At 41.6% G+C, this 468,766-nt stretch overlaps 4 protein-coding genes and 1 long non-coding RNA gene across 8 annotated transcripts; 3 read left to right on the top strand and 2 right to left on the bottom strand.

Moving 5' to 3' along the window:
* Nucleotides 1-21,554: 21,554 nt before the first annotated feature.
* On the top strand, nucleotides 21,555-39,051 carry supt4h1 (SPT4 homolog, DSIF elongation factor subunit). Its single transcript, XM_060913118.1, has 5 exons — nucleotides 21,555-21,743; nucleotides 34,250-34,356; nucleotides 34,474-34,529; nucleotides 35,436-35,489; nucleotides 38,593-39,051. The coding sequence occupies exons 1-5, from the start codon at nucleotides 21,675-21,677 to the stop codon at nucleotides 38,658-38,660; spliced, it is 354 nt and encodes a 117-aa protein (XP_060769101.1). The 5' UTR covers nucleotides 21,555-21,674; the 3' UTR covers nucleotides 38,661-39,051.
* A 33,698-nt stretch (nucleotides 39,052-72,749) lies between these two features.
* On the bottom strand, nucleotides 72,750-354,911 carry LOC132875713 (RIMS-binding protein 2-like). 4 transcript variants are annotated; one of them, XM_060912693.1, is made up of 30 exons: nucleotides 354,101-354,457; nucleotides 205,822-205,929; nucleotides 204,634-204,762; nucleotides 196,229-196,405; nucleotides 194,423-194,584; nucleotides 175,442-175,609; nucleotides 165,329-165,412; nucleotides 165,011-165,100; nucleotides 163,087-163,209; nucleotides 157,930-158,034; nucleotides 155,147-155,197; nucleotides 149,606-149,638; nucleotides 142,353-142,530; nucleotides 126,234-126,442; nucleotides 121,067-121,173; nucleotides 120,782-120,891; nucleotides 119,731-120,552; nucleotides 119,472-119,623; nucleotides 118,570-119,043; nucleotides 118,098-118,493; nucleotides 117,852-118,010; nucleotides 116,010-116,103; nucleotides 105,122-105,261; nucleotides 102,877-103,045; nucleotides 100,283-100,351; nucleotides 97,562-97,615; nucleotides 95,760-95,866; nucleotides 91,686-91,757; nucleotides 78,688-78,807; nucleotides 72,750-75,423 (listed from the first exon to the last, which is right to left on the bottom strand). In XM_060912693.1, the coding sequence occupies exons 1-30, from the start codon at nucleotides 354,356-354,358 to the stop codon at nucleotides 75,325-75,327; spliced, it is 5,019 nt and encodes a 1,672-aa protein (XP_060768676.1). In that variant the 5' UTR covers nucleotides 354,359-354,457; the 3' UTR covers nucleotides 72,750-75,324. The 4 variants fall into 4 exon arrangements, with proteins under 4 accessions (XP_060768676.1, XP_060768675.1, XP_060768673.1 ...); XM_060912692.1 differs by lacking the exon at nucleotides 72,750-75,423 and adding an exon at nucleotides 77,002-78,033 and having other exon boundaries at nucleotides 354,101-354,911; XM_060912690.1 differs by lacking the exon at nucleotides 72,750-75,423 and adding an exon at nucleotides 77,002-78,033 and having other exon boundaries at nucleotides 118,098-118,490.
* A 43,048-nt stretch (nucleotides 354,912-397,959) lies between these two features.
* On the top strand, nucleotides 397,960-419,420 carry LOC132875427 (scavenger receptor cysteine-rich domain-containing group B protein). Its single transcript, XM_060912204.1, has 8 exons — nucleotides 397,960-398,092; nucleotides 405,828-406,130; nucleotides 406,303-406,374; nucleotides 407,823-408,128; nucleotides 408,407-408,493; nucleotides 410,714-410,782; nucleotides 411,042-411,360; nucleotides 419,051-419,420. Exons 1-8 carry the CDS (start codon nucleotides 397,960-397,962, stop codon nucleotides 419,418-419,420), a joined length of 1,659 nt encoding a protein of 552 aa, XP_060768187.1.
* Nucleotides 419,421-422,137: 2,717 nt separating this feature from the next.
* Nucleotides 422,138-442,324, top strand: ywhag1 (3-monooxygenase/tryptophan 5-monooxygenase activation protein, gamma polypeptide 1). The gene is made up of 2 exons (XM_060913484.1): nucleotides 422,138-422,422; nucleotides 440,541-442,324. The coding sequence occupies exons 1-2, from the start codon at nucleotides 422,336-422,338 to the stop codon at nucleotides 441,195-441,197; spliced, it is 744 nt and encodes a 247-aa protein (XP_060769467.1). The 5' UTR covers nucleotides 422,138-422,335; the 3' UTR covers nucleotides 441,198-442,324.
* An 18,812-nt stretch (nucleotides 442,325-461,136) lies between these two features.
* LOC132875624 (uncharacterized) lies at nucleotides 461,137-462,376 on the bottom strand. Its single transcript, XR_009651848.1, has 2 exons — nucleotides 461,693-462,376; nucleotides 461,137-461,572 (listed from the first exon to the last, which is right to left on the bottom strand). It is a non-coding gene; the product is annotated as an uncharacterized LOC132875624 (long non-coding RNA).
* Nucleotides 462,377-468,766: the final 6,390 nt, after the last annotated feature.

Genomic DNA, 468,766 nt, shown 5'->3' with positions numbered 1-468,766 from the left:
GGGTGTACCCCGCCTTTCGCCCGTAGTCAGCTGGGATAGGCTCCAGCTTGCCTGCGACCCTGTAGAAGGATAAAGCGGCTAGAGATAATGAGATGAGATGAGATAAAATCTCAGGAGCCGTTTGGGAGCCGAAAGAGCCGGCTCCTTATAGTAAGAAGAGCCAAAAGAGCTGGCTCCTGAAAAAGAGGCGAAATTCCCATCACTAATGCATTCCCATTGGCTAACTTGTGTTTGACTGACAGCTACGCTCAGCCATTCCCTACTCGGATTTTGGCGGACTGTGTGACGAGTGACCGATCCACTGACGGTAAACAAGGATCGAGTGGACTTCAGTGGCGACTATGATATTGAATTTACACTTTGTTGAATTAATTCAGTATCATAGTCACCACTGAAGTCCACTCGATCCTTGTTTACCGTCAATGGATCGGTCACTCGTCACACAGTCCGCTAAAATCCGAGTAGGGAATGGCTGAGCGTAGCTGTCAGTCAAACACAAGTTAGCCAATGGGAATGCGTTCCTGGACAGCCCACCCACACGTGAAGTTTGTGCCAAAACTGCAAGCAAAAAGTCAGGGAGCTCAAACGAGAAAGCTGGAATTGCAACCAAAATAAATGACGTCAAACAAAACTGAGAAAGACGCGGAACAAAAATAAAAGGTTTCTGAAGAGTAATAGACTGATATTTTGCACGATTACACGACTAATTTGTTTGCCAGTCTAAAAAATTGACTTTTTGTTCTTTTTTGTATTTTGATTTGTCGTTTTCGTTTGATATTTCAAAAGTATTGTATGAACATTTTGGCACAAAATTGATTCCATAAGAAAACAGTCATATTAACGTTACATTCCTCAAGGACAGTTTGCTAGCTTACTAGCTAGCAGCCGAAGGGAGCAGTTAGCATTGGTATACTGGGCGAATCTGAAAGGCCACAGTGATGATCACATGAGCCAGTCTGTTTTACTGCCTTGCCAAGAGCGGTTGAATGACCGAATAAGAAGTTATGGTTGGACGATCAATGATAGAGTGAGAGATATGAGGATCACTGATGTGAAAATAAGTCCCACAGTGTCATTGCCGGCTGTACCTCCATGGGTCATTGAAGAGGTGCCTACTGACTTTCAACTTTTAGAAGAAAAGGAAAGTACGGAAATGGATAAGCATAGGGTGCAGTGGTATTTAAATGAAAAATATGGTGAAGAAACTAAAAATTGATAAGATCAACCATTGAGTATGGCTGTATGGTATATGGTCCAGCCTGTAAAACATCCCTACTAAAGCTGGAAAGAGTGCAATTTAAGGCCCTGAGAATAGCTCTGGGAGCTATTAAAACAACTCCTACAAGTGCTCTTTTGGTGGAATCAGAGGAATCCCCTCTTAACCTGCGCTTTATGAAACTAGCCTTGACATACTGGATCAGATTGCAGGGTAGTGCTGACAATCCAGCTGTGATAGTGCTCAATGATTGTTGGGAGTATTGTAAAGAATATAAGGGGTTTGGATGGAATATTAAACAGGCTGTAAGACTATGTGGGCTAAACAGCTTGGGGTTTAGTGCTGCAATGGCTATTAGTAGTGTCCCTCCGTGGATCCTCCCTACACCTGATGTCAGTATTGCACTTCTTACAGAAAAGAAAGAACACCCAAATGATCACACTTTTGCAATATATTGCAAAAACTATCTGTCTTCTTCCTTCCAGGAACATCTGCAAATACTGTATTTACTGATGGCTCTAAAAACATTCAGGATGGCCAATGTAGTATAGGACTTTACAAACCAGAACTGAATAAGACATATGGATATAAATTGAGTTACTTTTTATCAATCTACACTATTGAACTAACTGGAATAATTACTGCCTTAAGATGGATCGAGGAAGTCAAACCCCTCAAATCAGTCATATGTACCGACTCATTATCTGTATTACAAAGCTTTTCCTCAGGTAACTCAGCAAGAGATGATTTAATCATTGAGATGAAACACCTTCTAGCTCATTTGAGAAACCTTGGACTTGCTGTCAGCTTCTGCTGGGTCCCAGCTCACATTGGCCTTAAGGGCAATGAGATAGCAGATAAAACTGCTAAGAAAGCTTTAGATCGTGTGCGCACTGATATTTATATTCCTTTAGGAAGAGGGGAAGCTAAATCCATTATAAAAACAGAGATCATGAAGAGATGGCAAGAAGAATGGGAGACAGGAACAAAGGGTAGACAATACTTCAATGTACAGTGTCAGGTTGGGGGTAAAAGAATTACATATATAGGACTTGGCAGAAGAGAAGAAGTGACATACACAAGATTAAGGTTGGGACACACTGGTCTCAATGCCACATTACATGTATTAGGGAAAACTGATGAGCTCTGTGTAGAGTCCCAGGTAAAGGAAGATGTGGAGCATGTTCTTTTCCACTGTAGGAAGTACAATGTCCAGAGAGAAACATGGACAGAAAAAAGAGGGTGAAGATGGAGACATTAATACCATTCTTAAGGAAGAAGGTATACAAGTAGGAAGAATTAAAGCCCTTATGTCATACCTTAATGATACAAAGCTCATAGAAAGAATTTAGGAATTTTTTTTTTCTCGCCCAAATGGATTTGACCTGATCATTTCACACACTCCTGTGCAGTAGGTGGCGGTATACAAGTACATTGTGATCCGCCGTTACTCAAAAGAAGAAGAAGAAGAAACTAAAATATTTACAGATGCATCTAAGCACACAGATAGGACAGTAGGGGTAGCATATGTCATCCCAGAACTTAAAATTGAAGTTGGTAAGAGAATTACTGATGATTTGGCAGTCTATACGGCTGAATTACTAGCTGTGTGGCTAGCATTGCAATGGGTGGAGGTACATAGGCCTGGAAAGGTAGTAATTGCCTCAGACTCAAGTTCAGCATTGATTAGTATTAAAACTTGGCAATCAACTTCTAGGCAAGATATAGTGTTCAAAATAGCACAAGTCACCGATAAACTATTAAAGGATGGGATTAAATTATCATTTGTATGGGTTCCTGCCAGAGGTGGAAAGAGTACTAAAATATTATACTCAAGTACAAGTACTGTTACTCTGATGAAATTTTACTTAAGTACAAGTAAAGTTACCAGACAAAAAATCTACTCAAGTAAAAGTAAAAAGTAGATCATTTAAAATGTACTTTGAGTAAAAGTAAAACATTACTTTTAACAATGGGTGTTTTCTGCCTCCATTGTGTTGTGCAAAAATGAAAAAGAAGAGGAAACAAGGATATATGTACATCTCAACCCAGATGTTTTATTTAAAGGAAGTGTATCAAATTGAACACTTAGGATAATGCTGCATTAAAACTGAGACAAACAAAAAAGGTCAATACACACAGTCATGTCGTTTACATCGCCCTGACCACACACAAAGCACTGTACACGAAATATGAAAGTGAAATATTGCACCGAAATCTCGTAGCTTGCCTGTGTGCACTGTGTGTTATTGAACAATTCAATTCAAACATTATTTGTTTTGCTTAGTATTCCTTTCTGGCCTGTTGGATGTAGAATGGTAGGAGGACTGATCACGTCAGGTTGGTGAGCTAACTTGCTTGCATGATTAGCCAACCGAATAACAGACTAGTTACCGTTATGTTACAGTACCAACAGGTTGCTACTTCAACATTAGCAATGCCATCCACTATTTTTGGAATATAACCAGCCTATTGTCGGTTTTACTATGGAAAGGAAACATTATGATCAGGGGCGCAGATATGTTTTTTGAACTGGGGGGGACAAAAAACTGGGGGGGGACAAAAAACTGGGGGGGACAAAGCTGCCAGCAAACCAACCCCAACCCCGATATGCCTGTCAAACTTGTGGGTAACCATAGCAACCAAGCTCGAGCTCGCAACCTGTGCAGTCTGCGCAGCTCAACCAACCGAATATCAGTCTTTGTTTTGTTTTATGTGAGTTGTTGCAACTATGTATGTACTGCTGTGCACCTCAATAAACCGAATGGTAATTAGTCTTTTGATTTTTCCGTGAGGTTTGCCTTATGCAAAGAAAGACAGCATAGATGTTTTTTCCTCCCTACGAGGTGAATTTAAATCTGGGTGGGACGAATCCCACTCGTCCCACCCTCTATCTGCGCCCGTGATTATGATGCCAATGACAATACTTACCTCAACATGCTTGCGCAGATTAGACGTCGAATTTTTGTATGCCGCAATGGTTGTCTTCTTGGGCACACATAATCTGCATTGCATAATGAAACTGTCACCCCTTTTCTCTACGAAGCTGAAGTGATCACATATGTAGGGCCAGGGGTGCACTTCATTACTGGAAGAAATTGCGTTTTCTGCAGGGTCGTCCACCACAGGTTCCTCGGTCTCCTCCATGTCCGCAGGGGCGCTTTATCAACACCCATGGCCCAGGGGCTAGGCCCCTCATAGGCTACCTGTCAACCCTACCCTTACCGTTGGCCAGGAAAACACTCTTATTTTATTTGCAATACATGTCAAGCATTTACAGTGTAAGTGCGTAATTAGCCTAGAAGCCTACGATAGGTTACGTTTGGCTCAGCGTAGCTGCGCAAGGCCCACGCTCACATCGCTCAACACATCCGACCACAGAGGGAGAGAAGAACGCGCGCATTATCATTACAGAGCCGGTTCTGATTATTACCACGGACAGGACAGTGATACTGCGTAACTTTCACGCAGGGGCATGGCCAGAGATGACCACACAAGCGCGCGTGCGCTATAATGTAGACCTATGTGTTGTAAACATAAAACACACACACCTACAGACAAGTCCTTTTAAAAAATAAAATACATAAAAATAGCTCGGCGGCATGAAAACAAACATTCACTGCAAGTCAAGGTACTTGGCTCGGCGGCCACATGAAACGTAAACACCATGGACAGCGGCCAAACTCATAACTCTACAGACCGAAATACACGAAACCAAGTCCTACTAGGGTCTATTTTACCGATCTATGTTCAAGCATCATGCAAGTCTTCCTTCTCCTTGACTAAGACCGTGCATTCAACTGCCTTTTTGACATGATTGCATCGAAATACCACTTGCAACAATATTTCACGCACTCCATCAAGAAAAAAGTTAAACATGATGAACACGGGCATACTGTTTTGAGCATACAATTTTTTAGAAAGAAACTAGCTACATCAAAGTCCTTCAATAAACCCATCCTTTAGCGCAAATGAGCTTAACCTAGTTCAAAGCATGACGCTAGCAGTAGCTGCATAAGGCAAAATCATGTGGGCCTTTCATCAACAACAAGCCACGGCGGGCAAACATTAATAATCAAGCGTCCTTACCTTAAAACGTTGTCTTGACCACAGAACTTCTCAAGTATTTCACTTAAATCCACACGGGTTAACAACACACCCAACACAGCTAGCGAGAAATGTGGATCTGCGCTAGCCTTGTATTGCTATTCCCCTCAGTATGCTTACTCTGTCTGCTGCCCAAACTGTGAACATTATAGGCTACAATCTTTTCATCAATTTCTTCAGTAGATGCCGTTTTAGACATTTTATTATCCCCATCGAAATATGCTATTATACTAACAGGATTATAACTCAAATCACACGACACGTATTCAAATCACAACTGATTTATTTTACTGTTGGACAGATCATAGCATATCTAGCCTAGCTGCACATAGCCTAGCTGCTGGTAGGCTGATAACTGATAAGTAGCTGATATTCTGAACAGATTGGTGATCCTTACCTTAAAAAAGTCTGTGACTTTAGGCAACGATTCTATCATTACCTGCATCTCTCTTTTTTTTTCCTTTTATGTGCCCCGCTAACATGTGAACGCTTCTTCTTTCAAAGCCTCTAAATTTGTGTCTCTGTAGTCTGCCGTCTTTGGCGCGCTTTTGTGCGTGACGTTACATTTTATTCTGGTACAGTTGTGGGTGTTCGTTTCGCGAACCACATCCACCATGTCTCTTACAGCAGGCTACTGTGCGCTCATTTATTTCTAACCTTATTTCTATCCGTACATTAATGTAGGCCCACGATTCTGACAGTTTATTATTTTATTAATATTACAAGGCCCCTGATTGGCTGTGGCCCAGGGGCTTGAGCCCCCCGAAGCCCCCCCCTTAAAGTGCCGGTGCATGTCCGCCATCGTCTGTGTGAGACTCGCGCGCGCGACAACTGTCCTTCCCGTGATTCATTTCCAGAACGCATTTCCCCTTCTCCGTTTTAGCCTTTTTTTATTTTTTATTTATTTTTTTACTCAGTAACGGTTGTGATGTAAAATGTACCGAAGTACACTACTTAAAAGAAAACATACTTAAGTAAAAGTACACTCTTTAAAAATTACTTGAAAAAGTATAAGTACACAAAAAAGCTACTCAAGTACAGTAACGTGAGTAATGTAATTCGTTACTTTCCACATCTGGTGATTACTGATAGGCTGTCTCAGTGTCACCTGCGAAAAAATCAATTGCATTTTAGAAAAGAAAAAACATCCACTTGCAAAGCTGCTCCATAGTAACGAGTAACAAGGACCTTGATAGAAATGTAGTGGAGTGAAAAGTACGATATTTGTTTTTCAAATGTAGTGAAGTTAAAGTCATAAGTTTCCAAAAAAATAATACTCAAGTAAAGTACAGATACTCAAGAAGTGTACTTAAGTACAGTACTCAAATAAATGTACTTGGTTGCTGTCCACCTCTGGTAGAATCTGTGTTCTGACCCAGACCAGAGATGCGATGCAGTAGCAGAGTAAACTATTTTCTGTATTTGCCAGTAATCCACGGTGGGAATGCTGTGGTAAATTTATTACATTTTAACATATTTTTTTCCTTTTTTTTTACTCCGTTTACAAGTACTTTTTCATCTCTGAACACTGCATTGATTGGAAGTTGTACTGTATAATACATTATGAATAAAAAATGACAGTAAACATTTTTGTCTCTTGCATTTATCATGTAAAGAGGTTTTGTGAAGGAGAACCAGAAGCAACATTATTCATTATAGGTTTTTGTTACAAATTGATCTCCACAGTGTCTAAGACTATGTTGTAGTGTGTGTTTTTGAGGACTATTGTGTGATGTGTGAAGGCAAAGTTTGTTTTTTTTCTCAGCAAGGGTAAATGGTTTTGCGTGAAGAGTTTGGTTTTGACCTTTGGGGGATAAAGCGGCTAGAGATGATGAGATGAGATGAGATTATTTATTTATTTTTTTAAATAAAGTGTCTTAGATATATGTACAATTGTTAAATCTATACAAATATTGCATGTTATTTAAAATAAAAGATTGTCCGGGGAGGACTTGGACACTATAAAAGAGCTGTTTTGATTATTTATAGTTTATGTCTTCAGTATATGCACAGGCATTTTTTATAAAAGAAATCGTTCGTTACCACATAAATGCCATGCTTGATATAGCTGCATGTCAAACCCTGTGTAATACGACCGGCCCCAAAAGCAAGCCTCAAGACTAGCAGTTCAGCGGGTAAGGATGATTTATTGAAGAAAAGCAAGACCGCAAAAAACATGCAAGAGACAATCAGTTACATGGCCTTCATGCAGTACCTTCCGAGTGATATTTGTCAGGAAATGGACTAAAGACACTAGTTAACATATTTCTTTTTTTAAAGATTTTTTTTGGGCTTTTTCACCTTTATTGGATAGGACAGTGTAGAGACAGGACAGGAAATGATCGGGAGAGAGAGACGGGGAGGGATCGGGAAATGACCTCAGGTCGGAATCGAACCCAGGTGCCCGGATTTATGGTATGGCGCCTTAGCCACCTGAGCCACGACGCCCCCAGTTAACATATTTCTAATATTTTTACTCAAAATAAACATGAGGTGCCTGGTCAAACTGTCTTCACGTGGTGAGCAGACTGCTGGAAGCATCAGCCTGAATAAGGAGAAAACACACACAAATCAGTATGAGCTAGCTAACCAGTTAACTATAGAGTGCTATAAAGTGAGTGTGGCTCCTTCAGGATCTATGTCCTCTCATAGAGCAACAATAAATGCAACACACTGATTTATATTGCAAACATGGTCATGTTATGGTTTTGTGATTTTTTTTTCTTTAAAGGGGTACCAAATATAATATATACAGTTGCTGATGTGACAAAGTAACGTATTCTTAAGTATTCTATCAAATTTATATACTAGAAAACAACGAAATATCTTGGTAATTGTAAATATAATAGTCGGTACGCTAGACGGCACAAGAGTCGCCATTTTTAAAAGACCGTGACGTCAGCCCTACCCACTGCACTAGGAGAGAAGCGTGTAATCATGGCGTCGGGCGCATCAAGTGAAAGCGACAGCTCTGTCGAATCATACGAAGAGATCCCGCAAAAGACATGTCTGGAGGATCGTTATGCTTTCCATCGGTCCTGTTATTACACCCGAAAGCAACACACTGTGGCATTGTGTAGCCGATCACTTACAATTCATCCTACTTTCCGATTCACACGTGCTAGTCCCAACCTCAATGAGCCAACACAACTGGGCACATACATACGTCATGAGTGTTACGCAGAGAAAATGAACGTGCATTCTGATTGGATAAAATTAATATCATGGCGGGCTGTTCAAACTGCGGAAATAGTTTGCTTGAGCTACTTTCAAAACACTATAACTTTCCAACCTTAGAACAAAAAACTTTTGTAAGTCTTGAATAAGGTTCGTTAATGTGTGTTTTATTGTTATATTTACTCTATATATTGCTCTCTGTTCCCCTTTAAATTGCCTTTTAATACCTGTTCACAATTCCATTTTACGAGAAGAAAATCAAAATTGTATAAATTATAAGGTGCATCACTACTGTTGGGTGTGTTAGGAGCACACATGTTAGCATTTGCATAAAATGTGGCATCATAATTTTAAGTATAAATTTTAAAAAGAAGCACATAGTATAATGTCCCGACATGAGAATTTCTCACACAATCATATATTTTCATTTGAAACAACATGTTCTTGAACAATATTGAGTGAGTAAACTTGGTGGTGAATTCAGACATTTGGACCTTATAGCACATACATATGCAGTACTAGTCAAAAATTTGGACACCTTCTAATTCAATGTTTATTCTTTATTTTTATTAAAAGATTTATTACACCACCAAGTCTTAACTAATGAAGAATATAATTTCTCTTTACTTAGTTGAGTGGTTCTTGACATAATATGGATTACTACAGTTGAGGAATACTGTATTTTTATTATTTACTATTTACTGCTTGATCACAATCACATTAAAAAGGCAAGAAACTCGTCTACTAATTACCTTTTGACGAGGCACACCTGTTACTTGAAAAGCGTTCCAGGTGACTACCTCATGAAGCTGGTTAAGATAATGCCAACGGTGTACAAAGTGCCATTCAGGTAAATGGTGACTACTTTGAAGAATCGAAAATATGAAATTTTTTTTAAACACTTTACCGGGTGGCACGGTGGTGTAGTGGTTAGCGCTGTCGCCTCACAGCAAGAAGGTCCGGGTTCGAGCCCCATGGCCGGCGAGGGCCTTTCTGTGTGGAGTTTGCATGTTCTCCCCGTGTCCACGTGGGTTTCCTCCGGGTGCTCCGGTTTCCCCCACAGTCCAAAGACATGCAGGTTAGGTTAACTGGTGACTCTAAATTGACCGTGAGTGTGAATGGTTGTCTGTGTCTATGTGTCAGCCCTGTGATGACCTGGCGACTTGTCCATATATGTTCCAGATGTTATTTCATAGTTGTGAATGAGTAGGGGTGTACAAACTTTTGACTGGTACTGTAATTACAGCATAGATTATACAGGGTATGTTATTAACACAGATACTCAGGGGTGTTCCTTAAGGGGGAACATCTAATCTGACCTGCAGTTCTTCTGCCACTTTGAGTAGACCCTCCAGGAACACGTTACTCTCCCTGGGATCTGCGGATTCGCCTGCTTGCCAGTTTGGATTTTGACCAGTGTAATGGTGGTGGCTGAAGAAGTAATGCTGGACAAAAAGTGGTAAAATTGTTTTCGAATACACATCAAGGTTTCACTTTTTTTGACATCCCAACGTTCCCTTCACAACACAACATGTATCATCAAATCTTAATGTAGCTACACAGGCTCAAATAATGACTGGCAATTTCTTCTGATTAGTACACAATCTAAAAAAGTTTCTCAGCACTCACAGGGTATCCACCACAGACGTTGGAGGCAGCTGGTTGCTGGGAGAAGTCCATGTTTGAATCCAAGGAGCTTGGGCTACAGTAATGATACCCTCCAAAAAAAAAAAAAGTTAATAAATTATTTCCCATTTGGTAACACGTTAACACTATCTCACCAAAGCATTATTCTGGAAAAATATTACAATACAATACAGCTCCTAGAGCCACTCTTGTTTATTTCATGCCTACTGTACTAAACGGGGGCGGCACGGTGGTGTAGTGGTTAGCGCTGTCACCTCACAGCAAGAAGGTCCTGGGTTCGAGCCCCGGGGCCGGCGAGGGCCTTTCTGTGCGGAGTTTGCATGTTCTCCCCGTGTCCACGTGGGTTTCCTCCGGGTGCTCCGGTTTCCCCCACAGTCCAAAGACATGCAGGTTAGGTTAACTGGTGACTCTAAATTGAGCGTAGGTGTGAATGTGAGTGTGAATGGTTGTCTGTGTCTATGTGTCAGCCCTGTGATGACCTGGCGACTTGTCCAGGGTGTACCCCGCCTTTCGCCCATAGTCAGCTGGGATAGGCTCCAGCTTGCCTGCGACCCTGTAGAAGGATAAAGCGGCTAGAGATAATGAGATGAGAATGAGATGAGATGAGATGTACTAAACGGTGCTGACATATCAAGCTTTAAAATAGTTGTGTCAGAAACAATAAATAGACATTGAAAGAAATCACATGCTATATAAAGCCTGACCAGTAGACTGGTTGGCCAAATTAAGGCTCCATTAAATTATTGGTATCAACAGAAATCATGTGCATGAAGCACTACTAATATCATTAAAAAATAAATATTCAATATGAAAAAGCATATATTTATGATTTCAAACAAAAGCCAAACACACTGCCATATGCACCAGATGGCACTAATCACTCATATTTAGTGGGGAAAAAAAAGGAAGAAGAAGAAAAAGTTTTTCAAGACATTGTAGTACTTGCTGCTTATATGAAACACCAACACTTATGCTGAGAAACAATACACTGGGCTACATCCCAAACTGCATACATGCAAGTGTACATCAAAATAATGCACCATAATACAGTATTTGCTACAGAAGCATGCGATTGGGATGTATGGTAGATTTATAGGAATTAAACTATTATGCTATTCTTTACCTGGTGCATAAAATCCGTAATGTGATTGATGAGGTATGAACGTCCCAGCAGGCATTGAGCTTGGTGAGCCGTCATGGATGTGCCTGCAGCTGGTAAGGTGTGAACACTGCGAGTTCATGGGGAAGTGTTGGAACCCAGTGCCTGGATTGTCATGGCCCATTACAGATGCTTGGGAGGGTTCGGATGTCCTGTTACAATCCTTCATATTCTGTGAGCCTTCACCATGATGGTTGTGAGGAGTTTCATCAACCAAGACTGAATCTAAATACATAGACACAGGGCAGATATTAATGAATAAAAAGTACTAAAAATTCAGATGATGGCTAGAGGCCAAAAACTTAGCTAGCTGGCACTGTACTTTTCTTATTCTCTGTCTACTGTCTCTACAAATTCCTGTAGATGACTAGCCTTTTTTTTTTTCAAGGCTATACTCCAATTCGTGAAATAGTAGTTTTAGGTGTGTCCAAACTTTTGATTGGTACTGTAGATAGCCCTTTGTCGGTGTACCATATGAGAACCAGCACACCTAAACTACCATAAATACCATAAAAAATACCATAAATAACCCAAAAATATGTTTCCCGGCCACAGAATGGCCTGATATTTTGTGAGATATTACAGAAATGTATATCACAATGACCAAATTTCAGAGGGAACAAAATTTAACCAATTTTTATGAAATCTATCTCTCTTTAACGATATTAACCCTGGTGTAGAGTTTCAAGACATGTTTCCCCATGTGCTCGTGGGTTTCCTCTGGGTTCATCAGTTTCTTCCTACCTCCTCTAAAAACATGCCAATGATTATGTAAAACTGAATACCAAAGATGGATGAATGAATGAATTATATTTTTACATATATGAATGTGTGTGTGTGTGTGTGTGTGTGTGTGTGTGTGTGTGTGTGTGTGTGTGTGTGTGTGTGTGTGTGGTGTACATAATTTTAAACTACCAACCGTTTTTCATCACAGCAGAGTTTTCCTTGGGTGAATTCACCGTCTGATAACGGAAACACTTCGTTGACTTGCTGGTCACATTTATCCCAGCGGCAATCTTGGCCTTGTTGCCAGGCGTGAGTCGCTTTAGTTTGACCAGAAGCTCTGGGTTAGCCTGTTTGAAGAACTCGTTGTGAAAGTAATGCCGCTGGGCCGAGACGAAAGCTCTGCTGAGTTGCTGCTTCTCTGAGCTGTCATGATCTGGGTGCACTTTTCTGAAACCATACAGGTTTAATTGGCGAAAGAAACTGATGATTGAGGTGGTTTTGAAGTACTCTCTCGTCTGCTGATTAGGAGAACCTAGCACTTCTTCTTCAAAGGGTTCCTGATAGATTAGTATTTGTTCCCCACTGGAGTCCCAGCAGATTGAGCAAATTTGAGGATCGTTCACCAAACGCCACAACTTGCTGGGGAAATGGTTGGGGTTGATCGGGAGGGTGAAGCATGTGTCTTTGACTTCCATACCAGCTGAAGAATTTGTAAGCATCTGGTGAAAACGGACAGGAGCTCAGGGTTAGTGAACTATAGTTATTTATTCATATAGACATTTGTAAACTGACTCGATTATAACAGTTGTTCTTTAGTGTTGACTAGTTAGCAAGGCAGCTAACTAACTCATTTATCTTCATTAACAGCTGAAAAATGATTAGCAAGTGAAAATCATTATCAGGGGCGGCATGGTGGTGTAGTGGTTAGCGCTGTCGCCTCACAGCAAGAAGGTCCTGGGTTCGAGCCCCGGGGCCGGCGAGGGCCTTTCTGTGTGGAGTTTGCATGTTCTCCCCGTGTCCGCGTGGGTTTCCTCCGGGTGCTCCGGTTTCCCCCACAGTCCAAAGACATGCAGGTTAGCTTAACTGGTGACTCTAAATTGACCGTAGGTGTGAATGTGAGTGTGAATGGTTGTCTGTGTCTATGTGTCAGCCCTGTGATGACCTGGCGACTTCTCCAGGGTGTACCCCACCTTTCACCCGTAGTCAGCTGGGATACTCTCCAGCTTGCCTGCGACCCTGTAGAACAGGATAAAGCGGCTACAGATAATGAGATGAGATGAATGAACTTTCCGTGAATCCGTATTCAGTGACTCGTCCGTATTTTGTAAATGGTGCGGACAAAAATCTGTCCTCTGGAAAACGTTTCTGGTCCGTCAAATCTCATACAAACAGACTCAAAAACAGCTTCTACCCCAAAGCCATATGGGAACTGAACACTGCCAATTAATAGTTACTCGCACTACTGTACACTGAATGTATATACCTCATTCTTTTGCAATACAAATCAGAAATACAACATATTTTATAAATATACACACCTATTTATACTGCTCTTGCAACTTCTTGTTGTGTCGTTGTGTTGTGTTGTGCTACTCTACCGTTAGGACTGCTGACTAATGTCTCTGTACTCTGTGCAGTGACTATAAAAGGAGTCTGATTCTGAATTCTGATTCTAAATTCTACTTCTAAATTCTTTGAAGGTGCTGATTTGTTCCCTTTACTTCCTGGGAATGTATATGGACCTTTTTGGCCCTAAAAAGTATCCATAGTTACCTTGAGGCCCAATAATGAGCCCTTGGGGTACATTAGTGTAAATTGTATCTTGGGGAACAGAAATGGACTCTTCCTGTAACACTATTTCTGACGGTGTGACTTGACCAGCCTCCTTTTATATATATATATATATATATATATATATATATATATATATATATATATATATGAGTGATTCCACGCTTATGGGTACTGAAATGGGGACATGAACTTATTCACCTAAAACCATTTCTTTTTTTACCATCAGGTCACAAAACATGTAATCTTTAATGAATGATATGTTAAAAGATAACTTTAATTTTCTGAGATGTAATAAAAACATATTTATATGCCAAAGTCAAGCCTATGAGTTCCAAAATGATGTCTGTTACATTACTTCTGTTACGATTGTCCATCTCGCATCTGTTACAAATTAATTACAATCTAGCTATATACCATGTTAATCTTATTGAAAGAATGTGTATGTTTATTCTACTACACATGTTTATTAATTATATTTGCTAAAACATCACTTTCCTATGTTTCAAAAAGTAATTCTACATTGTTAAAATTGAGAATATATATGTCCACAACACTTCTGTTACGTTCTGACTTTGGCATATAAATATGTTTTTATTACATCTCAGAAAATTAAAGTTATCTTTTAACATATCATTCATTAAAGATTACATGTTTTGTGACCTGGTGGTAAAAAAAATAAATGGTTTAAGGTGAATTTTTAAAAATAAGTTCATGTCCCCATTTCAGTACCCATAAGCGTGGAGTCACTCATATATATATATATATATATATATATATATATATATATATATATATATATATATATATATATATATATATATATATATATAATTTTTTGTTTTGTTTGAAAATAATCAAACAAAAACAGACCCAAAGTCAGTTTGAATTACACGATCATGTGTGGCTTATTGTCTGATATCTGGAAACATACACCTGTTATTTTGGTTCCTTTTGGAGGTTCTGTGTTCTAAGCTCTTCTCAGAACTATGCGGGAACCGTTACTCGCGCGTTTAAATTCAAAAAGAGACGAGCACGGAATTTCTTCTCCAGCACGCGCTGTGGAAACACATGAATATTCAATGAGCGCGTGCGTGGACTTGTCCAATCAGAGAAACAAGCGCGTGTGACTTCATTTGGCCCACTGATCTCTCCGTAAAATATCTGAGTAGCTTATTGTCCAATCCGCGCTGTCGAGACGAGTGAAGCCGTTTGTCCGCCATCTTACCACGCACATCGCGTGTATTTGGCTTATGTGCGCCGAGCTTTATGTAAAAATCTGGAGAGCTCATAGGCTCGTCAAAGCAATTTGCATACACGTCAACCTTTGGTCAATCAAACCTGTATAACCAACCTCCAAAATCTTTATTTCCCTTATAAAATCCTTATAAGATGCAAATTAAAATAATTTACCTAAAATTTGAATGATAATTAACAATGATATATCCCAGTGGGGCGGCACGGTGGTGTAGTGGTTAGCGCTGTCGCCTCGTAGCAAGGAGGTCCGGGTTTGAGCCCCGTGGCCGGCGAGGGCCTTTCTGTGCAGAGTTTGCATGTTCTCCCCGTGTGGGTTTCCTCCGGGTGCTCCGGTTTCCCCCACAGTCCAAAGACATGCAGGTTAGGTTAACTGGTGACTCTAAATTGACCGTAGGTGTGAATGTGAGTGTGAATGGTTGTCTGTGTCCAGGGTGCGATTTGTCAAAAAACCAGAAGGGGGGATTTTTTTTTTTTTAATCATGAAACATCACAAAATTAAGGTAACAATAGGCTAACAGCTCAATAACATCCGATGATATCAAATGAATAACACTAAATGAAAACGAACACTAAACCAGAGATAGTAAATTCATCTTCCTATCTCTCTGACTAAATACACAAACACTAACACAACAAAGTTCGCATTGCTTGTCGCGTTGCTGTGATGTTTCTCTCCCTCCGGATTAGATGGACAGTGACTCGAAAATCACTAAAATACATGAATACTAAATGAACAGTTTGCTCTGATGGTGCAGTTCACATTGTGCGCAGCTTTCCGATTTAAACTGTTTTTTTCTCATCCTTATACTTCCTGTTTCATGGACTGTAACGGATTTGCTTATTTAGTAATTTTAATACAGAATTTACTTTGAAATTATAATCAGACACTCCAACATCCCCCCTAAAAAAAAAAAATCGGCCGTGAAAAAGGCGGCATCCGCCAAAAGGCGCGTTGTTTGCATCCCTGCATAGAACGCAAAGATATTGTTATTATCTACAATGTATCTATTTGCTGGGGACGTTCGTGAACATCAAAGCTGCCACTTCAGGTCATTTTGAAAGTGAGTGCAATGTAGACCATAGAAAACTGTGTCACAACATGCCTGTCATGTCAACTTTTTTTTTGGTTTGTTTGTTTTATTGACGGGGTTGTCCCCGAGGATTTTTTTTCAGCAGAGATAAAAACCAGAGGTGGGGATGATCCCCCCCCCAGCAAATCGCACCCAGTCTGTGTCTATGTGTCAGCCCTGTGATGACCTGGCGACTTGTCCAGGGTGTATCCTGCCTTTCGCCCGTAGTCAGCTGGGATAGGCTCCAGCTTGCCTGCGACCCTGTAGAACAGGATAAAGCGGCTAGAGATAATGAGATGAGAGGAGATATATCCCAGTTACTTTTTATTCAATATTAATAACAATAAACCTTCAAAATGAATACAAAGCTCCAATGTTTGACAAAAACATAAAGTGTCACTCTAATGTTCTGAATTGTACTCCATGACAGCTTTTTTAGCACTCTGCACCAATACCTCACTAGGCTGCATGTCACAGCAAGTGTCTGTGTTGATCTTACACTGCAGTAGGCCAGGTCAGTGTGTCTGCATTCAGGTTCTTTCTGCTCTCTGTGTGTATCTTCCTGACTTGAGAGAAAACTCTCTCACAGTCAGCATTACTGTGGGGTAAACAGAGCACTGCCTAACTTGAACTAAAATGCCCACTACCTTGTGTTTTCTGTCTTTTCCAGTTGTTGGCATATCAGTTTTTGAGCGTGCAAATACTGTCATCAGTGGCTGATTTTGCCTTTGGCTTGCATTCCACTGATGTAGTTTCGATTTGAAATGTTCTTTCACATCATACACTCCCGATGCTGCAACTTTGATGTCACGCACACGCAGTGTGCGTATTCTTCGTTTTTGGAGGCTGCCGGTTGGATTATGCCATTGAAAAGGTCCTTCCATTCAGGGAGAAACCTACCGCTGTATTGTGTTTTGAATTTCTTTGCCGGAGTGCCCATTCAGAATCTTTTCAGTTGCTATTGAAAGTCGCTCAGGTGGAAATACGCTTTTCAAACAAAATGTTACTTCACGGTTGCCAGGATTCTCGCAATGCAGTGTGCGCATGATCAAAAGTGGAACGAAGTCTCGCTACCACGAGATAATGCGCGATTTCATAAGACTCTTTACTGGCTGTCTGTGCTTTCTGTGGTGTACAGTACGTTTGTAAATGTTATGTGCTCTTTTATCATCGTGGGAATTGATTATAGCTCAAAATAAATATTGAAGTTTTTTTAAAGAATCCGTATAACTTTATTTGTACGCCCGTATACTACGTTAATTGAATCAAATCCGTATAAAATACGGACATTCTGTATAGGTTGACATGTATGCATTTGTCTGCCATCTTACAATGCACATCGCGTGTATTTGGCTTATGTTCGCTGAGCTTTATGTTAAAATCTGGAGAACTCATAGGCTTGTCAGAGTGAAGCCATTTGTCCGCCATCTTACCACGCACATCACGTGTATTTGGCTTATGTGCACTGAGTTTTATGTAAAAATCTGGAGAGCTCATAGGCTCGTCAAAGCCATTTGTCCGCCATCTTACAACGCACATCGCATGTATTTGGCTTATGTGTGCTGAGCTTTATGTTAAAATCTGGAGAGCTCATAGGCTTGTCAGAGTGAAGCCATTTGTCCGCCATCTTACCACTCACATTGCGTGTATTTAGCTTATGTGTTAAAGCGTCGTATACGATCAAATGTGCTCTAAGAAAAGTATCTCCTGACTTTTTATTCCCTTTCATTACCTCCTCTTATTTTCTCAACTGGCGGCATGGTGGTGTAGTGGTTAGCGCTGTCGCCTCACAGCAAGAAGGTCCGGGTTCGAGCCCCGTGGCCGGCGAGGGCCTTTCTGTGCGGAGTTTGCATGTTCTCCTTGTGTCCGCGTGGGTTTCCTTCGGGTGCTCCGGTTTCCCCCACAGTCCAAAGACATGCAGGTTAGGTTAACTGGTGACTCTAAATTGACCGTGAGTGTGAATGGTTGTCTGTGTCAATGTGTCAGCCCTGTGATGACCTGGCAACTTGTCCAGGGTGTACCCCGCCTTTTGCCCGTAGTCAGCTGGGATAGGCTCCAGCTTGCCTGCGACCCTGTAGAACAGGATAAAGCGGCTACAGATAATGAGATGAGATGAGATTTTCTCAACTTTACCCACTTTCCTTACATATCTTTATACAGCTCCCATTGTTCCCCCCCCCTTTCCAGTTCAGTTTCTGATAATTTTTTGAATGGCTCTTTTACTACTATGATTATTTTTATGGATGATATTTCAGTTTTTCTCTGATACAGTGTATCATTCTCTTTCGTATATTTCTTCTTCATTTCTATTTCAGACAGTTGTTGAAACAAGATTATTTTCTCATGTTATTTGCCATTTTCACTTCATTCTCACAGTCCTGTCTTAACAGGGTGGCACAGTGGTGTAGTGGTTAGCATTGTTGCCTCAAAGCAAGAAGGTTCTGGGTTCAAGCCCAGTGGCTGATGGGGGCCTTTCTGTGTGGAGTTTGCATGTTCTACCCGTGTCTGCGTGGGCTTCCTCTGGGTGCTCCAGTTTCTGAAGTGCCTTTGAGCAAGGCGCCTAACCCCCAACTGCTTATCTGTAGTGTACTATTGTCTCGTACTAGTAAATTATGTTGAAGCAACCAGTAGTCTCTTTGAAACAAGATCCTCAAACAGTCTTTGGGCCACTGGAGGCTCGAGTATGAGGTTCCAAGGAATTTGACTTGGAAGCCTCTCTCCAAGGGAAATGGCTGTGGGGATTTGTGCTCATTCAGCAACAAGTACATTAGTGAGATTAGGCACTGATGTCAGGTGAGAAGGTCTGGCCTGCAATCTGTGGTCCAGTTCATTCCAAAGAAGTTCAGTAAAGTTGAGGTCAGGGCTCTGTGCATTTGTGTTCTTCCACTCCAGCCTTAGCAAACCATGTCTTCATGGACTTGGCTTTGTGTACAGGGGCATTGTCATGCTGCAACATGTTTGGGCCTTTTAGTTCCAGTGAAGGGAAATCTCAATGTTAAACAATTATGTACTTCCAACTTTGTGGCAACAGTTTCGGGAAAAAACACACTTGGGTGTGGTGGGCAGGTGTCAACATTATTTTGGCCATGTAGTGTTTATTATCATAGATAATTAAAATATTAAAGTGTGGGTTTAGGAGGCTATGGGGACAAGAACACAACAGAACAACTTTATCACACGTACACTTAAACACGGTGGAATTCCTCTTTGCATTTAACCCATCTGAAGCAGTCAACACACACATGCACACACACACACGTGAACAATGAGCACACACATACCCAGAGCAGCTATGCTACAGTGCCTGGGGAGCAGTTGGGGGTTAGGTGCCTTGCAGAAAAGCACTTCAGCCCAAGGCTACCCTAACTGCATGTCTTTGGTCTGTGGGGGAAACCGGTGCACCACAAGGAAACCCACGCAGACATGGGGAGAACATGCAAACTCCATACAGCAAGGCCCCCGTTGGCCACTGGGCTTGAACCTTCTTGCTGGGAGGCGACAGTGCTAACCACTGCACCACCATACTGTGTATTTTTTTGAATACACATTAGTTTCCCTCCATCCATTATCTGTAGCCACTTATCCTGTTCTACAGAGTCGCAGACAAGCTGGAGCCTATCCCAGCTGACTATGGGCAAGAGGTGGGGCACACCCTGGACAAGTTGCCAGGTTATCGCAGGGCTGACACATAGAGATAAACAACCATTCACACTCACACCTACGGTCAATTTAGCACCACCAATTAGCCTAACCTGCATGCCTTTGGACTGTGGGGGAAACCGGAGCACCTGGAGAAAACCCATGCAGATACGGGGAGAACATGCAAACTCCACACAGAAAGGCCCTCGTCGGCCGCTGGGCTCGAACCCGGACCTTCTTGCTGTGAGGCGACAGTGCTAACCACTACACTACTGTGCCGCCCACTTGTACACAATACAGTTTAAAAAAAAAAAAACTGTGTTGGGGGAACAGTAGCAGACAGAAAATAATAGTTACGCTGCTAAGAATAAGACATATAATGCTGAATCCCTTACTGATCTTAATTAATTAGTATTAAAAAGCAGGGAGACAGTAGAACATACTGTATTCTATTACACTGTGAACCAAATCCAGGTGTAGTGGTTAGCACTGTCATCTCACAGCAAGAAGGTTCTAGGTTCAAGCCCAGCAGCCAACAGGGGCTTTCCTGTGTGGAGTTTGCATGTTCTTCCCATGTCTGCATGGCTTTCCTCCGGGTACTCTGGATTCCCCCACAGTCCAAAGACATGTGGTTAGGTTAACATGGAGCAGCCTTGGGCTGAAGTGCTCTTGAGCAAGGCACGTAACCCCCAACTGCTCCCCAGACGCTGTAGCATAGCTGCTCACTGTTCTGGGTGAACTGCTCTGTTCACTGCTTCAGATGGGTTAAATGCAGAGATGAATTTCACAAGTGTATGTGTGATGAGGCAGCACGGTGGTGTAGTGGTTAGCACTGTCGCCTCACAGCAAGAAGGTCCTGGGTTTGAGCCCAGCAGCCGACGAGGGCCTTTCTGTGCGGAGTTTGCATGTTCTCCGCGTGTCTGTGTGGGTTTCCTCTGGGTGCTCCGGTTTCTCCCATAGTCCAAAGACATGCAGGTTAGATTAACTGGTGACTCTAAATTGACCGTAGGTGTGAATGTGAGTGTGAATGGTTGTCTGTGTCTATGTGTCAGCCCTGTGATAACCTGGCGACTTGTCCAGGGTGTACCCCGCCTCTCGCTCATAGTCAGCTGGGATAGGCTCCAGCTTGCCTGCAACCCTGTAGAAGGATAAAGCGGCTAGAGATAATGAGATGAGATGAATAAAGTTCTTCTTCTGGAATATTTTTGAATACGTGTAGTCCATAAAGTTTTTTTTTTTAAGATCTTAAAGGATACATAATATGGTATTTATTTCTATATTATACATTAAATTTAGGGCGGCACGGTGGTGTAGTGGTTAGTGCTGTCGCCTCACAGCAAGAAGGTCCGGGTTCGAGCCCCGTGACCGACGAGGGCCTTTCTGTGTGGAGTTTGCACGTTCTCCCCGTGTCCGCATGGGTTTCCTCCGGGTGCTCCGGTTTCCCCTACAGTCCAAAGACATGCAGGTTAGGTTAACTGGTGACTCTAAATTGACCGTAGGTGTGAATGTGAGTGTGAATGGTTGTCTGTGTCTATGTGTCAGCCCTGTGATGACCTGCTGACTTGTCCAGGGTGTACCCCGCCTTTCGCCCATAGTCAGCTGGGATAGGCTCCAGCTTGCCTGCGACCCTGTAGAAGGATAAAGCGGCTAGAGATGATGAGATGAGATGAGATGAGATGAGATGAGATATTTTTTTAAATTCTAAATTCTCCACTTCAGATCACTAGGTGGCGGTAATGCACATTCAGCGGGTCTGTAAACGGCGCACGCTTATGACGTCAATATCGTCGCCGGAAACGCAAGTTATAGACTTATTGACCTCTCTCGAGTTTATCAAATAACAAAAACATTTTGTGGAATAAGGTGTATTAATTTAGGTTATATAATGTCATTGGAGACGGTACCAAAGGATCTTCGTCACCTGCGGGCTTGTCTGCTCTGTTCTCTTGTTAAGGTCGGTTTTGGTGCTTGTGTTTACAGTGAGTTAGCTTCACGGCTAACTCAGTGAGGAAATGTGGGTTAAAAAGCTATACGGTTTGCACAGCATGTTTTTTCTTTACTGAAATGGCGTATTTATTTATATTATTGTCTATTAATTAGCTTTTTAATAATACTGACATGTTTTGACATCAGGTTAGCTAACCAGGGAGCTATCGCGTTTTCGTTCTCACCAACGTTTACAAGCGACTCCAAAACTAATGGCACCCGTCATGGAAAAGAGCAAAAGGGTTTTTGTTTTTGTTTGAATCTTTCTTGAAAACAACAGCAACAAAATACAAACAGTTATTAATGCAAACACCAAACCAAGAGCCAGCGGGAGTTTTAAAATAAAAACATTGAATAACGAGCACAAATGAAAAGTTTTTTAGCAGCTTTCTTGTTTTTACAGTCAGAGATGTATTAAAGGACATGAATTTTTTTTCTGGGTATAATTATGTATAAAGGACATAAGAAATGCCATCTAAATCACTGCAGGGCGTCAAAAATGTGAAAATCATCACATTATTCAACTTTTTTATACATCAGCGTAAAACAAGGATTCGTTAATGAGCTAGGTGGTCACGTGACCCGTGACGTCACACAAACTTTCCAAGGAGCCAGCGCTTGGGAATCTAATGTAAACAGGTTACTGAAATGGACACCATCGACAGTGATATTCCCGATGTTTCACAGAGATGTGAAGTTAGACCCTATCAATTCGAACCGATAGCTGGAAATTCACATGAACATGGATCTTGTCTTTACTCTGACGGGTCAGATGATTCTGAGAGTGAGAGTTCATTCAATCCCCATGAAACTGAAAGCGGTCGGCTCGATAACACTTCCTGGTAAGTTAAAAACAATTCTGTTCAAAGGCTAATGATCTGTTGAAAGAAGTATTATTTTTGTATCATACATTGAAAGTTCATCATAGATCTAGCTAAAGTCCGTTGCAAGCTAGTTTTTTTTTTTTTTGCTGATATTTTTCGAGATTGATTGAGATACAATGCTTCCAGAGTCCGAGATGAAAACATTCAAAATGGTGAAACGAGTCAGAATTATGATAATCAATAATTGATACACCCAAAATTATAATACTAATCCTTACCGCATGAGGCCCATGGTAAAACCACACTTCCAGGAGGGGCTGCCGTCTGCCTCCCAAGCCGGCCGAGAGCACTCCTCATCGGGCACGGCCAGGCGGGCGAATGCCCTGGTCCGTCCGCCCTGCAGTGTTGCCAGATTGGGCGGTTTCAAGTGCATTTTGGCGGGTTTTGAACATATTTTGGGCTGGAAAATGTCAGCAGTATCTGGCAACACTGCCGCCCTGTCTAAAAAAAAATGGTACAACTCCAAGTGAAGGTATCAATGCGCTGCTGAAGCGCACAGAAGGTGTTAGTACGCCTGTCATTATAGTGCGGACTTTCCATAGCATAGAAAATCGCCAAGTTTCAATTTGTGTAACTGAACTTTGTTTTATGTCACTGGTCATATAAACCTATGTAAACAGGAAAAACGTGGAAGAGTTTGGTCGCATCTAACTACAGCCCCCAAAAATACCATTGGCCACGCTGAGCCTAGCTACATTGCTAACAGGAGTGACAGCGCGTCTGACTGCGTCTGACTGACTGGGAGGTCGCAATACACCATGATGTTCAATGTACGTTAAACACTCTAAAAACGAAACAATTTTCTTGTCATCCAAGACACAAAAACTATTTTGTCGCATTCGTCATCATCACAATTCACACTTCTCCATATTCATCTACCTGCTTGTGCTGTACCCGAAAGTTTTTGTGACGTATGATCACGTGACAGCGGCTCTTCCGGTTGTAAAATATGCATATCGGAGCTCGAGCAGAAATGCCATATAATCATCACGAATATAATGATTTTGCTGAGTTTAATAGATAATTTTGTATTTGTTGATGCAATTATTTCATATCTTTAATGGAAAGAAACTGATATAGCATGCATTTATGTTTCATGTCCTTTAAGTATTAACATATACAAATATAAAATATGAAAAAAAAAATCTAGCAGGAGAGGTAATGCACATTATATTGCACATTGTCCAGTATTGCTTTTTGTCAGGCTAGGCTACTGCCCCCCCAGAGAGGAGTTGTACAGTCTGATGGCGTGAGGGACAAAGGAGTTTTTGAGTCTGTTAGTCCTGCACTTAGGAAGGAGCATTCTGTCACTGAACAGGCTCCTCTGGTTGCTGATGACGGTGTGCAGAGGGTGACCAGCATCGTCCATGATGTTCAGTAGTTTGTCCATAGACCTCTTCTCTGCCACCATCACCAGAAAGTCCAGCTCCATGCCGACCACAGAGCCGGCCCGCCTGATCAGTTTGTCCAGCCTGGATGTGTCCTTCTTGGATGTGCTGCCCCCCCCCAGCACACCATGGTGTAAAACAGGACACTGGTGACCACAGACTGATAGAACATCCACAGGAGTTTCCTGCAGATGTTAAAGTGCGTATTCTGGACCAATTTCGTTTTTTTTTTTTTAATATATGAAAGTATGTCCCTTTACACACTCATCCAGAAGGGTAATTTTGCACAAGGCCATCTGTCTCCAGCAGAAAAAAATAAAATAACAAAACGCGTCTGGAAAAATCCCAAAGGAGTCTGGAGCCAGATTCGTGACGTCACGTGCGGATCTGCCAGCAGGCTGCGTGAGCTTGCATGGGTTCAGTGCACAGTCTGTGGTTGGTAGAAGAGAGCAACTGGACTTGCTTGAAAAGTCTTGAAGACGTTTCGCCTCTCATCCGAAAGGCTTCCTCAGTTCTGTCTGTCTAATAGGGAGTATCAAGTATTTATCCTCTCATGGATCATCATAGAATCCGAATCAGAATGCTCATGGCTGCATTGTAGGTGGCTGATAGATGTCATAGACGCCCACCTCTGTTCAGTGATGGTCGTTCCAGGTTGACAAAAATGAACGATCCTCTCTGGCTAAGATGTCTGCCTGTTTTCTGGAAGTCCTCTCATACTCCTGCACTAGTCGAAGGAAACCCATCCCAAAGTACGTAAAAACATCTGTGAAGATACTCAGTCATCCAGGTACATGGTAATCTGTGGTTGGTAGAAGAGAGCAACTGGACTTGCTTGAAAAGTCTTGAAGACGTTTCGCCTCTCATCCGAAAGGCATCCTCAGTTCTGTCTGCACAGTCTGTGTAGACCAAGTTTAGCAGCTAGCGATTTTGCATTGAAATATGGAATTGTCATCTGAGCTTCTAAACCCATGGATTCATGTATGTGGCAGCGGGGGCGTGGTCCAAGTCCGCGAACGGGGAGGATTCCATGGGGCTGCTGTGTTGGTGCTCCACCTTAATCCCGGGTTTCGGCACCACTGTAGCGCGTATCGAGTGTGGGTGGAGCACAGAGGACGGCAGGACAATGCTTTGAGGCAGATAAGGCTATTTATTTTCACAACTTTTCAGTCGGAGTAATCTCATACACACACACACACTTCGTCTGGTCCTGGGTTGCGCTCCCTCTGCTCTCTCTCTGCCTCCTTAAATAGGGAGCGGTTACTGGGAAAACACACACAAACACAGGTTAATTACCGTCAGGTATAGCGATTCTGCCACTCACCTTCCCTGGCTCCATCCTCCTGTCACAGACCGGCGCTTGACCACGCCCCCGCTGCCACAATGTATTAATGCTCATCTATCTGTTGTTACATAACCATATTTTTTCTAATTACTATTACACTACCATTCAAAAGTTTGGGGTCACTTTGAAATTTCCTTATTTTTGAAAGAAAAGCACTGTTCTTTTCAATGAAGATCACTTTAAACTAATCAGAAATCCACTCTATACATTGCTAATGTGGTAAATGACTATTCTAGCTGCAAATGTCTGGTTTTTGGTGCAATATCTCCATAGGTGTATAGAGGCCCATTTCCAGCAACTCTCACTCCAGTGTTCTAATGATACAATGTGTTTGCTCATTGCCTCAGAAGGCTAATGGATGATTAGAAAACCCTTGTACAATCATGTTAGCACAGCTGAAAACAGTTGAGCTCTTTAGAGAAGCTATAAAACTGACCTTCCTTTGAGCAGATTGAGTTTCTGGAGCATCACATTTGTGGGGTCGATTAAATGCTCAAAATGGCCAGAAAAATGTCTTGACTATATTTTCTATTCATTTTACAACTTATGGTGGTAAATAAAAGTGTGACTTTTCATGGAAAACACAAAATTGTCTGGGTGACCCCAAACTTTTGAACGGTAGTGTATTTATATATTTCTTCATTTAGAAGAGTACTGGATGCTGTAGGAGAAAGATTTAATAAGCTACACGCATGGAATCGGCTAAGCAGGGTTGTATATACATTTTAATGTGTTTGACAGATCCCAAGATCTCAAGCCCTGACACGCATATCCCTTGATACATGTGAAGTAAGTGTATTATAGCCCAGCGCTTTCGTGTTGTTTACTTTTGTGTGTGCCAATAAATAACATTATCCGTGTACCACACAAACACAGGAAAACCTAATTTAGAGTATAGTATCTCTTATTTCTTACCCTGGCAACAGTCAACTTGCGAATCGCCCATTTTCTTGGTCTTTTTCTCGGCTCTACTTTGGTCCTCGGCTTCCAGGTGCCTCGCACGAAGCGCTCCCGTTTCTCTCTCATTGTCCGGTCTTTTGGGAAATGATGAGTACTAATCCCATCATGATTGGTGTTGCTACACCCTCCTATGATACATCTGTTAACCATTTTAATAATTACGTGATAACGTTGAAGAAATTTGCAGAAAACCACCAGGTCGTTTTCTCATAAACAAACCAGCGCTGACGTAGGATTCAGAGGGAGGCGTCCCGCACGCAACGTCACGAAAATCAATGTTTCCCGGGAAATCCAAATGCCAAGTTTTTTCAGAGGCGGACCAATTCGCCTCAAATGGCTTGATTTCAACTGAATTTTTCTGGTATTGCGCAAGGTAAAAAAATTGCACAAAATGCAAAATGTGAGAGATATTTGACCAAAGTTTAATATAAAATAGGAGAATTACATTGATCTTGCTCCTGAATTTACCCGTGATATGCACTTTAAAGGACCGCAGCCTCCTCAGGAAGTATAGCCTTCTCTGTACCTTCCTGTATAAAAGTGTTTGGTGTTGCAAGTCCAGCCACAGCCTGAGGTACTTGTAGGAATCCACAGCCTCCACCTCAACTCCCTCGATCAGAACTGGTCTTGATCTTGGTCTGGACTAGGGATGGCGAAAACTAAAAAAAATCTTGACCGACCACCGAGCCTCATTAGCCGGTTAAAGTCGGTTAACCTATGAGTTTAAACAGGGATGCAAACGGCGCGCCTTTTAGCGGATGCCACCTTTTTCACGGCTGAATCGTGCAAAGATCCGATTTTTTTTTTTTTTAGAGGGGGGCGTTGGAGTGTCTGAATAATTTCATCAGAGTAATTTCTGTATGCTCAAAGGAAAGCAATCGGATCTGCACGATTCAGCCGTGAAAAAGTCGACATCTGCGCCTTTAGTTTGTGTGGAGAGATATGATCTGCAAAAACATGCATTGTTGGCTACAGACCGAAACATACTTTCAGAATGCACTGGCCAAGGCAGGACTAAACTCGATGTGCCTTCTAATAATAATTAAAAAAAAAAAACAATAGTAATTTGTAAGCTAAAAAGCCTGTGTCTACACTTTTCTTTCGCCGAGTGGCAGCTGTGTTCAACTGGGGCGGGACATGACTGAATGGGTGTTTCTGATTTGTCAGCTGTCTTTAACTGGGGCGGGAGGGCGGGACATGACTGAATGGGTGTTTCTGATTTGTCAGCTGTCGTCCTTACACCGCATGGCACGCCCCAAGCGTTTACAACACAGAATTCCAAGTCCTCTGCTCCAAAATCGGCAGCTTCAAAACGGTTGATTTTTTTTTTTTTAACCGACAACCAAAAAAAAATTAACCGGTTGACGTTGATTCGGTCAACCACCGGTCAAACGGTCATCGGTTAACATCCCTAGTCTGGACCTCCCAATGTCAATGACCAGCTCCTTGGTCTTCAAGGTGTTGAGCTGCAGATGATTCCTATTGCACCAAACGGTAAAGTCCCTCACCAGGCTCCTATACTCCTCCTCTCTGTCGTCTAATCTATTGTAAAGTGTATTAATGAAATGCGACATCACTCCCTGTTACAGATGGGAGCCCAGGAATTAAATAAATACAATAAAAACAAACTGTTTTTAATTGTAGGTATTGCATTTAAAATTGTATGGCTGTACCAGAAACCAACATAAAACTATACATGCAGGTCATTCTCAGTCAAAAGGGATTAATGAGCCAAAAGTGGAGTCTGGTGCATTAACACACGAACTTGTTGCCATGTTTGTGTTCAGCAAACAAGCCAGTTATTAAAACCAAGAAGTCCACTCAAAAGAAGTGGATGTAGAAACCACTCAATGGGATTCGATCATTACACGCTAACAAAGAGGGATTTTTCCTATGAAAGAAAAATATACTAGCTATGTTTGACATAAATAGAATAAATTTTGATCCTATTATAGCTGTAACTAAATACAAAGACAATAGTGACGCATACTATTAATTAACTAAATGTGAAGATATTTAACAGATAATCAACAGATTTTAAGGTGTTTGTGTATATTTTTAGTCATTTGTAATTTGTATCTGTACACAACCCCACCAGTTCTGCAGATCAACTTATCGTGTTTAAATAGTCCATTCATTCATTCGGAGTTGGAAAATTATCCATCCATTGAGTTTCCCAACATCTCAAACTGGTGCTGCAGACATCATTCTACATGGACAAACAGATGAAAACCTGAAGAGCATGGAGGAGAACAAATTTTTATATGTGGTTGGGTTAAAGATCTGGGAATCAGAACACTACAAGATAAATACTGTATCATTTTTGCCCAGGGAAGGAGGAATTTCTGGGCTTTTAGCAATGGTTGCTAGGATGCTACAAGTTTTAGTATCGGGTGTAAACGAACCACAGCCGCTTGATTCTCAATCCGCCCTGCTCTTCTCTTCCAGCAGGCATCACAGATCCATATAATTTACCCACAAATGTATTTATTCATTCTACTCACTGTGCACGCGTGTGGGGGTTAAATGTAGAGAAGGAATGTGACAAAAATAAAGGCTTGTTCTTTTTAATTTACCCACAAATGTATTTATTCCACTTGAAAAATGTCTTAATTACAGAACTTGTTCAGCCAACAATGTCCACCATTTTTCTCGGTAATGAGAAGAATTATTTGGATTCGTTCTTTTTTTGCTCAGATACTTCATTGTTGGGGGGGGGGTATCAAGAGCCAAACAACAAAAATCTTTTATCCACATTTATTGTGCAGGTGAAGCTGTTATTTCACTGTAGCCATGATGTAATTAATTTAGTTCTGTACCTTCTCACTATGAGCGAGTAAAAATATTGTGCAAATTGTTTGTATTGGCCCGTCAGATAATTATAAACGTGTTTTACCTTTGCATGCAGTGTGTATTTTCATATGATTTGCAAACCATGCTTAGTGTGTGAGAAGCTGCTGTCCATATGGTATAAAAGAATTGTTTATTAAGGCCATCCTTAAAAAAAAATCCGTTTCCTGTCCACCGGGTGAGCAAAAAAAATTTCAGTCGGGAGGGAGGGATTTTTTATATATATATATATATATATATATATATATATATATATATATATATATATATATATATATAATATGGATGGATAAGAAATCGCAATGCTGTGTTTGCTTTTTCTTTCAGTACTTTTTTATTACAAAAGCAGACACATTTAATAAAATGACGGTTTAATCAACTGAAACTTGTACAAAAGCTTTAAGTTAGCATTTTAAATGCTGACTGCAACATTTGCAAAACTTTTACAAAGGTACTTAAAAGTCCGTGTGTCGGACATTTTTGTAGTTCTAAATCGAGCGTTAGGCCGAGTTCAGATGAAATTACACTATTAAAATGATCACTGAATGATTTGTTTTTCTGAATCTTTACTATTTTGTTGTTCGCTAGAATACCATTTTGCGATTTCACACTTAAGCAAATGTTTGAAAACTCCGGATCTCCTTCCTTCATGGTGGCTGCCATTTTTTTGTGCCGCACGGCGCATGCGCAGAGCTGATTCAATTCTATATTCTGCGCGGAATGCAGGGCTTTCCACAAGCGCCGGCTGACGGCCATACAGCCGACTACACAATTAAGTCCAGCCGGGTACTTTAATGACTATTATTTTTGTAGCCTACAGGCTCTAAATATTAATTTTCGAATTTAATAAAATTAAATGTTTATCTAACGGACTGACAATAATGTCAAACTGAACCGCGCTCATTTAAGTTGTGATTCGCCCTGTTTGTACCGATAATAACCACAAATTCCCCGCCGACTTCGTTGATCAAGGGAGAGTAACTCATCCGCGGCCCCGACATGCAGTGCGTGCGCGCGCACTCGGCGGAGGCAGTAGTGTGTCGGAGGGAACAGAAGCAGAGATGATGCTTATTTTGTCTCCGGTAAACCAGTCTTCTCTCGTTCAATTATATGCTGGCATCAAAAGACGCCGTTGGTTGTAAATGAACCCAAACTGAGTGTTTGGAGTGTATTTTCATACACAAATGGAGAAATGTTGGCTGAGTGTTTAATTGTGTAGCCCCACTGCAGACCGTTGTCGTTGTTAATTCATAGCATGCTCAGCTGTGTGAATGTGTCATGCACCGAAAATAAGAGATTTACAAGCCAGGAACGCCTCATGATGCAATACGCAAGAAAAGGGAGAAGATTTACTGCCATTTTACTTTGTATTTGAGTAAAGTGAATAAATAAATGGTCTGTGGAAAATACATTTAATCCTGGGAACTGCGTGCACAGGAGTTTATTTTGTGTCCCCCCCCCCCCCCCCCCCCCCCCCGGCTGGCTACTTATTTGTCATGGCTGGCTAGTATGAGCCTTAGTGGAAAGCCCTGGGAATGCGTAAATGTCAAGTTCGATTTTAGATTTACGAACCCGAAAAAAAATGTTGAAAAACCTGGGGGCGTTGTGGTTCAGGTGGATAAGGCGCCACACCATAAATCCGGGGACCCGGGTTCGATTCCGACCTGAGGTCATTTCCCGATCCCTCCCCGTCTCTCTCTCTCCTGCTCATTTCCTGTCTCTACACTGTCCTATCCAATAAAGGTGAAAAAAGCCCCGCAAAAAATCTTTTAAAAAAAAAAGTCGAAAAAACGGCGTTTTAAAAAAAAATTCAACCACACAAACGGCACTCACCCGGCCGGTGGACTGGAAACGGAACATTTTTTTAATAATGGCCCAAAGCTTCAGTGAGGAGGGTGAAGGCTAAAATTCTTCCTCTGAGACGTGTGATGCCAGTAAGCGACATCTTCTCCAACTGCTGCTCATGCTGCATTACAGGGCAGTGTGTAAAACACACTCGGAGGAAAGCTCTGCCTGCCTTCTTCTGCATACATGAGCTTACAGACACCTAAGATTGACTAGTGTCACTGTGACTAACAGAGGAGAGAGAGCATGACTCTCAAGATTTGTTTACTGCCGTGGCATCATCCATCTTTGAAATCGCCAGACTCGCTCATTTTGTCTATACAGCGTCCACCGGCAAATTGGTACCATGAGTGTTTTCTCTGTGGCTGACCACAACTAGTCTGGCTAACGCAACTTCAAAGCTCTGCGAGCATTGGTCTGGCAAAGATATTAAGCCCAACCGTTTCCCAAAGCGCGTGGTTGACCCGCCTCCCTGAAATGCCTCAGTTTGCTACTGGTCGAAGCCAGAAAAGGCTGTGACGAAGCTGAAACCAATCACATCACTCTTTCCTCTGACGTATGTGACGCGACGGAAACTGCTTGAGTAACAGGAAGAAGATAAATACCTCCAGGGCTGCTCTTTGCTCCGTTTTCAATGAGAACTTCCCGTTGAATGCTTTCAATACAGCATCTACCGCTGTGTCAAAGGCTTGCCGCTGCTCCATGTTCGTAATATTTCTAGTGAATGAAGCGCTTCCGGCATAGAGTCTGTAAACAATTTATGGCTTCCGGTCGCAGTTCTACTACGTCAGTGCCTTGAACACGCCTCTACCCAGGGCCGTTGGAGATGCTCAAAGTTGATTGACTCCCGATTTTTCGGGAGCTTGGAAGAGCTGGAGATAGCTTGCCTTGCCAGACTAAGCTCGCAACAGGCCCCTGTGTTGCATCACACTTAGGATGGGCGGGCCCAGGCTAAACCACAACCACCATTGATTGATTGATTGATTGATTTGGTGTAGAGATGCAGATGGGGTTTGAACACAGGGACATGACCAGGAAAAAGGTGCATTATTGCTCTTTAAATAAAAGTTTAACTTTGCCAATATCTGGTTTCAAAATGATGGGTACCAAAACTTTATTACTTGGTGCCTCCCCTGGAGAAAATAACAGCACTGAATATTTTCCTGTCATGTCTTAAAAGTGACACTGATGGAGGGCTCTGGTGCACTAATTATTGCTCAGCACTTCAAGCCACAGGTCTGAAAACCTGGAGAATTAAAAAAAAAAAAAAATCACAGATTTTGTGTTCCAGGGACCATTTCATTTCTCTTGCCAACTTTGGGGCAAAATAGTGCATGAAATTTAGTAATTTAGCCAAGAATTTATTTTTTTAAAATGATTAACAAAAATGCAGGGTAAAGCAAATTATACGGTACCAGTCAAAAGTTTGCGCACCCATACTCATTCATAGGTTTTTCTGTATTTTGACTATTTTCTACATTGTAGAACGATACTGAAGAGATGGAAACTATGAAATGATGTATGGAATTATCTGGTAAACAAAGAAAGTGTAGAAAACAAACCCACAATCTTTCATATTTTAGATTCTCCAAAGTAGCCACCGTTTACCTTGGCGCTTTGCACACATCTTAACCAGCTTCATGAGGTAGTCACCTGGAACGCTTTTCAATTAACACGTAAATAATAAAAATGCAGTAAATAGCTCTATAGACCCCTTCGCATGTTTGTAAACAAACCGACTGTTGCCAGGATGCGCGCACAGCTTGGATCCAGAAACAATGGCGCTGCCCATAGACCGGCATTATGAGCTGTCAGATTATGCAAAACAATTGTCGTTACAAGATCGAGAATGCTACATAAATAAGTTAACTCTAACAAGTGGACATCGCCTACCGGATCCGCATTTAATTAAAGAGTGGACGGACGATGTTAGTAAGTTCCCTGGTATACAATGGCCAGATATATACTCGTACCTTATTGACACGACTTCAGTGTACACCCACGAAAAACTTCGTGCCTACAAGTCTTTAGACGCATAGGATTATGTTATGTGCGGGCATGTACAACTTGATTAACAATGGGACATTCATATTCATTTTGTTTTAATCAAATTATGCCAGTGATGTGATGGCAATGTGGCTTTAGCTACAACAGCAAATGCCAACACTAAACAGCAATTTGCAGGAGGTAATGGCATGAAAGGAATGATAGTGTAAAGAGTGCAGCTAAGAGAAATCAGAGCTGCGTAAAAAGCGAGAGGCAGAGAGCAGAAATGAAACTGAACGGGGCGGGAGCTAGGTTAGAGCAGTCAACGTAAGTTGGCATTTAGAGTGAGGGCACACAATTTTACCTTTCCATCCTTGCTTTAAAATTGTGATTTTCGGCATACACAAATAATGATGGCACAAAATCTGGACTGCTTGAGTCAAGCGAGACCTCTCCTACAAACAAAATTGCATGCAAAGCTAAGTTAACATGCTAACAATATTCATTACATTGTGTAACTATGACCCAGCTAATCAGACAAACGTTGCCAAAGTATTTTGCTACATCAATAAACGAAGACTAGAAAGAATAAAAAAGAAAGATTTAATAAATAGCCTGATCTTACCTGTGATGAAGTGGGCGCTGCAAACCCACGCATTTTTGATAGTGCTTTCATCCCAGTCTACACGTTTGATGGCTTGTAGCCATAGACGTTGGCGATTTTTTTTTTTTTTTTGAATGGGTGGGATCCTGCTGGAATTCTGTACATTTTAATCCCATCACTGCTACGATTCTGACACCCGAAAACACAACAACTAGGCATCGCTGAGTCTTTTTTGAGTCCAGGCTGCGCGTGCAATTTCCTCTTGCGTATGAATGACGTTTACTGCGAAGGGTTCTATTCTGCAACTGCAGTAATCCATATTATGCAAAGAACCACTCAACTAAGTAAAGAGAAACGACATCCATCATTACTTTAAGACATGAAGTGTGTTTTAATTAATAAAAATATAAAGAAAAACCATTGAATTAGGTGTGTCCAAACTTTTGACTGGTACTGTATATGAATACAGAATAACAGTTACAAATAATGAAGTCTTTGAGGTAAATTATTGTATTTAGAATGCATGTGTAAGTTTGATGTCCTTTTGTCGTGAGTTAAAGGGCAGAGGAGTGAAACATGATATGGTTACATTTTCTCTCTCTGCTTCGCCAGACTATTGACCAGTTCGAGTACGATGGCTGTGATAACTGCGAGTCCTACCTGCAAATGAAGGGGAACCGGGAGATGGTTTATGAATGCACAAGCTCCTCTTTTGATGGGTATGCTGCATTTCTTTGGATTTTTTTTTTCTCTAGTAGAGCCTTTTTATTAATTAGTTTAACTAACTAACTAATTAATTAATAAATAAGGCTGCTTTCTGTGTGTTTTCCTTATAGTGTCATTGCAATGATGAGTCCTGAAGACAGCTGGGTGGCCAAGTGGCAAAGAATAGGTATCATTTATACACTTCACTATAATTCAGTCATTCATAAAATGAAACACACACGTGTGTGTGTATTTTATTTATTTATTTATTTATTATATGAAACAAAGTCAATATTTGGTGTGAGACCACCCTTTGCTTTAAAAAAAAAAAAAGTAGTCTCAGGTACAATGAGTGCAGTTTTATAAGGAAATGAACTGTAGGTTTTACTGAGCATCTTACAGAACCAGCCACAGTTCTTCTGGACACTTTGATTCATACTTGCTTCTTAATTTGGCACCAAAACCCAGTAGCCTTCATGATGTAACATCTTTTTTTTTTTTTCCTTGTAACATTTAGTTCTGTGCTGGAAAACGAATGTTGGGACTCTGAAATGTTTTTATACTGACTCAATAATGTAGAAGTTATAAAATAGAAATCTATAACAAAGTTGGCGGCACGGTGGTGTAGTGGTTAGCGCTGTCGCCTCACAGCAAGAAGGTCCGGGTTCGAGCCCCGTGGCCGACGAGGGCCTTTCTGTGCGGAGTTTGCATGTTCTCCCCGTGTCCGCGTGGGTTTCCTCCGGGTGCTCCGGTTTCCCCCACAGTCCAAAGACATGCAGGTTAGGTTAACTGGTGACTCTAAATTGACCGTAGGTGTGAATGTGAGTGTGAATGGTTGTCTGTGTCTATGTGTCAGCCCTGTGATGACCTGGCGACTTGTCCAGGGTGTACCCCGCCTTTCGCCCGTAGTCAGCTGGGATAGGCTCCAGCTTGCCTGCGACCCTGTAGAACAGGATAAAGCGGCTAGAGATAATGAGATGAGATAAAGTTTGTATGAAAAAAAAAATAGGGTGCCTCAGACTTTTGCACAGTACTGTGTGTGTGTATATACAAAAAACATTACTGCATTTGTGAATGTTATTTTCTTTCACAGGAAATTTCAAAGCGGGTGTCTATGCTGTAACAGTAACTGGAAGATTACCTCCAGGTTGGTCAAGGATTTATTTTTACAGGGGCCAGTTCTTCCTTCCTAGAAGCCTCTACACTAAAGGCCAATTTATGCTGACAACCCAGTCCTCACAGATGGCGTCGCAGATGGGGTCTGCGTAGCCCCCCCACCCTTCGCAGACGCTCTGCGCGCACCTCCCAAAAATTGTGACCACTGCAGAAGCCTCATAGACAAGAGGGCTCTGATTGGTCCACTCTACATCCGCTGTACACGCACTTCCGCTTCCCTACTTTCCCGGTTTGGTTTGTTTTCACGACCGGCATTTTTAAAAACACGAGCGAAGATGGAGCAGCACGAAGAGCGGTTGATCGAGGAAGTGAGGAAGTACGTACATCTATACGACTCCAGTTCTAGTCATTATAAGTAACCGGAGGATAAACACTCCACTAACCACACCCACCAACTACTCCTAGCGATTTCGCGACTTCGCGCCCCCTTGCATTGTGGCGGTGAATAACATCGCGCACGCCTATTACTCCCCGCTCAACGATAAATTACAACTGTCTGCGAAAAGCTATCTGCGAAAGCCTTGTCGCAAGAGCATGCAGAGGCCCTAAGTAGCTAGTTGCCATTTTCAGTCCCGCTGATGCAGTGTCCTCTCTGGTAACTAAGGCCCTGTCCACACGGCAACGGATTCAGGTGAATCCGATAAAATTTTTTATCGTTTCGGCCTGGCGTCCACATGGCACCGGCGTTTTGGGTGCCCCAAAACGATATTTTTTGAGAATGGTTTCCAGAGTGGAAAAATCTGGCAACGGCGCCGTTGCGAAGTTGTCTGGATGAGTAGAACGGATTTGTTTACGATGATGTCACAACCACATGACTGTGTTTGTTCCTGTGAGTGCTTCACGCCGGGTAGAAGAAGGGGTTTATGCGCATGCGTCCTACTTCTATTGTTCTGGTGTCTCCGATGGGACCATCTTACAGCGCACGTAGAGGTGTGGCATGTGTATTGCATTGTTTTCAGCAAGCGTTGCGTTGCCATATGTACCTGATATTTTACTGATCCGTTGCCCATGTGGACGCGATATATTTTTTTTTACCCGCTAAAAAAAAAATCTCGTTGTCGTGTGGATGTAGCCTAAAACAGTGGATTGGGTTCTGGGAAGGCTGAGCTGGCCCCTTTAAAGGAACAGTCCACCGTATTTCCATAATGAAATATGCTCTTATCTGAATTGAGACGAGCTGCTCCGTACCTCTCTGAGCTTTGCGCGACCTCCCAGTCAGTCAGACGCAGTCAGACGCGCTGTCACTCCTGTTAGCAATGTAGCTAGGCTCAGTATGGCCAATGGTATTTTTTGGGGCTGTAGTTAGATGCGACCAAACTCTTCCACGTTTTTCCTGTTTACATAGGTTTATATGACCAGTGATATGAAAAGTTCAGTTACACAAATTGAAATCTAGCTATTTTCTATGCTATGGAAAGTCCGCACTATAATGACAGGCGTACTAACACCTTCTGCGTGCTTCGACAGCGCATTGATCCCTTCACTCCTGTCCCCCCCCCCCGCCCCCCTGACGTCCGTCAATACACAGCCAATGTGACTGGAAACATCAGTGCTGTGGTCAGTAATAATTGGTTGTATTGACGGAAGTTGGGGGGGGGGGGGGGGGGGGCGGGGGAGAGAAAAAAAAACAGGAGTGAAGGTATCAATGCGCTGTCGAAGCGCGCAGAAGGTGTTAGTATGCCTGTCATTATAGTGCGGACTTTCCATAACATAGAAAATCGCCACGTTTCAATTTGTGTAACTGAACTTGTTTCATATCACTGGTCATATAAACCTATGTAAACAGGAAAAACGCGGAAGAGTTTGGTCGCATCTAACTACAGCCCCAAAAAATACCATTGGCCATGCTGAGCCTAGCTACATTGCTAACAGGAGTAACAGCGCGTCTGACTGACTGGGAGGTCGCACAAAGCTCGGAGAGGTACGGAGCAGCTCGTCTCAATTCAGATAAGAGCATATTTCATTATGGAAATACGGTGGACTGTTCCTTTAAGGCAGTGTGATTCTTGATGTGTAATTTGTATCCGACCAGCATTGTTCACGCATTACTTCAGTGTCCACTAGAGGGCAGGCAAGAGACAAAATCTTGTCTGGGTGCTTTATTGTTGCCTTGTTTCCAATCAACAATTTAAAAAGATAAATTAAACACTATGAAGCAGGCTGGAGATGTCATACAAATGCACACAACTTCTTTAAAACTATTTTAATTATTATTTTTTTTAATTTATAAACTTTGCCGATTAAACGGCAGGAAATCCATCAACCGAGCAATCAAAGGTCCCGCAAAATTATTTTATAATAATAAATAATCCCGCAAAAAAATTTAGATAAATGTAAGTTCAAGTAGTCAGGAAGATGATGATGATGCAATTTCCCAATCTGCATATTCAGTTAAATTTTATTTGTATAGTGCTTTTAACAGCATAATTAGTCACAAAGCAGCTCCCAAATCTGATGTAGATCTCTAATGAGGAAGTCAGAGCTGACAGTACCAGGGCAAATCACTGCCAAAAGGGAACTGATATTCTTCTGGGTGATGCCAGATACTAGGATTATAAATCATTCCTCTTTTATAGCTGTATACTGTAAAGACAAAAAGTGCATGTTTGAAAGGGTGTTCGCTCTGAGTATAATGTGAATAAGAGTCCTGGGATCACAGTGTTTTCTGATTATAACAGCTGGGTATAAATCTACAGGATCTCAGTGCGACTGTCCACCGAAGTAAGAGTGAAACGAAAATGTATGAAACGATTTATCATTCTTGGTAGTTTAAAATAACATTCAGGACAGTCTAAAGTCACTGGCAGTGATGCATTAGTTGCAGTAAATTAGAAGAAAGTACAAAATATTTAAGTTGAATCAACTTTTTGTTAGATCACATGGTTTAGAAGTGTGAGATTTACACACACAGGCAGTGCAGCATTCAGTGGCTCTACTTTTTAGATCTAAAATGCAAATATTCTGTACTAGATAAACACATTGGAAACGTTAGTACAATAAGATGATCAAGGCTCCAATTAATACTCGTTTGTAATATTTTGGAGTTTTAATATTGACCTGTCGCTGTTTATTAGGAGTGGTGCGGGAGCTAAAGAGCAGAGGAGTCATCTACAGGTCCAGAGACACGGCAGTGAAGACGTAAACGTGAGACACAGCACAGCTTTGGCATCGCTTCACAGAAAAGTTCCTCAGCTAAACAATACACTGTCAGTGTTTTCACCTGTCTGAAGAAACCGGTTTATTCCAACTTCTGATCCATGCGGTGCTCTACAGCCTACAATCTCACGTCTGATTTAAGAATAAATAGCCAAAAGCCAGTGAGGACTGGACTGGTGAATTTGGTTAAGATTTGTGGATAGCACTGTAATATTCTTTTGCTTCACTTATATGATGTCTGGAATCTTGTTTCTTTTTTTTTCCCTCATTATAATCTTGTTTGATTGCAAGAGCACCACAGTTATGACTCTATTGGTTGGACAATGCTGATTAATTACAATTGAATAAAAAACTTTTTAAAAAATGTTGATTGAGTCTATTCTGCAAATGGGCATATTTCAGTGCAAATGATTTCATACCCTTGATTAAACCAAGATATTTGTGTGCTGATTATGTGCAGATGGTGATTATTAGTCCACCTACAGTGGTGCTTGAAAGTTTATGAACCCTTTTAGAATTTTCTATATTTCTGCATAAATATGACCTAAAATATCATCAGATTTTCACACAAGTCCTAAAAGTAGATAAAGAGAACCCAGTTAAACAAATGAGACAAAAATATTATACTTGGTCATTTATTTATTGAGGAAAATGATCCACTGTTACATATCTGTGAGTGGCAAAAGTATTTGAACCTTTGCTTTCAGTATCTGGTGTGACCCCCTTGTGCAGCAATAACTGCAACTAAACGTTTCCGGTAACCGTTGATCAGTCCTGCACACCGGCTTGGAGGAATTTTAGCCCATTCCTCCGTACAGAACAGCTTCAACTCTGGGATGTTGGTGGGTTTCCTCACATGAACTGCTCGCTTCAGGTCCTTCCACAACATTTCGATTGGATTAAGGTCAGGACTTTGACTTGGCCATTCCAAAACATGAACTTTATTCTTCTTTAACCATTCTTTGGTAGAACGACTTGTGTGCTTAGGGTCGTTGTCTTGCTGCATGACCCACCTTCTCTTGAGATTCAGTTCATGGACAGATGTTCTGACATTTTTCTTTAGAATTCACTGGTATAATTCAGAATTCATTGTTCCATCAATGATGGCAAGCCGTCCTGGCCCAGATGCAGCGAAACAGGCCCAAACCATGATACTACCACCACCATGTTTCACAGATGGGATAAGGTTCTTGTGCTGGAATGCAGTGTTTTCCTTTCTCCAAACATAACGCTTCTCATTTAAACCAAAAAGTTCTATTTTGGTCTCATCCGTCCAGAAAATATTTTTCCAATAGCCTTCTGGCTTGTCCACGTGATCTTTAGCAAACTGCAGATGAGCAGCAATGTTCTTTTTGGAGAGCAGTGGCTTTCTCCTTGCAACCCTGCCATGCACATGGGTTCTCTTTATCTACTTTTAGGACTTGTGTGAAAATCTGATGTTTTAGGTCACATTTATGCAGAAATATAGAAAATTCTAAAAGGTTCACAAACTTTCAAGCACCACTGTATTGGTCAGGTCTTGGCCTTGATATTTCTTTCAATTCCTGAAGGATGGTTTTCAGTGTTGGCTTCTAGTTTTGGATCCTAAAATTAGACTCAAATAAGTTAAGCTAAGGCCTGTCAGCTTTTCATCGTGCTAATAAGAGTACCTGCTGTAATGTTGAGGCTTTCAGTAAGTAAATGTTATTAAAGGCAGGGTAGGCATCTTCTTTCTAGAAGCATTTTTTGTTATACATGGTGTTTAAAAAAAAATTATTTCGCTATCTAATAATTTTGCCAATTCTCGTTCAGTTGACCTCACATTTTAACAGCATATGTGGAAACAGGTCAATATTTTATGTTTAATGTTTTTATCTTTTTAGGTATAGAAATGCCAGTCACTGGAAAAGAAAAGCTGTTTTGTGTGTTAGAGTACACTCGAACGCAGTCGAACAAGACTGCAGCGTGCATTTATGAGAGAATTCTCTAAAAATGCACCAACTGCAATGCAGATTTGGACATGGAACAAAAAGTTCAAAGAGGAAGGCTGTCTGTGTGTCTCAGGTGGCACAAATATTGAAAATTTGTGAAATCGTTCATAGAATCACCATGCCTTTGAATTTCTCATTCAAATTGTGAGGAATAAATCTTATATTGCTCAACATTAAGTCTGTTCAGTTTCATTTGCCTACACTATGTAGTTTCTGGGATATTTACATCTCGAATAATATAAAATTTTTTGAAACACGCTTTATTTCTTGAAAAACTCCTTACATCCCAAAAGCAATGAATAAATCAAATGAATTGACAACAGGAAAAAAAAACCTCGTGTGGCAGTCAAAAGGGTTGTAAAAAGCCAGTTCAATCATTTCATTCAGTCCAAATGCAAAGATTGGATGGCCTGCCTACCTGCCTGCGTACTCATGGCGTGTGAACGCAGGCTTCCACAAGGCTAGGCAGGTGTATTGCTAAAGCTAACGAGCTAATTGACAGCTCTGAGTACTAATTATAGCCATGTTCATTGTTTATGGTAATGTTGGATGTTTTCTTACATGTAAGTGAGACATGAGGTAGTTGGACAAAATGACATCGTGCTCTCTCATGGACTCATCCGCCAGCAGTAGTCAGGCAGTGCGCGTGCGTTCATGTGTTTTAGAAGAGTGGCTTTGAAGTGAGGGGGTGGGATTTTTCAGTTGGATACTTTCAAACCATTTACTGGTTTGTTTCAAAATTACCTACCCTAGTGTTAAATTAACAAATAGTATGTTTGTTTTGGTGGGCAGCATGGTGGTGTAGTGGTTAGCGCTGTTGCCTCACAGCAAGAAGGTCCGGGTTCAAGCCCAGTGGCCGGCGAGGGCCTTTCTGTGTGGAGTTTGCATGTTCTCCTTGTGTCTGTGTGGGTTTCCTCCAGGTGCTCCGGTTTCCCCCACAGTCCAAAGACATGCAGGTTAGGTTAACTGATGACTCTAAATTGACCGTAGGTGTGAATGGTTGTTTGTCTCTATGTGTCAGCCCTGCGATGACCTGGCGACTTGTCCAGGGTGCCTCTCACCCATAGTCAGCTGGGATAGGCTCCAGCTTGCCTGCAACCCTGTAGAACAGGATAAGCGGCTACAGATGATGGATGGGTGGATGTTTGTTTGTTTTGGCGATGTCAAATAGAGCTCTTTTCCAAACAGGAACCAAGGGTTATGCAAGCTCAAGATTTTAGGCCATTTTTGGTTGTCCATCAGGAGGGGGAGCTGTAGGACTTGGCACACATGGAACAAGGTGTGAGGCCATCATGCACCATACACACTCATCATTGAGACACTCATTCACACCTGAAGGCCATGTCAAGCAGCCAATCCACTCATCAGACTCCACATTGAAAACCGTTGGTCTAAGCTACCAGTAGAAAGCTTGTGTAAGTCTGGATCATGCAGATTGATGACTGTAGTCTCATCTCATCATCTGTAGCCGCTTTATCCTGTTCTACAGGGTCGCAGGCGAGCTGGAGCCTATCCCAGCTGACTACGGGCGAAAGGCGGGTTACACCCTGGACAAGTCGCCAGGTCATCACAGGGCTGACACATAGACACAGACAAACATTCACACTCACATTCACACCTACGGTCAATTTAGAGTCACCAGTTAACCTAACCTGCATGTCTTTGGACTGTGGGGGAAACCGGAGCACCCGGAGGAAACCCACGCGGACATGGGGAGAACATGCAAACTCTGCACAGAAAGGCCCTCACCGGCCCCGGGGCTCGAACCCAGGACCTTCTTGCTGTGAGGCGACAGCGCTAACCACTACACCACCGTGCCGCCCCATGACTGTAGTCATTTTCTTTAATTGGAAGTCTATCATTAGAGAATCCTCATCATATAATCTAACATGGACAGCATGTTAATGCACAGTCTTTCACAGAATTTGGAGAATTTTATTGGGATCATGTCATACAGCGTGACGAGTAAATAAAAAAGACTGCTGAAATTGCAGAGGCTTTCGTTGTTTTTAAGACTAATGATTACCAAGAGGGGGAGCTGTAGCTCTATTGCACTCTGTCATAGTAAAGCAGATGTAAAATAGAGTATTTTCAAAGTCAGAACATTAAGCTGACAATAAAGACACTTTACATTTATTCTTTTGCCATATGCTTTAATCTAAAGCAAGCAGGCAGACTTTAGTCCAAGTTTATAAAGGTTACAAGACGAAAAGGAAAGGACTGGGCGCCACAACTGCACTATGAAACAAGTTCTAGTTCTCATGTGTGCTGCAGCAGCCTTTCCTTGAATACACAGCCTTACAAGTCCAAAAGAACAAACTTGCAAAAAGTGTGTCAATGTGTACATGGCCTTGTTTGGGTTAAGCTTTTCATTTATTCTTTGATTAATTTAGTAACCAGTTTGGCTCTAAATTGACCGTAGGTGTGAATGTGAGTGTGAATGGTTGTCTATGTGTCAGCCCTGCGATAACCTGGTGACTTGTCCAGGGTGTACCCCGCCTCTCACCCATAGTCAGCTGGGATAGGCTCCAGCTTGCCCATAACCCTGTAGAACAGGATAAGCGGCTATAGATAATGGATGGATGGATGGATGGATGGATGGATGGCACTTTATCCTGCTTAGGGTTGTGGTGGATCCCAAGTCTATCCTGAGAACACACAAACACTTTCATACACTCGTTCACAGCCAGCACACTTCACCTACTGGCATGTTTTTGGGAGGTGGAAGGAAACAGAGAACCTTGAGGACAGTAGCTTGAGCTCAGGCTCGAACCAGGGACCCTGGAGTTGTGAGGCAGAAATACTACCTACTGTATAACACTGTCTAATCTTCCTCCATGATTAAAAAAATGTATGTAAGAGTAGGCTAAGATATCCAAATTTTTCATGTCTATTAACTGGTAAAAAAGTCCGTGCTGTCAGAGGAAGTGTTGTCATACCATCATTGCCCTGCAATATCCATAAGGCAGTCAGTCTCATGATGGCACACAGCTCGATTTCATAATCATGACCCACTTTACCCATTCATGTGTGATTTTATTTAAAAAAAAAAAAAACACAACCAAAGCAAAATTTAAATGAAAAAGGCGGAAGGAGAAGGTGAGCAGGAGTAAGTTTCAAAACCACTATGTTCAAAGTTTAAAAAAAGAGCACGGTGTTCGTTTTTGAGGGGGCTGTTTTTTCTTTTTTTATTTTGTACCTCTCCTCACATATACGCCCATCACGTTTCAAGGGAAACCACCACAATCCCCCTCACATGACAGCAAAACACTTTCACATTGACTCATAAGAACAATTAAATGAGTAATCACTCTTTTACATAAAGATCCCAAAGCTTCTGGTATGATCCTGCCTCGAGTTCTTGATTGGTCCTCCTTTATAAGAGAGGGACTGATGACTTGAGGGAGAAGTTGCTATTTTCAGAGATGGCGTGAGTGCAAAAGGTCAACAGTCCTGATTTAAAAATAAAAAAAACAGGCCGAAGGTCATGCAAACGCTGAGGGACACTTGTGTAGACAATTCTGCTTTGTTTATGGGAATCAGTGGCGGCTGGTAGGCTTTCAAACAGGGGAGGCTGGTCGGTTACGATATTTCCAGATTTTAAAAGAAAAAACACATCAATTTTGCCCATACTCTTGCCTCTGATCTGGCTGATTGTTGGCAGGGTCACAAACTGTGAAATAACAGGTTCTTTTGGCCCATTAGCCTACTGTCCAATATACATGATGGTGGTGTTGGGGGGGGTATATTTTAACATTTTATATTTTAAAATTGTGGCATGTTGTTTAAAAATTGATCATTATTGAAAGCAGCTCTTTGTCAGGAACCTCAGCGGTAGAGCTGGGTGCCACACATTTCATTCAATGACACTTTCCCTATATTTTACTTATTTTGACTGAGAAATGTTTTATTGACAATTTTGATAACCCTTCACTTTTAATCCAGGTCTGTAGTGTGAAATGTTCTCGGCTGTGTTTTTGTTTAAAAATGTTTTCCAAATTGTAGCTGTGTTTAATTCATATCCATAAAAATATATATTCCAATATAATATACTCAGCATAAACATTTTAAATAGATTCTATATTTTTGGTCCATCCATGACATATTACTAAAGTAGCCTATTTACTGTTGTTGATGTGGGTCACTTGCTGTTAGCCAATTCACTTTCTCGTACCAGGAGAGCTGAAAGGAACGAGTATTATTCCCTACCTTTTTCACCAAGTCAGTTTGAGGCGTTGGTCTACCCTGCTCTTTAATTTTAATTTTTTCCTCGAAAGGAAGACTGGCAAATGGCTTCGCCAAAATTAAATCAGCAATGCTTGGCATCCGTGCGCAGCTTTCTTGCTAGCTGACTAGCCCCCTCAAGTTCAAGTTCAGTCACTCAAATAAATGAAATTTCTGGAACTAAGATAGCAAACTTGACAACACTATATTTACACTTTATTTACAATGAAAATATATACAAACTAAAAAAGCTGGTAGAAACCGTATGTAATGAATGAAATCGAAATGTAAGCTGATCTCTTACAATACACCACAGCACTTGCGAATCCGCATGGGACTGAACTGATGTTGCCAGATACTGCTGATGTTATCCAGCCCAAAATATGTTCAAAACCCGCCAATATGCACTTAAAACCGCTCAATTGAGCGGGAAACCCCCAATCTGGCAACACTGTACCGCTGCCTGTCTATAGTTGAAACGAGCTGTCAATCAAAGAAAATATCCGGCCGCTTTCACCAATCACCAGTCTCCTCGCGGAAACTGCCATGTCCCTCCCATGTGAGGCTCGGAGTCCGTGGGCAGGCGTTTTCGCAGTATTTGTCCAATAACCGTCTTGCATTTTGAGATTGAAAAGCGCAGAGCCCCCAAATGCCACTGAAGTCCACTGAGGCTGGGAGTCCGTGGGAGTCCGTAGGCGGGCATTTTCGCAGTATTTGTCCAATAACCGTCTTGCATTTTGAGATTGAAAAGCGCAGAGCTCCCAATGCCATTGAAGCCCACTGAGGCTGCGCTGCATCGCGCTGTCACGAGGGGGAAAAACTCACGCGCACATTAAAGTTATAAGGGCATTTTTAGAGGAGGCTGAGCCTCCCTCGTTGTCTTAGAGCAATCACCTGTGATGGGAATTATATAGAACTGTTGATGAAGATTCTCAAATGCTCTGCAATGTACATGGTAGTGGTTCATATACTGTATTCTAAGAAACAGGATTGAGAAATGCTGGTCTAGGGTCAAAGCTCATACATTCTCTGTCGCTCTCATTAGTCTACATGAAATTATTAATGAGTTCATTTCATCTTATAGTATATTAATTATTCTATCCACATTTACTGGATAGGAGCAATCGCCCGCTCTGATTGGCTACTCTACTACGAGGATATCAGCTCATATACTGTGAGTAGAGAAAAATGAAATGGCAGCGCGTGTTGCTGAACCAACCGAGGACGAAATAAAAACTCTACTCGAAAACAAAACCCCCCCAAAAATCCCAACAAATTATGGAATAAAAGTAGTTGATAGTAAGAACGTATCTTTTTTATTTTTCAAGAATTATTATCGCATTTTTCACAAATTGCTCCTGTTATTTCGCCAGTTTGTTTACATTCTAAGCGGAAATGATTTTGTTGGACGTTTTGTATAAAGTTATCAAATTTGTAAAAAATAAAAATAAAAATGCTCTGTTTCTCAAACTCCAGTGAACGTGGCTAGATCTATATAGATCTAAAGAAAGCATTTGATACAATAAATCACGACATTCTATTCAAAAAATTAGAGAGGTATGGTATCAGGGGGTTGATTTGGACTGGGTGAGGAGCTACTTAAGTAACAGGCAACAATTTGTAAAAATTGGAGATCACACATCTGAGTATTTGCCCATAACATGTGGAGTACCGCAAGGGTCTGTCTTAGGTCCTAAACTGTTTATATTGTACATTAATGATTTATGTAATGTATCAAGTATAATGAAATGCATATTATTTGCTGATGATACAAACATCTTTTGCGCCGGGGACAATGCACAGCAGCTTATGGAAACAATCACAACCGAAATGAATAAATTAAAAAGGTGGTTTAACGTAAACAAATTGTCATTGAATTTGAGTAAAACAAAGATTATGTTATTTGGAAAATATAAGTCGAACCCTCAAGTTGAATTGAAAATTGACAACATAACCATAGAAAGTGTATGAAATAAAAGTTCTGGGTGTGATTGTTGATCATAAAGTCTGCTGGAAACCGCATATTAATCATGTTAAAGCAAAAATAGCAAAGATTACTGCAATTTTGGGGAAATCAAGACACATTCTGGACTATAAATCACTACATACTCTGTATAATGCACTCATACTTCCATATCTGAGCTACTGTGTGGAGATATGGGGTAATACCTACAAATCTAACCTGCAGCCGTTATGCACATTACAAAAAAGAGCAATAAGAATTGTCAATAATACGGGATATCTTCAGCATACAAACGCATTATTCGTAAAAGCACACACTCTGAAATTCACGGATCTGGTTAAACACAAGACTGCACAAATTATGTATAAAGCAAGACATAACCTTCTTCCGGGTGAGGTACAAAATACGTTTATGGAAAGGCAGGGTGGGTATAACCTGAGAGGGGAAATGAATTTTAAGAGAGTAAATGTTCGAACAACTATGTAAAGTATGTGCATAACAGTCTGTGGGGTGAAATTGTGGAATGGTCTGGAAAATGAGCTCAAAAATAGCACCAACATAAAACTGTTTAAAAAATTATATAAAAACATGTTAATAAAAATATATGAGAATGAGGACAGGCAGACTATATAGGTGATGATGAAATTGAGAGTAAGTCTGTGACTGGTCTTCTTGTATTTAGTGTATAGCTATAGGTATGTGTATATGTATGTACTGTATATATGTATTGTATGTGTGTCTATAAGCATAACATAAGTATCTGTATATATGATTTGATTTGGTCGATATTATACCATGTCGGTATGTTTTGGTATGTTGGTATGTTTTCTTTTTTGTTTATTGCTTTTGTTTTCTTTTGTATATATAGTTTATTATGGTGGAAAGTGACATTTGATTAGCGGTGGTATAGAGGGTTAGGATTGGATAAGTTATTACTTCTGCCTAATCCTTTCTGAACATTGTTATGTTTTTGCCTTGTGGCTATGCTATTCTGTTTGTTTATGATGATGTTTTGATTATTGTATTTTTTATTTAAATTTTTATTTCTATATCTTTCTTCTTTATTGTTCAGAATCAATCAATCAATCAATCAATCAATCAATCAATCAATCAATCAAAACGTGGCTATAATTAAACAGCTATTCCACTCAATCTCATTGTACATGGCTTAGAGCCAACTCAGCGCTACGTGCCTCATTGGCTATTAGGTCATGTACGAATCGATTTTGTGGAATAACTATTAATTGTATCTCACTGTACATTCATGCAGTCATTCAGTCCTTGTTATCCCACCTGCAGTGCACATTACTCCATATCTCCCTTCACTTCACTGGCTCCCAGATCATTTTATAGCTCAGTTTAAGTGCTCTTAATCTTGATCTGGCCCTGCATTATGTCCTACGTGAATTACTATCACCTTTGATTATCCAAAGATCCTTGATATCATCTTCATAAAATCTGTTTTGCTATTCCAGGGTCACAATGAAAACTCCAGGGTGACCAGGCATTTGCTCTCTACACCTCCAGACTCCATTAAACAAGCTTCTTCCATTTCTGAATTCAAAACTTGTCTTAAAACCTCATTTTGCTTGGTGGCAAAAAAAAAAAAAAAACCAAGAATACAGGAAGGACATCAGCTTTAGATTACACCCTAATTTTAGTTACTGATGAATTACTACCGGTTTCATCAAAGATGGAAAATATTAGCTAAGGCAAACGAACACCAGCTTTATTCGCTAAATTATCAACTGTTATCTAAAAATATAGTAACTCTGATTAAACATACAGTGGTGCTTGAAAATTTGTGAACCCTTTAGAATTTTCTATATTTCTGTATAAATATGACCAAAAACATCATCAGATTTTCACACAAGTCCCAAAAGTAGATAAAGAGAACCCAGTTAAACAAATGAGACAAAAATATTATACTTGGTCATTTATTTATTGAGGAAAATGATCCAATATTACATATCTGTGAGTGGCAAAAGTATGTGAACCTCCAGGATTAACAGTTAATTTGAAGGTGAAATTAGAGTCAGGTGTTTTCAATCAATGGGATGACAATATGAATATGTCTTTATTGTCATTGCCACAAGTACAACGAAATTGAAAGTGCTATCCAGTCAGTGCAAAGAGTCAATAAATAGGGTAAAATAATAGGGTAAAAAGCAATAAACAGTGGCCTAAGCCCAAGACACACAGACCACACACTCACACATACCTACACAGTTCCAGTTGCCTCATTCACACAGTTCAGACATCAGACATCATGTAAACAAATAATCAGGTGTGAGTGGGCACCCTGTTTTATTTAAAGGACGGGGCTCTATCAAAGTCTGATCTTATCATGGCACGAACAAAGGAGATTTCTGAGGACCTCAGAAAAAGCGTTGTTGATGGTCATCAGGCTGGAAAAGGTTACAAAACCATCTCTAAAGAGTTTGGATTCCACCAGTCCACAGATTGTGTACAAATGGAGGAAATTCAAAACCATTGCTACCCTCCCCAGGAGTGGTCGACCAACAAAGATCACTCCAAGAGCAAGGCGTGTAATAGTCGGCAAAGTCACAAAGGACCTCAGGGTAACTTCCAAGCAACTGAAGGCCTCTCTCATATAGGCTAATGTTAATGTTCATGAGTCCACCATCAGGAGAACACTGAACAACAATGGGGTGCATGGCAGGGTTGCAAGGAGAAAGCCACTGCTCTCCAAAAAGAACATTGCTGCTCGTCTGCAGTTTGCTAAAGATCACGTGGACAAGCCAGAAGGCTTTTAGAAAAATGTTTTGTGGACGGATGAGGCCAAAATAGAACTTTTTGGTTTAAATGAGAAGCGTTATGTTTGGAGAAAGGAAAACACTGCATTCAAGCATAAGAACCTTATCCCATCTGTGAAACATGGTGGTGGTAGTATCATGGTTTGGGCCTGTTTTGCTGCATCTGGGCCAGGACGGCTTGCCATCATTGATGGAACAATGAATTCTGAATTATACCAGTGAATTCTAAAGGAAAATGTCAGGACATCTGTCCATGAACTGAATCTCAAGAGAAGGTGGGTCATGCAGCAAGACAACGACCCTAAGCACACAAGTCGTTTTACCAAAGAATGGTTAAAGAAGAATAAAGTTAATGTTTTGGAATGGCCAAGTCAAAGTCCTGACCTTAATCCAATCGAAATGTTGTGGAAGGACCTGAAGCGAGCAGTTCATGTGAGGAAACCCACCAACATCCCAGAGTTGAAGCTGTTCTGTACGGAGGAATGGGCTAAAATTCCTCCAAGCCGGTGTGCAGGACTGATCAACAGTTACCGGAAACGTTTAGTTGCAGTTATTGCTGCACAAGGGGGTCACACCAGATACTGAAAGCAAAGGTTCACATACTTTTGCCACTCACAGATATGTAATATTGGATCATTTTCCTCAATAAATAAATGACCAAGTATAATATTTTTGTCTCATTTGTTTAACTGGGTTCTCTTTATCTACTTTTAGGACTTGTGTGAAAATCTGATGATGTTTTAGGTCATACTTATGCAGAAATATAGAAAATTCTAAAGGGTTCACAAACTTTCAAGTACCACTGTATAGATGTTGAGCATGAGAACTCAAGTACACCATATTATCACTTCTACCTGTAAACTCATCTAAGTGTGATATCCCCTTCAGACATAATGTGTACAATTGTACACATGAAGTTCCATAGCATTTTTTCTTGTGTCCAAAGGGGTTATATTTGGAGCAACATATTTCATGCTCAATTTTGCTTTATTAAAGACAGAAGCAGCTATTTTGCAAATTCCAACTGATCTTTTAATTCAATAAATGAAACTTTCATATCCATAATTAATAATACCAACAGAAAAGAGACACGAGTGCTGAGTTTACCAGAAATCTGATTGAGCTGATTTTTTTTTTGGCTTTAGGTTTTGGCTCAAGTCGTGATGTTTGCACTGTTTTTACCTTAAAACCAAACCTGCAACCTTTGCTACACGCAAACCTCTTTTAGAAACGTTTTGTTCATTCTCATGAGTTATTGTGTCTTTGGAAGATACTGCGTATCTTTTTTGAAAATATTAGCTTTTATGTGAAGACAAAAAAAAGAGAAAAAAGAACAGAAGGCATTCGTGCATGGCAGTGTTTGTGGGCTAATGTAATCTGGCGGGAAAGTGGGGTCGTGAGTTTGTTTGTCTTAGGCTCTGCTGCACTTAACCACAAATACATAATAGATTCATGGCGCTCAAAAGTTAGTCGTGCACTTCAAAGTGTCTCTGGTTTGCACCCAGACCTGCAAAAACATACAGCAACCCACGCTGTAGCTCACACACCTCTATGGAGTCACTCATGATCTTTGAAAGGCTGCCTGTATTGTACACGCCTGGCTGAGTTATGAGGAAAAGTAGATTTTTTTTTTTTGCATTTTCTTTTGCATTAACTCACTCTTTATATGACTAACTCTTGCTTCACTTCAAGCCAGTAATCTCTGTCTGTTACACAGTCCCACCTGCTGTTGGTGAATTCAGATGATTTGATGCATTACAAGCCAACTGAGGACATTTCTATTAAAAACAACTTTATGTTTTAAGCATCAGTGATAACCAAACAAGCGAGGCCCGTGCGCCTGACTGCAGCTCAGATCAGGTGTCTGCTTCCTGTTTCTGTTTTAACCATCATGGTTTTATTTCTCTGAACACGAAGCTAGCCTGACAACGAAGCAGACTTTCCTAAGCCATCACCAATTGATTTTACTGTTGAGATATTACTCAAGTTTCTCAAAGAGTTTCCATTTTCTTCTGGGTTTTCTGATTCTTTTTACCACTGATCTGAATTTGCACCAAAGAAACAGTGATTTGATACTACAGTCGAAGACAAAAGATTAAATCTAGCACCATAATATCTCTGAAATAAAGCTACCAAACTTTTCCTTGGCGCTAGCTTCAAGGGCACATATTTTCACCTTTAGTACATAACTTTTACCTTTACAAATAATTTATGGTACATAATTGGACCTTAAGGACCACTGATACCTATAAAACTTGACCTTCAAAGCTCCCACATACAGTGGGGCAAAAAAAGTATTTAGTCAGTCACCAATTGTGCAAGTTCTCCCACTTAAAAAGATGAGAGAGGCCTGTAATTTTCATCATAGGTATACCTCAACTATGAGAGACAGAATGAGAAAAAAAAAATCCAGAAAATCACATTGTCTGATTTTTAAAGAATTTATTTGCAAATTATGGTGGAAAAAAAGTATTTGGTCAATAACAAAAGTTCATCTCAATACTTTGGTACATGCCCTTTGTTGGCAATGACAGAGGTCAAACGTTTTCTGTAAGTCTTCACAAGGTTTTCACACACTGTTGCTGGTATTTTGGCCCATTCCTCCATGCAGATCTCCTCTAGAGCAGTGATGTTTTGGGGCTGTCGCTGGGTAACACGGACTTTCAACTCCCTCCAAAGATTTTCTATGGGGTTGAGATCTGGAGACTGGCTAGGCCACTCCAGGACCTTGAAATGCTTCTTACGAAGCCACTCCTTCATTGCCCGGGCAGTGTGTTTGGGATCATTGTCATGCTGAAAGACCCAGGCACGTTTCATCTTCAATGCCCTTGCTGATGGAAGGAGGTTTTCACTCAAAATCTCACGATACATGGCCCCATTCATTCTTTCCTTTACACGGATCAGTCGTCCTGGTCCCTTTGCAGAAAAACAGCTCCAAAGCATGATGTTTCCACACCCATGCTTCAAAGTAGGTATGGTGTTCTTTGGATGCAACTCAGCATTATTTCTCCTCCAAACACGACAAGTTGAGTTTTTACCAAAAAGTTCTATTTTGGTTTCATCTGACCATATGACATTATCCCAATCCTCTTCTGGATCATCCAAATGCTCTCTAGCAAACTTCAGACGGGCCTGGACATGTACTGGCTTAAGCAGGGGGACACGTCTGGCACTGCAGGATTTGAGTCCCTGGCAGCGTAGTGTGTTACTGATGGTAGCCTTTGTTACTTTGGTCCCAGCTCTCTGCAGGTCATTCACTAGGTCCCCCCATGTGGTTCTGGGATTTTTGCTCACCGTTCTTGTGATCATTTTGACCCCACGGGGTGAGATCTTGTGTGGAGCCCCAAATCGAGGGAGATTATCAGTGGTCTTGTATGTCTTCCATTTTCTAATAATTGCTCCCACAGTTGATTTCTTCACCTATTGCAGATTCAGTCTTCCCAGCCTGGTGCAGGTCTACAATTTTGTTTCTGGCGTCCTTTGACAGCTCTTTGGTCTTGGCCATAGTGGAGTTTGGAGTGTGACTGAGGTTGTGGACGGGTGTCTTTTATACTGATAACGAGTTCAAACAGGTGCCATTAATACAGGTAACGAGTGGAGGACAGAGGAGCCTCTTAAAGAAGTTGTTACAGGTCTGTGAGAGCCAGAAATCTTGCTTGTTTGTAGGTGACCAAATACTTGTTTTACAGAGGAATTTACCAATTAATTCATTAAATATCCTACAATCTGATTTCCTGGATTCTTTCCCCCCATTCTGTCTCTCATAGTTGAAGTGTACCTATGATGAAAATTACAGGCCTCTCTCATCTTTTTAAGTGGGAGAACTTGCACAATTGGTGGCTGACTAAATACTTTTTTGCCCCACTCTACATGCACCTTCCCATGTAAAAGATACATACTAAATAAAGTCATCAACTTGGTACAGCCCCAGACACAAGAAAATATACAGTTTGAAACCTTTCTTTCTGAGCATGTAAAGATTTCCTCATTGTGTCTTTCAGGGGAAACTCTTACAGGTTTCTCTTTTCTTTTCAAAGATTTTAAATTGAAACTTGTTGGTTGGTCTTGTTTTTGGTCCAACACCATGTGCCAAGGTTCTAATCAATGAGGTTGCATTAGATTGGCATGGGTACACTCTTAAAAATAAGGCTCCATCTAGCAAAGGCTTTTGGTTCATAATTCCTAAAGGTTCCTCTATAGTGGAGGCATAGATAAAACGGTGGATTTCAGGTTTGAACCCCTGTCCCCATAGCCTCCTAAACCCACATTTTAATATTTTAAGTACCCATGATAATAAACCAAAACCCCTATGGAGAAAAATCCGAGGACCGTGACGTCGCCCGGGATGACGCAGCCGGGGCCCCACCCTGGAGCCAGGCCCGGGGTTGGGGCTCGTATGCGAGCGCTTGGTGGCCGGGCCTTTGCCCATGGGGCCCGGCCGGGCTCAGCCCGAAGAGCTGACGTGGGCCCGACCTCCTGTGGGTTCACCACCCACAGAGGTAGCAGTAGGGGACTGGTGCAATGTGGATTGGGTGGCAGTCGAAGGCAGGGGCCTCGACGACCTGATCCCCGGACACAGCGGCTGGCTGTTGGGACATGGAATGTCACTTCGCTGGGGGGGAAAGAGCCTGAGCTTGTGCGGGAGGTTGAGAGGTACCGGCTAGAGATAGTCGGGCTCACCTCCACGCACAGCTTGGGCTCTGGAACCCAGCTCCTCGAGAGGGGCTGGACTCTCCACTTCTCTGGAGTCGCCCGTGGTGAGCGGCGGCGGGCTGGTGTGGGCTTGCTTATAGCTCCCCAGCTCAGCCGCCATGTGTTGGAGTTTACCCCAGTGAACGAGAGGGTCGCCTCGCTGCGCCTTCGGATTGGGGAGAGGGCTCTTGCTGTTGTTTGTGCCTATGGCCCAAATAGCAGTATAGAGTATCCGGCCTTCTTGGAGTCCCTGGGAGAGGTACTGAGGAGTGCTCAGACTGGGGACTCCATTGTGTTACTGGGGGACTTCAATGCTCACGTGGGAGATGACAGTGACACCTGGAGGGGCGTGGTTGGGAGGAACGGCCTCCCCGATCTGAACCCGAGTGGTGTTTTGTTATTGGACTTCTGTGCTAGTCATGGTTTGTCCATAACGAACACCATGTTCGAGCATAGGGGTGTCCATAAGTGCACGTGGCACCAGGACACCTTAGGTCGGAGGTCAATGATAGACCTTGTAGTCGTTTCATCTGATCTCCGGCCCTATGTCTTGGACACTCGGGTGAAGAGAGGGGCTGAGCTGTCAACTGATCACCACCTGGTGGTGAGTTGGATCCGCTGGCGGAGGAGGAAGCTGGACAGACCTGGCAGGCCCAAACGTATGGTGAGGGTCTGCTGGGAACGTCTGGCCGAGCACTCTGTCGGGGAGGTCTTTAACTCCCACCTCCGGGAGAGCTTTTCCCAGCTTCCGAGGGAGGCGGGGGACATTGAGTCTGAGTGGACCATGTTCTCTACCTCCATTGTGGACGCAGCTGTTCGGAGCTGTGGCCGCAAGGTCTCCGGTGCCTGTCGTGGCGGCAATCCCCGAACCCGGTGGTGGACACCAGAAGTAAGGGATGCCGTCAAGCTGAAGAAGGAGTCCTATCGGGCCATGTTAACCTCCAGGACTCCCGAGGCAGCTGACGGGTATCGGCAGGCCAGGCGTGCTGCAGCTCGGGCAGTTGCGGAGGCAAAAACTCGGAACTGGGAGGAGTTCGGGGAGGCCATGGAGAAGGACTATCGGTCGGCCTCGAAGAAATTCTGGCAAACCGTCCGGCGCCTCAGGAGGGGGAAGCAGTACTCTGCCAACACTGTTTACAGTGCGGGTGGGGAGCTGTTGACCTCGACTGGGGACATTGTCGGGCGGTGGAAGGAATACTTTGAGGATCTCCTCAATCCCACCGTCATGTCTTCCACTGAGGAGACTGAGGCTGATGACTCAGAGGTGGACTCGTCCATTACCCAAGCCGAAGTCACTGAGGTGGTTTGCAAGCTCCTCGGTGGCAAGGCACCGGGGGTGGATGAGATCCGCCCTGAGTATCTCAAGTCTCTGGATGTTGTGGGGCTGTCTTGGTTGACACGCCTCTGCAACATCGCGTGGCGGTCAGGGACAGTGCCTCTGGAGTGGCAGACTGGGGTGGTGGTCCCTCTTTTTAAGAAAGGGGACCGGAGAGTGTGCCCCAATCACACTTCTCAGCCTCCCAGGGAAGGTTTACTCCAGGGTACTGGAGAGGAGAATTCGACCAATAGTCGAACCTCGGATCCAGGAGGAACAATGCGGTTTTCGTCCTGGTCGCGGAACACTGGACCAGCTCTATACCCTTCATAGGGTGCTCGAGGGTTCATGGGAGTTTGCCCAACCAGTCCACATGTGCTTTGTGGATCTGGAGAAGGCATTCGACCGTGTCCCCCGTAGTATTCTGTGGGGGGTGCTTCGGGAGTATGGGGTTCGGGGCTCTTTGCTAAGGGCTGTCCGGTCCCTGTACGAACGGAGCAGGAGTCTGGTTCGCATTGCCGGCAGTAAGTCAGACCTGTTCCCAGTGCATGTTGGACTCCGGCAGGGCTGCCCTTTGTCACCGGTTCTGTTCATAATTTTTATGGACAGAATTTCTAGGCGCAGCCAGGGGCCAGAAGGAATCCTGTTTGGGAACCACAGGATTTCATCTCTGCTTTTTGCGGATGATGTTGTCCTGTTGGCTTCTTCAAACCAGGACCTTCAGCATGCACTGGGGCGGTTTGCAGTCGAGTGTGAAGCGGCTGGGATGAGAATCAGCACCTCCAAGTCCGAGGCCATGGTTCTCGACCGGAAAAGGGTGGCTTGCCCTCTCCAGGTTGGTGGAGAAGTTCTGCCTCAAGTGGAGGAGTTTAAGTATCTCGGGATCTTGTTCACGAGTGAGGGAAGGATGGAGCGTGAGATCGACAGGCGGATCGGTGCAGCCTCCGCAGTGATGCGGTCGCTTTACCGGTCCGTTGTGGTGAAGAAGGAGCTGAGCCAAAAGGCGAAGCTCTCAATTTACCGGTCGATCTACGTTCCGACTCTCACCTATGGTCATGAGCTTTGGGTAATGACCGAAAGGACAAGATCGCGGATACAAGCGGCCGAAATGAGTTTCCTTCGCAGGGTGGCTGGGCGCTCCCTTAGAGATAGGGTGAGAAGCACAGTCACTCGGGAGGAGCTCGGAGTAGAGCCGCTGCTGCTCCACATCGAGAGGAATCAGCTGAGGTGGCTCGGGCATCTTTTTCGGATGCCTCCTGGACGCCTCCCTGGGGAAGTGTTCCAGGCATGTCCCCCCGGGAGGAGGCCCCGGGGAAGACCCAGGACACGCTGGAGGGACTATGTCTCTCGGCTGGCCTGGGAACGCCTCGGTGTTCTTCCCGAGGAGCTGGCCGAGGTGTCTGGGGAAAGGGAAGTTTGGGCTTCCCTGCTTAGACTGCTGCCTCCGCGACCCGGTCCCGGATAAAGCGGAAGAAGACGAGACGAGACGAGATGATAATAAACACTACATGGCCAAAATTATGTCGACACCTGCCCACCACACCCAAATGTGGTTTTTCCCCAAACTGTTGCCACAAAGTTGGAAGTGCATAATTGTTTAACATTGAGGGGCACATTATTGGGGAAGCCATGGCCAAATGGTTACAGAAACAGCTTTGGGACCAAAAGGTTGCTGGTTTGATTCCCAGAACCAGCAGGATTGGCCCAAGTACCCTTGAGCAAGGCACCTAACCCCCACACTGCGCCAGCAAGTGTGGTGGCGTACCTTGTGTCTGATTAGCCAAAAAAGACCTGATGATGTGAGTATCAGTTTGGGCAAGAACCCAGGCATAGTAACATAGTAGACTTCCCTTCACTGGAACTAAAAGGCCAAAAATATATTCCAGCATGACAATGCCCCTGTACACAAAGCCAAGTCCATGAAGACATGGTTTGCCAAGGCTGGAGTGGAAGAACTCCAATGTCTTGCACAGAGCCCTGACCTCAACCTTACTGAACTTCTTTGGGATGAACTGGACCGCAGATTGCAGGCCAGACTTTCTCATCTGACACCAGTGTCTGACCTCACTAATGTACGTGCTGCTGAATGAGCACAAATCCCCACAGCCATTTCCCTTGCAGCGAGGCTTCCAAGTCAAATTCCTTAGAACCTCGTACTAGAGCCCCCGGTGGCCCAAAGACTTTTTGAGGATCTTGTTTCGAAGAGACTACTGGTTGCTTCAACATAATTTACTAGTACAAGACAATAGTACACTACAAATAAAGGGATAAAGGTCAAGAGAAACATCACTGTTCTTCTGAAAGCAAAAATAGGCTTCATTGGTGCACCATTCTTCTAAAAGATTTTTTGTGTTTTGATGATGGTGGTGGTCCAACACTCCAGAATCTATCACGCCAGACTCTCCCATTGGTATTCAACTCGGTTGAGATCTGGTGGTGTACCTTGTGTCTGATTAGCCCCCCCCAAAAAAAAATGATGATGTGAGTATCAGTTTGGGCAAGAACCCAACTTGGTGAATATGAAGACCATAAGATATGATTTACATTATTTTAATCCTCATCAAACCATTCGGTGAGCCATGTGGATTTCCTGAATGAGACCACAGCCATCCAGGGGAAATGTTGGTGGCTGCACCTATCATGGATACGATCTCTCCAAGACTTTTAGCTCCAGACAGATTTATCAAGGGTTCAGGCAAGGAGTGATACAGATAGTCTTTCATAATGGCTGCCATCAGACTTTATGATCCATCATCCATCCTGTGTTGTGTAAGTTGTTAGGAAAATGTACAACCCATGGTGCACTTTTACATTCATCAACACTGTATATAGTTATTCGCTGAGTTATTTTCATACACTGTTTTAGCACACGCTGCTGTTTTATTGCTGTTACAGACAACACCTTCTTGAAAGTCTTCACAGTGATGATGAAGCTTTACCTATTACTTATTTATTTACTCTGGATATTTGAAAGAGTTTGTGTTTTGCAGCATCCTATTAATTTGATGTGCCTTATTTTGCTCATAGTTTCCATCAGGGATCATCCAACTGTGACTTCTTTACATGCCATGTGGCCAGCATGTCAATTCTCAGTGTCAGTCTGAAAAAATGAAAAGACTTGGATTTCTCTACTCATGCTTGAGATATTCATGAAAAACCCATGTTGTAGCATATACACGGATCAGCCATAATATGAAAATCATGTGCTTATTATAGTGTAGGTCCCCCTTGTGCAACCAAAATGGACCTGACCTATCAAGGCATGGACTCCACAAGACCTCTGAAAGTGTCCTGTAGTACCTGGAACAAGGATGTTAGTAGCAGATCCTGTAAATCATGAGGTGGGGACTTGTTTATCCAGTACATCCCACAGTTGCTCAACTGGATTGAGATCTGGGGACTTTGGAGGCCAAGTCAGCACCTTTAATGCTTGTCATGTTCCTGAACAATTTTTGCAGCATGGCAGGGTGCATTATCCTGCTGAAACAGACCACTGCCATTAGGGAACACTGTTGCCATGAAGGGGTGTACTTTGTAACAATGTTTCAGAAGGAAATGCCAGGACCCAAGGCTTCCCAGGAGAACATTACCCAGAACATCATGCTGTCCCCGCCGGCTCACCTTCTTCCCATAATGCATCCTGGTGTCATCTCTTCCCCAGGTAAGTGACGCACACTCACCTGGCCATCCACATGATGTAAAAGAAAACGTGATTCATCAGACCAGGTCACCTTCTTCCATTGCTCCATTGTCCAGTTCTGATGCTCATGTGCCCATTGTAGGTGCTTTTGGTGGTGGTCATGGGTCAGCATGGGTACTCTGACCAGTCTGCAGCCCCATACACAGCAAGCTGAGATCCACTTGGGTGTTCTGACAACTTTCTGTCATAGCCAGCATTAACCTTTTCAGTAGTTTGTGCTACAGTAGCTCTTTTGTAGATGGGCTAGCCTTTCCTCTCCATGCGCATCAGTGAGATTTGGGCACCTATGACCCTGTTGCTGGTTCACCAGTTGTCCTTCCTCGGACCACTTTTGGTAGGTACTATCCACTACTTACCAGGAACACCCCCAAAAAACTGTTATTTTGGAGATGCTCAGACCCAGTCATCTAGCCATCACAATTTGGCCCTTGTCAAAGTCACTTAGATCCTTATGTTTGCCCATTTTTCCTGCTTCCAACACATCAACTTCAAGAACTGACTGTTCTCTTGCAGAGAGGCTTCCAAGTAAAATTCCTTAGAACCTTGTACTAGAGCCCCCAGTATAATCATAACATGGCATTTTTTATTTTTAAAATTAAAGCTGAAGTTTTTTGGAAAAATACAAACAAAAAATCAAACAAACAAAGAAACAAATAAAATAAGATAATATCATTGTGGGGACCAGCTGAAAGTCCCCAGAATGTTAAATCTGCCAGATATACAGTGGGGCAAAAAAGTATTTAGTCAGCCACCAATTATGCAAGTTCTCCCACTTAAAAAGATGAGAGAGGCCTGTAATTTTCATCACAGGTACACTTCAACTATGAGAGACAGAATGGGGGGAAAGAATCCAGGAAATCAGATTGTAGGATTTTTAATGAATTAATTGGTAAATTCCTCTGTAAAACAAGTATTTGGTCACCTACAAACAAGCAAGATTTCTGGCTCTCACAGACCTGTAACAACTTCTTTAAGAGGCTCCTCTGTCCTCCACTCATTACCTGTATTAATGGCACCTGTTTGAACTCGTTATCAGTATAAAAGACACCTGTCCACAACCTCAAACAGTCACACTCCAAACTCCACTATGGCCAAGACCAAAGAGCTGTCAAAGGACGCCAGAAACAAAATTGTAGACCTGCACCAGGTTGGGAAGACTGAATCTATAATAGGTAAGCAGCTTGGTGTGAAGAAATCAACTGTGGGAGCAATTATTAGAAAATGGAAGACATACAAGATCACTGATAATCTCCCTCGATTTGGGGCTCCACACAAGATCTCACCCCGTGGGGTCAAAATGATCACAAGAACGGTGAGCAAAAATCCCAGAACCACATGGGGGGACCTAGTGAATGACCTGCAGAGAGCTGGGACCAAAGTAACAAAGGCTACCATCAGTAACACACTACGCCGCCAGGGACTCAAATCCTGCAGTGCCAGACGTGTCCCCCTGCTTAAGCCAGTACATGTCCAGGCCCATCTGAAGTTTGCTAGAGAGCATTTGGATGATCCAGAAGAGGATTGGGATAATGTCATATGGTCAGATGAAACCAAAATAGAACTTTTTGGTAAAAACTCAACTTGTTGTGTTTGGAGGAGAAATAATGCTGAGTTGCATCCAAAGAACACCATACCTACTGTGAAGCATGGGGGTGGAAACATCATGCTTTGGGGCTGTTTTTCTGCAAAGGGACCAGGACGACTGATCCGTGTAAAGGAAAGAATGAATGGGGCCATGTATCGTGAGATTTTGAGTGAAAACCTCCTTCCATCAGCAAGGGCATTGAAGATGAAACGTGCCTGGGTCTTTCAGCATGACAATGATCCCAAACACACTGCCCGGGCAATGAAGGAGTGGCTTCGTAAGAAGCATTTCAAGGTCCTGGAGTGGCCTAGCCAGTCTCCAGATCTCAACCCCATAGAAAATCTTTGGAGGGAGTTGAAAGTCCGTGTTGCCCAGCGACAGCCCCAAAACATCACTGCTCTAGAGGAGATCTGCATGGAGGAATGGGCCAAAATACCAGCAACAGTGTGTGAAAACCTTGTGAAGACTTACAGAAAACGTTTGACTTCTGTCATTGCCAACAAAGGGTATATAACAAAGTATTGAGATGATCTTTTGTTATTGACCAAATACTTATTTTCCACCATAATTTGCAAATAAATTCTTTAAAAATCAGACAATGTGATTTTCTGGATTTTTTTTCTCATTTTGTCTCTCATAGTTGAGGTATACCTCATCTCATCTCATTATCTCTAGCCGCTTTATCCTGTTCTACAGGGTCGCAGGCAAGCTGGAGCCTATCCCAGCTGACTACGGACGAAAGGCGGGGTACACCCTGGACAAGTCACCAGGTCATCACAGGGCTGACACAGACACAGACAACCATTCACACTCACATTCACACCTACGGTCAATTTAGAGTCACCAGTTAACCTAACCTGCATGTCTTTGGACTGTGGGGGAAACCGGAGCACCCGGAGGAAACCCACGCGGACACAGGGAGAACATGCAAACTCTGCACAGAAAGGCCCTCGCCGGCCACGGGGCTCGAACCCAGGACCTTCTTGCTGTGAGGCGAGAGCGCTAACCACTACACCACCGTGCCACCCCTGAGGTATACCTATGATGAAAATTACAGGCCTCTCTCATCTTAAGTGGGAGAACTTGAACAATTGGTGACTGACTAAATACTTTTTTGCCCCACTGTATCTATCCTTATGAGGACATTTGGTCCCCACCAGGATATAAAAACATGGACACACACACACACACACACACCCTTGTGAGGACCTTCCATTAACAGAAGTATTAATGAAGATAATTAATGCTCTGCTACGCCTAAGTCTAAACCTAACCTTAACCTTGGTACCCAAAAGGAGACTATTTGGCATTTTTAGTTTTTAAAATTAAAGCTCCATTTTTTTTGGAAACAACAAACAAACAACAAACAAGCAAACAAATAAAATAAGACAATGTCCTTGTGGGGACCAGTCGAAAGTCCCCAGAATGTTAAATCTGCCAGATATAATCTATTCTTGTCCCCACTAAGATATAAAAACATGGCCACCCCCCCCAAAAAAACCACAAAACACCACTTTGTGAGGACCTTCCATTAACAGAAGTATCAATGAAGATATCAATGAAGATAACTAATGTCACTTAGATCCTTATGTTTGCCCATTTTTCCTGCTTCCAACACATCAACTTCAAGAACTGACTGTTCTCTTGCTGCCTAATATATCCCACCCCTTGATAGGTGCCATTATTATGAGATAATGAATGTTATTTATTTCACCTGTCAGTGATTTTAATGCTATGGCTGATCATAGTGTTATGATTATACTGGGGGCTCTAATACAAGGTTCTAAGGAATTTGACTTGGAAGCCTCTCTGCAAGGTAAATGGCTGTGGGGATTTGTGCTCATTCAGCAACAAGTACAGTACATTAGTGAAGTCAGGCACTGATGTCAGATGAGAAAGTCTGGCCTCTGATCTGTGGTCCAGTTCATCCCAAAGAAGTTCAGTAAGGTTGAGGTCAGGGCTCTGTGCAAGACATTGGACTTGGCTTTGTATACAGGGGCATTGTCATGAATTCAGAAGTATGTTTTTAATAGTATTTTCTTTACACATTCACTGATTTGTTTTTGCACCCTAAATCTGTTTGTAAGATTGTAAGAACTCATGAGTAAAGCCTGTGGTATAATTGTAACATCTCTTATAATTATACAGAATTATGCTTCAGAGGTTTTCAGACTATTAATGAATTGCAATTGATGCAGAACGCATACAGACATTAATCTTTTTAAAAATAACAGAATTATCATTAAACCAATGTAACCATATAGTTAACAGTTATTCCAGGAAATCGAGTCATACATGAGGCACATAGCACTGAGTTGGCTATAAGCCATGTACAATGAGATTGAGTGGAATAACTATTTTATTATAGCCACATTCACTGGATTTTGAGAAACAGAGCATTTTTATTTTTTGCAAATTCAATAAATAAAACTTTATACAAAACGTCCGACAAAATCTTTTCAGCTTAGAATGTAAACAAACCGGCGAAATGACAGTAGCAATTTGTGAAAAATGCTGTAATAATAATTCTTGAAAAATAAAAACAGATATGTTCTTACCATTAAATACTTTTATTCCATATTTTGTTGCATTTTTGTATTTTTTGGGGTTTTGTTTTCGAGTAAAGTTTTTAATTTCATCCTCGGTTGGTTCAGTAACACGCTCCGCCATTTTGTTTTTCTCTACTCACGGTATATGAGCTGATATCCGAGTAGCCAATCGGAGCGTGCGATTGCTGGTATCCAGTGAATGTGGATAGAAAGATATACCATAGTCATCATGATACTTTGATATAACAAAAATGAAATGGAAAACAGGGCGGCACGGTGGTGTAGTGGTTAGCACTGTCGCCTTACAGCAAGAAGAAAGTTCTGGGTTTGAGCCCAGTGGCCAATGAGGGACTTTCTGTGTGGAGTTTGCATGTTCTCTCCGTGTCTGCATGGGTTTCCTCCGGGTGCTCCGGTTTCCCCCACAGTCCAAAGACATGCAGGTTAGATTAACTGGTGACTCTAAATTGACTGTAGGTATGAATGTGAGTGTGAATGGTTGTTTGTCTCTCTGTGTCAGCCCTGTGATGACCTGGCGACTTGTCCAGGGTGTACCCCGCCTTTCGCCCGTAGTCAGCTGGGATAGGCTCCAGCTTGCCTGCGACCCTGTAGGACAGGATAAGTGGCTACAGATAATGGATGGATGGAAGAAACAAACAAAAAGGATAATGTCTTTATATGCTTTGCATTATCTATCAATATTGATGCATGTTTAACGTTGTGATTGTTCTCTGTGTGCAAAATGGATATCCAATGGTCATTACTTAATATTTTCTTCGCTATCTTTAAAGGTAATATGATCCACACAATGTTACAATCGGTTCACTTTGACGTACGCAGTATTTGCTGATGATATTGGGGAAACCGGCAGATGATAAAAGAGTCAGACATGATGTTATGTAGGAAATACAGATTCTGTAAAAATCATTATTGAGTGATTTAACTGAAAACTTTGACACTTGTGCTGATTCTCCTCAACTCTATCTATCAATTCATCGATCTAAAGTATTAACCCTTTCGACCTTCGAGGAACCCCTTTTACTAAGAGTGTAATATTTTAACCATGGTATATGTTTATGTCTTGAGTCATCGGTCTAGTCAACTTCAGTTTACTGGAAAAATGATTCATTTAAACAAGTTAGCATACAAGTCATTTCAGCTTCACAGCTAGTCATAGGCTGATCACTTTGGATTTCATCTCATAGAACAGGAACAAACTTATGTATAGATTCATGGAAAAGGTATACATAGCACATCACATATCTGCGCATACTGTATGGACAACTATAAAAAGATTTGTTCTAACAGAGACTTGGCTAACATGCTAATACAGGTCATGTTCTGTCTGCTTTCTCAGTTTACCCCTCAGCGCTGTTGGTTAGCCTTATGAACAGACTCCTCCTTTAAAAAAAAAAAAGATACTTCTTGTTTGTCATCCTCTCCCTCAGGCCACATGGCTGTAAAGCACGCTGCTATTGGTTGACATCGTTGACTGTTTTGCCCTTATTTGGAAACGTCAAGACCGATGTGAATGGGGCGATCATTTTAAAGAAGCGACGAACAGAGAATGCGGACGTTGTCTTGTGTTTCACACATTTACAGTTGCAGCATGTGCACAACAGCTTACACACATGCACACGTCACAGAAGGTCAGAGCGGCCATTTTTGAAATAAGAATTATTCATCTGAGTTATGATCTATGTTTTGGGTACAAAAAGAAAGAAAAGAAAAGAAATAAAGGGCATAAAACAGGACAGATGAAGAAAGAGGGAGGGGAAGTAGCTGCTGACCCTGATAAGGTCTATCAGTTTAGCCAGAGTGGCCCTTTCAAGTCAGCCAAGTCAAGTCAGCTTTGAGCTTACAACCCAGGCAATGATCATATCCTCACACGCACACCAAATACGTACCATCATCTTAAATAGACTTGCCATCAACCATGCTTTTTTGTATCACACACAATGCTACACAAACATTTTAGCCTGCTAAATATATATCACTCTGTCCAGGCTAGAAAGCATCAGACTCATCTTCTCATCTCCTTTTTCTCTTATTATTTGAAAGCAAACACTGGACATGTCTCAACATCATTTTGCTAGCGTACATCACGTCTATATTCACTTCTTTTGGTTCAATAGTACCCGAGTTGATTAAAACAGCATTCATGTAAAAGGATTCCTTTCTTCTTGCTTCCTCTTGAACTGACTTGTGTGCTCTTACAGACAGGAAATGAACACATGCACATCCTTTAGTGCTTGAATTAACCTTATCAAATGACACCTGAAGCCATTCTTTAACTAAAATGTTTCGACTGATATATTGTCTCTTTAAATGGAGCAATAACTAATCTTTCTGTGTCAGAGATGATTTCACTTTCCACACCAAACACAGACACCCAAGCCACTGCTCGCGTGCCTCATTAGCCTTGTCAGCTTGTAATTAACACTAGCTAGCCCTCTCAACCGAAACATGTCGGTCATCTGCATATTTGGAAGCGCTGTAGTAGAAACCTTGTAGGTCAGCGACGTGCAAATGTGTCAGAGTGAAACCAAACAGGACGAGACTAAGCGCTCACAGCAAGATCTCATCTCTCTCACCACACCTTTTTCCACCCGACTTTTGTGCTAAAGCTGTAGCACTTTGACCACACATGCACACACCACACAAACATTACACACACACACACACACACACACACACACACACACACACACACACACACACACATCCTTATGAGGACCTTCCATTAACAGAAGTATTAATGAATATAATTAATGCTACACTACACCTAAATATAACCCTGACCTTAACCCTAGCCTAACCTTCTTCTTCTTCTTCTTCTTCTTCTTCTTCTTCTTCTTCTTCTTCTTCTTCACCTTGATAACCAAAAGGAAACTGTTTGGCATTTCTTTATTTTTAAAATTAAAGCTGCAGTTTTTTGAAAAATACAAACAATCAAACAAACAAACAAACAAACAAACAAACAAACAAACAAACAAACAAACAAATAAAATAAGATGATATCATTGTGGGGACCAGCTGAAAGTCCCCAGAATGTTAAATCTGCCAGATATATCAATCCTTATGAGGACATTTGGTCCTCACCAGGATATAAAAACAGGGCCACACACACACACACACACACACACACACACACACACACACACACACACACACAGATCCTTGTGAGGACCTTCCATTAACAGAAGTATTAATGAACATAATTAATGCTCTGCTACGCTTAAGTCTAACCCTAACCTTGGCACCCAAAAGGAGACTGTTTGGCATTTTTAGTTTTTAAAATTAAAGCTGCATTTTTTCTGGAAACAACAAACAAACAAATAAAATAAGACAAATGTCATTGTGGGGACCAGTCAAAAGTCCCCAGAATGTTAAATCTGCCAGATATAATCTATTCTTGTCCCCACTAAGATATAAAAACATGCCCCCCCCCACACACACACACAAAAAAAAAACAACCCACACCACTTTGTGAGGACCTTCCATTAACAGAAGTATCAATGAAGATCACTAATGCTATGCTACACCTAAATCTAACTCTAACCTTAACCTTCATAATCAAAAGGAAACTTTGGCATTTTAATTTTTTTAAATTAAAGCTGCAGTTTTTTTGGAAACAAAACAAACAAACAAATAAAATAAGATGATCTCATTGTGGGGACCAGTCGAAAGTCCCCAGAATGTTAAATCTGCCAGATATATCTATCCTTGTGAAGACATATGGTCCCCACCAGGATATAAAAACATGCCCGCCCACCCACCCCCCACCACACACACACACACACACACACACACACACTGATAAAAACTCCCCACCTTAACCCACACCTTGTCAGGGCAGTGTCTCCATGGTTACAGGAGAGTGTGTTCTCATAAGGAAGAGGGAATTGAAACCTTGTCTGGCTTTGTTCCAGATTCAAAGCAAGACAATGAAAATTAAACAAATTTTATTGTCAATTGGGAAAAAAACACCCCAAACACGCTTCTTTGCGGGACAGAATAGAAACAACAGACGACAGATCCGTCTATTGGTTATTATATTTTTTATGTCATTGCCTAACGATGGCCGAACAGGAGTGATTTTATGTTAAGTGGGTTGTGTCCTTCAAAAGTAGTTCAAGAAGAGCATGTGAACCTGCGGTGCTTTCTTAATAAGTCAGCTTCTGAGCTGACGACACAGTGCACTACAGAGACACTTCTAAACGTCAAGAGACAATTTGTTTTTCTTCTGAAATCCAACAAGGACTGTAATTAGCTTTTGTTTTAAGCAGTGATCCATTACACACATTTTTTTTTTTCATGTGCTGTTTTTGAGCTTGCAGTGACTAAAAGAACGAAAAGGTTTTTGGTGTGAATTTCCCCGTTGCACTTTTTGTGGTTGACCCATCCCCCAACTTCCCTCTATACTCTCTCGCTCGCTTACTCTGTCACTCTCGCTCTTATGTTGTCTTTTAGGGTCGAAGCTTGCTAAGTTGAAGAAAAAAGATGAAGGACACCTCGGTTCTAGGCATATAAGTTCTGAATACTGTTTCATAATTGCTCAATATCTTTGGGTGAATCAGAGATATAATTATATTTTGGATCTTATGAATGCACAGAACAAGAAAGCACAAAGAGTTCAGTGCGTGTAAAGACGCGTGCAAGTTGTGCGAAAATCCAAATCAACAGCATCATTTAAGGTTTGGTGACAACGCCTTGAAACAACCTCCCATCGATCTACTGATCTTAATGACAAAACTGGGAAATGTTAACGATACGAAATGATGCATTTCCTTCTGCTGAGTCATCTGTTGACCCATCTGATTTACAACTGAACAAGAAGAAAATTGATCATGGTGTACCTAATATGCCTATTGCTATTCGATTTATGCCTTATTTGAAATGCAGTGAAATGCTTTGGTAGATAAGGAACTGTGATATTTGATGTCAGCGCAGTGCCTTGCACAGGAAATCACACAGTCGAGTGAGTTGTTCTGCAGCAGGGTACTTCCTGTGCTAGATCTGATCATATTCACGACCTTTCTCTGTATGAGCTGCACTACTGTGTAAGAACATTGAGTTTATAGATGTTGTAGGCTTATAGAGGTTATAGATCTTAATCCAAATGATATTTTTTTTTAGAGTTTATAGCAATAAGTAGGTTGTACTCTCATGTACGTTGATGAGATGTGAAATGAATGAAAAGAAAAACAGGCCTTGGGCCGTCCATGACAAACCACCAGAGCAGCTTTAATGCACTTGGACATCGATTTTACACATCTCTGGAAGTGTACAAGAGGATAAACACTGTTCTTGGTAATAGTGTTGTACAGTGCTCACTCCAAAATCTGCCAGTGTTCAGCTGGCTTGAGATTTGATGACTGCGAAGGCAATAATTTATGAATTACACCATTTTCATCTTCATTAAACCATTCAATGAGCCCTTGTGCCACTCTGATGGAAATACTTCAACGCTGGATAAAGATAATCAGTCCAAATAATTTTGTAATGATTTGCAGTGATGTTTCCTTCGAAGTGCAGAAGTGGAAAAAAAAAAGCCTCCCACAACATAACACAGTCACTGTTTTTTTCCCTTTAATTTGTCACCAATCTGTATAGCATGTACGGTATATCTGAGGGGGAAAAAAAAACAAAGGATTGCTACTTTGAACAGCTTTTTATTTTCCATAAGAATTTGTACAAACAAACCCATTAGAATGACAGGTGAAATCTTTTTCCTGTTTTTATGTGCAATTGGGTAGTCTTCGGTTCATTAACGATTGTATTTGCTCGTTTTCTGGAAATGAAACCATCTCTTGTACCCCAAATTCTGACAAGGAACGCCTATAGGGTGCTTTAAAGTGCTACATAATTTTTCTTTTTGAAAACTTTTCTTCATTAACACAGTGAATATAAAACATCGACACAACCCTGATAAAATTGCAGGTTTCTGTGACGTAAAAAATTAAAATCAACAGGTATCATATCATATCATATCTTTTTCCACTTTTAATATGATAAGGAACCAACAAAATTCAAATGAAAACAAGTAAAAATGTTTAAGAAAAAGAAAAAAAAAATCACAATAACCTGGTAGCACAAGTGTGCACATCCTTTAACTTCTTAATTTGGCAATTTTATTCCACTGTTCCTTGCAAAAATGTTCCAGATCTTTCAAACTGAGGGGGGGAAAAAAAAAAGCCTTCAAGCAATTCCACAGGTTTTTGATAAGATTTAGACCCGAGCTCTGACTGGGACCTTCCAAAACTTTGATCATCTTCTTCTGAAGCCATTCTTTGGATTGGCTTGTCGACTTGGATTTGTGTTTTGGCTCATTATTGTATTTGAAGGTGCGTTTACTTTTGCATCTTCAGCTGTCTAACAGAGGCCTGCAGGTTTTATTTCAAAACGGATTGGTATTCTGAGCTATCCATGATTCCCTCTATCTTGACTAGAGCCCCAGTTCCAGCTGAAGAGAAGCAGCCCCATGGCATGATGCTCCCACCACCATGCTTCTCTGTGGATATGGTGGTGTTTGGGTGATAAAACATCTTGTTTTCGCGCCAAAAATATCTTTTAGAATTATGCTCCCAAATTCTAACTCGGTCTCATCAGACCATAACACCATAATGTTTTGTCATATGGGTTGGAATGATTGAGAAAAGCCTGGATTTTTTTTTTTGTGTGTGTGTGTGAGAAAGGGCTTCCATCTAGCCCCCTGACCCCAATGCCCAGATATGTGAAGAGAAATCGAGACATTGCTGTCACGTGCAAGGAGTGATCCGTATTTGCCAGATATTCCTGCAGCACCTTTAACGATGCTGTCTCTTGGCTGCCTCTCTGATAAGTTTTCGTCTTGTCTTTTCATCAAATTTTGAGGGACATCCTGTTCTTGGTAATGTCACTGTATTTCGTTGTTGATAATGGCCTTCACGGTGTTCCATGGTACCTTATCTAATGATTTACACATTCATTTGTAACCCTTTCCTGATTAATACCTTTCCACAACGAGATCCCATACATGCTTTGTAAGATCTTTGCGGTCCACTGTTTCAGCAGCCGATTAAAACCAAGATGACATCAAGAAATTCCTAGAAACAGCTGATTATTACTTGGGGTTAATGAGAATCACTTCATTGATAAAAAAGTGTATGATAAATACTTTGGAACATGAGTTTGAACGTGATTGGTTAATTTTATGCACAGTCACATGCTCTAGTATAAAAGGGTGTGCACACTTATACAACCAGGTTATTGTATATTTTTTTTCCTCCAAAGTTGTTTTTCACTTGGATTTATTGAGTCACCAGAAAAAGTTCTGAGATTATTTATTTTGTTGTTTTTTTTTTAATTAAAAAAAATGTGTGTAGACTTTCCCCATCCATTCTATATACAGCTGATGATAGATCTTCAGTTCCAATCAGTTTCCCTCAAAACAAACGAAGAATCAAATCAAATTGAGTTGTTGAAGTTTAACTGAGCTGCCTTTCATATCTTTCCACCAAAGATTCCAGGGAAATATTTATTTTAGTAGATATTTGGTCTTGACATTTGAAATCTATAGTTTAGAAATTCCCATGTGTGCACGAGGATGCTGCTGCTCTGTACTTCTTTCTGCAGGTGGACACACAAACACACAACCATGGTGCAACCACTATCCAAATTCCCACATACTTCCCACAAACACATCTTCACTGGCTGGCTTATCACATCCCAGTGACCATTTCAGAGGCTTACTTCAACATTTCCTCAGTGTTGCAAGTGTTAAGCAAAGTGAAACAGCATGGAAAGAGAACAGAGAACAAAAGCATTGTGTGCAAAGATATATTGTGTGCAGTGTGAGATAGCTGGAAAACAAAAAGCTTGTAATGAAGACTGAAGCATTAAATCATCCATCAATTTGTGCATTAAAATGGACTTAATGATTGCTCCCTTATATCTGACCACAATATGATGTACGCCACATTAATGCTAAGAATAATTATTATTTAGATTTTTAAGATGTTTGTCTTTGAACCTGGGCGTGTTCACATTTAAAAAAGTGAATATTAGCATTAAATCGAGGTGTCTTACTGATTAAAATGATGCAAAACCAATTTGAGAACAAAGATCAAGACCTTTAGCGCGTTGCTTGTATATGGTGCGTCGCTTGAATCTAAAATTCACCCAGCACTTTCTTTTTTTTTTTTTTTTTTCAGGCCTACAATGATTATCACATTAGGAAGCACCATGAAGCCCCCTATTAGAATTCCATAGGCTTGAATAAGTATCGAAATTAGCATTTTGCATAGGCGAAGACGAGAAAAAGTGAAAGAAGGAATGAGAGAAGAACGACAGCAAGGCTGTGACTGTTAAACCTCTTCCTGTGTGGTTAAGACACCACGTGGCCAAGATGTTTAAAAGGAGTGCTTCTCCTCTCGTAGGTCCATTCCAACTTGGGTTGAAGACTGCGAAGACTCTGGTAAGACCGAGACACAAGAAGATGCTGAAAAGAAAGAAAGAAAAAAAAAAAAGAGGCTCCATTGGGTATTGCTTGGGCAGGTATGGTATATAAATGACTGAGAAAATTACTTAATTGACTTACTTGGAACAAATTGACACAATTTGGCACTAACATATCTGACATGATTTTAAAAAATGTGTATAGTTTTAATTTTAACAGTAATATATATATATATATATATATATATATATATATATATATATATATATATATATATAAATTTATATAAATATTAGACTTTGATGCATTGTTCTATGCAAAAATACATATTGATGCATTTGATATTCACATTTAATGCACATTATTGACTTTGAATCATTAAAATCAAATTCTTAAATTTAAACAAATAATTTTGTGAATTTATTACTTGTAATATTTACTCATAATCTTTGTAATATTTATGTATTCTGGCTGTCAAATCTTATGTAACACAAAACGCCAGCCACTTCCTGTTAACTTAAAACGCAGTAAATTATTACATTTTTATTTTTGTACCATCACAGTATGTTTCTCCATAATGCAAAAAAAAAAAAAAAAAAGTTGTATACTTACATCTCTGTTGTAAGATCTTAGCGTACCCTGTAAAAAAAAAAAAAAATTAACGTTCTAAATTTGATGTTGGTTTGCTAGAAACCGCTTACTCATCCCAGTCAAGATGGCCGCCATGCTCCACTTAGCATAACAGAGTGAAAAGAAAGAAGTATGCTTGTAACCGGTCTTTTATTTCGAGGACAGTTAACTAAAAATCAAGTTTTCAATGTTTAACATTATGTTGTTTCAGATTGAGTTAGTGAATTTGTTCGTATGTTTGTAAGAAAAGTACTTTCTTTGGAATTTATGTAGAAGTTTGGGAACAATTGAGTTTTGGCTTGAGTTTTTTTTTTGGTGTAGTAAATAGACGTCTGAAAAAATTCTGTGAATAAGCATACAGTATGGGTACTGAGAGATGGTTAATGAAACAGGTCAAAGCTGCCTGAAAATGTTTTTTTTTAATTAATTAAAAGTAAATAAAATGTTTGATTTATTGAAAATAGAGTAACTGTTTGGGTGTGGCTTACACAGACAGCTGTAAATAAGGTGGAAGTGTGTGTGTGTGTGTGTGTGTGTGTGTGTGTGTGTAGAGAGAGAGAAGGGGGAGGGGAATCTTAACCACTAACACTACAGGTGTATCTGAGCGCAGATGAACTGAAGACCTGGAGACAGCTGCACTTGGGAAGTACAGTGCAGTCATCCATAAAGTAGAAAGCACTACTAAACCCCTCGCCACAGTGTAGTGTTTCCTACTTTATGGATGAGTGTACTGTTGGCTACTGGGAGCACGTTCTCACATTTTAACGACTCAACATGGTGGACGGAGAAAAAGAGGAACTGGCTTTGTTTCATAAGACTGTGCACGACTCACTGTGTAAATTCTCAGCCACATGAGTTGCTGCACATGAAGAAACAAAGCCAAGCTACTTGTTGTTAATGTGTTTGATTTGTTCTGGATGTTTTGTAACTGAATGTTTTAGTATGCAACGTTGTTGAATTTGCTTTCCCTTTTCATTAATAAAACTAAAAATAACAATAAAGAAAAACTTTGCCGTCTCTTGCATTTCACTTTGTCTACATGCATACACTATGGTTTTACAGAAATAATTCGCTAACTGATCTAAAAACGTTGCAGGTTTTTACACACACACACACACACACACACACACACACAAAATCATCACAAAATAATAGTTACATTTTTCTGTAAAAATAGATTTTATTTTATCTGTAAAAAGGTCAGACTAAACGACAATGGCCCCTTCAATGAGCAAGAAAGATCTCACTAGTCATCACTCAAAAACTTGCTTCAACATGCAAAAAAAAAAAAAAATGTAGGGAAAAAAAAAAGAGAGAGAGAGAGACCTATTTACAAGTTTCAAAAAATCGATTACAAAACCTCAGATTTACAAAACGGGTTCCTGTTCTCCGCGTGACACTTGCAGAAATTCTGAGAGACTGACGGGAGAATAAAGCTTCTCGTACTGTTTGAAAATACGTCAAAATCACAAAGTGCAAACCGTTCACCTGAACACTGTACATCATACACAGAGTAAAGTATCAGCTGAGATCTTCCAGCTTGGCCTCCACTGCATCCAGTGAAAAAAAAGAAAAAAAAAAGTCCTACAAATACATTGTAGAAGTAAAGAAATGCAAAGTACTATTATAAATACTTAAATATCGATAAATAAGGCCGTGGCTGGGCGTGACACCTTCATGCATGCAGTCAGTAAACATCGAAGTAAGACTAAACAAGGTCTCGTAAGGCTAGTAAGTTACTGTAGTCTAGCTGTGGGTGCAGATTAGCAGAGAGTAGCTTAGCGCTAGCGATAGCACTGGGATCAATGTGGTACAAGATTGTGAACTATAGTAGCGGGCTGAAAAGCTTAGCACAGCTTAGGGATCGTTGCTTACCTAAAAAACAGTTACCTACTGACTAAGAGAGAGAAATAGTTTGTACACTACAGTGCATCCATCAGGGCTGCGGCTTTTTTTTTTTTTACTTTTAATTCAAATATATCTTTTGGTTCAGCATAGAATCAAACTGAACTTGAGCAGAAACCTACGCTTACGGAGTATCTGGTGCTTAGACCCCTCTTTTTCTCATCAGCTCCCTACTGTCATAGTAACACAAAGAGCACCAAAAGGTTTGGCAAGAGTGTGCGATGTTCTGGTTTGGAACATCCACCGCGTCCTAGAAGCTGATACTCATGCTGTTAATATTCTACTGTATATCAGACATTTTAGATCATTTCATTAATGATCACGAAAATCGTTGCATAACCAGTAACAAGCCCTCGTTGTAATAGTAGTAACGTTATGACTAAAAGAATACAACATTCTTCAAAGTGAGCTTGAGGTAATCAGGACTTTTTTTTATTCCAGTCCATTCGCTTTGCGACTCACTTTATGAGGGACTAGACGTGTAACTTTATATGTGAGCAAGTCAGCTTTTTGTTTCGATTGTGTCATTCGTGCTACTGTATTTGTGGCTGTCTGTGAGTTTCATGTAATTCGGTGTCGTTTAGGTGTGCACTGTAGTACAGATCACACACAGATTTTAATTAAAAAATATATTTTACATTTGCTGCCTTTAGTCGCAATGGTGGTAAATTGGACAGTCGGTCACATGACAGAAGCCATGGCCTAACTGTTAGAGAAGCAGTTTTCAGACCAAAAGGGTCACTGGGTTGATTCCCTGGACCAGCAGGAATGGCTGAAGTGCCCTTGAGCAAGGCACCTAACCCCCAACTGCCCCCCAGGCTGCTCTGGGTATGTTGCATGTCACTGTGGATAAGAGCGTCTGCTGAATGCAATGCAATTATGTGTTCTAAGACCATTTTCAACTCACGACTGAAGATGTAGGTATGATATAGAAGCCTGCGAGAGCAAAATCTGGCCATACATTGAAATCCTGGCTTTGCACCTCCATGGCACAGGAAACACCTGCTGAAACAGATCAACATCATGCTTTGCTTTACACATGGTTACATGGTTAGTTATCAAAGTAGCACTAAATGATTGCTGCATATCGGACAGGAGTCACAGTGTATACTGTGAATGTGTTTTTATAATACATTTCAGTATAACCATTGCAGAAATGATGTAATTTCTTGTTTTATGCTCACACACACACACACACACACACACACACACACACACACACACACACACACACACGTCTTTTGGTGCTACTTGAGTTCCATGAGCAAGGTAAAGACAGACAGACCAGAGGAAACCTCCAGAAGTTTTTAACTTATTGCCCTGTAGTACACAAGCCGCAATGAGACAACCTTAAAAAGCTGAAAGCACAAAAAAACACATCAACCTGATCTTATCTGACCTGATCATGTTTTCACCATGATGACAGACGAATCAATTCCAGGGCCAAAAAAGCTCATTTTAAGTCATGACCTGTAGTCTTATAGTGCACGGGAATCAAGATGACTGCTCTGGCGTTCTACACTGAGCTGTTTATCTCCCCGGACTCGGAAGATGACACAGACAACCTTTTAATGCCTTTCAGATAACTATTTATCATGTGTTCAGTATCAGACCATGATAAGGAATGCGTGATAGATGTACAAGCCTCTGTACGTATGAAATATTTTCGCTTAGACACGAGCAAGGTAACACAGCTCGTCTGTTTCATGTGTTATACAAGTTGAATAATTTTCCCTACAGGTCCAAAATACAGCGAGAAGCGAATCCAAATCAGTTTCTGTACCTGCAGTGCGATTAACTAAACCCTGAAGTCAGTTCAGGACACCATTAATAAACTTGATGGGCATGTATTAAATATTAAATTTGTAGAAGCCTGTTTTAAACTTTTACTTTTTAGCTGCCATTATACTAGAACTCATTTAGTACACAAAAGCTGTATTGTTTCCTCCGTCTGCTTTGAACATGATGTAATTCACACAATTATTCTGTGTTAATCATTGACTATTCGCACCCGTTTATTTATTATACATCTAAATTAGTGCATGTTATTTTGAATCTTAGGAAATCAGAGCTGTAAAGTTAAATCCTGACATTTAACAGTTATTCCACGAAATTGAGTCGTACATGACCTGATCGCCGACAAAGCACGTAGCGCCGAGATTGACTGGAATAACTGTATTATTCTATCCACATTCACTGGATTTTGAAAAACAGAGCATTTTTATTTTTTACAAATTCGAGAAATAAAAACTTTATACAAAATGTCCGGCAAAATCATTTTGGCTTAGAATGTAAACACACCAGCGAAATGACAATGAAAAATGCTACAATAATAATGGGCGGCACGGTGGTGTAGTGGTTAGCGCTGTCGCCTCACAGCAAAAAAGGTCCGGGTTCGAGCCCCGTGGCCGGCGAGGGCCTTTCTGTGCGGAGTTTGCATGTTCTCCCCGTGTCCGCGTGGGTTTCCTCCGGATGCTCCGGTTTCCCCCACAGTCCAAAGACATGCAGGTTAGGTTAACTGGTGACTCTAAATTGACCGTAGGTGTGAATGTGAGTGTGAATGGTTGTCTGTGTCTATGTGTCAGCCCTGTGATGACCTGGCGACTTGTCCAGGGTGTACCCCGCCTTTCGCCCGTAGTCAGCTGGGATAGGCTCCAGCTCGCCTGCGACCCTGTAGAACAGGATAAAGCGGCTAGAGATAATGAGATGAGATGAGACAATAATAATTCTTGAAAAATAAAAAAAGATACGTTCTTATCATTAAATATTTTTATTCCATATTTTGTTGTGCTTTTCTGTCATATGTTTTAGGAGTAGAGTTTTTATTTCGTCCTCGGTTGGTTCAGCAACACAGTCCGCCATTTTGTTTTTCTCTACTCACGGTACATGAGCTGATAACCTAGTAGTAGAGTAGCCAATCAGAGTGCTCGATTGCTCATATCCAGTGAATATGGATAGAATAATATATTATATTACAACTACTTTAACTGCAAAAGTCAACATTGTTGGTTTAGTGTTTGCTTACTATTTGACGTCACCCACTGTTAAGTCCTAGCTTTCAGAATATTCTGTATGTTCTGTGTATTAAGTCAGAAGTTATATTGTTTGAAGCAAAGCAAGAACACAGCTTTATCGTGGTGGCAAATGGAGACAAAACAAACCAGAAAAAAAAAAAAAAAACAAGCACCAATCGGTCACAGACAGCGACATCTGTGTCAAAGCCTAAATCTATCCATGAAATCACAAATACATGCAGACGAATTAACATTGACATGGAGAAAGTGCAATCAGCGAATTAGTCAATGTAACAGTCTTTAGCGTTTACTCCTTCTTGCTGGAGCCCAACTTCTTGAAGAGCTTCTTCCCTTTAGAGAAGAAGCCTTTTTTCTTTTTGCCAGGTGGAGAGGTGTCAGTGACAGCATGGTCCTGTGGGGGATGGAGGACAGGTGGAGGATGGCCTGAGAATGCAGAAGGACCCAGGTGGTGTTCAGGCTGCTGGTCTGGAAGGAGGTTCTGGTGTGAATCAGGCTGAGAATTGGGTTCGGTCTGGCTCTCGTCTTGGGGACTTGACGTTCGGGGCTCCGTCTGCTCTACAGACGCAGCGTGACTCACCTTTTAGGCAAAAAGATGGAAGTGTCCGTGAGGGTTTTTCAGTGACCTAGATGACTGAAATGTCTAGACGACAAAGCCACTGGACAAGGGGAGTCATGCTGAAGATGTTTTGACACTCATTTCAGTAGACAAAGATGAAGGTGGATTTATAGCTCAGGTTCCTTCACTCAAATGGAATCGAGGTCAAGGAGAAAGCGTACATGTTAAAGAAGTTTCTAGGGGTGTATTTCGAGGCTTTAGGCAGGGAGGAAGCACATGGGTGGCATCTGGGGCAATTGTGTATAAAAGGGAAACCAAAGATGAAGTCAGCATGAGACTTACTGTTTAAAGTGCACACCTCGCCTGTGCCTCTGCATGCCAACATGCAGAAATAAACACACACACACACAAAACAGAAACAACAACTAAGCCATGCACATGCATAAATAAGGACAGGCACAGCAGATGAGATGTGATGTGTTGTGTATACCAAGAAGTAAATAACTGTTAAGAATGGAGAACAGCATGCTGTTATGAAGTAGTTTCCTGTGTTGTGAGGTTGTGTTGAGAAAAACATGAGTAACCATGTGATACTTGGGTGATTTGATGGCCACACATTTGCACATGCATACAGTCACATGAACATCTTGCACACACACACACACACGCTCCTACCTGTGAGTCTCTCCGACTGTTGGCGATAGTGCGTTCAGGTTCTGCTGACTCATCTCCTTTCTCTGGGAAAGCCTGAAGGAAGTTGGAAGGTACCAGCCCTTTCTGTCCATTCAAATCCCCCTAAAGTGGCGAGAATAGCAATAACAAATCCCATCATGCTCATCACTGTTCAGAACGTCAATACATATGAGTGATTCCACGCTTATGGGTACTGAAATGGGGACATGAACTTATTTTTAAAAATTCACCTAAAAACATTTCTTTTTTTACCATCAGGTCACAACACATGTAATCTTTAATGAATGATATGTTAAAAGATAACTTTAATTTTCTGAGATGTAATAAAAACATATTTATATGCCAAAGTCAGAACGTAACAGAAGTGTTGTGGACATATATATTCTCAATTTTAACAATGTAGAATTACTTTTTGAAACATAGGAAGGTGATGTTTTAGCAAATATAATTAATAAACATGTGCAGTAGAATAAACATACACATTCTTTCAATAAGATTAACATGGTATATAGCTAGATTGTAATTAATTTGTAACAGACGCGAGATGGACAATCGTAACAGAAGTAATGTAACAGACATCATTTTGGAACTCATAGGCTTGACTTTGGCATATAAATATGTTTTTATTACATCTCAGAAAATTAAAGTTATCTTTTAACATATCATTCATTAAAGATTACATGTTTTGTGACCTGATGGTAAAAAAAGAAATGGTTTTAGGTGAATTTTTAAAAATAAGTTCATGTCCCCATTTCAGTACCCATAAGCGTGGAATCACTCATATACTAAATACGAATAAGTAGAAAAAAATTCCCAGAAACTACTAAAAATTGTATGCCAGAATTTATGAATATGCATGATTATGCAAAACAGAAACACCCCCATGTTCCCTTGTCATCCTAAACAGCTTTTTAGCTAAGACTTGTAAACCAACTAACAGTGCTAACTGGCTAACTGCGTTTGTTATTATTTAATACATGTGCCGAAATGTTCATCAAAAACTCCTTGGGATCTTTGGACACTGGTATGAAAGTTGGTGGAAATTATGTGAAATCAGTCAGGTTTACAGACAATAAGGCAATAGTAAACAACTTGAGCAGAATGATCAACTAAATGAGAAAGTAAAGGATATGGGAATGAAGCTCAGTGTTCGAAAAACAAAGGTACAGCGCGTAAGTGGGAAGAGAAGAAAACCTTCGAACATAACTTTGGAAAATGAAAGGCTGGAAGAAGTAGAGCACTTCGAATAACTAGGAAGTTTGATATCGGCAGATGGAAGAATTCAGAAAGAAGGGAAAACTAGAATTGCAGTGGCTAAATCTGCATATGAAAGGAACAAGGGGGGTGTTACGGGTAACATCTAAAAGTTTATCAAAAGAATTAAGCATCAGACTTATGAAGTGCTTGGTCTGGACTGTCGACTTATACGGATCACAGACATGGACACTAAGGAAGAAAGAAGAAGATATGCTAGATGCATTGGAAATGTGGCTATGGAGGAGAACGTTAAGGATCACATGGGAGATGAAAAGAAGAAAAAAAACGAGAGCATACTACAAGAAATTGGACTTGAAAGAGAACTGTACAGTTAGGTCCATATATATTTGGACACTGACACAAATTTTGTTTTTTTTTACCTGTTTACTGAAACATATTCAAATTATAGTTACATAATGGACATGGGGCGGCACGGTGGTGTAGTGGTTGGCGCTGTCGCCTCACAGCAAGAAGGTCCGGGTTCGAGCCCCGTGGCCGGCGAGGGCCTTTCTGTGCGGAGTTTGCATGTTCTCCACATGTCCGCGTGGGTTTCCTCCGGGTGCTCCGGTTTCCCCCACAGTCCAAAGACATGCAGGTTAGGTTAACTGGTGACTCTAAATTGACCGTAGGTGTGAATGTGAGTGTGAATGGTTGTCTGTGTCTATGTGTCAGCCCTGTGATGACCTGGCGACTTGTCCAGGGTGTGCCCTGCCTTTCGCCCGTAGTCGGCTGGGATAGGCTCCAGCTTGCCTGCGACCCTGTAGAAGGATAAAGCGGCTACAGATAATGAGATGAGATGAGATAATGGACATGGACATAAAGTCCAGACTTTCAGCTTTCATTTGAGGGTATCCACATTAAAATTGGATGAAGGGTTTAGGAGTTTCAGCTCCTTAACATGTGCCAACCTGTTTTTAAAGGGACCAAAAGTAATTGGACAATTGACTCAAAGGCTATTTCATGGGCAGGTGTGGGCAATTCCTTTGTTATGTCATTCTCAATTAAGCAGATAAAAGGCCTGGAGTTGATTTGAGGTGTGGTGCTTGCATTTGGAAGGTTTTGCTGTGAATAAAACATGCGGTCAAAGGAGCTCTCCATGCAGGTGAAACAAGCCATCCTTAAGCTGCGAAAACAGAAAAAAAACATCCGAGAAATTGCTACAATATTAAGAGTGGCAAAATCTACAGTTTGGTACAGCCTGAGAAAGAAAAAAAGCACTGGTGAACTCATCAATGCAAAAAGACCTGGACACCCACAGAAGACAACAGTGGTGGATGATCGCAGAATAATTTCCATGGTGAAGAGAAACCCCTTCACAACAGCCAACCAAGTGAACAACACTCTCCAGGGGGTAGGCGTATCAATATCCAAATCTACCATAAAGAGAAGACTGCATGAAAGTAAATACAGAGGGTTCACTGCACAGTGCAAGCCACTCATAAGCCTCAAGAATAAAAAGGCTAGATTGGACTTTGCTAAAAAACATCTAAAAAAGCCAGCACAGTTCTGGAAGAACATTCTTTGGACAGATGAAACCAAGATCAACCTCTACCAGAATGATGGCAAGAAAAAAGTATGGCGAAGGCGTGGTACAGCTCATGATCCAAAGCATACCACATCATCTGTAAAACACGGCGGAGGCAGTGTGATGGCTTGGGCATGCATGACTGCCAGTGGCACTGGGTCACTAGTGTTTATTGATGATGTGACACAAGACAGAAGCAGCCGGATGAATTCTGAGGTATTCAGAGACATACTGTGTGCTCAAATCCAGCCAAACTGATTGGTCGGCATTTCATAATACAGATGGACAATGACCCAAAACATAAAGCCAAAGCAACCCAGGAGTTTATTAAAGCAAAGAAGTGGAATATTCTTGAATGGCCAAGTCAGTCACCTGATCTCAACCCAATTGAGCATGCATTTGACTTGTTAAAGACTAAACTTCAGACAGAAAAGCCCACAAACAAACAGCAACTGAAAACCGGTGCAGTAAAGGTCTGGCAGAGCATTAAAAAGGAGGAAACACAGCGTCTGGTGATGTCCATGAGTTCAAGACTTCAGGCAGTCATTGCCAACAAAGGGTTTTCAACCAAGTATTAGAAATGAACATTTTATTTACAATTATTTAATTTGTCCAATTACTTTTGAGCCCCTGAAATGAAGGGATTGTGTTTAAAAAATGCTTTAGTTCCTCACATTTTTATGCAATCATTTTGTTCAACCCACTGAATTAAAGCTGAAAGTCTGAACTTCAACTGCATCTGAATTGTTTTGTTCAAAATTCATTGTGGTAATGTACAGAACCAAAATTAGAAAAATGTTGTTTATGTCCAAATATTTATGGACCTAACTGTATATGTTGTATGTGGTCATGCAGGTTAATGGCGGCGTGCATGAGTGCAGCGGCTCTTCGCTCTCCTAGTTGGTACTTGTTTGTGTGTTTTTGGCTGTTGTTACTGATCGACCTATATCGGTCAACGCAGCACTATAGTCGGCAGGAATTGATAGACTTCGGAGTTGCCCATAGTAGGGCAATAACGATGTCATTCCAGCGGACTCACAGTATCCCTACCATTATCGCTAGAGCTCCGGGCTCCCCGTGGATTACCATCCCGGAAAAGCGACGCAGACGCCGGAGAGAGAGGAAGTAGAGGCGGGGCTGCAGGGCGGGCATCCGTGCTAGGTTATGGAAAGACCCGCATAAACCATCGATTCCCAGCCTCTTTCTCTCAAACGCCAGGTCTATCACCCACAAAATCGGTGAACTGGAGCTTCTTCTAGCCACTAATAACACCTTACGGAATATAAATGCCATGATCTTTACAGAGACATGGCTCAACTCTTCCATCCCGGACACTGCCATTGAGCTAGCCGACAGGATGCTACACAGACAGGACAGATCCAGCGACACCGGTAAGAGCAGAGGAAGGGGGCTAAGTGTGTATGTGAATAATAACTGGTGTACACAGAGCCGTATTATTGACTGTCACTGCTCCCGGGATCTGGATTCTCTGTCAGTGTTGTGCAGGCCCTTTTACTTGCCGAGAGAGATAAGTGTTGTTATTCTGACTGCTGTTTACATTGCCCCTGATGCTAATGCTAGCGCTGGACTTGCCCATCTTCACTAGCTCATCAGCAAGCAGCAGAAACAGCACCCTGAGGGGGTCCATGCGATTGCAGGGGACTTTAATCAGGCAAGCTTAAAGTCAGTACTCCCTAAATTCACTCAATATGTGAATTGTGCTCCCAGGGGAAGCAATATTCTTGACCATGTTTATTGCAACTTAAAGCATGCCTATAGAACAGTGGTTCTCCCCCATTTGGGCCTCTCAGATCATCTCTCTCTGCTCCTCCTCCCTGCTTACACCTCTCTTAGGAGGACAGCTAAACCCTGCATTAAAACCATTACAACATGGCCCGACAATGCACTCGCACAACTCCAAGACTGTTTCTCAAATACTGAATGGTCCTTGTTTGAAAATTTGGATCTTCAGGAGTACACAGAAACTGTCCTTTTCTATATTAACTAGTGCTGTCAAAAATGTCGCGTTATTAACGCGTTAACTTGACTCAATTTTAACGGCGATAATTTTTTTTATCGCGAGATTAACGCTCTGTGACATGATGTAGGTTTTTCATAAGCTTTTGAAACTGCCAGGAACTTGGAACAGAGACTTTGCTTAGAAAAACGATAGCAGCTAGACTGTAATGCCCCGCCCCGCCAGAGTCCTCTGCCCCCCCCCAAAGAACCAGCGCGGGCAGGGCGCGCTAGTAGAGATGGGATTTATGGCTCTTTGATGGGATCCGCATCTTTGTGATCCGTTCTTTGAAAAGAGCCGTTCAAAAGACTGGCTCATTTGGCTCTTTTTAAATATTTATTCAGTTTTAAGAAGACAGCGTCTAAAGAAGCCAGATCCCTCTGAACTGTAAACTCAATGCTATCCCAGAAATCCTTCCTGTAATATGCAAATTTGGCCGCCTCTGATTGGACAGCGCGACGCATCAACAGGCAGAAAGTGTAAAAGTACAAAATGTGTTAAGTTAGCTGAAACAGTAAAGATCAGATTCAATGCAATATTTATCAACGAACAACTTAGTTAATATAATAGTGTACTTTATATTATAATCAAGCATGTCAAGCCTACCGTCACTGTGTAACCTGTCTCTCTGATTAGAGTTGTAGACTAACTCAAGCACTAGATCACTTCACTCATGGTTCTTTTGCTAGCCCCGGTGCTCGGCTTAGGTTTCACTTTGCAGTGGCTGTGTCAAGACGTGTTATGCTTTGCAATAAAAAAAACATTGGTACTGTACAAAGCAAGCCCATTCACTTTTTTATGCTGATAAGAGAATTACAATGGTTTTGCATGTGAAAAAAATGTGCGATTAAATTGCGATTAATCGCGAGTTAACTATGACAGTCGCGACATTAATCGCGATTAAATATTTTAATCGCTTGACAGCACTAATATTAACACATGCATTGACAATGTAACTGTAAATAAACGAATCCGGGTATTTCCAAATCAAAAACCATGGATGACATCGCAAGTCCATCAATTCCTCACAGCACGGGACAGAGCCTTCAGATCAGGGGACAGAGCACTTTACACCATTGCTAGGGCTAATTTGAGGAGGGGGATTAGAACGGCCAAGCTTGCATATAAAGATAAGATTGAAGATCTGGTCGCGGATAACAATTCGAGGAGAGTATGGCAGGGGCTACAACATCTCACTAACTACAGAGGCAGCCATACAGCAGCTACAGCAGCAGATGGAGCCCTGCTGGCAGAGGAGCTAAATAACTTCTTTGCCCGCTTTGAGACCAGAAGCTCCTTCTCCACAACACCCCTGGACACCACAACACCTGCCTTCACCGTTGAACAGCATGAGGTGAGGCAGGTCTTTAAAATGGTGAACTCCAAGAAGGCTGCTGGCCCTGACAGGGTACCGGGGAAGGTACTCAAAGCATGCTGCAATGAACTCGCTCCTGTCTTCACCAACATCTTCAATCTATCTCTCTCCCAGGCTACCGTCTCCCCTTCTCTAAAGTCAGCAATAATCATCCCTGTTCCGAAGAAATCATCTGCAAACAGTTTAGCAGACTACAGACCGGTGGCCCTTACCCCTCTCATAATGAAGTGTTTTGAAAGACTGGTGCTAAAATACATTAAAACCTGCTTCCCTTCATCCCTGGACCCATATCAGTTTGCTTACAGAACTAACCGGTCCACAGATGATGCCATTTCCATTATTATCCACACTGCCTTGGAACACTTGGAACACAAGAACAGTTACGTCAGGATGCTTTTTGTGGATTACTCTTCCGCTTTTAACACCATCATCCCAGACATCCTGATTCATAAATTGCTGATCCTTGGCCTCCCTCCATCCATCTGTAGCTGGATCAAAGACTCCCTGACTAACCATCCCCAGTTCGTCAGAGTCGGCCCTCACATCTCATCTTCAATTGCACTCAGCACCGGCTCACCTCAGGGCTGTGTGCTGAGTCCCCTCCTCTATTCACTATACACATATGACTGTACATCTTCATCTCCCTCCATTTCTGTCTTTAAATTTGCAGATGACACTACTGTGGTTGGACTCATTACAGGCAGCGATGAGTCCGCCTACAGGCAAGAAGTCCTGTGCCTGTCCGAGTGGTGCTCTGCAAACAACCTCATCCTCAATGCCACAAAGACAAAAGAATTGATAATAGACTTCAGGAAACACAACATAAACCATCAGCCTCTCCTCATTAATAACGTGTGTGTGGAAACAGTGAACTCATTCAAACTTCTGGGCATCCACATCACAGACAACACAACATGGTCACTAAACACAGGCAACAGTAAAGAAAGCTCAACAAGGTCTTCACTTCCTGAGAGTACTCAGGAAAAACAATCTGTGTCAGAAGCTGTTGGTGTCTTTCTACAGGTCGACAGTAGAAAGCATCCTGACATACTGCATCTCTGCGTGGTTCGCGGGGTACTATGCTGTCGATAAGAAAGCTCTGGAGAGAATCATAAAGACAGCAGAGAAAATCATCAGCTGCCCCCTTCCCTCTCTGTCAGACATCGCACACTCCCGTATTCTCTCCAGAGCACGAACTATCATCAAGGACAATTCTCACCCAGGTCACCATCTGTTTGAACTGTTGCCCTCTGGCAGGCGTTATAGGTCCATCAAATCCAGAACCACTAGATTCATAAACAGTTTTTTCCCATATGCCATAACATACCTAAACAAACAGAAATGACAACTGCCTAAGCCACCCTTTCACTTATGAACTCTTCACGTTGTACTTTTATTCTTGATTGCATTTGTATAGATGTTGTTGTTTTTCATTGTTTTATTGTTCTATTTATTTTATTATTTTACTATTTATTGATGGTATTGAGTACCGAGTTGGAGTAGAAGCATAATTTTGTTGTACTTGACGTATAATGACAATAAAGGCATTGAATTGAATTGAATTGAATTGAACTGCTGAAAACGCTAAAAGATAGGAGAAAGAAGTGGTTAGGATATGTATTGAGAGGGGATTGTTTATATTGGACAGTAATAGAAGGGAAACGATAAGGGAAAAGGGGAAGAGGAAGAAGAAGAAGACTTACACCAATGGGCAACTTGAGAGGAGGAAGACCGTATGGAGAATTAAAAAGAACGGAGGAGGATAGAGAAGGTTGGAGGCTGTCAAACCTGTAGGAAGACCTGCCCAAAGGCAGAACACTAAGAACCTCATTCGCCTTATTATCCTGAGATTGTGAGTTCGAATCCCAACAATGCAACAGCCATCCATGGCCGGGGGCCCAAGAGAGCAAAATTGGCCATACTCTCAGGGAGACAGGGATGGCATACTTTCTCTCCCCTATCAATTACAAGTGACACTAAGCAAACATGGGCGTCTGTGAAGTCATGCATACGGAAGGTGGGGAGGATAATACTTTCCTCTGAGTGTGTTACACTGCCCTTGATGTTGCCTGAGCAGCAGTTCCAAAAGATGTAGCCAGCCAGCATCACATGGCTTGAAGGAAGCATGTGATAGCCTTCGCCTTCTCTGTTTGATAGCTGTCATGTAATGGGGAGAGCTGTCTGGTGGGTCATGACTAGATTAAGGATAAAATCCAATTTTTTATTTATTTTACGGCTAACTATTATGCGGTACCATGTCATCCTCTGAACTCAAAAATTACATTACAGGGATTTAGGAGACACGCTTATCCAGAGTGATGTATAACATACTCAGAGCAGCCTGGGGAGAAGTTTGGGATTAGTTGCCTTGGTCAAGGGCACTTCAGCCATTCCTGTTGGTCCAGGGAATTGAACCAGCAACCTTTTAGTCTCAAAGCTGCTTCAATAGCCATTAGGCCATGCCTTCCCCATGATCATCAATACAAAGCCGTGGAACTTGTTTAGTGTCATGACTAACCAAGCTCATATGAAACTCTCCCTAAATCAGGGTTAATCATCTATAGCGAAGCAGAACCCCATACTTCAGAGAATATGGCAATGCATTGACCTGATTTTTGATGGCTTTGACCATACGATGTCCGTACGTCCGAACGACGAATGACAAATGTGTACCACCACAAGGAACCCGATCATAAGTGCAAGGCAACGTATCTCATAAACACTTGACCACCAGACAATGAAATTTGCATCTTTATTTATATAAGAGAGATGGGTTTTTATCCAGTGCTTATTTTTAATTTCATCATCTCATTATCTCTAGCCGCTTTATCCTGTTCTACAGGGTCGCAGGCAAGCTGGAGCCTATCCCAGCTGACTACGGGCGAAAGGCGGGGTACACCCTGGACAAGTCGCCAGGTCATCGCAGGGCTGACACATAGACACAGACAACCATTCACACTCACATTCACACCTACGGTCAATTTAGAGTCACCAGTTAACCTAACCTGCATGTCTTTGGACTGTGGGGGAAACCGGAGCACCCGGAGGAAACCCACGCGGACACGGGGAGAACATGCAAACTCCACACAGAAAGGCCCTCGCCGGCCACAAGGCTCAAACCCGGACCTTCTTGCTGTGAGGCAACAGCGCTAACCACTACACCACCGTGCCGCCCTCAATGGTTCATATGCTATAATACAACCCCGATTCCAAAAAAGTTGGGACAAAGTACAAATTGTAAATTAAAACGGAATGCAATAATTTACAAATCTCAAAAACTGATATTGTATTCACAATAGACCATAGACAACATATCAAATGTTGAAAGTGAGACATTTTGAAATTTCATGCCAAATATTGGCTCATTTGAAATTTCATGACAGCAACACATCTCAAAAAAGTTGGGACAGGGGCAATAAAAGGCTGGAGTTCGACAGTGTAAAATTGCAAAGAGTTTGAACATATCATCATCTACAGTGCATAATATCATCAAAAGATTCAGAGAATCTGGAAGAATCTCTGTGCGTAAGGGTCAAGGCCGGAGAACCATACTGGGTGCCCGTGATCTTCGGGCCCTTAGACGGCACTGCATCACATACGGGCATGCTTCTGTATTGGAAATCACAAAATGGGCTCAGGAATATTTCCAGAGAACATTATCTGTGAACACAATTCACCGTGCCATCCGTCGTTGCCAGCTAAAACTCTATAGTTCAAAGAAGAAGCCGTATCTAAACATGATCCAGAAGCGCAGACGTCTTCTCTGGGCCAAGGCTCATTTAAAATGGACTGTGGCAAAGTGGAAAACTGTTCTGTGGTCAGATGAATCAAAATTTGAAGTTCTTTATGGAAATCAGGGATGCCGTGTCATTCGGACTAAAGAGGAGAATGACGACCCGAGTTGTTATCAGTGCTCAGTTCAGAAGCCTGCATCTCTGATGGTATGGGGTTGCATTAGTGCGTGTGGCATGGGCAGCTTACACATCTGGAAAGACACCATCAGTGCTGAAATGTATATCCAGGTTCTAGAGCAACATATGCTCCCATCCAGACGACGTCTCTTTCAGGGACGTCTCTTCATTTTCCAACATGACAATGCCAAACCACATACTGCATCAATTACAGCATCATGGCTGCGTAGAAGAAGGGTCCGGGTACTGAACTGGCCAGCCTGCAGTCCAGATCTTTCACCCATAGAAAACATTTGGCGCATCATAAAACGGAAGATACGACAAAAAAGACCTAAGACAGTTGAGCAACTAGAATCCTACATTAGACAAGAATGGGTTAACATTCCTATCCCTAAACTTGAGCAACTTGTCTCCTCAGTCCCCAGACGTTTACAGACTGTTGTAAAGAGAAAAGGGGATGTCTCACAGTGGTAAACATGGCCTTGTCCCAACTTTTTTGAGATGTGTTGTTGTCATGAAATTTAAAAATCACCTAATTTTTCTCTTTAAATGATACATTTTCTCAGTTTAAACATTTGATATGTCATCTATGTTCTATTCTGAATAAAATATGGAATTTTGAAACTTCCACATCATTGCATTCCGTTTTTATTTACAATTTGTACTTTGTCCCAACTTTTTTGGAATTGGGGTTGTATTATTCGTCTATTCAGGTTGATTTTGTGCCCTTGTGAATATTTTGCTCATACACTCATCAGGAGCTCTGCTTTCAGGCAGTGACTAAATACAGATCATATCACTTAATTGCATATCGGTTAATCGCATAAATCGCTTATTTGCATAAGAAGTAGAAAACCACAAACCATTCCCCATTATTCATATACAAATTTGATCGGTTAATTGCATATCGGTTAATCGCATATATCGCTTATATGCATAAAAATTCATGGCAAAAAGCTTCCAACTGATCGGTTTATCGCATAACAATACAGGGTATTTTCCCATCAATCATCTTCTGCACATGCGCAGAGCACACGAGATTCCATGGAATCTCCGATTATGATGTCAGTGTAGCGTCATGACCTACTTTCGTGAATACTGAGTGGACGACCTAATTTCATTCGAATCAGCGCATTGTTTACCCGGAAGCAGGTGCGCGAAGCAAGATGGGAAAATCACTTTAGTTTTAAGTAGTAACGATGTCGAAACAACGTAGTAGGACTGACTTGGATATTTCCAAACAATATGAAGTTATCAGTGAGTTGGACAAGGGTATTTCACAAAGCAAAGTGGCTGAAAAATTTGGGATATCTCAGTCACAAGTCTCACGGATAAAAGCAAAACGAAATGATGTTATTGCGAAATTCAAATCGAACGACAATACATCATGAAAACGGAATAGAGTTTCGACACGTGATAATTTGGATGCGGCTCTTATGCGATGGTACACTCAAGCCAGAGCCATGAATGTGCCTGTGTCTGGACCTCTTCTGCTCAGTAAAGCGCAGAGTCTTGCAAAAGAACTCCAGCTGGAAGGAGAAATTGTTAGGTCATGGGTCCAGAGATGGTGTAGACGGCATAAAATTCAGTTCAAAAAGGCACATGGTGAGAAACAAAGCCATGACCAAGAGGCAGCTGACCACTGGGTGAAGAACGTGTGGCCTGAAATCTTTCAACGTTATAGTGCTGAGGACATTTATAACTGTGACGAAACTGGGGTCTTTTTTCGAGCACTCCCCAGTAGTGGAATGGTTTATGAACATGAAAAACCTGCTGGAAATAAAATCAGTAAAGAGCGAATTATTGCATTGGTTTGCTGCAATTACACTGGGTCAGATAAAAGGAAACTGTTTGTTATTGGAAAGTTGTTCAAGCCCTGGATATCATTAGAAGGAGGTTATATCACCATGGACTCTCAACTGAGGCTTTTCAAGAAACTGAAAAGATAATCAATAAGGACATGATGAACAATGTTAAACAGAAGACAATTAATGATTATTTTAAGTAAATTTATAATGTTAAATAAACATTGTAACAATAATCATGTTTGTTAATAGTTGATTATTTTAAGTAAATTTCTAATGTTACACAAACATTTATTGTATACCATGCAGAAATGTATCAAGCAAAACACATTACACTACAATGCAAATCACACAACTGGGCTTACACTCTAAAAAATAAAGGTGCTGCAGTGGTTCTTCAAATCTCTGGATGGTTCCATGGAGAGTCAAAACTCTGTGATGAACCATTACATTATGCGAAAGGTTCTTCACATTGGAAATGGTTCTTCAGAGCCTGGCATTCTCTTACCATTTGCTGGTCAATGCACATAGGCTATGTTTACACAAATCTGTCTTCACTGCTCAAACAAATGGTTTAAATGGTTCTTTAAAGAACTGTTGCATGATCGGTTCTTTGAAGCCCTGAAAAAGGTTCTTCTATGGCATCGCCCTGAAGAACCGGTACTGGCCCCATTATTTTTTAGAGTGTAAACTATCCTCATAGTAGCCTGATCTCTTAATTGCATAGATCACTTAATTGCATAAAATGATCTTGCACAAAGCTTATGCAATTAAGCAATCACGTCTGTATCTATATTACTGATACAGAGTACCACTGATCCTGTGGTAAATGGAAATATGTGACTTTCCCAGTATGGGAACAAATCTGACTCAAACACCCACCTATATACTGCATTGTGAATCAGTCATCCAAGAATTTTAATCAATCAAAAAGCATGGTTTTAAGTTCAGGGCTATTTTAACTGAGAGAGAAAAAGAGAAGTGGGCACCAGTGTAACCTTTTAGATCACGAAAAGGTTTGAAACAAAAAGTCCAGTCTTAAAGGCTTCATGAATTACAGACCCACTCTACTGTAAAGTTGACTACTCACATAAAAGAATCCATCATCATCCATGTCTCCAAACACGTAGATGATGTCCCCAGCATTGAAAGTCAGCTCAGCCTGTAGAAGACAAGACAAGGAGCATGTACATGAATCTGTGTGCTAATATAACACAGTGGGTCTCGTTTATCAAAGTGGACACGAATGATTTTTTTTGTAATTGGGTATTCATGAAATTAGGATTAAATTAGTGTGAGGAGGCTCACCGATGTAAACTTTGGCTGATCTGTTTTAACATGTTATTTATTTCAATTCTACATGTCACATTTAGGAGAGAACTCATATTTAGAAATTGGTATATTATGCTCTCTCAAAAAACAAAGTACATGACTGTATCTTTAGTGTTACAATGGCTTGTCACTCAGTGCGTTTACATGCACATCCAAATCGAGCTACTGTCGGTAATCGAGCTAAGGGTCCCCAGAGAAATCCAATCCTACATGCACACAAGGAAATCGAGCTATTGTGTGAGGTACATTGTGCACCCGAGCCACAGTTGGTGCTACACGCCCAATCGTATTGGTACACTTCCGGTTGTCGTCATGAAGAAGAGCTATTCAAGAGTATAAACAAAGTTATCAGTTCCATGTTCACAAAGTTATCAGTTCCGTGTTCTCTTCTGCTGCTCGCTACTACTACTGTTGTCATGCCGACCGAGGCTGTTGTGTTTCCCGCTTGTGGTCTCGTCACTTCCGGAAGGGGCAGTACTGAAGTAAGTAGCTCGACTACGTAGCTCGATAGGTTTTACATGCACTAAGTAGCTCGGCTACAATCGCATAATCTAGGTCGCGTAGCTCGATTACGAGAAATCCAGTTCGGTTCGATTTCAGCCGAGCTAAGGTGTTTCCATGGCATTTAGAACTTCGATTTCAGTCGAGCTACGGCAGAAATTCGATTTTCTCTATGTGCATGTAAACGCACTGACTGGAGCAGTACCATCTAAGGTACTTATTTGTACCATTTATATACTGATTGGGAAGATGCATGTACCATTTTGACCCTAAAAAGGTACACATAGTTACCTTGAAGTCCAATAATGAGCCCTACTGGGTACATTAGTGTCGAGTGGACCTTGGGGGTCAGAAATGGACTCCTATTATACCCCTATTTCTGACAGTGTGTAGCTGGCTTATAAATCTGTTCTGTGCACCATGGCATGTTAATTTAAAGCTGTGCAACACTTTAGAGCCAGCACTGATATAACTGGAAAAAAAGGATCTATTCCTTGTGCCATTTCTGTCCATATCTACGTTTTCTAAGAGCGTGTATTTAACAGTTATTCCACGAAATCGAGTCAGGCATGAGCTAATATCCGAGTCGACTATAAGCCATGTACGACCAGATTGAGTGGAATAACTGTTTTATTCTATCCACATTCACTGGATTTTGAGAAATGGAGCATTTTTATTTTTTCCAAATTCGATAAATAAAAACTTTATACAAAACGTCCGACAAAATAATTTCTGCTTAGCATGCAAACAAACTGGCGAAATGACAGTAGCAATTTGTGAAAAATACAATAATAATTCTTGCAAAAAAAAAAAGATCCTTTTTTACTATCAATACTTTTACTCCATATTTTGTTGCTTTTTTTGGCATTTCTGGGGTTTTGTTTTCAAGTAGAGTTTTTATTTCGTCCTCGGTTGTTTCAGCAACACACGCCATCATTTTATTTTTCTCTACTCACAGTATATGAGTATATATACTATTTGAGTGGTAGAACTCAGTGTGTAACTGTTGATAACTGCACCTCATCCTCTTTAGAGGTAAAAATGGGTGTGCCCCAAGGATCAATTCTAGGCCCCATTTTGTTTTCTATCTATATAAATGACTTGGGTGCGGGACTAAGTCCCACAAAAGTACATCTTTATGCAGACGACACAATATTATACACTTTTGCTTCATCAGTGCAGGAGGCTGTGAACTATTTACAGTCTGCTTTTAACAAGGTACAAAATTCCCTTGTAGGACTTCAGTTGGTGCTAAATGCTAAAAAAACTAAATTTATGGTCTTCACACACGTTCACACACACCTTGTAATGACACTATTTGTACTACGAATGGAACACAGTTAGAAAAAGTATCCTCCTATAAATACCTAGGAATATGGTTGGATGATAAACTGTCGTTTAGTATACATATTGAGTGTCTCTTAAAAAAAACTCAGACCCAAATTAGGATTTTATTTTAGACAAAGAAAGTGTTTTCCATACAAAGCAAGAAAAAGGTTGGTAGAGAGCACCTTCTTATCAGTATTAGACTATGGTGATATGATTTATATGCATTCCTAACAATTGCTATTGAAAAAATTGGATGTTTTATATCATTCTGCCTTGCGTTTTATCACAGGAACAGCAAATAGGACTCACCACTGCTTGCTATATGAAATGGTTCAATGGTCCTCTCTCTCTCTCTCTCTCTATCTCTCAGGAGAAAGTTTCACTTGTTGATTTTTACTTTGAAAGCATTAATGGGTAAATTGGACCGACTAGTGGCCTAGTGGTAGCGTGTCCGCCTCTCGATCGGGAGATTGAGAGTTCTATTCACGGTCGGGTCATACCAAAGACCATCATAAAAATGGTACCTGTTACCATCTGGCAAGGCACGCTGCAATACAGATGTGCATGGGGAGTTAAACTCTCGTGGTTACCAGAGGACTAGCCCCCCACTGTAACCCTAGCTATGTAATAGGTGAGAGGGCTACGGAAACGGAGATCGGCGCTGCCCGATGCGCCACCATTCAGAGTTGGCCTGGTTAGTACTTGAGTGGGAGACTGCCTAGGAATACCAGGTACTGAAAGGTGTGGGAAGGACTTTTACTTTTTTTTTAATGGGTAAATTACCACAGTACATCTAAAATCTGCTTTCTTATCACACTAGTATTTATAGTACAAGGTCTACAAATAAGATACTATTAATCACACCCTCAATAAGAACTGAACTGGGCAAGACCTCTTTTTCCTACTATGCACCATACGTTTGGAACGAACTTCAGAACACACTACACCTAGAGACACTTCCTTCTGTTAATACTTTTAAAAATCTTTTAAAATCAGCTCTTACAGAGCAGTGCCATTGCTTTTAAATATGGTGCCCATGTGTCTACATTTTTTAAAATCCTTTTATTGTTGTTTAGTTTGTGTTTTATCTTAGAATTTATGTGAGTCTTGTCTTCTTGTAGTCTTTTGTCTTTAGTGTCCTTGGCTGTACTGTCAATTGTTTTTGTTATGTTTATGAGATTTGTCTTGTTTTAGTTGTGTTCTTTTGACTTGGTGTATTTAGTGTACAGTATGTTACATGTTTAGTTATAGCACATATTCCACTGTTTTGTGTGCTTTGTAGTTTGATTTAGTCTTTAGTGTTTTGGTAGTGTTGTCCTCTGTCTTTTGTGTTTTTAACGTTTAACTTGCTGCCACTTGGCCAGGAGTCCCTGGAAGAAGAGTCACTGTGACTCAACGGGACCTTTCCTGGTTAAACAAGGGTTAAATAAAAAAAAAAAATATGAGCTGATAGCCTAGTCGTGGAGTAGCCAATCAGAGCGCGCGGTTGCTCATATCCAGTGAATGTGGATAGAATAATTCTTGTTATTGGCATCTTTGAAAGAGAGATAAGTGACTGATCTGGCAGTATATTCCCTACTGTGCTGTGTGCCATTATCGGTCTTCTTCTCAAATACATCAGGTTTCCTTATGATGTGCCATCGTGCTTTGCTACATGACATTAGTGACGGTACAGTGGTGCACGAGAGCATGCCTGCGTGAAAGACTGCTGGCTTACAGTCACGGAAACACTTAAAACATTTAAACATAGCAGTTTCTCTGTGTGACATACTTGGTGTAGAAATGACTCGAAGTAACTTCCACTTCTGCCTCTCTGTAACCCTAACCTTTCTGGAAATTTCAGCACACATTTACACACTTTACGAGTGACTGGTATTCATCAATGAACGCAGGAATTTCAGCTCAGTGTAACCTACGAAACATTTACCCACAACTAACTAAAAGATTGATAAATGTGGCCCTTTGTAAGTTAAGACTGAGTGAGAACATGGTGTAAGGTTACTTCAATGTCAGCATTAGGAGAGCTTTCTCTTGGGTCGTAATCGAAGATGGCCACCATCCTGCGATGTACAGGGTTTCTCATGGCAACGGCCGAGTGTCGTGCATTATCTGGCAATCAAAAAGCAGCAATGTAACCACATATTAATAAATATACTGAACATGCCATACTGTTTCATACTATTGCTCTAAACAGACATGAGAAACAGGTATTGGTAGCAATCAGACAGCCTACAGGATGGAACACAAACTGCAATAATGAATACATGCAGTACACAGAATATTTTATGAAAGTGATGGCCACTGTGACAGATAGACATATGGCATAAAACGTTAAAGTTATAAAAACAGCAAACAAAAGTACTCAGTTCCAGCTTCAGTGATCGCATGGAATTTCTCATGAGCCGATGGTGTTAAAGGACAAAGGAGTAATTTATTATACAATTTAAAAATCATGGGAAACTGTAAAAGACATAGAAACTTGCCTAAATTTTATAATCAACAGTAAATCTAAATCCAGATTCTACGAATATGCAAATCAGAACTGCCCTCATCTTCCAGACCCCACCCCACTTTTTGGTAAGCCAGTGACACACGGGCTGAATTGGTATACTGAGATTTCATTGGCTCTTATATTTTATGATGCGATAGCACTCTTTTGGAAACACGAAGAGATGATAAAAATGCAGCAAAACAACGTTTCACACCGTACGATGGTGTATTAGGGCCATTGTAAATAATTTAAAAAAAGAATACGGCACTGAGGAAGGAGGTAATATTAAGGGGAAAAAAAACCCCCAAAACGCTGAATTTCCAACATTAAAGTTATAAATTCACAGAAAAAAACCCAACTCTTGGATATTCTCTGAGATTATAGTCCTAAATTTGTGAGAAAATAATGTGATTAAAGTCACAAATTTACAAAAAAAGAAACTCAGAAACTTTCTGAGACAGCAATCACACACTTTCTGGCTGCAGTGAATTCTGGGAAATGTAGTTGAAAATCTCTTAGCGCTTTATTCTCTTATATTCTGAGATTGAGGAGGAAAGACTGCCTAGATGTCCTATAACTCTTGGCTTAGCCGCAGTATTTGGTGTGATGTTCATCCAACCTTGTGAAGTAAAGCATCTGGTGTTCATTGACCAAAAAAAAAAGCTAAAAAAACCCCCATCCACTATTTTTCCATGACTTATGAGTGTTTAATCTCAGAATTTCTAAGGTTTTTCTTGAAAATGTATAACTTTATAATCTCAGACAATCTCAGAGTTTTTCTCATAAGTGTATGACTTTAGTTTTGGAAATTCTGAGGTTTATTCTGAGAGTATTACCCGTCCCTCAGCCCCATCTGTTTGTCTGTCGCCGGCTTCATAGTTGAGGGTCGGCGATCCAGGAAGCCATCAACTAGCTTCCCTGAATTCTCTTGGGTGATTATAGCACACCAAAGCGACCCAAACCCTCATCTGGTGGCCCTCAGCGCCATTTTTTTTTTAACCTATAATAGCACTAATACGCCATTGTATCACACTGTCCTCAGAAGTGGAACTGAGAATTGTTGTTTTAAAATTCTAAATTCAGAACTGAAAGATGATAAAAATGAAATGCTTAGCATGTCAATTCCTCTGCCCTCAGTGCATCTGTGCACCAAGCAAAGCATAAGTCAGTAATGCTGAAGCAGAAAGAAGACCAGACACATGAAGATCATGCAGTCAGCTGGTTTCATAAGCACTTCAAAAGGTCTTCCATACTGCTGAGATAATAAAAAAAAAAAGAAAAACCAGAAACAGATTGCGAAAGTGACTGCACACCTTGGTTGGAGGACTCATTGGTGGAACCATCCTCCAAAACTGCTGCAGATTCAACTGAAGAAGAGGAAGAATTGGAAGGTTAGAGTTCATCTACTGAAGCCTTCATGATCTGAACTCAAGTAAACAGTGGGTTAGGACAAAGGGTGAACAAATCCACCTTAAACGGAACTGAAATGGTTAAAAAATGATTAGTAAGGCACAAGGAGAGCGCGCGTGCGCACACACACACACACACACACACACACACACACAATGATACATGCAGCACTGGAACAGAGAGATGAGGGATTCTGTAATTGATCATGGCTATGAAATGTAAAAACAGCGTATGAAATATAATTCTCCAACCTTCTCCTTGCTTAGAATATTCAAAATTATTGGCACCCTTCATGAAAATAAGACAAAATGAACATAAACATTTTCCAGTGCAGATACTCTGCAAAAATACTAGTTTCAAAATTACTGGCACCCAAAATTGGCAGAACTTTTAGTGCAATCATGGATTTTGAATCAAGCTGATGAATGACGCATGGACGACAAACCTCATACTACTAGCCTGATGATAGCCCCAAATAAGAAATGTTCAAAAGCAGTTGTCTGGAAAACGAGAACAATTGTAAGCATACAATTTGATTTCTCATCTCATCTCATTATCTCTAGCTGCTTTATCCTGTTCTACAGGGTCGCAGGCAAGCTGGAGCCTATCCCAGCTGACTACGGGCGAAAGGCGGGGTACACCCTGGACAAGTCGCCAGGTCATCACAGGGCTGACACATAGACACAGACAACCATTCACACCTACAGTCAATTTAGAGTCACCAGTTAACCTAACCTGCATGTCTTTGGACTGTGGGGGAAACCGGAGCACCCCCACGCGGACAACATGCAAACTCCGCACAGAAAGGCCCTCGCCGGCCACGGGGCTCGAACCCGGACCTTCTTGCTGTGAGGCGACAGCGCTAACCACTACACCATCGTGCCGCCCACAATTTGATTTGATTTATTTAAAATATTCATTCTCAATTATGCCCCGTATTTTTTTTGTAAAAAAGGTTCTTATGAGAATTATTTTATTAATGAAATGAAACGTATTAATGAAAACACAAGTACTTTCTTTGACTGTTTAAATGAACCACTTGAATCATGTATAAAGTTGATTTCACACAATCATTTTAATGAAGGATGCTAATAATTCTTCATCGGTTTTATCTGACCTGACAGAAATTGACCTAATAATCTATTTAACAGTTATTCCACGAAATCGGGTCGTACATGAGCCGATAGCTGACGAGGCGTGTAGCGCCAAGTCGGCTATAAGCCGTGTACAACAAGATTGAGTGGAATAATTGTTTTATTCTATCCACATTCACTGGATTTTGAGAAACAGAGCATTTTTATTTTTAGCAAATTCGACAAATAAAAACTTTATACAAAACGTCCGACAAAACAAAGCGGAGAAATGACTAAGCAATTTCTGAAAAATGCAATAATAATAATAATAATAATAATAATAATAATAATAATTCTTGAAAAATAAAAAAAAGATACGTTCTTACCATCAAATACTTTCATTCCATATTTTGTTGCTTTTTTTGTATTTTTGGGGGTTTTGTTTTCGAGTAGAGTTTTTATTTCGTCCTCGGTTGGTTCAGCAACACGCTCCACCATTTTGTTTTTTTCTCCTCATGGTATATGAGCTGATAGCCTAGTAGTTGAGTAGCCAATCAGAGTGCAAAATGGCTCATATCCAGTGAACGTGGATAGAAGAAACATTATTATACCACAGCGCTGCTAAATTCTCAATTCTGATTGGTCAGAAAGTCTTGACTAATACCCTTGCAGGATTGATAATAGTTTGAGCTACAAGGCAAGGTCTTAGTTTATATTAATGCGATTTTTCTATAGTAACAACTAATGCGTAAGGACGTCTATGGTCGATGGGCCACATCAATAAAAAATAGATCACAAAATTCTGACTGTTGGTGATGTTCTCTGGTAGGATATAGTGTTTGTTTAGCATTTGGAAGGAATCTCTAGTGTCAGAAGGTTATACCGTAACAGTCAGAGGTAAAGTTGTAACTTTAGGTTTTCCAATATGGGGAATTCTTCAGGAAGGACGACTTTATGGTTTCTCAGTAACATGACAAGCCTTTTTTTTGCCTTATTATCTTCAAGAGAGAGAAAAGAAATAGAGGCTGGTGAAGAAACAACTGTTTATAGCTGCTGTGACACAATTAATAACAGGAACTAACTTGTTTCACAAATGTTTCACAACATTAAATTTCACTACAAATGGATAAAAAGTATGACATGTCATTCATACATAATACAATTGCTGTGGTATAAGAGGAATAAAACACTCCGTGAGACATTTTTATTTGACAATCATCAACTTCTAGGTTTCTGGTAAGAGTGATTCTGCTTTGCATCGGATTGCATCACACCTAACTGTACACCTTGTCGTGTTTTATTTCTTCCTTAAGACTGCATGCAGTGTGTCATTATTCAATAAACGTTCACACACGCAGACGCTTTTGTGAAAACATAATTACTAAACTACATCAGAAAAAGTTCCTTTTGGTTAGACGTAGAATTCTGCTTCGATATACTGTAAAAGGAGATGATTTAAGGGCAAAGGGGGAAAAAAAAAGAAAAGAAAAATCAAGTGATATGGTTGGAAGAAGACGGAGAGGGGGACAGTGAAGAGACGCGGAGACACACCTTTCTTGGAGCGTCTAGGTTTGGGTGGTGGAGCCGGACGGTGCGGAAGCTGAGCGAGTGAGCGCGTGCCTTGATGGAGGTCAAACAGGAGAATGCGGTTTGAAAATGAAACCGGACAACAAGCAGACAGAAAACGAGAATGAAGCCTGATATAAAGCAGGAAAAACAACAACAACAACAACAACAACAAGTTGCATGATGATGTTGACCAAACAGAGCTGCATCAGGAGCGGAGTCAGCCAGAGAGGCTACTGGGAGCTGGAAAGTGTTAACTCATTGCTGCTGGAGAGCATTCTGGGAAATAGGACCTTATCAGCTGCAGATTTAGCATGGCTCCTTTTCCGGGTCACGGCTGAAACGCTACCATGATGACAGAGAAGCAACATCAACAACAACAACAACAACAAAAACACTGAAGTGTTTTTTTTTTTGGCACTTCTTTCCACTATTGTGAATGAGAAGAAGCACAAATGTGATCATGAATATGTCAGAAAGAAAAGCACACACAGCGGCACATAATAACAAAGCCATGACAAGGTGCATCAATCGACCTTAACCATCAGACACTTCCTGGGGTGTTGTCTTTGAGGACGCAGCTCGCTGGCTTTCTCTGTTACTGAAATCTGGATGCCTTAACCGTGTCCATTTTTAAAGGGCTGATGACACGAACATGACTCTATGCAATTTCTTAAATAAACTATACAACATGGCAAACATGTTAGATTTCTGTTATAATTACGTGAAAAGAAGCTGTTGTTACGCGAATATCCAACTTTTAATTGCACAGCGCAAGAAAACTGGGTCCGTGGCTCGCGGCCATGCTGTGACGTCAGCGGGAGAACATGCTGCGGTTCACTGGCTGTTCTACTCTGGTTCTACTCAATGGAAATGGCGCATGAAAACGCCGGTGAACTCTCTAGTGCTAGCTCTTCCTCTTCTGGGAGTCTAGAATTGTGTTGATCTCTTCCGAATAGAATCTATGATAGTCTATCCTCTTTACCCTTTGCCTCTCGTTGCTAGGCGGCAGTTACATGAAAGCCACAAGCTTTCACAAGCAAATACATGACTGATATCACGCCGACTTTATGATTACATTTATGATTATCATGTAGAATCTATAGCTCTACGTACCTTTATCTTATGTCGTTTCACAACACATGTTCTGACAGGAGGACTGTCTTTGGATCCGGCATAGCTACTAGTAGACCCCCTCCGGAATACTGGCAGTGTTGCCAGATTGGGAGGTTTCCCGCCCAGTTGGGCGGTTTCAAGTGCATTTTGGTGGGTTTTGAACATATTTTGGGCTGGAAAACTTCAGCAGTATCTGGCAACAGATACTGCTGACATTTTCCAGCCCAAAATATGTTCAAAATGCACTTGAAACCGCCCAACTGGGCGGGAAACCTCCCAATCTGGCAACACTGTGTAGGCACTGCTGATGGTAGCAGCACACGTTTGTGCTGAACTGAACACCCAAGAGATTCTTTTAAACTGGGAAGGGTGTCAAAACAATCCAAATCGAAGTGTTCAGAGCACAGGACGGATGTTGGTGAGGGCTCACACTTGTCACGAGTGCGCCTGACTTGCTTCACCCACTTCGCATGCAGCTCGGGATCTCTGGGAAACTTGAATAAACTTACCCCATCCTTGTGGGTTTTGGAGCAAAAGCCGGCAACACAACGCGAAGGCATAATAACTATATATATAATAATGTATAATAATGTCTAATAAAAATACTAATAATGATAAACTGAACACCTGTCGCATCAACAACAAACTGGTAAGTTAGGAGGAAGATTCTTTCGCTGACATCATATAGCTCCTCCTCCTCCTTCGTCTCCTGGGTGCTGCAGCCCCGTCAAATTTGCCCAAATAACCGCGTTTATCATCATAACTTGTAAAATAGGTGCCTTCGTGAATTAATATATGGATCATCGGGAATTACTTTTTATGTTATAAAACATCGCCAAAGATGTCAAAAACGTGTCATCAGCACTTTAAAGTAAAGTCAGTAACGCTAAATGAAAATCTTCAACTATAGCTTCGGATTAGTTTAAAAATCGCTCACGTCTTATTTTCAAGACCATAAAATAAATTCAAATTGGAATATGCAAATTGGAAACATCCCAATTCTGGCACACTCCGCCCCTTTCCATAGAAACCGTGTTGCCTGGAGTGAATTTGCAGTTTATACGGAACTTAACAGGACCTTTTTTTCCTTTGTTTTGTTTTTTTGGACACTTAAGTTTTTAAGTGCAGTTTGACCAGACTGCATCGTCAAATGAATGCTCCTGGAAGCATTTAATAATAATTTTAAAAAAATAAAATTTAAGGTCGTATTGAAAGCCATATTAAAAATCAATATAAAAACTCTCTTCTGAGGAATAGAAAAGATCTAGTTTCTGTCGTACTAGATGACTGTTCTACAGGATGTTCAGCTTCCTAACACACTGTACGAACGACACAATCAAGCAAAATATCTGACAGATTGTAGCTTACTGATAAACCGTCACTGCTCCCAAACTGCATCAATACCGTTTCACAAAAATAAATAAATAAAATAAAAGGTAAATGAGAGGAAAATGAAAACGTACCCATCTTCTCAATAGAAGTCTGAGTGGACAGGAAGCCCTGCTGAAGCAGCTGATCTCTGGTCTCCTCATCGTCCACCTGAATCTCAGAGACCATGTTACAGGGCACGTAACCATGACGACCACCTGACTCGCCGCGGTAAAACCCATCTGCGTCCTTATCACCGTAGACCTACAAGGAGGACCGAAAACAGTAAAAGATTTCATATAAAAAGTAAAAGTATGCTACTGAGCGTTTACGCAGGGAAGGTTGCGTGTATTCAGAGATGAGGTACAGTGGTGCTTGAAGGTTTGTGAATCCTTTAGAATTTTCTATATTTCTGCATAAATATGACCTAAAACATCATCAGATTTTCACACAAGTCCTAAACATAGATAAAGAGAACCCAGTTAAACAAATGAGGCAAAAATATTATACTTGGTCATTTATTTATAAAGGAAAATGATCCAATATTACATATCTGTGAGTGGCAAAAGTATGTGAACCTCTAGGATTAGCAGTTAATTTGAAGATGAAATTAGAGTCAGGTGTTTTCAATCAATGGGATGACAATCAGGTGTGAGTGGGCACCCTGTTTTATTTAAAGAACAGGGATCTATCAAAGTCTGATCTTCACAACACATGTTTGTGGAAGTGTATCATGGCACGAACAAAGGACATTTCTGAGGACCTCAGAAAAAGCGTTGTTGATGCTCATCAGGCTGGAAAAGGTTACAAAACCATCTCTAAAGAGTTTGGACTCCATCAATCCACAGTCAGACAGATTGTGTACAAATGGAGGAAATTCAAGACCATTGTTACCCTCCCCAGGAGTGGTCGACCAACAAAGATCACTCCAAGAGCAAGGCGTGGAATAGTTGGCGAGGCCACAAAGGACCTCAGGGTAACTTCTAAGCAACTGAAGGCCTCTCTCACATTGGATAATGTTAATTTTCATGAGTCCACCATCAGGAGAACACTGAACAACAATGGTGTGCATGGCAGGGTTGCAAGGAGAAAGCCACTGCTCTCCAAAAAGAACATTGCTGCTCGTCTGCAGTTTGCTAAAGATCATGTGGACAAGCCAGAAGGCTATTGGAAAAATGTTTTGTGGACGGATGAGACCAAAATAGAACTTTTTGGTTTAAATGAGAAGTGTTATGTTTGGAGAAAGGAAAACACTGCATTCCAGCATAAGAACCTTATCCTGTCTGTGAAACATGGTGGTGGTAGTATCATGGTTTGGGCCTGTTTCGCTGCATCTGGGCCAGGACGGCTTGCCATCATTGACGGAACAATGAATTCTGAATTATACCAGCGAATTCTAAAGGAAAATGTCAGGACATCTGTCCATGAACTGAATCTCAAGAGAAGGTGGGTCATGCAGCAAGACAACGACCCTAAGCACACAAGTCATTCTACCAAAGAATAGTTAAAGAAGAATAAAGTTAATGTTTTGGAATGGCCAAGTCAAAGTCCTGACCTTAATCCAATCGAAATGTTGTGGAAGGACCTGAAGCGAGCAGTTCATGTGAGGAAACCCACCAACATCCCAGAGTTGAAGCTGTTCCGTACGGAGGAACGGGCTAAAATTCCTCCAAGCCGGTGTGCAGGACTGATCAACAGTTACCGGAAACGTAGTTGCAGTTATTGCTGCACAAGGGGGTCACACCAGGTACTGAAAGCAAAGGTTCACATACTTTTGCCACTCACAGATATTTAACATTGGATCATTGTCCTCAATAAATAAATGAGCAAGTATAATATTTTTGTCTCATTTGTTTAACTGGGTTCTCTTTATCTACTTTTAGGACTTGTGTGAAAATCTGATGATGTTTTAGGTCATATTTATGCAGAAAAATAGAAAATTCTAAAGGATTCACAGACTTTCAAGCACCACCGTATTCTTCCTGAGTAACTTGCCAAATACTGGTTATAACATGATATAACTCGGGTATAACTTGTGAATTTGTGTTTTAATCATATGATCTTCCGAGCACAGACAGTATGAAGGTGTAATCATCGTTGGTAAACAACACATTTACCTTAGATGTGTTGGTAAACTACTTTAAAGTCTCTGTAGAAGTAAAATTCGTGCCACTGTAATAGCACTGACTGCAAGCTGAACGTCTATGGAAAAATTAACTTGTGATAAAAATAGCGAGCCACATTAAGAGGAGTATCAGATGGGTGCAAAAATCCAACAAAACCCTGTGGGTCAGCTCCTAAAAATATAACAAGGCCGGAGTTTTCCAGAACATTCTGTACCTTAATGATCTGTCCCTCCCTGAAGGGAAGCTCCTCCTCTGCTGCATCGCGATTGGGTGACATTGTTGAAGGATCATATGGGAAGAGAGCAACGAAAATCCGTACTTCACTGTCACCAATTGGCCTTGGCTCTGCAACATCTGTATACACACACACACACGCACGGACACAAACTTTGAGTCAGGCACCCTGTCTGTATCCGTGTACTGAAGTTGTGTCTGTGCCAGAATTGTCAATTTCACACACCAGCAACTAATGGTGCAGTCAAGGGGTTAAGTCAGATAATCACAGTAAAACCCACTGAGCCTGCATGAGCCGCTTGAGGAACGTACACTCATGAGCCTTAAACACACACACACACACACACACACACACACACACACACACACACACACAGTCTTTGAGCCCAATTTGCTCTGAGGTCAATCCATTAATAGCATTTGACCCAGTACTGGCAGTGACATGGCATGAGGATATAGGGCTCTATGCCACTTTTGCCAAAGCTCATGTATGTAACTGATTTGTTGACGGTGATAGATAAGCAGGTAAACCAGAAACCGTAACTCTCCGGGTACCAGTCGTTCACCACAGTTACACAACAATAGTCATAACTTTCATTCATTCATTCATTCATTCATTCATTATCTCTAGCCGCTTTATCCTGTTCTACAGGGTCCAATGTTAAATAGAAGTAATGTCCACATTTATTGATAAAATTGCTCAAGGGAAGGGAGGGGGGATGATTTTGACCATTTTTTATTCCAGGGGGGATGGCATCCCCCCCCCCCCTCCATCCCCCCTCAACTCGAGTACAGCACATTGGGTTCCACTCACTCCTGCAGCCAAGAACAGGGATCTTATGGCCCTTTTCCACTACCCTTTTTCAGCTCACTTCAGCTCGCTTCAGCTCACTTCAGCCCAACACGGCTCGCGTTTCGACTACCAAAGAACAGCACGACTCGGCTCGCTTCAGCCCTGCTTAGCCCCTAAAACTCACACGGTTTTGGAGTGGGGCTGAAGCGAGCCAAACCGAGCCGAGTGAGGCTGGGGGCGTGAGCAGACACTCCCCTGTGCACTGATTGGTGAGGAGGAGTGTCCTCACATGCCCACACACGCCCCGCGAGCACGCTGGGATCTGTAAACACCGCAAACCCGGAAGAAGAAGAATTACGAATTACGAGAATTTCTGAAGCCTTATGCGCCTCGCCTCATCTATATGCTCTTGCCAGTATCTGTCCGCGTTGTCGGTGACAACAAGCCACAGCACCAAGACCAGCAACACTAACGACTCCATGTCCTCCATGTTTATTGTTTACTATCCGGGTCGTGAGACTACCGCTTAAAAGCTCACTGATGTCACTGTTTGCGCTGCTTAACGACATCACGTGACGTCCACCCACTTTCGCTAACTCCACCCAATGTGTCCACCCACTTCCAGCCAGCACGGTTCAGCGCGGTTGTAGTCGAAATGCAACTTCAATAGCCCCGCTCAGCTCGACTCAGCCCAACTCAGCACGGCACGGCTCAGCCCAACTCAGCCGCGTTGGTAGTGGAAAAGCGGCATTAGAATCAACAACAAAGTGGCTGGTGAGTGCAGTTTAAAACGCTGAATAATTATTAAATGATCAACACTTCCATAACTAATCTCATAAACAATGATCTAAAACCCTGCCCAGCATTGCGCAAAGTTAAGAGTAAAATAGCGTCTGATAAAATGGCCAGCTGTTTGCAAACAAAGCATATAATGTGTTCTTGTCATTATGTTCTTGTTATGCATTTACAGTAGTGCATCTTCTTGCAGAATAACTCATATTGTGACAATCAATATCACGCATGGCTGTAAAACTAAGGTGGTGTTTACATTAGACCGTATCAGCGGATCATCAGATTAACGTTTTTAAAACGATTCGCGTGCACACAGCAACGCCAATACACGATTCGCGTACACACAGCAACGCCAATACACGGATACGCTAATCACATGACTAATTAGACGGCACGCAAGTTGAAATGTGTCAGTGCGGCTCAGTGCTTCCTCCTCAGCGGCTGAGCTCCAAATCACTCCGCCCTGAACAGCGAGTGCCCTCTAGAGGGTGCGCACTCCGGCCCTGCGCAGCTCACAGAGCGCGCGAGTGAAGCGCACGAGCAGTGATTCGGGACTGAGCCGCTGTGTGTGTGATCCCAGTGCATATCGGGCATGCGCAAGTCACTCACCACTTGCAAGTGGAAGGATGGCAAGCCTAAAGACAATCATAACTACACAATGGGCAGTATTTGCATCTTACCATGAACAACATTAAGAATGACAAAGCAAAGCATTATATTCATACTTTTATACTCTTTAATGAAAAACAAAAAGGTGATACAAGGCGGAAACAATAGCAGGAAGTGAAGTCCGCGCCGTTTTTCAGCAGTCGCGTCACATGACCAACGTGGCATGAACAACGCCAGCGAATCAGGAAGGTGGATGTCACAGTGACGTTGTCCAATGATGACGTCAGCTAGAGCTCAGCACTGCGTTTCCTCGTATCTCAATGTTTACACAGCACCGGATCAGATACGAACTGGTTGAATACGTGGGCCCTGGCGGATTCAAGTTGTTCCGCCTGTGGAGTCGTTTCCCGGCGTTGTAATGTGAACGGACAGTGCATCCGCGACGAAAACGAGACGGATACGGTCTAATGTAAACACCACCTAAGAGTTGCGCATTTGGTTGGTTTAACACATGTAACATTCCTTTCTTAAATGGATCCGAGTTAAAAGCTATTCATCAGCTAATGCTGCGTTAATTAAGCCCTATTAGTTGCATTGAGGTGTGCTGCCTCTCATTACACGGGATCATGGCTGGAGCTCGGAGGACAGGAGGACATTTTCACTTCCCTCACTCACAAGCATGTGTGTGTGGCCATTGTGCACTCGAAATAGAGAACGGTGCCAGGCATCACTGAGACACAGCTGTATGTGAAGCTGAAGGCAAAAGTCCAAAGACAAGGCAGAATCAGAGTGAAGCATATATAATTATGAATGAGATACAGGATCGCAAGAGAAGGGATCGTAGGGAAAAATGTGTGTATTTATGTCACACTCCATACAGTAAAGGTCTACTATTGACAATCTTTATATGATAAGCAGTGATAGCAAGTACATGATAGCTAGCACAAAACACTAACCTTTCATTTTTGATCTTGGGCTTACAATACATTATACTGATCATGCTTGGCGTACTCGGGTCCAGGACTCGTGCCCTAATTTTAAGGACTTGTGACTTGACTTGGACTTGAGCACTGATGACTCGGACTTGTGCATTAACTGCATTCGGACTCGTAAATTGGAGATGAGGACGGATTTTTTCTTTATTTTTTGTAACATGCCATAATAATTTGGCATAAGATATTTATATCTACATTAATTTTTATACTAATTTTGTGCAAGAGAATGCACATTCACGTGTTCATACTGTACGTCATGTTCAGGAACAAACTAACGTTAATGGCGCTAAAATGCCTGCAGAGAAGCCCCTAGGATTGTCCGCTTTGCTTATACAGACTTCTTGTGCAGTGGGAAAAAATGCACTGCTTTGTGTTCCATATGTATAAGAACTATCGAGGAGACGACGGGGACAACCTCGAACTTCAATCGTCATTTGGCAAGACTCCACCCAGAGAAGGAAGTGACACGCTATGTTCATTGCTCTGTTGATAGTGGGCGGGGTTTGCTTGCTGACTGATGAACTAGCTAGTGTTAACCCTCTCTCATGTTATTTGCCCTGTTGATAGTGGGTGGGGCTTGCTGAGCGATGAACAAGCTTTTTATCTGTAGCCTATTAGCTAAAATGGGGCAGTCGAGCAGTACCGTTAGTCCGACACAGCAGCAGAGTTGACTCGGCTCAATAATGGACTCGACTTGAAATTTCCTTTAATGACTTGGACTTGAACACTGGGGACTAGAAACTGGACTCGAGGTTTAGTGACTCGACTACAACACTGATACTAATTAGACTATAAAAGCATTAGGCCAAGTACAGGCTGAAGGGCTTTTTCAGTTACGGAAATACAGACATTTCTTACCAAGTTAACTAAACCTTTTTTCTGTGTTAAAACAAATATTTAAATGTAGAAAATATATAACGGAAAAACCTAGCCGTTATTTGGCCCCCCCACATACACAAAATAATAACTGCTTGCATGCATACCATCCTGTGCAAAAGTCTTACTGTACCGTATGTAGGTGCATGTAAAGAAATGCTGTCAACCAAAAATGGCTTAAAAATAATGAAATGAAAAGTTTCTATATTAAAAAATACTATAAACAAACAGTACGCAGTAAGCCATAATAAATGAAACAAAGTCAGTATTTGATGTGAGACGACCCTTTGCGTAAAAAAAATAAAAATAGTAGTCTGAGGTACAATGAGTGCAGTTTTATGTGGAAATGAGCTGTAGGTTTTACTGAGCATCTTACAGAACCAGCCACAGTTCTTCTGGACACTTTGACCGTCATACTCGTTTCTTCATTTTGCACCAAAACCCAGCAGCCTTCATTATGTTTTCTTTTTTCATCTGAAAAGTGCTCTCTTATGTAATATGCTGCTCAGATACAAACATTTTTTTCCTGTAACATTTAATTTTGTGCTGGAAAACAAACGTTTAGAACTCGAAAATGTTTTTGTACTGACTCGATAATGTAGAAGTCTCATCTCATCTCATTATCTCTAGCCGCTTTATCCTGTTCTACAGGGTCGCAGGCAAGCTGGAGCCTATCCCAGCTGACTACGGGCGAAAGGTGGGGTACACCCTGGACAAGTCACCAGGTCATCACAGGGCTGACACATAGACACAGACAACCATTCACACTCACATTCACACCTACGGTCAATTTAGAGTCACCAGTTAACCTAACCTGCATGTCTTTGGACTGTGGGGGAAACCGGAGCACCCGGAGGAAACCCACGCGGACACGGGGAGAACATGCAAACTCCGCACAGAAAGGCCCTCACCGGCCACTGGGCTCGAACCCGGACCTTCTTGCTGTGAGGCGACAGCGCTAACCACTACACCACCGTGCCGCCCCAATGTAGAAGTCATAAAATAGAAATCGATAACAAAGTTTGTATGAAAAAAAAAATAGGATGCGTAAGATTTTTGCGCAGTAGTGTATGTCTGTGAGCAAATACAGTACTAGTGGTTAAAATAATTAAGAAGGGATAAGAAGACGGTAACTGTGAGAAAGCCTGTGATAGAGTCAGAGTGATTACAGTGAAAAAAAGAGAGACAATGCGTGAGCGAGGCAGTGAGATGATGCAAACCATCAAAGCTACTCGAGAGTGGTTTCATGGAAGGCTAATCTGGGGTACTTGATGTCATAACAAATAATTTTCAACCTCTCTGCACTTACCAAGAAGTTAAGGGGGGGAAGAAGACTGACTTCACCTCTAGAAAAAAATAATCATTCTATAGAAGTGAGAAGCAAAGCCTAGAACTGCATCCCCCTGAGTATTTTATTCTTTATTCCATCTCAAACCTGCAAATGATTACGCACCTTCTGTCCTTTTCTTTCTTTTTTTTATTTGTACTTGGTTTGCTATTACTTCCAAACAACTGATTCTTTACTACAGTGTCATGCTTTCCTTTTGTTTTCCTCTCTCGAGTCTCTTTTACACTAAAAATCTGGAACATTATCTGCATTAAAAGTCATCTCAAGCTTTGCATTGTTAAAAACTACAGCTGTCAGACAATATTTATGTCCCATGCGGCAAGATGTGATGTTTAACAAGTAAATGCGATAAAGCCTTTAATTTCCACTCACAAAAAAGGCTGTATTCAGCGACAAAAAAAGTTAAGTCAATATCGATGTGGAGGAAGTGATGTGTATTCAGACCTGGCCTATGAACATAATTAAACCGATTTTCCGAGCTCTTAATTTAGATCATGCAAATCACGTGCATGTGGTTCACACCTCCAAGTTTGGCAGATTTTTCTTGTTTTTTTTTTAAACCCAGAATAAAAGCAAGTGTGGACAGAACATTTTGACATAATACAGTTAGTCGGGTTCAATGCCCAAACTGATGATCACATCATCGGTTTTTCTTTGGCTAATCAGACACAAGGTACGCCACCACTCTTGCCAGAGCGGTTGGGGGTTAGGTGCCTTGCTCAAGGGCACTTAAGTCAATCCTGCTAATCTGGGGAATCGAACCAGCAACCTTTTGGCCCCAAAGCTGTTTCTCTAACCATTAGGCCATGACTTCCCCAAAATATTCCCCAAAAATTGACGTAATATGATGCAACATAAAAGTAAGACAATTTTAAAATGAAAGATAAAAAAAAAAGATTCATATGATGAGTTGAATATATTGCCAACATGTTAGCGATGAAAATGACTGGCTTGCATGAATAGTCCTAGTTGTAATTAATGCAGTAATCACTGCATATTTGGTTTAATTGGACAATATGGCTTCCATCCTCATTATTCATCAGCTTATAAAATAGCACGTGATGCTATTTTAACACAGTGTTAAATTAGATTTTTTCCCATCATTTTATCATACGTGGTGCACACTCGTGCACACAAATGAAAGAAACCAGGAGATGTGTGTATTAAACCAAGGTCATGAAAATGTAAAGGGTGTAGTATACAAAGCTTTCCGTTTTAAATTTACATGAAATAGTCCATTGTATTAGAAATTTTTGAGAGAATTTGACATGGCGACCCTTAAACATCATGAAGTGTTGAGTTTCTTGTAAATAGTTTTTTCATTCTTTTTGTTTCACAATACTTTTTGTCATTAAAGCTACGGTCACACTACAGCTCGTGATGGGTTATTGATGAAAATGAGGCGTTTTGGTGGCGATGCATATAAAGCTGACCTCAAAGTTGTGGTCACACAGCAGGCTGTCACACCTTCGCACGCTTGAGTCTGGCACAGCTCGAGCGGTCGCACGCGCTCACGGACTGTTGTGCACACTCTTGGGCAGACCCGTTGCAACAAGGTAGGCAGACTTGGCAATTGCCTAGGGCCCCAGCCCTCGAAGGGCCCCTGCTGCCGAACAACTGGTTATGTATTCAATAGCAATGACAACTTTTTGAGCGCGGCAGCGCAGCGCCTAATGACACTTGTTGAAATACCCTAGTTCCAAGGGGGGCCCCCTAATGCACAACAGCGCCTCCCTACATGCTTTGGCCGAAAAGTGCAATGACAGTCTGTTGTCAACCCCTCAATGCCCATCTCCGTCCAGTCAAGTGGTTGCAGAGGTCCGCGGCAAAAAAAAAAAAAACAGTCAAATATGAAGCAAAATTACCCCTCAGGGAGCCAGAAGAGAAAGAAGAAAAGGGAAGAGGAAGACAGAAAAAAACAAGACACTGGTAAGTGAGAATGTACACACTCATTAATACCAAGCGGATCGACAAGCAAATTTGATAGCTAGCTTACGTTAATGGTAGTTATCTTGTAGACAGTGTTTATAACAGTGATGTAAATGTTGTCATGCACAACAGGCTTACAAACTTGCAAGGACTGGCTAAAAATTCTAATATGTGCCACACAAATAGGTGAAAGACTGTCAACTTATCAAAATGTCATAGTCAGAGTTAGTTTCAGCGAGCTGCATGGCTTTCATCAGAAGTAGCTAGTGTGCCGTGAGCATGAATGGAGTAGGACAGGGGATGGCTCACAAGAAAGCTCTTTTTTACATAAATAGGCTACGTTTGTGACCTTGGTCGGATATTAATGCAGTAATTCAGCTAAGGAACCCAGATAATGCATCCACCTGCCCATTTGACATGCTTGACTACATATACAGTGAGAAGCTACTAGACTTGTACAGCAATTTAAGCATTGCACTACGTTTACTTTTTACACTTCCTGTGTCAGTTGCCTCAAGTGAGAGGAGCTTTTCAGCTCTGAAGCTTAAGAACTATATGAGGTCCGCCATGGGCCAAGAGAGGCTCTCCGGACTGGCACTGATGTCAATTGAATGTGATGTCCGCAGGTCTTTGGACATGGAGGGTATTGTGGCTGCCTTTGCTGAAGCCAAAGCCCGCAAGCAGCAGTTTTAGACATTTTGCCCATGATTCTAGTTGTGTATTCTTAAATTTTTATGTGTTTTTCTATACCTTTTGCACTTTTCTGTGTGTGCTGGTTCTTATTAAGATTCTTATTCATGTTTGTAATCATTTAATCACCATTTGAAGTTATTTCTACTTGTGTATATACTGTAAATATTTAGTGTTGTGTTATTTGCACATTTTATATTACTTTGTCTTATATATATATATATATATATATATATATATATATATATATATATATATATATATATATATATAAAATGTGTGTGTGTGTGTATATTTTGTCTATTCTTGTGTTTAATTGGGTTTGATAATTATTTATAATAATGTGAAGAGTTCATTTATTAAGTAAAAATCGTAAGAATGATTACAATATGTGTGATGTTTATTTATTAAGTCTTCAGTGGGTAGGCGGCCATAAGGCCTTTCGTCGAGGGGGGGATAATTATGGGCCCCAGATCCCCCTTTGCCTAGGGCCCCCAAATAGCTTGAAACGGGCCTGCTCTTGGGACCCAGTCGTTATGGGAAGCACCTGATGCTGATTTCAGCACAATCAGCACACGCATATAAGGATGCTATTTTCACAGAGACTTTGCGAAGTATTACTATTATTATTATTATTATTATCATCAATGTTGTTTGTTTCTAGCCATGTTTATGACTGGTTAAATCCTCTGCTTTCTGTTTTGCTTTTGGTTTCCTTTATTGCGCCTGCTAATAAACACACTTCCTGCACTCACATCTATCTCCCACCGCATACCTGACAGAATACTTCACAAAGTCTCTGTGAAAACAGCGTCCTTACCGTATGTGCGTTATATGTGTTTCCCATAACGACTGGGTCTCAAGTGTGCACACAACGTGCTCCAATGCATCCCCGAATGTAAATGCACTTTTTAAGTCTCGGGGAAGGTTAGCCGCTATGTTGATGAGGCTCCCGCGAGCATCGGGGACATGGATTTGAGACAAATACATCTCAAGAGGCTCAATGAAGGTCTCCCAAGCTTTGGGAAGTATTCCCAAACCCATCTCTGAACATTCGCTGCTTAGTTTGCCAACAAAAACATCATCAAATTTCAATGTATGCAGTGAAATTTTTTGCAACATTTTTGGCCAATCACAAGGTGGAGACACAGCAAAAAACAACTTGCGAAACTTGGAGAGCACTCGCTATGCATCGCAAAATTGGTGGTGATGCGACCAATTTTTCATCGACAAGTATTAGCAAACTCATCGCAAGTTGTAGTGTGACCAGGGCCTTAGCATAGCCAAGAGATGCCTACCTTTAGAAGAAAAGGCCATCAATCTGACACTTGCACCAGTCAAACACAAACTTGTTTTTTTCTTTATGTATCAAGCAGAAGGGATTATAAAATGTTGCCATAACACAAACAGACCCACACGCAAAAATCATACTTCATGTGCAACAGCATGATTTACTATCCTTGACTTGCAAGTGACGTCAAAGCAAAATAGAAACCCAGATGTCAGCCATGTTGGTGGATATACAAATGTGGGGTCAAGTGACATTCCATAAAAAACAGTCACGCGTGTCGTTCGCAACTCTCTTTGTTTTTCCACTGCTTTAAGCGTTTTTTTAGCTCTGCCATATCTTTGTGCTGTATATGGTTGTGGTCACAACAGTACTCGTGACCGTAGCACGTTCCAATTTTTTAGAATTCCGTAAGTGATTTGTAAAGAGGAAAATCTGCGGCTTAGTACAGAGAGGAGACAAGGAGATTAGGACACTTTGTCCAATAGTTAAGACATTCTATCCAAAGCCTTTTTCATACACACTATCAATTATTTTATATTTCAGGTGTTCACGAATGAAAGCCCTAAAGAGTTAACATGATCCAGTTGGCTTTAAAAATGAATAACTCTGCCAACGGAGCTCGCAGTGAAGCTAAATTTGACAGGCACCTCCCTCTAAGCCTCCCCCTTGGAAAGAGCATGGTCTCGGGTCAGTAGGCCCATGCCTCGGCCTGGGATTAGCGAACGAAGCCCCCGCGAGAGTGCTACTCCACGCCTAAAGATTTAACATGATTCAGCTGGCTTTAAAAAATTTAATAACTCAGCCAACGGAGCTCAAAGTGAAGCCAAATTTGACAGGCACCTCCCTCTAAGCCTCCTCCTTCAAAAGCGCATGGTCTTGAGTCGGTAGGACTGTGTCTCGGCCCAGGATTCACGAACGAAGCCCCCACGAAAGCGTTGCTCGGCGCCTAAAGATTTAATATGATCCATGCTATGCCACTCATTTGCTTTACAAAAATGTGTTTTGCTTCAGTCAAATTCCATTGAGAATTCCTCCTTTTTTCAAACAAACAAATACCTGAAATATAAAATAACCTATAGTGCGTATGAAAAAGGCTTTGGATGAAATGGTCATGTAACGAAATGACCTGTATTCGATGATCGGTAGAAGCGTCTTATGTTCAGAAAAGCCTGACTTTTTAAATAATATGGGTCAAAACCACACATCTATCTTCTCTTTGTATCGAATCTTCGCTCGATCGTTCAAATCGTGGTAATACTGAGAAAATTCAGCATTGTTTACAGACGCGCTTTCAGCAGCTGCCATCCTAGTTGCTTTGTATATTCACCATCATGGCGGACGATCATGACGTAGCACGTTTTGATCACGTGGTTGCAAGTCATCTATAGCCTTAGATTCTTGACAAGGTTCTATTTTAAACCCGGATACAAATCTTTAACAATCAGCACTTTTATAGAAAGTGAATATGCAAAGACATGATCACAAAGGATGGATGATTTTATGGACGCCAGACGCTGTAAGGAAGAATACTTGTGAGCATCCTACCTCTAGGCAATCTGGTCTCCGATCGATTTAATTTTGGAGAGACGTCTCTTGGGCTGCACCAGGCCGTTCCTGAGTCTGCTAGACCTGCAGCCTCCTGAAGCAAGCCACACACATGGACATATGGTTAGTACTCCACGCTGGACAACTACACACTCTCGCAGACACTACATACATGCCGCAGTACAAGGGCACACATTTCCACGCAAGTGCCTACACATACACAATGGCAGGTTGTCTTATAGTTTCAAGCACAACAAAAGCAGCAGTTGGGGTTGTTCTGACTGCAGACACATGCAGGCCTACACAGCTTTCAGAAGGGGTGAAAGGATGGTAATGCTTCCATCAGGTTCATTAACCAAACAAGCTCAACAAGACTCAATGTCTGAGGCTTTGAAAGACATGACGTTTCTTGTCAAGTTTCCTTGGGTACAACAAGGACACTACAACAGAGTAAACCATATATAGGGGTCCAAACACTGGATGTCTCACTATATGGCTTTTTTTGTTTGTTTGTTTTTAACTGATCTCCATTTTTAGACACAGGACAGGCACAGAGGGATCAGCACTACGGACATGAATGACTATGGGATGAGACAGAGGAAAAAGTGTAGGCCTAAACCTTTTGCACAGAATGATCCATGATGTAATGGGTAATATCTGCACTGAGAGTGTGAGAGTAAGAGTCTAAGGAAGCCAAGGATGCAGATTAAATCTACTTCTGGAATAAGGATGTGGGTTTGCCATCACTTTGGAGCGCAAAAGGTTTCAGCCATCTCCATTAAGGTGGGTTAATCCCAAGGGGAGCTACAGTTGCAGGACAAGTGATGCAACACACCCATTGGTGATGACCAGACGCCATGACATCAAGTCTATCCAGTTTAGACTGTCGGGGAGACGAGGCGTGGTGGTAATCATGGTTTCCACCTTCCACCCACCACTCTGAGCTCATCTGCTCCACCACAACCTCTCCAGGGTCGATTTGCGATGCCTCATCATCGTTATCTGTCCCGTACTCCACATCTATCTCCACAACAGGTGTCTTGATGTGGTGAACCGTCCTGCTGAGCATGTACGGCCCTTGTGCTGTCGCCCCTGAGGTGGTCAGGTGGGAGGTCATGTGGCTGCGAAGCAGAGCTTCTCTGCGGAGTCTGTCCCGTTCTTGGCGTGCCCGATGCGAACGTCGTGGTGTCACCTCCCTGCTGCAGGGACCCACGTACAAGCTGCTTTCTGAATCAAGGTCTGCCTCTTCATCGTCCTCATAGTTGGTAGTGTCCACCGTGTCGATATAATTCATGCCAGGTCGAGGCTGAACCTGCATGGTCCCTCTGTTCCTTGCTATTTTGGCTTTGTCAACACATGGCTGACATTTTCCAGAGGAAGGTTGGCACAGAAAGCGCCCTTTTGTTGGAGACTGTCTGGAGTGGGGCTCCGATTCAGAATTGTCCTCTTCCTCAGTCACCTCAGGGATACTGAACAGCTGGTTATTAGCAAACACCTGGGGATGGAGTTTCAGGATCTTCTCCAAGATCTCCTCGTCACTGTCAGGCTCCCACCCCTCCGGCTGAGGGGCGGGTCCACGGCCAAAAACAATCAGGGAGGTAGCGGTTATATAAGGGAAGAGTGTTTGAGTGTGCAGGTCACATACAAAACACAAGTAGGAAAAGTTGGCATTGGAGAAGGTCAGAAAGAAAATATAGACAAAAAGAAAGCAGAAGAAACAATTAGAGCAGCAGAATAGAAAGAATATAAAGATACATCACAGTAAGGCTACATAACTACAGAAGATTAAACGAGAAGAATGCACCATCATGATGCTGTGTGCATCTTTGTATTTTTGCTCACCCTGCCTGCAGGTCCAGAGCTGTAATTCATGGGTGTTACTTCAGCAGCAGACTCGGAGTACAGATCTTCTTCCTCCTCCTCCAGGATATCGGATAGGTCTGAACGGCTGCTCTCCACCTGATAGTCAGCAGGAGGGTCCATCAGACCTCCTGCATATACCTGCACCAACCCAGTTAATAACATTTAACAGCAGTGCTAAATGACATGTATAGCTAAGGCTTTGCTGTTCATTTCTAGCAGGCAAACCTTTGTTCTGGGAACAGGTTCAGGCCGCAGGAACTCTTCGAGGGATACCAAACGAGTGTTCTCCCTGTCACCCTCCGGCTCCGACTCTACAGGTGAGGGGTTAGGTGGCCGCAAGGGATGTGTATCGGGCACATCGAGCAGATCTGTCCCAGGGACCATGACTTTGGACACGCTGGGGGTTGCTGATGACTTGTGTGGTATGGGGTCATCCAGGAAATCAGAGACAGAAGTAATGGAACGTTGTGGCCCTGGGACCTCGGTCTCTTTGCTAGGCTCCAGTGTTGCTGTAAGGGCTACGCTGGGCTGTGCTGGAGGTACCAGGGCACTGGCTGTGGGCATATGCACCGGGACTGGCACAGGAGTGGGCACAGGTTTTGATGCAGGTACACTTTCCTGCTGATAGAGAAGCCATTTGAAAAAAAAAAGAACTATACGAACATAATAAACATATACCTTTTCAATTCTCACCCACCTGCAGGTTGGCACTGGCACCAGAAAGTGGCTGTGCCTCCTGTGCAGCCACAGCTGGATTTGCCCATGCCTCTACGTATGAAGCAGTGGGCAGAAGGGCATCATTGGTGGCAGCTTTGGGTACGTTGGCATAGACGTCCCTGATGGGAGAAGAAGGATTTGCGTCTAGTATAGAGCTGAGTGGCATCGTGGATGTTTTGGCAGCAGACAGAGAGGTGGCACGGACATTGGGATCCTTGTTGACGGCACCGGCGGCTAGGACACTGGCGTGGGCTGGCACAGGATGGCAGGGAGGCATGGAGGCACCTGCCATGATGGCAGGTAGCTTGGCAGGCACATTCACAGGTGTCGAGTCGGCCGACTCACCATGAGGAGACATGGTGCGCACGGTGAGCTCGCGGGCCGCTTGAAGCATTTCAATCTGAGAAGGACCAATCAGAGCACTGCCCGCTGTGGGCGAGGACACCTCCAACACCTAGAAGGAGAACAAAATTGTCTAAAAAAAATCTTCCTTGAGAAGACAAATTCATGGAAAATGCATTAACCTTTAGCATCAGGCACATCGTGTCTAAAATACCTTAAAACATACTTTCACTGCTACGCATACTATAGCATGAAAACAGGTGTCCGAATCATTCATCCATCCATCATCCCATTATTTCTCATCCATCCATCCATCCAATATTATTAATCCACCTATCCACCCATTCATCATCCATCCATCCAATCATACCTGTTCCATTATATATGATCCACCTATACACCTACCACAGTGTTATCCATCTAGTTATCCACCCATTCAGCCTCATTATGTCTTCAGTTATACTATTACACACAACTTTTCCCGTTTAAGCACCTTCTACTATCTTATTTAAGTCATATAAATTTAAAACTTAAAATCACCTTCTTCTTGTCAGCGTAGATGGTGTAGCCAGTGACACGGACCCCGTTGGAAGTCCCAGCAGCATCAATAGTAACAGGGAGCCAGCTGACTTGAGCGATCCCTGGGGTTGGCCCCTGTTCCAGCTGCACATCCAGTGGAGCATCAGGAGGACCTTGAGGGTTAAAAGTCAGAGTCAATAAGAGGGAGCCTACTGTTAATGTCTGTTGTGCTATTTATTGGACATTTATCCCCTCTGGGTTATTTATTCCTGTGCCTTACCTGCGGTAAGTGTGGTGAAAGAGGTGACAGCACACTTGCGCTCCTTCTGCTCCGATGGCAGCTGTGCCTCCACCTCAACACGGTAGTGCAGACCAGGCACAAGATCACCAAGGCGCAGTGAGTATCTGCCGGCCTGCACTAACTCATGCAGCTCACCATTCAAAGAGACTGCATGTGCGTAACTGCTGTTGCTAGGTAGCCAGGTAAGACGGGCTGAAGTGGCCATGATGCGTTCTATTCTCAGCTCTGTGGGTGCTGCGCACACATCCTTCCCGACCAGCATGCAGCAGCGCAATGGGTCTGAGGTACCATGCTCTGTTACACTCTGCACAGCCACACGGTGGGTCTTATGGCTCGTATCCATCCGCTCTAACACGGCCTTGGTCGGGTTCCCTGTGGACACACTGATACGCAGTTCCTGGTCCACGTAGACGTTGTAGCTCCGTACTGTAACTCCTCCCGGAGGTGCCTCCCAGCCCAACACTATGCTCTTAGCTAGCTGTTTGATGAGAGTCAGCTTGTGAGGATGAGGCACGATGTGAGCCTCTGTGTCATCCTCCAAATCCAAATCCGTATCCATGCCATTCACGAGTGGCACAGTACCGGCTTTGCTTATGTCACTGGTAGCCGAGGCCTCTGTCCTGTCTGCGATGCCTAAGCGCACATGGTGCTGGTATGGATGTGGTCTTTCTGACGTGCTGTGAAAGCTGCTTTCCAGGAAGGAGTTGTGGGAAAAGTCGGCGGCTTCATGCGCTTCATCGTCTGAGACACGCTCCACAAAGTTGGACGGGACCAGGCCTCGACGGCCGTCCATTAATTCACCTACATCGTTATAGATGTCAACATCGTTAATGAGTGGGACCTGCCAAACTCAAGAGAAACAGCAGAAGACTACTGGAAAAAAGACCACTAGCATGAGAAGGGGGAATGGGCCGGGACTTTAACTGGTGCAAAAGAAAGCCTGCACGTTTTGCATATTTTTGAGTTATGCAAAAGGTCTAAATATGCCATGATATCTGCACATAAAAGGAAACCAGAGAAGTGAGATCACCTTCATAGAAGCCGTCATCGTCCATGTCGCCGTATACGTAGATGTATTCCCCTGCTGTGAGAGGCAGCTCCACCTCTGGATTATCGTTTGGGCCATCATATGGGTTGTAGCTTCAGTTTTTGGGTTTATGATTAAGGAATCAGGAAGAGAATTAATATGCAGTTCAAACTGGTTTCATTTCAATAAAGTCCAAAAAGCTGAAGTATATTTACTACACTGGACTAAGTAAAAAGCAGCACAAAGACACCCTTTGACATCATGCTACATGAAGCAGGAGATGTGTACCTGTAACGGGCAATAAAAACCTGGAGTTTAGCAGCTCCTCGGCTGGCTGGGAATGGAACAGGGGACACATCGATGTCCAGATCCTCAACCTCACTGGCAGTGTCCACCTAAAATACCGATGAAACGGGTAGGAAATATTAGCAAATTTAGGTGTACTTTCTTTGCTTAATCTGTACTTAATCTGATAAAAAAAGGAGAAGTCTTAAGAAAGACAAGTGTTACAATATGCAAGAACTAACAAATCTTGCATAGGAAAGGTCACAGAATAATGTAGCAGGGCAGGGACATGGTTGACATTGCCTATATATCGTGCCTATATACAGTGGTGCTTGAAAGTTTGTGAACCCTTTAGAATTTTCTATATTTCTGCATAAATATGACCTAAAACATCATCAGATTTTCACACAAGTCCTAAAAGTAGATAAAGAGAACCCAGTTAAACAAATGAGACAAAAATATGGTACTTGGTCATTTATTTATTGAGGAAAATGATCCAGTATTACATATCTGTGAGTGGCAAAAGTATGTGAACCTTTGCTTTCAGTATCTGGCGTGACCCCCTTGTGCAGCAATAACTGCAACTAAATATTTCCGGTAACTGTTGTTCAGTCCTGCACACTGGTTTGGAGGAATTTTAGCCCATTCCTCCGTACAGAACAGTTTCAACTCTGGGATGTTGGTAGGTTTCCTCACATGAACTGCTCGCTTCAGGTCCTTCCACAACATTTTGATTGGATTAAGGTCAGGACTTTGACTTGGCCATTCCAAAACATTAACTTTATTCTTCTTTAACCATTCTTTGGTAGAAATACTTGAGTTCTTAGGGTCGTTGTCTTGCTACATGACCCACCTTCTCTTGAGATTCAGTTCATGGACAGATGTCCTGACATTTTCCTTTAGAATTCGCTGGTATAATTCAGAATTCATTGTTCCATCAATGATGGCAAGCCGTCCTGGCCCAGATGCAGCAAAACAGGCCCAAACCATGATACTACCACCACCATGTTTCACAGATGGGATAAGGTTCTTATGCTGGAATGCAGTGTTTTCCTTTCTCCAAACATAACGCTTCTCAGTTAAACCAAAAATTTCTATTTTGGTCTCATCCATCCACAAAACATTTTTCCAATAGCCTTCTGGCTTGTCCACATGATCTTTAGCAAACTGCAGACGAGCAGCAATGTTCTTTTTGGAGAGCAGTGGCTTTCTCCTTGCAACTCTGCCATGCACACCATTGTTGTTCAGTGCTCTCCTGATGGTGGACTCATGAACATTAGCCAATATGAGAGAGGCCTTCAGTTGCTTAGAAGTTACCCTGGGGTCCTTTGTGACCTTGCTGACTATTACACACCTTGTTCTTGGAGTGATCTTTGTTGGTCGACCACTCCTGGGGAGGGTAACAATGGTCTTGAATTTCCTCCATTTGTACACAATCTGTCTGACTGTGGATTGGTGGAGTCCAAACTCTTTAGAGATGGTTTTGTAACCTTTTCCAGCCTGATGAGCATCAACAACGCTTTTTCTGAGGTCCTCAGAAATCTCCTTTGTTCGTGCCATGATACACTTCCACAAACATGTGTTGTGAAGATCAGACTTTGATAGATCCCTGTTCTTTAAATAAAACAGGATGCCCACTTACACCTGATTGTCATCCCATTGATTGAAAACACTTGACTCTAATTTCACCTTCAAATTATATGCTAATCCTAGAGGTTCACATACTTTTGCCACTCACATATATGTAATATTGGATCATTTTCCTCAATAAATAAATGACCAAGTATAATATTTTTGTCTCATTTGTTTAACTGGGTTCTCTTTATCTACTTTTAGGACTTGTGTGAAAATCTGATGATGTTTTAGGTCATATTTATGCAGAAATATAGAAAATTCTAAAGGGTTCACAAACTTTCAAGCACCACTGTAAGTGCGGGAACTGAGAAACATTTAATTAGTAAAAAGAATAAAATGAATCCTATATAAGAGTGCTTAAAGATTAAGTCTGAAGTCTTGTAAGCTCTTGTGCACAATGTCCAGGAGAAAGCCATAACCCTATCTGGACCCTGTGCCACCCTTCAGCAAGAAACATGAAAATGTGAAGTTGATTTTTTTGGGCAGCACGGTGGTGTAGTGGTTAGTACTGTTGCCTCACAGCAAGAAGGTTCTGGGTTCAAGTCCAGTGGCTGACAGGGTCCTTTCTGTGTGGAGTTTACATGTTCTCCCTGTGTCTGTCTGGGTTTCCACCATAGCACGGTGGTGTAGTGGTTAACACTGTTGCCTCACAGCAAGAAGGTTCTGAGTTCAAGCCCAGCAGTCAACAGGGGAACTTGCATGTTCTGTGTGGAGCTTGCATGTTCTTCCTGTTTCCACCACGCCATGGTGGTCTAGTGGTTAATACTGTTGTCTCATAGCAAGAAGGTTCTGGGTTTGAGTCCAGCAGTTGACAGGGGCCTGTCTGTGTGAGTTTCCTCTGGGTGCTCTGGTTTCCCCCATAGTTCAAAGACATGCGGTTAGGTTAGTGTGTGTGTATGAGGACCCCACTGAAAAGATGCTCATGGTGGGAATTTATGAGACTGTGCACATAATCGGGCTGTCCTAAATAAATATATTACATTAGAAATGGAAGCAGGCAGCACGGTGGTGTAGTGGTTAGCGCTGTCGCCTCACAGCAAGAAGGTCCAGGGTTCGAGCCCAGCAGCCGGTGAGGGCCTTTCTGCGTGGAGTTTGCATGTTCTCCCCATGTCTGCGTGGGTTTCCTCCGGGTGCTCCGGTTTCCCTCACAGTCCAAAGACATGCAGGTTAGGCTAATTGGTGACTCTAAATTGACCGTAGGTGTGAATGTGAGTGTGAATGGTTGTCTGTGTCTGTGTCAGCCCTGTGATGACCTGGCAACTTATCCAGGGTGTACCCCGCCTCTCACCCATAGTCAGCTGGGATAGGCTCCAGCTTGCCTGCGACCCTGTAGAACAGGATAAAGCGGCTACAGATAATGGATGGAAATGGAAGCAGACTTTAGATCCGAGTAAAAGCTGAATGCTGTCCTGGATGGAGCCTTGTTAGTGCAGTAGGTAGTGTGTCAGTCTTGTAATCTGAAGGTCTCGAGTTCAATCCTCACACGAGGTAACGGAGTTTTTGAAAAAGGAGAGACTGTTGTACAATGGGACCACTGTTGTTGAAAATACATTCAAAGATCATGAAAATGTGACGTTGATTTTCAGGCGGCGTAGTGGTTAGCACTGTTGCCTCACAGCAAGAAGGTTCTGGGTTTGATCCCAGTGGCAAACGGGGGCCTTTCTGCATGGAGTTTGCATGTTCTCCCCGTGCCTGCTTGGGTTTCCTCCACAGTCCAAAGACATGCAGGTTAGGTTAAATGCATGGCCTAAAGGTTGGGGCTTACTGCAAGTGCCCTTGAGCAAGGCACCTAACCCCCAGCTACTCCCTGGGTGCTGTAGCATAGCTGCCCACTACTCTGGGTATTTGTATACGCTCGTTGTTCGCATGTGTGTGTTCACTGCTTCAGATGGGTTAAACGGAGAGGAGGAATTTCACTGTGCTTGAGTGTCTCATCTCATCTCATTATCTCTAGCCGGTTTATCCTGTTCTACAGGGTCGCAGGCAAGCTGGAGCCTATCCCAGCTGACTATGGGCAAAAGGCAGGGTACACCCTGGACAAGTCACCAGGTCATCACAGGGCTGACACATAGACACAGACAACCATTCACACTCACACCTACGGTCAATTTAGAGTCACCAGTTAACCTAACCTGCATGTCTTTGGACTGTGGGGGAAACCGGAGCACCCGGAGGAAACCCACGCGGACACGGGGAGAACATGCAAACTCCACACAGAAAGGCCCTCACCGGCCCCGGGGCTCAAACCCAGGACCTTCTTGCTGTGAGGCAACAGCGCTAACCACCACACCACCGTGCCGCCCTGTGCTTGAGTGTCCGTGTGATAAATAAAGGCTTCTTGTCTTGTCTGGAGAGGACAGATATGAGCAAACCACAACCATGCAAACCAGTCAGACTATAAATGATATAAAATCAAATGACAACAATCATGATTTAACAGTGAGCGGCAAAATATCATGTGCTGCGTGTGTGTGTGTGTGTGTGTGTGTGTGTGTGTAGTAGTAGTAGTAGAAAGTTTCACAGCATCACTTTAGACAGGTTAATGAGATTATTAAAAACTCATCAAGTCAATCAATTCAATGATGAGTTTGTAATCTGTCTAAAACACATTGCATGGGGAAAGTAACTTATGGCTGAAATGTGTCGTTATTTTAAAAAACAAAAACCGTCGTTTTAGAATTGAGATGATTTACAGAATGAGGAATTTGTCATTATGATTTAGTCAGTGTAGCTTAAAGTAAACATACACTACCGTTCAAAAGTTTGGGGTCACTTTGAAATGTCCTTATTTTTGAAAGAAAAGCACTGTTCTTTTCAATGAAGATGACTTTAAACTAATCAGAAATGCACTCTATACATTGCTAATGTGGTAAATGACTATTCTAGCTGCAAATGTCTGGTTTTTGGTGCAATATCTCCATAGGTGTATAGAGGCCCATTTCCAGCAACTCTCACTCCAGTGTTCTAATGGTACAATGTGTTTGCTCATTGCCTCAGAAGGCTAATGGATGATTAGAAAACCCTTGTACAATCATGTTAGCACAGCTGAAAACAGTTGAGCTCTTTAGAGAAGCTATAAAACTGACCTTCCTTTGAGCAGATTGAGTTTCTGGAGCATCACATTAATTTGTGGGGTCGATTAAATGCTCAAAATGGCCAGAAAAATGTCTTGACTATATTTTCTATTCATTTTACAACTTATGGTGGTAAATAAAAGTGTGACTTTTCATGGAAAACACAAAATTGTCTGGGTGACCCCACACTTTTGAACGGTAGTGTAGATGTGTCTCAGTTCAAGTCTGACGGCATGTGGATATTATACAACTTTCATGAAGACTTTCCGTCACAGCTGTTTCATCCTGACACCGGGACTGTCAGAGTGTAATGGCGTTATATAGCAGCTCAGATCAACAACTGCCCTCAGATTTCTGTTATCCGTACAAGTCGAAATTCAAACTCCTTCTCTGTTGTAATTCGCAAATATTATGAACAGGTTGAAAAACACTGATGATGTGCTTGATGATGTCTGTCTCACCTCGTGAGTGGGGCTGGCTTTGCGCGAGTTTGTTGCTGATTTCGGTGACAGGTGTGTGTTTTCAGATTTGGGTGGAGATGTGCTGGAGGTGGAGGCTGATTTTGGGTTTAGGCTGGGCAGCTCACGGTGCTTGGTGCTTGGCGAGCGCTCGGCCTGGGACAGACCTGCCGTGTATGGCGCCGAGCCGGCCCGAAGCACAGCTGCCAATTCTGTCCAGAACCAGAAGATGATACGGAAAATGATGAGAAGAAATCGAGAGGAGAAAGGATAGGAGAGAGAGAGAGAGAGAGAGAGAAAGGGGGAAAAAAACAAAAGAGGGTAGATTGTTGCCACAGACTCACATGCTTCGGTGCAAAAAAAACAAAAAACGCTCAAACAGGATATTGGTGAATGACAGTTATAAAAATTGATCTGCTTTTAATGCATGTGTCATGTGGAAAAGTGGGCAGAGTTAGCAAAGATGAATTATTTCAAATGTTTTTCTTGTTTAAGCTCAAAACCAAGCAGTAGATTAAATAAACGATCCTATACATTTCATAATATTCAGATTCAATATTTGCCTCCAGTGATATATTTAGGCGTATCAGACGCTTGCTGGCCGTGCTGTGAAAATTGTGCATGCAGACGCTCATCTAAGTTTCCAAACATGTCATTGCTTAACTCTTGAATATTTTCTATCGTGACTACTATCATTAAAAAGTTTATAATTTCTGCTTTCCAAATAAATTTATCTCGTTAAGATCTGTTTAGTACTTTGGGAGTAACGGCAGGTTGAAGTTGGGACAACAGAGTACACTCTGCTCGCTGCTGCTTTTTGAATCACGGGAAAGTGGTCAGGCTCTCTCTCTCTCTCGATTCTGATCGGTTTCAGACTGGATTACTCATGAATATCAATCAGATGACTTTTATAGGGATGTTCTCTCACTCTCAATGCTTCTGATGAAGTATTCAGCAAAATTTTCCCTCTGCTAGTTTTGATGTCATGCTTCACGGGAGACTTTGAAGTGAGTTTTCATAGCTTTACCTACTTATTTTTTCAAATCAAACTGATTCATGGGAATAAATAGCTAGTTTAGAATATAACTGGAGTTGATTTGATGAAAAATATTGAGATCTTAGTGGTCAGAATGATTATAAAAAGTCAGAAGCACGAGTGTCAATTTCAATTCAATTAACTGGGATTGTTTACTGGATGTGGCTCGCACAGTTTCTTCGAGGTTCACCTTGAAAGCTCAAGGATATCAATCGAAATCATTTATATTCTTTCATATAAACACTAGTAGGCCCTACTTTTGAGAAATACAAAGGCCTACAGAGCATAAAGAGGGTATTAGAAATAATCTTTAATTACTTTTTTATTGAGTGTACCGATTTAATGGTTTTACCTAATTAGCACAATTAAATACTACTTTGCATAAGAGCAATTCCAGCGTTATGGACGTGACACTTGAACTCAAAATGGCAACAAATGACCCAGTGCATGTTTTATTGTCTCCCAGTATTTAAACAGGTGTTGCATATTTTAAGGCTGTACCATACTGGAGAAGTGATAGAACAAGAACAATTCCCATAGTACATCTAGGGCATGCCAGAAAATGCCAATAAAAGATGCGTTATGGATGTGACAGAAAAAGTATCACTTTTCTTGGGTGACTGTACATTTTTATCAAACTCTGTGAAATTGTAAACCTAATGTCGAAATGGAGATATCCATTTGATAGAGGGGTCCAAGGTGAATATCTTTGTTTAAAATATTTTGTATTTCATGCAGAGTTTCGGAAGGAAAAGTCAGCGTTATGGATGTGACGAAATTCCGTTATGGATGTGACGCGTCTGAAATAGACATGGCATATGTTTAGAAAATCAGCAATTTAACCACCACAACCCTTTGAAAAACTCTCTAAATATCAGCTAAAACTATCAAAGTTCTTAAATAATATTTAGGATGACTATTGTTTTGCTGTTTTGTGGATTTTAGCATACATTTCTGTGGCTTGTGGCAATAATATAGAATTGTACATGATCAAAGTTGGTTTTAGCTTGGGGTTTACATTATAAGAAAGAAAGACTGACAGTGACATATTAGGTTGGTTACAAATTGGTTCAACTTATTCACATCTGTAAAATACAGGCCTAGGTGATATCTCTGGGAGTGGTTTTGATGTATTACATGTTGCTTTATTTTTGCATGGTGAGGTTGACATTTACATGGAATTGCCCATAACTAATTTTTCAAATTTTGTATTCAGTATGCAACCATGTATGTGCCGCCAATTTCCATGTAAATATCTTGAAAAAAAAAGTTATTAAGAAAAACATTTGATCTCATTCATTAATGAGGCCCATTTTGGACCATGTGATCCTATTAAATAATATTACGGCAGTTTTCTAAAAATTAAGCCGTTTTTTCAATCTTTGATTTGTAATATCTCAAGAAGGGATAAACATATTTTAAGTCTGTAAAAAAGTGTGTTCGATTCTGAATTCAGTGAGAGCAATTTCAAGCGATTTGGACTGAATTTTCACCTGATATGCCAAATATATTATTTTTGCATTCATATTTACAGGATCCATGTATAAAAATGATCATCTTATTTTCAGCAGGTTTTTTTTTTTTTTTATTAATTAAACACAATTACGCTTCAATTCCAAATCACTTCCTACTCATTATACATGCTCCCTACATAGTGGATAACATAACACCATAATGACCGAGCACACTCCATGTAGTCCACTAAATATCCATTAGAACTCTGTTAGATATTCACTTGGCATACATGCATAAATGCATGATCATTCTCTCTAGCCGCACTATGATCAAAGTATTGGCACCCTATGAGTCATTGTTTCAAACTTAGATAGAAAATGTCAGGCATCACTCATCGATAAAAGGTGGTCATATGACGAGTCTTTCACTTGGTGATAATAATCCTATGATGCAGTGAATAGCTGTAACTAAATGAGTTTCCTAGATTAACAGATCACAGTTCAGCCAGCTTGTCATCGACGATGGCAAATTTTGTACGTGTGTGTGTGTGAGAGAGAGAGAGAGAGAGAGAGAGAGAGAGAGAGACAGAGTGCATGAGAAAGATATTGCGCACACGTGTGAGGATGTATGTACCAGTAGCATTGCTTGCGAGTTCAGATGTGTGTCAGTGATGGAGTGATACGAGACGTGTGGTTTAAGCCTGTAGCTGAACTGTAGCTGAACATTCACGTAGGAGGCTGAAATTGTGGTAAACTGCAGGTCAAGACAAGTACATATTAAATGAACGTCATCTTCTAACCCCTTGCCTATCCTTTTCTTCTATCAGTTCATCCAGTACAGTATATGAGTCTCTCAGTTTCATCGAAATGTTTCTTGAGGAACGCTTTGTCTCACTGGACCCATCTTGAATGTGTTGAACTGAATGAGACCCTCTACTGCCGTATCACTGATTAGTGCATTATTTTAATTTGTGTTGAACTACTTAGCGATAAAAGCAGTGACATTTCAACTAAATACAGTTTCTCATCAGAACAAACCAAACCAAAAAGCAAAAACAACTGGACAGTAAATGCTCACAAGCGACAACAGGAGCAGTCGTTACATGCCCACACAGGACAAAACCACAAGCGAAACAAGTGACTCGTCGCTTGCTAATGTGAGTTATGAAAACTGACTTTATACTGTACAGTCAAAAACCAACACCATCCCGAACACCAGGTTAAGCAATGACTTGAATGCTCACTGTATTAGTGATAGTATGAGTGACTGTGACGTTATTATTACGGCACGTCACACCACCGTTGTTCAGCATGGAATTAATATTAGATTGGATTAAAATTAGGGTTGTTTTATTGATTTATTTTTTTCGTCTGGCTGTTTGATAAATTATATTGCTGTTAAAAGGTTTGAAATTTCTGTTCAACAAAAATGACAACCTGACACTACAATCTAAAATCAATTGTGAAATCGGAACAGCAGTTTGGCTGTAAAAAAGTCATTCTTCATGCTGATCATTAAAAAAATGAATTAATTAATTAATTGGCGGTAAAACTTGCAGAAGATAATCCAAACAATGTCATTTCTGACAAAATAGTAAGGGGAATTTTTATCCATCCATCAATCAATCTATTTATCATTATTCTATCCACATTCACTGGATATGAGCAATCGCACGCTCTGATTGGCTACTCTACTACGAGGATATCGGCTCATATACCACGAGTAGAGAAAAACAAAATGGCAGAGCGTGTTGCTGAACCAACTGAGGATGAAATAAAAACTCGACTCGAAAACAAAACGTCAAAAATGGCTATCAAGTTTTTAAAAGAAACAGAAATAACTGAAAGAATATACTTCTTAAATCCCCCCACCATCTACTGTTGCACACTCCAGCCCAGTTGGTGGCGGTAATGCACCTTTAAGTTGGTTTGCCAACCGCTGAAAAACCCTAAAGAAGAAGAAGAAGACCCCAAATAATACAAAAAAAGCGCATCAAAATATGGAATAAAAGTATTTGATGGTAAGAACTAGTGCTTAATTTGTGAAGTGGGAGGTCCCGGAACACAGGAGGTGGGTGGGTCCGGCGACTCAAAAAAAAAAGGCGGGGGGCGGTTTACTATAACTTTACGCACACACCTTTTGCATGACATGTATTGCAACAGCACCAGTTATCAAATCCTGGACAACAATGGACAACGCTCAGAATGTTCTCCAAACAGGCACTCAAGTTCACTCTCACTCTGAGAGAGCCATGAAAGCCACATATTTTCAAATACATTTTCGTGAGAGCCATATATAAAAAGTGACGCTGAATACAACTAAAATGCATTTTTACGTACGTCGTCCATTTTAGGTCGTTTAGGATCCGGCTGTCCTGGGACTTTGAAAAATTTTAGTAAGCTTTCTTGTTTTTTTGCCATTTTTTTCCACAGCGCAAGCTAACGGCTACAAAAAACCCGGTGTTCTACTGAGCGGAAGTATACACCCCATGTCCCCCCCTCCCTCTTCCCTTTTCGCATAGATTTTGTGGATGTCATAGGAGAGAAATCAACAACAGATATCAAAATCAAAACCGAACACTAAACAAATTATTTACTTATTTATTTATTTAATTTATTGTTTAATTTTTTTTCCCTTCGTGATGGTCACAGAGGTGATCTGATCCATTTAAATAGCTGCCGGAACACTGAATGAAATGAAAATAGCTGCCGGATCCGACGACGGAGGTTCCGGATCTTGTTCCGTCATGTTCCGGCTCAAATTAAGCCCTGGTAAGAACGTATCTTTTTTGTTTTGCAAGAATTATTATTATTACAGCATTTTTCACAAATTGTTCCTGTCATTTCGCCGGTTTGTTTACATTCTAAGCGGAAATGATTTTGTCAGACGTTTTGTATAAAGTTTTTATTTATCAAATTTGCAAAAAATAAAAATAAAAAGGCTCCGTTTCTCAAAATGCAGTGAATGTGGATAGAATAAAACAGTTATTCCACTCAATCTCGTCGTACATGGCTTATAGACAACTCAGCGCTACGCACCTCGTTGGTTATCAGCTCATGTACGACTTGATTTTGTGGAATAACTGTTAATTAGCACCACTCCGGCAAAAAAAAAAAAAAAAAAAAAAATCCACTCAATTCTAACTTTTAATATTTTACTAGTGATCCCAGTTTGTTTTTATCCCAAAGTGTCTACAGTGCAGTCATTACATTATATATGTATTCGTTTCTGACTGGTTTTGCCAAGTCTCTTCTGCTGAATCTGTTAAAGCTGGATGCAGAGCTTTATTTTTAACATCAGCAGTGTGATCCATATTACATCCAGTGCATCATCATGTACTTTCAGCCACATGCTTAAAAGTACATGAGAGGAAAAAGAAAAAAAAAAAACAACAACAACCACCCGGCAACAACAAAGACCTGAAGCATGAATAGCAAAAGAATCAGTAAAGCATCAGTGGAAAGTCCAGACGTATTCCCACATGCAGATGGATGCTTTAAGGGAAGGACAAAATGCCCAACCCTAAAACAAATTCAAAGCCATCTAACAGAAAACAAATCATTTGTGAGCTGGAAGCTGAAAGCGAATGCATCAATGGATGCAGTGTTACATGAGGAAAGACGAAAAAGACGAAACGTAACCTTAATCACAGCAGAACCATAAATAAAAATAATATTATAATAATAATAATCCATACTATTAGTAATGCAGAATCAAACTACAAATACAGATAATGCTAACAAGCAGGCAGCCAGTGTTTTAATCGTTTTCGTTCAAACACTATGTTTGGATCAGCCATGCAGGAGTTATAATATGACAGCCTCCTGATGAGAGAAACATGGCCCTGAGTACCCTGCTCAGAGACGTCACAGAGAGCCTCGTTACCCTCCAGACTCCAGAAGGCGATGTCATCCCATGAGGCACTACTGCCTGGAGAGCAGAAGAGTGGACGATGGACAGAAAAGCATAGAGAAAAGAGAGGAGGATAAGGAAAAGAGAATGGCAGAATGGCAGAATCCACTTGCAGGATAAATATGCAGACAAAACACCGACGAGTCGCAGGAGTCAACGAGTATCAGAGCAATAGCATGTGCAAACAGACAGAGAAAAGGACACGGACTTAGAAAAATGTCAAGCAGATTTAGAAAACTGGCAATGAGTAGGCGCTACATAAATAAAAAGAGCTCCTGTCATCATTATTAACCTTGTAATCCTATTTTGTTTGGATTTCTCACTGAAAAGTAAGCTAAGTCAAATACAGCGGTGCTTGAAAGCTTGCGAACCCTTTAGAATTGTCTATATTTCTGCATAAATATGACCAAAAACATCATCAGATTTTCACACAAGTCCTAAAAGTAGATAAAGAGAACCCAGTTAAACAAATGAGACAAAAATATTATACTCGCTCATTTATTTATTAAGGAAAATGTTCCAATATTACATATCTGTGAGTGGCAAAAGTATGTGAACCTCTAGGATTAGCAGTTAATTTGATGGTGAAATTAGAGTCAGGTGTTTTCAATCAATGGGATGACAATCAGGTGTGAGTGGGCACCCTGTTTTATTTAAAGAACAGGGATCTATCAAAGTCTGATCTTCACAACACATGTTTGTGGAAGTGTATCATGGCACGAACAAAGGAGATTTCTGAGGACCTCAGTAAAAGCGTTGTTGATGCTCATCAGGCTGGAAAAGGTTACAAAACCATCTCTAAAGAGTTAGGACTCCACCAATCCACAGTTAGACAGATTGTGTACAAATGGAGAAAATTTAAGACCATTGTGGTCGCCCAACAAAGATCACTCCAAGAGCAAGGTGTATAATAGTCGGCAAGGTCACAAAGGACCCCAGGGTAACTTCTAAGCAACTGAAGGCCTCTCTCACATTGGCTAATGTTAATGTTCATGAGTCCACCATCAGGAGAGCACTGAACAACAATGGTGTGCATGGCAGGGTTGCAAGGAGAAAGCCACTGCTCTCCAAAAAGAACATTGCTGCTCGTCTGCAGTTTGCTAAAGATCACGTGGACAAGCCAGAAGGCTATTGGAAAAATGTTTTGTGGACGGATGAGACCAAAATAGAACTTTTTGGTTTAAATGAGAAGCGTTATGTTTGGAGAAAGGAAAACACTGCATTCCAGCATAAGAACCTTATCCCATCTGTGAAACATGGTGATGGTAGTGTCATGGTTTGGGCCTGTTTTGCTGCATCTGGGACAGGACGGCTTGCCATCATTGATGGAACAATGAATTCTGAATTATACCAGCGAATTCTAAAGGAAAATGTCAGGACATCTGTCCATGAACTGAATCTCAAGAGAAGGTGGGTCATGCAGCAAGACAACGACCCTAAGCACACAAGTCGTTCTACCAAAGAATGGTTAAAGAAGAATAAAGTTAATGTTTTGGAATGGCCAAGTCAAAGTCCTGACCTTAATCCAATCGGAATGTTGTGGAAGGACCTGAAGCGAGCAGTTCATGTGAGGAAACCCACCAACATCCCAGAGTTGAAGCTGTTCTGTACGGAGGAATGGGCTAAAATTCCTCCAAGCCGGTGTGCAGGACTGATCAACAGTTACCGGAAACGTTTAGTTGCAGTTATTGCTGCACAAGGGGGTCACACCAGATACTGAAAGCAAAGCTTCACATACTTTTGCCACTCACAGATATGTAATATTGGATCATTTTCCTCAATAAATAAATGACCAAGTATAATATTTTTGTCTCATTTGTTTAACTGCGTTCTCTTTATCTACTTTTAGGACTTGTGTGAAAATCTGATGATGTTTTAGGTCATATTTATGCAGAAATATAGAAAATTCTAAAGGGTTCGCAAACTTTCAAGCACCACTATAAGTACAATTTGATGTGTCTTAATAATTTCCTGTGAATAGTGTAGTCACATGACCAAATACAGTTACTTCCCACTTAGGGAAAAAAAATGCATCTGTGTCAGATTACTAAGAAGGAAGTAAATAAAGCCAGATACATTAAGGAAGGAGATCGACCACTTAATGAATCCTGAATAGAAATTTAAGGGGAAAGTCCGTCATGCCAATGATGGCGGTTTTACGCACATAAGGCTCTCTCCCCATTCATTTAGACAGGGGCCTGATCTTGTTAGTCCGAAATAACTGCCCAGGAGCGTTACCAAGATGGCTGCCGAGTGGTCAGACTTGCTTATAAGGATTTTAGTAAAACATAAAAAAGTAAAAAGTAAGTAATATGGATATAACTAGCACATTTTGTACATTATAAAATAATACACAATAATCAGGACACTTTATTCTTGAAGATTCTTGGATGTCATAAGCGTCGAAAGAGGACAGTGATATCTTTCTTTCCTCACCACTGCTTGTTGGCAAAACGAAGAAAATTAAACTGAACTAAACCTAACTGTAATTGATCAAATGGGCCGAAGTGACTCTGTAGTTCGGCTTCCCGCCAGACACAACCAAGAATAAATGATACATCATTTTATTTAAATTAATTATTTGATTGATACTACAGCACTGTCGAATTCTCGATTCTGATTGGTCAGAAGATGTTGATTAATTTTCTCCAACAGCAGCTCTGACAATAGCTCCAGCTACAAGTTTATTTTTATGCACTTCTTCTAATACATTACTGCTTCTATAGCAACATCTTACACAGAGACGTGTATGTATGAACGCAGCACATAAGCTAAGACAGATAAAATATATGTTATTTAACAAATAATAAAACTAAAATTGCTGATTTGGTGAAATATTCTGGAAGGAGATGTTTATTTTTTTATTTATGGTATGAGACTCCAGTGTCAGTGCTTTGTAGAAGTCAGTAAGTTGGGATTTTTGGTCTTATTAACTTCAAAAAAGAAAAAGAGAGATGATGACTGGTTTTATTCTATCCACATTCACTGGATATGAGCAATTGTGCGTTCTGATTGGCTACTCTACTCCTAGGCTATCGGCTCATATACCGTGAGTAGAGAAGAACAAAATGGCGGAACGTGTTGCTGAACCAACCGAGCACAAAATAAAAACTCTACTCGAAAACAAAACCCCAAAAAATAAAAATAAAAGGCAACAAAATATAGAATGAATGTATTTGATGGCAAGAACGTAACTTTTAAAAAAAAATTTCAAGGATTATTATTATCGCATTTTTCACAAATTGCTCCTGTCATTTTGTCATGGTCCTACCTGTGGGCTTCTCTCTTCATAGTCCGGGAGCCAAAGGCCCAAATTTGGCTGAACCTGGCTTCGTCGGTTAAAGTTTTTTTTTTTGCTGTTTGTTGTTGCCCAAGGTCTACTCATTAAGATAAGAGAGGGTGCCCGGTGATATCCCTTGGGCAATTCCGGATATTGGCCCTTTATTGTTGGATGTGCTGCAGTCATAGCCTAAATTCTGACATTTTGACATTCTTCACTTTATGTTCACCAAAGTCTATATATCATACTTATTTTTGTGTTTGTTAACATAATAGGATGAGTTTAAGGCCTGGGGGTGGGGTTCCAGCCATGGTTGGGGGTGTGGCCATGCAATTGGGGGCAGGGCTTATACCAAAAAGCCCTTTATTACTCTATTACTTTGGTTGTTAATGCGAGCCTTAAATTATTAGGCATACACTCCATTGTCATCCTTGTGTTTACTTCTGCAGGGGCATATGAGGGACACAATTAGCTAATTCAAGCCAACTTGTGTAGCTATCTTGCTAACTCTGTCAATCACACTGCCCCCAAAAGATCACAGCACGCATAAGCTAAGCAGAGAAACTATTTGACTGTAATCATGAAAGAGCAGTGACATGTACTCACTGCTCACCAGTGAACTACACTGTAAAAAAGAATAGTTGAGAATACTTGAAATTTCAAGGCAACAGTCTGCATTAATAATTTTATGTTTTGCCAACGATGTGCCCATGATAATCCAAACTATGATAACACTGTTATCTTTATTAAGAATTCTTAATTAAGTCAATTTTCAATTCCTCATTCTGCCAACATAGATTTCTCTTTTTGCTGAACAGTGGCATTCACAGTAGTACAAAAAGGCAATTGAGGTTATCACAATTTTTGGGGGGGCTTTTTTCACCTTTATTTGGATAGGACAGTGTAGAGACACAGATCAGGAAATGACCTCAGGTCGGAATCAAACCCAGGCCCCCGGATTTATGGTATGGCGCCTTATCCACCTGAGCCACGACAACATGAACTTCAACTGGAGAGAGAACCACATTGCCCAGCCCTTGCATTTGGGAGAGGAAACCCCGTGTCTTGGTCATTCAGAGCATGCGCTGAATAAACACCTGTGACAATTATGTATTTTCAATTCAGATTATTCACTATTGTATATTTACACATCATTGAGGTGCACCCTATCAGTTTGATGTGGATTTTTCTTGATGTGGATAATTCTAAAAAATAGAATTATGCTTTGTTCAAGTAATTCCATATTCACAATTGAATGGACAAGAAAATATGAATAATTATTAACGAACAGAAAAATCCACATCAAACTGATAGGGTGCACCTCAATGATGTGTAAATATGCAATAGTGAATAATCTGAATTGAAAATACATAATTGCCACAGGTGTTTATTCAGCGCATGCTCTTAATGACCAAGACACGGGGTTTCCTCTCCCAAATGCAAGGGCTGGGCAATGTGGTTCTCTCTCCGGTTGAAGATCATGTTGTCGTGGCTCAGGTGGATAAGGCGCCATACCATAAGTCTGGGGACCCGGGTTCAATTCCGACCTGAGGTCATTTCCCGATCTCTCTCTCCTGCTCATTTCCTGTCTCTACACTGTCCTATCCAAAAAAAGCCCCCCCAAAAATTGTGATAACCTCAATTGCCTTTTTGTACTACTGTGAATGCCACTGTTCAGCAAAAAGAGAAATCTATGTTGGCAGAATGAGGAATTGAAAATTGACTTAATTAAGAATTCTTAATAAAGATAACAGTGTTATCATAGTTTGGATTATCATGGGCACATCGTTGGCAAAACATAAAATTCTTAATGCAGACTGTTGCCTTGAAATTTCAAGTATTCTCGACTATTCTTTTTTTACAGTGTAGACCCATAGTTTCACAACACTGGCTAGCACACCCAACTCTCACCTAGTAAATGCTAGTCACTGATTTTTTTAAGCTAATACATTAAGCTAATAGATTGTTTATTTTAACGATATTGACTGTTGAAATAGTAATGTCCCTGGTTCCCTAGTAAAATTCAGGGCATTGTCCCCGATTATCATCTCAAAAGTCTGTTAACCTTACCCTCACCCCCACTCCAAACCACACTGCTTGTGGACTGAGAGTCATGTGCACTAGCCAGTCCACTGACTAGCATGACTTTTAAAACGTTGGGCAGTAAGGTTTCCTTAAGCTAATACATTAAGCTAATAGATTGCTTATTTTTACGATATTGACTGTTGAAATAGTAATGTTCCTGGTTCCCTAGTAAAATTCAGGGCATTGTCCCCGATTCACCCCCACTCCAAACCACACTGCTCTTCCACTGACTAGCACGACTTTTAAAACGTTGGGGAGTAAGGTTTACTTAACATTCTCCTCTGTACTAGCTGGCATCCAGTACATAAGCATATTTTTACAGACACTAAGCAATGGCAAAGGGTTTAGAGGGTTTTTTTTTTCATCTGAACTCTTAGTTCTTTCCTTAAATAGTTTTTGTGTTTTGTGTGTGTTTGCATACTGTATGTAATTATTTTACATAATTATTGCTCATTAGTGTGTGTGCATGTGTATGTGTGTGCATGTGCATGCATGCATGCACGTACATGCTTTATGTACTGTAGTTCTTGTATCAAAATTGTTAATTTTGCAAATTTATGAAAGGGTCAATTACACGTTTGACTAATTTGAATGACAGTAAAGCGTGAATACTGTACAGCCAATTTGGTTAATTGAAAATCAGTATCTTTTGCTATTCTTGTGTGTGTGCGCGCATGCTGTATATGCCATTTTGCATGCTTGATATATTGCATACTGTAGTTTTACATAGTGGATCACTGGTGTGAGTGTATATGCATGCTGTATATAGTTATACTGCATGCTGTATATAGTTCTTTTACATAGTGGATCACTGGTGTGAATGTATATGCATGCTGTATATATTTCTATTTCATGCTGTATATACAGTAGTTCTTTTACATAGTGGATCACTGGTGTGAGTGTATGCATGCTGTATATAGTTCTATTGCATGCTGTAGTTCTTTTACATAGTGGATCACTGGTGTGAGTGTATACATGCTGTATATAGTTCTTTTACATAGTGGATCACTGGTGTGAATGTATATGCATGCTGTATATATTTCTATTTCATGCTGTATATACAGTAGTTCTTTTACATAGTGGATCACTGGTGTGAGTGTATGCATGCTGTATATAGTTCTATTGCATGCTGTAGTTCTTTTCCATAGTGGATCACTGGTGTGAGTGTATACATGCTGTATATAGTTCGTTTACATAGTGGATCATTGGTGTGAGTGTATGCATGCTGTATATAGTTCTTTTACATAGTTATTGGTCATTAGTGTGTGCATGCTGTATATAGTTCTTTTGCATGCTGTATAGTTCTTACATAGATATTGATCATTATTTTGTATTAACTGTAGAGTTTATGTAATACTTGTATAAAAATCGCTAATTTGGAAAAGTTATGAAAGGGTTAATTAATCCACATTTGATGTATTTGAATGACAAATATAGAGAAAAATGTGAATACCTATCAGATACAGCCAACTTGGTGCATTTAATATCAGTATTTACACTGATATTATTTTTTTTGTATTTTCTTCCATTATTTGGGCATATAGGGCATTAAAGGGTTAATATATTAAATTGCCCAAGGGATATCACCGGGCACCCTCTTAAATCTTGAAGAGCTACCTCAAATCTATAAGATAAAGCAAAAAAAAAAACTTTAACCAAAAATTCCGGGTCCGACCCCATGGCTCCCGGACTATCAGGTAACATCTCCACTCAGCATTACCGGCCACGCCCGCACTCACTTCCTCTTATTATCTTTCAGTGACTGTCATTGGCTGTTGCCGATCACCTGCTTTCCCCCTGTGTGTATTTAAGCTGCAGTCCTCCCAAGCTTCTGTGTCAAATCGTCTGCAACTCTCAGCCTGATAACCTGCTCTGTGTTCCTACTACTCTGACTCCTGAAAATATTCTGTTCCGTCTGACTCTGTCTGCTCTCCAGCCCCGGTAACCTGATCTGCCTTCCGTTCTGTTGACTCTGCCTCTTGCCTGCCTCTCCTGTACCTTCGCCTGATCTCCAGCTCGCTCAGCCCTGCTGCTCGCCTGCCTCTCCATCTGCCTGGTGTGAGCAGCCCTGCCTGGAGCCCTACTCTTCAGCCCTGGTAACCTGACCCGGCATTTCTGTCCCCTATCTTGCTACCTGATTTGTGACTGTGTTCCAGCCTGCTCTCTAACTCCTGCCTGCTGAGGGTCTGCTTGCTGGGAGACTGCCTGAAACCCAAGTACTATCAGCCTACAGCCACACCTCTCTGATAATGCCTGATCCTGTCAGATCTCAGCTGCTAAGCAGGGTCAGGCCCAGTCAGTACTTGGATGGGAGACCTCAGGCGTCACCACCAGCCATCCCTGCCTCTCAGTTCTCCTGCCACTGGACTTCACCCACACACATTCTCCCAACTCCCTTTCCCCCTGTTATTAATAAACTGTGGTTTGAGCGCGTTTGGTCCTTGACACATTTCGCCAGCTTGTTTACATTCTTCACCTTTAAGCATTAAAATTTGTTGAATTTTTTTTTTTTTTAGACTGGTTCAAAAGCTTAAAGAAGTTTGAAAATTACAGAACTGAAATGTCCAAGGAAGAAATAAATGTCTAAAGCTATTCTATACCTCGACACGACAGCACTTTCTACAAAAACAAAAAACACTAAAGTCAAGCCGTGCAGCCATCGACAGGATTTTACAAAGTCCACCTATTGCGGAAATGATTTTGTCGGACGTTTTGTATAAAGTTTTTATTTATCAACTTTGCCAAAAATAAAAATGCTCTGTTTCTCAATACCCAGTGAATGTGGATAGAATAAAACAGTTATTCCACTCAATCTTGTCGTACATGGCTTATAGCTACGCGCCTCATTGGCTATCAGCTCATGTACGACTCGATTTCGTGGAATAATTGTTAAATAGCTGCTATAATACAAGTGATAACAGGACCTAACCTGTGTTGTGTTTGTTCCATAACATTAAATGTGACTATAAAATGATAAAAAGTGCTATTCTTTAATTCATTTAAGGGATAACACACTTCAAGACATGCTGTTATAGAAAAATAATAAACTTCATGGTGGTAAGAGTAAGACCTCCTGTCACTGATTATTTTCCTGTCACAGCACACCTTGTCATGTTTTATTCCCCACATAACTATATGAATAACATTGACGATCTCATCACAATGGCACTTGTTTTAGCCAGCATTAACTTTTTCAGTAGCTTGTGCTACAGTAGCTCTTCTGTGGGATTGGACCATATGGGCGAGCCTTTGTGCCCCATTTGACACCCATGACCCTGTCGCTGGGTCACCGGTTGTCCTTCCTTGGACCACTTTTGGTAGGTACTAACCACTGCATACTGGGAACACCCTACAAGATGCGCCATTTTGTTGATGCTCAGACCCAGTCATCTCGCCGTCGCAATTTGGCCCTTGTCAAAGTCGCTCAGATCCTTACGCTTGCCCATTGTTCCTGCTTGCAACACGTCAACTTCAAGAACTGACTGTTCTCTTGCTGTCTAATATATACCACCCATTGACAGCCACCATTGTAATGAGATAATCAGTGATATTCACTTCACCTGTCAATGGTTTTAATGTTATGGCTGATCTGTTTATACCATATACACAGGATAAAGTGTATATAGAAGTATATAAAAGTATGATATAAAGACGGGATTGCAGCTTTATACATCTTATACATGTTTACAGTAATCTAATATACCAAGCACCGAGAGGCTCCGGTTGAAATTATGGATTCTCTGAGGCGACTGGTATAGTATCATTTTCTGAAGAAAACAGTATTACGCCAGGTACCAAACATAATCCATACTTTCAACCGGAGTCTCTCAGTGCATGGTATATTAGATTTATATCCCTCATCAAAAGATTCCAAACTAAAAGTATTAAGATTGAATCTCGGCATAAACTCACTGGAGGCAGCCATGTTTGTTGTTTACGTCAGCGCGACCTTTGACCTGCGTATGTGCAATGTACCATGCTATCGCCTGCCTCGCTCGGCATGATCATGAGACGTAGACCTACACACACAGAAATGCTCGCGGAACCACAGCTGTGACTCGAGTCGGCCGTATAGCTTGAAGTTATGACGTCAGTTCATGGTATATCCAGGATATACCATGACTGACTCACACCATATCCATTTTTTTTTTATTTTTGATGTCACGAGATACATTGCGTAATCAGTGGTGGAACTATTTTATGTCACGTGAGCCATCCTTGACCAATCCCTGCACGGGAATTTTTTGACGAGGGATATAATGGTCATTATCTGAGGCAGAGAAATTATTATATCTAAGTGCACAATAGTGTGATAGTGGCGTGTGTGAACTAGATTAGATTAATGTCTTGTTACCGGTGTCTGTAGGCAGACTGAGGCCGTTGGGAAGTTGTGTGAGGCCGGAGCACAGCAGTCCAGGAGCTGACAGGTCGATCTTAGAGGCTTGCTGTCGGAATTTGTCCAGCTCCTGAGAGAGAAGGCTGAACTGCTCGCTCTGATTACGGCACTTCTGCTCCAGCTCCCGAACCTTCGCCTGTAAACACACACACACGCGCGCATGCACGCACAGTGAGATTCCTATTGGGATCAATGTAAAAAGGAAATTCAGGATCATATGCTATGTGAAGCAGAGCGCTGCTGGGTGTTAGCCATGACGCCTGATGACATTAGCAAATCAGAGAAGAGCAACTAATAACAAAAAAAAAAATTAGGCATATCTGAAATTGGCAACATTTTTTTTTTTTTAAATTACTGATGCCGGCTAAAACATACACTACCGTTCAAAAGTTTGGGGTCACTTTGAAATGTCCTTATTTTTGAAAGAAAAGCACTGTTCTTTTCAATGAAGATGACTTTAAACTAATCAGAAATGCACTCTATACATTGCTAATGTGGTAAATGACTATTCTAGCTGCAAATGTCTGGTTTTTGGTGCAATATCTCCATAGGTGTATAGAGGCCCATTTCCAGCAACTCTCACTCCAGTGTTCTAATGGTACAATGTGTTTGCTCATTGCCTCAGAAGGCTAATGGATGATTAGAAAACCCTTGTACAATCATGTTAGCACAGCTGAAAACAGTTGAGCTCTTTAGAGAAGCTATAAAACTGACCTTCCTTTGAGCAGATTGAGTTTCTGGAGCATCACATTAATTTGTGGGGTCGATTAAATGCTCAAAATGGCCAGAAAAATGTCTTGACTATATTTTCTATTCATTTTACAACTTATGGTGGTAAATAAAAGTGTGACTTTTCATGGAAAACACAAAATTGTCTGGGTGACCCCAAACTTTTGAACGGTAGTGTATACATGTGCATTCTACTCTACGTGCAAATATAAGTTTAAATTGCATGTGACTCATACAAGATGGGAAAGAGACTACAAGAACCACAAGCAGGAATTGCTATTATTTCACCAGCTACGAATATGTACATACAGTGCTGTGCAAAACTCTTATGCACATGCAAAGAAATGCTGTCAAGCAAAGATGTCTTCAGAAATGATGAAACTAAATGTTTCTGCATAAAATAATACCATGAAGAGCAGTAAATAGTAATACATCACACAAAGGCGATATTTGGTGTGAGACGACCCTTTGCTTTTAAAAAAAAATAGTAGTATCGGGTCCAATGAGTGCAGTTTTATGCAGAAATGAGCTGTAGGTTTTACTGAGCATCTTACAGAACCAGCCACAGTTCTTCTGGACACTTTGACTGTCACACTCGTTTTTAATTTTGCAGCAAAAATGAAAAGTGGTCTCTGATATAATATACTGCTTTCTTTACTGACATACAAACATTCTTCTGTAACATTTAATTTTGTCCTGGAAAACTAATGTTGGGAATCTAAAATGTTTTTGTACGGACTTGATGGTGTACGAGTCATCAAATAAAATCTATACACAGCACATACAGTACCAGTCAAAAGTTTGGACACACCTTCTAATTCAATGTTTTGCTTTTATTAATTAAAACACAATTCGACACAAATGTTCTTTTAGTATCATACAGTGGTGCTTGAAAGTTTGTCAATCCTTTAGAATTTTCTATATTTCTGCATAAATATGACCTAAAACATCATCAGATTTTCACACAACTCCTAAAAGTAGATAAAGAGAACCCAGTTAAACAAATGAGACAAAAATATTATACTTGGTCATTTATTTATTGAGGAAAATGATCCAATATTACATATCTGTGAGTGGCAAAAGTATGTGAACCTTTGCTTTCAGTATCTGGTGTGACCCCCTTGTGCAGCAATAACTGCAACTAAACGTTTCCGGTAACTGTTGATCAGTCCTGCACACCGGCTTGGAGGAATTTTAGCCCATTCCTCTGTACAGAACAGCTTCAACTCTGGGATGTTGGTGGGTTTCCTCACATGAACTGCTCGCTTCAGGTCCTTCCACAACATTTCGATTGGATTAAGGTCAGGACTTGACTTGGCCATTCCAAAACATTAACTTTATTCTTCTTTAACCATTCTTTGGTAGAACGACTTGTGTGCTTAGGGTTGTTGTCTTGCTGCATGACCCACCTTCTCTTGAGATTCAGTTCATGTTCTGACATTTTCCTTTAGAATTCGCTGGTATAATTCAGAATTCATTGTTCCATCAATGATGGCGGGCGGTACGGTGGTGTAGTGGTTAGCGCTGGCGCCTCACAACAAGAAGGTCTGGGTTCGAGCCCCGTGGCCGGTGAGGGCCTTTCTGTGTGGAGTTTGCATGTTCTCCCCGTGTCCGCGTGGGTTTCCTCCGGGTGCTCCGGTTTCCCCCACAGTCCAAAGACATGCAGGTTAGGTTAACTGGTGACTCTAAATTGACCGTAGGTGTGAATGTGAGTGTGAATGGTTGTCTGCGTCTATGTCTCAGCCCTGTGATGACCTGGCGACTTGTCCAGGGTGTATCCCGCTTTTCGCCCGTAGTCAGCTGGGGTAGTCAGCTGGGGTAGTCAGCTCCAGCTTGCCTGCGACCCTGTAGAACAGGATAAAGCGGCTAGAGATAATGAGATGAGATCAATGATGGCAAGCCGTCCTGGCCCAGATACAGCAAAACAGGCCCAAGCCATGATACTACCACCACCATGTTTCACAGATGGGATAAGGTTCTTATGCTGAATGCAGTGTTTTCCTTTCTCCAAACATAACGCTTCTCATTTAAACCAGAAAGTTCTATTTTGGTCTCATCCGTCCACAAAACATTTTTCCAATAGCCTTCTGGCTTGTCCACGTGATCTTTAGCAAACTGCAGACGAGCAGCAATGTTCTTTTTGGAGAGCAGTGGCTTTCTCCTTGCAACCGTGCCATGCACACCATTGTTGTTCAGTGCTCTCCTGATGGTGGACTCATGAACATTAACGTTAGCCAATGTGAGAGAGGCCTTCAGTTGCTTAGAAGTTACCCTGGGGTCCTTTGTGACCTCGCTGACTATTCCACGCCTTGCTCTTGGAGTGATCTTTGTTGGTCAACCACTCCTGGGGAGGGTAACAATGGTCTTGAATTCCCTCCATTTGTACACAATCTGTCTGACTGTGGATTGGTGGAGTCCAAAATCTTTAGAGACGGTTTTGTAACCTTTTCCAGCCTGATGAGCATCAACAACGCTTTTTCTGAGGTCCTCAGAAATCTCCTTTGTTCGTGCCATGATACACTTCCACAAACATGTGTTGTGAAGATCAGACTTTGATAGATCCCTGTTCTTTAAATAAAACAGGGTGCCCACTCACACCTGATTGTCATCCCATTGATTGAAAACACCTGACTCTAATTTCACCTTCAAATTAACTGCTAATCCTAGAGGTTCACATACTTTTGCCACTCACAGACATGTAATATTGGATCATTTTCCTCAATAAATAAATGACCAAGTATAATATTTTTGTCTCATTTGTTTAACTGGGTTCTCTTTATCTACTTTTAGGACGTGTGTGAAAATCTGATGACGTTTTCGGTCACATTTATGCAGAAATATAGACAATTCTAAAGGGTTCACAAACTTTCAAGCACCACTGTAGTTGTGATATTTATTGTCATTTTACTTTCGCAACTGTTTTTATTGAACAGTAGTAAACAAACCTGACAAAATACACTATAACAAACCAAACTATATAGTTTGTTCATCACTAAAAAAAAAAAGCTAGGGGCGTTAGCTAGCATGTTTAGCACACAGGTCCTGTGGTTAAACGTGTACAAGTGCCAAGATATCCACTAAGCTGGGATGTGTTCCACAGCCACTAAAATTTGGGGAAAATGGGAAACAAATGTGAAAAATGTGTTCATATACTACGAATCAGGTAGCCAAATCACAAAATTGTGTGTGTTTTGTTTTTAAAATCAGTTGTGCATTTTTTATTATTCTTTAGTATTACCTCAAAAACGTCTGAGTGAATATGAGGTGATCATTAGACTGTGAGAATAATGAACTGGTAGAACGATGTTCAGTTTTGGTAAATGATGAACTAAAAACAGTTGTTGATAAGAATGAACTTTCAGACAGCGAGTGAATCAAAACATTTCTCGGAGATAACAGACAGAAAGGGGCAGAAATGTGAAGCGGGAAATATGGAGAGGTTTGCAGCCATTTTGCCTTTTTGCTGAGTTTGTATTATGGGGACGTAGAAGTGCTTATATCTCAGACCGAGAGAAACTACAGCGAGTTTCACTTCCGGGACTGCGGTTCAGCTTCCTGGCAGACACTGAGCAAACAGGGCCTCATCACACACACATGCTTTTACACACAGTTCTAAAAAAAAAAAAGTCAGTTTCCTGTAAAATATCACACCTAAGTGTGTCTCACTTAAAGTACAAAATCCACATTATCATGAAGAAACTATTTAATTGGAGGGCAGGAAGAAGACTAATCATAGTTTTAATGCTCAAAATCTAACGTTTTCATCGATATTGGCTTCAAAAACCTGCCTGGACATCCATACATTTAAAAAATTATGATAATGACTAAAAACAAAATCGCAAATAGTTTTGATCTGTACTAAAATTAAGCTTATTTTTAAGCTTAGTTCAGATCAAGAGCACAAATTTTCCTTTCACATTATCCATTATAAGTCTTAACTGTGGAAGCCTCACATGTATACAACTTTGTCACATTCATTTTCCTCTAACAGCATGTCCATACGGCTTTTATTCCTCTTACATCAATTTGCCAAAAATGACATGACCCTTTTTTTCTTTTTAATCACTATTAATTTTCCACCAATTACATTCATGTATTACTTAAAGAATCACACATCATACTTTTTATCCATTTATACTGTAGTTGCATGTAACATTGTGGAACGTCTGTGAAAAATATCAGTTCCTGATATTACTTATGCTATAGCAGCTATTTAACAGTTATTCCACGAAATCGAGTTGTACATGAGCTGACAGCTGATGAGGTGCGTAGCACCGAGTTGGCTATAAGCCATGAACAACGAGATTGAGTGGAATAACTGTTTTATTCTATCCGCATTCACTGGATTTTGAGAAACGTCATTTTTATTTTTGCAAATTTGATAAATAGAAACTTTCTACAAAACGTCCGACAAAATCATTTCCGCTTAGAATGTGAACAAACCGGCAAAATGACAGTAGCAATTTGTGAAAAATGCAATAATAATAATAATTCTTGAAATAAAAAATTATAATGTTCTTACCATCAAATACTTTTATTCCATATTTGTTGCTGTTTTTGTATTTTTTGGGGTTTTGTTTTCGAGTAGAGTTTTTATTTCGTCCTCGGTTGGTTCAGCAACACGCTCTGCCATTTTGTTTTCCTCTACTCACGGTATATGAGCTGATATCCTAGTAGTAGAGTAGCCAATCAGAGCGTGTGATTGCTCATATCCAGTGAATGTGGACTGAATAATTCCTGATATTTCACTACAATGATGTCACTCCCAGTGTTTTCATGCTGACTAGACGCGCGTTGTCAAAACGACGAACCGGAAATTAAAATTCTTTTGATTAACTTGCGTTTTTTTTTTTTTTTTGTGGATGGGTCCATATAATATAAAGAACATTACAGGGTGGTGCGAAGATATGAAGTTTATCTTCTCATGCTGAAAAATATATCACTCGTTTGCTTCATGTACTCATATATATATATATATATAAAGTGCTGTCAAGCGATTAAAATATTTAATCGCGATTAATGTCGCGACTGTCATAGTTAACTCGCGATTAATCGCAATTTAATCGCACATTTTTGTCACATGAAAAACCATGTAATTCTCTTATCAGCATAAAAAAGTGAATGGGCTTGCTCACCGTTCGAACTACGGGGGTACTCGGGGGATCCAAGATCCCCTGAAACAGACATGAGATCCCTTGAAAACATGATTTGGGAAATGCTGGGGGGTCTCTAAAATATTGGCAAAATGATGTTTATTGACATAGCAATCGTGTGTAATGGGAAGCATTTGCATATCCGAAGTGACCGTGCGATGGAGATCCGCGCTCTGAGACAAGCGCAAGCACCCCCCCAAGGGAAAAAAAGGGACCCCCCAAAAATATCGGCATAGTACGAACACTGGTTGTACCAATGTTTTTTTTTTTTTATTGCAGAGCATAACACGTCTTGTCATAGTCACTGCAAAGTGGGGCTGGAGCCGCCGATGGGAAAACGAAACCTAAGCCGAGCACCGTGGCTCTTCGGGGGAGGGCAGAGGACTCTGGCTGTGCGGGGTGTGGCATCATGTCACAGAGCGTTAATCTCGCGATAAAAAAATTATCGCCGTTAAAATTGAGTCAAGTTAACGCGTTAATAACGCGACATTTTTGACAGCACTATATATATATATATATATATATATATATATATATATATATATATATATATATTCACCACTCGAAGATAAACTTCATATTTTCACGCAACTGTGTAATGTTCTTTATATTATCCCTTTTATATATATATATATATATATATATATATATAAAACTGATTACAGAACTTCAGCTAAACTCACCATACAACAGGTGATTATGTTAAAGGCAAAGCCAAAAATTGAGCTCACAGTTAAACTGCAAATGCTTGTGTACTGCTTGAAGATTTTTTTGGGGAAAGACAAAAATGCATATTGCAGGATTATGTGAATAAATGCAGGATTGGAAAGGCATTAGGCAAGAATGACTGAACTTGCTTAGTATAAGTACCTGCATGCAGTCCAATGTGTTCTGCGAGGCACACATCAGACAGTGAGAGAGAGAGAGAGAGAGAGAGAGAGAACGCGCTTCAGAATACACATGCATGTATGTCAAGTCAAAGGTCAACCAGATGAAAAAAGGCCTATGGTTAGTAGACACTGCAATCAGATTCCAGGTTTTAAAAAAAGGACCTGCTGAACAATAAGTTTATGTACAGTATCGAAGTCTCTCCAGAAGTTATATCACACAACGTTAATAATCTTTTTCAGTCAAATATTGATGATTGTTGGGGACGACCATGAGTCAGTCTGCTTGGTTGATTTCAAAAGGTGATGCAAATTTATAGAGAGACAGAGCCCTCTGGAGGGGAGAGATACTATACTTAGTCATTTAGTTTACAGCGAGAGAGAGAGAGAGAGAGAGAGAGAGGGAGAAGGGGGGGAGGACAGAATGATGGAGAAAGTTTACCAGCTCTCTCTGCAATACAAACTGGATCAACCCCTACAAATGACACAAACCTCGTTTAGACAATTAACAATAACCATTCACATCACGCACAACATTTCTACATGTAGCACACACACACACACACACACACAGTGCTTCCCCTAGAAAAAAGATTGGGTGTGGTTGGTTGTATTAATATGCATACTCATGCAATGTGCACACCGTAACTATAGTAACAGAGTACTCAATTTAGTCGTGAATCCAATTACACTGGCTAGCTAACTAAACCTGAGCATGTGATAGCGGAGCTCTTCAATGCCCGTGTAGAGCACAGCCCCATACTTTAGAGAATATGGTAATGCATCAACCTGATTTTTGATGGCTTTGACCGTACGATGAGCATATGTACGAACGACGAATGACAAACGTGTACCACCACAGGGAACCCGACTGTAAGTGCAAAGCAACGTAGCTCATAAACACTTGACCACCGGACAATGAAATTTATATCTTGATTAACATAAGATAGATGGGATTTTATCCAATGCTTATTTTAAATTTGATTTTTAAAAAAACATGGGATTATTTACTAACACGTTTTACGGAAAATATTCATGACAGTTTCATATAAAACGAGTTTGTGGCAGCGGGGGCGTGGTTAAGAGTTGGTCTGTGAACGGAGGGCGGAGTCAGGGAAGGTACGTGGCAGAATCACTACACCTGATGTTAGTTAACCTGTGTTTGTGTGTCTTCCCCAGTGACCGCGCCCTATAAAAGGAGAGAGAGAGCAGAGGAAGGGAGCTCTCTCCGCAACCAGACGACTGATGTGTGTGTGCGTGTCTGTGTGTCTGGGGGTTTGTGGTCAACTGAAAAGTGTCACAATAAAGAGTTTTGGTAACTCAGTTCTGGCCTGCCGTACTTCTGTGCTCCACCCACCCGCTCAAAGTCCTACAGAGTTAAAACAGTTTTATTAGTCCACTAGCTTGTTGGACAGTTGACAGTTTTTGTAAGAGCGATAGATGGATGTAAGCGCAGGAAGAGTTTTATTGAATGCACGCGAGCAAACAGATCCGAAACAGAAACAAAGGCAGAGTTGAAAAACAGGCAGTGGTCGACTGAGGCACACAGGGGCGCAGATACGTTTTTTGAACTGGGGGCTGGGGGGGACAAAGCTGCCAGCAAACCAACCCCAACCCCACCCCCAACATGTGTTGTCAACATGTGTTGACTTTCTAACTATGCCTGTGTGTTGCGTGAGCAGCAGTCAGGGCCCGTTTACACGAGGACGCTGTCGGGTAAAAACGACTAAATATTTTATCAGAAGTGCCTTTCGTCTACACGGGGACGGCGTTTTCGAGGCTGAAAAACGGAAAAATTTGAAAACGCCTTCCAGAGTGGATAAGTTAAAAACAGCCCCCGTTGCATATCCGTCTAAACTACCCAATACGCGAAACTCTGCTCGGATCTGCTCACGTCGGGTACGCGTTTACGTCATAGTAAGAGCATGTGTGGCAGCGGGGGCGTGGTCAAGCGCCGGTCTGTGACAGGAGGGTGGAGTCAGGGAAGGTAAGTGGCAGAATCACTACACCTGATATCAATTAACCTGTGTTTGTGTGTCTTCCCAGTGACCGCGCCCTATTTAAAGAGGGAGAGCAGAGACGCTCATCCCCAAGCTAGACGCCGGTTGCGTGTGTGTCTGTTGGTTTAAAAATCTTGTTAGACTGAAAAGTGTGGCAATAAAGCCTATTTGTAAACCTGATCTCTGTCCTGCCGTCCTCTGTGCTCCACCCACTCATATAGAACGGCTACAGCATGTCTGATTACATCGATCCAATGGACCTTCAAGCTGCTCTGGCAACCTCACGAGTAGCCATAGGCAGAGTAGTCAAAGTTTTCGCGGCGCAGATGTGCAGATCAGACAAGACGGAAGACGTTGCGCATGTGTGCAGACATAGCAGAGGTCTTTCACAGCACCACTAAGCCGCCTGGCATGCACATCCAATTGAATTCCACACATTTATGCGTCACCGTATAGACGCAGATTTCCTCCTTGAAAACGGTCGTGTAGACGCGGAAAAAAGTGAGAACGAAAACGGACTTTTGCGTTTTTGTTTCAGACCGTCCCTGTGTAAAGTGGGCCTCAGTCAACAACTCTTCGCAAAGTTTCCTTATGAAACAATATGCTCGCTGAAATTATGGCAGGGAACGCCAGATTAAACATTAAAACTGCCTTCTGAGCACTGTATCTACAGGCTACCACCGAAAGAAGGAGGCTACCAGAAAGGCATCTCTACTCCGTACGATTTTACTTTCACTACGACATTACTTTGAACAGACTATCAAAAAATTGCGAGGTGATATGATAAAGTAAGGCACAGTTTACTTACAGTCGTTGTTTTTTGAAAAAACGATGCAATCGTTTTCTGCCTTTTCGGTTTGGCACCCTTCATCATGTTGTGTTGGGGTCCTGAACTAGGAGCTGTCCCCGATATGCCTGTCAAACTTGTTGTGGGTAACCATAGCAACCTGTGCAGTCTGCGCAGCTCAACCAACCGAATATCAGTCTTTGTTTTGTTTTATGTGAGTTGTTGCAACTATGTATGCACTGCTGTGCACCTCAATAAACCGAATGGTAATTAGTCTATTGATTTTTCCGTGAGGTTTGCCTTATGCAAAGAAAGACAGCATAGACGTTTTTTCCTCCCTATAAGTGGGGGGGGGGGGGGGGGGGGGGACCGAACAAGGTGAATTTAAATCTGGGTGGGACGAATCCTACCCGTCCCACCCTCTATCTGTGCCCGTGGAGGCACAGACAGGATATTAGAGGTAATAGGGTCCAAAAACACAAATAGGGTCAAAACCAGAAAATCGATACAAAATACAAGGCTTTCGCAAAGTCTGTGTGTTACCGAGAGTCTTTCTATGTATGCGCTGTGTAACTATACATATAGTAATGATGTAAAGTGAAAGTGCTGTGTGATATCGAGGGTTTTGGTCAAGCGTCGGTTTGTAAATGGAGGGCGGGGCCAGGGAAGCCGAGTGGCAAAGTGATCACACCTATTGACACTCACCTTCCCTGGCCCCGCTCTCCATTCACAAACTGACGCTTGACCAAGCCCCTGCTGCCACATACTGGTTCACTGCTGTCCACCAGGCACCCAGCAGAGTCACACCATGATAAAGTCGTGGTGTTGTTTCTGGTGCGTGGTATGCGGCGTCAAATAAATAAATAAATAAATAAATAAATATGTATTCGTTACTGCGACGCATATCTCATTACTGATATCACTGTCACAAGACAATGCAGCAATTTACTGACGCGAAATACACGACACTACACAATTCGATGGTTCATGTGCTATAATATTATTATTCTATTCAGGTTGATTTTGTGGCCTTGCAAATATTTTGCTCATACACTCATCAGGAGCTCCGCTTTTAGGGAGTGTCAAAATATTTTATATATAAAATTTCCTTAAGATTTAGCTACACTTACACTAAGTTACACTTACTCATAACAGCTCTTTGTACTCACTCTCGAATAAAACTAATCTCACATCTATAACTGTTATAGTTATTGAGCCTCCATGTTTTAATTTTCATGTAGAACATAGCATAGTGTGGTTTATTTGTGAGAGTATGGACTTGGTGTGACTACGGGGCGCTATGTACAACATGTCTGTTCAAAAATACGGAAAGTACTTTGAAAAAAAGAGTTTATATCTTGTGCGCTAAATTCAGACGCGGCTATTCATTTTGTGCATTAAACTGACAATGAAATTTTCCATTCTGTGGACAAAAGGGAAAAAAAAACCCAATACTTCTCATTTTGTCGTAGAAAGAAACCTAAGGTTCTGTAGGCTTTGGTACATTTTTACAATGACCAGCTAAGGAGGCTATTTGTCAAAAAAGCAACCAAGAGGCCAAGGGTAACGCTGAACATTCGGTCATACTTAATACTACCACCACCATGCTTCACTGTTTTGTCAGGGTTATGAGCAGTCTTAAGCTTCCGCCAACTGTAGAGCTTTGTGCCAAGGGTCCTTTTGGGTTATCAGACCAGAGAACCTTCTTTCACATGTTTGCTGAGTCTCCAATATGGCTTTTGACAAACTCCAAACAGGATTTGACATGGCTTGCCTGACTTTGTTGAGGATCTATTTAGACTATGATTGTCCTGTGAACATTACATTACATTACACGGCATTTAGCAGACGCTCTTATCCAGAGCGACGTACAACAAGTGCAAGAGTCAGGCACATGAAGTGCTGAACTTTTAGACAAGAAAGTTCTGAACAAGTGACAGCAATACCTAGTGTAATATTCTGTTGAAGTATCAGTACTCAAACAGCCAAGGAAACAAACCAACCATATAAAGTATAACTAAATAGAGAACTCAAAATGGCTAACTCCAGGCTCGACAGTACACAGCATGGGTTGGTCAAGACTGAAATGCAGTTAGACAGTGGGCAGGGACGCAGGGTAGAGGTGTGGCCTGAAGAGGTGGGTCTTCAATCTGCGCTTGAAGGTGGTCAAGGAGTCGGCAGTTCTGACCTCAATGGGAAGGTCATTCCATCAATGGGGAACCAGGACAGACAGCAGTCTTGAGTGGGCTGGGCAGGGGCGGAGAGGAGAGGAGGAGGAGGGGCCAGGCGACCAGTAGTAGTGGAGCGTAGGGATCTGGCTGGCGTGTAGGGGTGGAACAGACTCTGGCTGGCTCTAACCCCTTGAGAGCTTGGTAAGCTAGCACCGATGTCTTAAATTTCATGCGAGCTGCGCAAGGTAGCCAGTGCAGTTCGGCAAGCAGAGGGGTGACACGGGAAGAACGACGGAGATCTCACATTTGAGCTGTGGACCTCTTCAGCTACGACACTTACCCTTTGTCGCTTGGTTGCTTCTCGTACCTGGTCACCTACTTTTGAACTAACACCTAACATACGTTTATCTTTAGTAACCAGGGTCACAGAATCCGAAGCCTATCCTGGGAACGCTGGCTATAAGGCAGGAAAATTGTAGTTTTACCACAAACTTAATCCTGTGATAATTCCTTTATATTTTTAAACACAAAAAATATACATCTTGTCGTCACATGATGCTTCACTGCCTAAATGAAAAGGCGTTTTTTTTTCTGCAAGGAGTTTTGTGTAGTTGAAGGGGAAACACTGTGTATAAAACTGATTAAACAACACATTTATTTCAAAATCAACTGAAAGTCTTATGATTTCTTCAGCGGCACACACAGTATGTTAGATTAGACACAGAGTTCGCAACACTGATCGATTATGCATATAAACTGCTCTAGCTGCAAGAAAAGTCTTTCATGTACAGTATGAAATAAAGTGCACAAGAGGAGAGAGAACACGTCATCAAATATGAACTCTCTATTTCTCCTCTGTCTGCTGGAACAGGGGGAAACTGAGAATGATAAACTGATTCCTTATTCATCAGAGGAATTAACAGTGTAATACACCAACGCCAGATAGGAAGATACACAAACAGAGACGCATTTTGACAGCTAATCATTGCGATCTGAAAAAGCAGGAGTTTGATTTTAAGTCTCACCTCCAGCATTTGCACAACTCCTTCATGTTCCCTCTTAGCAAATAACTGAGCCTGACAGAAGACAGAGAACATGATTACAATAAAGCCGCATATCATCTCATAGGAAAAAGTATGATGTGGTAGGATGATGTCAGAAACGGTCAAGCAGATGATAAGTAAAGGTTTATGGTTAACTTGTTGGGCAGCTTGCTATTCAACAAGGCTGTTCTCATATAAACAGTTGAAACCTGATTTGTTTGGCCATTCGACATGAATTGCACTAATTGCTTGTGATTCAAATCTGATTCACTTCTGGTCTCGGTTTGTCCAGTCGAATCAAATATCATGTGTTTTATTGTGTGGCAAAAAACAAAAATCCAGCATTAAAGGAGAACTGAAGGCAAATTTTTTAATCATCAAAATTCTATTTATCTCATTTTATTAAATATCGGAAAACATTTTTGATCGCTATTTTGTCACTGCTGTAGCAAGTTATGAGTGTTTGAAATACGCGCTGTAATATATCAGTCCATATGTCAAAGCAATGGCCGTAAACGAGATTCGCTGAGACCTGTGCGAGACATCGTAGGACGGAAGTAAAACGTACAGCGGAAATCAAAGTGACCAACATCTCCCAACGTTCCCCGTGTCCGAAATCGCTCACTCGTTCACTACTCCCTATATAGCGAATTACTATATAGAGGACTATACAGTGAGCTCATTGGTAAAATGAAAAACCGCTTTCGGACACTAGTCGTCACGCTGGTATTTACGTCATTACTGTCGCACAATTAAAACGTGCCAGATCAGTCGGCTGGTGGGTTTTCAAAATAATAAACACATGGGTGTATTTTTGTGATAAATCCATGTTATACTATACAAAGTACCTGCATCTTTCAGTTCTTTTAAATCAAGGCTGAATACTTTCTGCTTTGCTGCTGCCTTTTATTAAATCAAATTTGAGACTTTTAATTTGATTTATTTCAGCGTGACCGCAATGCATGATGGGATATATTGCTTTGGTTAGTCACCATCGTTGTAAACTACTTTTTGTGATGCGTTGCGGGATACTTTGAGTGCACTATACACTACCGTTCAAAAGTTTGGGGTCACCCAGACAATTTTGTGTTTTCCATGAAAAGTCACACTTTTATTTACCACCATAAGTTGTAAAATGAATAGAAAATATAGTCAAGACATTTTTCTGGCCATTTTGAGCGTTTAATCGACCCCACAAATGTGACGCTCCAGAAACTCAATCTGCTCAAAGGAAGGTCAGTTTTATAGCTTCTCTAAAGAGCTCAACTGTTTTCAGCTGTGCTAACATGATTGTACAAGGGTTTTCTAATCATCCATTAGCCTTCTGAGGCAATGAGCAAACACATTGTACCATTAGAACACTGGAGTGAGAGTTGCTGGAAATGGGCCTCTATACACCTATGGAGATATTGCACCAAAAACCAGACATTTGCAGCTAGAATAGTCATTTAGCACATTAGCAATGTATAGAGTGGATTTCTGATTAGTTTAAAGTGATCTTCATTGAAAAGAACAGTGCTTTTCTTTCAAAAATAAGGACATTTCAAAGTGACCCCAAACTTTTGAACGGTAGTGTATAGGGTGTGAATAATCCTCACTAAGGTTTCGGACAGCACTACAAAATGGCGTCCCCACTATATAGTGCACTATATAGTGAGTAACGGACACCAGGGTTGTCAAAAGACGCGCGCGCCCTCTTTCGAATGCTGATGTAATCAAGCCGGAAGTTTTGTTTGTTTTGATAGCAATCAGGAAAGTTTGAAAAAAGTAGGCAGTAATCGTCATTTAAACTCGGTTTTGTGCAATGTTTCGTTTAGAAAACAGTTTTCAAAATGGCGGCGCTGACACCTGGCTGACACTTCACGTTTCGAAGTCTTGCACAAGTCTTGTGAAGATCGCGCGGATAAGCGACGCCTGGCGTGGACCAAACGAACTAAATTCAACACGGCTAAAAACCGAACAGGCCGATAAGTATAATATTTAATTGCCAATACGAGTCACGATAAAAGGTTACTAAAACCGGAAACGTAATTGAATAACACGTTAATTAAGAAATAAAGCAAGTTTAAAAATGACTTCAGTTCTCTTTTAAGCTCAGACTGAAGCAAAATAAATGGTACGATGTCATTATTTCTTAATTTTTTAGAGTTTATTTGTGTTGATGGTCTCATCTCATCTCATTATCTCTAGCCGCTTTATCCTGTTCTACAGGGTCGCAGGCGAGCTGGAGCCTATCCCAGCTGACTACGGGCGAAAGGCGGGGTACACCCTGGACAAGTCGCCAGGTCATCACAGGGCTGACACATAGACACAGACAACCATTCACACTCACATTCACACCTACGGTCAATTTAGAGTCACCAGTTAACCTAACCTGCATGTCTTTGGACTGTGGGGGAAACCGGAGCACCCGGAGGAAACCCACGCGGACACGGGGAGAACATGCAAACTCCACACAGAAAGGCCCTCGCCGGCCACGGGGCTCGAACCCGGACCTTCTTGCTGTGAGGCGACAGCGCTAACCACTACACCACCGTGCCGCCCTGTGTTAATGGTGTCTGTGCTAAATACAGTCAGACCCACGAGAGTAAAGCTGTCTGCAGTAAAACAAATCAGATTTCGTCACCTAATTTGTAATGCAGACACCCAGTCTACAAACTGCTGGATGAAAGTGGACAAAATGAATCAGATTTGCTCTGTTGTGTGAAGAAACTATTATTATTATTTTTTAAATACAGTATGGTGTGGAATATTTTTTGACAGACCCGTTGAAGTCGTTTGATTTCATCCTGTTTGAACTTGAGGATAGCCAGCGCCTGCTCATGTTCCAGTTCCAGCTGCTGCCTGCGCTCTGCGACCTCTCGCATATGCTGCACACACACACACACACACAAAATGAAATGTTTCAACCGAAAAGGAATACTGTAAACAGTAAGCAGTAAGCCATAATAAATGAAACAAAGTCAGTATTTGGTATGAGACGACCCTTTGCTTAAAAAAAAAAGTAGTCTCTGGTACAAGAAGTGCTTTTTTTATAAGGAAATGAGCTGTAGGTTTTACTGAGCATCTTCCAGAACCAGCCCCAGTTCTTCTGGACACTTTGACTGTCACACTCGCTTCTTCATTTTGCACCAAAACCCAGCAGCCTTCATTATGTTTTATTTTTTCATCTGAAAAGTGCTCTCTTATGTAATATGCTGCTCAGATATATTACAAACTTTTCTGTAACATTTAATTTTATGCTGGAAAATGAACATTTGGAACTCTAAAATATTTTTGTACTGACTTGATAATGTAGAAGTCATAAAATAGAAATCTATAACAAAGATTGTATGAAAAAAAATAGGGTGCCTAAGACTTTTGCACAGCAGAGTGTAATATATACTCTATCCACATTCACTCATAGCGTATATCTAAAGCACAAATTCACAAGTTATATCCGAATTATATCACATTTTATTCTATCCACATTCACTGGATATGAGCAATCACATGCTCTGATTGGCTACTCTACTACTAGGCTATCGGCTCATATACTGTGAGTAGAGAAAAACAGAATGGCGGAGCGTGTTGCTGAACCAACCGAGGACGAAATAAAAACTACTCAAAAATACCCCCCCCAAAAAACAAAAACAAAACAAAATAGGAAATAAAAGTACTTGATTGTAAGAACGTATCTTTTTTTTTAAATTCAAGAATTATTATTATAATATTTTTCACAAATTGCTACTGTCATTTCGCCAGTTCATTTACATTCTAATTGGAAATGATTGTTAGATGTTTTGTAGAAAGTTTTTATCACATTTGTAAAAAATAAAAATAAAGTTCTGTTTCTCAAAATCCAGTGACTGTGGATAGAATAAAACAGTTATTCCACTCAATCTCCTTGTACAGTACATGGCTTCTAGCCAACTCAGCGTTACGTGCCTCGTCAGCTATCAGCTCATGTACGACTTGATTTTGTGGAATAACTGTAGTAATGGTTTTTATTAAGAATACAACTTCATATCACCACAGTTGCAGCCCTAGGGCTGAATTGATGTTGTGACATTACAAAATACAATTGTTAACATTAAAAATAACGTAAAAGATCAATATTCAGACTTATACTCCTAATTAAAACACAGAAAGAACATTTGAACAGTTAAGTGTTGATTAAACGAACCATGTGCGGGATGGCACTAGTTCTGTAACGTTCAGTTCGACACTTAAGAATGTCCAGATTGCTAGCAGAATGGGTTTGACGGCAGCTAATGTTCACTCTTGTAGGCGGTAGAAGATGGCGATATTGTTCAGACACTTAGGCTACATCCACACGACAACGGCAACGAGATTTTATTAAAAAAAATATCGCGTCCACATGGGCAACGGATCAGCAAAATATCAGGTACATATGGCAACGCAACGCTTGCTGAAAACGATGCAATACACATGCCACACCTCTACGTGCGCTGTAAGACGGTCCCATCAGAGACACCAGAACAATAGAAGAAGTAGGACGCATGCACATAAACCCCTTCTTCTACCCGGCGTGAAGCACTCAGGAACAAACACACAACAACAAGAAGAAGATGGCTGCGACTACGCGAGGAAATCGTGCCTTCTGTGTGTACAAATTAGTTTTATTAGTGTGCATAGTTTTATATAACTTAATTTTCTTATTGTGTGTGAACATTTTGAAAAGCAGTCTTATCCAATAAAAAAAAGAAATTCAAGAAATGGTTCAGTTACTTGTTTATTTAAAAGAAAAGCTGTATACAAAAGTGAATGCAATGCAGTGGTTCATACAAAACAGCGAGAGTGCTGCTTGTTCTAGTCATGTGGTTGTGACGTCATCGTAAACAAATCCGTTCTACTCATCCAGACGACTTCGCAACGGCGCCGTTGCCAGATTTTTCCACTCTGGAACCCGTTCTCAAAAAATATTGTTTTGGGGCACCCAAAACGCCGGTGCCGTGCCCGAAACGATAAACAATTTTATCAGATTCACCTGAATCCGTTGCCGTGTGGACAGCCTCTAAGAGTGATTTAGCAAACTTTAAAGTCAGAGTCGAACGTCTGGAGTGAAGAGATGGCAAACCAAGGTATGCGCAAGCTTCGGTGGATTTTTTCAATCTCATTGTTCAACAATGTCGTCAAACCTGGGTGCCAGACAGGGGCTGCGTACTCAGTAACAGGTCGTATGTAAGAAGTATACACAGTAACAAGATCATCCTTTGAAATGTGAAAATACTTTAGTCTACGGAGGAGAAATAACCGCTGACTTGCTTTGTTATAGATGTAATTGACATGTGCATTCCATTTCAGGTCCGACTGCAAGTAAACTCCTAGGATCCTCATGACTCCCACTCGTTCCAGAACTATATCATTTATCTTGAGCAAGGGGGGAGGATACAGAGACCTGCTGAACTGGACATGAAGGACCTTACATTTACACGGGTGAAGGACCATGTGGTTTTCCTGAGACCATGTATTCAAATCTGTCAAATCTTGTTGGATACTCGAAGGTTGTGATAAGGAGTTTCTGATTTCCAACAAGTTCAAATTATCAACAAACTTCCACCTCTTGAAAGAAGCTTGGCATGCCACACCGTTTATATAAGCTATAAAGATGAGTGGACCGAGGAGTGTTCCCTGCGGAAGGCCACATGTTACTGAAACACTGTCAGAAAGGACTCCATGATAACGGACCACCTGTCGTCTGTTTGTAAGGAAATCAGCGATCCATCTGACTAAAGATGGCTGTAATCCAAACTCGATCAGTCGGTAAATAGCTATGTTGTGGCTCACACGGTCGAAGGCTTTACTGTAGTCTGTTGACACCAAAGAGCTCAGGGTACCAGGTTTATCGGAGGCCTTAAATAAATCGTTTGTTAGATGCAAAAGGCAACGATTTGTGGATCGGCCCTTTAAACAGCCGAATTGCTGGGGGTCGATTTCAGATTTAATGTCCGACACAACCCACTGAGTGATGAAACTTTCGGCAACTTTGCCTAACAAAGAAGTCAATGATATGGGGCGCAGTTTTATATTTCTCATCTCATCTCATTATCTGTAGCCGCTTTATCCTGTTCTACAGGGTCGCAGGCAAGCTGGAGCCTATCCCAGCTGACTACGGGCAAAAGGCAGGGTACACCCTGGACAAGTCACCAGGTCATCACAGGGCTGACACATAGACACAGACAACCATTCACACCTACGGTCAATTTAGAGTCACCAGTTAACCTAACCTGCACGTCTTTGGACTGTGGGGGAAACCGGAGCACCCGGAGGAAACCCACGCGGACAACATGCAAACTCCACACAGAAAGGCCCTCGCCGGACACGGGGCTCGAACCCGGAACTTCTTGCTGTGAGGCGACAGCACTAACCACTACACCACCGTGCCGCCCATATACATTTGCTTGTGTTGCAAATGGTTTTCAGCAAAATGATTCAAATACTTTTATTAAACTGAACATGAGACAATATTTGTCTCCCACGTTATCCTGCTTTTTAAGACGGCTTTGCTGAATGCTGAATTCTGATTGGTCATTCTACAATCTGGTATTTCTGTTGCTATGGACCATGTCATTAATGGAAGCAGTAAAATCATTTGTCAATTAATATTTTATGTCAAATTGATTATTGATTTCTTTAGTAAGTAGCCGTGTCATAAGCAGTATAACGTACAGCGAGTCAGACATTATTGCGAAATAAACCCCTTCAGGGTGATTCATCACTCTGGGTTTATTACACAACAATGACCAGCTTGTGCTATATTATAAGTATTACTTGGATGTTCTTTACAACCATTTAATCTCATCATGATTTTAAAATTTTTAAAAAGTACGTAATATGAACGGGCGGCATGGTGGTGTAGTGGTTAGCGCTGTCGCCTCACAGCAAGAAGGTCCGGGTTCGAGCCCCGTGGCCGGCGAGGGCCTTTATGTGTGGAGTTTGCATGTTCTCCCCGTGTCTGCGTGGGTTTCCTCCGGGTGCTCCGGTTTCCCCCACAGTCCAAAGACATGCAGGTTAGGTTAACTGGTGACTCTAAATTGACCGTAGGTGTGAATGTGAGTGTGAATGGTTGTCTGTGTCTATGTGTCAGCCCTGTGATGACCTGGCGACTTGTCCAGGGTGTACCCCGCCTTTCGCCCGTAGTCAGCTGGGATAGGCTCCAGCTTGCCTGCGACCCTGTAGGACAGGATAAAGCGGCTAGAGATAATGAGATGAGATGAGACGTAATATGAACACTGCTAGATTTTCACACTCAATATGTGTGGTGACAAAAATATTTACCGTTGTCAGTAATGGTGGTGGGAGACGGATGTAAGTGCTGGAAGAGTTTTTTGTGAAAACAACAATATGTAGACGTATAATCCAAACTGTAATGCAAAATCAAAACGGACAACAGGCAAAGGTCGAGCGAGGCACAAACAGACAATCGGACGCAAAGACGAAGGCAGAATCAAAAAACACAAAACTAGAGTCGGGAACCAGAATGACAATGCTAACGTCAGGCTTGGTAAGGGTCACTGGGAACGCAATACTTCACGCTGTGTGTGTGTTGGCGGTGTCCTTTTATGTGCACGCTGATCACGCTCCAAATCAGCAACAGGTGCGTGTAATGATCAATTGTCCTAAGGGCGCGCACATCAAGTGCACAAAGATGTGACAACTACTAATTAATCCTCAGTTTAACAGATTATTAAATAGATTTTCCAACTTCTTCGATCAAACAGAAATCTCCTTCAGACAGGCTGACTGAACCGGTTTACTTTCATCTGATTTAGATTTAAACATTCCATGTTTTATTCCATTTGTGCTCTCAGAATATGATGAACGGATTATTAGGTCGTAGTGAACCATAGCTAGGGTCAGTCTGCCTAGGATTTGAACTCACAACCTTCTGATTTTACCTGCCAACCACTGAGATTTACCTTTAGGACCTGCTCTAGGTTCTCCAGCTTGGCACGGAGTCTCTGGTTCTCCTCGAGAACTGAACTATACCGAGCGCTCACTGCAGAGAGCTCCTCCCTCAGCTCCGCATTCTCAACCTGAGACTGGACACATGAGAGAGAGAGAGAGAGAGAGAGAGAGAGAGATAAATGAGGTGAGAGAGAGAGAGAGAGAGAGAGAGAGAGACAGAGAGAGGATGGAGAGAGGGAGAGAGAGATAAATGAGGTGAGAGAGAGAAGATGAGGAGAGAGAGAGACATGGGGAGAATGAGGGAGAGTGAGAGAGACAGAGTGAGAGAGGATGAAGAGAGAGAGAAAACAAGGAGCGAGAGAGAATGAAGAGAGAGAGATAAATGAGGTGAGAGAGAGAGAGACACAGGGAGAACAAGGGAGAGAGAGACGGAGTGAGAGAGAGGATGAAGAGAGAGAGAGGATGAGGAGAGAGAGATAAATGAGGTGAGAGAGAGAAGATGAGGACAGAGAGAGAGAGAGAAGGAGAGAGAGAATAAGGAGAGATACAGAGAGAGGCACAGGGAGAACGAGGGAGAGTGAGAGAGACAGAGTGAGAGAGAGGATGAAGAGAGAGAGAGAAAACAAGGAGCAAGAGAGAATGAGGAGTGAGAGATAAGTGACGTGAGAGAGAGGATGAAGAGTGAGAGAGAAGATGAGGGAAGAAAGAATGAGGAGAGAGCGAGAGAGAGAATGAGGGAGAGAGAGTGAGAGAGAGTATGGAGAGAGAGAGATGAATAAGGGGAGAGAGAGAGGGAGAGAGAGGATGAAGAGAGAGAGAAATGAGGAGAGAGATAATGAAGAGAGAGAGAAATGAGGAGAGAGAGGATGAGGAGAGAAATGAGGAGAGAGTGAGAGAGAGAGAGGATGAGGAGAGAAACGAGGAGAGAGTGAGAGAGAGGATGAGGAGAGAAACGAGGAGAGAGTGAGAGAGAGAGGATGAGGAGAGAGAGAATGAGGAAAGAGAGAGAGGGAGAGAGAGGATGAGGAGAGAAACGAGGAGAGAGACAGAGAGAGAGGATGAGAAGAGAGTGAGAGAGGATGAGGAGAGAAATGAGGAGAGTGAGAGAGAGACAGGATGAGGAGAGAGAAACGAGAAGAGAGAGGATGAGGAGAGAAATGAGGAGAGAGTGAGAGAGAGAGGATGAGGAGAGAGAGAATGAGGAAAGAGAGAGAGGATGAGGAGAGAAATGAGGAGAGAGAGAGAGAGGATGAGGAGAGAAATGAGGAGAGGAGAGAGAGAGAGGATGAGGGGAGAAACGAGGAGAGTGAGAGAGAGAGAGAGGATGAGGGGAGAAACGAGGAGAGAGACAGAGACAGAGAGAGAGGATGAGGAGAGAGTGAGAGAGAGGATGAGGAGAGAAACGAGGAGAGTGAGAGAGAGGATGAGGAGAGAGAGAGGATAAGGAGAGAAACAAGGAGAGTGAGAGAGAGAGGATGAGGGGAGAAACGAGGAGAGAGACAGAGACAGAGAGAGGATGAGGAGAGAAATGAGGAGAGAGTGAGAGACAGAGAGAGAGAGGATGAGGAGAGAGAAACGAGGAGAGAGACAGAGAGAGAGGATAAGGAGAGAGAAACAAGGAGAGAGACAGAGAGAGAGAGGATGAGGAGAGAGACAGAGAGAGAGGATGAGGAGAGAGAAACGAGGAGAGAGACAGAGAGAGAGAGGATGAGGAGAGAGACAGAGAGAGAGGATGAGGAGAGAGAAACGAGGAGAGAGACAGAGAGAGAGAGGATGAGGAGAGAGAAACAAGGAGAGAGACAGAGAGAGAGAGAAATGAGGGGAGATATACAAGAAGTATAACTCATGCTGTGATACCCCATGTTTAAGTTGCGGTTGTGAAATTAACTGAACTGAATAACAGCAGGTTGGACACGGGTTCGTGCTGCCACTGACCTGCTCAAGCAGCTGAGCCTTCCTCCTGAGGAGTTCCGCCTCCTCTGTTAAGCGCTCATTTTTGTTGCGCTCATCCTCAAGCTGGCTCTCCTGTACACACACACACACACACACACACACAAATCAGCTTGCTGCTGGTGAATTTTGTGATTGTTTTCAATCATTCTCCTTGTGAAAATGACCGAAAATCCACACTGTAGCTGTTCTGTTATCAAAACCGTGCCAGCGAGACATCAGCAGTTGTAAAGTTCACAGCGTTTAGAAAATAGAAGTGATAGATTCATGCGTTTCTCTATTGTGTACTTAGAACAGGCTCACCAAATCGAGACATCTCTTCTGCCTCTTTCTTACTTCATGCTCGAAACCCTCACATTCTTTTCTCTTCTTGCTCAGCTCACTTTCCTGTAGTGACAAAGGAAAAAAAAAACCTTAAGATAAAACTCATAAAATGAATGTTCTGAATATTCTGTATCATCACCAAGCATTTTATAATACAGAAACAGAACCAAGACACCTTTTGTTTAGCAAAAGTGAGTATTAAATTATTTAAGTCTTATTCTCACATCTAACATTGTTTTGTGTTATTGATAAAAAAAAAATAGCTTGCAATTAATTCACATGATTGACAGGTACATTGCACTGCATGCAGAATTCTCGTCTACCTCTAATTTCTACACAGGCCTCCGACGTGAAAAGAATTAGAACATTTATCCCTGTTAATTATCCTAATTGCAGCGTACACAGTCCTGGTTAGACAGTGGGAACAGTGGATAGACAGAGGTGCAAATTGTGCTCAGTGACTGGACACAAAGAGACCAGTATGAACGTTGAAAGCATGAAAGAGGCACCTGTGATGCGAAACGGCACATGAGTGTAGTCGTCCCAGATTTGGGATTATATGACATAACCTTGTCAGATGTATTCTGGAGCTGTTGGAAGACATAATATGTGTGCCTGCGTCAGAACGATACCAACGTTGCCTCCCAGATGTTCAAATGTAGAACAAATCGAGCGTAGTGTAGTTCTGGCAGGCCACAAAGTCAAGCTCAGCTTTCAATCCCAGCTATATCAGCTGACTGCAGCTGATCTCAAGCCAGCCCACATCAGCTGTCAGCTCAGCAATGCATTCTTCTACGCATTCTATTGGCGAATCTCTCATAGAGCACCTTATTTATTTAAAGGAGAACTAAAGTCATTTTTAAACTTGCTTTATTTCTTAATTAACGTGTTATTCAATTACGTTTTCGGTTTTAGTAACCTTATATCGTGACTCGTATTGGCAACTAATTGCAATTAAATATTATACTTATCGGCCTGGCGGCACGGTGGTGTAGTGGTTAGCGCTGTCGCCTCACAGCAAGAAGGTCCGGGTTCGAGCCCCGTGGCCAGCGAGGGCCTTTCTGTGCGGAGTTTGCATGTTCTCCCCGTGTCCGCGTGGGTTTGCTCCGGGTGCTCCGGTTTCCCCCACAGTCCAAAGACATGCAGGTTAGGTTAACTGGTGACTCTAAATTGACCGTGGGTGTGAATGTGAGTGTGAATGGTTGTCTGTGTCTATGTGTCAGCCCTGTGATGACCTGGCGACTTGTCCAGGGTGTACCCCGCCTTTCGCCCGTAGTCAGCTGGGATAGGCTCCAGCTTGCCTGCGACCCTGTAGAAGGATAAAGCGGCTACAGATAATGAGATGAGATGAGATGAGATGGTCCACGGCAGGCGTCGCTTATCCGCGCAATCTTCACGAAACTTGTGCGAGACTTCGAAACGTGAAGTGTCAGCCAGGTGTCAGTGCCGCCATTTTGAAAACTGTTTTCCAAATTGCACAAAAATGAGTTTAAATGACGATCACTGTCTAATTTCCTGATTGCGATCAAAACAAACAAAACTTCCGACTTGATTACGTCAGCATTTGAAAGAGGGCGCGCGCGTCTTTTGACAACGTTGGGAGATGTTGGTCGCTTTGATTTCTGCTGTACGTTTTACTTCCGTCCTACGATGTCTCGTACAGGTCTCGGCGAATCTCGTTTACGGCCGTTGCTTTGACATATGGACTGATATATTACAGAGCATATTTCAAACACTCAGAACTTGCTACAGCAGTGACAAAATGGCTATCAAAAATGCGTTCCGATATTTAATAAAATGAGATAAATAGAATTTTGATAATAAAAAATGTGCCTTCAGTTCTCTTTTAAGCTGCTTTAACCTGCCTACCTTTGCTGCTTCTTCTGCAAGCCATTTTGCAACCCAACTCCTTCCCTTTCATGCTGTCTAGCTTTAATCAATGTCATTTCTGTATCACTGATGCTGGATTACAACCCAGTCCAGGCCACCTTCTTCCACTGCTCCATGGTCCAGTTCCGATGCTCACATGCCTATTGTGTAGGCACTTTCCTTGATGGACAGGAGTCAGCATGAGCACCCTGACCAGTCTACAGTTCCTCAGTCCATACAAAGCAAGCTGTGATGCGCTGTGTGTTCTAACACCTTCTGTCATCGCCAGCATTAACTTTTTTCAGCAAGTTGTGCAGGCGCTCTTCTGTGGGTCATTGATTGTCCTTCCTTGGACCACCTTCTGATAGATGATAACCACTGCATACCGGGAACACTCCCATTTTGGAGATGTATTGACCCAGTCATCTAACCATTGCATTTGGCCCTTGTCAAAGAGGCTAAGATCCCTAATCCATGCATTACCGTTGCTGCCGCCCTCCCTGCTTTAGCTGTTCCAAGTAGGCACATGGAAGGGCAGGGAGGTCTCATATTTCAACCTTAATCAATGCCATCTCTGTCATTGATGCCTGCTCTGTTCTGTACCCCATGGGGGGGGGGGGGGGGGGGGGTATGCTGCGGCTCTCCCTGCTTTAGCCTTTCTATATACAACCCCAATTCCAAAAAAGTTGGGACAAAGTACAAATTGTAAATAAAAACGGAATGCAATAATTTACAAATCTCAAAAACTGATATTGTATTCACAATAGAACATAGACAACATATCAAATGTCGAAAGTGAGACATTTTGAAATTTCATGCCAAATATTGGCTCATTTGAAATTTCATGACAGCAACACATCTCAAAAAAGTTGGGACAGGGGCAATAAGAGGCTGGAAAAGTTAAAGGTACAAAAAAGGAACAGCTGGAGGACCAAATTGCAACTCATTAGGTCAATTGGCAATAGGTCATTAACATGACTGGGTATAAAAAGAGCATCTTGGAGTGGCAGCGGCTCTCAGAAGTAAAGATGGCAAGAGGATCACCAATCCCCCTAATTCTGCGCCGACAAATAGTGGAGCAATATCAGAAAGGAGTTCGACAGTGTAAAATTGCAGAGAGTTTGAACATATCGTCTACAGTGCATAATATCATCAAAAGATTCAGAGAATCTGGAAGAATCTCTGTGCGTAAGGGTCAAGGCCGGAAAACCATACTGGGTGCCCGTGATCTTCGGGCCCTTAGACGGCACTGCATCACATACAGGCATGCTTCTGTATTGGAAATCACAAAATGGGCTCAGGAATATTTCCAGAGAACATTATCTGTGAACACAATTCACCGTGCCATCCGCCGTTGCCAGCTAAAACTCTATAGTTCAAAGAAGAAGCCGTATCTAAACATGATCCAGAAGTGCAGACGTCTTCTCTGGGCCAAGGCTCATTTAAAATGGACTGTGGCAAAGTGGAAAACTGTTCTGTGGTCAGACGAATCAAAATTTGAAGTTCTTTATGGAAATCAGGGACGCTGTGTCATTCGGACTAAAGAGGAGAAGGACGGCCCAAGTTGTTATCAGGGCTCAGTTCAGAAGCCTGCATCTCTGATGGTATGGGGTTGCATTAGTGCGTGTGGCATGGACAGCTTACACATCTGGAAAGACACCATCAATGCTGAAAGGTATATCCAGGTTCTAGAGCAACATATGCTCCCATCCAGTCGACGTCTCTTTCAGGGAAGATCTTGCATTTTCCAACATGACAATGCCAAACCACATACTGCATCAATTACAGCATCATGGCTGCGTAGAAGAAGGGTCCGGGTACTGAACTGGCCAGCCTGCAGTCCAGATCTTTCACCCATAGAAAACATTTGGCGCATCATAAAACGGAAGCTACGACAAAAAAGACCTAAGACAGTTGAGCAACTAGAATCCTACATTAGACAAGAATGGGTTAACATTCCTATCCCTAAACTTGAGCAACTTGTCTCCTCAGTCCCCAGACGTTTACAGACTGTTGTAAAGAGAAAAGGGGATGTCTCACAGTGGGAAACATGGCCTTGTCCCAACTTTTTTGAGATGTGTTGTTGTCATGAAATTTAAAATCACCTAATTTTTCTCTTTAAATGATACATTTTTTCAGTTTAAACATTTGATATGTCATCTATGTTCTATTCTGAATAAAATATGGAATTTTGAAACTTCCACATCATTGCATTCCGTTTTTATTTACAATTTGTACTTTTTCCCAACTTTTTTGGAATCGGGGTTGTAGGCACATGGTAGGACAGGGAAGCATGCTCTCCCTGCCCCAAGGCTTTCCACGTATGCACACGGAAGGACAAGGAGATCCCAGAACGGAGCCACCCGCCAAATGCAACTTGTTGCAAATATTGCATTGTAAATAATGTTTCTTGATGAAAGTGGTTCTGACAGAACTGACATTTTTTTTGCGTGCACCGTTTTTTTTTTTAATGTCACTATCAAACTCTTAATGTTAAACCATTCATCTTAATTTTAGAATTACGAACACTAATAATTAGTTTATTTAATATGTTTTTAATACCCATTAAACCAAGGAACATCTCTAGACCTTTATGTTCAATTTGGACCTGTGCTAAGGTCCTCTTGTCATCCTTCAGCAAGTTAATCACGACTATATTCCGTATATTTACTATCTAAATAGTTAACTAGTCATTTATGTATAAATAGTTAAACCTGGACAAGTCACCAGGTTATCGCAGGGCTGACACAAAGAAAAACAACCATTCACACTACATTTAGAGCCACCAATTAGCCTAACCTGCATGTCTTTGGACTGTGGGGGAAACCGGAGCACCCCCATGCAGACAATATGCAAACTCTACAAAGAAAGGCCCCTACCAGCCACTGGGCTCGAACCCAGGACCTTCTTGCTGTGAGGCTACAGTGCTCACCACTACACCACTCTGCATCCGATGTATCATATGTTATTCTATCCACATTCACTGGATATGAGCAATCGCACACTCTGATTGGCTACTCTACTACTAGGATATCAGCTCATATCTTGAAAATGGCGGAGCGTGTTGCTAAACCAACCGAGGACAAAATAAAAACTCTAATAGATGTATCACGTTCATTATGTCTTCTTATTAAATCAAGTCATTAGTTTTCTTTTGTTACAGAGATGTAAAAGTTTTTTCCTTTACCTGACATGTTTCGACGGTGTAATTTCCGTCTTCATCAGAGGGTCACCCGGATGTTGGTGTGTGACGTGCTTTTGTAATCAGCTGATGTTACGGAGGTGTGTCCTCCCTGTCAACACTGACAGGTCGGTCACACCTCCCGCTGTCAGTGTTGCCCCCTCAGGACGGCGCTCCAGGTGTGGGAGAGCATGTATGCCCCCTCATCCCTGTTTATTGTTCTTGGGCTACGCTTTCTGATTTCTGTTGACTCCTTAATCCAACGGTGGTATCTGTTGTTCTCTTGTTGTATGATTTGAGCATTGTCCCAGTCCATTATATGATTTTCCCTTCTGCAGTGGTCTGTTATTGCTGATTTGAGGTTCTCTTGCGTGGCTTTATCTTTTTTTTGCTCTTGTTTGTCTCTGTTCTGTTTCTTTTTCACATTCCTTTTTATGTTCCTTTTTTCGTGTACTAAAGCTCCTTCCTGTCTCCCCAATATAGGTTTTATTGCATGACTGGCATGGTATTTCATATACAACCCCGATTCCAAAAAAGTTGGGACAAAGTACAAATTGTAAATAAAAACAGAATGCAATAATTTACAAATCTCAAAAACTGATATTGTATTCACAATAGAACATAGACAACATATCAAATGTCGAAAGTGAGACATTTTGAAATTTCATGCCAAATATTGGCTCATTTGAAATTTCATGACAGCAACACATCTCAAAAAAGTTGGGACAGGGGCAATAAGAGGCTGGAAAAGTTAAAGGTACAAAAAAGGAACAGCTGGAGGACCAAATTGCAACTCATTAGGTCAATTGGCAATAGGTCATTAACATGACTGGGTATAAAAAGAGCATCTTGGAGTGGCAGCGGCTCTCAGAAGTAAAGATGGGAAGAGGATCACCAATCCCCCTAATTCTGCACCGACAAATAGTGGAGTGATATCAGAAAGGAGTTCGACAGTGTAAAATTGCAAAGAGTTTGAACATATCATCATCTACAGTGCATAATATCATCAAAAGATTCAGAGAATCTGGAAGAATCTCTGTGCGTAAGGGTCAAGGCCGGAAAACCATACTGGGTGCCCGTGATCTTCGGGCCCTTAGACGGCACTGCATCACATACAGGCATGCTTTTGTATTGGAAATCACAAAATGGGCTCAGGAATATTTCCAGAGAACATTATCTGTGAACACAATTCACCGTGCCATCCGCCGTTGCCAGCTAAAACTCTATAGTTCAAAGAAGAAGCCGTATCTAAACATGATCCAGAAGCGCAGACGTCTTCTCTGGGCCAAGGCTCATTTAAAATGGACTGTGGCAAAGTGGAAAACTGTTCTGTGGTCAGACGAATCAAAATTTGAAGTTCTTTATGGAAATCAGGGACGCCGTGTCATTCGGACTAAAGAGGAGAAGGACGACCCAAGTTGTTATCAGCGCTCAGTTCAGAAGCCTGCATCTCTGATGGTATGGGGTTGCATTAGTGCGTGTGGCATGGGCAGCTTACACATCTGGAAAGACACCATCAATGCTGAAAGGTATATCCAGGTTCTAGAGCAGTATATGCTCCCATCCAGACGACGTCTCTTTCAGGGAAGACCTTGCATTTTCCAACATGACAATGCCAAACCACATACTGCATCAATTACAGCATCATGGCTGCGTAGAAGAAGGGTCCGGGTACTGAACTGGCCAGCCTGCAGTCCAGATCTTTCACCCGTAGAAAACATTTGGCCCATCATTAAAGGGAAGATGCGACAAAAAAGACCTAAGACAGTTGAGCAACTAGAATCCTACATTAGACAAGAATGGGTTAACATTCCTATCCCTAAACTTGAGCAACTTGTCTCCTCAGTCCCCAGACGTTTACAGACTGTTGTAAAGAGAAAAGGGGATGTCTCACAGTGGTAAACATGGCCTTGTCCCAACTTTTTTGAGATGTGTTGTTGTCATGAAATTTAAAATCACCTAATTTTTCTCTTTAAATGATACATTTTCTCAGTTTAAACATTTGATATGTCATCTATGTTCTATTCTGAATAAAATATGGAATTTTGAAACTTCCACATCATTGCATTCCGTTTTTATTTACAATTTGTACTTTGTCCCAACTTTTTGGGAATCGGGGTTGTATGACATTGCATTTATTGTGTTGGTCGATTTTGTCCTTAGGGTGAACTAGTAGCTGTCGTAGTTTGGTGTGTGGTTTCACGGGGGTTTGTATGTTGTGTTTTTTCCATGGCTCTTTGGATTCGTTCTGTAACTCCTCTGACATATGATAGAGTCACTACTGCTTTGCTTTCCTGTTTTTGGGTTGTCTGTTTTCTTCCTTTTTTCGTCTGTGTCTTTTCTTTTGTTTTCACTTGTTGTGCGCCTTTGTGTATGGCCCATGGTGGATATTGACACGTGATCAAAGCTTGCCGTATGTGTTGTTCTTCTGTTGCGCATTCTGTGGGACCGGTTATGATTGCTGCACGTTCGTAGAGTGTTCTGACAACTGACAGTTTGTGTGCGATGGGGTGTTCAGACGTCCAGAGCAGATGTTCATCAGTGTGTGTCGGTTTTCTGTAGATTGTTATTCTGATGTCTCTGTCATCTGTATGGTGAATTTTTATGTCCAAAAACACCATAAAAAGGAATGTGAAAAAGAAACAGAACAGGGACAAACAAGAGCAAAAAAAGATAAAGCCACGCAAGAGAACCTCAAATCAGCAATAACAGACCACTGCAGAAGGGAAATTCATATAATGGACTGGGACAATGCTCAAATCATACAACAAGAGAACAACAGATACCACCGTCGGATTAAGGAGTCAGTAGAAACATGTCTGTGAAGATTCTCAATCATCCAGGTCATAGTAAACTGTGGGTGGTAGAAATGGGCAACTGGACTTGCTTGAAGATTCTTGAAAATGTTTCACCTCTCGTCCAAAAGGCTTCCTCAGTTCTGTCTGACTAATAGGGAGTATCAGATATTTATCCTCTCCTGGATCAGAATCAGAATTCTGATGACCAGCTCATCTAAGGTGTCATTGAGGCATCATGTTGGTGTGGGTCGCTGGAGGCTGGGTGTGAATGGCGAGTCATTAGGGTGATCAAAGGATTGCCCGTTAGGGTGATCAATGTCAATCTGACTCTCTCTGTCCTCCTGTGAGTCACCGAAAACAGCTGGGTCCTGGCGTACACCCAGCCGTCTGGGAAGAGTGTCCAAGACCGCCTTGTAGATGTTTGACAAATGATGTCTTAGACCCCCACCTCTGTTCAGTGATGGCCGTTCCAGGTTGACAAAAATGGCTTCTTTAACTCCTCGCTCATACCAACGATCCTCTCTGGCTAAAATGCATACTTTACAATCCTGAAATGAGTGTCCTTTGTTGTTAAGATGAATGTAGACAGCCGAGTCCTGGCCTGAGGAGCTGGCTCTCCTGTGTTGGGCCAAGCGCCTGTATACCGGTTGTTTCGTCTCCCCAATATACGAATCTGTGCAATTCTCACTGCACTGAATTGCATACACTATGTTGTCCTGTTTGTGTCTGGGTATTCTGTCCTTAGGGTGGACCAGTTTCTGCTTCAGGGTGTTATTGGGTCTGAAATGTACCGGAATGTTGTGTTTGTAGAAGATCCTCCTGAGTTTCTCCGATAGACCAGAAATGTAGGGAATGACAATGTTCTTGCGTTTGTTCCTGTTATCATCCTTGTCAGTTATGTTCCTTTTTATGCTCTTTAGGAAAGCCCAGTTGGGATAACCGCAATTCTGAAGTGCTTTCTTGATATGATTCTGCTCCTTCTCTTTTCCCTCTAATTTACACTGCACTGAATTGTAGTGTATGCAATTCAGTGTAGTGAGAATTGCACGGATTCGTATATTGGGGAGACGAAACAACCGCTATACAGGCGCTTGGCCCAACACAGGAGAGCCAGCTCCTCAGGCCAGGACTCGGCTGTCTACATTCATCTTAACAACAAAGGACACTCATTTCAGGATTGTAACGTACGCATTTTAGCCAGAGAGGATCGTTGGTATGAGCGAGGAGTTAAAGAAGCCATTTTTGTCAACCTGGAACGGCCATCACTGAACAGAGGTGGGGGTCTAAGACATCATTTGTCAAACATCTACAAGGCGGTCTTGGACACTCTTCCCAGACGGCTGGGTGTACGCCAGGACCCAGCTGTTTTCGGTGACTCACAGGAGGACAGAGAGAGTCAGATTGACATTGATCACCCTAACGGGCAATCCTTTGATCACCCTAATGACTCGCCATTCACACCCAGCCTCCAGTGACCCACACCAACATGATGCCTCAATGACACCTTAGATGAGCTGGTCATCAGAATTCTGATTCTGGGGGGCGTCGTGGCTCAGGTGGTTAAGGCGCCATACCATGAATGAGGGCGACCCGGGTTTGATTCCGGCCTGAGGTCATTTCCCGATCCCTTCCCGTCTCTCTTTCTCCCGCTTATTTCCTGTCTCTACACTGTCCTATCCAATAAAGGTGCAAAAAGCCCAAAAAAATATCTTTAAAAAAAAAAAGAATTCTGATTCTGATCCAGGAGAGGATAAATATCTGATACTCCCTATTAGTCAGACAGAACTGAGGAAGCCTTTTGGACGAGCGGTGAAACGTTTTCAAGAATCTTCAAGCAAGTCCAGTTGCCCATTTCTACCACCCACAAAGTCAGTAGAAATCAGAAAGCATAGCCCAAGAACAATAAACAGGGATGAGGGGGCATACATGCTCTCCCACACCTGGAGCACCGTCCTGAGGGGGCAACACTGACAGCGGGAGGTGTGACCGACCTGTCAATGTTGACAGGGAGGACACACCTCCGTAACATCAGCTGATTACAAAAGCACGTCACACACCAACATCCGGGTGACCCTCTGATGAAGACGGAAGTTACACCGTCGAAACATGTCAGGTAAAGGAAAAAACCTTTACATGTCTGTAACAAAAGAAAACTAATGACTTAATAAAAACTCTACTCGAATCCAGAACCTTCTTGCTGTGAGGCAACAGCGCTAACTACTACATGCTCAACATTTCTCTCACCAGAAACTCTATACGGTCCTTTTGTGTCTGTTCTTCCTGGTGGGCGGAGCTTGCGTCCTGCTCTGGGGTTACTTGTTCTTTTGACTCCTCCTCCTCGTCTTCTTCATGGGTTTTTTCCCCCTTAACAAGGACTTCATCAACTCCAGGGTGCGGGGTTTCACATACAACCTGGGAGGAATAAAAACAACTTCAGGGGGGAAAAAAAAAGAAAAGAAAAGAAAATTCCAGAAGCAATGAAAGGCAGAAAACAAGAACACAGCAGTTTACTGGAATCAGAGTCATACTGGGAGTCATCTGATGACCAACAGCGAGGAGGGAAAAAGTCAAGGGACCTTCCCATGCTGAAGCGATTCCAGTACTGATTTTAGCACGTCATGGAGCCATGCGTTACTTTATTAGCTTTAGTTTGCTACACGAGGACATACAAGGTGGTGGCAGCTTATCTGTTGCTTATATGCAGCGTACTACTCCTATGCGAGTTTGTACTCAAACATTTTCCGCCTTATATAGCACCCTGTACTGTGATGCAGGCGATCAATTGTAGGGAAAAATATTTATAAATTATAAAAAAATTGAAAAAAAAAGTATTTTATTTGACAGAATGACACAACTATCAGTGCACGGTCAAGGTAAACGTGCATGCGCACACGGACTTCCTCTTTCTGCTTGACTGTGCGACGCGAGCGATTTCATGCACATTATTTGCATGACTGTGTCAATAAGAATGACTGTTTTTTTTTTTTAATATTACAGAAATAAACATATATCACAATGACCAAATTTCAGAGGGAACAAAATTTCACCGATTTTATGAAATCGAAAGGCCGTCTAGTTTTAAAGGGTGCGGATCAGTGCAATACACAAATCAGTGAATTAGTTGTTGCTGTAGAAATGATAACCTGTTCATGATACTGTATATACAGTGCTGTGCAAAAGTCTTAGGCACATATAAAGAAAAGCTGTCGACCAAAAACGGCTTAAAAATAATGAAATGAAATGTTTCAACATTTAAAAAAATTACTATAAACGGTAAGCAGTACGCCATAATAAATGAAAGTCGATATTTGGTGTGAAACGACCCGTTACTTAAAAAAAAAAATAGTAGTCTGAGGTACAATGAGTACAGTTTTATAAGGAAATGAGCTGTAGGAGCATACCGGTATATACTGAGCGTCTTACAGAACCAGCCACGGTTCTTCTGGACACTTTGACTGTCACACTTGCGTCTTAATTTTGCTCCAAAACCCAGCAGCCTGGCGGCACAGTGGTGTAATGGTTAGCGCTGTCGCCTCACAGCAAGAAGGTCCTGGGTTCGAGCCCTGTGGCCAGCGAGGGCCTTTCTGTGCGGAGTTTGCATGTTCTCCCCGTGTCCGCGTGGGTTTCCTCCGGGTGCTCTGGTTTCCCCCACAGTCCAAAGACATGCAGGTTAGGTTAACTGGTGACTCTAAATTGACCGTAGGTGTGAATGTGAGTGTGAATGGTTGTCTGTGTCTATGTGTCGGCCCTGTGATGACCTGGCGACTTGTCCAGGGTGTACCCCGCCTTTCGCCCGTAGTCAGCTGGGATAGGCTCCAGCTTGCCTGCGACCCTGTAGAACAGGATAAAGTGGCTAGAGATAATGAGATGAGACCCAGTAGCCTTCATTATGTTATCTTTTTTCATTTGAAAAGTGGTTTCTTATGTAATATGCTGCTCAGATACAAACATTTGTTTTTCCCGTAACCTTTAATTTTGTGCTGGAAAACGAACGTTTGGAACTCTAAAATGTTTTTGTACTGACTTGATAATGTAGAAGTCATAAAATAGAAATCTACAGCAAAGTTCGTATGGAAAAAAAATAAAAATAAAAAATAGGGGGCCGAAGACTTTTGCACAGTACTGTATATAATGGTTACAAATGTAGGATGGTTGCTTTCACAGAGAAGGTTAAAGCTGGGGAAGTATTATTTGATACTGCTTTAGCAACTCCATTTTGATCTGCTCTCTCTCTCTCTCTCTCTCTCAATGGAAACATTATTTAAGGTTAAAGCTACACTCAAGGATGGTGCGTTAACTCATCATGGGATGATTTGATAATAGAGAAGCTAAATACAACCCCGATTCCAAAAAAGTTGGGACAAAGTACAAATTGTAAATAAAAACGGAATGCAATAATTTACAAATCTCAAAAACTGATATTGTATTCACAATAGAACATAGACAACATATCGAATGTCGAAAGTGAGACATTTTGAAATTTCATGCCAAATATTGGCTCATTTGAAATTTCATGACAGCAACACATCTCAAAAAAGTTGGGATAGGGGCAATAAGAGGCTGGAAAAGTTAAAGGTACAAAAAAGGAACAGCTGGAGGACCAAATTGCAACTCATTAGGTCAATTGGCAATAGGTCATTAACATGACTGGGTATAAAAAGAGCATCTTGGAGTGGCAGCGGCTCTCAGAAGTAAAGATGGGAAGAGGATCACCAATCCCCCTAATTCTGCGCCGACAAATAGTGGAGCAATATCAGAAAGGAGTTCGACAGTGTAAAATTGCAAAGAGTTTGAAAATATCATCATCTACAGTGCATAATATCATCAAAAGATTCAGAAAATCTGGAAGAATCTCTGTGTGTAAGGGTCAAGGCCGGAAAACCATACTGGGTGCCCGTGGTCTTCGGGCCCTTAGACGGCACTGCATCACATACAGGCATGCTTCTGTATTGGAAATCACAAAATGGGCTCAGGAATATTTCCAGAGAACATTATCTGTGAACGCAATTCACCGTGCCATCCGCCGTTGCCAGCTAAAACTCTATAGTTCAAAGAAGAAGCCGTATCTAAACATGATCCAGAAGCGCAGACGTCTTCTCTGGGCCAAGGCTCATTTAAAATGGACTGTGGCAAAGTGGAAAACTGTTCTGTGGTCAGACGAATCAAAATTTGAAGTTCTTTATGGAAATCAGGGACGCCGTGTCATTCGGACTAAAGAGGAGAAGGACGACCCAAGTTGTTATCAGCGCTCAGTTCAGAAGCCTGCATCTCTGATGGTATGGGGTTGCATTAGTGCGTGTGGCATGGGCAGCTTACACATCTGGAAAGATACCATCAATGCTGAAAGGTATATCCAGGTTCTAGAGCAACATATGCTCCCATCCAGACGACGTCTCTTTCAGGGAAGACCTTGCATTTTCCAACATGACAATGCCAAACCACATACTGCATCAATTACAGCATCATGGCTGCGTAGAAGAAGGGTCCGGGTACTGAACTGGCCAGCCTGCAGTCCAGATCTTTCACCCGTAGAAAACATTTGGCCCATCATTAAAGGGAAGATGCGACAAAAAAGACCTAAGACAGTTGAGCAACTAGAATCCTACATTAGACAAGAATGGGTTAACATTCCTATCCCTAAACTTGAGCAACTTGTCTCCTCAGTCCCCAGACGTTTACAGACTGTTGTAAAGAGAAAAGGGGATGTCTCACAGTGGTAAACATGGCCTTGTCCCAACTTTTTTGAGATGTGTTGTTGTCATGAAATTTAAAATCACCTAATTTTTCTCTTTAAATGATACATTTTCTCAGTTTAAACATTTGATATGTCATCTATGTTCTATTCTGAATAAAATATGGAATTTTGAAACTTCCACATCATTGCATTCCGTTTTTATTTACAATTTGTACTTTGTCCCAACTTTTTTGGAATCGGGGTTGTACTTTAAACACACAGTTCAATCCAGTGCCTGGTCTATTTAACACATACAGTATGTAAGGGTTAAACCTTTAGGCTAGGCTAATTGTGTAGCCATGTCAGTATCTGTCCTAGCTAACACGCTGTACAGAGTAGTGCTAAGGCCGCTAGATCAGATGCAGTCGGCCTGGTTTGCCGTAAGCACATTGCAGTAATCCCTGTAGACTACCGAAACGGGTAACTGGATCACTTCTTTTAGAAGCACCTTAATGGTTTGTCTCGACTGCGGTTTCCTTTTTTAAATACATATCGATGTGCTGATACTGAGTGCTACGTGTTTGCCTGTTGCAGCGACGTGTCAATTCCTGTCACGCCTCTGTGTATAAATTCCCCTGATCTGGCTAAGCTCAAAATCTCTGTGGGTTACATAGCAGAGATTCAGACCATCACTGCTGAATTCAGCGTACTTTCCAGAGAAACAGACTTCCTGTGCACACGCGCAACCACACAAGTCACTTCGTCTGCCCTAAATCCACTTACAGAGGAACAGATAACTCAACAATAAGACTTAAGAAGACTTCATGTTTGCATGAATGTTTTTTCATGTGAAAAAACAAAAAACAAAACATGACGAGCATGCACAGAGCACACATTCTGACCTCATGCTAATACGGTACCAACTACGTATAAGACATGCAACTGACAATGCAAACCAGTGACACATGCAATACACACATACCCCCTTTTCTGTGTGCGGAGAGAAAGTTAAACCCTGAGCAAGGAGAGCTGGTCAAATCTTTAGTTTGGTCACCAGTTCGGAGTCCGAACCATCCAAAGCCCTGTCACCACTACCACTGCAGCAGCCAGGGGATTACTGGACCATACCATTCCATTGTCACAGGGGATTAAAGTACATGCAACCTGGCCTCTTTCTGCACAAGGTCTGAGTGTGTGTGTGTGTGTGTGTGTGTGTGTGTGTGTGTGTGTGTCACAGATGACCAGATTACCAGTGCTGTCATTCTCATCCAGGCTTTACAGTGACAGTAGGGACATGCTAAAGTGAAAAGTAAAGTCAGCAAATTGGGTAACACACATAATACTCTTAAACCCAAACTCGACTAGCTGGATGGAAGGATGGTGAAAGCCTCAGCGTCTTATATTCCTTCAAAGGAGGATTTTTGCGAAGTAATATTTACATGTCTATATCATCATGATACATACAGGGCAGAACTGTCCTGCTTGCAATATTTGACCTCTGTATGTAAGTCTCGTTCCATTGATGAGGCTTGGTTGGAAGGGTTAAAACGACAAATGACAAAAAGACTTACACAATGGATGCTGGAAAATGTGACCCATTTTCCAATCAAGGGCCTTTAATAAACATGAATTGCCTGTGTTCGAAACATAAGGTTGCCCCAATAGACTGGTGTTTTATACAGGGCTTTGAACCGGTTCAAGGAACGAAAACGAAAACCGGGAACTTTTTCTATTTCACATGGAACAGAAACGAAACCAGAAACTTTATTATTTTTTATGTTCCGGAACAGAAACGCTTATTAAAAATAATGGTAACCGGTTAATACTGGTTTTTATTTCGTTCCTCAAAGTTTCCGTAGTCTACAAATAAAAAAGCCATTCTTCTCCTGCGCAAGTTTCTATGACCCGCTGGGGTTCACTTCCTGTGTGACGTTCGCTGACTGAATGGAGAGAGCGGGAGGGTGGACTCCACGTGATAATAAGTGAGTAAGTGCATTACTGTCTGAGCAAAGAAGAGCCTGAACGTTGCAACCTCCCTATTGGCTGTTTGTAAAAATGTATCAGTTGTTGCCCTTCCCATGGGAATCATCGCGGGCTCAAGAGACAAGACCTGACGAGTTAGTTCGTTGGTAACAGAACAAAATGTCTGGACACAAATCGGGTTTTCAGAAAAGGAAAGAAAATAAAGGGAGGGTCGAAAATACAAAAAAGGAGGCAGAAAATGCAAAACGAGTTTTAAGGTAGGACAAATGGTTACTTTTCTGAGGCAGCCTGCCGTGGCTGCCTGCAGGCTTATTTATTATAGCCCATTTAGTTAAAATAGTTGATATAAAATGTTTATAGTTATGTGATGGTTGTCCTGATTTAGACTGGTGGGTTTTTTTTTTTGGGGGGGGGGGGGGGGGTTGCGCGATGTTGCACCCGGGTCCAGATTAGGGCAGAACCGGCCCTGGCTACATTTCAGGTGTAGTTTGTTTTATGTATGTATGTACTTGCATAGATGTGTACTTGGTCTTCCAATATGGCGCCTAACAAAATCTCGCGGCGCAGTGACGTCATGCGGTAGCCCTCTATAGGGCCTGACTAGCCTTTGGTAACACACTAAACGAATTATCTTTCATTTTTGGCACTTTTTCTGTTTGTGTAGATGGGAAGACATACTGAGAATCCAAATCGCCAACATTTGAAATAATAATTGCTTTGAATTATTTCTTGTCTTATTTAATGAAGGTTGTAATAGAATTAGCCTACATGTGGCTTAAGCCAGATGAGACAGAGACATAATTTTATAGCCATTTGTTAAACAGCTGACAGGGAATGTAATTAACCGTTCCGGGAACGAAATTTTTTTGTTCTAACCAGTTCGGGAACGTCTATTTAATGGTGGAACCCAAAACCGGAAACGTTAAAATTCCGTTTCTGTTCGGAACACACCAATAGGAAAAAACAAAGCCCTGGTTTTATATATAAGGTGTTACATTACAGGTATTTACTGTAGCATGTCTTCAGATGAAACCAGAGCGAACCCACACAGAACATGCAAACTCCACACAGGTGCTGGGTTCAAACCCAGAACCTTCTTGCTGTGAGGCAACCATGCTAACCACTACACCACCATGATGTGCTTATCCAGAGGAACATACATGACACAATGCTTCTAGAGCAGCCAGGGTTAAGGGCCTTGCTCAAGAGCAGCATTGATGAGGTCAGTGCTAGGGCTTGAACCCATGACCTTCAGATTAGTAGCCCAGAGCCTTAACCACTGAGCCACCATTGCCCCCCGAGGGCTTTTGACTGAAGGCATCTTCTAAGGATGTTTGTTTCAAATGACCTTTTAGGATAGAAACATGTGACATCAGCATACCATGTGACTAAACCAAATTGTTAGCTAGTTGGCTAACAGATGACTCACAAATCATATCAAACACATTTATTTGATGACAAGGTTGTAAGATAGTACAATGTTTATTTCTTGCTAACATTTCAAAAATCTAAGCAAAAAAAACAAGCAAAAAAAAAAAGCCCAACAATGTATATTTGTATACAAAATCACTTTTCTGTGAAGTCTGGTCTGCTATCTTCTTTTTTTCCATTCCTTGAGGGACAGGGGACAAGGGACAGGGATGAGCCGAACAGATTTATGGGTAATTAGCAGCACTGAGGATACATCAACGTTGCCTTCAACGAGGGGAAGTTTGAAGGCATCTTAGAAGACAGGAAATGGGAGTTTGATCAGTTTTGAATGGTCCTTGATGCAGTTTCAAACGGTCTTTGTTAGACATCCTCCTGAAGCAGCATTTTACCCATTTCAAACACAAACATTGTTTTATTAGTAGCTGGTTGAGCGTCTCATCTCATCTCATTATCTCATCTCATCTCATTATTTCTAGCCGCTTCATCCTGTTCTACAGGGTCGCAGGCAAGCTGGAGCCTATCCCAGCTGACTACGGGCAAAAGGCGGGGTACACCCTGGACAAGTCGCCAGGTCATCACAGGGCTGACACAGACACAGACAACCATTCACACTCACATTCACACCTACGGTCAATTTAGAGTCACCAGTTAACCTAACCTGCATGTCTTTGGACTGTGGGGGAAACCAGAGCACCCGGAGGAAACCATGCAAACTCCGCACAGAAAGGCCCTCGCTGGCCACAAGGCTCGAACCCGGACCTTCTTGCTGTGAGGTGACAGCGCTAACCACTACACCACCATGCCGCCCCGGTTGAGCATATTTTATTTTATTTTATTTCTTTACTGAAACAGTTACAAAAAAATACTGGACACTTAAATGTGCATGTGTGCATGTGTGTGTGTGTGGTTTTTTTTGTAAACTTTGTAGCCGTAAACTAAATACTATGACTGTATTGTAATGAAACACATCAAGGCCGGCGTTAATATTCACAAAATTACCATTTTATAAAAATCAGCATTTTATGGCTTGAAAATGGCTCAGAACGCCATCTATTAGTTAAAATCATCCTGAACATCGCAAGGCCGATGTTGACATAGAATCAACCATTTGGTACTTCTCTACATCATGAAATTAAAAAACAAAACAAAAAACCTTACCCTCTGATCAGTGGGCGTGACCTCCTCTTGCCCCCACCCTTGAGTGAGAGTCTGTGAAACTGCACTCATTTTCAAATATACGCTGATCGCAGGGGCGTAGCTAGGATTTTTCAAAGGGGGGGTCATACACTGACTGGCAGCCTGAGCACATGAGAACTGAGTACTAGAAACTGCGCACTAAAACTTAGCTTCGAAGCCACAAAATGCAACTTTGATGGAAAAAAAATATATAATAAATTGCTTACTTCTCTTCATGTCGAAAGAAGGAGGAAAGTTTCACTTGCTTTGACATGGCGAATTATTAACCCAAGAGGAAATACTCGGAATTTGCAACTAAAAAGACTGCAGCTATAGACCCTTTTCACGTGACGTCACGACAAACGTGGCCGCCATTTTGGACATGTACTACCAGTAGTTTACCACAGCCAACATTGATGAACGGCAGCAAAGAAATTTTTTACTTTCAGCAAGACTTCCATCATGCCACTATATTGTTGTGCACCTGGATGTAGTAACCATCAAGAAACAAGGCAAGGTTTATCATTTTATCGGATTCCGACAGAGAAGATGGATAGCGGCCATTAACAGGAAAGATTGGCAGCCCTCGGCATACCAACGCTTGTGTAGTGACCACTTTGTTGGAGGTAAGATGAATAAAATTAGCCAGAAAAGGCATTACATTGCTGTTAACATTCTGTGGCAGCGAGTGTGTAACCAAATAGGCTAAAATAACCCATTGTAATCTCTTTGTTCTTCTATAGTAGCTAGTATGTTACTGTAGCAATGTGTACGTTCAGTCATTTGGATGACTGTTAAAACCTTTCAGTCTCAAGTTTTTCCTTTACTGTATTTACTAGTTTACTGTAATTATGATCCGGCAGCTATTTACCTGTACAGGGCTTAATTTGAGGGGAGCAAGCCGGAGCGCGCTCCGGAACCTCGGACGTTGGCTCCGGCAGCCATTTACCTGTACAGGGCTTAATTTGAGGGAGAGCAAGCCGGAGCGCACTCCGGAACCTCGGACGTTGGCTCCGGCAGCCATTTACACTGGATCCGGTGTAAATAGCTGCCGGATCATAATTACAGTAAACTAGTAAATACAGTAAAGGAAAAACTTGAGACTGAAAGGTTTTAACAGTCATCCAAATGACTGAACGTAAACATTGCTACAGTAACATACTAGCTACTATGTTGTTGACATTAGCTAGTGCTAACAGCTAGCTGCTAGTACACTGCTACAACACAGACACCGATGCTAATAATACAGTTCTTCATCATTGCCTGGTAACAGCAAATTTATAACGGGCCATGTCTCAACAGACTAAGAAGTTATTTCAATGACATTTAATAACATTTTGTTTATCCTGAGGACCGAAAGTAAATGAAAATGTGAACAAACCTTAGCTGTAATAAGATGGCGACCACCGGCTCCAGGGACGACCCACTGATGTAGGCATGTTACCCAGCCTGACACAAAATATTTGTAGGCATCCAAACTCTTATACGCTTTCAGATCAATACCTGTGTATGGCGATGGGTTTTTAACGACATAGGTATACAGATCATGTGGGCCGAAGTCAGGTAAAGACGAGGGCTTCGTGTACTTCCGTACGTCAGTGAACAATCCTGGTGGAAGCAGGTAAACGTCATTCTCTAAGCCTGCTAACCTCAATTTTTGCAAATACCTCTCCCTCTGCTCGCCCTGTAAATGCCCTACGTCGCTGGATAGTGAAGGTGTTTTCTGCATCTCGCTCCTTTTTCTTTTATGTTTTTTGTTTGTCGCCTTCCTCGCATTCAAACTGATTCGAGCCAAAGTCCACTACATGTCCAAAATGGCGGTTGCGTTTACGAAGGTCACGTGACTGAAAAGGGTCTATACTGGCAGCTTGACCATGCTTTCTAGTGCGATCGTGTTGCGCTTGCGCAGAACTGGGTTTTTGCGCCCAAACCACAGGAAGTTCATACAAGGTTACAGAAATGCTAATGAGGCTGAGGTGACAATCTAGTTTTAAAAAATGTTAGAAAAATTACAGTGGGCGCTTTTCTATTCTTAGCGGCTACTGAAAAAAATGTATGGTCCGACAAAGAGGGGTCACGGGCACCCCAGGACCCCCCAGCTACGCCCCTGGATCGAGACTCATTCACAGAAGTTTGCACTGTTTCTCCACCCCACCCCCTCATCAGCAACTCCCCTCCCCTTTCTCATCCCCTTGCCTGCTTTTTAACATTTTTCAAAATTATTCAGTGGGAGGAGTTAGGCTCAGAGCTGGAAGTGATGTTACAATTTAAAGCTGTGTAATGATGTCCACGCTGTGATCTATTCAATTTACATAATTTTCACAGTGGTATGGAACGTACTGAAGGCCAAGACCTAAAACGGATGATGTCCCACTGAAAACCTATAATTGTTGAAATGGTGACGTTTTTCTGTTAGGGGACGTTTATTTTATTTTTGGAAGGAGAAGGAGTCTCCAGTGTCAATGCTTTGTCACAGGTTGACTGACTGGAGCTGTTATAATGTAAATGCTAACAAGAAGTAACTTGTTTCACATCCCACAGCATTAAATGGAACTATACACTGATTAATATTATGAAGTGTTGTTCTTTAGTTAATTGAAAAATGTAAATGTTGGTAATTTGCTGTGTTCTAAGAGGAATTTAATGCTTCAGGGCATGCTGTTATAGGAAAGTAATCAACTATGGGGTGGTAACACTGTGCATTACGCTGTCGCTCAATATTTTCCCATAACTGCACACCCGATTGTTTTTTTCTTTCTTTCCACATTTAGTGAATGGTAGCGCAGCTAGTTTCCAGACTCATAGCTTGTGGTTAACAAATGGCACTTCGCGAGCTTCTGGGGGGGAAAAAATCTCACCATAATGTACATCCATCCATCCATCCATCCATCCATCCATTATCTATAGCCGCTTATCCTGTTCTACAGGGTCGCAGGCAATTTGGAGCCTATCCTAGCTGACTATGGGCAAGAGGTGGGGTACACCCTGGACAAGTCGCCAGGTCATCACAGGGCTGACACTGATACCCCTTTTCCACCAAATCAGTTCCAGGGCTGGTTCAGGGCCAGTGCTGGTGCTGGTTCACAACTTGTTCAACTTGCGAGCCAGCTGAGAACCAGTTTGCTTTTCCATAGCTCGCGGTGCTAAGGGGAGCCACGTCATTACGTCGCTGTATACATCAGTTACGTCGCTGCGTTTGCATAAACCTTGGTGCAAACATCGAAGCAACAACAACACGAGAAGAAGAAGCAGCAGCAACAACAATAATGGATCACTTTGCGTTTGTACAGCTGCTGCTTCTCATCACTTAAAAATGTTGACCTTTCGCAGTCTTGCGATTGTTGTTGGTCTTAACAACTCCGCCCCCCTGCTGACATAAGCGGTTCTTTCCTCTGGCCCAGCAAAGAGTTGGTGCTAGCCTGGAACCGTTTTTTTTCTGGCCCAGAGCCAGTTCTTTGTTCAGTGGAAACAGAAAACCCGGTTCCAAACTAAACACTGGCCCCGAACCAGCCCTGGAACTGCTTTGGTGGAAAAGGGGCAATAGAGACAGACAACCATTCACACTCACATTCACACCTACGGTCAATTTAGAGCTACCAATTAGCCGAACCTGCATGTCTTTGGACTGTGGGGGAAACCGGAGCACCCATAGGAAACCCACGCAGACACGGGGAGAACATGCAAACTCCGCACAGAAAGGCCCCCGTCAGCCACTGGGCTCGAACCCAGGACCTTCTTGCTGTGAGGTGACAGTGCTAACCACTACACCACCGTGCCGCCCCATAATGTACAGTACTGTGCAAAAATCTTAGGCATATGTAAAGAAAGAATTTTTTTGTCGACCAAAAATGGCTTAAAAATAATGAAATAAAATCTTCTCATCATCTCTAGCCGCTTTATCCTGTTCTACAGGGTCGCAGGCAAGCTGGAGCCTATCCCAACTGACTACGGGCGAAAGGCGGGGTACACCCTGGACAAGTTGCCAGATCATCACAGGGCTGACACATAGACGCAGACAACCATTCACACTCACATTCACACCTACGGTCAATTTAGAGTCACCAGTTAGCCTAACCTGCATGTCTTTGGACTGTGGGGGAAACCGGAGCACCCGGAGGAAACCCACGCGGACACGGGGAGAACATGCAAACTCCGCACAGAAAGGCCCTCGCCGGCCACGGGGCTCGAACCCGGACCTTCTTGCTGTGAGGCGACAGCGCTAACCAACTGTGTATGTGCACCGAAACTGTGGTAAGATCATGTCTGTAACAATTATGTAGCAAGCTATGTGTATATTTCAATCCCTTTACTTTAGCCCACACACTCTTTATCTCTGTCTTTCTCTGGCTTAAGTTCAACAGTCAGCTCATTAGGCAGTGTAGCAGATGACGGCTGAGTCCATTATGTAAGAGCAGCAAACAGCATTTATATCACACACACACACACACACACACACACACTAAGCCGTGCAAAACCTTGCTAAACTTAAACACACACACACACTGTATTATGACTGTTAGACACTGCAAAAGCTATACCAGAACAGCCTGTAGACACATTAACACCCACTCATTAACACTCAGAATAAATGTGCTGTGTAATTCTCTGTAAGTGGCTAACATTTATGGTCAGAGTAAAACTGTTCAGTAATGATCACATTCTGACAGTGCTGGAGCTGAGCAGTGCATAAGATCAACACGGTCCAGTGGCCTGTACAGAAAATTCAGAGGAAAAAAAAAACATTCAGAGATTTCAGTTAAGCTGCTTCAGAGCTTAGTAGTCACTCGGTGAGAAGATGTAGAAGTGACTGCCCCCTGTCGTCATTATTGTTGGCACTATCTTCCATCCATCCATCATCTGTAGCCACTTATCCTGTCCTACAGGGTCGCAGGCAAGCTGGAGCCTATCCCAGCTAACTATGGGCGAGAGGCGGGGTACACCCTGGACAAGTCGGCAGAGTTGACACATAGACAACCATTCACACCTACGGTCAATTTAGAGAGGTCACCTACAACCATTCATACCTCCAGTCAATCTTTGGACTGTGGGGGAAACCAGAGCACCCCACGCAGACATGGGGAGAACATGCAAACTCTACACAGAAAGGCCCTCGTCGGCCACTGGGCTCGAACCCAGAACCTTCTTGCTGTGAGGCGACAGTGCTAATCACTACACCACCGTAGCGCCAGCACCATCTTCGTTTTTTTTTTAAATGCTATATACCATAGACCGTGAGCTTCACTTTCCCGTTTTCTCTGTGATTGTTTTTGTTCACCTGGGATTCTAGTCTTGTTTGCTGACTTTTTATAACTCCGTTAACTCTTAGACATCTGTATCAGCTAGATTAAACTTCTCTCAGAAATTTATGCAGCAGACTAGTGCTCCCATGACTGAGTATGAAAAGAAAATTCTGGGATTTTTTAACCCGGCCCCTATTTTCCCCATCTATCTGTGTCCAAAAACGTTTAAAATCGGTCCAGCACTGAGTTAAAACATCATGACTGGTAACCGTAAAAAGGCCATATAATGTAGTCCTATGGGGCAAACATCTGCCTCACTTATTTATGCCACTGACAGACTCATACAGTGGTGCTTGAAAGTTTGTGAACCCTTTAGAATTTTCTATATTTCTGCATAAATATGACCTAAAACATCATCAGATTTTCACACAAGTCCTAAAAGTAGATAAAGAGAACCCAGTTAAACAAATGAGACAAAAATATTAGACTTGGTCATTTATTTATTGAGGAAAATGATCCAATATTACATATCTGTGAGTGGCAAAAGTATGTGAACCTCTAGGATTAGCAGTTAATTTGAAGGTGAAATTAGAGTCAGGTGTTTTCAATCAGTGGGATGACAATCAGGTGTGAGTGGGCACCCTGTTTTATTTAAAGAACAGGGATATATCAAAGTCTGATCTTCACAACACATGTTTGTGGAAGTGTGTCATGGCATGAACAAAGGAGGTTTCTGAGGACCTCAGAAAAAGCGTTGTTGATGCTCATCAGGCTGGAAAAGGTTACAAAACCATCTCTAAAGAGTTTGGACTCCACCAATCCACAGTCAGACAGATTGTGTACAAATGGAGGAAATTCAAGACCATTGTTACCCTCCCCAGGAGTGGTCGACCAACAAAGATCACTCCAAGAGCAAGGCGTATAATAGTCAGTGATGTCACAAAGGACCCCAGGGTAACTTCTAAGCAACTGAAGGCTTCTCTCACATTGGCTAATGTTAATGTTCATGAGTCCACCATCAGGAGAACACTGAACAACAATGGTGTGCATGGCAGGGTTGCAAGAAGAAAACCACTGCTCCAAAAAGAACATTGCTACTCGTTTCATTGATGGAACAATGAATTCTGAATTATACCAGCGAATTCTAAAGGAAAATGTCAGGACATCTGTCCATGAACTGAATCTCAAGAGAAGGTGGGTCATGCAGCAAGACAACGACCCTAAGCACACAAGTCGTTCTACCAAAGAATGGTTAAAGAAGAATAAAGTTAATGTTTTGGAATGGCCAAGTCAACGTCCTGACCTTAATCCAATCGAAATGTTGTGGAAGGACCTGAAGCGAGCAGTTCATGTGAGGAAACCCACCAACATCCCAGAGTTGAAGCTGTTCTGTATGGAGGAATGGGCTAAAATTCCTCCAAGCCGGTGTGTAGGACTGATCAACAGTTATCGCAAATGTTTAGTTGCAGTTATTGCTGCACAAGGGGGTCACAGCAGATACTGAAAGCAAAGGTTCACATACTTTTGCCACTCACAGATATGTAATACTGGATCATTTTCCTCAATAAATAAATGACCAAGTATAATATTTTTGTCTCATTTGTTTAACTGGGTTCTCTTTATCTACTTTTAGGACTTGTGTGAAAATCTGATTATGTTTTAGGTCCTATTTATGCAGAAATATAGAAAATTCTAAAAGGTTCACAAACTTTCAAGCACCACTGTATAATAATTTTCTTTTTTATGAGCTATTATGAGTTTACTGTGACACAGGTGATCTCCCAATATAATTACGTTATATAGCCGTTTTGCGGTTGCTGGTTATAACGTTCGGTACTGGACTCAGTACTGGATCTAGTGCAATCATTTTTGTCCCAAGTACATATTTGGACACGAAGGGATGAGAAAATAGGGCGCAGGTTTTTACAAATCCTGGAATTTTCCTTTAAATCAGAATTAGGTACATCTGAAGGACTGAAATGCCAAAGGTAACAAAAATAAGTTTTTCGAGAATGTCACAATATATATACATGATTAGCCATTACATTATGACCACTGAGAGCTGACACTACTGAAAAAGTTAATGCTGGCTAAACCTGAAAGGCACCGTGAGTTGGCCTAGTGATTAGCGTGTCTGCTTCTCAATTGGGAGATTGCAAGTTCTACTCACGGTTGGGTCATACCAAAGACCATCATAAAAATGGTACCTACTGCTGTCTGGCAAGGCACGCTGCAATACAGATGCGAGTGGGGAGTCAAACTCTTGCGGTTACCAGAGGACTAGCCCCCCACTGTAACCCTAGCTATGTAATAGGCGAGAGGCTGAGGACTACGGAAACAGAGATCGGTGCCACCACATGGCGTGGGAAGGACTTTGATTGAAAACTGAAAGGTGTCAGCATTAACTTTTTCAGCAGTTTGTGCTACAGTAGCTCGTTTGTGGGATTGGACCATATGGGCGAGCCTTCGTGCCCCATATGAACCAATGAGCCTTCATCACCCATGACCCTGTCGCTGGTTCACCAGTTCTCCTTCCTTGGAGCACTTTTGGTAGGTACTAACCACTGCAAACCAGGAACACCCTACAAGATGTGCCATTCTGGAGATGCTCAGACCCAGTCATCTCGCCATCACAATTTGGCCCTTGTCAAAGTCGCTCAGATTCTTACGCTTGCCCATTTTTCCTGCTTTCAACACATCAAGTTCAAGAACTGACTGGTCTCTTACTGCCTAATATATCCCACCCATTGACAGGTGCCACTGTAATGAGATAATCAATGTTATTTTCTTCATCTGTCAGTATATATATATATATATATATATATATATATATATATATATATATATATATATAGACATACATATAGATACACACACAGTAGGGAAAATAATTATTTGATCCCCTGCTAATTTTGTAAGCTTGCCCAATTACAAAGAAATGAGCAGTCTATAATTTTTATGGTATTTTTATTTTAACAAATAGAGACAGAACATCAACAAAAAAAAAAAGTCCAGAAAAAAAAATGCATATTAAGGTTATAAATTCATTTGTATTTGATCGAACGAAATAAGTATTTGATCCCCTACAAACCAGCAAGAATTCTGATTCCCACAGACCAGTTACTGTATGTGCCCACGAGGCACACAGATTAGTCTGTCACTTTAAGAAAGTACTCCTAATTTCTACTCGTTATGGTTATAAAAGACACCTGTCAACAGACTCAACCTCTTCCAACCTCTCCATCACCATGGGCAAGACCAAAGAACTATCAAAGGACATCAGGGACAAGATTCTAGACCTGCACAAGTCTGGAATGAGCTACAAGACCATCAGCAAGAACGCTGGTGAGAAGGAGACAACTGTTGGTGCAATTATTAGAAAATGGAAGAAATACAAAATGACTATCAATTGCCCTCGGCCTGAAGCTCCATGCAAGATCTCGCCTCATGGGGTAAGGATGATCATGAGAAGGGTGAGGGATCACCCCAGAACTACATGGGAGGAGCTTGTTAATGATCTCAAGGTAGCTGGGACCATAGTCACCAAGAAAACCATTGGTAACATACTACGCCATAATGGAATGAAATCCTGCAGTGCCCGCAAGGTCCCCCTGCTCAAGAAGGCACATGTACAGGCCCGTCTGAAGTTTGCCAGCAAGCACCTAAATGATTCAGAGAAGGCTTGGTAGAAGGTGACGTGGTCAGATGAGACCAAAATTGAACTCTCTGGCATCAACTCAACTCGTCGTGTTTGGGAGAGAAATGCTGAATACAGTCCCAAGAACACCATCCACACTGTCAAGCATGGAGGTGGAAACATGCTTTGGGGCTGTTTCTCTGCTCAGGGTACAGGACGACTTCACTGCATTGAGGGACCGATGGACGGGGCCCATGCACTGTAAGAGCTTGGAAGAGAACTTCCTTCCCTCAGTCAGAGCACTGAAAATGGGTTGTGGATGGGTCTTCCAACATGACAACGACCCAAAACATACAGCCAAGGCAACAAAGGAGTGGCTCAAGCAGAAGCACATTAAGGCCATGGAGTGACCTAGCCAGTCCATCCATCCATCCATCCATCCATCCATCCAATATCTGTAGCCGCTTATCCTGTTCTACAGGGTCGCAGGCAAACTGGAGCCTATCCCAGCTGACTATGGGCGAGAGGCGGGGTACACCCTGGACAAGTCGCCGGGTCATCGCAGGCCTAGCCAGTCTCCAGACCTTAATCCTATAGAAAATTTGTGGAGGGAGCTGAAACTTCAAGTTGCCAAGCAACAGCCTCAAAACCTTCAGAATTTGGAGAGGATCTGGAAAGAGGAGTGGACTAAAATCCCTCCCGAGATGTGTGCAAACCTGGTGATCAACTCCAAGAAACGTCTGACCTCTGTGCTTGCTAATAAGGGTTTCTCCACCAAGTACTAAGTCATGTTTTGCTTAGGGACCAAATACTTATTTCACTCGATCAAATACAAATGAATTTATAACCTTTATATGTGTTTTTTTTTCTGGACTTTTTTGTTGATATTATGTCTCTATTTGTTAACATAAAAGTACCATAAAAATTATAGACCACTTATTTCTTTGTAACCGGTCAAACTTAGAAAATCAGCAGGGGATCAAATAATTATTTTCCCCATTGTGTGTATATACAGGGGGCTGCAAAAGTCGGTATATAGTAATGAAAAAAAAGTTCGCACAAAACGTTAGTCTCATCTCATTATCTCTAGCTGCTTTATCCTGTTCTACAGGGTCGCAGGCAAGCTGGAGCCTATCCCAGCTGACTACGGGCGAAAGGCGGGGTACACCCTGGACAAGTCGCCAGGTCATCACAGGGCTGACACATAGACACAGACAACCATTCACACTCACATTCACACCTACGCTCAATTTAGAGTCACCAGTTAACCTAACCTGCATGTCTTTGGACTGTGGGGGAAATCAGAGCACCCCCATGCAGAGAACATGCAAATTCCACACAGAAAGGCCCTCGCCAGCTATGGGGCTCGAACCCGGACCTTCTTGCGGTGAGTCGACAGCGCTAACCACTACACCACCGTGCCGCCCACAAAACGTTAGTATTAATTGAAACCTAGCACTACTATTATAATACTGGTAATACTGGAATAATCCTTACTCTGTACTTACTTTTGCAGCCCCCTGTGCGTATGTGTGTGTGTGTGTGTGTGTGTGTATGTATTTTATATATGAGACACCCTTATAAGGGTTGCTTCACCCTCTGTAAATCCCCCTCTGTAGATCAATTATCTTTGATTGGATTCTAAAATAACAAACCACATTTAACATGAAATACACTAAAACATGCAACCTCAGTGGCTTAATACCTCAAAGTTACACTTTTCCCTTTATACTTCACTAATATTTCCAGGACATTACACCCATTTGATCATTTCTCCAGTATCATTCCATGACCGAAAAAGGTTTTTCTGTTGTGAACTGTATATCAGAAGGACTGAATGACCGGCGTGTCTTTTCAACACAAAATTAAAGCAGATGAAATATCTTACCCAATAAAAGGTTTAGAAATCCCCATCACACAAGTGGCCACTTGCAGCGTAAAGTGATGTGTACAGTATAATACTGTAATGTGCAAATTTGTAAGTAAGAACATAATGTACAGACTGACACTGAGGCCCACTTAGGACTCAAACTGTGCTATGAGGAGCCACATGGGGGAGCTGTAAAGTCAGAAAACGCTCTTACGGGTGTCTCTTTTTGTTCTCGCTCTTTCTCGGCTTCTCCAGCTGAGTTCTGATCCCGAGCCGAGCTGACCGAGAGCTGCCTCTGCAGACGCAGCACCTCCTTCTGAGATTCCTTCAGCAACCGCTCAAACTCCCTCGTTCCTACGGGACCAGGACCACCCTGCTGAGAGAACGACAGATAGACAGAGACGGACAGATAAACAGACTCAGAGACAAAGACAGAAACATAGATAGATAGACAGATAGAAGGAGAAAATCAGTGCAACATGTTATACTGATGTCAGCATGACTCAGCAGTACAAAGCCATACAATTGAAGTCAGAACGTGGGATCGTTCCACAAGAACTTCCTCCTTTCACAAAACACGGATTAAGAGCAAAGTTTTCTCAACAAAGACAACATTTTCTAAAACACATATTTATTTAAGCTTTCCTTCGACTGACCCTTGTATCTATTGGTACAACTACATATTTTTCAAGGCCATCCTCTGAAATGCTGAGTCATGCAGGCAAGCACAGAGAACTTCCAGGACCTTCTTACAAAATTCCATATAAAGTGGGATTTGCCACTGATTTAAAAGATAAGCCTCCCTCTGTACTTAACCCCTTAAAGTCTTATTATTCATTTATCCGTCTTCAAGCATACTATTCAGGAACTGTGCTGAAAATAACGGGAAAGGTATCTCAGGAGTGATCGCAAGTGATTGGAAACCTTCATTGCCACCATTTATAAATTCAGTAATGTCTCTTTAAAGCTGAATATACTGTACAGCTGTGTGTATTAGTGTATACGCAGGGCCAAAAATTTCCACCAGAGGACAAATCAAGGCAAAGTCAAACCCTGTGTCTGAAATCACTCACTCGTTCGCTACTCCCTATATAGGGAATTACTATATAGAGGACTACAGTACTGTATATAGTGAGCTCACTGGTAAAATGAAGAAACGCTACATGACGGACACTACTCTGTCATGCTGGAATTTACATCATTACTGTCGCACGATTAAAACGTGCCAGATCAGTCGGCTGGTGGGTTTTCAAAATAATAAACACATGCGTGTATTTTTGTGATAAATCCATATTATACTGAGCGCATTTCCCACATTAATCAATACAAAGTACCTGCAGCTTTCAGTTCTTTTAAATCAAGGCTGAATACTTTCTTCTTTGCCGCTGCCTTTTATTAAATCAAATTTGAGACTTTTAATTTGATTTCTTTCAGCACGACCACAATGCATGATGGGATATATTGCTTTGGTTAGTCACCATCGTTGTGCACTACTTTTCGTGATGCATTGTGGGATACTTTGAGTGCGCTATATAGGGTGTAAATAATTATCACTAAGGTTTCAGACAGCACTACAAAATGGCGTCCTCACTATATAGTGTCCTATATAGTGAGTAGGGAGCGATTTCGGACACAGGGAAAATAGCTCATAGAATAAAGGTTAATTAAGTAGGTATTACTGCCAAAAATCTCAGATATCAAGCTTTTGAGTGTCACAAGACAATAACACTATAGTTTGCTTATATATATATATATATATATATATATATATATATATATATATATATATATATATATATATATATATCCCTTTTAATATGATTTATGTTCACTATACAATTCACTAATTTTATATATCTATGGCTATTAAACTTTGTATCATTATGTCATATTTATGTTTAAAGTGGCAAAAGTATCAGAACGCTATGAAACATTCCCTAGTAACCATGAAAAGGGGGGAAACCAGGTTGATTTCCATAAAGGAAGATGGTTGTGTGAATGAATTATCTACGTGGCGTACTTTGCCCTGTCCTATTCTGGCCTCTAGCTGTCGACACTCGTGCTGCAGTGCGGCGATCTCCTTGTCTTTGGAGAGGAGTGTGTCTGCATGCTGAGCCAAGTCTCGTGCCCGCTGCCTCGCAAATGCTCTCTTATATTGCTCTACTGCGCCAGGTTTTAAGGGGATGGGGGCATTCACCTGCACACACAAACAGAGAGAGAAAGAGAGAGAGAGAGAGATTCACACACAAGTCAGCATCATGGTCATTTTATTGCCATTTCATACTACTGTAAGTCCACATTGTCCTGTCAATCATGAAAACTTTATTCGACAAGTACTTTTATTTCCTGAACTCGCATTTACGTATGAGCATAAACAAATCCTTCTCATGACATTTAAAGCACTGAATGATTTAGATCCAGATTACCTCACTGATCTCCTCAAGCAGTATAGCACCACCATTTCTACGAACGCATGTACACATAGCGTACTAAAGATGATCGAAGATAGCACTTTTTCCCCATTCAGGGAACTGCTAGGGTTTAATATGAACTTCTTTGTGCTTTGCCATTAAACGATCTGAACGGTCTACTGAATGGTCAGCACTACAGCAAATACTCTTTCACAGTTAACAAAATGCATTTAAACAAGATGTGCACTGAAACTACGGCATAAAATATGTAGATAATACTCAGCTACATGGGTAAGAATGGATCACTTCAGTAGCCATGTTTAAAATGGGACTCAAAGTGCCTCAACTAGCTGAGAATCAGGATATGAACTGAAAATATTAAGACACATAAAAACTAAATCAAACAGTTCCACTTAGAGTTGAACAAATTAACCCACAGCAGATATATACAAAAAGCTGGAAAGAATCTCATGCCAGCTTTACATCGCATGACTTTTCAAGTGATTTCACTGTCAGAAACAAATTTCCAGTGACGGAATAAAATCATGAGAGTTGTGGCACACTCCAGTCATCGCGATCATTTGGTCTAAAGTGGTCAGGATAGTTGTTTTCAGTCATTCTTTTTCTCATCTTGATGTTCCGATAAAGTCAAAGTCCCTTCCCATGCCATGTGGCACATAGGGTGCCGCCAATCTCCGTTTCCGTAGCCATCGGCCTCTCGCCTATTACATAGCTAGGGTTACAGTGGGGGGCTAGTCCTCTGGTAACCGCGAGAGTTTGACTCTCCACTCGCATCTGTATTGCAGCGTGCCTTGCCAGATGCCAGTAGGTACCATTTTTATGATGGTCTTTGGTATGACCCGACCGTGAGTAGAACTCGCGATCGAATGGCGGACACGCTAACCACTAGGCCAACTCGCGGTTCCGATAAAATCATCCGTGTTTTTAATATAAGTTTTTAGTCTTGGCTTATGCAAATAGTGACATGATCATCATCAACAACCAATAGTTGAGCTCTCTCCAGCACCAAACAGGAAGCAGTCTTGCAAATAGTCACCCTGCAAGATCCCCAGTCTTTACAAAATCATAATCTGTGACTAAAAACTCTGTGACTAATAATGACACATGTGAGAGGGTGTCAGACTTTAGTCTTTTAAAAGTCTTTTCAAAGTCTTCTTGTGTATCGTTAGCATAAGACAGCTAAGGCAAATACATATATGTTATTTACCAGCTGGGAGGTCCGTATGGTGAAATACCGTGACCGAGGTCTTGAAAGTACTGAGCGAGGCCCTCTGGGCTGAGGTCAGTATTCAAGGCCGAGGTCACGGTATTTCACCATATGGACTGACCTTAAGCTGGTAAATAATATATTTATTTTTTTCTTTATCAAATTCTAACAGAAAACGAGAGCGCCCGAAAGGGAAAACTGAGGCGAGCCGCCATTTTGAATCCTCATTCACAGCTGTAATGCAAGTTGCTTCCTCCTCAGTACACAAGTGCACTTCCATGGCAGGGAAAAAAACTACATTTTGCTGCCTATGTAGTCCCCTATTTATACAAATAGGAGTCATTCAGGATTCAGCCATGTTTTTTGCTCGGTGTTAGCAAGTTAGAGGTTTTTAGCTTTCTCCTGAAATGTTTTCTTTTATTTCTTCTTCCTCAGGGTAGTAAAACTCGCTTTCGCTGTGAACACTGTCGTTATCGCTATCCATGCTGTAAAATTAATGCTATTCTCCTGAGAAATGCTGGCAAAAAATTATAAGATTTTTGATAATCTTATAAATGAATCTTATAAAAAAAAGATAAATGTTGACAAAAAAAACGCTACTATGTCTGTTGCTGTTGTGAACGAGCGAGTCGCCAGAGGTCCGTAACTGGGGTCCGTAACCGGGGTCCGTACCATAGGATACGGACCCGCTCGCCAGCCAATCAGAGCGCAAGATTTAATGGAAACCGCACCGCAAAAAAAAAAAAAATTCTACTTATTGTTTAATTTGATCTTCATCTAAGTTAGCTAAAACAGAAGCCTAGCATCAGGGCCGGGTGTTTATCAAGCAAAAGTTAGAAAGAAAAGACATGCAGGACCTCTAAAAACAGTCCAACAGCGCCACATAGAGGGAGAAAAAAAACAGCAAAGGTTCAGTGTAAGAGTTAGCTGAGTAATGCTAACTATGAGCCTTGGTGTTAAAACACAAAGTACACAAGCTAAGACTTTGAAAAACAAACGTGCTTAATACATACACAGAGTCAATGGCATATAAAATTATGATAAAATAGCCATGCTAGCTTTTAGCTCATTACAGCTACCCTGATTCTCACCAGCAGATTTTACAAATAAAACTTTGCCTTTAATTCATTAAAAAACAACAACAACAGCGTAATGAATTTTTCCAGTAACTTTTGATCTTTTAACTCGATATTAATCAGTACTTTATGTGAAGAGATGAATATGAGATAAATAAGCTAGCTAGCTAAACTAGCGTACTGGATATAGTACCTGGCTCCTGTCAACTGCTGTACTACGGACAATTAATTTTCACACAATTATACAACTACCAGAGGTGAAATAATTAATTCAGATAGTGTGTGCAATCTAATACAAATCAAAACGTGATTTAAAAATCCTATTTCAAGTAACAAACGAAAAACATGTCACCACAGCTAGCTCACATAACTCCCATAACAAATAGCGACCTGCCAGACTTTTACATGCAATTGATTTTATCTTAATTGAAAGGGTTTCTAAAATTATTAACCCCTGACTGGGTGTTGCTGGAAGCGTGTAGTTGAAACTGACGCCTGGAAGAGTGCGAATGTAACAGGCGCTGTGTAACAACAGGCCACCAATCTGCACAGCCACCAGAGAGTAGACAGGTGGCCATTCAGGAGAGAAGAGGCCTTCTGGAATACAGTTACCGAGCACACACACACACACACACGCACGCACAGCCCTGGGAGTTAGAGGTGTCCATTCCCTGCAGTGAAGGCTGGTCATGATATGGCAGCTTATTACACGCACCCTTAAAGGCACATAGGCAGTTGCATTTGCGACTGTTTTAGTGTTTCAAGTCCGAATACCGGGCGGCATGGTGGTGTAGTGGTTAGCGCTGTCGCCTCACAGCAAGAAGGTCCTGGGTTCGAGCCCCGGGGCCGGCGAGGGCCTTTCTGTGTGGAGTTTGCATGTTCTCCCCGTGTCCGCGTGGGTTTCCTCCGGGTGCTCCGGTTTCCCCCACAGTCCAAAGACATGCAGGTTAGGTTAACTGGTGACTCTAAATTGACCGTAGGTGTGAGTGTGAATGGTTGTGTGTGTCTATGTGTCAGCCCTGTGATGACCTGGTGACTTGTCCAGGGTGTACCCCGCCTTTCGCCCGTAGTCAGCTGGGATAGGCTCCAGCTTACCTGCAACCCTGTAGAAGGGTAAGGCGGCTTGAGATAACGAAGTCCGAATACCAAATATAAAGGTGTAAAGAGTTTCCACGAAGAATGAAATCCATCTAAACTAATGGTTCTGTCAACTGTCTTTTTGTGTAATTCGTACTCTGCTTGGACACTACTTTATCTTCCACTCGTACTCTAGGGTGTCGTGGGGAGGCGGAGACGGCGGTCGATGGCTTGATGGGACGTTTCTGTGACAGACAGGCCATGGGACTTAAGTGTTTCTACCACGCCCTCAATCCAGCGCCTGTGTGGTCGTCCTCTGGCTTGGACACCAGAGCTCTTGAGGATGTATGCTCTGAGCGCTGGCTGGTCGGGTGCCATTCTTATCAAGTGACTAAACCACTTGATTCTCTGACGCTGGATATGTGTGTGGACTGGTGTTGTTCCGACCATTTCTCGGATCCTCTCATTTCGGATCATGTCCCTCCTTGTCTTGCATGCTGCTTGTCATCTCACAGGTTGTGATCTTCGTCTCCTGGGCCTTGATGAGTGTCCATGTCTGGCACTGGTAGGTCAGCATCGGCAGGAATATTGTATTAATAAGCCGCGCCTTGGTGTCCATGGGGATATTGGGGTGTTTCAGGACGGGAGACAGCTGGAAACTAACATTGTTTGCTTTTTGAGTGCGAGTCTCAGTCTCTCTGTCTAGCTTTCCATCTTCAGTGAAGATGCTGCCCAGGTATTTGAACTCCTTGGACTGTTTAAGGGTGGTGCCGTTGATGGATATGTCCAAGGTCTTTGGTGTTCGGCTGACTGTCACGACTTCCGTCTTCCCTGTGCTGATGCGCATGTCATGATTTTCACACACAGCATTCAGCATGTTGACGTGCAGCTGGAGGAACACCACCTCCTTTGCTTGGACAATGTGTGTCTAATCTATCTACATTTATCTTCTCCTCCGAAGACATTTTTGTGGAGAAAAGAGAAGACAGAGATAAACTAGAAGGATATGCATTAAAATCTAATCGATTGTTCCTTGGCCTATGGCTCACCTTTCCTCAAAATTTCATCCAAATCCATTCACTACTTTTTGAGTGACACTGGGAATAAACAAACAAACTGAGGCGAAAATATAACGGAGGTAATAATTTGCCTTGTTTGTGTTCATTACATACGTTACGAATGTGTCAGTGAAGTGGGCTGAAACATCTCATCTCATCTCATCTCATTATCTCTAGCCGCTTTATCCTGTTCCACAGGGTCGCAGGCAAGCTGGAGCCTATCCCAGCTGACTACGGGCGAAAGGCGGGGTACACCCTGGACAAGTCGCCAGGTCATCACAGGGCTGACACATAGACACAGACAACCATTCACACTCACACTCACACCTACGGTCAATTTAGAGTCACCAGTTAACCTAACCTGCATGTCTTTGGACTGTGGGGGAAACCGGAGCACCCGGAGGAAACCCACGCGGACACGGGGAGAACATGCAAACTCCGCACAGAAAGGCCCTTGTCAGCCACGGGGCTCGAACCCGGACCTTCTTGCTGTGAGGCGACAGCGCTAACCACTACACCACCGTGCCGCCCCCTGTTCATACAATTCTGTGCATTTTTATTACAACCACTGATGGTGCTGCTGAGCTTGGCTCCTTTCTTGGCTCCTTAAACAGCAAATAATCTGATTCCAATGCCAAGAATTGAACCTGATCTTTGAAAGATGGTGAGCTAGCTCATTTAATCCAGCCAACCCTGAGCCCTTAGTCTCCCATGAAATTAAAGGTTGTGTGAATTAACAGCTAATATTCAGACAAAGCACCAGACCTTTACTTAGCTGTTGAGAATTAGTCAAGAGTAATATTATGTGACAGCTCCAAAGCCCCATAGCTAACAGTGATGAATAAATCTGTGCTTTTGGCTGTAATTTGGAAAGAAACAGTGCCTTTCAAGGTTGTAGTCCTTCACAAGACTGAGAAATGGCAGTCTCTACTCAACTGGGAAAGTTTGTGCAGAGAAACAGATCAATGGGCAGATGTCACAACTCTCCGAATAAATGAAATGAGGGCATAAAGGAGACCACAGGGGTTTGGAGGGTTGTGCAACCTTGAGCTTGTGTAATTTTCTGTTCTTTAAAACTTTAAAGTGTTTGAAGTATCCTAGATCTCTGCCCTCTTTAGTCCCAGTCCAACACACATTGCTCTTGTGCTCAGTCTTAATTAGCTGGATCAGCTTCATTAGTTTGTACTTGTCAGAAAGAGCAATCTGGATGGTACTGTATCACACTAAATACATCCACCACCATTTCACAATTTGATTTGGCACATATGACAAAACTCATATGCTTGCTTTCACTCTGGCCAGAGCTTCATATGTTCTTCCTATGTCTGTGCAGTTTTCTGGTTATCTCGCTTCATCTGAATACGTGGATTGGTAACGCTAAAATTACCCCAGGATGTGAATGAGTAGGTGCATGGGCCCCTTGTCAAGCCTCCTAAAATACAACCCCCATTCCAAAAAAGTTGAGACACTGTGCTTTCAGAAACTTTTTAGAAATCATGGACACCACGTCCTCCAGGCTAAAGAGGAGAGGGACCGTCCGGCTTGTTATCAGTGCACAGTTTAAAAGCCAGTATCTGTGATGGTATGAGGGTGCATTAGTGCACATGACATGGGGAGGCTGTACATCTGGGAAGGCATCATTAATACTGAATGATACATAAGGGACATTCCACCGAATGGGTGCCATTTGCTTGTTGTACCACTCCTAAATTAAACTTAATTTTATATCTTTTCGACACTGATTATAATAACACACATATTTAACTATTCAAAATGTGTATTGGTCAACCTCAGGCTACGTTATTTATTTTTTACAATGTTTGGAAGTCAAAGATGGCTGCATTTTTTTCAGTCCTGTTACCAAAACTCTGAAAGTAACAGGACTGAGTTTTCCACCTAGGATTAGCTAATACACGGAATTAAGCCACATGGCGTCATCGCTAATAGCATGACCACACTTAGCACATTCTAATGATTTACCAAAAATCTGTATTTTTAAAATAAACAAATATCATCTAAGAAATAATTTAAGTAACAGGACAGTATGTTGACATTTACCTTATCAGTCAAAGTTAAAAAATCATCAAATGTACAGAAAAGTAAATGAGAGAACTAACTTTTGGTCTTCCCATGGCCTTCAGAAGACACAACTGATGTAACTTCCTGTTGAGCATGCGATTTATGGAATGTTCCAAATTTGTCAGATGGGGCAATATGTTTGGGTAACAGGACTGAGTGAAAACCCAGGGACACGACTAAAATGTGTATTTTAACTAAGATATTGTGGATTTCTTATGAAAAAAAAATATTTAAACCATGGATAGGATATGGAGTCACACAACAGTGCAAAAGAAATACTGTTTCTGAAGGATTTTAATCATAATATTTCATAGTTAAGTATAAAGTTAGAGTGCGGGGACAGGTAACACATGCTATTTTTCAGTGTTTTAGGTAGTTTTTATTAATCCTTACAATTATATATCTTAAATTTGAAATCAGATCAATGTGCAGGACATTCTGCGTAATAAGGAAATGCATTTTAAAGTACATTTTTATGTGCATTTATACATATAATTTTCTAGGGACAGAAATGGCACCGATTCGGTGGAATGGCTCATAAACATTTCAGAGCAACATGCTGCCATCCAGACAACATCTTTTTTCAGGGAAGGCCTTCCTTCTTTCAGCAAGACAATGCCAAACCGCTTTCTGCACATATTAAAACTGCATGGCTCCGTAGTAAAAGAGTCTGGGTGCTAAACTGGCCTGCCTGCAGTCCAGACCTGCCTCCCATTTAAAACATTTGGTGTATTATGAAGCGCAAAATATGACAAAGGAGACCCAGAACTGTTGAGCAAGTGAAATTGTATATCAGGCAATCTGATAAATAAATAAACCTCAAAAAGTGGAGGTGATGCAACACAGTGGTAAACATGCCCCTGTCCCAACTTTTTTTGAAATGTGTCGCTGACATCAAATTCAAAATGAGCATACATATATTTTTCCAAAAACAAGAAAATTTCTCTGTTTCAACATTTGACATGTTGTCTTTTTACTATTTTCAAAGAAATATAGGGTTTCCATGATTTGCAAATGATCACATTCTGTTTTTATTTACAGTTTACACAGCGTCCCAGCTTTTTATACTATCAGAAAGCTGCAGCTCCTTTAGAACAAGTGAAAGAGACAGAGCAACACATTGCTCTGATTTTAGATCCTTACACTGGTTTCCAGTTAGTTACAGGAGTCGGGAGTCTGAGAACAGGGAATATTCACCTGGTAGTGTCCTGATTTACGGTGTGGCTGCTATTTTCAGATACCATGCTATCCCAAACTGGAACAGACAGCTTCAGATGTCCCTAAAGTTTAGTAAGATTTAACTCCAGACTTTTACATTTACCTGTATTTCTTCTTATGCCTATTTTGGATCATTTATCTTTTATGTGTGCTTTCATCGAAGCATGATGGATTTCCTTTGTATGAAATGGTTTAGGGTTCTAGGACAGGGGTCTTGGAGTAATAGTACCGGTACAGGCAGGTGTGTGCATGTGCATTGTGTGTGTGCATGTGTGTACCACTTTAAGATTGGCCTCCTGCAGTTTGTGTGCCCTCTCCTCCAGACGCTTAGCGATGACAGCCAGCTCGGCATTTTTCCTCCTCAGCCTCTTCACCTTGTCCTCTGTCTCAGGACAACTGCTCTTACGCTGAGAGAGAGAGAGAGAGAGACAGACAGGACAAAACAATCACACTGTAGCAGGAGACATGGAATGAAAAATAAAATCATTTCTTTCCCTGTTGGCTAAGATAAACGCTAAACATCCATCCTGTATACATGTCAACCTATACGGAATGTCCGTATTTTATACGGATTTGATTCAATAAACGTAGTATACGGGCGTATAAATAAAGTTATACGGATTCTTTAAAAAAACTTCAATATTTATTTAGAGCTATAATCAATTCCCACGATGATAAAAGAGCGCATAACATTTACAAACGTACTGTACACCACAGACAGCCAGTAAAGAGTCTTATGAAATCGCGCGTTATCTTGTGGTAGCGAGACTTCGTTCCACTTTTGATCATGCGCATACCGCATTGCGAGACTCTCGCCAACCGTGAAGTCATAGACATATAAACATAGACGCCGCCTTCTGCGTAGAATCATACGTCATCCTCGCCGCCATATTGGATGGGGCAAAGTGGAGATTCTTCAACCGTCTCTGGTATAGCGTCTAGACAGTAGCCGAGAATAAAGATGCCTCATTCATGTGCTGCGTTTAACTGTACCAACAGGTTTACCGTCCAAACGAGATCACATGGGATTACCTTTCACAGGTGAGACTGGAAAAATAATTTTCATTGTATTTGGTCATTATAACGCAATTTTACGAACAGATTTTTCTGACTTTGTGGCTAATATGAAGTCTCGTGCATAATAGCTGCTCGGTGAAACCTGTCTCCAAACAACGAAGTATTTCCTTCGTAACTACGCTGATAACACTGTGTTTTTGTCAAACATTGGAGCTTTGTATTCATTCTGAAGGTTTATTGTTATTAATATTGAATAAAAAGTAACTGGGATACATCATTGTTAATTATCATTCAAGTTTTAGGTAAATTATTTTAATTTGCATCTTATACGTATTTTATAAGGGAAATACGGATTTTGGAGGTTGGTTATACAGGTTTGATTGACCAAAGGTTGACATGTATGATCCTGACAGAACCACCAAACTGCTCTGAGATCAGCAGACTCTTACTAGGAGGCTGTTCTCCTCTCGGAGTGTGGAGACGGTCTTCTCCAGATCCTCCAGTGCTCTCAGCAGCTCGGAGTTCTGCCGCACTAGATAGTCATAATCTGCGCCGTTCTGCAAGAGAAAAGAAGAAATTTTAATGCATTGCTGAAAAGTCTTGTTTTAGGTACAATGGCTCAATGGCACATGGAGAAAAAGTCTTTCAAAATAGGAAGTGACAGCTTCAGGGCTTAAATAAGAAATAAAATGTTAACTTAGATCTCTCATACACACACACACACACACACACATGCAGGGATATTTAACCCAGTTGGACCAAGCTGAAACTGACAGCTTTCACCACGTCATTAATGATAATGTTTCTCTGAACTTTTACAATTTTAATTCCTTTTTTTTTTTTTAACTTTTCTTCTTATCTTGAGCATTGGTGAGGTTTCCAAGATGTAAATCAATTAATTGGACTGTTCACACTTTCTGCTTCCAGAATCATGGTGTGTACGCATCTGTGTGTGTACATATTCATGTGTATATTAGCCAGTGTGCCAGCTGGACCAGAGGGATATTTCTGCCCTTGATTCCCCACTGGGCAACAGAATAGAGAATAAACTTACACTTCTCCACACAGATACACAAACACACTTAATTAGAGCAGTGCAGCCAAAATAGGGCTGTTGGGACAAACTTCATTATAATGTAACATGATCAGACAAGATGACATCATATTTTAGAGCATTTATGTCTGAGCTAGACAGAGTTTAAGATCCCAGTTTTATCCTATGAAAGTGTTTTCAATTTTTCCTTGTCAGATATACTCTAATTTATTTTCATTATTTCAAATTTATTCACTTAAAAGCAGAGGTGGATAGTAACGAAGTACATTTACTTGAGTACTGTACTTAAGTACACTTTTTGAGAATCTGTACTTTACTTGAGTATTATTTTTGGGGGGGAAACTTATGACTTTAATTTCACTACATTTGAAAGACAAATATCGTACTTTTTACTCCACTTCATTTCTATCAAGGTCCTCGTTACTATGAAGCAGGTTTGAAAGTGGATGTTTTTTCCTTTTCTAAAACATGATGTTTTTCGCAGGTGACACTGAGACAGCCGATCAGTAATCACTAGGGTCACGTCATGTCCATAGACTGGATAAAATCAAGTTCAATGATTTCTCAGCAGCGTTATTTGAACACGATCAGTTGATGGCAGAATGGAAGGAGGCGGTTCTTCTGGGGAACGCACACACTCATGGCTTTACCTAGAACCCATGTTTCAGTTTTCTGAAAGGATTAGATTCATTTTGTTTTAAATGTTTGCTTTGTTTGCCGAAAACAAACCACATCACGGCCTACAAAAACTTGCCATCCGACCTGCGGAAGTATCTTAAGGTATATAAATAAGTATCGTAAGGTATATTCCAAGAGAAAGCTTGCAGTGAAGTTGTCTGTGCTTTCAGAGCTAGCGATAACGTTGCAATAGCTATGCAGTCTGGTTAGTCAAATGACTTTCTATGGATTTTCCCACCAAGTTGCCATCGCCTTGTCCATGGCTAATGTTAACACATAGCTAGTTAACGTGGACACTGTTAGTTAGCATGTAAAAATGGAGTTACGCTAACATGAATAACGTTAACTTATCTGAAGTCCTTTCAGAAATATGTTTTAGCATAATCTTGCCAAATAAACAGAATGTAGAAATCTTTCTTTTCTAGTAGCGTTAGCTACCCAATATGATTTTGAGTTTGAAAATAGTTTGCTAGCATGTCAGGTGGAGCGTCACTGACTAGCTAGCTTAACATTAAACCACCATGACGGCACAGAATGCGTTCATTTTGTGAATTCACATTTCTCTCTTTGGTAACGGCGTTAAGTTTTGTCAGCATTGTGTCAATAATACAACAATGTGTTGATGGAAAATGTACTTTTAATACTTAAGTATTTTTAAAAGCAAGTACTTCAGTATTTTAACTTAAGTAAAAATTTGACTGGACAACTTTCACTGGTATCCGAGTAACATTTGACCACTGGGATCTGTACTTTGACTTAAGTAATGAAGTTGGGTACTTTGTCCACCTCTGCTTAAACGTGAACAAAGTATGCGTCCTAAAAATGTTACTGCTCCACTGCAACAAATTTTCCTCACTACCACTGAAAATAATAAACTCATCAATTAGACATAGTTCATATGCTTTGGCTAAAAATAAATAAATAAATCCAGAGTGTGCCCCCACAGTCAGTTCCTGCTGTATGATGAGATTTTTGAAGCCAAAGCAAAATTCTTTTGTAAGTTTCAAAAGCATACATCACGTTCTGCTTGTTTTTATACATAAACATTGACGATTGGTGGAAAAAACAAAACAAAACAAAAAAAAACTGTACTTGCCTGTACTTCTCCCTAAACTTACTTCAACTGCCCAGTTTCACTGAGGCTGTGCTTTTCTGCTCATGACGTTTGTATAGAGTGGTTATTTGAGTTTGTGTCAGCTCAAAACCATTGGTCATTTTCCTCTGACCTCCCTCATCAAAAATGCATTTCTGCCTGCAGAAATACTGCTCACTAGTTGTTTTTTGTTTTTCGCACCATTCTATGTAAACTCCAGAGAATGCTATGCATGAAAATCCCTGGAGATCAGCATTTTCTAAGATACTCAAACCAGCCCATCTGGCACCAACAACCATGGCAATTTCCAAGTCACCAAGCTCTCTCTCTCTATCTATCTATTTAGTTTACGTAATCTGATGCTTGGTGTGAATATTACATGATGCTCTTGACCTGCATCTGCATGACTTGATGCATAGCGCTGCTGACAAATGATTGGCTGACCGGATATTTGCACAAATGTGCAGCTGAACAGGTGTTCCTATTAAGGTGGACACTGAGTGTATGTGATACTCTATACTCGACTGTACTATGCAGTGAGCATATATAGTGAATAAGAGGCCATTTGGGATTCAGTGTAACTGTGTTAAAGGATTAGATAGATAGATAGATAGATAGATAGATAGATAGATAGATAGATAGATAGATAGATAGATAGATAGATAGATAGATATTACATCACTGATAAAATTATAGTACCCTTCCATGACTTTTTTTAGGTTACAAAGAGACACATTTTTCACCATCATTTATGTGCTATGGAGACTACTGCTAATGTTCATTCCGTGGCAATATAATTATAGGCTCATTAATATCTGAATGCGTTTGAATAATAAATCTATAAATGCATAAAAAGATGGTAAAAGCATTTACTGATTTGTGAAACAGACTGCATCATCTCTCTTGCTCACAGTTCGTGAATCAAGAGCCATATCAGAAACCCAATTAATTAAACACACTGAAGTCCTTGATCATGTGCCCACAATGCCAGACTTCTGCTTGTGATAGCCCTTGTGTCTGGTCTAGAGGTCATTAGAAACCCTAACATCTGCCTCTTTTAGTCTAATGATCAACCAACAGCCGTGTTGCCTATTAAACCTGTAGCCAAAGGATATAAAAAAGCCCAGGCTCAATTCTCACGGGCCACAACCCTGCCAAGGTGGAGGATGAGGATGGGAATGGAGATAGGCAGCGTTGTCAGCAGACACAACCTGGCATGAATACCGCTGTGTAATCAGAATCAACCACCAGGGTTCACTTTTCACGATGATTAGTATGATTACGACTACATGAAGCTGCATAATTAGACAAATTTGGTAAACGTAGTATTTATCTTACTGTAGCTGTGTCTCTTTTTGCTAGCAACTTCAAAGTACAAATTGTCTGGTTACCTTTGCCAACTTTGTTGGAGAAGGCTATGTTTTCGCCTCTGTTTGTTTGTCTGTTCCCAATGTAACTCAAAGTAGTGAACGGATTTTGATTAAATTTTGAGGAAAGGTGAGGTATGGGCTAAGGAAAATTGATTAGATTTTGATGCAAATCTGGACATGTATGCAGATCCAGGATTTTTTTTTTGTCTTTTCCCAACATAACTCAAAAAGTAGTGAATGGATTTTAATGAAATTTGATTTACAGCTTTAGTATTATCCGAGGTTCAAGTGATTTGATTTTGATGTTGATAATACAGTGGTGCTTGAAAGTTTGTGAACCCTTTAGAATTTTCTATATTTCTGCATAAATATGATCTAAAACATCATCAGATTTTCACACAAGTCCTAAAAGTAGATAAAGAGAACCCAGTTAAACAAATGAGACAAAAATATTATACTTGGTCATTTATTTATTGAGGAAAAGGATCCAATATTACATATCTGTGAGTGGCAAAAGTATGTGAACGTCTAGGATTAGCAGTTAGTTTGAAGGTGAAATTAGAGTCAGGTGTTTTCAATCAATGGGATGACAATCAGGTGTGAGTGGGCACCCTGTTTTATTTAAAGAACAGGGATCTATCAAAGTCTGATCTTCACAACACATGTTTGTGGAAGTGTATCATGGCATGAACAAAGGAGATTTCTGAGGACCTCAGAAAAAGCGTTGTTGATGCTCATCAGGCTGGAAAAGGTTACAAAACCATCTCTAAAGAGTTTGGACTCCGCCAATCCACAGTCAGACAGATTGTGTACAAATGGAGGAAATTCAAGACCATTGTTACCCTCCCCAGGAGTGGTCGACCAACAAAGATCACTCCAAGAGCAAGGCGTGTAATAGTCGGCGAGGTCACAAAGGACCCCAGGGTAACTTCTAAGCAACTGAAGGCCTCTCTCACATTGGCTAATGTTCATGAGTCCACCATCAGAAGAACACTGAACAACAATGGTGTGCATGGCAGGGTTGCAAGGAGAAAGCCACTGCTCTCCAAAAAGAACATTGCTGCTTGTCTGCAGTTTGCTAAAGATCACGTGGACAAGCCAGAAGGCTATTGGAAAAATATTTTGTGGATGGCTGAGACCAAAATAGAACTATTTGGTTTAAATGAGAAGTGTTATGTTTGGAGAAAGGAAAACACTGCATTCCAGCATTAGAACCTTATCCCATCTGTGAAACATGGTGGTGGTAGTATCATGGTTTGGGCCTGTTTTGCTGCACCTGGGCCAGGACGGCTTGCCATCATTGATGGAACAATGAATTCTGAATTATACCAGCGAATTCTAAAGGAAAACATCAGGACATCTGTCCATGAACTGAATCTCAAGAGAAGGTGGGTCATGCAGCAAGACAACAACCCTAAGCACACAAGTTGTTCAACCAAAGAATGGTTAAAGAAGAATAAAGTTAATGTTTTGGAATGGCCAAGTTAAAGTCCTTACCTTAATCCAATCAAAATCTTGTGGAAGGACCTGAAGCAAGCAGTTCATATGAGGAAACCCACCAACATCCCAGAGCTGAAGCTGTTCTGTACGGAGGAATGTTCTAAAATTCCTCCAAGCCAGTGTGCAGAACTGATCAACAGTTACCGGAAATATTTAGCTGCAGTCATTGCTGCACAAGGGGGTCACACCACATACCGAAAGCAAAGGTTCACATACTTTTGCCACTCACAGATATGCAATATTGGATCATTTTCCTCAATAAATAAATGACCAAGTATAATATTTTTGTCTCATTTGTTTAACTGGGTTCTCTTTATCTACTTTTAGGACTTGTGTGAAAATCTGATGATGTTTTAGGTCATATTTATGCAGAAATATAGAAAATTCTGAAGGGTTCACAAACTTTCAAGCACCACTGTATGTGGTTTGGTGGAGGTATGCATTCTACCGAATGCCCTTCTAGTTTTGACATGATTTTACAATGGTCAACAAATTTCCAGCGTCGGGCCTGAATATGCACTTCAGGAATTATGAAATACCCTTGCAGTGTGACATAATTAAAGAACAACAATATGACGTCCGGGATGCCAGACAAAACCCCGCAAAAGTCTAGCATATCAATTTTTTTGGATTTCCTCACCTAGTTTAACAACTCCTACAATGTGTTCCTTGTAGCCATGATTGACAATTTCTTGAACCGCCTCCCTGTCGACACGCAAGCACGTAAACGATGATTGGTCAGGGTCAAGCTCATAGTGTTTCCAGGCTCCCAACTAAGACACAGTTAGAATTTATGGCACCATGATTGCTGAATCTGACCCGGTAACCATCACGAAAGACAAAAATATCATGTAGTCTGATCCCAGCATTAGAGGTTGAATTTGTACAAAATATAAGGGGACGTCTGAAGGCAACTGATTTAAAGTTTTGCCTCCTGGTTCACTTCCAGTTTCCAAGTGACGGGCAACAATCAAATATGGTGTCCAAGCCAAGTATGCGTCCGTCATCATCTTGTGGAAAACATTCTACATCTGATTATGTTAATGGACTAGAACCAAAAGCAAAATCGAGACATCAAGAAAAAATATATTTATGCCATGGACTGGACCCCTACAGCTTAAAAAAGAGAGACTTTTCAAGCGATTTCAACAACTTTCCAAACATACAGTTTCCTGACATTTCCAATTATCTGCTAGTCAAAACATCGTTTTGCATGAAGAATCAAATTAAAGCTTTCGAAAGTCTTGAAGCCGATAACTTTTTCGTTTGTGGCTGGGTTCATGACATTGGAATAAGACTTCTAAAGGACAATAATCATCTTGTTTTTGTGAGGGTAAGTAACATAAGCCGAAGCTGCTGTAGGTATTTTTGCAATAAGAACTTACATTTTATTTCATGACATACTATTTCAAATGTAGCTCAGACTTATGAATTGACATCATTGGACAACCTGAAAAAATACCTAAACAATCGAGTTTCAGTCGAGGCTGACCTACAATCTAGTTTCATCGTTTCATCAAAGGTTTGTTTTACGACATCCAAAACGTAAGAAAACTCATTTAAGAACTCATTAAGAAGTTTTGATTTTAGATACATAAAATTGATCTACATACATTTTGACAAAATGATCACAGCAAACATGAGCATGTGGACTCTCGATTCCTTTCAAACACAGTGAAAGGTTTGCGAGCAATTTTTCACGGCGTCTTTGAGACATTTTTTCACTCTTTCACCCTGGTGCATGACTTCTTTTGGTATCCTGTAATACCTTTTGTCTTTTTCTCAATTTGATTGGTTTGAACATCCAAATACAGAGCAACAATCTGGCATATTTGGAGGCAAGACACAAGAAACTACTGCAAAGTGACTGGAGACAACTATGATGCCCGCCCTTCAGTTCACTCACTATCCTTTTAACGTCTGTTTCCACTTCTAGCGTGTAAAACGTTGCATGGTATTTCTTTAGCAGTCTTCTCCACTCCTTTCTGTCAGTTGCGTCCATAGCAGTGAGGCCTGTTAAACGTAAGACACAGATCGTCCTTGATCACCTCCATCCATGTTTTTCAAGGTCTCCCTCTATGCCTGTGGCCATCCACCTGGAAACCTTGGATGGTGTTGACACAGGCTGACCTACGCTGAGTATGACCAAACCAGCGCAAGCGCCTGCATCTGATTTCCATCTCAAGAGCCACTAGCTTAAGCCTTGAATGCAGGACGTTTGAGCTTACATCATCTGTAGGCTTCATGCCACACATCCACAGGAGCATTACTCGCTCATTCCTCTCAAGGCGTGCCAAGTCTGTCTTTTTCATCGCCCAACACTCACTGGCATAGAGCATGGCACCCCTGATGCAGCAGTTGTATACCCCATGCAGCTCTAACTTTTGTGATGGTGGCAGCTTCGCAGCCCCCCACCAGCACAAAGAGTGTCACCTAGATAACAGCAGGTGTCCACCACATCAAGATGGTAACTCCCTGACCATCACATAGTCACATGGTCTTCCATCGATGGGATGGGCTGTGCCCAGACATCTGCAGGTAGGGTCAGGTTTGAATCTGCCATGTTATATATTACTGCACTTGAATCCAATGAGAACGATCAGGGGCGCCACCAGAAATTTTGGGCCCCATGAAAGATTAGAATTTTGGGCACCCCAACTTTCAACAAAAGCAGCAATCCTAAAGCATTTATGGGTTGTATTGCTGCTTACCTCCTTCTCCAAAGGGGGGTTCAGTGGTTTGGTAGGGCGGAGGTCCCCCTGAGGGTGAATCTGTGCATATTTAGGGCACCCCATTAGTTATGAAACTGGTTATTAGCACTAGTTATTAGCACCAGCATAACGTAATATTTCATCTTGTTTATCACATAAGTCAGTTCAGTTATTAAAATGGAAAAAATGTCATTGTACAAACTGTAAAGGTGTTCTCTTGATAGGCTAATCCAACCACGTTCATACTGTTCATTTACCATTCGCTAATATTTTGAACACATGTGAGCGATAGCTACCTTTCTTTGGGAAAAACTGAGTGACCAGTTGCCTGCCTCTCCGGTCCCTCTCAGCTTTCAGCTGCCTTTCTTTACGTTTTTGACAGCCACTCTTCATATTTAGCGATCATAGACTGTACGCACTCCACTGCTGGCTGGCTGGCTGCTGCACCGCGACACAGCAGCAAGTAGCGTTGCACTGATCAGCACACAGATTTAACGCATCACGCTTCTACCAGAACTGGACTGTACCATTTCGCAAAAGGGGGAGGGTTAAATGACAATATGTTGAAGAACTCAAGAAATAGACAACCTTGTTCAATTAGCTCATTTTACCAGATGGAATATTGCATTGTTGTTATTTCAAAAGTCTTATTAAAATCATTAAAAGCATATTATCAGCCCCTTAAAGGGCCCCATGGCAGTGCTGGGCCCCTAGAATTGTTCTAACCTTCCCCCCCCGGCGACACCCATGAGAACGACCACTGCATAGGATGGCGTTACTACCGACACCTTTCCTACACACACTGCAGGGAGGCTTTCCTGAATCCCTCAATGAGTTAAAGTTTGAACCGGACACCATTATCTTGGTTTTGGTCATGTTTACACAAAGACCTCCTGACTCTAATCCTGCCTTCCAGACATACAACTTCTCCAACAGTCCATCCAGTAAGTCAGATGAGCTAACCAGGTCATCAGCATACAACAGCTCCCAGGGACAGCCAGTGCAAAAGTCATGTGATAAGGCCTCCAGTACGATGATAACTGATCAGCTGGAAACCTGATTACATAATGGGGTGGATCACTACCGGAAGTGACATCTATTGCATCCATTATCTGTAGCCACTTATCCTGTACAGGGTCACAGGCAAGCTGGAGCCTATCCCAGCTGACTATTTGCAAGAGGCAGGGTACACCCTGGACAAGTCGCCAGGTCATCACAGGGCTGACACATAGAGACAAACAACCCTTCAAAGACAGTGGGGGAAAACAGAGCACCCAGAGGAAACCCATGCAGACACAGGGAGAACATGCAAACTCCACACAGAAAGGCCCTCATCGGCTGCTGGGTTCAAACCCAGGACCTACTTGCTGTGAGGTAACAGTGCTAACCACCACACCACCCAACATCTACTGCAAACAAAGAATATCCAAAAGTCTTTCAGCAAAGTTTTCCATACTTTTTCGTTTCTACACTTAGACCAGTAACAGAACCCGACACTAGAGTCATCTACATTGGGTTGTGTAACACAAGGGTTCTCAAAGTGCAACCAGGAACCACTTTAAAATCAAATACTGATCAACATAATCTAACCATAAAAAACATACACATTATTTAAATAGGTACAATAATATTCTGGAATGATTTACTCCTGAATTTTCCGGTAACAAAAAACTTTAGGTCCAAGGTGACAGTATTTTTGTCTTGGCCAGCCCTAAGGGTCCCATCTGCATCTCATCATTGCTGAGGAGTGTGCTCCCATCACCCAATCAAGCATCCAGCCAGAGCAGGTCATGATATATTTTTTACCATATTAACATGCCATTGTTGTGTGTTATGCCTGATGTCAAGACTCTCGTCTCTGTGAGCCTACCACACAGACTTAATACTTGTCATTTTTAGGGCATACCTAACGTGTTTTCTTTCTCTCTCTCTCTCTCTCTCCCCCCCCAATCTGTCCCTCTGAGTTACATGTTGGTCCTGGGATTGAGATGCTGGCCTCTTCTGCCCCTCGGGCCTGCTTGGTCCATCCTGGTGCCCTGTGTCTGGTCGGAGTTTTATCGCATTGCTCCTGTGAAGGACGGCCCCATGAGGATAGTTGAGGGTTACACCTGGAGGATGCTCTGGACTCTTACAGTAATGCTTTTATGGCTGAGGACTACAGTTGTCTTGCTAACTTTAGGACTGCAGTTATCATGAACAGTTTTGCACTCAAGTTTCCATCAATGAAGAGCTATAACATCAACGAAACTGTCCTCATGTTAAAACTGTTAATATTATAGTCAGGCTGTCTGTTGTTGCCCAAATGAGGATGGGTTCCCTTTTGAGTCTGGTTCCTCTCGAGGTTTCTTCCTCATGTCGTCTGAGGGAGTTTTTCCTTGCCACCGTCGCCACAGGCTTGCTCATTGGGGATAGATTAGGGATAAAATTAGCTCATGTTTTAAGTCGTTAAAATTCTGTAAAGCTGCTTTGCGACAATGTTTATTGTTAAAAGCGCTATACAAATAAACTTGACTTGACTTGATTTTAAGGCTAGTTTGCTTTTTTCCCCCATTTGTTCATTATTTAATGGCTACGAGTGGCATTGAGGTGTGAACCGACTGTCTATGGTTCATAGACCCCACTTTGACAAAGATACGTCTTTCGAAATGAATCTTTAATGAACCACCATTTAGAGTCTCAAAGCTTTTCTCTGAGGACTAGTTGGATCTGTTTTGGACATTTGGGAAATCTATTTAGCAACACGAACGTTCCCTGTCTTCTCCCTGTCTGTAAGACACAGCATGGAGTTTGACACCATCGGAGATGAGTAGAATATATAATCCAGAAAGCCCACAATGCTCCTCATGCAGTAATCACGAGGAGCTGAAGGGGTTAACGACATGTAAATAGCCCATATTACTCATTCTGTCTCGTCTCTTTTTTAAAAATGACTTTGCTTTAAGAAATATTTGGGTTAATCATGTTTCTGATATGATGATGGAGAAGAAAGCGAATCTGTATTTGCAGGCTAATCTGTACAAGGACGAAAGGACGGAGCATATTTTGGAGCAGAGGGAAAAAGATGAGGGATGAGGAATGATGAAGCTGTCTATGGATGGAGGCTGTTCATTTGCATATTCCATTACACACAGACTTAATTTGGTCGATACCAAGACCTGACACGTTAAGGTTTAACACACACACACACACACACGCACGCACGCACGCACGCAGGGTAGTGTTAATTTAATGGAAATTTCAGCTGGACAGAACAACAGCTATTATTCTGTCTATAACTCTGTGAATGATTTGAGTAACTGTGGCAAACTGTGAAACAGAAGTGATGTGTTTTAAAAAAGGATAAAATTGGTATTATTTGATTTTATGGATCAAAAAAAGACAAATCTGTAGCAGACACAATAAACACACCTCAATTACAGCCTGGCTGTCATTAATCCCCCTCGACGCTCAGCACACAGCTTCTTAATGACTCAGGAGGGGAAACACATTTTGTCCTTCAGCTCTCAGGGGGGCCATCAGTCACAGACAACACTAACACACTGCCTCCAGCAAAAACATTCGCATGCGCACACGTGCACACACACACACGGCTGTAAAACTTGTGCTATTCGAAACAAATATGAGACCAGCATCTTCACCTGTATATATTAAAGGTAGACCGCCTTTCAGATTTTTCAAGTGTTGGTCAGAAAAAGAATTTTCCCCGACACCCTTTTGTTTAGTGGACCGAAAGTTACTGAATTTGAATCGCAGACTTCCAATTTTATTAGTTTTCTTTAAATAGAACAATCAATGAATTTTGGGCCACATGGCCCTAAATTTTCCGCTATTTTTTCCTGCTTCACCATGACCCAATTCAAGATACTACATCATGCATCACGTGATGGGCTTTCCTCATTCGTGCAAGGCATTGTGGGATACAAATTTGAAATAGGAGAGGAAAATGGAGGGCGTGAGTGTGCGAATGAAACGTGAAAGACCAACTACAGTAATGGAAAGCGAGAAGAAAAGACATGTTATATACGAAGGAAAGGAAACACAGGACCAAACTAATAAATATCGGTGATCAGCGAGCACCTTGGTGTGATCAGCTGTTCGTTTAGCGACAGAATGATGGAACTGTCAGTGCACAGTCAAAGGTAAACCTGTAGATGGCAGTAATGCAATGCTGTGGATGCCAGCTGCTGTAAAACCCAAAAGAAGGTAAACCTGCGCACACGGACTTCCTCTGTCTGCTTGACTGCGTGAAGCGAGCGATTTCATGCACATTATTTGCTTTAATCCCCTCAGATTAAACAACTTCCCAACCACAGAATGACCTGATATCTCATCTCATTATCTGTAGCCACTTTATCCTGTTCTACAGGGTCACAGGCAAGCTGGAGCCTATCCCAGCTGACTACAGGCGAAAGGCGGGGTACACCCTGGACAAGTCGCCAGGTCATCACAGGGCTAATACATAGACAACCATTCACACTCACGGTCAATTTAGAGTCACCAGTTAACCTAACCTGCATGTCTTCGGACTGTGGGGGAAACCAGAGCACCCGGAGGAAACCCATGCAGACAACATTCAAACTCCGCACAGAAAGGCCCTCGCCAGCCACGGGGCTCGAACCCAGACCTTCTTGCTGTGAGGCGACAGCGCTAACCACTACACCACCGTGCCGCCATGACATTCACCGTCCAGACAACAAAGTCCACCGACTTTGTTGTCGTTTCATCTGATCTCCGGCCCTATGTCTTGGACACTCGGGTGAAGAGAGGGGCTGAGCTGTCAACTGATCACCACCTGGTGGTGAGTTGGATCCGCTGGCGGAGGAGGAAGCTGGACAGACCTGGCAGGCCCAAATGTATGGTGAGGGTCTGCTGGGAACATCTGGCCGAGCACTCTGTTGGGGAGGTCTTTAACTCCCACCTCCGAGAGAGCTTTTCCCAGCTTTTTTCTTTTGATTACGTTCATTATGTCTTATATTGAATATTGTTAGGTTTTTTTTCTTTTTTATCAGACATCTAATTTTTTAGGTTTGTTTACCTGACATGTTTCGACATACGACTGTCGTCTTCCTCAGAGTGTCACCGGATGTTATTGGTGACGCATCTTTTATCAGCTGATGTTTCCGAAGGCGTGGCCTTCCTGTCTGGATTGACAGGTTGGTCACGCCTTCTACTGTCAGTTCGTCCCCTGCAAGATGGCATACCTGGAGTGCCATCTTGCAGGGGACGAACTGACAGTAGAAGGCGTGACCAACCTGTCAATCCAGACAGGAAGGCCACGCCTTCGGAAACATCAGCTGATAAAAGATGCGTCACCAATAACATCCGGTGACACTCTGAGGAAGACGACAGTCGTACGTCGAAACATGTCAGGTAAACAAACCTAAAAAATTAGATGTCTGATAAAAAAGAAAAAAAAAAACAAGCTTTTCCCAGCTTCCGGGGGAGATGGGGGACATTGAGTCTGAGTGGACCATGTTCTCTACCTCCACTGTGGACGCGGCTGTTTGGAGCTGTGGCCGCAAGGTCTCGGGTGCCTGTCGTGGCGGCAATCCCCGAACCCGGTGGTGGACACCGGAAGTAAGGGATGCCGTCAAGCTGAAGAAGGAGTCCTATCGGGCCATGTTGACCTTCAGGACTCCTGAGGCAGCTGACGGGTATCGGCAGGCCAGGCGTGCTGCAGCTCGGGCAGTTGCGGAGGCAAAAACTCGGAACTGGGAGGAGTTCGGGGAGGCCATGGAGAAGGACTATCGGTTGGCCTCGAAGAAATTCTGGCAAACTGTCCGGCGCCTCAGGAGGGGGAAGCAGCACTCTGCCAACACTGTTTACAGTGCGGGGGGGGGGGGGGGGGAGCTGTTGACCTCGACTGGGGACATTGTCGGGCGGTGGAAGGAATACTTTGAGGATCTCCTCAATCCCACCGTCATGTCTTCCATTGAGGAGACTGAGGCTGATGACTCAGAGGTGGACTCGTTCATTACCCAAGCCGAAGTCACTGAGGTGGTTTGCAAGCTCCTCGGTGGCAAGGGTGGATGAGATCCGCCCTGAGTATCTCAAGTCTCTGGATGTTGTGGGGCTGTCTTGGTTGACACGCCTCTGCAACATCGCGTGGCGGTCGGGGACAGTGCCTATGGAGTGGCAGACTGGGGTGGTGGTCCCTCTTTTTAAGAAAGGGGACCGGAGAGTGTGCTCCAATTATAGGGGAATCACACTTCTCAGCCTCCCAGGGAAGGTTTACTCCAGGGTACTGGAGAGGAGAATTCGACCGATAGTCGAACCTCGGATCCAGGAAGAACAATGCGGTTTTCGTCCTGGTCGCGGAACACTGGACCAGCTCTATACCCTTCATAGGTTGCTCGAGGGTTCATGGGCGTTTGCCCAACCAGTCCACATGTGCTTTGTGGATCTGGAGAAGGCATTCGACCGTGTCCCCCGTGGTATTCTGTGGGGGGTGCTTCAGGAGTATGGGGTTCGGGGCCCTTTGCTAAGGGCTGTCCGGTCCCTGTATGAACGGAGCAAGAGTTTGGTTTGCATTGCCGGCAGTAAGTCAGACCTGTTCCCGGTGCATGTTGGACTCCGGCGGGGCTGCCCTTTGTCACCGGTTCTGTTCATAATTGTTATGGACAGAATTTCTAGGCGCAGCCAGGGGCTGGAAGGAATCCTGTTTGGGAACCACAGGATTTCATCTCTGCTTTTTGCGGATGATGTTGTCCTGTTGGCTTCTTCAAACCAGGACCTCCAGCATGCACTGGGGCGGTTTGCAGTCAAGTGTGAAGCGGCTGGGATGAGAATCAGCACCTCCAAGTCCGAGGCCATGGTTCTCGACCGGAAAAGGGTGGCTTGCCCTCTTCAGGTTGGTGGAGAAGTCCTGCCTCAAGTGGAGGAGTTTAAGTATCTCGGGATCTTGTTCACGAGTGAGGGAAGGATGGAGCGTGAGATCGACAGGCGGATCGGTGCAGCCTCCGCAGTGATGCGGTCACTTTACCAGTCCGTCGTGGTGAAGAAGGAGCTGAGCCAAAAGGCGAAGCTCTCAATTTACCGGTCGATCTACGTTCCGACTCTCACCTATGGTCATGAGCTTTGGGTAATGACCGAAAGAACAAGATCGCGGATACAAGCGGCCGAAATGAGTTTTCTTCGCAGGGTGGCTGGGCGCTCCCTTAGAGATAGGGTGAGAAGCACAGTCACTCGGGAGGAGCTCGGAGTAGAGCCGCTGCTCCTCCACATCGAGAGGAATCAGCTGAGGTGGCTCGGGCATCTTTTTCGGATGCCTCCTGGACGCCTCCCTGGGGAGGTGTTCCAGGCATGTCCCCCCAGGAGGAGGCCCCGGGGAAGACCCAGGACACGCTGGAGGGACTATGTCTCTCGGCTGGCCTGGGAACGCCTCGGTGTTCTTCCCGAGGAGCTGGCCGAGGTGTCTGGGGAAAGGGAAGTTTGGGCTTCCATGCTTAGACTGCTGCCTCCGCGACCCGGTCCCGGATAAAGCGGAAGAAGACGAGACGAGATAAAGCTTATTTTCTTGTGTTGAAAAACATGCATTTTTCATATGAAATACATCGCGGCTCTGAGTGACATATTTCCTAATATTTCACTCCGATGACGTCACTCCCAGTGTTTTCCCACTGACTAGACATGCATTGTCAAAATGGCAAACTGGTTCAAAATTAAAATTCTTTTGAATAACTTGTGGGGGTTTTTTGTGGATGTGTCCATATAATATGAAGAACATTTCAGACACAATGTGGCCAAATATGTTTACTTTTGCTCTGTCAATAAAAATAGTTCCCAAAGAAGGCACAGTTGGACAGAATGTTGCCAGGCAACACACAGACTGACAGACAGCCCGTACTGAAAGTGCGTATTCATATGAAGCAATTTGTTTGTCACCCATTGCTTTGTCACTGACAGTGGGTCGCTAGTGGACATTCCAGGCTCTGGTTTTGTATATTTATTGGTTAGTCAACAGTATCCTTCGTTCCCATTGGTAGTCGCCTCAAAGTTGAGATTAGCTTAACTCAGTACCCGCTTCATATCCATCCATCCATTATCTGTAGCCACTTATCCTGTTCTACAGGGTTGGAGGCAAGCTGGAGCCTATCCCAGCTGACTATGGGCGAGAGGCAGGGTACACCCTGGACAAGTCACCAGGTCATCACAGGGCTGACACATAGACACAGACAACCATTCACACTCACATTCACACCTACGGTCAATTTAGAGTCACCAGTTAACCTAACCTGCATGTCTTTGGACTGTGGGGGAAACCAGAGCACCCGGAGGAAACCCACGCAGACATGGGGAGAACATGTAAACTCCACACAGAAAGGCCCTCGCCGGCCGCTGGGCTCAAACCCAGGACCTTCTTGCTGTGAGGCGACAATACTAACCTCTACACCACCGTGCTGCCCCCACTTTGTATCACCAATGGTTATTTCACCTGTCATTGCTACAAGTTGCCAAATTTCATGGAATTCCATGGTCTCTTCCTGTGTGTACGTCCCGAAAGTGTAGAAACGGTTGCAGTGTAACAAGCTACTGTTAAAATTGTAATTGTATGTCATGTACTGACCACAGACAAGCAGAGTGATACAAACAGTGAAATGTCCCAGGAACTGACTATTGTATAATTCGCTTTATGCCATGGCCTAATGGGTAGAGAAGCAGATTTGAGACCCAAAGGTCACCAGTTCAATTCCCTAGACCAGCAGGAATGGCTGAAGTGCCTGCGAGCAAGGCACCTAACCCCCAACTGCTCCCTAGGCTGCTCTGGATATATTGTACGTTGCTATGGATAAGCGTGTCTACGAAATGCTTGTAATGTAATCAACATTCCACGACATTAAACGTAACCCAAATGGATAAAAAGTATGTTGTTTTTTCTTTAACAAACAAAACAAGGTATTCACTGGAAAACTGCTGTGGTATAAGAGGAATAAAACACTTCAGGACGTTATTGTCGTACAACTTATTTGTGTATGTTGCTTATAGCATAGCCCCATATTTAAGAGAATGCATTGAGCTGATTTTTGATGGCTTGACTGTACGACATCTGTACGTACACGTACCACCACAGGGAACCCGTCCGTAAGTGCAAGGCAACGTATCTCAATCACTTAACCACCGGACAACAAAATTTGTATCTTTATTTACATAAGATAGATGGGTTTTTATCCAGCGCTTATTTTTAATTTGTTACTTAAAAAATAATGTGCGGTTTTTGACTAATATGTTTCATGTAAAATTAGATAAAACAGTTTTATTAGTCCACTAGCTTGTTGGACAGTTGACAGTTTCCATCATGTAAAGGCAATAGATGGATATAAGTGCAGGAAGAGGTTTATTGAAAGCACGCTAGCAAATTGATACAAAAGGTAGACAAAGGCAGAGTCGAAAAACAGGCAGTTGTCGAGCGAGGCACAGACAGAATATTAGAGGTACACTACCGTTCAAAAGTTTGGGGTCACCCAGACAATTTTGTGTTTTCCATGAAAAGTCACACTTTTATTTACCACCATAAGTTGTAAAATGAATAGAAAATATAGTCAAGACATTTTTCTGGCCATTTTGAGCATTTAATCGACCCCACAAATGTGATGCTCCAGAAACTCAGTCTGCTCAAAGGAAGGTCAGTTTTATAGCTTCTCTAAAGAGCTAAACTGTTTTCAGCTGTGCTAACATGATTGTACAAGGGTTTTCTAATCATCCATTAGCCTTCTGAGGCAATGAGCAAACACATTGTACCATTAGAACACTGGAGTGATAGTTGCTGGAAATGGGCCTCTATACACCTATGGAGATATTGCACCAAAAACCAGACATTTGCAGCTAGAATAGTCATTTACCACATTAGCAATGTATAGAGTGGATTTCTGATTAGTTTAAAGTGATCTTCATTGAAAAGAACAGTGCTTTTCTTTCAAAAATAAGGACATTTCAAAGTGACCCCAAACTTTTGAACGGTAGTGTAATATAATACTTAAAGTACAAAAACACAAATAGGGTCAAAACCAGAAAAGTGATACAAAATACAAGGCTTGGTAATGTTTGATGCAGGGTACAGAGCGTATACTTCGCAAAGTCTGTTTTAACAAGAGCCCTTATTCAATGTATGCGCTGTGCTTGCACTCTAATCAGGAAAAGGTGCATGGTAATTAGTCCTAATGGTGCTGTGCGTGCGCATTGTAGTCTGTGGCTGTGCTCACCTATTATTCTATTCAGGTTGATTTTGTGCCCTTGTAAATATTTTGCTCATACACTCATCAGGCGCTCCGCTTTTAGGCAGCGCCTAAGTATTTATTTTACTTCGAGTGCCCAAGTTTATAATGTTCCTATGTCTGTTCTAATGTATTCAAATGGCACTAGTGTGTACCCATGTGTTGGCACAGAGGTCTATTCAGTTCGCTCACGTACACTGCTGGTGCTTACAGAAAGAACAACATGGAGAGGAAGAAAAGTCGAAATAGTGAGAAAAGGAGGGCGGGACCGGATTATTTTCTGATCACTGTGTGTGAGATTCAGTCAATCCCACTTCTCTCTCTCTCTCTCTCTCCGTCTCTCTCTCTCTCACACTCACTCACTCACTCACTCACACTCTTTTTCCTGATTGTCACCTCCATCATTCTTTTCCTTCAACTCCCTATTTAGCGCTATTCAGAACGGGTAAAAGCAGAGACAACTGAAGACTGAGCAGTGGCTCTAAACACACACATAGCAACCCTGCGAGTGAAGAAGACACGGTTCCCATGACGATGCTATACATTACAGTGCATCCTGTTGTGTTAAGCCTAAGCAGAGAGAGAGAGAGCACAGAGTTAAACCACATTTCCCTACACTTCACTCATCAAGTGCAGATGGGTACACACACACACACACACTACATTAGCAGGGAAAAATCACAGCGATTGCAATCACAGAGCATTATGGGATGCAAATTAACACAGCAGTCACAGCTGGAGGCTTCTTCGGATCGTAAGAAAGACGGTCCTGTTAGGGGAAAGTTGTTTTGATGTAAGGCTACAAGTTTGTACAAATCACTTCACAGGATTTAGAAAACAAGAAAAGACTAGTTTTCTCGCCGTAGTTAGACAAAAGCATAACAGATTGCATGATTAATGAGACACAAAACCACAGGGTGGATATCTGTGTGAAAAGATGAAACCTCCCTCGCTCTTTCCATTCTGATTGTACATTATGAAGCAAATAGATGTCTGATAAGTACAATTATTCTATCCACATTCACATCCACATTGAGCAATCGTGCGCTCTGATTGGCTCTACTACTAGGATATCAGCTCATATAGATGACTTGCAACCACGTGATCAAAATGTGCTTCATCCTGAGCGTCCGCCATGATGGTGGATATACAAAGCAGCTATGATGGCAGCTGCTGAAGGCGTGTCTGTAAACAATGCTGAATTTTCTCACTTTTCCCAAGATTTGAACGCTCGAGCGAAGATTCGATACAAAGAGAAGATAGATACAGTGGGGCAAAAAAGTATTTAGTCAGTCACCAATTGTGCAAGTTCTCCCACTTAAAAAGATGAGAGAGGCCTGTAATTTTCATCATAGGTATACCTCAACTATGAGAGACAGAATGAGAAAAAAAATCCAGAAAATCACATTGTCTGATTTTTAAAGAATTTATTTGCAAATTATGGTGGAAAATAAGTATTTGGTCAATAACAAAAGTTCATCTCAATACTTTGTTATATACCCTTTGTTGGCAATGACAGAGGTCAAACGTTTTCTGTAAGTCTTCACAAGGTTTTCACACACTGTTGCTGGTATTTTGGCCCATTCCTCCATGCAGATCTCCTCTAGAGCAGTGATGTTTTGGGGCTGTCGCTGGGCAACACGGACTTTCAACTCCCTCCAAAGATTTTCTATGGGGTTGAGATCTGGAGACGGGCTAGGCCACTCCAGGACCTTGAAATGCTTCTTACGAAGCCACTCCTTCGTTGCCCGGGCGGTGTGTTTGGGATCATTGTCATGCTGAAAGACCCAGCCACGTTTCATCTCCAATGCCCTTGCTGATGGAAGGAGGTTTTCACTCAAAATCTCACAATACATGGCCCCATTCATTCTTTCCTTTACACGGATCAGTCGTCCTGGTCCCTTTGCAGAAAAACAGCCCCAAAGCATGATGTTTCCACCCCCATGCTTCACAGTAGGTATGGTGTTCTTTGGATGCAACTCAGCATTCTTTCTCCTCCAAACACGACAAGTTGAGTTTTTACCAAAAAGTTATATTTTGGTTTCATCTGACCATATGGCATTCTCCCAATCCTCTTCTGGATCATCCAAATGCTCTCTAGCAAACTTCAGACGGGCCTGGACATGTACTGGCTTAAGCAGGGGGACACGTCTGGCACTGCAGGATTTGAGTCCCTGGCGGCGTAGTGTGTTACTAATGGTAGCCTTTGTTACTTTGATCCCAGCTCTCTGCAGGTCATTCACTAGGTCCCCCCGTGTGGTTCTGGGATTTTTGCTCACCGTTCTTGTGATCATTTTGCCCCCACGGGGTGAGATCTTGCGTGGAGCCCCAGATCGAGGGAGATTATCAGTGGTCTTGTATGTCTTCCATTTTCTAATAATTGCTCCCACAGTTGATTTCTTCACACCAAGCTGCTTACCTATTGCAGATTCAGTCTTCCCAGCCTGGTGCAGGTCTACAATTTTGTTTCTGGTGTCCTTTGACAGCTCTTTGGTCTTGGCCATAGTGGAGTTTGGAGTGTGACTGTTTGAGGTTGTGGACAGGTGTCTTTTATACTGATAACGAGTTCAAACAGGTGCCATTAATACAGGTAACGAGTGGAGGACAGAGGAGCCTCTTAAAGAAGAAGTTACAGGTCTGTGAGAGCCAGAAATATTGCTTGTTTGTAGGTGACCAAATACTTATTTTACCGAGGAATTTACCAATTAATTCATTAAAAATCCTACAATGTGATTTCCTGGATTCTTTCCCCCCATTCTGTCTCTCATAGTTGAAGTGTACCTATGATGAAAATTACAGGCCTCTCTCATCTTTTTAAGTGGGAGAACTTGCACAATTGGTGGCTGACTAAATACTTTTTTGCCCCACTGTATGTGTGGGTTTTGACCCATATTGTGTAAAGAAGTCAGACTTTTCTGAAGCTAAGACACTTCTACCGACCATCGAGTACCCAGATATCACGTTCTATCTGGTTCGGCTGCCGAAGACTCAAGTCCGACCTCGGATGAAACACAGCCCATGTTCTGAGTGGGTGCCCAGTCTGGATTGTTTCTATCATGTATAATTTTGCTGGCGCTCCTAGAAGCGAAACAGTAATTCACGTGTTAAAATTATAACAACGACCGAGTGAACCACAACAAGAGAGAACGCTCATTTTATAGCAAAATTCTAGCAACGCGAAATAAAATTCTTCCATGATATTATCGAGAAAGCTTTTGAATTTGACCTGAGATAAAATGATGACTGCAAACACGAGCTGTTTTGGTTTTCGCCTCTGTTAGATCAGCCCTGCCGATGTTGTTCAGCCGGGCTCGTCTCCTCTCCGTACTAAGCCTCAGAGTTTCCTCGCCCTCTTTCCGAATCACGGAAGGAATTCTAAAAAATCGGAACGTGCCACGGTCACGAGTACTGTTGTGACCACAACCATATACGGTACAGCACAGAGATATGGCAGAGCTAAAAGAACGCTTAAAGCAGTGGAAAAACAAAGAGAGTTGCGAACGACACGCGTGACTGTGTTTTGTATGGAATGTCGCTCAACTCCGCATTTGGATCTCCACCAACATGGCCGATATCCGGGTTTCTATTTTGCTTTGACGTCACTTGCAAGTCATGGATACCGTAAGTAGAGAAAAACAACATGGCGGCGCGTGTTGCTGAACCAACCGGGGATGAAATAAAAACTCTAATCAAAAACAAAACCCCAAAAAATACAAAAAAAAAGCAACAAAATACGGAATGAAAGTATTTGATGGTAAGTACGTATCTGTTTTTTAAATTTTTCAAACATTATTACCGTATGATTGCATTTTTCACAAATTGTTACTGTCATTTCGCTGGTTTGTTTACATTCTAAGCGGAAATTATTTTGTTGGATGTTTTGTATAAAGTTTTTGTGTACCGAATTTGCAAAAAACAAAAATAAAAATGCTCCATTTCTCAAAATCCAGTGAATGTGGAGAGAATAAAACAGTTATTCCACTCAATCTCGTCGTACATGGCTAATAGCCAACTCGGTGCTATGCACCTCATCGGCTATCAGCTCATGTACGACTCGATTTTGTGGAATAACTGTTAAATATACCGGCTCTGTTTGAGTAAAGGATTTTATTTTTACAGTAACTCACTTTTTTTGGGGGGGGAAAAAATCAGAAGATAGTGGTGTCTCCATGTCGTCAATAAGAGTGAAGGGAATCCTCTAAAGATTCTGGATCCTGGAAACACCCAGGTCACTGGGTTCTCCGTCTCACAAGTCTAGTGAGATTTCTAAGGCATTGAGACAGATAGTGTGTGTGTGTGTGTGTGTGTGTGTGTGTGTGTGTGTGTTGTGAGAGAGAAAGAGAAACACAGATGATATGTTGAATGTCACTCTTAAAAGCCCCAGAACCTCTTTGCCCACTGAAGTATTAACAAAGACCCCAAAGAGCCTGACAATCTCATACACGTCAACCTATACGGAATGTCCGTATTTTATACGGATTTGATTCAATAAACGTAGTATACGGGCGTATAAATAAAGTTATACGGATTCTTTAAAAAAACTTCAATATTTATTTAGAGCTATAATCAATTCCCACGATGATAAAAGAGCGCATAACATTTACAAACGTACTGTACACCACAGACAGCCAGTAAAGAGTCTTATGAAATCGCGCATTATCTTGTGGTAGCGAGACTTCGTTCCACTTTTGATCATGCGCACACCGCATTGCGAGAATCCCGCCAACCGTGAAGTCATAGACATATAAACATAGACGCCGCCTTCTGCGTAGAATCATACGTCATCCTCGCCGCCATATTGGATGTGGCAAAGTGGAGATTCTTCAGCCGTCTCTGGTATAGCGTCTAGACAGTAGCCGAGAATAAAGATGCCTCATTCATGTGCTGCGTTTAACTGTACCAACAGGTTTACCGTCCAAACGAGATCACATGGGATTACCTTTCACAGGTGAGACTGGAAAAATACTTTTCATTGTATTTGGTAATTATAACGCAATTTTACGAACAGATTTTTCTGACTTTGTGGCTAATATGAAGTCTCGCGCATAATAGCCGCTCGGTGAAACCTGTCTCCAAACAACGAAGTATTTCCTTCGTAACTACGCTGATAACACTTTGTGTTTTTGTCAAACAATGGAACTTTGTATTCATTCTGAAGGTTTATTGTTATTAATATTGAATAAAAAGTAACTGGGATCTCATCTCATTCTCATTATCTCTAGCCGCTTTATCCTTCTACAGGGTCGCAGGCAAGCTGGAGCCTATCCCAGCTGACTACGGGCGAAAGGTGGGGTACACCCTGGACAAGTCGCCAGGTCATCACAGGGCTGACACATAGACACAGACAACCATTCACACTCACATTCACACCTACGGTCAATTTAGAGTCACCAGTTAACCTAACCTGCATGTCTTTGGACTGTGGGGGAAACCGGAGCACCCGGAGGAAACCCACGCGGACACGGGGAGAACATGCAAACTCCGCACAGATATATCATTGTTAATTATCATTCAAATGTTAGGTAAATTATTTTAATTTGCATCTTATACGGATTTTATAAGGGAAATACGGATCTTGGAGGTTGGTTATACAGGTTTGATTGACCAAAGGTTGACATGTATGCAATCTCTCTTTCTCTCACACACACACACAATAAAAATCATTTTATTTATTCCTTTTAGTCCTTGCCCTCTTTCTCCTCCTTCCTTTTCTTCTTTCTTTTTCTATCTTCCTCCTGTTGTCGTTTCTTCCCTCAGTTTTTCTTTTGTCCGTCCTTCTTTTCTCTTCTTTGACTTTCAGTCCTAACTTTAATATTGCCCTTCTTTTCTTTTTTCTGTCAGTCTTGTCTTTCTTTCTTCCTTTTCCTTCCTTCCCTACTCCACCCTTCCTTTCATCTGCTTTCTTTATTGTTTTCCTTTCTGTTCATTCTGCCGCTCCAATCGTTCCTGTCTTTCTTTCTTGTTATTCATTCAGTCCTTGCCTTTATTCCTTCCAGCCCTCCATCCTTCCACTCGCACCTCTTTCCCCTTCTTCCCTTCCTTTATTTGTTTGATTGTTCTTTCCTTTCTGCCATCCTTCATTTCCGCATTTCCTTTTTTTTGCCTTCCATTCTTTCACTTCGTATACCTTTATCTTCTTTCCTTCTGAAACAAAATGAAGTCATCCAGACTTCCAGTTGTTAAAACAAGACAAATAACTCAGGCATTTGAGGCAGAGATGAAGAGGATCAGAAGAAACGATAGACAAGGACAAGAAAGAGGTGTGTGCGCGCGCTTTTCCCATAACACCTGCGAATCCGCTCTGCGTCCATTTTTAATGTGCCGTCTGAAAATCGCTGAAGCTAACACACACTGCATGTCATTATTTATTATGGGTGCAGATGGAAAGCTTCATGAAGATGGAGTTACTGCTGAACAATATACAAATAAATCCAGATGGCAGTAAGTATTACTAATGAACGTTGGGTGAAACGCACAGGTGGAAGTAAAGTAGAGGGATAAATAAAGTTTAATTTAAATAAAGTAGAGGGATAAGAGGAATGGAAGACATCTATTGCGTTATAAATGAACGCAAAGTTCACAAGTGACAAATGAAGAGTTTGGTTCCAAAACGCTATAAATCCACTGTAATAAACTTGAGAAAGAAAAAAAAAAAAAACGTATTTGCTTTACCAAAAAATCGGTAAAGCAATTTTTTTTTTCTGTTTTCTTTCTGAAACTTTAATACAACACTATGAAGTTGTCATAACATTTAAAATGCAAATCTCGTCTTCGACTCGTTCAATATCATGCTTGCTTGAATGGAATATACGGCATCTGATAGACCACTCAATGCCAGCCAATATTATTTAATTATTATACACACAGGACACTTTTTCCATGCAATAAAAACATGTATTCTATTCCCTTCTAGCGGGTTTATTGATGGCATGCAATATTGTTAGCATATCGCTGATCCTCCATATATTATGCTGCTCTCCACAATGGAGAATGAGCGTTCAATATTGTTACAATATTGCACGTTGTCAAGACAACACGACGTTACAATCGGAGCTCATGCGAATATCCAATGGCAAAACGTTTCTGCTGCGCATGCACAGAATAATTTCTTTGTCTGCCAGGAAAGAGAGAAGACGAGGCTAATCCAGTACTACTGCTAGGATTAGCTATGCTATAATTAAGCACTAAATAAATCAACTGAAAACTGAAACTAAAGATGCGCTGAACAGCCGTAAGGCTAGCAAAACTTTATAAGATATTCTTCGTGCATATTTACAAGAGAAAAACATACCAACGGACATCGACAAACTGGAAAAGAGACACATCAGAGACGTCAAACTTCCGCACTAGCGAGTGACTGTGGCAATTTGTAAACAAACATGGCCGCCAGGTTTGCTTCGTTAAAAGCAGAAGATTTTGAGAGAATTTTGGCTGCCAGGTCGCTTCGTTGTGTGTAGCTGTCGATGTTGATTTTAAAAGTAATTAAGTAAATTACACAGGGATAATAATAATAATAATAATAATAATAATATTCGGCTTGGGCGGCTCAGTGGTGTAGTGGTTAGCGCTGTCGCCTCACAGCAAGAAGGTCCGGGTTCGAGCCCCATGGCCGGCGAGGGCCTTTCTGTGCGGAGTTTGCATGTTGTCCGCGTGGGTTTCCTCCGGGTGCTCCGGTTTCCCCCACAGTCCAAAGACATGCAGGTTAGGTTAACTGGTGACTCTAAATTGACCGTAGGTGTGAATGGTTGTCTGTGTCTATGTGTCAGCCCTGTGATGACCTGGCGACTTGTCCAGGGTGTACCCCGCCTTTCGCCCGTAGTCAGCTGGGATAGGCTCCAGCTTGCCTGCGACCCTGTAGAACAGGATAAAGCGGCTAGAGATAATGAGATGAGATATTCGGCTTGACTGTGCTAGCATTGGCCTTCGCTAATGCTACACTGGCTGGAAGGTAACTGCACTGCCGTGCTAACAGCACCGAGTCGCAGGTAAGCTAGCGTCGGCCTTCGAGAATGCTGATATGAAGAGATTGTGCATGTATCATAATAATAAAATTGGCTGGCTTTTTTCGTGGTCTATCAGATATATTCCATTCAGCTACTTGTCTTTGACTCGTTCAGCACCATGCTAGCTGAATGAAATACATCTGATATACTACTCAACGCCAGCCAATATTATTTAAATATGTCACTCAGATCCACGATGTATTTTGGATGAAAAATGTGAGTTTTTCAACACGAGAAGATAAACTTCATATCTTCAAGCCAACGTGTGATTTTCTTTTTATTATATCGAGACATTCACAAACAAAATGTATCCAAATTTATCAAAACAATTCATCAATTTCCTCTGAGCGACATTTGGAGATTTATGTCACGGTTTTGGATCTCCCTCTCCCGGATGTAGTTCATATGAAAAATATGTGTGTTGTAGAACAGAATAACTTTATTTATCACACGGACACTCAAGCACAGTGAAATTCCTCTTTGCATTTAACCCATCTGAAACAGTGAACACACACACACACACACACACACACACACACACACACACACACACACGTGAGCAATGAGCACAGACACATACCCAGAGCAGTGGGCAGCTATGCTACAGGGCCCGGGGAGCAGTTGGGGGTTTAGGCGCCTTGTTCAAGGGCACTTCAGCCCAAGGCTGCCCCATGTTAACCTAATCGCATGCCTTTGGACTGTGGGGGAAACCAGAGCACCCGGAGGAAACCCACGAAGACACGGGGAGAACATACAAACTCCTTACAGAAAGACCCTCGTCGGCCGCTGGGCTCGAACCCAGGACCTTCTTGCTGTGAGGCGACAGTGCATTGTAATTCCCAGTAAAACACTCGTGTCCCTGTAATATAACTAGAAACAAGAAGTAACATTGATCTACACATACAGTCTCTAAACTTATACTGGACCACAGATTTTCCAAATTATGTTTGGAAAATCTGGTATAATTCGTCTTGTCGTCTACATGCCCCGATCTATTTTACACATAAAACTATGAGGAATGTTAATAGACCCAGTCTGATGTTTACATGGAAACTTTTTTTTTTAAAACACAAACTTTTCATTCTAAACAATACATTTAGAAGTTCTGACACCTTGTACGTACATCATGTACATTCAAATTCATAGCAAAGCGAAGCTCCATATTACGAGAATATAGTAAAGCAATGGACTGATTTTTAGCTCATCTGATCACAGGTCAGGCTGGATGAGCTTATACGATCACACGTCGTCCGTTGTCTGTCCATCCGTCCAGTTTACAATAAGAGTGCTCCGAGAGTACAATATCCCCAGCTGGCAACTATGCCATAACGCTGGTAAAATGCACCTGAATTGAACGAAATTATAATATGCGTATTAGCGACATATAACAAAGAATCCTGTCAAGTTTCATGAAATTCATCCAAAAATTGTGAGAGGAGTTGATTTCAGAAGGTGAGAGTACTCTTCCTGGGACAGACGGACGGACATCGCCACGACATAATCCCCCTTCGGGCCTTTCGGCCAGTGGGGGATAAAAATTGTGAGGGAAGTTGATTTCAGAAAGCAAGCACACCTTGATGAAATTGCCAAAGTACAAGTTTGTTAATAATCAAGGGCATAACTCTGGTGAAATTTGCCCAAATTAAACAAAATTTCAATATGCGTATAACGGTTATATAGCAAAGCCTTTTGCCAAGTTTGGTGAAATTCCTCCAGAAATTGTGAGAGGAGTTGATTTCAGAAGAACGTACATCTTCATGAAATTGTCAAAGTACAAGTTATTGAATCAAGGGTCAAAACTCTGGTAAAGTTTTCACAAAATAAATTAAATCGCAATATGTGTATTACCGTCATATAACACGGCCTTTTGCCAAGCTTTGAGAAATTCGTCCTAAAATTGTGAGGGGAGTTGATGTCAGAAGGCGAGCACACCTTCATGAAATTGTGAAAGTACAAGGTTGTTAATCAAGGGCCACAATTCTGGTAAAATGAGACCGAATTGAACAAAATAACAATATGCGTACTACCGACATACAACAATGCCTTTTGCCAAGTTCTGTGAAATTCCTCCAAAAATTGTGAGAGGAGTTGATTTCAGAAGGAAAACACACTCTCATGAAATTGTCAAAGTATAATTTTGTTAATCAAAGGCTGTAACTTTGGTAAAACGTGACTGAATTGAACGAAATTATAATATGCGTATTACCGACAAATAACAAAGAATCCTGTCAAGTTTGGTGAAATTCCTCCAAAAATTCAGCCAGCGGGGGATAAAAATCGCTACTCCTCATACAGGATGGATCGGATTTCGATCAAACTCACATATAATGTTCCCCAGGTGGGTGTGCATACATAACAGTTGTCAAGACGGTAGCGCCACCTGTCATATTTACGATTTAATGGGCATTTTGGCTGTTATGATTGTTTTTGTTTGTTTATTAACAGTAACTTAAGAAACCCAAATTTAGATTTGAAAATTGAAAACCGATTCTATTAGAATTTTTATTCAAATATTGCTTTAAAGTGCCATTCCACCATTGGATGTATTCTTTGGCATAAAATACAATATATTTTATGACAACATGACTAGACAGAGAAATCTTTTAGCTTCAAAATGATATATCAAACATAATTTTTTGACAACAAGTATATTAATTTTGCGACCAAAGTCACCTACCTTTTTAATTTCCGCGCGGTAGTGAAACGTGATGTCATCGGCAGGTTCCCCTTCTTGTGTACCACGTGTCGGTCTATTTTTAGACCAGGAAACCCCCAAAGTGAGAGAGTCATTTCTCCTCGTATATGGGGGCCAAAAAAATTGCGAAAAATTTTGAGTTAATCTTTCAGTTAGCTAGATTTATTGGCATTAGCTAGATTTATTGGTATTATTTTTATCGCGTTCTATCCGCCATTGCTGATAATATGTGCCACATCACACGTCACGTGGTACACAAGAAGGGGAACCTGCCGATGACATCACGCGCGGAAATTAAAAGGGTAGGTGACTTTGGTCGCAAAATTAATATACTTGTCGTTGTCAAAAAATTATGTTTGATATATCACTTTGAAGCTAAAAGATTTCTCTATCTAGTGATACCATTTATATATGTTGTCAAAATATATTGTATTTTATGCCAAAGAATACATCCAATGGTGGAATGGCACTTTAAGAGTGCATTATATAAATATAAAACATTTATATTCATAAAATGTTGAAGATTTAATTTTGGAACAACATCTCTGTTGTTTAACTGAGTTTCTGTTAAACGGACACTGAAAAAAAAAGTTTTACTCATGATATTTTAAAGAACCTATAATAATAATAATAATAATAATAATAATAATATCATGCTTGTTGGCTGTCAAAATATATTGTATGAGACAAAGCCAATAGACTATACACATACAATAAACACATGGGTCAATTTATGACGATTGAATAACTGAATAATGATGCTTAAAAACAAAAACACAGGGGTTGAGGAATATCACAGCTGGCTGCTTTGTTCTCGAAAAGCCACTTCAGCAAAAACAGAAATATGGAGTAGTAAATCAAAAGTGATAAGGGCATTGTTCATGGGCTGACAGAGAAAAGAAGAGATGAACGGTAATACCACTGAAAGTGTGTGCGTGCGTGTGTGTGGTGCAATATGATAAAAGATAATAAAATACAAATACATTTAGAGTATTCTCATATTCACTGTAAATCTTCTCTAATAGAAGAAACAGCACAGGAATAAAAAAAAAGATTTCCTTATCGACACTTTACACCATTATTTCAGACATTAAAAAAAACAAAAACAAAAAACCCCACACATCAGCAGTTTCACCTCGTTTGCAGACGGAGAATCCCAGATGTGATCTCCTCAGGTTTGCTTTTCTGGGGTGGGTTTCCCAAAAGCATCGTAGCACAAAGATGATCATTAAATGGTAGCGCGAGCATCACAGTGAGCATCACAGTTGGAGGTTAGGTGCCTTGTTCAAGGGTACTTCAGCCATTCCTGCTGCTCCAGGGAATCGAACCAGTGACCTTATGAACCCAAAGCTGTACCCAAACATTGAATGCACTAATCTGGGGTGTGCTTCCCAAAAGCATCGTAGCACAAAGATCATCGTTAAATGGTAGAGCGAACATCACGATGAACACTCTCTCCTAGTTAAGGTGCTTTTAGTGTTAAGAGGCTTTTGGGAAACCCGCCCCGATGAGCAAACTGTTTTGATGAAGTGTCATTGCGATATCAGCTTTCAACAAATCCTGTTTTATTGAGTGCTATTGATAATAGTATTGTAAACAGTGTTCCAGGTACTTACTTTTGTGAGTTATGGTACTCTTGTGAGATATTAAAGAAAGAAAGAAAGAAAGAAAGTTGGGCAAAAATAATCTAGTCTTTATCTATGCTGCATAAAGGCTTTCAGAAATATATAAATAAATGATAATCTAGTGGGCGGCACGGTGGTGTAGTGGTTAGCGCTGTCGCCTCACAGCAAGAAGGTCCTGGGTTCGAGCCCCGTGGCCGGCGAGGGCCTTTCTGTGTGGAGTTTGCATGTTCTCCCCGTGTCCGCGTGGGTTTCCTCCGGGTGCTCCGGTTTCCCCCACAGTCCAAAGACATGCAGGTTAGGTTAACTGGTGACTCTAAATTGACCGTAGGTGTGAATGTGAGTGTGAATGGTTGTCTGTGTCTATGTGTCAGCCCTGTGATGACCTGGCGACTTGTCCAGGGTGTACCCCGCCTTTCGCCCATAGTCAGCTGGGATAGGCTCCAGCTTGCCTGCGACCCTGTAGAAGGATAAAGCGGCTAGAGGAGATGAGATGAGATAATCTAGTGCAGGGCTTTTCAAAGTGTGGGGTGCGCGTCCCATAGGGGGCACCAGAGTTCTTCGTGGGGGGCGCAACGTGAGGAAAAATAAATACTATTGCGGACATTTAGCGAACTTCAGCTAGCCTTTGCCAGAGACAAAATGGATCGATTTTTAGTACCTAAAGCTACAGTGAGTGAGGAGACAGAGTCTGGGCCAAGCAAAAAAAGAAGGAAGTATGACCACAATTATTTAAAGTTTGGATTTTCATGGACTGGATCTGAAGATGCTCCACTGCCACAGTGTGTTGTCTGCCAAGAGGTGCTAGCTAATGATGCTATGAGATGTTTAAAATGTGTAAAACAAGATGTTTTTTTTTAAAAAAAAGCACAGATGTTTAAAATGTGTAAAAAAAAAGTTTTAAAAAAGCACAGATGTTTAAAATGTGTAAAAAAAGAGGTTTTAAAAAAGCACAGATGTTTAAAATGTGTAAAAAAAGAGGTATTAAAAAGCACAGATGTTTAAAATGTGTAAAAAAGAGGTTTTAAAAAAGCACAGATGTTTAAAATGTGTAAAAAAAGAGGTTTTAAAAAGCACAGATGTTTAAAATGTGTAAAAAAGAGGTTTTAAAAAAGCACAGATGTTTAAAATGTGTAAAAAAAGAGGTTTTAAAAAGCACAGATGTTTAAAATGTGTAAAAAAGAGGTTTTAAAAAAGCACAGATGTTTAAAATGTGTAAAAAAGAGGTTTTAAAAAAGCACAGATGTTTAAAATATGTAAAAAAAGAGATGTTTTAAAAAGCACAGATGTTTAAAATGTGTAAAAAAGAGGTTTTAAAAAAGCACAGATGTTTAAAATGTGTAAAAAGATGTTTTTTTTAAAAAAGCACAGATGTTTAAAATGTGTAAAAAAGAGGTTTTAAAAAAGCACAGATGTTTAAAATGTGTAAAAAGATGTTTTTTTAAAAAAGCACAGATGTTTAAAATGTGTGAAAAAGATGTTTTAAAAAGCACAGATGTTTAAAATGTGTAAAAAAGAGGTTTTAAAAAAGCACAGATGTTTAAAATGTGTAAAAAAGAGGTTTTAAAAAAAGCACAGATGTTTAAAATGTGTAAAAATAGAGGTTTTAAAAAAGCACAGATGTTTAAAACGTGTAAAAAAGATGTTTTAAAAAGCACAGATATTTAAAATGTGTAAAAAAAGATGTTTTAAAAAGCACAGATGTTTAAAATGTGTAAAAGAAAAAAATTAAAATGTGTACAGCAACCATTTTTTTAAATACGAATGGAACATTAAGTATAACAACAACAAAAATTGTAAGGGGGGGGCGCTGTTGTTTATTTGCTCTCTGAGGTGGGGCTGACTCTCCCACACTTTGAAAACCCCTGATCTAGTGTATATAAACAGTAATATATTCTAAATGAAACATTTTGTCCATATTACCCAGCCATGATATACACTCCATAAACATTTTGGGTATTTTTCAAAATCTCTTCAGAAAGAGTATTTGGTGGATTTTGGTTTTGGAACCGATGTGCAGTCCCAGGATTCATCTGAAAATGTCAGTCTGGGGTTTATTTCAAATAACTTGAACATTATCACTTTAATGTTCCATTTACTGTACCGTTTGTCTCATATTTACCAAAACAAGTGACAATGAATTGTGCAATCATTCAGCGATTTGACAGAAATTCATCTTGATGATGAAATTTGTCGAACCAAAACTATAATCCAATTTGAAAACGCGTTCTAAGTTAAGTTTTGCTGATTGGCTAACATTACCTGGTTATATTTAACTAACTTAGCCTGGTTTCTTTGCGAATGACAGGTTAAAGTAACACTGATTGCAGTCGCTAAAGTAATTGGTTGAGGCAGCAAGTCAAATTCGAGCAATTATTTGCAGAAGGCGAGGTGAATATTGGTGATTATTCTATCCACATTCACTGGATATGAGCAATCATGCGCTCTGATTGGCTAATCTACTACTAGGATATCAGCTCATATACCGTGAGTAGAGAAAAACAAAATGGCGGCGCGTGTTGCTGAACCAACCGAGGACGAAATAAAAACTCGACTCGAAAACAAAACCCCAAAAATACAAAAAAAAAAAGAAAGAAAATTTTTATGGAATAAAAGTATTTGATGGTAAGAATGTATCTTTTTTTTATTTTTGAAGAATTTTTATTATAGCATTTTTCACAAACTGCTACTGTCATTTTGCCGTTTTTTTTACGCTGTAAGCGGAAATGATTTTGTCGGACGTTTTGTATGAAGTTTTGATTTATCGAATTTGTAAAAAATAAGAATGCTCGGTTTCTCAAAACCCAGTGAATGTGGATAGAATAAAACAACTATTCCACTCAATCTCATATTATATATATATATATATATATATATATATATATATATATATATATATATATATATATTCATATCCAGTTTACGAAATGAGGCACATTGTCTGTGTGGAAGAGAATCCTCTTCATTGAAATGCGTACTTATTTGTCTAACGGCTGGACCAGTAATTCATCGTTATTGTGATCTACCATCTACAACTCCGACCTGACTAATTTATCTCATCAAGTCGACTGATTATGTGTTTAATTAGTTAGGTGGCTAAGAATAATAAGATTGCTTTACCAGTCAGTTCAAAGGGAAGAACGAAACAAAGAGATGGGTGGCCCACTGCTGTAGACGGTGAGTATCCCATTATTAAAATCTTATACTGTGTTGCCTTAGGCTAATCTTGCCAACATCCAATCCAGGTGAGAAATCGAATCCCTCCCAGCTCTGTCGCTCCTGCAACCCCGGAATCTAATTTATGTGGTTAAAATGAAATTCGCCCTCTTCCTGGGCCGGTCTCAGACGTCTCTGGGGGAGGAGCAGGGGAGATAGAATGGCAGGGAAGCTAACAAAATGGAAATCTGGGATTTCTCGGGGAATGTCGGGCATAAAGGAGAGCATGAGCAGTGCTTCTTTGTTCATTTTTAGCATTCCTGATCGGATAAAGTAGGACATAGTATATGGCTGTGATCTCCAGCTCTTATATACATTCCATCACTTTAAACCTCCCATTTGTTAATATAAATGTCAGTGTGGTGTCACTGGTACAACCTGATTGAGAAAGTATGGAAATTGAATGTATGCAGCCTTCTTCTATTTACCGATACATTTATCTCAGCTTTCTCCAACAGCCTTTCTGAGCAGTCATCCATTCATTCCCTAATTAATGCCATCCATCAGTCTATATTAGAATAGGACATTAAGGAAAGTGTGGCAACTTGCACGTGGCTGAGGGTCCCATGGCTTCCTACATATACAGTACTTATACAATCCACTACTGTCTCTATAGCATCAATATCAACCAATATTTCTTACTTTTGTCGCTACTTGGAACTTGATGCCATTAGTTGGACCAGATTCTAATGATGCATTACAAACCACAGCATCAAAAATGCTCGCCAATTTCAATACCCATCTTTTTGCCAATACGCAGGTGAAATGCCCAAATGAGCTGACTTCTTAAAGGAGAACTGAAGGCAATATTTGTTTTAATTATCACAATTCTATTTATCTCATTTTATTAAATATAGGAATGCATTTTTGATAGCTATTTTGTCACTGCTATAGCAAGTTATGAGTGTTTGAAATATGCTCTGTAATATATCACTCTGTATGTCAAAGCAATGACCAGAAACAAGATTTGTTGAGACCTGTGCGAGACATCGTAGGACAGAAATACAGCGGAAATCAAAGTGACCATTCCTATGTCTGTAATCGCTCACTCGTTCACTACTCCCTACATAGGGAATTACTATATAGAGGACTATATAGTGAGCTCATTGGTAAAATGAAAAAACGCTTTCGGACACTACTCCGTCGTGCTGGTATTTACGTCATTACTGTCGCACAATTAAAACGTGCCAGATCAGTCGGCTGGTGGGTTTTCAAAATAATAAATACTTACATTTATTTTTTTCATGGTCCAAATCCTGCACTCTGACTGGCTGGCGAGCGGGTCCGTATCCTATGGTACGGACCCCAGTTACGGACCCCGGTTATGAACCTCTGGCAACTCGCTCGTTCACAACAACAAACATAGTAGCATTTTTGTCAACATTTATCTGTTTTTTATAAGATTCATTTATAAGATTATCAAAAATCTTATAATTTTTTGCCAGCATTTCTCAGGAGAATAGCATTAATTTTACATCATGGATAGCGATAACGACAGTGTTCACAGCGAAAGCGAGTTTTACTACCCTGAGGAAGAAGAAATAAAAGAAAACATTTCAGGAGAAAGCTAAAAACCTGTAACTTGCTAATGCCGAGGAAAAACATGGCTGAATCCTGAATGACTCAATTTTGTATAAATAGGGGACTACATAGGTGGCAAAATGTAGTTTTTTCCTGCCATGGAAGTGCACTTGTATACCAAGGAGGAAGCAATTTGTATTACAGCCGTGAATGAGGATTCAAAATGGCGGCTCGGCTCGGTTTTACCTTTCGGGCGCTCTCGTTTTCTGTTAGAATTTGGTAAAGAAAAAAAAATATTATTCACCAGCTTAAGGTCGGTCTGTATGGTGAAATACCGTGACCTCGGCCTTGAATGCTGACCTCGGCCCAGAGGGCCTCGCTCAGTACTTTCAAGACCTCAGTCACGGTATTTCACGATACGGACCTCCCAGCTGGTAAATAATATATATGCATTTTTGTGATAAATCCATATTATACTGAGCGTATTTCCCACATTAATGAATACAAAGTACCTGCATCTTTCAGTTCTTTTAAATCAAGGCTGAATACTTTCTTCTTTGCCACTGCCTTTTATCATGCATTGCGCAACTGATGGGATATATTGCTTTGGTCAGTGACCATCGGTTGTACACTACTTTTCGTGATGCATTGTGGGATACTTTGAGTGCACTATATAGGGTGTAAATAATCCTCACTAAGGTTTCGGACAGCACTACAAAATGGCATCCTCACTATATAGTGCCCTATATAGTGAGTAGGGAGCGATTTCGGACACAGGGGTTGTCAAAAGACGCGCGCGCCCTCTTTCGAATGCTGATGTAATCAAGCCGAAAGTTTTGTTTGTTTTGATAGCAATCAGGAAAGTTTGAAAAAAGTAGGCAGTAATCATCATTTAAACTCGGTTTTGTTCAATATTTCGTTTGGAAAACAGTTTTCAAAATGGCGGCACTGACACCTGGCTGACACTTCATGTTTTGAAGTCTCGCACAAGTCTCGTGAAGATCGCGCGGATAAGCGACGCCTGCCGTGGACCAAAAGAACTAAATTCAACACGGCTAAAAACCGAACAGGCCGATAAGTGTAATATTTAATTGCAATTAGTTGCCAATACGAGTCACGATATAAGGTCACTAAAACCGAAAATGTAATTGAATAACACGTTAATTAAGAAATAAAGCAAGTTTAAAAATTACTTCAGTTCTCTTTTAATTGAAGTATTTCTGTTCTTTTAGGTTAAAGCCTACAAAGGTCCATGTTTCTAAGAGTTAGAATCAGTTACATTTGTTTCATGGTAGACCATTTTTTTAAAGTTAGCCCAAGACAGACAGAAACATTGTCGGTACTTCACTGCTCAAGGCTATTCAAGAACAAATCCACTAAGACTGACCACACATGATATCACTTCTGGCTAATTTGAAATCAGGGAAAGCCATGGACACTGTCCTACTAAAGGAATCGTCGACATTCTCAACAGGATTCATCTCTTATTCTGGATCGGGGGAGGCTCAGTGACTAATGGACAGAAGGTTCACTCTTTCCATTTATGCTTTGGGAGACATTTCCTCCAACACTGGGAGTGTCTCCTGTGACTTTAATCATGTCCAAGAATTGAAATGAAGGTGAACAGGATGGTGTTCTACTTTGCTGAGCTGTAAGGTACAGAAAATACAGATACAAGTTTGGACACACCTTCAAATTCAATGTTTTTTATTTATCTTCATTAATTAAAAGTCACTTCATGTCTTAAAGGAACAGTCCACCGTACTTCCATAATGAAATATGCTCTTATCTGAATTGAGACGAGCTGCTCCGTACCTCTCCGAGCTTTGCGCGACCTCCCAGTCAGTCAGACGCAGTCAGACGCGCTGTCACTCCTGTTAGCAATGTAGCTAGGCTCAGCATGGCCAATGGTATTTTTTGGGGCTGTAGTTAGATGCGACCAAACTCTTCCGCGTTTTTCCTGTTTACATAGGTTTATATGAGCAGTGATATGAAACAAGTTCAGTTACACAAATTGAAACGTAGCGATTTTCTATGCTATGGAAAGTCCGCACTATAATGACAGGCGTACTAACACCTTCTGCGCGCTTCGGCAGCGCATTGATATCTGAGCTCCGTATCAATGCGCTGCCGAAGCGCGCAGAAGGTGTTAGTACGCCTGTCATTATAGTGCGGACTTTCCATAGCATAGAAAATCGCCACGTTTCAATTTGTGTAACTGAACTTGTTTCATGTCACTGGTCATATAAACCTATGTAAACAGGAAAAACGCGGAAGAGTTTGGTCGCATCTAACTACAGCCCCAAAAAATACCATTGGCCATACTGAGCCTAGCTACATTGCTAACAGGAGTGACAGCACGTCTGACTGCGTCTGACTGACTGGGAGGTCGCGCAAAGCTCGGAGAGGTACGGAGCAGCTCGTCTCAATTCAGATAAGAGCATATTTCATTATGGAAGTACGGTGGACTGTTCCTTTAAAGCAGTGTTTCTCAACCACTGGGTATGGCCCATTAGTGGGTCGTGATTTTTTTTTCCAAGTTGAAACTAATTTTTACTCTTAGTAGGGTACAATTGTTGGATTGCATCCGACAATCCGACAACTCATATCTGGATTCACCTAGGAGAGTTACCTATTTAGTCTGTGTCTATGTGTCAGCCCTGTGATGATCTGGCGACTTGTCCAGGGTGTACCCCGCCTCTCACCCATAGTCAGCTGGGACAGGCTCCAGCTTGCCTGTGACCCTGTAGGACAGGATAAGCGGCTACAGATAATGGATGAATGGATGGATGGAGTTACCTATTTACCTTGGTGAATTAGGATTTAGTGTGAGGGTCAGGTAATCTAGTGGAATGTTTAATTTCTTTGCTGGAGCTGAATCCTCTGTGGTGTAGTAGTCAAGTGATGGACTTCAATGTGGAAGAGCCTGGGTTTGATTCCCAGCAAGGATAGTAAAACATATGGGGGGGGGGCAAATTAAATTGAACAAAAAGGCAGGTATATAAGTGTAATTCTGGGTAGAGAGGTACAACCCCGATTCCAAAAAAAGTTGGGACAAAGTACACATTGTAAATAAAAATGGAATGCAATGATGTGGAAGTTTCAAAATTCCATATTTTATTCAGAATAGAACATAGATGACATATCAAATGTTTCAACTGAGAAAATGTATCATTTAAAGAGAAAAATTAGGTGATTTTAAATTTCATGACAACAACACATCTCAAAAAAGTTGCGACAAGGCCATGTTTACCACTGTGAGACATCCCCTTTTCTCTTTACAACAGTCTGTAAACGTCTGGGGACTGAGGAGACAAGTTGCTCAAGTTTAGGGATAGGAATGTTAACCCATTCTTGTCTAATGTAGGATTCTAGTTGCTCAACTGTCTTAGGTCTTTTTTGTTGTATCTTCCGTTTTATGATGCGCCAAAATGTTTTCTATGGGTGAAAGATCTGGACTGCAGGCTGGCCAGTTCAGTACCCGGACCCTTCTTCTATGCAGCCATGATGCTGTAATTGATGCAGTATGTGGTTTGGCATTATCATGTTGGAAAATGCAAGGTCTTCCCTGAAAGAGACGTCGTCTGGATGGGAGCATATGTTGCTCTAGAACCTGGATATACCTTTCAGCATTGATGGTGTCTTTCCAGATGTGTAAGCTGCCCATGCCACACGCACTAATGCAACCCCATACCATCAGAGATGCAGGCTTCTGAACTGAGCGCTGATAACAACTCGGGTCGTCCTTCTCCTCTTTAGTCCGAATGACACGGCGTCCCTGATTTCCATAAAGAACTTCAAATTTTGATTCGTCTGACCACAGAACAGTTTTCCACTTTGCCACAGTCCATTTTAAATGAGCCTTGGCCCAGAGAAGACGTCTGCGCTTCTGGATCATGTTTAGATACGGCTTCTTCTTTGAACTATAGAGTTTTAGCTGGCAACGGCGGATGGCACAGTGAATTGTGTTCACAGATAATGTTCTCTGGAAATATTCCTGAGCCCATTTTGTGATTTTCAATACAGAAGCATGCCTGTATGTGATGCAGTGCCGTCTAAGGGCCTGAAGATCACGGGCACCCAGTATGGTTTTCCGGCCTTGACCCTTACGCACAGAGATTCTTCCAGATTCTCTGAATCTTTTGATGATATTATGCACTGTGGATGATGATATGTTCAAACTCTTTGCAATTTTACACTGTCGAACTCCTTTCTGATATTGCTCCACTATTTGTTGGCGCAGAATTAGGGGGATTGGTGATCCTCTTCCCATCTTTACTTCTGAGAGCCGCTGCCACTCCAAGATGCTCTTTGTATACCCAGTCATGTTAATGACCTATTGCCAGTTGACCTAATGAGTTGCAATTTGGTCCTCCAGCTGTTCCTTTTTTATACCTTTAACTTTTCCAGCCTCTTATTGCCCCTGTCCCAACTTTTTTGAGATGTGTTGCTGTCATGAAATTTCAAATGAGCCAGTATTTGGCATGAAATTCAAAATGGCTCACTTTCGACATTTGATACTGTATGTTGTCTATGTTCTATTGTGAATACAATATCAGTTTTTGAGATTTGTAAAATTATTGCATTCCATTTTTATTTACAATTTGTACTTTGTCCCAACTTTTTTGGAATCAGGGTTGTATAAGAGGATAGACCTAATTCAGCCTGGTGAATCCAGATTCACCTGATTTCAAAAATTACACACACATACATACATATATTACCCATAAATCCTTCCAAGGAACATTTACACATGAAATGTAGTGTTCAGGAAAACCCAGTTAGTTTGAGAAGAACATCGGAATCTCACTCACTCAACCACGATTTATCGGCTTTAAATTATATAATTGGTCCCTGCCATTTTATTCAAGGAATGTGCTGTGGTGTTTGCATATTTACTTCAATCTCACTCACAAATTTAATGATTTTTTAAAACCCGCTCCTTTCATATTAATAAAAAGAAAGCAGTCCAAAAGAGCTTCATAAATGAAGACAAGCAAGTTTATCCAATTAGAATGAAATAAATGGCTCCGTCTAAAAGGAAGAAGAGTTACTGTGAGGATGGTAGCTGACTTGCTGCAGTAACTCAGCTACATCATCAGAAGATTTATTGCACACCGTGCTTAGGAGTTTAGTCATCTTTCTTTTTCAAGCTGTTTGTGAGATTTTTGCCTTTTATGGAGTTTTGTGAATGTCGCTAAATACAAATTAGATGTAGCGTGAATGCCCTATTTGAACAAAATGAAAATTAGAGATACCAAAACTTTTGTAATTATCTGGTAAAATTTTTTAGTTTTTAGTTAGTATGAAAGGGTGTATTCAGACCAGGATAGTTCGATAGTTCACTTGCTTTGGTCCGAACCAAATGTTTTTTTTTATTTTTTCATTTTGGTGCGGTTCGCTTTCACACTGTACATTTTAGTAAGCGGACCAAAATCTGTCAACAAAGCCACGCGCCCTGAGGTCGTTCAGCTATTGGTCAGAGACGACACGCGCACAAAGCGTTAAGTTCAAAAGTAGTCATGGAGGCTTTCCGTGCTGTTATTCTTTTTAATGTCATCAAAGCTATATGTTTTTTCCAGTTTTTACTGTTTTCACAATTGTGCGATTACTATGCTGTTGTACAAGTAATTTATCAACGACGACGACAAAGGGCAAGGCGGCTAAGGAGGATAGCGCTGATGAGCGCACATCATGTTGTGACAGTTCTGGCTCTTCACGCAATAGATGAATTTCTTTTTTGCGTCACTAGTACCGCCACTTTTTGAAAGAATGTCCCTGATTTTAATGTAGGTCTGACGGAGTTTCTTCACTTTTAGCCGACATTGTTCTGGGGAGCCCGTGTCCGCGTGGGTTTCCTCTGGGTGCTCCGGTTTCCCCCACAGTCCAAAGACATGCAGGTTAGGTTAACTGGTGATTCTAAATTGACCGTAGGTGTGAATGGTTGTTTGTGTCTATGTGTCAGCACTGTGATGACCTGGCGACTTGTCCAGGGTGTACCCCGCCTTTCGCCCGTAGTCAGTTGGGATAGGCTCCAGCTTGCCTGCGACCCTGTAGAAGGATAAAGCGGCTAGAGATAATGAGATGAGATGAGAATGAATGTTCTGGGGAGCGCGTGAACCCCTTCTCCTTCATTTTCTCACTGAATACAGCAAACACGTCGGCATTTTTGTGTGTTCTCTCCAAAAGCTCAGATATGTGGACATCTGCCCATATATCCACAAGGGTACGCGTTTCTTCCTCGGCCCACGTTTGCCCCCTACTCATTTTTTGTACTCTGTAGTCTAGCCTACCACTGGTCTGAATGACTGAACGACTGTTGTAAGGTTCCCTTGACAACCGAAACAGTGTTTGCACTTTGCGGTGGAGTGTCAAGACTCTGTTTCCCATAATGCTCGACAAACGATGGAAGCTCCCGAGGTACAAAAAAGCAAAACTGTCAGATTAGGTCCGGTCTGCTTTCACACCTCCAAAAGATCCGCACCAGGGTTCCTTTGGTCCGGACCGAGTCCGACCTTGCAGCTTGCTCCGCTTGTTTGGTCCGGATCAGAGTTCGGTGGTTTGTATTCAGACCAACCCAAAAGGTCCGGACCAAGGGAAATTTGGTTCGTTTGGTCGTTTGGTCCGGACCAAACAACGTAGGTGTGAATACGCCATAAAAGACTGACAAATGAGGCCAATATATTCCAGAACTCAGATATGTAGAGTATTTCATAAAAATGAACCTTTACTTGTCCTGGTTGTAAAAATGGCCCTGTTCCTATAACTCACAGGATTTCTAAATGCCATTGCCTAGCCTATTAAAAAGTGAGGGAAAACTAAATCTGTGCGTTTCCCTTTTGGTTAAAATGGTCTTTCCTTCTAATCAGTCTGATCTGCAGAATTTCACATAGGACCATTAAATGTTTTAGAAACAAGGAGGCCGATGAGTGTGTCTGTGAATACTGAGAAATTTGGGGTGGGCAATTTGGTAAAAATGAAGCATGTTGGGTTTTGGCACAAATACTGCCAAATGATAGTACCACATCCCAATGAAAGGTTCACAACCAGATGTGGACAAAAATGAAGTATATTTACTTGAGTATTACGTTTTTTTTTTGGAAACTTAGGACTTTGCTACATTTGAAAGGCAAATATTGTACTTTTCACTCCACTACATTTCTATCAAGGTCCTCGTTATTCGTTACTATGAAGCGGCTTTGAAAGTGGATGTTTTTTTCTTGGATAATTCCGCCCCAAATCACCAGATTTAGAAAAATGTTCGCCACTGACCATCTCAGATTTGCTTCATACTTTCTGTAAATATTGTCAGTGTGCCCAATAAATAGTGTACAAAATTTTAGGCTTGTACCTTCATTAGTTTCTGAGATATAGGGGCTTTAAAAAAGGGGCGTGGCCCCAATTTCACTGTTGAAATGCGTGCTACAGAAAACAGACCTAACTTCCATAAGTCATTACTTTTAAACTATTCATGCAAGATACATTAAATTTTCAAGGATTGTTCTTCAATGCCAGCCGCCTTTAAATACTAAAATAGAAAGTTCACAGTTCAATATTTGCCAAGTTATGGCTTGCTGAAAATCATTAAAAAATGTGCTTTGGAGCAACTTTGATGCCCCATATCGCCACATTAAAGCACACCAGATCTTTCAAATTTTCTTATTTATTACTCATTTTATAGTACTCTTTAGGCAACTAGGTATGTGTTCAAAAGAAATCAAACTTTCTGATTTATTAGGCTTTAAAAATAAAAAAAAAACATTTTGCGCCTATAATTCAAATGCATATTACAAATGTATGACAAGGTCTACCATAAAAAGAATTATACCACTGGAAAGAGCTTGTTTTGATTAGCAAATGCACACAATATGAAGTTGGTACCCTAAACCAAACTATAAATATTAAGGTATCAAGTACGGCATGTTTTACGATAGACGGAAATGCTGTTTTAAGGCAAATTACAATACAATTACAAACCTACAGTGTAGGACAAATAATAACCTTAAAAAATACTTTATTTGAAGAGCTTAAACAGTGTATTGATTTGCTTTTCCACATCAGATGGAAGTTTATACTGCCTGCCAGTTGATGTAAGTGGGGCATCAATGATTTTCATGACATGCACCAGAGGGACCCAACAGTTATCCTCTCTCCTGGGCCAGCTGCAAGTCTGAGAGGGACCATGAGGATGCATAAATGTTACTTGTACATCTTGTTCCTCCTCTGATAATGCACAAATGTTGCCTATCCACCACTGTCTGTCATACAAACATACAACATATTTACCAGGAATTGTATCTGCCAGAGAGACTGCTGATTGAACAGGGGTTTTATGCATTACTTGTGGCCGATTCCCACTCATATCCACAATGAAGCTGGGACCACCTGACACCCTGCTGACCTGCAGCTGGTTGGACATGATTGGAATGAATGAGTGGTTGTCTCCTGTTCCAGGAATAGTAGCTGACCTTGAAAATCTTGTCTTCAATGCTTTTCCACTCTCCATAACTTCCCCTGTACCAACCCAGATGAAATGGATGTTCTTGATATGTTTTTCTGCCCACAAAAACAGATCAGATGGGGTTAGTATGTGATCACTCGTGACTGCCAGTAAGCTAGCTCGAGCTGCTGACCACTTTACAGTGCCTCCAATAGCATCACAGGGTGATTTACCATGAGAAGTGGCAAAGAAATGCCATTCTGCCAAAAGTTCAAAATCGTCTGCATGCTTTATTAGATTTGTGAAATTTTTTATAGTTTTTGTATTGGGCTGCTGATCCGTCACTGAAGTAAATTACCTTTTTCAGCTGGGGATGTAAATGGCATACATATGGTAAAACGTTTTTTAAGAATGCATGCACGGCCACTGTATCATGCTTAAGGCAGTCACTTATTATGCAGATAGAGATGCATTTCGTTACTTTTGTACCATCTTCATTCTTTGCTCTAATGTACACTGCAAATGGATGAAGAGTGCATTGGCTGTTGTCCCAGTAGTATCCCTGGGCAGAATCCTGTACACAGAATGAATAGTTTTCGGCAAAATCCAAAAGCATAATACATTCATCCGCTGATAGATTTTCCTTCAAATTCTTCAAATATCCACTCTGGTGTTTGGCAATGAAATGATGTTTTGCTAGTTTGTCTGCTAGTAGATGTTTGTATGACAGACAGTGGTGGATAGGCAACATTCGTGCATTATCAGAGGAGGAACAAAATGTACAAGTAACATTTATGCATCCTCATGGTCCCTCTCAGACTTGCAGCTGGCCCAGGAGAGAGGATAACTGTTAGGTCCCTCTGGTGCATGTCATGAAAATCATTGATGCCCCACTTACATCAACTGGCAGGCAGTATAAACTTCCATCTGATGTGGAAAAGCAAATCAATACACTGTTTAAGCTCTTCAAATAAAGTATTTTTAAGGTTATTATTTTTCCTACACTGTAGGTTTGTAATTGTATTGTAATATGCCTTAAAACAGCATTTCCGTCTATCGTAAAACATGTCGTACTTGATACCTTAATATTTATAGTTTGGTTTAGGGTACCAACTTCATATTTTGGCCATTTGCTAATCAAAACAAGCTCTTTCCAGTGGTATAATTATTTTTATGGTAGACCTTGTCATACATTTGTAATATGCATTTGAATTATAGGCGCAAAATTTTTTTTTTAAGCCTAATAAATCAGAAAGTTTGATTTCTTTTGAATACATACCTAGCTGCCTGAAGAGTACTATAACATGAGTAATAAATAAGAAAATTTGAAAGATCTGGTGTGCTTTAATGTGGAGCTATGGGGCATCAAAGTTGCTCCAAAGCACATTTTTTTAATGATTTTTAGCAAGCCATAATTTGCCAAATATTGAACTGTGAACTTTCTATTTTAGTATTTAAAGGCGGCTGGCATTGAAGAACAATCCTTGAAAATTTCATGCATCTTGCATGAATAGTTTAAAAGTAATGCCTTATGGAAGTTAGGTCCGTTTTCTGTAGCGCGCGTTTCAACAGTGAAATTGGGGCCACGCCCCTTTTTTAAAGCCCCCATATCTCAGAAACTAATGAAGATACAAGCCTAAAATTTTGTACACTATTTATTGGACACACTGACAATATTTCCAGAAAGTATGAAGCAAATCTGAGATGGTCAGTGGCAAGGCCTCTGGTGATTTCACATGGATTGACCCTCTTTTCTTTTCTAAAACATGATGGTTTTTTCACAGGTGACACTGAGACAGCCAATCAGTAATCACTAGGGTCACGTCATGTCCATAGACTGGATAAAATCAAGTTCAATGATTTCTCAGCAGCGTTATTTGAACACGATCAGTTGATGGCAGAATGGAAGGAGGCGGTTCTTCTGGGGAATGCATGCACTCATGGCTTTACCTAGAACCCATGTTTCAGTTTTCTGAAAGGAATAAAGAGTCGTTTTGTTTTAAATGTTTGCTTTGTTTGCCAAAAACGAACCACATCACGGTCTACAAAAACTCGCCGTCCGACCTGCGGAAGCATATTGATGTATGTAAACATTTTATTCCAAGAGAAAGCTTGCAACGAATCTAAAAGCTTGTCTGTGCTTTTAGAGCTAGCGATAATGTTGCAATAGCTATGCAGTCTAGTTAGTCAAATGACTTTCTATGGATTTGCTCGCCAAGTTGCCGTAGCCTTGTCCACAGCTAACGTTAACACATAGCTAGTTAACTTGGACGCTGTTAGTTAGCATGTAAAAATGGAGTTACGCTAACATGAATAACGTTAACTTATCTGAAGTCCTTTCAGAAATATGTTTTAGCATAATTTTACCAAATAAACAGAATGTAGAAATCTTTCTTTTCTAGTAGCGTTAGCTACCCAATATGATTCTGAGTTTGAAAAGAGTTTGCTAGCATGTCAGGTGGAGTTTCACTGACTAGCTAGCTTAACGTTAAACCACCATGATGGCACAGCATGTGTTCATTTTGTAAATTCACATCTCTGTCTTTGGTAACGGCGTTAGGTTGTCACCGTTGTGTCAATAATACAACAATGTGTTGATGGAAAATGTACTTTTAATACTTAAGTGTTTTTAAAAGCAAGTACTTCAGTACTTTAACTTAAGTAAAAATTTGACCGGACAACTTTCACTGGTATCCGAGTAACATTTGACCACTGGGATCTGTACTTTGACTTGAATAATGCAGTTGGGTACTTTGTCCACCTCTGTATACAACACTAATCACATCCATCATTTTGTGAGATGTTAACTATGTGACAGACCAGCTACTATCTAGTTTTTGTGCACCCGCTTCTTTACAGTCAAAATCAAATGGCTTGTTGTCTAGAATCTGGCTTCATCAGTAGACATTGCTGGTGGAACTGTAGCCTGCACTGCCATATCCAGCAGCATTGGAAAAATTACAAACTGATTTGAAGAAAGCAAGTAAATATTCTACATATTTTCTTTCAAAGTACGAAAAAGAACTAAATCTACCTTCAGTTAGACGTCACATAGTTGACGTTGCATAGTTGACAAATTTTGGGCTTTTTGGCTTGCCATGCCCATTTGTATCAACCTATTATCGCCTAGGGTCATGTACGTGAAGGGAGTGGGCTGCCACTTTGTTTCATCATGCTGACTGCTTATCACCCAGATGTAATCACCGTCACAGAGTTGACACGTAAAAAAAGGTATGCTTCTATTTTTACACTCTCATGCAAAAAAACATACCAAAAGCAGTACACACGATCGTGTGTACAAGATGTTGTTCCGTTGCCCTGCCAGATAACATGAGGCAGGTTAACCTTGTATCTGAGTAACCACTGCAATGCTGGAACTGAATTCAGCACCGTCACATAGTTCGTGGGACTTATGCTGAGCTGCAGTCGGAATGATTAAAACCTGCATCAAGTTGAGTTGTATTTTCTTTAAACACACTCATATCCATGACATGCACAGAGGGTAATCTTGTCTGCTGGCTTTCAGTGGAGAAATAACACTGTTAGTTCAAAACCAAGGTTGCCGGTGGGACAAGCCAAGCCAAGAGAAGAAATATTTGTAAAACTATTGATTACACCATTCAAGCTTGTTAGGGATTACTCCTAAGGAATGTCAAGCCAATGTATAATCAGTTGCTACCAGTTACAGCAGAACATCATAGCATAACACTCCATAAAAGGAGCATGATATGACTTACAGCTTAAGATATCAAAAGCACGTCATTTGTGCAAAAGTATTTTTAAGTATTCATACATGATTTCCTCTACAAGGCTTGTCTCAGCAAACAAAAGATCAGTCAAAAGGAGAGGATTCATTTCAAACTGAGAATTAGTATTCTCCTCCATCCTTGCTCTAAACTTCAAACAGTTGTTTCTTAGCATGGCACAACTCTTGCGCTTCGTTAAGATCACTCTATAATGAGTAGGTGTCCCTTTCCTTCATCTTGTCCCAAATCAGGAATGGTGAAGGTTGGAAACTGCTTGATTTCTCTCAGTCCGTGAGGAGATCAGTTATTTTCCTATAGCCAGAATAGGAAGCTAGGCCTCTTTTCTCCAAACACTCGCTTCCTCTCCACACAATGTGTCCGTGTCAAAAATAGAGCAGTTTGTTCCATCGTTGACTTTGCTTCACCACACATTCCAGGACTGTTTTTAGCATTTCCCAACCTACTATTCATCATTGCTCCTTGTGGGACGACTCTCCGCTCAAACGAAGTGTTTAGGTGAGCCTCTTGGTGGCTCCAAGTCAAGGTCAAGTTCAAGAGACTTTGAGAGAATAAATTACCCAGAATCTGTCATGATCTGACACAATGTCCTGTAATGGACAAAGCTCAGGACATGTCTAATCCATGTGCAGGAGGTTTATTGACAAAATCAGAAACAAGGGTAATAGTCAAAGACAAATTTATGCTTATGAGCAAATACGAAATAATAGTCAATCAACAAGGCAAGAGACAAAACTCAGAACAAGTTGGCAAGACTTTGCAATAAGACATAAATATAAGCTAACTAATCAAGGGCAAACACAAAACAGGCGAATGCAATTGAGGAAGAATCCAATGACCAGACAGAGAAGGACCAAAACCAAAACAAAGGTACATGGAGAACCGCACCATGCACTGAGTGGGGGAATTAGTGACACCAACTTATACTTAACATAATAAAGGGGGAAAAAACAACACTGTAACGACCTTGCTATACAACCCTCCTCTTGTGCAGCCCATTACATGGACATAAAGTACACTTCTGAGTCACGACTATTGTATCAAGCTCACAATAGGGTGTTGTCCATTTCCACCATGTTGAACCCAAATCCTATTCTTTCTGACATGCCAGAGAAAGAAAACAGGGACAGGGGTGGAGCTAGAAATGGTGCACACCATTAACTGGTCAAACCCAGTCAAACACAAAATTGTCAGTCGAGTTATGCCAGGATCAGACGACACGAATTCAGCCCAATTTTGACACGGTTTATTCATGGCTGACAAATTTACAGCATCGTCCCAGACGAATATGAATGATAGGAATGACGAACGGACCTTGTACTGTGACAAAATTGAAGAACAGTGATGTGGCGTCTGCAGTGCCCCACAACACCTTGTCAAAAAGCCTACAGAATGTCAGAATTGATTGCATTTCCTCACAAAGTTTGACAACTCCTACATGTTCCTTGACATTCCTTCTATAGACATAATTGACAATTTCTTGACCCTCCCCCCAAGGATGTGAACGATGACTGGTCAGGGTCAAACTTGTACTGTTGCCAATCTCCCAACCAAAACACAGCAAGAATTTATGGCACCATAATTGCCTAATCTGACATGGTGACCATCATGAAAGACAAAAATATTGTATACTCTGATCCCAGCATTCGACATCCACCATTTTAAAAAGGCACTATGTGAAACAAGTTAAGTTAATAAAAAAAAAGACCTTCCCGTGCCAGGACCTGGTCTTCCCAGGCAGTCTCCCGACCCAGTACTAACCAAACCCTTAAGGTGCATTGGGCAGCACCGATCTCCGCTTCTATAGCCCTCATTGTCTCGCCAATTACATAGCTAGGGTTACAGTGGGGGGCCAGTCCTCTGGTAACCTCTGGTAACCATGAGAATTTGACTCCCCACTCACATCTGTATTGCAGTGTGCCTTGCCAGACAGCAGTAGGTACCGTTTTTATGATGGTCTTTGGTATGACCTGACCACAAGTAGAACTTGCGATCTCCCAATCAAGAAGCAGACACACTAACCACCAGCTCATGTTAAACAAATTAAGTAGGCCATCTTAAATCAATATCTCAATTAAAGAACTTTTTTTCCTGAATACCGTTATAGGATTGAGCAATAGAAAACCAGCTCTTACAATGAAACAGCAGAAATCAGGGCTAAATTGCGGCATCATTTCCTATAAGGCTAATCTGTTTAAGTAAGTGTTGAGCATTGCTCTACTTCCTGCCCTCTCTTCATTTTTCTTCCCCATCCATCAATTTCCTGTCTTGTCTAATTAGACACTGGATACCATGAGGAGTCTCCAGCACTGACTTGTCAAGGCCAGCAATTTTGAGTTACGCTCCTGAAAGACAATGTTTACAACCACTGATACAAATATCTAGCTTACAAACTGATTTGAAGAAAGCAAGTAAACATTCTACATATTTTCTTTCAAAGTACAAAAAAGCACAGAAGCTGATGACTTCTTGGAATTTCTACCCAAGAAAATTGGAAAAAGCCTAAAGGCTGCTTCTCTCTTAGTTTCTGAAATAAGAGAGATCACTAGAGTGGGCTTTGAGGCAACCACATGATCTGGTTGGGTAGGTAACCACCCTTTGGGGGCTTTTCTTATCCAGGTTAGGTTTAGACCAGCAGAACAGGTAGGAACGCTGCCGAGATATCATTGTGTTTCACCTTGTCCGGTGTCAAATTAGCTTGGTTTTTGCATGACACGCAATATTTTACCTATTTATTGGCGCCATGGGCGGCATGGTGGCGTAGTGGTTAGCGTTGTCGCCTCACAGCAAGAAGGTTCTGGGTTTGAGCCCTGCGGTTGAAGGAGGCCTTTCTGTGTGGAGTTTGTGTGTTGTCTATGTAGGTTTCCTCTGGGTACTCCGGTCCCCCCCCCCCAGTCCAAAGACATGCAGGTTAGGCTAATTGGTGGCTCTAAATTGTCCATAGGGGTGAATGGTTGAGAGGAGAAAACCTCTATAATAATCCAGTAGAAGGCAACAGGAAACCACTACTGTAATGTTCCCTAGAAACTTTGATGGCTGAAGCCATCAGAGCGGCCATGTCACTGTAGTGATATGCCAAAACGGATGGATGGATTGGAGCTATAGCTGAACTTTCCACTGGCAGAACCCATTAGGTCAAAACCTACAGTATTTATACAGTGGTGCTTGAAAGTTTGTGAACCCTTTAGAATTTTCTATATTTCTGCATAAATACGACCTAAAACATCATCGGATTTTCACACAAGCCCTAAAAGTAGACAAAGAGAACCCAGTTAAACAAATGAGACAAAAATATTATACTTGCTCATTTATTTATTGAGGAAAATGATCCAATATTACATATCTGTAAGTGGCAAAAGTATGTGAACCTTTGCTTTCAGTATCTGGTGTGACCCCCTTGTGCAGCAATAACTGCAACTAAACGCTTCCGGTAACTGTTGATCAGTCCTGCACACTGGCTTGGAGGAATTTTAGCCCATTCCTCCATACAGAACAGCTTCAACTCTGGGATGTAGGTGGGTTTCCTCACATGAACTGCTCGCTTCAGATCCTTCCACAACATTTCGATTGGATTAAGGTCAGGACTTTGATTTGGACATTCCAAAACATGAACTTTATTCTTCTTTAACCATTCTTTGGTAGAACGACTTGTGTGCTTAGGGTCGTTGTCTTGCTGCATGACCCACCTTCTCTTGAGATTCAGTTCATGGACAGATGTCCTGACATTTTCCTTTAGAATTCGCTGGTATAATTCAGAATTCATTGTTCCATCAATGACGGCAAGCCGTCCTGGCCCAGACGCAGCAAAACAGGCCCAAACCATGATACTACCACCACCATGTTTCACAGACGGGATAAGGTTCTTATGCTGGAATGTAGTGTTTTCCTTTCTCCAAACATAAAGCTTCTCATTTAAACCAAAAAGTTCTATTTTGGTCTCATCCGGCCACAAAACATTTTTCTAATAGCCTTCTGGATTGTCCATGTGATCTTTAGCAAACTGCAGATGAGCAGCAATGTTCTTTTTGGAGAGCAGTAGCTTTCTCCTTGCAACCCTGCCATGCACACCATTGTTGTTCAGTGTTCTCCTGATTGTGGACTCATGAACATTAACATTAGCCAATGTAAGAGAGGCCTTCAGTTGCTTAGAAGTTACCAGGGCTTTGAACCGGTTCAAGGAACGAAAACGAAAACCGGGAACTTTTTCTATTTCACATGGAACAGAAACGAAACCAGAAACTTTATTATTTTTTATGTTCCGGAACAGAAATGCTTATTAAAAATAATGGTAACCGGTTAATACCGGTTTTTATTTCGTTCCTCAAAGTTTCCGTAGCCTACAAATAAAAAAGCCATTCTCCTCCTGCGCAAGTTTCTATGACCCGCTGGGGTTCACTTCCTGTGTGACGTTCGCTGACTGAATGGAGAGAGCGGGAAGGTGGACTGCTATCACGTCTCCACGTGATAATAAGTGAGTAAATGCATTACTGAGTGTCTGAGCAAAGAAGAGCCTGAACGTTGCAACCTCCCTATTGGCTGTTTGTAAAAATGTATCAATTGTTGCCCTTCCCACGGGAATCATCGCGGACTCGAGAGACGAGACCTGACGAGTTAGTTCGTTGGTAGCAGAACAAAATGTCTGGACACAAATCGGGTTTTCAGAAAAGGAAAGAAAATAAACGGAGGGTCGAAAATACAAAAAAGGAGGCAGAAAATGCAAAACGAGTTTTAAGGTAGGACAAATGGTTACTTTTTAAGGCAGCCCGCCGTGACTGCAGGCTTTCAGTTGTGTCATTGAATGGTTACTTTTCTGAGGCAGCCCGCCGTGGCTGCCTGCAGGCTTATTTATTATAGCCCATTTAGTTAAAATAGTTGATATAAAATGTTTATAGTTATAGTTATGTGATGGTTGTCCTGATTTAGACTGGTGTTTTGGTTTTTTTTGGGGGGGGGGGGGTTGCGCGATGTTGCACCCGGGTCCAGATTAGGGCAGAACCGGCCCTGGCTACATTTCAGGTGTAGTTTGTTTTATGTATGTATGTACTTGCATAGATGTGTACTTGGTCTTCCAATATGGCGCCTAACAAAATCTCGCAGCGCGGTGACGTCATGCGGTAGCCCTCTATAGGGCCTGACTAGCCTTTGGTAACACACTAAACGAATTATCTTTCATTTTTGGCACTTTTTCTGTTTGTGTAGATGGGAAGACATACTGAGAATCCAAATCGCCAACATTTGAAATAATAATTGTTTTGAATTATTTCTTGTCTTATTTAATGAAGGTTGTAATAGAATTAGCCTACATTTGGCTTAAGCTGGATGAGACAGAGACATAACTTTATAGCCATTTGTTAAACAGCTGACAGGGAACGTAATTAACCGTTCCGGGAACTAATTTTTTTGTTCTAACCGGTTCGGGAACGTCTATTTAATGGTGGAACCCAAAACCGGAAACATTAAAATTCCGTTTCTGTTCGGAACGAACCAATAGGAAAAAAATTCTGGTTCAAAGCCCTGGAAGTTACCCTGGGGTCCTTTGTGGCCTCGCCGACTATTATACGGTACGCCTTGCTCTTGGAGTGATCTTTGTTGGTCGACCACTCCTGGGGAGGGTAACAATGGTCTTGAATTTCCTCCATTTGTACACAATCTGTCTGACTGTGGATTGGTGGAGTCCAAACTCTTTAGAGATTGTTTTGTGACCTTTTCCAGCCTGATGAGTATCAACAACGCTTTTTCTGAGGTCCTCAGAAATCTCCTTTGTTCGTGCCATGATACACTTCCACAAACATGTGTTGTGAAGATCAGACTTTGATAGATCCCTGTTCTTTAAAGAAAACAGGGTGCCCACTCACACCTGATTGTCATCCCACTGATTGAAAACACTTGACTCTAATTTCACCTTCAAATTAACTGCTAATCCTAGAGGTTCACATACTTTTGCCACTCATTCATTCATTCATTCATTCATTCATTCATTCATTATCTGTAGCCGCTTTATCCTTCTACAGGGTCGCAGGCAAGCTGGAGCCTATCCCAGCTGACTACGGGCGAAAGGCGGGGTACACCCTGGATAAGTCGCCAGGTCATCACAGGGCTGACACATAGACACAGACAACCATTCACACTCACATTCACACCTACAGTCAATTTAGAGTCACCAGTTAACCTAACCTGCATGTCTTTGGACTGTGGGGGAAACCGGAGCACCCGGAGGAAACCCACGCGGACACAGGGAGAACATGCAAACTCCGCACAGAAAGGCCCTCGCCGGCCCCGGGGCTCGAACCCAGGACCTTCTTGCTGTGAGGCGACAGCGCTAACCACTACACCACCGTGCCGCCCCTTTTGCCACTCACAGATATGTAATATTGGATCATTTCCCTCAATAAATAAATGACCAAATATAATATTTTTATCTCATTTGTTTAACTGGGTTCTCTTTATCTACTTTTAGGACATATTTATGCAGAAATATAGAAAATTCTAAAGGGTTCACAAACTTTCAAGCACCACTGTAGATCTACTGGTTTTTGAGTTACTGAGGTTTGGATTAAACCCTTTCAATTCAAGTGGTCAGTAAAATAGGCTAATAACTATTGTTTTCATAATGGTTGATTGCTATATCACAGATCTATGGCTATGCTTCACAAACCTCACTTTGAAAATCACTGGTTTATACCACTTCACCTTTTTGCGAAATAAAAAGCACTGAGCTGCATTTGTAGCTCTTTTTTTTTATAAGACTCTAGCTTAGTCTCTGCATTGTGCTGAAACACTTGTGGCAAACGTACGCCCACAAATAACTCCTTGCCATGCCACTTTTTCCAAAAATAGTCCTTGTACCGTACATGCGGATCTGTGAAAGTAAGTGCCAAAGCTTTTTTTACTGAATCCCAAAGATCTGAAACTCAGCATTTTTTTTCAACCACTTTCATCTTCAATTCGAAATCTGGGTCATGGATCTACTCAACAGCTACCAGTGTGCTGTCAAAGCCTGTTGCCTGGTTGGAAATGGAAATATATGGAAATGTGTATAATGCTTACATGCTGTAAAATAAAATAGAGCACGCGTAATTTTGCAGATTGGCGACATTTCCCTCTGATTAACATCCAAGCCTAAAGGTTAAACCTCTCTCTCCTCCAAGTACTCCTATGATTTACCTTCTTCTCTTTAACTCAAGTGTTCAATAAATACAAGTGCGAATACTGGATGTAATCAAAATGAAGTGCCCTCAGCATATTAGGACAGAAAATCTCAAAACAACTGAGTCTGCTGGCCGCTTTACGACAGAGAAATGTAATAAAACATGAAAGAAATTAAATGCAGAAGGCATTGAGAGGAGGCTTAGCAGCGCAGCGGGCGTTGATGACAGCAGTCAAGTTCCAAACGCTCATCTATAAGTCATAAAGTGGATCACTTGAGTGCCGTTTACCGTCTCTCGTGTGACTGGTCACGGTTTTACACCTGCAGGTAATGAATTAGTGTGTTCAGGAGGCGGGGAATGTAGAAGAGTGTTCCTCCAGGTCTTCTAAACATTTCCTTTCATACCCCATCTCGACCAACAGGGAACGGGCTTCGTTCTGGTTCGCGCACCAAATTTTGAACCTTTCAGAGTACTTCAATCAAAAATAAATTGATTCAGAAGCTGAAAAGTTGGTTCCCAGCTGGAAGCAAACTATAGCTGGTTTTTCCAGCGCGAACCGTGACGACATCAGTGGCCGTGTCATTACTTTGGAGAAGAAGCGGAACACCGCAATGGAGCATGCAACGGAAAAGGAGACATCTACAGAAAAAAAAAGGAAAACAAATATCTGCAAAAACAGAACAAAAGATTGCAGGTAATCAGTGCGCACCATTATCTTGCTACTACTGTTTACTTCCGTCGTGATTTGTGCAATCCTCCATTCATGACCATAGACTGTAAAAATAGATGGACAAAGCCTCTGTGACGTTACTCATAAGATTTCTAAAAAGCAGGTTTGAAGCTCAAATAAGGAGGCTACAGGCATCGCCATCTTGGCAGCGGCTGACTCCGTTTAACTCCCAGCTAGTCCATAAATGGAGAAAGGGGCGGGGATAGTGAAGCCTGGCCACTGGAATAGTACGGCTGGAACATGCCAACTAACCTCAAAGCTAATAAGTTAGCTCTGCAAGCTAGCCAACAAGCAACTGGCTAAACTAAAAGAAGCTGCTCCATATGATACAGACCATAACCTCAATGGCTGGTTTACAAAAAACAAATAAATAAAATCACCGGGTGTGTAACCTTCCAATAAACATATTTGATCAAGGAGTGTCATCTTTTCAATCTTCTCATCATCTCTAGTCGCTTTATCCTGTTCTACAGGGTCGCAGGCAAGCTGGAGCCTATCCCAGCTGACTACGGGTGAAAGGCGGGGTACACCCTGGACAAGTCGCCAGGTCATCACAGGGCTGACACATAGACACAGACAACCATTCACACTCACATTCACACCTACGGTCAAATTTAGAGTCACCAGTTAACCTAACCTGCATGTTTTTGGACTGTGGGGGAAACCGGAGCACCCGGAGGAAACCCATGTGGACACGGGGAGAACATGCAAACTCCGCGCAGAAAGGCCCTTGCCGGCCACGGGGCTCAAACCCGGACCTTCTTGCTGTGAGGCGACAGCGCTAACCACTACACCACCATGCCACCCCTTTTCAATCTTCTCATCTCATCTCATTATCTCTAGCCGCTTTATCCTTCTACAGGGTCGCAGGCAAGCTGGAGCCTATCCCAGCTGACTACGGGCGAAAGGCGGGGTACACCCTGGACAAGTCGCCAGGTCATCACAGGGCTGACACATAGACACAGACAACCATTCACACTCACATTCACACCTACGGTCAATTTAGAGTCACCAGTTAACCTAACCTGCATGTCTTTGGACTGTGGGGGAAACCGGAGCACCCGGAGGAAACCCATGCGGACATGGGGAGAACATGCAAACTCCGCGCAGAAAGGCCCTTGCCGGCCACGGGGCTCAAACCCGGACCTTCTTGCTGTGAGGCGACAGCGCTAACCACTACACCACCGTGCCGCCCCTTTTCAATCTTAATAATTGTTAATAAAATGAACATTAGTGGTAATATTTTCCCCTGATAGCTTAGATAACTAGCGTTAGCTTGGTGAATAGCTTGCTAGCGATATAGGAGTGGCTGAGGTCGATAGCAGCTACTGTTAGATGGCCAGTCTACACGCAATTTACTGAACGGGAGACCCTGATAAACTTCATTGGCAGCGACTACATCAAAAAAATTGAAATGTGTGTACAATCTAATAAAGCAAATTAAAGTAACTTACAGGTATAATAGTGTGTAAAAGTTCTCTTACGAAAATCTACCATGGTTTACTATGGTTTTACCATGTTTTTTATGTAGTAACCATGATTCTACCATGGTATCTCATGGTTATTCTAAGTACTATGAACCAACCATAGTATTACTATGGTTCATCCATGGTAGTAACCATGGTTCTACTATGGTATTTCATGGTGATTCTAAGTACTATGAACCAACCATAGCATTACTGTGGTTTATCCATAGTACTGCAGTAGCTGTGGTAGCATCATAGTTGTATGTGTAATAGGTCATAGTAACTACGAAATTAGTTTAAAAAGGGATAGTATGGTTTATAAAAGGATGCACTAACTGTAGTATTACCATGCTTTCGTCCAACAGTCAATGCTGTAGAGAAGGATCTCGATTACCAGCCCAGATACATTAACATTTACTTAGAACCTAAAAATTTAAGTGAACATTGAGGTAAAATGCACCATGGTTTTCATGGTTGCCCAAAAAAAACATGAAAACCATGAATAACTATAAACCATGGTAAAACCATGGTTAGTTTTCATAGTAAAACCATGGCTAATTTTCATAAGGGTTGTGTTTGCATAGGAAAGCTCTTAGACGAAAATAGGCAAGGCTCCTTTAGTTATTTATATAAATCCATCACCTGCTGTGAATTTGGCTCAAGTTTTGAGATAATGCCAGCTAGCGGCCAACAAGATGACACAAACCCAGCTGTCACTCAAATCAGCCCCGCCCCAATTGTGCATAAATGTATGGCTCAATATCAATCAAACTGTTGAATTATATAAAAATTCAAACCCGTACAGTTGTCATGAAGGTGGAAACTATCTTTAGAGACTGAAACTGTTTTTTGTACCAAATGTGTTTGTTTTCACTGTGAAGCTGGACATTTCAACATGGGGGTCTATGGGAATTGACTCGCTTTTGGAGCCTGCCTCAAGTGGTCATTCGAGGAACTGCAAATTTTAGCACTTCCGCATTGACTTCACTTTTCAGGAGTGGAGGTTGCCACTTGTTCATGACACATCCTTGATTACAACGGTTCTACTCAAAACTGGTGAAAATGTGGGCTGGTTGACAAGCTGGTACCAAGGTTCAAAGAATCCTGAATGCAACCAGTTCAAGAACCCGTTCCTGTTGGTCGAAAAGGGGTATCAGGGATGGCCAAGATTGGGTCAAAATAAGGAAGTAAATATGGATACAGACATTCATAATCTCTATACAGGTAGTCGTCGACTTATGACTGCGTTTGGTTACGACTGACCGGTCGTAAACCGATCTGGTCGTAAGTCGGCCTATGTTAAATGAATGTAAGTATATTGTGATGTGTAATGATATTGTAATCATCTTAAAGTCTTATTTTATCAACATTTTCTTATTTCATTACCTTGGCTCATTATTTGGTTTAAGTCAAACACTGCATACTACACTGCGTACAGTACAATTCGTTTAATATGTGCAAAACAAAAAATACGAAATACAGGTGTGAAAAATAGAAAACATTTTAGTTTGAAACATACCAAAATACAAATGTAAAACATAGCAAAATACAAAACTTAGTGACCGCTGGCATCACTGGTGCTTGGCTGTGGGTCGTCTACGTCATCATCAGCTGTTGCAGCGCTCAGGCTGACGGGAGGATTTGCTCGTTTCATAAACCAGGAGCTGGGGCGGAAACTGTTGTACGCGGCGAGAGGCGCTGCCGGGAGCTGGGGCGGAAACTGTTGTACGCGGTGAAAGGCACTGCCGGGAGCTGGGGCGGAAACCATCGTACGCGGCGAGAGGCGCTGCCGGGAGCTGGGGCGGAAACTGTTGTACGCGGCGAGAGGCGCTGCCGGGAGCTGGGGCGGAAACTGTTGTACGCGGCGAGAGGCGCTGCCGGGAGCTGGGGGCGAGAGGCTGCCGGGAGCTGGGGCGGAAACCGTCGTACGCGGCGAGAGGTGCTGCCGGGAGCTGGGGCGGAAACTGTTGTACGTGGCGAGAGGTGCTGCCGGGAGCTGGGGGCGAGAGGCCGCTGGGAGCTGGGGCGGAAACCGTCGTATGCGGCGAGAGGCGCTGCCGGGAGCTGGGGCGGAAACTGTTGTACGCGGCGAGAGGTGCTGCCGGGAGCTGGGGCGGAAACTGTCGTATGCTCAGCTAGCTCAGCTGGGAAACACTCGCCAGTCATAACCAGACGGTCGTAAAGTCGATCGGTCGTAAGTCGCATAGGTCGTAAGTCGACGACTACCTGTATATCTAGACAGCTGGGCATATGCCCACTTAATTTTTAAAATGATGATGATGATGCATCACAGAAACCAAAGATGTTTTTTTCATTGTACAAATATAAGAAATTAGCCTAAACAGGAACTAAACTTAAGACTTCTAGTTCTCATTCATTTTCCACCAACCTGGGAGTTTCCTGGAACAAACACAGCACGATACCACAATAGTAAATGTGACCACACTGTTATTCTGATGCTTGACAAACACCACTTTTACATCCAACAATGTAAAAGAGCTCAGATTAACATCGTTTCTTCATCAGCTCGGCTGACTAACTTGCATTTGTTGCAATAAAATTACTGACAAAGGTGTTAATTAAGAAAGAGACACAACTTTATATCAAAAATGATAATAACAAAGTGAATAGGAATCGGGTTGTTGAAAGCAAGGGAAAACAAAAATAACATTGTAGGGGCGTGATTAATAACTACTTATTTATTAACTGAGTGCAAGGTTTTTACGGGAAAAGATCAGACCGAGGTCTTGACAGTACGGACCGAGCCGTAGGTTAGGTCTATACAAAAAGACCTCAGTCTGATATTTGCCTGCAAAGACCAAGCAAGCGAGGTTAATAAGGAATTCATTATATGGCTTTTTTATTCCTAAGATTAACATAAATGGCGGCACGGTGGTGTAGTGGTTAGCGCTGTCGCCTCACAGCAAGAAGGTCCGGGTTCGAGCCCCGTGGCCGGCGAGGGCCTTTCTGTGTGGAGTTTGCATGTTCTCCCCGTGTCCGCGTGGGTTTCCTCCGGGTGCTCCGGTTTCCCCCACAGTCCAAAGACATGCAGGTTAGGTTAACTGGTGACTCTAAATTGACCGTAGGTGTGAATGTGAGTGTGAATGGTTGTCTGTGTCTATGTGTCAGCCCTGTGATGACCTGGCGACTTGTCCAGGGTGTACCCCGCCTTTCGCCCGTAGTCAGCTGGGATAGGCTCCAGCTTGCCTGCGACCCTGTAGAAGGATAAAGCGGCTAGAGATAATGAGATGAGATGAGATTAACATAAATGGTCATTATAACAAGGCGTGATGCTGCTTTCAGTCACGTTGTATTTGTAACGTAGTTGAGTCACGCATGCAGAATAAACGGCTAGCGGTTTCAAAACCGAATTTCTGTTAGCGGTTAACGGTTTCTGAATGCTTTTCATTGCTTATTTCTTGAATAACTCGGCGACTCTTGTTTGTCTTTTGCGTTTCAGCTGTTTTTGATTCCGTTTTGATTTCCAGTTAATCTTTTTTTTGTCATTTTTGTTTGTTTTTTGCGACATTGAAAGCCGGCGCCTTGGAAAGAAAGTCCGTAATCACCCGCGGGCATTACAGGAAAATACTGCCCGCAAATCAGAGCGCAGAATTTTACCAGAAGTAGCTCATGCCATATAACAATGCAATATAAACCTCTGCATAGTTGACGGCATCATGAAACAAAAGTTCTTCTCTTTCTGAGCTACAAATCTATCCTTGTGCTGGTACACAAGGATACGGAGATACTTAAAATTGAACCCAGGCTACTTTGTTCCTGTTGGTACCAATCCTGAACAGCTATCAAACGCTATATAAATGTACAACTGGTTCAAAGGAAAACGCACCATTTCAATAGGCACTAAAAGTTCTGGTACTTTTGTGCAATTAAAAAAAGAAAAGAAGAAAAAAAAAGCCCACTCCATTACCTCAACAGTTTTGGAGCATTTGGAGACTGGAATATAACAGCAGAAGCAATGATAATTAAAAATACACTATTAGAGGAAGAGAAATTTAAAAAAAAATCTAAACTATTTGTTCAAATGGGCGGCATGGTGGTGTAGTGGTTAGCGCTGTCGCCTCACAGCAAGAAGGTCCGGGTTCGAGCCCCGTGGCCGGCGAGGGCCTTTCTGTGCGGAGTTTGCATGTTCTCCCCGTGTCCGCGTGGGTTTCCTCCGGGTGCTCCAGTTTCCCCCACAGTCCAAAGACATGCAGGTTAGGTTAACTGGCGCCTCTAAATTGACCGTAGGTGTGAATGTGAGTGTGAATGGTTGTCTGTGTCTATGTGTCAGCCCTGTGATGACCTGGCGACTTGTCCAGGGTGTACCCTGCCTTTCACCCGTAGTCAGCTGGGATAGGCTCCAGCTTGCCTGCGACCCTGTAGAACAGGATAAAGCGGCTAGAGATAATGAGATGAGATGAGATGAGATTTGTTCAAATGCATTATTGATCTCACCTCATAACAGCGATTAACCATAGGACAGGGGTTTGACATGCCATATGAAAAATCTAGACTTGGAAAAAGATAAACACCACTCTCAAGCCCCATGCTGGTTCTGCTCCACAGGGTGCATCAATCCAGCTGATTGATCAGATGCCCCGATGGCACCCCTGACAATAAATCTTCACTCACCCAGAAATATGCACAGTATGAGTAGCCTGAGTGACTTTGCTAGATCAGTGCCTGTCAGATCTTGATGATAAAATGGAGACATGCTCAATTAGTTTGCTCCTATAAGAAAGAGAGAGAGACTCGAGTGTGTGTATATAATGGATGAATGAATGCATGGTGATAATTAAAAGACTCTTAGAGGGACTGAAAGAAATTAGAACATCCAATTACCGTGGCTAAAGAGGATGAATCGTGCTCTTCTTTTTGAGCAAAGAGATCCTTTTAGTAGCCTAGAAACCATCATCATCGTAAAGGACATGTAAATATTTTTTCACTTCTTTTCTAAAGCTTCAATAAAACTGGTATACGCTCATCTGAATGGTACTGAAAGCCCATCAGGTTGATTTTAGCCCCAAGGTACAACCTCAATCTGTTTTTTTTTCATGACCCCAACTCGGTGCTGCAGCGTAATTCAGGAAGCAAATCTTTGTAACTGCAGCAGGTCTTTATTTACAGAGTTTATTACTGCTGGCCTTCTCTCACGCGTGCTTAAAGACGAGGACAGTGAGGTCAGAGCTTCGGTAATGATTGTCTGAGGACATGACATTTATTTAAAATTCTGCAAAACAGAACAATTAGGCACATTTATAATCACTAATGCATGCTTAGTTACACCAAAACATACACACGAGCTCTAAGAGCGAATGAGCAACACTGGTCACTGGCCTCTGAAACAACCTACTGGATTTACTGACTAGCTTGTAGAACCTGTAGACCTAAAACTCCACCTGACATGCTAGCAAACTCTTTTCAAACTCAAAATCATATTGGGTAGCTAAGGTTACTAGAAAAGAAAGATTTCTACATTCTGTTTATTTGGCAAGATTATGCTAAAACATATTTCTGAAAGGACTTCAGATAAGTTAACGTTATTCATGTTAGCGCAACTCCATTTTTACATGCTAACTAACAGTGTCCATGTTAACTAGCTACAGTATGTGTTAACGTTAGCCGTGGACAAGGCGATGACAACTGGCGGGAAAATCCATAACCAGACTGCATAGCTATTGCAATGTTATTGCTAGCTCTAAAAGCACAGACAACTTCACTGCAAGCTTTCTCTTGGAATAAAACGTTTACATCCCTCAATATGCTTCCGCAGGTCGGACGGCGAGTTTTTGTCGGCCATGATGTGGTTTGTTTTAGGCAAACAAAGCAGACATTTAAAGCGAAACAAATCTTCAATCCTTTCAGAAAACTGAAACATGGGTATGGCCATGAGTGCATGCGTTCCCCAGAAGAACCGCCTCCTTCCATTCTGCCATCAACTGATCGTGTTCAAATAACGCTGCGGAGAAATCATTGATCTTGATTTTATCCAGTCTACGGACGTGACGTGACCCTAGTGATTACTGATAGGCTGTCTCAGTGTCACCTGCAAAAAAAACCATCACGTTTTAGAAAAGAAAAGAAAAAAAAAATCCACTTTCAAAGCCACTTCATAGTAACGACTAATGAGGACCTTGACAGAAATGTAGTGGAGTGAAAAGTACAATATTTGTTTTTCAAATGTAGTGAAGTTAGTGTCATAAGTTTCCAAAAAACAAAACCTCAAGTAAAGTACAGATACTCAAAAAAATGTACTTAAGTACAGTACTCAAGTAAATGTATTTCGTTACTGTCCATCTCTGTATATATGTATGTACAGTGGTGCTTGAAAGTTTGTGAACCCTTTAGAATGTTCTATATTTCTGCATAAATATGACCCAAAACATCATCAGATTTTCACACAAGTCCTAAAAGTAGACAAAGAGAACGCAGTTAAACAAATGAGACAAAAATATTATACTTGGTCATTTATTTTTTGAGGAAAATGATCCAATATTACATGTCTGTGAGTGGCAAAAGTATGTGAACCTTTGCTTTCAGTATCTGGTGTGACCCCCTTGTGCAGCAATAACTGCAACTAAACGTTTCCGCTAACTGTTGATCAGTCCTGCACACCAGCTTGGAGGAATTTTAGCCCATTCCTCTGTACAGAACAGCTTCAACTCTGGGATGTTGGTGGGTTTCCTCACATGAACTGCTCGCTTCAGGTCCTTCCACAACATTTCAATTGGATTAAGGTCAGGACTTTGACTTGGCCGTTCCAAAACATCAACTTTATTCTTCTTTAAGCATTCTTTGGTAAAACGACTTGTGTGCTTAGGGTCGTTGTCTTGCTGCATGACCCACCTTCTTTTGAGATTCAGTTCATGGAGAGATGTCCTGACATTTTCCTTTAGAATTCGCTGGTACAATTCAGAATTCATTGTTCCATCAATGATGGCAAGCCGTCCTGGCCCAGATGCAGCAAAACAGGTCCAAACCATGATACTACCACCACCATGTTTCACAGATGGAATAAGGTTCTTGTGCTAGAATGCAGTGTTTTCCTTTCTCCAAACATAATGCTTCTCATTTAAACCAAAAAGTTCTATTTTGGTCTCATCTGTCCACAAAACATTTTTCCAACAGCCTTCTGGCTTGTCCACATGATCTTTAGCAAACTGCAGATGAGCAGCAATATTCTTTTTGGAGAGCAGTGGCTTTCTCCTTGCAACCCTGCCATGCACACCATTGTTGTTCAGTGTTCTCCTGATGGTGGACTCATGAACATTAACATTAGCCAATGTGAGAGAGGCCTTCAGTTGCTTAGAAGTTACCCTGGGGTCCTTTGTGACCTCGCCGACTATTACACACCTTGCTCTTGGAGTGATCTTTGTTGGTCGACCACTCCTGGGGAGGGTAACAATGGTCTTGAATTTCCTCCATTTGTACACAATCTGTCTGACTGTGGATTGGTGGAGTCCAAACTCTAAAGAGATGGTTTTGTAACCTTTTCCAGCCTGATGAACATCAACAACGTTTCTTCTGAGGTCCTCAGAAATCTCCTTTGTTCGTGTCATGATACACTTCCACAAACATGTGTTGTGAAGATCAGACTTTGATAGATCCCTGTTCTTTAAAGAAAACAGGGTGCCCACTCACACCTGATTGTCATCCCATTCACTGAAAACACCTGACTCTAATTTCATCTTGAAATTAACTGCTAATCCTAGAGGTTCACATACTTTTGCCACTCACAGTTATGCAATATTGGATCATTTTCCTCAATAAATAAATGACCAAGTATAATATTTTTTGTCTCATTTGTTTAACTGGGTTCTCTTTATCTACTTTTAGGACTTGTGTGAAAATCTGATGAAGTTTTAGGTCATATTTATGCAGAAATATAGAAAATTCTAAAGGGTTCACAAACTTTCAAGCACCATATGTATGCGGGTGCTAAGGGTGGCTAATCTTCATGGCTCTGGTCACCTAATTCCTGAATAACTACCTTCTTGTGGTGCACCTATTTTAAACAGAAGGTTATCTCAGGGACGGAGTAAGGGATGGTATATTCCCTGGGCAGTGCCCGAAGTAGATGGATAGTTGGAATCTTTTTTAGGTACTATGACAAGTTGACTGATGACATCTGGTGAGAGGGAAACTCAGAAAAACCTACGGTTGAAGTGATTACTAGTTATCTTGCTGTGACTTGTCACTAGATACTAATCACGGACACTGAGAGAGTGGCACTCGTGTTGTCCAAACGTTTGTCACTATAATCCACTGATGTACAGATGCCTCTACATCATCTCAGCTGCTGTTCTCACCACATATATGTATGTGTGTGTGTGTGTGTGTTTGGTATGTATGTATGCAAGCATGCATGAATGTGACAAAATTCATGTGATTGACAGATTTGTGTATCATTCGGTGCCCAAAATGATGCTGTGATTTAAGTTGCTGTTCTTTAGCAGGCAGGCAGAGGTGGCTACTGAGCATGCTCAGAGTGAGTGTCACCATGGTAGCTTGTCTCTACTACCATATAACAACTGACCCCTTACCACCGGCCCCATTCCTCCCTAACGACTGCAATTTCCAAGAGCTTTTCCAACAGTTAATAAGTAACTCTAAATCGGCTGCGATACAGATGATGCTAATCTCTGCCTCTGAATTACGGCTTACAGCAGTGCGGAGGCTTTAACAAACACACAGCCTCTGTATAATTAATACTCACTTCAGCCCACGCATTGCCACGCTGCCATCATCTTGCCTTTTGGGCTGAGCATGAGGTCAGTTCACTCCCTTTTTAAATACTAGTGTGAAGTCGGTGTTAAAAATTCAGCTCTGACCTTTCGTATTTCAAATGCTCTGAGCCAAATAAAAGCCTCCAAAGAAAAGCTGGTGTATGGTTGGTTTCATTTTGTATAGCTCACTGGATTAGCTTCTTTTAAGTCTAGAGGTTTTAATTCTGCCCTACGCAATCACCACACACACGCATTCTGCCTCGGCCTCAAATGGAAATAGACCTTAATGATGTCACGAACTGCACATCCCACCACCTCCTCTTTCATCACACCTCTGCAATCCTACACGCTGCACAATTGTAGTGCGCGTATTCGGCCTCTATCTCTTTCCAACCTCGCTGCAGCTGACTACAGTTCAGCAATGTTATAAGAAAGCAGATGATAATGATAAGCAATTAAATACGCAAGCTTCTCCTCACCTCAGAACCCAGAAAGCTCTGGTTATCTCATGCAACACACTCACAACTCACTGAAGACTCTGCAAGTCTTTTCAAATAGCCTGAAAAATCCTCAACCCATCCAAACTCGTAAACCCTTTTTGGTCATTGTAAAGGCTCACTGGTGTAACTACTGTGACCTGCATTGCTGAATAAACCCTGCCATTGCTATCTGCCAAATATTTTTAGATTTCCAAAAAGAGGTCAATACCCTGCACTGGGGCTTTGAGTGCTTATCCACAGGCTCCACACTGTATGGAAAAATCTATTGCATTTACTCTGTACATACTGCATACTATATATATCGTCACTTTTATAAGAACACCTGTCATGTAGCAGCAGTGCAATGCATACGGTCATGCAGATACAAGTCAAGAGCTTCAGTTAATGTTCACAACAAATATCAAAATGGGGGGAAAATGCAATCTCAGTCAGTGACTTGGTTGTTGGAGCCAGATGGGCTGCTTTGAGTTTTTCAGAAACTGCTGATCATCTGGGATTTGCACGCACAACAGTCTCTAGAAGTTACACAAAAAGGTAAGAAAAAGTACACTAAGTGGTATTTTTTTGGGGGAAAAAAAGCCTTGTTGGCCAGATGAGCTGACATGGAGGCTACAGTAATTCAAACAACGACTCTTTGCATCCATGGTGAGCAGAAAAGCATCTCAGAACGCACAACACATCAAACTATGAGGTGAATGGGCTACGACAGCAGATAGCCATATCAGGTTCCAGTCTTATCACCTAAATGCAGGAATCTGAGGCTACAATGGGCACAGATTTACCAAAACTGGACACTTGAAGATTGGAAATAGACTAGGCAACATTTTTCCAGTCTTCAGCATAGAAATGAGGGCAGATTTGAGCACAAAGAATGACATATCCATCCATTTTCTTCCACTTATTCGAAGTCGGGTCGCGGTAGCAGCAGGCTAAGCAGGGTATTTCCAGGCGTCCCTCTGTCCAGCAACGCTTTCCAGTTCCTCCTGGAGGATCCCAAGGTGCTCCCAGGCCAGAGGAGATATATAATCTCTCCAGCGTGTTCTGGGTCTACCCCGAGGTCTCCTCCCAGTTGGACGTGCCCGGAAAACCTCCAAGGGAAGGCGCCCAGGAGACATCCTAATCAGATGCCCGAACCACCTCAGCTGACTCCTTTTGACATGAAGGAGCAAGGGCTCTACTCCAAGATCCCTCCGGATGTCTGAGCTCCTCACCCTATCTCTAAGGGTGAGCCCAGCCACCCTACGGGGAAAACTCATTTCAGCTGCTTGTATCCGCGATCTCATCCTTTCGGTCACTACCCAAAGCTCATGACCATAGGTGAGGGTTGGAACGTAGATTGACTGGTAAATCGAGAGCTTTGCCTTCCGGCTCAACTCCCTCCTCACCCCGACGGATAGGTACAATGCCCGCATTACTGCTGACGCCGCCCCAGTCCGCCCATCCATCTCACGCTCCATTTTACCATCACTTGTGAACAAGACCCCGAGATACTTGAACTCCTTCAAATAAGAAAATCTAAAACTTGCGAAAATTACAATTCTTTTTTGGAGTTCATCAGTGAGAAAGTAACATCTCCAGTCAGATTTTTCAAACTACGCGGCAATGATCTGCACCTGAACGTCACATTTTCAGTATTTTTCAGTCACACTTACTACAGGAAAATGTATAAAATGTACAAAATCTGTAAATACACATAAGCAACAATATTGCGACAGTATTTTATACCATCATTCAGGTTTTCTCATGCACCAGTACAAGACTGACAAAAAGCAGTCTCTTTGTGCATTTTCTCACCTCCTGTCCATCAGAACACACCTCCATATTCCTGAGAGGGCATTTCCACCCCTCCGTCAGCAGAATGAACATCCCTCTGCAGTAAATGACAGATGGCAGATTGCCTGGGCCCGACTCAGACATTTTGCGTTACTGTATCAGATGGTGCTGTCAACATGGTGTCTATACAAACTCTAATTATAGAGGCCCTATAGCCACAGCTCAGATTGACTCACCCGATCAGAAAATATGCTTTGAATCAAATTGTAATCAAAGAGCCAGGAGCTACAGTGTGCATTTCAGCAACGAAATTAGGTTACGATGTAAATAACAGCCTCTAACCTTCGAGAATGCATTTCAGCTAAGTCACTTTAAAGGCGCTGGCGGTTCAATAAGTGAAGTACAACACTGGGATGATTTTTTTTTCTCCATTACTTGAACCTACCTCTCCTTAACACCAACGTACAGTACACAAAGCCACGCCCCCTAATTACACAAGTTCAATTACACGAGTGTTAGAATTTTACAACCCCGATTCCAAAAAAGTTGGGACAAAGTACAAATTGTGAATAAAAACGGAATGCAATAATTTACAAATCTCAAAAACTGATATGGTATTCACAATAGAACATAGACAACATATCAAATGTCGAAAGTGAGACATTTTGAAATTTCATGCTAAATATTGGCTCATTTGAAATTTCATGACAGCAACACATCTCAAAAAAGTTGGGACAGGGGCAATAAGAGGCTGGAAAAATTAAAGGTACAAAAAAGGAACAGCTGGAGGACCAAATTGCAACTCATTAGGTCAATTGACGATAGGTCATTAACATGACTGGGTATAAAAAGAGCATCTTGGAGTGGCAGCGGCTCTCAGAAGTAAAGATGGGAAGAGGATCACCAATCCCCCTAATTCTGCGCCGACAAATAGTGGAGCAATATCAGAAAGGAGTTCGACAGTGTAAAATTGCAAAGAGTTTGAACATATCATCATCATCTACAGTGCATAATATCATCAAAAGATTCAGAGAATATGGAAGAATCTCTGTGCGTAAGGGTCAAGGCCGGAAAACCATACTGGGTCCCCGTGATCTTCGGGCCCTTAGATGGCACTGCATCACATACAGGCATGCTTCTGTATTGGAAATCACAAAATGGGCTCAGGAATATTTCCAGAGAACATTATCTGTGAACACAATTCACTGTGCCATCCGCCGTTGCCACCTAAAACTCTATAGTTCAAAGAAGAAGCCGTATCTAAACATGATCCAGAAGCGCAGACATCTTCTCTGGGGCAAGGATCATTTAAAATGGACTGTGGCAAAGTGGAAAACTGTTCTGTGGTCAGACAAATCAAAATTTGAAGTTCTTTATGGAAATCAGGGACGCCGTGTCATTCGGACTAAAGAGGAGAATGACGACCCAAGTTGTTATCAGCGCTCAGTTCAGAAGCCTGCATCTCTGATGGTATGGGGTTGCATTAGTGCGTGTGGCATGGGCAGCTTACACATCTGGAAAGACACCATCAATGCTGAAAGGTATATCCAGGTTCTAGAGCAACATATGCTCCCATCCAGACGACGTCTCTTTCAGGGAAGACCTTGCATTTTCCAACATGACAATGGCAAACCACATACTGCATCAATTACAGCATCATGGCTGCGTAGAAGAAGGGTCCAGGTACTGAACTGGCCAGCCTGCAGTCCAGATCTTTCACCCATAGAAAACATTTGGTGCATCATAAAACGGAAGATACGACAAAAAAGACCTAAGACAGTTGAGCAACTAGAATCCTACATTAGACAAGAATGGGTTAACATTCCTATCCCTAAACTTGAGCAACTCGTCTCCTCAGTCCCCAGATGTTTACAGACTGTTGTAAAGAGAAAGGGGGATGTCTCACAGTGGTAAACATGGCCTTGTCCCAACTTTTTTGAGATGTGTTGTTGTCATGAAATTTAAAATCACCTAATGTTTCTCTTTAAATGATACATTTTCTCAGTTTAAACATTTGATATGTCATCTATGTTCTATTCTGAATAAAATATGGAATTTTGAAACTTCCACATCATTGCATTTCGTTTTTATTTACAATTTGTACTTTGTCCCAACTTTTTTGGAATCGGGGTTGTATTTTCATTCACTAGGCCACTGATTATAGCAAAGTTATAACAGTATAAGCACGTGACTATCGACTCATATTGATCTGCTGCTGTGCGAAAAGTCTTTCTTTTTTTTTTTTTGTAATGAGCTCTCATGCGTTTTTCAGCTGACCATCACTACCAGGGTTAGTTAGTTAGCATGTATGATATAATCAGAATATATTGATTGACACATTTAGGCCAAACCACTCATCGCATCCAGTCTTTTTTCTCCCTAGACACAGTCCTGACCTCATTCAGCTTCCAGTAATGTCCACACAGTCACTGTAATAATGCTAATTAAATAAATAAATAAGCTCAACACCACCCAGAGCGCATCAATGCGCTAGGTGACCTCAACTTGCGAACGCACTCCAACGTTTTGCGAGTCTGCACATTTTGTTATCCATCACTGTCACAGACTGGCCTCCAGCACGACGGTTGTCATTTTTCACACTTTATCCCATAAAAGACAAACAAATTTACACCAGCTCATAACCCTGTTTAGAGCTGAGGTGGATTAATGTCAGAAATTCTCCATGTTGGATTTGGGCTTGGAGTCAGATCCCATGGCTATTTTCCCTTCATGAGCACAGGTGGCCCGTACAAGCTGTGATTTCCCAACAGGGTACTCAGAAGCTACTCGGATTTCCTAATGAGCAGTTGATGAGGGAATGGGATGAGGAATGTTCTTCTATTCATTTTGGTTATCGGCAAATTATGTACCACTGAATCGATGACACTATGATCACGATGATATTTAGGGCTGATATTTATAAAATGCAATGCAAATACAATATTGACATTGAAGTAAATTATGTTACTTTACTGAGATACTGTATTGTAAGTATCATAATATATATATATATATATATATATATATAGTATATACACGGGCGGCACGGTGGTGTAGTGGTTAGCACTGTTGCCTCACAACAAGAAGGTTCTGGGTTCGAGCCCAGTGGCTGATGTGGCCTTTCTGTGTTGAGTTTGCATGTTCTCCCCGTGTCCGCGTGGGTTTCCTCCGGGTGCTCCGGTTTCCCCCACAGTCCAGAGACATGCAGGTTAGGTTAACTGGTGACTCTAAATTGATTGTAGGTGTGAATGTTAGTGTGAACAGCTGTTTGTCTCTATGTCGACCCTGTGATGACCTGGCGACTTGTCCAGGGTGTACCCCGCCTTTCGCCCGTAGTCAGCTGGGATAGGCTCCAGCTTGCATGCAACCCTGTAGAACAGGATAAAGCGGCTACAGATAATGAGATGAGATGAGTATTACAAGTTGTTTTTTTTAATCTGTTTTTTGTTTATCTTTCCTGCTTTTTGCCTTTTCTGGTCATCCATCCATCCATCCATCCATCCATCCATCCATCCATCCATTATCTCTAGCCGCTTATCCTGTTCTACAGGTTCGCAGGCAAGCTGGAGCCTATCCCAGCTGACTACGGGAGAAAGGCGGGGTACACCCTGGACAAGTCGCCAGGTCAAGTCGCACCCGAAGGAAACCCACGCGGACACGGGGAGAACATGCAAACTCCACACAGAAAGGCCCTCGCTGGCTGCTGTCTGTGCAGTCTGTGCAATCATTCTGTGCGTGTGTCTGTGTGTGTGTGTTGTCAAAGTAATACAAATGAAAATAATTTAAAATACAAACAAGAAGACAGAGGTCATCTATATCCCCCGCCCTATATACCAACTATATACCAAGGTTCAAGAGATTATTTGCCACATTTTTCAAGTTCTGCTGCAGGAACCCAACCCTACCTCTTTACACTGACCTCAGCAGCCCATGGCATAAACCCACCAGACCTTTGGTCCAGGTGAGCTAAAAATTAAAATTTCTCACATTTCTTAGTATCAAAAGGTACAAATACATTACTTAATCAACACACCAACTTTCAAGACCATACCACTCATAGTTTTCAAGTTCTGCTCTGGAAACAAACCTACCCCCAAGACTAACCTGAGAGACTAATGGCCCTTTTCCACTACCCTTTTTCAGCTCACTTCAGCCCAACACGGCTCGCGTTTCGACTACCTCAGAGCAGCACGACTCAGCTCGCTTCAGCCCTGCTTAGCACCCAAAACTCGCACGGTTTTGGAGTGGGGCTGAAGCGAGCCAAACCGAGCCGAGTGGGGCTGGGGGCGTGAGGAGACACTCCCCTGTGCACTGATTGGTGAGGAGGAGTGTCCTCACATGCCCACACACGCCCCGTGAGCACGCTGGGATCTGTAAACACCGTAAACCCGGAAGGAGAATAATTACGAATTACGAGAATTTCTGAAGCCTTATGCGCCTCGCCTCATCTATACGCTCTTGCCAGTATCTGTTGGCGTTGTCGGTGACAACAAGCCACAGCACCAAGACCAGCAACACTAACGACTCCATGTCCTCCATGTTTATTGTTTACTATCCGGGTCGTGAGACTACCGCTTAAAAGGTCACTGATGTCACTGTTTGCGCCGCCTAACGACATCACGTGACGTCCACCCACTTTCGCTAACTCCACCCAATGTGTCCACCCACTTCCAGCCAGCACGGTTCAGCGCGGTTGTAGTCGAAATGCAACTCCAACAGCCCCACTCAGCTCGACTCAGCCCAACTCAGCACGGCACGGCTCAGCCGCGTTTGTAGTGGAAAAGCGGCATAAGTCTGAAATTGTTTCCGTGGAAACATGAAAAATTAAAATTTCTCAAATTTCTTAGTATGAAAAGGCACATCTACATCACCTTGTTAACATGTATACCAAGTTTCAAATCTGTATCATGAATAGTTTTGGATATATGCTCCGGAAACGACCACTGCTCTTAGAAACTAAGTCAAAATCTATTATGTCAAAATTTGAAAAATACTTTTTTTTTTTTCAAAAATCCAAAATAGCAAAAGGCACCAGTTCACATGTTGCTTGATATGTATACAAAGTTTCATGAAGATATCTTCAGTAGTTTTAATGATATGGCCCGGAAACGTAAACGTGACCGGACGGACAGAACCTGTTTCTATATCCCTTTTTCCTATAAAGTTAATATAAATTGCATTTATTTATTCATAGAACCTGTGAAACAGGGGTGATTTAACTACGAACACTGAGGAAATGTGTTTTGATAGAGTTGCCTTAGGTGACTAAAAGTAGAACATGATCATTAATGCATTCAAATATGTTTTTTTTTCTCTTTTAAATAACATTAGAACTGTGAAATTTGTTCTGACGGCCTCAGGGTAATATGTTAAGCCAAGAATCCTTCATGATGAACAAAAATGACAATATTCTGTTTTACTAATGGCAAGTGGACCTACTGGAAAAAAAACATAATGTGATATAAAAATTTTAATAAAAATAAAGATTCGCTTTATAATGATAGTGTGGCATCCTGAATGGAAATTAAATCGAATTGTAAGACTGTCTGTACTGACCTTATCTTACGTGTATGTGTGTGCGCGAAATAGTGTGGGACAAGCGTGAGTTGAATCAAATGCCACCCAAATGTCAAAAGGTCCTTCGAGGTTCTGTGTGCCTATTTGTGCGCGTTTATACGCCCTTCTGAACACTGATGCAGCATGGGAATGATGAACGGTTAAACGAACCACTAATGAGCCAAATGAGAGGCAGAGCGAGAAAAAAAAAAGTGAGACAATGTGTAAGCAAACAAAGAATACCTTAGCTGTGAGAGCAAGAAGACAAATCACTCGGTTGACTCAGATCCCAACAGCCCACACTGTTCTGAACACCGTGTGTTAGACACAAGGGAACTACAGCTTGTGAAATTCTTTACGTTTGGCGCAGCGATTTTTCACGAAATAATTTCTTGCGGGGCGGCACGGTGGTGTAGTGGTTAGCGCTGTCGCCTCACAGCAAGAAGGTCCGGGTTCGAGCCCTGTGGCCGGCGAGGGCCTTTCTGTGTGGAGTTTGCATGTTCTCCCCGTGTCCGCGTGGGTTTCCTCCGGGTGCTCCGGTTTCCCCCACAGTCCAAAGACATGCAGGTTAGGTTAACTGGTGACTCTAAATTGACCGTAGGTGTGAATGTGAGTGTGAATGGTTGTCTGTGTCTATGTGTCAGCCCTGTGATGACCTGGCGACTTGTCCAGGGTGTACCCCGCCTTTCACCCGTAGTCAGCTGGGATAGGCTCCAGCTTGCCTGCGACCCTGTAGAACAGGATAAAGCGGCTAGAGATAATGAGATGAGATGAGAATTTCTTGCCGAAAATTTCATGCTTTAAAAAATGATCATTTGATGAAACAACAGGTCGTTGTTTGAGTCATGATGTCGTCGATTTCCAAATTGTACGCGCAACTATCGGATGTACTATTGGTATGGAAATGATGCCAGTTCAGATATTGTCCATGTGGACGTCCTGCTATCATCTATGATCCAGGAGCAGGTTATTAATTTAAAAACATATCTGATTTTAGAGGGGCGGCACGGTGGTGTAGTGGTTAGCGCTGTCGCCTCACAGCAAGAAGGTCCGGGTTCGAGCCCCGTGGCCGGCGAGGGCCTTTCTGTGCGGAGTTTGCATGTTCTCCCCGTGTCCGCGTGGGTTTCCTCCAGGTGCTCCGGTTTCCCCCACAGTCCAAAGACATGCAGGTTAGGTTAACTGGTGACTCTAAATTGACCGTAGGTGTGAATGTGAGTGTGAATGGTTGTCTGTGTCTATGTGTCAGCCCTGTGATGACCTGGCGACTTGTCCAGGGTGTACCCCGCCTTTCGCCCGTAGTCAGCTGGGATAGGCTCCAGCTTGCCTGCGACCCTGTAGAACAGGATAAAGCGGCTAGAGATAATGAGATGAGATCTGATTTCAGATCATTCATTCATCTGTAGCAGCTGCTTTATCTAAACCAGGTTGTGGTGGATCCTAACCAGGAACAATGGATATGAGATAAGAACACACTCTGGACACCACACACACTCATACCTAGCGGCTATTCAGTGTAGCCATTCCATCTACTTGTGTGTTTTATTCCAAGAGGAAACATGCAAAACGCTACACAGACTCAGGGTTCTAACTCGGCCTTTTCAGGGTATCAGGCCGATATGCAACGTTTCCTTACCGCTACACCCACAATATTGCCGACACGCCTGTAAAAGTTGCCGCTACACTAATAAAAAGGCTTGCCAATCTTGAAAATGTGGTCTTTTGTTTAATTTTCTCTCATTATCCCCATGCGGTGGTGACGGTGCGCCACCATGCGAAAGTTCTACATTTGGACGTCTACGTAAGCGCCCAGTGTATAGCTGCCCGAGTAGTTTCGTGTGGAGATCGTCACTGATCATGCTAGTCCGGTTTACCTCCTTCCTTAAAGTGCCATCCGTATTAAGAGGCGCTTATGTGCCATGCACGTAATACGTGGCATATGATATGAGTTAGTTCTGGATAGTCATGTTGTCAGTAAAGGCAGTGAGAGCGACAGCGCTAGTCAAACTAAAAACATGGCTACTCAGAACTACAACGCCCAAGAACCACAGCGCCCCCTGTCATCGACTTATTGAACTCAGCTTTCACTCATTCACAACTCATCAGCCACACTGCTTAAGCCTCACTCACACTCCCCCTCATTGCGAAGTATTGTTCTGTGTTTTCCAGTCCATACCAAGCCTTTCTATCTCCGCCTGACTCAAGTTATTCTGACCCTCGCTATCTCTCTTTGTCTATGCTTCTTGTCTCATCTGTATTGCCCAGGGCTCGACATTAAGGATTGTCCGATTGCCCGGGGCAAGTGAAACATGCATTCGGGCAAGTGGGATATGTCCCCGACATGCCCGACCGGGCAAGTTGGAATGAGCATATATTACGAACTAGCACCACAAAAATTCGGCTTTTTGATCTTTTATTTCAGTTCCTAAAAGCGTCCCTTACTACGTATCCGCCATTATGTCTTGGCTGTTTTCTTAGTCTCGGTTTCATTTACTGCTTTGCAAGTTATTTTATATACCCCTGCTGTTGTAGTATGGTACGCATACTGTTTATAGACCCCTTGTGCAGGACGTCACGCATCACATGATAATTATAGCTGGTGTCAGACAGACACTGTCTTTTATGCAAGCAAGGTTTAATCCGTCTTCAATACGGTTAATTTTTGTGCTGTTTTTCGCTTGTTCAAACAGAAATAGATAAAAGCATTACCGTCTCCCCGCTATCAAGAAAAAATGTTAATAAATAGAAGCAAATGCTTCAAGAACAACGAGGAAATGAGTGGTTAAAGAAGACGAAGACAGGAGCTCAGCCTGAAAACTCCAGAGAAATTCATGATTGTATTTAAAATGTATTTTACAAAAACAAAGTCGGAAGCGAGTATGAAAGAGTTTGCTTAAGAATCTCGTTTTTTTTTTTTTTCTGCTCGCATTCGAGTTAGCTCTTTCATGAAATTGTTATTGTCCATTACAAGTAAAAAGTAACCAATAACCAAATTTAATAATAAACTTAATCAATAACCAAACTTCAACTCAATGTGTGATCTTAATTTTATGTTGCAATTCACAACTATTCTATGGTTTTCCTAAAAAAAAAAAGTCGTACTCGAAAAATAGGGGGCAAGTGATAATACTGGGGGGGGGGGGGGGGAGTGGAAATTAACCCGGGCAAGTGGGTTTAAAAGTTAATGTTGAGCCCTGTTTGCCGATTGACCGACCCTTGCCTGCCTTTTGACCACGCTTCTAGTTTTGTGATTTGGTTTCGGTACAAGTTTGCTACCCCGCTCTCCCCTGCACATACATCCGTAAGTGCCTGCACTCTGACACATGTATTGTAATTGAATGGTTGAAGCGGAAAATAAAGCTGACACTTACCCTGTGTCCGAAATCGCCCAGTCGTTCACTACTCCCTACTCACTATATAGGGAATTACTATATAGAGGACTATACCGGGGTGGCACAGTGGTGTAGTGGTTAGAGCTGTCGCCTCACAGCAAGAAGGTCCGGGTTCGAGCCCCGTGGCCGGCGAGGGCCTTTCTGTGCGGAGTTTGCATGTTCTCCCCGTGTCCGCATGGGTTTCCTCCGGGTGCTCCAGTTTTCCCCACAGTCCCCACATGCAGGTTAGGTGAACTGGTGACTCTAAATTGACCGTAGGTGTGAATGTGAGTGTGAATGGTTGTCTGTGTCTATGTGTCAGCCCTGTGATGACCTGGCGACTTGTCCAGGGTGTACCCCGCCTTTCGCCCGTAGTCAGCTGGGATAGGCTTCAGCTTGCCTGCGACTCTGTAGAAGGATAAAGCGGCTAGAGATAGTGAGATGAGGACTATACCGTATAGTAAGCTCATTGGTAAAATGAAAAAAAAAAAAAACGCTTTCGGACACTCGTCCGTCACGCTGGTATTTACGTCATTACTGTCGCACAATTAAAACGTGCCAGATCAGTCGGCTGGTGGGTTTTCAAAATAATAAACACATGCATGTATTTTTGTGATAAATCCATATTATACTGACCGTATTTCCCACATTAATCAATACAAAGTACCTGCATCTTTCAGTTCTTTTAAATCGAAGCCGAATACTTTCTTCTTTGCCGCTGGCTTTTATTAAATCAAATTTGAGACTTTTAATTTGATTTCTTTCAGCGCGACCGCAATGCATGATGGGATATATTGCTTTGGTTAGTGACCATCATTGTACACTACTTTTCGTGATGCATTGTGGGATACTTTGAGTGCACTATATAGGGTGTAAATAATCCTCGCTAAGGTTTCGGACAGCACTACAAAATGGCGTCCTCACTATATAGTGCACTATATAGTGAATAGGGAGCGATTTCAGACACAGGGGTTGTCAAAAGACGCTCTTTTGAATGCTGATGTAATCAAGCCGGAAGTTTTGTTTGTTTTGACAGCAATCAGGAAAGTTTGAAAAAAGTAGGCAGTAATCGTCATTTAAACTCGTTTTTGTGCAATATTTCGTTTGGAAAACAGTTTTCAAAATGGCGGCACTGACACCTGGCTGACACTTGACGTTTCGAAGTCTCGCACAAGTCTCGTGAAGGTCGTGCGGATAAGCGACGCCTGCCGTGGACCAAACGAACTGAATTCAACACGGCTAAAAACCGAACAGGCCGATAAGTATAATATTTCAGACACAGGGTTGGTGAACATCAATTGGTTGTTTTATTCTTATTCCATTCTTATCCTTATTCCATAAATATCTCACTAATATAGTTGAATATTAATTATAATAAGTCTTCAATCAAAAACAATCACAACGACTTTTGGGGGGGAAAAAAAAAATCATTAATAGTACCAAAAAAAGTGACTTTCAGGGAGGCCTGAAAGTGCCAGGAAATGCACTAGAATGCATCCCCGAGCATGTAGAACCCGTGCCGTGAACTTTTGGGGGCCTAAGGCGGCCCCCGAATCCCCGGCCGTTATGATTGGTGCAGCTACACTGATATTTTGGTCTAGTTAGAACCCTGAGACTGTAACTCAACTTTAGGCTCTACCTGGAGACCCATCAATCAGCAACAGCACCTGCTACACCATGATCCCTACAAAACAGGATAACATGATTCAAATGAAGACATGAATACATCTGTCTCGGTGTTGGGCACAAAAAGTTAAAATTAGGCGATTTCTTTTTTTAAATAGTAAACAGTCAGGAAAAACCTGAGCCCAGGACTCCAACTAAGGCTAACAACTGAGAGCATCAGCTTTTTCTCCAGCTGTGACCTGTTATTGGTACGGATGTTTTATTAAGACATTCGTTTGTGTCTGTCTCTCTCTGTGTTTTGTCTGGCCAGCTGAAAGAAGACAAGACACGCTGTGGGAGGGGAGACCACTTCTTTATCCCTGATAATTAATAATTCATAAGACCGCAGTCTGTCTCATGAGATGCATTAAAGTTGAATGTAGAAATTGCCCCCCCCCACCCCGATTGTACTTTCAAACACTGACACCATCACCATCTCTATTAATGTCTATGGTGGTGTGAGAATATCTACATTTAAAACAACCCAAGTGTGATTTCTGTTTTTGTCTGAAACAAAAAAAAAGGGGGAAATATACACTCACCGGCCACTTTATTAGGAACACCCATCCACCTGCTGTCTGTTTTACGCAGTTCTCTAATCAGCCGATCCCTTGACAGCAGCACAATGCATAAACTCATGCAGATACAAACCAAGAGCTTCAGTTAATGTTCACTTCAAACATCAGAACGGGGAAAAATTGTGATCTGTGATCTCAAATGCCCCTTTTCCACCAAAGCAGTTCCAGGGCTGGTTCGGGGCCAGTGCTTAGTTTGGAACTGGGTTTTCTGTTTCCACTGACAAAGAACTGGCTCTGGGGCCAGAAAAACCGGTTCCAGGCTAGCACCAACTCTCTGCTGGGCCAGAGGAAAGAACCGCTTACGTCAGCGGGGGGGCGGAGTTGTTAAGACCAACAACAATAACAAGACCGCGAAAGATCGACATTTTTAAGTGACGAGAAGCAGCAGCTGTACAAACGCGAAGTCATCCATTATTATTATTATTGTTGTTGCTGCTGCTTCTTCCGTGTTGTTTTTGCTTCAATATTCGCGCCAAGGTTTATGCAAACGTAGCGACGTAACTTACGTATACAGCGACGTAATGATGTATACAACGACGTAACTGACATATACAGCGACGTAATGACGTGTCTTCACTTAGCACCCCGAGCTATGGAAAAGCAAACTGGTTCTCAGCTGGCTTGCAAATTGAACGAGTTGTGAACCAGCACCAGCACTGGCCCCGAACCAGCCCTGGAACTGATTTGGTGGAAAAGGGGTAAAAGTGTGACTTTCACTGTGGCACTGTGGGTGTTGGTGCCAGAGATTAATTTTCTCTGCCAGCTGTAATTCAAATCCCAGCTCGTTCGAATACGTTATCGTTTCTATAGTAACAGTTAATTCACAGGGCCTTTTACGGTGGACTGTCTACTGTACATTACCTCAGACAAATAATAAATTGTTCTTATTTAACATATAATAAAAATTGTTGATATGGTGGCTTTTCTGTAAGGAGATGTTTATTTGACATATGGAAGGCGTCTCCAATGTCAGTGCTTTCCGAGGAGTTTGTTGAGGATACAACTGCATTTTGCCATAATAATCACCATACTAAAGTGATAATGGGAACTAGCTTGTATTGCTGACGTTCTACAATATTACACTCGCTAGCCACTTTATTAAGTATACCCGTATGCAGTTCTCTAATCAGCCAATCCCTTGAGAGCAGCACAATGCATACAATCATGCAGATAGAAGTCAAGAGCTTCGGTTAACGTTTACTTTAAACATCAGAATGGGAAAAAAATTGTGATCTCAAAGTGTGACTTTCTTTCACTGTGGCATGGGTGTTGGTTTGAGCCAGATGGACTGGTTTGAGTATTTCAGAAGCTGCTGATCTCCTGGGGTTTTCACACACAACAGCCTCTGGGGTTTATACAGAATGGTGCAAAAAAACAAAAAAACATCGAGTAAGCGACAGGTCTGTGGGTGGAAACAAACGCCTTGTTGATAAGAGAGGTCAGAGGGAAATGGCCAGATTGGGTCGAGCTGCCAGGAAGGATATAGCAACTCATACGATATAATCACTCTTTACAACCGTGGTGAGCAGAAAAGCATCGCAGCATACAACAGCAGAAGACCACACTCTTGCAGCCAAGAACAGGGATCTTAGAATCAAGAACAAGTTCCTATTAAAGTGGCCAGTGAGTACATACACGCAGTGTCGACTTTATTAGGAACATCTGTCCAGCTGCTCATTCATGCGATTACACTATATTGCCAAAAGTATTTGCTCACCTGCCTTGACTCACATATGAGCTTAAGTGACATCCCATTCCTAATCCATAGGGTTCAATATGACGTCGGTCCACCCTTTGCAGCTAGAACAGCTTCAACTCTTCTGGGAAGGCTGTCCACAAGGTTTAGGAGTGTGTTTATGGGAATTTTTGACCATTCTTCCAGAAGCACATTTGTGAGGTCATACACTGATGTTGGACGAGAAGGCCTGGCTCTCAGTCTCCGCTATAATTCATCCCAAAGGTGTTCTATCGGGTTGAGGTCAGGACTCTGTGCAGGCCAGTCAAGTTCATCCACACCAGACTCTGTCATCTATGTCTTTATGGACCTTGCTTTGTGCACTGGTGCACAGTCATGTTGGAAGAGGAAGGGGCCAGCTCCAAACTGTAAAAACAGTCTGCATGCCTAGGTGCTATACGCCTGTGGCCATGGAAGTGATTGGAAGGCCTAATTCCGATAATTTGGATGGGTGAGCAAATACTTTTGGCAATATAGTGTATCTAATCAGCCAGTCATGTGGAAGCAGTATAATGCATAAAATCATGCAGATACAGGTCAAGAGCTTCAGTTAATGTTGACACCAAACATCATGTGATCTCAGGGACAGAGTCAGAACTGTGGCATGGCTGTTGGTGCCAGACGGGATTTTCGCACATAACAATCACAGGATGGTTTGAAAAACAAAAAATCATCCAGTGAGGAGGAGTTCTGCAGTCAAAAATGGCTTGCTGATGATACAGGTCCGAAGAGAATGGCCAGGGGTGGGTTTCCCAAAAGCCTCTTAACCCTAAGAGCATCTTAACTAGGAGAGAGAGTGTTCATTGTGCTGCTCGCTCTACCATTTATAGGGTAGTCACACTAGAGGTGGAATGAGCCGGAATGCCGTCCGAATGAAAATTCTTCGTATATTCCGGGATATTCGAAGTGCATTCTAAAAATTCTGACTGCATTCTGAGTGCATTCCAAACATTCGGGCCCATTCTTGTGGCCAGTCCGAATGTTTTGCTCATGCTCAAAACATTCGAGGTGCATTCGAAAAGGAGAAATATAGAACGGCATTCGAAGTGTATTCTAACTGCATTCTAAATATTCTTACGGCATTCCAACAGCATTTGAAACATTCTGATCGCGTTCGAGGGAAAAATCGAAATGGCAAGCCACTTCAAATCCTGCCAGAATGTCCCGAATGTACCTCGAATGAGCCGGAATACCGTCGGAAAGAAAATTCTTTGTATATTTCGGGATATTCGAAGTACATTAAGTATTCGAGCTGCATTCTCTTTGAATTCTTAGACATTCGAAACATATTCGGCGGCTATTCCGGGAGCGTTCTGACTGCATTTGAGGTGAATTTGTACAGCATTCGAGGCACCTTCCGACCAGACTTCGGGTGGTATTCGGGCAGCAATCGAACCGCACTCGTACGGCATCCGAAGTGCATTCTTAATATTCTTACTGCATTCTAACAGCATTCTAGGTATTCCTACTGTGTTCCAAGTACATTTGAACTGCATTCAAAAGCTAATACACCTGGATTATGCAAGAATCATTTGAGGCGGGTTCAAAGCGCATTCTAAGTATCTGAACGGCATTCTTACAAAGCTGTAAGAATGTTGGTCAGTTTGAAATTCCCGCCCGAATGTGGCACGAATTTTGAAAAATGTTTCATTCCGGCTGGTTCTGCTTGATTCCTGCTAATTCCGAATAAGTGTGACGGGGCCTTTAACGATTATCTTTGTGCTGCGATGCTTTTGGGAAACTCAGGTCCGACTGGTTCAAGCTGGTCTCAAGAAGTCTAAAGTAACTGAAATAACCACTCTTTACAAACGTGGTGAGCAGAAAAGCAGCTCACAATGTCACACCTAGGGGAGGATGAGCCACAACAGCATCAGAATACAGCAGGTTCCAGTCCAGTTAGTCAAGAACAGGACTCTGTAGCGACAGTGTGCACAGGCTCACTGAAACTGGACAAGAAATAGACCGGGTCGGTGAGTGTATAAGCACAATTTGTAATATACGGGAAACTTAATGGAAATGTGTAAAACTTCTTCTGATGCGGAAACACTTATGTAACCTCTTTTCCCTCCAGAAAAGGATGTTCAGTCATTATGTGTTCAGTTTTTGGAAATGAGCTGCCAGCAGCAAAATTGCATGTATTTTTTTTTTAAATTGTAATTTTATTGATCACATTATGCAAAGAGCATAATGTGAAAAAAGAGCTAACGGCAAGGTCCTCATACCTTTGTACCTCAAAAGGTCCTCATATCTTTGTACAAAAAAGTTCCACAATCTTGAAAAGACCTAGTAGACACTAGAGCAAGTATAAAAGAGGCAGAGAGAGAGAGAGAGAGTGTGTATGTGTACTTATACTTACTACATATTGAGGACCAGAACACGTTTTTACCAAAAGAGTAAGGACATTCTTGGCTTGTAAGGACATGTCGGCTGGTCCTCACTTCTTCAAAGGGTTGTCTGAGGGTTAAGATTCACTTTTAGGTTTCCCAATAATGTTGCACTTTAGGGCGAAAAAGCAAGTTTAAAGACGTTCTTAAGCAAAGAACGTTGTCTCTGTACATGGTTTTCCTGAAGTCACTCGTAAGAAGGAGTCTTAAGAGCAACTTTGCTAAGAGCGTCTTTGCAGTGCGCGTCCTCGATATAGGCGTCAGTAGTCGCTAAAGACATTCGTACTGTCGTTGCTGAAGGCATTAGTAGCCAGTCGATGAGGTCACATGGCGTTGATCTCATCTCATCTCATTATCTCTAGCCGCTTTATCCTTCTACAGGGTCGCAGGCAAGCTGGAGCCTATCCCAGCTGACTATGGGTGAAAGGCGGGGTACACCCTGGACAAGTCGCCAGGTCATCACAGGGCTAACACATAGACACAGACAACCATTCACACTCACATTCACACCTACGGTCAATTTAGAGTCACCAGTTAGCCTAACCTGCATGCCTTTGGACTGCAGGGGAAACCGGAGTACCCGGAGGAAACCCACGCGGACACGGGGAGAACATGCAAACTCCACACAGAAAGGCCCTCGCCGGCCACGGGGCTCGAACCCGGACCTTCTTGCTGTGAGACGACAGCGCTAACCACTACACCACCGTGCCGCCCCATGGCGTTGATTTTTAACCAAAAACCAATGAAATATAAAATGTTAAAATATGTTAATATATTGTATCATCATTAAGCATTACATATATAATGTGGTAATTAATCGTTGAAACTATTTTGAATTTTTTGGACAATAGCATTTTTTTATTCCAAGTGTGTTTTTTTAATTAAATGAACAAATGTTCACACGAAAGAATGAACAAATAATAAGCTAAATAATTAAATAAATGTTTTTTCTGTGCCAGCTCATTTCTGTTACCCAATCATGCAGTCATGATTATTAGCTCGTCCAGCCAACAGGCGATGACCTTATGCCATCATGTGTTGTCTGTCGTCCATCATCTGTCGTCCGTTGGGCGTCGTCCACATTTCACGAAAATTGCTTCTTCTCTCTCAGTTCTTCACCGATTTTTATTATTTTTGGCAGGAAGGTACTGGTAGGTCTGCCTGTGGTGCATATAGCTTCTACCCAAATTTGCATAATTACAATTAATAATAAAGATACGGAGTAATTAAGCCCTAATGAGCAGCTTCCACACAAATCACTTCTTCTCCTTCAATTCTTCATCGATTTTGATTCTTTCTGGCATGAAGGTAGGGTTACCTAGGGTGCATATAACTTCTACCCAGATTTGCTTAATTACAATTATTAATGAAGTTATGGACTAATTAAGTCTTAATGAGCAGTTCAACAAAAATCGCTTCTTCTCAGTCAATTCCTCGCCGTTTTGGATTCTTTCTGGCAAATAGGTCGGTATTCCTAGGGTGGATATCGCTTCTATACCCGTATATAGCTTGCAACATTTATTGAGCAAGGCGGCCCACTTTAGATCGTTCCTTCTGGACTAGACGGGGACGGAGCGAGCTACGCCATCACTGACGGTCTCGTTAGTAATTAGCTTTTGGTACTGTTGCATGAATTATAATGTATTTTCCTTATTAATGTTCAATTAATTAATGAAGTAAATACTTTCTCATTAAAATCGTCACTTGTATCAAGAAGACAGTTCTCTGATAATAAAACAAATAAGAAAATCTAAAACTTGCAAAAATTACAGGTTTTTTTTTTTGCAGTTCATCAGTGAGACAGTAACATCTCCGGTCATATTTTTCAAACTATGCGACAATGATCTGCTCCTGAACGTCACATTTTCAGTATTTTTCAGTCAAAAATCAAAAGTTTAATTTTTTTTACCATTTTAGAGAGACACATTTTGGAGGCACATGGCCTCCACTAACAACTATAAATTAACTAGATGGCGCTGGAGCAAATTACCCTATTGACAATGTTCTCCCTTTTACATACATACACACACATATATATATATATATATATATATATATATATATATATATATATATATATATATATATATATATAAAAGGGAGAACTAGGTTTAGAATGAGGTTTAGGTTAGGCTTAGGGGTAGGGTTAGGCAACTAGTTGTGATGGTTAAGGTTAGGGTAAGGGGCTAAGAAATGTATTATGCCAATGATCATCCTCACAAAGACAGAAGTAAAAGAGTGTGTGTGTGTGTGTGTGTGAGAGAGAGAGAGAGAGAGAGAGAGAGAGAGAGAGAGTGAGTAATGGCTACGGGACAGAAAAAGACAGGACATTTTTTCAGAGATCCAGCATGTCACTATACTAACTCTCAATTTCAGGACTACAAAATTGCGGTGTGCATGCTCGTGGGTGTCAGGCTTCAGAGGGCACTGCATTGTGCTATGCCAAGAACAACATTAAAAAGCAAGCAAGAAACCCAGGCAAAACGGCACACCAGAAAGCAAAAAGACTGCGACTGCAGCATGCACCCACACAATTAGTAAGGATTTGATAATCCCTTGCCGCCCACACTGATGTAGGTAGTTATAATAAAACAGATTTATCTGATCCATTCTGCCTTACTGAGAAAAAACAGCAATATTATACTACAACATCTAAACTCTAAGCTATCAGAATGTTTTTTTATGTTCTACTGTTTGTATTTGTAGAAACAGTACATATAGTATCAGCCAAGAGTTTGGACACACCTTCGAATTCAATGATTTTTCTTTCATTTTTATTAATTAAAATTACTTAATGTCTTAAAGTAATGATGGATGTCGTTTCTCTTTACTTAGTTGAGCAGTTCTTGATGTAATATGGATTACTACAGTTGTGGAATAGGGCTGTTTACTGTATTTTTATTATTTACTATTTACTGTTTGATCTAAAACGCATTAAGAAAGCAAGAACCTCGTCCACTAATTCACTTTTTTTTTTTTAAAGATTTTTTTTGGGCTTTTTTTTTTCACCTTTATTGGATAGGATAGTGTAGAGACAGGAAATGAGCGGGAGAGAGAGACGGGGAGGGATCGGGAAATGACCTCGGGCCGGAATCGAACCCGGGTCCCTGGATTTATGGTATGGCGCCTGAGCCACGACGCCCCCCACTAATTCACTTTTGACGAGGCATACCTGTTAATTGAAAAGCATTCCAGGTGACTCCCTCGTGAAGCTGGTTAATATAATGCCAGTTGTGTGTAAAGTGTCATCAAGGTCAATGCTGGATACTTTGAAGAATCTAAAATCTCATCTCATCTCATTATCTGTAGCCGCTTTATCCTGTCCTACAGGGTCGCAGGCAAGCTGGAGCCTATCCCAGCTGACTACGAGCGAAAGGCGGGGTACACCCTGGACAAGTCGCCAGGTCATCACAGGGCTGACACATAGACACAGACAACCATTCACACCTACGGTTAATTTAGAGTCACCAGTTAACCTAACCTGCATGTCTTTGGACTGTGGGGGAAACCGGAGCACCCGGAGGAAACCCACGCGGACACGGGGAGAACATGCAAACTCCACACAGAAAGGCCCTCGTCAGCCACGGGGCTCGAACCCGGACCTTCTTGCTATGAGGCGACAGCGCTAACCACTACACCACCATGCTGCCCAAGAATCATATATATATATATATATATATATCACAGGTGGCTTCTCCAGTGAGGAGAGGGAGGAAGATCCTCCTTAAAAATTCTAAGAATAAAAAGTTGAAATTGTCTTGACCAATTTAATGAATTGCTGTCCTTGAATATTACTATTTTATTGCCAAATACGACATGTACATTATATTCGTTTCTCTGGGTGAAATTACATTAGCACCCCCTATCGCTCGCTATTAGAAATTACTGCACGGAGGATCTTCCTCCCTTCGGCTCCCATTCACTCCGATTCAAACAGTCTCCGGCACTGGCGGCTCGTGGTTAACATAGACTTCAATGAGAGAGAGGAGGAAAATCCTCCTCTAAGAGGGTGGGACTAGCTAAGAGATCTGACAAGTGCTACAAAATATCAACCAATAGGCTGCAGCCCTAGTTGCACAATGAACCAATAAGTAGAGGCCTTAGCTGCCTGGGGGGAGGGGTTATCTTATCAAACTTAACTTCTAGATCCAGTGACTCGGGCACTTCGGCAGTCAGAGTGAGAACGGCGAGGTGGAAGTGGATTGACTATGTTATAGATATCCTACGAATAAAGTAATGGAAACAGAGGACGTGGTGAATGTTTTGCTTGCAAAACCCTTCCATGGGCTGAGCTACAGTGAAAAATTAGCCATCAAAGCAGCAGGTAGACCAACCCCTAAAATCGAAATCACAAAACCCAATGGCAAAGGCAGTACAGTGAATGCTACATGGTTTGCTAGGTACACATGGCTCACTGGTAGCGTTACCACCCATCGATTATATTGCTGGCCCTGTTTGCTAATGAACAATGCCAAATCACAAGCGTGGAGTGTTCATGGTTTCAATGATTTAAAAAATCTAGATAGGGCAACCAAACGCCATGAGAAGTGTCAAGACCACGTTGGTGCTGCTATCCGACTGTCCTTACTAGGCACCATGCCAATAGATAGGGTGGTAGACGAGGGTGTGCGGCTGCAAATCCAGCAGCACAATGCTAAAGTGAGTCGCAATAGAGAGGTATTAAAACGTCTGATAGATGCAACAGCCTACCTAGGCATGCAAGAGTTGTCACTGAGGGGACATGAAGAAGGGGGGAATTCGGACAATAAGGGCAATTACAGGGAGCTAGCGGAGGTTATTGCTCGCTATGATCGTGTTCTGGCAGAGCATCTGGAAAGTTCGACTGTCTTCACAGGCATGTCAAAAACAATCCAGAATGATCTAATATCCGCTATAGCTGGTTCAATTAATTCAGAAATCCAAAAGCAACTTAACACGGCACCCTTCTTCTCGTGGCAAATCGACGAGACCACAGACATAAGCTGTCATTCACAGCTGTCTGTCATCTTGCGCTATGTCGATAATCAAGGTACAATTCAGGAACGCTTTCTAGGATTTTTTGATGTGTCCAGTGGTCGCAGTGCACAATCCTTGTTCGATTTCGTGCAGACTGAGTTGTCAGGTTTCAATTTCAAGGATAAACTTGTCGCTCAGACTTACGATGGTGCCGCGGTCATGGCCTCGGACTTGAATGGCCTTCAGGCTAAAGTGAGAGAATTGGCTCCCTGTGCAACATTTGTCCACTGCTATGCACATCGCTTAAACCTAGTTTTAAGTCAGGGTGTTAAGACCATTCCCCAAGCAAAATACTTCTTTGCTCACTTGGGTGGCTTCACGTCTTTTTTCTCCAAGTCCAGCAAGAGGGTTTCTTTACTCGAGGAGTTCAGTTGCGCCCGCATTCCCCGGAGCGCTCCCACTCGCTGGAACTTTTCCTCTAGGGTCGTGAACACGGTTGCTTCAAATTATGACGAACTACTTCAGATTTTCGAGAACATTACTGAGCGCCCAATGATGGATGATGAGACAATACGTTTAGCTGATGGTTTGAGGTCGAAAATGCAAGAGTTTGAATTTGCGTTTTTACTCTTCACTTTTGAGCAGTTGTTTTCGCACACTGACGTGGTGTTTGACATCTTGCAGCACAAATCCATGGATGTCGCCTTTTGCAAACGGCGAATAGAGAATCTCCTGCAAATATTGGATGAGCTAAAAGTACAGAGCGCCTTTGACAAAATCTACGCCAGGGCTGCCTCTCTAACAGAAGACCCTGACTTGTCTCACAGGGTCAAAAGAAGGCTGCTTAATCCCCGTCAGTCCTACAGAGCACTTTATGATTCCATCCACGACAACTTGCGCACTCAAATAACTCAGCGCTTTCAACACCTCGACCGCTTGCGCTTCATGGAGCTTTTGGATGCGGCGAAATTCGACTCGTTCAAAATATCATTTCCTACGCAGCTACTGTCAAATTTGATGGAGACATATGGCCACCTTTTTGATCAAGAAAAGCTGAGAATCGAACTGCAGCATTTTTATCACAATGCAGAAATAAATTCATCAAGAAAACTTTGCGATGCCCTTGGCTTCATGAAGTCCAGCGGTCTTGATGGGGCGATGCCACAGTTGTACAGGCTCATGTCCCTGATTGGAACAATTGGCGCAACCTCTGCAGGGGTTGAAAGGAGTTTTTCGTGCCTCAAGAGAATTAAAACGTACACACGCAACGCAATGGGGCAGGAGAGATTAAAACATCTGGCCATTATTTCAATTGAAAAAAAGATTCTCAAGACACTCCAAAAAGATCCAGCGTGGTACGATCAGGTCACAGATAGATTTGCAAATCAGACAGCACGGAGAATTGACTTGATATATAAATAGGGAGCCTCAATCAGTTGGCCTGAATCATTCCTTAACATCAATGTTTGTCTTAAACACGGCTATATCCCATGTAAATAGTTGTGAAATAATGTTATTGTTGTTCTTTTACTTGTTGACTGTTGCCAGTTGTTTGACACCGTGGAAAGGATGTTAATGAATTATTCAGGAAAAACTATTATCAACTCAACCTGTGCGTGTAACTATAGCCGGTCCAGCAGGTGCGGTCGCATTGGGGCCCGTGACCTTCAACCAAGCATTCCTTCCTCCCTCACTTTTACAAAAGCCAGCCGCCACTGATATATATATATATATATATATATATATATATATATATATATATATATATATATATATATATATATATATAAATTTACCAGCTGGGAGGTCCGTATCGTGAAATACCATGACCTCGGCCTTGAAAATACTCGGTCAATATTTTCAGGACCTCGGTCACGGTATTTCACGATACCAACCGACCTTAAGCTGGTAAATTATATATATTTTTTCTTTACCAAATTCTAACAGAAAATGAGAGCGCCCGAAAGGGAAACCATATTTTGAACAAACCTGCTACAAGATCATTTTCAGCTTTCTCCTGAAATGTTTTCTTTTACTTCGTCTTCATCAGGGTAGTGAAACTCGCTTTCGCTATGAACACTGTCGTTATCGCTATCCATGCTGCAAAATTAATGCTATTATACTGAGAAATGTGAAAATAAATGTTGACAAAAAATTGCTACTATGTTTGTTGTTGTTGTGAACGACCGAGTCGCCAAAGGTCCGTAACCGGGGTCCGGATCGTAGGATTCCGGACCGCTCGCGAGCCAATCAGAGCGCACAATTTGATGGAAACCAGACCGCGAAAAAAATTAAAAAATTTTAACTTTCAATTGCATTTATGTTCCATATGTTATTTCATAGTTGTGATGTCATCAGTATTGTTCTACAATGTAGAAAATAGAAAAAATACAGAAAAACCTATGAATAAGTATACAAGGGGTGTATAAACTTCTGACTAGTACGAACCCCAACTATAAGCAACTTTTTCTTTCTTTCGTTTATTTATTCATGTAGGCAATGCTATTATTCATTCATTAATTCAATCATTCATCTGTACTAACTGCTTTTCAACATCCGAGCTGTTCGTTTGCATGAATTGCGAGACGCGTCTTTGATTCTCAGCTGTGTGCATGGTATGACGCAAGTGTATTATGGAAGGTGATGAGTTCTCAGGATACACTGAAATAAACCTTCATAATAAAGTACAGACAGGAAAATGCACAATAACATTAATGCAGTGATTCTTAGTGTTGTGTTTTTTTTTTTTCAGTGCACATTATAGTGCCTTACTGATTTAGGCTAACAATAATTTCATTACGTTATAAAATGCAAAGTAACTTTTTTTTTTCTTTTGAAACTAGTGTGATATTTTGTCCAATAATTTCAACCAGAGTTAAACAAAGAAGAACTGCAGGGCAAAATATCCGGTTTAGAAAAAACTGGCAGTGAATCGTTTGGGAGCTGAAAGAGTCGACTCACACTGGTGAGCAGATCCAAATGAACTGCCTCACTTTAAAAAAAAAAAAAGCAGACCAAAATTCCCATCACGATTCTGTAGTTTGTGGCAGAGCAAATTCAAAGCTCTTATTTGAAGAAAAAAAAATGGTAGCAGATAAAAAATAAATAAAGAAAAGATTAAGAGCGAAAACTAGGCAGGAAAACAGCAAGTCTTTCCTCCTACAGTGCACAGAGAGGGGCGGCTTGATCTGATAACAGGCTTGGTATCCTGAGAAGAGGCCTGTGTGTGTGTGTGTGTGTTTGTGAGGGTTGAAGATAATGATCGGAGAAGCCCAATTTCCAGCCTACGTCAATACACACACACACAAAAAAAAACCCCACATTAACAAGAATTGACATTTTATTCACTTCAGTGCTGACATTTTATTCGCCTTTCAACGGCCTCTTTTTTCCACTGTGCAATACAATCAGGTGTTTGGTTTTTTTGGCCTTTTTTTTTTTTTTTTTTGCCCAAACATCTGCCTGAATCCATTGTGTAATAAACAAGATATGATACCGATATAATAACGTGTGCATGCAGGATAAACACAGAGCAGCACTGCTACGCTTCTCATCCCACTTCCTTAATATAATATTCATGCTTCTGAATTCTGATGTGGCCCATAAATAAATAAAATTACACACTACGAGCTCTATTCCTATGAATAAAAAAGGTTTATAGCTCAGAAACATCACAATAATTAAAAGAGAGTGTGCGTATATGAAAGGTAACCCTTTGGAAGAATTTTATATATATATATATATATATATATATATATATATATATATATATATAGAGAGAGAGAGATAGATAGATAGATAGATAGATAGATAGATAGATAGATAGATAGATAGATAGATAGATAGATAGATAGATAGATAGATAGATAGATTTCTTTGCTTTTATTTTTCAAACGCTTCCTGAGTGAGTAGGGGAGCAGGATCCTGCAGTGGAAGTCACAAAAGGAAACGCATGTTTCCTTTTTACATTGTAGAGTACACGGTTTTCCTGAATGGTCAAAGACTAAAGCAGAATGTATGATGTCAGTTATATCGTGACAAGTGTTCAGTCAAAGGGGATCAGAGGAACAGGAGGGAACAAGCGTACGTGTGTGTAGCGTGTGTGTGTGTGTGTGTGTGTGTTTGGCTTTGATTGGCAATTCTCACTGACAGAATAAGGTTTTGAGAAACAGAAGGCACACATGGGCGCACACACACGCACACACACACACACACACACACACACACACACACACACACACACACACACACACACACACACACATGCATCTGGATGAAAGCAGACACATCATTTATAAGGAATTGCCTCACTTTGCCTCCTGCTTCGGTGAACCTGGAATGTTAAGGAAACCCACAAAGTGTCTGACCAGACAACCATCAAAATTCCTCGGTTTATACGTCATACCATAAGAGGTTAAAATTGGCACGGGAAAAGTAAGGAATAAAACACGAAGGAGTGTGCCATTATTCTTCTTTTTAATAGCAACCTGTTTTTTAACCCGTTGTTTATTCGGCTTAGATCATTGTGGAGCGTCGACCCTGTAAGCCGCTGTGAATGAGCCGCTGCTGTAGAAAATATAGGCGTGTTAGTACAAGTGGGTTACAGCAGCAGGCACTACTGTCAGAGCTGCTCTTATGGGTCATTCTAGAATTCGGGGTACATTTCGCATCTCCGAGATAAACCTTTTGTTAATTTCCACAAATGAAATCTTTATTGAATCAGTTTTGAACAATAACGCAAATTAGGACAAACTTTCACCAATAGCAATGCTTGATGTACATTTTAGACCCAATTTATCCAAGACTCCCAACCCCTCCGCCTACATTATCCTGTCAGAAATCTTGTCAGGTTTAGCTCATGATAGCTAGCTGCTTCGTTTAGAAGTTACAAAACCCTAGAAGCTCATGAACAGGTTTTTTTTTTTTTGTGGCTATGTGGAAGATCTGCTAGTGCTAGTTCACCAGACCAGCAACCTGTGAGAGCACAGTCATACTTACAAAGGAAAGGTGGCACTTCTCTTTCTGGCCTAATTATTAAACCAGACAAAATATGAAACTCTTAAAAACGTCCAGTTATGTGATTATCTTAAGCAGTTTGGCTGAATTTTGCGTTTTCTTACCCTGCTGTTTGTCAGTAGTTGACTGTAAAGTGACATTGTACTGTATGAACCCATTAGTGGATCGACTAAAAAAAAGCTTTACGCTATATTGAGTGAGGGATTATTCTAAGAGAGTGATGGTGGTGGTGTGTGTAGGGGGGAAGAGAGGGGGAGTGAGTGTACATGTCCTTATTTCTTGCAATCCGTGACTTGCAAGTGATGTCAAAGCAAAATAGAAACCCAGATGTCGGCCATGTTGGCGGAGGTACAAATGCGGGGTCAAGCGACATTCCATACAAAACACAGTCACGCGTGTTGTTTGCAACTCTCTTTGTTTTTCCACTGCTTTAAGCGTCCTTTTAGCTCTGCCATATGTTTGTGCTGTATATGGTTGTGGTCACAACAATACTCGTGACCGTGGCACGTTCTGATTTTTAAGAATTCCGCCTGTGATTCGGAAAGAGGGCGAGGAAACTCTGAGGCTTAGTACGGAGAGGAGACGAGCACGGCTGAACAACATCGGCAGGGCTGATCTAACAGAGGCGAAAACCAAAACAGCTCGTGTTTGCAGTCATCATTTTATCTCAGGTCAGATTCAAAAGCTCTCTCAATATCATCATGGAAGAATTTTATTTCGCGTTGCTAGAGTTTTGCTATAAAATGAGCGTTCTCTCTTGTTGTCGTTCACTCGGTTGTTGTTATAATTTTAACATGTGTATTACCGTTTCGCTTCTAGGAGCGCCAGAAAAATTATACGATAGAAACAATCCAGACTGGGCACCCACTCAGAACATGGGCTGTGTTTCAGCCAGGGTCGGACTTGATTCTTCGGCAGCCAAACTAGATAGAACATTATATCTGGGTACTCGATGGTCGGTAGAAGCGTCTAATCTTCAGAAAAGTCTGACTTCTTTAAATAATATGGGTCAAAACCACACCTATCTATCTTCTCTTTGTATCGAATCTTCGCTCGAGCGTTCAAATCATAGGAAAACTGAGAAAATTCAGCATTGTTAACAGACACGCTTTCAGCGGCTGCCATCCGAGTTGCTTTGCATATCCACCATCATGACGGATGCTCATGACGTAGCACATTTTGATCATGTGGTTGCAAGTCATCTATTGGCTGTCTTCGAGTCCTGATCCATACATTCATCTTGAATAAACATGAAGTGATTCAGTCTAACAGTCTGTTTTTTGGGGCTTATTCGATTAACTGTTATAAAATCAATTGTACAGAAAGTCTATTTTCTGTATTATGTGAAATTTCAGTCATATATATATATATATATATATATATATATATATATATATATATATATATATATATATATATATATATATATATATGAGTGATTCCACGCTTATGGGTACTGAAATGGGGACATGAACTTATTCACCTAAAACCATTTCTTTTTTTACCATCAGGTCACAAAACATGTAATCTTTAATGAATGATATGTTAAAAGATAACTTTAATTTTCTGAGATGTAATAAAAACATATTTATATGCCAAAGTCAAGCCTATGAGTTCCAAAATGATGTCTGTTACATTACTTCTGTTACGATTGTCCATCTCGCGTCTGTTACAAATTAATTACAATCTAGCTCTATACCATGTTAATCTTATTGAAAGAATGTGTATGTTTATTCTACTACACATGTTTATTAATTATATTTGCTAAAACATCACCTTATGTTTCAAAAAGTTATTCTACATTGTTAAAATTGAGAATATATATGTCCACAACACTTCTGTTACGTTCTGACTTTGGCATATAAATATGTTTTTATTACATCTCAGAAAATTAAAGTTATCTTTTAACATATCATTCATTCAAGATTACATGTTTTGTGACCTGATGGTAAAAAAAAGAAATGGTTTTAGGTGAATTTTTAAAAATAAGTTCATGTCCCCATTTCAGTACCCATAAGCGTGGAATCACTCATATATATATTTTTTTATCCATCCCAATGTTCTTGTCAACTCTGTTAACTCTGTTATAAAACTGCATAAAATCCACAAAGACTTTTAACAATACGCGTAACACCCGCACCGAGAGATGTCACTTCCTCTGGTGGGAAACTTCAGAAAGGCAGTGAGGTGTGTTATGTTTCTTCTCTTATTAATTTGAACAAAACGTTGAGGATTTTACACCAAGAGTAGGTTAATTATTCGTCAAATCTGTTATTGTGATATTGGAGTGAATCGTTCGTGTCTTTAAAAACAATAGTATGATTAAAACCCATAACGTTCTGTTTTTATACATGCTAGTTTGAGGTTAGCCTGTGGAGTTAAGACACAAAATGGTGGGAAACGTCAACTCTGTCGCAGTCAATCCTGTTAATGGATTGCCCAGTTTAACGATAACGGAGCTGACGGTGACTAACAGAATCAACACTTGAAATGTACCCGCAATTTTAGAACGGGCCGTATAGAAAATCAGTCAACACCTTCTGATAATCAGAATCGAGAATTCACCAGCATTAGTGAAATCTCGAATTCAGTGATAAAAGATGACATGGTTATTAAGATATGATAATCTGAGTAATATTGGTCTATAGCTAATATTACAGTGGGGATTTAAAAAAAAAAAAAAGATTGTTTTTGCCTTTCCAGGAGGCAACGCCCAAACTGAAATGCAGACACTCCATCATCCTCTCGAACAGAAAAAAAACCCCATTAAAAAAAAAAAACGCTTCAATGAAAGGTCACAACACCCACCCATGATTTTAGAAAAAGCAAACCCAGTTTCTTTCTGTAAAGTGGAACGCAGGATTGAAGAATGCATCGAGTTACACAGTGCTGGAGTTTCGATCATTCTTGTGCTCTCCTGCCAAGCCTGGAGAGACCGACACACTCCAACACCCACATACACACACCAGGACTCCAGAGAGGGTTTGATCATAGAACATGGTTAATCCTATTTATGGATAAAACTGCAGTGTGACTCGGCTCTGAACTTTCTTCGAGACCGTTTTAATAAAACCATAATTGCATTTTCTTTAAAATATAAGTGTCAGCCATTTTACTTCAGAAAAATTAAGAAAAGTCATTTTCTGTTGTAGTAGAAAATGAAATTAACATTCTTTTGTCAATTCTCAGCATCTGCTTATTATAAAGTTGAACTAAATTAATATGCATTTATCATCTAAACTGATCTTCAAGAATCAGGATCGCTGATACCTCATTAAATATCTCATTACAGCAGGAATGACTGCATTGTTATACCATGCAGGAGCGCTTAAAAGTTTTGCCGAAAGCATTAACATAGTTTTACTTCATTACCATACTGTAAATTTTAAAATTAATTGTTGAAAAATATACAACAACTTTTGTTTACTAATTTACTCTTAAATACTGCAGTACGATTTGCACAAATATAGTTTTAACCAGGGCTTTGAACCAGAATTTTTTTCCTATTGGTTCGTTCCGAACAGAAACGGAATTTTAACGTTTCCGGTTTTGGGTTCCACCATTAAATAGACGTTCCCGAACCGGTTAGAACAAAAAAAATTCCGTTCCCGGAACGGTTAATTACGTTCCCTGTCAGCTGTTTAACAAATGGCTATAAAGTTATGTCTCTGTCTCATCCAGCTTAAGCCAAATGTAGGCTAATTCTATTACAACCTTCATTAAATAAGACAAGAAATAATTCAAAACAATTATTATTTCAAATGTTGGTGATTTGGATTCTCAGTATGTCTTCCCATCTACACAAACAGAAAAAGTGCCAAAAATGAAAGATAATTCGTTTAGTGTGTTACCAAAGGCTAGTCAGGCCCTATAGAGGGCTACCGCATGACGTCACCGCGCCGCGAGATTTTGTTAGGCGGCATATTGGAAGACCAAGTACACATCTATGCAAGTACATACATACATAAAACAAACTACACCTGAAATGTAGCCAGGGCTGGTTCTGCCCTAATCTGGACCCGGGTGCAACATCGCGCAACCCCCCCCCCCCCAAAAAAAAAAAAACACCAGTCTAAATCAGGACAACCATCACATAACTATAACTATAAACATTTTATATCAACTATTTTAACTAAATGGGCTATAATAAATCAGCCTGCTGGCAGCCACGGCGGGCTGCCTCAGAAAAGTAACCATTCAATGACAACTGAAAGCCTGCAGCCACGGCGGGCTGCCTCAGAAAAGTAACTATTTGTCCTACCTTAAAACTCGTTTTGCATTTTCTGCCTCCTTTTTTGTATTTTCGACCCTCCGTTTATTTTCTTTCCTTTTCTGAAAACCCGATTTGTGTCCAGACATTTTGTTCTGCTACCAACGAACTAACTCGTCAGGTCTCGTCTCTCGAGCCCGCGATGATTCCCGTGGGAAGGGCAACAATTGATACATTTTTACAAACAGCCAATAGGGAGGTTGCATCGTTCAGGCTCTTCTTTGCTCAGACACTCAGTAATTCACTTATTATCATATGGAGACGTGATAGTAGTCCACCCTCCCGCTCTCTCCATTCAGTCAGCGACCGTCACACAGGAAGTGAACCCCAGCGGGTCATAGAAACTTGCGCAAGAGAAGAATGACTTATTTGTAGGCTACAGAAACTTTGAGGAACGAAATAAAAAACGGTATTAACCGGTTACCATTATTTTTAATAAGTGTTTCTGTTCCGGAACATAAAAAATAATAAAGTTTCTGGTTTCGTTTCTGTTCCATGTGAAATAGAAAAAGTTCCCGGTTTTCGTTTTCGTTCCTTGAACCGGTTCAAAGCCCTGGTTTTAACTAGCTACTTTTCCTTTAAATAAGATTTTAAGACATTAATCAGATCTTCACTTAAAGCTAGACGGACTTTCGATTTCATAAAATCGGTGAAATTTAGTTCCCTTTGAAATTTGGTCATTGTGATATATGTTTATTTCTGTAATTTCTCACAAAATATCAGGCCATTCTATGGCTGGGAAGTTATTTAATTCGAGGGGATTAAAGCAAATAATGTGCATGAAATCGCTCGCTTTGCGCAGACAAGCAGACAGAGGAAGGCCGTGTACGCATGCGCAGGTTTACCTTCTTCTTCTTCTTTTGGGTTTTACGGCAGCTGGCATCCACAGTGTTGCATTACTGCCATCTACAGGTTTACCTTTGACCGTGCACTGACAGTTCCATCATTCTGTCGCGAAATGAACAGCTGATCACACCGAGGTGCTCGCTGAGCGCCGATATTTATTAGTTTGGTCCTGCGTTTCCTTTCCTTTGTATATAACGTAACGTCTTTTCTTCTCGCTTTCCGTTACTGTTGTCGGTCTTTCACGTTTCATTCTCACACTCACGTCCTCCATTTTCCTCTCCTGTTTAATTTGTATCCCACAATGCCTTGCGCGAATGGGGAAAGCCCACCATGTGATGCATGGCGTAGTATCTTGAATTGGGTCATGGTGAAGCAGGAAAAAATAGCGGAGAATTCAGGGCTACGTGGCTCTAAATTCATTAACTGCTCTATTTTTAAAAATCTAATAAAATTGGAAGTCTATGATTCGAATTCAGTAGCTTTCGGTCCACTAAACAAAAATAATTGGGTGTCGGGGAAAATTCTTTTTATGACCTACACTTGAAAAATCTGAAAGGCAGGTTACCTTTCAGTATAATTAAACAATATTGCACAAGCAAGAGTGTGGTTATGCTGAATACTGGCATAGCTGTGATTAGCTACAGCTTCTACACTGAATTACATCCGTGCCAATATTTAAATAATATTGGCTGGCGTTGAGGGGCATATCAGCTAGCATGATACTGAATGAGTCAAATTGACGTTAAATATCATGCTAGCTGAATGGAATATATCTGATATACCACACAAAAAAGCCAGCCAATATTATTATTATTATTATTATTATTATACATACACATTCCTTTCGGGTGTTCAGTGCGTCTTTCTCTTTCAAAATTCCCTCAAAATCTTCTGTATTTAACAAAGCAAACCTGGCAGTCATATTTGTTTAAAACTGCCACAGTCGCTCACTAGCACGGAAGTTTTACGTCTCCGACGTGTCTCTTTTCCAGTTTGTCGATGTCCGTTGGTATGTTTTTCTCTTGTAATTATGCGTGAAGAATATATAATGAAATTCCGGCAGCCTTTCAGGTGTTTAATGTGTCTTTCTCTTTCCCGGTGAACAAAGAAATGTTTCTCCGCATGTGCAGCAGAAAAATTTTGTCATTGAATATTTGCATCAGTGCCGACAGGTGACATCATGTTGTCTTGACAACCATTCAATATCGTAAACCATATTCAACACTCATTCTCCATTGAGTAGAGTAACGTAATACACGTAGGATAAGCGATATGCTAACAATATTGCATGCTATCAAACCAAATGAATGAAACCCACTAGAAGGGAATAGAATACATGTTTTTATTCCATTGAAAATGTGTCCTGTATGTATAATAATTTCAGATATTTCACTCCAATGACGTCACTCCCAGTGTTTCTTGCTGACTAGACATGTGTCGTCAACATGGCAGACCGGTTCAAAATTAAAGTTCTTTTGATTAACTTGCCTTTTTTTGTGGATGTGTTCATATAATATAAAGAACATTACACGGTGATGCAAAGATATGAAGTTTATCTCATGTTGAAAACAATTTCGCTTCAATCACTCGTGATATCACAAATGTCACCACTCGAAGATAAACTTCATATCTTCGCACAACTGTGTAATATCCTCTATTAACTGCAGTTTTGCTTGTGCAAAACTGCTTTTATACAACAGTTTTATCAATAAGAAGTTAATATCAAGTAACTGATACAGTACGGCCAAATGTTTTGTTATCTCTGCCAACTTTGTTGGAGGAAGTTATGTTTTCACCTCTGTTTGTTTGTTTGTCTGTTCCCAACATTACTTAAAAAAGTACTGAACGGATATTGATGACATTTTGATGAAAGGTAGGCCATGGGCCAAGGAACAATTGGTTAGATTTTGATGGAAATCCAAATTTGTGGCTTGGCGGACGTATGCACTCCCAAGTGCCCTTCTAGTTTCTGCTGAATCTAAACGTTTGAGGGGTTTTTTTTTGTTGGTTTTTTTGCATGGATTCTGTCTGCAAATAAGCTTCTGCTCTGCACATCTGCCCATTTATGAACCACTAAAATATAACTAATGGTCAAGTGGTCCAAGACGTGCCAGGTATTATACAACACAAAATAATAAAGCATGTTTCTTTGGCTGTCACGGTGTTTTGGCTGGAACATGTAACATCTGGGTTATACTGTAAGTAAACTGTAACCATCAGCTCATCGATCCCTCATCAGCGACCCATGAAACAGATGTGGATTATCCAAGACAAAACCCAGTAGCTCCTTAAAGCTTAAGAAATAAATAGAGAGCATACTTCACACCGAATATACTTAGTTAAAACCTACTTAAGCATCTAATAGTGCTTTTTTATTAACGTATGAAGAAAATGGGAGACACCCAAGGAATTCATGGACTATTAAGAAACAGAGCATATTAAGATCAGATTAAAAGACTGCTGTGAGAGAGAACATTATGCCACCGTAAATAACGTCTATAACAAATGCTCTAATTAGGCAACACTGAAGTGGTACCCAAATACTAAAACCTTCCACTGAAACAAAACATGGAAAACATGGATGGTTCCTGCCTGTGCAGTGCTGCAATACTTAACATACATTACTAGAACACTGACGCTACCGCAAGTTGACCTTGTGGTTAACGTGTCCACCTTTCGACCAGGACATCACAAGTTCTACCAAAGACCATCATAAAAATGGTACCTTTTGCTATCTGGCGAGGCACGCCGCAATTCAATTAAATTCAATTCAAAACACTTTATCTGTCTCCTAGGGACAATTTAAAATAGGTGGATTGCATCCGACATCACAGCCGCCTTATTAGATATGCAAAAAATGAAGTGGTGGTCAACTAAGCTCACTGTTCACAAAATATTACTATCGCTGGGGTGCCTTAAAATGCCCTATGCTTGTGTTGTTTTGCGCTGCGCGAATCAAACAAACCGTGAAACTGATAAAAGTTTCTTCTGGGTTCCCCGTGCAGTGATAAAGGATGAAAGAGCAAAGGATTTTCCCAAAAGATGATGAGAAAGGTGGCTCTTGAACCTTTCACTGCAATGGAAGGGAGTTGAGTCGGAGAACACTCGTGTTTGCAGTGATCACTTCGTGAAAGGTTTGTAAATTCCTCCGATTTATTTCATTTGGATTCACAGATGGCTTTTCTCACCATTTTCCACTATTTTGAAGTGCAGGAGATGCTTAAGTCCTCAGATGTGTTTTTGTTTACTGTTTGTTCGTGGTCGCCATATTGTAGACTAAACTGTATATCATATACGTAATACCCAGGTCTTTAAAGGTGTTTCTGTGGATCTTTGTGAATGATTCACCTGGAAGAGAAGAGCAGGGAGGATTGAGAATCAAGTGGCTGTGGTTTGTTTACACCCGATACTAAAACTTGGTCCTAACGACCACCGCAAAGACGCGTACAAAAAGCCCAGAAATTCCTACTTACCTGGGCAAAAAACGATACAGGATTTATCTTGTAGTGTCTCGAACCCCAGATCTTTAACCCAGCCAGATATTTAAAAAAAAAGTACTCCTCCATGGTCTTCCAGGTTTTCATCTGTTTGTCCGTACAGAACAATGTCTGCAGCACCAGGTAGTTTGAGATGTCGGGGACCTCAATGAATGGATCATTTTCCAACTGATAGGAAAAATCCTTCTTGGTTAACGTGTAAGGATCTATCCCATCGCAAAGAACAATTTTCTGAAGGTATCTTGACCATGCATTGGCCTCTAAACTGCGAAAATAGTTGGAGATGGTTTCACTAGTCTTTGCATAACGGCCGCCAAATTGGTTTGTCTGACCACCACTTTATTCACCGGAAGTAAACTCTCAAGCAAAAGTCACGTGACTGAATACAACCTATACAGATGTGAGCAGGAAGGCAGACTCTCGCAGTTATCAGAGGACTGGCTTCCCACTGTAACCCTAGCTATGTACAGTAATAGGTGAGAGGCTGAGGGCTAGAGAAACGCAGATCAGTGCCACCCAATGCACCTTAAGGGCCTGGTTAGTACTGGGATGGGAGACTGCCTCCAAAGACCAGGTCCTGGCACGGGTAGGGCTTTGACTTTGACTGGAACACTGAAATTGGGGGGGCTACCAAAATGGTCAGATTTCACCAGAAGGACTTTGTTTTAGTAGACAATGAGGACATGAGGTCCTCAGGAACATTTTCCTTACCTGGACAATACGAATTACTGAACTTTTGGGTCACCTTGATCACACAGCCATTTGGTACTGTGACAGATGCTGTGTGTGGTTCATGCAGTGTCTTTATACCTCCTCCGGTATGTGTCTGTTTGATGGACCTTCCAGAATCCCAAACTAAAGTGACTTCTTTCCTGCTAACTCAGCCTCTTGGTGTCTGAGCATGACTAAAACAGAATCTAGTTAACTACAATTCAAATAGCCGTTTGCGTGTTGTAATGGTGAGTAGTTCTTCATTATGAAAAGAACTGAAATGAACTGAGATCATTATGATCTACACCTAGTATTGTAAAAACGTAAAAAGATAGGTAGGGTTTAGTTCTCACTCATTAACACACAGAATGTTTATTACCTCCGCCAAGGAGGTTATGTTTTCGGTAGCGTTGGTTTGTTTGTTGGTTTGTCTGTTAGCAACATTACGGAAAAAGTTATGAACGGATTGCTGTGAAATTTTTTCCAGAGGTGTGACTGGGCACAAGTAACAATCCATTAAATTTTGGCGGTGATCCGGATCACCTTCTGGATCCCGGATTTTTTTAAAGGATTCTTGGCGGAGGTCTGTGCTCTCCGAGTGCTTTTCTAGTTATGTTTGTATAATCAACACTCATGACATTATAACATGGGGAAGCCATGGCCTAGAGAATCAGTTTTGGAACCAAAAGGTTGCCAGTTCAATTCCCTGAACCACCAGAAATGGCTGAAGTGCCCTTGAGCAAGGCACCTAACCCCCAACTGCTCCTCAGGCTGTTCTGGGTAGGTTGTACATCGCTCTGGATAAGAACGACTGTTAAATGCCATTAATGTAATGTAATAGCCGCAAAATAAAACAAAGTTCATCTGATCTCGCCAAGCATCACCAGCAAATATTCATGATCCTAAATGGTTAATAATCGAAGCAAAGAAGTAGCTAGTTAAATGAGAGAAGTGTGCATAAGAAATGTGCACAAAATGCACCAACACGCCATACAATGTCCATAACATGCATATAACGAATGTTTTCAGGCAAAACAAACCTCGCCCAGCAGTCTGGCCTATTCACCTTACAAGATGAAGCCGTGACCTTCAGTTTGACATTTCAAGGTCATTCAAGGTCAAAGGTCATGGTGGCAACTAAAAGCCCATATGGGACTTCTTATATGTTGATAATGGTAAACATCTGTCTATCATTAACCATTTTAAAGTTATGAGCCTCTGAAAACCCGTGACTTTGAGTTTGACCTTTCAAGGTCACTCATGGTCAAAAGTCCTCAAATGGTCAAAAATGCCAAATGAAAGCCCATATATGTCAATAATGTTAAGTATCTGTCTATCTTGAACCGTTTCACAGTTATGAGCCTCTGAAAATCTGTGACCCTGCATATGACCTTTCAAGGTCACTCAAGGTCAAAGGTCATGGTGCCAAATGAAAGCCCATATGTGACTTCCTATATGTCGACAATATTAAGTATCTCTCTATCTTGAACCTTTTCCCAGTTATGAGCCTCTGAAAGCCCATGACCTTGACCCCTGACATTTGACCCCCAACCGCTAAGAAAACTATGAGAGATACCCCATCATGTCGCATATCAATGGAAGCAGAATTGAAAGATGAACATTTTGGATTTGGTTTGAAGTAAATATGATGAATATGATGGAAGATATCGCGGAAAAAACAATTTTGCCTTTTTGGTGACCTTGACCGGATGACCCTCAAAATGTTGGCGGTTCTATTGGAGACCAATGCCCAGCTATCCTGAAAGTTTCATGAAGATTGGTCCAGCCGTTTTCCTGTAATGTTGCTAACAAAGAAACCCTACCAAAAACAATACCTCGTCCCCTGGTGGACTCCGTCCCGGGCGAGGTGAAAGGACTATGGAAGCTCTGCTCTGGCATTCCTACATGCTCACTGTGGTGAGTTGTTTATGTTGCTGCGGAGACACGGCTGTCAATCATTATGTGATCTGACATGCCCACACAATAGTGATCAGGCAGAAAATAGGGTTTTTAATCATTTGAAGAAATGAGATTGTGGCAGCAGGGGTGTGGCCGAGCGTCAGTCTGTGAATGGAGGGCAGAGTCAGGTGTAGTGACACGACCACTCACCTTCCCTGACTCCACCCTCCATTCACAGACTGACGCTCGGCCACGCCCCCGCTGCCACAGAGGTACACTACCGTTCAAAAGTTTGGGGTCACTTTGAAATGTCCTTATTTTTGAAAGAAAAGCACTGTTCTTTTCAATGAAGATCACTTTAAACTAATCAGAAATCCACTCTATACATTGCTAATGTGGTAAATGACTATTCTAGCTGCAAATGTCTGGTTTTTGGTGCAATATCTCCATAGGTGTATAGAGGCCCATTTCCAGCAACTCTCACTCCAGTGTTCTAATGATACAATGTGTTTGCTCATTGCCTCAGAAGGCTAATGGATGATTAGAAAACCCTTGTACAATCATGTTAGCACAGCTGAAAACAGTTGAGCTCTTTAGAGAAGCTATAAAACTGACCTTCCTTTGAGCAGATTGAGTTTCTGGAGCATCACATTTGTGGGGTCGATTAAATGCTCAAAATGGCCAGAAAAATGTCTTGACTATATTTTCTATTCATTTTACAACTTATGGTGGTAAATAAAAGTGTGACTTTTCATGGAAAACACAAAATTGTCTGGGTGACCCCAAACTTTTGAACGGTAGTGTATATACTGTATTTCGTCAATCTAGCAGTGGTAAATGCTTCAGCATAACAATGTTTATTATCTTCGTCAACTTGGTTGGAAGAGGTTATGTTTTCACCTCCATTTGTTTGTCTGTTCCCAACGTAACTCAAAAAGTACTGAATGGATTTTGATTAAATTTGGAGGAAAGGTGGGCCATGGGCCAAGGAACCATTGATTAGATTTTGATGCAAATCTGAATATGTGGCTTTGGTGGAAGTATGCACTTTATCGAGTGTCCTTCTGGTACATTTAAACAAACTTGCTTTTGTACCTGCATTTCACTATTGACTTTTTTTTTCCTTTTTATCCCTTTTTCCTTCCAAGTATTAGTCATTGCCATCCCTTAAATTAATAAAAGGCATCTGTTTTGGTGTGCAAGAGTCTTTACTGTATTACTATATGACCGTTTCAGGCCTTGTCTATTTACGCCAGAGAAAAATTCAAAATGCTCCAAAGACAGAATTTAAGGTATGATAAACATCACTTGGGGCTTTATCTGCTATCCGACAGTGTGAGCTAGCTTCATTATCTTCGCACAGTAACGGTTCTATCAGGGCTCAATCGAATATAAAAAAAAGAAATAAAGCCAATAAAATAGCTTCACCATTTAATAACCCAGATGAGAACAGGGAATAATATTCACCGACTCATAAAAGTATAATTCCTTCATAGTCTGAAAGCAGCCAACATAATAAAGAAGAAGCATTGAGAGAAAAGTTTTTGAGTGCATATCCGCACTAAAAAGAAAAAAAAAGAGAGACTAGCAAGAGAAGATAAAAGACAAAAGAACACAGGGGGTACAGAGAGAATTGCAATAATCTGCCACAAAATTTGAAACAAAGACAAAGACACATATCTGCGTTCCTGAGACAGAGCCTGAGATGTTTTGATCCTTCTCACTGTCCGTAAACAAACTTCAGAGCCCTTATAATAACTCGTATAATCCCCATTTCATCACAACACACACACGTTTATATTTCACTGTACAAACTCTGCTCATTAGGTGTGCAAACTGCAAAGAAACAGTGAATTTACCCTTGTGATCTTTTCTTTCGCAGGAGTGGTGTCGGTCTTCCAGCTTTGCGGGTTTCATTATTTTAAGTATAGTCTTGGCAGAGATTTAGCACTGCAGAGTTTTAGTTGATGAAATATTAGTCTTCTTCACATTGGGCATACTGTAATAAAAATAGCTTCAGAGTAGCAAGACGTCATAATTATAAAGGAGCACGTACACTCAGGGATTAGAGCGGAACTTTTTTTAAAAATCTCATTTATATATTTAAAATAATCAACGGGACCGTCAATGACGGCGTAGCTCACTAGTCCAGAAGGAACGATCTAAAGTGGGCCACCTTACGCAATAAATGTTGCAAGCTATATACACTATATACAAGCTATATATAGAAGATATATCCACCCTAGGAATACCGACCTATTTGCCAGAAAGAATCCAAAACTCTTGGAATTGACCAAGAAGAAGCGATTTTTGTTGAACTGCTCATTAAGGCTTAATTAGCCCATAACTTCATTAATAATTGTAATTAAGCAAATCTGGGTAGAAGTTATATGCACCCTAGGTACCCCTACCTTCATGCCAGAAAGAATCAAAATCGGTGAAGAATTGAGGGAGAAGAAGTGATTTGTGTGGAAACTGCTCGTTAGGGCTTAATTACTCCATATCTTCATTATTAATTGCAATTATGCAGATTTGGGTAGAAGCTATATGCACCCCAGGCAGACCTACCTTCCTGCCAAAAATAATAAAAATCGGTGAAGAATTGATAGAGAAGAAGCGATTTTCGTGAAATGTGGGTGACGCCAGACGGACAATGGATGACGGACAAAACATGATGGTATTAGCTTATCGCCTGTTGGCTGGATGAGCTAATAACCATTGATATTATCTCATCTCATCATCTCTAGCCGCTTTATCCTTCTACAGGGTCGCAGGCAAGCTGGAGCCTATCCCAGCTGACTACGGGCGAAAGGCGGGGTACACCCTGGACAAGTCGCCAGGTACCATTGATATTATAACATACAAATATAACATAACATAATGCTTTGTTAGGTATTTCTGGCATTATATTTTATTAAAGAAAGAATCCACCCTGAATGACTTATGCATATTAATCGTTATAAATACTGATTAACACAGTCTTCAGTGGTGTCGAAATCATATCACTAGCTGAACTGAGTCTCTGGTGTAAAAGTCTCTGGACATTTTCCATACAAACTTCGTTATAGATTTCTATTTTATGACTTCTACATTAAGCCTAGGTCACAATCGGCCGTACGTGCTCCTACGGCCGGTCTACGTGCAAAAAACGCAAGAAACGCACGGAGGGTGCGCGTGTGACGTGCTGATTTTTGAGCCGTAGACTGGCCTCAGAGGTTCTTTGTCATGTCAAACAAACTCTACGGGCGCTTACGTTTTTTTCAGGTTGCAAGACAAACTTGCGGCCAACGTGAGTCTTTCTCCACGAACAAAAAAAACGCAGCGATTTGGGAAACGCCAAAAATCGCACGGCCAAAAAATCGTACGTCCGGTTGTGACCTAGGCTTTATTGAGCCAGTACAAAAACATTTTAGAGTTTATTTTACATGTTTATAGCATTTTTTTTTAACGTTGAAACATTTCATTTCATTATTTTTAAGCCATTTTTGGTCAACAGCATTTCTTTACATGTACCTAAGACTTTTGCACAGCACTATATACCTTCGAATATCTTGGAAGGTCAAGCAGGTAACAGGCATTAACTAAGCTAAGGTTGCTAGCTAGTATGGTCTTGTTTTCATACACCGTCAAACAATAGCCTACTACTTCCAGCATTCAGGTGATTTTTCATGCTTGTTGTGGTAGGCCACCGTGGCAGGCCAGTTTCAAATTGCATATTTGGCACACTGCCTTTGTCTTGTCATTGCTCAATTGAAAGTGCTGCCACACAGCTGAGCTCTTCGGCATTTTGTCATTCCTTTAATGGCCAAGGTGAACTGAAGCGTGAGGTTCACTGCTGTGAGTGAGAGGGATGTCAGGCGCCCAAACTGAGATGGTATATATATATATATTTTTTTCACGTTTTAAAAATTATACATATAGTACAAGAATGTCCCGACAAAATATATCTTGCAATAGTCATATCTATAGCAATCTATGCTGGTGAAACTTGGAAAATGACAGCGAAAATGGTTCAGAAGTGAAATGTGTTTCATGGAAGGTGCCTTTGAAAAATTCTAGGTATACACTGGACAAACCACATCACCAATGAAGTAGTTCTTAGGCGCACAAACACAAGGGACTTGTATGACATTGTGACAGAACGGAGACTATGCTTTGCTGGCCATATTTTAAGACTTCCAGACAGCACTGAAAACTGCACTCGTCTGGACTCCAAGAGGTGGAAAATGCCCGAGAGGACGTCCAAAATAAAGACATAGAGAGCCACATTTGAAGAAAATCTCAACAGACATAACATTCAGTGGAGTTCAATATAGTCTTTTGTAGCCAACAGAGAAAAATGGAGAGAACTTGTGGCCTTTTGTCCATCCCAGGGCTTGAAGAGCTAACTAATTACAATATCATCCTGACAAAATGGATTTTGCAGTTGCCTTTACTGATAGCCTACATTTAGCAAAAACACACACTGAATACTCAAATCCCAAAAGTGAAAAACGAGTACCTGCCCAATGGCAGTACGGTGACGTAGTGGTTAGCACTGTCGCCTCACAGCAAGAAGGTTCAGGGTTCCAACCTCATGGCCAACGGGGGCCTGTCTGTGTGGAGTTTGCATGTTCTCCCCGTGTCTGTGCGGGTTTCCTCCAGGTGCTTCGGTTTCGCCCACAGCTCAAAGACATGTAGATTAAGGCCCGGTCCCACTGGCTGATGGACACAAAACGTATGCAAAAAGGACACAGCGGACGAGCAAAATTTCGGGGGTGGCTCTATCCGTTTTCATCCGCTCCAGAAATGGACAAAATTTGTGAAAATTTGCGAAAACAGAACGGAAAAGAACGGACGTGGGTAGTATATAGCGGGGATGTTAAACGCATGTTCATAGGAAGCCTAGTGGATGAAAGCGGATGGAAGTGGATGACAGCTCCGAAGGGGTTAACGGTGATAACTGAGAAGCGGACGCATAGCAGAAAGAGCGGATGCATAGCGGATGAAGGGGATGCATCACGTACACCTAACGGAAACAAAGGGGATGTTGCGCGGATGTATATCGGATGCAGACTGTTCACTGCGCATGCAGGGGGTATGAATTGCGTCTGCTCCGCGGATATAAAGGGATGCAGCACGCACGCCGTCAGCATAAAGCGGAAAGACGTGCTGGCGGCTACATCGATACATCTCTACTACTAGATGATTTTCTCCCCCTTTTTATACAAAATATCGATTGTCCGCTAGGTGTCCTTCTACATACTCTAGACATACTCCAGACATCCTAAATATACGAGATACATCCCAGATATAAACGCTTTGTCCGTTTTGAATACTTTATATACGAGATGCATACGCTTACATCCTTTCTATTTCCGTGCTACTAATGATGAATAGACGTTTCATGTACCTTATCTTTCCTCCCTCTTTCCGTTTTCAGCTGCAGCGGATGTGAGTTGCGAGGATGCCCAGAGGATGCAGAGAGGATACAGCAGACGTTTAACGGATGATAACGGACATAGAACGTTTGTTGCTCGTATATGTCGCGGATTTACATCGTACACGGCGGAAAGTTCATCCGTTCTAAAATTTTTGTGCAGCTCAAAACTTTTTGCGCGGATGAAATCACAGTGGACGGATGCTCAATGGATAGAGCGTATGAAGCACGTATGCAATGAGTACACAATGGATGCATAGCGTTTTCCAACGGATGGCAAAGATTTTTTTACGTTTTACATCCTCTTTGCATCCGTAAGTGCAGTGGGACCGGGCCTTTAGGTAAAATACCCAGCCACTGGGGTTACACAAGCTAGTGCATACTTAGTGCCAGTCTCAAGCCCGGATAGACTGGGGAGGCTTGCGTCAGGAAGGGTATCTGGTGTAACTAAGTCCTTCCCGTGCCATGCCCTGGTATTTCCAGGCAGTCTCCCATCCCAGTACTAACCAGGCCGTTAAGGCGCATTGGGCGGTGCTGAGCTCTGTTTCCGTAGCCTTCAGCCTCTCACCTATACAGGTTACAGGCTAGTCTTCTGGTAACGGCGAGAGTTTGACTCCCCACTCGCATCTGTATTGCAGTGTGCCTTGCCAGATGGCGGTACCGTAGGTACCATTTTTTTGATGGTCTTTGGTATGACCCAACCGCAAGTAGAACTCGCGATCTCCTGATCGAGAGGCGGACACGCTAACCACTAGGCCAGCTTGTGGTCATCTGGTGTAAAATGTACGCCGAATCAAATATGCGGAAACAAGATCCACTGTGGCGACCCCTAATGGGAGCAGCCAAAAGAAGAAGAAGAAGAATATTTGCCCAATAAACAAATATCTGAATAGTCAAATCTGGAACCTTGTAGATTACTGTCTCCATTTCTTGTTTTCTGTTTGATTTCTCATTAATATGACATAGAAAGTCATGGGAAAATGGGGAATGAGAAAGAAGCTCTGGCTTCAAAACTTGACTGTTATGCCTTATATTTAAGATTACTGTTTTTTTTTTCTCCTATTGAATGCCACTGACCTTATGCTAGCAATGTCCCAGTGTGATCACAGAGACCCAGATAACCAGAGATAACAAAAATACAGCACCAACCAACACATTACCACTATATATTTCAATATCAACAAATTTAATGTGTTTCAGGGTGACGTTTTCCTTTTAGCACACATTCACATCAACATGTCAGTAGAAACGCCACCAATCTGATATTAAACATCAGTACTGGTTCATACCAACATGCCATTAACGTCTGATCTTCCCTGATGAGTTTGGATTTTTTACGCACTGTCAATTAGCTACGTTAGGACCACTATTTTATCATGAGATGAAAAAATATTGGCACCCCAACAACACTATCAGTTCTTCACATTTATTAAAAGATCTGCACTGGATTCGTGTCAGTATTCAGGCTCTGAAAACAATATGCTATTGTATCAAAAAAAGAAAAAAAAAAAGAGGTTGGCGCCGCCCCACCCGTTACTGCTCCTGCAACCATAAAAACAACACTGCCAGACCCACATCGCAACACCCCCCACAACCACAAAAACATAAAACCACACACATGGCAGCAGTATTAGGATGTGCTCGGCTTCCACTTTCATGAAAACTCATTATTCCTTATTACTCCTTGGAGGGTATGCACACACACACACACGTACGCGCGCACGCACGCACGCACGCACGCACTCCACTCTCTGCTTCCTGCTGAGACCCTCGCTCTATATGATAATCTCTAATGCATCATTTAAAGCTCTTCTTTCCCTGCCTTAATATGCTCGAAATAACAGTGATTTCTTTTTAGTCAGACAAAGGGTTAAGTCATTAATACACATTAAGACTGCGTTTCCTAAGCATACTGCCAAACAATGTCTATTAATGATTAGCCCCGAAGCAGAACTTTGAGTAACCCAAGCAATGGACCAGTGAGGAATATTGATATTAGCATCAACAAGACAACATGGCCAAAATAAATAACCCAATAAACAATTAATGGTGCTGTCAAGTATGTGGGTTGAATCATTAATGGGGTCCGATGTTCTTGAGCAGAGAAAACAGTAGTCAGTGCTTAGGTCTTCTCTATAATATGACCATTTGGATAAAGGCCTTAGTATACTTAATGCATCATTGTGCATGGATATGCAAATGCAGCCTCACATTCAAAATTGCAGAATGTTATAGACCCCTTCGCAGTAAACGTCATTCATACGTAAGAGGAAATTGCGCGCGCAGCCTGGACCCAAAAAAGACTCAGCGATGCCTAGTTGTTGTGTTTTCGGGTGTCAGAATCGTAGCAGTGATGGGGTTAAAATGTTCAGAATTCCAGCAGGATCTCACCCATTCCAAAAAAATTGCCGACGTCTATGGCTACAAGCCATCAAATGTGTAGACTGGGATGAAAGCACTATCAAAAATGCGCGGGTTTGCAGCACCCACTTCATCACAGGTAAGATCAGGCTATTTATTAAATCTTTCTTTTTTATTCTTTCTAGTCTTCGTTTATTGATGTAGCAAAATACTTTGGTAGCGTTTGTCTGATTAGCTGGGTCATAGTTACACAATGTAATGAATATTGTTAGCATGTTAACTTAGCTTTGCATGCAATTTTGTTTGTAGGAGAGGTCTCGCTTGACTCAAGCAGTCCAGATTTTGTGCCATCATTATTTGTGTATGCCGAAAATCACAATTTTAAAGCAAGGATGGAAAGGTAAAATTGTGTGCCCTCACTCTAAATGCCAACTTACGCTGACTGCTCTAACCTAGCTCCCGCCCCGTTCAGTTTCATTTCTGCTCTCTGCCTCTCGCTTTTTACGCAGCTCTGATTTCTCTTAGCTGCACTCTTTACACTATCATTCCTTTCATGCCATTACCTCCTGCAAATTGCTGTTTAGTGTTGGTATTTGCTGTTGTAGCTAAAGCCACATTGCCATCACATCACTGGCATAATTTGATTAAAATAAAATGAATATGAATGTCCCATTGTTAATCAAGTTGTACATGCCCGCACATAACATAATCATATGCGTCTAAAGACTTGTAGGCACGAAGTTTTTCGTGGGTGTACACTGAAGTCGTGTCAATAAGGTACGAGTATATATCTGGCCATTGTATACCAGGGAACTTACTAACATCGTCCGTCCACTCTTTAATTAAATACGGATCCAGTAGGCGATGTCCACTTGTTAGAGTTAACTTATTTATGTAGCATTCTCGATCTTGTAACGACAATTGTTTGGCATAATCTGACAGCTCATAATGCCGGTCTACGGGCAGCGCCATTGTTTCTGGGTCCAGGCTGCGCACGCATCCTGGCAACGGTCGGTTTGTTTACAAACATGCGAAGGGGTCTATAGCTCTGGAGTAGCCTACAGACCTCACCATACTTCACGGGGAGACGCTATGTGACTGCTTTCCACAGAAAATATGATGAATCCTACTCAGAAAGACAGGAAGGTCTTCTCATGCTTGAGTTCAACATGTGACATCAAATCAACATGGCTGCTCAAAGCATCAACCAGAAAAAAAAACAAACATTAAAACCACTGACATGCAAAGTGAATAATATTGAATATTCTATCCACATTCACTGGATATGAGCAATCGTGCGCTCTGATTGGTTACTCTACTCCTAGGATATCAGCTCATATACCGTGAGTAGAGAAAAACAGAATGGAGGAGCGTGTTGCTGAACCAACCAAGGATGAAATAAAAACTCTACTCGAAAACAAAACCCCCGAAAATTGTTATCAAGTATTTAAAAGAAACAGAAACAGCTAAAAGAATATAGTTTTTTTGTATGTTTGTTTTCTCCTGGGCGGCACGGTGGTGTAGTGGTTAGCACTGTCGCCTCACAGCAAGAAGGTCCTGGGTTCGAGCCCAGCGGCCGGTGAGGGCCTTTCTGTGTGGAGTTTGCATGCTGTCCCCATGGGGTTCCTCCAGGTGTTCTGGTTTCCCCCAAAGACATGCAGGTTAGGCTAATCAGTGGCTCTAAATTGACCGTAGGTGTGAATGGTTGTCTATGTGTTAGCCCTGCGATGCCCTGATGACTTGTCCAGGGTGTACCGCGCCTCTCACCCATAGTCAGCTGGGATAGGCTCCAGCTTGCCTGCGACCCTGTACAGGATAAGCGGCTACAGATAATGGATGGATGTTTTTCCCCAATGTTTCCTTTTCCACACTCCAGTCCAGTTGGTGGCGGTAATGCCACACATTTAACTTTAAGTTGGTTTGCCACCCACCAAATAACCCTAAAGAAGAAGAAGAAGAAGACGACCCCCCCCAAAAAAAAAAATCCAAACTAAAGCAACGAAATATGGAATTAAAGTATTTCGTGATAAGAGCATATCTTTTTTTTCAATAATTTTTATTATAGCATTTTTCACAAATTGCTAGTCATTTCACCGGTTTGTTTACATTCTAAGCGGAAACGATTTTGTCGGACGTTTTGTATCAAGTTTTTATTGATCGAATTTGCAAAAAATAAAAATAAAAATGCTGTTTCTCAAAATCCAGTGAATGTGGATAGAATAAAACAGTTATTCCACTCAATCTCATCCTATGTGGCTTATAGCCGACTCAGTGCTACGCCCCTCATCAGCTATCAGCTCATGTATGACTCGATTTCGTGGAATAACTGTTAATTATCTCGTTACAATGACGCCTGTCAAAGGGTTGGATATATTGGGCAGCAAGCAAACAGTCGGTTCTCGAAGTTGATGTGTTGGAAACAGGAAAAATGGGTGACTTTGACATGGGTCAAATTGTGATGGCTAGACGACTGGGTCAGAGCATCTCCAAAATGACACATCTTGTGGGATGTTCCTGGTATGCAGCAGTTAGCACCAACAGAAGTGGTCCAAGTAAGGACAACCGGTGAACCAGTGACAAAGTCATTGGCGCCCAAGACTCACTGATGCGCATGGAGAGCGAAGGTTAACCTGTCTGGTCCGACCCCACAGAAGCACTACTGTAGCACAATTTGCTGAAAAAGTTAATGATAGAAAGGTGTCTGAACACACGGTGCATCTCAGCTTGCTGCATATGAGGCTGTGTAGCTGCAGGCCGCTCAGAGTACCCATGGTGACTCCTTTCCACCATCGAAAGCACCTACAATGGGCATGTCAGCATCAGAACTGGACCATGGAGCAATAGAAGAAGGTGGCCTGGTCTGATCAGTCATATATGGCTGGCCAGGTACATGTGCGTCGCTTACCAGGGGAAGAGAAGGTACCAGGATGTATTATGTAAAGAAGGCAAGCTGGCAAAACCTTGCTTGGCTGGAAATCTTGAATCCTGGCATTCATGTCATGACTCTTACACACATCATCTTTCTTAATGCAGGTCTTTAGGAAGGAAGGCACTAAAACCTGAGAATGTTGGTGGCGTGCGCACCATGGTGGATAGCTGCAAGGGGAAGTCTATTCTGTCCTGCTCCTTTTCTCTCTTCCTTCTTTATTCGACCTCCAACCATCAAACCCGAATCCTTAAATTATAGTGATCCAACATCTAATTTATATGTGTGTTATCTAGTCAATGGCCAATGACAGATTTGAACATGAGATCATTTATCATTGAACTCTCCAATGTCCTCGATCATTAGAGGTAAAATTAATCAGGATGCTAATTCTACTTTATGGAAGACGGTATACGTTTCCAATCAATTTGTGGAGAAGTAATACAGGGTATTAACATGGCAAGATATTTGGTCTGCACGTTTATCATGTAACATGGAAAGTATAAAACTTTAAAATGGGTTTGAGATCAGGCCACGGCATACATAATAGCTTAAAGGGGAACCGAAGGCAATTTTTTTTATTATCAAAATTCTATTTCTCTCATTTTATTAAATACCGGAATGCATTTTGATAGCTATTTTGTCACTGCTATACAGGAGCAAGTTATGCGTGCTTGAAATATACTCTGTAATATATCAGTCCGTATGGCAAAGCAATGGCCGTAAACGAGATTCGTTGAGACCTGTGCGAGACAGGTCTATATAGAAGAATACACAGTGAGCTCTTTGGTAAAATGAAAAACCGCTTTCGGACACTACTCCGTCACGCTGGTATTTACGTCATTACTGTCGCCCAATTAAAACACGCCAGGGCGGCACGGTGGTGTAGTGGTTATCACTGTCGTCTTACAGCAAGAAGGTTCCGGGTTCGAACCTTGAGGCGGACGGGGGCCTTTCTGTGTGGAGTTTGCATGTTCTCCCTGTGTCTGCGTGGGTTTCCTCCGGGTGCTCCGGTTTCCCCCACAGTTCAAAGACATGCAGATTGTACAATGGGGCCACTGTAATTGGCGCAAGCTGTAGTGCTTTCCAAGCCATAATGTATGTACATATATAGATCTTGCTATGGCAAAAAGCTAATAAATTAAATTAAATTAGACTAGACATCGTAGGACGGAAGTAATACGTACAGCGAAAATCAAAGTGACCAACATCTGCCAACATTTCCTGTGTCTGAAATCACTCACTTGTTCACTACTCCCTATCTAGGGAATTACTATATAGAGGACTATACAGTGAGCTCATTGGTAAAATGAAAAAAAGGCTTCTGGTATTTACGGTACGTCATTACTGTCGCACAATTAAAACATGCCAGATCAGTCGGCTGGTGGGTTTTCAAAATAATAAACACATGCGTGTATTTTTGTGATAAATCCATATTATACTGAGCGCATTTCCCACATTAATCAATACAAAGTACCTGCAGCTTTCAGTTCTTTTAAATCAAGGCTGAATACTTTCTTCTTTGCTGCTGCCTTTTATTAAATCAAATTTGAGACTTTTAATTTGATTTCTTTCAGCGCGACCGTAATACATGATGGGATATATTGCTTTGGTTAGTCACCATCGTTGTACACTACTTTTCGTGATGCATTAGGGAGCGATTTCGGACACAGGGGTTGTCAAAAGACGCGCGCACCCTCTTTCGAATGCTGATGTAATCAAGCCGGAAGTTTTGTTTGTTTTGATAGCAATCAGGAAAGTTTGAATAAAGTAGGCAGTAATTGTCATTTAAACTCGTTTTTGTGCAATATTTCGTTTGGAAAACAGTTTTCAAAATGGCGGCAATGGCATCCGGCTGACACTTCATGTTTCGAAGTCTCGCACAAGTCTCGTGAAGATCGCGTGGATAAGCGACGCCTGCCGTGGACCAAACGAACTGAATTCAACACGGCTAAAAACCGAACAGGCCGATAAGCCTCATCTCATCTCATTATCTCTAGCCGCTTTATCCTGTTCTACAGGGTCGCAGGCAAGCTGGAGCCTATCCCAGCTGACTACGGGTGAAAGGCGGGGTACACCCTGGACAAGTCGCCAGGTCATCGCAGGGCTGACACATAGACACAGACAACCATTCACACTCACACCTACGGTCAATTTAGAGTCACCAGTTAACCTAACCTGCATGTCTTTGGACTGTGGGGGAAACCGGAGCACCCGGAGGAAACCCACGTGGACAACATGCAAACTCCGCACAGAAAGGCCTTCGCCAGCCACGGGGCTCGAACCTGGACCTTCTTGCTGTGAGGCGACAGCGCTAACCACTACACCACCGTGCTGCCTAGTCCGATAAGTATAATATTTAATTGCGATTAGTTGCCAATACGAGTCACAATATAAGGTTACTAAAACCGAAAACATGATTGAATAACATGTTAATTACGAAATAAAGCAAGTTTAAAAACGACTTCAGTTCCCCTTTAAGGTGTGTGTTGTGTGTATTGCATGTGTTGTGGTGTCTGTGTGTAACTCTCATCTCCTCCAGAATGCTCGTATATATGTCACAGGAAGTCAGTGAGGTGCCATATTAATTTCGAAGGACACAGAATGATCTGAGTCCACCACTGTCCCTTTTCTTTTCTTTTCTGAAGCAGTAAAATATGGGTTGAGATCGTCCACTGTGTCTGGATATAGTTCCTGCTAAATGCATTACCCCCGAGCACCCGCTAACTGGCCCACATTTGGCTCGTCTGGGAGACGAACAGGCTGGTCAGTCAGCGTTATTTTAGAATACACATGTGTGTGCTAACATGGCAATGAAGGACAAAATCGGGGCCAAAAATACAAGGGAAAACCTCCGAAGCACAACAGACGAACCACAGGGCAAGTTAGTGCTGTGCTATATTTAAAGCATGGTAGAGTACATGTACTGTACATGTACACAGGATTTGAAAAAACTCTGTCCACTAGAAGTCGGGTCAGAACCAAAACATCCTTGGCTGACAGGTTTCAATGTCAAGCCATAAAATGGTCGCAACTTCACAGAAACTACTGTATACTAGGACACATATTTGAGCAGTAGGGAGACATTTTATACAGATATGGACAAGCTCTACTTGTCTTAACATCCCATAATAGTTGTGGTTGCTGTCATAATATCACATAGTTGTACTATGACTAAAGCTTATTATTACATCACATTATAGGCATTTAGTAGACGCTCTTATCCAGAGCGATGTACAACATACCCAGAGCAGCCTGGGGAGCAGTTGGAGGTTAGGTGACTTGTTCAAGGGCACTTCAGCCATTCCTGCTGCTCCAGGGAATCGAACCAGTGACCTTATGAACCCAAAGCTGCACCCAAACATTGAATGCACTAATCTGGGGTGTGCTTCCCAAAAGCATCGTAGCACAAAGATCATCGTTAAATGGTAGAGCGAACATCACGATGAACACTCTCTCCTAGTTAAGATGCTCTTAGCGTTAAGAGGCTTTTGGGAAACCCGCCCCTGATTAGTCAGAAGGTGTTGATTCATTTTCTCAGACAGTAGTTTTGCCTGAAAGATTTATATCAATGTGCTTGTTCTAATACATTATTGTTTCTATAGTTAGGCTTTTTTTTTCCTTTTTTATCAGACATCTAGTTTTTAGGTTTGTTTACCTGACATGTTTCGACGTACGACTGTCGTCTTCCTCAGAGTGTCACCGGATGTTATTGGTGACGCATCTTTTATCAGCTGATGTTTCCGAAGGCGTGGCCTTCCTGTCTGGTTTGACAGGTCGGTCACGCCTTCTACTGTCTGTTCGTCCCCTGCAAGATGGCACTCCAGGTATGGGAGAGCATGTATGCTCCCTCATCCTGGTTGATGGTCCTCGGACTTCCTTTCGGATCTCCATGGCCTCCCTGATCCAGCGCTGATGTTTATTATCTTCTGTGCGGATGACTCTGGCATTCCCCCAGTCCATAATGTGATTTTCCCTTTTGCAGTGATCTGTTATGGCTGACTTATAATTTTCCTGTTGTGCCTTTTCTTTTATTGTTCAGGTTTGTCTTGTAGCTGTCTCCTTTTCGCACTCTTTCTTATGTTCATTTTTTCTTGTGTTGAAACTCCTTCCTGTCTCCCCGATGTAAGTTTTATTGCATAATTGGCATGGAATCTCATGTATGGTGTTGCATTTGTTTTCCGGATGTATTCTGTCTTATTCCCCTGATGTATGGTAATGTCACTACTCCCCTGTTTTCTTGTTTGTTGGTTTGTTTTTTCTCTTTCTTCTGTGTTTTATTGTTTTTAACCTGTTCCGCCCCTTTTGATATTGCCCATTGTGGATATTGACATGCCTTCAGTGCGTGTTGTATATGGACCATCAACCGGGATGAGGGAGCATACATGCTCTCCCATACCTGGAGTGCCATCTTGCAGGGGACGAACAGACAGTAGAAGGCGTGACCGACCTGTCAAACCAAACAGGAAGGCCACGCCTTCGGAAACATCAGCTGATAAAAGATGCGTCACCAATAACATCCAGTGACACTCTGAGGAAGACAACAGTCGTACGTCGAAACATGTCAGGTAAACAAACCTAAAAACTAGATGTCTGATAAAAAAGAAAAAAAACTAACTATATTTAATATATGACATAATGAACGTAATTGAAAGATTATTGTTTCTATAGTAACAACTTACACAGGAATTTGTATGACAAATAAACTGATTTTTTTTGTGTGTGCGTGTGTGTGTGTGTGTGTGTGAAAAACTGAGTTTTCTGAGAAGTGATGTTTACCGAACGTTTTTGAAAGGAGTCTCCATTATCAGCGATTTGTAACAGTCATATGGTTGCACGAAGATATGAAGTTTATCTTAGAGTGAGTATTAGGGTGCATCAGTTGCCCTCACTTTCATAAAATCTGATGCGTTTTTGTTTGGGTGTTCCTTTTCACCAATAAAGACATCCTGTAAAATTTTTTGACCATATTCAAAAGTCTAATGGTGGCACCATGAGGTTCATTTTTTGCCAAAAAATGCTTATTTTATGTTTTCGCGTAAGGTTTGAATCACAATGTTGGACTCCATTTATTGATTTCTTGTGAGCCAGAGATCATGTTAAGAACCTTTGCAAGGGATTGAGAAGCATTAATGTGATTCATAATACATTTGTATTGTTTAAAAGTAGTTGAACAATGATTCAATGAGCAGCTAAAACTCAAACTGTGCTTGATAATATATTTAGAATATGTACTAAAAATGTGTATCTAAGATATTTGGTATACTCTATAAGCTGCCATAATGTTTCATGAAAAGTGATCGAAATTTTGTCATAAAAGTCATAAAATAGCAGCTTTTTCCATAACTTTGAGCTCCTGGTGCCACCATTAAACTTTTGAATTTTGTCAAAATATTTCGCCCAGTGTGTTTTCTTACCAAAAGGAACATAAAAACAAAAATGCATCATGATCGGAGGAACTTTTCATTTTTAGGGGGCAACTGATGCACCCTAGTTTCACTTCATTCACAAGTGAATGAAGTGAATGAGTGAAAATATTTTCAACACGAGAAGATAAACTTCATATCTTCATGCAAACATGTAATGTTCTTTATATTATATGGACACACCAAGAAAAAAAAAAATGTACAAGTTAATCAAAAGAATTTTATTTTTGAACTGGTTCGCCATTTTGACAACGCACGTCTAGTCAGCAGGAAAGAACACTGGGAGTGACGTCATCGGAGTGAAATATTGGGAATTATTATACACACAGGACACTTTTTCGATGGAATAAAAACATGTATTCCATTCCCTTCTTGTGGGTTTCAATCATTTGGTTTGATAGCATGCAGTATTGTTAGCATATCGCTTATCTTACGTGTATTACGTCACTCTACACGATGGAGAATGAGCGTTGAATATGGTTTACGATATTGCATGGTTGTCAAGACAACATGACAGCACACATCAGAGCTCATGCAAATATCCAATGACAAAACTTTTCTGCTGTGCACACGCAGAACCATTTCTTTGTTCGCTGGGAAAGAGAAAGACTAGGCTAATCCAGTGCTAGGATTAGCTATGCTATAATTAAGCACTAAATAAATACACTGTAAACTGAAACTAAAGACACATTGAACACTTGAAAGGCTACCAAAACTTCATTAGATATTCTTCACACATATTTACAAGGGAAAAACATACAAAAGGACATCGAAAAACTGGAAAAGAGGCACGTCGGAGATGTAAAACTTCCGCGCTAGTGAGTGACTGTGACAGTTTGTAAACAAACATGGCCGCCAGGTTTGCTTTGTTAAATACAGAAGGTTTTGAGAGAATTTTGGCTGCCAGGTCGTTCTGTTGTGTGTAGTTGTCGAACTAAGTAAATTACACGGGGAAATGAATACTCAAGTCTGAGTGGAAAAATACTGTAGCGAGTGTGCAGCGTGGAAGAAGAGTCTGGAGACAGAAATCTTAGTTTCTCGGTCGTTAGCCTTTGCTACTTGCTCTCGATAGCACTGGTTTGACTGCTTTATTAGCATTCGCCAACACTACTGATGAATCCTACACCGGCTGGAAGGTGACTTCACTGCTGCGCTGACTGTGCCGACTCACAGTTAAGCTCGCATTGGCCTTCGAGAATGCTGATATGAACAGAGTGTGTATGTATAATAATAATGATAATATTGGCTGGCTTATTTTTGTGGTCTATCAGATATATTCCATTCAGCTACTCGTCTTCAACTCGCTCAATATCATGCTAACTGAATGGAATATATCTGATATACCACTCAAAGTCAGGCAATATTATTTAAATACATCACTCAGATCCGCGACATGGGGCAGCACGGTGGTGTAGTGGTTAGCGCTGTCGCCTCACAGCAAGAAGGTCCGGGTTCGAGCCCCGTGGCCGGCGAGGGCCTTTCTGTGCGGAGTTTGCATGTTCTCCCCATGTCCGCGTGGGTTTCCTCCGGGTGCTCCGGTTTCCCCCAAAGACATGCAGGTTAGGTTAACTGGTGACTCTAAATTGACCGTAGGTTTGAATGTGAATGGTTGTCTGTGTCTATATGTCAGCCCTGTGATGACCTGGCGACTTGTCCAGGGTGTACCCCGCCTTTCGCCCGTAGTCAGCTGGGATAGGCTCCAGCTTGCCTGCGACCCTGTAGAACAGGATAAAGCGGCTAGAGATAATGAGATGAGATGAGATCCGCGATGTAGTCCGTATGAAAAATGCAAGTTTTTCAACACGAGAAGATAAACTTTATATCTTCAAGCCAACGTGAGTTTCTTTTTATTATAACAGACACATTCACAAACAAAAAGTGCCCAAATTTATCAAAACAGTTTATCGATTTCCTTATGAGTAACATATAGAGATTAATGTCATGGTTTTGGTTCTCCATGTCCCAGATGTAGTTCGTATGAAAAATTCTAGTGGGGTATTTCCCAGTAAAACACTCATGTCCATATAATATAAAGTTTCACGACACTGAAAAGTCTTCTGGAGGGATGTTGTCATGCTGAGCTGTATTTTCTGTCTTAGTAACTTCAAGTGAGAGAACAAAAGAGAGGCTGGTGTGAGAACGCCTGTTTACAGCTGCTATAACAAGAGCTAACTCGTCTCGCAGACACCCCACAGAATGGATAAAATGTACAATGTGTTAATTAATTTAAGAATAACAATGGAATCGCTGGCAAACTGCTGTGGTGCAAGAGGAATAAAACACTTCGAGACATGCCGTTATTGGAAAATAAACTCGGGGTCCGCTTTGCATCGGGCTGCATCACACCAGCCTGTCGTTGTTTATTTTCCTACGGTATCACATCACACCCTGAAAGTTAGTACAAATCCCTGCAGAACTGCATAAGCATAATAGAAGAAACATAGCTATATTAAGTTTATTCAGTCCGTCACATTATGCCAGACTGCCCCCGCTGTTTTTATTTTGGTGTTGCATCGTATTCATTTCCAAGCAATTGGCTTACCTTTCTGAACCCCTGGTTGTTAAAATCCTCGTATAGAGAATGGTGACGTTTTCCGAGCATGCTGGCATTCCCATTGGTTATGGTACCGCAGCCCAGGTTTGCCATGTCCACGGTGTCTGACGTTCCCGTCTCCTTTTCTCGCTTCTCTTGCTCTGGATGTTCTGGTCCAGCTGGAGGTTCAGGTCCACCCACAGTGGAGGCAGTTATAGGGGAAAAGTGCTGCAAGGGTTCAGGGGGTTCCGGTCTGGTGCATAGGTCATGCATCGCTCCCTCTCACTGCACGTTAAGTAAAGCAGGGTGGTCAGTACTGCCACAGAAGGAACACATTAAATAGCAAGGCAACAGGAAGGCAGCGTTGGAGCTTCATTCAAGGCTGATACTGAGATGATTACGACGATCAATGCTGTCAAGTCTCTCTTTTTTTTCCTTCAACGCCAATCGACAGGGTAGAACAGAACGACATGAAACGCAATACGGGTCCTTAAAAAAAAAACCCCAAAAAACCAAGCGAGTGACCCAGCATTGGCTGACTTTGGAGTTTGACGTAAAAGGATCAGTTCATATGCAATGCACATGCACAGCTTATTAGTTAGATAGTTAGAGAGTAACATTCAGAAGCAAAAATGCACAGTCACAGTATGCACGCGGTCAAGCTATTGCTTATTCATAGAAAAGCAAGAACTGCATAACGTCCGAGTATAATAGCTCTTCTCTTAGACTGTGATGCTAAATTGGACAGGGCGAATCAGTCAACTGTGTCGAATGTCCTTCAGGAACATGCTCACGTGAAAATTGAGGTGATGTTACGCTGAGACAGTTTAGTCCAAGTCAGGATACGTGTGCGATGCTGAAAAGGTTCAGTCCTAAGGATGCAGCTCAGAAGCTGTCTGAAAGATCACGACATCTCTATACGTTCCCATTAGATGAGGGTTCCTGCTGCTTCGCAGGCACAGGATCTTCACAGAATCTGTCAAAAGATTTGGTACACAATGCCTATTTAAAAAATGCTTTCTAAATAAGCTTAATGTACATGTGTACACTATGTATCCTTCTTCTTCTTCTTCTCTCTCTCTCTCTCTCTCTCTCCGTCTTAAAAGCTCCTATTCTGGAGGAAGATAAAACGGCGCAGTCCCCTGCTGCTGCTTCACTGCTGCCTAATCCGTGCTCCTGGAGAGGACATTATATCCAAGAAGATCACGAAAGGAAGAAAGCTCGGCTGAAAAAGCCAGTGCATGTTTGTGTGTATCTATATGATAAAGAGGCAGAATGGGGGTGGGATGGCTGTATTCAGCTCACCAATCACAAGCAGGCAGGCTCCGAGTCAGAGCCAATCAGAACTGTGGAGAAAGCTGGTTTCCATAGAGATGACGCTGGAATGATGTTGGTGCCTATTGATTGCTGAAGAGGCAGCACGGAGGGCTGTGGGACAGGCACACACGAGTGGACATGCACAAACACACACACACACACACACTCTACAGACATGACCATTGAGAGACAATGTTGCCGATGACGTATGGAGACCTGGCAGCTGAATACAACAGTGGGATGAGGACATAACAGGAAATTACATCATGTCATCAACCTCGAACAGACGTTACATCTCTTCTTCTTCTTATACGCAAAAATAGAACTGCCACACAAGATTCACAATAAAACACAGTTAAATAAACATGACAGGCAAGTGTGTGTATGTGTCTAATAAATGACATTTATTAGATCCCAACCAGTTCCCAGGGATTCTACCGAATCACAGACATCATCCTCTTAATTACTTTATTACTTTCCCGAACACACTCCCAAAGCTTAATTTCAGCGATATTAACTCCGTCTAGGAGCCTGTGTGCTTATTTTTATCTCTAGCGCACACTGTGTGAGAACAGTCAGTGTAATATGATGGTATATACGACTAAGAAATCAGATAATCTTCCAGCACAGGTTATGCCGATATTGCAATAAACTAATATTCCATATTTATCTATCTAGAGGGTAAATATCTTACAACCCCAATTCCATAAATTTGGGACACTGGGTAAAACGTAAATAAAAAACAGAATATGATGATTTGCAAATCATGGAAACCCTATATTTCATTGAAAATAGTACCAAGATTACATATGTTAAAACTGAGAAATTTTATTGTTTTTTGAAAAATATATGCTCATTTTGAATTTGATGTCAGCAACACGTTTCAGAATAGTTGGGACAGGGGCAACAAAAGACTGAAAAAGCTGTGTAATGCTAAACAAAACTAATTAGGTGAATTGCCAATCTTCCAGTAAGCTACAGAATTGACTTTAAAGCATTGCTGCTGGTGTACAAATCTCTAAATGGTACAGGGCCCAATTACCTCTCTGATATGTTGCACCGGCCTAACCCAATCAGATCTACCTGATCGCAGCAGCAAAATTTACTATTAAAACCAGTTGTTAAAACAAAGTGTGGTGAAGCAGCTTTTAGCTACTATGCAGTACAGCTATGGAACCAACTGCCAGAGGACATTAAAAATGCTCCTGCTGTTGGCAGCTTCAAATCTAGGTTAAAGACCAAGCTGTTTTCAGATGCTTTCTGTTAAATAATTAATATTTTTACATTTTTTATAATTTTTACTTTCTCTGCATGTTTTAAATTTACTTTAATTTTATTCTATTTTATTCCGCTGGTTTCTTTTTCTTTTTCTCCTTTTTTCTTTTTGGCATTTTATTATTTTAGTTCTACTGTTGTTTAATTCTTATTATTTTCTTTTAATTCTTTTAATTAATTGTTTTAGATTAAAAATAAAATTATTTTATGTAATTTTATTTCTCTATTGTTTACTGTTTTTGTTTTTGCTTCTGTAAAGCACATTGAACTGCCATTGTGTATGAAATGTGCTATATAAATAAACTTGCCTTGCCTTGCCTTGCCAACAGGTCAGTAACATGACTGGGAATAAAAAAAAGCATCCCAGAGAGGCGGAGTCTCTCAGAAGTAAAGATGACGAGGGGATCACTGGTCTGTGAAAGACTGCGTGGGCAAACCGTGTAACAATTTAAGAATAATGTTCCTCAGTTTAAAACTGCAAATAATTTGTGGATCACATCACCAATGGTACATAATATCATTAAAAGATTCAGAGAATCTGGAGAAATCTCTGTATGCAAGTGACAAGGCTGAAAACTGACACTGGATGCCTGTGATCTTCAGGTCCTCAGGAGACACTGCATTAAAAGCAGACACGTGTCTGTAGTGGAAGTCACTGTATGGGCTCAGAAACACTTCAGAAAACCATCGTCTGTGAAAACAGTTCATTACTGCATCCACAAATGCAGGTTAAAACCAGATATAAACAATATCCAGAAACACCGCCACCTTCTCTGGGCCTGAGCATTTTTACGATGGACTGACGTGAAGTGGAAAATTGTCCTGAGGTCTGATGAATCAAAAGTAGAAATTATTTTTAGAAATCATGGACACCGCGTCCTCCAGGCTAAAGAGGAGAGCGACCATCCGGCTTGTTATCAGTGCACTGTTCAAAACCCAGCATGTGTGATGGTATGAGGGTGCATTAGTGCACATGACATGGGTAGCTTGTACATATAAGAAGGCATCATTAATGCTGAATGATATAAACACATTTCAGAGCAATATGCTGCCATCCAGACAAAATCTTTATCAGGGAAGGCCTTCCTTCTTTCAGCAAGACAATGCCAAACCGCTTTCTACACATATTAAAACTGCATGGGTCCACAGTAAAAGAGTCCGGGTGCTAAACTGGCCTGCCTGCAGTCCAGACCTGTCTCCCATTTAAAACATTAAGCGCATTATGAAGTGCAAAATACGACAAAGGAGACCCCAAACTGTTGAGCAACTGAAATTGTATATCAGGCAAAAATGGGACATTTCTCTTTCAAAACTACAGCAACTGGTTTCCTCAGTTCCCAAACATTTACAGAGTGTTGTTAAAAGTCGAGGTGATGCAACACAGTGGTAAACATGCTCCTGTCCCAACTTTTTCGAAACGTGTTGCTAATATCCAATTCAAAATGAGCATATATTTAAAACAAAAACAATAAAATTTCTGTTTCATCATTTGATATGTTGTCTTTGTACTATTTTCAATGAAATATAGGGTTTCCATGATTTATAAATTAGCGCTTTGTGTTTTTATTTACAGTTTACACAGCGCCCCGACTTTTTTTGGAACTGGGGTTGTACTGGGCCCGGCGCAATGGGCGGGCCTTTGGGGGCCGGGCCTGCCCATTTAGTCACGTGGGCCCGCCCTGTCATAGGCTAGGGCCAACAGCTTAACACAATATTTAAAATAAATAAATAAATAAATCGCAGGCTACTACAATTAAACGCTTTTCTTTTCTTTTTAAAAGGGCATAATATTAAAGAAAAAGTCCTTAATTTAAAATGTGTATACATGACACACTGTTTTCTTAACGTTTCAGCCTGCGCCCATCTCGTCAGCCCTGCGCTGTTATGCACTTGGGGTTTGATTTGCAAACTAAGCACTGGAGGTAAGAAACTGGTTTTGACGTTTCAGTTAACCTACAAAACACATCTGTATTAAAGATTAATGTTGTCATGCTTCACAAAACTAGATTTGAGACATAAAACTTTTAATGCGCATGGTTTCACTTAGAAGGGATTCAGTGACTGCAGTTAGGCTTTGTGCAGGGAGGATGAGTGTGATGTAATCTTCTGTTGCGCACTCTTAATTGTAAATATCAAACTTAATTTGTTGTCAACATTGATCACAATCATCCGTTTGCGCATTCAGTGTTGGGTATTCGGAACGAGTTTACAACATGACTCGTGCGCAAACGGAATACTGCCAACATTCCGTATGAAACGGAATATTCCCTGCAAATGCGCTCAGTGACGGACAATATATAGCAGCGGAACAGGGTGTCTGAAGAGCTCAAAATACACCATTTTAGAGTGCTTTTTTCAAAAATTTCTACCGGGGGAGCATGCCCCCAGACCCCCCTAGTAAAATTAGGTCCGCCGATGCATGCCCACCCCCAGCCAGTGCAATGCCCGGCTACTAGACCGCTTCTGCCACCAGGTCTGGGTTGTACATCCAGCAGCTTTAAATGACCTGTTAGCTAATACATGTCATTCATATGAGGTCATAAATGTATCATTATGTATATTATTCTGAATTTTGGAACATATAGCTGCAAAATAAACATAAAAACGATTGGAAAATGAAATCTGAGATGAGAAACCATTGTGGTATTAAACACAGACACTCGGCTGCGTTCATTACAAGTGCTGACGTATGACCTATGGGAAAGCCGTGGCCTAATAATAATAATAATAATAATAAAGAAGAAGAATAAGCTCAATTTATATAGCACCTTTCTCACACCCAAGGTAGCTTTACAATTAGGGGACCAAAAAAAAAAAGGTCCACCAAGGTTAGACTAATGGTTAGAGAAGCAGCTTTGGGACCAAAAGGTTGCTGGTTTGATTCCCTGGACTAGCAGGAATGTGCCTTTAAGCAAGGCACCAAACCCCAGGCTGCTTTGGGTATGCTGTATGTCACTCTGGATAACAGTGTCTGCTCAATGCCTGTAATGTAATGTAATGCTGACTGTGTCAATGAAATTAAATGAATCGATTTTTATAGGCTGGATTCTAAATACACAAGAGTGACTTCCTCAGCAATAAGTGTAACCAAATACAGTATGTTCAAGTGAATGAAACGCACAGAGCGACTTTATCTGAATGGTTTATTTGATTCAGTTGGGTTTGAGTCAAAGTACAGTACCTGGTAGAACTCCATCCATCCATCCATCCATCCACCCCTCAGTGATCTCCAGAAGCAGTGGAAGGAGGCCAATTCTCTTTAACCACTCACCATGCACAACGCAGGGCTGAAGTACAACAGAACCCTCGCAGTGGCAACAACAGAAAGTAGTACACAGGACTGATCTGCAGTTGGTCTGCTCCTTTCCAATTATATTTATGACGATCAGATCATAAATTAATTTTATATGCTTCATTTTATTCACTGCAAGAAAGCAAGGTCTTCAATCAACATTGAACGGTTGCATATGGTGCATCCGATTCATTTCTCATCGCCTATATGAAAAAATCTATTGCTGCTCCTCTGCAGGAAATAGAAAATGAGATGAAGAAATCATATTTATAGCACTGGCTGTGTCAGAAAGAAGCTTGAGCTGAGGTTAGAGCCATTTCCTTCATAATACTGAGTAATAGGACTGGCCTGTAATGTGTTCGACTCGGGAACTAGAGCAGAGATAAAGGAGCATCAGCATATCGGTTCATATTTGTACAGAATTAAATGCAGGCCACAATATTAACAGGATTAGATTCAGAGATGTTAGGTGAGCTAAAGAGATTAAAGAAGAAAAGTGAAGGACAGAGAAAATTAGATGTGTCTCAGACTGCCTGGACAGACAACTGATATCAGTCTGAGTGATATGCCGTTTTATTTTTTTCACGGTCTGGTTTCCATCAAATCCTGCGCTCTGATTGGCTGGCGAGCGGGTCCGTATCCTACGATACGGACCCCAGTTACGGACCCCGGTTATGGACCTCTGGCGACTCGCTCATTCACAACAACAACAAACATAGTAGCGTTTTTTGTCAACATTTAACTTTTTTTATAAGATTTATTTATAAGATTATCAAAAATCTTATAAATTTTTGCCAGCATTTCTCAGGAGAATAGCATTAATTTTACAGCATGGATAGCGATAATGATAGTGTTCACAGCAAAAGCGAGTTTTACTACCCTGAGGAAGAAGAAATAAAAGAAAACATTTCAGGAGAAAGCTAAAAACCTGTAACTTGCTAATGCCGAGCAAAAACATGGCTGAATCCTGAATGACTCCTATTTGTATAAATAGGGGACTACATAGGCGGCAAAATGTAGTTTTTTCCCTGCCATGGAAGTGCACTTGTATACCGAGGAGGAAGTAATTCGCATTACAGCCGTGAATGAGGATTCAAAATGGCGGCTCGGCTCGGCTCGGTTTTCCCTTTCGGGCGCTCTCGTTTTCTGTTAGAATTTGGTAAAGAAAAAAATAAATATATTACTTACCAGCTTAAGGTCGGTCTGTATGGTGAAATACCGTGACCTCAGCCTTGAATACTGACCTCGGCCCCCAGAGGGCCTCGCTCAGTACTTTCAAGACCTCGGTCACGGTATTTCACGATACGGACCTCGCAGCCAGTAAATAACACACATATATATATATATATATATTAGTGCTGTCAAAAATGTCGCGTTATTAACGCGTTAACTTGACTCAATTTTAATGGCAATAATTTTTTTATCATGAGATTAACGCTCTGTGACATGATGTAGGTTTTTCATAAGCTTTTGAAACTGCCAGGAACTTGCAACAGAGACAAACGATAGCAGCTAGACTGTAATGCCCCGCACAGCCAAAGTTCTCTGTCCTCCTCCCAAAGAACCAGCGCGGGCAGGGCGCGCTAGTAGAGATGGGATTTATGGCTCTTTGATGGGATCCGCATCTTTGTGATCCGTTCTTTGAAAAGAGCCGTTCAAAAGACTGGCTCATTTGGCTCTTTTTAAATATTTATTCAGTTTTAAGAAGACACCGTCTAAAGAAGCCAGGTCCCTCTGAACTGTAAACTCAATGCTATCCCAGAAATCCTTCCTGTAATATGCAAATTTGGCTGCCTCTGATTGGACAGCGCGACGCATCAACAGGCAGAAAGTGTAAAAGTACAAAATGTGTTAAGTGAGCTGAAACAGTAAAGATCAGATTCAATGCAATATTTATCAACGAACAACTTAAACTTAATATAATAGTGTACTTTATATTATAATCAAGCATGTCAAGCCTACCGTCACTGTGTAACCTGTCTCTCTGAGTTGTAGACTAACTCAAGCAGTAGATCACTTCATTCATGGTTCTTTTGCTAGCCCCGGTGTTCGGCTTAGGTTTCACTTTGCAGTGGCTGTGTCAAGATGTGTTATGCTTTGCAATACAAAGCAAGCCCATTCACGTTTTTATGCTGATAAGAGAATTACAATGGTTTTTCATGTGACAAAAATGTGCGATTAAATTGCGATTAATCGCGAGTTAACTATGACAGTCGCGACATTAATCGCGATTAAATATTTTAATCGCTTGACAGCACTAATATATATATATATATATATATATATATATATATATATATATATATATATATATACTGGGTGCGATTTGCTGGGGGGGATCATCCTCCCCTCTGGTTTTTATCTCTGCTGAAAAAAAATCCTCGGGGACAACCCCGTCAATAAAACAAACAAACCAAAAAAAAAGTTGACATGACAGGCATGTTGTGACACAGTTTTCTATGGTCTACATTGCACTCACTTTCAAAATGACCCGAAGTGGCAGCTTTGATGTTCATGAACGTCCCCAGCAAATAGATACATTGTAGATAATAACAATATCTTTGCGTTCTATGCAGGGATGCAAAAAGTGCACCTTTTGGCGGATGCCGCCTTTTTCACGGCCGATTTTTTTTTTTTTGGGGGGGGGTTTGGAGTGTCTGATTATAATTTCAAAGTAAATTCTGTATTAAAATTACTAAATAAGCAAATCCGTTACAGTCCATGAAACAGGAAGTATAAGGATGAGAAAAAAACAGTTTAAATCAGAAAGCTGCGCACAATGTGAACTGCGCCATCAGAGCAAACTGTTCATTTAGTATTCATGTATTTTAGTGATTTTCGAGTCACTGTCCATCTAATCTGGAGGGAGAGAAACATCACAGCAACGCAACAAGCAATGCGAACTTTGTTGTGTTAGTGTTTGTGTATTTAGTCAGAGAGATAGGAAGATGAATTTACTATCTCTGGTTTAGTGTTCGTTTTCATTTAGTGTTATTCATTTGATATCATTGGATGTTACTGAGCTGTTAGCCTATTGTTACCTTAATTTTGTGATGTTTCATGATTAAAAAAAAAAAAAAAACATCCCCCCTTCTGTTTTTTTGACAAATTGCACCCTGTGTATATACACACACGAGTGTTTTACTGGGAAATACGCCACTCGTATTTTTCATCCGTGCTACATCCGGGACATGGAGAACCCAAACCGTGACATGTCACTAGTGAGGAAATCGATGAATTGTTTTGATAAATTGGGGTACATTTTGTTTGTGAATGTGTCTATATAATTAAAAGAAAATCACACATTGGCTTGAAGATATGAAGTTTATCTTCTTGCATTGAAAAACTTGCATTTTTCATACAAAATACAGTACATCGTGGATCTGAGTGACATATTTAAATCTTATTAAATGGCTTTGAGTGGTCTCATCTCATCTCATTATCTCTAGCCGCTTTATCCTGGTCTACAGGGTTGCAGGCACCTATCCCAGCTGACTACGGGTGAAAGGCGGGGTACACCCTGGACAAGTCGCCAGGTCATCGCAGGGTCGACACATAGACACAGACAACCATTCACACTCACATTCACACCTACGGTCAATTTAGAGTCACCAGTTAACCTAACCTGCATGTCTTTGGACTGTGGGGGAAACCAGAGCACCCGGAGGAAACCCACGCGGACACGGGGAGAACATGCAAACTCCACACAGAAAGGCCCTCGCCGGCCACGGGGCTCGAACCCGGACCTTCTTGCTGTGAGGCGACAGCGCTAACCACTACACCACCGTGCTGCCCGGCTTTTGTTTTATGTGCCAAAACAAACATGCAGTCAGATCTAGATGCGAACCTGCAGGTAATATCACAGAGCCATTACTGTCCTCACTCTCTTCGAGACCTTGCCAAAAGCCAAGGTCCAGTTAGAATGTGACCTCCAAAGCATGAATGGAAAACACACTATGGATCATAAATACTGCTTTGTTTTCAGTTTACCCTTCATACCACGCTTTCAGCAGTTCTTTCAAGGACAGGAGCAGTAAAAAAAAAAAAAAAAGGACGAAAGACTGTGAAACAAAGGAAGACAGAAAACAGTGACTTGAATTAAACAGAAGCAGGCATCTGGCTAAAGAAAAAGCCAGTCTGATAAAGAGAGAAGAATCGCTGACTGCCATACAAAACAGGAACAAAATTCAGAGGGATGCAAAATAAATCTTCAGTGCACTTCAAAGAATCAGCTAATCTTACACACGCTCAAGCATACAATTTTGGAAATATCATAGTAGGAAACGCCCCCTCCCGCTACCCACCCACCAGAAATGCTGTTTTTTTTGTTTCAAAGGCAATACACTAAACCCCTATTTTAAAGATTATGTGAAATTTTCCCAAGGAGAAGCTGCAATAATGTAATTGTGGGCAAGCACCATGTCTCCGCAAAGCAGGAAAGGAAAACATTAATCTTAAAGCCTGTAGTTTCTGCTTTCGTGCATGCACAAAGAAGTTGCTTCAAAATGTGGAACAAATATGGATTTTATCAATCATGGAACACCTTTTCACTGCTGTCTCATGCCAGTTTTGAGGATGATAGAGGGAGGGGGCTCCCAGCATGACCTAGTTATGCCACCATCCGCACCATCTCCCCAAAATCAAAAGACACACACAGAGACTCCCACTCCCAAGCCCTAACGAACCCAACCCTCGCGAGACTGAGATTTCAGACGAGTCCTGAATAATGCTTTCCAGTACGCAAAACACAGGGACAGACAAGACAAGCACGTCTGCCTGTCTCTACCTGATGCAATTCAGACGAGAACTTGTGATGTGACGTAAACAAACCAAGCTGAATGAAACTTCTGAATTTAAGGCAATTATTGTTCATCAAAACAGAAAGAAAATTAAAAACAAGGATAACTTTTACACAGATTAAGGTTTTAATTGCATATATTTTAAATGCTATAATTGCTAATAATAATTATAATTGCTATAGATAGGCATGTAACGATGTATCTTCTTCTTTCGGCTGCTCCCATTAGCGGTCGCCACAGTGGATCTGCTCCGCATATTTGATTTGGCATAGGTTTTACACCGGATGTTCTTCCTGATGCAACCCTCCCCAATCTATCCAGGCTTGGGACTGGCACAAAATATGCACTGGCTTGGACAACACCACTGGCTGGGTATTTTTTTACTAAATCTGCATGTCCTTGAACTGTGGGGGAAACCCACACAGACATGGGTAGAACATATAAACTCTACACAAAAAGGCCCCCATTGGCCATGGGGTTCGAACCCAAAACCTTCTTGCTGTGAGGCGACAGTGCACTACCGTGTAACGATATATCATGCGACGATAAACTGCAATACAACTTTATGACAATTTGAATCGGTAAAATTTAAAAAAATATTCATTATTATTATTGGGTGGCACGGTGGTGTAGTGGTTAGCGCTGTCGCCTCACAGCAAGAAGGTCCGGGTTCGAGCCCCGTGGCCGGCGAGGGCCCCTCTGTGCGGAGTTTGCATGTTCTCCCCGTGTCCGCGTGGGTTTCCTCCCGGTGCTCCGGTTTCCCCCAAAGACATGCAGGTTAGGTTAACTGGTGACTCTAAATTGACCGTAGGTGTGAATGTGAGTGTGAATGGTTGTCTGTGTCTATGTGTCAGCCCTGTGATGACCTGGCGACTTGTCCAGGGTGTACCCCGCCTTTCGCCCGTAGTCAGCTGGGATAGGCTCCAGCTTGCCTGCGACCCTGTAGAACAAGATAAAGCGGCTAGAGATAATGAGCTTAGATTATTATTAGGCTGCATAATCTCGTAGTTTTCTCAAACTGTAATTATGTTGTTTAGACAGTAGAGTGGAGGGATAATAATGTACAAATGTGGGAATAAGCGTGACATCACCCTAGACGGAAGTAACACAGCTCTAATGCTACGAAAACACACGCACAGGAAGAAAAAAACAGATATAAAATGAGAAAGAGCTGTTGTGAGACTGATGGGACAAATAAATTGAACAAGAAATCAGAGCTCTCTTTTTACAGACTGCTGAAAGCTAAAGAAAAGAGAAGCAAATGCAGGTAGTACAAATGGACATCAGTTTATTAAGAAAAGACCTATTTGTTATTAACATTTTTTCATTTTTAATAAAATGAATATTTTAGTGAAAAGGCTATTGTATTTTACTCCAGCCTTTACAAATGTGGGTCAATAATTATTGTTGGTTATGAAGAAAATGAAAGATTTATTTTTTAATTTAACAAAAGGAATATTTAAGTTGATAAAGAACAAAGGTTGCATTTTTTGTGTAATAAAATTTCCTTCTTTTTTTTTAAATATTGTGGGATATTTCCTAGAGATACACATGGCCATTTTATTAGGTACACCCATCCACCTGCTCTTTTCTGCAGTTCTCTAATCAACCAATCCCTTGACAGCAGCGCAACGCATAAACTCATGCAGATACAAATCAAGAGCTTCAATGTTCACTTCAAACATCAGAACGGGAAAAATTGTGATCTCAAAGTGTGACTTTCACTGTGGCACTGTGGGTGTTGGTTTGAGCCAGATGGACTAGTTTGAGTATTTCAGAAACTGCTGATCTCCTGGGGTTTCTCATACACAACAGTCTTGGGCGGCACGGTGGTGTAAGTGGTTAGCACGATCATCTCACAGCAAGAAGGTTCTGGGTTCGAACCCAGCAGCCGGCGAGGGCCTTTCTGTGTGGAGTTTGCATGTTGTCTGTGCGGGTTTCCTCCGGGTGCTCTGGTTTCCCCCACAATCCAAAGGTTAATATGGGACGGCCTTGGGCTGAGGTGCCCTTGAGCGAGGCACCTAACTCCCAACTGCTCCCTGGGTGCCATTAGCACGGCTGCCCACTGCTCTGGGTATGTGTGTATGCTCATTGCTCACGTGTGTGTGTGTGTGTTCACTGCTTCAGATGGGTTAAATGCAGAGAGGATATTTCACAAGTGTGTGATGAATAAAGTTGTGCTTTCTTTCTATAGAGTTACACAGAATGGTGCAAAAAACATTGAGCGAGTGAGCGACAGTTCTGTGGGTGGAAACAAAACACCTTGTTGATAAGAGAGGTCGGAGGAAAATGGCCAGATTGGTTCGAGCTGCCAGGAAGGATATGGCAACTCATAGCAACTCTTTACAACCGTGGTGAGCAGAAAAGCATCTCAGCATACAACAACAGAAGACTACATTGGGTTCCACTCACTCCTGCAGCCAAGAACAGGGATCTTAGAATCAAGAACAAGTTCCTATTAAAGTGGCCGGGGAGTGTACTGTATATATTGAATCAAATTGAATCATGAACTGGGTGAATTGTTACATGCCTAGTTATAGACTAACATGCGATGGTAAGTTTTCTATGATCATGTCAGCTGTGGACCATGCGTCATTTTATTTATTTGCCATATTTTATCTGCTGCCTTTTTTAAAATTTATTTATTTACTTATTTTTTTCTTTTACTTTGTTACTGGCAACAGGCCTGCCATTGTATATTGTACATAATACGCTGTTTCCACCCCCCCCCCCATTTTTGTGATTTTATTAACCCCGCCGACAGTAGTCAGAGGGGTTATTATTTTCACCTGCGTCAGTCTGTGTGTGTGTGTGTATCTGTCTGTCTGTCTGTCTGTCTGTGTGTCTGCAAGATATCTCAAGAACCAATGGATCGATTTGGACCAAATTTTGTACGTGTTGCCAATCACCCAGGAAGGAAACCATTCAATTTTGGAGGTCAAAGGTCAAGGTCATGGCAGAACTTCGAAATTTTCGCCCAATGTATTTTAATAGGGAAAAGGCGGGGTTTGCACTCGTTAGAGTGTCCCTGTCTAGTTCTTTTTGTGATTTTATTTTCTTGCTCTTTTAATGTACCGCTCTTCGCCCTTCTAATTGCCCTTCGGGGATAAATAAAGTTTTGTCTAATTCTAAGTCTAAGGACCGAGAGGAGGCAGATAGAACCAGCAGGTAACATGTGATGAGTCTCACCTGTGTCATATTACCACCAATTTATTTATGTTGTGTGTCTCTTGTGTTCTCTCAGGGAGAAACCAGTAACCAGAGAGAGAGAGAGAGAGAGAGAGAGAGAGACACAAACAAACAGCCAGCCCAGCCCAACAACTCCGTGTGTGTGCACAGTGTAAAAGAAAGTTGCTGAAAAGCAAAAGCAAGCAAAATAAAATGAACTTTGAGTTGTCACAAGCTTGTCTCCCATTTCCTTATTTCCTCCAAACTGTGAAAGTGTTACAGATCATGTTATTGGATGAAGAATATACTTATATGCAACAAAAAAAAAGGAGATCACAAGTTCAAATCCCACCCATGCCACAGCTATCCATGGCTGGGAGTCCAAGACAGCAAAACTGGCCATGCTGTCTGGGTGGAAGGGATGGTGTTATTCATTCCCATGTCAATCAGAGAGAAACTGACCAATCACAGGTGCTGGTGAACTTGTGTATGTGGAACAGGGTGGACAGCCGTTTCCTACGTACAAGCGTGTTCTGCTGCCCTCTGACGTAGCATGACTGGCAGGTTGAAAAAAGATGCAATGGCTGGTTTCACATATCTCATGCTAGCTTTTGCCGTCTCTTGTTGGTAACTGTAGGCTAGTAAAGCCTCGGTCACAACCGGCCGTACGTGCTCCTACGGCCGGTCTACGTGCAAAAAATGCAAGAAACGCACAGAGGGCGTGCGTGTGACGTGCTGATTTTCGAGCCGTAGACTGGCCGCAGAGGTTCTTTGTCATGTCAAACAAACTCTACGGGCGCTTACGTTTTTTTCAGGTTGCAAGACAAACTTACGGCCAACGTGCGTCTTTCTCCACGAACAAAAAAAACGCAGCGATTTGGGAAACGCCAAAAATCGCACGGCCAAAAAATCGTACGTCCGGTTGTGACCTAGGCTTAAGTAAACTATTTCATGGGTGGAAATTGACAAATGACCAAAGTGGGAGGGAACAAAAGAAAAAAGGCATGTATGCATGTAAACTGGCTCTTTATCACGAATGTAGCTATTACGATGACGGCTAATTTAACCAGCTTGAAGGATTGCTCAGTTTCTTTAAATTACTGTTATTTTCTTTTTCCTTCTAATGTGCTTCCAGTAAAGCCCATTAGAACAACAACCACCACATTTTTCACAGACTATTACAGAACTACAGTGGATATAAAAAGTATACACACCCCGTTAAAATGATAGGTTTTTCTGATGTAAAAAAAAAAAATGAGATCACGAGAAATAATTTCAAAACTTTTCCCACCTTTAATGTGACCTATAACCTGTACAATTCAGTTGAAAAACAAACAAATCTGTTAGGGGGAAAAACATAAAAAAAATTAAAAACGCCGGTTGCATAAGTGTGCACACCCTTAAACTAATACTTTGTTGAAGCATCTTTTGATTTAATTACAGCATTCAGTCTTTTTGGCTTCGCACCTGCCATCAATGAAAATGACTCTGATTAACCCCAAATAAACTTGCAGTGAATAAAGTGCATGAATGTCCATCACTATATCCAGTATTTATTCTATTCACTGGATATGAGCAATTGCGCGCTCTGATTGGCTACTCTACTACTAGGCTATCAGCTCATATAGAGGGCTACCGCATGACGTCACCGCGCCGCGAGATTTTGTTAGGCGCCATATTGGAAGACCAAGTACATGCACTCACAATATAAAACAAAGTACGAGCGAGAGTAAAGTGACACGATGGCTGATAATTCGGGTTATGTGAGTACATTACCAGTTGCAGAAAGGCCACGGTATGTGGAGAAACTGGCTGTGATTGATGGGTTTGACCCATATGATAAGACTCAGAAAAAAATTATGTGAATCCAAGCACACAGTTTAACGCAAAAGTTCGTTTATATCCCGACCTTGTCAGCTGTCAGATTTATGTTAATGGACCCGGTAAGCTGGTAAATAATATATTTTTTTTTCTTTACCAAATTCTAACAGAAAACGAGAGTGCCCGAAAGGGAAAACCGAGCCGAGCCGCCTCACGGCTGTAATGCAAATTGCTTTCCTCCTCGGTATACAAGTGCGCTTCCATGGCAGGGAAAAAGAAACTACATTCTGCCGCCTATGTAGTCCCCAATTTAAACAAATAGGAGTCATTCAGGATTCAGCCATGTTTTTGCTCCATGTTTTTACTTGACCAAAGTTATACAGTATTATGAGCTTTAAATTGCATAAATAAAACCATTTGGTAAAACTTTGAAGAAGGGATTGTACTGGTTTAAAGTTTTTACCTAACGTTTTCATGTCGACTCCAATTAATACACTAGTAGAATCGATGACTAGTTTAGTAGGCCAAAACTTTTTTCAATTTTTGACTGTACCAGCCTGAAAAAACTTGCGACAGTCAAATGGAAAAAAAGCAAGCTGGTCATGTTGTACTGGACTAATCTATGACTGATGAGTATAGTAAGTGATACTAGTACTGATACAATAAAACAGACGACTGTAATCTGGTAGGCAGCACGATTTATATTATTTCTCCGTGTCAGATACATAAGGAGGACCGGACACCAATTCTGCCATCTGTTTGGTACCCAGACATTGTAAACTATTTGTTGTTTACGCCCAGTGCCTACACTGCTGATGACTTGAAAGCCTACAAAGGGCTACAGGCTTACAATTATGTTGTTAGTGGCTTGGTTCGTGATATTACAGCTGTTATTAAGAATAACCTACACATAGTTATGGCCAAGGTAATCTTGTTGATATTTATCTTTTAATAATATATCTTTTCAGTTGAAAAATTAATACTTTTTGTTACTATTAAGGTATCCATAATTTAGGTTAATTTATCCAAATTATACATATGTATTTATGATATATGCCTACACAACAACTATGCTTTATTTATATAATAGGAGGGAGAGCAAGCCCCAAACCATCCTAAATTATTATTATTATTATTATTAAATTGTAGAAGTCTGGGAGGCTTGCTCCTCATACAGTTATCAACTTGAGGCCAATTTAGCATGTTTTAAATCTGAATTTCTTGCGTTTGCTTACCTCAAAGTGTCCGCAGATCATGCACAGACTTATCCATTATATCCACAGTTTTTTGCCAAGTCTCTCACAGGTTTCTTTCAAGTCTACTGTTGGGCCAATAAATCATAAATAAAACAGCTCAGATTTGTTTGTTTAAGTCGTTTGCCACTCCACTTTATTCTCGTGGGTTCACATACCGCTGCCGTTATTTCCCCCTAATCACGAGTTTGTTGGTCTTCCAAAATGGCGCAGGGTCTGTTTACTTCCGGTTTCGGGTGACGTCAGTGAAAGGGGTCTATACCGTGAGTAGAGAAGAACAAAATGGTGGAGCGTGTTGCTGAACCAACCAAGGATGAAATAAAAACTCTACTCGAAAACAAACATCCTCCAAGAAATACAAACAAGAGTGCTCTGAGGGCATGATATCCCCCGCTGGCAACTATGCCATAACTCTGGTAAAATGCGACTGAATTGAATGAAATTGCAATATGTGTATTACCAATATATAAGTTTTGTGAAATTCCTCTGAAAATTGTGAGAGGAGTTGATTTCAGAAGGTGAGCACCCTTCCTGGGATGGACGGACGGACGGAAATCACCACGACATAATCCCACTTCGGAACTTTCGGCCAGCGGGGGATTAAAAAAACAACACTTTCACTCACCGTCTGGTTTCTCACAACAAAAAGGTTTTTCTCAAAACATTCAATCCATAACACAGATAAGGTGTGATGTCCTGTGTCTGGTTGGAATCTCATCGCATCGTTCCTGTAGAGGACGGCCCCATATGGACAGTTGAAAGTCATACTTGGAAGACGCTCTGGACACTTACAGTTATGCTTTTATGGCTGAGGACTACAGTTGTCTTGCTAACTTTAGGACTGCAGTTGTCATGAACAGTTTTGCACTCAAGTTTCCATCAATGAAGAGTTTATAACATCAACGAAACTGACTTCATGTTAAAACTGTTAATGTTATAGTCATGTTGTCTGTTGTTGCCCAAATGAGGATGGGTTCCCTTTTGAGTCTGGTTCCTCTCGAGGTTTCTTCCTCATGTCGTCTGAGGGAGTTTTTCCTTGCCACCGTCACCACAGGCTTGCTCATTGGGGATAGATTAGGGATAAAATTAGCTCATGTTTTAAGTCGTTCAAATTCTGTAAAGCTGCTTTGCGGCAATGTTTATTGTTAAAAGCGCTATACGAATAAACTTGATTTGACTTGATAAGGATGTTACTATGGACAGACACACACTGTTTCTCCATCAGGCAGAGGATTACACATATTCTGAAATAAATGAAACAAAGAAAAATGAATGTGAATCATTTAAAATTATGATTTTTGCCTCCTCGTGATTTTCTGCTTGTAAGAGACATTTCAGGATTGTTTTTATACACCATTTCTTTTAAATTATTATGATGCTTAATGTTGCGTAATAAAAATACTATGACGTGTTTGTTATTAAAATAATTATGTCAAAAATTAATGTCATGCACAGACTGTTAATTCAATATACGGAGTACTCAGTTACTCATTTTTTAATGTGTTTATATTTATTCGATGACAAAATTACCTTTAAAAAACCCTCATTAGATTGTAATGTGTTATTAACTGCTTCAGGGTTTTTTTTTTTTAATGTTATGTCTGTCCAAGTACAATTAATAACCTGATTACTGAACCAGAATGCGGTTAGTTTATATTTTAATACTGCCCAAATCAAATAATAATCAGATTATTATTGCTGACTCAAAAGCACTGACTGATTATTGTGCACATACAGCAACAAGTGAAACAAAGATGGCGTGTTAGATGGTATCGCTATTAATGAACTGAATACTTCATGTACTTTAGCCTTCTGTAGCAAGAGGAGCAGCCTGGCGCAACCGCACTACCTTCTATAACAAAACACTCACTGTCAGTATCACAAGTCTTACATCGTTAGCTGTCTGTAAACCAAAACATGTCGAGATTATTTCCAGCATAAAGCACCATTTTCGCCAATTATGTCTCGGAAATCATTTAACATGCCTGTTGTTAGGGCTTTATTAAAATGGTGACGAAAAACTCCATCCATCAATGCAACATGAGAGCCAAGTGTTGATAGAGAGAAAGGGAGAGTGAGACAGAGAGGGCAGAAACAAGATATAACCATAACCTGTGATACAACTGCTCCTGAATCAAGCTTTTCGACCAATGGGTTCTTGAATCGGTTCCTTTCGGGATTCTTTGACCCTTGGTGCCTGCTAGCGAACCAGCTTTAAGCAGAATCACTGTAATCCAGGATGTGTCATGAATGGAGGGTGTTGCATAATTCACAACAGGAGTAAACAGTAGCAGCAAGATGGTGGAGTGCATTGATTACCTGCAAGCTTTTGTTCTGTTACTGCAGATATTTGTTTTATTCCATTGTTTCCTGTAGATGTCTCCTTTTCCATTGTCTTCTCCATTACTGCGCTCTCCTTCCTCTCCAAACTAACTAAGTGTTTCCCCTACCATTATATGGCTGGGTTTCACGTGACGTCACATCCGCCTCATTAGTTATTCAAAACTTTAGCTGGTGGTCTACCAAAGCTCAGTTGACAAAGCATTTATATGAAGAAGGTGCATTGCTCGCATGAAAAATGCCTTACGCTTGCGTCGTTTTAGGTTGTTTGAATCGATCAAACAGTGAAACTGATAAAAGTTTCTTCAGGGTTCCCCGTGAACTAATAAAAAAGGGTGAACGAACACGGGATTTCACAAAAAGACGTCGAGAAAGGCGGCTTTTGAACCTCTCACTGAAATCGAAGGGAGCCGAGTCGAAGCATGCTGGAGTTTGCAATGATCACTTGGTGAAAGGTTTGTATCTCCCTGTCAGCTATGTCCTTGGTGTTTTCCAAGTACTTTTCTTGTCGTTATTTTACAGTACGTTTTTTAGTCACAAAACGCTAAAGTCCCCAGTTGTTTCTTTGTTTACTCCTCACAAAGTCCATACGCATGAAGGTCGCGACAAAATTATTCCCCAGCCGTACAGTTACAGTACAATGCGCCGTGATCACTTCTCCGTCTTGTTTAACTAAGATCCAGGTCTTTAAAGGGCTTTCTGATGATCTTTGTGAATGATTTACCTGAGAGATAAGAGCCAACACAAGTGAGAATCAAGCAAACTGTTTGTTTACACTTCAACTTGCAGCGATTCGTTGTAAAGATGCAAACGAAAAACTTTAAAACAAAACAAAACATAGTAACACGGGCAAAAACAATTCAGGATTCATTCGGCAGTGACTTGATACCGAGGTCCTTTACCCAGCCACATACAAAAAAGTCATAAGCCTCCATACTCTTCCACGCTTTCATCTGTTTTGCGGTGTAGAAGGACGTCTGCAACACCAGATAGTTCGAGATGTTGGGGAACTCGACTGAAGGGTAGTTTTCGAGATCGTATGACAAATCCTTCTTTCCCAGACGGTAGGGGTCGATTCCATTGCACATAGCAATCTTCTGAATATATCTAAAGCGAGCAGCGGCTTCTAGATTACGAGCATACTCTGATAAGTTATAACACCACCCACCCACCCCTGGACTTGACTTGCAAGTGACGTCAAAGCAAAATAGAAACCTGGATGATGTCGGCCATGTTGGTGGATATACCGTACAAATGCGGGGTCACGCGTACGCAACTCTCTTTGTTTTTCCACTGCTTTAAGCGTTCTTTTAGCTCTGCCATATCTTTGTGCTGTATATGGTTGTGGTCACAACAGTACTCGTGACCGTGGCACGTTCCGATTTTGTAGAATTCCGTCCATGATTCTGAAAGAGGGCGAGGAAACTCTGAGGCTTAGTACGGAGAGGAGACGAGCACGGCTGAACAACATCGGCAGGGCTGATCTAACAGAGGCGAAAACCAAAACAGCTCGTGTTTGCAGTCATCATTTTATCTCAGGTCGGATTCAAAAGCTTTTGCTATGAAATGAGCGTTTTCTCTTGTCATGGTTTACTCGGTCATTGTTATAATTTTAACACGTGTATTACCGTTTCACTTCTAGGAGCGCCAGCAAAATTATATGATAGAAACAATCCAGACTGGGCACCCACTCAGAACATGGGCTGTGTTTCAGCCAAGGTCGGACTTGATTCTTTGGCAGCCAAACCAGATAGAATGCGATATCTGAGTACTCGATGCATACATGTCAACCTATACGGAATGTCCGTATTTTATACGGATTTGATTCAATAAACGTAGTATACGGGCGTATAAATAAAGTTATACGGATTCTTTAAAAAAAACTTTAATATTTATTTAGAGCTATAATCAATTCCCACGATGATAAAAGACCGCATAACATTTACAAACGTACTGTACACCACAGACAGCCAGTAAAGAGTCTTATGAAATCGTGCGTTATCTTGTGGTAGCGAGACTTCGTTCCACTTTTGATCATGCGCACACCGCATTGCGAGAATCCCGACAACCGGGAAGTCATAGACATATAAACATAGACGCCGCCTTCTGCGTAGAATCAGGGCCTCTGCATGCTCTTGCGACAAGGCTTTCGCAGATAGCTTTTCGCAGACAGTTGTAATTTATCATTGAGCGGGGAGTAATAGGCGTGCGCGATGTTATTCACCGCCACAATGCAAGGGGGCACGAAGTCGCGAAATCGCTAGGAGTAGTTGGTGGGTGTGGTTAGTGGAGTGTTTATCCTCCAGTTACTTATAATGACTAGAACTGGAGTCGTATAGATGTACGTACTTCCTCACTTCCTCGATCAACCGCTCTTCGTGCTGCTCCATCTTCGCTCGTGTTTTTAAAAATGGCGGTAGTGAAAACAAACCAAACCGGGAAAGTAGGGAAGCGGAAGTGCGTGTACAGCGGATGTAGAGTGGACCAATCAGAGCCCTCTTGTCTGCGACGCTGTCTGCGAGGCTTCTGCGGTGGTCACAATTTTTGGGAGGTGCGCGCAGGGCGTCTGTGAAGGGGGGGGGCTACGCAGACGCCATCTGCGACACCATCTGCGAGGACTGCGTTGTCAGCATAAATTGGCCTTCATACGTCATCCTTGCCGCCATATTGGATGTGGCAAAGTGGAGATTCTTCAACCGTCTCTGGTATAGCGTCTAGACAGTAGCCGAGAATAAAGATGCCTCATTCATGTGATGCGTTTAACTGTACCAACAGGTTTACCGTCCAAACGAGATCACATGGGATTACCTTTCACAGGTGAGACTGGAAAAATACTTTTCATTGTATTTGGTCATTATAACGTAATTTTACGAACAGATTTTCCTGACTTTGTGGCTAATATGAAGTCTCGTGCATAATAGCCACTCGGTGAAACCTGTCTCCAAACAACGAAGTATTTCCTTCGTAACTACGCTGATAACACTTTGTGTTTTTGTCAAACATTGGAGCTTTGTATTCATTCTGAAGGTTTATTGTTATTAATATTGAATAAAAAGTAACTGGGATATATCATTGTTAATTATCATTCAAATTTTAGGTAAATTATTTTAATTTGCATCTTATATGGATTTTATAAGGGAAATACGGATTTTGGAGGTTGGTTATACAGGTTTGATTGACCAAAGGTTGACATGTATGTCGATGGTCGGTAGAAGTGTTTTATCTTCAGAAAAGTCTGACTTTTTAAAATAATATGGGTCAAAACCACTCATATCTATCTTCTCTTTGTATCGAATCTTCGCTCGAGCATTCAAATCGTGGGAAAAGTGAGAAAATTCAGCATTGTTTACAGACACACTTTCAGCGGCTGCCATACGAGTTGCTTTGTATATCCACCATCATGGCGGACGCTCAGGACGCAGCACATTTTGATCACGGGGTTGCAAGCCATCTATAGAAGTGGACACCCCAACTTCCTGGTGATATACTGCCCCCTATTTGCTTGGAGTATGGAGTATTAATTTGCCACGTGGACAGTTCTTATACGGTACATAGCTTCTTTTCATGAATGAATACTTGGTGGAGTTTGGATATGAGAATGTTCAAAAATTTCCATCCATACTTGGTGCTTGCAACCTACCAATTTTTACCTTTTCTCAATTCCACGGTGAAACTATAGACTCAATAGGGTTGAGACTTGCATGTCAAAAGAAAAGCCAAGACAAATTGATCTCTGATGATGCTAACGATATCCTTTAAAGAACTACACTATGGACCAAAGGTACATTATTTACTTTTCAAAACACCAAATGTATGGCTTGGTACTGAACTGGCGACATACTGGTGCAGTTTCCTGTCTTTTCCAGAACAATGACATGGCTTGTTATTCCTTCGCCTGCATCCTCTGGTAGTGATGAATTATTCAACAATGTGAGCAAAGAGGTAGAACAGCACCAACACACGGATGCTCTGGACTCCACATACGTATATCTAGGGTAAGTGAATAAAATATTAAAGGTAGACTGCCTTTCAGATTTTCAAGTGTAGGTCATAAAAAGAATTTTCCCAACACAATTATTTTTGTTTAGTGGATTGAAAGCTACTGAATTTGAACCACAGACTTCCAATTTTATTAGTTTTTTTTTAATAGAACAATTAATGAATTTAGAGCCATGTGGCCCTAAATTCTCAGCTATTTTTTCCTGCTTCACCATGACCCAATTCAAGATACTACGCCATGCATCATGTGGTGGGCTTTCCCTGTTTGCGCAAGGCATTGTGGGATACAAATTTGAAACAGGAGAGAAAAATGGAGGATGTGAGTGTGCGAATGAAACATGAAAGACCGACTACAGTAACGGAAAGCGAGAAGAAAAGACGTTATGTTATATACAAAGGAAAGGAAAAACAGGACCAAATTAATAAATATTGGTGCTCAGTGAGCACCTCGGTGTGATCAGCTGTTCGTTTATGGCCCTTTTCCACTACCCTTTTTCAGCTCACTTCAGCCCGACACGGCTCGCGTTTCGACTACCTCAGAACAGCACGACTCAGCTCGCTTCAGCCCTACTCAGCACCCAAAACTCGCACGGTTTTGGAGTAGGGCTGAAGTGAGCCAAACCGAGCCGAGTGGGGCTAGGGGCGTGAAGAGACACTCCCCTGTGCACTGATTGGTGAGGAGGAGTGTCCTCACATGCCCACACACGCCCCGCGAGCACACTGGGATCTGTAAACACCGTAAACCCGGAAGAAGGAGAATTACGAATTACGAGAATTTCTGAAGCCTTATGCGCCTCGCCTCATCTATACGCTCTTGCCAGTATCTGTTGGCGTTGTCGGTGACAGCAAGCCACAGCACCAAGACCAGCAACAGTAACGACTCCATGTCCTTCATGTTTATTGTTTACTATCCGGGTCGTGAGACTACCGCTTAAAAGGTCACTGATGTCACTGTTTGCGCCGCCTAACGACATCACATAACGTCCACCCACTTTCGCTAACTCCACCCAATGTGTCCACCCACTTCCAGCCAGCACGGTTCAGTGCGGTTGTAGTCGAAATGCAACTCCAACAGCCCCACTCAGCTCGACTCAGCCCAACTCAGCACGGCACGGCTCAGCCCAACTCAGCCACGTTGGTAGTGGAAAAGCGGCATTAGTGACAGAATGATGGAACTGTCAGTGCACGGTCAAAGGTAAACCTGTAGATGGCAGTAATGCAACGCTGTGGATGCCAGCTGCCGTAAAACCCAAAAGAAGAAGAAGGTAAACCTGCGCATGCGCACACGGACTTCCTCTGTCTGCTTGACTGCGCGAAGCGAGCCATTTCATGCACATTATTTGCTTTAATCCCCTCAAATTAAATAACTTCCCAGCCACAGAATGGCCTGATATTTTGTGAGCTATTACAGAAATAAACATATATCACAATGACCAAATTTCAAAGGGAACTAAATGTCACTGATTTTATGAAATCGAAAGGCCGTCTAGCTTTAAGACCCTTTTCTTCAGAGGTTGATGATCTTCTTTAGATCAAGCACACATCCCCACATCCCTTCCCTCCATTCATTTCCAGCTTCTTCTTCTTTTTGTTTGTTATAAAACCAGAAGCACTACAAGATATTTATTAATTTCTGGGCTGCACGGTGCTATTTTGGGCAACCCTGAGAGCAAGGGGACAAAGCTGATTCAGGTTGATGTGGTCAGCAAGTGGGTGATGACTTAGCAGGTCTGACTAGACCTCTGGCAGGCATTTCTGTTTTTGGGTACAGAAACTCAACATTAGAGAGTGTACTGGGAATACATGAAGTCCCTTTCTTCACTAATCTAAAAATATCGATCAGTTGCCATGATAAAACTTTCTATGATTAATCCCCCAAAACTGGATACAGGTGTTAGTGACCACGTTCTGGCTCCTTGCTTTGTTTCAACTCTGTTTTTATTTAAGTTTAATTGGAAATAGAGTCCACAAATGCACCAGCGTATTAGGTTTCATGAAAGCACACAAACTCCCCACACACAGCATCTCACAGCAAGACACGCTCTTGTTGCTAAGTAACCAGCCTTTCAAAAAAGCAGACAGAATACGAGAACTTACCGTGACTTCCATGTTATCCTCTGAACATCTGGAAGAAGACGGCTTTTCCACAGATGGACCAGAACTCTGGAGTTCCCAACCCACATCAGGTAAAGTCTGATAAAGATCCCCGTTGTTGGTCTTTTCGTCCACTAGGGAAGAACTGAGTGGGCTTTTTCCAGAATCATCCTTTTCAGATGAGCTTTCCAACCCCTGTTTGCTTTTTTTCATAGGTGGATGTTTCTCAGAATCTGGGTAGTAATGGCTGACGAATTGCATTCTCTCCTTGAAAGACTCTAGGATATCCTTGCTCCGAGAGTTCTTTGACCTGCACTTAGCTGGTCCTTTTGTAACTCTGTCCTTCTTCTGTTGTACCGTTAGTGAAGGCTGCCCATGTACTTCTAGCAAGTGGCACAAGAAGTAGCTCTTCTCCAGCTCCACTTCCTCGACGAGGCGCTGCAGAAGCCTGGCCTGCTCCTTGTCCGCCTCCCCATGTAGAGTCTTCAGTAGCTCCTCCAGTTTACGGTATGCTGCCCCACTGCCTTTACAACCAAAGTCAATTCCTGCCCACTTCTTGCCTGCTTTCGCTGTCCTGCCTGGTCTTATGATCCCAGCAATCTCATCAGCCAGCCTTTGGCACAGTTCACCAACTTGCTCGAGGTTAGCGTGGTCAACGTCCTGGTGCTCCAACCAGGTCCAGGGCAGCTCCACTGCCTTTTCCTTCTCACGCCCAAAACCAAGAACAGGTTGAGAAGGGGTTTCAAGTCTGCTGTGGCAAGGCGAGACTTTTTTGGACTCCTTTTTCAAAGGTGAAGGACTCCTTGATTGCAGGAATGCTTTTTTGGAGAAGAGACACTGGTGGTTACTATTAGTTTCATCGTTCCTCATAGCGATGTGATGTTATTTTTATACAGAAAGAAGAGACGGAAAGAAAAAAGGCCTGGTCAGGCGAGGGCAAGAAGGCATGCACTAGGGAAGGATGAAGGATGAATGGTTGAAGACATGCAATGGTACAGAAATGCATTCATTCAGGATACCGCCGTTCACAAGCATGCACTGCAAAATCTACTCCGTATGACCACTGAAATGAGTAAAGATGAGCACAGGTGAGAATGCCATGCAGAAATGAACTTAATCAAATTAATTCAGGCAACACAGTCAGGAGGTCAACTGAGGTTTTACAGAGAATATCAGAGTTTATTCTATCCACATTCACTGGATATGAGCAATCACGCGCTCTGAATGGCTACTCTACTACTAGGCTATCGGCTCATATACCGTGAGTAGAGAAAAACAAAATGGCGGAGCATGTTGCTGAACCAAACAAGGATAGGGTGACCAGACGTCCCGGTTTTACCGGGACAGTCCCGATTTGGGGTTGTGTGTCCCGAGTCCTGACAAAAGTCTGTCAGGACACGGATATGTCCCGGTTTTCGCCACTCGCGACGTTTGTGACTGAGCAGCGTGGGAATCATTAGCGGAGAAATGTCTGCATTTACTATTTTGATGAATTGACAGGAATCGCAAACTTCCCAGGTTACTGCCCCCTGGCCCTGTGGCATGGGTGTTTATTTAGCCACATTATTCCAGACAACAGAACGTATTGCCATGCAACAATAAAATAAACATTAACTGGCGCGAATGTTCTTTGTCTAGCATCTAGCAGCAGTAATGCCGCAGCAATTATGCCGAAAAGAAAATGTACCTTTTCCAAAGATTTACAGGGCACCTACCCCTTCCTCCGAGAGGTGCAGAACAATGCGCACGAAGCCTACTGCACACACTGTAAGTGTTCCTTCTCCGTAGCCCACGGTGGTAACGCTGATATACAGGATCACATTAAAACGGCTAAACACAAGCGATGGGTTGAGGAAGGGCTAATGCATTTTGTTTAGGGTGGGTGGATTGACAGTCGCCTTAGCTTTGTTCCTGTGCTTTGTTCTTGTACTGAGTTGGGTAGCCTATGTTGCAAATGCTGTGCGCTCCTGTGGGGGCTTTCCTCGGGCTGTCGCCCCTCTCCTCCTTTATTGCTGTTTTGTTTGAGTGTATATTCTCAAATCACTTGTCTCTTTTTTGTTTCTGTTTAACATACCATTCTGACAGTTTGGCCATATTGCTGTGTTGAACAGCTTGTTGCACCTTCCATTAAAGTGTTCACTTTTGTCCACATCTTCTTGCTTTATTCATTCAGTTGTGGGGAATGGTTAGTAAGGTTGATTCTGACCTAGGCTATGTTGAGGTCACATATCTACTTTTTAAGTTCATGCTATAGTGCGTACAATTTTAGAGATACAGCCTACATGTGCATATGCATTCTTCTTGGTGTTCTCACAAACAGGTGAAATAAATCAGTTTAAATGTGGCCTATGGACATAGCCTGGCCTATTCTCAGCCATTACAAAATCTGTTGTCTGACCATAATTTAACTGATCTGTATACCACTATGCTACTAGATAACAAAATGCCTGTTTGTTTTATTTCATGTGAGATGTTGATAAATGTGAGCTTCAACAAAATGATAAGAGCACCTCTCTGAGGCAGCTGGGCCATAGAAGGTTCACGCTGCACGCTGCACGCTACACGCGTGTAAAGAAAAGTGGACAAACGTAGCATGACTTGCTCTGGGCCATAGAACGGCGTTCACGTTGCACGCTGCACACTTCACGCGTGAAGCGAGAAATGAACATGCACACTTTTTTCTAGGCGTGAAGATGGAAATTCCAGTCAATGCATGCACGACCCCAAGGTCACCGCCGCGCCAGCCAATCAGAACGGGTCTAGGGAGATAAAATGGACGACTACCGAGAAAAGTTGAAGTTTAATGGCCCAGGGTCCGGTTCTTCACGTAAACGTGTAGCGTGTAGCGTGCAGCATGCAGCGTGAACCTTCTATGGCCCAGCTGCCTGAGTGTCACATTTACGTAAAAAAAAAGGTGTGCGTGCACGAGCATGGTTGCATGCAAAAGTGTCCCGGTTTCAGACTAGGGAAATCTGGTCACCCTAAACAAGGACGAAATAAAAACTCTACTCAAAAACAAAAAAAAACAAAAATTCAAAAAAAGGTATTTCATGGTAAGTACGTATCTTTGTTTTTTCAAGAATTATTATTATAGCATTTTTCACAAATTGCAACTGTCATTTCACCGGTTTGTTTAGATTCTAAGTAGAAATTATTTGGTATAAAGTTTTTATTTATCAAATTTGCAAAAAATAAAAACAAAAATGCTCTGTTTCTCAAAAATCCAGTGAATGCGGATAGAATAAAACAGCTATGGTTTATAGCCGACTCGGTGCTACATGTCTCGTCGGCTATCAGCTTACTGTATGTACGACTCAATTTCGTGGAAAAACTGTTTTATGTTCAGTGAGTAATAGTGAGTAACCACGCTTCCTGTAAATGAAAAAGCCATTCCTGAAATAATCCAGGAAGCTGTTTCCATTCTTTCTGCTTTAACAAGCTGTAAAGTTCACACTAATGTTCTCAGTTAGACATCGTAACAAGGACCAACACCTAGTATCACACTACTGTGCAAAAGTCTTCGGCCCCCTATTTTTTTTCATACAAACTTTGTTATAGATTTCTATTTTATGACTTCTACATTATCGAGTCAGTACAAAAACATTTTAGAGTCCAAACGTTCGTTTTCCAGCACAAAATTTAATGTTACAGAAAAAAAAAAGTTGTTTGTATCTGAGCAGTATATTACATAAAAGAGCACTTTTCAGATGAAAAAAGAAAACATAATGAAGGCTGCTGGGTTTTGGTGCAAAATGAAGAAGCGAGTGTGACAGTCAAAGTGTCCAGAAGAACTGTGGCTGGTTCTGTAAGATGCTCAGTAAAACCTACAGCTCATTTCCGCATAAAACTGCACTCATTGTACCGCAGACTACTTTTTTTTTAAAGCAAAGGGTCGTCTCACACCAAATACTGCCCTTGTTTCATTTATTATGGCTTACTGCGTACTGTTTGTAGTATTTTTTAATGTTGAAACATTTCATTTCATTTATTTTTTTAAACCACTAAAGAACATGTCATTTCAAAACATTAAAAGCATTTATTAAAATGATTACTTGTTATTTTAACGTCTAAGAAACTACTAAACTACACCTTTATCGAAAATACTATAAAGAGCAGCAAACAGTAGTCGTTGACTTACGACTGCGTTTGGTTACGACTGACCGGTCGTAAACCGATCTGCTCGTAAGTCGGCCTATGTTAAATGAATGTAAGTAAATTGTGATGTGCAATGATATTGTAATCATCTTAAAGTCTTATTTTATCAACATTTTCTTATTTCATTACCTTGGCTCATTATTTGGTTTAAGTCAAACACTGCATACTACACTGCGTACAGTACAATTCGTTTAATATGTGCAAAACAAAAAATACGAAATACAGGTGTGAAAAATAGAAAACATTTTAGTTTGAAACATACCAAAATACAAATGTAAAAAACAGCAAAATACAAAACTTAGTGACCGCTGGCATCACTGGTGCTTGGCTGTGGGTCGTCTACATCATCATCAGCTGTTGCAGCGCTCGGGCTGGCGGGAGGATTTGCTCGTTTCATAAACATGGTAAGCCTCGTCTGAATTGTTCGCTTCTTTTTCTCCTCATAAATTTCACGATATGGACAAAGCGCGTCATGTACCATCCGTTCAATCCTTGCAAATCGTTCTATGTTTGGGTCCATTGCTTCAAACGGACACGGGAGAAGTTTACTGTACTGGGATACTGCTCACACTGAGGAGCATGCGTGGCGAGAGGCTAGATGCTGGGCGATGCCGAGAGCTGGGGCGGAAACTGTCGTACGCTCAACTAGCTCAGCTGGGAAACACTCGCCAGTCGTAACCAGACGGTCGTAAAGTCGATCGGTCGTAAGTTGCATAGGTCGTAAGTCGACGACTACCTGGTATCTTGACCCCTTGCTTGAAAAAATAAAATAAAAATAGTAGTCTGAGGTACAATGAGTGCAGTTTTATAAGGAAATGATCTGTAGGTTTCACTGAACCTCTTCCAGAACCAGCCACAGTTCTTCTGGACACTTTGACGGTCACACTCACTTCTTAATTTTGCACCAAAACCCAGTCGCCTTCATTATGTTTTTGTACAAACATTTTATCCAAATATATTTTTTTCTGTAACATTTAATTTTGTGCTGGAAAGCTCATCTCATTATCTCTAGCCACTTTATCCTTCTACAGGGTCGCAGGCAAGCTGGACCCTATCCCAGCTGACTACGGGCGAAAGGCGGGGTACACCCTGGACAAGTCGCCAGGTCATCACAGGGCTGACACATAGACACAGACAACCATTCGCACTCACATTCACACCTACGCTCAATTTAGAGTCACCAGTTAACCTAACCTGCATGTCTTTGGGGGAAACCGGAGCACCCGGAGGAAACCCATGCGGACACGGGGAGAACATGCAAACTCCACATAGAAAGGCCCTCGCCGGCCACGGGGCTCGAACCCAGGACCTTCTTGCTGTGAGGCGACAGCGCTAACCACTACACCACCGTGCCGCCCGTGCTGGAAAGCTAATGTTTGGAAATCTAAAATGTTTTTATACTGACTCGATAATGTACAAGTCATCAAATAAAAATCTATTACAAAGTTTGTCCTAAAAAACTAAGGATACCTGAAACTTTTGCACAGTACTGTATGCATATGAATATGCTATTTATAAAAGCTTCACGTTCTTCTGCCTTCCCAAAGAGCTTAATCTCACTAACTTCAAGTAAACTAGACAAAGTAGTTCTGCAGGTAAAAGATTTAAAGTAACACTTCATCCTGTAATCAATTACAGATGAGATACGATCTTTCCAAAGTCTTATTTTGTGAGATCAAACCTAGTTAATATGTAATAATTCTGATATCAGCTTTATACAGGGTTTGTAAGTTTTGTTTTGTGAAACCAGATTTGGCCAAAACATGAAACTATACACCCATGAGGAGTTAATCATTTAAAATCGTGTCTTTGATTTCAGGTTTACTTTTTACGAGTAGCTCTTATTGTGTTATTCTATGTTACGTTATGTTATTCTATGTAATGTAATCTTATGTTGTTGTTCTATGTTACATTGTGATGTTATTTTGTGTTTTATATATAAATATATATATATATATATACAGTACCAGTCAAAAGTTTGGAAACACCCTCTAATTCAGTGGTTTTTCATTATTTTAAAATTTTCTGAATTGTAGATTAATACTAAAGTCATCGACATTATGAAGAAATATATATGGAATTATTTGGTAAACAAAAAAGTGTTAATCAAACCAGAATATGTTTTATACACTACCGTTCAAAAGTTTGGGGTCACCCAGACAATTTTGTGTTTTCCATGAAAAGTCACACTTTTATTTACCACCATAAGTTGTAAAATGAATAGAAAATATAGTCAAGACATTTTTCTGGCCATTTTGAGCATTTAATCGACCCCACAAATGTGATGCTCCAGAAACTCAATCTGCTCAAAGGAAGGTCAGTTTTATAGCTTCTCTAAAGAGCTAAACTGTTTTCAGCTGTGCTAACATGATTGTACAAGGGTTTTCTAATCATCCATTAGCCTTCTGAGGCAATGAGCAAACACATTGTACCATTAGAACACTGGAGTGAGAGTTGCTGGAAATGGGCCTCTATACACCTATGGAGATATTGCACCAAAAACCAGACATTTGCAGCTAGAATAGTCATTTACCACATTAGCAATGTATAGAGTGGATTTCTGATTAGTTTAACGTGATCTTCATTGAAAAGAACAGTGCTTTTCTTTCAAAAATAAGGACATTTCAAAGTGACCCCAAACTTTTGAATGGTAGTGTATTTTAGATTCTTCAAAGTAGGCACCTTTTGCTTAGATGACAGCTTTGCACATCTTGGCATTTTCTCAGTCAGCTTTACGAGGTAGTCACCTGGAATGGCTTTCAGTTTAGAGCTGTGCCTTGTCAAGAGTTAATTTCTTGAATTTCTTGACCTCTTAATGTGTTTGAGACCATCAGTTGTGTTGTGAATTGGTAGAGTTGGTATACAGTGAAGGGCCCTATTTGAGTACTGTTCTAATCCATATTATGCCAAGAACTACTCAACTAAGTAAAGAAAAATGACAGTCCATCATTACTTTAAGAAATGAAGCTCAGTCAGTCCGAAAAATTTCAAGAACTTTGAAAGTATCCCCAGGTGCGGTCACAAAGACCATCAAATATTATGATGAAACTGGCTCTTGTCAGGACCGCCCCAGGAAAGGAAGACCTAGGGTTACCTCTGTTGCACAGGATAAGTTCATCAGAGTTACCAGCCTCAGAAACCACAAGTTAACAGCACCCCAGATAAGAGCCCACCTAAATGCTTCATAGAGTTCAAGTAGCACACACATCTCAACATCAACTGTTCAGAGAAGACTGCGTGAATCTGGACTTTATGGTCGAATTGCTGCAAAGAAGCTGCTTCTAAGGAAGAACAACAAGAGCAAGAGAATAGCTTGGGCCACGGAACACAAGGAATGGACATTAGACCAGTGGAAATCTGTCCTTTGGTCTGAGGAGTCCAAATTTGAGATTTTTGGTTCCAATCGCCATGTCTTTGTAAAATACAGAAAAGGTGAGCGGATGGTTCCTACATGTGTGGTTCCCACAGTGAAGTATGGAGGAGGAAGTGTGATGGCATGAGGGTGCTTTGCTGGTGACACTGTTGGCGATTTATTCAAAATCGAAGGCACACTTAACCAGCATGGCTACCACAGCATTCTGCAGCGACATGCCATCCCATCTGGTTTGCGCTTAGTGGGCCCATCATTTGTCTTTCAACAGGACAATGACCCAAAACACACCTCTAGGCTATGTAAGGGCTATTTGACCAAGAAAGAGGGTGATGGAGTGCTTTGTCAGATGACATGGCCTCCACAATCACCTGATCTAAACCCAATTGAGATGGTTTGGGATGAGTTGGACCGCAGAGTGAAGGCAAAGCAGCCAACGAGTGCTCAGCACCTCCGGGAACTCCTTCAAGACTGTTAGAAAACCATTTCGAGTGATTACCTCATGAAGCTGATTGAGAGAATGTCAAGAGTGTGCAAAGCTGTAATCAAAGCAAAAAGTGCCTACTGTGAAAAATTTAAAACATATTTTGGTTTGATTAACATTTTAAAGTTTACTAAATGATTCCTTACGTGTTGCTGCATAGTTTGGATGACTTCAGTATTAATTGCTAGGAGGTCCGTATCGTGAAATACCGTGACTGAGGTCTTGAAAATACTGACCGAGGCCCAGAGGCCTCAGTCAGTATTTTCAAGGCCTTGGTCACGGTATTTCACGATACGGACCGACCTTAAGCTGGTAAAAAATATATTTATTTTTTTCTTTACCAAATTCTAACAGAAAATGAGAGCGCTCGAAAGGGAAACCATATTTAGAACAAACCTACTACAAGCTCGTCAAAAACCTGTTTGACAAGCTATGTCATTTGCTCGGCGTTAGCAACAGTTACAGGTTTTCGGCTTTCTCCTGAAATGTTTTCTTTTATTTCGTCTTCCTCAGGGTAGTAAAACTCGCTTTCGCTGTGAACACTGTCGTTATTGCTATCCATGCTGTAAAATTAATGCTATTATACTGAGAAATGCGAAAATAAATGTTGACAAAAAATTGCTGCTGTTTGTTGCTGTTGTGAACGACCGAGTCGCCAAAGGTCCGTAACCGGGGTCCGGATCGTAGGATTCCGGACCGCTCGTGAGCCAATCAGACCGCACGATTTGATGGAAACCGGACCGTGAAAAAAATAATCTATGTTATGTTATGGGTTGTTTTACAATTAGGGTACAAAGTTTGTGTCACAGGGGTCCAAAATTCAAATTGGTTCAAACTGGTTCTTGTACCAGTGTTTAAGTGAAGGACAAGTTAAAGAACAGATTTCAGGTAATTTTTTGATATAATGTGTATGGTAGTTTTGTGTAATCTGCTATAAGATAAAGAAGATTAAGTGTAGCTTTAAGCAGGGCTGGGAGAAACAAATGAAGTGATTCTCGGAGAGGACTTTTTTTTTTTTTTGACAATGCAGAATCCACTACTTCCATAGTGCTTTTAAATATAAGGCTGTAAGCTTTGTGTTAGTTGTCTCTAATATTTATGTCCCAATATCTTGACCACATTTTAGGATGAAAATAATCATTTTAGATATGTTATTTTATATTGAAAAATTCGCTGTCTCGGAGAGGACATTTTTTTAACACAATTGCATACTAATTTGATCAAAATAGTCTGAAAACTTACTGGCATTCAACATTAAAACTTAACTATGTTTCCAATGATATGGAACCAAATATTTGTTTTATGGTATAAAGAATGATTTAAGTGCATCCCTTTTGGAGCTACCTGTGGTCAAAAAAGCACTTTTTCTAAATGACACGGGTAATTTTGCTAAATATGACATATATTGCCATACATTCACCAAAAATAACGTTATCGCCAAATTTTGTTTTGCATGGTAAATAGAGCTATCACAGGGCTACAATAGACAACCAAGTTTATTTAGTCAAGCCTTTTGATATTGAAGATAATAAGTGTTAAATGTGATTTTTAGCTTGCGTACCCTGATTGTAAAACAACCCTTACGCTATGCTATGCTACCTTATGCTGTTATTCTATGTTACGTTGTGTTATGTTATGCTATGCTATGTTATACTGTACTATGTTGTGCTATTCTCTATGCCGCTTATCTATTGAGGGTCGTAGGTAAGCTGGAGCCGATCCTACCGTAGCTAACTTTGGGTAAGAGGTGAAGTACTGTACACCCTGGACAGATCGACAATCTATCGTGGGGTAAACACAAAGAGACAGACAGCGATTCACACTCACATTCACACCTATGGGCAATTTAGAGTAGCCAGCTGACCTGAACCACATGTTTTTGGATTGTGGGAGGAAACCAGAGCGCCCTGAGGAAACCCACACAGGTACAGGGAGAACAAGGGGAAAGATTCAAACCCAGAACCTACTTGCTGTGATGAGAGAGTGCTAACGACTGCACCACCGTGCCATCCTATACATTATTATATTATATTATCTCATCTCATTATCTCTAGCCGCTTTATCCTTCTACAGGGTCGCAGGCAAGCTGGAGCCTATCCCAGCTGACTACGGGCGAAAGGTGGGGTACACCCTGGACAAGTCGCCAGGTCATCACAGGGCTGACACATAGACACAGACAACCATTCACACTCACATTCACACCTACGGTCAATTTAGAGTCACCAGTTAACCTAACCTGCATGTCTTTGGACTGTGGGGGAAACCGGAGCACCCGGAGGAAACCCACGCGGACACGGGGAGAACATGCAAACTCCGCACAGAAAGGCCCTCGCCGGCCACGGGGCTCGAACCCGGACCTTCTTGCTGTGAGGCGACAGCGATAACCACTACACCACCGTGCCGCCCTATATTATATTATATTATATTATATTATATTATATTATATTATATTATATTATATTATATTATATTAATCACCAAAATGTGAATTTTACATCAGGTTTGAACTTGTTACTTATCCCTGAGGTAGATTTAATTACATTTGTGATAAAAGGCAGACATTTCTGATGTACAGAACTCATCCCCAGTTGCCTTTGCCACATCCTCTTATCTCTTCATCCACATTACCGTTATACGGCGGATCAAACGTTTACTTTTCCTACCCGTATTCAACCAAGTCCCGCCTCCTACCTGCTGATTGGCCAGTATTACCACATTGCCCAATAGACGAGCTCTGTGGGAGGATGAACTGGGAGTTAAACCTCCACGCGAAGCGGGATTCGCTGGAATTGTCCGGATACAGTATGAATACGGGTAGGACAAAAACAACGCTCAGGCTTCAGCGACTCTTAAATGTACACAGCACTTAAACGTACAAAAGTTCACACTTGAGTAGCTTTCAGCATTCAGGCGGATGTCTGCATTTTACGCCATTAGTTTTCGCACGTAGTGTTTATTGTATTCCAGAGAAAAAATGAGCACAGAACACACACTTACCTCTGATTCAATAATAATAATAATGATAATAATAATGGTTATAATAATACTAATGTCCAGCAGCTCCTTAAATTATTCCTCCTCGGGCTTTTCCTGGCCGCGGATTAAAGGTTTATATCAAGACGTGCAGCGACGAAGCAGCGTCATGTTTATGTGGATTTTGTTTTCGTTGCACGATTCCGCAAAGCACCAGTTGCTTCCAGCTCAAGTCAAACGTCCGGCTCCTGAAAAACCCTCAACTTCAACCTGGGAGCAGCCCGTTACTGAACACAGCACAGCAGAGCAGGGCAGAGCCGCATTAATGAGACTACACTGACATCTAGTGGTCATTATCCGGTACTGCATGGCGCTTTATTCCCTCAAATCACACAACCTATTTATTATTCTTTCTTCACCTGAACCGGGAGCGGTTTTATTTCAGAGCCATCAGGTGTGTTAGTTCATTATACTAGTCAATAGATTCTGGGAGCACTACACAAAAGTACTGTTGTTACAACCTAAAAAGTAAGTAAGTAATTAAGTAAAGGTAAATAAATAAATAAGCAAGTAAACAGGTCAGTAAGTAACTTATTTACCTATAATACTTTATTTACTTGCTTACTTACCAACCTACTTATTTACATAAGTAGGTTGGTAAGTAAGCAAGTAAATAAAGTATTATAGGTAAATAAGTAAATACATAAGTAAGCGACTTATGTAGGTCAGTAAATGAGTAACTATGTAGGTTGGTTTGTAAGCAAGTAACTAAGCATTATGGGTAAGTAAGGAAGTAAGTCAGTCAGTCAGTAAGTAAATACATATGTAAGTAAATACTGTAAGTACATAAATAGGGAAGTAAGTTGGTGGTAAGTAAGCAAGTAGCTAAAGTTTTATAGGTAAGTAGGTTGGTAAGTAAGCAAGTAAATAAAGTATTATAGGTAAGTAAGTACATAACTAAGTAGCTAGGTCAGTAAATGAGTAACTAAGTAGGTTGGTTTGTAAGCAAGTAACTAAGTATTATGAGTAAGTAAGTCAGTCAGTCAGTAAGTATACATATGTAAGTACTGTAAGTACATAAATAGGGAAGTAAGTTAGTAAGTAAATAAGTAGGTTGGTAAGTAAGCAAGTAACTAAAGTATTATAGGTAAGTAAGTAAGTGAGTAAATAAGTAGGTTGGTAAGTAAGCAAGTAAATAAAGTATTATAGGTAAATAAGTAAATAGATAAGTAAGTAAGTAGCTAGGTCAGTAAATGAGTAACTAAGTAGGTTGGTTTGTAAGCAAGTAACTAAGTATTATGGGTAAGTAAGTCAGTCAGTCAGTAAGTAAATACATATGTAAGTAAGTAAGAAAGTAAGTACATAAATAGGGAAGTAAGTTAGTAAGTAAATAAGTAGGTTGGTAAGTGAGCAAGTAACTAAAATATTATAGGTAGGTAAGTAAGTTGGTTAGTAAGTAAGTAAGTAACTAAGTATTATAGGTAAGCAAGTCAGTCAGTCAGTAAGTATATGTAAGTAAGTAAGTATGTACAGAAATAGGGAAGTAAGTTGGTAAGTAAATGAGTAAATAAGTAGGTTGGTAAGTAAGCAAGTAACCTAAGTATAATAGGTAGGTAAGTAAGTAAGAAAGTAAGAACATAAATAGGGAAGTAAGTTAGTAAGTAAATAAGTAGGTTGGTAAGTGAGCAAGTAACTAAAATATTATAGGTAAGTAAGTAAGTCAGTCAGTCAGTAAGTAAGTAGGTTGGTAAGTAAGCACGTAACCTAGGTATTATATTTAAGTAAGTAAGTAAGTAAGTACAGAAATAGATGAGTAAGTAATTATTATAGGTAGGTAAGTAAGTAAGGTGAGTAAGTAAATATATCTCATCTCATTATCTCTAGCCGCTTTATCCTTCTACAGGGTCGCAGGCAAGCTGGAGCCTATCCCAGCTGACTACGGGCGAAAGGCGGGGTACACCCTGGACAAGTCGCCAGGTCATCACAGGGCTGACACATAGACACAGACAACCATTCACACTCACATTCACACCTACGGTCAATTTAGAGTCACCAGTTAACCTAACCTGCATGTCTTTGGACTGTGGGGGAAACCGGAGCACCCGGAGGAAACCCACGCGGACACGGGGAGAACATGCAAACTCCACACAGAAAGGCCCTCGCCGGCCCCGGGGCTCGAACCCAGGACCTTCTTGCTGTGAGGCAACAGCGCTAACCACTACACCACCGTGCCGCCCTAAGTAAATATATAAATAAGAAAATAATTAGGTAAGTAGATGAATAAATGACTAAGTAGGTAAGAAAGTAAGTATTATCAATCAATAAGCAAGTAAGAACGTAAGTAAATACATGAATAAGTAAGGAAATGAGTAAATAATAAGTAGGTAAGTAAGTAACTAATGCCGCTTTTCCACTACAAACGCGGCCGAGTTGGGCTGAGCCGTGCCGTGCTGAGTCGGGCTGAGCGGGGCTGTTGGAGTTGCATTTCGACTACAACCGCGCTGAACCGTGCTGGCTGGAAGTGGGTGGACACATTGGGTGGAGTTAGCGAAAGTGGGTGGACGTCAGGTGATGTCGTTAAGCAGCGCAAACAGTGACATCAGTGATCTTTTAAGCGGTAGTCTCACGACCCGAATAGTAAACAATAAACATGGAGGACATGGAGTCGTTAGTGTTGCTGGTCTTGGTGTTGTGGCTTGTTGTCACCGACAACGCGGACAGATACTGGCAAGAGCGTATAGATGAGGCGAGGCGCATAAGGCTTCAGAAATTCTCGTAATTTGTAATTCTTCTTCTTCCGGGTTTGCGGTGTTTACAGATCCCAGCGTGCTCGCGGGGCGTGTGTGGGCATGTGAGGACACTCCTCCTCACCAATCAGTGCACAGGGGAGTGTCTGCTCACGCCCCCAGCCTCACTCGGCTCGGTTTGGCTCGCTTCAGCCCTACTCCAAAACCGTGTGAGTTTTAGGGGCTAAGCAGGGCTGAAACGAGCTGAGTCGTGCTGGTTTTTGGTAGTCGAAACGCGAGCCGTGTCGGGCTGAAGTGAGCTGAAGCGAGCTGAAGTGAGCTGAAAAAGGGTAGTGGAAAAGGGCCTTAAGTAAGTAGTTAAGTATCGCAGGTCAGTAAGTAAGTAGGTACACAGGTAAGTAGGCAAGTAATTGAGTAATTAAGCAGTTAGGCAAATAGGTGCATACATACGTAAATAATTAGATAGGTGAGGAAATTAATTGAGTAAGTAAGTAGGCAAGTAAGTAAGCTATTAGGTAATTAGGAAGATAAGTAAGCAAATAAGTAGATAGGTATGAGTAAGTAATAAGGTATAAGTAATAAGTTAGTATAGGTAGGTATAAAGTAAATAAACAATCAAACAAATACATTAATGGAATTGTGCTTTCAAACATCAGATATTTTAAATAATATTTTCTTCATGTAACTGTTTGAAATGGAAACACCTTGCAACCTCAGATTGAACCTGGCATCATAAGACTGTCATAACCATGTCATAAATATTTTCTGAGCAGTCAGGTGTGTCGGTTTATTATACAAGGAAACATATTGTGGGAGGGCTGCAGACCTGTAATATTGTTGACAGTATCACAAATTAGTGGTGGAATAGTAAGTAAGAAAGAAAGAATGGGGCAAGCAAGCAAACCAAGCTTATTTTTTTGTGGCTATTGTATAAAATATATTATGACAGCATCTGTTAAGTATTAAATGTATCATAGAATATGTCATAAAATTATAGAACGCTTATCAAAAATTGCCAGGTGACAATCTGACATCAAACATTGTGACGGCTATCATTACAGTTACTGGTCATGAATACATGACATGTCGTGAACTTGAAAATCAGGTCAACTTGTGAAACATTTATGACATAATTATATCTGTCACATGATGCAAGCAAAATTTTAAACTTTATAGTTCAGTGTTTGAGAAGTTTTAGGAATACAATCACTTCACTCTTAATTATAGTGAAAGCCTTTTTTTTTCCACTATAAGATGACTGTGTAAGTGTGAAAATAGAATTCTCGGTTATTAAATTACAGTGGTGCTTGAAAGTTTATGAACCCTTTAGAATTTTCTATATTTCTGCATGAATATGACCTAAAACATCATCAGATTTTCACACAAGTCCTAAAAGTAGATAAAGAGAACCCAATTAAATAAATGAGACAAAAATATTATACTTGGTCATTTATTTATTGAGGAAAATGATCCAATATTACATATCTGTGAGTGGCAAAAGTATGTGAACCTTTGCTTTCAGTATCTGGTGTGACCCCCTTGTGCAGCAATAACTACAACTAAACATTTCCGGTAACTGTTGATCAGTCCTGCACACCGGCTTGGAGGAGTTTTAGCCCATTCCTCCGTACAGAACAGCTTCAACTCTGGGATGTTGGTGGGTTTCCTCACATGAACTGCTCGCTTCAGGTCCTTCCACAACATTTTGATTGGATTAAGGTCAGGGCTTTGACTTGGCCATTCCAAAACATTAACTTTATTCTTCTTTCACCATTCTTTGGTAGAACGACTTGTGTGCTTAGGGTCGTTGTCTTGCTGCATGACCCACCTTCTCTTGAGATTCAGTTCATGGACAGATGTCCTGACATTTTCCTTTAGAATTCACTGGTATAATTCAGAATTCATTGTTCCATCAATGATGGCAAGCCGTCCTGGCCCAGATGCAGCAAAACAGGCCCAAATCATGATACTACCACCACCATGTTTCACAGATGGGATAAGGTTCTTATGCTGGAATGCAGTGTTTTCCTTTCTCCAAACATAACGCTTCTCATTTAAAGCAAAAAGTTCTATTTTGGTCTCATCCAGCCACAAAACATTTGTCTAATAGCCTTCTGGCTTGTCCACGTGATCTTTAGCAAACTGCAGACAAGCAGCAATGTTCTTTTTGGAGAGCAGTGGCTTTCTCCTTGCAACCCTGCCATGCACACCATTGTTGTTCAGTGTTCTCCTGATGGTAGACTCATGAACATTAACATTAGCCAATGTGAGAGAGGCCTTCAGTTGCTTAGAAGTTACCCTGGGGTCCTTTGTGACCTCGCCGACTATTACACACCTTGCTCTTGGAGTGATCTTTGTTGGTCGACCACTCCTGGGGAGGGTAACAATGGTCTTGAATTTCCTCCATTTGTACACAATCTGTCTGACTGTGGATTGGTGGAGTCCAAACTCTAAAGAGATGGTTTTGTAACCTTTTCCAGCCTGATGAACATCAACAACGTTTCTTCTGAGGTCCTCAGAAATCTCCTTTGTTCTTTAAATAAAACAGGGTGCCCACTCACACCTGATTGTCATCCCATTGATTGAAAACACCTGACTCTAATTTCAACTTCAAATTAACTGCTAATCCTAGAGGTTCACATACTTTTGCCACTCACAGATATGTAATATTGGATCATTTTCCTCAATAAATAAATGACCAAGTATAATATATATATATATATATATATATATATATATATATATATATAAAAAAATCTCCTTCTCACCCCCGGCGGGGGGGTGGTATCCATGTCATCCTCAAGCTCGGGTCCTCTACCAGAGGCCTGGGAGTTTGAGGGTTCTGCGCAGTATCTTCGATGTTCCTAGGACTGCGCTCTTCTGGACTGAGGCTTCAGATGTTGTTCCTGGGATTTGCTGGAGCCACTCTCCCAGTTTGGGGGTTACTGCCCCAAGTGCCCCCACTACCACGGGGACCACGCAACCCTTGACCTTCCACATCCGTTCCAGCTGCTCTTTCAACCCTTGATACTTCTCAAGTTTCTCATGTTCCTTCTTCCTGATGTTGGCGTCAGCTGGGATCGCCACATCTATCACCACCACCCTCTTCTGCTCTTTGTCCACCACCACTATGTCCGGTTGGTTAGCCAGGATCTGTTTGTCAGTCTGGAAGCTGAAGTCCCACAGAATCTTGGCCCTGTTGTTCTCAGCCACCTTCTGTGGTATGGCCCATTGGGACTTGGGTATTTCTATTCCATACTGGTTGCAGATGTTCCTGTATACTATCCCAGCCACTTGGTTGTGCCTCTCCATGTACGCTGATCCAGCTAGCATCTTACACCCTGCTACTATGTGCTGGACTGTTTCAGGGGCTTCTTTGCACAGTCTGCATCTTGGGTCTGATCTACTCTGGTAGATCCTGGCCTCTATGGCTCTTGTGCTTATGGCCTGTTCTTGTGCTGCCATGATTAGTGCCTCTGTGCTGTCTGTCAGTCCTGCATTATCCAGCCACTGGTAGGATTTCTTGATATCAGCCACTTCCTCTATCTGACGGTGGTACATGCCATGTAGGGGTTTGTCTCTCCAGGTTGTCTGTTCCTCCTCCTCCTCTGCACTCTCATCAGGGTTCTGCTGCCTGAGACATTCACTTAGCAGTTCATCCTTTGGGGCCATCTTTCTGATGTATTCTCGGATTTTCGATGTTTCATCCTGGACCGTGGTCTTGACGCTCACTAGCCCTCGGCCTCCCTCTTTCCGCTTAGTGTATAGTCTCAGGGTGCTGGACTTGGGGTGGAACCCTCCATGCATGGTGAGGAGCTTTCTAGTCTTGATATCTGTGGCTTCTATCTCCTCCTTTGGCCAGTTTATGATACCAGCGGGGTATCTGATGACTGGTAGTGCGTACATGTTGATGGCTCGGACCTTGTTCTTACCATTCAGCTGACTTTTCAGGACCTGCCTTACTCTCTGGAGGTATTTGGCTGTGGTTGACTTCCTTGTGGCCTCTTCATGATTTCCATTAGCCTGTGGGATGCCAAGGTACTTGTAGCTGTCTTGGATATCACCTATGTTGCCCTCTGGTAGGTCAATCCCTTCAGTCCGGATCATCTTGCCTCTTTTTGAGACCATCCGGCCACACTTGTCCAATCCGAATGACATCCCTATGTCATCGCTGTAGATCCGGGTGGTGTGGATCAGCGAGTCTATTTCTCGCTCGTTCCTGGCATACAGCTTGATGTCATCCATGTAGAGCAGGTGGCTGATTGTTGCCCCACTACGGAATCGGTACCCGTAGCCGCTCTTCGTGATGATCTGACTGAGGGGGTTCAGGCCTATGCAGAACAGCAGTGGTGATAGCGCATCTCCTTGGTATATGCCGCACTTGATGTTGACTTGGGCAATGGGTTTTGAGTTGGCCTCTAGGGTTGTCTTCCACATTTCCATTGAGTTCTGTATGAAGGTCCTTAGGTTCCTGTTGATCTTATACAGTTCCAGACATTCCAGTATCCATGTGTGTGGCATTGAGTCGTAGGCTTTCTTGTAGTCAATCCAGGCAGTGCACAGGTTGGTCTGTCTCTTCTTACAGTCTCGGGCGACTGTTCTATCGGCCAGTAGCTGGTGCTTGGCTCCTCTGGTGTTACTGCCAATTCCTTTCTGTGCCTCGCTCATGTATTGAGCCACATGCTTACTCATTTTTGCCACAATGATGCCTGACAGGGCCTTCCATGTTGTGCAGAGACAGGTAATTGGCCGGTAGTTGGATGGGATGGGTCCCTTCTGGGGGTCCTTCATGATTAGGACTGTCCTGCCTTGGGTTAGCCATTCTGGGTGGGTTCCATCCCTCAGCAGCTGGTTCATCTGTGCTGCTAGGCGTTCATGGAGTGCAGTTAGCTTCTTCAGCCAGTACGTATGGATCATATCGGGGCCTGGTGCTGTCCAGCTCTTCATCTTTGACACTCTTTCTTGGATGTCTGCCATTGAGATGGTTACTGGTTCTTGTTCTGGGAGGTTGCTGTGGTCAGCTCTTAGGTCCACTAACCATTGGGCATCGGTGTTGTGTGATGCCTTTCTTTCCCATATGTCTTTCCAGTATTTTTCCACCTCAGCTCTTGGTGGGTCTGACCGGTTGTTGTTCCCCTGCCATTGAGAGTACACCTTGGCTGGTTCAGTGGAGAACAGCTTGTTTATTCTCCTGGCCTCTCCTTCCTTAGTGTATCTCCTCAACCGGGTGGCCAGAGCTGTTAGTCGCTGTTTGGCAGTTTCGAGTGCCTCTGGTATGGAGAGTGAGTTGTACTTTCTGGGCGCCCCTTTATTCACCATGTTCCCTTTCTGTAGTTCAGCTAGCTGGCTAACTTCTCTCCTTGCTGCCTTTATCTTGGCCTCTAATCGTCTCTTCCATGGTGGATACTGTTTGTTATGTCCCAAGCCCACCTTGTGTCCAAGCATCTCCATGATTACTGTTGCTGTACTGTGTATCAGCTTGTTGGTCTCAGTGATGGTTCTTGTGGAGATTGTCTTCAGAGCAGCATTCACATCTACTAGTAGATCTTCTGAAGGTACTTGGCAACTCAGCTTCGGTATTCGTCGGGGGCTCCAGGTTTCCAGTTGGGTCACGATCTTCCTTCTCAGGTCAGCAGCTCTTGTGTTGAGGCTGTTAGCTGTTGGGGCTTGGTACCCAATCTCTGGTTGTGGGGATGATGACATCTCCCCGCTGACCTGTCTTCCTGGCTCCCCCTTGCCGTAGCATCGTTGTTGTATTTCATTAATCTCTAGTTGTGATAGCAGATTTCGATTATGGATGTTGGAACACTGGGCTAATAGCTGTTTCTTTGTTAGCCTTGATTGTGGGTTTCGAAGTATCCAATGGTCCCACATTCTCTGCATGTATCCCCTCTCTCTGGGATTGCTTGTATAGTAGCATTCCAGCAAATCCGTATTTTCTGTCCTCGTCCATCGATGTCTTGTTCCAGTAGCCCATTTCTCATCAGTTTGCCCTGGTTCCCTAGCAACTGACGCAGACCTTGTTGACCCGGGCGACGTCTGAGCCGGTATGACTCTATCGGTTATGTTTTCACTCATTCCTGAGGTAGGCTGATATATCATGAGGGGTTTTTGCCTAAGGACCCTTACTGGATGATGTTTTGCCCCGACCGGGATTCAAACCCCGATCTCCTGCGTCGTAGTCAGTGAGCATTACCACTGTACTATCCAGCTGATATATATATATATTTTATCTCATTTGTTTAACTGGGTTTTCTTTATCTACTTTTAGGACTTGTGTGAAAATCTGATGATGTTTTAGGTCATATTTATGCAGAAATATAGAAAATCCTAAAGGGTTCACAAACTTTCAAGCACCACTGTAGTTAGAATAAATAATATTTATAATAAGGGAATGTATTAAATTAGCAACCTTTTTTTTTTTTTACACCTATTCTCAGTCCAGGCTTTAAGGATGATTAAAAAAGGACACAAGAATCATGTCACAAGTGTTACTTGCAAACTATTTTCACTGTTTTTCTACACTGACCTTTTTAACTGAATGTTGCAATTCCATTTTTGTGCTCCATTCTGGATTATGTCCTACATACAACTGCCCTCTCGGCAATACACATATTATAGAATTCAACAGGGAACACTAGTGTCACGTGAGGAAAACTTTTTGCGTCATAGGTGCCCCAGATTCTCCTGGGATAGATTCGTGAAGAGGAAGGGACATCAGTCAGATGACTGAGGTGTTTCATTTACACTGGCTTCAAGAATATGGCACCTTTTCTAACCTAAGCTAGAAAAGGAAAGGGATATGAGAATAGTAGGATGCTTCAAATAACAGAATTCTTCAGACTGAAGGAGTCAGACTGGCAATTTGCTCATTTTGATCCACTGTCATAAGAAATGTAGAAACTAGTTAAAAGTAGTCTAATTTTTATCCCCCGCTGGCCAAAAGGACTGAAGGGGGATTATGTCGTGGCGATTTCCTTCCGTCCATCCATCCCGGGAAGGGTACTCACCTTCTGAAATCAACTCCTCTCACAATTTTTGGAGGAATTTCACGAAACTTGGCCAGATTCTTTGTTATTTGTCGGTAATACACATATTGCAATTTTGTTCAATTCGGTCACGTTTTACCAGAGTTACAGCCTTTGATTAACAAAATTATACTTTGACAATTTCATGAGGGTGTGTTTTCCTTCTGAAATCAACTCCTCTCACAATTTTTGGAGGAATTTCACGAAACTTGGCCGGTTTCTTTGTTATTTGTCGGTAATACACATATTGCAATTTTGTTCAATTCGGTCACGTTTTACCAGAGTTACAGCCTTTGATTAACAAAATTACACTTTGACAATTTCATGAGGGTGTGTTTTCCTTCTGAAATCAACTCCTCTCACAATTTTTGGAGGAATTTCACAAAACTTGGCAAAAGGCATTGTTATATGTTGGTAGTATGCATATTGTTATTTTGGTCGCATTTTACCAGAGTTACAGCCCTTGATTAACAACCTTGTACTTTGACAATGTCATGAAGGTGTGCTCGCCTTCTGACATCAACTCCCCTCACAATTTTTGGACGAATTTCTCGAAGCTTGGCAAAAGGGCTTGTTATATGACGGTAATATGCATATTGCGATTTAATTTCGTTTGTGAAAATTTTTACCAGAGTTTTGACCCTTGATTAAATAACTTGTACTTTGACAATTTCATGAGGGTGTACGTTCTTCTGAAATCAACTCCTCACACAATTTGTGGAGGAATTTCATGTAATTTGGCAAAAAGTTTTTAGCCCCCACTGGCTGAAGGGCCCGAAGTGGGATTATGTCGTAGTGATGTCCGCCTAGCCGTCCGTCCTGGGAAGGGTACTCACCTTCTGAAACTCCTCTCACAATTTTTGGAGGAATTTCACGAAACTTGGCAGGATTCTTTGTTATATGTCAGTAATACGCATATTGCAATTTCGTTCAATTCAGTTGCATTTTACCAGAGTTATGGTAGAGTTGGCAGCGGGGGATATTGTGCTCTCAGAGCACTCTTGTTTTTTTTCTTGGGCATAACCAAACGTAACCATGCATAAATATTTTAATTCCATAAACAAACTAAAGCATTTGTACCTGTAAGAGAAAGGAGATACAACTTCAGGGGCATCTAACAGTTTTCATGGATGGAAAGTTTATTCTTATGAGTTTATTTATTTAACTAGTTATCTATGCTATTCTAAATTGACCATACTGTATGTGTGAATGTTGGGTTGGTGTGATCAGCTGAGATTGGCTCCAGCTTCCCCTACGACCCTGATGGATGGATGGATGAATTATCTATGTGTGAAAAAGCAAACCAATATTATATTTATGTTTTCTGACAGATTTTATAACGCATTAATTTAAGGCTATCTCTCACTGCAGTACCACAAAATGCAGTTTTGAAACAATACTATGTGTGGATGACACACATGAATCTGCCAGTGCACACTGATACCGACAAAGGATAAATTAATTCAAGTAGAAATTAAAGTAGAAATAACTTCAACTTAATTTGATATGTTATTCAAGATTCAAGACTCCTTTATGAAAAAACTTCGCAAAGAACAACCAACATTGTGTTTAATATAGTTACAACTCATTCTACAGTACTGTGCAAAAGTCTTAAGCACCCTATTATTTCATACAAACTTTGTTATACGATAGATTTCTGTTTTTATGACTTCTCCCTTATCGAGTCAGTACAAAAACATTTTAGATTTCCAAACGTTTGTTTTCCAGCACAAAATTAAATGTTACAGGAAAAAAAATGTTTGTATCTGAGCAGCATATTACATAAGAGAGCACTTTTCAGATTAAAAAGAAAACATAATGAAGGCTGCTGGGTTTTGGTGCCAAATGAAGAAGTGAGTGTGACAGTCAAAGTGTCCAGAAGAACTGTGGCTGGTTCTGTAAGATGCTCAGTAAAACCTACAGCTCATTTCCGCATAAAACTGCACTCATTGTACCTCAGACTACTTTTTTTTTTAAAGCAAAGGGTCGTCTCACACCAAATATCGACTTTGTTTCATTTATTATGGCTTACTGTTTACTGTTTATAGTATTTTTTCTTAATGTCGAAACATTTTATTTCATTATTTTTTAAGCCATTTTTAGTCTACAGCATTTCTTTACATGTGCCTAAGACTTCTGCACAGTATTGTATATCATAACACCTAATAATAAATGAATTTTAAAAAGGTTGTGATTTAATAAAAAACAAAAGCATATAATTGTTGATATAAGCTTTCTATACGGAGATGTTTATTTCACATTTATGAAAGGAGTCCCCAGTGTCAGCGCTTTGTAACAGTCAGAGTTAAAGCTGCTCTGTTAGATTTTCCTCTACAGGAAGGACTTCAGGATGGAGGAAGTTGCAATTTATTGTTTTTGGGTAACAAGCTTCAGAGAGAGAGAAGAAGAGAAAGAAGAGAGGCTGGAGCTGCCATAATGTAAGTGATAACAGGAAATAAGCTGTTTTGTGGATGTTCAGTAACATTAAATGTAAGTATAACGTGTAAAAAGGACATTTTAATACATGTTCTTTAACTGGAAGGGCACTTGATAGAGTGCATACCTCCACTAAGCCACATATTTGGATTTGCATAAAGTTCTAATCAATTGTTCCTTGGCCCATAGCCCACCTTTCCTTAAATTTTCATCAAAATCCGTTCACTACTTTTTGACTTATGTTGGGAACAGCAACATTGAGCGGCATAGTGGTGTAGTCGTTATCACTGTCGCCTCACAGTAAGAAGGTTCTGGGTTTGAACCTCGTGGCCGACAGGGGCCTTTCTGTGTGGAGTTTGCATGTTCTCCCCGTGTCTGTGTGGGTTTCCTCTGGGTGCTCCGGTTTCCCCCACAGTTCAAAGATGGGGCCACTGTAATTGGCACAAGCTGTAGTGGTTTCCCAGCCATAATGTATGCACATATATAAATCTTGCTATGGCAAAGCTAATAAATAATTTAAAAAAATCAGAGGCGAAAACATAACCTCCTCCAACAAAGTTGGTAAAAATGTAATTGTTGGCAAATTGTTGTGGTATAAGAGGAATTTTCCTATAACAGAACTCCCTCAAGAGTTGTATTCCTTACACATACATTATAATTATATGTGCTTTCTGGTGGTTTACTTGCATCACCACAACTCTCACCAGTGTAGTATTTGACGTTGTGAAAAAATACCATTTTCTTATGTATTATTAGAAAAAATGTATTATTTTAAGCCTGAAAAATACAAACATCTTAGCCCAGGATGCCATCACCACACCAGAGATTACCATTGACAATACCCATCTTGAAGTAGTGAACTCGTTCACCTACAGTACCTTGGGTCTACCACCTCAATCTCCCTTTCCTTGGACACCGAAGTGAGCTCCAGAATCGCCAAAGCTACAGCTGTCATGGCCAGATTGAACAAGCGAGTTTGGAACAATAGCCATCTGACCGAGAAAACCAAGCTACACGTCTACCAAGCTTGTGTACTCAACATGCTTCTATACGGCAGCGAGACTTGGACTTGGACAACGCATGCCAAACAAAAGAAGCGACTCAACAGTTTCTATCTCCACTGTTTCAGACGTACCCTCCAGCTCAAGTGGCAAGAGAAAGTGGTTAACACAGAGGTCCTTAAGCGTGCTGGAATCTCTAGCTTGGTTGCACTTCTCAGCCTGAGGTGCGTCAGGTGGCTTGGTCATATTCGATGGATGGCACCAGATCAAATTCCAAGGGACATACTTTATGGGGAGTTATGTGCAGGATCTCACTCAGTTGGGCGTCTAAAACTCCGATACAAAGATGTCTGGAAAAAGGACATGCAGCTAACCGATATCAACACTGACAACTGGGAATACATCGCAGACAGTCGTGATGAATGGAGAGTTCTAGTCAGAGATGGAGTGCAGAGGGCAGAGACCCACAGAAGCGTCCAGCTCGCTGAGAAGAGAACCAGAAGGAATGCAAGGGCAGCCTCTATAAGAGGTTGTCTACCTTTGTCTGCAGACAGTACGGAAGAGACTGTCACTCTAGAATGGGTCTGCATTGCCGCTCTCGAAAGTGCTCCTAGCGCTATACCATCATCTCCCGAGATGGACAGATACCAACAGCCAACAACATTATTTTCTAAACCGTCTGCCTTTCGACAGGAAAAAACAGCAGCGCTCCAAAGGTGTCCGAGTCCGACGCACAGTCTTTGTAAGAAAAAAAAAGGTTAACATTACTGTTAACAAATTATTAGAATAAAAATCTGAGATTACAGGGAAATACAGGATAGTTTTTCATAGCTCATATTGTATATTGTGTAAAACTGAACTACACTGGTGTGTCTAAAGGGTGTATCTCACCAACGGAGACGTCGCCGCGACGTCTCCAACATACCAGTCGCAGCAGTCACGGAGACGTTTCCAACACAAAAATGTCTTGCGCTCTCACCAAGGAGACGTCTCAATATATGGTACAAGAAGAGAGTACTTACTGAATGAGTCTCATGCCCAAGATGCCTGTGTCCCTCAATATGCTTCCGCAGAAAGGTATACCTGTTTACGATGAAGGTTTCCTTTGCAGTGTAGGTGTGTGCTGGCTGTCCCGACTTTTTTTTCATGCATCTGTTGAACCTTGTACGCATGTTGCGAAGATGTCCTATGAACTGTGTATCTGGAAATAGTAAAATTACAATAATTCTATCGAACTACTCACTTCATAAGGTTCATAAGATGCGTTTATTGTCCTCATTACATAACATGGAAATGTGTTGAATATACATGGTATTGAAATATATGCAATAATTCATAGAATGAATGCATAAAAATATATTTTTCTATATAAAACCCCTTATATGTCAAATATTTATTCTAATGCAGTAGAATATATGGAATTTAAAGTGTACACTCACAAGTGGGTAGCAGCTTCTGTTCTTCAAAGATAGTTTTCTGATCGCAAAGGAAGGATTCAACAGCTGCTTTCTTGTACATATTATCTTTAAATTTTTCGTGGGATTTATCGTAAAATTCAGGATGATCCTCCCAAAACTCCGCCATTATCTGCTGATGTTCCTGTTTCCAGTCAAATTGTTTGGTGTCTTTGGCCATGTTGGCATCGGTTGCCTCAGCAGCCACAGCTGCTTCAACAGCTAAAGCATCCTTCTTCTTGCGGCCCCCACTGCCCTTGGGTGGCATGTTGGTAGTAGTGGCTGCAACAAGTTTCTAAATCCGATGGAGACTTTTGCAGGCTTCTGCACCTCACTTGGACCAGGAGGGATGTCAATACGCGTTCAGCCACGTGTTTTCTGTAGTGGGTCAAACAGCGTGAAGTAGTCTCCGCGACGTCTCCGCGACGTTTCCGCGACATCTCCGCAACGTGTCATCAGTCTTTCTGGTCTCCAGCAGGTCTCCGCGACGTCGCGGAGACGTCTCAGCAGTCACTGAAATAATAAATCTCTGCGACGTCGCTGCAACTGATGGAAACGTCTCGGGGACGTCGCGGAGACGTCGCGGAGACTGGAAAAAGTCTCCCAAAAAATCGAACATGTTCAAATTTCTTGCGACTCCTCGGAAACTCCGTAATTTTCAGGAGGCGTCTCTGAGACGTCGCGGAGACGTCTCTGCAACTAGCAAAATCTGTAGTCGCGAACTAGTTTCATGTCCGGTGAGATACACCCTTAACAGTTGTACCTTTTTAAACCTTAACTAATGGGTCCAAGAGAGGCCAAGAGTCTTCTGGATGGAATATTTGTCTGGCGTGGATACTCGTACTACATCTGAAATAAAAAAAAAATATCTAGTGAAAAACTAAAGTAGGGGGTGTCGTGGCTCAGTTGGATAAGGTGCCATACCATAAAATCTGGGGACCCAGGTTCGATTCCGACCTGAGGTCGTTTCCTGATCCCTCCCTGTCTCTCTCTCCCGCTTATTTCCTGTCTCTACACTGTCCTATCCAAGAAAGGTAAAGTAAAAACATATTGTATTGTCCGACGTTCTGCATAAAAAGGAGTTCTCTTGATATCATGACTCTTTAATGAAGACGTCTTTGTCTTTAATTCAGCTCCGTAATTTATAACTGGTTATAAATGCATTACTTGTCATTGCAGAAGGGCTTTCTCTCAGAGAAAATGGGACTGTCAGAAAAGTTGATAAAAATACAAGCTGATTTTACAAAAACTGTGCCACTTTCATGTAAATGCCACCAAAACCAATTAATCACGTCATAACCTACTTCTGATAGAGATGTAGAGGAGAGTGCTGCTGCAGAGATAGATTAATATTGGACAGGGACAATGGTGACTGGCATATTGAGCTCTCTGAGAACATCTTACATAAAGCCTCGACTGTATGGTCATGTGTTAGCAGGCCGCCGTTTAGTGCTGACATTAATTAGCACAATTAGTAGTACCTGAAAGGGAGTAAATGTGTTGTGAACAGAGTTTTAATGTTTGAAGGAGACAAAGAGGAAGTCTTGGAAATACTGTACTGAGGTAGGATGTTTAAATCTTATAAGGCCATCATACTGATATACTCACTGGACGAGAGTACAGTGGGCAATTCAATGCACGATTGATGGCTAATGATACAAATACCTCATTAGTTATGTCTGAATATTTAACAGTTATTCCACGAAATCAAGTCGTACATGAGCTGATAACTGATGAGGCGCGTAGCACCGAGTCGGCTATAAACCATGGATGACGAGATTGAGTGGAATAACGGTTTTATTCCATCTACATTCACTGGATTTTGAGAAACAGAGCATTTTTATTTGTTGCAAATTCAGTAAATAAAAACTTTATACAAAACGTCCGACAAAATAATTTCCGCTTAGAATGTAAACAAACTGGCGAAATGACAGGAGCAATTTGTGAAAAATGCTATAATAATAATTCTTGAGAAATTAAAAAAAAGATACGTTCTTACCATCAAATACTTTTATTCCATAATTTTGTTGCTTTTTTTGTTGTTTTTTTTTGGGGGGGGGGGGGGTTGTTTTCGAGTAGAGCTTTTATTTCATCCTTGGTTGGTTCAGCAACACGTGCCGTCATTTTGTTTTTTCTCTACTCACGGGATATGAGCTGATAGCCTAGTAGTAGAGTAGCCAATCAGAGCGTGCGATTACTCATATCCAGTGAATGTGGATAGAATAAACCACATTATATCCCTCATCAAAAAAATTCCTTTGCAGGGATTGGCCAAGGATGGCTCACGTTACATAAAATAGTTCCACCATTGATTAAGCAATGTTTCTCCATTCATCCATCCATTATCTGTAGCCGCTTATCCTGTACAGGGTCGCAGGCAAGCTGGAGCCTATCCCAGCTGACTATGGGCGAGAGGCGGGGTACACCCTGGTACAAGTTGCCAGGTCATCGTAGGGCTAACACATACAGTAGAGACAAACAACCATTCACACTCACATTCACACCTACAGTCAATTTAGAGTCACCAGTTAACCTAACCTGCATGTCTTTGGACTGTGGGGGAAACCGGAACACCCAGAGGAAGCCCACACAGATACGGGGAGAACATGCAAACTCCACACAGAAAGGCCCTCGTCGGCTGCTGGGCTCAAACCCAGGACCTTCTTGTTGTGAGGCAACAGTGCTAACCACTACACCACCGTGCTGCCCAGCAATGTATCTTGTTACGTCAAAAAAAAACCACCAAAAAACCAAAACGGATATGGCATGAGTCATATACCATGAACTGACGTCACAATTTCAAGCTATACAGCCGACTCGAGTCACAGCTGTGGCTCCGCGAACATTTCTGTGTGTGTAGATCTACGTATCATGATCATGCCAAGTGAGGCAGGTGATAGCATGGTACACTGCACATGCACAGGTTGAAGGTCGCTCTGACAAAAACAACAAACATGGCCGCCTCCAGTGAGTTTATGCCGAGATTCAATCTTAACACTTTTAGTTTGGAATTTTTGATGAGGGATATAAATCTAATATACCGTGCACTGAGAGGCTCCGGTTGAAATTATGGATTCTCTTTGGTAACTGTCGTAGTACTGGTTTCTTCAGGGCTGCGCCCATCACAAAATAATACTATACCAGTCACCTCAGAGAATCCATAATTTCAACCGGAGCCTCTCGGTGCATGATACATTAGATTACTGTCTGGTGTCACACAGAGGAGGACAGACTATTTCAGGGTTAAGGGTTAGAACTTAGGAACAGTGAGGACCCCAGTATGAGAAATCGTCCGTGTGTATATGTAGAAGTGTAAGAATAGATAATTTCGTCTAGTTTTATATGTAGGTGTGTCACATAATTAAAATAATGAATTGTAATGATGTAATCACATTTTTTGGTATAGCCACTAAGCCTCTTTAATACAATAAACAACACATTTTTGTAAGTCTAACAAAAAATTGTTAGAGGGAAGTTTTGCAAACCCCCCCCCCGGTAATATATAAAGTACTCATCAGAAGTTTGTACTCCCCTACTCATTCACTGGCTTTCCTGTATTTTGTATTTTCTACATTGTAGAACAATATTGAAGACATCACTACAATTAAATAATGTCTGGAACATATATGGAATTATGTGGTAAACAAAAAGTGTTTAAAAAACACAATCTATATCATAAGTGGCAAAGTTTGTTTGTTTGTTTGTTTGTTTGTCTTGAGCTAACGCCACCATTTCTCAACAGATTTTCACCAAATTTGGCAGCTAGGTCCAGGGATGACCCGGAATTTTGCAGCTATAAACAAAATTCATGTACAGGGCCCAGGGGTTCCCGGTGGGCCCCTGGGTGGTGAATGTTTGGATTTTTGCTTGTCTTGGGTTAACATCACCATTTCTCAACGGATCTTCACCAAATTCGACATGGAAGTCTGGGGGCAACCCAGAATTTTGCAAAACCCGGGCAACGTCGGGTAACCTGCTAGTGTTTCATATTTTCAGTTTTTCAAAGTAGTCAGCGTTTACCTTGATGACACTTTACACACTATTGGCATTATCTTAACCAGCTTCATGAGGTAGTCACCTGGAATGCTTTTCAATTAACAGGTCTGCCTCGTCAAAAGTTAATTAGTGGATGAGTTCCTTGCCTTATTAATGCATTTAAGATCAAACCGTAAATAGTAAATAATAAAAATACAGTAAATAGCCCTAGTCCACGACTGTATTAATGCATATTATGTCAAGAACCGCTCAATTAATAAAGAGACACGACATCCATCATTACTTTCAGACATGAAGTGACTTTTAATTAATAAAAATAAAGAAAAAACATTGAATTAGAAGGCGTGTCCTAACTTTTGACTGGTACTGTATAATACCTTAGCCTCACAACAAGCATTTCAATGTACAATTGTCAGTGACATTTTGTGCACATGATAAACGAACTTGAAACTTGAAACATTCACAAGAGATAAACATGTTACCTTTTAATGTGAATAGGAGTTGCAAATTGCCAGTAATCAATATGCTATTCTTTCCTCCTGGCTGCCTCTTGCTCCTTCCTGGTTCCTGATGACCTCCTTTTGCTAGTGATTATTCTGTGAAGCCCAGGGGTTTAAAGGGGTTTCTTTGCCAGCGCTCATGTTACTCTGAGTATATGATGAATGCTCTTTATTTAACCAAGAAAAGTTATCATCATTATCTCACAGCTTAGTGAGTAGGTGGCTTCCATTACTTCAATATTGTAAGACAGAAACACCGATATCAACAACAAAGAAAGTTTTATTAACTGTGCCAAATTTGACCCAAGACTTAATTCTGCAAAGGTTCCTGGTTGTAGTTGGACTTCTAAGATAAATTTCACTCCCAGCTCTGATGTGGTATCAGACTATGATTGCCAAGCTAAAGCTCATACTACGGGCGGTAGATTTTCTTCCTGTTGGTCCAGTCTTTAGCTACTGCACTTGTCCTCTCCAGTTTCTCAGCCTCCATTCCTAACAAATCCTGTTCTTAATAAGTTTTTGTGCCTAAACTTGTGTCTAATCTCAACCTAAACTTATGTTCTTTCTTATTCAGGACAAAGCACTGTATCATCTTCCTAACTTCTGTGTCACCACACAATTAGATGTGATTCAGTTTTCTCATTCCTTTTGTTTGTTCTATCATTTCTCTCATCTGTGCTTTTTACGTAACTCACTTTCTGCCAACTAGAACTTGTAACAAACAGTGAGTGTGAGAAAGAACAGAGGAAGAGAAAGCAGGACAGAGAAAAAAAAGAAAGCTCTTGTCATTCTTACCACTCCAGACCACTGAAGGTATATGGGAGAAGGTGTGAGATGAATGGACAGGAAGGTGCCACAATTTGTAGCATCACATGGATGATCCAGAAACTGTATGACCACATAAGTAGACATCTCCATTGCAGTATAGATAGTTATAATAGCAGTCAAATTTAGAAGGAGTTTTACCAGCATTAACTAACAACATTAACCAACAATTCATTAAAAAAACAACTTTGTAATCTAATTCAATAGTACATTCATTTGTAGCCAGGAATCCAAGAGAGCAGTTGGCTGTGCTCTTTGTATTTGATGGATGACTTTACTGTATTTCCAGTCAATCGCAGCAACACTAGCCAATCATGGGCGTCTGTGAGTAGGGTATGCATAATAAGGCAGATAGTGCTTTCCTCCAAATGTTATGCTGCTCTGTGATGCAGTTGGCTGGCTTCATGTGCCCCAGAGGAAACATGTATGAGCCTTCAACCTCCCCAGTTGGTAGTTGTCATATGATAAGGTGAGATCTCTGGTTGGTGTGAGTTGGCCAAGACCAAAATATGGGTGGGAGGTTGTGTGTGTGGGGGGTGTTAGGGGACTGACCTTGACCTTTTCAGCTGTCAAACCATAGGCCATTATGTATGCAATAAAGGCCCTTAATCTCCAAGATTCTAAAAAAAAAAAATGTAGCACAACAACTGAACTGATACATGAAAGCTTTTATTTGGTACTGCATGTGTACTGGTTAAAGTAGTAAATGACCTGCTACTGGCTTCTGATCAGGACCGTGTTTCCTCATTTGTATTACTTAGGCTTAGTGCTGCTTTTAATACCATAAATTACAATATTCATTTCAAAAGACTATAATTTTTGTTGAGCTTAAGGGCACGGGCGCAGATAGAGGGGGGGACGGGGGGGATTCGGCCCACCCAGATTTAAATTCACCTCGTTCGGTCCCCCCCACTTAAAGGGAGGAAAAAACGTCTATGCTGTCTTTCTTTGCATAAGGCAAACCTCTCGGAAAAATCAAAAGACTAATTACCATTCGGTTTATTGAGGTGCACAGCAGTACATACATAGTTGCAACTGCGCAGACTGCACGGGTTGCGAGCTCGAGCTTGGTTGCTATGGTTACCCACAACAAGTTTGACAGGCATATCGGGGACAGCTCCTAGTTCAGGACCCCAACACAGCATGATGAAGGGTGCCAAAAGGCAGAAAACGACTGCATCGTTTTTTCAAAAAAAAAAAAAACGACTGTAAGTAAACTGTGCCTTACTTTATCATATCACCTTGCAATTTTTTGATAGTCTGTTCAAAGTAATGGCGTAGTGAAAGTAAAATCGTACGGAGTAGAGATGCCTTTCTGGTAGCCTCCTTCTTTCGGTGGTAGCCTGTAGATACAGTGCTCAGAAGGCAGTTTTAATGTTTAATCTGGCGTTCCCTGCCATAATTTCAGCGAGCATATTGTTTCATAAGGAAACTTTGCGAAGAGTTGTTGACTGACTGCCGCTCACGCAACACACAGGCATAGTTAGAAAGTCAGGATGCACTGGTTTACACTTTACACACACACACACACACACACACACACACACACACACACACACACACACACACACACACACGTAGCCCAGCCTCTTGCTATGTTTAACAGTTGGAACTTAGCGGTTTTAAAACTAGTTTTGCAGTTTTGCAATTTCTGTGCGTGATGATAATGTGTAAACTTTGGATTTCCATAGGCTATGTTAAAATGTTATCATTGTCCTGGCCTGCAGGTAGTTCCTGGTGATGGCAGTGAGGGAGGTGAAATAACATGTATACACACTACCGTTCAAAAGTTCGGGGTCACCCAGACAATTTTGTGTTTTCCATGAAAAGTCACACTTTTATTTACCACCATAAGTTGTAAAATGAATAGAAAATATAGTCAAGACATTTTTCTGGCCATTTTGAGCATTTAATCGACCCCACAAATGTGATGCTCCAGAAACTCAATCTGCTCAAAGGAAGGTCAGTTTTATAGCTTCTCGAAAGAGCTAAACTGTTTTCAGCTGTGCTAACATGATTGTACAAGGGTTTTCTAATCATCCATTAGCCTTCTGAGGCAATGAGCAAACACATTGTACCATTAGAACACTGGAGTGATAGTTGCTGGAAATGGGCCTCTATACACCTATGGAGATATTGCACCAAAAACCAGACATTTGCAGCTAGAATAGTCATTTACCACATTAGCAATGTATAGAGTGTATTTCTGATTAGTTTAAAGTGATCTTCATTGAAAAGAACAGTGCTTTTCTTTCAAAAATAAGGACATTTCAAAGTGACCCCAAACTTTTGAACCGTAGTGTGTGTGTGTATCTCATCTCATCTCATTATCTCTAGCCGCTTTATCCTTCTACAGGGTCGCAGGCAAGCTGGAGCCTATCCCAGCTGACTACGGGCGAAAGGCGGGATACACCCTGGACAAGTCGCCAGGTCATCACAGGGCTGACACATAGACACAGACAACCATTCACACTCACATTCACACCTACAGTCAATTTAGAGTCACCAGTTAACCTAACCTGCATGTCTTTGGACTGTGGGGGAAACCGGAGCACCCGGAGGAAACCCACGCGGACACGGGGAGAACATGCAAACTCCGCACAGAAAGGCCCTTGCCAGCCCCGGGGCTCAAACCCAGGACCTTCTTGCTGTGAGGTGACAGCGCTAACCACTACACCACCGTGCCGCCCCGTGTGTGTGTATATATATATATATATATATATAATACACACACACACACACACACACACACACATATATATATATATATAGATATATAGATATATAGATATATAGATATATAGATATATATATACACAAAATGGAATCATTTGCTGACAGCTCAGTCCCCCCCAGTTCAAAAATCCTATCTGCTCCCCTGCTTAAGGGAATGGCTCTTTCCTAACTCAGGTCTTATCTGACCATTATCAGCTTGTAAACATTGATGTTGATTTCTCTGTCTAGTCAAAAGAAACTAGAAGGGCACTTGGTAGAGTGCATACCTCCACCAAGCCACATATTCAGATTTGCATTACAATCTAATCAATTGTTCCTTGGCCCATGGCCCACCTTTCCTCAAAATTTCATCAAAACCTGTTTACTACTTTTTCAGTTGGGAACAGATGAAATAATCCTGGATCCACATACACATCCGGATTTGCAGCAAAATCTAATCAATTGTTCCTTGACCCACTGTCCACCTTTCCTCAAAATTTCATCAAAATCCTTTCACTTCTTTTTGAGTTACATTGGGAACACTCAGACAAATGAAGGTGAAGACATTTTGGAGGAGGTAGAAATTGGTGTTCCACAAGTATTTATTCTCGGGTCACTGTTTTTTTTTGGGGGGGGGCTTGCTTTTTGTTTTTCTTGTGCACTAATGCACCCCATACCAGCACAGATGCTGGCTTTTAAGCTGTCCACTGATAACAAGCCAGATGATCCCTCTCCTCTATAACCTGGAGGACGTGATGGCCATGATTTTCAAAAAGAATTTCAAATTACAATGCGTCAACCCACAAGACAACTTTGCTCAGGTCCAAAGAAGGTGGCGGTGTTTCTCGATATTGCTTATATAATTTAATGTAATGTAATATGGTTTTAAGTGGCATTTGTGGATGCATTGACAAAACTAACTGTGTTCACAGATAATGGTTTTTGGAAGTGTTCCTGAGTCCATTTAGTGATTTCCACTACAGACACGTCTTTGTTTTTAATGCAGCTGAGGGCCTGAAGATCACAGGCATCTAATGTCAGTTTTCAGCCTTGTCTCTTGCATGCAGAGATTTCTCCAGATTCTCTGAATCTTTTAATGATATTATGTACCATAGATGATGTGATCCACAAATTCTTTGCAATTTTACATTGAGAAACGTTATGCTTAAATTGTTGCACTGTTTGCCCATGCAGTCTTTCACAGAGTGGTGAACCCTTCCCCATCTTTACTTCTGAGAGACTCCGCCTCTCCGGGATGCTCTTTTTATACCCAATCATGTTACTGACCTTGGTTGTTTTTAACATAAAACAACTTTTCCAGTCCTTTTGTTGCCCCTGTCCCAATGTTTTTTTTTAATCTATTGATGGCACTAAATTCAAAATAAGCATATATTTTTCAAAAAACAATAAGATTTCTCAGTTTCAATATCTGATATGTCGTCTTCGAAATATTTTCAGGGAAATATAGGCTTTCCATGTTTCCTGATGCAAATCATAGCATTCTATTTTTATTTACATTTAACATAGCATCCCAACTTTTTTGGAAACAGGGTTGTAAATCTATATATCCAGTACACCAATAATATCATATATCATATCATATCATATCATATCATATCAAATGACACAAAGTTCAACATCCATCTCGTTTTTTCTTACCATGTATTCACACATTTGCACACACACACACATTAGCCATTATCATCCTACATGTAAACAGAACAGCGCTTTCTGAGAGCCGAGGTTGAAACTAGAGATGCTCGGGTACCAGTGAAGGGTTGGCTTTCAGCTTGCCCTCTTTCTCCTTTTTCTCCTTTCCTTGCTCCTCTTCATTCTTTGTACTGACCGTGGAAGGGACCAGGTGTCAGGGCAGACACTAATATACAGTAGTAATGCTTTGCTCAGGTCTTATATAAACTGTAGGAGAAATGCCAAATACGTATAGCCTCGGAGATGAAAGACCCTGTATCCGTGCAGCCGGACGCTGTTTTTTCCCCCCTCCGTCTTTTGCATGAGGTTTTTATGTGTAACTCCAACAGGTGCAAAACTGTCCCGTGAGGTACCAGCTATCTGAATTCACAAGACAAAATCTACTGCTTTTTTGGTGATAAGACTCGTATTTTGTGGGGATTATATTATTTGTCTTGTGAGGGCAAGAAAAAGCCTGCAATTATCTAAGGTATGTTTTTCATCTTAATGAACTTGTCATAGATATTATAATTTTTAAAAGTCTTGCTTATGTGTTTGTAGGAAAGCATGAAGTAGCTCTTGAGATCCACCAAAAATGGACATTCAATAAACTGCTCTGTGATTTCTGATTAAAATCTTGGCTGATGTAGAAGTTTAAATTTGGAAATGATGGAAAGTTCTGTGTTCTATGGGAAACTTTTTTTTTGCATCATTCATAGTATTCATACACTTTGTTAAATATATACGACCTCCTATTTGTTTCTCTGATAGTAAATTAAATCTTCATTATAACAAATTGATGCTGGCAGACGCAAAGTAATAAAAGGCATTTTATAAATTCCAGCAAAACTCCAAAATTTAGAGAAAGACAGAGACCAAGAGCAAGGGATAGACAAACAATTGCTCTTTTTTCCAGTAGTTTATTTGCGACTTGTTTTAATGGGCAATTTTTGTGTGCACCTGAGATCTTTCAGCTCAGAGTTGGGAAGAGGAGGAAAGGAAAGGGAGGGGAAGCAAGAGCAACACAAAAGGCAACATTATTCCCCTGCGAATCCATGAATGGCGTATTGAAAAACATAACACTGGAGACTAGATTACTTTTCATGCTTCATAACTGCAGTGTTTGTCCGAAGCTTAGAACGCTCTGTAAGAGCAGCATTTTTAAAAAATAATAAAATAGGGAAAATTAGTGCATGGCAGTGTTAAAAAATCAGCAGGCCCTAATTGCAGGGGAAAGAAGCCATGTGATTGGGTTTTACAAGAAGATTAAAATGTCCAAAGTGAAGTAGCAATGCAGAGAAGTGTGATTCACCAGGAGGAAGAGGCTAGGATTCAAAAAAGACAGGAGACTTGGGTTTTGATGAGATGCTAAAGCTAAAAGTACAGGATCATTTCCTATTTCTGATCTTGTGGTTATCAGGATTTTGTATTTCTTTTGGACACTTGATTCAATTCACCCTCTAATCACTTACTGTGTCAGGAGCTAATGGTAGTGACTTGAATGTTGACTGTTCAAATCATAGGACTGTCAGAGAAACACACGGTGCTAAAGAGAAGCAGTGGCGAATTTAAATGTCACTTTGTGGGTTTAGTAGAATTACTAGAATGCTATTCTGGTGAAATATTGAAATGCAGAAATTCCTTCAACTCAATTTTAGTAGCTGCTTTATCCTCATCTGGGTAGTGGTGGACCTAGAGCCTATTCCATGGGGAAGCCATGGCCTAAAGGTTAGAAAAGCAGCTTTGGGACCAAAAGGTTGCTGGTTTGATTCCCTGGACCAGCAGGAATTGCTGAAGTGCCCTTGAACAAGGCACCTAACCCCCAACTGCTCCCTGGGCTGTCCACTGCTGTGGGTATGTCAGGGTCCTGTTGGATAAGAGCATCTGTTAAATGCCTGTAATGTATTCTAAAAACACTGGACATGAGACGGGAATACACCCTGGAGAACACACTCACAAATGGGGACAATTTTTGGAAACCAATACACCTATCCAAAATCATGTTTTGGGAGCTGGAAGGAAACCAGATAACCCAGATAAAGCCATGGGCGAACACACCAAACTCCACACAGACAGTAATCCAAGCTCAGAAATGAAATGAGGACCTGGGACCTACCTGTTGCACCACCATGCCAACAATTTATTTTAATGTAGCGTGTAAAGAGTGTAGTGAGTAACAGCTTTACTACCATTTTTTTTAATTCATGGATGATTTGGGTTTTAGATATTATGCTACAACGTGCTTGTTGCAGAGATGTCCACAAGTGCCAGTGGCAGGCGGTTTTCTCCGCCTACACAGACAGTCTGCGCTGGCTACTCGATCCCAGGAAAAAAAAAAACCCTAGCCTTTCGATGTTCAAGCAATTTATATTATCTCCGTAGTCCATAATTTGCTGCAAATCCAATTATTTCACCATGAAATTGTCTTCAATTCGGGTCTAACATGACTGGAAGCGATGCCATATTTGTTGATCGATTCTCGCACTCTGACTGGCTGAGCCGGACCACGTGACCACGCCATAGCAGACGGTAAAGACACGGTTGGTCGTTATTGCAGACAATTTCACTTGGGTTTTCACAAAATGCCACCAAAGAAGAAACTAAAACCTTCCGTGGTCCAAATAAATATAAAATCTATGTTTTCTGCAGGTTTGTACATATAATTTGTAATTGATATTTTCATATCTAAGAATTATTTTCATATCCAGAAGCTACCCAGAGTGCCTAAGTTCCCATAGAGATGTCTGGTCCCTTAGCTAAGGCTTTGTATTTATCAATTGTAAGTGCAAATAACTGTGTGCAAATATTTACGCTGAAATTAAAACTATACACAATACCACACCAGAAGCACATCAAGTGCATTACACATGCACCAAATAAGCTCACCATGTAGTTATGTTACAGAGCCGGGCAGCGTACTACAAAGGGGAACTGAGAAACCCAAGCACAGACACATCTGGAGGGAAATTTCATACATATTTTGCAAGTATTTGACAGGGAAATGGTTAGTAATTTATTCACTAAGAATGCATCAGAAGCCACCAGAAGGCATGTAAATTAAAAAATTTTCTGGGGGGGCATGCCCTCAGACCCCCCCAAGCATTAGCATGCCTTTAGTGCACCGTGGTAGCCTAGTAAACTAGACCCAACCGCCTAGCGGCCAAAAATATTTTTTGCCTAGCGAATGGGTCTAGCCTCGCACCATATAAACAAAAACACCCCGGGCATCAAATCGTACCCGCCAATCATAACGCAAGGTTTTTGTTTGGATTCTTTGGGCGGGCTTTTGCAGGAGTGACGACAAAGCTGCGCGACACTGGAGAAAGCACAACAGGAAAGATGGCTTCGGGCTAGTGAACAGCGCGTGTTTGACTCCGCTTTGGAATCAGTTTTAGAAGAATTAGACTTGCAGTTTTCGTTGAAACATGAGCAGGAAGAGGCTCTCCGCTCATTCCTTTTCAAGAAGGACGTTTTCGCTGTTTTGCCGACCGGCTATGGCAAAAGTCTGATCTACCAGCTGGCTCCGCTCGTAGCCAAAAGGATGGGGCTAGTTTGTGCAGTACGAAGAATTAATAAACAGCTTTGAAACATTACTTTTTGATTGTTTCTTATTTTCCCGTTATTTTAAATTTAAGGGAAATTATTTCACCAAACACCACTAAATAAAAACTCTCAAAAACAGTTTAAGCAAACCCTTGAAAAACACTTGGAAAAAATGTGTATGTGGTACAGACTCCAAACTTGTGGTCATTATCTCCAAACTTCTTAATATCTAGAACCTGTTTATTAATTAATACGCATTTTGAAAAATTATTTAATTTCAAGGCCTCCCCCACTGCTTTCTGTCGCTCTGACTACGTCACAGTCACTGTTGCGCTGATTGGTCAGAGCGTTGGCCTATACGCACAGAGACAGTTTGAAAGACAGCGGTTTGTTCCTCCTACCCGCTTCGGAAATGTCTACGGATCGAGGCCAGACTAAATATTCACATTTAGTCTGGCTTGCCAGGCTAGCACCATGGCAAATTCCAGCACCACCTACTACTTTTTTTTTTCTAAGTTTGCTACTTCAGATTTCCTGGAGAACCTTGAGGCTTGTTGCATTGCAAAATAGTCCCTTTGAGTGCCTTGAACCCTATATAATAATAATAATAATAATAATAATAATAATAATACTGAGACCATCTACAAACCAGTTGTGGGCCATTATTATTGAGACTTGGTAGATAAAAGAGCAAGGTAAACGCCTTCGTGGTCAAGTAAAATACCTATTAAAGAAAAGCATAAAAACAAATTCATAAATCACCCAAGTGTTAAAGTAATTACTGCAAACAACATATTGAGATCGTGTGAGTTCCAGCGAGCGTGCACATACAGAGCACAGTATTTGTGTATTTGCTCACACAGACTCTTGTGCAGCCTTTTCTGGAGTCTTTGAGCCACCACACCCCCCACCCTCAGATTATTCCCCCTTGATTACCTCCATCACTGGACAAAGGGAGACAAGAGGCGCCCGGCTGGTGTCATCAACTGCCTAAGCATTCTGGAGAGCCCCAGTGAAAGATTCGCAGGAAGCAGCCCTTAGGTCCCAGAAACAGGCAGCAGAAACAGCTTTTTGTGCCCTCAGCCCCGGAATGTCCACTATCTGCCTGGGCCCAATATCAAATTCTCTGCTCGTCCTGGGATCCTGTGCCCCAGCCTGCCGCTTGCTCACATTCCTGTGGAAGGTCAGGAGGGATTTGGGAAAAACAAAATGGAAAATTGAAAAAGGGGGGGGGGGGGGGGGGGAGTCAAATGGATTCATCTTCAACATGACTGATAGACATAGATGAGTTGTGTAACAGCAGGGTTAGAGGATGTTCTTTGGAAGAGCATTCAGTGTCAAACTGCTTCCAGAAGTGTATGCTCTATAGTAAAGTGTTTTAGGGTAAGTACTGTATACTGTAAACATTTGTGCACTCTGTTGTCTGTGAGTGCACGAGTTTTCAGATTGCTAATAGATAAATCTAGAACCACTTTGAGCCATCATTGCTCTCATTTGTGAATGTAGTAATACAGTACCAGTCAAAAGTTTGGACACCTATACTCATTCATAGTTTTTTTTCTGTATTTTGACTATTTTCTACACTGTAGAACAATACTGAAGATGTCAAAACTATGAAATAACATCCATCCATCCATCCATCATCTGTAGCCGCTTACCGGTATCCTGTTCTACAGGGTCGCAGGCAAGCTGGAGCCTATCCCAGCTGACTATGGGCGAGAGGCAGGGTACACCCTGGACAAGTCGCCAGGTCATCGCAGGGCTGACACAGAGACAAACAACCATTCACACTCACACCTACAGTCAATTTAGAGCCACCAATTAACCTAACCTGCATGTCTTTGGACTGCGGGGGAAACCGGAGCACCTGGAGAACACGGGGAGAACATGCAAACTCCACACAGAAAGGCCCTCGCCAGCCGCTGGGCCCGAACCCAGGACCTTCTTGCTGTGAGGCAACAGTGCTAACCACTACACCACCGTGCCACCGCATGAAATAACAGATGGAACGCACATAGAACATATCTCATCTCATTCTCTCAAGCCGCTTAATCCTGTTCTACAGGTTCGCAGGCAAGCTGGAGCCTATCCCAGCTGACTACGGGTGAAAGGCAGGGTACACCCTGGACAAGTCGCCAGGTCATTACAGGGCTGACACATAGACACAGACAACCATTCACACTCACATTCACACCTACGGTCAATTTAGAGTCACCAGTTAACCTAACCTGCATGTCTTTGGACTGTGAGGGAAAACGGAGCACCTAGAGGAAACTCACGCAAACATGGGCAGAACATGCAAACTCCGCACAGAAAGGCCCTCGTCGGCCACGGGGCTCGAACCCGGACCTTCTTGCTGTGAGGCGACAGCGCTAACCACTACACCACCGTGCCACCCACATAGAACATATATGTAGTAAAAAAAAGTGTTTAAAAAACCAAAATGTTTAATATTTTAGATTCTTCAAAGTAGCCACCATTTACTTTGATGACGCTTTGCACACTATTGCCATTATCTTCAGCAGCTTCATGAGGTAGTCACCTGGAATGCTTTTCAATTAAGAGGTGTGCCTCGTCAAAAGTTAATTAGTGGACAAGTTTCTTGCCTTCTTAATGCGCTTAATATCAAACAGTTAACAGTAAACTAGATAGACACTGTAACTAAAGTCAGTGATTTGCACTAGCTCTTACAAACTGGGACATCTGGTCACCGTACCCTATAGATCCGGAGTGGTAAGAAATAGAGAATGACGCTTAGTGAGGAAAAAAAGCCCTTTTTTCATGGATCATTCTGATTTGGTGATCTGGATCAGCAACAAAAGTCATCGCAACTTCATTCAGCCCAGAGGTATTGTTCATATGAAATTTGGTGATGATTGGTTGAAAACTGAGGGGGAAATAGCGTCCTAAAATACATTAGGAGAATAATTATAAGCATGATAAAGTAGAAAGATCCTGAGTGAGAGTAACAATTTGTGCCAGCGCTGCTAGCGCAAATTAATAATAAAAGTACAGTAAATAGTCCTATTGCACAACTGTAGTAATCCATATTATGTCAAGAACCACTCAGTTAAGTAAAGAGAAACGACATCCATCATTACTAAGACATGACGTATCTTTTAATTAATAAAAATAAAGAAACACCATTGAATTAGAAGGCATGTCCAAACTTTTTTTTTTACTGGGACTGTATATACACACACAGTGGTGCTTGAAAGTTTGTGAACCCTTTAGAATTTTCTATATTTCTGCATAAATATGACCTAAAACATCATCAGAGTTTCACACAAGTTCTAAAAGTAGATAAACAGAACCCAGTTAAACAAATGAGACAAAAATATTATACTTGGCCATTTATTTATTGAGGAAAATGATCCAATATTACATATCTGTGAGTGGCAAAAGTATGTGAACCTCAAGGATTAGCAGTTAATTTGAAGGTGAAATTAGAGTCAGGTGTTTTCAATCAATGGGATGACAATCAGGTGTGAGTGGGCACCCTGTTTTATTTAAAGAACAGGGATCTATCAAAGTCTGATCTTCACAACACGTGTTTGTGAAAGTGTATCATGGCACGAACAAAGGAGATTTCTGAGGACCTCAGAAAAAGCGTTGTTGATGCTCATCAGGCTGGAAAAGGTTACAAAACCATCTCTAAAGAGTTTGGACTCCACCAATCCACAGTCAGACAGATTGTGTACAAATGGAGGAAATTCAAGACCATTGTTACCCTCCCCAGGAGTGGTTGACCAACAAAGATCACTCCAAGAGCAAGGCGTGTAATCATCGGTGAGGTCACACAGGATCCCAGGGTAACTTCTAAGCAACTGAAGGCCTCTCTCACATTGCTAATGTTAATGTTCATGAGTCCACCATCAGGAGAACACTGAACAACAATGGTGTGCATGGCAGGGTTGCAAGGAGAAAGCCACTGCTCTCCAAAAAGAACATTGTTGCTCATCTGCAGGTTGCTAAAGATCATGTGGACAAGCCAGAAGGCTATTGGAAAAATGTTTTGTGGCTGGATGAGACCAAAATAGAACTTTTTGCTTTAAATGAGAAGCGTTATGTTTGGAGAAAGGAAAACACTGCATTCCAGCATAAGAACCTTATCCCATCTGTGAAACATGGTGGTGGTAGTATCATGGTTTGGATGATATATATCTCAATATCATGTGACATTTAGTTTCTCCATTGCAGCACTCCGGTTTGAATAACCTTAGATGTGGAAATATGAATACTTCTTCATATCAAAAAATGTGTCAAGCATCAATACAAATAAAAGCATTCTCAATCTTTTTCCAAATTGTTCTGAAATGCTTGAAATGGCCTGACAGAACGTGGGCTCTCAGTGTTATGTCTAATCAATCTCGGAAATTCATTAATTCCTTCCTTATTTTATTGTGTATTTAGTTATTCAACTCAATGCTAATACCTTCAACTTCCCTCTGGCGTGTTAAATTTATTTTTTACATTGTAGTTTGCAAAAATATAAATCGACAGTATGGTGGCGCAGTGTGTACTGTTGACACCTGACATCTCCAGGGTCCCTGGTTTGATCTGGAGCTTGGGTTGCTATCTGTGATTTTTGCATGTCAGTGAATGTTGATTTGTTAATTCACAATATTGTTTTGTTTTAGTGGCGTTGTGTATCTTTTGCAGTTGTTACTGTTAAAAGAAAAATCGATTTACTTCAAGCCACAGAGTACTATGGACCTAATCGCTGTCCAATCAGAGTGGAGAGTGCAGCGCTGAGGACCAGTAGTATTCTAGATACTGTCTATTGAAATCTGACTATATGAAAGAGAGTTCACAGAAGAAGGATTCTATGAAAAGATAAAGGGGTACTGTCCCAACCAGTGTGTGTGTATACTATACATCTGTGTGTGTGTGTGTGTGTGTGTGTGTGTGTATAGGTATCCTGGTGGCTCCTTCCTCAGACTGCCATGCGAGACCAGGGTGTGTTCAGTAGTGTGTGCAAGCGCTGGAAAGCCTCCACATGTGTCCTCATCTCTCTACTGGCCTCACTGCTGCTGCTGGCTTTTAACATGCGCCTACCACTTGGTGAATACACAGGACGTGTGTGCATGTGGTTTGCATATGCTACAGGTTATTTCTGAAATCAAGTGAATCTGGATTTACCAAGGTGATTTTAGATTTACCTAGGTGAATTAGGTCGACATTCTTAAAAGGGATTTTTTTTTGGGGGGGGGGACTCATTAAAAAAGGGGCTTGGTTTTTTTTGGGGGGGTCATAAAAGAAGGAGAACACTTCAACAAACACTCTCTATTCACCTTTCCCTCTCGTTTCTCACTCAACCCACCCCTTTATATCTTCTATCCTCTTATACCTTTCTACCCAGAATTACACTTATATACCTGTCTTTCTGTCTCATCTCATCTCATCATCTCTAGCCGCTTTATCCTGTTCTACAGGGTCGCAGGCAAGCTGGAGCCTATCTCAGCTGACTACGGGCGAAAGGCGGGGTACACCCTGGACAAGTCGCCAGGTCATCACAGGGCTGACACATAGACACAGACAACTATTCGCACTCACGGTCAATTTAGAGTCACCAGTTAACCTAACCTGCATGTCTTTGGACTGTGGGGGAAACCGGAGCACCCGGAGGAAACCCACGCGGACACGGGGAGAACATGCAAACTCCGCACAGAAAGGCCCTCACCGGCCACGGGGCTCAAACCCGGACCTTCTTGCTGTGAGGCGACAGCGCTAACCACTACACCACCGTGCCGCCGTCTTTCTGTCTATCTGTCTAATTTAATTTAATAGATTACCCAACCCTAACCCTAAATCCTAATTCACCTAGGTAAATCTAGAATCACCTAGGTGAATCCAGATTCAACTGATTTCAAAAATCACCTGCAACACATACCAGCTGAGAAGCAACCTATGTAATTCTAATCCTTTACAAAACAGAACTAGATAGACACTGTGACTAAAGTCACAGTGATTTGCGCTAGCTCTTACAAACCGGGACGTCTGGTCACCATACCCTATAGATCCGAAATGGTAAGAGATAGAGGATGATGCTTAGTGAGCAAAAAAGCCCATTTTTCATGGATCATTCAGGTTCGGTGATCCAGATCAGCACCAAAAGTCATAGCAATGTAATTCAGCCCAGAGGTAGTCTTCATGTGAAATTTCATGATGGTTGGTTGAAAACTGAGGGAGAAATAGCCTCCTAAAAATGTGAGGAGAATAATAATAATAATGAGAAAGTAGAAAGATCCTGAGTAACAATTTGCGCTAGCGCACAAATGAACTAAGAAAGTACAGATCGTTTCACCAGAATCATGTCTTCATAAAGAGAAAGGCAGAAAAAGGCTGCGTGCTTAAGCAGGCTGAAGGTGGAGATTCTAGAAGAGAGGGGATATCCTCAATATCTTTCATAGATCTTTAATTGTGGACCCTAAAGAGCTTAAATCTTTAATCATCTTTAATTGTCTTCAGCTTCACTGTCAGTGCTACTCCAAGTATGTCTCCCTATAAAGTACAATAAAAGTAGCTTGCAGTTAAAACAGTCAGGATCTGTACGTTATCATTTTTAGCAAATGAGATGGAACACAAACAAAAGCGCTAGATGCATGCAGAAGCGAAAGTTGAGAAAATGGAGCTCTCGAGACTGTATGTGTGTGAACTCAAATGTTTCATCTTGAAAGTATATTTGAGTTTCTACACTGAGTTTATGAGCTTTGACTAATGGGTCTCAGTTTGCTTTGCATTTTCTTTCTCTTGCAGATCACAAAGTGATGAGACGATCAGTTCTTAGTAAGTAATTCCCAAAATCATCTTATTGCTGTTCAGTTCATATAATGAGATTTCACTTGTATTTTACATAGTTGTTCTATATTGGATATTTCGTTAAAGAAACTGTAACCGAGGTGTAACCAAGCTACATATGCATAGCTTTGTACAGAAGGGATTTCATTTTCACTCATAAAAGTAGAACAAACCAATAAATTGACCTTCATGACCTAAATCTGTGATGTAAAAGCTTTCTGATGGTGCACGGAAATCAAACACCAAGGACAGACTGTCTGTATGGGAAGATGTGAATATCTTGTCCTTTCACGACAGCATCAATATAGCCAACCCACGTTAACTGAAATTGGCTCCATTGAGAGCCAGAGGTGGACAAAGTACCCAACTTCATTACTTAAGTCAAAGTACAGATCCCACTGGTCAAATGTTACTTTGATACAAGTGAAAGTTGTCCAGTCAAATTTTTACTTAAGTACTGAAGTACTTGATTTTAAAAATACTTAAGTATTAAAAGTTCATTTTCTGTCAATGCATTGTTGTATTATTGCTACAATGCTTACAAAACCTAATGCCTCTGAAGCAACCGACTGGATTCAAAAAATGAACGCATGCTGTGCCATCATGATGGTTTAACGTTAAGCTAGCTAGTCAGTGAAGCTCCACCTGACATGCTAGCAAACCCTTTTCAAACTCAAAATCATATTGGGTAGCTAATGCTACTAGAAAAGAAAGATTTCTACATTGTTTATTTGGCAAGATTACACTAAAACATTTCTGAAAGGACTTCAGATAAGTTAACGTTATTCATGTTAGCGTAACTCCGTTTTTACATGCTAACTAACAGTATCCAAGTTAACTAGCTATGTGTTAACGTTAGCCGTGGACAAGGCGATGGCAACTTGGTGGGAAAATCCATAGAAAGTCATTTGACTAACCAGACTGCATAGCTATTGCAACGTTATCGCTAGCTCTAAAAGCACAGACAACTTCATCTCAAGCTTTCTCTTGGAATAAAATGTTTACATACCTCAATATTCTTCCGCAGGTTGGACGGCGAGTTTTTGGAGGCCATGATGTGGTTTGTTTTTGGCAAACAAAGCAAACATTTTAAACGAAACAGATCTTTAATCCTTTTCAGAAAACTGAAACATGGGTTCTAAGTAAAGCCATGAGTGCATGCGTTCCCCAGAAGAACCGCCTCCTTCCATTCTGCCATCAACTGATCGTGTTCAAATAACGCTGCCGAGAAATCATTGAACTTGATTTCATCCAGTCTATGGACATGACGTGACCCTAGTGATTACTGATCGGCTGTCTCAGTGTCACCTGCAAAAAAAAAAATCCTTTTTTATAAAATAAAATAAACATCCACTTTCAAATCTGCTTCATAGTAACAAGTAACGAGGACCTTGATAGAAATGTAGTGGAGTGAAAAGTACAATATTTGTCTTTCAAATGTAGTGACGTTAAAGTCGTAAGTTTCCAAAAAAAAAAGGTTTTACACCCACACAAACCGAACCAGTTAAAAGATTTTAAATGTCTTCATATCATATAGACAGCACTTCTCCTAGTTTTACTAAAACAACAATTAGATTTTGGCATTATTGATACTTAAATGACAGACTTTTGATTTAACCCAATTTAATTTAAGTGGCTCGATTTGGCTTATAACTTAGAAGGAAAGTACCTGTATAATAACTTTCATTTTTGCTGTCCATCACTGTAATGTCAGTGAAAATATTGTGGACTCCTTGGCATTGCTTCCCACATACCTGGTGTAACACATGGCTCTGTAACACATACAGCAACAATTATAAAAAGGCTATTAGGCATAGAACAGAGATTTGACTTTCAGTCAAGTCAATACAGAGTAGTAAATAAGTATATATTTAACAGTTATTCCATGAAATCGAGTCGTACATGAGCTGATAGCCAATGAGGCACATAGTGCCAAGTACGACGAGATTGAGTGGAATAACTGTTTTATTTTATCCATATTCACTGGATTTTGAGAGAGTATTTTTATTTTTTGCAAATTTGATAAATAAAAACTTCATACAAAACATCTGACAAAATCATTTCCACTTAGAATGTAAACAAACTGGTAAAATTACAGTAGCAACTTGTGAAAAATGCGAAAATAATAATTCTTAGAATTTTTTTTTAAAAAAAGATATGTTCTTACCATCAAATACTTTTATTCCATAGTTTGTTTCTGGGTTTTTTTATTTTTTTATTTTTTGGGGTTTTGTTTTCGAGTCGAGTTTTTATTTCGTCCTTGGTTGGTTCAGCAACACACGCCACCATTTTTTTCTTCTTGTTCTTCAGGGTTTTTTTGATGGTTGGCAAACCCACTTAAAGGTGCATTACTGCCACCGACTGGGCTGGAGTGTGGAACAGGAGATATGGGGGGGGGGGGACAAAACTATATTATTTTAGCTATTTCTGTTTCTCTTAAATACTTGACAACAAAGTGGTATATCTGACTTGATGTGCTCCGCCATTTTGTTTTTCTCTACTCATGGTATATGAGCTGATAGCCTAGTAATAGAGTAGCCAATCAGAGCACGCGATTGCTCGTATCCAATGAATAAATGCATTTCGTGGAATAACTGTTAATTATTTTTTTCGCAGTCTGGTTTCCATCAAATCCTGTGCTCTGATTGGCTGGCGAGTTACAGACCCCGGTTATGGACCTCTGGCGACTCGCTCGTTCACAACAACAACAAACATAGTAGCATTTTTTGTCAACATTTATCTTTTTTTTATAAGATTTATTTATAAGATTATCAAAAATCTTATACATTTCTCAGGAGAATAGCATTAATTTTACAGCATGGATAGCGATAACGACAGTGCTCACAGCGAAAGCGAGTTTTACTACCCTGAGGAAGACAAAATAAAAGAAAACATTTCAGGAGAAAGCTGGAGACAAAAGATCCGCTGTGGCGACCCCTAATCGGGAGCAGCCAAAAGAAGAAGAAGAAGATTTCAGGAGAAAGCTAAAAACCTGTAACTTGCTAACGCCGAGCAAAAACATGGCTGAATCCTGAATGACTCCTATTTGTATAAATAGGGGACTACGTAGGCGGCAAAATGTAGTTTTTTTCCCTGCCATGGAAGTGCACTTGTATACTGAGGAGGAAGCAATTTGCATTACAGCCGTGAATGAGGATTCAAAATGGCGGCTCGCCTTGGCTCGGTTTTCCCTTTCGGGCGCTCTTGTTTTCTGTTAGAATTTGGTAAAGAAAAAAATAAATATGTTATTTACCAGCTTAAGGTCGGTCCGTATGGTGAAATACTGTGACCTCGGCCTTTCAAGACCTCGGTCACGGTATTTCACGATATGGACCTCCCAGCTGGTAAATATATATATATATATATATATATATATATATATATATATATATATATATATATATATATATGGTGGAAATATTTATAAAAATCGAAAGAAAGAAAGAAAGAAAGAAAGAAAGAAAGAAAGAAAGAAAGAAAAAATAATAATAGGAGAAGTAGGAATCACTACTAATTTTGATTTTTTGGTACATTTGCAGTTCTGTGGTCCTCATAAAGTGTTTTTATCTTAAATGTTGCACTTCACAGATGTATATTTTAATATAATCCTACTTTGCTGATGTCATAGTGTGTATTGCTGTGTATATGTCTGCTGTGTACTGAGTCGAGCTGCGAACACAGACTGAGCTAAATTGGCTTCCTGTTTCACTGGGTCTAAAATTACAGGAAAATAGATATAGTAGATAGCGAGTACTGTAACTATGGAGGGCCAAGAACCTCCTTTCAACAAATAATTTGACTAAAATCTCTCTCTCTCTCTCTCTCTCTCTCTCTCTCTCTCAGGCAGTAACAACAGGACAGTCTACACCCAGAGTCTATGTGAGCCTATTCTCATGCCTTATTTTCCTCTTCTCTAACACACTTCAGGCAAAGAATACAACCATTAAAAAAAAGACACCCCACACACACACAAATGAAAGGGAGGCAGAGAAAGATAGGGAGGAAGGATCACAGAAAGATCCAAGGCACAAAAAAACAGGTCACTTCCCCTTGTTCTCAATTTACATAATCCCCTTTTCCAACATTGTGCCACCTCTCTCTCTCTCTCTCTCTCTCTCTCTCTCTCGTCTTCCACCTTATTCATTTTTGGGAGTCATATTTCATATTTAGCCTTATTTTGTACCTTAAATCAATGAGGATTAGAAGCATTCTTGTGATAAGCTATCATTATATCAGATGCTCATAGCTCCCCTCCTGTGTTATTCGCACCAGACAGTAAGGCACTAGAGCATTCACGCCTCCAGCATATGAAGTTCTTCCACAGATGGATGGAAGACTCAACCAGGCTTATATGATTGATGAGCTGTCTGAGCAGTCTATCCCAAGGTTCCCCTCAAGTTGTCAGTGAGAGGAATTGCTATAAGCAGGTCAAGGCAGGCACTAGCTGGCGTATCTGTTCAGTATCTATCAATTCATTAACAAGTTGACAGAATGTACCATTTCATCCTTTGAAACCTAATACCCTCCTGGACTAACCTGTTGAAATCACTGTTGTTGTTTTTTAATCATCCAGTTATTCGGTTTAAATATGTTATTTAATCAGTTAATACTATGAAGTAAAACACGACAGGTATGTAGTTATGTGAGTGACAAATGTAGGTCAAGCCTTGACTGAAGCTAAACCAACTGCCAATCCCAAGTGATGCAACAGAAATGCATTTGCCCTATCATCTAGAAAAAAAACCTCAAGATTGTGAGTTTGAATTCCAAAAATGCCACAGCCATCCATAGCCGGGAGTCCAAAAGAGCAGAATTGGCCGTGCTTTTGTGTGTTAGGGATGACACACCCTGTCAATCACAACAATATTAATTAATCATGGGCATCTCTGAGCTCGTGTATGTGTACGAGGCTGAATAGCGCTTTCCTCTGACGCTTCCAGTTTGAAAAGATGCTGTTGGCTAGTTTCACATGTCTTAGAAGAAGCATGTATTAGCCTTCACCCTCCCTGGGTTGGTAGCTATAGTATAATAATGGAGAGGTGGCTGCTGGGTGGGAATTGGCAAAGACTAAATTTGGGGGGAAATGGGAGAAAATTTATTTAAAAAGAAAAGTTCTGGGTTTTGGGGAAGAAAAAAAATCATACTAATATATTTTCCCCCATAATATACATAAACATGAATGAAATGTGCTGCCATTAAAGCAAAACCGACAAGTGGCTTACTTAAAAAACAGATCACCATCTTCTGCAAATAACGTGCTATAAAGTAAAGCAGATCTACTCAAAACTCAAACATAATGGCATAATGGCAATGAACATTTGCCAGGGCAAAAAAAAAAATTGTTAAAGAAAGCCCCATGCGGCGGCACGGTGGTGTAGTGGTTAGCGCTGTCGCCTCACAGCAAGAAGGTCCTGGGTTCGAGCCCCGGGGCCGGCGAGGGCCTTTCTGTGTGGAGTTTGCATGTTCTCCCCGTGTCCGCGTGGGTTTCCTCCGGGTGCTCCGGTTTCCCCCACAGTCCAAAGACATGCAGGTTAGGTTAACTGGTGACTCTAAATTGACCGTAGGTGTGAATGGTTGTCTGTGTCTATGTGTCAGCCCTGTGATGACCTGGCGACTTGTCCAGGGTGTACCCCGCCTTTCGCCCGTAGTCAGCTGGGATGGGCTCCAGCTTGCCTGCGACCCTGTAGAGGGATGAAGCGGCTAGAGATAATGAGATGAGATGAGATGAAAGCCCCATGCTTTTTGGGCACACCCCAACATTTTGATTTTGTTTTGGAGAAACACAACAAAAATGAAATTCTAAGTACTTTATATTTCACTTTCACCATAAATCAAAACACACTGACAATAGTTCTGTGTCTAAAAGTGATTCTTTTCTAAAGAAAACATTAGGGGGAAAAAACATCTCAAATTAGCTTTTTCCTTTCAATAAAAAATATTTCAGGACACATTTCTTATCCCAACGCTCCTTATCGCTCAACATTTCATTCTCCACGTCCTCCTCCTCCTTCAGTGCGGCTGGTGAATGGCAGGAGCCAGTGTGAAGGCCGTGTCGAGGTTCAGTACAATGGTACATGGGGCACGGTGTGCGATGATGACTGGGACATGGTGGATGCTAATGTAGTGTGCCGACAGCTGGACTGTGGTCTGGCTGTGGCAGTGGGCACAAGCTCCCGTTTTGGACAAGGCTCCGGGCCCATCCTACTTGATAACGTTGACTGCAAAGGGGGAGAGACGGACCTGAGCCAGTGTGGCAATCAAGGCTGGGGCATCCACAACTGCTATCATTATGAGGATGTGGCTGTCACCTGCAAAGGTAAAGCCAAATCAATGGAACTGTTACAAAAGACTTTCAACCGTTTCTTTTTGGATATCATGAAATATGAAAGACATTATCTATCTATCTATCTATCTATCTATCTATCTATCTATCTATCTATCTATCTATCTATCTATCTATCTATCTATCTATCTATCTATCACGACAGGTAACGCTGTGTTAGGCCCTCAAGAGCTGTCTAAGGAGCCCAGCACTCCAGCTCGCAGGAACTCTGGTTTATGTAAGTCACTGATGGTCAAAGAATCTTCATGTTGTGATGCTAACGCTCCAGAAAGGATGAGAATGAACATATATTTTCTTGTGGTGACATCATGCAGCCAAATATTAAAAGGCAGACCAATTGCTGAGCCAAGGAAATATACATAATTATAAGACTGAGACAAATTACTTCTTTTACCATTCTTGAGACAAGATTGAGTGGAATAACTATTTTATTCTATCCACATTCACTGGATATGAGCAATTGCACGCTCTAATTGGCTACTCTACTACTAGGATATCCGCTCATATACTGTGAGTAGAAAAATGGCAGAGTGTTTTGCTGAACCAATCAAGGACAAAATAACAACTGTACTTGAAAACAAAATCCCCCAAAATAAAAGAAAAAAAAACATGGAATAAAAGTATTTGATGGTAACCATATATCTTTTTTTTTTCTTTCCAAGAATTATTATTATAGCATTTTCATAAATTGCTACTGTCATTTCTCTGGTTTGTTTACATTCTAAGCGGAAATTATTTTGTCGGACGTTTTGTATAAAGTTTTTATTGATTGAATTTGCAAAAAATAAAAATAAAAATGCTCCGTTTCTCAAAATCCAGTGAATGTGGATAGAATAAAACAGTTATTCCACTCAGTCTTGTCGTACATGGCTTATAGCGGACTCGGCACTATGCGCCTCATCAGCTATCAGCTCATGTACGACTCAATTTCGTGGAATAACTGTTAATTAAGCCTTGCGCACATGGGCAATTTTCCGTCGCTTGGTCATGCAACTTTTTGACGCAAGTGAAAAATTGCTTTGTGTGCGGATATTTGCGACGGCGATTTTTTTTTGTTGCTTACGACAGATCGCAGGTAACAAACATGCTTGATATTCTGTGACAAAAAATCGCCAGTCGCTGACTTGTTGCAGAGATATCACCGCATGTGCGTGTCTTTGCAATAACAAAGCAGTCACCTCCAAAGGCTAAGCCAATCCCCGCCTGCGAAGTAGTCACGTGATTTCCACATGACTTGCATCCCCTTCCACAAATCGGCCATTGGTCGCAGATAACGTGCACATGCAGCTACCCGAGAGGGGAAACTTGAGTCCAAAAGTCGCAATACGCTTGCGATGAGAAGTCGTCCGTGTGCACCGGGCTTTAGTCTTCTCGGCAACATTTCAATGCTTATTTGAAAAGTAATCCACTTTTATATGACCAGTTTGCTACTTCAGTGATTTCTGTATTAAAAATGACTATCATGCTTGTTCAGCATGTCCATTATCTTATCTAGGACCAAGTATTGAAGCCATTCCACCAGTCCTTACGATTTGAATGTAAATGTACATTCGCACATTGCCTTGAATTACTGCTATTTGATACTCATTGAGTTTTAGAAATGAATCATTGGCTAACAAACCCTTTTTCACACTCAAACATAACCTGTCTTCTTTCTGAGAGCAGGGGATGGTTCAATCCGATTGGTGGGCGGCTTGGATCGCTGCCAGGGCCGGGTGGAAATCTACTACCGGGGCAGCTGGGGAACAGTGTGTGATGATGACTGGGGCACACGAGATGCGGCTGTGGTGTGCCAGCAGGTTGGATGTGGCCCTGTCGTCACCCACACCACCAATGCCTACTTTGGCTATGGCAAAGGTCTCATCCTGCTGGACAATGTACACTGCAGTGGTTCAGAGAGCCAACTGGCCGCATGCTACAGCCTTGGATGGGGGATTCATAACTGCGGCCATCACGAGGATGCTGGAGTCATCTGCATGAGTAGGTTTAAGTATGTAGACCGCAAGGCCTGGGCTAACGAAAGTTCCCATACTTTAGATAGAAAGCAAATGTCATTGAATGATCAGGGAAAGTGGCAAATTTGGAGCCAAACATGTTCAAAACGTTATAGTTTGGGAATTTTTTTTACAAGCTTATAGCAAAAGAATTATGCAGACGTTAATAATGAAACACAAAAGATTGTCTCTTGTGGCATCAGATGGCGACTTCAGAACTTCTGCCAGTGCCATCTCCTTACCCCCCCCCTTCTCCCTGTACAGGACTGACCACCACCACTGCGCCTCCTGTGAACACAGAGACCATAAACAATGCATTCTTCCATACCAAGATCCCAGCAGGTATAAATGCCATTTATGCGTTATCTTTATCTGCTGGCACATACTGGTACAGTAGGATCCAAAAGTCTGAGATCACACTAAAAATCGAGGATTTTTTTTAGTGAAAATGGAAAAAAAATGAAAGGAAATGTTCAATATACATAATATACAGTATTCAAAATTATTATAGATACAGGACATTTTTTCCATGGAATAAAAACATGTATTCTATTCCCTTCTCGTGGGTTTCATTCATTTGGTTTGATAGCATGCAATATTGTTAGCATATCGCTTATCCTACGTGTATTACGCCACTCTACCCGATGGAGAATGAGCATGCAATATTGTTACAATATTGCACATTGTCAAGACAACACGACGTCACACGTCCGAGCTCATACAAATATCTAATGACAAAACTTTTCTGCTGCACATGCACAGAATCATTTCTTTGTCTGCCGGGAAAGAGAAAAGACGAGGCTAATTCAGCACTTCTGCTAGGATTAGCTATGCTATAATTAAGCACTAAATAAATAAACTGAAAACTGAAACTAAAGACGCGTTGAACACCCAATAGGCTACCAAAACTTTTTTAGATATTCGTCACACATATTTACAAGAGAAAAACATACCAATGGACATCGAAAAACTGGAAAAGCGACACATCAGAGATGTAAAACTTCTGCATTAGCAAGCGACTGTGACAATTTTAAACAAACATGGCCCGAGGTTTGCTTCATTAAAAGCGGAAGATTTTGAGAGAATTCTGGCTGCCAGGTGGCTCCATTGTGTGTAGCTTTCAATGTTGATTTTAAAAGTAACTAAGTAAATTACACAAGGAAACAAATACTTAAGTCTGAGTGAAAAATACTGTGGGGAGTGTGTGTGGAAGAAGAGGGTGGAGACAGAAATCCTAGTTTCTCGGTCGTTAGCCTGTGCTACTGATTCTGGATAGCACTGGCTTGACTGCCCTAGCATTGGCCTTCGCTAACACTACTCTTGAAAGCTGCACCAGCTGGAAAGTGAGTATGCTGATATAAAGAGAGTGTGTAAGTCTCATCTCATCTCATTATCTCTAGCTGCTTTATCCTGTTCTACAGGGTCGCAGGCAAGCTGGAGCCTATCCCAGCTGACTACGGGCGAAAGGCGGGGTACACCCTGGACAAGTCGCCAGGTCATCACAGGGCTGACACATAGACACAGACAACCATTCACACTCACATTCACACCTACGGTCAATTTAGAGTCACCAGTTAACCTAACCTGCATGTCTTTGGACTGTGGGGGAAACCGGAGCACCCGGAGGAAACCCACGCGGACACGGGGAGAACATGCAAACTCCGCACAGAAAGGCCCTCGTCGGCCACGGGGCTCGAACCCGGACCTTCTTGCTGTGAGGCGACAGCGCTAACCACTACACCACCGTGCCGCCCGAGTGTGTAAGTATTAATAATAATAATAATAATAATAATAATAATATTGCTTAGCTTTTTTTTCGTGATCTATCAGATATATTCCATTCAGCTAGCATGATATTGAATAAGTTTTCGACTTGTTCAGCATCATGCTAGCTGAATGGAATATATTTGATAGATCACTCAAAGCCAGCCAATATTATTTAATTATGCACTATATCGAGGCCACTACTAAAATGGAAGAAAATGCGTGATATTGATTTTCCTTCAGTCTTATCTCTTCCACTAAAGCACACGTTCAAATGGCACTCTGGTGGATTTGATCTAACATGGATTGCCAGATTTTACACAAACTTGTAGAGTCCATGCTGCAAAAGGGCGGCATAACTAATCCTAAGAAATTCTGAAATTCATGTAGCTATTTGCATAGTATAATTTGTAATTAAATCATATGTATTAAATTAGAAGAGAATGCAAAATGGAAGCATTTTTATTGATCTCAGACTTTTGGATTTCACTGTATATCAGTGTACAGAAAGCCAGATTCCTGTAGCAGCTTGCATTTTCAGTGGATTGAATTGAATAACACTTGTGCTAGCATATACACACATACAAAAGACGAACAGATGCATGCACAGTGCATGGGTCAATATACTGTAGACCAGTAAGAGTCAGCAAGAGGAGTACCCTTCTGCAGTACCTCTATTAGCTCACAAGTGGGCGATATTTTGCAGAATAGATATGAGACTCTGATCAATACACCACTGTGGCCTTTTTGGCTTTCTATCTTTGGAATATGCTTTTTTTCCCCATCTGCTTTCTTCAGAAACAGGAATGACTGTTCCAGTTACAGAGACAACACCACCTAATCCAACCACATCCTTTACCACAAAAGGTAACAAACTGCACTGTCACGATATCAGAGTCCTCTATATTTAATTTTATACAGTCCATCCTGATCAAAATGGCCGTCTTCAGCAATGACTCAACAGTATTTCATGAAATCTGCAAACGTTCAGATTTCGTTTCCATACTGAGCTGTTGCAGATATACATCAGCAAAATATTACACATTTATTACTAGAAAGTTTTCATATTTTCGATAGTCAAAGAAAGACAGAATTCTGTCCTGACATCTCTCCGCTCCCCATCCAGAGCAGCCCACCGTCCGTGTGGTGAACGGGAACAGCAGCTGTCAGGGCCGAGTGGAGGTCTTCTACGAAAACATCTGGGGAACGGTGTGTGATGATGAGTGGGATATGGAGAACGCTCAGGTGGTGTGCAGACAGTTGGGGTGTGGCCCAGCCATGGCAGCCATCCCACTGGCTTACTTCGGCTATGGCTCTGGTCCCATCCTGCTTGACAACGTGGACTGTGAGGGCAGTGAGCGGCTGCTGGCTGACTGCTTCAATTTGGGCTGGGGACAGCACAACTGTGGACATCATGAAGATGCTGGAGTCATCTGCTCAAGTAAGTGAGAGACAAACTGTAGGTGCAGCTTTTAACTAAATTGAACACAAAGAGGTTGCATCTGAAATGCGAAAGAAAACAATGTCTGAGTGTAAAATCGTAACTTCAGGTCAAGAGTTAAAGGACCCATGGCATGGTGGTTTGTTGATGCTTTAAACGGGCTCGTGGAGGTTTCCGGATGTTACAGTATATCTGCAGCCTTTCTTGAAATGAACCCTCGGCAGGTAGATATAGCCTCCTGGGAGAAAGCCCCATTTCAGCGCTTTTCCCAGTGCGTCGTTTTGCTAATGAGAAGCAGGAGGCGGGGAAGGGTAGAGGGTAGGGGCGGGTCTTATCATTAATATCCATGACATGTAAACGTGTTACCTCTGATTGGCTAACAGCACTATGACGCTACCTCCAGTGGGTCAGAACAAGCGGATGTGGGTGTCTTACTATGGCGAGAGAGAAGGAACAAACCGCGAAGGGAAAAATACCGCGCGCTGACGTCATTAAGGTGCGACGCGAGGAAATAAAATAAATTCAACAAATGTTTGGGTTTTTACTGAACAAACAAACAAATAAAATGAACGAGTGACTTAAAAAAAGAATGTGGGTGTCTTTGTAAAAACTGTTTTGATTGGCTATTATAACAGAGCATGCTGCATGCTTTTTGGTTTTGTAGCGCAGAGTACCTGGCTAACTGCAGGAAGCGGTTAGCTGCACAGCTAATGTAGCCATTGCAAGGCTAACGTGGCACCGATTTTAAAACACGGCAAAACATAAGCTCATAAGTTACAGTCAATTTCCAGACTAAACTCAGTTTAACAGAGCATGCTGCATGCTTTTTGGTTTTGTAGCGCAGAGTACCTGGCTAACTGCAGGAAGCGGTTAGCTGCACAGCTAATGTAGCCATTGCAAGGCTAACGTGGCACTGATTTTAAAACACGGCAAAACGACTTAACAGTTACGGTATACACTTACTTGTTCGCTGTTTGTGGCTGATGCGGCAGGGATGCTTGGTACGGACCCAGGCTTCAGTGACAGTTGATGTGCAAAACCTGCCCTGTACTGTCCCAAGTTGTGGAAACATTCATCAGGAAAATGCTTCCAACAAACATACACCGTCTTAGGTAGACTCGACGGCGTATTATTGAAGTAAATAAAATTAAGCCACTGCGTCTTCAGGGGCTCTCCCGTCGGCAGTAAAAACAGACTCTTTTCTGTGTTGTCACATCCATGTACAGCGCAATTTCCATGTTTCGCTCGCTTAGGTGACGCCATGTTGTGTCCTCTATGGTCTCCTCACTACAACTGGGCGGGCAATCCATACAGTGCGTGGGAATCCAGAGGGGGGGCGTGGGGATCATCTCCCTTGCTGACGTAGGCAAGGGAAGAGTTTATCAACGCGCCGTTTTGACGCGCCATTCTCAAATGTTGGGCATAGTTTGGTTTACACATTATGAAATTTCTAGCCACTGGGGTGACTTAAGAAGGTCAGAGGAACTCATTTTAACGTTAAAAAACCTCAGAAAGTGAAAATTTCATGCCATGGGACCTTTAACGTAAATATTGAGGAGTTGAGGTTACAGTGGCACAGGCTCACCAAAACTGGATACTTTAAGGACAGTTGAAAAACATCACCTGATCTTTTTTCAATTCTTCAAATGCCTAGTTTCAGTGATCCTGTGCCTACCGTCACCTCAGATCTTTGCTGACAGGAATGTAACCCAATGTGGCTGTCTGTTGTTGTAGCTCACCCGTCTTAAGGTTCAGCATGTTGGGCATTCTGAGATGCTTTTCTGTTCACCGTGGTTGCAAAAAGTGGTTATTTGAATTACTCATTACAGGAATTTAGCAGACACTCTTATCCAGAGTGACGTACAGCATACCCAGAGCAGCCTAGGGAGCAGTTGGGGGTTAGGTGACTTGCTTGAGGCCACTTCAGCCAGTCCAGGGACTTGCACCAGCAACCTCTTTTTCCCAAAGCTGCTTCTCTAACCATTAGGTCATGGCTTCCCCAAATAGAGTACTCCAAACAGTCTGGCCATTCTAGTCTGGACTCTGTCATCAACAATCTGTTTCCACCTGCACAACTGCTGCTCAGCTGATGTTTTCCACCCACACCATTTTGTGTAAAGTATATAGACTGTTATGTGTGCAAATCCCAGGAGATCAGCAGTTTCTGAAATACTCAATCTGGCCTACCTGGAAGGATGTCACTTGCACACTATTCAATAGCGGTGTATGCACACACACACACACACACACACACACCTTTCTTTTACCATTCAGTTTCATTTTCAGACTGATGCACTGTCACCTCTAAATTGACCGTAGGTGTGAATGTGAGTGTGAATGGTTGTCTGTGTCTATGTGTCAGCCCTGTGATGACCTGGCGACTTGTCCAGGGTGTACCCCGCCTTTCGCCCGTAGTCAGCTGGGATAGGCTCCAGCTTGCCTGCGACCCTGTAGAAGGATAAAGCGGCTAGAGATAATGAGATGAGATGAGATGAGATGAGATGAGATGAGATGAGATGCACTGTCACTGAATCCTGATGCCAAGAAGCAATATGCACTGTACATTCACACAGACACATATTCTCTATTTTAATCCTACAACTCAGGACAGCGTCAGAAACGTGCACCACTCCTGCAATCTATGACTAATGAAGTAGTGTACCAAAGCATGCAAAATATACAGGCTAGTCAGGAAACATCAGATTCTTCAACTGAGGCCCACAGCAGAAGATCCTCCAGCCGGTTTAGCCACATACAACTGCAGACGTACAACCCAAAAATATATGCAAGCATGTGCCTAATATACACACATCCAAGTCAACCAAGCTGAATATAGATGAGGAAGAAAAAAAATGCATCGCAGAATAAGGTTTTAGGTTATTGTCACGGCCCATGTGGGAGTAGATGGAAAAATGAAACACTGAACTCGTGTTATGAAGTTCTAGAGTCAGTTTTACAGTACTATATTAAGCCTGAGATTATAAATGATATATATGTTTTAGGTATCCATGAGATTTTTTTTTAAATTATTATTATAGGAGATTGAGGCTAGTGAGGTGGAACAATATAATATATTTTTAATAAAACAGATTTAAAATATTTTCCTACTTTTTCTTTTTTTGCTGACGGCACCCTTATGGTGCACTTATGCCAACACCTACTAATGTACTCTCATGCTGTCTCGGTTCTTGAAATGGAAAAACAGATTTCATTTAGTGAATGCACTCTAAGCATGCACTCAGACTTGACCAAACTCAAAGCACGCAAGATGGTAGTATAACCCTTTCTTTTTTTTTTTCTTCTTCAGCTTCCCCAGCCTGGGCAGGAACACCGAGAATCTTTGGGGTGACTGATAGGATCATCACTGCTCCCCCACCAGTGGAGGGTAAGGGTGGAAACACATTGTGCACAATTATTATACATACAGGACACTTTTTCGATGGAATAAAAACGTGTTCTATTCCCTTCTCACGGGTTTCAGTCATTTGGTTTGGTAGCATGCAATATTGTTAGCATATCGCTCATTCTACATGTATTACGTCACTCTAGCCGGTGGAGAATGAGCGCTGAATATGGTTTATGATATTGCATGGTTGTCAAGACATGACGTTACACGTCGGAGACATAAAACTTCCGCGCTAGTGAGCAACTGTGACAATTTGTCAACAAACATGGCCGCCAGGTTTGCGTTGTTAAATACGGAAAATTTTTAGAGAATTTTGAAAGAGAAAAATGCGTTGAACACCTGAAAGGAATGTGTACAGTGCCTTGCAAAAGTATTCGTCCTCCTTGGTGTTTGTCCTATTTCGTTGCATTATAAGCTGGAATTAAAATGGATTTTTTGAGGGTTAGCACCATTTGATTTACATAACATGCCTACAACTTTAAAGGGGCACATTGTTTTCTTATTGTGACACAAACAATAATTAAGATGAAAAAACAGAGCCACCTTTTGCTACAATTACAGCTGCAAGTCTCTTGGGGTATGTCTCTATTAGCTTAGCACATCTAGCCACTGGGATTTTTGCCCATTCCTCAAGGCAAAACTGCTCCAGCTCCTTCAAGTTAGATGGGTTGTGTTGGTGTATAGCAATCTTCAAGTTATGCTACAGATTCTCAATTGGATTGAGGTCTGGGCTTTGACTTGGCCATTCCAAGACATTTAAATGCTTCCCTTTAAACCACTCCAGTGTAGCTTTAGCAGTATGTTTAGGGTCACTGTCCTGCTAGACCGTGAACCTTCGTCCCAGTCTCAAACCTCTGGCTGACTCAAACAGGCTTTCCTCCAGAATTGCCCTGTATTTAGTGCCATCCAGCTTTCCTTCAGTCCTGACCAGCTTTCCTGTCCCTGCAGATGAAAAACATCCTCACAGCATGATGCTGCCACCACCATGCTTCACTGTAGGGATGGTGTTCTCAGGGTGTTGGGTTTGTGCCACACATGGCATTTCCCATAATGGCCAAAAATATAAATTTTTGTCTCATTTGACCAGAGAATCATCTACCATGTGTTTGGGGAGTCTGCCACATGCTGTTGGGCAAACTCCAAACCTGATTTTTTAAGCAATTACTTTTTTTCTGGCCACTCTTCCATAAAGCCCCACTCTGTGGAGTGTATGGCTTAAAGTGGTCCTATGGACAGATACTCCCATCTCCGCTGTGGATCTCTGCAGCTCCCTCAGCGTTATCGTTGGTGTCTTTGTTGCATCTTTGATTTAATGCCCTCCTTGCCCGGTCTGTGAGTTTTGGTGGGCGGCCTTCTCTTGTCAGGTTTGTAGTGGTGACATGTTCTTTCCATTTTGCTGTAATGGGTTTAATGGTGCTCCCTGGGATATTCAAAGTTTGGGATATTTTTTTATAACCCAACCCTGATCTATACTTCTCCACAACTTTGTCTCTGACCTGTTTGGCGGCTCCTTGTTGCTTGCTTAGTAGTGTTGCAGAGTCAGGGTCCTTCCAGAACAGGTTGATTTATACAGACATCGTGTGACAGATCATGTGACACTTTGCTTGCACACAGGCGGACTTTAATCAACTAATTATGTGACTTATGAAGTGAATCAGTTGGACCAGCTCTTATTTAGGGGTTTCATACGAAAGGGGGTGAATACTTATGCACACTCCAGATTTCTGTTTTTTCATCTTAATTATTGTTTGTGTCAAAATAAAAAACAATGTGCACCTTCAAAGTGGTCGGCATGTTGTGTAAATCAAATGGTGCTCACCCTCCAAAAATCCATTTTAATTCCAGCTTGTAATGCAACAAAACAGGACAAACACCAAGGGGGATGAATACTTTTGCAAGGCACTATATGTATAATAATAATAATAATAATAATAATAATAATAATAATAATAATAATAATAATAATAATAATAATAATTGCTTTTTTTCATGGTATATCAGATATATCCCATTCAGCTAGCATGATTCAGCATCATGCTAGCTGAATGGAATATATCTGATATACCACTCAACACCAACCAATATAATTTAATTATTCATCTTTGAGCTTGTTATTTAGGAGGAATTATTTAGGAAGTCCAATGAAACCAGTAGGAAAGGTGTGTAGTTACTTAGAAAAAGTGAGGGGCATAAATCTGAACCTGGCCGTTAAGATGTGACTCAAAAGTATACAGTGGTGCTTGAAAGTTTGTGAACCCTTTAGAATTTTCTATATTTCTGCATAAATATGACCTAAAACATCATCAGATTTTCACACAAGTCCTAAAAGAAGATAAAGAGAACCCAGTTAAACAAATGAGACAAAAATATTATACTTGGTCATTTATTTATTGAGGAAAATGATCCAATATTGAATATCTGTGAGTGGCAAAAGTATGTGAACCTCTAGGATTTGCAATTAATTTGAAGGTGAAATTAGAGTCAGGTGTTTTCAATCAATGGGATGACAATCAGGTGTGAGTGGGCACCCTGTTTTATTTAAAGAACAGGGATCTATCAAAGTCTGATCTTCACAACACATGTTTGTGGAAGTGTATCATGGCACGAACAAAGGAGATTTCTGAGGACCTCAGAAAAAGCATTGCTGATGCTCATCAGGCTGGAAAAGGTTACAAAACCATCTCTAAAGAGTTTGGACTCCACCAATCCACAGTCAGACAGATTGTGTACAAGTGGAGGAAATTCAAGACCATTGTTACCCTCCCCAGGAGTGGTCGACCAACAAAGATCACTCCAAGAGCAAGGCGTGTAATAGTCAGCGAGGTCACAAAGGACCCCAGGGTAACTTCTAAGCAACTGAAGGCCTCTCTCACATTGGCTAATGTTAATGTTCATGAGTCCACCACCAGGAGAACACTGAACAACAATGGTGTGCATGGCAGGGTTGCAAGGAGAAAGCCACTACTCTCCAAAAAGAACATTGCTGCTCGTCTGCAGTTTGCTAAAGATCACGTGGACAAGCCAGAAGGCTATTAGAAAAATGTTTTGTGGACGGATGAGACCAAAATAGAACTTTTTGGTTTCAATGAGAAGTGTTATGTTTGGAGAAAGGAAAACACTGCATTCCAGCATAAGAACCTTATCCCATCTGTGAAACATGGTGGTGGTAGTATCATGGTTTAGGTCTGTTTTGCTGGATCTGGGCCAGGACGGCTTGTCATAATTGATGGAACAATGAATTCTGAATTATACCAGTGAATTCTAAAGGAAAATGTCAGGACATCTGTCCATGAACTGCAATCTCAAGACAAGGTGGGTCATGCAGCAAGACAACGACCCTAAGTACAGAAGTTGTTCTACCAAAGAATGGTTAAATAAGAATAAAGTTAATGTTTTGGAATGACCAAGTCAAAGTCCTGACCTTAATCCAATCGAAATGTTGTGGAAGGACCTGAAGCAAGCAGTTCATGTGAGAAAACCCACCAACATCCCAGAGTTGAAGCTGTTCTGTACGGAGGAATGGGCTAAAATTCCTCCAGGCCGGTGTGCAGGACTGATCAACAGTTACCAGAAACGTTTAGTTGCAGTTATTGCTGCACAAGGGGGTCACACCAGATACTGAAAGCAAAGGTTCACATACTTTTGCCACTCACAGATATGTAATATTGGATCATTTTCCTCAGTAAATAAATGACCAAGTATAATATTTTTGTCTCATTTGTTTAACTGGGTTCTCTTTATCTACTTTTAGGACTTGTGTGAAAATCTGATGATGTTTTAGGTCATATTTATGCAGAAATGTAGAAAATTCTAAAGGGTTCACAAACTTTCAAGCACCACTGTATATTGTTATTTTTGTTATAGTTCTATGACAAGTATTTATTTTGCATTTATCTCAATTCTAATTACCTTCTCTCTTATTTATTCATTCACTCATTCATGTTATTCATATAAATTACATTTACTTATTTTATATAAGTATACTCATATACTCATATCTTTCCCTGTTGTCTTTTATTAATATGTAAAGCACTTTGACTTGCCTCCTTCCTTTCAGTGATTTGCTGTTTTGACGTAGACCTTCATCCCGTTGCATTCTGGTACTGGGGTCTCTTAAGTTAATCTTTAAATCTTTTACTTAAATCTTCTACCTCAGCATTAGTTCTTTTCCCTTTCCTTCAGTAAAAAGTTAAACCCTTTCCAAATTAAGCCAGCCCGAATTCCTCTCGGCTTCCCTAATGTATGCTAATTTTTCCCCTTGTTTTTTTTTCTTCCATTTTCCCATTAGGACAAATGCATTTCATGTCATTAGAGTTTATACCACAACCTCTGTCTCTGTAGGTGCAATGAGGCTATCAGATGGTCCGCACCGCTGTGAGGGCCGAGTAGAGCTGTATCAAAGTGGTGCGTGGGGCACTGTATGCGACGATGCCTGGGACCTGCCCGATGCCCAGGTAGTGTGCAGGCTGCTGGGCTGTGGTGATGCCATAGCCGCACAAGTTGAGTCCTTCTTTGGACCAGGCGCTGGCACCATTCTCCTGGACAATGTGAAGTGCACAGGCACAGAGATGTCACTCCAGCAGTGCTCCCATATACCGTGGGATGTGCACAACTGTGACCACTCAGAGGATGCCGGTGTGACTTGCTCACTCACATGACTCCCTCCGCCTATCCACAGAAGCCACTCCCCTTCCACCTGTGGTCTATAGAGCGGCAGGGAATGGAGTACGTAGACAACAGGACATGTACATTTTGTAAATATCCACTCACAATGATATTCTGAAGATATAAAAGGATACTACTGGATGATCTGAAACCAAAAGAAATGACAAATTAGGCTTATATACAGAAATCGGTCGATTTTATTTTATTCATGCACTTTATGAATGTATTAATACCAAATACATATAAACTGTATGTATAAATATGACACCATTTGTTTTATGTAAAAGTAATTGATACACAGTGGAAATGCAAGCTGATATCCCGTAATTTTTTTTTTCCTAGATACAATATTAAGATATTTCATATGCAAGTCATGCTTGCCGTTGCATTGTGGAGCTGCTGGGACATTCATTATTCAAACGTCACTCTAAAAATTTGGTTAATCCTAAAATACTCAAAATACCAAGAGATGGGTAATTACAAAGTTTTTTTTTTAATTCTATTAAATAAAAACTACATATTAAACCAAAGGGGGCGGCACGGTGGTGTAGTGGTTAGCACTGTCACTTCACAGCAAGAAGGTCCAGGTTCGAGCCCCATGGCCGACGAGGGCCTTTCTGTGCGGAGTTTGCATGTTCTCCCCGTGTCCGCGTGGGTTTCCTCCGGGTGCTCCGGTTTCCCCCACAGTCCAAAGACATGCAGGTTAGGTTAACTGGTGGCTCTAAATTGACCGTAGGTGTGAATGTGAGTGTGAATGGTTGTCTGTGTCTATGTGTCAGCCCTGTGATGACCTGGCGACTTGTCCAGGGTGTACCCCACCTTTCACCCGTAGTCAGCTGGGATAGGCTCCAGCTTGCCTGCGACCCTGTAGAACAGGATAAGCAGCTACAGATAATGGATGGATGGATATTAAACCAAAGGTCATATTGAAAAGATAACCTGAAAACATACAGTATGTCAATAGATATCTAGAATATTTAGATTAAAAAAAGAAGATATTCTCAGGTTTAAAGATCTCTAAATACATTTAGGTAAACATGATGTAAAAATATCCCAAACTAAGAGCTTCGGTTTTCACAAGAACAGTCTTTGTCATTATCTAACGCTACTCAAAACTGCCAGAGTAGTCTCTATTGACAGATTGGGATTTTGTGTGGGACAGGACGTCCAATTTGTGCAAATATCTAAAATAAACATTGCAATGTGCAAATGTCTGAAGACTTGTTCTGGAAGCATAAATTATTCCGTAAAGCATGTGTGGGGTTCTGTCTTTGCTTTTAGAAGTGATCACAATCATTGCAGGATGTGATGATTCATAATTTAACATTTGAGCCCTGTATGCAACTGGACATTTTATTTTTTTCTTGTTATTGTTGCACAGATATTTACAAAATGTGGGGGAATAAAGTATCTCTTGTATTCTACCAGATGCTCTTTTTCAAGGGAAAAATGCTTCTTGAGTAAGACATCTCTAAAATACTTTTTGATCAAAACCTACAATACGAATTTAGATGTTTATTCTACAAACTTGGTGCTTAAAGATATTAAACATTTCGTCATATTTTTGGCACTAACTTTGTGTGCATGTTTCCTTCCTTCCTTCCCTCCCTCCCTCCCACCCACCCACCTACCTACCTACCTACCTACCTACCTACGGGTTCATAGCAGTACTGACTTTGTCAGGTTAAGAAGAGGGCAGTCCTGATTATCAACACTACTGGTTTGTGGGTGATATGAGAATGAAATTAACGAGCTGTTATTCGATTGGATTTGAGATTTGACATACTCTAAAATTATTTGGAAATGAAGGAGTTGAATTATGGATACAAATGCCTACCTTGCACGGATAGCAAAACCATGTGTGTGTGTGTGTGTGTGTTGATGACTATTTGACTATTGCTCTGGTAGTCTGTTCGATTCTTGGCCCAGGCCCTAGGCTGCTGACAATGGATTCTTCTGGATTATTGCGATCCTGCAGCCATTTAGCACTTTCTTTCAATACAGCAAAAAAAAAAATAAACACCTCATCCTCAAAACAGCTGCTCACTGGTGCATGATGGTGTGGTGAGATGGGACAAAGAGATGGTGTGGGAGAGACAGACAGATGGAGAGAGAAGAGGCGCGGTGAGAGAGAGAGAGAAGGGTGTGGACTAGACAGAAAGAGGCAGGGAAGGGGATAGCAGAGATATCGGATCTCCCAGCATTCCCATCGCATTACAATAAAAAAAAGAAAAAAAAATGCACAATGCACTAATTTATTGAATGTCACTTTCATTCAGAAAATTAATATCTTGATATTTCCTTTATCTATATATACAAAGAGCATGTATATGCCCATAACCACACCCTATCTATACTATAGTGCACTAGTTAGGGAGTTTCATAAACCATGGACACACTGGGTGGAACAGTCTGTGCTGAAATCCCACAATGCCCTGCATTAGGGCAGAATAGGACTCAGTGAATAGGATTCTTTCCCTATAATAAGATGCATTATTACTTTTAAAACAGTCAAGATTTTACAGCACGCAGGTTTGATTCAAACATGACATTCCTTGCTCCTTGATGTCCCAACCGGACACGCCTACTTGACCATATATGGGCTGTTACATCACTGAATAGGACCACGCCCTGTTTGTTCTACGATGACGCAATCAGGAGAAAGTGTAAGGAGGGGGAGGGGCGTCCTGTCGGCACGCGCAGAAAGCACGGAGCAGCTGCAGCGGCGACAAGGAGCGGCGGCGGCGGCGGCGCTTTCTATTCCACACCGCATCATATTCACTCTTTACAAATACATCTATATAGAGATAGATATATAGGTATATTAAAAAATAATAATAATAATAACCCACACGCACACACCCGTCAAATACCGTCTTTTAACCGAGACATTCATTTAAAAGCCAAAATGGTGGACCGCGAGCAGCTGGTTCAGAAAGCCAGGTTGGCCGAACAGGCTGAGCGATATGACGATATGGCAGCTGCCATGAAATCGGTAAGTTGGAGAACCGAAATGCTTTGATCACTGACTGATAGATACATGAATAGGATACCGAGACGGATACAGCGCGCGCTCTTTTACGCACGGGCTCTGAACCTGCAGCTTGACACTGGGTCTCGAACCAATATCCATAATAGTTGTATTCTTTTTTTTTTTTTGCACAGTTTCTTTTCTTTATTTCATTTCATTTCATTATGATTCCTTCAAGACGAAGCCGGTTGAATGGAGTGCGTTCAAATCCCATGACATGACAGCCTTTAACAAACCCAGCTCTGCTCCTATCCTGTGCCTCGAGTTTGATTTTCAAACTATCTGTCTTTTCCTCAGTATGGAATGACTATTACGGTGTGTCTGTCGTGATCCAGTGCGGTGTGTTTGATTTTGGGGCGGTGCCTTGTGCCACATCCCTGTGCACAAATGGCCATAGAAGGACCGAGCTTCAAAAATCCTATAGCGCAAAATGAAAGCCTGTTATAACCGTGTTATAACCGTGTTATAACATGAAACGTGATAACAGTGTAATAAGCCAATCTCGTGCAAGAACAAAGGAACGTGTGAACGCGCTGGTGGTTTATTTCAGACGAAACCGGATTAAGTGACAGACTCCTGGGTCTGTGACAGCAAGGAAGGGAGAATCCGTTATAACAGCCATATTCAATTATATTCATATGTCATCGTAGTCAGAGATGGATGCGGCGTTGCCCCTTGCTTTGTGTCTGTCTCAAGACAGAACGAGACACGCATCGTACGAGGCGTTTTCATGGCTGATTCATGCATCACTATGGTGAATGTGAATGTTGGCGATCTGAATTGTACAATCTTGTCCTTTATAAAAGATTATCTCGTCCCCCGGAGCCCAGTATGGCGACGACGGCTCGTCCCTTCCTCAACACCCCCACCCCAAAAGGCATGTGCAGGTTTTCTCCCACTAGGCGTGTCGCAGCGCATGCCAAGGTGCAGAGTCCGTACTGCACCATTTCGTGTAATCCATCAACCCTCACCCGGAAACGGCTACAACCAAGCAGGGCACAAATACGTATTGTATTAAATGTGCAAAAGAGTTTTATGCAACACAAGCCTTCGTCATGCCACCGATACCTTCAACATGCATACGTTTTCACTAGGCGATAATCGTTTAACATTATTTTTAAATGATCAGACATGACAGTCGAACATTGTATATTTCTGCATGTTAAGAGGCTACACCCTTATAATGTCATCACCCATCCCGTAAGCACCTTGTATGGTGGGCTGGCACACGGGTGGCGCAGGGTGGAAGCTGAAATAAACGTTAAAGCCACAATCATTCTGATCTCAGATCATGTCTCGGAGAGGCCAGTGAGTCCTGTGCAAGCTACTTAATGAATCCTATGTCGTTCATGCAGATTTACATAATTATTGCAGTGTTTTACAGTAATCAAGAAACCATTGGACAGGTGCTATTGTTATTTTTATTTGATCCATCAGTGGATCAGTTTGGATTATGTCATCATTTATTTTGCATTAAGCAAAAAAATCAAATGTATAATTAGGCGGTACTGCTTAATGTGGTCTTGTGTCTTGTTTTTTTTTTTTTTTTTGCTGTCTCATCCCTAAAAACCTGATTATAAGGATTTTCGAGCCAGCCTTATATTTTACGATTATTCAGAGACAAGAACTCGGACATCATCATGCTGGAAATAGTCAGCAATATTCTTATCATTATAATGATATTCTGTTAGGGAGACGATCTTATATCTAGAATAGTGAAGAACATTCTAGATTTAGGTTTCACTTATACCCTTTGTGGCGCTAAATCCCAAATTGTTTAATTGCTTTTTAAACAAACTTTAATAACGGTCCTGATTATTGCAACTATTTGCGATGCTTTATGGGCTGTATCAGAGAATATTGAGGTCTTGCTTCAGGGTGATGAATCTCTCACTGTTGGTGCTCTTGAGCGGAAAGAGCATCGGTCCATTAGGAAGCGAACAGGACGGGAAGTCATCCGCTGATGAAAAATGCTCCGTCATGGTTCGATTGTGTCTTAGGGCAGGGCGGGAGGCATTGTCCACTGTGTCTTATCTTTGGGTTGTGACTAAGGGAACTAAAGGAACATGACGACTCATGCTGCTCTCTGGCGCATCATCTGATACGTGGGCTGTGGTTAGAGCATTTAGATACGTATTATTAATGCCATCTACTTTCACCTTTTAAAAGGATTACAGATTGGACGATTGGTTACGTAAATATTAAGCTGCGTTTTAAGATATTCAACCGCTGTCAGTACTGCTGTTTCTCAGAGCTGGTAGGAGTACATCAGGATTCAGGACTCAAGATTCAAGCACCCAATAAAAGCAAAATGAACAAATAAGGGACATCTGTTGTCCACTTGATATACAATATAGGTTTCAGTGGGAGTTTCAAACTTACGTCCAGCAAAAAGAAAAGGTTCATCAGCGACAGAGAGCCAGCAGGATTTGTCTGAAACCACACCCACTTTTCCATCTAGAATCCCTCATTTCTCCCTGACCTAATAAACCATCATAATCCGCTCCCATGGTGACTCAGTAAAATGGCACAATCCTAATCTCAGCAATGTAATAAATTAACCAGAGTGATGGAACACGGTTTAATAATTACAAAAAATGACCAAAATGACTACTACTCTTACAAGATGCTTCTGCGTCTCGTTCTCTGTGAATATTTTGAATATGACCCGTTTATTTAACACACTGAAACTGGACTTTAATCACGCAAGGGCATTCGTTTTCATTCATTCATTCATTGTTTTCCCGAAAATGGGTCAAGTTTGGTTTTTATTGTTCTTTTATTTGTTTTGGCATGACAGGATCTTGTGTGCACCTTTTTGTGGAAGCAGACCAATTTATTTTTGTGTACCAGAGGTCAATTATATTTACCCAGCAAATTAAAAACACTATCTCTCTCACAAATCAAGGCATTAATGATGACAGGAAATTGCAGTCCCCACCTCCCAGGCATGAAATGAATAGTGAATAATGAAGCCGGAAAATTCCCCAGCGCCTTTAGATTGACAGATTTAATTGTCTGTCCTGAGCAGAAGGACACCGTTTCAAATTTAAGGCTTATTACAGAATATTTGTTCTGTTGAAGATGTGTAGACGTAGCTTTATATTGATTCTAAAGTAAAAATAAATAAATTGTGCTGATCCGATCCATTGAAAACAACCTAAAGTTGGGTTAGATACCATCTCAGGACGCTCACAACATTCAGTCACCCATTAACAGGGCGACTCATTGTCATGATGTCATGTTGCCTGGAGCAACCCACCACCATATGCTGTTACTCAGTTGATTACAGGAAAAAAAAAAAAAGATTCTCCATTGCAATTAACACACTGTAAATGTACTGCTGTGTGGGACAGTCGCTTTATGGTTACGTAAGAATGAGCTACTTCATACAAGAATAATTTATTACCTTTCCCTTCATTCGTCCATCCATTCTCGTGTCATGTATTATTTTTACAAAACATGACAGCGCATATATATATACACCGCTAGCTTTGTACCTCTGTTGCCCAAGAGAAAGGGGCCAAAACATAGACAGTAAGACAGATAAATCAACGTATAAACACAAAGTGCCCATTTACAACTCTGTACTGGGTGATCAGATCACAAACAAGTATAATTTGATCACATTTGGGAGAAAAATATGCGTACACAGTACACACACAGCATGCACTGTGATCAGAATGTGATAAAAGCCACTAAAACACATTTAGCGGTGTAAATGCAATTTGTACAGTGTAACCACATCAGCCTAGCAGTCCTCGTTTTTTAATATACAACATCAAATCATTCAAAACAACCATAAAAAAAAACATCCTGCAAAATTCACTGTTGCCTTCAAGCAGGTACCTGTTGAAGATGAACCCATCCGTCTTGCTTCTGTCTGTACTGACTTTATAGACTCTACATATCTAGCCAGGATATTTGTAAATGCAGTGAATCACAAATAGGCACGATCGCAAAAGAGCACCATGTATAAATTTTCACCTATTTCTCTGTTGAGTTGAAAGAGATAGGACAGGAATTAAAAGTGTACATTCTGCACTGTAAAAAAAAATAGTTGAGAATACTTGAAATTTCAAGGCAACAGTCTGCATTAAGAATTTTATGTTTTGCCAACGATGTGCCCATGATAATCCAAACTATGATAAAACTGTTATCTTTATTAAGAATTCTTAATTAAGTCAATTTTCAATTCCTCATTCTGCCAACATAGATTTCTCTTTTTGCTGAACAGTGGCATTCACAGTAGTGCAAAAAGGCAATCACAATTTTTTGGGGGCTTTTTTCACCTCTATTTGGATAGGACAGCATAGAGACAGGAAATGAGCAGGAGAGAGAGACGGATCAGGAAATGACCTCGGGTCAGAACCAAACCCGGGTCCCCGGATTTATGGTATGGCGCCATATCCACCTGAGCCATGACGCCCCCGAGGTTATCACAATTTATCATTAAACTATACATGCCTTTTTTCATTGTTCTACACAATTACAAAACTTCAATATTGAAATAAAGTTTTTAAAACCCACATCGTGGTTGTGGCTCAGGTGGATAAGGCGCCATACCATAAATCCGGGGACCTGGGTTCGATTCCGACCCGCAGGTCATTTCCTGATCCCTCCCCGTCCCTCTCTCCCGCTCATTTCCTGTCTCTACACTGTCCTATCCAAATAAAGGTGAAAAAAGCCCCCCAAAAAAGTCTGATAACCTCAATTGCCTTTTTGTACTACTGTGAATGCCACTGTTCAGCAAAAAGAGAAATCTATGTTGGCAGAATGAGGAATTGAAAATTGACTTAATTAAGAATTCTTAATAAAGATAACAGTTTTATCATAGTTTGGATTATCATGGGCACATCATTGGCAAAACATAAAATTCTTAATGCAGACTGTTGCCTTGAAATTTCAAGTATTCTCAACTATTCTTTTTTTTACAGTGTGTCTTCCGACCCATCCAACTAGCACTACCTATTCATTTCCACTCCATGATGATGGCCAAATGATTTACTTGTGAACATTTCTGCAGTCTTAATCTAAGGAACAATCAAAAAGCGCACCATACTGTATTAGTGCCTTATTCAGGAGTTGCCCTGACACTCATTGGTATTTCCACGAAATCGAGTCGTACATAAGGTGATAGCCGATAGCGTGGCGCCGAATTGGCTATAAGCCATGTACGACGAGATTGAGTAGAATAACTGTTTTATTCTATCCACATTCACTGGATTTTGAGAAACGGAGCATTTTTATTTTTATATCTTGAAAATCCGATGAATAAAACCTTTATACAAAACGTCCGACAAAATCATTTCCGCTTAGAATGTAAAAAAAAAAAAGTCGAAATGACAGTAGGAATTTGTGAAAAATGCTATAATAATAATTCTTGAATTTAAAAAAAAAAGATATGTTCTTGCCATCAAATATTTTCATTCCATATTTTGTTGCTTTTTTGTATTTTTTTAGGTTTTGTTTTTGAGTAGAGTTTTTATTTCATCTTCATCTGCTTCAGCAACACGTGTCGCCATTTTCCCGCTTCTTTTTCTTCTTCTTTAGTTTTTTTTTTGGCAAACCAACTTAAAGGAGCATTACCGCCACCGACTGGGCTGGAGTGTGGAACAGGGCAGGCAATATTGGGGGGTGGGGGGGACTATATTCTTTTAGCTATTTCTGTTTCTTTTAAATACTTGATAACAAAGTGATATATCTGACTTGATGTGCGCCGCCATTTTGTTTTTCTCTACTCACGGTATATGAGCTAATAATATAGTAGTAGAGTAGCCAATCAGAACGTGCGATTGCTGATATCCAGTGAATTTGGATAGAATAAATGAAGATATACATATAAGAGACAGTATGATGGTAGGAAAGGGTTAATTAATGGTGAGTAATGCTAATCAGTGCTGAAGGAAGCGTATTTTGCCAAACTAAACCTATTTGGGTGGTGTTATGGATGCTTCCTGTGGCTGGTATTAAAAAGCCAGTTTAAATGGCCTGTGGGAATGTATTTCCTTTTTCATATTGATTTTTTTTTTCTTGCTTATTGCTATCCACTGAAGATAGAGACAAAGAGATAGCACCCATACCAAGAATTTAGTCATCTTCCAAATCATCGCTCATGCTGTGATTGCCTGAAGTGTTCAAAATGTCTCTGGATGCCCATACCAAGATGACTTACGGTAATGTGCTTGGTAGCAGCAATAATTTACTAATGCAAAGGATCTCATCGGCTTGTAAAATCACAGATCTCCCCGGACAGGATTAAACTGATCAGCCGATGGAAATTTGCTTAGAGGCAGAGGGAGAAAGCACAGACGAAAATGTCAACTGAAGAAGGTCCTACTTTAACAATCTACACTTTAAAAAAAAAAAATATATATATATATATATATATATATATATATATATATATATATACAATTCTTTATTATTTTTTCTCATTTCTTAACTTATCTCCAGCTATTTCCTTCTTTCTCGCCTTGTTGTTTTTACAATCTGTCAGTCTGTCAAAACATATAATCAAGGCCCAAAGTCCAAAGCTTGCTCATTTACCAAGCAAGAGATTAGGCGTAAAAAAATCTTAGAACGACTTCACAGACAGTAAACAGTGCACTGCTTTATCCATACAGTCTGATGCAACGCTGGTTGTGAAACACTGCTGACTGTGTGAGTCTGTGCCTCCAGTTTCTGTTCAAATTCAACATTTATGCCTTGCTTTAAAGGAGTGCACTTGCAGCCATTTTATGGCTTACACTAGAAACGGTTACATGATGACCAAAGCATGATAGGCTACTTTTTTGGGTGAGATACCATGCAGATTAAATGCATCGTGGTAAATTAAATTTTTCTTCCACATCTAGGGACAGTTTGTGGTTCTTTAAGCTGGGCATACACTGTGCGATTTTTTCAATCGCGGTATTCAGCTGCTGCTCACGCTGTACGAGTGAATCGCAGGGGTAAACAGCACGCAGCTTACGATTCCTGTTCTCACACTATACGATCCGATGCTCGGATCCGATGCTCAGGATTTCAAACAGGTTTGATTTTCATCCGATCGATCGGGAGGAGGTCGTGAGGTGTTAATCGCTTGTCGTTACCCCATGTATACTACACGATCCGAGACGTACGATTGAGCCAAAACTCGGCCCGATCTCCAAAATAGTCGCACGAGTGAAAATCGTGTCAAAATCGGGCCAAAAATTGCACAGTGTATGCCCAGCATTACTTGATATTCAAGCCCTTTAATATGTTAAATGAAGTTCTTGAAATAAGAGATGGACCAGGTGAACGAGAACGAGGTTAAAATCTCAGATATATTTATTCTCTAATCTTAAAACCACCATGAAGCCAAAAGTCATGCCATGGCTTCTTGTTTTCAAGGCAGCGAACTTAACTGATAAGAAGCAGAAATGTTCAGTGAAAGAAAACATGTTTGGTTAGCATCTGATGTTAGCATCGTAGTTTTGAACCGGCTATGAGCCTGAGTATCTAACAACTATTATTCCATCCATATTCACTGGATATGAGCAGTCTCACACTCTGATTGGCTACTAGGCTACCAGCTCATATACCACGAGTAGAGAAAAACAAACTGTTGGAGCGTGTTGCTGAATCAACCAAGGATGAAATAAAAACTACTCGAAAACAAAACCCCCAAAAAGACAAAAAAAAAGCAACAATATATGGAATGAAAGCGTTTGATGGTAAGCATGTGTCTTTTTTATTTCTCAAGAATTATTATTATTATAGCATTTTTCACAAATTGCTGCTGTCCTTTCGCCGGTTTGTTAAGCGGAAATGATTTTGTCGGACGTTTTGTATAAAGTTTTTATTGATCGGATTTGCAAAGAATAAAAATAAAAATGCTCCGTTTCTCAAAATCCAGTGAATGTGGATAGAATAAAACAGTTATTCCACTCAATCTCATCGAACATGGCTTATAGTGGACTCGGCACTATGCGCATCGTCAGCTATCGGCTCATGTATGACTCGATTTCATGGAATAACTGTTAATTAAGCCCGGCGCACATGGGCGATTTTCTGTCGCTTGGTCGTGCAACTTTTTGACGCAAGCGAAAATTTGCATCGCGTGCGGATATTTGCGACAGCCATTTTTTGTTGCTTGCGACAGATCGCAGGTGACAAACATGCTTGATATTCTGCGAAAAAAAATCGCCAGTCGCTGACTTGTTGCAGAGATATCGCCGCATGTGTGTGTCTTTGCGATAACGAAGCGATCACCTCCAAAGGCTAAGCCAATCCCCGTCCGCAAAGTTTTTATTTATCGAATTTGCAAAGAATAAAAATAAAAATGTTCTGTTTCTCAAAATCCAGTGACTGTGGATAGAATAAAACGGTTATTCCACTCACTCAATCTCGTCGTACATGGATTATAGCCGACTCGACGCTACGTGCTTCATCAGCTATCGGCTCATGTACGACTCGATTTCATGGAATAGTTGTTAAATGTAGTCTTTTTACTCAAAAGCAATCGTTCATCACTTGTCACACAGACCTGCCAATTTGGTTAAGAATACAAGTAAGACAGGCTTACTGTAGTATATAAAAATAAACAAAACTTTGTGGTTAACCCTTTGGGGTTGAGAGCTTTGCCAGTGAAGCTCGTCAGGTTTAGAATGAGTAGGTCATGTAGTTAGATAAATATCTTTGTGAGTTTTTATCATACAAGCACGATTAACATATTGACAGAAACTTTATAGTTTACACTTTCCTACGTGTCCACTCAAAGTCCTTCCCGCACCATTCATGGCACGTTTGGCGGCATCGATCTCTGTTTTGTAGCCCTCGGCCTTTCGCCTATATTGCATAGCGAGGGTTACAGTGGGGGCTAGTCCTCTGGTAACCGTGAGAATTTGACTCCCCACTCGCATCTGTATTGCAGCGTGCCTTGCCAGAAGGCACCATTTTTATGATGGCCTTTGAGTAGAACTCATGATTTCCCGATCGAGAGGCAGACACGCTAACCACTAGGCCACTCGCCGGTATGTGCCCACTGTCAAATAATATTATATTTTTTTAAATTACCTAAATTAGATGAAACATAAAACTTGTCACCTTACTCAGTCGTCGGAGCGCTGAGCACGCACTTACGCATTCATAAAAAACTGTTCACATGGTAACAGCATGATAATCACGTTCACGTTTTTGGTTTCGATTGGTTTCTCTTTCATGGTGGGAACGACGCCTACTGTAAACAGGATAAAATATATCAGCCATAGTTTAGGCTACCCGTTTGGAGGTAAAACTTGTTGCGAGATGGCACGGACGTTACACGATAAGCTGTCGTATTTTTCCGATGCGCAACATTTGGGCAAATAGAGTTTTTTTAGAGTTTCGCTTGTCCTACCATGATGGGAAGGCTGTGAGGAAGTATATACATTTTCTGGCATGTATTTTGAGTAAAATAGACGTCCATTTCTTAGTGGAGATTAGCTACCAAGTGCAGGCACGTCACATCAAACATATCTTAGCGGATGGAGTATACCTCAGGTATCTAAGCGAAAAAGCACAATCTTTGGTTAAGTCTCATTCATTCATTATCTCTAGCCGCTTTATCCTGTTCTACAGGGTTGCAGGCAAGCTGGAGCCTATCGCAGCTGACTACGGGCGAAAGGCGGGGTACACCCTGGACAAGTCGCCAGGTCATCACAGGGCTGACACATATGGCCCTTTTCCACTACCCTTTTTCAGCTCACTTCAGCTCGCTTCAGCTCACTTCAGCCCGACACGGCTCGCGTTTCGACTACCAAAGAACGGCACGACTCAGCTCGCTTCAGCCCTGCTTAGCCCCTAAAACTCGCACCGTTTTGGAGTGGGGCTGAAGCGAGCCAAACCGAGCCGAGTGAGGCTGGGGGCGTGAGCAGACACTCCCCTGTGCACTGATTGGTGAGGAGGAGTGTCCTCACATGCCCACACACGCCCCGCGAGCACGCTGGGATCTGTCAACACCGTAAACCCGGAAGAAGAATAATTACGAATTACGAGAATTTCTGAAGCCTTATGCGCCTCGCCTCATCTATACGCTCTTGCCAGTATCTGTTGGCGTTGTCGGTGACAACAAGCCACAGCACCAAGACCAGCAACACTAACGACTCCATGTCCTCCATGTTTATTGTTTACTATCCGGGTTGTGAGACTACCGCTTAAAAGCTCACTGATGTCACTGTTTGCACTGCTTAACGACATCACGTGACGTCCACCCACTTTCGCTAACTCCACCCAATGTGTCCACCCACTTCCAGCCAGCACGGTTGTAGTCGAAATGCAACTCCAACAGCCCACTCAGCCGCGTTTGTAGTGGAAAAGCGGCATTAGACACAGACAACCATTCACACCTACGGTCAATTTAGAGTCACCAGTTAACCTAACCTGCATGTCTTTGGACTGTGGGGGAAACCGGAGCACCCGGAGGAAACCCACGCGGACAACATGCAAACTCCGCACAGAAAGGCCCTCGCCGGCCACGGGGCTCGAACCCGGACCTGCTTGCTGTGAGGCGACAGCGCTAACCACTACACCACTGTGCCGCCTCTTTGGTTAAGTATTCCTTTAAAATATAAGAAGGGCTGAGGAAGAGCAAATGTCATGCAGATATAGCTGGTGCAAACTGGCTGATGGAGTAAAGGATAATTTTCTCCAACATGCACAGCTGCTGCTATGAGCAAGCAGGCTAGCTGCAGTCTCGGCTTCATGCCCAACCCCCACACTGCACACCCACACACTCACTACTGCACTTGTGCCCTGTACTCTCTCTCTCACACACACACACACAATCACACATGCACAAGCACTTGCCATATCTCATTTTAACACATACCCACACATATAATTGCTGCTTTAACTCTTACCGCGCTGTATGGACACACACTTTTCACGACTGCAACACACACACTCACACACAAGCATATACTTTTACATACACATACACACACCCCACACACTGCATCGCTGCAAATGTACTGTCAGTGTATCCAGGGCTGCAGCAGAGAGAGAGAGAGAGAGAGAGAGAGAGAGAGTCCTCTGCAGCCAGACAAAGACGACCACCTTGTTTCTATGGAAACTGAAGATTGCGTGTGATATAGTGCTCTGTGCTTACATTTGCAGTCCGAATAAGAAAAGAGACGTATGTGAGTCTACAGAATAGTCAAAGGGTGATGTGGTGTTCTTACTGTTTCGCCAAGACACGGTGTTGATGATTGCGGGGAATTGTAGTTAAATCTTCGACTAACAACCTTCAGTATGCCACCGTGGGCCTAAATGACATTTAATAATTTGTAGAAAACGTCAACGTTTTGTTCTGTGAGAGATTTTGTTCCGTGACCCGGTAAAATTCTCGCTCTGATGTATTACAGATCCATTTTCACTCATGATCTTTGTTAAGGAATAATGATTTTGTTTTCCATCCTTGGTAGGTCACACCACAGTCAATCAGTATGCCGTACTCAGAAGTGTGAAATACTGCAAGTGTGCTGTGAACTCCAGCACAGTAATATTGGCACCCTTTAAAAGAAGAAAAGGCTAAAATGATTGCATAAACACTACACAAAGAATCAAATTTTCCATTCAAACAATTTTGAAAAAATTTAAGAAAACGTTTTCCGATAACTAAAATAAGTCATGCAAGAACATTTGTAGTCATTAACAGAATTTCCTCTATAAACATATGAATATAAAGTTAATTAAACCCCTAAAGTATTAGATTTATAATTAAAAAAAATAATGAACAAAAATAATCACGCAGTCTCTAGGTCTTCTGTTGCCTTTGATTATGTCCCTGAGGTATAAAAATGAAGTTGCACGCATGTAACCTCATAACACTACGGGAAAAAACTAAACACATTTCAACTCAAAAGAGGTGGATGGTTATGAAAAGAGATATCAGAAAATACAAATGGAGTTATAGATACCAATTGGGACAATTAATAAAAATGTAAAAAAAAATTATGGAAGTGTTGAAAATGTGATAGTACTGTGGGACTGCTGTATCCGCTGACTCGGTACCTGCGGTTATGAGTTAACCGTGGTTTACCCTGGGCCAAAAATATTAGGCAGAAATATCAGAATCCTGTTCATTCGAGAACGAGAGAGAGAGAGAGAATGAGCGCAAGAGAGAGAATGAGAGAGAGAGAGAATGAGAGAGAGAGAATGAGCACAAGAGAGAGAATGAGAGAGAATGAGAGAGAACAAGAGAATGAGAGAGGGAGAGAATGAAAGAGAGAGGGAGAGAGAGAATGACAGCAAGAGAGAGAATGAGAGAGAATGAGAGAGAGAGAAAGAGAGAATGAGAGAGGGAGAAAGAGAATGAGAGCAAGAGAGAGAGAATGACAGAATAAGAGGGAGAGAATGAGAGAGGGAGAGAGAGAAGAGCATGAGAGAGGGAGAGAGAATGAGAGAGAGAGAATGAGAGGGAGAGAGAATGAGAGAGAAAGAGAGAATAAGAGAGAATGAGAGCAAGAGAGAGAGAATGAGAGCAAGAGAGAATGAGAGACAGAATAAGAGGGAGAGAATGAGAGAGGGAGAGAGAGAAGAGCATGAGAGAGGGAGAGAGAATGAGAGAGAGAGAATGAGAGGGAGAGAGAATGAGAGAGAAAGAGAGAATAAGAGAGAATGAGAGCAAGAGAGAGAGAATGAGAGCAAGAGAGAATGAGAGACAGAATAAGAGGGAGAGAATGGGAGAGAGAGAAGAGCATGAGAGAGGGAGAGAGAATGAGAGAGAGAGAATTGGAAAGAGAGAATGAGAAAGAGAGAATTAGAGAGAGAGAGAGAGAGAGAGAGCACATTCACATAATTTTTATTCCAGTATATTGTTCTAATTGTTTTATTTTATTTTCGTTACTGTTCTTGATGTTATATTGTGTGTAATTTATAAACTAGATAGAGACTGTGACTAAAGTCACAGTAATTTGCGCTAGCTGTTACAAACCAGGACGTCTGGTCAAAAAAAAAAAAAGTGATTGAAAAAATCATGAAAATTGACAAAGTTATAAGTGATTGAAAAAATCCCGTTTTTCATGGATCATTCCAGTTCATTGATCCGGATCAGCACCAAAAGTCATAGCAATGTAATTCAGCCCAGAAGTATTCTTCATGTGAAATTTTGTGATGATTCATTCATTTACAAACCAGAGTGAAGTTTCTCACAGCGTGTGTACGTTCCTGTTAGTGTACAGACGTGGCAACTGTCTGCAAATGAAATAAAGAAGATTGAGGTGGTATGGCATGGATTCCTTCACAAGATGGTGAAAGGACGATATGTCCGTAAGAATGTCCATGAACAAAGGACACAAGCCAGAGTTGAAGAAGAGCTAGACTGGAGCTTTAAAATAAGTAATGCTCGACTATGTGAGATAACAAAGACCCCTCGTATTAAGGAAGTCTGTTACAAACAACAACTTAAATATATTGGACACATTTGTAGAATGGATAATAGTGAACTGCTTAAACAAACTTTGTTTGACATCAGATTCACGTCACAAGTGACGTGGAAGAGGTTTGAGAATCAGTTGGGAGTAGACACCCAGCAGATCAGGAGAAGTATGATGTCTAAATCAGACTTAGCGCTACTTCTGAATTTCAGACAGTAGCACCCCAGGATACAAGTGGGGAAAACGATGATGATGATGATGATGATGATGACTGGTTGAAAACTGAAGGAGAAATAGCGTCCTACAAAACATTAAGACAATAATAATAATAATAGAAGAATAAAGTAGAAAGAGCCTGAGTTAGAGTAACAGTTTGCGCCAGCACTGTTAGCGTAGATTAATTAAACTTTATCATTGGTTTTTATGTACATGTAAAACAAGCTTCATGTATGGTTCGCGACTATCTGCTGTTTCAGCTATCCACGTTAGATCTTTAAAACGTATCACCCGTGGATACGACGGTCCCATTGTAACTTGAAACATGCGCTGGAGCTTGAAAATTTTGCTGGGTTAAGTAGTCTAACCTTGTAACAAGTGACCCCCGTATTCTGGAGCTCAAAATATCATTAATTGTGCATTTAAAAAAAAAATCACTTTATATATTACTTATTGCTCATTTTCATGATGTGCCAATACTTCTGGAGTTGACTATATTTTACCAGCTCTGGTAATCGCCAAATTAGTGATTAGTGTCTTCTGACTGACTTCTTTATGATGAAGTCTGTGTGACACGGACAAAAATTTCAAGGCCATACCATTGGCCTTGAAAGTGATCGAGAAGGACAAAACCTTCTCTAGAGTGAGAAGTCAAAGCACAGCAAGTCATTTGTCTCTTTTTGGTGATGAAAGCTTATCACCTGCCATTCTGTATATTAACTTTGTAAATAACTGATATTAATTTTTTCGCAGTCCGGTTTCCATCAAATCGTGCGCTCTGATTGGCTCGCGAGCGGTCCGGAATCCTACGATCCGGACCCCAGTTACGGGCCTTTGACGACTCGCTCGTTCACAACAACGACAAACATAGTAGCAATTTTTTGTCAACATTTATTTTCACGGGGCGGCACGGTGGTGTAGTGGTTAGCGCTGTCGCCTCACAGCAAGAAGGTCCTGGGTTCGAGCCCCGTGGCCGGCGAGGGCCTTTCTGTGCGGAGTTTGCATGTTCTCCCCGTGTCCGCGTGGGTTTCCTCCGGGTGCTCCGGTTTCCCCCACAGTCCAAAGACATGCAGGTTAGGTTAACTGGTGACTCTAAATTGACCGTAGGTGTGAATGTGAGTGTGAATGGTTGTCTGTGTCTATGTGTCAGCCCTGTGATGACCTGGCGACTTGTCCAGGGTGTACCCCGCCTTTCGCCCGTAGTCAGCTGGGATAGGCTCCAGCTTGCCTGCGACCCTGTAGAAGGATAAAGCGGCTAGAGATAATGAGATGAGATGAGATTTATTTTCGCATTTCTCAGTATAATAGCATTAATTTTACAGCATGGATTGCCTAGATCAAGTTTTTTATTTTTTGAAAATTCCAAGATGACGTAGCTTGTCAAACAGGTTTTTGACGGGCTTGTAGCAGGTTTGTTCTAAATTCCCTTTCGGACGCTCTCATTTTCTGTTAGGCTTTGGTAAAGAAAAAAAATTAATATATTATTTACCAGCTTAAGGTCGGTCCGTATCGTGAAATACCGTGACCTCGGCCTTGAAAATATTTCAAGGCCGAGGTCACGGTATTTCACGATACGGACCGACCTTAAGCTGGTAAATTATATATATATATATATATATATATATATATATATATATATCAGTCCTTCAGCCTTTTCCTAAATGCAGCATGGGAGATGGTTATAATCACATTAACGATCCTCCTGCTATCACTGGCAACGGTAATGGGAGTTAATTAATCATGACTGCAAGCGTGACTTTTGGGTCTTTCCCAAAAAGTCCTTTGTCTAAAATTAAATGTAGTGTTCACACGTACACAGTTCCCTATTCTCACCGTATTGGGAGCAGACATTGAAACAGTGGCCATGAGATGACTAATATAGCAACATCTTTTCAACATTTCAGAACAAACCACAATACAGGCCCTGAGAATAAATAAACACTGCTAGATCAGCTGCTAACAAATCACCAGGCATTTAAAAAAACAAAATTGGGGCTAAAATAAATGGACTAGATTATATTTGGGTCATAAATGGACAAATAATAAGAACCTCCTGTAGGCAGGAGGAGTAGGAAAATAAAAGATGATAAGTTTTATTTGGATTAATAAAATAAATAAAGCATAATCATTAAGCTCATAGCTTATTGTTGTATCTATCATTGCAAGTATGTCTTTTTTTTTTAAACAATTATTTTGAAATTGTTCAGCCTGTCTTCTGGAAACAACGAGATAGAAACTACTCTAATGGCCCTTTTCCACTACCCTTTTTCAGCTCACTTCAGCTCGCTTCAGCCTGACACGGCTCGCGTTTCGACTACCTCAGAACAGCACGACTCAGCTCGCTTCAGCCCTGATTAGCCCCTAAAACTCGCACGGTTTTGGAGTGGGGCTGAAGCGAGCCAAACCGAGCCGAGTGGGGCTAGGGGCGTGAGGAGACACTCCCCTGTGCACTGATTGGTGAGGAGGAGTGTCCTCACACGCCCACACACACCCTGCGAGCACGCTGGGATCTGTAAACACCGTAAACCCGGAAGAAGAATAATTACGAATTACGAGAATTTCTGAAGCCTTATGCGCCTCGCCTCATCTATACGCTCTTGCCAGTATCTGTTGGCGTTGGCGGTGACAACAAGCCACAGCACCAAGACCAGCAACACTAACGACTCCATGTCCTCCATGTTTATTGTTTACTATCCGGGTCGTGAGACTACCGCTTAAAAGGTCACTGATGTCACTGTTTGCGCCGCCTAACGACATCACGTGACGTCCACCCACTTTCGCTAACTCCACCCAATGTGTCCACCCACTTCCAGCCAGCACGGTTCAGCGCGGTTGTAGTCGAAATGCTACTCCAACAGCCCCACTCAGCTCGACTCAGCCCAACTCAGCACGGCACGGCTCAGCCCAACTCAGCCGCGTTGGTAGTGGAAAAGCGGCATAATATTGACAAAATGTAGTTTTTTTTATTTGCACTTCTGTGTACAGGATGTATGTTTAATCTATTATATTAAAATACAGAATACTATTCACGTTATTTAGAAAGTATAGTAAGTCAGATCGACCTAACCCCAGAACAAGTCTCCAGCAGTATACGCACTCAACACAAAGCCATTGTGTCCATAAATATCCAGTTTACAAATCCTGAGAGCAAAAGTTATTTGTTGTATTCATCCATAAACGCTGCCCAGGCTCTATGCAACAAAACAAAACACACACACACACACACACACACACACACACACACACACACACACACACACACACACCAGGAGCATCATTCATAATGAGTCACTTTATCCCTTCATTCTCCTCCCTTCCTTCATGTGACTTTATTCTGATCCAGGAACACTGTGTACTATGTTTAATCCTTATACATTGCATTGCACAATTCAGGACAAAATTACTCTCAGGTCAGTGTATAAGATCAGACAACTGTTCAGTTTTTCATTAGTTGTCAGAGCAAAGGCACAGGAGATTACACAGGAGATGACCCTAATGCTTTCGCATTGCCTGCCCAGCTCAGACACTGCATCTCAGGGCGAAGTAAACATTCTAACATGACGATCTATTAGTAATGGAAGAATTAGCTATTACCTTTATGAAAACTGTTCTTATTAAAATCATTGGCAGAAATACCAGAATGTCAAGGACGTAGTAACTCATCTGGCCTGAGATCATCAAACAGAACTGAAATGTGACGATGTGAGAGAGGACCAACCTCCACGACTAATTGTTTACGACAGGAAACTCAGCAAAGGACTAAATTTTGTTCCCCGAGGGAAGATCGACCCAAAACATCCATCAGAACTGAATTTGCATGGCAAATGAGAGAGGAGATACAATTCTAGTCAGAAGAAAAAATTGTTAAGTTGACCTAATTGCTAATTTGTTAGCAAAAAATTGACAACACAATGACCAAGTTTTGTGCAGAAGGTCCAGTTCTTTCAAACAAAACAATCACAACTGAAATCCATTGAGAACTGAGGAAGGAGACACGATTTAACTGAAAATAAACAAAGTTGTAAACAAATTGTTTACAATAGGAAACTCAACAAACAAACAATCAAGTTTTGTTCCTCATGGGAAGATCGACCCAAAACATAGACCAGAACTGGAATCGGATGAGAAATGAGAGAGGAGATACAATTCTAGTGAGAAGCCTGGAAAATTCGTTAATTTGGAACAATTACTAACTCGTTAGCAAAAGATTTGACAAATCAACAACCAAGTTTTGTGTGGAGTGATGAGTTCTTTCAAACAAAACAATCGGAACGGAAATCCGTGGAGAATTGACGAAGGAGATACGATTTAACTGAATTGTGGACGATGGACGATGGATGACGGACGCCACACCATGACAACGGCTCATCGGCCTTATGGCCAGATGAGCTAATGATGCATGTCGTACATAAAATGTTTATAGCGTATGTTTTGGGGCTGTCTAATGACTGAAACACTCTGTCTCTCGTCCTTCTGTTCTACAGGTGACAGAGCTGAACGAGGCACTGTCCAACGAAGAGCGCAACCTGCTCTCGGTGGCCTACAAGAACGTGGTGGGTGCACGGCGCTCATCATGGCGTGTCGTCTCCAGCATTGAGCAGAAGACTTCAGCCGATGGCAACGAGAAGAAGATTGAGATGGTGCGTGCCTATCGTGAGAAGATCGAGAAGGAGCTGGAGGCCGTTTGCCAAGATGTGCTCAACCTGCTCGACAACTTCTTGATCAAGAACTGCAGCGAGGCACAGCACGAGAGTAAGGTCTTTTACCTGAAGATGAAGGGCGACTACTACCGCTACCTGGCTGAAGTCGCTACCGGAGAGAAGCGTGCCGCCGTAGTCGAGTCGTCTGAGAAGGCGTACAGCGAGGCACACGAGATCAGCAAGGAGCACATGCAGCCCACGCACCCCATCCGTCTCGGCCTGGCGCTCAACTACTCCGTGTTCTACTATGAGATCCAGAACGCGCCCGAGCAGGCATGCCATCTGGCCAAGACGGCTTTCGACGACGCCATCGCCGAGCTGGACACGCTCAACGAGGACTCCTACAAAGACTCAACCCTCATCATGCAGCTGCTGCGAGACAACTTGACACTCTGGACAAGCGACCAGCAGGACGACGAAGGCGGCGAAGTCAACAATTAAAAACAGCGAGAGAGGGAGAGAGATGAAGAGGCAGAAGAGGAGAAGACCCTCAAGAATTACCCGTTTCCTAGCCGTAACACACAAGAAAACACGCGTGCTCACAAAATAAAAGAAAAATAAAAAGAAAAATAAAAGCGTAAGTGAAAACATTTTATGAAAAGGGGGCCTGGTGGAATGCTGGTAGCCATGTTCATTGGTGGTATGGTACAACCGCAACTGCAGTTCTCTTTGATTTCGTGAAAATTAAACGGATAAACAGAATCTGAAAAGAAACCAAGTTTAACAAGAGGTATACCTCTAATTAAAAAACGCGGTTTTAATGAAAATCATCACAATAAAGGAAAAAAAAAATCCCCTTTTCCTCGGTTGCCTGCGCAACATTTACCAAAACGATACTTTGAAGAAGAAAAACTTGTCAGTAAATCAGGGAGTACAAGATGACTAGGGTTGACTAGGGTTGAAACACACCCCAAACACTGGCATAGGGACTGTTCTTGTAGTGAAACGTGATGTCAAGCTGCTTATTTATAAGTGTGGAGTAAGGGTTTAGGAACTGTCAGGGGAAGACGTGTTAAAGCTTGAGCAAGAAAAAAAAAAGAAAAGACAAAAAATAATACGTGGAGAAAAAAAAACACAACAAACTTGAATGTCATAGCCTCGCAAAAGTACGAGTTTGCAAACAGGCTCCAGAGAGTTTGAAAGGATTTCTTTTTTGTCTCTGTTAAACATATTTGTGGATACTGATGTGCACTCAACAGTCAGTCAGCCATTTCTTTACAGCCGACGTGGCGATTCAGAACGCTCCATAATAATCGAAACATCACTGTGGTTACAGGCTGCAGGTCTATTATCAAGGAACACTAGTTTAGGTATACGGTAACCAAGTCCAGTTTTCCAGCCATTAAATACAATGCTGTTTCCATTGATAGCTAAAACAAATTGGTGTCCTTTCAGTGAAAACTGTTCTTATTATCATTATTATTATTATTGATATCGTTTGGACATTTAGGGTGTCAAGGGTGACCCGCACTATAAAAAACACAGCTTTTATTCAATATCATTACAAATAGTACCATAAACCAAAACATACACTATCTATCTATCTATCTATCTATCTATCTATCTATGTGTATATATATATATATATATATATATATATATATATATATATATAAAACCTAACTTGTAATGATATTACCCTAAAACGCAATCTGTCCTCGCAAAGTAATATAGAAGAAGTTTTAAAAAAATATATAATAATAATAATAAAATAATAATAAAAAAAATCCCTGTGCTTTAATCCTGAAAAATGTCATTCTCTAAATCAATCCTGAATCACTTGGATCCCTGTCGCGATACACTGAATGGAATCAACTGGAACCATTGGCTGTTTTTCCTTTGTCCATGGACTGAAAGTATAATTAGAGACAGAGCACTGGCAATGTCAAAACGGGAGATGATCTTAAAGCAGCTTTGAGGTTTGTGGTATTCTTTTCTTCTTTTTTTTGTTTACTTTTTTAATTTTCAAAAAAAAAATGCACTTGCCTATTATACTGTTTCTCAGTGTAAGATGATTACTGCTCCAATATTCTCGATAATACAATATTGTGCATGCTGGTGATGTATTTATATACCGTAGCTTGACTTTATTAACTTAAAAAAAAAAAAAACCTGTAGATGTTATGTATTCATAGGAACAAGAAATGACTAGAATTCAATCTGATTATTATTTTCTATTTATTTATATTGGATTGTTTAAATTTATTATGATTTATTTATGATTCCTTGCTGAAGTATGCGACGCCAAAATGGTGAACCATAAACTGATGCTATAGTGACATGCAATTCTTGTGTTTGGGTTTTATTAAGCAAAGAAATGGAAAGACAAAAAGGACAGAAACACCACTGTTAGCTTAACACTCTCTGTCTGGTGTTTTGTCGTGGCGAAAATCAAATATCGCATTGTAAATCTATTCGTTGTTCTTACAATGGCCTTTCCTTTTGTGCTTTTTCTGTCACATTATACAGTGAGATGTTTAAAAAAAACAGTGTTTATCAGTTCTTCAGAAAACTGCATTTCTGTAAGGAATTCACTCACGGACCATAATTTCCTCTTTCTGTCTTTTTTTTTTTTTTTTACTTTTAGCTGTCTCTCCTGATATCGTAAATGTGAGTCATGTAGCGGATGCACACGAGAAAAATAACAATAATAATAATGATGATAATAAAAATGAATTAAAACATCACAACATCCTTCTAACCACATTTCAGTGCCGCTGCAGTTGTTGTATTGAAGATGAGTCACATCCTTATGATCGTTAATGGAAATGAGTCTGTGCATGTGTTGCTTGAAATTCAAACTGTATCTACAAAATGGTGGCACAATGTTAACAATGGTCATGTGATAAAATTAAAATGCATGAAATAGTATAGTATAGCTGGAATGAAAGCCACTCATGAACAGAAAACATGAGACGTGTACAGGCTGGCCAGCTGTAATTAATGACTTGGATAGAGGCACACTGTTTGATTCCCAGTGTCTCACTCTGTGCCATCCTGTGCCATCTTCCAGGCTGCTAAGAACCTCATTTGCTCAAACTGAATGTAATGCTACCATCTGGCTCTTAGTTTCTGCCAATAGGTTTGGTTTACGGTTTGCTTTGGGCAGCATTCAATGCTTTTCCACAAAATAATATATTAGATAAACATTTTAAGAATCTTTAAATTGAAAAAAGAGAGAAACAAAGTCAAGGAAAGCCCATCGTTAAGGGCCATCTTGATCTAGCATCAAAACCTCCTGTTACGTACATCCATACACACCTTCCAAACTACAGCACGGCTGACTAATTTCCAACTAGTACAAGTGTCATAACAGACATTATGCACATTATGTCTCTTCAGTGCATGTACACTGACTTATTTCATATCTTGTCCATGTGCTATGAACACCATTTGGTAGTGTCTTAGTCAAGACCACCTAAATCGAGACCAAGTCATGACCAAAGTGTATCGAGACCGAGACAACACCAAGACTTTGATGGGTTGACATCAAGTCAAGACCAAGACCAAAGCAGGGCGAGACCAAGTCAAGACCAGGACCAGACCGGAGTGTGTGAAAGGAGGTGGGGATGGGTGACAGCCGTTAACAGGAAGAAACATTTCAAATTAGCAATGAGTCACGCTATTGGTTGCATATGAAGCAGGAAATTTTACATCTAATCACAGTAATGACGTTAACAAATAATGCACAGGCAATTTAGTGAAATCCCCCCAGTCAGTTGTGGTCTTGAACAGTCTTGAAATAAATCCGAGACCGAGTAAAAATGTGGTTGATTCCGAGATGAGACCAAGATTTTCAAAAATGTGGTCTTGAGCCCGGTCTCAACTACCACAACATTACCATATGCCCAAAAGTTTGTAGACACCTAACCATCCCACCCTTATACGATTTTGAGGATTGTACACTGCAAAAAATGACCAAGTGAAAATATCTTTAAAATAATTGATACGATCTAGCATTTCCTATGAGAAGAATACAAGACACCAATTCTGAGATTATTAAATCTAGTTCTAGATTGCAACCAACTTATTCTAAGATGGCTTATCAAGTAAAAATATCTGTCCATGCAGCAAGATAAGTTCGCTAGTATGAAGTAATTTTCTTCTCAAATTCAGTTTTTAGTTTTTCGCAGGGGGCGGCACGGTGGTGTAGTGGTTAGCGCTGTTGCCTCACAGCAAGAAGGTCCGGGTTCAAGCCCCGTGGCTGGCGAGGGCCTTTCTGTGCGGAGTTTGCATGTTCTCCCCGTGTCCGCGCGGGTTTCCTCCAGGTGCTCCGGTTTCCCCCACAGTCCAAAGACATGCAGGTTAGGTTAACTGGTGACTCTAAACTGACCGTAGGTGTGAATGGTTGTCTGTGTCTATGTGTCAGCCCTGTGATGACCTGGCGACTTGTCCAGGGTGTACCCTGCCTTTCGCCTTTAGTCAGCTGGGATAGGCTCCAGCTTGCCTGCGACCCTGTAGAAGGATAAAACGGCTAGAGATAATGAGATGAGATGAGTTTTTTGCAGTGTATTCCAGCCTCCATTCTTCTGGGAAGGATTTCCACTCGATTTTGGAGCATGGGGATTTATCCATTCAGCCACAGCAGTAGTGAGGTTGTGCACTGATGTCGAGCGAGGAGGCCTGGGGTACAGCCAGTGTTCTAGTTCATACCAAAAATGTTCAGCGGGGTTGAGGTCAGGGCTCTGTGCAGGCAGGCCACCCACGTTCTTCCAATCCAACCTTCACAAACTATATCTTCATGAAGTTTGCTTTGTGCACAGGGGCATTGTCATGCTGGAATAGGTTTGGGTCTCGTAATTCCAGTGAAGGGAAATTGTAATGCTAGAGCATACAAAGACATTCGATACAATCATGTGCTTCAAACTTTGTGACAACGGTTTGAGGGTGTGATGGTCAGGCGTCCACAAACCTTTGGTCGTAGAGTGAATTCTTGGGGTATGGTGTTATAGGAAAAAATGACTGATGGGATGGGATGATGGGGAGATGTGATGTGTGTAACTTACACACAATAACCACAGTGTTGCGTAAATGTAATTTGCTATCACAGCAGCTCTTACAGGAGTATAGCCTGTAATTCAAATAAGGTTTATATGAACACATTTAAAATGCACTTTATCATTTCTATTCTAACAGCACATTCGCAGGGACTTGGATAACGCTAATAATTTGATAGGCTAAAAAATAAACAGATTATAATGTGCTGTTCTTTAACAAAGAAAAATGCATATTTATTGCTATGGTGAAGCTTCCACTGAGGAGATGTTTGCTTAATTATTGTTAATATCCATTTATGGAAGGAGTCTCCAGTTTCAGAGCTTTAAAAGAGTTTCCACCGCAGGAAAGTCTTCAGGACAGAGGATTTTTTTTGTCTTATTAACTGTAAGATCTTCCACAATATCAGAAAACACAACATGTCATGTGACCGAGAACCTAGAATGCAGTTCACGTCTGTCCTGAAGATTATCCCATGGTAGAAAAAAACAACAACTTTGTTACGAAGCACTGACACCTGAGATTCAGAAACGATTAAGAAAACACCTTCTTTACGATTACGCTACTCAGATTATGTTGATGGTCTGCCAAACATGTCCCTGTGGATGACCTGTTACTATAGAAACGATCATATAGAATGAATTTGTAAAAGTCTAAAGGTATTCTGAATATGGCCGTGGTGTTTCAGTGTCAGTAAACCATAACTGCTTGATCGGTACTAAATACCCCGACACTTAAAGATATTCATACAATACATACATAGCAATGCATGTAGCTTACTAGCTTCAGGGGTTTGGCTTCCCATGTGCCATCATATTTACTAAGAAGTCATGTAGTGTTCTCATTAAAAAGACGAAATATGACTAAATATGCTTTGTCACTCACTCATTAAACAAGAAATAGTTTTCATCTGCACATAGTGAAGCTTTGGTGAAATGTATAATATAATTTTTATGTTCACACTTGCTTAGCTGATATGAGATAACGTTGGTCACAGTTGGCAAATATTTTGCAGGTCCATAATAACTTTGATAGCAGCACTCAATGTTTAGCTTGTAGGTGTGACAGAGGAAAGCATCAATCAAACGTGACACTAAGAAACAAGCACTGTTAATATTTAGACTTTCTTTGTTGCAAGAGGTAGTGTTATTTGTAGGTTCATGTAAAGATTAAGAAAACTGATATTACTTCTCTGTGTCAAAAACCATACCATTGTGCTGATTCAGAGGCTGAAGCGCTTCCTTGGGGCTTGCAAAATCGCGGAATCTTCCAGTACGGTCATCTGAAGTCAAGTATGCAAGTTCCCTGAGAGGAAGAAAGTCAGTTTGGCAGGTGTAAGCAAATTAGGATTTTCGAACAGCAAGAGCAGATTTTGACCCAGGCCAGAAGATCCTTGCTTAAGCATAAGATGGATAAAGGAACCAATGCACCCAGTGATGGACTAGATTCATTATAAAGCCTAAAGCAACTAAATTTTGAAGATTATGTTTATAATCAGTAATGACTCAAGGCATTTTATTAGTTTAATCAATTTCTTAAAAAGAAAACAAAAAACAACTCATTACAGCTCCAGGGGCTCAAGTTCGATTCTGAGCTCAGGTTACTGTCTATATGGAGTTTCTTTACATGTTCTCCCTGTGTCCTAATTGGTTTCCTCTGGGTTGTCAGGTTTCTTCCCATCACCCAAAAACATGCCAGTGAGTGGACTGGCTAAAATAAATCACCCTAGGAGTGAATGGCTGTGTGCTATGTGCTGTGTTGGACTGGGATCCTCTCCAGGGTTAATTCCTGCCATGCAACCATTATATCCGGGATAGGGTCAAGCTCTGCTACAAAACTGACCAGGATACACTGGTTATTGAAGATGAATGAATGAAATTTTGAACAAAAATATTGTTGACTAGCAGGTTACCCAGCGTTGCCCAGGTTTTGCAAAATTCTGGGTTGCCTCCAGACTTCCATGTCAAATTTGAAGATCCGTCAAGAAATGATGATGTTAATCCAAGACAAACAAAAATCCAAACATCCACCACCCATGGACCCACCAGGGACCCCCTGGGGCCCAAATATGGAATTTCTGACTGAGTTCTGCCAAATTGTGGCTATCTCCTGTACCTGCGTGCCAAGTTTGGTGAAGATCGGTCGAGAGTTTGTGTTGATAAATGTAACATGAAAGGCATTGAGGGAGGGGTTGGGTGGGTGGATGTTGTGCCCCCACAGGGACCTCCCTGGGGCCCATACATGAATTTTATTTATATCTGCAAAATTCCGGGTCATCCCCGGACCTATTTGCCAAATTTGGTGAAAATCCGTCGAGAATTGGCGACGTTAGCTCAAGACAAACAAACAAACAAACCTTGCTGCTTATTATATAGAAAGATTGCAGCTGCATTGCTATTGTTCAACTCTCTTGAACATCAGATCAAGCCAGGGGACAAAAAACAATGAGATTTGGTTAAGCCTGGCAACCAGTGGAGAGAATAATAATAATAATAATATGAGCCTGGACTAGGGGCGGCACGGTGGTGTAGTGGTTAGCGCTGTCGCCTCATAGCAAGAAGGTCCTGGGTTCGAGCCCCATGGCTGGCGAGGGCCTTTCTGTGTGGAGTTTGCATGTTCTCCCCGTGTCCGCGTGGGTTTCCTCTGGGTGCTCCGGTTTCCCCCACAGTCCAAAGACATGCAGGTTAGGTTAACTGGTGACTCTAAATTGACCGTAGGTGTGAATGTGAGTGTGAATGGTTGTGTGTCTATGTGTCAGCCCTGTGATGACCTGGCGACTTGTCCAGGGTGTACCCCGCCTTTCGCCCGTAGTCAGCTGGGATAGGCTCCAGCTTGCCTACAACCCTGTAGAAGGATAAAGCGGCTAGAGATAATGAGATGAGATGAGCCTGGACTAGCATAGTTTTTGCCAACTGTTTTCTCAGTAAAGCTATAGTGCATGTTTTGCATTGGCTAATTCCTCATCTCATCTCATTATCTGTAGCCGCTTTATCCTGTTCTACAGGGTCGCAGGCGAGCTGGAGCCTATCTCAGCTGACTACGGGCGAAAGGCGGGGTACACCCTGGACAAGTCACCAGGTCATCACAGGGCTGACACATAGACACAGACAACCATTCACACTCACATTCACACCTACGGTCAATTTAGAGCCACCAGTTAACCTAACCTGCATGTCTTTGGACTGTGGGGGAAACCGGAGCACCCGGAGGAAACCCACGCGGACACAGGGAGAACATGCAAACTCCGCACAGAAAGGCCCTCGCCGGCCACGGGGCTCGAACCCAGCCCTTCTTGCTGTGAGGCGACAGCGCTAACCACTACACCACCGTGCCGCCTAATTCCTCATATGTCTGGTGATAATAAATATAGTGAGTCTGGTATTTAATTAGTTTCGTTTAATTGCATATCTGAGTCACATTTATTAGCCACAGCTGAGCTTTGTTGATAATATGTCCTAAAAAGTTAGAGCAGTACTGAATTATTATTATTATTATATGAAAGATAAATATATTTCTTAAATAACATTATCACACAAATAAATAACATAATGTTCTTCCAAAACACTCAGGAGAATAATTTACTTGACACAACCCAATCTGGGCGGCACGGTGGTGTAGTGGTTAGCGCTGTCGCCTCACAGCAAGAAGGTCCTGGGTTCAAGCCCCGTGGCCGGCGAGGGCCTTTCTGTGTGGAGTTTGCATGTTCTCCCCGTGTCCGCGTGGGTTTCCTCCGGGTGCTCCGGTTTCCCCCACAGTCCAAAGACATGCAGGTTAGGTTAACTGGTGACTCTAAATTGACCGTAGGTGTGAATGTGAGTGTGAATGGTTGTCTGTGTCTATGTGTCAGCCCTGTGATGACCTGGCGACTTGTCCAGGGTGTACCCCGCCTTTCACCCGTAGTCAGCTGGGATAGGCTCCAGCTTGCCTGCGACCCTGTAGAACAGGATAAAGCGGCTAGAGATAATGAGATGAGATGAGACAACCCAAACTTCCATTCCTCAGTGTTAGCTCTGCGTGCGCGTGCACATACTTCAACGTGAAGAGAAAATCTGTTTGAGGCCACGTGCCACAGCAATCTGTTTGTAAATCCATCCGCTTCACTTCTGTCTGATCGCAATGACCAACAGGAACAGCGCACGTGCGACAGCGCCGTCCAATACAATCACTGTATCTAGGCCTGTGGGGAAGATTTAATATGCTCAGTATCTTATCATTACTCAGTGGGCTCATGCTCAGGTAGATGCAGGAGTTGTGTATATGTGGAGAGGAGGAAAGCTAGACGGACCGTTACATAACAAGTCTGCTGGATTAATGTTCTATAAATCACCCTGTGAACAACCAGAAAACATTTTTTTTTAAATCAAAGACGCTGGAAATAAAAAAGGGAAAAAGGACATGAAATATTCAAACAATATGTATAGTAAAAATGTATGTGGGTACCTCGTTCAATGGCCATTTTCCTCTAACGTCACATTCAAGGTGGGAAACCTTGAAAAGGTCACTAAAGCCTCTTGTACCCCTTTTCGACCAACAGGGAACGGGTTCTTGAACCAGTTCCATTCAGTATTCTTTGAACCTTGGTGCCAGCTAGTGAACCAGCCCACATTTTCACCAGTTTTGAGCAGAGGTGGACAAAGTACCCAACTTCATTACTTAAGTCAAAGTACAGATCCCACTGGTCAAATGTTACTCCGATACAAGTGAAAGTCGTCCAGTAAAATTTTTAGTTAAGTTAAAGTACTGAAGTACTTGCTTTTAAAAATACTTAAGTATTAAAAGTACATTTTCTGTCAATGCATCGTTGTATTATTGACACAACTCTTAATGCCATTACCAAAGACAGAAATGTGAATTCACAAAATGAACGCATGCTGTGCCATCATGGTGGTTTAACATTAAGCTAATTAGTCAGTGAAACTCCACCTGACATGCTAGCAAACTCTTTTCAAACTCGAAATCATATTGGGTAGCTAACGCTACTAGAAAAGAAAGATTTCTACATTCTGTTTATTTGGCAAGATGATGATAAAACATATTTCTGAAAGGACTTCAGATAAGTTAACGTGATTCATGTTAGCGTAACTCCGGTTTTACATGCTGATTAACGGTGTCCAAGTTAACTAGCTATGTGGACAAGGTGATGGCAACTTGGCGGGAAAATCCATAGAAAGTCATTTGACTAACCAGACTGCATAGCTATTGCAATGTTATCGCTAGCTCTAAAAGCACAGATGACTTCATTGCAAGCTTTCACTTGGAATAAAACGTTTACATACCTCAATATGCTTCTGCAGGTCGGATGGCGAGTTTTTGTAGGCCGTGATGTGGTTCGTTTTTGGCAAACAAAGCAAACATTTAAAACGAAACGAATCTTTAATCTTTTCAGAAAACTGAAACATGGGTTCATGGGCCATGGGTGTGTGTGCGTTCCCCAGAAGAATCGCCTCCTTCCATTCTGCCATCAACTGATCGTGTTCAAATAACGCTGCTGAGAAATCACTGATCTTGATTTTATCCAGTCTATGGACGTGACGTGACCCTAGTGATTACTGATCGGCTGTCTCAGTGTCACCTGCGAAAAACCATCACGTTTTAGAAAAGAAAAGAAAAAAACGTCCACTTTCAAAGCTGCTTCATAGTAACGAGTAATGAGGACCTTGACAGAAATGTAGTGGAGCGAGAAGTACGATATTTGCCTTTCAAATGTAGTGAAATTAAAGTCATACGTTTCCAATATATACTCAAGTAAAGTACAGATACTCAAAAAGTGTACTTAAGTACAATACTCAAGTAAATGTACTTCGTTACTGTCCACCTCTGGTTTTGAGCAGAACCGTTGTAATCAAGGATGTGTCATGAACGGTAGGGTGTTGCACAAAACACAATGGGAGTAAACTGTAGTAGCAAGATGGCCGAGTGCACTGATTACCTGCAAGCTTTTATTCAGTTTTTACAATTATTTGTTTTTGGTCCATTTTTTTTCTGTAGATGTATCCTTTTCCTTTCTGTTCTCCATGACTGTGCTCTGCTTGCGCTCCAAACTAATGACACGCTCACTGATGTCGTCATGGTTCGTGCTGGAAAAACTAACTATATTTTGGTTCCAGCTGGGAACCAACATTTCAGGTTCCGAACCAATTTATTTTTGGTTGAAATGCTCGGAACGGTTCAAAATTTGGTGCACAAACAAAACGGAACCCGTTCCCTGTTGGTGTAAAAAGGGGTATTGGTGAGATGGTTGAAACACTTGACTTGTATACCATCACTTTCTTTTTACATGGGAAGGTGAATTTTTCAGGATCCACAGAAGGATTCAAAAACATGGATACCGCAGTGGGATTGAAGATTACATCCAGTGCTGAAGGTAAGACCTCGTGCCTCCCCGGGTGAAAAGACAGCAAGACATTTAACGTTACACTGCAAGCTTGATTACATCCAGTGCCGTTCACTTCCAGGGTTAAATAAATGTTTCCAAGATGTGTGTTGATATTTCAGAATTAATTTTCTTTCTGACTGTATCGTGTAATGCTATCAGTCAGTAACATTAATGCTAGGAAGTGGTTGAACACTAACTTTAGCTGTTGTCTAATGGTTATTGTGTTGTTTTACCTTGAAATATGACCCAATGTCCATCCAGATTTTTTGCTAACCACTGTCTTCTCAGTTGCTGATCAGTCAAGAAGTGTTGAAATGACACAGATTTCGCAGATTCCCTACATTTATACAATTTTCAACCTGGAACACAACAGTACGACATTATCCTTTTATTTGAGCTTCCCACCCTGAGTGTGACATCAGAGGAAAATGGCTGACATGTGAATATGGTTAATGGACTGGCTACCCAGGATTCCCTGTGACCCTGACCCTGATAAAGTGGTTAGTGAAGATGAATGGATGAATAAATGAATGAATTAATGTCTTGTCATATTAACAAGATTAAACTTCTTTGTAAATAAACAATAATGTAGTGATAAAGCAGTTATACTACTGGTCTGAGAATGGTCCACCATGTGGCCATTGCTCATCCCTTTCCACTGATGGATGAGAGGCTGGAATGTGCCCAGCAACACGTGGACAACTGTCTGTAAATGTATACCAAGAAAGTGCCTGATAAAATTCTGAATGAGGTAGATACACAATAGGTACACCCAATAAACTGACAGCTGAATGTACTGTATGTACGGTGTGTACTCACATGCGTCTATAAGAGCATGAATTGAAAATCTTCAATGGAGAGATGCAGTGGGCCAGACTGAGTGTGTGCGCGCACACACAAACTCTCATTGACTGCCAGCACCAGTGACCAGATGCTCTACATATGCCACCACTGAAGCTCAAAGGCTGACTGGTTGGATTATATCGCTGCTCACAGCTTAATTCTTGCACAAGTACCTACTCTGTTCTTATATCCAACAATATAGTAACATCCATTCATCTACCCATCCATTATCTATACCACATATCCATCAGGGATATGGGGGAAGTTGGAACCAATCCCAACTGACTTCAGGTGAGAGGAGAGGTATGCCCTGGGCAGGTCACCAATCTATCACAGGGCTAATACACAGACAAACAACCATTCACACTCACATTCACACCTATGGACCATTTACAGTGGTGCTTGAAAGTTTGTGAACCCTTTAGAATTTTCTATATTTCTGCATAAATATGACCTAAAACATCATCAGATTTTCACACAAGTCCTAAAAGTTGATAAAGAGAACCCAGTTAAACAAATGAGACAAAAATATTATACTTGGTCATTTATTTATTGAGGAAAATTATCCAATATTATATATCTGTGAGTGGCAAAAGTATGTGAACCTCTAGGATTAGCAGTTCATTTGAAGGTGAAATTAGAGTCAGGTGTTTTCAATCAATGGGATGACAATCAGGTGTGAGTGGGCACCCTGTTTTATTTAAAGAACAGGGATCTATCAAAGTCTGATCTTCACAACACGTGTGTGGAAGTGTATCATGGCACGAACAAAGGAGATTTCTGAGGACCTCAGAAAAAGCGTTGTTGATGCTCATCAGGCTGGAAAAGGTTACAAAACCATCTCTAAAGAGTTTAGACTCCACCAATCCACAGTCAGACAGACTGTGTACAAATGGAGGAAATTCAAGACCATTGTTACTCTCCCCAGGAGTGGTCAACCAAGAAAGATCACTCCAAGAGCAAGGCGTGTAATAGTCGGTGAGGTCACAAAGGACCCCAGGATAACTTCTAAGCAACTGAAGACCTCTCTCACATTGGCTAATGTTAATGTTCATGAGTCCACCATCAGGAGAACACTGAACAACAATGGTGTGCATGGCAGGGTTGCAAGGAGAAAGCCACTGCTCTCCAAAAAGAACATTGCTACTCGTCTGCAGTTTGCTAAAGATCATGTGGACAAGCCAGAATGCTATTGGAAAAATGCTTTTTAGATGGATGAGACCAAAATAGAACTTTTTGGTTTAAATGAGAAGCGTTATGTTTGGAGAAAGGAAAACACTACATTCCAGCATAAGAACCGTATCCCATCTGTGAAACATGGTGGTGGTAGTATCATGGTTTGGGCCTGTTTTGCTGCATCTGGGCCAGGATGGCTTGCCATCATTGATGGAACAATGAATTCTGAATTATGCAGGCAAATTCTAAAGGAAAATGTCAGGACATCTGTCCATGAACTGAATCTCAAGAGAAGGTGGGTCATGCAACAAGACAATGACCCTAAGCACACAAGTCGTTCTACCAAAGAATGGTGAAAGAAGAATAAAGTAAATGTTTTGGAATGGCCAAGTCAAAGTCCTGACCTTAATCCAGTGGAAATGTTGTGGAAGGACCTGAAGCGAGCAGTTCATGTGAGGAAACCCACCAACATCCCAGAGTTGAAGCTGTTCTGTATGGAGGAATGGGCTAAAATTCCTCCAAGCCGGTGTGCAGGACTGATCAACAGTGACCCCAAACATTTAGTTGCAGTTATTGCTGCACAAGGGGGTCACACCAGATACTGAAAGCAAAGGTTCACATACTTTTGCCACTCACAGATATGTAATATTGGATCATTTTCCTCAATAAATAAATGACCAAGTATAATATTTTTGTCTCATTTATTTAACTGGGTTCTCTTTATCTACTTTTAGGACTTGTGTGAAAATCTGATGATGTTTTAGGTCATATTTATGCAGAAATATAGAAAATTCTAAAGGGTTCACAAACTTTCAAGCACCACTGTAGAGCAGTCAGTTAATCTCATCCACATGTCTTTGGACTGTTGGAGGAAACTGGAGCGCCTGGAGAAAACCCATGCAGGTGTGAGGAGAACAACCAAGTCATTCACGGAGACTTGCTTGGAGGATGTTCCACATAATCTAATTGAAGTAATAAATGGATTTTTTTTAAAAAGTGTTGCTTTGTAACAAAGATATGTACAGTAATTGTTGATATGTTGAAGCTTTCTCAAAGGATATGTTTATTTCATATTTATGGAAGGAGTCTCCAATGTCAGTAAGCATTCCGTAACAGGAGTCTTCAGGATAGAAGACTTCCTGTGCTTTAACATGACAATCTACATACTGTATATACAGTACTGTGCAAAAGTCTTAGGCACATGTAAAGAAATGTCAGAGACCAAAAATGGCTTAAAAATAATGAAACGAAATGTTTCAACATTTAAAAAAATACTATAAACAGTAAGCAGGAAGTCATTATCAATGAAACGAAGTCAGTATTTGGTGTGAGATGACCCTTTGCTTTAAAAAAAAATAGTAGTCTGAGGTACAATGAGTGCAGTTTTATAAGGAAATTAACTGTAGGTTTTATTGAGCATCTTACAGAACCAACCACAGTTCTTCTGGACACTTTGACTGTCACACTCGCGTCTTAATTTTGCACCAAAACCCAGTAGCCTTCATTATGTTTTCTTTTTTTAATCTGAAAAGTGCTCTCTTATGTAATATGCTGCTCAGATACAAACATTTTTTTTCCCTGTGACATTTAATTTTGTGCTGGAAAACGAACGTTTGGAACTTTAAAATGTTTTTGTACTGACTCGATAATGTAGAAGTTATGAAATAGAAATTGATAAAGTTTGTATGGGGCGGCACGGTGGTGTAGTGGTTAGCGCTGTCGCCTCACAGCAAGAAGGTCCTGGGTTCGAACCCCGGGTCCGGCGAGGGCCTTTCTGTGTGGAGTTTGCATGTTCTCCCCGTGTCCGCGTGGGTTTCCTCCGGGTGCTCCGGTTTCCCCCACAGTCCAAAGACATGCAGGTTAGGTTGACTGGTGACTCTGGATTGACCGTAGGTGTGAATGTGAGTGTGAATGGTTGTCTGTGTCTATGTGTCAGCCCTGTGATGACCTGGCGACTTGTCCAGGGTGTACCCCGCCTTTCGCCCATAGTCAGCTGGGATAGGCTCCAGCTTGCCTGCGACCCTGTAGAAGGATAAAGCGGCTAGAGATAATGAATGAATGAATGAATGAAAGTTTGTATGGGGCAGCACGGTGGTGTAGTGGTTAGCGCTGTCACCTCACAGCAAGAAGGTCCAGGTTCGAGCCCCGTGGCCAGCGAGGGCCTTTCTGTGTGGAGTTTGCATGGTGTCCGTGTGGGTTTCCTCCGGGTGCTCCGGTTTCCCCCAAAGACATGCAGGTTAGGTTAACTGGTGACTCTAAATTGACCGTAGGTGTGAATGGTTGTCTGTGTCTATGTGTCAGCCCTGTGATGACCTGGCAACTTGTCCAGGGTGTACCCCGCCTTTTGCCCATAGTCAGCTGGGATAGGCTCCAGCTTGCCTGCAACCCTGTAGAAGGATAAAGCGGCTAGAGATAATGAGATGATGATAATGAATGAGATAATGAGATGAAATGAAAGTTTGTATGAAAAAAATAGGGTGCCTAAGACTTTTGCACAGTACTGTATATATTTTTGACTTATTAACTCAATAATATGGAGGCTGGCTAATGTAAGTGATAATAGGAACTAACTTGTCCATCCTGATGCCCTGTGTCTGGTCGGAGTCTCATCACATCGCTCCTGTAGAGGACGGCCCTTTATGGACAGTTGAAAGTCATACTTGAAAGACGCTCTGGACACTTACAGTGATGCTTTTATGGCTGAGGACTACAGTTGACTTGCTAACTTTAGGACCGCAGTTGTCATGAACAGTTTTGCACTCAAGTTTCCATCAATGAAGAGTTTATAACATCAACGAAACTGACTTCATGTTAAAACTGCTAATGTTATAGTCATGTTGTCTGTTGTTGCCCAAATGAGGATGGGTTCCCTTTTGAGTCTGGTTCCTCTCGAAGTTTCTTCCTCATGTCGTCTGAGGGAGTTTTTCCTTGCCACCATCACCACAAGCTTGCTCATTGGGGATCGATTAGGGATAAAATTAGCTCATGTTTTAAGTTGTTCAAATTCTGTAAAGCTGCTTTGCGACAATGTTTATTGTTAAAAGCGCTATACGAATAAACTTGACTTGACTTGAGTGTTCTACAACAATAAAGGTAATAATAAACAATTAAAAAATGTGACAAATATCCATCCATTATCCATAACTGCTTATCCTGTGCAGGGTCACAGGCAAGCTGGAGCCTATCGCAGCTGACTCTGGGCGAGAGGCGGGGTACACCCTGGACAAGTCGCCAGATCATCACAGGACTGACCCACAGAGACAAATAACCATTCACACTCACATTCACACCTATGGTCAATTTAGAGCACCAATTAGCCTAACTTGCATGTCTTTGGACTGTGGGGGAAACCAGAGCACCCGGAGAAAACCCATGCAGGCACGGGGAGAACATGCAAATCCACACAGAAAGGCCCCCGTTGACCACTGGTCTCAAACCCAGAACCTTCTTGCTCTGCTAACCACTACGCCACCCTGTGACATTCATTCATTCATTCATTCATTCATTATCTCTAGCCGCTTTATCCTTCTACAGGGTTGCAGGCAAGCTGGAGCCTATCCCAGCTGACTACGGGCGAAAGGCGGGGTACACCCTGGACAAGTCGCCAGGTCATCACAGGGCTGACACATAGACACAGACAACCATTCACACTCACATTCACACCTACGGTCAATTTAGAGTCACCAGTTAACCTAACCTGCATGTCTTTGGACTGTGGGGGAAACCGGAGCACCCGGAGGAAACCCACGCGGACACGGGGAGAACATGCAAACTCCACACAGAAAGGCCCTCGCCGGCCCCGGGGCTCAAACCCAGGACCTTCTTGCTGTGAGGCGACAGCGCTAACCACTACACCACCGTGCCGCCCACCCTGTGACAAATAACATTAAATTATTCATTCATTCATTCATTATCTCTAGCCGCTTTATCCTTCTACAGGGTCGCAGGCAAGCTGGAGCCCATCCCAGCCGACTACGGGCGAAAGGCGGGGTACACCCTGGACAAGTCGCCAGGTCATCACAGGGCTGACACATAGACACAGACAACCATTCACACTCACATTCACACCTACGGTCAATTTAGAGCCAACAGTTAACTTAACCTGCATGTCTTTGGACTGTGGGGGAAACCGGAGCACCCAGAGGAAACCCACGCGGACACGGGGAGAACATGCAAACTCCACACAGAAAGGCCCTCGCCGGCCCCGGGGCTCGAACCCAGGACCTTCTTGCTGTGAGGCGACAGCGCTAACCACTACACCACCGTGCCGCCCACCCTGTGACAAATAACATTAAATTAATAAATTATAAATTGTAATGGTTGGCAAATTGCTGTGGCATAAAAGAATAAATACTTCAGGTTGCACATTTGAGCCACATCACACAACCCTGTCGTTGGTTACGTTCCTATAATATCACGTCCTGTCATGTTTTATTCCTTACTGATTTTTAAACAATAACCAAAATTATCTGAAACATACCCACAATGTTTCCCAGTTCCAGAATGACATTCATTGTCATGGCCATATCACAGATACTATGTACTTCATGGCTGTAAATTTACATCAGTCAGCCTTCAGTGACTGAATGTATAAAGCTTCTAAAAGTGATCCATTGAATTATACTATCATGATTAAGATTACCAGTCTTTACTGAACAGAGGCATGGCTGCAGGGCAGACAAGGGCCTGCCCTATCACCCTCCAAATCCTAATGACATAGTAATTATAAAGTCAAAATGTAGGAACTTCCTGAATCTCCCAATATCCGGTGTACAGCAAAATTTCAGAACTTCCTCTAAACAGGCTCCATCTCATTAGTATTCTCATCATTTGTGTGATGAATTTGTGCACGCACGAACACATTCAGAGGACCTACTTACCAGGAAGTCAAGAAAGAAAGAGGAAATGAGAGAAAGAGGAAAGAAGGAAGGAGAACAGTGAGAAGTGGTGGAGATAAATTAAATATAGGATGGCTGTGGAAACTGTAAACCAGAAAGTAATGTCATGTCTGCTTGACTTTTCTTTCTTTCTTTGTTTCTTTACTTGATTTGGTGTACTAATAGTGGGCACCACGGTGGTGCAGTGGTTAGCACTGTCACCTCACAGCAAGAAGGTTCTGGGTTCGAGCCCAGTGGCTGATGGGGGCCTTTCTGTATTGAGTTTGCATGTTCTCCCCGTGCCTGTGTGGGTTTGCTTCGGTTTCCCCCACAGTCCAAAGACATGCAGTTAGGTTAACTGGCTACTCTAAATTGCCTGTGTGAGTGCGCAGAAAGGAACTGGCCACCCGATTGCTGCAATTCTGGCCAAGTCTGGTTTGCCTCAAGCCCAGATTGGGTTCGGCAGTGATGACGACAATGGAGTACTGATAATTTAACTTTCCAGCAATTGGGCAAATTATATTTGAGAGTTCAGCATGCTGTAATAAATTAGCTGAGGTGCTGTTTTACTCCTTTTTTCCAGTAGTGGTCCTAAGTGCACAGTTATGCTGGGATCAGACTGCATGATATTTTCATCTTTCACGATGGTCACGATGTCAGATTACGTGATCATGGTGCCATAAGTTCTTGCCGTGTCTTGGTTGAGAGACTGGCAACACTACAAGTTTGATCCCAACCAATCATTGCTCACGTCCTTGCGTGTTGTTGGGGAGCAGGGTCAAGAAATTGCCAATCATGGCTATTGAGAAACATATCATACAGTAGGTGTTGTCAAACTAGATGAGAAAATACAGAAAAGTCTCACATTTTGTCGAGGTGCTGTGGGGACTCCCAGACACCACATCAATTTTCTTTGATTATGTCACGCTCCGGCGGCACGGTGGTGTAGTGGTTAGCGCTGTCGCCTCACAGCAAGAAGGTCCTGGGTTCGAGCCCTGGGGCCGGCGAGGGCCTTTCTGTGCGGAGTTTGCATGTTCTCCCCGTGTCCGCGTGGGTTTCCTCCGGGTGCTCCGGTTTCCCCCACAGTCCAAAGACATGCAGGTTAGGTTAACTGGTGACTCTAAATTGACCGTGAGTGTGAATGGTTGTCTGTGTCTATGTGTCAGCCCTGTGATGACCTGGCGACTTGTCCAGGGTGTACCCCGCCTTTCGCCCGTAGTCAGCTGGGATAGGCTCCAGCTTGCCTGCGACCCTGTAGAAGGATAAAGCGGCTAGAGATAATGAGATGAGATGAGATGTCACGCTCCATGGCCCATTCGTTGTTCCAGATATTCATATTCAGGCCTGTTGCTGGAAATTTGTCTTCCTAGACAAAATCATGCTGAATTCGTGTAGTCTGAGCTTGGCATTAGCTTGTCATTTTGGAGCTTGATAACCTACAAGCCTATGGCAAGGATTAGGGAAATTATTTGCTATTAATTAGAATATATGAGTCCTGGAATCATCACTACTTCTGTATGTCTAGTGATGTGTCTATCACTGAAAGAACATGGATATCCTCATTTCAACACATCATAACAAGCCTTCATGCAGTCATGGAATCCTTATTGCTGAGTCCTGGAAATTGTTATTTTTTCCAAACCTCTATGGCTTCATTTTCTGGTGAAGGTTGAGCAAGATAGAATTAAGAAGCCATAGTTCACTTCTTAGATGTACGGTAACTGTGAGCCTTCTGAGAGCTGCCCTACTTTGTGCCTGACAGCTGGATGTGTGTTTATGGCTCAGCACTGGTCAGCTGGTGAAAAAGGGAAGGACTTGATGGATGGATGGATGGATGGATGGATGGATGGATGGATGGATGGATGGATGGGTGAATGAAGGCCTGAGCAGATGAATAATTTATATAAGCATTAAAAGTGAGGAAATTTGAATGGTGATTCATGGATTTCTGGCCCTGGAGGACTTGGAGTGCTTAGACTGTGCTATCTCGCTACCTTACAGATAACGAGACTGAACAGGAATTGATGCAACCAAAATAATAATGCTTAAACTAAAAATACTTTCAGCATTTTATACCACTGTGAATGGATTGGCAACAAATGATGATACAGTGTCTTGTGCATGTAGGTTTTTCCCCTTTAATGTTTATTTTAGAGACCTGACAGCAGGTTCAATACTAATTGCCTTCTATAGCTAGAACACATGTAATAGGGGGTATTTGGGTTTCACGAAGCGACACACAAATTTTATTCCAAACTTGACATAGTAAAATAAAACTTATTAACTGTCTATATTTAATTTGGAAATGTGGCATTTTAAATTTAAGCCACTTTATGATATCCAGCAGGGTTCTGGTGTTGAATAACACTTATAATGCAACTGCAAATTGTAAACCTACAATTGCCATCCAGACTGATCTGATTATGCATCTATCCATCTATTGTCTATAGTGCTTATCCATCAGGGTCATGGGGGAAGCCGGAACCAATCCCAGCTGACTTTGGAGCCAGTTTCAGCTGCCTGGGTTACACCTTGGACAGGTCACCAGTCTATCGCAGGGATAACACAGAAATGAAAGTTATGATTATATGCTGTAAAACTGTTTTAGCTTTGTTTTTAAAAAGCATTAAAAATAATTGCTTCTGCAAAATACTATTTGCACTACCTACATTGGGCTGGACAACATTCCTGGTTTGAGCCTCAGCTCAGGTGAATCTCTGAGTGGAGTTTCGCACATTATCCTGTGTGGGTTTCCTCCAGTTTCTCTGGTTTCCATCCATCTCTGAAAAACATGCAAGTAGGTGGATTGGCTACTAGGTATTAATATTGGGCAGCATGGTGGTGCAATGGTTAGCACTGTTGCCTCACAGCAAGAAGGTTCTGGGTTCAAGCCCAGTGGCCAACGGGGGCCTTTCTGTGTGAAGTTTGCATGTTCTCCCCATGTCTGCGTGGGTTTCCTCTGGGTGCTCCAGTTTCCTGCAGAGTCCAAAGACATGCAGTTAGGTTAACTGGCTACTCTAAATCGCCCACAGGTATGAATGTGTGTGAGTGTGCAGAAAGGAACCAGCCATCCTACTGCTGCGATTCTGGCCAAGTCAACCAAAACATGGTTCACCTCAAGCCTGGCAGTGACTATGAGGTATGAATATACAATATGTGTATATTGCCAAGTGATGGTCTCCCATTTAGTGTGTATTCCCACCCTGTGCTCCAATAGCAGGCTCTAGATCCACCATGACCCTGACCAGATTGAAGCAGTTACTGTAAATAAATGAATGGGTTTATCTCCTAGAGGTTACTATCTTGATGCAAAATCAGTGTGGTGGTTTACGTGGCAAAATAAATGTGTGTGTGTAAGTGTAACTTTAAGGGTCAAACAATATCAAATTAGTGAAGGGTGTAATATGATGTAGCCTATAAAAATGTAATCATATATTCATATCAGAAAAAGTTTGGACACTGTGTAAAATGTAACTAAAAACAGAACGTGATGATTTGCAAATCAAGGTCAAGGTTCTTTATTATCATTTGCATGTTACACATGTAAACGAAATTTGTGCCTCAGGGCCAGCAGCGTATATAAATCTCATCTCATCTCATTATCTCTAGCTGCTTTATCCTGGAGCCTATCCCAGCTGACTACGGGTGAAAGGCGGGGTACACCCTGGACAAGTCGCCAGGTCATCACAGGGCTGACACATAGACACAGACAACCATTCACATTCACACCTACGGTCAATTTAGAGTCACCAGTTAACCTAACCTGCATGTCTTTGGACTGTGGGGGAAACCGGAGCACCCGGAGGAAACCCACACGGACACGGGGAGAACATACAAACTCCACACAGAAAGGCCCTCGTCGGCCAAGGGGCTCGAACCCGGACCTTCTTGCTGTGAGGCAACAGCGCTAACCACTATACCACCGTGACGCCCCGCATATATATATATATATATATATATAGTGGTGCTTGAAAGTTTGTGAACCCTTTAGAATTTTCTATATTTCTGCATAAATACGACCTAAAACATCATTGGATTTTCACACAAGCCCTAAAAGTAGATAAAGAACCCAGTTAAACAAATGAGACAAAAATATTATACTTGGTCATTTATTTATTGAGGAAAATGATCCAATATTACATATCTGTAAGTGGCAAAAGTATGTGAACCTTTGTTTTCAGTATCTGGTGTGACCCCCTTGTGCAGCAATAACTGCAACTAAACGCTTCTGGTAACTGTTGATCAGTCCTGCACATCAGCTTGGAGGAATTTTAGCCCATTCCTCCGTACAGAACAGCTTCAACTCTGGGATGTTGGTGGGTTTCCTCACATGAACTGCTCGCTTCAGGTCCTTCCACAACATTTCGATTGGATTAAGGCCAGGACTTTGATTTAGCCATTCCAAAACATTAACTTTATTCTTCTTGAACCATTCTTTGGTAGAACGACTTGTGTGCTTAGGGTTGTTGTCTTGCTGCATGACCCACCTTCTCTTGAGATTCAGTTCATGGACAGCTGTCCTGACATTTTCCTTTAGAATTCGCTGGTATAATTCAGAATTCATTGTTCCATCAACGATGGCAAGCCGTCCTGGCCCAGATGCAGCAAAACAGGCCCAAACCACGATATTACCACCACCATGTTTCACAGATGGGTTAAGGTTCTTATGCTGGAATGTAGTGTTTTCCTTTCTCCAAACATAAAGCTTCTCATTTAAACCAAAAAGTTCTATTTTGGTCTCATCCGTCCACAAAACATTTTTCCAATAGCCTTCTGGCTTGTCCATGTGATCTTTAGTAAACTGCAGACGAGCAGCAATGTTCTTTTTGGAGAGCAGTAGCTTTCTCCTTGCAACCCTGCCATGCACACCATTGTTCAGTGTTCTCCTGATCGTGGACTCATGAAGATTAACATTAGCCAATGTGAGAGAGGCCTTCAGTTGCTTAGAAGTTACCCTGGGGTCCTTTGTGGCCTCGCCGACTATTATACGCCTTGCTCTTGGAGTGATCTTTGTTGGTCAACCACTCCTGGGGAGGGTAACAATGGTCTTGAATTTCCTCCATTTGTACACAGTCTGTCTGACTGTGGATTGGTGGAGTCCAAACTCTTTAGAGATGGTTTTGTAACCTTTTCCAGCCTGATGAGCATCAACAACGCTTTTTCTGAGGTCCTCAGAAATCTCCTTTGTTTGTGCCATGATACACTTCCACAAATGTGTTGTGAAGATCAGACTTTGATAGATCCCTGTTCTTTAAATAAAACAGGGTGCCCACTCACACCTGATTGTCATCCCATTGATTGAAAACACCTGACTCTAATTTCACCTTCCAATTAACTGCTAATCCTAGAAATTCACATACTTTTGCCACTCACAGATATGTAATATTGGATCATTTTCCTCAATAAATAAATGACCAAGTATAATATTTTTGTCTCATTTGTTTAACTGGGTTCTCTTTATCTACTTTTAGGACTTGTGTGAAAATCTGATGATGTTTTAGGTCATATTTATACAGAAATATAGAAAATTCTAAAGCAGTGATTCTCAAACTGTGGTACTAGTGGTACGCGGGCTCCATTCTAGTGGTACGCCAAAGAATTACTTAATTAAATATAAATAAAATTAAAAAAAATAAAACGTGAAGTACTATCCATAATATCCAAATGGATGAAAATATCTTATCAACCGATGACAAGAAAATGAAAGGAGATACAAATTAAGTTAATAATTTTAAAAAGTTTGCAAGTGCTTCTGGGTAGCCATACGTAGCGTACGTACGGATTCCCGCCGGTTCCGCTGACAGACGGTTATCCGCCATTGGTAGACTAGGCTGTGATGGGAAAAGGTGGAGGTGGCTTTGCTAATTATGACGAGTACGACAAAATTACTGTTGTGGCTTAAATCCGCGAATGGGAGCGTGGATCAGGGGAGAGGGAGAACTGAAGAGGACGTGTGTGAGCCGAGCGCAGATGCTAACGACAGTGGCAAAACCAGCCCCAGAACTGCTAGCAAACGGCAGAAACCAGTGAGGAGGAAGTATGATGAAAAATACATAAAACTGGGATTCATTTGGAGTGGGACAGAGGAGCTGCCCAGGCCGCAGTGTGTTGTATGCGGGGACGTTCTGAGCAATGAGTCCATGAAACCGTCACATCTCAAACGGCATCTTGCAACCAAACACGCAGCACTAAAGGACAAACCAATGGATTTTTTTTTTATGAAAACGTGATGAACTGAAGCAGTCCAAGTCCACCATTCTGTCCTATGGTACACCTGTAGTCAAAGCACAGGAAGCTTCATATCGTGCCAGCCTCCTGATCGCCAGAGCCGGTAAGCCGCATATAATCGGGGAATTGCTGTGTTTACCATTAGCCAAAGAGATGACACGTATCATGTGTGGAGAGAAAGCTGCCAGAGAGTTAAACTTGGTGCCGCTTTCAAATGACACCGTGTCAAGGAGAATAAACGACATGGCTGACGATGTTAAAAAGACACTGATTGAGCGCATTAAGAACAGTACAGTTATTTAACTTTTAAGTACATTTTCATTTAATCTTTAAGAACTCTTAATATTTATTTTAGTACAATGTTTATTTCACTTTTATGTGCAATTAATTTTATTTGATTCATTATTTAAGTACAGTGTTTTATTTTCCTATATTTAAACACAGTGTTACTGTTCAAAGTACTGTGCGTAATGTTACAGTGGCCAACAATATTAAATATACTTGTTAAATAAAACCTCCGCCTTGTTTTTATGCTACTGTATTTTAATGTTGATCATTATGGTGGTACTTGGAGAGCCAAGTATTTTCTGAGGTGGTACTTGGTGAAAAAAGTTTGAGAACCACTGTTCTAAAGGGTTCACAAACTTTCAAGCACCACTGTATATATATATATATATATATATATATATATATATATATATAAGAATTCCCTGGGGAGGTGTTCCAGGCATGTCCCCCCGGGAGGAGGCCCCGGGGAAGACCCAGGACACGCTGGAGGGACTATGTCTCTCGGCTGGCCTGGGAACGCCTCGGTGTTCTTCCCGAGGAGCTGGCCGAGGTGTCTGGGGAAAGGGAAGTTTGGGCTTCCATGCTTAGACTGCTGCCTCCGCGACCCGGTCCCGGATAAGTGGAAGAAGAAGACGATAAGAATTAAAATTAAAAATAATAGAAAAATAGAATAGAAAAATAGTGCAACCATGATTAAAAAGTGTTCAGGTGAACAGTAAAAACTTCAATATGTGCAAAAATGCAAAATGAGGGGAGTGGGGGGACAGCATCAGAGCTTAGGCTTAGTGTTCATTAGTCTCACAGCTTCTGGGAAGAAGCTGCGCTGGAGCCTTGATGTTTTGGCCCTGATGCTGCAGAGTCTTTTTCCTGAGGGAAGGAGGCTGAATAGTCTGTGTGCTGGGTGGGTGGAGTCACCCATGATGCGGGCCGCTCTACTCCTGCACCGGCTGTTGTAGATGTCTTCTATGGATGGCAGGCTGCAACGGGTGATCTTCTGTGCTGTTCGCACCACCCTCTGCAGAGCCTTCCTGTCCACAGCCGAGCAGTTTCCATACCAGGAGGTGATGGAGGAGGTCAGTGTGCTGTCCACCACACACCTGTAGAAGGCTCCCAGGACCGCAGGGCTCAGTCTGGCCTGCCTTAGCCTCCTCAAAAAGTAGAGGTGTTGGTGGGTCTTCTTGACCACGCTGGCTGTGTTCGTGGTCCACTTCAAGTCACTAGAGATGTAGAGCCCCAGGTACTTGATACTGTGGACCATCTCTACAGCTTCCCCTCCGATGTAGAGGGTGGAGGGGGCGTGGTCACCTCTCCTGCAGTCCACAACCATCTCTTTTGTTTTCCCCACATTGATGCAGAGACTGTTGTCCCTGCACCAGTCCACCAGGTCCTCCACCTCCTGTCTGTACGCTGACTCGTCGCCGTGGGATATCTGTCATCATGTAATCATCATGTTTCATCATGTTTCATGTAATCATGGAAACCCTCTATTTGATTAAAGATAGTACAAAGACAACAGATCAAATGTTGAAACTATTGAAAATATACCTGTATGTTCATTTTTTCTATTTGATGCCAGCTACATGTTTCAAAAAAGTTGGGACAGGAGCATGTTTACCACTGGGTTGCATCACCTCTACTTTTAACAACACTCTGTAAATGTTTGGGAACTGAGGAGACCAATTGCTGTAGTTTTGAAAGAGAAATGTTGTCCCATTCTTGCCTGATATGCAATTTCAGTTGCCGACTACGGAGCCATGCAGTTTTAATATGTGCAGAAAGCAGTTTGGCATTGTCTGGCTGAAAGAAGGAAGGCCTTCCCTGAAAAAGATTTTGTCTGGATGGCAGCATATTGCTCTGAAACGTGTTTATATCATTCAGCATTAATGATGCCTTCCCAGATGTACAAGCTACCCATGCTACCGTATGTGCACTAATGCACCCTCATACCATCACAGATGCCGGCTTTTGAGCTGTGCACTGATAAGCCAGATGGTCCCTCTCCTCTTTAACCTGTTGGACACAGTGTCCATCTCATCTAATCTCATTATCTCTAGCCGCTTTATCCTGTTCTACAGGGTCGCAGGCAAGCTGGAGCCTATCCCAGCTGACTACAGGCGAAAGGCGGGGTACACCCTGGACAAGTCGTCAGGTCATCACAGGGCTGACACATAGACACAGACAACCATTCACACTCACATTCACACCTATGGTCAATTTAGAGTCACCAGTTAACCTAACCTGCATGTCTTTGGACTGTGGGGGAAACCGGAGCACCCGGAGGAAACCCACGCGGACATGGGGAGAACATGCAAACTCCGCACAGAAAGGCCCTCACCGGCCACGGGCCTCAAACCCGGACTTTCTTGCTGTGAGGCATCAGCGCTAACTACTACACCACCATGCTGCCGACTCAGTGTCCATGATTTCTAAAAACAATTTCCACTTTTGATTCATCAGACCTCGGGAGCATTTTCCACTTCGCCTCAGTCCGTCGTAAAAGAGCTCGGGCCCAGATAAGGTGGCGGTGTTTCTGGATATTGTTTATATCTGGTTTTAACCTGCATTTGTGGATGCAGTAATGAACTTTTTTCACAGACGATGGTTTTCTGAAGTGTTCCTGAGCCCATACAGTGATTTCCACTACAGACACGTGTCTGCTTTTAATGCAGTGTCTCCTGAGGGCCTGAAGATCACAGGCATCCAGTGTCAGTTTGCAGCCTTGTCTCTTGCATACAGAGATTTCTCCAGATTCTCTGAATCTTTTAATGATATTATATACCATAGATGATGTGATCCCGAAATTCTTTGAAATTTTACACTGAGGAACGTTATTTTTAAATTGTTGCACTGTTTGTCCACGCAGTCTTTCACAGAGCAGTGAACCCCTCCCCATCTTTACTTCTGAGAGACTCCGCCTCTCTGGGATGCTCTTTTTATACCCAATCATCTTACTGACCTGTTGCCAATTAACTTAATTAGTTTTGTCCCCACAACTTTTCTAGTCTTTTTCTGCTCCTGTCCCAACTTTTTTTGAAATGTGTTTCTGGCATTAAATTCAAAATGAGCATATATTAAAAACAACAACAACAAAATATCTAAGTTTCAATATTTGATATGTTGTCTTTGTCACATTTTCAGTACAATATAGGGTTTCCATGATTTGCAAATCATCACTTTTTTTTATTTTATTTCCAGTTTACACAGCCTTTTTGGAAACAAGGTTGGAC

This window comes from Neoarius graeffei, chromosome 28 (genome assembly GCF_027579695.1).
Source record: "Neoarius graeffei isolate fNeoGra1 chromosome 28, fNeoGra1.pri, whole genome shotgun sequence".
Taxonomy (NCBI): Eukaryota; Metazoa; Chordata; class Actinopteri; order Siluriformes; family Ariidae; genus Neoarius; species Neoarius graeffei.
Note: the sequence above shows the minus strand (reverse complement) of the source record. Positions and strands in the feature narration are given on the sequence as shown.

Bases quoted from the DNA above. Each gene is read 5' to 3' on its own strand.
- supt4h1 (XM_060913118.1), top strand. From the start codon at position 21,675: ATGTCATTGGAGACGGTACCAAAGGATCTTCGTCACCTGCGGGCTTGT. The intron at 21,744-34,249 runs GTCGGTTTTGGT...CTGCTTCGCCAG, and splicing joins TGCTCTGTTCTCTTGTTAAG to ACTATTGACCAGTTCGAGTA. The intron at 35,490-38,592 runs GTTGGTCAAGGA...GCTGTTTATTAG, and splicing joins AACTGGAAGATTACCTCCAG to GAGTGGTGCGGGAGCTAAAG.
- LOC132875713 (XM_060912692.1), bottom strand. From the start codon at position 354,358: ATGCAATTCGTCAGCCATTACTACCCAGATTCTGAGAAACATCCACCT. The intron at 194,585-196,228 runs GTACGCCACGTA...TCGTTCTCTCAG, and splicing joins CCAGAATAGGACAGGGCAAA to CAGGGTGGTCCTGGTCCCGT. The intron at 175,610-194,422 runs GTAAGAGCGTTT...TATTCCTCCCAG, and splicing joins GAGAACAAAAAGAGACACCC to GTTGTATGTGAAACCCCGCA.
- LOC132875427 (XM_060912204.1), top strand. From the start codon at position 397,960: ATGCGAGACCAGGGTGTGTTCAGTAGTGTGTGCAAGCGCTGGAAAGCC. The intron at 408,129-408,406 runs TCTGCATGAGTA...CCCCCCCTTCTC, and splicing joins TCACGAGGATGCTGGAGTCA to CCTGTACAGGACTGACCACC. The intron at 411,361-419,050 runs GTGAGAGACAAA...TTTTCCCATTAG, and splicing joins GGAGTCATCTGCTCAAGTAA to GACAAATGCATTTCATGTCA.
- ywhag1 (XM_060913484.1), top strand. From the start codon at position 422,336: ATGGTGGACCGCGAGCAGCTGGTTCAGAAAGCCAGGTTGGCCGAACAG. The intron at 422,423-440,540 runs GTAAGTTGGAGA...TCTGTTCTACAG, and splicing joins TGGCAGCTGCCATGAAATCG to GTGACAGAGCTGAACGAGGC.